The sequence below is a fragment of the Amphiprion ocellaris genome, chromosome 6 (genome assembly GCF_022539595.1).
Source record: "Amphiprion ocellaris isolate individual 3 ecotype Okinawa chromosome 6, ASM2253959v1, whole genome shotgun sequence".
Classification (NCBI taxonomy): Eukaryota; Metazoa; Chordata; class Actinopteri; family Pomacentridae; genus Amphiprion; species Amphiprion ocellaris.
Window position 1 is genome coordinate 18976080 of NC_072771.1, and position 576716 is coordinate 19552795.

General features: G+C 41.8%; 12 protein-coding genes and 3 long non-coding RNA genes across 24 annotated transcripts; 9 read left to right on the plus strand and 6 right to left on the minus strand.

The window, feature by feature from the left end:
- The first annotated feature begins 4760 nt into the window (after positions 1-4760).
- On the plus strand, positions 4761-19353 carry adra1aa (adrenoceptor alpha 1Aa). Its single transcript, XM_023288105.3, has 3 exons — positions 4761-5076; positions 10326-11811; positions 18206-19353. The coding sequence occupies exons 2-3, from the start codon at positions 10914-10916 to the stop codon at positions 18757-18759; spliced, it is 1452 nt and encodes a 483-aa protein (XP_023143873.1). The 5' UTR covers positions 4761-5076; positions 10326-10913; the 3' UTR covers positions 18760-19353.
- A 3807-nt stretch (positions 19354-23160) lies between these two features.
- dpysl2a (dihydropyrimidinase like 2a) lies at positions 23161-34619 on the minus strand. Its single transcript, XM_023288108.3, has 14 exons — positions 34266-34619; positions 30834-30922; positions 29817-30001; positions 29510-29674; positions 29154-29215; positions 28931-29011; positions 28778-28846; positions 28532-28652; positions 28295-28451; positions 27889-28030; positions 27604-27774; positions 26611-26790; positions 25149-25332; positions 23161-25053 (listed from the first exon to the last, which is right to left on the minus strand). Exons 1-14 carry the CDS (start codon positions 34305-34307, stop codon positions 24962-24964), a joined length of 1740 nt encoding a protein of 579 aa, XP_023143876.2. The 5' UTR covers positions 34308-34619; the 3' UTR covers positions 23161-24961.
- A 1679-nt stretch (positions 34620-36298) lies between these two features.
- On the minus strand, positions 36299-41091 carry bnip3la (BCL2 interacting protein 3 like a). Its single transcript, XM_023288110.3, has 6 exons — positions 40965-41091; positions 39606-39876; positions 39436-39517; positions 39246-39352; positions 38984-39133; positions 36299-38138 (listed from the first exon to the last, which is right to left on the minus strand). Exons 1-6 carry the CDS (start codon positions 41014-41016, stop codon positions 38090-38092), a joined length of 711 nt encoding a protein of 236 aa, XP_023143878.1. The 5' UTR covers positions 41017-41091; the 3' UTR covers positions 36299-38089.
- Positions 41092-41813: 722 nt separating this feature from the next.
- ppp2r2aa (protein phosphatase 2, regulatory subunit B, alpha a) lies at positions 41814-54358 on the minus strand. The gene is made up of 10 exons (XM_023288086.3): positions 54045-54358; positions 53589-53666; positions 52081-52178; positions 51689-51854; positions 51393-51505; positions 50551-50728; positions 48818-48982; positions 46798-46967; positions 46486-46577; positions 41814-46076 (listed from the first exon to the last, which is right to left on the minus strand). The coding sequence occupies exons 1-10, from the start codon at positions 54049-54051 to the stop codon at positions 45797-45799; spliced, it is 1347 nt and encodes a 448-aa protein (XP_023143854.1). The 5' UTR covers positions 54052-54358; the 3' UTR covers positions 41814-45796.
- A 3718-nt stretch (positions 54359-58076) lies between these two features.
- vps33a (VPS33A core subunit of CORVET and HOPS complexes) lies at positions 58077-65214 on the minus strand. Its single transcript, XM_023288101.3, has 13 exons — positions 65070-65214; positions 63768-63833; positions 63476-63603; positions 63183-63369; positions 62829-62945; positions 62542-62716; positions 61910-62103; positions 60536-60662; positions 60293-60360; positions 60041-60178; positions 59776-59913; positions 59509-59677; positions 58077-58886 (listed from the first exon to the last, which is right to left on the minus strand). Exons 1-13 carry the CDS (start codon positions 65169-65171, stop codon positions 58693-58695), a joined length of 1803 nt encoding a protein of 600 aa, XP_023143869.1. The 5' UTR covers positions 65172-65214; the 3' UTR covers positions 58077-58692.
- Positions 65215-66440: 1226 nt separating this feature from the next.
- Positions 66441-86558, plus strand: LOC111580367 (rabphilin-3A-like). 5 transcript variants are annotated; one of them, XM_035956266.2, is made up of 19 exons: positions 66441-66722; positions 77612-77701; positions 77819-77830; positions 78072-78197; positions 78345-78474; positions 78630-78713; positions 78802-78970; positions 79100-79144; positions 80451-80633; positions 80755-80937; positions 82633-82712; positions 82856-82930; positions 83169-83278; positions 83396-83522; positions 83615-83674; positions 83806-83960; positions 84053-84134; positions 84257-84353; positions 84454-86558. In XM_035956266.2, the coding sequence occupies exons 2-19, from the start codon at positions 77628-77630 to the stop codon at positions 84582-84584; spliced, it is 1923 nt and encodes a 640-aa protein (XP_035812159.2). In that variant the 5' UTR covers positions 66441-66722; positions 77612-77627; the 3' UTR covers positions 84585-86558. The 5 variants fall into 5 exon arrangements, with proteins under 5 accessions (XP_035812159.2, XP_054867612.1, XP_023143856.2 ...); XM_023288088.3 differs by having other exon boundaries at positions 66442-66722; positions 83615-83671; XM_055011637.1 differs by lacking the exon at positions 77819-77830.
- Positions 86559-88070: 1512 nt separating this feature from the next.
- LOC111580366 (group 3 secretory phospholipase A2-like) lies at positions 88071-94608 on the plus strand. The gene is made up of 7 exons (XM_023288087.3): positions 88071-88672; positions 89500-89632; positions 90307-90441; positions 90961-91904; positions 92619-92748; positions 93911-94030; positions 94184-94608. Exons 1-7 carry the CDS (start codon positions 88189-88191, stop codon positions 94362-94364), a joined length of 2127 nt encoding a protein of 708 aa, XP_023143855.2. The 5' UTR covers positions 88071-88188; the 3' UTR covers positions 94365-94608.
- Positions 94609-96806: 2198 nt separating this feature from the next.
- LOC111580364 (probable E3 ubiquitin-protein ligase HECTD4) lies at positions 96807-137746 on the plus strand. Of its 4 annotated transcripts, none has more exons than XM_055011376.1 (76): positions 96807-97498; positions 102600-103153; positions 105298-105387; positions 105474-105601; positions 106322-106430; positions 108270-108408; positions 108839-109009; positions 109108-109306; positions 109416-109577; positions 109937-110050; positions 110138-110278; positions 110369-110604; positions 110689-110831; positions 111662-111732; positions 111827-111932; positions 112038-112158; positions 112268-112396; positions 112765-112889; positions 113277-113430; positions 113540-113643; positions 113845-114043; positions 114158-114277; positions 114370-114474; positions 114563-114726; positions 114903-115148; positions 115758-115950; positions 116156-116260; positions 116366-116458; positions 116545-116713; positions 117038-117173; positions 117266-117410; positions 117535-117701; positions 117846-117992; positions 118088-118272; positions 118473-118626; positions 118713-118993; positions 119087-119273; positions 119368-119449; positions 119569-119771; positions 119937-120072; positions 120250-120432; positions 120549-120713; positions 120823-120992; positions 121220-121335; positions 121428-121531; positions 121891-122052; positions 123112-123260; positions 123400-123479; positions 123757-123920; positions 124131-124368; positions 124470-124606; positions 124697-124823; positions 125442-125579; positions 125813-125949; positions 126040-126200; positions 126292-126473; positions 126568-126773; positions 126870-127000; positions 127119-127324; positions 127433-127612; positions 128032-129431; positions 129535-129742; positions 129849-130072; positions 130376-130521; positions 130609-130712; positions 131600-131723; positions 132407-132597; positions 132711-132857; positions 132975-133094; positions 133184-133339; positions 133456-133559; positions 133886-134107; positions 134199-134365; positions 134500-134695; positions 134857-135079; positions 135533-137746. In XM_055011376.1, exons 1-76 carry the CDS (start codon positions 97352-97354, stop codon positions 135667-135669), a joined length of 13365 nt encoding a protein of 4454 aa, XP_054867351.1. In that variant the 5' UTR covers positions 96807-97351; the 3' UTR covers positions 135670-137746. The 4 variants fall into 4 exon arrangements, with proteins under 4 accessions (XP_054867351.1, XP_054867353.1, XP_054867352.1 ...); XM_055011378.1 differs by having other exon boundaries at positions 112268-112390; XM_055011377.1 differs by having other exon boundaries at positions 109108-109300.
- A 2306-nt stretch (positions 137747-140052) lies between these two features.
- Positions 140053-142733, minus strand: LOC111580376 (L-serine dehydratase/L-threonine deaminase). Its single transcript, XM_023288103.3, has 8 exons — positions 142591-142733; positions 142250-142406; positions 142052-142091; positions 141825-141964; positions 141521-141612; positions 140935-141162; positions 140703-140827; positions 140053-140612 (listed from the first exon to the last, which is right to left on the minus strand). Exons 2-8 carry the CDS (start codon positions 142400-142402, stop codon positions 140419-140421), a joined length of 972 nt encoding a protein of 323 aa, XP_023143871.1. The 5' UTR covers positions 142403-142406; positions 142591-142733; the 3' UTR covers positions 140053-140418.
- A 3848-nt stretch (positions 142734-146581) lies between these two features.
- Positions 146582-325708, plus strand: LOC111580372 (tetratricopeptide repeat protein 28). Of its 3 annotated transcripts, XM_023288096.3 has the most exons (25): positions 146582-146863; positions 150668-150967; positions 249959-250106; positions 256611-256883; positions 258793-258923; positions 286556-287063; positions 297749-298545; positions 298649-299193; positions 301453-301976; positions 307072-307181; positions 310297-310426; positions 310553-310771; positions 312705-312864; positions 315677-315817; positions 318401-318545; positions 318653-318832; positions 319001-319545; positions 319806-320053; positions 320152-320276; positions 320366-320597; positions 321287-321363; positions 322056-322079; positions 322887-323016; positions 323116-323223; positions 323342-325708. In XM_023288096.3, the coding sequence occupies exons 1-25, from the start codon at positions 146834-146836 to the stop codon at positions 324952-324954; spliced, it is 7443 nt and encodes a 2480-aa protein (XP_023143864.1). In that variant the 5' UTR covers positions 146582-146833; the 3' UTR covers positions 324955-325708. The 3 variants fall into 3 exon arrangements, with proteins under 3 accessions (XP_023143864.1, XP_023143865.1, XP_023143867.1); XM_023288097.3 differs by lacking the exon at positions 322056-322079; XM_023288099.3 differs by lacking the exons at positions 146582-146863; positions 150668-150967 and adding an exon at positions 202734-203660.
- Positions 325709-337519: 11811 nt separating this feature from the next.
- Positions 337520-341529, minus strand: LOC129349162 (uncharacterized). The gene is made up of 3 exons (XR_008602060.1): positions 341126-341529; positions 340125-340225; positions 337520-338278 (listed from the first exon to the last, which is right to left on the minus strand). It is a non-coding gene; the product is annotated as an uncharacterized LOC129349162 (long non-coding RNA).
- On the plus strand, positions 338663-340008 carry LOC129349163 (uncharacterized). The gene is made up of 2 exons (XR_008602061.1): positions 338663-339335; positions 339848-340008. It is a non-coding gene; the product is annotated as an uncharacterized LOC129349163 (long non-coding RNA).
- Positions 341530-342016: 487 nt separating the features above from the next.
- LOC111580369 (phosphatidylinositol transfer protein beta isoform) lies at positions 342017-360967 on the plus strand. The gene is made up of 11 exons (XM_023288093.3): positions 342017-342051; positions 345651-345681; positions 346910-347055; positions 347289-347380; positions 347530-347537; positions 347653-347727; positions 347815-347898; positions 350437-350514; positions 353400-353510; positions 353969-354091; positions 358307-360967. The coding sequence occupies exons 1-11, from the start codon at positions 342032-342034 to the stop codon at positions 358352-358354; spliced, it is 816 nt and encodes a 271-aa protein (XP_023143861.1). The 5' UTR covers positions 342017-342031; the 3' UTR covers positions 358355-360967.
- A 4743-nt stretch (positions 360968-365710) lies between these two features.
- mn1b (meningioma 1b) lies at positions 365711-382795 on the plus strand. Its single transcript, XM_023288100.3, has 2 exons — positions 365711-370316; positions 381242-382795. The coding sequence occupies exons 1-2, from the start codon at positions 366779-366781 to the stop codon at positions 381475-381477; spliced, it is 3774 nt and encodes a 1257-aa protein (XP_023143868.2). The 5' UTR covers positions 365711-366778; the 3' UTR covers positions 381478-382795.
- Positions 382796-456030: 73235 nt separating this feature from the next.
- Positions 456031-522540, plus strand: LOC129349080 (uncharacterized). The gene is made up of 8 exons (XR_008601929.1): positions 456031-456222; positions 456930-457013; positions 459899-460016; positions 486412-486500; positions 494275-494310; positions 505131-505177; positions 508369-508560; positions 510583-522540. It is a non-coding gene; the product is annotated as an uncharacterized LOC129349080 (long non-coding RNA).
- Positions 522541-576716: the final 54176 nt, after the last annotated feature.

Consider the following 576716-nt stretch of genomic DNA (forward strand, 5'->3'; position numbering starts at 1 on the left):
ACTTACAGAACTTTAAGGACATGTGGCTGGTTGATCAGTCCATATAATATACTACAGAAATTTAACCTTCACCAATTGAAACTTCAATTCCAGCACAGTCCTTTACATAGTTTTTTATTACTCAATTGTTGCATCCCTATTTGCATTTTTTTCTACCTGTTACAAGACAAACAACAGAAAACCAACAAAATACAACAACTTGAAGCAAAATTTAAATGTAAAAGTTACATTTTTTATATACTTGTAATGCTTCTCCTCATATGATTTTAAATTGAGTTTATTTGTTCCTTTTGATGGCTATTGGCTTTTTAATGTTCAAATAGGGGAACTTTTTTTTTTACTAGTATAGTGGTATGGAAAGATATGTGGATCTCCAAGGTCTGAGGATCAGTTTCTTTAAAATAATTACAGAAATAATGATCCCGCTCCGTGGATACCTCACTGCACCTTGTAGCTTACCTTAAAATAGAATCAGTGAGAGATTAAGATGTAATTCGTTCCACAGTACCTCTGTAAACCAATATTTTATATCAAATCATATCTTCCAAATTTCGCTACAGTACCAAAATGTATGTGGTAATTCCATGCTTAAAACAATTCTATAATATAATTTTATCATATTTATTGACTTTATCTCCTGTGCGGTACATCCTTCACATTATTTTTCATTACTGGATTGAATGTAGGAAGATTTGCAAGGCACCCAACATTCCTAGAGACCCTGTTGTCATGTCATCAGGACAACAAAGAAAACTTCCCATTGTACTGCAACACCCTTGTGTCCTGGAATTCGTGTGATAGTTATTTTGATGCCTACATTGTCGCAGAACATGTACACTCCATGGCAACAGTATTTCCTGATGGCAGCGGCCTCTTTCAGGAGGATAACGTGACCTGATGAAGGCTGGAGCAAGTGTGTCAATACCAACCATAAGCAGATCAGCTAAAGACTTCATGACGCACTCTTGACCAAGAATCAAATGGCGTGTGGACTGGAATATGCCAAAAGAAACTTGGAGGCCTGGAGAGTGAAATTACAAAACTGGGACTGTTTGGCTATATGTGGATCAGCTGTTCATCTGGGACAAGATCGGAAAAGTAGCATGCAGTCGCGGTGGTGAAGTGGTTTATGACTGACACCTCAAAGCAAGAAGCTTCTACATTTGAACCTGTTGGTCTGTTGGGTTCTTTCTGTGCGAAGATTACATTTTCTATTCGAGTCTATGAAGGTTTTCTTCAGATGCACCCGCTTTGTCCCACAGTTCAAAGAAGTTCATGGTAGAGTAAATGGCGATGTTAAATTGTCTGTAGGTGGGGAATGTGAACGTGAAAGGTTGTCCGTCTCTTTGTGTTAGACTTGTCAAGGTGTACCTCACCTCTTACCCAGCTGGGACAGGCTTCAATCTCCACTGATTCCCTACATGGTAAAGTGGGTTTAGCTAATGTGTGGATGGACAGACCAATGCCATTTGCCAGTCCTCTTACATCCAGGTGGGGTGGCATCTCAGTCTCAAGATTTACATCCCAAAGACAAACTTTGAGAAGATTTAATGAAAGCATTTGCAGCACAGAAGCCATCAAACTTCAATGAACAGGAAGATTGTGCACTAGAAGAATTGTCATCAGAAGAGGTGGCCACGGCGATGAAGGCAAACACCAAATACTGAGGCTGAGAGTGGACCACTGCTCATGGACATTTACGATACAACACGACAGGATATGACACGACCAGTCAATGTTTTTCATTGAAACTCAAAATCACTTGTATGCATCAATAAACACTCTTTGTCTGCATACTGTGGCTTTTTGTTCATCCAATTCTATATTCAACTATCATAACACTCTTCATGGTAAGGGGGCAGGAATATTTCAGACTTCAACCATAGCTATTTCCAACCTGAATTTGCCTGTGAAATGGAAAGCATTTTGTATGAGCTGAGGTATAATGTTAGCTATCTGTGTTTACCTGCTCAGATGATTGAAATCTTTACCTGTGACTCTTTTCTTTTCCTTTTTTCTCTCTTTATTTTTTTGAGGATTTTGTCATAGTGAGAAACATAGGAGAAAAAAGCTCTTGATATGCAATTAAGGTGAATGTCACTGTAAATGCCAACATTAGTGTGAATGTTCGGCTCGGGTTTGTTGCCTCCGTGACGGGAAATGTCTCTTCCAGTGCACAGATATTGATTTCAGTATCTTTCAAACTCAGCAGTCCGCCTCACTGCATGGGCGGCTCAGACAGGTAATTACTTTTCCAACAGATAGCACAATAGACCCTATCAACATGCAAAGACACAGGAATCAACAGGCACGTAAGAAACATGAGCATCACTTCACTGCTTTATTATTCTAATCATGTTATTTAAAGCATGGCTGTTTCCCCGGCTTGTTTTTAATGCATAACTTAATTACAAAATTATTGCTGCATTAAATACTTATTTAGAAAGAGGTTTGTCTATGTCAGCGCATGCACAATAATGAAACACAATCTTCTTAAATGTTATGACAATTTGACCCAAATTGCTGTGAAAATTGTTTTCCAATTTTAAAGAAACTCTATCTATGACCTTTGCTTTTATAACAATCAATTTATCGTAATATTTATGCCCCTCTGTGCCTTTTGCTGATGTGACTGCACTTTTAGAGAGTTCAGAGGTTTTGCTTTTTGACACAGTAATGTAGATTCGTCCCCAGGATGTAACAGCAGATTAAAAGACTGTCACTGTAAGAGGAAAATCTCATCATTGATCGGGAGCTGTACTTTAAGCAGGTCAAATGTTTACTTCGCAGACCGGCTCAGCATCTTTCCCTGTAAGCAGGGTGCATCCCCAGGTAAAGCATCCATAACGTAGAAAACAACCAACTCTCCAACGGGCTAAACTGAGGATTTATCCACAGTAGGAAGAAAAGATCCAGCTCTCAAAAATCAATGTACCATGTTTATCCACGTGTGGCTGTGGGCTTAAATGTGCCTGTTTCTGTTTCATCTCTTCATCACGGCTTAATTGAAAAAAAGAACACATGCATGAGCACAGGCATCGAATGATAAAGTCCCTACCGAAGCTACAATGTCAGATACATTACAAGTGACTCTTATGCCTCTGACATCAACAAATGAGTATTGACTGATCTGTGCAACATATAGACCAGAGATTATTATAGGGGCTCAGTGCTGCACAAGCCCATATGTGATGTTTCTGTGTGCATTTGCGCTTCACTCTATTTACACTTTCTATAAATGTGCATTAGCTTTTAGTTCTGTTGAAGAAATAATTAGATAATGGTTTGGATTACAGCTTGTGATAATTGCAGTGTAATTGTTTTGGGGGAATCAATAACATTCTTGCTGCCTACCTGTGTCAGGACGATTAAATAGGCATATGGAAAGGGGGCACAAAGTGAGTGAATAAGGGGTAATAAAAGTGTCACTAAAAGAGACTTAGAAATAAATCACACTGTAGATAAATGTCCTGTTTAGTGATTATTGACTTGTTTTATTGTTACTGAAATAATGAAAATTAAATTGAGAATCACCAAGAAAAAACTTTTTTTTAAAAATTGCGGTTAAAAGTTTTTATTGTTATATTATTTTTGCTCCCAGGAGACAAAAACTTAGCCAGAGGAGAAGTGGATGTACTTACACCCATAAAATGGATACACGATGATAAAATACTCACAAACAAAGCAGAAGTTTCTGCCTGTACATCAAATCACAAATGAATAATCGAGCCTTGATTCGCTCACAGACAAAATGTATTCATTATACAATATAATAAAGTGTGAAGCTGATCACTTCATTTTTGCCATTGTTCTATTCTTCAAGCATATGTTTTCTGTCTCTTTAGCAGGAGCTGTTGCCTTTGTGGCATTGTTTTCTGTCACAGTCTATCCACACTGTGGAATTTATTGATAGATAGATCAACTTTATTGTCTGCCTGTGTAACCCAATGGAGGAGATTTGGCAGAAGGAGATTACAGCAACACAGATAAAAACACGGGAGGAAAAAAAACCACTAGAATGAAAGATAATCACTACACAGATAGAAAGCATGAGTGTGGAAATACACTTAAGTTGGCAAGTACTAGAAACTGGCTGCTTTGATGTGTCTTGGTTGCAGATTGAGCTGATTTATTGCAAGTATTTTTGGATGCAGGCAAACCTTCTACCTCAAACCTGAAGGCAAGAGCTGAAAGTCAGTGGGATGAGCTCAGTTAGACTAAATGTTCTTTAAAATTAATTCTCAAAACCCATTTCGAGGAGGAATATTTGCCACTTGTAGTTAATCTGTGGTTTGATTTGATGCCTGAAATCATGTTTGATGATGACTCAGTATTATGGTGTTAGTTTTTATGACAGTTTTGTCATTTTATATTGCAGCCCAGAAACGACAGTGTAAATCTCTTATATATGAATTATTCAAAAGGTAAAATGGTGAACAATGCTTCTTTTTGCAGCATACAACCAGGATTTATAATAAACCAGCTTTCGCCCACATTTTAAACACTTGCCTCAATGCTAGTGTACCAACACCTGCTGCAAATGTAAAGGTCATTACCACAGCTGGAAGGACTGATGCATGCATAATGCTACTACAAAAAAAAGAATTTAAAAAAAGAGAATAAAAAATAGCAAAACTTTTATTCTGCATTTGGCTCTATTGCAGTTGTGACAGTTGGTGAGCGACGCTTGTTAATGAAACGTTTGTCAATGGAGATTTCGGGCGCACGGTGACTGGCTGCGATGACGCACAGGGAGTGATGCCGAGGGTGATGTGAGGAGGGTTTGGTGGTGGTGGGGAGCAACACGGGGGCAGGCGGACAAAGAGAGAGCAGTGAAGAGAGTGAGGGAGTGAGTGGGTTAGTACTCATCATCATGTGAAGAGACTTGGAAGCACCTGGAGCTCAGCCGAGGCGTTTCTCTCCGCAGACGGGAGTGAAGTGACTGAGGGCTCTCCACCGTGAGCGCACCACTTGGCTCCTTCCTCGCTGCCACCCAGAGCGACTCAGCAGCCACAACCTCGTCCAAATGATCCTCAGCCAACGCCGTCGGGATGTGAAAATCAAACTCAAAGTTAGGTGAGTGCCGGAAAATATCATTTCAAGCCTTCAACTCAAGCGTTTAGAGTTTTTTGGAAAGCTTCAAATGATTTCTCATGCGCGTCTACATTTGTTATCCGTGCTGGTATGCGGTCGATGTATTTCATTGATTTTGGTGTTTGGATGAAGTCTGACCTCATCAATAACTGTGCAGAAGTTGCTAAATATAACACTGGAATATTCTTTATTTAAATTCAACTTTAAACCAAAGGTGCATTTGTAAAGTAGTTGGTAATTTAGTCAAATAGGTTCCATCTAAATTCAGTTTCCAACCTGCAGGAGTTGCAACACTGATTTTGATTTATTTGAGGCTGCTTTTGTTTTTACCATCTCCCTTCATTTGTTTTAAATTTAAATCTTGAAGATAATGAGTAAACCATGTGGTGGATTTTGTACATAAACGATTTTAATGACAGATCTTATGAGGCTTTGCAGCAGAGAGATGTCCATGAGGTCTCTGGTGACTCCAAGCCCCTTGTCTCAGTCATTTTATTAAGGTGGATGTCAGTGTCTGTCAGATGTAATCCTGCACAGCCTCATCTTATAGAGCTGGGAATCACTCCGCACACCAGTGAAGGGGTCGAGATTACATCTGAGCCAGAATGGTTGTTTACTCCTGACCAATTAAAATCACTGCAGACATAGGGAAGCTGCATGTCTCAAGCTGTCCTTCACATTATTGTGGATTCCAGTCCGGCCCTCGGCAGCAGCTGCACATCAGCCACGTCAGCACAAAGAACACAAAGCCTGTTTATTCCACGGTATAGAGAAACATGCTTATACCAAGAAAGGACATCCAGCATTTATAATAATCAAAGCAATGGCAAAGAACTCTAATGTCCTTGGTTGCAACACATAACTAACCTTCAGCCACTTCTATATGGAGCTGCTCACTGATTTGGGGTCACCCTGCAGCTCGCCTGCACTTTCACTTGGCAACCCCCACCGAAGATGTGCACCGCTCTGTATGAATATTAAAAAGATCAGTGTGGGAGGAGAGCCTAACCAGTGGATCGAGAGGATATCCAATCCAAATGTAATCCCGTATTCCTCAGACTCATCCTGCAGTTTAGTGAAATCAACAGGTTTTTGAACAGAAGCCCAAAGTGAACGTGTCAGCTTTAATTTAACTCAAAATAAGTCATTTAAATCCTCATTTAAAGTGCCTGATTAAACCTCTAAAATTTCATGAAGTTATCTCCATGAAAATATCCCTTTCTGCCTTAAAATGGTGTTAATGTAACTCTACATGGCTGCTTCCTCCAAAATGCTCTTCTCTACAGCTCAAGCACTTCAGCTCTGCACAGATGCTGCTCAAACACTGTAACACTACTACTTTACACTGCACAATGACAAGCTGTAATAGAAGAGTAATTCAGTCGTACATGTTCTAATCGAAAACCAATTCTGAGGAAGAACAATGACACAAAGTCCCACCGCAGAAACTGACAGGACTGGCTCATCGGATTTCTTATGAAACTCTGAATATGTGTTTTTGTGACCCTCATCAGTACACTGCAGCTTCAAGGTGGAAATGCTCAGCCATGGCACTGACTGCATATATTTTTTTTGGTGCATAAAAGCATCATACGGACACCCTAACAAGGTTAAAAAAAAAAAAAAAAAAAGAATTTTCATTGAAAGTGTCTTTAAATCCAGTGATCATAAAGTATAAACTAGATGAATTAATCATGTTTGATTTGGCTCAACATGTAATTTGGTATGCCCTCCTACTCTTTATTGTAAATGTAATAAAGCCATACAGCAGTCACAAATGATGCATCTCTGGCTTTTCACTGGCACTGATATGAACATCTGTCATCATAATCCTTTAATATATACTGACCTGAAACTCCGTTGCTGCTGAGAGCGTACACAGACACGGAGGGCAAATCATGACTGAACTGATGCAAGTGAAGCAGTCCTACAGTAAATCTATCAAGCTTATTTTCTCAACTGCAACAGCCTTAATGCAGCAAGGACACTTAATATTTTAAGCTGAGGTAACTTAATCTTTTCAACAGTGCAAAATGATGATGGTGTAATGAGCTCCCGCACTGCTCCTGTGGATAAACATGTAACTCTTACTTTCATAATTATCTTATAGGCATTATTACCCACCTCCTTCCTCTGCTTGAGTGGGTGGGAGAAGCTCTCAGGCGGTGACTGCTGAATGCAGACTTTGTCGCACCATGCCGGCAGCACTGGGGCTAACCTGAGACATAAAAATCATTGAAACATGCTAAACATCTGACCATCTACAGTGTAGCAGGGGTTTGTGGGGCGCAGAGGAAAAGGTCAGCCAGCGGTTAATAGTGTGGTAAGGAGCAATGGAGGAGAGGAGGGGGAAAAAGGCTTGAGGGGACTGTGTAATACCTCCACAAGGATAGATAGATAGATAGATAGATAGATAGATAGACAGATAGATAGATAGATAGATAGATAGATAGATAGATAGATAGATAGATAGATAGATAGATAGATAGATAGATAGATAGATAGATAGATAGATAGATAGATAGATAGATAGAGTGCAATCGGTAGAAAAGAGGGCAACTCGGATGAACTTTTAATTTAGTCTCAAATAAATCAGCTTAACAAAATCCAAACATCGTCAACATGGCCACACGTCTCATCTAATCTACATGTATTTAATCTGCACAGACAAGATTAATTTCACATCTGTCAAAGTACAGGGGGTTCGTGTGGCATTAAGGCATTGTTTGGAAGACAGAACATTCAAGATGAAATTAATTTACTGCACCAAAACCAGAGGGAGCAATTCAGGCCAAAATCAACACTGCTGGAGGATCGACGCACAACTTAGAAATGTAACTGGGCAACTGAAGTTCTCATTTTGCTTGTTGTATATAAATACATAACCACATTTGAAAATATTTTAATTGCCCTCATTCTCTGATAAAGGTTAAGGGAATAGTTTGACATTTGGGAAAATATGCCAATTATCCTTTTCCTGTGAGACAGAGATTGATGTGAAGATGGATACTGCACTCACATCTGTATTTAACACTGTAAAACATGATATATTCATTTAGCCAAGTCACCTTATCTTTAGTAGTTTATTTCATATAATATATGTTTTGCTGATCTGTAGTCAACTGAATCTAAAATGTTTCTTAAAATTATTTTCAAACCTTTAGAAATTAAAAACAAGAGTCCCTGTGTTTTGAGTCATTTTGACTTAAAATATTAGTTACATGAATGAAGAGCTTTAAGTTCACTAAACTCATTAAACTGAGTTGATAAGAAAGCAAAACTAGCATATAAGCAGGATGTTCTGTCTGCCTACAGACTCTTGTTTCTTTGCATTTTAAGAAGACACACATTATGGAAACTTGCTGTGTATCTTAAGTTATGATTGTTTCTGTTCATAATAATCAAATCACTTCTAGCTGTGTCAAAAATTAGTACCGACTTCAGTCCCTAGATTGATCATTTATCTCACTGTAACTGGCAGCAGCCTTACTAATCAGTGAGGCTGCTCCCAGTTACAGTGAGATAAATGATTGATTAAAAAATAATCATTTTTTATTCCCTCCAGTTAAAAATGGCTTCAACAGCTGAGGCTGCAAATGAAGAAGAAATTCTTCAAACTTGGAAAATGTAAATTAAAGTAAGTCTGTAAACACCATCTTTGTAACTAATTGATTGAACTTAATATCTTGAGTTTATTGAACTTAATTTCTCAGGTTAAGGTAATTTACCTCAGCTAGTTTTACATTTTCATAACTCACAGAATGATTTTGAACTCATTCATCAATCGAAGTCCATCACATTTTTAAAACAACAGAGGAACTTCTAAGCTGAAAGAACTTTACACTCTTCTTTCCACTGTATGGAGCTAATGCTAGCAGACTGCTGGCTGTTAGTGTAACTTAGCAGATCAGGGGGGGAAACTATCTTGAATCTCTCCAAAATCTTCCTAGCAGCTTCTCTAAAGCTCACTAGTTAACTCGTAATATTTATTTATTTAGTTTAATCTGAAATAAAATTGTTCATTAAATATGAACAGAAGAACCAGCAGAGAATTAGCTTAGCTTTGCATTGAAACTGAAGCAGCGGGAACAGCTGGCCAAAAATAAGCTTTTGAAACATCCCTCTACCAAAATTCAATTCAAATTCAATTTTCATTAAATATAAGCAAAAATATAAAATAAAAATTTAAAGAGTGAACTGCTTTTTCAGTCATTATGCTAACCTTAGCTAATCTCTTGCCTGCTCCCACTTGATATTTAGCTTTAGGCTATTATTAAAGTGATCAGTCTTCTTGTCAACCTGAAAAGAACTAATGATATATACTTCCAACATGTCAAACGACCAATTATTTTAAAACAGCACAGTTCTTTTTAGCAACACAATATCATTAAAGGACATGTGAGTAACATGCCATGTCACATCACATATCAGAACTCATTTTGTGTATTTGGTATGTCACTGCACACCATTTAATCATGACAAATGACACCCTCACTCTGACCTTAACCATAACCTTTACCGTTTCAGCGTAAAATAACAAAACACCAAAAAATGTGTAGCCTACACACTGCATGCAAAATGTGCATGAAGACACATGCTATTCATACACGCTACAGTGATATGACGTTGTTTAAACCCATTCTGAAACTGTAATCTTAACTACAGACACACCAATCTGTCAACCGTATCAGCGTGTATTGTCGATATGTCCACGTGTTTAGGGGTTACAGTGTATTATTGATTTATTTAAAGGAAGGATTGAGACCGAGGTCAGGTTTATCTTGATGTGCTGTAGGTCAATTCAAGATCATGTTAACTCAATGAAACGGCAATAGAATACCCAGTAAGTCTCGTGATGGAGGCTGTTGCATTGTTGACACTGCAGCTATTCTGGGTTGGCTCAATACTATCCATACGTTTATTTGTGTGATGTTTCCCTGACCACTCAGTAAAACAGGCTACTGGTTAGTCCCAGTGCAAGTTTCTTTATTCCCTCATCCTCACATTGTGTTTAGTCAATAAGCAAGATAAGACACTGTGGTCAGATTGATTTGACAGCAACCACAGCTCAGACATGATCTCTCACCCACAATCTTGATAGTGGTATAGAAAAGAAAAAAAAAATAATGGAAAAATAACAATGGGCTAAATTACAATGAATGCTTTTGTCATTTACTGTATGCAATGGATGTCAGAGCTCTCAAATCCAATTCTTCTTTCTCTCATTTCAGAGGCACTGGATATTGTCACTGCCTGCTGTTGCTGCAGCTGAATATGCACCTCTGTTCAACAGGAATGCCTGGATGTTGACTACTGCTCATGTACCAAATCGTCCAGACAAGGAAATCACTTCTAGCCGTGTCTTGAATTTTGGACTCAAGCTGCACATTATGATTCAGAGAACATGCAAAGTCTTCCTAGATTGTGCCCACCCATCTGTCTAACCTCTCTCTAATGCATTTCAAACACTATTCTGTACAAACTGCATAATAACAATGCTAACATCAGTAGCATTTTGAAGATGGATTACCTGATTTCAGCACAGCAGGTTTCATCTGCATACATTATATTTCTCTCTCAGTGTTTCTGCATGCATCTTGTCATTTTATTTTCCTTGATGCATTGCCAGTGTAGTGGCATTTGCTCGAGGCGTCATCATTCAAATTATGTTTTGACAAGACAGACTTAATGTGATCATTACTCTAATGGCTTTTATGAGAATGCCCTGATGCCCCTTTTCTGCAGTAAACTTAAATAGGTCTGTGTTTCAGTATCAGCTGCTCAGGACAGTGTTTCGTATCATTGTGGTATTGGAACTGATGGTTAATGTGCTGGACAACATGACCCCACCTCCTCTGACACAGAACTGTTCCAACTGCAGCCAAGCGTTAGTCCCAGAGCTGAATGTGGTCAAAGCTGTGGTTCTAGGCCTGGTGCTTGGTGTCTTCATCGTGTTCGGAATTGTGGGGAACATCCTGGTAATCCTCTCAGTTGTTTGTCATCGGCACCTGCGGACAGTCACGCATTACTTTATAGTTAATCTGGCAGTGGCCGATTTGATGCTTAGCTCCACTGTACTACCCTTCTCTGCCATTTTTGAGATTCTGGATCGTTGGGTGTTTGGACGGGTCTTTTGCAATGTTTGGGCAGCTGTGGATGTGCTCTGCTGCACGGCCTCCATCATGAGCCTCTGTGTGATCTCTGTGGACCGCTACATTGGAGTCAGTTATCCTCTGCGTTACCCAGCTATAGTGACAAAACGCAGAGCTCTGTTGGCAGTGATGCTGCTGTGGGTGCTGTCTATCATCATATCTATTGGACCTTTGTTTGGTTGGAAAGAACCAGCACCAGAGGACGAGTCCATCTGCAAGATCACAGAGGAGCCAGGCTACGCCATCTTCTCTGCGGTAGGCTCTTTCTATCTCCCTCTGGCCATCATACTGGTCATGTACTGTCGGGTATATGTGGTAGCTCACAGAGAGAGCCGTGGCCTGAAAGAGGGCCACAAGACGGAGAAGTCAGACTCAGAGCAGGTGATACTCAGGATGCACCGAGGCAACACAACTGTATCAGAGGACGAGGCCCTTCGCACCCGCACACATTTCGCCCTGCGACTGCTCAAGTTCTCACGAGAGAAGAAAGCTGCCAAGACCTTGGGCATCGTTGTTGGCTGCTTTGTGTTGTGCTGGCTGCCCTTTTTCCTGGTGCTACCCATTGGTGAGTAGTGTTGGGTTTATCTTGCTCTTGATTCCTAATTTTGCAAGGCAGAAGATTATTTATTTGGCAAAACAACAATTGTGAAAGAAATCATATCGTTATCTCAATGTCATTTCTATGTATAAAGATACTCCCACGTATTAATAAAACTCATGAAAACTCATCTCTCTGTATCAAAGTTACATATTTAGAATTTTTTCTGTGAAAAAAATTCCCTCCTACCTTAAAAGTTAACTCTACACCATTGTTTCCTCTGGAATGTGCAGGTCACAGACTGTATATAAAAGATGGACGTGGCCTTTGAAAAGTGGAATCAATGCAGAAGCATCTTAAACATACTTTCTTTTAAACAATCATCAGAGGGAAACTCCTCTGGTTGCTAAAAGGGGTTTGACTGTATAGACGTCCAAGAGAAAACAACCAGACTTCTTGCAATCTTCGTCTATATTTTTCTCATGAGTTGTTGGTCTAAATTGCTACTTTCATGACCTTTTGAATACGGCATGATGTTCAATTTGTGTATTATAGTCAAAGCTAGAGTCAAAAAGACAACAAAGCTCGATATGTTTTAGGGTGGGGCTACCTAGTGATGGACAGATTGCTATCATATTACCATGTGTAGTGTCTTTGAGGTTTTCAGTTAGATCCACCTTTCACTCATAACATCCGGTGTCAAATGGTCAAGATGGTGATAACAAATGCCAAACGCAAGGCTTCAGAATGGTAGTCCATATACTAAAGGATGATGTAAGGTTGCTCCATTCATCTTTATATACAGTCTCTGATGCAAATCTATAAAGTCACCTTGCACAGCCCAGTTTGAACGTCTAGCTCATTTACAACTCGAAACAAACATTGTAAAACTACTCCGTACTACATAATGCCAGATTCTAACACTGGAGCAATTCAGCCTTACATGCCTGAACCGGAACACAATTCTAAAGCGAATAATAATATGGAACGTCATAGCCTGCAAGTTGATGTGAATGATTCCTTAGATAGCTATGTTGGAAACCCTGGGTGTCTAAAGCTCAGCAATGGAGTTGACTGCTTATTTGGTTCATGATGTCTCTTCTCGCATATAAAAACAACATATGGACCTGTTAACAAGGCGAAAAACTGTTGAATCCTTCCAAAACCAAAGAGTAAAGGCAAGTTGTTGGTTCATTAGGGTTCTGTGTTAGACTATGTCTTGTCTGACCGCTGTAACCCTCCTGGGCCCTTAGCTTCAGATTTTGCTACCTTTGGACAGGTCCAGATGACCTGTTTCCAGTTTGTTTGGTAAGTTAAGTGGAGCTAACAGTGTCCTGGCTCTGACTTTCTATTGAAAAAACATATATCAGAATGGATTTTCATTGAGCTCTATGTAACAAAGCAAATTAGAGTATTTCCCAGAAGTGCAGGCAGTCGATGACGTGCTTTTTACCATCTTTGTTCAATAAGATTATACAAAATAAAAACATTTGATCACCTACATTTACATATGACTCAGACCACTTTTAGAGAGCTTTTTAACTTCTGCATTACTTAGTTTTACAGTACCATTCATCAATTTATTTCTCTGCCAGGCTTTTAAGTGCTGGCAAATTAAAAACTTAGATCATGTTAATTGAATTGCTCCTTTGTGGGATCACACACTGAATATACTAGCATTCGAACGAGACTTGTGGCCTCTTGAGCAGCGTAGTAAATGCTTTGACTCGGCCAGCAGACGCTCTATAAATAGGCTCTATAAATCTTTCAGATGGCTGACATCCTCCAATGCTCCCTTGTCTGTAAACAAAAGCACTGAATTTTGGACCAACATATATTTCAAACCTTTGAATGAGATGTCAAGTCATTTCTCTGCTCTGGCTTCATCTCTCGCTTGTGATTCACTTCATCACAATGCCAGTCCTTTTATGACAGATAAAGCTATCACACTAGTGTCAGACCTTACATGATGCTACCTTCAAGAGCAGCCAGCTTCATGAAGACAAACCTGATGGAAAGTAATCACGCAGCTTTCCTGCCCTGTGTGCACTATATACGTGCTGTTGTCAATATGGAGGGAATGTGAGGCTGAAATCTGAACCGAGTAGATATGAGATATGGCGAAACCCTCACAAATCAGCAGGGTTTTTATTTATTCCATGTTCTCATGCTTGTAAATATAGCTGTTACCATTTGGTTGAGTACTTTCCTGACTGGGAAATGAGGAAAAGCCTCAGCTTACTAGTGCTCCCTTGCTAATACTGATGTTGCTGTGTAGACCACTGCTATAGTCTGTGCACAATAATAGCTTCAGCAGTGAATCACCTAGCAGGGGTCTAGGTTTGACATGTAGAGCTGGATAAGTCATGACTGTCTGATTTTGTTTTCTGGAGTAAACACTATTCTGTCACTGAAGAAAAATAAACTGAAGGACATTGATCATGTCAGTAATCTAAAAACAAGGTGAATTATCAGGCTTTAGGTTATTTATGGCTTGTCCTCCTCTGTCCTTGACATTTCACAAGTCCTTCACAGGGACCATAAGGAAGTGTAAAGCATGCTAATTTAAAGGATAGCTCCATAGAGAACCTCTGTGGCATAATATGTCAAGACATTGACCATGAACTGGAGTCTTTCCAGTTCAAGTCCAGCTGGTTCTCTTTGTCTCCTACCAGCACTCTTCCGTCAACTTCTAAAGTTTCAAACAGGGTGTGGTTTGGTATGTAACAGTGATGTCATGATAGAAGATGCTGAGAGTCTTAGTTGGTGTCCAGTTTCTCTTTAAAGCTGCACAGATAAACATTTTTATTGGGTTATATAACTATGTGTAATCATAAAGATGTTGTTCGTAGTGACAATAGGCTGTATGTAAAAGATGGATGTAGTCTAAAAAGTAAAGCCAATGCAGATGCATCTTCAATCTGCATTATTTCTAATTGCCTGTGGGGGGCAACTTGTCCGATTTGCAAAAAGAAGTCTGATTGACTGATGACTCTACTTCTCACTTGATTTGTTACCTCAGTAAAGATTTTTCTTATGAGTTTATGGTGCCAAATAGTTGCCTGAAGTTCCCTTAATAAAGCATGAAGTTCGTTTTGTAAATTATGGTCCCATTTGGAGTAGAATGGACAATAAAGTAGGATATGCTCGAAGGCATGGCTACCTTGTGCTGACAGGTGATATTCATCTATCTTGGCATTTCTTGGCCAGTTTCTCGGTCCAGTTAGCTTTTAAATCAGCTTTGGTTCACTTTTTTTGTTTGTTTTTGGTTTTTTTTTTAGCATCACACTCTTTGGAATAACATGTTTTATAAGGAGCATTTTCCAGCTAATGATCTAACATTATACATACGTAGGTGAAAACTAAGATCTAAAAGAAGAGTGAATGTTTTACTTACCTTCATCAAGTGGCCTCAAGCAGAACCCTAAATCAGGACTTTCACAATAGTGTGGCCAATAGAATTCACAATAATAACATAATTGTCATATTTATAGCAAACTTGAAAAGAATAAATAACCAATTAAATTAATCATTTTTTGGTTCTTTGACAAATGAATATGAAGTTCAGTGAGATGAACAGAGTCTATAACCACAACTGTACTGTATCATGTCCCTATGTTAATTTCAAACAATACTTACTGGTGATGGATTATTTATAATATTATTATAAGTGCATTATTAGCACGATGTTAAAATTTCAATTTTAGATATCATCATTAATACCGGTGTAATTGGAGATATCCTTACTTTAAATGCAAATGCTACTCTATGTCTTCAGGGTCAGTGAATTAATGGTATCAAATATTGTCACTTTAAAATTAATTAAAAACCACTAGGTTCGTATGTATTTTAATATCTGTGACACTGAAAGTTGGGTTTTATGTTGGTAGCACTTGAATTGGTTCAATGATGTAAATTGTGAAACAGAGGCCTTTCATCTCTGTTCTTTCTTTGTGTCTCTCACAGAGTTGACATTTTGTTATTGTTTGTTAAAAACCTTGTAACTCAGCAACTATGAAAAGCAGCCTTTGTCACAAACCGACCACATGTTATGCAACAGTTTTTGAAGGGGTTCACAGAATTTTCTCAGGCTAAAATATGCTGTGGTTTAATTGAAGGTAACATTGCGAAAATTGGAACTACACACCCACTGATGCTTTGCTGAGTTGAGACAACAAAACATTTATCCAACAGCAGCAATATTCTTCTATTTTTGCTCAAGAAATGAATCTATCAGGGGTACTGGCAATAACAGAATTGTTCTTTTGGCACAGCTGGGGATAAAACGTATGAGCTGTACAGCCAGGCACAAAATCATTTTCCCTCAAACTCTCTCCACTTTTTTTTTATATCCTTCTCTGTATCACAGTGTCATTTTTCCAGAGCCCACATTTAACCATCTGCAACAGTGTCCCCAATAAAGCATTTCACAAGACAGCTTCTCCCTGTCTACAGCTGAAAATGGATGGTAGCTAGATTGATATATTGCATCGCCACAAGAAGTCAGCCATTTAATTATTTTAATGTTTCACTGGCAGCCACTGAATATGTAAAGAGTCACTAACACTTGCAGTGAACAGGCCTGCATGTAATGTTCCCATTAAGGCATTACGTTTGCTTCTTCATTAAAAATCCCACCTACAGTCTCTCCCATGAATGGTTTCGCTAATCAAAGGCAGCACCATTTATGACAGCAATTTTAATAAAATCCTTAACCTTGAAGGTAAGTAGGGAACTTAATACTCTGTGGAAACTGGATAAAACACAGATAAAGTGTCATAAGCAGATATAAATAAGTGCAATGACACGATTCTCTCAGAATATAAAAACTGATGGAGCAGACACTAGAACAAGCAATCAGCTCTCTAAAATTTTTATCCTGTAACCATGCTATCAGCATGGCTCGAGGCAGTGTTGGTCAGTTTACCACTTCAGTCAATAACTGGTGGATGGGCTGTCAGAAATTGTACCCAGAGGATGAATCCGGATGATTTTGCGGATGCACAGATTTTTTCCTCCAGTGTGCCCAACAAGCCTTTCTCTCATTCTTATTAGTGAAATAGCTTCATGTCTGTTTGATGGACTGGCATAAACATTTATGCAGGCTATCATACTTCCCAAAGGATGAATCCCAGTGGTTCCCTGACTTTTATTTCACATAAGTGAAATATCTTGACAACTATTGGATGGGCTGTTATGAAATTTGCTGCATATATTCAGACGCCCTTGAGGAAATGTCATAGACATGTACATAAAGATGGACACACCCTCCCCTACAGTTGCCATGAATAGAGGAACTAGCTAGAAACCAACACATATTTGTACCAGGCTGTAAATATGTCTAGTTTTCCTGTAAAGTTGGTCATTTTACCATGGGGGGTCAGTGGGGATTGAGTCACTTTTCGAGTCAGCTTCATCGTCATCCACTCAAGTCTACAACGGTCTGCACAGACTCCTCTGTGGCCTCTGCAAGTGCACCAATTCCACATGCGCACACAGGAAAATAAATAGTGCTCTATATAAATGTCTGTGTGCGAAGGGTAGCAGTCATCAAATCCTTTTAAAATAATCAATAAAAGGGTTGTAACTGAGGTAGTTGTTTTGATTTGTACATGCTTTCAATCAGCAAACAAGTAGCAAGCCATACATTGTTCAGAAATCCCGTGCTATGTCAGCTTACTGTGCTCAGAACACCTCAGGAATTATCACACTGATGCAGTGTTACAGCGCAATCTGCAACTAGCTGCCATCCTGTCAAAAATGCAAGGTCACAGCCAGCCTTGCAGAAACACCCAAGGGAGCACAATGTCTTTTCCTGTGTTCGATATGATGGGCAGTGTGACGGGTATCTAGTGTAGCATGAATAGAGCTGCATGCACGGTCTGGTGTCTACGGTCCACTTTCAAAGTAGGCATTGATTTTCATCAGAGTTTTGTGGCAAACCTGCAGTGGATTTTCGGCAAATTTTGTGAAAAGTTCAGTCCAACCCATTTCCTTTACCCACTGCATTGTTAACAAAGTCACAGTGGGGCTGGAGCCTATATGTTTGTGACAAATTTGCTACAAACAGTAAAGATTAGAAGTCCACTGAAAAACCTACCACAGAAAAATTAAAATGTGACCTTGCTGCTAATTTGCAGGAACATTGCCAAAGGCTAACTGCAACTGTCTGCTTGAAATCATCATTGCCACCAATCTATGGCAAACATAAAGTGATATAAGCTGACATGTTTGCCTCTAATGGCAAATTCGTCACCAAGGGCTACTTGAATTGTAGTACGAACACACTGTGGTGGCACACCACCAGTGTCATTGTTGCCAGAATGTTGAACACATGGCTGTAGATGCCCTCAGAAACTGTACATTTCAGTATTGATTTTGCCGTTTCTTCTGCTGATATTTGCATTTAATGTCACTACAGGTTCCATTTTCCCTGCATACAGACCTTCAGACACCGTCTTCAAGATCACCTTCTGGCTCGGTTATTTCAACAGCTGCATCAACCCCATCATCTACCCATGCTCCAACCAGGAGTTTAAGAAAGCTTTCCAGAGTTTACTTGGAGTTCACTGTTTGAGAATGACTCCCAGACCACACCATCATCATCTGGGTGCAGGTCAGAGTCAACCCCACGGTCACAGCCACGGCCTCACTCTGAGCCTGGACAGCAGGGGGCCTCCCAGCCGACTCAGCCCCTCCTCATCCATGGCCCTATCTAGAACTCCTTCCTCCAGGGACAGCAGGGAATGGAGGGTCTTCTCTGAAGGTTGCACTAGCGGATCTGGACCAGCCGAAACAAGCAGAGCTAAAGTGGCCAAACTCTGCAACAAAAGCTTCCACCGGACCTGCTGCTGCATCCTCAGTGCTGGGACTCCCCCGCAAGAGTCCAGCTGTGACCTGCCCCCTCCTGTCGGAAACCTTCCCACCATTAAAATCCACCAACTGTCCCTGTCGGAAAAAGGAGAGCCTGTATAACCACAGTAATCCTTCATGCATTTGTTATGACTCCTCTTCCAAGGTCACATGAGAATATATTTCCTTTTGCTCCGTAAACAACACAAAGAATGAGTGGTGATGAAACTGTGTCTGCTTTGAAATTTAAATTGAAATATCTCAGCTTTGATATCTTTACTTTTCTTGGATATAAGATTGTCAAAATCATAAACATTATATTTTACCCTTTAAGATGCTTTCTAAACACTGCAGAGCGCAGCTTCGAAGAGATGGAAAAGGGGCAAGGGTCAGATTTAGTAAAAGTGCAGAGATAAGATCGGGAAGCAATTCCCTGAAGTGGACCAAGGTTTCTAAATGTTTACATATTTTATATCACAGAAGAGCAGCTTAAATGTGCTTTACGAGTATGAATATAAAGGTTTTATAGATTGCATGATATCAACAGTCATTTGAAAAATGCCGGTGCTCCTGTTGTTTCTAAAGTTTGCCTACTGCTGTTCCTGTAGTGAAACTGTTGTTTGTGTACTGCTATGTACACAGTAAAAAAAAAACCAAGGGACCTCACGTATTTCTGTGTCACGAAAAATAAATTTGTATGACATATTCCTAACAAGGGATTCATTTTGGACCTTTGTTGTTATTTCTTTGCTTTGTTCCTTTTATTGGGCTGATTTACTAAATGTAAAGCCCCCTCAAAACTTCTAGTTCATCACATTCCCACAATTGCATGTACCTCTGAGCAGTGCCAGATGGATGTCTTAATATACTTCTGTGGAATTTTAACTGACCTTGTGGCTGCTGGCCCCAATCCTGACCTGCCCCCAAGCTTCTTAAAAAATCCACCAGATTTAGAGATGTCACGATAAGTCATACACAGTCTGAGACATTCTTCTCTCAGGCCGTACTCCTTGTGTTTTTGTCTTTTTTAGTTACCATCCACAGAGGACGCGCACTGTCTCTAACTCTGCCTTTGTAAGTTCTTCAGTGTGAGTGCTGTTTAGTGTATCACGAAGGGGGAGTTTTTAGTGTGAGTTCAAGATCGCAAAGTGTCTCTGTTTACGCAGAGGCATCAAAGGGCAAGAGGACAACTTCTGCCAACGCTATCGATTTATTTTCTCCCGGCTACTCCCTCTGTACCAGCGAGATGCACTTCTTATGTCAGTGTGAAGAGGAAGCGATGCAGTTGGCGTCGTTAAAGCCAATCTCCCCCTCTCTGTGTCAAGTTCAGTCATGGAAGTGGAGTCGACAGCTTTCCCACAAGGGAGGGACCGGGCAGTGCAGTGAGGGTGCAGGTCCGTGTCCGCGTTGTCATTGACTGGTGCATCTGTGAAACTGTAAATCAAACCATATCTGTGCAGACGCCATTAGGAAAAGAGCCACCAGCTCCTGTAATAAACTACAGATGGTTCAGATGACCTAATTCACTCCTCCCTCTATTATCTTCCTTTGTACAGAGTGGTGGCCAGCAAATACCTTTGCCCACTGCTATGTAAAGATATATCATCTTCCAAATGCAATAGCTGTAATGAATACCATAATTAGATCTCCAGAGCCTCTCCAGAGTCAGATATAGAGTGTGGAGGGAGAGGAACAGTATCACTCCTGTTTTTATCCAGCAGCCAAATTTTATGTATCTATGGTGAAATTTATCGGCGTGTACAATCTATATTTTCTCAGTGCATTTATTCTAATACATCCAGACTAGAGGGGCCCACAATCACCGATTCTAAGAGGAATACATTTTTTGCTTACAGTCTCTATTAGCATGGATGATAGTTTGGTCATGAGAGATCAATGCTGGGAGGGATTGTGGTCCTATAATAGCACTTTGTGTTTCACTACATTGAACGCATAGCAAGTGCTGCTGGTGACTCATGCTGGTACCCCCCCACCCCCCACCCCAAGAGGGCTTAGCTTTGTAAACTCTTCCTGAAGCTTTTTTTTTCTTTTCTAAACCTCTCATCAGTGGGTTGAAGATGTTGACATTATAGGATTCCCCTCTCCGGTTTAATCAGTGCGCTCATCATGCTAAGTCCTAATTGGACAACTGTCAAACAGCCAGGGGGCTCCTCTCCAACTAATCACAGAACTTTTGTTGATGTGTGCACTCGGTGTGATGTAGCAGTTGTCTTGTTCAGTTCGTTTTACTGGAGGCATCCCTGTGGGCGAAGCCTTTGAGGCGTTGGGACATTGAGATGCTGCTGTGAAGCCACGACTCTGTGCCTCCACCTAGTGACTCAATCAGGCGTGAAAGAACAAAAGAAAGCAACATTATTATAATGTAAAATACCCACATAGACAAAACAAAAACTTCTGAGAGAAATGTTAAAGTACTCATGATGCAGAAAGAATAGCCTCATGAGCACAGTATTATTAAAGACCCCCTTCATGAAGTCTTCAAATCCCTTGCTGAAAAGTCTTACATTTATGGGGATATATATATATATATATATATATATATATATATATATATATATATATATATATATATATATATATATATATATATATATATATATATATATATATATACATAAAGTCTATTCTTAGCGTATACATGGAGGTTTGAAGTCAGCATCAAACTTATGTAAGTTCCATATTGGATCATGATCGGATACATGTGTTTTCAATAGATTTTTCACAGATAACATTTCAGAATAATGTGAAAATAGCTTTAAAGCATCAGTCTCAGCACACACATCATTCTACTCACATCAAACTAAAGTAACAAGAGGCAACATACATTTTATAGTGGATTTAATCTCATAACTATGCAGGTTTTTCAGCCTCTTTATTCAAATAACAATGCATTTTGCAATATGCAAGTCAATATACAAGGTGGGAATGTAGTTCTCAATTCTGTTTGAATTATTTTGATGAAAATTGTGAATTAAAGTTCCCTCAGTAGCATTTCATGCTATGCTATAAAGCCTTTATATTCAAATGGGACTGCATTTTGCAAATGGCAATTCAATGTGCAATTTGGTCAAGCAATTTGAAAATGTGTCAGTGAGGAATACAGTAAAGTGTATGTTACAGAGTTAAATGCCGCAGTATTGGATTGTTAATACTGGTACATTTGTGTGTGACATTTTTGTGACTTCCTGCTCTAAAGTACTTTATATATTCTTATTTGTTCATCTGTAAAAACTCATCACTTTTCAATCAGATCACCAAATGTTGTTTGTAAAATCCTAATGGACACTTTATCTTGCTCTGAAATATAGAAGCAGTAGAAAAGAGAAACCATGCAAGCAAATTTAACGTAAAACAGCATTTAAGTACTTGTGCAAATGTCGCCATTGTTTTCGCTCATCGCACAGCAAGTCAATTGAATATGCAAACATGTAAACATTATCTTCAGGGCAACTACAATGCAGCCAGACAATTTATACGATGACGGACAGGATGGCACCATTACTCACAGTGGCGTGGCACAGAAACTGTTATCTTTTATTTTGTTTTGTGTGTGGCAAGTCATTCTAGGCAAAATAGTCAGTTGTTTTGATCGCTTACTTTTATCATTTGCTTATGCAGACATGACTGCCATGAAGAAGTTTGCCGTGATGATTCATGTACAATACGCTTTTTAATACACCCTTAATTACAGTTTAAATGGCATTACTATTGGTTTTGTGCAGTGGCCAGAGGGATGGTCAGAACTCAGGCTGAGGCAGATGAGGCCACCCACTGGCAAGGACACAGTTTATGAAATTTCCAAAACAAATTTCCTAAAAACAAACATTTGCATTTAGCTTAACTGAATATCAATTAGTTTTCCAGTCATAGACTGTTAAGCAACAACATACAAAGTTCCTGAAAATGTACTCAACCACACCCTTCCCTCATCCATTCACCCTTCTACCTCCTCCTTAGCCATCCCTCTGCACATCCATTCATGCCCTTTTCCCTCCTTTTCTTCACTCCTATTTCAGGCACAATTTTGAATTCAGTCAGTGAAGTCAAACCATTATCTAAGATGTTCTACCCAGAGTCTTCTGTTCCCAATTGCCGAACGTCATCCAACACATGTTCATGTCAAAACATCCCATATCAGCTTCCAAACCCACCCTGCCCTTTATCTCTATTGTCAGAACACAATCCCCATAATAATTGCTATCATTTCCTATGAAATTATCAGGAAACTAAAGAATAAAGAATTCCATTACAGTTAACATGCCCACAGTGTCTTTTATGCACCAGAGGATACATCACAGCAGTTTTACGGTGTTTAGGTAGTGTTGTAGGTGAGCTGATGTGCTTCACCTGCAGCAGAGGCAGAATTTCATATATCATGTAACTTTGATACACAAAGTTACATGATAACTTTGATAGACAGACAGAGAAGTCAAATAAGACTTCTGCAAATTCTGCATTTAAATTATTCATGTGTTACGCAAGAAAAAAAATCAGCACCATAAGTTGTATGTTTTATTATTTTAATCCACTTAAGTCAACACAGATAGGGTCAAATGCTGACAGGACCAATGAATTCCCCCCAAAACTCTTTTATCCTACAAAACATACATGAGCAAGAGTATCACATTAGGTGGAAGAGGGCAAACAATAGTGCTCAACGTTACAACTCAATAACCATTACCAAGAAAGTTCCCCAAATGTAAATCACTTCACATTATAGCTCGGCATACAAAACCTACACTTGACAAGGCAATGAGGAAGAAATAATCCAGTGCGGCTGCGCAGTGCTGCGCCACTGACAACCTGTGGTGATCTGGTGAAATACAGTTACTACCCCGAGTTAATTTGGTGTCGACAATGTTGGGCAGATAGAGGGGGTACGGCAAGAAAAAAACGATATATCTGGTAATTCATTCACAACACTAACACCGAGAACAGTGGACACATCATCAGCACACTGTGTTGGGGTTTCATATACATACAGAAGCATTTTTCATCAGGTCTCAAAAATCCTCGCTTCCCTTCTTTTAAAAGAGCCTTCATAGATACAGTGTGCTATCAATATCTTACAGAACAGGCAGGCAAGTAGATCAATTCAACACATATCCTAAAACATACTGACATATCCAGTACAAAGAAAAAGTTGCAAGCTCACATACAAGTTTTACCATTTTGGATTGTTACAGGTGCAAAACAAACTGGGTCGACAACTGGGCTAACGGTGACTCTACCCTGGCTGCTGTTATTACAAAGCTGTGTGGATCACATGCACAGCAACGGTCATATAGCACCAGGTGAAGAGAGGCTGTCGGCAAACCTCCCATCGAGCTTCTTCGTAGTGCCCGCCTCTTTAATAACGCATCATGGTCTGATTATTGGAAGCTTGTTGCCCTGACAACCTTTCAACAAACATGAGGAAAAAAACACGATGAAATGTGGGGGGGGAAAGTTTCTTCCCCCAAGTTTCAGGGTGAAGTTGAATGAGTGGTTTTACCCTAAAATACCCTTTTTTTATCCTTTCAGTGCAGTCAGCGCTTTCCGAAATGACCGATGAAGCATAAAACATCGTTAAAAAAAAAAAAAAAAACAAAGGTGCAACTATACCACAAAAGGAAGACATAGGTGAATTGTTCAGCTGAATACAGGCTCTAAAGAGAAATGAAATACTGCAAACTTCAAGTAAAATTAAAAGGAGTTATGAGACAATGTTGTCCGGTCTAATATGTCACGATGAGAGATTTTTCTATCAGCAATGTAATAGCAAAACAACATTGTTACTGTGTAAAATGGGCAATCGTGGCTTTACTTTCAAACTAAAGGCGGTCGTCGAACAGGACCACAGAAACATTCTATTATCAGCAAAATGAACAGCATGGGAAGAAAAATTGTAAACTGCTGTCGCTAAAATGCTTGCACATGACTGCTTCTTTAGACTAGTTTTCTGTCAACTTTCCGCAACTAAACAACTCAAACATGTAGAGCGAAAATTATACAAAAAAAATGTAAACAAATGAATTTGATCAATAATGAAACTGGACGTAAAATAAAACAGCAAAAGAGCTGCTTCAATTCACTTGATCCTTCCTCGATACTGGAATATGGCAGGAAAGATGAAACTAAATGGAATAGTGCTTTCTTCTTTTTTTGCATGAGGTGACGTGGTGGTAGTGTGTGAGCAACAATGGATGGAGTAGAGTGCAGGAGAGGAGTCAGAGGTGATGAGATAAGAGATGTGATGTGACATTGGTAAGAGTGGCCTCTGCTCCCGTGTTGCCCTGCATCCCGGCTCAGGTGGAAGAGTAGCTTAGCCCAGGCTGGTGATGTTGGCTTTTCCACCAGGGGGAGCCACAATGCGTTGAGTAGTGCGACGAGGAACGTTGTCATCAATTTGGGCACCTAAAAAAAAAAAAAAAAAATCAAAGAACAAGATCAATTAGACGCCCAATAGTGAAAGAGACCAACTAACAGCAATGAAATGTGTTTTCACTCACCGGACAGACTGAAGCCGGACTGGTGAAGGTTGCGTACCGGCTGTGGAGTAAACTGCTGTTGCTGCTGCTGCTTGGCAGGCGAAGTCTTCACAGAGGAAACTGTGGAAATCACCTTGGGAGTCACGGTCACCTCACACACCGGCCCATCATACTGGCCTCTGGGGACTCCTCGCAGCTCTGTGAGCTAAGCGCACACGCCAACACATTAGGACACAAGCTAAGTAGTTTACCAGATAACTATACAGTAGGTTCTCAGTTTACGACGTCCTCGACCTACGACGTTTTGTGGTTACGTTGCCATCTCCCATAAATTTATTAAGAAAGCCTTGTTCCCTCATTCCGACATATGGCATTTGCGACGAAACAAATTTTGTGTGGGAACTAGTTGGTGAGCGGAGTGGACGAATACGTCGTCAGCGCTATACGAGGAAGACGGCTTTGTATACATTTGCCGGTTGTATGCCACACTGGATTGTGCTACATTCGCTTTCTTTCGTTTGTGCTGGTTTTTGGAAACTAAAAAAGTTTACAGTGTTTTTATGTCCTAGATTATTTTACCACTGTGTTAGCGTACGTGAGCGACATAGGTATTTATGTATATGTGAATTCTGATGGGGCTGCACAGTGGTGTAGTGGTTAGCACTTTCACCTTGCAGCGAGAAGATCCCTGGTTCGTCCCGGCTTTCCCGGGATCTTTCTGCATGGAGTTTGCATGTTCTCCCTGTGCATGCGTGGGTTTTCTCCGGGTACTCCGGCTTCCTCCCACAGTCCAAAAATATGCTGAGGTTAATTGATTATTCTACATTGCCCGTAGGTGTGAATGTGAGAGTGCTTGTTTGTCTTTGTATGTAGCCCTGCGACAGACTGGTGACCTGTCTAGGGTGTCCCCTGCCTTCGCCTGAGTCAGCTGGGATAGACTCCAGCACCCCCCCGCGACCCTAGTGAGGATTAAGCGGTGTATAGATAATAGATGGATGGATGGATGAATTCTGATGTAAGGCAACAATCGCGTTAAATCACGCACGATCAATCACACGAATTAAAGCTGCTGTAGGCAGAACTCTGGAAAATTACAACCAACTACAGGAAGTCAGATTAAAAGTCTACAATCATTTATGGCTTCACTCAAGATTCAAACCCCACTATCCTGACACCACTATCTCGAACCGATTTTGCCACCATATTCTGTTCTTATTGAATTTTGCTGTTACTTATATTAGCACACCTGATCTGGGTAAAAAGCTCTGTGATTGGCTATAAACGTCCATCACTGGCAACATCACTGAAAGCCTGAAAACTGACCCAAGAGAAGGTGCTGAGGTCTATTTTCATCTCAGCACTTGAACTACAATATGCTGAAAGTGTACTGTGGGATTTTTGCCCAATGACGCCTAAAGGATACTGCCTACCCCACCTTTAAGTTCTCTACAGCTAGATGAATGTGCCTGTAGTTAGGTCTCACCCTGCTGCGAGCCTTTATCCTCTTGTACACATGGTCTGGGAAGGGTTTACGGCTGATGTAGCGTCCACAGCCCTCCGTGGTGTGAAGGCTGCCTTCCTCCAACACAATCTTTCCCTGGCTGATCACCACCAGAGGACCTCCACGCACTTCTGTCCCCTCGAAGATGTTATACTCCACGGCCTGGGAGAAGAATAGCTTCAGTCAACTAAAACATTGCAAGAGCTGATGAAACAGTGTGCTTTTCAGGATGCTGACATGTCTCCTTGGTTGCTTCACTTTCATCTCTTCTGATGAGCAATGAAAAAGGAGCTGAGGCTGACAAATGAGAAATCCTTCGCTCTTTAGCATCAGTGCTAAGTGATGCCAGTTACTTATGAAGTGCTGCACAGCTGTATCACCTTGCAAATCAAAGTGACACCAATGTAAGTGCAGCATTTGGACTTGACAAGAGATTTTTGCATAGGATACTACATTTCCTTGTGGAAGCCTCCCCTCTTATTGTCTCCTCAAGGTGCATTTGTTTTATTGAAAGATCCTCCATAATGGCTGAGGGAGAGAGGACGCAAGGAAGCCTATGTTAGCATAATGAAAAACACAGTGTCCCTCAGATGATTAGCAGAAAGACACAGGTTTAAAGTGTTTATCATTTGAATATCATGTTGCAACACATCTGAGAGTAGTCATTTTGCCTGCTCCATTAAAATGCTGTTCGCTGTAGTGTATATTATCCAGGTGTTGAAACTACTTCCAGAGCAGCTTCTCAGTAACTGTTTGCGTTGTAAACCGTACATTAAAAGCTAATTTTGTACTTGGATTCTTTGTTATTCTATATCTAAGTGTGATAATGCCTTTAACAGCCACCATACCTACAGAACAAGCTTAGCATAACAGGCACTGCAGCCTATCTCACATAATCTTAGGGATTAAGTCTCAATATGCATAAGACACATAAAAGACATTGCAGATTAAGAACAATCAAAATAACCATCTGACCAGATTGTGGCTCTTAGCTGAGATGATCTTAGTGATATCTGGGTCCCACAACACGAGGTCAGCGTCAGACCCCACAGCGATACGGCCCTTGCGGGGGAACAGGTTGAAGACTTTGGCTGCGTTTGTGCTGGTCACTGACACAAACTGGTTTTCATCCATCTTTCCAGTCACCTTTAGGCAAAAGACAACAAATTATATAACAGCAGTTAAACACACACAAAGGTTTACAATGTAGTTCTCTCGGAATTTTTGGAATGTGTGAGAAGTGGGTCGTATAAAGCTCACCACACATTTGTCCCAGATTAGGGACATCCTCTCCTCAGTGCCGTTGGTGCCCTCTGGAATTAGGGTGAAGTTATCTTTGCCTACTGCACGCTGAGAAGTCTGGAAAGTGCAGTGAGCACTACCAGTCACCTGCAGGTCCCCACTAGATAAGACAGAAACAATACAAATGACCATGAATGTAATCTTTAGTCAGTTACTCCCCAAAAAATATTAAATTGCTACATTTAATATCCTAGTTTCAAGTGCATGCATGTAAATGTACCCTTCCTCCACAAACAGCATTTCATAATGAATGTGGTCACAAAAAGAGGTAGAGCTGAGCAATAATGAAATGCAGCAGACAGCAGCAGCACAGATCGTGTCACTATGTTCCAGCTATCTTTAGGTCCTGGCTCAGAGCACCCACCATGACAACAGAGAGTTGAGGTAGTCAGGGGTGGTGGGATCAGGGCTGAGCGGTGGAGAGGTGACAAAGGCTGCTGCCTTTGCCCAGTTCTTACTCCAGTAATGGGTACCATCTGTGCCCAAGCTGGCAGATATGGGCTCTCCATAAACCACAGCGCCTAGAGGAGCAGACGTAATGATGTCAGTGCAGAGTCTCCAGTGTACTGGCAGAGAAAAAGCTCAAAGTTTCTAATCTTACCCCTTTTCCTAGCAAGAGCAATGACATCAGCGGCACTCTTGCTCATCACCTTGGTGATGTAGAGGGGACAGTTGGTCTGATTGGCTATGGTGACAGAGCGGTTTACTGCCTCAGCCTCCACCTGCAGATATACACAGTGATATATGCACACAGATGTCAGACGCATCCTCATTTCTCTTCTGTACTGTTTTCTGGATTTAAGGTGTTCTCTGTTTTTAATGTAAAACAGTACATTATCAGTCTTACCTCCTCTGGACGGCTAAGCACGTGACCTTCGGGGCCAGTGATCCCCAGCTCTAGAATACGTCGCTGCTCCTACAACACCCACAGGGGAACATTATGATCCACAGTAAAAATGACTTCTTCCAGCTGAGATTTGACTATCAGTGGCTGTGTTACCTCTGCAATGATGTCTCCATTCTCAGCATGCACCTGTGCAATGGCTCCGAGATCTCTGATGACACTGAACACCTCATAGATCTACAAAAACATGACACACGCTGGTTCAGCTTGTAGAGCAGTCAGTCATCCGTGCCAAAGACATCTAGCAGGCTAGAAAACATATGCTGTGACAGACAACTCAGCAGAGATCCCACTAATACTGACCACAAGCCGAGCATACCTGACAGTCAGAAAGTTGGAAAACATCCTTATAAGCCAAATACACCAGGAAAGAGTTGACACCTGAAGATAGAAAACTTATGAGAGAAAACAGCCAAAGGTGGAATAAAGAGAGCAAAAGAGGGAAAACCCAGAGCGAAGAAAAAAGTGAAATCAAAAGGGTAAAAAATTACAAAGCAGAAATACTGAGTTACTGTTAAGTTATTGTTTTTGCCATTGAGTGAAAAGAGGTTGATTAGTCCTCATGCACAGTCAGGGAAACATTGACAACATTTCACTGTGCCAGTAAACGTGCCAGGTAAGTTGGAGATTTTAAACTGTATATGGAGACATCAGCTGACAATGTTGACTACATACCGTGATCTTTCACTAGCGTCTCCATCTCCTCCTGAGTGCCTTTGTTCCACTCAGTGATGTCCACGTGCAGAGAATAGTCACAACAGGACTTATTATCAGCCCACTCTCTCCACTGTTTGAAAGCAGCTACCAGGCTGACGCCAGGCTCCGGCACCACATGGTCAACTGCACAACACAAACAAACAGGTTGGATTTCATGTGCACAGGCAATCTGCGAAATTAAATCACGCGCTTGACGGCATCCACACTGGCGATGTGGCTCGCTGGCTGAAAACACATAGGGGAATCTATGTGATGTAGCACATACTGATCATGGTCGTCCCCCCAGCCAGGGCCGCCCGGGTGCCCTGATAGAAGTCATCTGCTGCCACCATGCCTCGGTCGGGCATCTGGAATCGGGTGTGCACATCTATGCCCCCTGGCATCACCATTCGTCCATGAGCCTCTATGATCTTAACTCCACCGGGAACAATGAGGTTGTCTCCGATTTGCCTGAAAGACACAACAACACACAAATACATAGAAATGAATAAAAGAAAGCCCTCTGTTGCTTGCCTAGCGTTCCGAGTCAGTGCGATGAATTAGCCAAATATGAGGGAAAACAAAACAATAATAGAAGAAAACACTACGTCGGTTTCTGGCCCTTGAAACTATTTTTTAAAAAAGAAGAAATGGGGTGCCCGTATAGCTCAACGCGTTGAGCGGGTGACCCATGTACAGGGGCTGGTCCCCGACACAGCTGGCCCGGGTTCGATTCCCGCTCGCGGCCCTTTGCTGCATGTCTTCCCCCCGACTCTTTTCCCTTGTTTCCTGTCTCTCTCTCACTGCGCCTATCTAATAAAGCCCACAAAAAGGCCAAAAAAATAACTTTTAAAAAAAAAAAAGAAGAAATGTCCAGCAGTGTTGTCCATATGATCAATAATTTCATATAATCAGGTCCAAAAGAAATTGAGATCGCTGATAAAACTGTTTAACCACGGGTACAGCTGCTGCTACACTCAGACCTGGATTCACTTCACCGACTCAAACGCAGCAGATTAGCCGATTTTCCTCCTGTTTTTAGTCACCTGTCTCCAAGTTGCTCTATAGATGTAAATATATGCTTATATGTGCTGTATGTGTGAACATAAAAACAAGAAATGTGAGGCAGTTACAGCAGTTATCTCCATGATTTTCCCTTTATGATTCAGTGGCCTGCCATGAAACACAAACACACCTTCTTATAGATATCATTAATTATTTTTCTGTCATCTTATAGGAGCTAGGAGTTGCTATAGCATAAAAAAAGAGAAAGCAGCACTGTTAATCTGTAAGAAGGACTTACTTGATGACTCCATCCTCCATGTAGATATCAGCCAAGAACGACTGATCATCGTTCACGATCTTTGCTCCTTTGATGAGGAGACGGTCACTCTGAAAAGAAGGAGACAGCCATTTAAATAATCCTTAATCCACAAAATAATCTAATGTTTAGCAACGTAAAAAAGCAAAAATCATTATTTTAATCGCTAGTAACCAATAGTTTGTTCCATAATTCAACACCCTACAAAACAAACTTCAGTGACTTATTTAGCTCAGGGTATTTTCCCATCTGTTCAGAAACCTTTACAAGCTTTTTGTTTCTGTAGAAAGAATGCTGCTGAGGTTGTGAAATAGCTAATGGTCACCAAATCTCTCACACAAACCATAAATTGATCAAAATCAATGCTCCTCCTGTGTAAACAACGATTAGGAACATTCTACATGATTTATTCACACGTGACACACATCATTTGAAGAGAGCGAGTTGCTCTTGATCGAAACCCTCAAGTAAGAACACAGACTCTTGAGTGGCACAGTTAACTCCACCTGAATGAGATGAGAGGAGAGCGTACTAAGTTGGCCTACTTCTCCTACAGACTTTCCAGGGTCTCCGAGGACAGCAAGGGAAGCTAATGAAGACAAAAGTGGTTTACTGAAAACCTCACAGCAGGAAACGCTCAGTTTTTAAATGTCCAGAGTGGGTGAGCATGGGCAACAGGAATGCATTATGCATAAAAGTCACGGCTTTATTGATGTGATCTCCAAAGCCATTATGCTCCTTTAAGTGGGTCATGTAACCTATGTTCTTTCTGTGCACAAGTGGTCAGTCACTGGCACACTGAGGTTGTCATGTACTTTAGCTCAAAATGGTTTAACCAGTGCAAAAATGACTGAAAAGTACTTAACCTCTAACTTCCAAAAGAATAAGTACATTGCAATGAATATATTTTATTCTGCTGATTAGCCTCACTGATCAGTGGTTTTCTTAGAGCTACACAGCTGTTTAGTCCCAATCCCTTGAGTTCCCTTTGCATTGTGCGTGCGGAAATGCTCTTACTTTCACAACTAAACATAGCTATGAGTTCTACTGTCCTACGATCATCTAAGAGTTTGTTCCGACCACATTTCTTCCTCGAAGACGATGGTTCACCACTGTCCTTCAGCTTTTAATATTGAGTTGGACGGCTCTTAACCTGATTTTAGCAGTTTCGGAAATCTCCTTAGCTGTTTTGTTTGCTTGATGCAGGCCAATATTTGGCCCTTCTGAAACAGATTAACATCCTTTCCATGACCACAGGATATGTCTTCTGACATGGTTGTTTAAGAAATGAGAAGCTCCTCATTGCATCATCTAGGGTTAAATAAATTACCAGCTGAAACATATTCATCGCTGCTGTAATTATCCAATGGAAGGCTCTTACCTATTTGCTTAGTTAAATCCAGGTGGTGATTTTTTTTTCAGACCTACCATCAAGCATGGTGGTGGCAGTATTATGCTCTGGGGCTGTTTTGCTGCCAGTGAATCTGGTGCTTTACATAAAGTGAATGGAATAATGAAGAAGGAGGATTATCTCCACATTCTTCAGGAAATCCCAAAATTATCAGCCAGAAGGTTGGACTTTTGATTCAGCGGGATGCTCCAACAAGACAACAACCTCCAACACACATCAAAAGTGGTAATGATAAGAAATGGCTAAATCAGGCTGGAGTTAGGGTTTTAGACTGGCCTGAACAGAAGTTCTGACTTAAACCTCATTGACAACCTATGGACTGAGCTGAAGAAACAAGTCTCTGTCAGAAAGTCAGCAAATTTAGTTGAACCACACAAAATTCTGTCAAGAGGACTGGTCACAAGTCAAAAGTGCCTAGTTGAGGTAAAAATGACATTTAACCAAATATTAATGAAAAATAATATCAGCCCAGCAGATTTTGTCATATTTTCAGAAGACCTATAACACATTTATGAAAAAAACAAAATGTGTGATTTTTATTTTGTGACAAAGACACGTGTTTCAAGAACTTCATCATAGAAACGCAGCCATTTTAGTATTCAAGAAGAGAAATGTCAATGAAGAACATAATCGTATTAGCAGCCAAATAAATTCAGCAACTGCCTGCATCTTTATAGCGATATGTACAAATTAATTTTCTTTTGTTTACAACAGGGATATTACAATATCAGACCAAAACAATTCATGGTTATATTATCCTGATATCTCCAGAAAATTCTTTGAAACATAATAATGCTCTCAGTCAAATTGTCTTCTTGTTAGGCAAATAAAATACACTCAAAATACTACTATAAGGGGGTGGAGAGGGTCTGTAACTGTAACTGGACTGTATGCTGTTCCTATTTGAAGTTTCACTGGCACTAGATTGCTTACACTATGAGCATATATGTTTTATTGGCATGATGTCAACATTAGATTTTTAAAATATCTGTAATTCCTCCATTTTGTTACAAACACAATTCACAGCTTAATCTTGCTATTTCATTCTAAGCTCTGCAGAGAGAAACTACCTGCTTCATTCTAAGTGGCTTGTGAAGGCCTGCAGGGATGCCTGCTGCAGAGTAACCGCTGTCTGCATGTTGCATCTGGGATGTCAGGGGCTGTCTGTTTACAACCCTGGCTTGACCTGTGACAGACCTAACAACTACCTAGACAACTGTCTGATCACAGCAGCACCTGGCCCTTGGTGCACAAGACAGTGTGGCGTGATTAAATCATCAAACTTGAAGCATTTTGCCGTCTATGTGCTTCCACTCTAACAGCTGCATAATGAAAGCACAGGGTTTGGATGGGTGCTGCCTACTGACCTACTTTACAAAAGAGGTTTTACTTCTTTGACTATCACAGCATCCCTACTGTACTCCCTTAATACTGTGCTTTCTGGCTCAAAGAATAAACCGTGGCACAAAACAGTCATTATATCACTGATTCAACACTTGCAACACTATTCCATTGAATCAGGGTTAAATTCTCATTACTCCAAAACAAACCATCAAGACAAATAGAGACTAGAGAAGGGGGCAGACAAAGTAGACGTCAGAGGATTGAAAGGCAGAGGATAAAAGACGAGATGATTACAGAGGAGAAACCTGTGCATAAACCTGTTAACTACACCCTGCAGGCTGAGGATGCTGGAAGGGACACTGAGGAAGAGGAGGGCTAATAATGGCAGCTAAAGGAGCAAAGTGCTGCTCTCAGAGTTCATTACAGAGAAATAACACGACCCAAGCTCCAAATGAGTAACTGTCAAAGAGCTGGCTGCAAATCCTCTGGCTGGTTATCATTGTTCATCCCGGGCTCTCAGTATGTGGAGCTGAAGCTGCTCTGCTGCTGTCAGTGCAAATGAATGGAGACGGCTGCTAAGCGCTGGCTAGCTAATCCTCAGGCTCGTTCAAAAACACCTCCACTGAAGGGCAGACACAATGCAATGACACAATACTCACTGTAATTCGTGGGATGTTCTTCTTGCCTTGGTAACCGGACATTTTGGAGATCCCTCTGACACAGCTGCCCCCTACCTCTCGGCTAACGCTAGCTAGCTAGACTGGAAAACCTCAGCTGCCAATGAAAGGATGGATGCTCTGCTTGGTGGCCAGTCGACGCCCAGAGGGAAACAGTGCCTGTCTCTGGAAATTACTGCCGGTAGCAAGCTGAGTTGGCACAGTGAAGCCTAACGAAATTCTTAAAATGAGAAGCTGTGTCTTTGCCTAGCAGTCCTAGCCTCGGTTTTGCTGCTGGATGAGGTCCCTGAAGACCAGACAAGCACCAAGAAGAGAAGGGCCACAAAGAGGTACCGCGCATGCGCACTGCCCCGCCCTGCTCAGCTCTTGCTCCATGTTTCTGAATTGCTGTGTTAGGGGCAGTTTGGGAGAAACGGGTAACACACAACCTGTTTAACCGACTGTATCACATCAGCAAGGGGCAGGGACGTCAACAGGTTGTTAAAGAATAAACATTTACTTGAACATTAATCTCCAGTTCATTAAGGGGTTGATCAGTTTACACAAACACACTGTCATGAGATCATCTGGCTACTCTGTAAAATATCAGGACAACAGATTAGTCCTGGGTTCAGAGTATATGAAACACCTGGCATTTGTAGCTTCTAATTTTGATAAAACATTTAATCACTAGATTTATTCTGGGAATTACAATAGGAGAAAATCTATTATTCCACTTTTTTCTCAAGAAATCACAGTTACAATTCGATTTGCATTTTTAAAAAAATCTACTTGAAACATGATGGAGCACTGAGCACTTCAGACACCATCAAAAGTGTGACTGTCACATAAAGAGGACGGCTTGAATTTGTAAAACCACTGACATGACAGTTTAAACCCTGGGTAAAACACACTGCACAATGTCTATCCTAAGTCACAGCCTTTGTAATTTGCCAATCTGTTTCAAATTTCAGTGTCGATTTGAAATGGATTAATTGTTCAACCCCAGTAGAAAGAAATATTATATACCTTTACCACTGTGAGCAATGTTATAATTTAATGCCATATTTCCAATGTAATTAGACTCCTAAGGTCCATACACTGACAGAATAAATAATTAAGATCTTGCCCTGCCTATACACAATATTTTCTCAGTCAGGTTGAGAAAAATGATATACTGTCCAAGCAATTAATCAGTTTGGCCTACTTGATGGCACACATCAGTCTAAAACGTGTCAGTCAAAAGCCTGCTAGTATGCAAATAAGCAACTAAGACTAAATGCCACATTTCTTTATTATTGTTAATAAATAATAAACCCATATGTACAAACAGCAATGCGTGGAGATGCTTTATGGAGTTATGATTTGGAAGATCTGAAGGCTGAGAAAGGTTAGACTAGCGGGCCTGCTTGATCACTTTTACTTTCATTGGAAGAATAGCCCTTGCCTTTCTGTCATCATCTCCACCAAGGAGCCTGCCAACAAGAGCCTTAATACCAAAGTGTGAAGCTGCTCACTGGCCCACTGCAGATAATATAGGACAGCTTCCAGATGTATAGGGTTTTTCTTACAGATTAATTTTGTGATGCCCCATGGAGATTTTTGCCAGCATGAAAGGAAAACCCCCAGTACAAGAAATAATTCTTTTATAACTGGTGTTTCATTGAGTCAATCATGATAGATATTTTACTTTATTTTTTGTCAGAAATATGAAACTGCATAGGTTTATGTCAAATAAGGCAAACAAACTTGTTGCCTTCCTTTTACACAGACTGATCATGCTTATTGTCATGCATAATCACCCCCCAAGGGCCAATTCTGAGCCAGAAAAAAAAAACAAAAATTCCTGGATGTGTACGTGTCTGGCAGATTTAACATGAGAAAAAAAAACAGAGCATTGCTCTCAGTGGATCTTTTATGGATTTAAAGGAGACAAATCCACAACATTTTGAATTTTCTTAAAACCATGCAGCTACGTACACAAATGAGCAATTTATTTGGATCGACTGAGTTAACATAACAGGTTACCACAGGAGTGTTGTAACCTAGTGTGATTTATTGCATTTGAAAACCTTCCTAAACATACAGCAATTGCACACATTGTATTCCACACTTATGTTGTGCTCTTTGTTAATCATGTTAATGGAATGTAACTTAACTTCCATAGATAACACTTGTATTTATATCTAGGCATCTGTATTTAGAAGAAAGTCTGTTTGACATTGCTCACTGCTGCTCATTATTCGGCCATGCAGAAGCCCATAATGATATGTGCCTTTCAATAGTTGTTTATATAAGCCACTGCATACAGTACAAACTTTATTCCAAAATGCTCTGTATTGTACAGTGATGACCTGTACATAAGCCTGTAATGATGACATTACATCAGTTTGAGTTAGTATGAGTTACATAATGCATTAAAGCCTAGATGCATGTGGAGTGCCTTAAAACCAGGACTGCCAGTACTGTACATTACACTCAATGGTTTCTCATATTATTATAATCTCATCCATATACAAACAGTCAGCCATCAATAAACGGAAATGCATGCATTTTCGTCTGGAAATCATTTCCATCATTCCTCTTGAAGTTCCACAGACACTGTACGCTATTTATTGTACCATATGATGTGAAATTATTGTACAGTGAAATCTAGATAAAAGTCAGATAACACTTTTAAAAGGAGCCCCTAGAAATGCGTTCCTCTCTGGTGGTGGTTCCTGCCACTGAAGCTTCAGCAATTAAACAACAGCGAAACACACATTACTTACACTGCCACAATGCATAAGATATAATAAGCATTAATATGAATGTATAAACAAATTATACAATATCGAAAGGTGTCTATTACATGGGGCAGATCACAGCTTAAATTATTTTTCACATCTACAGCTTTAAATATCTAAACATGTAAGAAAATCAAAAAAACCTGTCTAAGATACATCACCAATGTGCAGTGGTGAAAAATAAAAATTTGGCACTTTGCCATTGCTGCTATATTATGTGTTAAAGAAGAAGATATGTAGGCAAAAACAAATAAAAATAGCATATGGCCTGGTATATTGCCTTCCAGCCTAGGATTCACTCTAATAATATACTCCAACAACCTCACTGCAAAATTCTGGAGCTACATACTAGAAAAATGGTTAAGCTTTCCAACCTTCAAAAATCAAAGCTTTTATAGGAAACCCTCTGGGGTTTCAACATGATATGACATCTGTTCTCAAGAATGTGCAGAATTGAAATATTGATCCCACTGTGCCACATCATTTGTCCCCCACCCCCCAGTTCACCGAACCTTGAATGTTAAGCTCAATACGTTAAGGCGATAAAAGTCCCTTCTGTTCATAGAGCCAATTAAGTTAGTTTATATTGCAGATACAATGCGTATTATTGGTTCACACACTGTGCCTACTAAGACACAAGAGGAAGGATGCAGCTTTGGAGAAAAGGCCAGATTTCCTATGATGATAAAACATCAAGACAAGTAAAGAAACTTCAGCCCTGAAGCCACCTGACATCAGATCCTTGTCACATAGTTGTGAGTTGAGCAGGATGACTGGTATTTTCCAGCTCAGACTGAGTTTTCTATCTACTGGATTCAAGTTGGTGACAACTGCGTGTACAATGTTGCCTTGTGTTAAAATCTGATGGAGTGCAAGCACATTAAGTCAGGTGTATGACTACATCTACAATGTGACATGATTTAATGCTGATTGGGTAGGAAATGTGGGTGTACGATAGATGCAGAGAGAGAGCTTGACTACAGGAGGATAGTAGAGAGACTTGGAGACAGGAGAACATCCAGGCACTGCTTCATTTTCTATTCAGTAGGAGCTGGTGGAGGCTGTGGCGATTCTCTTCCCAATGTACACCCTAGAAAAAGAAATATAGAAAATGAACGAGATTGAACCAGCAACATTATGGAAACTGTGAAATAAAATACAGAAAAATAAAACCATGAGTCCGTGTTAACTGATTGTGATTAAGGTGCATATTTTTATAAACATCAAGGGAAACCTGCCATCCTGAATCAATTAGGGTGCAGGTGATATGGGTTTTCTAAGCAAATACCAATGCTAATTATTAGTAATTAAGAAGCTCAATGACCAATTTTGAAAACCATTTCACATTTCCAGTAAAAATGAAAATCTTTCTATTAAAGCTGTATTAAAACAATGTATTTTTGTGTTTTACATATGCTAAAATTAAAAGACAACTCATCAACATTTATTCGTCATTGTTGATAAGCTATTGATAATGATGTGCAGCCAATCAGATTGAGACCAGAGAATGCTAAATACAGATAGCAAGGGATGCCATTTCTAAATTAATGCATTTTATGGGGAATCAGTTAAAAAAAATCTAAAGTATGCAGGATATCAGATTTGATATTCGGCCTTGCTGATAACCATCACACTTCTGCATCATTTAGGGCTGATTTGCTGCAAACTGTGGCCTGCAGAAATTAACCAATTTCACCACTTTTCACCACTTTGTTAATGGCCCAGTTCTGAGTAGGCAGACCGAGGCCATAAACTGCAGACATGTCTGTCATCAAAGCAGCTGTGCACTGATCAATTGCTCCTGCTGACCACTTAAAATGACACATCATGAGTCAGTGAAGTACCAAACGGATGATTGATGCACCGTGAGGGAAATGTAAGTACGTCACTGCAAAGGACGTAAAGCAAGACACACCTGCACAAATTCAAACTTACCCGAGACCAAGAGCCAGGATGTGTGAGATGAGCAAGGAAGGGATGAAAACTTTGAGGAATTCAGCAGAGAAGATGCCACCTTTCTTCATCACCCCACTCTTTCTCATACTGAGAGATACCGAACGTCGGGGGTGCCTGAAGTGGAATTCCCTGGAGAGAATAAGCAATTAACTAACTAATAATTAAGTATTTGAGAACACAACTGAAGGCAGTATCCTAATGTCCGAGTAGTTCATGATTTGGGGGATAAATGTCTGCTTACTTTGGTGGAATGTTTTCTGGTCTGCTCGACCAATCAGCGACCCAGTCTACTTCTTTGTTCATCAAGATGTCTTCCTCTCTGTCCCTCTCTAGACCATCTTCCTCTGACTGCAAATGTGAAGGTAAAGCAATCAGATGAATGAAATGATTTGAAAGGAGGCTGAATTATAAAGCTCATTATGCAGCTTTACCTGACTACCTCTCAGGCTGCACATCTCCACATCAAACGTGATTTGACCCTCATCCTGCTCTGGACTTGGTGGCCTGTGAGGACTGAATCAACACATTAAGATGAGAAAAAAAGACTAACAATGAAGACACGTTTGACCTTTAAAGAGCAAATAGTGACCTTTATTCCTACCTATCACAGGAGGAGTTACTTGGGCTAGACTCATGCTGTGCATCCAGGAGGATCTTTTCCATGTCTCCGTTGTGAATAGAGGAGGATGATGGCACATGCTCTAGACCTCCAATCAGGGTTTCATCGCTTTCAGGCACCACTTCCAAGGTCTGCATTGTTTGACTCATGCCAGCATTCGCATTTATTTGGTCTGCAGCTGGGGGCATTAGCAGGCTGCTCTGCCCGCCCTGGGCCCCTGTATTCCCATTCAGCTCCAGCTCTACCCAGGAGCCTTGGCAACATAAAGACCAAGAGCAGGAAAGGAACAGAAATTAGGCTTGTTGTTTTAAACCCATCAGCTGTTTCTGTACCATGCAGACACACACCTGTTTTTTTGTCAGATGGAAACAGCTGACCTACATTTCCTGCACCACTAACACTGTGCATTCAAATGAACTGCCTGTGCACTGCATCTATGATAGCATGCATCTCTTTGTGCCACTGCCCCACAAACAGCTCCTACTTTTTTTTTTTCCAGACGGAAAGGAGTTATGCAATCTCCTAAAGCCTGCAGGCTTGGGTGAGCACAGCATGTAAACCTTGTGACTGCATGAGACGCCCTTTTGCCAATTTGGGCTGCTGGGTTAAAATGCAATCAAATTTGTGTAATATGCACGTAAGCATGATCGACTGCACATTTATAGATCGAGTTTGTCATCAATGCTGCTCCCGTGTGAGGTCTTGCATAACTGTGGTGTGAGACAATTTGCCCAGACATGTCGCTGTTCCAGCTGTGTCACATGCAAAACAAGACACGTCCCGCTATTCTGCCCCATCTAACATAAATATACAGTTCATCAGATTTAAGCCTAAACACACCTTCTGGGGTTTTAAATGTGTTTCGAGAGCTGTTTGTCTGCAGGAAAACATCCGCTTGGCTTCCTTCAGAATTGACATTTAACTAAAAAGATAATGGCCTTTTGGAAAACCAATCTTCCATACAACTCGTCCGAGTGATATGCCCCTTTATCACAAAATCAAAAATAACAAAACAACAGTAAACAAAAAGAAAAGGTATTTCGTCTTTTGTCCCAAACTTGTTTTCATTTCGGCTTGAGCCCGCCCAATACCAATGCGTGTAGGTGATTGGCCGATGAAGCATCAATCAAACATTTGTCACAATGCTATTGGTTGCCTGGCTGTGACGTCAAACAACATCACCCTTCACCCCTCCCAGAAGACGAGGAAATTCCATCCCGATGTAACTTTTACAATAAAACCTTCAATACGATAAAATTCTAACCGATAAACGCTTTCATTGAGAGTATACAAAGTAGAGTTTGTAACAATAAGCACAGAGAACCAGCCGACAGTACGTACCGTGGAGCCCGGGCTCTTCGTTATTGTTTTGTTGAGCTGCAGCGGTGGACATGTTGACTACCCAGTTTTAGCATTCAACATGACACGCAATAAACTACGATGTGCGCAGGCGCGAAACCCGTCCAGCGTCCAGACCATTGAATGTATGTTGAGGTCCATACGGGCTGTATGGCCATTGTTCTTCCTTTCACGTATAGATTTTTATTTATCAGTCAAGACAGTCATTATCGCAAATGTACGTAACTGTAAGATTTACCCCAGTCTGTTGTATTTTTTCATTAACACTAAGGAAAAACAATTCTCTTTATGCACACAGTACAAATGTTTGTGCAGTCAGATGGAGGCTATTTATTAGTTATGTACATAAATCAAAATTTGAGATGTGGTTATGTCCTGGTCAGTTGATGCTTTGTGGATCTGGATGGGCTGTTTGTATCTGAGTCATCTGAGTATGTGGAGGGTTTAAGGACTGATAATAGTAATAAGGTTGACCCCGGTCTCCTCCTGTTTACTCACTATGGACATAAATGCTGTGTTACCTGACTGGTCTTACCTCTTAATGTGAGGTCACATCCATTAGTAGCGCATGCTGTATGATTAGTAGAGGATGGGTCTACATTATTATATTCTTTCTGAATTATGAATGGCTTGATGTTTTAGAGAGGGAGATGGTACTGCTACTGGTACTATTTTGGAAAACAATTTTCTCAAGTACATGCATAAAATCTCTTTTTGCAGCTATCTTCTTAATTTGCAATTGCAGCAACTAACATGTTATACTGATGGGATAATTTTACATTATCTTGCACACATAACACATAAAGCAGTAGAGGCATTTAAGTTCAGAAATTCAGGTTTGAAATTCTTTATTACTTTTCATCTAAACTGTACTTTATTCCATTTGACAAAGACAAACAAAGCTGTACAATGAACCATTTGTAGTTTTCCCTAACAGATCACCAAAACTCTTACAATTTTTACTCAAGAGCCCCTTAAAGAAATAACCAAAAAAAACCAACATACAAATTAATGAAATTCACAAAAATAAAAGTGCATTTTATTTTAACTCCTGTGATACATTAGACATGTATATAATGTTGCTGCAAGTGGAAAAACCTCATAACTCCAATTTTGACAGTTTCCTTGATATTTTGTGAAGTTTTCTATTGTATGTAGGGCAAGTTTAGTCATTACAGAAACTTGATTTTTTTTTTTTTTTTAAATTAAAAAGGATGATCAATCTGTAAATACAGCAGTTTTTGTTAAGAGTCCTGAAAAGCTGCTTTCTTGAAGGTACAAGGTTTTGATCACAGAGCAGCGGTAAAATCCCCTGAGCAGTTTCCTGTCTGGCGAGCCAGAAACTTCAAGAAACATACTTGATTATCTTATTTCTTCTTAATGCTATAAGAAAGGCAATAGGGTTCTTCGGAACATCTTTGTGGTTTACGCTATAGCCTTGATAAATAGCTACTGTATGAAGACGATATGAGGGGAAAGTGAAAAAGACTGTTGGTTAGTTGTTTTTTGAAATGAATGTCAGTAACTGTTTTTTAGTGATGATGTAATGGTCATACAGTGTGACGTCCATCCCTGCTATCTGCAAAGGTGGTTTTTTGTTTTTTTAAAAAGCCAATGTTAGCTCAAGTTGCCAATTCTGATGTAGTCCTATTTTACATAGAAAAACAGTTATTTAACCATGAGTAAGTAGATGCCAGATTGGATTACTGATGGGACAAGGCTGACCACTGATCTGATTTTGAATGAATATCTCTTCTCTGGGGGGCTAACTGATTGAATTCTTTACCGTGGAATGGGACAAAGGTGCCACATTATACAGGTTCATACATATATGACATGAGGCAAATGACGGAAATCACCCTCAGTTTTGCATTAGACAATAAAGAAAAGTTGTCTTTCAAAAGGTTGCAAAAATTAAGAAAAAAACAAAGTATCTCATTACTAGAAGACATTACCCAGAGCCCTGAGAGAGTGTCACTCTACAGTAGTTATGTATCACCATGTGGAGACTGGTGGTTAGTTGGTGGCATCTTAATGATTAGAAGAGTGACACAAATATGATCCGGTGGACCATGAAGCTTCGTGCCCTGATTTAATGGCTTAAACATAATTTTAATGAAGTGGAAAACTGTGCTATAATCAAGCTGTTTGCTCTAGAATAGAATAAGACCCTCTTCATTACGGACATTTCACTTTTCATAAAAGAAAAAGAACAGGTGAAACAAATTTTGTTAATGACAGAGTCAGGATGCACAATAACCAGGACCCTGGAAGCAGCTCATTTAAATGGAATGCAGCCGTTACTATTGACACCTGCGCTTTTTCTGCTCTGAAAATCTAAAATGTCTGATCTGAAAAAGGTCTACTGGCAGCATTTGATTGAATCATGATGTTGCAAAGAAACAGCAAAATTAATCTTTGTGACATTTTTTCCCCTCCATGTCCAAAACAGTTTATATACTTATGATGCATTTAGCAATTATCTGCAAGTGCTTCACAAATTCTCCTTATTAAATAACCAAGTCTGTACAGGAGAGAGAAGACATTTCATATTTCAAAATCAGTAACTCTGCCGTCTAGTCAATCGCCTTGACTAGCTGTAGAGAACTTGATTTAACAGTTTTAACAATACATGATTAAATATGCCTTTCCAAATGTAGACCCGTGGGGATCTATTCTTTCACAGCGAGCAAAATGATTCATTAAACAAAACCATGGCACAGAAACAGAACGTTAAGATCTAAATTAACTCAGAATGTAACTCTGAAGCATCCAAAAAAAAAAAAAGTTCTACATAAACAATAGTTACAGTCGGGAAAAAATAAAAAAATACAGTTATAGTGCTTGTCACTACAGACGCACTGACACCTGAAAATACTTTTCTTTGGACATCCCACATCAGAAACGACACACTTCCTTGATGTCAAAAAAAATCTCTAGCTTTCAAACAAATACCTGCCAGAATGAAGAAAATGTCCCAAAGCCATGTGACAAAAAGGTAACCTGGTTATCAAGCAACCCTCCATCTACAATCAGTCAGACAGCTAAAGAAACTACAGTGATCAGACTGTAATCCTATTGCCTTAATTTATACAAAAATAAATCAGCTATAGTGATTATTCTTCTTTTATCAGGTACAGTACAAAACATCATATAAAATAAAAAAAAAGAAAGTCTACAACTAGATCCAGAGAGTAAAGCAATCGATCAATCTGCAGCAACACAACAGGCTTTGTGGGGAAGCTGGCAGCAGCACTCGGTTTTGGTGCCACAGGCCACAAGAGAATTATCACACCATCACGCCCTTCCACGTATATAAGCTTTTGTCCTGAGCTTTATATGGTTGTCTACACATGTGCAAGAGTGACCAGTCGGATCAGGGGCACCTTGTCCGCAAGACAGCTTTAAACGAATACAAGTTCAGAGTGTATAGGACTGGTTACTTTGGCATGATTAGTCACCATTTAACTCCCAAAACCACAATACCTCACAAATGTGTGTGCACGTCAGTCTTGTATCCATGTTAAAGGACTTTACTGGCGTTGTCTTTTGTTTTTTTAAACAATATTGGCCAGTAAGTACAAATTCCATTTACATTACTGCTGATCATTTCCCTAAATGTAGCCATGTCAATACACTATGAAAATCAACTCAACATCTATATTAGTGAACAGTTAGTCACGTTTTGGTGCAGCTGAGACCAGCGATTATTTTGAAAACCAAATACTCAAATGTTCAGGACACTTGAGCACTGCAGTTCTGACATTTAGCTAATTAAAAGCAAGAGTATCTACAAACATAAATCCTAATCCAGAGGATGAAGATAAGGACACATAGATGTTGAAAGGAGAAGGTGAAGAAAGCTGGTTTTAGGTTACTCATTTTTAGTGTCAGATGTTACAGTATATTCATTTACTGCTCTGTAACCAACATTTACTTTGTTGTTATCAAAGACAAGAAGTTCACTGTGATGGAACACATGCCCAGTCAATTTGTATTAAGTTGGCTTTTTTGTGCAGAGAAATAATGTAAAGCAGTGGCTGCTTTAAAGTTAAAAATTTGATCTCATAAATAACTGTACACTGGACAAATGTTAGCAGTAATGTAAATTCTATGCAATTTTCAGAGAATGAGCTAAAATGTGGTAAAACACTAGATTAGTCCTTTAACAGCATAACCATACTGTACATTAGGGGGAAAATAAAGCGGTGAGTGAACTTGGCAACTTGACAAATACTGGACAAATATGGAGTGTCAACAGCTTGTATTAGCAGTGTTTCAGGCCAGTACGAAAAGGAACGTGGTGACAGCAAGACATAAAAACAGTAGAAAGAATTTCCTATTCAAGCTAGTAAAACATGGTAGCTACAAAAACTTAACAATTGGTAGCTATGACGTAGAAGTGAATCATGTCACGATGGCACAAAAGAATAATGAAAGAAACTAACCAAATACGTGTATTTAACATATTTTCCCTTTGGTTTGGGATGTAGTGGAGTTTCAAATGGTAGCATGTTAAATGGAGTGCTCCGAATGGTGGAACCCCATGGTACCAAATCCCAAAGTCTGGACTCAGATCTTAAAGCCCTGCATGTTTAGGTTTGCAATAGAAACTGCATATGATGGCCTGGTTGGATGTATTCTGTTAATGCCACTGCTTGTTGTTGTGGTAGTAGGTGTTGTCACACATACCGAGGGCAGATCTTATCACGATTTAGGGATTTAGCTAAAAACAGACAGCTATTGTTTATATTGGTATATCAGAGCAATGGGGGGCTCAAGCAGAAATTGGGATCTGGGCGGTTCAAGAAACGCTAGTTCAGCTTTTCCTGGAATATGTACAGATTGTTGGTGGTGGCCACGGCGATGATGTTGTCCAGAGGATGCCAGGCAGTGTGGAGGATCTTCTTGTTAAAGTCCAGACTGTCTACACTGATCTCATCCTTTTTGCGCTTCCCACCTGTGCTTACTTTGCGAGGTTTCAGGACCGACCGCGGCTTGCTGTTTTCCCGTGACGCTTCTAGGGTCACGTCCTGCCGGTAACCTCTGTCGAACATCCTGAAGAAGTTGTTGTAGGAACCCGTCATCACAACACTGCGGACAGAAAAGGCATGAATGAATGAGGCAGAAATTTGTGGAACACCTGTCTCTACATTAACCTCAAACACAGTCCTAGGTAAAAACAAGGAAAACCAATTAAAACCCAGAGGTATACTGTTCTTTGTCATGAGCTACCACAAGAAGCATGCACAGAAAAACCCTGAACCACCCACATAAAATCATGTACTGCCTTATGGTCTGCACTGAGCAGATAACCACAGTAAGTGATAAGGCCAACGTCACCGACGTCATTAGTATCAAATGAGCGGACTGCCGAAAATGTCTGTTTGAGTTAGACATGCACGCGTTTTGCTTGTCTGGCGATAGTGATTTTCACGTATACAGAACAATATTAAGGTTGTTACAGTAGTGCTCACTGGATATGTACAAAACAGGAGCTCACCTGTCGTTCCCATTCCAACAGCACTCAAACTTGTCGAAGATGCAGTCATTCTCATAAAGTGAACACAGCTTACTCCTGAGATATTCATGCACCTGTTAAAAGAAATGAGGAGGCGACAGAGTTATAATCAGCAGTTGTGCAAAAGTGAAAATAACATTGCAGGAGATCTGAATATTTTGATTATGACTTCTGTAAAACACCTCAGTGTGGTGGAGAGACTGAAGAATGACATCAGGCTTTACAGTCTACAGTAAAGAAACTGATGAAGAAACCATAACTGCTACTTTTGTCTTAACATGACAAGTTACAGACCTGATATGTCTCTACTGGGCGGGTCTCCATGTTGAGATCCCAGATTTTGACAGACAGGTAGTCACGGGTCATCATGTAGCGTCCACTGTGGCTGAACTTTACATCAGAGATGGATGAGATGATTTCAGAGAAGAATGAGCGATTGTTTGGATCCTCTGGCTCTTCAAACACTGAAAAAAGAAAAAGATGGACATCATTAGTTTACCCTGCGTGTCATTGACAGAAAGGACAAGGTTCAAGTTTAATATTGCTGTATAATACTAATGCAGCAACATATACAATTTAGGTTTAACAACTAATGCAAACTGACTTTAATCAGGCATTCCACATCCTGGCGTTTATCTAATCATTTCTTACATGCTCTATTGTAAACATGCAGACAATTAATATAAAAAGTGTTTTTCAAATGTTTAAATCCGAAGACTGTATCGTGTTGTCCTGAGTATGTGATAAAGCATATGTGTAACATTTTAATTTATAGTTTGACCTCATGGCGATATTATTAGTTTAATTGTTTCAGTGCCTAAATGTAGACTCAGTGATACAGACGTGTCTCTTTTTTCTGTGGCTTATTGGAGGGTTTTGATGACAACGGCTCTCCAAACCAAGCCACTTCTGTGCCATTCATAATTCATATCATACAAAAGCAGAACCAGAGCATCCCAAGAGAGGTTAAGGATTTTTTGCATAATAACCACAGGCATGTAACTGATTAGTGATTACCAAATTTTTGTTAGTTAAATGTCAGTCGATGATAATTTATAGGGGTCTTTGCGCAAAATAGTACAGTATAAACATGAAATATATCAGTCTACACTAAGAAATGTTAATGCATTTTAGAAAGAGTACATTTTTGTGATAACTACAAATGATTGTAACAATTTAATGAATTGAATAATGAACAAAACCTTAATTTTGTCTATGTATTTGTTGAATGTAGTTGGTTATAAAACAGACATATGTTTGGGGCCATGACTCTCTTGACTGCTGTGGCTTGTCTGACTGAGCTCCAGCCAGGTTTCAAGTGCCACTCCACGTTCCTTTCAATATTTGGAGGAACCTCGCTGTGCTGCCACTAAGGCATTGTTTCATTTTTTACAGATTGTGTCTTTTAAATAATTCACTTTTACCAATTTCAGTTAAAGAATGTGTTACTAACTGCTAAAGGTGAAAACAGTTTGCAAAGAAGGTTTATTTTTTGATACTGGTCATCTGATGACCTCATGTCCTCTTCGGTCACTTCCAGGTTGTCTTCCTGGTTCTTAAGAAAGCAAGGCAGGCATCTTGAGCATGCTCTGAATTTAATCTGCTGCCATCTGCTAAAATTCTTCATAGAGGCAATGCTGTAAGTTCATACATGTGACGTTCAGGATGTTAAAAATCTAAATAATGATTGCTAAAAACAATAGTGGATAAGAGGTTTAAAAATGGAGTTTGTTGACATTTACATACAAGCTATAAAACGCCCTAGTGGCCAGTGTGACTGTTATCTAAAGTTCAAAAAGTGATGTAATTTCATGTTTGAAGTCACTGACAATGTAATATTAAGTTAAATCACAGATACTGACAGTTTGTATTATTTTGTTTGCAGTTTTTCACCGACATGTTAATGAAGAAGTGTGACAGTAAACAGTCAATCTTGCTACGATTCTGTCTTCATTGGCTTTGATTTAACTTGGTGTTTAGTCAGTTTCAACACAGTGCAGGAGGACACTACAGTGGCTCCAGTCAGAAAAGATGGCTTCATCTGTAAAGTCATTCTCCACAGATTTTAATTCAGCTTGAGAACAAACCGATGGGTGACATCATCCCTGGCTACTCCAATTTTTGGATTTAAGAAAAGATTGGCCATATAACCACAGATTGTTGATCAATTGAGTTTTAGGCTCTTGAGATGCATTTGAACAATAATTTCTACTAAAGAGAGCATACTAAAACTTCCTTGTTTATTATCTTTCCTTCAAGAAGCACATCTCAAAACTCAACAGCCCCGGATGCACTAAATTAATGAAAGACTTACTTTTGGCATGTTTGTCACAGAGTGCTGATGCCCTCATGTCACACATACGGATGGTTCCCTTGCTGCTGCTGTAGACAAAAGTGTTGCATTGGTTCGGGTGGAATTCAGCTGCTGTGATCACTTCTGTCAACTCCTCCATATTGGCTGGTTTAATGTCAACAATGTCTGAGGAGGTGAGGTTAAGGTCAGAGAGCTAAACAGACATTTCTACAACTGAAAACAAAATCAAAGAAACAGTTGAATTACTTAACTAGTGCAATCATAGCCAACAAACAAACATTTCCTGAAAGGCCTGAAATGATTTGCATGGCTACATGTTAGCAAATACAGATTTGTAGAAGTTGACATGGTTATAAAAATGGCATAATGTAATAGTTCTCTGACAAGAGAGCCTTCCCTCTCCATTCTAGCATTCAGAATGTCATTTATTCATGATTACTGTAAGTGGTGTGAACTGTTTAGGCTACAATCAAAAATGCTTTACTTTGTGACTGCACTTATAAAAGAGGACACTCAATGACTTTCTCAAATGAAAGTTATGTAGTCAGTTCAAAACATCTCGAAAACATCTCTTTACACTAAGCAGGCTTTGGGGTTAAACATGTGCATGTAACTTTTTAGAACTCATTTGTTCAAGCCACAATATGTACAAATTTAACATTCTGTACTCTGGGGACATCTGGTGGTAGCATGAATAAATACACTGTGCTACAGGTAAAACCAACACAAATACACATATTTTCAACTAATGTTTTGTTTAACTTTAAACACAGTTTCTACATTTGTAAATATACAAATATTTACATGCACTATATAATCAATGTGTCTAATTGATTTAACATGGATTTGGAAAAACATGCATTCCAGTATACTGTAGCCTGAGTTTCAGAGATGTTGCATGGACCAAGTGATACAATCTGTCTGTGTTAACTGATGTGAGGTGAGCAGGATGCTGGTTGAGTGACTTGGATCAAAATCTAAGTGAAGACTTAAAAAAAACGAAACACACCTTTCACTATTTAACATTGCAAATGTACACACAAAGGCACACTTGCAAAAAGTTGTGCTCTCTTAAAATGGACTGCAATATTTTTCCCCTTACAAATAGTTTTTCTTCCAAAGAATAACAGTTACTGCTTAGACACTAAAATGCCCTGTAAGGTGGCACAACCCAGCACAGTCAGTAGTCTTGATATGCTCTATGTGAATATGCATGTCTAATGTTAAGATCTATAGAAGGTGATGGTTGTTTTAGGGCTGCACAATTATATAACAGACTATGTAGATTAAATCATTGGGTGTCAATATAATGCATCTTTTTCACTCTTTTCAAAGTGTTTTAGTTACACGTCTGAGGTGTGTGCACTACATTAACTGAGTGCAGTGACTTTAGGATTCTGAGTAGAGATGCCAAGCCAGTGTCTGAATGTGAGGCATTTAGGCTACATTGGTAAATTGCTATGTCTGTCCATAATCAGATATTCAGCATGTGCTTGTACTCAATGTTTTGGGTAAAATGTAATTCAGATTTTACCTCTAGGAGATGCACTGAGTTGAGGGAAGGATGAATCTTATTTTGATTGAAAGACATGCACACTACTAGGAAGTAAAAGCACTGAAAAAGCCATAAAAATACTTTACCCCGGAAACCAGTGAATAAATTGTGATCTCATTATTGAAGAAAATAACAGTCATTATCACAATATTATGTGATATTGACAATCAAAGGATACTAAAGCTGCGATCAGTTATCTCCAGATGCCAGAGGTTAATACGCAGGTCATCTGCAGACAGGTAGGTCTCATAGTCACTGTTGACTGCGATGGAGTTGATATGATAAGTGTGAGCATTTGCAAACACTCGTCTGGGGCTGGCCTCCACCATCAAGTCCATGGGCCTGAATATTGGTACCTGAGGAGGGAGGGAAGGTTAGGGTCATATTATTTTCATGGAAAATGCAGTAGACTGTGTGAACCTTAACTGCATCCTCAGTTTCAAAACTCACATTATTGTGAGGAAAAAAAACAAGTCCCAACTGTTGTTGTTGTATTAGTAAGAACGCATACAGATGCAGGTATCATAACACATACAGGCTACTGTATAAATATGTATTTTTCCATTTCTGACACGCAAACACTTAGCTGCTTTTCACACAAAGAAAGAAAGGTCTAGCTTCAGAGTACAGGCTAGTCTCTTAAACTGAGTCTATATTTGGAAACTGTTCAATAAATATAGATCTGTTTCCCAAAACTGGAGGATGCGCCTGACCAGAGAGAAAACTGCAGTGAAAACTAAAGCTAAATTAGTCTCAATCGTATATACTTCACCTAAAAGGTACAATACAGACATGTGCACTCAATAATACAATATTGGGCTTTCTTAGTTGCAAACAAACATAACAAGTCTCATTTCTTTATTACCTTAATATACCCATTGAAAAAATAGATGAAAACTAAGTACAGAAAAACTGTCATAGCTGACAATTACAAACCCAGCATATTAAAACATTATTAATGATAACATGATAATACATGTTCAACATCATTGCTGCAGTGATAAGGCACTTTATACACACCCGTAGTGTTGTGACAGTATTTGGATCTCTGTATCTCCCATCTTCTTCCTTCAAATTGTAGCCCTCTGGTCTCTTGTCACGCTCGCTAATTTTCCACAGCTTTATAGTTTTGTCTGCCAGTGAGCAAGAGCAGAGATGATGAAAAACTCAATTTCAATAACAAAAGAAGTTATGTGAATTTAAATTACCGGTATCTCCAAAGGGCAGAAAGGTTTCAATTTAAAACAGATAAAATATCATGAAGTCAGACTTGCCACATTGAATGAAATGAACTAGAATACAGTGGTTTAACAAACCGTTTGTAGACAGGAGGAACTGTGCTGCATTCTTCTGAGGCAGCCAACGAATCTTGTTGATCTTCTCCTCAATCTCAAGACTTTTCAGGTAGTCAAACTCTGGCTCGTGGCTCTGGAAGGTGCTGTAAACATTGTACTCGCCTCGGCACTGCGGCTGATTCTTACTCTACACAATGAGAGAACATATATCAGACTGAATTTCAAACATTATCATGACAGGAATAAGGCTTATGCTAAGAGCAAAAGTCAGCATTTCAGTCCAAGATCAGAAACCGCACTGTTTTCTTGTCATTTCAAATGGTATTTAGTAAAATGTTCATCAAGTTATGAATTTAGCAAATGCTAAACACAAAGTTTCTACACATTTTGTCGGTTACTTCACCAAAACATACCTCTGGTTCCTGCTGAAAGATGACAACACGACCCCCCTTGTCCCCAGTGGCAAGTAGCTCCCCAGTGTGGTTGAATTCAACAGTCGATATGATGTCAGCTGTCAAAATGGTATAGTAATTAGAATCCCATCAAATGTAGAATTTTTTTTCCCAGAATCTACTTTGCTGATGTATTAGGGATCCTGCTGTGTAAATTTGAGGTAGGTTCCATTTAAAAATATTTTGCAAGGTTTTTCTAGTTGATCAAATTATTTCCTTTCAAAGAAATACAAAATTCTTTAGCAGCTGTTAAGATAGTGTGTGTTTTCTACCATTTTGTCCACCTGTGAGAGGTGAAACTAATGTCAACCGTGGCAAAAACACAACAGAGCAGTGACGCACATGTATGTATACACACTACAGTGTTCTAGTGCAATGGAACTGAGCGTTTTTTCCTTCTCCTAAGGGTGTACATTTAAACTGCAGCTATTCAGCACTTTTCAAAGACAAGCATTCTCAACAAATCCTACAATACAACAATCAATCCCCATTTACAGACTGGCACTATTCTGAGCTAGTGCAACCCTTAATATAGACAATGGTGTTGTTCCACTCTTAGCACAGCAGACAAAGTGCCTGATACGACCTGACTCCATACAAACCATCACATAAAACAAAAGTAGGCAGACTGACAGAGAATATTTTTGCAGGAGTCAATGAAACTACTATTGTAGTGTTGCATTTTCAACCCATGTATTGACATAAGGAGAGGCTCTCATTTATACTTGTACTCAGGCAAAGCTTACTATAAACATCAGTGTAGCCCTTCACACACAAAAATGTCCACCATATATTGCAAACACATTTCAGCACTCCATCCTTTTTCTTTTTTGTGGCAATAATTATTTTCATGTTCCATGTGTAGAATTATTTACAGCAGTCCAACTGTCAGTTCAGAAGAAACACAATTTTCCTTTACCCCACCGGTATCTCACCACACCATGAAGTCTCAAAAGATCATCTGTGTGGCTGGATGCCAATAGAGCTAAGTAGTAAAGTTTTTATTTTGACTTGGTCAATCAAACACTAAAATAAGACCTTTGTGTGACCCGTGAAACATATTGGCAGTTGAATCCAACCAAAATAATAAGTCAATCATAAAAGTGCCCCTCCTACTTGTTGAGGGCTTGCCCTTGCCCTGCAGAGGTAAAACCTGGGGCTATTCAAAACTGATATGCATTGCACTCCAATGATAGTAACAGTAGTAACTGCTGCCATTGTCAGAAATTATGCCACAAATAGAAGACCCAATGGACTAGCAGCAAGTATGTGCCACACCACTGCTCTTTTTACATCAGTGCAAACAGATAAATGCTGTAAAACTGCAGTCATATAATGTTTTATGGCATGTATAAATACATTCAAGAGAATCTGCAGCAGTTGCACTGCAGCAAACTTCAGAAAAAGCATGCATAGGATGCCAGTCTCACAGTGCATGCTAGCAAACAGTGATCAGCACATGGACTTACCTTCAGCGACATCATCATCTATCGCTCCTTTGACTTGGGAGAAGCACCACTGCACATCACTGCTCCCACCACCGGGCCCTGCACAAAACACAAGCCCAAGTTCTGACAACACATCCAGAGACAACTTCACACGAGTTAGCCTGCTGCTAACTTGGCTAAAATCACCAATATCAGAACAAGGCCGCATCTGACTTCACTCTAACTGCACATTTTACCTGGGGTTGCAAATCCCCAGGGACAAAACATAGTTTAAGCATGTTTGCAGTGCAAAACAGCCCACTTTCACACTGTCACTGACGCACACTGGCATCTTGATAGTATCCTAGCTTGCTAGCTAGCTTGCGCTGGTTAACCACAACACAGAGACCAGCCCATCATCTGTGCTAAACATGATAGTAGCTGTTAAATACTAGGTGAACCTCAGACACACTGAAAGTCTCATTTCTGTAGTTTTACCTGCCATGGTGATATGCTGAGACAGGGATCTGTGTAGCGGGCTGGGGCCCTGGTCTGGAGCGGTGCTGACCCGGGTCGGCTGGGAGGTTCTGACCGAGGAGCAGTGGAGGAATGAAGCTGGGAGTGCTGCTAGTAACCTCGAAGAGCCGAATGGAAAGTCCTCGGCCCAGCTGATGTCGACAACACGAAATAGTTTTCAGCCAAAGAAAGTAACCTGCAGTCCTCTGTGCTGGTTTGTAGACTTTGCTCTCTACTTTGAGATTTCCCTCGCCTCTGCCTGCTCCAGCATTACACTTTCAAAATGGCGCAACGCGGGCGGCGTTCAGCAGGCATCAGGGAGCGGAGCGGGTGCGCCGGGAAATTTCAACCCGGACCGTGAGCACCGTGGGTCGTTTTTCTGAGCACAGATACTGCACGGTGGCTTCACTTGTTGCGTTTTTAATTTTAAATGAAAAATAATAAAGACTTTTTAAAATTAAACCATGTAATACATAAGCCCCGCCCATGTGTGTTGCTTCTGTGATTAAAATCGAACTAACCTGCGCAGGAAGGGTGAATTTAGAAAGTGACGTCAAGAAACTCTGGAATAAAGTTTAATTCAGAGATTAATACTTAATTTCCGTTTTATGTTCCAGTAAATTAATGATAACTCCAATGTCTTTCACGTTCCTAATATGTCTTTAATAATTTTAAAGTGTACTTTTAATTTCTTACTGGTTCTGTTAATGCACAGTAAACATTGGACGATTACTGTGCATCAATTATTGGTAGCTCATAGCAGTTGTTACCACACATGGATTTCACTGTGATAAACAACGGATATATTAAAACAGTAATTGAGATAAGAGAGATAAGTGTGCTGCAGTGGCAGTAATGTAGTGAAAGTGGCACCTTTAGATATCTGACGGCGCCTGAATGCCACCAAAACACCAGTTTTGCATGATGCTTCTAAATAGTCAGCCTGAACGCATTGATGCAAAAAGTGAGTGACAAACAAATTGCTTCCAAGCAACTGGATTCAGGCACGAGTGCCTGATTCACCTGTGCCAAAAATGAGTGGATGTGCCTTTTCCACAATATTTTCACTTGTCATAACACAAAAAGTACAGGCGGTAGTACCAACATTATCAGTGTTGGTGTAAGTGGGGCACAATAGACCTCCTCACAGCAGATATTTTGACTTCTCACAGCAGAATGAACACAAGTGGAACACATTTTGATCTACGATGGCTCAGTTCCATCAAGTGGACCGGTTCCACCTGTTCTTTTCCTGCTATAAAAAGTCAGCGCGGCAATACATTTCATTACTTACACCTTTGCTTTTCTCAGTGTGACATTTTAGAACGTCTATTTGAAACGGGTCCACTGAAACCCCCTATTTCCCCCACTCCCGCTTAGGAAACCAGAGAGAGATGTAGCAGAGACCCCAGATCCCCTCTCAGGGACATTGCAGCTCATGGTTAGTATCACACCCCTAAAGCCAAATGGGCACCTCAGTTTTTTGTAATTTTTACTCATCATGAATTTATTCAGAAGTGTGCACATTGTAAGCAGACTGCAAAGTGTTATCATAAAGGTCTTAAAACATTATTTAAGCTTCAAAATCAGGGAGTAATTTCAGTTTTTTCACTGTGCGTTGGTAGTGCATACAGGATTGCCAATCAAGTCTGGACTCATTACCACAAATTAATTGCCATACAACAAATCTGGAGCCTTCAGGTCCTCTAGGAGCTGGGGGCCCTGGGGAAGTTGTCCGCTACGCCTGCCTGGTGATTCAGCTTTCTCAAACACACAGGATTACCATCAGAGGGGACGGCTTTGCTCCACTAATTCACTCAGGAGAAATGATTACAAGCGAAACATTCCCTGTTGACATCGCCATTGCAGAAAAGCCTCATTTTTATGAACATTTTTGTCAAATTTCATGTGCACCTCTAAAGAAAAAGCAGTTTTTAATCTATTCTGAACATACAACATTTCACTGTATGCTACACAACCATACAAACATGCATCATAGCTTCTTTGTGGTCTATTTTCCAGCACACAGATCCTAAATTGCACATTTAAACACACTTTCACCAAACACATGGGATACAAGCCGGCTTGTTTGAAATGAGTTTCACTGTAGAGTTGCTTTAAACACCCTGTTTAGTTTCAAGTAAAAACAAAAAGAACAAAAGTCATGAGCTCTACTGCAGAGTGCAAGTCAAAGAAGAAACACGATAACTCCAGCTGCTTTTGTTGTTTTATAGGAAGTGCATAGACCACAAATCCCAAGAAGGTCTGCATGTTCGCTAATGAGCTCTGAGTCCAAGAACAGGCTCCTTCCTCAGCGGTTGGCCTCATTTTACTTTCCCACCATAAAATACGTGGTCCATCTTGCAAGGAGCAAAGCACCAAACAGCACCGTGTAGCTGAAGAGAACAAATTTGAGGATTTCCCTGAATGTCCGGAGGAAGCGGATAAACAAGGGGTCCACGTCTAGAGGCTCCTGCTGTGTCTTCTGCCTGCGACCGGGTTGAGTCAGGTGTCCCATGTTGTCACCTCGGCCCATTCTGCAAACACACATTTGTCAGATTTCAAGAGAATTGAAGGTTCCTTAAACCCACACACGCTGCACATAACAACACCGACAGTATGAATTCTGTAAACGAATAAATTAAATACATTGATAATAAGATAAAAACAAGCTGAAAGTCATTGAGATACAAGTCATGCTTTACTTTAGCAGCACATATATCAATTTCAGTGCTTTATGTCTTTTCAAATGCATGTTTGTATTAGAAGTGCAAAATATTTTCTTCCTAGCCTTGTAAAAGCTGAGAGATCTGCACTGCCACGAGAATGCTTTTAATAATTTATCTGTAAATTGTCCTAATAGGGTTCAATATTGATCTGTTTTGTTTGCGTACAGTCACAAAGTCAGTGTTTTTTGCTTTCTGACATTTTTAAGGAGACATGTTTAAACTGTTAGATATAATATTCAAAACATATGTTTTCTTTCAGTAAATATTTTCCATGCAACAGTAGCAAGGATAATATAATATAATATAATATAATATAATATAATATAATATAATATAATATAATATAATATAATATAATATAATATAATATAATATAATATAATATAATATAATATAATATAATATAATATAATATTTTAAAATGTGTCTAGTTAATGTCCAGGTTAATAAACTTAACCTGTACAAAACGAGACAAAATTCAAACATACACGGATCCCAAACACATTCAAAATGACCTTTACAGTAGAAAAACTGTAACTACTTGTACCTTGTTGTTGTTGGAGCAGGACAGGAGCTGATCAGAAGGAGGGCTCCTGTGCTTCCAGCCCTGAAGTCCAAGTTAGTGTGTGTTGGTGTCTTGAGCGTTTCAAGCCCTTATTGCAGAGGAGGAGCCAAAAGCAAAAACTGATCGCCAGGATCTGAATCCCCCTGGGAGTAATCTAATGGCAATTTACGTCTTCAGCACACCTGCTCCTCAAAGGAAGAAATACAACTGTAACATTTCCAGCCAGAATTTACAGTTGTTTCCTAAATAATTAAACTGAAGCAGTTTCCAAGTCTTCTGTCCAATCAACATAGAGGAAATCAGCATAGATTACCTGAGCAGAGTTCACCAAAATATCTGAGTGCTGCCAGCAGGTCTCCTTATGTATATAGTGTCAGGCACGGAGAAGGTATTGACTGATACAGAGATCAAGCACCCTCCCGCAGCACAGTTATCCTCTACCGGAACATGGAGCAAATGGCCTCCTAATTCAATCAGTGTCCTCCGCTGTCAAATCATGGGCAGCCGTGGGCTGAGCTCTCCAGACAGCACAGGGCCATTATCGGCTGATCAGGAGGCCTGTTACTGTGCTAATTGCTCCTTCAGAGAGCTGCACCACTGCTGACGGACACACTCCCATCCCTGCCCTTCATCTGCTTACAATCAGCTTCCCTCTCCAAAAATTACCTACTAGACAATAGGCAAAATTGCGTGTCACATGATCACATAATGCAAGAGTAATTTCAGTGAGTTAAGAGTTTATTTTTATCCCCAGCAAAGGCCACACAAAACAAATACAAAAATGCCAAGAAAAGCTTTTAAAAATGCAAATCAAAATGCATCTTATGACATTATCATGAACATCTCAAAGGTTGTAGTCATACATACATATATACAGTAGCTCCATAGCAAAGCTTCAGTAATGGAAACATAAGCAGAGGACAAATAGATGTACAACAGGCTGTAGCAATAATCCAGATTTATACTGTAATGTCTGGGTGCAAATCAACAGCTGGATAAAAATGAAAGGTACCCAGGAGAGCTCACTAGAAGCAGGAAGGAGGAATGCTTTAACAAGTGAATCTTGAACGTGCATGAGACAGCAGGTGATGCAAGACACATTCCAGGCCAAAAGGAAACACAGACATAATGTGTTTTGATCAGAAACACAGACTTGAACGTGACTTTATTTGCAAGAAAACTCCACTGGGCACCTGTAAAGATGCTGCTGCTGTTTAATCAGCACAGACATCAATGAAACACCTGCGGTACACTGGTGTCGACAGAAGAACGGCAGCTGAGCTTTTCTGATGGATGTTTGGGGCGTTTGATGTGGCCAGGTGCACATGCAGGCGACTCAGGGCGTCTGGGATTCAGGCCGGTCCATGAGGGATTTGATCCAAGTTGTGCCATTTACGAGTTTTGTGGTGGCAATAATATACTCCATCCCGCTGTCTTCCATTTGAGAGAGGAAACGGAGGGCGGCTATTTCTGCGTACGTCACTCCACCGAGGAAGAACACCAGCGTTGTCCGATTCTCCCCCTGTTGGCCTGGACAAACAAAGGATATTTCAATATGGTTTCCCTTGATTTCACTCTCATGTGGAAAATCATTCCTGCCATTGATCACATTAACAAAATACAGCTGAATGTAAAAGAGTGCCAAGTCCCTTCTGTTAAAGAACTTTTTTTTTAAATATAAAAACACCAATTCAGCCATATCTTCCCCCTTGATTGGAGTCCTCTATTAACACCTCTAAAACCAATGTAGGATAGGCATGTAGCAACAAGTCAACTGTGTAATGTCCAAACTCGCAGTTCTAATTAGCACATTTCAAATTGAGTGTATAATTAAATCCATTATTCACATCAGTGTAACACCTACTACTGCCAAAATGAAAAGATGAAGGAAAGCTGAGGGAAAGCACTGGTTGTCAGTCACAAATCAAACACAGACGGTTGTTATTTAGCCTTCTCTTCAGCACAGGCTCACAGACAGACAAACAGTGACAGTGGCTGCGCGGCATTGTCAGCTTTGTGTCATCAATCTGCTGCCGCTCAGCGTTTGACTTGAAACAAAGCTGGTGTCTTATCTACATGTCGCAGGCAGGAGGCTGTTGTTCTGTGGTGAGCAGCAGGGCAAACAGCCATGCTCGTTTGTATTGGCGCTTACGTTTCTTGTGTAGCCCAGAGGGAAGCTGTTGTCTCTCCTCAAAGTGTGGGCCGGGAAGCATCTTCAGCACCTCCTCGATACTCCGCCACCCGGGCCTCGCCAAGACCTGAGTCAGTCGGATGCTTAGTGGAGCGTAGCCGCTGTACACATATGAGATGTCATTGGGGTTCTAAGGGAATCAAAAAACAGACAAAGAGAAAAGGTGAACCCTCAAAACTGCACGATTTTTATCCTGACAGTTCTTTCCTGCTTTCAGAAATGTCATACCTGCTCATTGGCATCTTCCATCCACAGTTTAAGGGTTTTTCTAATAGTGGGGTAGTTATTCCTTGAGCTTGTCTGTGGCTTCAAAAGACCTCCCTTTTCTAAGTTGTTCAGTGTTAGTATGTGTTCATAACCGTAGGTCTAAAAGACAAAAAAAGACATTGGCAATTTCAAATACTCATGTAACACAACTGAATAATGCTTGAAAAACATTCACAATAACAGCAATTTGTGACTAGTTTTCTTTTTTTGACGTCTTTAACTCTACCTGGAGAATCTCCCTCTTGTAGTAGTCGAGCACTTTCTGCTTGAGGCCGTTGTTGCAGACTGACTGCATACACACCAGACGCAGAATCTTGATCAGCGGATCCTTCTGGGCAATGCAGTCTTCTATATATGTGTTTACCTGCACAGTGAGCATATTTAAGGATCTCCGTGAACGGCAGTGACATCTTGTGAAACCATAGTATATCGATGTATGTATTTGATTAGCTTTGGAGAAACAGTACATGAAGAATACCTTGTCTGTGTCGACACCAGTCATAAACTCCTGCTCCACTGTTAGATTGTCAAAAAAGGCCTCAGATGCTGAAACAGGAGAAACAGGATACTGCCTTGAGTTGTTAGATAATGATTGTATTTCATTTTTTAATAACGTCTGTGTGCACGTTTAGACAAAATACGATGTGAGATGTGTCCCAAAATGTAGAAAGCAATCAAATGCAACGCAGTTTAACAGGGAAACATGGAGCTATTTACGTACTGGTGATATCCTTGATCAGCTCGGCTATTGAAGTGTGGTTTGCCAGTGAGCTTCGTGCTGCCTGCATGTGAGGCAGCTGAGACACAAACTGTTTTATTTCTCCCACTGTTTTAGCGTTATGGCGTTCCTGAAAGACATAAAAAAGTGTCACAGTACTTGCAGAGCAGCTTTCATTACTGAAGTTAGTAAAACAACATTTAAATGATGGAAACCACTGTCACAAAAAGTCAATCATGAGCACATCAGTCAATAAAACTAAATGTAAAACAGGCCTGGACATGGTAGACTATTGCACCAGAGGAAAGTAAGGAAGCTGTAAGCTCGTTTACTTAATTATATTTGTAAGCAATACAGTTCAACCCATCCTCAGTTTTCTCAGTAAGATACAACTCCCACACAATATAGAATAAGCTAATTTAGTTGATGAAGGACTGCTACTTCACAAATAAAGAAAAAGAAGGCAGATACTCTTTGAATCCAAGGACATACAAAGAAGAGAGAGACTTTAGAGTTTGCTTTGCTTTGCAGTCAATAAGTGAAATGTTTTTAAACTTGAGCTGATGTCTATAAAATCCAAAAAGACTACAACAGAACAGAAAGAACAGCTTTAATGCTCTTTGGCATTGATTCTCCAAGTCTCTGGAGCTCTACTGGAGGGATGAAACACCATTTCACCAAAAGATTTTCTCTCATTTGGTATTTTGATGATGGTGGTTGAAAGTGCGGTCTATAAAGCTTTTTTTTATTTTTTATAAATCTGTCTTAAAACATCGTTTCAAAATCTTCCATATGTGTTTAAGAGGGTTAAGATCTACTGACTGTTAAGGCCACAGTATATAATTCACATCATTTTCATACACATCAAACGGGATAGAACCGTTTAATCAAAGGACAAAAGTGATGAGTCACAACAATCCTGTATTGATTTAGTGAGCCTTCCCTCAAGGATAAGTGGACCCAAACCACTCCAGCAAAATGCCCCCCACAGCACAACAGAGCCACAGATGCTTTCAATGGAGGCTTTTCAGGTTTTTTCCTCTAATATGTCTGCACCTCAGAGTTCCAGTCTGATGACAGAACGGTAACATGTTTGATCTTCTGTTTGAACAATTAGCACTTTATCTCAAATCTAGGTTATTCTTATCACTTTGTTAACCTCATTGATTTCTGTTATAACCTTTGCTGTAAAATGCTACAAAGATTACAATCAGATAAGATCAGCTGAGAAGTGATCCAATGTAACTCACTGAAAATACCAACCATTTTAATGAAATTTAAAAGAAAAAACATTTATGTAATTAAGGGAATATTACATGATAGTTGTATTATAGCAGGAAAATATGGTAAGACAAGCAAAGCTGAAGCAAGACCAACCTCAAAGGCAGCAGATATAATTTTGGCCTTCTTGCTGAGTGCTGCGCCAACAGCGTTGAAATTTTTGTCCCGGATTTCTGCATACAGTTCCTCTGCTGAGTTGAGCTGTAACTTCTTGGGCTCTGTTGGTAAATCTTTACTCGCTTCACCTTGTTTCTTCTGTGCAAACTTCTCAGGAGGCAGCTTGACATAACCTATAAGGCAGTGGGAGAAAAAACAAGGACTGGAAATTTTAAAAAAAGGAATCAAACAGGCTAAATATAATCTATTTTGAATAAAACTTAATTGTTTTACTGTCACATTCAGCAAAATTAAAGTCAAATTCAAGTCTCAGGGTGAATATTTAAAACAGATCCTGGATGCTAGCAAGAAAGTGATCCTATGATAATGACTGACCTTCACCTTGAAACTATAATCTGATAAATAAGTAAAATACTGAAAGGACTGTGTGATGTAACATTGTAACACTGCATATGTCATTGAAAGACCCTTTGCTGTATCAATAAAACTAAAGTTGAAAACAAGTTACACAGGAAGATATACAGATGTCAAATACTGTAAATACAAATGAACCATAATATCACACTGCCATTCACACATAATGAGAAGAAATTCAAATGGTTTCTCCTGACCGTTATTGATTCCATAGATCTCGTCAATGAGACCCTCGTAGGTGAGTTGTGTGGCCAGAGGGGTGAGCAGGTCAACGTTACGGTCCAGGAGCAGAAGCGTATCGAACACGGGCAGAATCTGATTCTGAGTGCCAGCAAACTCCCTCTTCATCCTCAACATCATGTTGGCTACATGCTGAGAAGAAGTAAAGAATTTGTGTGTCAGACAAATTGTGATCTGGCTGAAAAGTTTCTGTCCACTTGAAAAAAGGCTGTTAAAACATAATACTGATCAAAATGATTCTCACCCGTGCACAGTCTCCTTTCCCATAGATCTGTGGAATTGTGCCATAAAGTGCCTGTAAGGTCATAAGGCCTTTGGCTGTGTGGTACAGGCTTGTTTGGTCATTTTCCAGGTAGCATTCCTAAGTGAAATGAAGAGGAGCAAAAATATGTTTCTATGACAGTTCGATATACGTCTCACCTGTGAGTCAGGATGTAGTGAGGAAAAACATTTGGGATTTTGTCACTAAGTTAAAATATTAGTTGAAAAAATGTTGAATATCCATCTATAATCTAGTCTTTACAACAAGACATGGAAACTTCATTCATAGAGCTGAAGAGTGGTTGATATATATCTGGGATGTACGACTTGGACATACCCTGAAAGCACTTTCATACTCCATGGAGAGCAGGTCACCATCATAGGGAATCAGGTCCAGGATATACTCATCAATGTTGATGAAAGATCCCAGCACGCCTTGCTCCTTCAGCCGCTGTTCACACAACATGCTCCGCCGAGGCACAAACAAAATGTGAAAGTCTCTTGATGAATGATGCTTATCCTCACTGAAAAAAGAACAATTCAGAGCAAAAGTGTTATATACTGTGAAAACTAGAAAATGCTTTTACCAGTTTACAGTGTGGGGTTTGATAACAGGACACATAAACACACCTGAATACATTCTCAGCGATGATGTCCATAAGCTCCAGTCTGGGGCGGACAAAGAAGATGATATTTTTGACATCAGCAGAGGGGAGCCTGCCGCTCTTGAGGGTGAACATCTTTTCCACTTCATGTTCCTGAAAAACACAGTAATAAATACACAACACATGCTTAATATTGACAACCTTAAAGCATCTAAGCTACTTTCAATATATGGAATTACTGTAAGAAGAAACCTGACCATGCCTTATCTGATCATTGTTACTTTATGATACATAAGCTGTGCAAAGTAAGCACTTACCTTCAGTAGAGAGTACTGAGCTATCAGTCCAAAAGGCCCTGTCAAATATTCATCCCAAACGATAGCCTACACAGCAACAGCACAAAAAGAAATAAATATTAGTAGCCATGCCTGAAAAATGACCTGTATGTGGAAATAATCTATTATTTTAATTTTATGTAGTGTCAAAGAAGTACATACATTTGAAGCAAACAGAACAACAACACAGAAACGTTAAGAGAGAAAAGGAAATAAACCAAAACTCCCATTGCATATACTGGACAAAGGGTATATTAGCATTCTTAGCCGAATTAATACATCTATTCATAAATTCATACGTTATACACTAATATCCATATCTACATGTAAATGTCTGCATACACACGCCTATATGCATATTCATATATCCACAAATATATATAAAAAGCTAAAGATTCATATATACAGCCATATACCTTATGCACACACTTCACTGAACATAGTTTAATATAGATAGATAGATGCACTGTTATACATTTTTATCAGTTAATTTACACAAGCAGGAAAAAGTAATAATAAATGTATCACATAAATTGTTAACAACCCTTAAACTGGCCTCATCAGCTTCCCAATATTCACTTTAAAGTCCACTGTGTCAACAACACTTTCAAACTTTCACTACCAAATGCTGTGTTCATGAAGCTTTATATCTTTTTGCTTTCCGTATCAAAATCATGATGTTATTCAAGTATTTTCCCAGTACATCACCAAACATTATGGTTAGAGGACAACTGTAAAAATTGACAAACTAAGATTCACTTTAAAATTTCTTCCAAAATAACATTGCTTCCTTATAACACCATCCTAAGGGAATGCTCCTGACAAAATCTGCATGAACTGCACTGCTGAATATCTGAATATTTTTAAGCATTTACTTAGTGTGCAAGTACCTATAAATTCATGTTGGCTGTAAAATAGTAATAGTGACATAAACTGTAATCAAGCAAACCTTCCCTGTTTCATATAGGATATATTTGTCCAACAAATCCTCCCACTTTCACTGAAAGGCTACTTGTGAAGCTATTAGCAAATGGTTCCAATAATTATCTGAGAAATAATACAGCTCACATGCACATAGGTCTGGAGCGAGACTACCAAAAGATGTACTTATTTAAAAAAAAAAAGTGCCAGCTAAAACAGATTTGTCTTAACATAATCTGCACCATTTTGCTCACATAGCTAACAGCTCCATGACAACGCTGGAGCTGAAGATGTTCTGTCACATTCCTGGTGCCAGCTGTCGCTAATGGGGCCACGTTTTATATGGATATGCAGGTTTATTACCTTGCTCCCGGCACATTTGTCCAAAAACTCTCGAAGCTCTTTCCGTGCTGCCTCTCTGAGTATGTTTAAGTTCACTCTGCCGTACGACAGGTGGGCAGCCATTTTTTCCTGATCAGCAACACAACAAATCAGGTGACTTAAACGGGAAGACTCAATCACGTGATCAAAGAAGATACAGTATCAAGATAGTGCACACAACAACACTGTAGAAAACACTGCAAAATATAAATTCTAATTGATTTAAAACTGTGAAACTTTATTTAATATTGTATGTAGTATATTCTAACTTTTAAAACGTTAATAAACAAAATAATACGACTGACCTAACTCATGTAAAGTCTTATGGAAGGCCATTTGGCTTCCGGTAGCTTGTTGCACGCATGCGCATAAGGTTCTTGCTAGAAACAGCTCAATTAAAACGTTTAAGAGGAACACCAAGGTCTTATCGTGTATTCAGCCATGGACAGATTGGAAATTTATTTTAAATTACAGCATACACAGGCGTCATGTAATGGAGTAAACATTTTCCCATTTGAGTCTGCTCAAGGATACGATCAAAGCGGTGCGAAGGATGTATTGTCTTGCACCACCTCTGGTCTTTGATGGCGTGTAGGTGTGGCAAACATACATTATAACCGCTGCAAACAGGGCTCTTTGTGTTGCAAATCCAGTTATGTTCAGGAAGAGTATGTTTTTTTTGCATTCGCTCTACTGATCTCATTAACGACACAAAGAAATGTCATTCGTAAACAAAAATGTTGCGTTGATTTGATCGTTTCTTTGCTGCAATGACTGCTTAATCCGTTAGATGGCGCAATGTCCCCACGGTAGGAACCTATACATGGTGCTCTGTGCTCTTATAATTGAGACGTTGATGTGAGAATTTCAGCGATCATTTCTTGCAGATTTAATTGTTGCAGCAGAACAATATAAACCCAACTATTGTAAATGAAAGACGAAAAGCAAAAAAAAACCTAGATTTTATCATCACGTTGAAATAAAGAAAAGATTTCAGAGCATTTGGGATATTTCTGAGGTTCCATTGCAACGAGGGATAAAAATAGACACAAACTGAAAAACAACTCGACTGTTAAGATAAAATAAAACAATGACTTAATTAAAATAAAAATCTTTTATAAACGAAATGTCAGTTAAGTTTGTAACAACCATATGATGTCTTGTGGTGTATGTTTAAAAAAAACATGAAGCGCATTCATAAATCAGTGCACATAATCTAATAAAAATGACAGTGATTTCTCAATAGGGCTGCCAGGATGATGAGACAAATTTAGACACTATGTTACAGAGACAATTGGATCAGGTGATGACTGCCCACTTGAGCATCAGTGTTATCACTTCAGATCCAGGGGTTTCCTTCCCAGGGTACCAAGGGCTTTCCATCCTCCGCGCAGGGTAGGAGACGAGTTCCCATACATTGTAGTGATCCGTTGTGCCTCAAGCAAAAGACTCCTCCAGGCAAAAAGAAAAAAAAGAACGAAAAAAAGAGAGAAGGGTTTGGTGACAGGCACCATGCGCAATGACTAACTCAGTGGACGGATCCAAGCGCTGCACAGAAATTTAGTCCGCATCATTCCCTGACAGCTCCGAGAGAGGGAGAGAGCGGAGAGAGGGAGCCAGGGACTGGATTCTCAGGTAGGATTCTTTGCGATCTCCTTCGAAGGATTTTTCAAACATTGCATCCTCACCCTAAAATCGCTCTGAGGTTAGTGCATTCGGCCGGTGACTCAGTGTTTTATAATTTCTCATTTACAAGTTGAATGAATGCAGCATTTCATTCAGAAGAGAGATGGGTGATCTCTTAGGAGGGAACATGTTTCATTGCCTGTTTTTATTAATCTGATGGAACACATTTCAATGTCTTTATGAGTCAGATACTTACTGAGTCATTTGAGTGAAAAGAGAAGATTGAGGATTGTGTGCAGTGCACTCAGTATGCATGAAGCTGCTGCTAATTAACCTATGTGAGGTGCCAATTAGGCTATGTAAATGAACATTTGATTGATTCTTTTGTTTTAGGGGAAACATGTCTCTCTGAAAACATTGCTCTGCAGCAGAATGCGTGCAGAGGTGTTGATACAGATTGCCTCCATGTTTTAAATTGTTGCACTGATTTACAGCAGCATGCTAATGGACTAAGTTTATTCACAAGTGGCTGATAAATATAACTCTTGGTGGAGCTCAGTGCGTTACATCTTAATCCCCTTCAAGAATAATTAATACAAGACCGGCTGGCTGCACTACTTCAAGACGAGTGCTTCCTTGTTGCAGATCTGATATAAGAAAACAGACCTGGTAAGTCATGTGGGAGATTGTGTGGTTGCAGTCCCTGGGCGTTGCTGCAGGATTTTTTGGAGCGCACACTGGGGCTTGTTGTGCCTGCAGACTGGGAGGAAAAACATCAGTGATGCCTCCGAATGCTGATGTGGGCAGGGCAGCTCTCAACTCCAGCTGTGCCGCTGGACAGGTGATTCAGTTGCCTACTTGTTGTGATGTTATCTTATCCTGCACCCTGGGGTTGATACACTTGGAGGGTCAAAGCAGCATGTGTGTGTGCTGTAAACAGACTTACTGGACCAAACGCTTCATTGCTTCTGGTGTTAATATGGAAAGAGGGCATGAAAAAAGGAGCTGGGAATCTGCCTCCCAGTTCCACCATCTCCAACTCCTCCTACAGAACCTGAAGCTGGGGGATTAAATGGGGGAGGGGAGAAAAGACTGAATGAACAGTCTGCGAGATATCTGCAGCTGCCTCCTCTCACATGAGCAACCACGGTAGTGATTGGACGACACCCTTCTGCTGGTACTCCTCTCTCTGTATTTTTCTGTGCCCCTGCTAGCCTGTGATTGTTTTCCATACAGGGGTAGAATGGGAATGGGCAGGGGAGAAGCATCAGGAAAGAGAGAAACAAGGTTTGCCAGGTCTGGTCACATTAAACATGAGGAAATGAAGGATGGAGAGGAAACATGGGTGTTTAGGGGAAAGGTGGAAAAAGATGGAGGAATGAAGTAAGTGCTTCGCACACTAACTGCATTATTTAAAGCTAAAGGATACACGCTGACTGTACCCACAATCCCATGTCTTCAGCTTGTCTTCCTCTCTCACCCTGCTGTGCTTTCAGCTATGTCAGTTGCAACAATAACCTGTTCTGCATGGGTTTTGAAATTTGGCACAGGTATTAGTCTACTACAAACACACAGACTAGTGGACACACACATGCGCGTGCACGCACGCACACACACACACACACAGCGTTTAATCACTGATTCTCATCTTCTGATCTTGCTGTTACCATGGCCACAGTTGGTAAAGGTGCATGGCATGTTCTTCTGTGCTCTTCACAATCCACACATGGAGCTTTGAACCTAAATGCTAAATACCTGCAGGCTTTTGCGTTCTGTTATTGAGCATATCTTTCAATTTGTTGGAGGAAATACATTATTGTGCCGTCTGTGGCCGAGCTTCAGAAGGGAGTGGCTTCATCTTCAAATTCTCATCAGAGCGGTGGATGAGAATCGATTCCGTGGGCTCTCTGAAACTAGTGAGTAGATCTGTCTAAACAGTGTTGACATATTGGAACAGACAGAGGTAATTAATGTGGCCTTTACGGAAAATTTCCCCAAGAGAACAAGGAGTTAAATATCCAAAACAGAACTGGGCTGTGTCTGAATCTGTACCGTGAACACCAGTCTATTTATAGTATAAGCAACACTTTTCAGCTTCCCAGTACATATTTAGGATCTCCTACACTTATATTTAGCTGAGTATAATCACCACTGCGCATATACTGTAACTGTAGTAATTGTCTTGCCCCATAGGTACAGAGTGACGCCTAAATATATTTTGTATTTCAGCTCTTTTTTCCTCTCAAAGTTTGGACTAAAGCTTATTTTTCAGTGTTGCAGTGTTTCAAGACAGGAAGGATTTGCCAACAGAGATCTGCTAAAAACACCCAGGGGCATTGTACCTGCTTTTGCTAGTAGGACAAGAGGGAGAGTCAGATATCCTGCAGCTGAACAGTGCCAGATCTTCAAAGCATCAGAGCAACAAAGAGACACAGTCATGACCATCACAGACAGAGCTTGTTAGATCTGACTTATTTCTTTAGATGTAGTGTATCTCAGCAGACCACCAGCTGCAGGTTTCCTCTGGTTTGTGGTGAATAGATGCATAGTGTCTTTACGACGGACCTTTACTGCACTGATTTAATGCCCCTGTCTGGTGGTACTTGTTTCCCCAAGATAAGATGGGAAGAAATTGAAGGAGCATGACTGGCCAATGCATCAGCAGCAAGTTCTCAAAGTCCCACCTCTTACCTCAGGGGCTTACAGGGATGAATCACCATCAGTCCAGCAAATTTGACACTTACTGCAGGTTGTTGCTGGAGTGCAATTAATTGAGTGCTCCGTGTCCTATAGCTGTTTACTGACGTAGTTCTAAAAGAAGCGCAGAATGATTACTTGGAATGAGACCTATTGGAGATGGACTTCTAATTCTGTATGAGCTGTGTTGATTTAAGAATGAAAAACACAGCACACACCCCATTTAGGTCTACTGGCCAGGGCCAAGAGTTATAGCAGGGTAACAGCGTGGTACCTTGTTGGTCACGGGATGGTCTTTCCTGTTTGTTCTCCAGCGATGCGGGACCTGGAGCCATGCCTGCCAAGAGGGTGTAGATGTGTGTATTTAAAACGGTACAACACTCTCACATTTGAGAGGTGAAGAGTCCTCGCAGATGGTTCCACAGATGGTCCCTGTCAACGCCATTGTCTGAGTGAAAACATGGGTAATTTGTCAATGCTGCAGACCGAAAAGACTAACATCCACACTGTTACCCAAAACAGATTTCCTCAGTCTGTCTGTCCCTCTGTGATCGTTTTCTCCCCCAAATCCACTGCTCTGTACATGAAGTTTGATAGAGGTCAGTATGGCACATAAAGCGGGCACTAATGCCTTAAAGAGGGGACTTACACAGAGTGAAAGGCAATGGGGGTGGGAGTTGTAAATAATTAAAAAATGCTGAGTGATGTGTTCCTCTTGCAGTGGAGGGCTTTGTGGTGCAGTGCTTTGCAATCTTTCTCCGGTCCAAGCTCTCAGTGTGTTGCTATGCTGGCATCTCACAGTCCTCTGGAGGATGGATGGAGTTGTGCCATGCAACTGGGAGTGGGTGGCTACCTCGTGTTTTTCGGTGCTTCCTACCCCGTCTCTGCACTCGGCCTGTATGACGAACATGAGGCATCGCAAGCCGAATCCTGTCAAGTTAGTTACTTAAGACCAAATGATCAGGAGATTTTGAAACAGTGTGCAGTGCCAAGGAAATGTAATTTAACTCATAATATTGTGATTACTTTCTTTTGATTAAATCAGAATAATTTCTGCAAATTTTTAATGGCGGTAATAATTGTATATAAAGCATGCATCTTAAAAGATAGATTTGGTGCATATTTTGAATTCAAACATGCTTTGATGAAAGAGCTAAAGCTTGCAATTCTATTACCAACATGTTGACATTTAAAGCTGGGGTAGGCAGTGTTTTTTGGCCAAAAATTGGACACAAACCTTTCAATTCAATTCAGTTCATTTCATTTTTGTTTATATAGCACCAATTACAGGTCAAATTGTCTCAAGACGCTTTACAGAACCCATATGCCTTTCACCATATTGCATTGTTAAGGGTTCTCGGAGAGGAAACTGGATTTTATGCAGCTCCTCTTAGCTCTCTTTCCAGCTTCTAGAAAATCTAACTTGTGATCAGAGATTTCAGCCAATCACAGGGCTTCACCCAGATTGGGTGAGATTATATAAATAGAACAAAGTCTGCAGTGAGAAGAGGATATGGTATCATGGAGGGTTACTTTTGATTGGGAGTCTTTAATGTTTTAGCATGTTACCATGTTAGCACTGAATTCAAAATGAAGCTGAAGCTAATGAAAATGTCATTAGTTTGGGAATAACCTAAAGTGTTGGACAAATTAAAATTTTGGCCTAAGGCTGGCACAAGTTAGGTGGGATTATTGCAGTTGTCTTGACAGTCCATCCAATAGTTGTTGAGACTTTCACTCAGGACCACAAATGTGAACCTCATGGGTGCTCTGAATGAGAACTCAGGGTACTGCTGAAGGATCAATTGGTAAGAATAAATGTCCTTAAAAAATCATGACGACGTTAAGAAATTTCAGTGGATGTGTGAAAATTTTGAACTGCTGGTGGTAAAAGGTCAAAGGTCAAGTGATCATCAAATCAGAGATCATGAATGTTTATAGCCTTCAATCAAATAGTTTTTATTTCATGCTTTTATTGCAATATAGTCATGATTTAGTACATGATTATATTCTCAGTTAAAAGCTTAGTAATTAGTTTTCTCCAAGCCCACAATGATGTCCTCAATGTCTTGTTTTGTCCACAGCCCAAAATATGTAGTTTGCTGTCATAAGGAGTAAATAAAAAAAAAAAACAGGAAATATTGTAATTTAAGAAGTGGAGACTTAAAAAAATCCAACTTTATCTGAACAATCAATTGTCAAATGCAGCATTCTACAACGTTTTTAGCTGCTTGAATCAAAAAGAAAACTTGTAGGGTTCTCATAGTTCATGACTAACTTACAAGAAAAGTTCATCTGATGGAACATACTCTGATTCAAGGGTTCTTGGATACACTTAGTTTCTTTTTTTAACTTTATTTAGAAGACACTGAAGCTGACCATTTAAATCAACACCACAAAACTCTGTACGAGTGCAAAGCCAGATCTGAATGCCATCCAAAACAAGAAACAAATCTGGATGCCTCTGACAGTGTTCCACCATATGAGGAAGCTACAAAACAGCTTTTTCCAAATGGCATTCATTTGGCGAAAATTGTTGTATTTTTTTTCCTACTGCAATATGTATATCGCAGAAAAACCAAATGTCGCAAAGCCAGTTTTTCCCAATGACATGCAGCCCAACATGGAATTATAATTTCTTGTTATTTTCTTTCTGTTATTATCACTGTGTGAATAAACCAAAGTGGTGGACCAGCTGACAAGCACACAAACATTGCCATCATGGGAAGCTGCTAACTTGGCTAAAATGTAGCACTGTGGCTCCCAAACTACAATCTGTAGAGTTATGATTCCATAGTGTGAGTGAACTGAGCACAATCTTTCCCCTTACTTTGGGTTGCATGTCTTCATACACACAACCTTTGAATTGTTAGTGATTATTTTATAGCTAAAGTTGATTACCACTCGTAACCCTTTCCAATCATGCTTGTGTTTATATCCTGGTCAGCTGTATGGTGGTGCTTCTTATAAGAATGTCCATTTTACTGTCTATAAAAATGTTTCCACAGACCTTGAGTTTCTGCCAACCAGCAGCCCACATGTGTCACCACAGACTGTGAAGGAGCAGCTGGTTGTACTTTTTGATGACATGTAGCCTACGCGTGAGTCAAAGTATTGTCAACTAGTTCATGTTCTGCAGAAAATTTAAGTGAAGGACTGGGGATGACTCATAAAAGGGGTTTTGCTTCTACGGTCATCGTTTTCCATGAGTGAAAGTTAGGGTTTTTTAAATTTATGGCCATCACATTTAGCATTTAATTCTGATTGTTGAAGAATCGTGCTTATATTTGTAACTAACATGTTGAATTCTAAGTTTATATAGTAGCGTGATTTGACGTTATGTCGAGGAATTACGGCTAATGTAGCTGTATATTTATGATTTTTACTGCCGTAACAGTGCCTTTCTTCTGTCCAAAACGTTCCATCCTGGTAATTTTGGGATTTTGATTGGGTCTCAAATAAATCTGTGTTTGTGAAGAGGAGAATTAAAAGAAAAAATGCATGATATTCCAGATCACCACAGGACTTGAGCTGAAACTGTAGACCAGCCAAGACTCTCCTGTCTGAGGATCTCAGGCTGTGTTCTGTTTCATAATACATAAAACAATCTGAGCTACTGCCAGGCCAGATGGCAGGGGAAGAAAAATTAAGAACTATAATAAAATATGTTTGGTTCCTTCTTCTTAAACTCTGCTTTCATATTTTTTTTAGCAGTTTTTTTTGTTGTGTTTTGCATGTCATGATTTTTTTAAACTGTTCACTGTACTGTAAAAAGAGAAGACGACACAGTATCACATAAATTTTTTTTCAAACATTCATTATTCACTATATTTATTGCAGATGAAACCTTCTTTGTGCAGCCATGTTGGTCATAGTTCCCCTACATGAGGATATATAGTCACACAAGGCAGTAAAAGCCTAGTAATGCTTTCTTTAAAGCACATGTTGGAAGCAAGCTAGTTTCCTGCAGCATTGTGAAAAAATGAGTATGGGTTGCAAGGTTACTGTGTCTTTAATGGGAAAAAAGCACACAGTGCGTTATAGCTTATGAAACATTGATGGTCATGTCAACCTGAAAAACTGTGTATGGTTTCACCAGGATTATTTAATCACTGGTAGTGTGGATATGCTGTGTTGACATGAATATCAACTCTGGCATCTAGTTAGCATCAGCACCTTGGAAAATGGTTTGGAAGAAAGTGCTGATCTGAACCTACAGGGATGCTGCTTTGGAAGGGGTTGTTGGTTGTTCCTGTTGGTGGCTATAGCACAGCTTTAAGATGACCTCCACTATACATAAGTAAGTTTTGTAGCAAGGCATCAAAGTATCAATGGAGGCCTGATGAAAGACAAATTAAGTGAAACCAAGTATGGGACTTTGCATTGATCTCCGATTCTCATTAACCCATTTTAGACATGTCCTTCTTTGAGGCTAGCGAGGGAATTGTTGGCCTGGAATTCAAGTGCAGTAGTGTTTAATGTCATTATTTTCGATATGTCTACACGTAGGACACATAGTGGGCTATTAAAAAATAGACAAATGGTGCTGTTGCCATTTAAATATGTTATCAAGTACAGAAATCAACAACGTTACATTGTATTCTTCAGGGATTGTCTTTGAATACAATAATAATTGCTTTGAAGACTACATTTAGCTGCTATTGTCACAATCAGTTAAACTTCTTGGTTTTAATGATGGCTGGAGATGGATGTTTTCAAATCTGTGTACTAATTGACTTAATGTTAGAGCACAAATTACTTAATAATAAAATGGAAACATTGGAGCAGAACCTTGCTTTTGTTTTATGTTGATGTCAATGGAGATGACTTCCCTCAGTCCACCATTTAATGTCTTAGTGCTCTTTCTGTAATGATCCATGCTGGATCAATCCATCAAATCAATCAATGCCTCGCTGCCTTGGTGCCACTCTGCCTGCTTTCTACACCATGCGCCAAAATCTTGAAAAAAAGAAAAAAAAACATAGCAAGGTGCTTTTCTTCCAGTCAGTTTCTTTTCCAGTCATATGTTCTGCAATAATGAGTCATGCACCTACTATTGAAAGTCATATAACAACATTCGTCTGTCTAAGTGCCTGATGAGACTTAAAGCTCATGCTTAGCATTCACTCCAAACATCCAAGGAGAATGGATGGCTGTGTGGCTAAAACGGATGGATGATGTGTAGGATTTGCTCTGGGAGTTGTGTATCCATACATCCCTGAAGATGTACAGATGCAGATTCATATTGACTATTCCCTTCTGGCCCCGAGGAGGAGACACCGGTTTCTAAATTGGTCCTCTCCACCCCCATATGAGATTCTGTGTGGAGAGAGATCCTGCTGCGTGGATGACTTATGATGATCAGGCAGATGACTATCTTGAGTCGTTTCGCTCCCTCTGGTCTTTTCCTGTTGTCATCTCACACATGATCTGTTACTAAGCTATGCCGGGTGTATCTGCAGACGCTGTTGTGTATTGTGGTTGCTTGCGTGGCTCCCTGGCATCATGTATGAGAGCGTCATCGCGGAGGCTCAATGACATTTTGGAAAATAAAAAAATAATGAAAACACAGTAGAATATGTCCCCAGAGAAGAATCCACCACCTGACTGAGTCATCTCTTTTATGGGAGGAAACCAAGTACATGATGACTGTCAGAGTCACAAATGACGCAGATTTGTTGCATTTATAACCTCGGCAGCACACAGGATGGAGGGCAACGGTGATGTCATGACTGCAGAATAATGAGGCCCAGTGTGACATTTTGGGCAGAGCAGCCCATGATAATTGGCCTTAGGAACAGTTTTCAATATGTGCGATTGAAATCTTCTGAGGTGTAAACCCTCTCTGACTACAGCAGATGAAACCAAGCAGTACTTTCCAACACCTTTACTGACAGCTCTTTATGAGACAAGTGTGTATGTGATCCTTCCTGAATGCTAACTGGATTGTCACCTCAGCAAAGAGTCCACTTCAGTGATGCAGTAACATCTATCCCAGCAGAGAGCTCAGGCTTGTCTGACTCAGTGATTACCTTACCCAAGTCTGAATGCCGCCTCCCATCTGTCTCCTTCCATCCACCTCTCCAGGAGAGTAACGTTAGACAAAGGTGGCATAACTCACTTTGGCAAGTGAAGGAAAGATATGCTTGAGAGCCTCAGTGTATATAATACATACTGTACAGTCGGAGTAATGTCTGATCTGTCACGCTGCTGCAGAAAAAGTGGAAAAAGACAAATGCTCCCTGAAGACTGTGTTTGCCTCTGTTGGCTGGATGCGGCGGCAGCATCAGAGGGAAAAGCCCACACCCAGTGTCTATTGATAGCACAGTGAATTTGTTCCTTTTCTGTGAGTCCCGCAGGCAGGCAGACAGCAGATTACACCTCAAAAGGTATGTAGCCTGACGTTACGCAGCATAATGCGAGCAGCTGAATGAGGGAGACAATGGCGCACCCCTCCCTTTCACGTTCTCCAGGGCTCTATAGTGCTCAATTTTACTGCTGTGAATTGCTGAAGACAAGTGAAACTTATCGATTTTTTTTGGCTTTCGTCATTACCATTATACATTCCTTGCTACCACTCTCACTAATACAGTATCTATACTTGACTCATCCTGAGTCATCACGGTTCTTGATACTTGCAGCTCCAGTGAAGCTTTTAGTTCCTCTTGTTGCTCCTGTTTGAGGCCCGCTGGTCTGCGCTGAATGCTGGCACTTCCCCCTCAGGGCATACAGTGGCCTGTGGTTGCAGGATCCCTCCATGTATTGTCTGCCAGAGACTTGAACCAGCACTAAGGTAGTCGCATAGAGCAACACACACACAGACACACACACGCTTGACAGACTTGCCCATCGGCACTTGCCTCAGTGATTCCTGTTAACGTCTTTGTGTCATCTTTAGCATGTCACTTGGAGATTGAATTACATTGCTGGTGTATCATATGGATATGGCGCTCACAGCTTCCCACGTTTCATCATTAGCACTTGGCTCTGTTCGCAGCCTGTTGTTTTTTTGCACTATGTAATCAAACAAAAACTGTCATGTACTTTAAATACAGTCCTCCTGAGTGACACTGACTCGCTTCTGGCCTATAAACAAGCCAGCTCCAGTTTCACCACATGGAGTATCAGCAACCTCCATCACACCCCGTAGTTCCCAACCCCACTCCCAGTTCCACCAACATCTTCTGAAAAAGTCTAGAATTGTAAAAAAAATATCAGTCCATGGCCAAATCAGAAATGGTGGAGACAAACTCTTAGCCATAGTCACTGTGTTATAGCATAACCAAGCTGCTCCTTCTGCATGGACACATCTGTCTCTTTCAAATGCGTGCCCTCGCAAACTGGAAGCAATTCATTCAGTTTTACTTACAGCTGCTCAATTAATTGACCTTACTACCCCCAATTTGCGCTGCCTTATCTCTACGGCCCTCAACGCTGAAGGCGCACATAAATTCAAACGACCTGGACCACCCACTTCAGCATCATTTCACTCCAGTTACTAATGCACAGGAAGACTTGCTTTGTCTTAAGCTTTGTTCGATTGGCTGTATGCACACGAAGCAAATCTGCTCCAATTTGAACCGCTATATGTCAGCATGGTTTGGGCTTTTATTTTGCAAACCTGTTCTGTCTCTGCAATGTTTTCTTGTATCCATTTATTATTTGAGTATGTCGGTGGAAGGAATTTGTTGATACAGGCTCGGGGAGAGGAGGTGGCACTGATTAGGCTGTAAAATTGGCTCTATTAATTGCACTTTCTCTCCCAGTGAAAGTTGCTCTATCTTTCAGCGTTTTTATGCATATTCACAGAAGGGATGTAAATGAAGAAGGGAAAAAAGTGATTTTCGAGAAATAATTCTTGATTTTTGTTGATTCTCGTGGTTGTTTGGCTCACGATGGTCACCAGTATTTCCTTTTATTCAACCCTGTGGCAATTAAAGGAAGAGTATCTGGTGACTTTCCAGTTTAATGTTGGCAGTGTCCCTGCTCGCACATTTGGAGAAAATGTCCTTTTTGATGAGAGAGCAATCCATGGTAGCAATTAAGTAAATGCTGATTTAGGGTAAAGGATAGCTAAGCGTGGACTTAAGACACATAACTAGAACTCTAAATACAGAGTAGGCTTATATTTTAAAGCTTGTTTGACTGCTTCATGCTGAATTCATGTCATTCTTGTGTCTTTGTGTTTATCCACCTTGCAGACTGCAGTAGTGCAGCATGACAGACACGGTGATGAGCAGCAGCTCGGGTCGCTGGGGGTCCAACGACAGGCAAAGGACCATGCATGCGGGGTAAGTGTGACTGTCATTCTTGTCTTGGTAATCTTTTCTCATGGCAACATCTACCGTTAACTGTGCCCTCCTCCTCTGTTTCCCCTGCACCTCTGTTACATGCGATCTGTGACACAGTGATAAAGAGCAGTAAGTAGATAAACTCCCCCCTTATCTGCATTTCCACTCCGTAACTGTTCTGAAAGCAGCGTAATGTGCTGATGCAGTAAATGTATGCTCATTCATTCATTCATTGTGTTTGCTCTGTGTGTTCAAACCCTGAATGTTAAGTCTGTGTGTGTGCGTGTGTGTGTCTGTGCACACGTGTGATTTAAGCAGTAAAATCAATCATATAATGTACCCTTAACTGGAGAATATGTTTGGCTGACAGGGGCACCTGGACCATGCAGCAAGGCCCTGGTCCTGGTCCAGATTTGACGGATGAAGAAAAAGAGATTATAAACAGTGTGATTGCCCGAGCTGAGAAAATGGAGGCCATGGAGCAGGAAAGAATTGGGTGAGAGTTTGTAAAACACGCAGTGATTTCTCTGAAAGGTGTAAATTAAAATAAAATCACCTGCTGAGATTGATGAAGTGCATAAATTTGGACCAGGGATAATTAACGGTGACCTTTTAAGTAAGACTTCACTCTGTGCTGCTGCAGGCGCTTGATAAACCGCCTGGACGACATGAAGAAGACTGTGTGTGGAGACGGAGTGTCCCGCTGTTTGCTGTGTGGGGAGCAGCTGGGTACACCCGAGGTCAGCTCGGTGGTGTGTGAGGACTGCAAAAAGGTAGATAATGAGCCAACAAATTATTACAAACAACCCAGGCTTTTAACGCAATTCACACCAAAGTTGAAAGAACACAGTTGTTTATGAGCTGTGCATTCGTGATAACATTGTCGATGGCGAGCAGCTGGAAATCTTTATTTTCTCCTGTTGTGTAGAACATGTGCACCAAGTGTGGTACACAGTGTGGCAGTCGGCCACGTGCAGTGTGGCTCTGCAAGATCTGCAGAGAACAGCGAGAGGTGAGTGCTGTACATCAGTTGAAAAGGGTTAAGTCAACAGTCTGGTGGAAAGTCTGTGACACAAACATTTTTTTGTGTGTGTTTTCAGGTATGGAAGAGGTCCGGTGCCTGGTTCTTTAAAGGTTTTCCTAAGCATTTCCTGCCATCGCCCATGCCATTATCTAAACCAAATGAGATAGTTACCCAGGAGGCAGCAGAACCCCAGAGACCTGCAGCCTCTCAGCCCAAGGAGGCAGTAGCCCAACCACAGCCACCAGGTATATACACCTCCAGTCTCTTTTTCAGTCATTATTTCTATTAGGCAACTTGCAGGCCCATTTTCAAAACCTTTTTTGACTTGTTAGATTGCTTTTATAAACAGTCGCTTTACGTTATGTCTCTCTTAGGTCAGAATCAGAGTCAGGCTCCTGCCTCTGAGCATCAAGTTTCAGGCAAGTTTTCAATATATAGAAACCTTTTAAAATAAGGGATCTACCTGAACAGCCTGTGAGGTTTTCACTTCTCAGTAGTCCTGAGTGTTGTTCTTTGAAGTGAAACTGATATTTGATACGTCTTCATATTTTTTGTGTGAGGAAATAAACTAGATACTAAAGCTTTTGGGCGTATTTTTCTATTTTTGAAAATAGGATATCTTCAAAAAGGGATAAAACCATTTTTGGATGTGAAGACTGTGTCTAAGCTCCAAGCCTCTGGGTGGGCGTTTTCCTCATAGCTTCCCAACAACTCAAAGTTAAGTTAATAGACATGCTGACTAAAAAGCGCCTTACTGTGTAGTCTACAAAAAAGTTTTTTCCCTTTTTGAACAAGTGCCCGTAGCACTGTCTATTATTGATGGAAGCTAACTCTTTACAACATTAAACATTTGAAGTTTGCAAAGCTAGCAAAACAGGCTTTTCATTGTTATTTCAGCAAGGGCTGAGTCACTGTCAGTTCCTACACATTCATAACGTGAGATGCAGTGATGAAGCATGTCAGTAAGGCATGGAACTGCATTGCATTTTACAATTTATGTGATACCATGAACTATTTTAGGTGGAGACAAATGCAAAAAACACCAATCAAATTGCCAATACCAACATTGCCAGTTAGTACAAGTTCCTTTAACTAAAGACCTATACAAGGCAAGTTTTCTTCTTGTTGGCAATTACAGTTCTTTTTATTTTTGCAACTAATATTAGGTTCAGTTCAACTTAAAATGTTTCTAAGCACCGCCTCTTCGGTCTCTTTAGATCAGGAAGCCCGATCATGCAGCCCCACCTCTCATTGCTCTTTTCCCAGCCATCAAACCTTTTATCTGCTTCCCAAATTTGGCAGTGCCGCCCACTGTTGCAGAGGAGGGAGATGCAGGGCTCAATTAAGCTGACGGAAGTTGCATGCTGTGGCCTGGAATGAGCCTCCAGGTGGTGCTGGCATGATGGGTCACACCGCATCATTTCACACTTTCAGCGTGATTACCTGTGCAGGGTGATTTCCCCATAAAAGAGAGGGGTAGTGCTAGCAGGCAAACTAAGTAGCTGCTGCATGTACAGTCGCCGGCTGCCACAGCTTGTTGTAGTGTATGTAGGTCAATGCCTTTGCAACGAAAAAGCTGCAACATCAAAAGTATCCGGAGAGACTAGGGAGTATTACACATTCCACTGCAGTAAAAGCCTGAAGTAGTGTGATTATGTATTTCTCCCTTATGCATAGTGTGCGTCTCTGTGTTTACCATATTATGCTACTCACGCTCATTTTTAGGACCAGAGCCACAGGGCCGTGCTGGTTACCCACCTGTGGCCCCTAAACCGGTTTTGCGCATGGCCACAGGCGGGGCCGGTTCTGAGGAGGCTGGGCAGGGCAGCCCAGTGGTGATGAAGAAGATGGTACCTGTCCAGAGCTCCAGACCACAGCCTGCTGCATCGGCCGCCGTGACCCAGCAGGGTGAGAAACAGCTCGGCCACAATGTCCCTTTACTCACGTCCTTATAGAGAGTCCCTGCCATTAACTAAATATTGCAGTAGTGTCACTTTGCGCAGTCTCACATGACTGCCTGTGGTTGTAGGTCCAGTGGCAGGAGATGCAGGTGCCTACTCTTCTGTTGCAGCCCCTCCAGAGCAGAGAGCGCCTCCTGCAGTAAGAGAGGACAGGAGGCAGCCAGCTGCCTACAGCACTCCTCCTGCCCGACAGCAACCTCCCCCAGCCGAGGAGGAGGAGGAGGCCAACGACTATGACTCTGACGAAGCCAGTGAGTGCACCATCTGCTCAACCTTCTCATCCTTCTCATAGGTGGATGATAGTGTCTAGTGTGATTCCACTTTGTGTACAGTTTTGACATTTGGGTTTCCTTTCCTCTCATTTCATGTAAAAAAAAAAAAAAAAAAAAGCACCAGATAGAGTGTCGTTTTTCATTGATTGGCAAAAACTGTAACATATTTCCATGCAGCTTACAGTATTTGGTGTTGATGTCTTTAATTTGGCAACATCTCTCTTCCCCTCAGGGATTCTGAGTCATACTGTGTCAATGCTTAATTTCTGCCTTTTAATTTCTGCCTTTTAGTTTTCTTGTAATAATTCATCTGCAATTCATCCATAAATTGCCCAATAGTTCCAGCAAACAGCAAATGTAATTCTGGCAGCGTCTATTGAGCTGGGAAGAAAATGACGAATGAGAAGCACCATATGTAATTGAAATATGAAAATCAGTAGCTAAAGCAGAGGAGGATGTGACTAACTGAATCAGTAGTGAAGCATAATCTGTGTAATTTTTTTCTTCTCACATATCCCATTTTCATGATGAGAATGGTTCCATGCCATTCATGTTTTTAGCCGGCAGCACCAAACGGCCTTTATTCTGTCTCCGGGGAACTGAGTTTTAATTTATTTTATTGAGGTCCGGGACTATGAAGCTGTGCAAATAATTTGAAATACAACTGGCCTAACAAGTTATAGATTCCCCCTGTGTTGAATCAAGCCCCTGGAGTAACATGGCAAAAATAGCAAATGGTTTTATGTGCCTATTCTCTGTAGAGTTGTAATGGTGAGAACAGCTAGATCCTGTGGTTTCAGTAACCCAGCTGGTTACAGTCTCTTCACTATTGACTGTTTAAATGACTTAGGTGTTTAGGCTTGATGTCAATAAATAGACATTATAGTTTGCTGCTGCTTTGTACATCTGACTAAGTGTGTTTTGATTTGCAAAAGTCAATGAAATACATATGTCTGACCATTCAGTGCCTATTTATAGTGATGTAATTGGAATGATTATATAGCTGTGTTGTCCTGCTTCCCAGTTGCTGAGTGAATCACTAAGGTGGTCCAGCATTTTGGCTCAGACTAAAATATCCCAACACTATTAGATGGATTGCCATGACTAATTGTCCAGGCATCCCTTCGAAATGTAAAAACACTGATGATCTGCTGCTTTTTTTTTTCATCTAGCAGCATCATCAGATCGGCATTTCACTTCATCTGGGTCTGTACAAGTTAATGGTTGTACAAGAAACATGTACAAATGACATTTAATTAGTCTGTCCCCCAACAGCCATGCGAGGCAATGAAACTCCTCCAAAGAAAATCTGTGTGGGCAGCATCTGTTTTTAGTTTTTTCTTACCCAGAACTTTATTTTCTGAATGTCCCCCTCTGATACTGGAGTGTTTATTTGGTTTCTTTTATATCACATGCCCCTGCTTTTTAATAAGATTTTCCTACTGCTTACTTAAAGTAAACAGAAGCCTGTGAATGTTTCATGAGTGAAAGTCGAGGCAATTTGTCCATCTTTTCATCCATTCTGGAATGATTGTCATTTTTACTTTAACTTGCAAAATGAGTGTTATTTAATTACAAGGGAATCTTTCCCTATATTTATACTTTTAATTATTCAAGAGCAGACTTGCTGTCTCCCTGTAGCCCAACGTAATAACTGGTCTGGGTCTCTTTCAGCCACTCTGGGCTCTCTAGAGTTCAGTCTTCACTACGAACAGGAAAGCAACAGCCTCCACTGTAGCATCCTCAAAGCAAAGGTACCACTATTCTCCTCATTCTCCCACACAAAGGGACAATTACAATCAAGTGGTTTATGTTAAAAAGCTCCTGAATGGCACTTTAGCTTAATTGCTCTCTGCTGTTTGTGATGTGATGAACGTGGCGCTTTGTGTCTCCTCAGGGACTGAAGCCCATGGACTCAAATGGACTGGCAGATCCTTATGTCAAGCTCCATCTGCTACCGGGGGCTAGCAAGGTAGAAGGCCTCTCCTACATTTAGCTTTTACTTCTTTTAAAAGATTCATTACCTTAATATCATGCTATGCAAAAAGAAAGAGGGAAGGGTGGTGATTTTAGACCCACTTGGTTTGATGAGGAGGAACCTCTCTGCTAGCTCAAGCCTGACATCTTGTGGCTTGAATTGACAAATCATAAGATCGGCTTCTATTTTGAAAGTGATGTATCATTGTCCTGGTTTACATTGCATCCAACAGTCTAACAAGTTGCGCACAAAGACACTGAGAAACACCCGCAACCCCGTGTGGAACGAGATGCTCACCTATCACGGCCTGACGGAGGAGGACATGCAGCGTAAGACCCTCAGGTGGATAGTGTGCCTCAGGCAAATCACTCACTTAGCAGCAACAGTCTTGTATTCAAAACTTAATCTGCCCTTATTTGACAGGTCTGTAGAATCAAGATTCTCTCCTGTTTTCCGCAGGCTCTCTGTCTGCGATGAAGACAAGTTTGGGCACAATGAGTTTATTGGGGAAACCCGAGTGGCGCTGAAGAAACTGAAGATGAACCAGAAGAAAAACTTCAACGTGTGTCTAGAGAGAGTTGTGCCTGTGAGTGCAATTTGCTGACAGTCAAGCAACGCTCTGTTCTGCTCGTCTGAATCTCTGTCTGACCCGCTGTAATCTCGTCTCCCTCCTCACAGACGAAGAGAACTGCAACAGCCGGAGCAGCCAGAGGCATCGCTCTCTACGAAGATGAGGCAGTGCTTTTATTTCTAAGCATGTCTAAACGTGACAGATTCCTCCAGAAGTTCATGCAGCTCTCATCATGAAGCCTCCTGAACTCTTTTTTTTCTCCTCCCCCACCCTCTCACCCTTCTCTGCTCTGTCTCAGCCGGGGAAAGAAGGCTCAGAGGTGGAAGAGCGGGGCCGGATTCTGATCTCCCTCATGTACAGCACCCAGCTGAACCGGCTCATCGTGGGTGTTGTGCGCTGTGTCCACCTGGCTGCCATGGATGCCAATGGCTACTCTGACCCATATGTCAAAATGTAGGTGAAGCAGATTGTAAAAGTGCATCAGCCTGTGAATGAATAACTCTAGAAATGGCACAAGTTCAATCCTATACATGCCCAATTCACAGATGTCTGAAGCCTGACATGGGGAAGAAGGGCAAGTGCAAAACACAAATCAAGAAGAGGACTTTAAACCCAGAGTTTAATGAGGTTTGTAAAAGAGTTTAAGGTGAAACACTGCAATTAACATCCCCTATTTATTGTCAAACCATTGCACTCAATTCAGAAATTAAGTGGTTTTGGAAATTCTGAATATCTCAATCAAATTTCAGGAATTCAGCTACGACATCAAACACAGTGAACTGGCCAAGAAGACGTTAGATATATCCGTGTGGGATTATGATATCGGCAAGTCCAATGACTACATAGGTAAGTATTTGATTATTCGCGTTGCTTTGATGCAATAAAAATAACTGAAATTCTTACCGACTCACCACCTGCCGCTCACACGCCCCTTCCTTCCTGACAGGTGGGTGTCAACTGGGAATCACTGCCAAAGGAGAGAGGCTGAAACACTGGTACGAGTGTTTGAAGAACAAGGACAAGAAGATTGAGCGCTGGCACACCTTGTATAATGAGAATCATGTGGCTAGTGATTAACCCCTTGCCCATCCACTGTATACCGCATGAGCTAAAACCTATCCGCCCTGATCTGTTTGCATTCATCTCCTGATGCACTTTCCTCCCCATTTTCTTCTTTTTATTTAGTCTTCACACATGTGTCCTTGGTGTACTCTTCTTTCTTGTTTTCCTACTAACAATTTCTCTGCCTGTGCTGATACTTAACCTGCCTCTGGCACAAATCGCAGTGCAAATGAATTAGAAATTTCATTAATGTAACCAAGATGTCTGTCAACAAACAGCTGCACAAAAGGCTGTCATGCCTGTCAGTGATGATATATAGTGTGCTCAACTTGACACATTGTACGCTAAAGAAAATGAAGTTTGAATTGCACTGGCACAGAGCAAGTAAAGCAATATGTTATTACATCTGAGGTCAAACCCATCGTTCAAGCTCATGGAAGCCCTGATTGAGCCTCATGCCTGAGATTCATTTGACCATAAGGGTATTACTTATACTTTCTCATGTGGTTACATCATGCTGTTGTGTTGAACTGTATAAGCATGCCAAGCCACACACGCAAGACAACATGCAGCTGCTCCTTCATATACTTCGACTGTCCTGAACATACTGTAAATTTCCATGAAGAAAATGTTTACATATTGATACATTGCTCAGGTTAGGATAGACATCTGATCCTGCAGATGATTCATAAGTCAGTGGACCATGAGCTAAATGAAACCTTAATCAGTTGCTGTTAATTTGTGATTTAAAATTAGAGCACACCTAGTTTAGCAGGAGTTTTTACATATGGTTATCCCAACTGTGAATTTTAAGTTTGTGGGAAGTATTAACTATGTGTTTAGAGAAACTAAAAAGTTAACCACGATGCTTAGTTTTTAGTTGATTTCTTCGTTGCGGTGAGATTTGGCAGGAAGAAAACGGAGTCTCGTCCTGCTACCTCTACTCCTCTGAAGCTCGCGGGTCACTCGGACACCTCAGAGGCTTTCTACTGCAGTGTTTACACTGAATGCACACGGTCAGGTCTCCTACAGGTTTCCCTTACAAAATTTGCTGCTCCGTTTAACAAGGAGAGAAAGTGGAAGCGGTTATGTCATAAGTATGTGCAGCTTTACCTGCATGCACTGTGCTGTGACTCTCATGTGCCTGGGGCAATCATGGCCCGCTTTTACCCCACCGCACTCCTTTGCACAAAGCAGGGCCCTTTTCCCTCTGCCACACCCCAGTCATTCAAGGCTTTAGTGTGCGTTTGTTCACTAATCACAGCAAACCAAGGAAAGCACACCTTACAAAGTGGAATGACCTCAATTTATACAGCTGTCTGCAAGTTATTCCAACGTCAAAGACGAAAACAAAAGATCCTATGCATGAAATGTCTTGTGGTTCAAGATATATATACTTTGTAAGAAATTAATGCTATTGTAATTCCATTAATGTTTACACTTCTTCCCCATAACATTCCTGTTAATACTTTATATACAAGAGGCCATATTCTGCATGACTATGATGACTATGGTGTAATCTGAATAAACTGGTTTGCTAGCGTCCACAAGATAGACTAATAATCACTGAGCACATTAACTTTGTCCAACTCTATCAGTAGCAGACTGAGATTAGTCTCAATCGTTGAATGAGATGTCCTGTACATACACATTCAGATCTTTCAGTGTCTTGTTTTCTCTGTAAAGCCTCTCTGCCCCCATGTGGCAAATATTCAAACACCAGTCCTGCATTGTGCTACTTCAGCTATATGGCGGTCATCACATGATGATCGACAATTGTTGTTTAAAAAAGCAAACGAGCTTCTCTCTGAGCTAAACCATAGCTGTCTTCTACTTGATTCTGCCAGTTCAGTGGAATGTTTCTTCTTTAATCGCTGTATTTGTAAATAGATAGTGCATGCAACGAAAATATGTATGTTTGCAAATAACTTTGCATGTAAAGATTTTGCAGAGCGTTTACACAGATCAATAAAATCTAATGAAAAATGACCAGCCTCTAGTGTGTTGAGCTCATTGAGGATTACCACAGAAGATGAAATCAGAGGAAAATGGACAGCTTATTCAGTAGTGTATGGACAGCAGATATGGTTCAGTATAATGTTGGGATATTTCTCCATTATCTGCTACTTTACACGTACACTTTACTCCAATTCAGAGGTAAATATTGACACTTTTTCCTCCATTGCAATTACTGTTATTCACCAGTTACTTTGCATATTCAAATGTCAAGTCAAAGTCAGCTTTATTGTCAGTTCGTCAATAAGTATTACATATCAAGGATCAAAATTACGTTACTCTCTCTTCATGCAACAGTAGACATTAAATAAACACTTACAGGGTTCTGAAATAAAAACAATATAAATTTTAAAATACAATGTACAAAATAAGATTTAAAAAGCCAAAAACTAAGTAAATTAAAGTAACAATTAAACTAAGAACAAAGGAAAGAAAATTATAACTAAACAAAAACTAAGAACAAAGAAAAGCAGAACTGAGTGAAATGTAAACATGACCATGACATAAAGTGGCATGGCAGATATTGTGTAGAATATTCAAAACAGTGTAAATATTCACATTAAGAATACAAAGTATAAGGATGTATTCATATTGGAAAGTCCTGCAGTGATGTCTTTTTTTTTTTTTAGATACGTAAGGATATAAAATATTGATCCCAACAGTAAATGAAGCCATTAAAATCAGTTTCACCTTTACCAGCTGCAACATTTGATTGATGAATACATGAACGCCTCAATAATTCTAATTAAATAATTTAATATCATTCAGCATAAACAGTACTTTTACCTAGATCACCTGTATATTCTGACACTCATATTTTTGTACATTGACTTAAGTAGCATACAACATTTAATGCAGGACTTGGAACAGAGCATCTCAACATTGTAGTAATTACAGGATTTGAGTATTTCTTCCACCACTGACGCACTTAGGCTAGTAAGTAAGATCATGGTAGTGAAATTAATTAGTGTTGCAACAGTAGTCAACATTAACTGCTGATTCATCGAACGTCTGTTAAATCAAATTGTAGAACTGTAGTTGTCTGAAAATTACATTAACCAGAATGTGCCCTCATATTTATGATATGATCCATTTTTCATCATATATTTGAAAAAGTTTGGCTGTATTTTATAGTAATTAATTACAGTCTATAGAGTGCAAACTCGTGAGTGCTTGGATATCTTATCTTCTACTCACTTAAGTAACATCTTTAAAAAAAAAAAAAAAAAGAGCCACTGCAGTCTACGTATGTTTTAATGCCAGACATTCCCAGTAGTCGAATTTTGCATATACATTTTCTTTTGCCACTCTTTTGGGCGCATGTTTGGAGAGGTCTGCAGATGTGGAGGGAGATTTATTTCACTTGAGTAAAACGCGCCACTCTGAACACATATGCTCCAACCAGAGTGTCAAATTTCGTCTCATCAGCAGACCAATAAGAAGATCTTTTCAACTCCAGCCGATTCCCTGAACAACATGTATGCCTCCCCCAGAGAGAACAGCTCCTATATCACAACTAATGTGGTAGAATTGGCTCATTCAGACATTAAGGTGACTCGACCGCTGGTCTCCAACAGGACTGATCACACATCCGCACACTGAGATGAAAAGCAGATGTTTGCTGCAGGTTGCTGTCATCTTGTCATCGCTAGTTTTATCAAAGGCACAAAATGTGACCGGTCCAGGACCCTCCTGTGTCTCAGCGAGTGTTGCCGACGGACAAACGCGCGTCACGTTTCTGCGCGAAGACGCAGCTGGTGTGCGCTCCTTGTACCTGAGCCTGTGGTCCGAAGACATGCGACTTGTGACATGCGAAGTGAACTCTAATCCACTCGTTATTGAGAAGTATCGGTCTCTTTGTGACAGAAGCGGCAGCAGGAGTGAAGAAATCATCCAGAGGTTTAATGTGAGTGTGTTGTTTGCGCCGGATGCTCCCTGTGCGTTCGTCTCCTCCGGTGCGCAAAAGTTTACCAAGCGCACGAGAAGCGATGGGACTGAGAGGAAAACTCGGAGGAAACGCGCATGGATACTGCCAGGCACGTTGTGGTGCGGCAGTGGAAGCAGAGCAGGCGAATACGAGCAATTAGGTGAGGACGCTGAATTGTGATTTTAATAATTTGTGTGATTTTTAACCCTGGTTTTGTCTGTTTGGGGAATATAAGAACATCAATGATCAAGTGTAATTTCCATAAGGTTTGTGTAGCCCGCAGCAGGTCCTCTGAAAGAATATAAAATGAAGATCTGAGGAGATGTTAGGGGCCCTTTTCAACATTTTTTCACTACAATAGCCATCACCTCTCCATGCAGCAGCACTCATTTGCTACTGAAGTGCATTTGTTGCATATAAACCAGACAGCAACCTTGACATTGAAGCGTAATAGATAAAATATTCTGGCCCTTTCTTAGACAAAACACCTCAAACAGGGATCCGTTTGCGCAGACATTTTGAGTGAGAGATAAAAGCAAAGAGACAAGAGTCAAAACAACCCAAACTTAAATTAAAATTAACTGAGTTAATCTTACATCATGTCTTGTTGGCAATTTAGTTGTCTGCCTGCTACAGCATCTAAGGAAAATCAACACTGATTTAAAATTGACATTTTTGGTACATTAGTTTATTTAGGTGTAGCTGTTGTTTTTGCACAAAATTCAATAGAAATGAGACTGAAATTTAACATCCATCCAAAGAAATTGAACTAGACAATCCCCTTGACATTTTCATATGGCAGTCACTTCAAAAAGATTTAAGATCTTGGTTTTACAATCCATAAATGTTTGACTTCTCATAACTGCCTTTGAAGTCAGCAGCTTTTTCAGTTCAAATCAGGTAAGTGATCTGTGCTTGAAGAAAACTTGCTTCCATATAAAACTCCCTTTGATATGTGATTAAATGTAAATTTGTTCTTGCGCACAGGGATGTTTGAGAGCGCAGATAGATGCTGCCGTGAGCACGACCACTGCCTGCATATCATCCCAGCTTTCACAGTGAATTATGGAGTCTTCAACCCTAACTTGTATACCGTCTCACACTGCGAGTGTGACCAAAGGTGAGCCTCAGAATTAACCTTCCAGGCATCTAATACTGAGCCAGGATTCCAAGTATTCACTGCCTCCAGGGAAACTATTGCTATTCTCCCCCTGACCTCTCCTCATACTGCTCTGGCTGACTCTGACAGTCAAGTCTTGCTTGAAGGTTGAATTTTATAAGTGTTTATATCTTCTTTTACTTCTAAAACTCCTCTCTGGAATGCCAGTATTGTGTCATTTTGTCCCTGTGCCAATAATTGTGAACTGATTTTAGTGGAACCTGGGGCCATTTCATATTGCTGTTGATCCAAGAGTAGTAAATACATCACTGCAGTCTGTCCTTTGGATAAACTTTTGTTGTCAAGATTGAACGAGTTGCTTGCTGTTTCTATGTTTGTTCGGCATTCCATTCCGCCAACACAATTTATTATTTAAATCCATAGAGACGTTTGTTTCAGTCTCACTTCACATCTTGTGCTGGCAGGTGCAATATGTATTCCCTTGAACTCAACCACAAGGAACACATACTGGCACACATTTTAATTCACCTCCCGGCACAAATGTTACCCACGGCGATAAACCAGAAGTTGCAGACAAAATGAGGCAGCATTCAAGGATATTTAGCCGCCATCTGTGATGTGTTTACTGACTGGACCGTTTCTTGGCCTTGGCTTCTTCTTCTCCGTCTTTCCAGGTTTCGACAGTGCCTTATGAGCGTGAATGACAGCATTTCTAACATGGTAGGCTACAGCTTCTTCAACATCCTCCGGGTTCCCTGCTTCGAGCTCAAACAGCAGAAGCGCTGCACTGAGATGTACTGGTGGGGAATGTAAGAGACACTGACACTGTCGCCTGAAGTTTTGACTGCATATTGTTGCACATAAAACTCGCTATTTTTGTCAATAGAAAATGCAGGTGTAGTTACAGTGGAAGCCAGTGGTAGCAGATGTACTTCTGTAGCTTGTATTAACATGCCTGACACTCCGCCAAACCTCACAAAACCAGGAGGCCCATACCTCCACTCATAGACCACAACTTTATCCATGTAGGTACTAACAAGCGGTTTAACAAACAAGAGATGATTAGTAGTTAACCATGTTTAGCAATAATAGTATTATACTGAGAAACTGTATTATAATAACTATAATTTAAAATCAGTGTAAGAAAGTGATTCTTGGTTTAGCTGTGTTACTGTCATTATCCTCCATGTAAAATAGGAATCACTGCTTGATTATATCCCAAATAGCATAACAAAGTGTACCTCCTATTAATCAAACAAATGTTTAAATGAGCTGCAAATGCTTCTCTTACTTCTTGGTTTAACATGCACGTTTACTCATCTCTACAGGTGCAAAGCAGCCAAAGTGGCTCCGTATGCAATCTTCCAAAACCCTCTTTCCTACAACACCTCTGATGTTACAAACAAATCTGTGGACACTGACAGCAACAAGTTAACAAGTATCGAGGAGCAACAATCGACCGAGAGCCCCATGATTACCCCTCGCAGCAAGTCATCCAAAGCTGAACAGAGATGTGGCTTCAGAGAGCCACCCAGAGGAGACACTTTCCACCGCAAAAGGGCAAAGGGGAGAGGATGCAAACGGCACCGGAAACTCTATGGCGTAGCTCCCTCCCAAGTGCCCCAACTTTCAGGGGCAAACACCACGACTCCATCAAGTGGGACTTTGTCAGTTAGGAAACGAGCTGGAAAAAAGAAGAGCATCAAGAAGGATCTATTAGATTACGTTCTACCACAGGTGACCACAAAATCTACAACACCATCATGTACCCCACCTTTAACACGAAGGCCAACAGGAGGTATCGCAGCAGTGACCAAAACCACCAGAAGTCATGACAAGGCTCCAAAGCGAAGCCACTGTTGTGAATCTGGGATGCCTGTGAGGGGTGACTCTTTTCAGCCACGTTGTAAAAATTGTCTGAAACAAGCAACAGCACCTCACCTGACAACTGTTGCCCCGACAAACTCATCTACGAATGGATTGCCGTTCAAACTCATGACACTTGAGACGTCCAAAAAGACAAGAGAAGCACCCAAACTGGACACTGTGGTAACTCTGAGGAATGCAGCTAGATTTACAACACCCATCACCACAGAACTAAAGACAATAGCTTCTTTTCATAAAGATGGCAAGCCACAAAAGCAGGTGGACTCCTCTGTGCTACAGAATAATACAATCCAGGAGCCTGTGGTTAGTGCCGTAGCCCAAAGAACCCCTACAGAAAGAATCCTAAAAAAGAAAAATCAGAAAAATGCATTGCATAACATGACAGGTGAGTTCATGCAGCTGCTGACCTTGTCCCTTCTTCTGCAGCTTTTTGAAGCATACAAGGCCTTTCCTCACAACAGAGAGTAATTATGATAATACCAGTGATGATTTACTTTTTAGTATAATTTACCAAAATACACACTCAATTAGCACTCAGGGCTAGTAGAATCAGTAAGTCACCTATCACCCTGGCTGCTAAAATATTGAGCCAATAATGTGTCAATTCATCAAAATGATGTGTGAATGAGTTTTGTTATTGTCGATAAATGTGAAACATTTTATAAATGAACTGTTTTTATGTTCATGTTGTGTTGTCGTATGTGAGCAAGCAAATTTTAAGCTAAACTACAGCAGTAGTAAAAAAAAAAAAAAAAGTACTGATGAAACTATTCATTATACTACAAATAGATACTTTCCACTATGGAAAGCAGGAAGCTTGGCAGCAGCTTTAAAGAGCCCACACAAATTCCAGGGATATTATTGCATTGAAAAAGGTGGCCCAGGGCATTATACCTTCATGGAGTCGGTGATGGGTTAGCTGTGCCTCCTACAGGTGGGACAGGATAATGCTCTTCACAGCTGATGATAAAATGCAACGAAGTGTTGAGATTTTGTGGAATGTAACAGCATCAGTGAGAAACTAATTGGTGTTATTTAAAGAAATGTGAATGCACTGAGGGGTTTCTGAAATTACCTGTGTTTATTTTTGCTTCTCCAGGTAATCAGCTCCTATGTGGAAGCCTCAAATATTTGGACGAGTGTAAATTCAAAATCCCTCCTTTGGAGAACAAATATGATCTGCAGAACCTCGAGTCAAAGATGGCCTACCACTGTGACTGCACCAGCCGGTAACATGACAGAGTGTTTTCATTTATGACATTTTTTTTCTCATGTTGTATATCCACATATGCAAGAAAAAAATCCTGACTTTAAAGTCATTCAAATATATCAAATGAGCCTGATGGAGGTCATAGCTGGATAACTGCACTGAGAAAAGCCGGGAAAATATCCTTTTCCGTGGCCCATTTTCAAGATTTAAGGGGGTACTGGGGTAGCCAGCTTTTTTCAGAGAAATGTTGTACTTTTTACCTCACTTCATTTATCTGACAGCTGCACTTATTAGTTAGTTTGCAGCAGATTAGGACTTTAAAACCTATTACAATATCAGGAATGATACAATGACTCGTTATACAGTGAATTAAGTCACTTGACAGTGTATGAAATGAGTAAAATTAGCTATACCTCAGTCAGCGACAATGTTTAAATAGTGTTTGCATGTTAATGCATCATTAATAATGATCCAGTAAATTAGAACATTGACAGAGCAAATTTCAGTGTGTAATGAATGTTTTAACATTTTGCTGATAATATTAACATACATCACAAAGTGAAATTTGGAATGTAGGACTGTTAGTTTTAATTCTGATTCTACTTACATTATTTTACATAAGTAAAAAAAAAAGTCTGGATACTCTCTCCACACTGGTATTAACTGTGCTTTTCCTGCTGTAACATGTCAAAATATCTTGCTTGGAAAGGCATGCTATGCAATTTGACTCGGTGAAATACTTCACTGATGTTACAGTCACAGGCTGGGTTTAATTTTAGTGATGTTTACATTCGACTACGGAGTGTGCCTCCCATCACTCTATGTAACACTCGCACTGAGCCTACAGCACTGTATGGTTGGACTATTATTCGTCACTCCTATTTACAGTGTGTTTAAACAAAGAGAAAGGCCTCCCCCCACAGGCAGCTTTCACTTTCTTTGTCTGTCTCTCTCTGGTCACACACAGATAGATACAGTGTAAATCACATTATCTTGTTTCAGCTCTAGGAGTTTCCTTTCCTCATGTCTGACTCTATTCCTGCATGTGAAGTTGTAACCTCACATACAGGAATTAACTCTTTTTGTGTGTGTGTGTGTGTGTGTGTGTGTGTGTGTGTGTGTGTGTGTGTGTGTGCGTGTGTGTGTGTGTGCGTGCGTGTGTGTGTTTGTCAATTTTACAGTTTGGCTCTTCAGATTGAAGGCCTCGAGCAGCCCAGTGTTCTCCTCTCTCTCCTGGCGGATTTCGTCTCTCAGCAGTGCTTTACGCTGCCAAAGGAGAAAAAGTGCCACCGTAAAAAAAGGTTTAAAGCTCTGACATGCTTATTCGTGTTAATCTCTGACAGTTTTTGGTTGCAGCAGTGCCAGTCCCTTGTCTAATGCGTTACCTCAGTTTGCCTGTGTAACAGATTATTAGGTTGACTTCTCTTACTTGTATTTTTATGTCTCTTTTCTAGCTGCTCAAGAGGCTTCACTAAAGCCTCTGACCTACATCAAGCACTTAAGAAGATGGAGGAAAAAGACACTGCCGGGGTGAGAATTTCAGGCTATGGCAGAAAAAGAGGGATTCCTGTACGCCTTTATAAGCGATGCCTGAGGCTAGAAAGGCGAGCTGATATTATGGCACAGCTCAGATGATTGTAGACTAAGCTGCTATGTGCAGCAACAATGAATTGTATAAGCTTTGCATTTCATGCAGCTTTTTCTGTTTCTCTCTGATGTTGTAAAATGGTAGTTTGTGGACTGAAACCCTTGAATAGTGTAATGCATTTGTAAGTATGCCCCTATATGAATCATAAATATAGGTTATAAAGAATTGCAATACAAAGCTACAAGCCTCCAGACTGTTCATTTAAAGTGTAATAAAGTCATTTATTTTGTTTTTGTTTTGTTTCTTTCTGTTTGAATTTAGAAACTGATTTAAAATTGTGTCAGGCATTTTTCAGAAATGATCACAGGGCAGCAACTATTATCTGCACTGCATGTTGATTCAGTGATGAAAAATAACCAGAGCTGCTGCACCATGCTTCCCAAACAACTCACAACCTGCCATTTATCATAATCTCACATGAAAACAGTTCAGCAACAAATTCTTGTTTTTTTTTACTCACAAATGCAGGAGTAATTATCCATTTTTTAAAACACATATTAGCTTGTCACACCTAAATGAAGCACGATCTAATCCTGCCTCTCGTTTTTTGATTTCAAAAAGTAAATCTTATAAACAACCCTGATCCAAATAGGCCTTTTCTGAGTACTTCAGCGGATTCAGTGTGCATCCCATCTGCCCATTTATTGTTATAAAGTTCACATTCTTACGGTGTGTTGCAGCATCTATGTTTGTAGAATATTTATTGTTATTTGAAAGATCTCAGAAATGGAAATTGGCTAAATCAGATGTTTAAAACAATTTTTAGCTCAATCTCTGTTCAGCTAGACAACAGTAGTTATTTCAATAGACAAAAAAACACCAACAGGGTCAGTTTTCAGTCTGACGAGTTGCATTATATTCTTACTTTTTCGTTTGTTTTGCTTTTATAATAATCAGAGTAAGTAAATGATATGAGGGGGGAGGGGCCAAGAGGGGATGCCATCCCCCTTACTAGCAAAATGTAAAAAAGGCCTTTACTTATCTCCAAAAAATGAATCTCTTTGTATCAAAGATAGGAAATTTAGATTTTCTTTTACATCAAATTATTCCTTTCATGCCATAAAATGACTTTGGTGTAACTCTGCAGTGTTCTTTACCCGCACCTCTGTCACTCCAGCTCCAGCACACCAGCCCGCTAATGACTCAAACATTGTAAAACTTGTAAAACAATCTTATGTGCACATAGTGTTTAAGAAATACATATTTGAAACCCTCATTTATGCTTTTATTATCTGTAGAATAGACAACTGTAATGCACTCCTCACTGGCCCCTCTAATGAGACCAGTAGACATTTGCAACTCATTTTGCAAGAACACTGACAAACATCAAGAAAAGAGAACACATTACACTAATTCTTCCCTTCACTAGCTTCCAGTTAAATATAGAACTGAGGCCCTACTTATTATCTACAAGTATGTGAATGGTCTGAACCCAAAATATATCAGAGCCATGTTTGTTAAAGCCTGGCAAGTCTCTTAGATCTACAGGGACTGGTCAGTTAGTGGAGCCCAGATTAGAGGAGGTCAGGTGGTGTTTAGTCATGATGACGCTGCTGGAACAAACTCCCCCTGGAAATTAGATTTGCCTCAACTGCAGCAACTATTTAAAAATTAAGAAGATGACACTTCTGCTTTCCCCACTGAATTAAATTAATCTTTTATTTTTTAAGTACATGTAATTTTTCTCTTCTTCGTCTGTCTTTTTCCTCTGTTTTAGACAATCAGAGCTAGAGCTGTAGTAAAAAGAAATTGGATTTTTGTAAATTACATGACTTAAAGGATCTGCTGCTAACATCTTGGTGTCAGATATCACAGCACACCTTCAGGGCTCTAGTGGAGTCCATCCCTTCACGGGTCAGGGCTGTTTTGGCAGCAAAAGGGTGACCAACACAATATTAGGCAGGTGATCGTAATGTTATGCCTGACTGATGTGTACTAAATTCGCTTTGTAACAATATGAAAAAACGCTAGACAGAATTGGTTCCTTGGGTTTGTTGCATATGAAACCCTGTCTGTCTGAATTGGTGTTTGTATCATGCTTTTTTCACTTATATTGGTACGTTAACAAAGTAAAATAAAGAACATGACTTGGGTATAAGTGAGCTGTTAAGCAATTATTTAATTTAATGTTATAAGAACTCTTCAAATGAATTATATAAGGCATGACAAATGCCTAAGGATGACTGTGAAGAACAAAATGGAATTCCATTGTGGTGTTATATGCAGTAAAGTCAGTCCAGATGTAAATGATACAGAATTTCAACTTTCATCTATTCCTAGAAATAAATACACTATATTCTCCCAATTATACTGTAAGTGTTCCATTGTGTTATCATTATAACATTAACTTGTGGTCTTCCACACCAAAACCAACTCATGAATTTTTGACAGCTTTTATTCTGGCCCGCGGTGCATGCTGGGAGCAGCTAGTTGGCCTTGGAAACATGGCGTCGCACTGACAGCTTGGTGACTCTCATTATCTTCTCCAGGCACTGACACAGCGGCTGGGCCGTTAGCGGGAGCGGTCTGCTTTCACGTTTGAGCCGTGAAATGAGATTACAACAGATGCACATTTCGTCCTGAAAAGACTGTCGCTTCAACGGTGCGACGCAATAACGGATTTAGTACGGGTGTCACGCCCACTCTGCTCGGTAACGTTATAACGACAGCGTACGGTAAGTTAGCTCCGCTCCAGCTAACCGAGCCAGACAGCTAGCAGCCGCTGCTAGCATGACAGGAGCCCCCGTGTAATGTGAAGAGGACTACGGCTTGTTCGCTGCCTGGCTGCCGTCTGTTAGCTTGCTCCCTAGCCCCGCAGTCCGCCCTGACAAACACCGTCGTCAGATAAGACCGCGACAGTAACGGCGGTTATGTTATTGTAGCTCGCTAGCAGGCTAGCTAGGGCGTTTCTGTCATTCTGCCACTGAATTTTTAATGTTCGACCCCTTTGGCATCGCAGTCGGGGGAGAGAGCGATGGGCTCCGGGGCTGTGGATTCGTCCCAGTGGCTTTCGGTGAAGGAGGAGACCATTTTTCTCCACGACGGACTCATTCGGGTCACAGATCTGGCCGAACTGCCCAGTGAAATAGGAGTATCGGAGCAGGGGGACACCGAGCAAGAGGTGGGTGAAAGCCGTCTCTCACACGCAACCATACAAAGAGCTGTGCATAAAAACACGTGTTCACTGCAGTGACAGAGTTGTCTTTTTGTTTATTTTAATGTGGGGGATATGTTTTCACTGTCAACTGCAACACATCCTCAGTGACAACGGCAGCGTTTGCAAGTTTCCAGCCCTGCTTGTTATTGATTCACTGACAAGCTGGCAGCTGTTGCCATTTCACCTTCTGTCTCTGCCTTCAAAGTAAAAGTCATGCTCATCGAAGCGCCCGGATCGAAAGACGTGCTAATATACAGCTTTGGAAATCATAACTAGACCACCTGTTTTTATTTTCCCCACAGTCAGAAGTTGCAGTCGATAAGCATAAAATTGTTCTAAAAACCAAATACATAATGTTCGCCAAAGCCATTGTTTACAACAGTCTGGTCATAATATTGAATGAGTCACAGAGGACAAATATCTGGCAATTTGGGCAGATGAGAAGCTGTCTTTTAAAAGTCATGTGTCCACTCAGGTTTCTTTTACAGGAATAAATCAATATCTCCCACTGCAATGTAGAAAAAACACTCTATAAGGCAACTTGTCCGTGAGTCTTGGATTGTGGTGACATTTTACACATGCATGCATCAACGGCGACTCTTAAGCTCTTGGTCGCTGTTTATCATTCTGCATTTAGAAGTATTCACAGTGATAGTTATTATACTCATCATTGTGAGCAGTGTCTTAAGGTTGGGTGTCCTTCTGTCTCTGTAAGGCTTGATTGACGTTGGATTTTATTAATTTATAAGGCCCTTACTGTTTTTTCCCCCTTAAATGATTTCATTGCTGTCTTTTAATGTGAGTCCTTAGCAAACATGCTCGAATGATTGGATTATGCTGAAGGTACCGGCTGTTTTTACTGAGCTTGGAAAATCCGATTTTAGTCACTGCGCACCTGTAACCTGGAATAACCTGCAGAACAATCTATAAAGCCTGACTTATTTTCCTTGAAGGTAGTTTTTTAATTTAATCTAATTTCATTTCCATCTGTTCTTTCTTTATTTGATTAAGTAAACACTTCATGTTTCATATTATATTACTAGTTTTAATGTTAATATTGATACCGCTATTCAGTTTCTGATTTGTTTACCTGCAGTTTCTTACTCAGCTACATTGTAAATGAGGCCTATGACCCATAATGTACTCCTAAGTTTAAATAGTAGTGGAATGAATGAATAGAAAAATCTACATAACAGGCCTTCAACATTGGTAATTTTGTTGTATTTTTTTCATAATGGTTAACTAAATACAGCATCTTCTAAAATACTTGAAAAACGTCTTCTAATAGTCCAATATAAGCAATGAAGTATGTTTAAAATACAATGTAGTGAAACTAAACATTTCATAATTCAAACGAGATGGCCAAAAAACATTTTTGCATCACCATTATTTTCTGCATAAGCTGTATAAACAAAGTCAACAAACAAAATTAAATTATCACTCAACAATCCTAAAGTAAGAGAACTGCGAGATGATGATAAGACAGCCATCTTGGTGCTTAACAAAGAGAGATACAGCTAGAAAGCCATTTCTAACCAAGGTGGAATCAGCAAAACAACTGTCCATTTTAACCTTCAGAAGAAAACACGGCTTTGTGGCTCAAACAAAAGCCACAAAGAGCGAGGCAGAAAACGGTGGCCACAGTGGTCTAACCATTATTTCCAAAGCTGTATGATGGTGAAAATCTATATGACCGAACAGTGTTTCCTTTGGAACATTCTAGTAATTACACTCAATTTACCAAATATTATTGTAGTCAAGTAAGTTAATATAAAATTGTACAGCATCAATTTAAGCAGTAGTACAGGCAGTTTCTCAAATTCCACAGTAAACATGTCTTTAGTTTTACTAAAAGCAGTATGTAGTCCATTGTTTTCTGTAACAACATGTTGACTTATGGAGTTGACATATAGTAACAGATTGATAACTTTAGATTACACAAGTGTTGATTGATCATTGTCAACTGTAGTATACAGTGATCACGAAAACATGTGATGAATGTCATTTCATGTGATTTTATGTATAATTCTGGATATTACATAGTTCTGTGAATAGCACGTGTTTTTGTTTTCCTTCAATATAAGCTAAACTATCAGGTAAACCCTATCTCCTATCTGTTAAACCTAGTACCAGTTATTTTCATGGTAAAAATTATTCTAATTTTTGTGTTTATAAGTATTCAGTAATTGATTTGTCTTCCAAGTATGCTTTTATTTAACCACAAACATGTTAATGTATAAGGTTGCCTATAATCTTTAAATTCATGTAGTTATCGTCGGTCTAAAGTTATGTTGACTTAAATATTAGTTCAGGCAGTTCCTCAGAATTCCACAGTAAGCATTTTTTTAAGTGTACAAATATCAGTATGGAGACCTTTATTTTCTTACACAGTATGGTGGCTTATGTTGTTAGCTTGTAATAGCAGATTTCTCATAACTTGTAGATAGCGTAAGTGTTTTATGATCATTGTCAACTACAGTATACAGTGATCATAAAAATAGGTGTCATTGCTCATGACCTGTGTTTCTTCTCTGTAAGCTAATTTATGAATGATGTTCTATGTTTCATAGTATGGATTTTTGTGTTACTTAAAATAACTGTATGACCTGCAATTTTTTTCCCATATTTTTTTCTTAGGTAGCCCCTAGCCTAAAACCTAGTAAACCCAATATTAGCTGTTTACCTGGAAGAAGTTCTTTTAATCTTGGTCTTCATGACACGTCTGGTTTCGCTTACAAATATGCTTTTATTTTGAAGGCAATATTCCCGAAACGGGACGTGTCTACGTTGTCAGACTGCAGTACTTTACAATGATGCCGATAGAAACTTCGAGCTAACATTGTACATTTACATCGTCGACATTTCGATTACCTGCTTTGTCATAAAGCTACAGCTGGCAGCATCCATCAGTCTGTAGGGGACAGTACTCATATCACATGTTCATATGCTGGTGTCTAATGTCTGGGTATTGATGGATTTCAGATGGTGATTGGTAGTAATGGTTAATCAGATTTTCTGAATATGTACAATAAATAAATTTCATCCAGCACAATGTGAATTTAGTCTCATATCTATAACTTTACCTTTACAAGTGTACCACTTCAATCAACAATTTAGATTTCAGGATGTTCACTTAGTAGCACCTTATGAACAAAAACCCCAACAATAAGTCCAGTGTTTTGCATCCACTGAATTTTAATAGAAGGCTAAGATTTACAGATGTATTTGGAAAATGTTTTGGTAAACATATATCTAACTCCTATTGATATGCTAATATCTCAGAAAAGCGTTTATTTTAGGGGACGCTTCAACAGCAGTCAAGTGAGCTTGACTACTGTTATAATAGCTGTGTAAGAGCTGCAAAGTGTGTAACTGTATAAAGGGAGAAGTGGCTTGTTTGCGCAGTTCCACACATCATGTTCTTAGCACTACTACTCATTCTAGTGTGAGAAACATAACACCTGCAGAGTTCTTCTTTGCTGCTCAGCCATCAGCTTTTCAAGTGGGAAAGTGCACAAGATGTTACTAATTGTTACACTGTTTAGTTTAGAAGCACACATGAGCTGAGGGATGATTTTGTGCTTTTACATTAGTCTAATCTTTGCATGCAATATTGCTAATATTCCTTTGCAGGTACTGTATGTAGGGAAAATCACATTAGCCAACAACACAGTGCACATTTGTTATAGTGTTGGACATATGGACATTTTAAAGTATTAAATGCATCAACTTCTACATATACAATGAAATTGGGTTACAAAATTTGTTTACAACAGAGATATGATACTTTAACCTGAGCATGATACGTATGACATATTAATTGGAGCTTTTTGGAAAAATGTCCAGTTACAGCAAATCTCATACAAAATAAGATAACATTTATTGCTATGCTGGAAAATGTGACCATTTTCATATTTATAAGACAAACTAAAATAAAGTACCCATTTTCAGTGGTGTGAAGGTCCTTTGTTTTATAAGTAGCAGCTCCTACCAAAACACAGTAGACAGCACTTCTACCTCATCCCAAAAAAAATCATCCTTGCATCATTTGCTCGGTAGGCCTCTGTTTGTCTTCCTGTTCAAGGCTATATTCTGAGTCTCTACATCAATGGTGTCCGTGTCCGTCTTTAAGACTGACTGGGTCATTCGGTGCTGTTTCTCGTAGGTGTTGCGATGCTGACTATTTTTATCCATTTGCAGTAGCGTTTTGCAGAGCAGGGTGGAGAAGGCCCAGTATCCAGTTAAGGAGTGTTACTGTAACATAAGTAGCATTTCTGAAATTGAATCAATACAAATTGTGCCTTCTAAATGGTATAATGGATTTTTTTTCTGGTTCATGATTCCTGGGCCACAGAGTGTAATCAATATCTGAAATGCTGCCTAAGTGCATATGAGGCACATTGTTTCACTTGTGATAGGCTATATACCAAATGCGCTTAGCAATCTCTGACCATTATTCCATAGTCCAAAGAACTGTAGAGGCAAGAGATTATTCTATGGAAGTGATTCATGGTTTTATGATGGAAATTTATTGACAAACCTTAGGCATATTAGAAATAACTGTCTTAGATTTACGCTAAAATGTTGGCTGCAGATGAGCCTACAATGTAATACACCTTGAAAATAGGCTGTGCTGTTTGACACACCATTCATTCCCCTGTTGTTTTCTTCAAAGATGCTAGGTCAAAAAATATTGTGATCATCTTGTTGTCTTAGCCAAATGTTCTGTGAAATTATATTCAGATAAACTTTGTATTCTGTCACAGCAGAACGCAAGGATGTGTTTTACCACACAAATCCATGTCTGTAAAATATAACTTCTCCACTGTTATACTCTTCCTCTGTATTTGACGTCATACTTTCTGATTAAATAGGCCCTCTGACAAGGAAAATTTAATTAGTATGTAGCCAGACCATGCCAGGAAATAACGGGTGTCTTCCGTCTGCTACAGCTAATATAGAGTTTTTTTCCTTTTCTTAAAGCTGCAGACAAAATTATCTCTATTTAAACTGCTGTTAACATAAGCTGTTTTTTCTCTCTTCTCTTTCTTACCTTTTTTTCTAGATTCTAACATTTGAGACGAAGAATCCGGTAGAGCTTGCAGAGCGTCTGCGTGCTGTCTGTGGGAACCAAAGCAATGCATATGCACGTCTGCTGGAGTACCGTCTCAATGCTCTGCGTGGCCTATGGGGGGCACAACGGCAGCTGGCCCTGGAGGAGCAGCAGGAGCGAGAGGGGACTGGAGGGGCTGATGAGGAGACCTTGGCCTTGCTAAAAAGACAAGGTCTGCTCCAACAACCCGAGCAGGCGCCCTTCACCTCCCGTGTCGGTCTGCTGCTGGTCTTCCCCCTTTTGCAGTCTCAAACTCGTAGTGACCCGGCGCTCTGCGGTGTCACAGCAGAGGTACTGCTAGCCTGCCTCCGGGACTGCCAGCCGCTCAGCCTCAGCAAAGAGCCCGCTGACTGCCTCAATGGCCTGGAGGGACTGCTGTGCTCCTGGCTGGAAGATGGTGCCCAGGAAGCAGGCCAAGCACAGGGGCAGGCTCACACACAGATCCTCCACACTCACAGACAAAGGGAAAACGCTGCTGCTGCACTCGTCGCACTTGCCTGTGCCAGGTGAGGCCATACGCTGTCTCTTTGCTGCCCTACCTTCAGAAGTCTTAGGGTGCTTCTGGCTCTTGAAGACAATGTATTCAGCTGGCAATATTCACTGAAGGGTTATTAGATTGGCACTTCACAGAACACTTATTGCTACCAACAAGAACTCAATGAAATGTAAAAGCAGTGATAATAACACAATGAAAGAAGTATCTAGGTGAAAACACTACTGGGTTACTTTATCAGAAACTCTACTCACAAGCAAGTCAGGTATTTTTGGCATGCGGCACCTAAAAATAAACACATAACTGACCATCTGATCAGTTTCTCTTTCCAGTCTTTCCAGTGTACATGTTCCATGAATGACCATGCTGACCATGTTTAAAACTATCCAACACACACTGTTGCAGTCTCAGTTCAGTGTTTGTATTGTGAGATAAAGGACTAACTGAACAGTTGGTGATTGATATTTTTACCCTGAAACTCATGAGCGTAAACCAACTTTTCTGGTCTCTGTCGGTGCAATGCCAGGGCAGTTCTATGATATTCTGGCCTCGCAAGCAGAGTTTCCTGTGGTCTGAGCTATGCTCTGTTAGCATGAGCTGTTAGTGCTGTTTAGAAGTGATGCTTGTACAGAATGTTTTGTTTTACCTTTGGCTATAGCTTCATTATTCTACAGTTTGTGAAATCCGCAGGCCAGCAAAAGAGGGCCTCTGGGTGAGATAGATGAAGGGGTGACATATTGGAAGTGGTGACACTCATTCCTGTTATAACCAGTATTTGTAGGGCCATGCAAAAAAAAAAGCAACAATGAGACAAGAGGTTAATCCAGTAAATCAGGCTATTTTTTTGTGTTTTCCCACATAGCCCACAGAAAAGCAGAACATTCTTGATATTTTTGCATTTGTGTCCAAACTGTAGCTTCTGTTAGTGACAACTGATCTTGACTTGTCAAAACCAGAACTCTCCACTCTTTGTTCAGTCTCTTTTGAGGCTGAGAGCTCTTTGTTGTGGGGAACCATCCAGCCCTGCTGCCTTTTCACCAACAGTGGGAGCTAATTAAAGGGCTATCAGCTATACTCCCCCTCACCTCTGATGTTGTCGCTTAGTAAATTCACTATAGGCCTTTTCAGACATAGGATCTGTAACATTACTGGTCCCGTCTCTTGGTTAACGTGACAACAATCTGTCATTCAGACATAGGTCATATTTCTGTTAATGTTCCCCAGGGCTTTAATTTCAGACATTCCCATGCGGTGATGGTTACTAGGTCTGATGAAGTAAAATTGTCATTGCAACTTTTACCGAAAAGTGGCCAGGGTGCTCATTCCAACATGAAGCCAACACATTCAAACGCCATCAGATTACTGAAAAAAAGTGCATGTTTGAAAGAGGCTTACATCAAAGGGTTAAGTAAGCAAATGGTCTTCACAGCTATGTGCTTTAATATCAGCTTTTGATAAGATGTTGACAATCTGTATAGAGTCTTGCTTACGTGAAGCTGATGAAGTATGTTGTCTGTCGCCTGTGGAACATGTAAACACTGAATCAAACATACATTCCAATACAGTATGTACCAGAATGTCCTTGGATTGCACTAGTCTCCTTGAAGCTCTGTAAAACAAGTCAAAATCCTGTAGTCTTTACCCCTAGCTGCCAGACCCATGCACCTGATATGATTGACCACAAAATGTGTCATCAGCAGAAGCATTGCAAATAATATTATCATGCTGTTATTGATCAAGATCAGCTGCTTAGCTGCTTGGCTTCAGTGAATGCCAGAGTAGTACTTCAGTTGTTGCCTCTTTACTAAAATATTCTCACTGAATACAGAATTACTTGAATGTGTTCAGCTAAGTTAGTTCAGTCTTGGATGAGGCAAATCCGTAAATGAACATTGCACAGACTGAAGTAGGTTGCTCATTACCCCCTGTAGACACTCATGGTGTAAAATTATCTCAGTGTTGCATTCTAATGGAAAAGATTCTTTTATTCTGAGTTGAAAACATTGCAGTTTAATTCCCAGCGCATTACATCAGATCTATTCCATAATTCAATCCAAGTTATTATTACTCTTACAGTTCCAGAAATGCTTAGCAATGAGCTTTCACTTGTGTTTCACACTGAGGCCCCTTGGACTAATCTGCCAAACTATTTTCCAGGGGATCTCTGAAGACCTTCATCCACACAGTTCACCTGCTGCAGAAGCAGACCGATCTGGGCCAGCTCCCTGTGTCGGATGTCCTGTACAGGTGAGAGCAATACTTTGGTTTTACTGAAATACAGATATGAAGGATTTTCCCACCATGTAAACAAGCAGTGTCTCTCCTTTTTTAAGACTTTTGCTCCTGGAGGGAGGCCCAGGCTCTCCATCCTGCCTCTTGGGAGGAAAACACAGTGTGTCCTGGGGTTTTGAGGACATGCTACCCACACCTGATAATTCTGCTGGAGGAGCAGAGAGTAAAGGTAAAAGACATTCAAGAACACATTTATGTGATGCTCTAAACAACAAATCTATACATAAACAATGGTTGCAGTAGATGCAAGTTTCTAATTTTCTAATTTGCAGGTTGTGGGAAGGACTGTGCTTATCGTACTTGCCATCATAATGCCATCAAGCCTGTTTTATTCATTGTTATAATCTCCTTTGTTTGAAATGCAACTGAAATCCCAGCTAGAATAAAGGATGGCAAGTGCATTGTCCATGTAAGTCTCATTTGGCCTCATTTTTCTATATAGCCACACATATTGTGAAGACATTTTGACTTCAGATGAAACTAAACCGAGGAGTTGCGCCTGCGAGTTTCAGAGGGTAAAACAATGCAGAGGAGGACAGAGTGATGTGTCACTTTCCAGCAATCGATCAGCTGACCTTGTAGAGTGACGGATGCTGATCAGGGCATGTATCCATTTATGATCAGCCATAAAGCAAGTTTTAGATTTACATTTTAAGCTGACCTAACATTGAATTTGTTCGGAGTCATTTTTTATCAGATCTCTAACGTCAATAATCAACAATGAAAAGTACACAAAACAGAGAGGGTCCACCTTATTTAGTGTCCTAAGAGTCTTGCCTTGTTTTCTCAACTCATCTGTTGATTCCTTCCCCTATTTTTCATTCAGTTTTCTTTGATATGTTCGTCATTTACCTCCTCCTGAATTCTTTTTGTGTCTTATGTCTTGCAGACACTGACCTAGGGCGCTGTCTAGCCACAGATGGGCTATATCTATATACCACTAACTCCTCTGGGAGAGGACTCAGCAAGCTGGGCTCTGGTTTACATGGGACACTGAGGTAATGTGACACTTCATCCAGCCTGCGTTTCTTTATCTGCAGCATTCAGAGAATAGCAAGAGAGAAAGACAGAAGGAGCGATCAAACACTAAAAATATCTCTTGTCACTTATCCATCCAAAGGCAGCAGTGGGGCCACATTATCTCCTGGACATTTTTAAAGCAATATCTGCAGTACACAGTCACATCCTCTTAATTGTCTTTGATTGACTCGCTTGATTTTAAAAGAGACAAAAGGGCAATGTGTGCTCTGCACCTTAATTCCAGGCTTTGGTAGCAAATTACTTGGTTTGCAAGCAGAGAGCAACTTCCTCCCACAAAGTATCTTTAGAACGCAAAGGGTCTAAAGTTCACTTTTTCAAAAACAAAGCTTTACTTGCAAAACAGCTTTCTGAAAAGATACTCAAGTCCGATTTTGACCAGTGAGTGTACTGATTGTACCTGAGAAGTGCTTTTGTTTAGTTGATTCCACCTGAGAAATTCTAACTTAGAAACAAACATTTCTGTGGAGAATTAAAATTCAGATTCAGAGTAGAAGCCACACATTTCCACTGTAACCTCAAAGTTGGAGATATGGTCCTGTGAGATTGCAGGGCTGACCATAACCAATCCATGCCACAGTGGTGGAAAAAGTATTCAAAACCTTTACAGCAGTAATAAAAAAAAAAAACAAACAAAAAAAACCCCAACTAAGTCTAAATACTAAATCTACTTAAGCATATGTACATAAGTGTTAACAGCAAAATGTAGTTAAAGTAATGATACCAGTTTGATCCCTCTGAGTAAATAATATTATAGATAACCTCATAAGAGTGTTAATAGTGTATCATCAGTCCAGTGTGTCAACAGCATGTTCCTGTTGTAGTTGTTGCAGGTAGTGCTAGTTCAAGCTACTTTAAATACAGTTTTATATACAGCAACAACATATTAACACTGGGGCTCATTAGACAATTAATATGAGAAGAGAAGAAAACAGTGTTCTCTAATCTCTGATTTTGGTGACATTATTAGATCATTTACACATTTATTAAAACGAAACACTATTTGAGAAGTTGAGGGCGAAAAACACCTATTTAGTGGAGCTGTAAACAACATATCTATAATGTGACCTCAGTTACACAACAGTTTTTGGAACATATCAGATCCCTAAAAGGTTGGTTGGTTTATAAAAATTGTTAGATTATTCTATTTATTGTGCAAATTCTTCATCTTAAAAGTAACCAGAACTGTCACATAAATGTAGTTAAGTAGAAAGTACAATATTTCCCTCAGAAATTCAGTAGAGTAGAAGGACAAAGCAGAATCAAAATTGTACTTGAGTGAATATTCTTAGTTGTTCTGTGCCACCACTCCCATACCAGCCTCTTTTCTTTTCTTTGCGGCTATTCACAGCATTACTAGTTGTGACAAGTAGCCTGTCAACACTTTTCTTAGAAAACTTTTTATATACTCTATTTCTGAGATTGACAGCAAGTTGTATAATTTCAATTTTCCAGTTGCAAAACTTGTCAAGTTTCTGAAACAGCGAACCCCTTCATGTTTATATGGTTATGTCACAATACAAACAACATGAATACTAAGGCTTGGGAACTTTATTTGATGGTGTTTAAAATAGGCAAGCTAAGTCAGGTCTGCTTAAAATTGATTAATGAAATTAGATTTTCAATTTTTACAGTTCATTGGCTATTGCCATGTGATGCTTTGTTGCTTCTAAGTTATTATGTGTCTGTGTTTGGCGAAATAATATTAACTGTGCTACCACATCCAAATGTCTCAACTAGATGAAATGATACCAATCCAAATAACAGACCAGTAAAATAAATTCTCTGTGTTTGCGTAGGGGTTTTGTGTACTGTCGAAATGAAGAGTTGGAGTCCGGCTGGGTGGTATTTAGCAGCGGTCGTCTCCTTCACCGCCCCTCCTCCTTTGATGCCAAGCCTCATCAGCTGTGCCAGGTCATTGACCCCTTCACCCTCCAGGTATTGTATACTTTTATTCCGCTGTCTTGAATTTGATGTTGAATCATTCTGGAAATTTTATATCTTTTTAAAATTTGTATTAAATCTTGAAACACTTCATTTTCTACAAGGTAAATGCTTAATTGTCATTTTAATGCAGTGTTGTAATGCAAAAAAAGTGAGTTTATCACACAAACAAATCACGAGGTTCTTAATGGGACAGAATTTATCTCGGCTCAGGGTGTAACAAAACCAAAATGCAAATCCAAAAGATTAAGAGTAAAGTAGTAAACATGTGCTGTGTGCATGGATTGCTACAGAGACGGAGGCAATGTATAATGTATGGTTCCAGTGTGGTCTCTTCTAATCCAACAAGCTTTTAAAATTCAATGAAAAATGACAAAAAATGTCTAGACACAGCCAAGGCTAATTTTCTCTGTGCAACGTTTAGGTGTGCCAGATTGTGCCCATGCCAGCCCATCACTTCCCTGTGGGCAGCAGCATGACCACGCTGCACCTCTGCTCAGATGGAACCTACCTGTACTGGGTCTGGTCCCCAGCCAGTCTCAATGAGAAAACACAGAAAGGCCATTCTGTCTTCATGGATGTCTTTTACCTGTCTGTGAGTACTGTACAGTAGGCCTGCATTGTAGTATTAACAGTTGGTGGTAAGTCTGCGTTTCTGTTTATTCTTTGATGCTTTCTCTCCTTTGTCTGCAGACACAGACAGGATTGTGTGTTGCAGATATCTTGCAGGAGAGGGTTATTCTTACTCGCAAAGAAGGCGAGTCTTCCAAGTGCTTGAATGAACTTCTCTTGAGTCGAATGTCACGCTTCCGGGCCTCCCATTCTGCCACATTGGCTGCTCTCACAGGCTCTGCAATCACCAACACTGTCAAAGAGGAACAGTCTGGTAATGGTAGAAAATCTTTAAATTGTCCAAAAATGATACATGCTTTAATGTGCAATTCATTTTGATGATATCAGTATTAAAATACTTTCTGGTGACACTTTGATTATTTTCATAGCTGTCAACACTAGCTGTGGACTCCCTCTGAAGACTCTCAGAAAGACCCCAATGTATGTGTGTGGAACCTATCTAGTGATGCTGGTCTCACCCCCTGGTGTATCTGGGAGTTCTGCCACACGCTCCCTATTTGGAGGTACCAGCAGCCTGTCGTCACTCAAAAGTAAGAGCACACACAGAGACAGATAAATCCTTGATGTGCTGAGCATTTGTCATAACCTTTGACAGTTATGCCGTGACCTGTATTTGGAAAAATGAAACCAGGCACTCTACGTCATGTTTAGTAGGTGATTAAACACGTTCTGTGTCAGTGTGACTAAAACTTGATGCCATAAGTAAGAATTAATTATATTTACAACTATATTACGTCATATTTACATATGCATAACATTTGAAAATTGTATCAAGCTTTTTGTGATTTGAAAGTCAATTAAATTTTGGTAAATTGTGGAAGAGCCCCCTTTGCATTGTAGTGCCAGTTCTGAGTTTGCTTACTAAACATGACTGTTCATTTTTGTTCAGTTTTAGCCTCCAGCCTGGTTTTTAACCTGGCTGACGGTCAGTTCAGCAGCCGTGCAGACCTCATTGATGCTCCTGGCAGTTCTCTAGGCAGAGGAGCCCAGGTGGCAGGGCTAGGTGAGTTCAGCAGTTGTCACACTTTACTGGTATATTTTGAACAGGTTATGTAATTGACATTTGTTTCTGTAATCTTTGATTTCAAAGGGGCATGTTATGATGCACTCAACAACTTGATCTGGACCTGCTCCAGTGATTACATAGATCAGTGGTGCAATCCTGGGAACCAAGCCTTTCATCATGTGTGCCATAGGCTCGGTGTCAGCCATGTCATCAAAGAACCCAAAGGTAGACACAAACTACCCTGAAACCACAAGTTGCTCTTTCTATTTAGTTAAGTCAGGAATTTGGTCATCTGCAAATCTTCTCCGTTCACAGAGGAAACTGTGGCCACTGGCGAGGTGATCAACCAGCTACTTCATCACGTAGGTGCTATGTGTATCCACCAGCTCAACCTGCTGGCAGCCAGCAGCAACAGCCTGCCCCTGGGAGCCCTACTGGGTAAACAACATCCCATTGAGGCCCGTCACTTCAGCAGCATCTGTGACATTATGGAAAAGGCCATGGTCAATGGAGATACCTGCATCATCCGCTGCATCTTAGTGGTGTTCCAGGTCAGTTTTGCAGAAAATGACTCAACAATTTTCTGTGTTTTTGAGGTAATTTATTTATGTATTTATTTTGTCTGTCTTCTCCAGGTAGTATTTAGGTTTTTCAATCCTCAGTCAGAGCAGAATAGGGAGAGTGTGCGTCGTTCAGGCCTACTCCTATGGCAGCTACTCATGGCTCCAGTGGATCAGATAGGAGCAGAGATTCAGAGAGAGGTGTGCCTGGCGATCAGGTAAGTCATAAATTCTACATGAAATGTAGTATACTATATGAGGGTTGATCAAAAGGTTCAGAGACTGTGCCTATAAAAATCAAAAATTACACCAGATTTAAATTTTGCACCCACCCGCGTGGAAGTAGCCACTTTGTGCAGGAATACAGCAGTCCTGGTGCTTCTTCAACACTTGTAACGATGTCTGGAAGTCCTTATGTTGAAATGTCAAGCACCAGAGTTGGGGTGGTGGGGAGTGATGGTACAGTGATTTCCAAAAAACCTGTGCGTAATCACAGCTCTATGATGTGGTGCACAGCACATTGGAGCACCTACATGGCAGTATGCCACAGTTTAGGTCATTTGTGCTAAATATTCTTCAGACACCTCAGAACATGACAGCAGAACCTTGACAGTCTGATCCTGGGAGGTTATTTCCTATTGCACACCCACATGAATGTTGAAGCAAACAACAAGCATAATCCTTAACCTGATGTGCCTTGTCTGGTTTTGGAGCAGTGGTGATCCTTGAAGTGAAAATTGTCTCACACCAGACTGCTGACTGATACAGAATTTGATATTTTCTTCTTTGCTCCAGTTTGTGGTCCATGGATAAATCACAAATGCTCACCAACTAGCAGTCACAAAAATGTATGTGTCATGGGGTCTTTTTACTTGTGACAGTTGTTGCACATGTGTGAATGTGACACGTTTCGTGCATGCACACCGCGAACAATAATAATACTTTTTGGTCACCCCTTGTATATATGAAACAGAAGTAATGGTTCAATATTTTTGTGATCAGAATGATATTTAACTGGAGCTTTTTTACTTCCTCTTTGTCTCCACAGCTCAGGCCTGAATACTTTGTATCAGGGCGAGGCTGAACTCAACAAACTGCTGAAACTGGTTCTAACTGAAGGTGAATGTTGGAAGTACAGTGTTTAATATATGAAACACCTCCATGTTTCGTGGCGATTTTGTCTAAATGATGTGTGTTTGTGTGTAATACTCAGGTGAAAGAAACAGTGGCCTATCTCAACTTCGGGATGTCATTCTTACCAACTTGGCAGACCAGCTGCAGAAGAATAGATTTGGGAGTGAAGAAGATGATCACTACAGGCAAGAAGCAGCCCTCCTTCAACAATATCTTTTAGTTTCAAACAAATCATGGAGATCCTTGGAGGTATAAACTTGCTTAATGTAATAAAAATCTGTCTTTTTCAGACTGAGTGATGAGCTACTTCACTATATCCTCAAGACTGTAGTGCGGGAATCATGCCTCCTCATTACCAAATGTCAGACTGTCGCCCGAGATGACTTCCAGAAGCTGCTCTCCACTGTGCCAGTATGAATATCAGTTCAGCTGCGCTTTAATGCCAACTCTGCCATCTAGGATCACATGCTATGATAGATTGCACTCATACCAACTTGAACTGCTTTTCTCCTCTCTCTAGGTGGTCTCCCCTAGTCTGCGCTACCTCATGGCTGTTCAGAACCACCTCCTTAGTAACACCATTCTTATACGTCCAGATGATAATGATGACAGTGACAGCTCCCTACAAGGGGAAACAATGAAGGTACAGGTAAACATCCCCTTTAAATACCCCTACCTCTGTGCATGTTGCGTCTGTTGTCTATCAATGAGAGAACAACCCACTAACCAGAGCTTAATAGTTCTTGCCCATTGCAGTTTTTATTGTGCGACTTAACATTGCTATCCTAATTAAGGATGTGTTTCTAAATGTTGCTTATCATAGTTACTGAAAAACAGGTCAGTCTCACCTGCCGTGGAAGAGCTAAACGTCACTAATATGTAGAGTTTGTTTTAATCTGTTGACATAAAGTTAAAACCAAGATGTGTACACACTTTCCATATTGCATGAATGTAATTGTTGAAAATCTTTGAAGCAGTGTTACGTAAGTGTGGGCATATTCTGTGTGTGATCCTCAGGAGCTGCAAAGCAGCATCCTGTCCCTAGCAACCAAAATCCTGGTGGGATGTGATGAAGTACTAGAGACCCTGCAGCAGGTGACCACAGCTCTGATTAACAGCGACATAGCTGACAGAGAAACCAGGTGAACTTTTCATTTCATCTTTTTTTAAATTGATTTTGCAGGGTGGGAAAATAACATTTTGTACATCCAGCCACAGTAGCTGCTGCTTGAATCCTGTAAAATCTACTCACCCCTTGTTACATAATGTTGCACGAGGAGACTTTTGAAGACAATCTGTGGTGTCAACCGTATTACCTTAAAAACATACTGTAACCGACAAAAATAAAAGCAGACATGATGTTCTCTTAGTTGGCGCTGATGTACTATTTTACCATGAAACAAGATTTTGCTAAACCTTGCTGAGCTTCAAATCACTGTGGCAGATTTCCCCTTTACTTCTCTTGCCTTTCTGTCTGTTACCCATCACCTTAGCATTTAATTTTTCACTATTTTCCCCGTTTTGTTCAGGCTAAAGGGCTTGGAACAGGTTACCAAGGCCACGATGCTCGGTCACCTGCTGCCAGTATTGCTCACTTCGCTGATGCATCCCAACCTGCAGACCCTCACCCTTGCTGATGCCCTCATGCCTCAGTTGGTGCAGCTGGTCCTCTACACCAGCCAGGTTGGAATTCTGCCAGTTAAAAGGACTGTTCTTGAATTAAATTTGACATATTTCCTTAAGTAGAAAAATCCTTCATCATTAATGCAATAATTTCCACTTTGTTTTCCAGACTGCCCTGTTACTAAAGACTCAGTCTCCACTTTTTACTGAAGAGTCTCTACCAATGAGTGGCTCTCTAGGGCAGGGGGCAAAGGCATGCACGGCTGATGACAAGTGAGTTTTCAAAATCATAGAAATGTTAAAAATGAATTTACAATGAAGCCATCTGTATATTTTGCTGCATACCTTAGCATTTTAATGATAAAGTTTTGATTTCTTACTAACTATAGAAAAGCACATGTCAACTTAAAGGCCAGTGTCTGTCATAAGCTCAGTTTCCTAAACCCGGTAATTCGTTTGTGTCCTTGGTATTAGAATTCTTGATGAACGTGAGGAGCCTGGTTTCCTCACAGGACTCAAGATCCCTGCCCCGTGGGCTGCTGGGAAAACAGTAGAAACTGTTCATCCTGTGAGGGACAATTACAAGTTCAAGGAGACGGTACACATCCCAGGAGCCCGCTGCTTGTACCTTCGCTTTGATTCTCGCTGCTCTTCACAGTATGACTATGACAAGGTGATGACTCCTACCATGTACTTTGTAGCTCTTACATTAATTTGGGATTTTTCAAGCATAGCAGCTCTCTAGTTGGGGATTCTTTTTACCCATATGCATTCTCTGATATTTCAGTTGGTTATTTATGCTGGTCCCAACACTAACAGTCGTAAAGTAACAGAGTATGGAGGAAACACTCTGGGATATGGCAGTCGCAGTGTCTTGGGAACAGGATGGCCCAAAGACCTTGTCAAGGTAATGGAGGCTGTTTTGCATAAACATATAAAGTGAACACATATTTTGCATACAGTCTTGGAGAGCTTCCTTTTTTCTGTGTCCTGTTTTAGGTTGAAGGAGACACTGTGACATTTTCTTTTGAGATGAGGAGTGGACGTGAACACAATACTCCTGATAAAGCCATGTGGGGGTTCTCCTGCACTGTCAGAGCTCAGGTAAAGAGAGGGAGGACTGACATGTCATACTGACAGTGCATGAAAATCAACAGCTGTCTCTGAAGACACTGTTTGTTTCTTGTTTCAGGAGTCCTCAGAGGATGTCTCTGGAGGCCTCCCCTTCCTGGCAGACCTTGCACTGGGTCTGTCAGTGCTGGCCTGCTCAATGCTCCGTATTCTGTATAACGGGCCAGAGGTGACGAGAGAAGAGGAAGCCTGCCACGATTTGCTCTGCTCAAAGCTGCTGCAAAGGTGACACAACAAAAAATACCACTGAATGTTTATTGATGACATCGACTGCTCCTGTGATTAAAAATAGTACAATGTTAGAATGACTATATATATTCTTCAGTGGAATGTAGTTGAACAGCAAAGCTGCTGACAGCCAAGATGACAAACTGATGACAGGCTTAATTTTTATTCTCTAGGTGTCAGTGGCAGGTGGAAGCAAATGGTGCCATCTCTCCTGCCCTCACGCCCAGCCCTTCACCTCTGCCACTCACTATTGAGGAGGACCGGGAGTTCACCTACCCCTCTGACGTGCTCATCCCACCTCCAGGCCTTATGCCAGGGACCTACTTTGACTTGCCTCGTATCCGCCTTCCGCCAGGGATCATGGGTAGACTACGAGAAGTGTCTGGAAGAGCTCGACCACAGTTCCGTCCCAGCATCAAGTAGGCAATTTATTCTGTCACGTTAATAGAGAGTATGCATGTGTTATCTCTATAAATGGCCACTGCACCGAAGTGGTAAAGACGAACCTTTGTAAACACCAGGTGTCCTGGTGTTTGCAGACTGCAAATTAAGAGGCAATGCAAATAGAAACAATACTTTGTAATAGAAAGTGTAAATTTAGATAACAAAGCGTCATTATTGTTTTGAGATTCAATAATGTACTAAAATAACCATTTATCAGGAACTATCCAAAACACTCAGATTGTCCCTCCAGGGTTTCCTCTACATTCATTCAGCAGCGGCGGCCCACAGTGGCGGCAGGCTCTCCGGGGAGCCCCCCTGCTGAAAAAAATCCTAGAGGAAACACTGCCCTCATTCTTAAAAAAGGAAAAGACATAAAATCTTTTGTATGCTTTGAACACAGAGTACATTCTCTGTTTTTCCCAATGTTTGTTTTCCTTTCTATATAGTTTTGTATTTGTTAATGAATGAGGGAGCTGATATTGCTTCAAAAATGATCGCAAAAGCTTTACTTAATATTAAAGGTCTTGGTGTTTTCTTGTCAAAAGCATTTTCTGACTTTTATATTCAAATATGTTTTATCAAAGGGAGGTGATCAGGCCAGATGTGATGGAAGAGGTTATAGTATCTTGCGTCATAAAACATCTAAGTCTGGTGGATGCCCTTCAATCGCTCGTCAACTACCAGTACCGTGAGGATCACGCAGAGGAGTATGACCTGGTCTGTAAGATCATGGCTGAGACCTTCAAGAAGATCAATGCAATGGAGCGTCAGCTGCAGGTACACTCATGTTACACTGCAAGGTTTTTCCAAAGCAAAAACAACACACTATGTGTGGTGGTCCAATTCAGATTTAATTGTGTTATTCAACAAAGTTTTTTTAATGAATAATATTTTGCTGGAAAAAGTACATGAGGTTGCCAACCTGAACAAAACCGAAGAGTAGAATATCTCTGTGTCTAATTATCTGCTGTTTTGCTCTCAGAGTGTAGCAGAATTGGAGCAAAAGTGGCAGAATGAGGTGGAGGAGGCCCAGCAAGGAAAACTGGAGAACAACACGCCATTCTTTCACGACTACCACTTCTTTGAGGTGCCTTGCCCCATTTACACAATTTACATTTTTCATTTAAGAGATTATACCAAAATCGATTCCACATGCTGTGATCTTAATTATTTCATGTTTTTTTTGCAACAGAACAAAATGAAAGAACTGGAGTTACTCTGCTCCCTGAAGGAAGTCCCACTTGATTTTAGTGACTTGGAAAATGTTGTCCTCGCATTAAGGCAAGTAATTAAAGATTGCGTCTTTTACCTAATATCAGTTGTTACAGGTCATTTCATGCTCTAACACAATGTGTTTGCTCAAACAGGGAGAAATTCTTTCAGGAGGTGAACATTACACACATCAGAAGTAGCACCCCGCTCGCCAAAACTAAAACACTGGTGAAAAGTCTGATGAACCGCACTGAGCTGCTGCTCCATGTTACAATCGCTCCACATTGCAGAAGCTTAACCACTACACCTGCTGGCACACCTGGTCCAGGTACACACTCACATTTTTATCTGTTGTCTTAGGGTAGGAATGAGACATTTTCAAACAGATGTTTAATGCCTGTGTTGCCAATCCTCCAAACTAATGAAATGTCTTTGAGCAAGGGTTGTTTTAAATCTGCGGTCACAGTTGTGTAACTCAAAGAAGAGTCTAACTTTAAAGCATTTTTGAAAGTGCATTATATGACTGCTCTTTTTCTGTCAGACAGTAATTTCATTAGTCGGCTAATAATTCCCGCACGATTAAATGTAAGTTCCCCCAAGTAATCACACCACTAAACTTTGATTTTCATCAAACCTTTCACCTGCTGTCCAGCCTCTAAGTCAGTGTCGGATGCAAAGACAGTGATCCCCATGGTGAAGCAGCCAGTCTTCTTGCGCAGCATGTCTGCACCCTCTGACCTGGAGATGATTGCTAACCAAGACCTGGAGTTTACACACGCTCCACAAAGGTAATCATGTTTTTGTGTTTGATAGATTGAATGTTAGAGAACCAAAGGGATGAAGGGATGTTGAATTTGTTCTTTGTTTTTGTCACGCTCAGGAGACGACACCACCCTACCAGTCATCGCAGCAGCTCATTTACCCTGCTGCAGTCTCTAGCCATAGAGGACTGCCGCGACAAGCCAACATACAGTGTGCTGCTAGGACAGCTCTTTGCCTTTATTGGGACGACACCAGATCAGGCTGTAAGTTTCTTACTCATCACTCAGTCCTTTTTTTAATTGAATTGCTTGTTGCCATAGCTGCATGAGAATCAGTTGGTGAATTCTGGTTTGGCATTGACATATTTTATACCTGTCATATCTGTAGGTGTCAAGCAGCAGTTTCCTGTCTGCTGCCCAGACGCGTTGGAGACGAGGCAGCACACGGAAGCAGGCACTTGTTCATATGAGAGAGTTACTCACTGCTGCTGTTAGAGTGGGTGGGGTCACTCACCTTGTGGGGCCTGTCACTATGGTACTGCAAGGTGGCCCAAGGTAAGAGAAGCACAAATAACAATCCGTGACCATCCTGAATGTGCACCTATTCCACTGAATTACTCATTAGGATGGCAAATTGTGCTTATCATAATATATTATACCAAAACTTTTGAATTGTGGCTCCTCTGGACATCTGTGCAGGATTGAGGAGCTGACCTGTGGAGGGATGGTAGAGCAGGTGCAGGAGGCCTTTGGGGAAACCATGACGTCGGTAGTGTCACTATGTGCTCGCTACCCCATTGCTTGTGCCAACAGTATTGGCTTGCTTTGCACAATCCCCTACACCAGGCGAGCAAATACATCTTAAATTATCTCTCTTTTAATAGTTCTGTACTACTACGCCCTTGATTGCTTACCCTCGTTTGTTCCGTGTGTTATCACAGGAGTGAGGAGCAGTGCCTAGTTCGGAGTGGGCTGGTGCAGCTCATGGATAGCCTGTGTAGTTTAAGTGGTCAGAGAGAATGCAGCTCAAATGAAAAGCAGACCAAAAAGCAGAAGGTAGCCACCATGGCTTGGGCTGCTTTCCAGGTTCTGGCCAACCGATGCATCGAGTGGGAGAAGGTGGAAGGTATGAAAAGTTTGTGGATACTCTGGAGTCTGCTCATGTGTGAAACACAGTCAAGTAAAAAGATTTTGGTGTTGATCTAAAAATGAGTCTCAGTAATTAAGTCACTTGTAAGGTGGTAATTCTTTTTCACAGTATGAGAAAAATTGTTTAGTGTATGTTACAATGATAGGTTAGCAATCATTGTTTTTTTCTTTTTGAAGGTGGCTCTACAGATGCAGTTCATTCTGGTCTGGCAAGGCAGGTGTCCAGTCTGCTGACCAATCACCTAGCCAGAGCAACAGAATGCTGTGGGAATCAGGCAGCTGGCAATGATGCTTTACAGGATGTGCTCAGTCTGCTCAATGATCTTTCCAGGTAAGGCTTAGATCATGTATGCATTGATGTCATGTATGTCTGTGTTCATACAGTGTACGTACACATCCCTTTGTTTTGTGTTTCAGGAGTCATATAGGGAAAGCTATTCTGAGCCAGCCAGCCTGTGTCTCGAAGCTTTTGTCTCTGCTGCTTGACCAGAGACCTTCTCCAAAGCTAGTGCTTATTATTCTGCAGCTGTGCCGAGCTGCCTTGCCTCTCATGAGTGTGGAAGACTGTGGTAATGTGGCTCTGCCTTCATGGAGCTACTCTATTAACACTCTAGATGCTGAGCAACAGGATGCCAGTGACCCAGCCTCACGTATTGCTGCTTTACTGCTAGCTAAGCTGGCAGACTATGTAGTACCAGGTTTGTCTCTACTTCCTTGGAGTAATAAATATGTGTCTGCTCTTTTATCAAAAATTTAAATCTTAATTCTTTACAAAATTCTCTCTTTGCCAGGCTGTCAGACCCTTCTCTCCCCCAGCTCCTCTGAGCCAGACACTAGTCTGTCCCGTGCCAGTTCTAAAGGAGCTCTCAAGTCTGACGATGTTGGGGAGGAGGGAGAAGCAGTTGATGGCAAGCTCTCAATTTTTATCCACAAGAGAGAGGACCAATCATCTCATGAGGTTCTACAACCACTTCTTAGGTAACATATCAACTAATATCCTAATTAATTTTGCATTAGGAAGATTGCCCTGGGTTTTTTTGATTTGAATGTTCTTCTATTCTCCAAACTGTAGCAGCTCTGAGGGACGTCCGTTCCGGCTTGGCACTGGAGCAAACATGGAAAAGGTGGTAAAGATGGACAGAGACATGACAAAGGTAAGAGTTCTGATATGAGTGAAAACACATAAGCAACCCCACATTAAACCCGGCAGCATATTTGCAGCAGGAAAACTAGTGTTTCTTTCACTGTCATCTTTAACTTTGTCGTATTATAGAGTGGAAGCTGTGAAGTGATCACAGAAGAAGCATCTGCTGCCCTGAGGAAGGCCAACAAGTGGGCGCAGTCTGGTCTGATAGTCAGTGTTGGTCCACCTGTGGAGACTTTGGCCCAAGAGACTGCTGGGGGCATTACCACTGGTGACAAGAAGAAAACTGCTCAGACTGCTGTTTGTAGGGACAGAAATGCTGACTTGGCCAGGTACTGATTTGATTTATACGTTAACATTTCAGTAGTTCAAGTACTCCACACTTTCATGGCAATCATATACAACAAATATAGTATGCTTTATTTTAGGCAACGTGTATGTAGCAAACAACTTTGACTGTGGTTTTGACATCTCTTCTTAAATTCTACCCTGAATAGATCAGACCCTGTCCGACCATTCATCAGTGGCCATGTCGCCAACAGTATGGCTGCTGAGGTTATTGCTCTGCTGCATAGTCTACTCACTGCTCCTGAGTCCAACACCGCTCAGATCTGGACAAGCACTGCTGAAAAAGTAAAGTATCATCATATTTCTGCCTTCATAATAATCATAATATGTGGTACTGGTAACTGATGCTGTAAGCTGCAGCAGATTCGTCATTACAAATTATTCAGATCATTTCCTGTTTAGGCTGACATCTATTTGATCCTTTAATGATGCAAATGCTAATGCCTTTTCCTTTTGTGGTAGGTGCTTTCCCGAGCGCTGATGTTTATCCCTCAGCTGGGGAAGTATGCAGAGAGTATTCTGGAGAATGGCAGCAGCAGTGGGAGAAAACTGGCCAAACTGCAGGCTATTGGCAGACAGGCTGTTGCTGCACTCTGTGCCCTTGGAGGCTTCAAAGAAACTATTAAGATTGGTTCTGAGGTCCAGGTAAATAAAAGGAGATAAAATACAGTTTACATCCAAAAGAAAAGTGTATCAACATGACATTTTTCCCTTTAAAAAAACTGTAACAGACATATTTACTGGGTCCCTCTGTTGTACAGGTGGTAGGTAAAGGAGTCCTGGGGAGTGTGGGCATAGTTATGTCCATAAATGAGCAGGAGGGCATTGCTACAGTCAAGTTTCCTTCCTGTGAGTACAGACGGGCTTGCAAAGCCTCGGACATCCTGACAGTACCAATATCACGCCTCTGCACTCCCAGATCCGAGGTAAGAAGTCCAGCATCAGACACAATACAGTCATTAATTTGTAACAAATTGCAGCCTGAATCTCATTCGTCTTTTTTTTTTCTTTTTACTCTTCGCTCATCCTAAACAGGCTCTGCCCCTCTATAAGCTCTCAATCACAGAAAAGGTGGTACAAGCAGTGCAGTCCATGCTTCTGCCACAGGAGGGCAGTCTCTCCATTCACACTTCTCTACCAGCTACAGGCGATGGCTCCAGTCCAGTAATGGCTGCAGTACGCTTGCTGGCTGAAATCAGAACTCGGTTAGTAAATGCTTGTGTAAATATGCCTGTCTGCCTGTTCTAAACGTCATCATTCTCAAAGTCCCAGACGGTGGTCTAAGGTGAAATAGTGATTTTCATCTGCTCTGTTTAAAAAGTGGGCACTCAAAACCCCTTGAGACTGTAGCTCTGATTATGTGATGTAATAATGTGGGAAAAAATGAAACACAACAAAACCGCAAGGCTTTTCATGGTGTTTGTTTTTACAGGGCATGCCTGGTGATGGCACAGCTCCTAGAGGATAGCTCTTTCTGTGAGGAGTTCATTCAACAGTGTCCAGCTGCTGTCGAGGTTCTTAACCTGGTTGCCCAGGAATGCAGCCCTGGTGAGCATGTCAAATCATTTCAGCAGTCGAAATTTCTCAGCAACACCACGTTGGCAGCTCTGTGTCTGACAAATGTCTGTCATCTTGTGCAGGAGAGCGTCTTGGCATGGTTGAGGCTCAATGTGAAAGAGTAAGAATGCTGTACCGGGACTGTGCTCGGCCACCACCTCCACCACTGCAGACAGACAGACGCCAGGTGGGAGTTACCAATTTTATAGTACAGTTTTGTTTTTGTTTTTTAAATTTTTGCAGTAACCACCAGAAAAAAAGAAATATTTCCTCTTGTGTAGCATACATGTGAAATGGATGCATTAGAAAATATATGTTTGTTATTGAGAAAAGTGGAAAAACAATGTTTTGTTGGTAGAGCCTAGAAAAGCTTATACAAGAGAATCTGACTTCAGTCTTGAAAAAGTGTTAATGTTTGGCTGACAGCTGATGATAATTGTAGTATGGAATTACTGTAAGACTTATTAGGACATTTTAATGTTTTAAACTGTCACATTTGTTGGTCTCTCTTATCTCTTTAACACTTTGATGTGCTTGTCTTGCCAGCCTAAGGAGATCACTTGGTGTCCATCCAGAGTGTTCCCTCCGGTCCGTGCCTGCATGTTTTCATCTCGTCTGACTTCTGTCACCTTCTTGGCTGATCCAAGTGCTGGAGGTGGACTTCCCAGAGGCACGTTCATCTATGCCACCTCTCCTGTACCAATTCAGGTAGGCCAGTGGTTTTCGAATGTTTTTCTGCCAGATCCCCCTTAGGAGGCCAAAAAACTTCCACACCCCTGCCCCCAGCACAACTGTTTTTACTGTTTTTTTTTATTTTGCTGTTTTTCACAGTAAAGATCAGTGATGTCAAACTCATTTTAGTCCAGGAGCCATATAAATCCCAATTTGATCTCAAGTGGACCGGGCCAGCAAAATCAGAGAACAACAACCTATAAATAACCACAACTTCAAATTTTCGCCTTTGTTTTAGTTTTTAAAAAAGTACATTTTGAAAATGTTCACATTTAATGAATTATCTTTTTACCAAATATTATTAACACCCTGAAATTTCTTGAGTAAAACAAGTCCAATTTCAACAGTATTATGCCTCAGTTGATCATTTATACATGTGCATTGCAACTTACAGATCACAGTTTATCTACAAAGGAACACAACTTTAGTCACAGCTATCTGGAGCTGAACAATCTAGTATTTTACTTTATGATCAAAACAGCTTCTCAAGGTCTAGAAATTATTTTAAATTTACAGATTTACAAATTTACAGTTAATGTCTTCTCTGTAATTTTTACCCTTTGCAAAGTAGTCCCGCAGGCCGAAATGGACCATCTGGCCGGCCGGTTTTGGACCGCGGGCCGCATGTTTGGCATCCCTGATAAAAAAAAATTATCGGAGCAGATGAGACGAGGTGCTGATGTGTTTAAGTACGCCGGTGTTCTAATTGCATATTGCATTGTTATTGCATATGATGCGTTCTCGCGATCTCGGCGCAGTTTGTGCGCCATGAAAAAAATGCTGACGTTAAAACAACAGTTCAGCTAATTAGTTCCATGTAGACGGACCTTTTCCTCCTGGTCACTCGCGCCCCCCTTGTCATGTGTCTGCACCCCACTATTTGAGAAGCATTGAGGTAGGCGCATTGCAGTGGAATGTATTCTGCATTAACAGTTGCTATCTGAGTTTGTTTGCACTGTTATTAGTGAGATAAGATTATGCACTTATAGTGGAGCATGTCTGCAGTCACAAACGTGGTTTTCTTTATCTCTCCAGGCACCATCCTTTTACTGGGAGATAGAAATTGTTTCCTATGGAGACTCTGAGGAGGACAGTGGCCCAATTGTGTCCTTTGGGTTTGCCACAGAGGCAGAGAAGAGAGATGGTGCATGGACCAACCCTGTTGGCACATGTCTGTTCCATAAGTATGTTCATCTGCATATTAAATCTGAGCGACTCCATCTTATTTCCCTCTGCTCTGTCTCTGACTTGACTGCTGACTGCTATTCTCTTTTGTGTCATTCGTCTCTGTGCGTCTGTCTCCTGTCTGTCTGTGTGCGTCAGTAATGGTAGGGCAGTGCATTATAATGGCTCCAGTTTGCTGCAGTGGAAGAGTGTCAGGCTGGATGTGGCTCTACTTCCTGGTGAGATAGACAAAATATGTTTCCGTCCATATACAATCGACTCTCTCCTTTGTTTGATTTAGTCAGCTTAGAAATCCATACAGCATTGTATGTTATGGATTTGAAATAAGCTCCTTAAAAGTATTGTATCTTATCTGGCTGCTCTTTCAGAAAGCTATTTTGCAAGCACATCCTGCTTCTTTAAGCTGTAACCTGTGTTAGTATGTCTTCAAATATGTCATCACCTGTTCACATTAACACATAACTGAGTTGATAACCTCTATTTGCACAAACATAGGTGATGTGGCTGGAATTGGCTGGGAGCGTTCTGAGGGCACTCCTCCACCCCCTGGTCAGGCCCCTAAAGGAAGGGTTTACTTTACCTACTGTGGCCAGCGGCTCAGTCCCATTCTTGAGGATGTAGCAGGTGGTATGTGGCCCCTGGTACACATTCAAAAGAAGGTGGGTTTCTCTTGGCTGAAATGACATTGAAGCTTCATATTTGAAATGTTGTTAAAAACTTGCAAAACTTAGTTAATCACTATTATGTATAGCCTTCTTTTTGCCTCTTCGTTATATTCTTACTTGTCTTTTTGTGTGGCACAATGACAGTTTCTTTCAGCAGTAATGTTTGTAGTACTCTGTATTATGTTTTTCTCTTTCTTTTTTTAGAACTCAAAGATCCGTGCCAACTTCGGAAACCGGCCATTTGCATATGCAGAAGGCCAAGCACACAGAAATGCAGCTGACTTGTGTGTAGACCTCGCAGAGGAAATTAGTGCAAATTTTGAAGCACTCCCCTTTGCTATGGCCTCAGACAGCGATAATGATGCAGGTGCAAGTGTTACTTCAGACTCTGGCTCTCACGGACCCCCTTGTCGGATTGCAGCTGTTGCAGTTGCTCAGCAGCGTATGTCTCGAACAAATTTACATGCTTTTCCTTAATTTTAATGAGCTTATAACCTTTGTACAATCTGAATTTTCTGTTCCCATATTTTCCCACTGGTGTAGAGTACAACAGTGACCTGTCGTGCCACTACAAGGTGGAGTTGAGCTATGAGAACCTGGTCACCTCTGGGCCTGACCCTCATCCTCCACCTATTGCAGATGATGAAAGTGACGATGAAGATGATGATGATGTCCCAAGGGTGAGTAGAGTCTCCAAATCTCCAAACTGTGTCTAAGATGTCTTGTTCTTGTGTATTTCATTATTTCCTGTGATTTGGGTTTGACCTCAGGAGGATCACTATGCCCTGCTGGTGAAGGCTTGGGAGACCAAAGTCTTTCCTACAATTCGTAGGCGGTTCCGTAACGAGGCTGAGAGAAAATCTGGCCTGGACCAAATCAAAGGAGCACTGCAGCTGGGTAAAGAATGAAAGAATATCATTAAAACTTGTATTGCCAACATCATTTGACAAAGACAAGAATTAGGTTCAATAGTGTCAAGAGCTTCAAAGTGTTGCAGAAAAGGTCTGAAATCATGAATGTGTTTTAACCTAAACGTGAATAAGCACAAGCATAATGAACGTAAGTCATAGGCTCCTTGAAAAGCTGTCAAAACTATGACATAAGACATTTTTGAATGGAAAAAGAAACAGAATAGATATAGAAAATATAGAAAGAAGAAAACATTGCTACTGCATTTTGATTCACTCTTAGAAACACACTTGAACTGTTGAAACACTTCAAAGTTTATTGCTAGTAATTTAGGTGCACTCGTGCAACAACAAATTAATTATCCTTTAACAAATCTGAACAAGGTGGAATAATTATAGTACTACAGTCTAATTTGACATGAAATTAATTGACAAAATTAAATGGCATACATAATAGATTGAATGTGGGACTTAAATGTCAGAATTTATTAAGTGAATGAGTGACTGAACTATACCCATTTCAGACCTGTGTATTTTATGTACTGTTGTCTACTACCACTAGAGCTGTGACACTGTTTATCTCTGTGGCTTGTTTCACGGTCCACAGGTATGGTGGACATTGCAAGACAGACAGTGGAGTTTCTGTATGAAGAGAATGGCGGCATTCCTCGTGATCTTTACCTCCCAACGATCGAGGATATCAAGGATGAGGCCAACAAGTTCACTATTGACAAAGTTCGCAAAGGTACGAAAGGAAATGATCCAACTTCAATAAACATTATAGGCACTGCAATAAAAGGCAAAACAAACCTTTAACCGTTTTTAATGTATGTGGGACTGAGCATATTTATGGTCACTTGCTCCTACTAGATTTAAATGCATTAACTGTAAATCGCATCAGACAAAAACGTCTGCCAAATGTAATCTAGTATAATGTGATTTCACTGACCTTGGTGATGACCTGCTTTTTTAACACAGGCTTGACTGTAGTCATCCGCTGCCCTGACAGTAACAACACCAACAGCACTACAGGGGGAACTGCACTGCCCAAATTTGCTATTCGAGGAATGTTGAAAACTTTCGGTTTGCATGGTGTGGTGCTGGATGTGGATTCTGTAAGTACAATACTTCATAATACGGTGTATTTTTTACCTTCAAAAACTGGATCAATTAACTAACCACTTTGTATATATGTTTTTGTTCAGGTAAATGAACTAGTGCAGGTGGAGACATACCTGCGCAGCGAGGGTGTGCTGGTGAGGTACTGGTACCCCATTGAGATGCTTGAGCGCCCGCCTGCTGGATCTCGACGCACTGCAGCTAATGGCTTAGTCTCATTAGACAGTAGCAACATTCAGATTCATAGGTAACATATTTGATCCAGTGGGAATGAACATGGTATATCTGCATCCTGCACCTGGGGTCAAAATCACATCTGTTGTACTGCTTTGCTACAGGGAACTACTTCGCTGTGAAAGTGCGCTGGCTCGATTATACTGTCGAATGGCCTTGCTCAACATCTTCGCCCCTAAGAATCCCCACACCTTCACCCGTCTTTTCCACATACCTGCTATCCGTGATATCACCTTGGAACACCTACAGCTTCTGTCCAACCAGCTGTTGGCTCCACCCCTCCCTGGTGGGTGTGGATATGTCTTGTGAATAAATGGATATCCCAGTGAATGTAAATATTCTTTTCTGTGTTAAATGTGCAAATTTTGTTCTTCCTGCAGATGGCACTATTAGTTCTAGTTCCATTCTGTTGGCTCAGTCGGTGCTTCACAATCTTGAGGGCCAAAGCTGCTCCCCTACAGACTTATTCTATCAGGGCAATGCTCAGCCCATCCGTGAGTGGTTGACAGTGGCCATCACTCGTGCCTTGCATCAAGGAGAGGAAAGTTTGTTGGAGCTCACAAAGCAGATCTGCTGCTTTCTACAGGTCAGTTTGGCCAGTTAGTGCTTGATTTAAAACATTTGTGTCTGGATACATACACACAGCTTCCTAAACTTCTCTTCTAATTTTGGTCGCTGACAGAATGCACCAGAGCAGTTTACATCAGAGGAGTTCCCTGTGACAGAATCGAAGGTTAGCATGGATGTCAGCTTCCCAGGTGCTGCATTTGTGATAGTATCCTGCAAAGAGAGCCAGCTAGGCTGCCGAAAGGAGTGAGTTATGTTGCTGTATTAAACTTCTGAAATTCAGGATGAACACAGATTTCTTACTATCTGTTTTTTATGGGTTTTTTGTCTATCTGTGTCTCTCCTGTCTTTTCCATTCCTTTAGCTCTAGTCTGTACAAGGCTCCCTGGGCTCGAGTCATGGTGTATGGCCTGGGGCACAAAGTACGTAGAAATGGCCAGCTAAATCTGATGGAGGCTGTGTGTTATCCTCTGGATGCCTCACCTACCAACACAGGCCTTACTCCCCCTCCCACCACCAACCAGTACCCCTCTGTTATCATCCCCACTGATAAAGTGCACATCAAACTAGGTGAGTGTCTAACTCCCAAAAAGAAGTTGAAACTCACTAATTCCAACTGCTAGAAAAAGCCTATTACCCAACACCATGGAACTAAGTATCCTGTTGTCTTGATTGTAGGGGTCTCGCCCCCTCCTGGTGCTGTACTGGTGCTGCACTCCTTGCCGCTGGAGTTTCCTTTGGCCATGGCATTTGCTGAACAGCTGTTGACATGGAAGCTGGGAGAGAGCAGTGAACGATCAGAGGATGAGCTGGACACGGTGCCCTCATCTGTGCTGCTGCAGGTGGTAGAACTACTAGGTAAGATGAATATATCTTATCACAGTGCTCAAGGAGCTTAATATATTGTATAAAAGTAGTATACTAATTGGACCACTGTATACTACATGCCCTACAGGCACAGACGGGCATATTGCCTATTAAAATGTAAACATTAGTTTGTGATTTTGTGTTATGACATTTTGGATATTAACACTTAGGTCATTTCTGCATTAAATGTTTAAAAAATATGAGTAAAAGCATGAGTTTCAAAACAACACTCCATTAAAAAAACACTTTGTACTTAAAATATCCAGATTCCATATTCATTATGCTTAACTTGACCTATACATCATCAATGAAAACTTTTAATCTTGCAAGACAAATAATGCTAAATGCAGTACCCTCTATAATGGTTTGCCAAAATCCTGGCTTGAGTATTTCTCTGTCATTGTTCCTAGGTGGTTTGCTTTGGACCACAGATCTGGCACCCTCCATCAAAGAGCTCATCTTTCACTTGCTAGCTGAACTTTTGCGGAAGATCCACCACTTGGAGCAGCGCAAGAGCCCCACTGGCCTCTCCAGCTCCATCGCTCTACTGCTTAACCCCTGCCTCGCAGTGCTCATGGCCCTGCAGACAGAACTCCGGAAGCTCTACGACCGGGAAACTCAGGGATGGACTGCTGGAGGGGCTGGAGCAGGGGGGTCTTCATCTGGAGGCATTGCATTGGCTCTGGGGGCGGAGCAGAGCCGGTTCTCCACCTACTTCCATGCCCTGATGGAGGTGTGTCTGGCTGTAGCAGAGGTGACGCTTCCCCTCAATGTTGGTGGCTCTTCAGTTGGAGCCCTGTCCTCCACCAGTGCCCCGAACCTTAGTGACTCCTCGTCATCCTCATCGTCATCCCCGGGCCAGACGCCACAGAGCCCCAGTCTGCTATCCAAACGCAAGAAGGTGAAGATGAAGCGTGAGAGAGCAGCGGCTGCAGTAGCAGCAGCGGTCTCTGGAAAACGAGGAAGTGGAGGTGCAAGGTTGTCAGAGAGTGACAGTGCCCTGCTGAACATGGCAGGAAGTAAACCTGAGGACATGCTGTGGTTCCACCGCTGCCTCACCCTCCTGATGATCCTACGACATCTTGCCAATAAGGACCCGCAGGGTTTAAGTGTAACCAGCGATGCAGTGACAGATGCCTGCCAGGCCTTAGTGGGTCCCACTGCCCATAGTCGCCTGCTGGTGCTCTCAGGTATCCCCACACACCTGGAGGAGGCTGTGGTTCGAAATGCTATCCGCAGGGCCTGCAACGCACATGGGGGGCTCTTCAAGGATGAAGTCTTCATCCCCCTGCAAGAAGAGGATCCCAAGAAGCCCAAAGCTGGAGCTGGCGTTTCCAGCCCTCAGGATGGCAAAGTGGGCCCTGAACCTGAGCGCCCATTCCCCAACAATGGAGGCCCTGAGAGTCCTGACAGCTCCAGCAGTGTGACTCCAGCTATGAGTGTGAGTGCTTCAGCTTCGACCAGCCAGACCTCCATCTGCAGCTCCTCTCAGGGGGTTTCTCGCACTGCCAGTGAACTTTCTGTTGATCAGGAGCTTGTAGTTCATCCACCTCTCACTCCCGCTGCTGCAGCATCAGCTGTTACATACCCCCAGCAAGGCCCTCAAGACCCCCAGACAGTTTCCAGTCAGGAGAGTCTAGATACCTCCCTGTGTAGCACAGGAAGCCTGGGGAGTCTCGGCAGCTTGGGGGAGCCTCTCGACAGTGCAGAAACACCGTCAGTGTCTGATGGGGGCTCCATGCACACAGTCACCTCATTGGAGAGTAATGCAGTCATGGCCAGACCCATCAAGGGCTATGCTGTCATTGAGGTGGGTTGATTCAGAATATCATTATTATTTAACCTAATTGATTTTGTTTTTGAGAGGTTGAAGGAAAATCTGAGGAAACTTGTCTTTCTTGTGTTGACTATAGGTTCGTTCTCGAGCCAAAGTGGAAAAAATTCGTGCCAGTCTTTTCAACAGCAGTGACCTGATTGGCTTGTCCAGTCTGGAAGGTGAAGAGGAGCTGATGGAGTTGACCAATGAGGAGATCCTCACAGCTTCCAGTGTAAACCAAAGCCTGTTTGACACACAGGGCAGCTCTGCTCTTGAAGACTACTTTTTGGACAAGTCAGTCAAAGGTTGGTTTGACTGACGGGCGTTTGTCTGATCAGATTTTTTAGGTCTCTACACTGTTATTAGTTCTGCTAAAATAAAATTTTAAATGATTTATTTCTTTGTTTTAAGGTGACAAACTTGTACCTGGTGCACGAGACGTCCTCACAGATATTTTCAAGAGCTGTGTGCACTCGGAGCAGATGCTCAGCCTCACACCTGCCAAGCCTGTTAAAGTGTCTGACATTTACCTCAGCAAGGAGCAGATCAACTCTCAGACACCTGGCAACCTACTGCACACATTCTTCACCAATGTTCGACCTCCCAAGAAAGTACTGGAAGACCAACTCACTCAGGTATGTAGCAAGCAGTGTACAATACATCTGTGCATTTACATCCACAATTTGAGCACATAATTTTATTGCTCCTCTACCTCACTGATTTCCCTCCAGCCATAAATATTTTTTGTATACATGAGCAGTGACATTGAAAGTATGAAACTATGAGTGTTAGCCATATATTTGTAGACTTGTTTAATAACCCTGTTTTGCAGTTAGTTTTCAAGTCAGAATTAGTGTTCAAGTATTACACCTTTAAACTTCTCCAGCACTTGATACAGTCTGTACATTAACATGTCACAATATTTTGTTTTTATTTAGATTTTAAGAAAGTATGGCACTCCCAAACCCAACAAGAACAAGTACAGCAAAGCAGGAAAAGAGCAGCATCAAGGCAAGGTAGTGAGCACCAAGAGGCCTATCACCAAGCCTCCCACCAAGGAAAAGTCTGTTCTCAACAGTGTCAGGTGAGCCATTTCCCATTTGAAGCATGTTTAGATATATTAACACACACTGACACAGAATTAAATTTGCTGGTTTATTACTTCCGCCAGGACTGCACTGAGTGAGAAGAAAACAGTCCTGAAGCCAAAATCTCCTGAGAAATCCAGACCTGAGGAGAAAGATGTGGAAAAATCTCCTGCTAAGAAAACAGATGGTAAGCAATAATTACACACACTCTGACTTCACTCATCACTAAATACATCAGATTGTCCCCAAGAATTTTACGTTTCGATGTGAAAATAAATTGCTCTGCTACCCTTGCCTTGCCTCAAGTTGGACCTAATAGTCAAAGAGTTAGTGAGCTTACTGACCACAGTGGTGGAAGATGGGTTCAGATCCTTTAATCAAATGAATGTACTGATACCAAATTATTTATCATACTGCATTCAAGTAAAAGTCATGCATTTAAAGTCCTATTTCAGTGACTAATAAGTAAAAGTATTAATTCTGCAGTAAAATGTCACTATATAAAGAAGAGGGAATCTGATTATTGCAAGGTAAAAGACGAAGAAGTTCTGATAAACAAATAATTATTAATTCCTTGGACTTTTCTCTGAGCTTTGATAGTTGTGTTGTTATTTCAATAGATTTAAAGGGGAAACAACTCTTTAGTGGAACAGCTGACAGTATAACGGAATCTTTGACAATTGGCCCCAAACTAGGCAGCTGGAGTGGTGGAAACCCCAGATTAAATCTTTGGTAGTGTATTGCGTTTTCTGAGCTCGTTATATTCGATTTGAATTCACTTTATTATCCAAATATTCTTCTTCAATTTGTCTTACATCCCAAGACGTGCACTTTTTCACAAAAATAACAAAACCGCACCATTTCATCAACAGCAAAATGAATTCTACAATAGATATTACATCAGACAGTACAAATATGGCTGCAGTGCCTCAATCTAATCAGTGCTTCAGTGCTTTGTAAGATAAAATTAGCTTTTGATGTCGTTATGCTCTGTTACCCTAAAATAGTAAATGTGAGCTCTGTTCTGACGCTAGGAGCTGTGAGCTGCCTCATATACCACTTTGTTTTCTTTAGTCCCCGAGGAGAAATACCTGACACTAGAAGGCTTCCATAAATTTGCTGTTGACCGTGCCAAGCAGGACATCCGCAGCGTCTGGAGGGCCATTTTGGCTTGTGGTTATGACCTTCACTTTGAAAGGTGAGATCGGGAAAATCCAACTGCAGTAATCAGAACTCAGTGTGCTGTAACTCAAAATCTGTCACACACACTCAGGCTTTCCATAAACCCAACACACTGTCAGTTTTGTCACATCAAGTTTTTAAAAAATTATCTTTAAACTTATTTTTTAAATAATCCCTTCTGATTTTAGATTTTCCAAGTGCAGAATCTAATTGTAAATTATCATCTGCAGTCCAATTTATTGAACTCCAATGCACCATGACATCTACGTTTTTTAAATGATTTTTTGTCCTTAATAGAGAGGGATTATGCTGGTTTAAATAGATCATATCTGTTACTGAATGAGGCACCTTTTTGAGTATTTATTTATGAGTTGATGACATTGTCCTGACATAATTGTTAGAAGTTTGTACATCATGTTTTCTCTCCAAATCCTTAAATGGTAAGTATCTGCTGACAGTAAATCTGATACTATATTTATGTATACTTTTAAGTTCATTTAAAACATATAAAAAAACATTACATATAAAAAAAAGCTATAAAGGGATCTTTCACAGCTTAGTAACGTTTTATTAACAATATATAACGACCATCACAGCATTCCAGCAACTGTCACCCATATGTACTAGTACTAGTTTGTATAAATATGTGGGTGATAGTCAGGGCTCTTTATTTAACAGCACCTGTGACTCTTATTCTAGGTGCACGTGCATAGACACTCGTCATGCCCAGAAGGCCTGTAGGAAGTGGGGCTTGGAAATGGATGTGGCATTGGTGCAGTACATCAACAGACTGTGCCGTCACCTGGCCATCACACCAGCCAGACTGCACCCCCACGAAGTCTACCTGGACCCCAGTGATGCTGCTGATCCTCGAGTAGCCTGCCTGCTCAGTACGTTAGCTGTCTGCAGTGATAATACCTCTCTAGCATTTATTCTGGCTGTGTGTTTGTTTTGTCGTTTATCCGTTATTTACAGATTTATGTTTATCTGTGGCTGTTTTCAGATGTGCCTGTGGAGAGCTTGCGCCTGCGCTTTGCTTTGCTGCAGTCCCTCAACAACACCCTGGAGAGTTTCTTCCTGCCGCTAGTGGAGCTGAGACAGACACATACCTATCAGAACAGCATTGCAGCGCTCTTATGTGAGGCCAAAGGTGAGCAGGATCTCAGCACACATCCAGCAGGGACAAAAGCTGATGTTTATTGACCTATTTGGGTGACTTGTTTTGTTGAAAACACTCACCACTTTTTTCCATCTCCACTGGTTCCAGGTCTAATCTTTTACGACACTAAGGTCACTGTAATGAACAGAGTGCTGAATGCTACGGTGCAGCGCACAGCTGACCACGCTGCCCCAGAGATTACACTTGACCCTCTAGAGATTGTGGGAGGTAGGCATTCCTCTCACTTGTTCATGTGTGGGTTTCGCATCACTTGAAGCGTGTCTTGGCCAACATTCTTTTTGTGATTTGCCCCTCAGGTGAGATCAGATCATCAGAGAACACATATTTCTGCCAGGCAGCACGTCAGTTATCTTGTGTGCCGTCGTCCCAGCTTTGTGTGAAACTGGCCAGTGGAGGAGACCCAACCTACGCCTTCAACATCCGCTTCACTGGAGAGGAAGTTCACGGCACAAGTTAGAATTTCTCCTTCACATCTCTTTCTGTACTGCCTTGCAGTCCTCTACTTGATGTCAGGAGAAGTTTTTTTTTTTCAAACCTAACTGCGACTGTGATGAATGTGTCTACCCAGGTGGCTCTTTCAGACACTTCCTGTGGCAGGTGTGTAAGGAGTTACAGAGTTCTGCGCTTTCCCTGCTGCTCCCCTGCCCCAGTGCGGCAGCCAACCGTAACAAGGTAGCATTTTTTTCAGCACCTGACATGATTTCGCTGTGGTCTGTTTTTGCTCCATCTGTTCTTCTCAAAAAGACATACATACCGTAGTCTGGTTTTGTCTTATACTGCTTGAAATCTTAGTATTTCACACAGTTTTGAAATATAACTATGAAATATTTTGAATTTAAAAACACTCACATTTAGCTGGGAGGAAATATTGGAGTTCCAAAATAAGAGTGTCATGTTATTATCACAACCAAAGGAAAACTGTTGCTTCTAAGAATCATATCTGGTGCACAGTGTTAATCACAGAGAGTATAATATGGTGGATTTTTTTCTGTCCTCAGGGAAAGTACATCCTGACCCCATGTCCTATCAGCTATGCAGAGGAACAGTTGCTGCACTTTTTTGGTCAGCTGCTAGGCATAGCCATACGTGCAGATGTCCCCCTTCCTTTGGACTTACTGGGCTCATTTTGGAAGGGTCTAGTTGGCGAGTCTCTTGACCCAGAGCAGGACCTGCAGGAAGCTGATGTGCTCACCTACAACTATGTCAAGAAATTTGAAAATGTAAGGGAATGGTGGTGTTGACATGATCTCTTTCACTTCTACTTAAAGGGCTCCAGTGACCTTCAAATCACTCTGTTCTTGAATGCTATAGGTGACTGATGAGACGGAGCTGGAGGCCCTGTGTGCTGAAATCTCTTCCCAGCATCATTCAGGAGAAAGCCCAGACTCCCCAAGTCGGCCCTGCTGCACTTTTACTTATGTCACTATGACCGGGGAAGATGTAGAGCTTTGTCAGGGAGGACGCAGCCTCACTGTCAGGTACAGCTCAGCTGATTGGTCATGGTTTTCTTTCTTTACACTTAAGCAAGTATGAAGTTTTCATTAAAGCTGTATTAACACATTATATTGTGCTTCATTCTGCTACTGTATGCTTCTTGTATGTGCGTGCTAAGCTGGGAGAACAAGGATGTGTATGCGCGGGCGGTGAGGAGCCTTCGTCTGAGGGAGCTGCAGAACGTGGAGTGCATGACAGCAGTACGCGCAGGCCTCGCTTCCATCATCCCCCTGCAGCTGCTTACCATGCTCAGCCCCCTGGAGATTGAGCTGCGCACCTGCGGCTTGCCTTACATCAACCTGGAGTTCCTCAAGGTAAAGCATGTGTTCTTGTGAGAGTGCTTTCTGACATCTGTTTTACTGCATTGCAAAACTAGTGTAAACATCTCGTACCCCACTCATAAACCTGCTCTGGGGGATTCGGTAACAGATATGGCAGGTGTAGCCTGAGCTCCTCTTCCGTCTCTCCCCTGTAGGCTCACACCATGTATCAAGTGGGTCTGATGGAGACCGACCAGCACATCGAGTTCTTCTGGACCGCCTTGGAGATGTTCACTCAGGAGGAGCTCTGCAAGTTCATCAAGTTTGCGTGCAACCAGGAGCGAATCCCGTTCACTTGCCCCTGCAAGGACGGGGGGCCTGACACCGCCCACGTTCCCCCGTACCCCATGAAGATCGCCCCTCCTGATGGAGCTGCAGGTAATGCCTGAATGTGCTATCTTTTTGTGATGCTCATACTAGTGCTGTTGGTGCAGATACCGCTGATATTGGTTATCAAAACAGCTCATCTTGTCTTGAAACCTTAAACAGACTTTGAACACGTTGTTTGCCTTATATGACTTGATTGTGTTTGTAAATGAACAGGTTGTTATGACAAGACACTGAGCGGTTCGAAGTAGATTTCTAATGTGTGAAGTTCACTTATTTCACAGTAGTTGGATTTGTCTGTACTTACACACATTTTGAAATTCCAGGCTGAAACAAATGGTTTGCTACAGATAAGATAGAAGACAACACTCACTTTTATTTCCTAGACAAGCTTGTTATCACTGGCACTTGACACATCCAGTGGGAAACGTGCATAACAATTCACACCGTGGAAGAGAAACAGAGACCCCGAGTCATTTTGTTACCTTTCTGTTTCCTCTCCAGGTCAGCCAGACTCACGCTACATCCGAGTGGAAACCTGTATGTTTATGGTGAAACTTCCCCAGTACACTTCTTTGGACGTGATGCTGGAGAAACTACGCTACGCCATCCACTACCGTGAGGACCCCCTCAGCGGCTAAGAAGACTTGACAAGCCAATGTTTCCAAGCATATGTACCTAACACCTCACCCTTACTTTTGACCCCTTCTTCCATTCATCTCCTCACTCCTGGACCTTCCTCTGAGACAAAACTTTATGCTTTGCTGCACCAACAAGCCACAACGTTCATTTCATTAAATTTGATTTCTGGTGGCAAATAATGTTTTATTTTCTCCAGCATTTTTATTGCAGTTTACACAAATACCACATTTCATAATTACGTTTTTTTTTTTTTTTTTTTTAGGGAATTCAGGGAAGATAATCTGAATCAGCACTGATGTTGATGACAAGTCTCTGTTCTGGTTGCACTGAGTTTGAGGATGCCATTTAAGTGAAACAAATGTGAGCCAGTTTTTGTTCGCCTTCTCCCCTCTCTTCCCTTCAACAGAGGGTTTAACAAGATTCAGTCAAGTTCTGTGAATTTAACAACCTAGTGGGATAACTGCAGATCAGCACTTTACAGTTGCAGGTTCAGTTCACGATTACTGAACACTAAGCATTGAAAGTGTGGTCTCTGCAAAACTAGCTCTACTCTGAGTCGCTGGAACTGACATTGCCATGAAGGCAACAAGCAAACTTTTACTCATCTAATGCTTAACCTAGCTGCCTCCCTCTGTCTCCCCCATGTGGGGGTGATGTTCTGAACCATGCCTTTGCTGTAGGAGCCTCTCTCTAAAGAGTGATGCTGGTTGTGTGTGAGAAGAAAACCCAAACGATTTTCATAGAATCATCTGACATTTGAGATGGAGGTACGATTACTACCAGACAAAATAAATGTGAGATGCTGCCTATTTTTGACCAAGTCGACTATGAGCAGGCAGAAGATGTGAACAAGTGCTGTACAGGATATTATGTAGTTTACTGCCTGTTTCAAAAAATATGAACTGCTAATGGACAAACTAACTTATGCCTATATAAACTGAATACATTTTATTCAAGTCTCTGAAGAGAGGGTATTTAAGTCATGTAAAAAGTCATATTAATCTATTAGTTTATGAAATTGCCCTTTGATTTTTTGATATCTGAGTAGCTGTGGCAGCATGGAAGGTCGGATAGATTGGACGATAGCAGCGGCCCGCAGGTTCCGATATACTTGCGTTTCAGGTTTGTGAAACCTGCGTTGCTTTGTGAAAATGGGAATGAGGTCTCATGAGCTGCTCTCCCACATTGTTTGCGTGCTACTGCTACTGAATGTGCAACAAATCCTCCCCTGCTCCCCGACATACACAATCTACACACATACACTGGGGGAGAGGCGGTGGATTATCTTGAGTTCTGCCTTTTCATAGTTTTCTTTAATGAAAGATGAACAGGATTCTGCTGGGGGTTTTTTTTGTTCATTTTACCATAACCAAATGTTTAGCTGTGTAAAAATTAAATAGAAAAAAAATGTAAATAAACCGAAGTTATGTTTGATGGCAGTTTTTATTAATTGCTAATTCACTTCACCTTATGATTTTTGTTTTTGGTTTGCACTACTCTTCCAAGAAAAGATTCTAAAATGAGCAAACTAGGTGATGTCTGTTGGATATCCAGTTTGTTGTGTTGTTATTTTTTATGAATTTTGGAAATACCAATAATCTTATCACCTTTGTCTTGTACTCAGATGGATTCAATTTCTTCTACTCATGGTGAAACATGTTTTCTTGTGTGAGTAAAATCGCCATTTTACTTGGATAGAACTGAGAAACAACAGAATTGACGTTTGACAAATTGGATTGTTGAATAGCTTGCGAGTTTTGGTTTTGGTTCAGTTCTTTGGAAGGGTGATATACCGCTGCTAACAGGGACGCTCTCTCTTCTGCTCCCTCCTCCTCAGGAGGAGCAGACAAGGTTATAAAAAGGACATATCCATACAAAGAGGTGTTGCGATAAAATGTGTGCTGTACATTTACTTGATATTTATTACAATTATTTATGGTTGCATTAAATTAACTTTTACTGTCTTACCTCTGCACATCAGAAACTTAACATATCTAAAATGGATTATACAGATGTAAAAAATCAGATGGCATTTGAGATTTCTGTGTCACAATAAAGAAATGTCTTCATGTACAAGTACTGTTTGACGGTGCTTATTTATTTAACTATTTTTCACTATATTTTTCACACAAAAAAATGCAGAAGCAACACAGAAGGTTAAAATTGATTTAGAGAGCAATTCACACCAAAACAACTAAATTGAATAAGACGAAATAAGAGATGGTTTGTTGTGATAAAACAAGGAATAAAATATAATAATAAAATTAAGGAACACCACACAAAATTATTACAAAAGAGTGACTTAATTAAATCAAATACGTTTATTGCAGATCAACATATAAAAACAGATAAACATTCAGAGTGTCTGCAAAAACAAGTTTCATAAATGAATGTTTTTATTTGAAACTCCCCCCCAAAGTGGTTAATTTGCATGCTTGGCTGACCAGTGTTGATGTGGCGCATCGGACACGCCTGTTACAAATCTGCATAGACAATGAGTGTTCATCATGATGAATGATCCCTGTGAAGCATGTTTCGCCTCTTTTAGAACATGCTCTTTATATAAGGGCCCTCAACAGAGCCTGGTTACATCACCGCTGCCTGTAAACCAGACACCTTTTCAAAGCAGCAAGTGCCGGGCCAGGCCAGTTCTAGCTGGATCTCTAGTCCTGGTCCTCCCTGACTCACTTCATCCCTTCAGCTTCATTATGTGCTAAATTCAAAGGAAACCATCCACAGCTATAGAAGCAATGTGTATAAATCCACTCATGCAGAAGATATTTCAGTTACGCTGCAAAGTCTATTGTCAGAAGTCATGTTTAATGTGTAGAACTCCTCCAGCTCAACTGTACTGTAGAGTAGATGTAGCGTCAACTATGTGGTTACTGTACAAAAAAATGATTTAACTACCAAATCTATAATGTCACCCAGGAGGAATCCTGGGAGTGACTCCAGCATGTTTGCTGGTTGCTTTCTAAAGAGCCAATCAGCTCTCCCTCACACACAGCTGTCTCCTCTATTTCTGACATAACGGCCCTGTCTCTGTTCTAATGACCCTCAGGACCAATGAGCTACGAGGAAAAGGGCCACGTCCCTCACAAACAAGCCAATGGGCGCTGGGAAGTTCAGTGTGTTCAAAAGGTGTGACAACGTCTGCTGTGGTGACATGCAACATGCAAGTGACCCATTAAGAGCTTGAGCAACTTGAATGCCTGTAAAGCTGCGAGGCCACTTGACCTGATTGTAAAACACTGCAGTGTCATAAAATTCACATTCTAGGCATCGTGCACATACTGTCTGGTTTGGGAATGTTCATTTACTGCATTGTTCAAAGCTGTTGGTCTGATTTAAAACTTAGTTGCTCAAAGATGAAATTCTAAATACGTTGTGTCTGCCAGGAGATTCAATAGAGATGAAGTCCTCCCACCACTGCTTGACTCGCAACAATGGGATGTTTTGTGAAGGGGCCCACATCTCTTCAAAACTGCTTATACACTAAGTGTATAAGCAGTTTAATGATATGCTGGAGGTTGTAGTTATGTTGTAGCCCAAATTAACATTTGTACTGTTTATATATTTCTTTAGTCAAAGTTATACCAAAAATGCTTTACTTAGCAAGGTAGCGACAGGACTACTCTTGAAAACAGTTTTCTTCCATCAGCTGGAAAACTCTTTCCTGCCTCCAATGACTGGATTTTCCAACAAGACTATACCCCTTACCCCACGACAGGTCAGTTAAAGTCTGGATGGAGAAGCAGAACATTGGAACCATGCCTTGTACTGCTCCATCACCAGATCTAAATCCAATTGGAAACCTGTGAAAAATCATCAAATGCAAAATGGAGAACCACAAGCCCCAAAACAAAGCAAATTAGTTTGAATTTGTGCAATAGGAATGGGCTGCTGTGACAGCAGAACAATGTCAGAAGCTGGTGGAGAGCATGACAAGATGCATGGCTGCAGTTATCAGAAACAATGGTTATGCAATCAAGTACTAACTCCTGTGTATCATGTGACTAAAACAGACAGAAAAGAAAACATGGAATGCCTAAAAGCACTGTTTTTGGCAGTACAATGCCATAGCTATTGATGTAAGAACTTAAGTGATTTTGGTTATTGTCATGAAAACCATGGAAACTGTCTAAATATCAGCTCTTAAATGAAAACCTTATGAGCTATTTTTGTTATCATATTTGTCCAAACAAATGTTCTTTTAGTTGTACCAGGCATTAAAAGGAAAAAGAATTGAAGGGTGGTCTAATAATTTTTTTCATGACTCTATATGTTGAATCATATCTTAGTTAAAGCTCACGTTGCAAGAAGATTTTTTTTTTATCTGTATTGACTTAAAATCTGCAGGTAGGAATGAGAAGGCAGAGGAATGATTGAGAAATATAATTTATTACATTTTAAATACATTTTAAAGTACAAAAGCAGGAGAACAACAGAGAAGCAGTTTACAAGGCAAGCACACAAAATACAAATGTAACCTCAATGTGTTGATATAGTATTTCTTTACATTTTTGTTTTTCTAATAGAGCTGTCTTTAGTTAAAAACCAGCTCCAGCATAGTTTTAAAATAGAGCAATCCCTCCAGCAGCTCACTTTCATATATTTCAGTCTCAGTGCTCATGGGAGTTTCAGTCTGGAATGATTCGGTCTACGGAGCACATTGAATAATGGGGTTTAGGGATTGAGACCAAGTGATGGAGACAGAGAGGTAAGGTCAGGGAAAACCCAAGGTAGTGCTAGAAAATACCAAGCTGCTTTTTCAGCCTCTTCAGCTGCTCCATGCTAATGTTGTTGCCTCCGCACACCACAACGACCACTGGGCTCAGCTGCGCCGCCAGCTTGCCGTCATCCTGCAGCCTTTTGATAATGTCACTGTACACAGCTGCCAGAGCGGCACCACAGGCCGGCTCCACCAGGACCTTCTCATCATCTGCAGAAAGAGCGAATACCAGGGGAGGTGGGTCAGTCTCATTGCTGCTGATTTTAAAATCTGTTCTTCATGTGTTCAGGTTGTACCCACCTACAAAGCGCTCGACAGCTTTTACAGCCTCCTGGTCTGTGACTACTTCTGAGAAAACCGTATGCTCTCCCACCAGCTTCATTGTCTGTGCAGACACTCTTGTGAGGCCCAGTGTAGTTGCAACACTGAAGAGAAGAACAAAAGGTCACCACAAGAAGAGAAAAGGTAAGCATGACTGCCAGATCACGTCACTATTTGGAAGCGTTTTTAATTAGGTCATATGCAGCAGTACCTAGTGATTGCAGGTAAAGTGACGAGCTTCCCTGCCTTCATGGCTGCATTGAGGCTGTGTGCTCCAATGGTTTCCATGGCTACAATGGGCACGTCAGCCCAGCCGGCGCGACGCAGCCCCTCCACCACCCCGTTCAGCAGGCCTCCGCCTCCCACCGACAGCACGATCGCTCCCGGCTTCTCCCTCAGGTCCTGCTCCAACTCCTTCACCAGAGATGTGTGGCCTTCCCTTCACACACAAACACAGCCTGTCAGTTTCCTAGAAAGTCAACGCAGATTTTACTATATTATAGACAATCTGTGCATGATGCGGCCTGGTTTGTTTCTTCCTAAAACGCAGGTGCATTTATGGCACTTTGACTGTGACGTCTAATGTGTAAAAGTATTATCTGTCAACCCCTCACTGAGATAACAGGCCTTCTGACTGACATAACACCTCATTCAGCCCCTGCAGCTGTGTGAATGACAGTGCATGATAAGGCAGGTGTTCACTATCAGTCATTTACACGCTCCTCTTATCCTGACAACACAGTAATTTGTACGTAGTGATGTGAATGTTGCCATGATGGACAGACACGCTGTCGTACCAGATGAGGGGATCATCGAAGGGGGAGATGAATATCCAGCCGGGGTTGTTTGCCACAAGCTGTTGTCCATATTCAATGCTTTCATTTAGAGCCTGAAAAAGAAAAGATACATCTTCATTTAATCTGATGGACCATTTTAAGTAACATCTACCTGTATTTACTATGATATATTTTCTTGGCTTCACAGATCATCACAGATTCCTTTTTTGTGCACACATGTAACCAGAATCTACCATTTATTTATGTGCATTTCTTCAGATTAAGTGTAACATGATCTAGTACACTACACATCATAGTGCCTAACCTTTCCGTGGATGACCACCGTGGCACCCTCGTCCTTCAGCCTCTCCACTGTCGGGTTTGGTGTGACGCTTGGCACGACTATAGTCGCAGGAACCCCGAGCTGCCGGGCAGAATAAGCTGCTGCCATGCCAGCATTTCCTCCTGTAGGGGCCAATATCATCCCAATTACAAATTCAAACAAACCAACTCTGTCGAGGATGTGCAGATTATTCCTGCTTTAGTGCTCACCTGAACAGCAGACAAATCGCTCACATCCTCGTTCTGCCCACTACAAGGAAACCCAAAGAAACATTGCAGTCAACACAACAACCAAATGCTCAGACTGCAGCAGTTGGTTTAACATCCGCACTCTCAGTAGCAACATGCTCTTTGGAAAATAGGACAAATCACATCATCATCACAGTGCTGCGGATAGGAATTACTCACAGTTTTGCAGAGGTGTCCGATGCCCCTGATCTTAAAGGATCCAGTCGGCTGCGATGAATCCAGCTTGAGATAAACAGAGGTCCCAGCCACTTTGGTGAGGGCAAGGCTCTGTCTCACTGGAGTGGCCACATGAAGAGGTTGCTGGCTTTTCATCTCACTGTAGATCAGACAAGCAGGGGAATACATGGGAAGAGATGAATAACGCTCATAAAAGAAAGATTTCCAAGTGGAAAGCAAAGCACATTTGGAGATTATTTAAATACTTTTCCCAGAATGAGCTGCTTTCTTAGTGATTAGTAGCAAACAGTGATGATACTAAGAGGAAAGATGCTTCAACTTACCAGCCTCAGGTGGAAGGTAGGAAGAGTTTCAATGAGTATAAGATGAAGAGTCCTTACTTCCCTGTCTGCTGCAGTTTGAATGCATATATACCTGCTGGTGCTGTGGGCTTGGCAGAGGAGGCCCACCTCCAGACCAATCAGGCCTTCTGACCACAGACCCCTCCCAGTGACAGTGAGGATGACACAAGCAGGTTATCAATGAAATACCTTTTATTTGAAATTTTATTCCACTTTCTTAGATAACACGCATTTTTCTAGGATGCGTCAGGATCAGATGTGAGCAGAGTGTGCTGGTGTGACTGGAAGAATTACGCACAGCATGAGAGAAAAACGCGCACAACCTCCTAATGCCATAGTTAGAAAAGAATATTTAAACCTGTCTACATTTGTTCCCCCCAAACCTTAATTAAAACATAGTTTCTGTATCGTGTCGCTTGGTTTACCCATGACATTTATACGCGCCGTCCTGTGCGTGTTCCTCTCGCCTCTAAAGGAATCGCGCGCACTGCTGCCATTACCAAAAGAGTCGCTACTATTTTGGCACCGAACTTCAACTACCAAAAGCGGGACCTGTGAGCAGCTTCCGAGTTCGGTTCAAACTTGAATGATCCGGAGTTCAGGATGAGGGGAACAGAAAGTATCCAAGGCTGGAAACAGCCATCAGGCTTAAATATAATGTAGGTATTTGTGGAATGGAAAAATCAATTAGGCCTACAATGATGTGGCAGTTATAAATGCAATTTTAGAGGTTTACATGGGAACACTATCATTTTATAAAATATGAATTGTTCCACTTATATTTGAAAGTACAAAATTGACTCAAACATAAACATTTAGGCTTCTACCCATTATAATCACACCATAGAATGCCACCATTCTGCTGCAAAAATGTAATTTAGAAGCTTTTAGATACATGCAAGATGTCAGATTTAACATGAAGTATACTGACATTATAGTATCCCTCCTTTTAATCAGTTATGGATCTGAGTTCTCCTTTCAACACTGAATGTAGGTCATTTTGTGAGGTGAGATTGTTTATTCTCAGTGCTGGAGCTTAAATAAAAATATTATTAGTACACTGCAAAAGTCTTGCACTGAAAATGAAGTACTGTCACAAACTGTATTCAAAATGTTAAAAGCAAAAGTATTTAGTGTAGAAAAATGTCCCCTGTGACTGTAATACTATTATGTCATTTGATTATTATCGCACATGCATTAATGTAGAATCAGGATTTTACTGTTGCAATTAGTTTTTGAACTACTTCATATCCAAATGCAACCAAGGATTATTTGCATCATAGATTAGTCTTTTGATTATTTTCTCCATTAAACAACTGTTTTGTAAAAATTCTGAAAGTAGTCAGAAATGCCATCATAAGTGCTCTTGGCAAAATGTGTCTCTCAAATGATTATTGGTTAATTGTTTCAGTTGTAACTGCAAACTACTGCTTTGTTGAATTTATATCAAACATCGTGTTTTGCAAGTTCTTTATATGTTTTGCGTAAAAAGATCAAAAGTCCTAAATTTTTATTCTTTGTTCCTGAGATTCAAAGAAGAAACTCCAGTAAAGTATAAGTACCTCAGATTCGACTTAGGTACAATATGTGAGCAAATTTAATTAAATTCCACCTGCTTCTTCTGTCACTTTGTCAAAATGGCAGGAAACTGGAGAAAATAAGCTGCTTTGAGCACTGCCATTACCACTGCTTCTACTCTCTAAGCAAAAACTCTAAATAAAAACCACATTTATGTTCACAAAGATTAAATCGTTACTGAATTTACTGAATAGCTGAGGAGAAATTTCTGAAACATCGTGGTCAAGTGACTCACTTGCTTCACAATAATTTTTTTTAGCCTGATCAGTGTGTAAAAACAGAACTTTAAATTTAAAAAAAAAAATCTAACAAAAACAATCGTTGCTGTTTGGCATTTAAGCTGCACATGCTTAACTTTATGGCAATCAGTTAAAAATGAAAAAGAAACCCTGTGTATTTTAATGGATTATGGTGAGATGCTACAGGTGAAAAGGGTAAAAAAAAAATGTAATAGATATCATCATGAAACCTTACTAGCGGATTACCTAAAATAAAACAATCTTTTTTTAATTAGAAGCTTTAAAAAAAAAATGTTTAGATTAAAATATGCAAAGGAGACCTCATTAAAGTGTGACAACACCTAAACACCTAAATGTGTATTCTGAATGTTTTTTGTTTCCCCTAGTCTGAGAGAAAACATGCTATGGAAGCAGAATTGACCAGTGCATGAAGTCTTTGTCTTTAGTATCTTGTTTTAGTGTTCTGTTTTGTATACATCCTATCTGGACTATAAAACACTACCCCCACTACCCATTTCCAAGTTTAAAGAACTGTGTGGCTGGAGGACAACTAAACCATTTAAAAATATGCAGCAGTACAGCTAAAAGCAAACATTTAGAAATAAAGAATGTAGAAACAGAAAGCTTTCACATCACAACATTGATAGTCTGAACAATAACTCTGTGGGGAATATCTCCCCTGGAGTGCGTGTGACACAGTAAACGGCTTTTTCCAGAGACGTTTTGACTTGAAAAGCACAGGTGGATTCAATAACTTTAACAATAGCTTGATTCCATTTAAATGTTCCGGTAAAAGCCTCTCCAGTGAGCCAGCATGAAGAACATTAGGCCGCTGCAAATTGCCACGACATGCTGCGCAACATTAATGCTATTAACTACATTTGTGCTTTTCCTGCTGTAGCATTCCGAAATGTCAGCTGTGAAAAAAGGGTTTATTGCAGGATGAGTTTTACTCATTTTGCAGAGAATTACGCGACTGCAGGTCTTGTGGCCAAAGGCTTCTCCTTGAAGGATTGTTACACCATCTGCTGGTAAAGTGCTGCACATACAAAGATTTTTAAAAATCTCAGAACCAATTATAGATGCATCAGTTTGTCTTATTTCCTTGAGGTGTTAGAAAAAAATCTCAGAAAATCCTTATTTCAGCGTCTGTCTTTGGGGACAGAAATAGTTATTTGCTGATACATATCTAAATCAGGTTGCAATTAATTTGGGAAAATGTTACAGAAATAGGGTTTTTCGGTGAAGCTCCTCTAAATTAATTTATTCTGCTTGCAGACACTGGATCAGTGAGTCTCCAGCCAGCGGTGAAACCGGCGTCACCAAACCTCAAGCCGATTTGATAAGATGACAATTTCCTATGACTAAAACCCCTGCAACACATCTGGACTGACCATAAGCTGTGGTAGATCTGTAATATCTAGTGGCTGCAAAAAAGCCACATCAGATCTGAGTCAGAACAAAATAATTTTTGAAGTAGCTTTCATTATGCAATTGAAAAGTTGTTTTACTCATTGCAGAGGGAATGATTGATTACTTAGCAACCTGGGAGACATCCATGTTTTATCTATAGACAAGGAACTTCTTGGTTGCAATCATACAGCTTGCCAGAGCAGGTGAAAGCACAGGTGTCATTAATATTATTAAAGAGGGCCTTGTTCCATTTGTGTCATTTCTGACCCTCCCTGAAAGTTTCATCTAAATCCATTAGTCTGTTTCTGAGTAATGTTGCGCACAGACAGACAGACAGACAGACAGACAGACGTACACTGATTGTAACATAACTCTGTCAAGGCTCCGCCTCCTTGGTGGAGTAACAAACAATAACAACAACAAAAGAAAACATCTGAAATGGACGCTTTTTACTTTGCTGCTTATATTGTTTTAACATCATGACCTGAACATGGCACCTCTGCTGGCCCCTTTATTCCTCACCCCAGCCCCTGCAGAGTCCCTGAACGCCTCTGACCTTAAAGTCAGCCAACATTTTCTGTGAGCGCCACTTTATAAATGATTTGCAACACGTCTAAGATCCAGTAAAAACATCCCCTAGCGATGCATTTCTTATTCCTACTTCTCTTCTCCTGAGCCTGCTCCCTCAGACCTTGTGCCTCTCTGTGCACAGCGCTCACAGATCCGCTATGGCAACAAGGGGGAAAAAGAGAGGAAAAAAAGGAAAAGATTTGACAACATGGCGCACTTTCCTTGAGAAAAGTTTCTCCTGAACGCCACACAGCTTGACTTTTCGCGGATTTCCTCGCAGTTTCTCGACTCTCGCGCTGCAACGTGGACTTCTTTGGCTACACTTGGAACACTTCTTGATGCACAAATAGTCGACACGAAGTCAACAAAGAGTGTGATGGGATGAGAGCGATAACCCGTCGCACAAACCCACACAGTCAGCCAGGATGGAGAAGCAAGCGACTCTGAAAGAAAAGGTAAATAGATTGTTTGGAGAAAACAGCTGCTTATACGCAACCCTGCGCGCTGTCATTGTTGGACTTGCTGGCATTTTGTTGCCCCACTTTTTCACTCTGCGATCTGGGCAGGAAATACCAAATGACCATTCCTGCGAAAAACCTCGTAAAAGACGTCTATCGATTTTCCAGTCTTGCATACAGCCCCTGTACTGCACCGTGGATGTGTGGGCTCTCCTGACGCACAAATGTGATTTGAATGTCAATGGAAGATTAGGCAGATTACAAAGCAGGCCTTGAACTGCACTTTTTTTTTTTTTTTTGCATGAACAGAGAGGGTTGGCACTACCAGGATCCTACAGTGGCAGAAAGTTTGTACGTATTGCCATCAGCAAATCCACATAATTCCCTCAACAGGACTGTAAATATGGGCAGTCCAGACTAAATTTGTCTCCTGGGAGCTGAGTTAATCTCTCTCTGTATTTCCCTCTCCTTATGATTACGCTAGTTGTGCGTCCTCTGTGTTGGTGGAGGCTCTCATTATCTCTCCACCCTTCCTGCCCACATCTCCCCCCTGTGTGTTGTAGCAGATGAGACTGTGGACTTTCCTGCATGCCCCTGGGCCCTGCAAACACTGTTCTGTAATAGATGCATCTCCTGACATTTCTGCAGGAGAAAACCTTTGAATGTCAGCGTGGCTGTCAGCTGTTCTCGGCCTGTTTGTGCTTTTCCCAGAGTCACATACGTCGACAAACCCTGTTTTCAAGCCTCTGTGCACACAGGTTTATCTTACCTGTTGAGATTTTCTCCCATCTACAGGTGTTGAGTTTACTATCAGTTGTGCAATATATAAAACACTGGACGGGGTGTTTTCATGTGATGGAAAAGATTATTGAAGAAGGTGGAAAAGATGAAGGCCGAGCCGATTGATACTGCCCTGCAACTTGATGTTGAATCTGCTTGATACCCAAAGCGCTCAGTTCTGCTGCTACTGCTCCCCAGGCCTCTGGAAGTAATTACCAAGCCTGCCCTATCCCAGAATTCAGTCCGAGGAGGTGTGGTGAGAAAGAGGTAGAATGGAAGCCCAAAAAACATGCAACCCGAGATGAATTTCATGATTCAGTAATACTCAGCAAACCGTCCCTGTTAAATGGACACGACACTTGCTGTAATCAGACGTTACTGGTTGGATGTAGTTACCGTAAGACCTGACTCAGGGTGTTTGGTCTGTTTTGGTTTTACTGCGAGTTGGTTCAGGAGTGTTTCAAGTTGAATATGAATGAGAACAATAATCCCACAACGCAAAAGGCCTCGGTCTAAACCAGGGATTATTTTGCTGTGGTAGCAGATTTAGCTGCGCAATGAACTTCACATTTTTGCTGCTTGTTTAAGCTGCTATATGTCTAGATGGATATAAGGTAGATTGACAGCACTTGGAAGACAAATCAATCAATCAAAGTTTATTTGTGTAGCCCTTTACAACAGTGACCAAAGTGCTTCACAGTGAAATACAAGAGAATAACTTTAAAACAAAACAGTAACTTAAAACAGGACAAACAATCACACTTACAGGCAAATTTAGAATACTCAATTAACCTCAGCATGTTTTTGGGTTGTGGGAGGAAGCCGGAGTACCCAAAGGAAACCCACACATGCACAGGGAGAACATGCAAACTCCATGCAGAGAGATCCCAGGAAGGCCGGGACACGAACAAGGGATCTTCTAGCTGCAAGGCGAAAGTGCTAACCACTACACCACTGTGCAGACCGTAAAATATTCAATAAAACAATAAAATAAACAGCAATAAAACAGCACTAAAATATAACATCTAAAATAAATTAAAGTAGTAAAATGTCACCGTACTGCTAGGTATTAAAAGCCATTTTCAACAGGAAGGTTGTGATTTAAAAAGACCTAGGTCAGTGATGGTGCTCATGTCGGGTGGGAACTTGCTGCAGAGCCTGGATGCAGCTACAGAGAACGCCTGGTCACCCCAGTGTTTGTATTTAGACCTCGGTGCTTTAATCAGCTGCTGACTGGAAGACCTCAGAGCTCTTTTTGGTCCTTTAAAGTTTAAAGCTCAGATAAAGACAAATAAAAGCTTATATGCTAAATGGTGAGATCATTATGTAATGTAGCCTCTCTTCAAGTTGATATATAAGCAAAACTGTTAAGTTTTTAGTCAGACAAAAGCTTCATATACACCTGAAGAAAAAAATGTGCATTATTAAAATAAGTTAAAATAATTTAGAATGCAGTAGGCCACATTTGTAGTATTGGAAAGTGCTTATATGTATTTTAAAAACCTCTTCAGTAACACTAAAATCCGTTTAATTCGCTAACATGTCTGTATGTTTTTGTTTTTTTTTTTGTTTTTTTTTTAAAAATCCCAGACGACAAATGACGATCATATCAAACACAGACAACACTGTGACTGAGCATTTCCACCTTAAAACTGCATTGTACCGATGACCATCTCAAAAACACAGATTCAGACTTCTGGGGTTTAATACAGAACAAACTTCATGAACCAGTCCTTTTGGATTTCTGTTCTTACATGTGTGAAGTGTAGAGTAGTTCTACAGTGTTCCAGCAGAGAGTTGTAGGTGAGCTGGTGTGCTCATACTGCAGTTAACAGCCGCTGGGTGGGTGCAGATGACTTTATTACTCTGCCATGGGCTGCTCATTTTCAGCAGCTTTGTTCTTCCAGTTATGCCATCTGTGTGTTGCCATTTTCAAAACCCACTGTACTACTGGAAACAACACCAACATGTTTTGCAGAGGATTTGGACTGAATGTTTCGTTTCGCTTGTCCATTTAATTGATCATTTTGACGTCGTCTCCCTGCCTACAAATGTTCTACCAAAACAGTTCCACTTGCCACTATTTAGAGGGAACACTGAAGCTGCATTTTTTGCTTAGCCTTCCCCAAGATGATTGTGATTGGTTTAAAGAAATATAAACAAGCCAGAGTGTTTATTCCCCCTATGAGAGGATGATAATGAAGTGAAGACAGAACAATACGCTCTGCAGAATGGACTAGCTACATGTGACTGTAAAATGATAGTTGGATCTTAAATCAACAACCAGAGAGAGACTTTAAAACTTTGATTTGTGCTAAAATAAGCCAACCTACGTACTGTTATGGTAAAACAAATTATAGAGATTATAGCCTCCTGTAGCTATTTTTTATTTTTGTTTTTACAGCAGTCAGTATCATTGACTTGCCAAAACAGGAAAATCACAAATGGTAAAAATAACACTAACGATGGCTCAGTTAATGTAGTGTCTCCTAGAAAACCATTCCACTGAGTTGGCATGCTCACTGCCAGGGTCCAGCTGACAAAACTAAATGACTTCATAGAATTATTAATGTTATTAATTACGTTTGTGCTTTGCCTGCGATGACGTGAAGATATCTGTCTTTAAAAAGGGTTATTTGATTTCAATGACCTTAGTGTTTACATATTTAGTTGTCGCACACCCTAAAAGTGTGTATGTTCTGATCACTACTCTTATCCCGATGGACCACAGACATTCGACTTCATAGCAACCAAAGTAGAGGTATATTTGATAACATTAACTATAACTGAATTCCACTTGAATGAGCTAGTATCAGGGTCCTGGCATTGTTCCTACAGGCTCCCTGTCTTCCCAGGACACCTGAAGGAACAGAGTCACCTTTAATGAAATTAGTTTCACCGGTGCTTTTCCGACTGTAACAGCTCAAAATGCTGTGAAAAAGGCCCAATGAGTGCTTTTCTTAATGGAATTGTTGTTCGCTAAAGTCACACCAATGATTGCTCTTCCACTCTCTCCTCCAGTTTTCAATCTTCGGTTCCCGGATGGTGGGCAGACCTATCCGGTGTGTTTCTGGAGACGACGGGGCCAGGTACGGCCTCAGCAAAGCGGAGTTCATGGAGAAGGTGCAGCAGAGCAACGAGGCGTGTCAGCGAGGTGACTTTCAGGACGCCGTCCATCTGTACAGCGATGCATTGCAGGCCGACCCACAGAACTGCATCCTGTATAGTAACCGCTCAGCAGCTTTTCTCAAACTGGGCCAACACCAAGCAGCTCTGGACGATGCTCAGAAAGCTTGCGAGCTTAATCCCAAGTGGCCAAAGGTAAGTGCGCAACAGCTCAAACTGTGGATTCAAAGACATTTTAGGTCTCACGTTGCAAGAGAGGAACAACATGAGAAAGAAGGGAAGAAGAGTCCTGAATTTGTCTTGCTTGGTTTCTCATTTCATCTTTTTGTATAGGAATTATTAACTAGTACACCAAGGATTGTAAATGTTACACATAAATGTAATTTTGGGGCTTTGTCATTACCAATTTGAATATTGTCAGCGCAACAAGCTGAAATAGAGAAATATTTTTAAAATGCGTGAGATATCAATTGAGTTAAAACTCCTACTTTTTGTAATGTCAGTTTTGGTAATATTTGGTAAATCAGCAAAGGCGTAAAGGAGAGACTCACCGTGGAAAGAATCCAGAATAGAAATCTGTGGTACAATCCCACAAAGATAAAGTTGGCAGTTGTATGGCATATGTCCCGCCCTTTTCTCTAACAAACCAATCGTCTGCTTTGTAGCAGCTGCACAGGCAAACATCCAGCCAATTATGTTGTTGCAGTAATGCAAGCTGAGTGTTTTGAACTTGTGCACATGTGTAATAGAAATCTAATCTGTGGGGAAAAAATTCTTTTTAACCCTTATTTTAGGGGAAAAATCACAGGAGCTTTTATCAAATTTGACTGGTGATTCTGTACATGCAGTTTTTATGTCTAAATGGCTGCTGAGCTGGGCTACAACTAACAATTATCGTCGTTGTTGATTCATTTGTCAATAATTTTCTTGATTGGGTTTGTCTATAAAATGTCAGAAAATGGTGAAAAATGTCAGTCGTTGTTTCTCACAGCCCAAAATGTATTAAATTTCCTTTCATAGTAAAGAAATCAGACATTCGCATTTAAGTAGCTGGAATTTTGACTCAGATGGAATAATCATTTATTAAAATATTTGGTGATTATTTAACTGTTGACAACATATTGATTAATTGATGATTGGTTGCAGCTCTTGTTCCATGTGGTGAACCTTTGGTATTTGTACAGTTGGTAACAAAGTGGTTCTGTAGTTATATTATTGTGGTTGTGCTATAAATTATTTTGCACCGTTGTTTTTTTCTTCTGACAATGAGATGATTTATCTTCAATTCAAAGCGCTCCAAATTCCAATCACAGTTTCACTCCTCAGTCGCATCCCTTGCAGCTGCTGATCAATACAAACTTTTCTAGGGTCTTGTCTTTGATCTTGTCCGGGCCACGTGGACTAACCTGTGATAGATTTCACATTACTCAGCCACAGAGATCACTGGGAGACCAATTCCTCTCAGTGATAGAAATGCATTGATTTCATGATTTAGCATGGAGAGATACTTTGCTCTTTCCAGAGAGAGATTGATGATAATGTGGTAGAGTGGTATTGACGATAATTTGTCGCTACCAATGATGCATCAGTGGCCACCTCTTCTTTGATCTGAGGTCGTGTGTCTTCCTGTGCTCAGGTAGGTTTCCTCCTCTGTAAAAATGTGTCTTTGTAGTGAGAACTGAGGCTGTCGCTTGTTATTACATAGAAGGTGTTGTGTGTTTGCTGCATTCTCTCATAGTAATTTGAGAATAATAGAGAATATAGAGCTGTGGTTATTAATAGATTAGTTGTCAATAATTGAATTATTCACCAACTATGCTTAGCCATTTTTTAAGAAAATAAAACTCAAAATCCTCTGAATTCAGCTGCTAAATTTTTAATACTCAATTTTTTATTTTTTTTAACCACCCTGTGATAGTAAGCTGAATATATTTAGGTTGTGGACAAAACAAGACAGCCGAAGATGACGTTTTGGGATTTAAGAAACACTTACTCACATTTTTCACCTTTTTCTCACTTTTTTGACTCGAACCACAAATGGAATAATTGAGAAAATAATCGACAAATGAATCAACGATGAAAATAATCATTAGTTGCAGCCTTAAACGAATGCCTATCACCAATGCAGCACACCGATTGTTTCCTCCTTGTTGTGTTGTTATGAGGGTGTTTATTCTGCCTTTTCAGATGTTTTTCAGTGCGCTACACTAATTTTTGCCATTTCATATTATAAATTCTACAACAGGAGCCTCCACTATACAGTCTCACTTCTCCCTCTGCAGCGTCTGAGCATTGCTGTAGAGTACAGAGATTTCATAAACCTCTGAAGCCAGTGAGACCAAACTATAATTGAAAATCACTGCCAAAATCATTCTCCTTCTCTTTATATGCTATCCAAGTACAATGAACTCTTTGTGGTCTGACTGGGGGATGGTTGACTTAATCTCGGCTGTGTAGCTCTGCTTATTCTTGGATTTGCTGCCTGACAGCTTTGACTCTCACGCTCCAGTTTGCGTTATCAGTCCTGGTGTCGATGTATAGCTTGACCTTTGTGTTTTACTTTGTAGCATGAGACAAAGGGATTAATATGTCTGTGGTATTGGCAATTATTCACACGGTTGTATGCTCATGTTTCATGTAAAGTCTCTCAGAGTCACCGCTAGGGGTCAGTGTTGTCAAGCAGGAAGGATTTCCAGGAGGTTTTGCCTGTGCAGGACAAAAAGGCACTCCACCAATTTCTTTTCCAAGATGCCTTTTTTCCTACATTTTGTGGGTTCAAGTAAAGCTAAATGTTGATCGTGATTGGGTTTCCTTTCTAGGAGAGGAATGTGCCCAAGCATGCATCATCATTTAGTAAAAGGAGGGTTTTCTACTTGATAAATGTACAGGTGGAGGCCAAGGTCACAACAAATCTGTCTTCATTTCTTTCCCCTGTGATATTTAGAACAAATCCCATTCAGCGACTATTAAACTCTGATTTTCTAATCAGAGTTGTGAATTTTGCATTGCCGTATGCTCTGTGAATAGTGGATGTGACTGAATGGTGGGATGTACTACAAGTCTCCATTCAGTCGGTGCTGCCTCAAAGAATCGATTAGTGATGGTGGTCTCGACACTTCTGGCGTTGGCCTTGGGGGGAAAGAAAGGCTCGGTGTTGCACAGTCCATCTGCTCCGCCTGGATGTTTGATGACGGAACAGGGATTAAATCACAGGAGTGTGCTGGCATTCAGATCCTGTGTGAGTACATAATATCATCAATCATGCCTCCGTATGACTGCACTTCTGGATTGGCCCATCAAACAGTGACAGCCATGGTTTTGCTGCCCCAAGCACCAGCGAGCAGCCCACCCTACTGAAGCCCACAGCCAGCCTGCGAAGGAACTCCCTGTCTAATCTGTCAGCTTTCCCTCCTGTAAGTGCCAGAAAACACATTCTGAAAGAAGAAAGAAAATGTGTGGTTTAATGACCCAAGACAGCTTTAGGCCCTTTTGTACCTCTCTCTCTCACTGAATATAAAAAGCTTAAATGAGAACAAAATAGGGTGCCATTTTATCGACAAGGGGTGCACACTTTTTATGTCGGTTCACATTTTGTCTCTGAGCCAGTGTGGGAGGGAAACTGGGAGAAGAAGAAGTGTGATGGGTATTATAATGAAGCTCCTTTTCTTGTGCATTAGTAATTTGTAAGTAAGTGCAGGGTTAAAGAGTCAGGGGGAGGTTTTCTGTGATGCAGACGAGGAAGAATCTGGGTTGCCAATGAAATCACAATGTGAGGGATACTTCCTTAAACGCTATTGGTCAATATTTGTGCTTCTGTGTCCCATCTGAATAGAGTAGCTGTAGTCACTGAAGGAGAAAATGCTCTTTTAAGACGCAAAATTACTTTTGTAATGTTGAGTACAATCTTTTTTTCTTTTAAATGCCAACTTTGATACCCGAATTTTTCCCCGTGGCTGTTGGAATGATTCTGTTGCAATCCCTTTTGATGGATATATGCGTGTGCACGAAACATCCATTTGCGCTGAGAGATTTTGTGATTCTCTGCTGTGCTTCAAGTGGCTTTTAGACCTATACGAGTGACTGAGAATGACAACACTCTTCCTAGATGGAGTCTCAATCTGCCGTGCTCCTCCATCTGGTTCCTCCCTCTCATCACTGCTGTTCCAGTGACATGTTAAACAAACAGCCCTCTCTGCTATCACTCCCATTCTCCTGCTTGAGCGCTGACAGGAGAGCTCCTAGGGAACTAAAAGACAACTGGCACCGCAGTGTCAGGGGAAACATCTCTGGCATTTGCATATCTTCTGATTATAGGTTATGATGGTGCTTATCAGGGGTATTCTGCCTCCTCGAATGTTTATTGCCAGAGTTGCAGATGACACCCACTTATAATGGCAGTTAAAAACCATCAAGCCTCATTTTTCAGATTAGGCTGTAGCACATTTTTTGCCATCATTTGGATACATTTTTCTTCTTCACCAACATAAAATATCCATTTGCATCCCAGTGGAGGGGCTCCGGGTTTAACTGATACAATGAGTGTTTGCGCTGGAAAAGGTCATGGTGTGTGGAGTGCTGAAAGGGGACTTTAATTACAGCAGCTCCAAGTCTAGTAATTGTGTAAGGACTGGATGCTGACACCCTGATGGGACAGAAAGCTTCTGCTTCCTGCAGCGCCGGGTGATGGCACTGGATTCGCTGTTGCTCTGAGTGGAATAGGAAGAAAGGAATTACGTGTCTGTGTGCGATTTGAAGACTTCATCCTTTGCCACTCTCAGCAGCACTCTGCTTTTAATGTGGATGAGAACCACTGGGGTGTAATGCTTTTCCCTGTCGGTATGACAGTCCGTTAAAACAGCTCTCATCTGATCTCGGTGTGCGTAAAGATTAAAGAACCTGGGTTTTGATCTCACGTGGAGAATACTTACAGCACTTCTTCTTGCTTTTATTCTCACTGTCTGAAATATTTATCACATAACACCTGGGTGACCTGTCCTTTTATTTGGATATGTGCTGAATAATGAGCTGAAAACTTCACAATGAAAAATGCTTTGAAATAATGTGTGTATTTGTAGCGCAGAGGAAGTGTATTTGTTGGCCTGTTAGTTTTATTGCAGGATACTGTAGCACTCATTTGTATTCAGTGTAGAATTAGATTCCGTTTTCAAAATTGTTGATCAAAAGGCCTCTAAAAGCTGAATCTGTCAGCCGTCCCACTCGGTGGCTTTTTTTTTTTTTTGCCACATTCGCAGCACGTCTCAATGGACGGCTGTCAGCATAGGAAGGTTTGAACAGAGAGTAGGAGGGACGCATTAAATGGGGGATTTGAGAGTAAATTTGGGGTCTATTTAGTATAAAACACTTCTTTTTCTGCATTCCGATTAATTTTGTCGCACCAATTTGTAACTTAGTTGTATGTGTCTGGGTTGTTGTGTCTTTGAAAAAAACTGTTTTTCAAATTAAAAGTCATTTGCTTCTTTTGCGTAATTTGGAACAAACAAATACGTGTGTCCAAAATAAGGTGGATGTATCCCCTGGAATCTATGCCTTTGGCAGATGGAAACATCTCAACAATTCTTTATTGGATTGCCTGCAGACTTTGAGGATTGCCTGACTATTTCATGAGGTTGATATCTGTGGGTTTGAATGAAGTTTGGCACCAACATTTGTCCCCCGTCTAGAATGAACTGTATTAACTTTGATGATGTCCAGATTTTTTCTTAAAGCATCATCATTCAGCCAGTGTGATACTGATTTATCTAATATTTTGTCTTATGACTGGATACCTGCACTGTGGTACTTTGTGACCTGTATTTTCAGTGTAGTCTATCTAACCACTTTGTTTTTAATTATTCATCGACAGTATATAAAATCAAAAACCTTTGCCTACACTTGGGCCTTAAAATAACAGCTATTGTAAGATGATACCGTTTTGAATCATTTAACATTTTCGTGGTTTTGCACAGGGCTGAACTATTGCATACTGTGTTTCCTCAAGTAGAAAACTAGACAAAATAAAAAATGAATGTAGAGTTCTGAACTGAACTATGGGGCCATGTATCAATAAATATTTATAATATCCCCCAATGCATATTTATGATGAGCCTGAGCGGGTTTGATTTGAAAGAGCTGAATGCGGATGACATCAACCTGCATTCCCGCCCATAGTTATGAATCAATAATTATAAAATATGAATGCCTCTAGTTAGACTCGGGAATACCAATAGACAGCAGAGACTCATTATAATATTGTGCATGAAAGTTTCTCACCATGATGCCTTCTCAAATCAGGTGCTCTTGTTGTTTTTTTTGTGTTGCATATTATTGGGAAAATGGGGTACAAGAACTCACCTGTAACTGCACATCTGCTACAAATTTCTGCTGCACTGATAAGGGACATTTAGAGATTATGACTGTTGGAAGTATTTACTGACGATTTTCTGAAGTTTTCAATATTTCAAATTGAGCGATGGAGCTCCACATGTAAAAGTCAGAAACTTGTATGTAGACAAAACAATTAGAGAGTGTTAAAATGAATTGTGGAAATAAAATAATAGGTTCGCTGGACAATTTCTGACTTTTATATTGTCAAAAACAAATTCAAATCCAACCTGTTCCTGTTCCCAGGGCGTCAGATGTAGCCGTTTTGTCAAAGCTGCTGTTGTTTGACAGATATGTGCACTTTGGCGTCGGTGCCAGCCGTCTTAATATTCAATACTGACAGACGTATTGGAGTTTCTTCAGTTTAATAGAGTAACATAAAGAGGTTTAAGAGGTGTGAGTCACACTACTTTGACCCAGGAGACTGAGGTTTGTTTCTCCTGTTGGGCAATTATTTTTTCACTTAGTCCTGCTTATTTTCTGACTCGAAGTTTGTTTACACTTGCAGTTGGTTTGGTTTACGTTTGGGAAAAGATCATGATTTTTCAACATGAACTGCATGTTACAGTGAATACTTCTCATTGTCTGAAACGGAGCAACAGCTGAAAAAATCTGACTGTGGAATCATGGCATCTATTTCTGAAATTCAGGGATTTTTGTTGGACTATCGGACTCTCCTGCGTGTTGAAAAATGACACGAATATGATACCCAGCGTGTTCAAATGTGATGCCAAAGGCTCATATGATCGAGTGTACAATCCCAGTTCTAGATCCTTCCCTCTTGTGCATGGTAATACTGAAATGTATGTTCAGTGGATTAAAGCTTGGATTTGTTTAAACTGTCTGAAAAGCACCACAGTGGATAAGAAGAAAAGAATGCAGTTCTGATCAAGACAGAAAAACATCTTCTTTGCCAAAAAACAGACTTCATGTCTTTAGTTTTTGTCATCTGTAATCTCAGTGTTTGTTGATCAGGGGTTTGTGGATTTTCTGGACGCCACAGCAGTGTTTTCATGTAAGTAGGTGTACAGTTTTTATTGCAGTATAAACTCCCTGCTCATGAAGAGGTGTGCTCAGGGTTCAAAAAGAAATCTTCCTGCCAGTTTCCCCTTATCCCGCTGCTGCCGGCTGCCTGTTTTCCACCATAGCTACAACGCTCGCCACGGAGAGAGTAGAGTCATGAACCACTAATAAGAGGGTTCCGTTTTGCTTCTACCCAGCCGAGGCTTGACCTAATGAACAAATCAAATGAACGGCATATAATTATAGGCCAGAGAGAGTGGGACGGACAGAGGGTTGGCGCTAGTGCGCACAAACCTGATATTATTTGTCTGGAAAATCTGTGAAATGAGCAGGAGCAGTTAAAATCTGACTTTTTTCCCCTTCGGAGGGCCGCTGTGGCTAAGCAGCGCTGCACATACTCACAGGCCATGATGGAGGGAAAAGTGACCACACACACACAAGTCTGCTGTTTTGATTTCAACAGCACTTCTTTGGCAGCTCTGTCATTCTATGCGCAGATGAGATGGAACTAATCCTGAGCTGTCTGTGTTTTTGAGCAGTGCTGCTCTTTTACTTGGTATCCACAACAGTGTTTCATCTTTCTTAGAGATGTGCAGAAAGTGGCTGCTTACATGGTTCCATTTTCTTGTTTTGTATACTTAGTAATATGCAACAAACGTTTATTTGAGCGACTGCGTTGCTATGATTCTGTGTTTTGCAGTCAAAATCACATTCTCTTCTTTCAGTCTTTAATGCACTCAAAACTGAATGCATCAACATCCAACACATACTGTTAAAAGCAGCTGGCGTTGCCATCTTTTTGACTGTGTGCTTCTGTGTCTGCTGAATTGCCGGTTGATTACACCGATCAGACACAACATTGAAAGTATGTCTATAATATATCCAAAATTACTTAGCTGTTTTCAGTACACTAACTCAATATACTGTTGATGTGTTCAGTCAGATTTTTTTCTTCGTTTCTTACAGTTTGGAAGGATGATTCCAAATCCCTGCTTCCCCGCTTAGCCGGCTCTCTGTGACGGTGGCCAAGTGGTTTTCCTCTCTGCCACCCAGGCGCCCCACCAAATTGTAGTGTTTAGTAAAGTCTAATCTGCTTTCAGGAAACACCAGGCGCACACACACATAAAAAAGGAAAATGAGCATATCTCGTCTTTTTTTTTTTTTTTTTTTTTTTTTACACTAAGCGCTGTGCAGTAGATGTTTTTGCTGCTTTGCTGGATCCTGCAAAGTTCACAAAGAACAGGCTTTCAGTTTCCAGTGTAGATTTTCAGGGTGATGTAATTTGCTGTGATGTGTGGGTGATGACCTCCCACTCACCCCACAGCTGTCTCTTTTTAGACTGTCCAGGGGGCATGGATGAGTCAGAGCTGGGAGCTGATGTCACCCTGATGATAATCTGTCTGGCCTATCGACGCACAATCAACACCTACTAACCGCCACACAGATCTGTGATTTTGGACAATCTTCTGTCCAAATAATGCTGGATAGAAATTCAGTGCACATACTCTGTGAGTGAGTTTTTTTTTTCTGGCTAATTTGGTCAGTTCTGAACTTTCAGTGTTTTGTATAAATCTTTTTTTTTCTTGTTATGCCATTTTGCTGATAAGCTATTCAGAAAATTAAATGCAATCGTCTCTTTGTCCCAAAAGAAATAAAGCGTGTCAAAGCCTAGGTAAGCACCTCAAACAAGAAACTTTCAATCATGTTTAAGAACATCTGCGCCCTCACAATGCGTTTTCTCTTCGAATACACAAATTGATTACCTGCTTAATAGCTTTTTGCTTGCCATTGCATGGGAAGAAATGTCAAAAGACTCAGAGAAAGCAGGCTCATTGCCATGCTCACGGCATAACAGTCTGCTGCTGATAGTGCATCAGCTTTACAAGCCTGAGGAAATGAGGAAAACAATTGCACCCTGCTCCCTACCACATAACCCCTTGGGTTATACCGATGCTCTTTTTCCCTTACAGGGGTTCATCTTGCTGTCAGCCTCATCTTGTGCTAGCCCCTCCCACCTGGGAGCCTGACGAGGCTTGGGGACCAAGACCTGGATGTCTCCAGAATTAGTACAACCTGGCTCTGCTGCTGTAGAACAGAGAGCAACCTGCATGGAGCCCCATTAGCATACACTGCATAAGCATGACAAGAAGAATAGCAGAGCTGAGAGTTTTTCTTGATCTGCTTCCTGATTCTGTGTCTTCACCTCTGAACTTCAGATGACTAGGACACTTATTTTTGTCTGTATCAGCAGCTGTGTCAGACTCATAATGTAATGGAAGATGCAGATTAAAATAAAGAAAACACATTATGCTGATGTGTGATATCACCGATGTATTGTTGTAACTTTCACCTATTTAAAGAGGTGCAAGGTTTGGTCAGTGCTTATGCCTTACTGGAAAGTATTCCTCTCTTAGCTTGTGGTCTGTTTCATACAGCACCTATTCATGATGTAACCTCCTTCCAGGAATGAGTCACATTCCTACTAGTTCCTCCCAGAGAAATAAATTGGTTGGGATCAAGGTGCCACTGATTTTATTCTAAGGTGGCTGACTAGTGTTTTGAAAAGAAGCATGCGCTGTAATACATAATGTTTTGGATCCCCCCTAAATTCAATAGACAAATTACTGCAACAGTTGATTCATGGCAATGCCTACTGAAATTAAGTTGAACCAACAAACTACATTATGTAGGGGAATTAGGCTTTCCTCTGCATTCAAAGGTATTTCAAATTTCTTATTTAATGATTGGTAGCATTTTCAAGTTTTTCTGTTGGTTGCTAATTAAAATAAAATTGATATTTCCATATTTGGTGTGTCTCTAAGTAAGTCCTTGTTCACCATAATTATGAACAAAAGTATTTAGGTTGGCATATTTTAAAAATTTGATTCCTAAAATGTGAAGTAGGCAGGGAAGGGAAAATTAAATTATCAAATTTCAGTAACTTCAGTTTAGTTTTAAATCAACCACAGAAAAAATATGAATTTCAATTGCACACAATAATAGGTTGATGCAATTACCAATATTATTTTCTTGACCCAACCCATCAAAATAATGTTTGCAACTTGAAAGGTTTATTTAAATCATTAATCATCCATAGAGATTAAAAAAAATGTACCAGGCTGTAATCATGTTTATTTCTGTGGTAAAATTAAACACATTTTAACATGGTGGTCAGTGGGGATTGACTCACTTTTAGCATCAGCTTCAAGTGGACATTCGAGGAACTGCAGTTTTTGATGGTTTCTGTAGTCTCTTTGTTATTCAGACCTTGATGTTGCCACAGCCCTGAAGAACAAACGTTGAAAAGTATTATTTTAATGAGACAAATGTTAAACAGAAGTACACAAATGCATTTCAATATGCTTTGTATTGGAGTTTGTGTTATTCTCAATTTGAACGCGAAGATTTTTTCAGCAAACATATCAGCTCTAAATATGAGTTATCAGTCTTCTTGATTACTAATAATCAGTATTGGATGTGAAAACAATATAATGGATGACTCCTAATAGGGATGTGGCTAAAACAAAAGCAATACTGTAAGCACTGTAAATACTGTACTGTAACTTCATATTATAATGTAGTGTTTCCTTTTGATGAAGATGCAGTTACAATAAGAATACAGACTTGCATTATTGTATACATGCTGAAACAAGGATTGTAAATTTCAAAATGGATAGTGTATATTATTTAAGGAATGCTCCTGTATCTCCCAGTCATCCCTTTTGGCTTAAAGTATGGGTTTAAATAGTTTATAAGTTTCTCACTGTTAGAGAACAGCAGCTGGTTGGGTGAATATTTTACTAGGCCAAAATACAACAAAAAATGATGTGAATAAGCATTCATCTGCAGCTCCATTTTTGGTCAACACTCCACAGGAAATCTTAAATGAAGTAAGTCAGTGACAAGGACATCTTTCCTCATTATGGCAAATAGAAACAGACCACATTAATTTTTAGATCACAGTGTACACCAGTGTAAAATGTCGATGTGCATTAATTAAACAATAATATGTCTCTTAAACACTGTCACTGTTTTGTTCAGAAACAATCACTTAATCTATCAGTAGAAAACAAAGTACTATTTGTCAGTCTTGCTCATGTGGAACCCGGACATGAAATCTAATCAGGCTTTAGTTTAAGTATGACCTAATTTTGTCCATTAACTGAGCGCTGGCCACAATTTTTCTGCAATTACTGACTTAACTGCCGTGTTGTATATGATTAATGATAGGTGATCTCTAATAAATAATAGAAGCTTGTAAAGCAGGCTGGAACAAAGAATGCGGCGTGCACAATATTATGTTAACTTGTTTCCATGATAATCTCAGATTTGGTCATGAGACGGTAAGCAGGACCATTTAATATTCAAATCAAGCCCAGTAAAAGATGAATCTTCTTTTGTCTGCTGTCTAAATATCTTGGTGTGTAATGGTCTTCAGCCTAATTCATTCATTTAAAGTGCTCTTTCTCGATCTCAGGGCTCGCTTTAAGGCAGCTGAATTACTCATTTGTGCCAGGTTATTGCAATTAGCTGTTTGAGTGCCTGTGCTGTCGTCTCTTACCTAGATACTTCCCTCTAATTCGTTCTCTCCATAATGAGTTTGACAGGGAAACAACAACAGCAGCACCAGCAAAATGGAAATGCCTGGGGAGGTGTATTAGCTAAAAAACCATGGAATGCAGGTGGTGTATTTATGTGTGCAAATCTGACAAATGACTGCCGTGGTTATGGATACAATCTCGGTATTTGACCAGAGGCTGTGCTGTTCCAGTCAGGCGTTATGTCACACACACATGTTCTCAGAACTCAAGTGTATCGCCGTTTTAATGACCTGGGCAATTAAATATACAGTGTCTGTGGCTAGTGAAACCTCAGTCATCTGCACAGAAGCACACTGAAGCATCTTTCAGCCTGATATTAATTGGCACACATTGGGATGGAGAAACTGTAGCTCCTCTTGATGAGGTAGTCATTGCCAAATTTGGCTGTGCAGTAATTTAAAAAAACCCAAAACAACTCATTATCAAGGTGTTTCAGGTGCTGAGTTTGATATCAGGGGATTGTGATGGTTTGATCATTAACATAATTTCATCCTCACATGATTCCTGCACCTTGAGAAGGACATTATTTTTGCTGTAAATGTGATTATCTTGGTAAATGGATGGCCATTAATAAATTCATTTGATCCAGTACAATGATGCCATGACACTCAATCACTGAACTGTCCATTTGAACAGGTACATATGACAAACCTGTGCAGTTTACACCCTCACTCTACCATGGCGATCATGTTCCCAGGGGGATTAGTCAGGCCAGACATTCCTACTGATGTTTCTTAGCCCCTTGTGAATCCCCTCTGCAGCTCACAGTTTCCACCCTGGTCGTCTGCCTGAATACCAAGACTGCAGTGCATTGTGCTGGGTTGTTCCACCCCTCCTTATGTTGTGATGTTTACAATATTTGTTGTCCAAACAACATTATGTCACGCACATTCATCTACCAGGAATTTTCTTCCACAAAGAAAATGTTTTGCAGCATCTCTTTTCATTGTACATCTTTAAGATTGCTGCCTTTAAGAGGCGCAGCAAACGCTACGATCTTTGCGGTGCTTGGCCTGCACTCATGAAATCCACAATCATGCCTCTTTCAAAGTCATTGGACTTTCTGTTGTATGCATCCGTTTGTGTATATGCAAATGGAAAGTACTACTTATGCTGCCGGAGAATGTATTTGTACAAGACCAAGTCTGTCTCAAAAGGAAACCAAAAGGAATGAGCACGCTGTAGATTAACAAATAGATGTGATACTATGTTGATTATTCAATTAATCTGTTAATCAAAAATAATTACAGCTGTCTTTAACCATTTTTCGTCCAAAAACAGCTAACGGCTTCTCCTGTCCTAGTAACTGTAATGTGAGTAAATGCTTCACTTCTCACTCACTGCAGTTGTGGTATTTAACAAGGCAAGTTGAAGTCCAGGTGACAGTTTGGCAGAGCAGTTGTTTTATGACATCTAGAAGGCAGCACAAATAATTAAAAAGAGCTCACAATTTATCTAATGTAGTGTGTTGGATGGTTACTGAGACACAACAGTTCCTTAACCATAATGAATCTGTCCAAGCCTCGTCGCTAATGATTTACCAGTTACCACGGGCAACCAAATTTAGACTGCTGTCAGCCGCTTTGGTCTGGTTGCTCCCGTTGGCAACTGCTTTTTTCGTCTTAAAAATCCTGAGTTTGAGTTGTTGTGTATTAAGTTAGAAAGTAGAAAAAGTCAATAACTCAGTAACCCTTAATGGCAAAATCCATATCCCCATTTAACAGGAGAGGGCAGCTCAGAAGCATTTTAAATACCAAGACCCTGCTTATCCTCGTCATTTACAACACATTCGCATTTAAGAGGACTCTATAGGAGGTGAAAACTGAATCTGTTATCATTAAATGTAATAATCCACTGACAAATATACCTTAAATGCAGCTGTTTGTGCATTATTTCACATCCTACTTATTAATTGATGTATGTGTTTGTGGAAACATGGATAAAGGGACTTATAGACTTTGTTAGTTACTAGTGATCCTTTTTAAGGCATGTGCTGGTCTGTAAGAAATGAAAGTTACCAAGGGAATCAAAGCTAAATTGTCATCATTTATCTTAACTGTTACAATGCTTTCCCATCAGACCGTTGGAGCAGGTGGTGACTGATCAGTCAACGATGCACTGACAATCTGCACACGTTAAACGTTATTTAAGTTGGAAAAAACATGTAATTACGGTGAAAATTGCGACCATTATCCAGAGTAGGGAGGAGGAGAATGATGACGCTGATGTGAACATCAGTTATGTCCACCCACATCCAGACGAGGGGTATCTTGCAGTGCGTCAGAGCCTCATTAATGCGACACTCCACCCGAAATCTGCCTAATGAGAATGTTGAGAAACACAAACCATCCATAGAAACTTGCACCATTCATTGGTTTACTCAGTCTATTCCAAACACTGTTTTTTTCTTAATCAGCCTTAAAGTAGTATTTCCATTTTAATCTTGACATATGAGGCTTTGAGCAGGTGAATGCATTGGTTTATGCAGATTAAGAGAGCCCACCTTCATTTAATGTTAAACAAATCACACTAATCACACACTATTTTATCCTTACTAAGTCATCTCTATAAAAGTAAAGGTAGCTTGATTTATGATTTATATAGTATTCAGATCATTTAAAGCTTGCAAGCAACCCTATTTGAAAGACTGCAGGAGTAAATGTGTCAAATTAGGCTTGGAGAATTGTTGCATCCGTAATTGGAGTCTGCTGAGCTCCACCATTTCTGTTTATTATTGATTAATGCTACCTAATTAGTGCTTGGCACCTAACTATGTTGGTTAAATGATGTAAGTTTGTGAAAGCTATTCTCAATGCTGTAAAAAGGATATTATTAAAGAAACATGATTTGCTTGTTCAAGACTTTGTAGCTGCAAAGACCTCCACACAGATGCAATTAGAGCAGTCCTCTGACGCTAGCGTGTGCTGTAGCTGCTTAAATGGTAGAATCAATCAGATACTTTGACTAATTATGATTAGACTGTTCTCTAGTAAATGTAGCACACAAAGTAGTTACCACCAGTGCAGTCTTTGCTATGTAGTGTTTGTTTTCTTGGGGAGCAGGGGTGAGGAAGTGTATCGCTTTAAAGGTACAATATACAGGGGGTCCTGTTCTGTTCCTACGGCGTGGCGTAAGTCGATTTTCACTGTAAGTCAGAACTCCGGCGAAAAATGTAAACAATGCCGTTACGTGCATCATGATAGTGCTGTTTCGCCCTGTTCTGAACGCTTTATTGTATCTAATTTCACTTCCATGGAGATGGCTTTCCTTTTTGTCGAAGCACTGCCATCAGAAGAGTCTGACTTACGCTTGGGAGCCACAATGAAGGGCAAAAAGAATGTAGCACAATCCAAGGTGGAGTGCAACCAGACAATGTAAACAAAGCTGTCTTATAGCACCGCGTGGTGATGTATTTGTTTGCTCCGCTCACCAACTAGTTCCTCGTAACTAGTTCTGACATAACGCGAAACGCTGTAGGTCAAGGACATCGTAAACTTAGGACCCCCTGTACTAGACTTTGAATATAAATAGCATTAATATAGCAGCAAATAATATAATGTAACAATATAAAGATGTAGTGGAGTGATGACACCCTTAGCGGAGACTGAGGTTACACCTCCTACATGTCTCTTGTAATCTGAGCCTCTCTGTTCTATGTTTTGGCAGCCTGTTTTGAGACAGTGCTCTGTATCTCCTTTCCTGCTTGTGCTTTTTCCACTCCGATCTTTGTCTGTCTGTTTCCCCACATGGGTCTGCTCCGTTCCAAACATGAGTGGCTCCAATCTGTCCAGACGTGAGCAGAGGTGAAGATAACATTACTGGAGTAGACAGGATGTCCAATCAGTGTATTTTACAAATATAGTGTGAGTTAATGGTTGTCCCTGGATTATTTTTTGTTTGCTGCTGTGTACACATCCTTTCTGGTTGTAAATGAAGATGAAAGTGCAAGAAGGTGTATGTATTGGTCTGAGATGCCGGTGGCTCTAAATGTTGGACACAGAACCTTAAACTATGAGTGACTTATAGCTCCTACTTAACCAATCAGATGTTTCCAGAAAACATTGTTCTGCAGCATTGTTCTCCAGCATTGTTCTCCATTTGCCACATGACACACGTACCTTCGGTTACGTGATGACTAGTCTGACTCACTGCATGCAGGCTGCGGATATAAGCCTGCAGCTGCCTGCACATTTCACATGACTTTCTTGTCCCCTCCTGCTATTCAAATGTTACGATTTTCAAAATTCTGTTCATCACGGGCAACAGCAACAAAAACAACCTTTGGGCAGGAGCCTATCAGACCAAAAATAGTGAGTTTTGCAGAGGGATTGGATCATGCAGTAAGATGCCCTACTATTTCTGTTGTTAATTAGCCATTTTAATGACACCGCTCACCTTCTTGTGTGCAAATGTTAAACCAAAACAATTCCCCTGTAACTATTTTGAGGGGACCTCATTACTGCATCCTTCGTTTGACTGGTATAAAGAAATACAAACAAGGCAGAGCATTTTTCCCCCCATAGCAGAATGATAATGAGGTGAATCAGACCATTCTATGCTGTAGAATAATCTGGCCACGTGAGACCATGTGCAGAAGAGAATTTTACATAATCTATTTTTGCATTTTCTGCCATGTATGCAGCATTGACACCCTCCTCATTGTGCTGAACCTCATGCAGTTAGAACTACTCTTTGATAGGACACAGTGCAGAGGTGCTTTCAGGTTGACTCAGCCATGAAATTCTCTCTTCTGTTGTGTTAAAGAGCATGTGTGAATTGACCCATTTGAAAATGAGGTCAAAACCTTCACAGTGCACACAGTCCTTGGGAAATTTATATCTAACATGGAGCTGAAAACAGGAAACTGGCCGGGAAGTTTGTCAACAAAGCTCGGAAATGACCTCTTTCGCGTGTCAGGGTCACAGTTGTAGCAGAAAAAATCAGAAGACTTTGAGGAAATTTTTACTTTTCTCTTGATAAACCAATGTAATGTAGACCTAGACTGTAATGTTTTAAATGACAGCATCTAACATCATGCTAGAATGTGTATTTCAAGTCTCACAGTTATTAGTTATGTCTGCCATTCATTGAGCCTTTAAGTCTGACACTGACTTACTGTAGCGCTTGGGTATGGGAGACATTATGAACACTCATAATCAGCAAAGTTTATGTTCAATGAGCACGCTGCAATGCACAACTATATATCTCATATTATCATAGTTTATGTCTCTGCCTTAGTAAAATTTGTTTACAGATACACAAGTACCTAATGAAATATAAATGTATTGCGGATCAGAATATTTCTAATTACTTCCACAGTTTTCATTGAGTCATAAATAGAATAAATTACGCATTTAGACTCAGCATTGGCATGTTTATTTATGATGCAGTCTCCTTTCGATTTCATCTACGTACTTCATATAATTGCATATTTGCATCTGCAGCACCACCACAGCTCTCTTCTCTCTCCCCGAGCAACACTTATGGCACAACACATTCATTCATGCCACATGGGATTTTAACATTTCAAAGTCTGTGGTTAAACACTATTACATTATTTGGGTTTGTTTGCGGAAACATTCAGTTTAAATTTCAAGCAAAATAGGTCAACAAATGTTTGGGATACGCTCTATATCATGCATTATAATGTGATATATTATGCTGTTATTTCAGGACTATGGTTTAACATTAAAGCTAATGTGCTACTATATTTTCTAATGTCTGTTTTATGTTGTTTTATTTTTCTGCATTAATCTGTGTGTGTGTTTGTGCACACCTGGTTGTCAGCCATCAGGTGGCTAAGAAAAAACTGAAGGAACAAAAGGTAATTCCTCTATAGGTCCTTGGCGCAGTTGATATAATACGAAAGCATAATTAAAGAAGATGCGTATGTGGCTGTGCAGAATCTCAGGGGAATTAAAATCTCTTTTGTCTGACATGTTTGATTAATAAATAGGCACGCTTTGCTAATTGGGGTAGGCTGATGGGTTTGCAGAGGTCAAAAACAACCTCACAGCTGGACTCTACAGACAATAGAGAGGACATACAGTAGAGTTTGCAATTTAATATTGCCTTCACACACTGGGCTCCATTGTTTTTTTTTTGTGTGTGATTCATCTCTTATAATAATGTAAGACATATTAATAGGTAATTTTAGCATCCTTTGTGAACTGTCAAAGCAAGGTCTTGGGTTGTAAATCCTGAAGACAGGACAGAGCAATGCGAGGCTTTAACACTACTGATAATTCCTTGGAGGTTATGTTCAGAGAGTGTCCCTTTTCATTTCACTGCCATTCACTCCACAAAGAACTCCGGAGCTGACAGGAGGTGTTAATATAGTGGAAAAAATTGCCTTAACACTTCTCTGTTCTGTACGATAATCACACTGTCTCCTTCACCTGTTGCCGAAACCCTATATTACCTGATATATAATTACAACTTGAAGTGTATTCAGATTTTTTTATTTATTTAATCAGAAGTTTCGGTGTCAGTAGACTCAAATTTAATTAAACTGTATTTTCCGACCTACTTTTCAGGCTAAAGAACTGTGACAGCCTTCGTGATATTTTGATGGAAAAGTGATGTGGATATAATTACGTTTTACTGCTTTGCGGCTGCTAAAGATGCCTAGTTTGCTGCCAATACTGGCAGTAACACGGATAAAGGCTCTCATTGCATTCCTCTCATTCTGATCATTGTTGATCTATTCCCTTGATTAATCGTAGCTTATTGTTTGATTGCTCTGCCGTCTCTCATCTTTATCTCCGCTGCTCTGGTATGGTCAATACCCTGGACCATTTGGTGCCATTTCACAGAGACAGTTCCATTATGACAGGCGAAATGTAATCCATCTGTGTGTGTACATGTGTGTGTCTGTGTTTGTCTGGGAACGCTGAGCAACACCCATGCAGACATGGAAGAAATGGACTGAGCTTCAAGTGGAATACAGTAAATATACAAGTGTATTTATTAGAGCCTCACTGATACTGGATTTTTGGAATTGATGCCGATTCAGATTTTACATAGGAAAAACAATCCAGTATCAGAATATTGGATGATTTCATACACATATTTATATATACAGTTTGCACATGTAAAAAAAAAGGGTTAGGGTTTAGGTGTGAGGCCTCTAACTAAGTTATATATCTGAGCTGTAACCAAACTAGCTTGCATTGAACGTTCTATTCTATTCTCTTGTAAATTCCTCAGTGTTCACTAATAATGAATTATCTTTATATTTAGGTACATTCAAAACAGCATAAGTTTAGTTCATGGCCAATGTCTTATGTCCTCAGAATCTACACTATCAGGCTAGCTATGACATTCATGCTACACGTTTGTTTCAATGGATTTAACTCCAACCAGAAACTTCCTTCCTGGCTTACCAAAATATAGTTTTAAACAACATCTTTCTGTTAATATATAATGGTCACAAACAGCAACTCATGATGAACTAGTACCAAGTCAACATATAGATAGCGCTTCTGCTGTAAACGTTCATGGGAAACTTTTTTCACATCAGGTGGAAAATCTTAAAATTTTAAATTTTGTGACTGGAGTTGTTTGTTTTGGAGGAAATATTAAACAGTGATTTCTGAACAGTTTATACATGTAATATTGGCATTAGGTAGACTCTTATTATTGCTATAATATACAGGCAGAATAGGCGAACATGCTAGCACGTTAGCTAGCACGTTAGCTTTCACTCAAATGACTAGCTGAGAAAATAGCCGCATTGTTTGCTAGATATGAGTTGCAGCAAACAAGTTTGATTAGTGCATGTGACATGACGGCTGTTACAGGAGAGTAACTTTCCAGTAATATTTCACAGTCTAGTTAAAACCTTATTTTTACGTACACTGCTTGACTCCACACCACTGTCTACGTGCTGCATGTGCTGCTGAGACTATTACAAATAATGGAGTCGGAGCACACTCTGCAGTGCAAAGTGTACAGTGACACCATTTAAAATTTATCCAAACCCTCTTTTTAGCAATATGTTGTTTTCAAATAAACTTTCATATTCAACACTATATTTGCAATTGCCGATATTTTTGTGTTGGGCCTGAACTGACTGATAAAACCAGCAGGCCAGTAAATCAGTGGGGATCTAGTATTTATATTTTTTGGGAGCAGAAGCAAAAATCCTTGACATTCTGCTGTTTAAGTGAGAGTTTTTTTCCCCTCTTTGTTCATTCATTTTATTTGTTGACTGGTTAGCCTGCCACTTTGGTCCTGACTGAAATGTCTCAATAGCTATTATATGGATTGCCATGAGACTTTGCACAGACATTCATGCCACCAGGAAAAATTATATTGATTTTATTGATCCCGTTATTGATCATCCCACACTCCCAGCTGGTCTAAATTTAAATCGGTCCAATTCCTCCAAAGCTGATGATGTTCCCGTCAGCCTCAGCTGTACCTTATTGATATTTAGACAGTGTCCTTGTAGCATACTAAGATGCTGACTAACACGTAGAACATGATAAGCTTTACACCTTCTAAGCATCATCATATTTTCATTGTGAGCATGTTGCAATACTAGCGTAGGCGCCTAGTATAATGATGCTCTAAGTACAGCTTCAGACTTTCACACGTCTTCTCTTCAACTGAAATTAAATCATGTCTTTTACAATATTTTCAATACAAAAGTTTTTTCTGACACTGGTAGCTCAAAGGATTGATATTTCTTTATCTCATAATCACTTCTTCATATTTCTGTCACTACTGCTCGGGGCCAAATTCCTGCCTAGAATCCTAATTCATTTATATTTGTGGTAATTTTGTTTAGAGTTTCGTGGTGTGCTTAGGATCAGTGATACCAAGATTGCTGGTGCAGGAATGGATTCATTTGCCATAATTTCCATGTTTTTAAACCCACTTCCTCTCTACAGAGGCAATAACACTTGTAGAGCCCAAAAAGGGAAAGAAAACATGAGAAATATTGCCTGCATTTGAGGATTTATTCCACCCGAAGCGGTTAGAGCATCTCTGGTTGCTAGCTGGTTAACTTACCCTATCAGTGCATCTTGATGGGCGATAATATGGCTGAAAATTGTGTGATACAGCTGTCTCAACCTCTGCTTTTATCCTTTCGCAGGTGGAAAGAAAGGTGGGTTTCATTGTCTTATACAAGGCAGGTTTTATTGGATGTGGCAGACTAATAAAGAGTCTCACTTTGGAGTTGAGGTGAGGGGTGAAGCCTGGTGATAAGGGTATAGATGAGGAGGGATGAGGGTTTTTTGTGTGTCTGTGTATGTGTGAGAGGGTGGATGTGTGTCTTTTGGAACCTGGCTTATATCCCACAAATCCTCAGGGGACCGAGGAGAGAACTGGACTGGGATTACAGCGTCTCAGCACCGTGTTCCTGTCACTCACGGAGAAACATGTCTGAGACGGATGTGAGTCGGCCGGGGGTGACGATGAAGGAAATGGTGTACTGTTACCGTTGAAAAACAAAATTTTCAGATGACACATTATTAGAAAGATCACATTTTATATAGAGAGACTTCATTCCTCCATGACACCGTTGGAATATGAGCAAAACAGACTGTTCCTTGTTCTGTTTTATGCATTTACAATAACAAAAACATGACAGCAACCAAAAACAATATTTTAAGAAAGACTGTGCTTGCCAGTCAGTTTGCTTGAGTGTGTATTTGTTGACTCTCGCATTCCAGGTTGGCATGAGATCCAGGTAGCATCGCAGTTGTTTAAGAGCTGAACTGACTGACTTTTGTGTTGCTGTTTACAGTGTGCTCCTGCAATGTGCACATGAGATTTGTCTGTGATACGATAACAAGCTGTCATATTGCTTTAAGTAAATTCATTGAGTGTAGTGGCACTAGACAATATTATTTTTGGTAAACAGCTGGAAGTACAGTCGACCACTGAGGTAATTTTCCTTATAATAAAAAGATAAATAAATCTCACTGTAGCAGTAATATGCAGTAAGCCACATTTTCTCTGTGCCTTTATGAGTCTTGAGTGCCTCTGTGCACATCTATATGGAACTGTAGATGTTTGAGTATTTGTTGAAGCTGGTGCACATGAGGCTTATTAGCATCACGACAATGTGACACACATTTTTAATGACATAGATTGTGCACCTCAGTCCTTAGTGGGTGCAGTGATACATGTTCCATATCTGTTTCCTGTGGTGTGAGTGCTGTTGATGGTTTGTGGGGCTACAGGCATATAGGGGGTTGCACTAATTAGGACCTCTGCAGCTTTGGTGGCATTTTCCTTCTGGCTTTTCCCTTGACGGCCTTTTTATTTTAGAAAAAAGCCATTTTACACCGTCATGCATTATTCACAACACAGGTGTCAGTCTGACCCTTGGCGACATCAGCTCACAAGACTGCAGGCTCCATCACAAACCCGGCATCCAGTCATGCCAATGCAACGGCATGCAATCGCACACATGGAGGTAGCTGCAAACAGATGCTTGGGGATTATGAGCGCTCTCATAATTTTGCTGTTGTTTGGACCTGATTTCTGTCTTTTCTGGATTAAACTATTTTCTGTTTGCTCAAATGAGAGCACATTCTGGTACATAATTACCTATATTTATCTGTTAAAGCACATTAATCAGTAGATCTAGCAGAATATCTAGAGGCAGAAGTAGGCCAAGGACCTGGCTGATAACTCTGTTATACATAGTTACCTTTTTAGAGAACTCCCACTGAGAGCTTTGGTCATCACTGCTACAGCCGGCCACCCAGTTTGCTTCTTTTTTTCTCTAATGGCCTGTTTTGTGAGAGAATAAATGAAAAATGCTATAATTTTACATGCTTCACATCTCACGTCTTCTACCTTTCTGTCTGTCTGCTTCTCTTCTTCCCAGCATTCACTTCGGTCAGATGGGGGTCTCAGGGGGCATGTTTGCCCTAATAAACAGCTCTCTGTATTTGTCTAATTTCTGCTTATTAATGTGGGCTTGTCTGGTGCAGACCACCAGGTTCAGAGCATTATGAGGCTCTAATTTGCCCCGAAGAGGGATTGCCGTTTGAGGATTGGGGGAAAAGACAAGGGCATGATCATTAATGTTTAATAATCTAATCATGCTTCCTGCTCTTGTTTGCCTATAAGGGGATATCAGTTTTGTGTGTGTTCTTGTTTGCTATTCTGTGACTCTGGGAGAGGAGGTGATACAGTAAAAGTCTATGGCGCAGGATAAAAGATAAATTTGAGCTGTTAGTGCAATTTAAGATCTTGATCGTTTATCATATTTTTCAAAGGGATGAAGTCACCTCCCTCTGCCCTGAGTGACACTGAATCAGTGCTGGTGAGCTATCCATCACCTCGACAGTGCAGCCTGGTCAATGGGGGTCACTTCCAAGCAGTTACCTGTTAACACAGCTAATGGGGGTCTGTATTTGCATAAGCCCGAGTAAAGAGGGGACTGGAGCTAGATAGCATACAAGCTGGGCGGGGCGTCTCTCCTCGTAATAATGAGACCATTCATCACAGCTTTGTTTGCCTGTATGCACCTTCTCATGAACAATTAATGTGCTGCAGACATTTTAGTGCTTTTCTGCTCTTCCTCTATCTTACCTCCTTCCTCTCTTTGTCTCACTTTCAGGGTACTGTCACTGCAGCGCTAACCCCTCCCGCTGATTGTAACTACGAGTCCATTTATTCATTTTGTCTTCCCTAGCTGAGGCTGGTATTGTTCTCCTTGACAGCCGAGGGGTTTCGAGCACATAAGTCCCTAAGATACTTCCTCTGTGTCTTACCTGTTTTAATGTACAGGGGCTTCCAGATCTTGCCTGTGATGTGCTCCAGGCATTTTCTGATACTTCAAAGAACATAGAAAGCTGGATGTCTTGCTGCAACGATTCAAATATAGAATAACGTTTCTGCATTCTGCTGAGCAAGGTTTAACATGGAGATGGTTTTAATGGTTTACCATATGGTTTTTAGGCCACGTCTGTTTTTTTTTCTCCCAGTGGAGTCTTGTGTTACTTAATTGGTGCACATTTTTTATGTGTGATCAATATATATTGTTGGATATTTACCTAAGCAATTTGGTTTAAGTGCCTGGTTGCCTGACAGGCTATAGAGAAAGAAGACCACCTGGGAATAGATGCCAATATACCCCGGACAAAAGCTGTCAGCATAAATCAACTGACACTTACCATTAACAAAACACATCCATTAGAACTATTTCAATTTTTTGTTTAAGCCAACTACTTAATGTTGTGTATTGGTTTTCACACTGGAGACCTATTTGTCTCAGCTTCTTCAAATATTAAAGCGCAGACATGAGTTATTTCTATGTACATGCTGGCCGTGTTTTGTTCACAGCCTCGACTAACGGCATCATAAAAAGAGAAGAATGAATAATAAATTACAGCAGTGATAGACCGAGGTTTCGGTTTGGACTCTTCATCTCTCACTCACTTGATTTACATACATTGTGTAACCTGACTGTTGGTCATATTTCACTGAAAGTGGGAATCAGGTTAAGCTGTTTGCACACTGTTTTGATACCTGTGATTGAGGGTCTAAGTTGCCCGTAGTAAACCAGTGTGTAGGATGTTACTGATTTGCTGAACTAGTGCTAAATGGGGAAGAGGTAGACATCTTAGTAAGGGCTGTATAGACTTACTAAACCTATTCTTAACTGTATTACCATATACTGTACATGCATTGGTCCAAAACTAGGTTATAAATGCAGTTACTTTCATTTGTAGACTTAACCAGTCTGACATGTTTCAGTGCTGCACAAATCTTTCTTAATGTCAAAGCTTAGACTTGTATAATGTTGAGTGTTTTGGTGAGATTCTGGGATGTGTCACTAATCCATGGTTAAACTTTTAGAGGCACCAAATTTCATTTGGATAGATTTTTAGCTACAATGGTGAGCAAAAACAGCTGGTTTCACTTAACTGATAAAATGCGATAAAAATATTACTTCATGAATTCTGCAAAAGAGAGAGAGCTGCAAAAAAAACCCTGACAGTTCATATTTGACATGAATCATGCAGTTATTGTGTTTTTATTGTATACTTTCTCATCACAACATGAAGAAACAGCAGCTACTGCCGTTTTCTGCTCAGGGTGGCAGGACCCCCCCCCTCCTCCACAACCTCTGAGGCAGAGTGATAAAACATGCATTCAGAGACCTTGGGAATTCACACGCATCTGTGCCTTTCCTTTTGCACATACTTTTAAACACACTATGCAGATAGAGATCTCGGGATGAAACATTAACAAACAACTGACACCCAGAGCTGGAGCACACGGTTTGAATTTCAACACAAGGAGTATCACTGCATTAAGCTTTATTAATATCGTGATGTCATTTTTTTTCCATCTGTGCTGAAATACCAGAACAGATAATGAGAGATTCATTTAGTTATTGCTGTTGCTCCCCATCATGATGCCAACCTGCTTTTTGCCTCTGGCATTGCAGTGGAGATGGTAATAAAGATGGGTTAAAAATCATAGAGTTGTTGTAAGAAAGCAATTGATTTAAATGTCAGGGTGCATCTTGCCCCTCCCCCTGTTCTGCTTTATTGGATATTGTCACTGGGACTGTGTGCAGTGAGTGTTCCTAGGAGACTCAGTCAAGCTTGGAGATCCTTGCAGAGGGCTGGTGTGTAAGGGACTGGGGGAGGGAGGGAGGGAGACATGGTGCTAACATCAATAATTCACAATGGTATTGCTAGGGAAACAGGATGTGAAGGTATAAGGGAGTCAGACCAATGCGAATAACACATCTCTGCAAGCACCGTGCAAATGAACCAGACCCAATCCCTGCCAGTTATTTTCATAGCATTTCATAGCAATATAAATGTATTGAGCCTATAAAAAAGCTTAATGATTGCATTGATTTCAAAGAAACTGTTTTTTCAGCCTGTATCCCACAAGCGGAGAGTTTAATTTACTGGCGTGTTGAGGCTTCTGGTTTTATAAACCCTGTAGTGGAGAGAGGAAAGGAAAGGTGTAGGGAGTCCAAAGAGCGCAGGGCTCTTTCCCAGGCCTGCTTATTAAATTTCCAATCATAGCCTGTGGTGCAGTGGCATTACCACCATAAAACACCTCTTTGCTATGTAGCCTTTGAGGCAGAAATTGCTACTGCTCGGTGGAAACTTGAGTGTTTCCTTAGCATTGATTTCTGTTGAGATGGCACAGAGGGAAATAGAGTTTAGACTATCATTAAAACAGAAACACAAAGGAATTCCTATGAGCTGCACACATTAGAGGCAGCTTTAGCAGCCTCTACCACAGGTGCTGAGTGGGCTTTATGAAGCATTCCCTCTTGTGTTTTTGGCTGCTCATTTTCCCTGCGAGGAGCTGGTCCCTGTTATGGATATAGGCTTAATCCATTACCGTGCTGATTGCCAATGTGATTTCTGTGACACCCTTCCCTAGGCTTGGGTCAATTACAAAGCAGGCAGTAAATGCATCTGATATTCATGGGCAGATCACGATCAGATGAAGAGTAATAAGTCAGACGATTACCTTTTTGATAACCAGTAAATCCGATTATGATTTGGATCTATGTTGTGATGATGAAAGTCAGATTTAGTTCTTATTCCATAGTGTAATGTTGGGCTACCTTTATCATATGCCCACTGTACTAGTGTCTAGCTGCTTTTTCATCTCATCCCCTCTCCCCAGTGACGCTGTCCCTCCCTCTTGCCCCTCCACAATTTTCTCATTAGTGATTAGAGCAGAGTTTCCATTTCCAGGCTATTGACTGTGCTGTTGGAAGCTGAGAGCCCATTACATACGTTGCTCCCACTAATTGTTTCCAGTCATAATGAAGTTCCTCACAGTGGAGGAATGGTAGTTAAGGCACATTAGGTCATAGGCACGTACAGAGCATTACTGTGAATACAGCACGTCTGCTTTCTCTTCACAGTCATTCACATCATGATTGTGGATTAATTCAGTGTTGTTAAGTGATTTTGGTAGCTATTAATGAGTGTAATCACTGAACATACCTCCTCTTAGCAAAGCCAGATCTGATTAGTTTTCTTTGCTCTTATGTGTTTATTTAGTGGACAGACAGAAGAAGGTGAGGTATGTAGTGTCAGCGCAAGCCTCTGGTGTCGAGGATTGGATTAGAGCTGTGTTGTGTGACAGAAGTCCCATTCTCTGCCCATTCTATTAAAGGGAGTTAAAGTATTACCAGTCAGTCTCAGCTGTTTGTTGTTCTAGATGGCTCCTCTCCAACTGCAAAAACAGTATACATTTCATGAATGGGTATGCAATCCATCTAACCATTTTCCCATCACTTGTCCTGGATTTGGTTGATGTGGTAAAGGGGCAGCAGAGCAGCCAGACGTTCCTTTCTACCAGCAGCTTCCTCTTGTTCATTTTGGTGGGCACTCAGTCTACCCTTGGATCTACTCTGCAGTCTCCTCCCAGTCAGTTGTGCTGGGAACACCTCCAAAGAGAGGAAGCCAGGAAGCAGTCTTACTTGACTTCTCTCAATGAGAAGGTTCCTCCCAAATCCACCCATTCATCCTTCGACTATACTTGCTTCATCCTGTAGAGCAGCCCTATTCAATTAGCGGCCCGCGGGCCACATGCGGCCCGAAAGCAACCCTCGAGTGGCCCTAAAGCAACTGCTGAGTGGTTGGGACTTGGGTCCGAGAAAAACAGAAAAACATCTTTCAGTAACACTGACAAGTTCTTACAAAAACTCCAACATATTGCAAACATTGAATGCAACACTTACCGTAACCTAGCAACTAACCCACAATGCCTTGCGTTGAGGAGACGCGTTTGAAAGGTTTACATTAGCAGTTCTATACAGGCGAAAATAGCAGCATGTGTTTTTCTATCCTGAAACGACAAATCGGCGAGGAAAACCGTTGGTTTAATCCTGCGTGGACTGACAAGTATTTATTTATTTACCACCAAGTCTGAACGCCAAACCAATGTGTTTACTCTGCAACGAGTGCTTTGCAGCGCTGAAAGATTATAATGTCCGAAGACACCACGTTGAAAAACATGCCGCGTTTCGGACAAACTTTCCCGAGGGATGTCATGAGAGAGCGGCTATAATTCAGAGTTTGACTGCATCTTACAACCGGAGCTGTACTACAATGAAGCGGACTTGCACAGCTCAGGAAAGGGCCACGAAAAAGAGGCCGTTCACAGACTCAGAAACTGTGAAGGACTGCATGTTGGCTGTCGTGGATGAAGTTTTAACGGACGATCAAGTTAAGACGAGTGTGACATCTGCTATCAAACAGGTCTGACACGTCAAACATTCTGGCCACAGATGTCTTCGAGACATGGTAAGTGCAACAAAGCAGCGTGCTGTAGCAGACACTAAAGGTAGTTTGATGTATTTATGTGACTATTTTCTGGTCACTTATTAGAAGTTTAATATTTAAGAAAGACATTTTGTTTTGACAGTTATTTCACTTAGTTGCACTTTATTATGCACTTTGATGTCAGCTTTACTTCGTTCCAAAGGGATAGTAACTATCACTGTGCCTACTGTTTATTTTTTTTGATTATATGCACTGAAGATGTGACTGTCTCAGATGAGACCAAATATGGACAGGGACAAACTCTGTTTTTTGTTATTTCAAAAGAAGAAAAATGTCTCAAGTTCTGAAAAGTTACTGTTAAGCAAGTTACTTTTTAATGCACTTTGAGATGTGACCAAAACAAAAGATGGTGTTTCTAATCTGCACTTAGTTTTTATGTTCGTATGCACCTTAACCTGTGTTTATATTTACCTATCAAAATGTGTTGAAGTTGTGTGTTTGAAATGTAAAATTTAAAGAAGCAGTATTTCAGCACAGGTTTAGTTTAAGTACTGCTCTTCTATTGTGTTTGTGTCCTTTTGGATGTGGCAGTACGTTAATAAACATCCAGTGTGTTTGTTATCTTATCTGTTTGTGTTTATTTTAAAAGGTTAACTTTGCTCACTGTCTGCTAAAAACATCCGGCCCAGCTCATGTTCTTAGTCTGAAAATCCGGCCCGAGTCAATTTTTAATTGAATAGCCTTGCTGTAGAGGGTCAAGGGGGCTGGAGCCTATCGCAGCTGGAATTGTGTGAGCGGCGAGATATACCCTGGACAGGTCCTTCCCAAATGACTGAGCTGTTTTGTACAGTTAGACCAGCCACCCTGTTAAATCTTGCTTTTCTTTGTAGTCTAATTCCTTCTCTACTCAAAGTCAAGATATGCTGATAAGGCTAGGAAATATTAAAATAAAAAGTTGGTGAAGCAAGAGCTCTGTTGCTCCTGCCTATCTGTCTTCATGGATGTCACAAACAAGATAGGTGAGAAGCGACGTCCTTGTTGACGTCCAATACCCACATAAAATGTGCATAAATTAAAAGTAACATCAACACACAGCTGCTATTGAGTGCACATTGGCATACATTGTCCAGAGTAACTTACAGGCCATCAGCATCGGACACGGTAGTTGTGTAAATTGACTTTGTCCTTAATTAATCATAAATTCATTATTCATATAACAATGGAGAGGCATTTACAGAAAGAAGCCTTTTTACAATTTGGCTTTTTTTTAGCTGCCTCTGGGCTGAGTAAAGTAAAATTACATCTGAATAGATGTTCTTTTTTGTCCTCATTTTAATGAAATATGGTCTTTGTTAGTGGAAGTGAAGGTAAAATTTCATGCCGTATTGTAAGCCAAAATTAGACAGCTTAAATATGTCCCTTGCTGTGTGACTTTACTCGAAAGTGCAAGCCAGTAAAAAATTGCCTTGTTCCTCACACAATTGGCATGAATCAGCCTGACTTTTGCCAGCATTGAAAAAGAGCCCAGTGACTACTCATACATTAGGCTCTCTGACTTTCGGTGTATTCGGTCATGCGCGAGAACATCATGCTCAACCACTCAGGACACAATGTTGTTCAAACATTGAGTCACAGCTTGCCAGGATGACAGACAGTGTGAAATGGAGAGTGATGACACCAGTACAAAGCAGAGGTCTGCTTGAGATGACCCTTAAACATGGTACAACACACTCGGCTCCAGTCAAGTGTTTAAAAAGAGCTTTTTGGGCTCTATCTCAGCCTGCTGGGGGATGATTCACCCCCACGCTACTCACTCTCCTACCTGCCCCATCAATAAAGTGTCATGGCTTCTATCCATGTCACATCTCTCTTTAGCCACCACGCCGTGGAGCAAGACATTTAATATGACTGCTGAGTAGCAACATCATACATCGTATTATGGTTCAAGGACCTCATAATCTTATAGTACATATATCAGAAAATAGCATGCCATTACAAAGCGGGGCTTGGCCCCAGGGCAGTAGCAGGCAAGCAGCTGGAGTCTGCTTCGAAGAATCAGTGCTTCACAGAACCTCTAGAGTGTATAAATGTAGTATTTTGTCTTAGAAATGGTCAGCGTCTTATTCTTATTCATCCTGCACTTCCCCATATGCGTTTTCCCCCCTCCTTCTTCCTTCTTTTACATACAGCTATATCCATTTCTGTAGGAACGATGAACTGGAGTTTACACCCCAGCAAAAGTAAATAACTAAGCCTATGAATTATTGATGGAGTGCAGGACCTATTTTTTTTCTGGAAACCCATCTTGATTCTTCTACTTAAAGCTCTCAGTTGCACAGCTCCCTCCTTAGGCAGTCTGTGTGTGTGTGTGTGTGTGTGTGTGTGTGTGTATGAACTTGGAGCGCTCATCTGCATGTACACTTGGTCCTTGTTATTCTGAATGATGCTGCTTTCTTGGAGTTAGCTACATCTAATATTAATCTGCTCTTGCATTTGGTTCAACTGGGGTCGTTAGGTAGTGCACACACTTCAACTTAAAGCTACCCTGTGGTGTTTTTGACCACTAATGCCACTATGGAGCAGTGTTTTATGTGCGAGTCCACATTTTGTTTGCCCTTTCGCGTGCATGTGCGTGATCACATTGGAATATCTTTTGAATATTACTCCGGTGATCCACAGGTGCCGGTTATCCACCAAAAAAGTAGCAGCGTGTTAGCAAAGACAGAAATGCTAACAAGTAAATATGTAGGTTTTTTTTTTTTTTAAAACAGTGTCTTTGCAAATGTTTTACTGTAAGTCAAAGAAAACGGATCGACCAGCTCAAGGATACACAAAATATGTTTTGATGAATCGCACTTACTGTAAACAGACACTTTGTTTATTTGCAAGAAACTGCAGGGTTCCTTTAAGTAAGGCTTAAAATGACGACTTGAGACGCAGACCTGACTCCTATGAGACTGACTTCTGATGTGAAATCCTTCAGATCCACTTAGCTTGAAAACAAAAATGTTTTCTAAGCACAAATGGTGTTGTGCAACCCTTTATCTCATAAAGGTCTGTTGAAGGGCATTAGGGAGACATTTTCTCTGCAACAGAACATATTACTGACATGGCTTTGAAAGTAAAATGTTCAGAGGCTGTCATTGTATTGGCCATCAGTCAGTAAGCATTAGAAAGCAGCACAGTAAAATTCTTTTGCACATCCTCGTAAAATAGGTGGTGCTTGAAGTTTGCAGCAATTTTCCTTTCATTGCTGTGATTCTATTACCAACAAACCAAGACTAAACACCGTTTTTACTCAAAGCTAAAATGATTTGATTGCCTGATTTAGGAACTTCCATTTGTTCAAAGATGAATCTCTGAAATGGATGATGATTTACAAGACTGACATCTGATAATTCTCATTTTTGTTAATGCTGAGGCTAGATAGTACCCAAAAAGAATCCCGAACATCCCTTTGCAAAGGGCTGAACAATTTAAGTGTTTCTGACAGAATGTTCTTGGAGTGTTTTCCTGACAATAGCTTCTTGTGATGCGTCCTCAGCCTCTGCCCGCTTTTGCTGCAAGCAGAATCATGCACAAGTAGAACATGCTGAGAAGGATGATCAAAAAGCTGATGCAAACATGGAGTGCAATAGAGTACAGTAGAGTAATTCTCTGTGGCTGATATCCGCATGGACAGTTTTACTCACTCTGTGATGCAATATGAGAATTGTTTCAGCAATAATTTTACACACTCGTGCATTTGTGAAGAGAAGATCGTGTGGACCTTTTTTGTCAGTGTTAAGATACACACTTGAGTCATTTTGTGCCTGGCTTTGTCATTTTTTGTATTGATGCAGTGACTAAGCCATAAACACTTCTACCGTACTATCCTACTCTGTGTGCTGTACATGCATTTATGCTTTTTTTTTAAACAGAATTTTCTGGACTTCCTTGATGGTTCTACAAATTGTTTATAATATTCCATTTCTGATTAATCTACTCAGATAGTTGAATTAAGGTAAAATGATGTATATAATATCAATAATATGCTAATAGTGACATTACCCATAGAACAATAGGAACACTGTCTCAGGAGACCCTGACAAGTCCTAAAGCTGTGAGTGCTGACTGAAAGGACATTAAGCATCACAGAAGTGGTTGTCATGGTGGCCGGTTGCTAGCTTCACTCCAGCAATGGTCTCTGTTTGATAACATGGAACTCAGTGATTGCCTCCTTGGGCAGGTACAGTATTAAACTTTAAGATAAAGAAAAGAAGCTTTTATTTGTCACAAGTATAATCTTTAATTTTTAATTGCCCCCTGGGGACAAAAAAAGTTTTCTGAATCTGAAATTTTTTACAGCACTGTGAAATGTTGTTTTCGCATAACCCAGTTGGGGTCAAAGCACAAGGTTTCCATGGTAGGAGCAGGAGGGGTTTAAGGGCCTTGCTCAAGGGCCCAACAGTGGCCGCATTGAGGTTTGATCCTCTGACCTGATCAGTAGCCCAGAAACTTAACCATTGCACCACCACTGTCCCCAAGATGCTCCACCTGGTGGCGAAACAGGAACTATAGCTAATCTAAAATACATTTTCTGACATGCATGTTGTTTTGGAGGGCTGCACAGTGGATTGGTGGTTAGCACTTTTGCCTTGCAGCTAGAAGATCCCTAGTTTGCGCCCCGGCCTTCCTGGGATCTTTCTGCAAGGAGTTTGCATGTTCTCCCTGTGCATGTGTGAGTTTTCTCTGGGTTCTCCGGCTTCCTCACACAGTCCAAAAACATGTAGAGGTTAACTGATAACACTACATTGTCTGTAGATGTGATTGTTTGTCTCTATATGTAGCCCTGCGACAGACTGGCGACTTGTCCAGGATGTCACCTGCCTTATGTGTATGTGTGTGCGTGTGTGTGTGTGTGTCTGCGTGTGTGTCTTTGTGTGTGTGTGTGTGTGTGTATATATATACACACTATAATGTATTCCATGGAATATTTGCTGACAATGAGATCTAAAATAATATAAAATAATATTTCTCCGCTTTTGTGCCATTTATATCCTTAATTGCATTTCATTACTCTACCAATAATGCATTTTACAGTAACACATTGTGACCCCATCTAAAATTCATTATCTGCACAGTAAACATTCTTTTATTTTTATTTTTTTGCATACATATTAAACTCTTTCACACCAAACCACGCGCCTCAGGTCCTTTCAGCGTTTTGCTTCATTTGCATGTTCCTCATATTTGTTTCAGCCTCAGAGACCGTTGACGTGGGGTAATGCAATGCACATGGAGGCAGACACACTCACCCGCCTGTCAGCCCCTCCATATCCATCCGTCTGTCATGTTAACAACTTTAAATGCTGGCGTTTTGCATCTCTTTCATGGCTGGTAAAGTGTCGTGTGCTGGTGCCCCCGTGGTGATGCTGCCCTGGAGCGATGTAGCACCAGAAAGTCTGCTTAATTATTTAAAATATCGATGAATTAAATAATAACTGTGCTTTGGATTTTTTATTATCCAACTTGTGATTTTGATTGGTCAGCGAAGTAATGTATTGGCCTCTTTGGCCCGCAGACTGTCTAGTGCTACAGCATTTTGATTCGTCATTAAACTCTATTACACTGATGAATTATTCAAACTTCATCTTCTCCTCCTCTCCTCTACCCAGTTTCAGTATATTGTGCCCCATATACACTCCAAACACTTCATTCCTGATTTTCTTTCATTTCCTCATGTAGGACAAACTTTCTCATTGTTTTTGACTTCCTGCAACTGGAAGCGTGTTTTCAAGCAGTTTCACATTCAGCTTTTTTTCACTCACTTGTTCATTCCACACCGAGTCTCACCTTCCTCCCCTTTTCCAGTTATTGTTCAGCCCGTGAATGACTTGGCTACCTTATCCAGCCTCCTGTTCCTTTACCAGCTGGTTCAAAAATAAACAGGGTGGTGGTTTGGCAGGGCCGCTCTGTTCTAGTGGGTTGTAGGCAGCATAGCCCTGCCTGCTGCTCCAGATGCTCAATGTTACGCCGTCCACACTGCAGCTCCCTCTCTTGCTCAGACTGCTTGCAGCTGCCACTGAAAGGCTGGGATTTCACAGACGCTCAGTTGGACTGCATGCACAAAATTATGCTACATTACTGCAGTTTCAGCACACCAGAATCCTGCTCAGTGCGCTCTTTTAAAGACTACACTTGACACGTTTGAATAAGATAATGAATGAAGCAAATGTTGGAGCACAGATGGGGTTTTTAATGTTTCACTGCCTCATGAGCACGGTCCAATTACTAAAACACAGATAAGATGTAAAGGATCTGTCACTTTTCTGTCTTCTGCTGACATTTGCTCACACATATAGTCCTTGCCTGTGGTCCAGTGAAAGCAGCATTGAAGGGGTCATCTGGGCTTAGCACACCAATTAATCCTGCCACTCATCAGGAACGTGCTTGAGAATAGCAGCGGTTTACAGTGGAATTATGCTCAGTGCTAATTAGTGGTTACCATTGACAGTGTCAAGGAGAAATACTGAACTGGAGCCTCATCATGTGACAATGTGGACAGAATGGAGGCTGCTAATGCTGTCTTTTAAACACTTATCACTTTGGAGAAGCAGGCTCTGTCAATATCCACTCAGCCAGCGCTATCCATTTGTTCATTCATACTTATTTCTTTACAAATCTCCCTCTTTCCTGTTTGCCTTTCTCCATCCTTTTCTCCTCCACCCTTTTCTTTTCTTGTCACCCAGCCAGCCCTCTGGCTGTGCGCCTCACAGTTGCCATGGTAATGATATAGTTTCTCATCTCTGTAATGTGATGTCTTATTAGCTTTCATTGGGGCGTGTGTCACTATTTTATTTCACGCACCATTTGGTGAGCTTCGGTCTCCTGTTGAAAAACCTCGTGCCTCAGAGGTGAGCAGTGAGCGCACTGACAGCACAGCGTAAAAGCGACAATGTACCCATGTAAGAGTCCTGATGGAGAAGAAGAGGACAAGCGAGACCCAGTGAGTGATATGTGGGCCAACGTCTGCTGCGGCTACGTTTCATTTTCCTCCTGGTTCACAGTATTACCGTGCAGAAAGAATATGAACATGAATAGTAATATGAATCGGAATGTGAAAGGCGTGCTTGTCCCAGGGTAGCTCTGTGTTTCTCTGTGTTCTGTGAGGCTGGCACATCAGGGAGGGGTTTCAGCTGCTACCCAGCAGGAGGCACTGTGTGTGTGCTTTCAACCATCCACTGAGAAAGCACTTTCTTTGTAATACAAATACAAATACTACTACAGTGCCTGCTGTATCTCCATCTGTCTTGAGAGGCTTTTGCCGATGCTTTAGCTGATGTGGACCACAGATGATGGGGATCTCATGGTGAGACTGCTGCAGTTGCTGCCACTGCTGTGGATATACTACTTTCACTTTCCTTTTTTATACCAGCCTTGTAGATTTGCACAGCACACGAGATCTGCTCTAGCTTCATAATCAATATCTGTCTTTGCAATGGGGGTCCATGTGTTTGCTGAGAACATGTCCTTTTGAGTTACCATTATGCCTTTTTTCTCCTTTGTGTGTATGCATTCATAAGCAATGCTCTGAGTGCCTGTGAAGAGAAAAAAACTGTGGGAAGGGTGCTGCAGTCAATAATCAATCAATATTAGCCCAGATGCTACCGTCAAACACATCAATAGAGATTCTCCAACGGTGGTTTTATCCCTCAGTGTGTATTAACTGCCTTATGTCAGCCCACTGAGCTTTTAAAAATTACCCTCCCTACTTCATCTGTCCTGTCTTGGCAGATGTGGACTTCCATAGGCGGCTTCTGTTAAGAAGTGACAGCCAGGGCTGGCGATTGTGACTATTGAACTGGCTATTGGGGTGGTAATTGCACATTGGCCCTTCTCTTAATTTGCACAGGATTGCTGCGGCTGAATGAAGATGTTCTGTTCCTCACTTTTTCCAATTTGAAAGTACTCTGTATTTCAGTGTGGGGGGTGTGAGTGTTAAATGATTTTCAGCAGCCAAGATGACATCTGTGTTTTGTACTTGAAAACTGCCTATTTTCTAGTGGATGTGCTGAAGCTGGCATCCCATTATGCTGTTTTTGTTGCAAGACTGGACGGTTTTGAATGGAAAAATTAGACCACCTATAAAGAGCCATTTAATTAAGTGTGCAGAATAACAATCAAGACTGTGTATATTGCTCTCAGAGGAATTTACACCATTCTCATGCATTTCTGATTGGCCTCTTGTCTCTTCACTTTGTCAAATATTAGACTAAACTTGTAAATGATGAGAAGCATAACCTCAAGTATGTTTTTACATTTTGAACTTTGTGCAGCAGCCTAACAAACACAACATAAGGTTTAATTTACACAATCTCCACCCACCAAACTGTGCTGAAATACAGCTTTGAAGTTCTCTTGTAGTAGCTCTTAATAATGCTCTTAGAAACCTCTTTTTTTTGGCTCTGTTGGAGAGGAAGCAGGTGACAGAAAATACTAAATACCGTCTTCGCGTATGTGTTTTTGATGAGACTAGAAGCGTGCCTTGTGTACTCTCAGTGTTTAGGCCGGTGTGTGTAGATCTGTGGTTAAAACATGACTAACTAGGTGAAGCATGGTTTGAGTTTGTCCTCTTGGGGTGCACCTTTTTTTGATGTATCCTCGACAGGCTCATAGAGGAGGGATAGTGCGCTTTGGATGGCATCTGTTGTCTTTCCTTCTCCTCTGGGCTCCACGCCAGGCATGTGTTTGTCAGATGGCAGTGCTGGGAAGATGGAGGCTTCTAATATATCTTGACACGTTCGTGCTGCACTCTCCTTGACTGGGCCATTTGTAGTATTTTGAGACCTTGGCACATTGTAATTTGTATCTACATTCATCACAACTCAAATTAACATGCTTCCCTCTGAGCGCACATTTAGTAGTTTTACATCAAGAACCCGGTCTGTTTAAACTATTTAATTAGCACTTTGCCCACAATAGACCTGACCTTTATTGAAACGTGGGTTAATGTGGTGTCCCTTAAAAAATATGCTTTGTATTATTTATCTTTTCATAAGCGAGTAGAGCAAAAATCTTTCCCTTTAGGAAAAAATGAAAAATATCTTGATGATGAGACACTGAATGTGATAGCTTGGTCTTTAATCTTTGTTTGAAATCACTATTTCTCATCATGTATTGTATATTTAGCCTCTTTTCTCTTGTACAGGGTGGCAAATGCTTCTGGTGACAATGCAGAGGACATTTATGAAGTAGCCCAGAATTGTGTTTAACAGTAAGGGTTTTTTTCTGGCTCAGAATGTGCATGTGATGGGCAACTACACACAAGACTAAGCATACATACAGTAAAGATAATTCATCTGCGTTACCTTACTTGACAGAAATCAATGTATTTTCCTGATATTTCTGAACATTTGATAAACAAAGCCTTATATTATTCTTGAGTAAATTAAACTCCAATCAACAAAACTGGTTAAAACTGGTTAAATAAAACGAACTGCCATGTCTTTGGCTAAAACTAAATTGGTGCCAAAAAATCCTCTGTGCAGATAAAAACCCTCGTACAAAAGTATACAGAAATCAATCCAAGATTAAAATACGACCACATGAAAACCAAGGAATCCATAGGGGAAGCGTGAAATCCTCACCCACAAGACAAGTCTTATGTCTAAGTAAATCATGCAAATGCAGATTTGCTTTATTTATTTTTCCTGTGTGTAACATCGAGGGCTTAGTTTAACCTATTCATGCTAGCTTCATAGCTTCCTGGATTAAGTGGGTGTCAATAAATATTGACTCACTGAAAGACCGTTTCCTCCTACTTTTGCTTTTGCACATTGATCAGCATCTCTTACTATTCTCACATTAGCTTGGAGGAAGGTGCTGATGTAATAATCTGAATGTAATGTAGGAACATTTTAAACTGATAAAGATAGTAAGGATATTAAAGATAATATTGTGTAAGATTTAACTCCTGGCTTGTATCTGACAGGCTAATTTTGTGGATTTTCTCAATAAAATTTACAGCAAGCAGTTGATTGTTCATCTATAACTTGTCACAATACAACATTACTGCAACACCGGGATGATTTTTGTGTGTTTCCATGCAGATTTGATTCACGCTTGGTCATAGGGAGAATTAATTACCCGGTGTAAAATGTGAAATTTGAAGGTGTCCACTCTTCGGCTTTCTCCTCAGCTTGGGAGAAGCAGATTTAGGTCAGGGAGATTTGGGGGTGGCAGAGCAGCCAGAGAGCTTGTTCTGGACTGTCAGAGCTGCCCTGTGTACCATCTGGATGGGCTGATAGTGTTGCAAAGCCAGTTATCCTCTTTAGAGAATGGTGTGGATCTGCATAGCAAGAAGCCTCCAGTGCAACTCTACCTCAGGTGCATCCAGAACCAAAACTTGAGGTGATCACATGAGTGCTCTGCTCCATTACACATGATTGTACCTACTGTATATCCACTGACACACCGCACACAGGTACACAAATGTAAAATGGCAGAATGGTGTCCAAGTGTCTAACAGTCGGGACTTTGGGAATGTATTTATCATTGAGCTCCAGAAAGTATTTTTCCCTTTACACAGCCACGGACAGTCTCCTCGCCTTCAGCCCCTCTGTGTCAGTGCAGGATGTCCAGACTATTTCCACAAAATCATACAAGCAGTCACAACTTTCACGCTCAGAAGCAGCCCTTTATGCCTCAGTAACAGCTAATCGGTACAGACAGATGAACACTGAACACTTAACACTGAAAGCTTCTACAGCCAGGACTCACTTGTCAGATCTGAGAAATGGAATGCAAGTTTGCATTCGCAGATATCAATGTGTGACTAACAGTTAGAGTGTTGGTGTGAAAGCATCAGCTTCCACAGCTTTTTGCATGTACGCAGCTCTCATTTTTCCTGCAGTTCAGAGGGTTTCTGATAAAGCCAACGTAACAGAATTCCCTGAATAGTGAATAAAGTTGATGAGAAAATCCTCCTTTTTGATTCCTAAATCCACTTCTTGTTGAGGTGCCATTTACTGTGGTAATCATGCCTCAAGCACCTCCTCTTCACAACCTGTTGTGAAACACTTTTCTTAAGTGGAAGGTGAAAATGAAGATCACACCTCTCAATTAAAGCGGCGCTGCCTGTTATCATACCTTTGATTTCATCCCTGAGTGTTAATACATTTTGTGTGGATGATAATGAGCACATAATCCACTCTTAATGCAGATAGCTTGTGTGTGTCTGTATGTGTGTGTTTTGTGTGGATTATGAAGCCCACACATTGATTTACACACTGTTGTGCAGTTGGTGGTTTTATCTAGAGAGTATAATTGATGGAAAATGCTTGAATCCTGGTGATAACGTTTTTAATCAGATCTAGATTGTTACTAAGGGAGGGTGTCTGCTGTATGTTTCTTTTTGTTTCATCCAGTTTGTATGCATTCTAGCGTTAGAAAAACACACAAAATTTTCGCACATTGTCGTTTGAGAGTCTTTTTGATCATTTTGTATGTTTTTCTCACTGTTCTTGCCCTGTTCAGCTTACATGTAGTGAACAAAGTATGGGATTGTAGTTTGCTCTTGTGGATGACGTCATTTTGCTTATCTCCACATGGACCACACACTGTGGGTAGTGAGCGTGATGAAAGACAATGGATGATTGATGCACACAGAGCATCTACACATCTGTTGTGCTCCTCAGGGGGAGTTTTGAGGGATGCCCAGCCCCTTTGAGAGGTACTCGGGTGTGGGAAGCTGCAGTTGGGACGCGGCGTGGAAACTGCAACTCTCAAACACAGCTTTCCCAAGGATTACATCATCTCTTGGCCTTTTTCTCCAACCACATCAAACAGTTCTCAGGCGAGGCTTGCTTACAGGCGAGGGCAGTAGTCTACTGGGCTTTTGGTTGCGCAGAAACATGGACTGATCGGTCGTCAAGTCACGTTCTCTGGCACCTGTGAACTCTAGAGCTGACCCAAAATGATGAAACGATTAAAATTGATGATTAAAGTTTAAAAGATAACAAGCTATGACACAATTATGTAAAGTCAGCTGTCTCTTTGATGAATAAAAATGTGTTGAGATTGACAATAGCACTGCAATGTAGAAAATAAAACTGCAGATTAACCTGGTTTGGAATTTTTCATCTTGTGCAGTTGTCCAGTCAGATGTTTACATGGCCTATATTACTTTACAGCATAAATAGTGGAATTAAACATCCAGATGGAGCATAAAACTATTGTCACTGCGATGCCTCTAAAGAGTTGTACAATCCCTCCTCATTGTATAACAAACCACTGTGCAGTGTCTTTGTTCCTGCTACTCATTTATGTAGGAGTGAAACTGCAGCTCCTGAGTTGTATTTTGGTGTTTCACCAGAACCTTTAGGCCCGCAATATTTATGCATTTAGCTTCCACGTACACTATGCTATAAGCCTGATATGTAGCTACATGTTGCAGCAACGCAGGTTGAAATAACTGTGATTGGTCCACTTAGAAGTAAACATGCATGACATATTGATTTACATAACAATGATACTTTTGCGAAACAATTTTTTTATGTGCAATAAACTACATATGCAGATTTGGCTTGCTTATAATACAAACACAAGACACTACACTGCAAATGTAGCCATATGCTGTTTCCTTATTTTCATAGCTTTCCCAGTCCGTGTATCAGCTCAGCAATAATTTTAGTATAAGTAACTTTTGTTCTATATGTATTAGCTTCAACTCCAACATTTCAGCCGCCATTGTTTAAATTACACAAAGAAACTCGATACAAGGACAAAGACACCCACTGCTTCCTAGTGTTTTGGTGGAATAATTGCAGTGCAACAGAGCCACACTAGCACAGAAGTACAATCGGTCACTACGGTTTTTCCCGCTTGTGTAGGCCTCAGCATAGGCTCTGTGTTGATTCAACACAGTAGTGAAAATCAAGCTGGACGGGTCTCAGTATGCCTCAGCATATTGTCTTTCCAACTTGCCTCTGTGACTTCAGCAGTAGGAGGTGCTTTACCTCTGAGAAGACTGAAAGTGGGTGACCTAATCGCCATCTGTTTGGGTTATTGCATCATTCCTGCACGACAGAAAAAGAAGGCATTAAAGCCAATAGGGATCAGTTTAATGAGTGTGACCATTCAGACCAGGTGTAAACAAGCTTGTTTTTAAATGGGACTGGATGACAGATTTTATGTGATAGTTTATTTCAGCCTCTTGAGTTTTTTAGAGCAGTGCTGTTTTCATTCTGAGCATCCACTAAGCTGTTTACGGCCGCCGTTCAACTCTGTCACTCTGAGTAACTCTTGATTATGACTTAGGTCTGTGTCCCGTGAAGTGATTGAATTCAGCAAATAAGCCATTGTCACATTAAGTAAACTGAATACATCTTAATATCGGGCATCCATTAGTTATGAGTCACTGCAAATTTTGCTCTGACAAAAGGGCATGTCTCCGTTTCTCTGATGTGTTTCAGTCAGATGGTGATAGAGATGTTGTGATGAGATGAATGCCAAATTGAGCCCGATGAAGTGATGAGTCACAGAGGAGTGTGTCAGCGATGAGGCCCCGGCGAAGGCTGTGTCTGGCCAGGCTGTGTACTGGAGGGGTGGTGTGCAGTGCAGGGTGCGGGTGGTGATGGATGAGGAGCGAGCAAGAGAAGGACGAGGCATGAAATAGAATGAGGATGAAGGACAGAGAAGTCCGGGCCGACCCGGGGAGGGGGAAGGAGAGTGTGAGACAGAGATGAAGAGACTGAGAGTCGAGAAAGAATGAGGGTCAGAGAAAGACTAACCTACTCTCAAAATTGCTGATGTTTGCTCCTCTGTGCTGCACTGTGTGCTTCTCACTTAAATTAGCATTTACTCAGACAATATCAGGTGAGTGTATGAGGTAAGTATTCCTCCGCAGCTGTCAGACCTGTGAAGGTCAACATATCTGTGAAGAACACACTGTAAGGACAACACCTCTTCGTAAGTCTTTACTTTTTAAACTCCTGAACACATTACCTGAAGATTTGGAATGATACCAACAAAACCATCACAACGATTCATTGAAATGAACAAAAACCAGGATTGAAAACATAAACTCCCATTTAGAAATTGTAGAAAAGATGGTTAAGAGAAACTTTGGAAAAGTGTTTTCAGTTTTACTCAATTTTAAGCTCCATTTGACTAAAATGATTAATCAGATTGTGATTTGTTTGTACATTTTTAAAGGATGGTTCAAAGCTACATTAGAGTTGCCACCTCTGAGACCTCTGCTAAGCTTTTGAATGAATATTCTGATGAAAATTTTGTGTAATATTGTGAAAAATTAGCATAAAAATCATTGTTTTTGAGGTCTTTTGTTGGTTGAGTAGAGGATACTAGAGGAAATAATGTGTTAACTTCTCAACCTGCCCTAAATTAAAAATATCTCATGGCTGAGTACAAGAACTGAGATTCTGGACAAAGAGAATGATATCATGCTGGGTTAGAAAACCTCAGCGGGTGGTGTGATTCACAATTTTTTTCCCCATCTCATTTCAAGGATTAACCACATTCATATTCTTGACAGTGACATAGTAATGTAAATGTAATTATATCGCTGTTCACGTCGAAGCCTGAGGAGAAACCTCTCCAGCGTGCTTTTTCAACTTGCATTTCTAATGACCTTCCAAATGGTCATCTACACTGGACGTCCTGCTGGGGATCTGCGAATTACTGCTGAATTGTGGGTAAATGAAGCTTTCGTTCCGGCTGTGAGCTGTCATGATCTGGTTGAGAAAAGTGGGATTGTGTTCATGCATGTGCACATTCTTACGTACGGCACTTTGTCTATACACACACACACCGTGTGGAGACAAAGACAGAAGGATTCATCAGTCATTGAGTCACGCTGAGTGTGGCGGCTTAAAGGAAACGGTGCCCTTCCTGTCTCTTCCAGTCCTTCTCTTACTTTCTCTCTTGTCCATTAGTTTATCTGTCACTGCACATCCCTCCTCTGTGGTACACCCACTGCTCTCTCTCTCACTGCCCACTCTAGTGTGGCCTGACCTTCCTCAGGTCGTCTTCCTGTCTTCAGTGGGCCGGTAGGGGAGAGTGGGCCGGCTGTTAGCGGTCTAGCCAGATGGCCTGGTTTAGTCTGGGACTGGAGCAAACCCACTGGCCAAACTGGTAACTGTGGTAGCAGACAGGAGCTCTGTGGGGAGCACTTTCTCCACCACTAGCTGCTCCTCCCATGGTCAGAAATGCTAATTAGCCATCTTTAGACAGGTGAAAGGACAGCCCTGGATTTTGTGTTATAGAGTGATTTTGTTGCAGGTGCTGTGTTTTTTTTTTTCAGCCACTCTTTTGCTGAAAACTCTTAGCTGACAGGAGGCTGAGCTGGAGTGGGATGAAGATGATTCGAGTCGAAAAGTCAAACCGATGAGAAGGAGGGTTGACAGCAGGGGAGGAAGCTGGTGGGGGTGAGAGGCAGCTTGTGTGAAGAGTTTGATGGGAAAGGACTGGAGTGTTTCTGTCCTTGGAGTGGAGTCAAACCCCTACTACGACTTCAGCTACTGAGCTGCTACACGATGCGTATCAATAGCACAGGCCTGCTGTATTTCTTTTGAAGCACTTGCTGCACCTTCCCTCAGGCCATCCTGTTAGCCACCTGTTAATAAAGGATCCCAAACCATAAAGTGTGCTTTACATAACCCTTGTTTCAAAGGAAGCAGAGTGCACAGCTGTTTGCCTCAGCCTCCCTCCAAACACCGCCTGCATGCAAATGAAGTCATCTTGCTGATACATTAGAGCTGGGCCTGTTATCAGCGTGGTCAGGGCGAGGGAGGACAACTAATCCTGCTGGGATAGCAACAGTGCTGTTTTCCTGTAACCGAGCGGTCTGTGTTTCAACCCGTAAGTCAGGTGTTGAGATGAAAGGGAGGCCTGCCTGTGCTACATGGCTAATTTAAGGGATTAACACCTGTTCTACCAAGACACATTAATCCTAATCCTGCTTTAACCCCTTTGATCTAAAGCCGGAGTGATTTAAGGAGTGGACTGGCCTAATTCCTTCACAACAGCGACCAGAAATTACAGGTGCTGTTTTTACTGCACTCAACAACAAAACTTTACGTGTTTTTTTTTCTTTCACTTTTCCTTTGTTACTTTGCATAGGGATGGAGTTATTACTGAATCCTTTTGTGCATCTCTCTCCCCACTTCCAAAGGGTTAATTCTCAGTTGATGTGCTCTCCCAGGATTAGATTAGTAAGGGCAGGAAGAGCTGTCATTGGCATAATAAGCCTTAAGTATTAAGGTATTATGGTATGAGCAATGACGAATAAAACATTTTTTTTTATTCCACAGTATCTAGTTCGGCTCAGCCATGCTGAGCTTTCGTTTTTTTCTTTTTAAATTTTAATCTGCATTTTTAACAACCAAATGAGAAGCTACAGAGGATCTCAGAAGTAGTTAAATATTTGCACAGTTATTTGCCATTAATTGTCGCCTGTTCAAGAGATCATCAGTCATAAATTTTAGCTTTAATTCTTTAATGTGCTTATTATGATTACCAGATTGTGGTGTGTGTGACTGCATGTGTGTGTGGGTGTGTAACACATGGATACATTTGATATGAGAGAGAGAGAGAGAGAGAAAGGAAAAAGAGACTGTGGGAGACTTTGGATAGGTTTGGTGTGGTGATGATGGTGGAAAGAAAGGTAATTGAAAAAGAGAGACATAAGTTTGGTTTTGGGGTTTTTTCTAAATGAGGGAGTAGAGATGGGTGGGTCTGACCGCAGCGGGGTTTTGTGTGTTTTTATGTGAGTGTGTGTGTGTGTGTGTGTTTTTATTCGTGGAAGCAGATAGACACAAACATACATTGTCCTGTTCCGTCTCTATGTTTAGTATATAGACTTGAGGAGGACCACACAGAATCTCTGTCTCATGCGTCGGAGTATGTGGCAACGCTGTTATTATTGATCCTGCCGCAGACGTCAAACCCCAGCGCCTATTTAACTGCCGTCCTGATTGAAACAATATGCTGGAGTCCGTTTCATCCAAGCCCAAGATTATTAAACACATCTCTAAAGCAAAGGTCCCTCTCTTTGAATAATTTCGCAACACAAATCTACTGCTGAGCGACTCCAAGGGGAAAAAAAAACAAGACCTTCTTCATTAGCGTGATTGGAAGAAGAAAAAGAAAGAGGAGAAAATTAGAGGATGGGACTTAAAGAGAATAAAAAGATTATAATCATTTGTCTTTATCACACATGAAGAATGTGAAGACTCGCTGATTAAAGTCTATAATGTCTCCAAAGAAAAAGAGCTTTCAGTAGCGTTTTTCATGATCACACGCTTTGCTGAATGCAGATAAGAGTTTTTTGGGGTTTGTCGGGACACAATAACAACGCTGACACCCCAGGGGCCTCAGTAAAATTGATTGGATGCGTGGATGTTCTTCAGTGTAGATGTAAGCTATTTTATGACTTTTTATGACCACAAATCACTGCAGTTCACACATGAAAAGGCTTGGCACTTTCGCCTTATGATTAGCACTCAGCCCACAGATTTCTTTATTGTTTGATTTCTTTATTCTATCCCTTCTTCTTTGTGTTTTTTCTCCTTTATCATTGGCAGCCTTGTCAAAATATATCACAGTCTGATGCAAATTTGGCTTAATGAAATCAAATTTGTAGACTCGGAGAACAAAAAAGTAGCGTTGCAAGAAATTGAAAATGCTAGCAGATCTCTTTTGGTTGGAAATAGACGTGGCCAATATGGATGGATAGATGTTTGATCGATGGATTCCAGGAAGAAGTTTAGGAACTAAATGAAATTTGCTTTACAAATGCCATTATGGTGGCATTGTTTGCACAAGGAACTAATCTGAAAGACCAAAGAGGACGATAGCACTCGTAATAATGTTCCGTTGTTAAAATTGTATCAAGCTCATGTTGTTGTTGCTACCAGCACTTTAGGCAGCAGGAGGATGCAGACAACCATATATCCGGCAAGTCCTCTGAATTAGGCAACAAAATACATTGTGCCATTTTCTGATCAGCAGTTTCCTGATCTTACACTGCTCAGGTTACGGTTTAGTTAGATTTAAGCACAAAAACAACTTGGTTACGGTTAGAGACAGATCATATGCTTCATTTCACAGGGAAATAAAGGACACTACATTTATTTAAAAGCTTTAGTTAATAGTTACCTTTGAGCTGAAGGTTTCACACAATGGATAATGGGACACACTTTTAAATACAGCACATTATTAAACCAGTGGTTTCCAACCTGAGTTGCTTCTGACATCCTACAAAAAGCACTGTGTTGTTGAGTTCGTATTTTAGATGTCTGTTAATTGGTAACAGCTCAACCATATAGTGATTTTTCCTTCGAAACGTCTCACATTGTCTCACACCACAGTAAATGTTCAAATTATCCTGTATTTCACCAAAAACAAAGATTGGAGAAAATGTCTAAAAATGAAGAACAGATTTGTGTATCAGAACTTAGTTTTTTCTTCTTCCTCTCCCATTAACCATCTCCCCAAGATTTACCTGCTATCCCATACAACAGTATATAAAATAGTCTGAATTAGCTCCACCTGCCTTAGCTACAACAGTAACACACTGCTGACACACCAATGCTTCACTAATTATAATCTAACGATGTCATATGTATCAAGAAAAGCACTCAAAGAGCGCAGTACGCCGCCAAGGCTGCTCAGTCGTATGATTTCCAATGGATGAAATCTTTAAAACGTTCGTCGTCTGCAGGGGTTGATTCGTACTAGGATCACACTCGTGATTGTCAGCGGGCATAGTGACATAGTGTTCATTTGTTGTCATAGTTACGGTGACGCAGTGATACAGAAATCTTTAACAAATCCGTGGATCCAGACTATAAGCCGCATCACTGCCAAAATCTAATCACTTGGTCCTTGTGTCATTTTTGACCTGCCCTGAAAATTTCACCAAAATCCGTTTGTCCGTTTTTCAGTAATGTTGTGAACAGACAGACAAACAGACAAACCAACGCCGATTGTCACACAACTCCTCTGCGTTCCTTGGCGGAGTAACAATATTTCAGTCAGATGACAACATTTTGCTGCTAATACTTGTGTAGTTTTCCCTGAATAGTTCATTTAATGCTGGACTTCTGCTTGTAATTGATTATTTTGACATTTCTGTCTTGATATTTTAATGTACTAAGTAAAGTATCTGAATGCTTCTCCCAACACCGTTTCCACCTTTGCTCCCAACAGACAACATTCATAACTGCTACAGCTGCTGGAAGGCTTTGTCACTTGAATGTAAACAAATGCTGTTTCTGGGCACTTAGCTGGAAAGAATGATGCTCTTGTATTACTGGGAAGACGATGCCATCTGCCTCCTTTCATACATATTTGGTCTCTTCTTTTACTCGTAAACCTCTGTCATCAAAATAAATTTCTAATGCAGCGTATGGACTGGAATAATGCAGTCATCACCACTGTGGTTGAACCCAGGTCTTTTGGAAATGATTGTTCTCACTCCACCTGTGTCTAGTCTGTCTTCATGTGACTCAGTGCTTCTGTGCAGTCTCAGTGTTGCTGAATGTGATGCGAAACAAAATGAGATGATCTGCTTGCAGCGCATATTGCTGACTGTGCACCTTGCTGACCGGCAGCGGCTGAATTGACGATACTGTGGAGAGATATTAAAAAAATACATATTTTATGCACTCGAGAGAACAGTTTTTGTTATTCATTACCAAATCATCACACTCTTTAAACGGTTTATTTAACCGTATTGAGAGTAGTGACTCCAGCTGACCTGACTGATTCAACCCTCGTAGGAGAAAGTGTTTTGCTTTCAATCCCTTTTGCTGTGAGTCTACTTTCAAGATGAACCATTCTGCTCCCTGTGGACAAGACCCAGCAAACAAATAAGATTTGGAATGGTTTTCAGGACCCGTGACATCAGCCTATGCTCGGGGCACGTTGGGTGGTCAGTGCATGTGACCTTCTCATAGCGGGGCTCCATAACCCCCATCCATCCCTATTAGAGGACACTTATCAGGGACAGGAGCCGGAGTGACACACTCCCAGCTGGGCTTCCCTGGAGAAAATAGTGTTGCGTGCAGGGAAAGATCCCCAACGGTGCATTGAGGTGTGTGTGTGTGTGTGCATGTGCGTGTGTATACACATGTGTGGTGTCTGTGTGGAGTTGTTCTCTGCAGATAGGACCCTGTGACTCTGAGATATGCACAGGCTCATTAATTAGAGGCTCTCATTATCCCCCCTCAGGCTCCAGACACTTAATCAACACCAAGCTCCAACTAAGACACATGCATGTATGCGCACACACATACACGCACACACATACACGCACACACACACATGCACGCACATCTCACATAGTCCACAGCAGGCAAAATTCTGACACAACATCATCCAAGAACGCAGCTCTGTGAAAGAGGTGAATGAATGAATGTTGATGAGGGTTATTTGTTTTCAGTGATGTACGGCACAACAGAGTGGTGGGTGTCATTGCTGTTTAACACTTTCATTGTTATAATGTTGTTGAGCATTTCAAAGCAGATTCATCCATCTGCCATGTCTCGCTGCGGAGGTAATCCATCAAATACGCTAAATTATATTCTTATGTTGTAAATTTCGATGCTGGAAATGAAATAAATGAGTTTTCATGGTCTAGTCCTTTATGCATCTTCTATTTCTGTGATTTTTTTTTGTAATGTATTCTCTATATATTAAGCTATTTTCCACACAAGCATGAAGCACTGAGACTGATACTGGACAGTCTGATGCTGCGTGTGTTGTGACAGCTGCTTACATGTTTCTGTGTAAATATATCTGTGCATGTGACATTATGGAACACGTCTCTGTGCTTGCGTTATGGAATTTATTGCCTTGAAACTCCAGCCCTTGTAATTAAAAGGCCGCTGTTTATTCAAACGGGGGGACAGATAGCGAACAGCGACACTCTGTCGTGACTCAAGAGCGAGAGTCTGTGTGGAAATAAATTACCCTCAGACATTCAGGAGAGCTTTTGGAGTGCTACTCTTGAGTGTGGTTTTTAAAACCCTTTTTGACAGTTATTTTTTACCCAAGCAGCCTGTGTTACCATCATGTGGGTGATGCACTTTTTACATCATATGGACTAATAAACAGGCAAGCAGGCAGATACGTGCAAGGAAATAAACTGCACGGCTCAAAAGTGTATTTATGCACATCAGATAAGATGGTTTTATGAAGGTATATTTCTGTTAGACATTAAAATACAGTGGGTCCACAAAGCTCTCTAATATTTGACTATCTTGTAATGGAAGTGATTTACTACGTGCAGGCAAATAAAGACTCTTTAAACTACTACCTCTGTTCATCTCAGCAGAAAATGTGCGTCTTGTGGAAAAATTTAACAGTTACAGGCCATTTTACTAGAAACATTTTACGATTAAGTGAAGCAATGGCAGTGGCATTCAGAGAGGGGCCTCTAGAAGCTATTTCCCTTCATATTACTTAGTGACAGTATTATTGTTTTTGTATTGTGTTACAGCTGTACAGACTACAAAATAAGTCATGTTTTGGCTGTTGAAAGTGGTACAGTGATGAACTTTTATGCCTAACACGAGTCAATCTAAACTTACTCCATGAGCAAAGCTAACTCTGCAGACTAGCCTAAGTCGCCTCCGAACAGAACACACAGTTTAGACATTTTTGAGGGCATGATTGGCAAGAACAAGAAAAGGAAGCACAAACTTTTAAACGGCTCCAAGTTGTGGAAAATTGAAAGAGGGGGTTTTTGTTTCCCTCTGAAGGCTGGAGTCTGATTTCCTGTGCGGCTGTGATTGGGAAAGCAGAGGCACGCACAGGGAGCCTGCTTCTGTATGGAGATGCCAGATGACAGGCTTCACTACGACAAAGACTGTTACCAAACTGCGCAGTGAAGTGGCCTTTGATTGGTCATCAAAAATGCCTTTTGTGCAACAGTCTCTTGTGTAAACCTGTTTTTGATGGTGGGACTTCAGTGTGGGAGTGTGTGGTTGAAAGAGAACATAAATGTAAACAGTGCTTTGTCTTAGTGGTGTGTAGCACAGACCCAGCAGGAACCATTTGATAATTAGCCACGGGATTAAAAGCATTAATCCGTTATGGAGTGATTCAAAATATAGAAACGGTATCGCATACGCATGAAATAGCCCCTCCCTCTTTGACAACAAATGTGTTGTTTGATCACAGGGCCAGCTGTAGATGCGGGTGTTCTGTCAAACATTTTGTGCATGTTCATCCATGTGGATTACAAAGTGTGTCATGGACTGCCTCGGCACAGCAGGAGTTTGTCCATGAGGCCATATGTCAGCTTGTCCCATCCTCCTACTTGTCTTTTGTTATCTGAGTGACCTCAAGGAGCACTGCAGAACCTGCTGACCCTGAAGAGACACTAGCTTATTGACCAACTCACAGCTCCATAGAGTCCATTACCTAAACCAATTTAAATCAAAGCCTATTGTTTAAACTGACTTCACCGCACTTCAGTATCGACCATTTCCTGAATTTGCCTTTCTTCTATTTTGAGATAATTCCCCAACAATAAAGAACCTTCCTGTTAATGTTGCGGTTAAAGCGGTCACATATCCAGTGGTTATTTTGTGATGCTTTTTTTTACTGAATCAACTGGGTTCAGCACCAGTGAATCTGTTTTAACTGGTGATAACCATTCTGCTTTGGACCTGTTTTCTTTCTATAACTGTGGCAGTGATTGTGGTGAGCGGCCTCTTACCACTATACCCATGTCTCTGTTTCCTATTTTATATATCCCACTTTTTTTTCTAAAGTAATGATTAAAAAGTAAGTTCAAGCTGCAAAGAAATAGCTGCAGATATTTTCTCGCTCTAGCCAAACGATGCCTGAAAGAAAAGCTTTGGCAATTTTATGCATTTGATGGCTATGCACAGTAAAATATTGCACAGTATAGTGTATGTGACAGCTGCTCTCAGCAGGAAGAAACGGGGAAAGTGTACATAAACAGGGCTGTAGCTGTCTCCACTGTCCAAGGTTCTCTGTCCCTTTGTGAATTGTGCCTTTTATGCATGAATGCAATCTGCTGTTTCCAAAAAAATAATCAAGGACAGGTAGCTTCTATTGATAGAGAGCCACTGCAGCAGCAGAATGTGAAGTTATTGGAATCCTCTTAGGTCATTAACACCCTTTTAAACTGTTATGAGCTTATGCATTGCTGGATGTACAGGGAGCTGCTGAGCAGATGCACTGTGTCACTGTGGGTTTCCACTGTAACTGACAGCAGTAACATTTTTGGTGTTTTTAAGGGGAGAAAAATACAAATATTGTAGCAAACAATTGCAAGAATTCCACATGGATATTGTAGTGATGCCACTGGAGAGATGGCATTAAATTATCTACTGGGTGACTATATTTAAAGTGCAGTGGGTTAATTATAGATTGTTGAGGTGCTATTGAATTACAATTAATAGTCAAGCATACTAGCATATTTTACCATAAATGTATTTTTCGCTTGGATGGGAGGGTTTTTATTCGTAAATCACCAAACACCAGGTCAGTGTTTTGAACACATACATACATACATACATCTGGGACGAGTACGGCAGATTGGCACATGGCTACAGAGAGTGTTAGACTCTTAGGACCTGGGGAAATGTCCTTGAGCAACGCACCAAACCACAGCCCGCCTCCCGTCTGGGCGGCAGCATCAGCCCTGTGCGTAAATGCAAAGCGCACTTTTTGGCACGTCGGTGGCCGGCGGCGCTATGACCCAGCTCCCCTCTGCCTGCTCAGCTCCAAGTCTGTAAACTGCGAGGCTGGAGGAGCGCAGGGAAGGAAGTCATCAGAGAGCTGTAGTCCAGTTTGTTGCTGTTGCAGGGATCAGGATATCCTTCCAGCTCCTCACAGAAATTCCAGGGATTTTTTTTTCTTGCTCCCCTCCTCCTCCTCCTCCTTCTCCTGAAAGTAATCTCTTTGCTTGTCGCTCCGTCTCCGCCGGGCTCTGTTAAACTATTCCTCCACGAGTACTTCCAAAAAGTGTGTTTCGACCTCTGGAAAACGGGATTAGACCACTGTGATGATTATTTCTGCGTTTTGGCACACATTTCGTCTTCCTGTCGTTGCCTCGGGATCGAAGAGGGCGCGTTTGACATAGTTTATCCACGTCGCGCCGGACTAACGTTGTAGCCTAATTACAGGGACGACCTCGTTTTGAAAAAGTTTAAGAATAAATTTTTTCCTCATACACCGTCCAGATTGGTCCCGGAGGCGCCGATCCTGCGTGCCGAGTGAGGAGGGAGTGGGTTCCTAACTGACTCCTACTTTGGATTTACGCACAGGAACCATTCACCCAAGCGTTGCCAGTCGACACTATGTGGCTCTGATTTATTCTCCGAGCTCAACTGTGGATTTAACCGCTGTATGATTTCTGTTGACTGGGCTGTCTCAAATTAAAAATATATATATATATATATATTGCCGCAAAGCTGAGACTCGCACACCATCATGCATCGCTTCTTGGAGAAAATCTGCTGCAAAATCGAGGGAAGTCGAGAGGCAGCATGACTTGCGCTCTGGATTTCTTTGAATCTACATTCCATTCTCATATAATATCTTAATGCTGTTCAATTTTGGTTTACAAATATGATGAAATGGCAGCCCCGGAAGAAGGTGAGTCTGTCTGATATATATTTTAGCCCCACTTATGACGATAAATAAGGTTTCTGTGGTAGATCACAAGTTGGCCACAGATTGCTGCTCTGTCTATTCCTTTACTACACATGATAAAACCTATTAATAGCAGTAATCACAGCGGCACTGCACTGTACTAAACTACACTGAAGCGTAACCAAAGCAGAAGTTTCTATTCTCTTTCCACTTTGGTCTTTTTGGGCATTTGCATATTTTCTGTCTCAGTCTGTGTAAATCATGATGAGGAGACAGTAATCCACTAATATGTGCTGCCCTGTATATAACCTATATACTTGTGGATTAATAGTGCACATCCTGGGGTATAAAATTTGTACACCCATGTGCATGACTATGTTAATCTTTTCCACTCTGACCCGTGTTTTGCATGTTCTGCACCTCATTACTACAGCAGACAGGCCTACATTCCTGATCTGGACTAATCAAGACATCAGTGATTAATGTGTGCGAGAGGGAACCTCTGCACTAGTGGGCACACACTCTCCAATCCACTGTCAAAAAGGGAAATAACCTTGAAATTGAAGCATTCTGCAAAAATATGCACATAAAAGTTTCCGAATGAACCGACACCTCTTCTTCCATGCCCTGTTTTTGATGAGTATTTGAGAGGAGACGAGAACATGTGTCCTGCTTTCTTGTTTCCATGATTAGACATACATTTTCTCTTCAAGTCTGTGTTGTTATTGCTTTCTCTTATTGCTCCATTTTCATAGCCTCGGGGTATTACAGAATGGAAAATAGCTGAAAATCATCTGGGGTCTATAAAAAAAATTGGTAGCACAAAAAAATGCCAATGCTTGAGGATTTTTACCAGCAGGGGGCACTTGTCTGACAAGGAACAGTGTTGCTTTGCAGAAGTGGGCTTTGCACTGGTGTGGAGTCAAAGAAAGGAAAAATGAAGGGATGAGTAAAGATTTCATTCATTTATCAGTTGTTTTGGATCATTCTAACTTTCCTGTAACTTTCCCTAAAGACTCTATTAAGCAGCAGCGTCTACATTTACAAGATTTTTCCTTGTGGTCCACATATTTTTTCCTCCTCAGCTGCAGCATAATGAAGATTTTCTTCCTTCAAAACTAACCAATATGGACTATAACTAGCAACCGATGCCATAAACTGTGTAACTATGTTAGTACTGGTGGTATTCCTTCAGTGATCTACGGTATGCTGTCTCCTAAATGAATGTCTCTGTGCTGTTTGTTCTGCATCACAAGTGTCATTAATGTGGATAATCTCATCTTGAAAGATGAGATGAAAGCAAATTATCAAAACCAAGCTCCTTAATGTCGAATTATCTACAGAGAAAATAAATGCTGTGAGCATGCCCTAATGATTTCTACAGCTGTGCGGTGTATCTGCCAGAATCATCCGTGAGACACCCCCCTTTGAGGACTAAAAGCCTTTCCTCGCTGCAGGAACTGATTCCTTACCACACTGCAGTCATATCTGCTCAACTTGAAATATCATAAAAGTAACGCCGTCCTTCATGTATAGATTATTCTCCATGAATTTCACCGAGGTGAGCGCACCAGATCAGTCATTTTGGTGGCTCTCATCAAGGGGGAAAATGGTTCCTCTGTTTTGTGTGATGTTGATTAATTAACCTGTTGGTGTTGTTGGATGCTGGATGCATATGTATGAGCACTTAGAGCAGGAAACACGCACCCACAGAGCAGTGTTCAATATTTTGAATTACTTGTCACACACATAGTGTGTGTACGTGTCGTTGTGTGTGTCTGACATTGTCCCTTCACCCTGAACTCTGTTTCACTGCCAAGGATGTTCTCTGGCTTGGATATTGCAAGTAGCAGGCAGGACGCTGGAATAAATAAATAAAAAACTGCTATTGTGTTCTGCATTGTAAAGAAAGCAATTTCTTCAGAATACAGTTCTCACTTTAGAAAACACACACACACACAAAATGTCACAAAAGATCCCTGAATTTTTTCTGGTCTTGCTTCTTGTTTATCAGCTTTTCAATCAGTCTCTCCACTACACATGAGGAGCGATAGAAATCAATAGAAAGTGTAGGAGAATCATATTGATTCAGGCTGAGTGTCCAGTCCACCTCCTCATAATGGATTACACTAATGACTCAAAATTTAAAATGTTGAATAGAAGAGCGCGGTGCCTTTAATGTTGCTGGCAGAAAGCTTGTCTGTTGTGAGAAGAGAATAAAACACTTTTTTTCCAGGGGATTGTGCGATTAACTTTCTCTTCTTGTGATTTGCTCTGAACATCTGAGCCGATTAAGAGAGACGGCCTGTTACACAATGTTGAAAAATGGAAGGGGAGGCGTATGACTCAAGGCTTCCATAGACTTGTATTTCTGGTAAAGACTAGACGAGGCTGTCCAGCGCTAATCAATGTTTTCTGCAGAGATAGCTATTTGATGGGCTTGAAAGCCAAGTGCAACATAGTAAAGGTGGCTCTTTTCCCTTTAATGACTGACTTATGTTGTGTGTTTGTGAGGTTAACAAGTTGCAGTGTGGGTTTGGGTAGGTGTACAGCAGAAACCACTGCAGTCCTCTTTGGTTGTGTTACAGTAGAGGAAAGTAAGTAAGTATTAAGAAATATGGACAGTACCTGTCCTGGGGGGAAGGTAACTCAGGGAGTCAGGTAAGAAATGGCAGTATGCCTGCACTGAAATTTATGAAAGCCACCAGTTTGCTTTCAGATAGTGAAAAAGCTGCAGTATTGTTGGTTTAAAGGTTAGAGAAACACTGCTTTTTATGTCTTCATATGGTTGTGCATGTGTATATACAACTCCAAAGAGGTTTTGGACATTAATTATGGGCTCCAGCGGCTTGGCAAGTTTCAGTCTGTCAGACATTAAGTCTTTTTCCTTGTGTGTGAATCTTTTGGGCTGAAAATATGTTGCATGCTTCTGTTTTTGCTGCAAGATTGCCAGAACATCCCATGTTATCTTGAGCAGAACTGCTCACAACCTGCTAAGATGTCGGGTGGTCTCACGTTCCAAGGCCAGGCTCCTGCATTCAGAGTTCACATTATGCCTTGTGGCAGTGTGACCACGTCAGAAGGAAGTTAGTATTTGTTTTTGTGGTCTTGCCAGATGTTTCTGTGGGCTTCACACAGTTGACATAAGGCCTTCTCACCTGAGAGGGACAGGATGCCCTGCTCTTGTTTCTGTGGCCAGAGTTGCTGGGAGCTCTGACTTTTGCCATCAGCAGGCGCACTGTTACATCCCTGACGGTGTTCACTGACTTTTTACCTCCGGGATATTCTCATGCTGCTTTTCCTCTTTGATTTGGTATTATTTATGAGCTCACTGGGGGGAGGGGGGGGTAAAGGGTAAAGGGCTATCTCTCTCCCCCCAGTGCTCCATCAGCCCCAGCGACGTCTCATGGCTGGAAGCAGCACAGCAGTTTCGGAATTCATTTACAGCAGGGGAAAACCCGTCAGAAAGTGAGGAGAAGTGCTGGAAGACACACATCTGAGGAGAGAAGAGAGCCGGCAAGGCTGTCACTGGTGGGGAAGACTCACTTGGGAGAATCTGAGAGTGCTGGACAAAGATTGAGATGCATCAGGGGGCAAATGAATGAGGGCTAGATTGTAGGAAATAAGTAGATAGATGGGTTGATATCGCGGAGAAGAAATGGGATTGCTGTAGACATTGGAATTTGAGTGAGAGAAAATGGGGAAGGGTTGGAGGCTGGAGAATAAGACGGTGCAGGAGATAGAGATTTGGAGATGCAGAGTCGTGAGAGGCCCTAGAGTGATGCAGCAGGGATAATTAATGATAGGGAGTGATAGCACCTGCTGTTCCTGATGCTGCGCTGTATTTACGGCGCAGCATGCCGAGTGGAACGTGATGCGGCTGCGTGGCCGCCCTCCTGGCCCATCCTCCTGGGGCGTGAAAAGATAGGGTGGGGGCGGGGGATTGGGTCAAGTAAGGAAGGGGATGGTAGCGTGGGGAACATCGACTCAGCAATACAGCTGAAATTTATGCGCTGTATTCGCTCTGTTAATCCCAGTTCACTGCCTCCCATTGGGAGAGCTGGACAGAGATGGAGGACAGAAGGAAGAGCTTCCTGGAATGCTGGTCCTCTCTTTTTCATACCATGATGCAGTGGTCTGCAGTGTGCAACAGCTACGAGCACACACCTTGCTGCCTTGTGAGACGCTCTTGGGAGTCCACTGTCATAACACAACAGGAGAGACAATGGTGACTCTGCCATCCTGCTCTCATTAATCCTCATTCCTGGGACCTGCACCTTCCACTGTGAATGTTGAGATGGATTTCTGGATGGCAAGTGGTAAATACAAAAAATTGATTTATGTGTTGAACAGTCCATTTGTAATGTTTCCCTCCAAGCCTCAGAGAGCTAATTTCTGATTTGCTACACCTTTCCTATTCCCCCAGTGCTTCCCTTTGAGCAAATGGACCCATGTTTGAGTTTATTGAGGCCATTGTTCCAGGGATGTGGTCAGCTGCTCCTGAGGCTCTGGAGGTGCCTGCCTCTGGGTGCCTCCGCAGGGAATAAAGCAGACCTGACTTGATGGACCACATCAATTGGAACACATTTCCTTGTTCTATGAGGTGGAACAGTCCTCTGCAGGACTTAAGCTCCATTCTTTTCATTCTTTTCATTGGTTAAGCTTCTGCATTATGTACTCAGTCTTGCATATAGTGAAGGGAGCCAGTGTTTCAGACATAAGCTGGATAAAACATGTTTTGAATAAGGACTGTCAATGGCACTAGAGCCACATCCCTGCAGCATATGGCCTTAAAAAACATGCATACTTTTCTCTGTTTCACAACATTTATCAGAGTACAGCTGCCAAAACCGCAGTTCCTACATTCCTTCATAACTCCACACTGGACCACTTCCAGGGGGCCAGGCATAGTATCAGCTCAGTCTTCAGGCTCTGCAGCTGTCTCCGACCAATGCAGGCTGTGTGTTGTGACAGACATTCGCCTCTAGTGTGTTCTATAGAAGGCCTGTGATCCAGTCTGGATGGAGACGTGTGAAGAACACCACTAATACCACCCTGCCTCATACTGATGCCCCTAAATCCCACTAATTCCATCTCTTCTTTTGTCAGAGATGGGATTCATAAGCCCTACTTTGAAGGCTCAGTTTTCCAGGAGAGTGTCCTTGGCTGAGCTGTTGCCTTTACGTAGCCAGGACTAGCCTTTCCATTCCTTGGATTGATGGTCTGCTTGGTCACCTGAGTGGTCAGCGTCTTGTCCTTGAGCAGATTATTGATGGTTATTGAGCGTGAAAAAAGCATGACACAACGAATCTCTGCATCTTCTTGACCACTGCCCACTTGGATGAAAAACATATAGTGCAATGGAGAAGCAAGCAAGATTAGTTTGAGCCTCTTTCTACCCCTGAGTCTTCAAGAAAAAAATAGGTGCTGTGCAGTGTTTTTGAAGTCAAACAGTGTAGCAGACAGGCACACAAACAGCCTCAACAGAGTGTTTCTCCGGGGGTCACAGAAACAACCAAGCCCAGAGCAGACTGTTTTAGTTTCCCTCACCGTCACTCTGGCCTAGCTGGCCTCGCTTCTCCTTACTTTTCTTGCCACACTGGATATGGTGGGGGTAGCAAAGGAAGGTTTTTACTGCTGGCTGTAAAATCCTGCATAATGGAAGGAGGAATGGTGCCGAGCGCGACCCCGTGAGCCTTCTGCATCCCCGTCTCCTAGGGCCTGGTTAAGCTGCTGTTCCCTCTTGTAAGTTTGGGTATATTTATATGAGGCTTATACTTGGGATATTTATGTCTGCCATATGTTTATAGTTGCTACGATATGTGGGCCAAGAGCGCTGCCATCCTCAGTGGGCTTGTCTCCTTAGGGAGATTCATGATTCCAGCTTCCTTAACAAGCCAGACAGACAGGTGGTGACTGACAGGCATACTGAGATAGATTCAGTAATGAGGACTACAGAACAAGCCTCTGTGGTCCACCCCCATGCTTCTCCTCAAATGATCTCATGCCTCATAGATTTTATATATTTAACTGTTGCAGTCTAATAGAGACAGAGCTACTTACAGTGGCCTCCTCCCCTCTTACTGCGTGCCCTCAGTCTTCACCCCAACAACGTTACCTCCTGTTGTGCGTGTTCCTGCGGTTGTCTGCAAGTGCTTTGTTTGTTGTTCCTTTCTGCTAAACTCTATGTTTGTATTTGTGGATGTGACTTTAACCTCATTGTGTCTCCAGTAATTTGAATTGCCACTTTGCTTTAAAGAAGTCGTGTAAAGAAAAGATATGAAATATCTGTGTGCTGATGAATATGTGTATCAACTTGTCCTCCTCGATGTATTTGTGCTGCGTTTCAAAGTGTCCTTTTTTAGGCGTGTGCATTGAAGGTGCTTGGAAAATGGTTGTCTTGACAGGTGAGCGATAACGTTTTGTCAGATAGGAGATGATTGATGGAATCTTTGCAATATTATCATCCGTCAGAGATAGTGAAATACTTTACCTTCTCCCTCTTTCCTCCAGCCTGTTATTCCCCTCCTCCAGTCCTCTCTGTTGATCTATATTCCTGCGACTGGGGTCAGAGGCCACATTAGAGCGCGTATTGTTCAGCAGTCTGGAGAGCACTCCAGTTACCACTGTGAAATCTCAAGAATCAGCAGCTTCTTAGCTGTTTAAATATATTCTGCCAGGCTGAGCGCTGCTACAGGGGCCGACCAGACACGACACAATGTCTGCGGTGTGCTGTTACATTATTTTAAGTAATGTCTACCTTTATAGCTATTTAAAATGTGTTTGCCGTCTTTGCCACCTGTCTGGGTGTTCTCCTTGATGAAATTGCGCTGAACAGGAACATGTTTAGTGCCGTGAATGCTACTCTGTCTTCTGCAATAAAAAGTGTTATGTGCACTCATTCTAGCTGCTGCAGTGAGGGCTTTAAAAAAAATTGTAATCACTCATTGGAACAAAACACTGTAACTTGGCACACAACAGTTGGTGTACTGCTTCAGGTGTGAAATTAGCCTCCCAATTTACATTTGGGAGTATATGTTAGCCCCTCCTCTTCGCCTTTTTATGAACAATGTTGTCTTTTTCAGCTTCAGAAAAGCCTGCAAGTGCTATATTTGTCTGCCGTAATGCTGCAATAGTGTATTTGTCAGAATGGAAAAGTTTATGTGCCCCATTAGGTCTGGATGAAGCTACAGCTCAGGTGTTCAGGTGCTGAGTCAAACTGCTGAGCCTGGTGCTATAATGAATGGGCATGTTGTATTTTGCAGACAGGATGCTTCTCGTTTGTTGCTGCTAGGCTCTGCGTGTTTTACAGTAGTGCACCATGGCCATCACTGTAACATAGCTATGCTGGCTGGCATTTGGACATGTGAAATTATCCATGCCTGAGTCTGTCAGTGAACATGACTGCGCGTGTCCATCAGGCTCGGATCAGCTGCAGCAGCCCTCCACAGGCTAAGCTGCCTGCCTTTAGCAACTCCATGTAAGGATGTGCAGCTGAACCTGCACACAAACTCCCCACCTTGAAGCATTTGGTTATATTTTTCTTCCAGACAACTGGGACATTGTATTATTTATAGTGTTACAGAGCACGCAAGCTCAATAGCTACCAGACTGAAATTCATATGAATTCACATTAACTCCTCGGATGCTATAAAGCTTAAGCATAGTTGGTTTTGAGCTAAGCTGTTGACATTTACGCCAACAGATCGTTTCCCCCCAGCCTTCTTCCACTCCATCCCCTCATTCCTCCATCTCTGCATTGTGCTGCTGCTCCCAGCTAACAGAGTTAGGCCTCAGGCAGAGCAGGTGCAGGCTGCTGTGATGGTGGCTCTTCCGATGCACGTACACGTGCACGGTGGACTCGGGGGAAACCGGTTGGCTGAATACCACGCTCGGTGAAATGGCAGACCAGGATTGTTTGTTGGAGAGGAGGAAAAGCTCTGTGCTGCTTGTATTTTGTGGTCTAAGTAGAGAGCGAGCAGGTGTTGAGAAATTAAAGCCGTTCTCCATGTGTCAACATGCTCTTGATCCTAAAGGAACAATTTAGATTTGGTAAAATCCTGTTGACAGTCCTGGGTGTTTCTCTGCCAGTTGGTGTTTTGAAGTGTGTGTTTTTGCACTATGTTAAAAATCTAATTTAATAACTTAGTTTGTCTCTGTTGTGATTCTGCAGTTGATGAAATTACATGCTTCAATGCCCTAATCAATACAAATTGACTGAATCTCGTGGCTTAGATTCATTGTCTTTGGTAAACAATAGCTTTGTTCATCAAGAAACCATGTTGTCAAACACTGCACGAACATAAGAGCCCCTGTTATACATATGGATTAATTTCCTGGGGAATGCACTGCTTATCTTAATATTAGAATTAAAGTGTGGAGAAACAGTTTGACATCTAATCTCTTGCTCTTCTTGTTTCACTAGTGTCTGTACTGTCTTTTTTGTTCATGCTGTGCTTTGTTCTGAAAAATAAAAACTGACTTGACATTTGAAATGGATTTCTAATCAAAATGAGAGACAAATGTAATGGCTGCGTGATGGAGCTGTCAGCCTGACGAGCGTCTGCGAGACAGCTTTGATAAAATACTTTGTAATTCTTTATTTCTTCTACAGCAGTGATAATTAGAAACTGATGAAAAATGTGGAACAATAGCAGAACTGCAACATTTCGGGTGCTGCTTTTCCTCATTGCATGGCACATGTGACACATGTTTCCTTTGAAAATGGAGTTTGTCAGTCTTCCGTGCAAAGCGTGGCAACCAGACAGATGGACTGGCAGGTTGACAGATAATGGAGATGTGAATGTGGCGGCCGACACTCCTTCGGAGACACCTCTTTGACTGTTATCACAGACACTTGTTCCTATAAAGAGAGACTCATTTAATTCCCTGCCCTCGTTTCCTGCAATGACGGAAGCTGTCGCCCTGGCACAGGAACTGCTAATCTCAGGAAACTTGCACAAAGCAACACACGACAGAAAGATGTTTTTGTACCTACTATTAGCGCACGTTCTGCGACTTCCGTTTCTTTCGCATTAGCTATTGATGCACGTGCATAGTTGTCACAATCAGAGCGCGTCTTTAAGTGCTTTCCTGTTTGGGAAATTAGCGTCAAATGATCTTGTTTGAGAGCTTGTCTCTTCTTGGCTTGTGCGATGGTGAATCCCGGGGGATTTGTGAGAGGATTCAAATCGGAGGTTGTTGAGAAGAGGGGGGTTATGAAACCTGATTAGAATATGGTTTGAGTTAATTAACCAAGGATTTTTTTTTCTCATTCCATCTATCTATGTGTAATCTAATTACAGATGGTGGTTTTCCAGTTCCTATCAAATGAAAACGTAACCGGTCCCAGGAGGAGGTAGGAGAGTGGGGACTCCTCCCAGTCACTCACCCTCCTCCTCCTCCTCCACCTCCTGGTCTCATCCCCTCAAAGCTGTGCTGAGGAGTTAACAGATGTAATGTCAGAGCGATCAGGAAGCTTTGTCTCTGATTTCTGCGGTGTTTGGTTCATTCCGCCAAGTGCCCTGAAACTGCCAGTCGGTCTGTCAAATGCGCTGTACCTGTGTCTTCATTTTTTGAATTCGGAATGAAAATGCCGTTGAGTGTTACCTCCACGTGACTTCAGACAACTAACGCCTCCCGTGTTGTGTTACCGTCTCAAACAATTTGCACACGTGACTAGTTGGACACAAATTGCATCATGCTTTTGTTACAAAGGAGAACCATGAGAGTGTTGTGAACAGATATTGTAGCTGAGCATTGGTGTTCCCAAAGGAAATGGTGTTGCTGCGGCGCATTTCAGCTGCAGTATGGACTTCAGACATAATTATGAACAGATGGCGTAGGACCTCTCATATTCGTTTCTGTCGTCCTTCTTTCCACTGCCTTTGTTCTGCAGGCTTCTTTCCAACTTCTTTATGTCTTTCTTTCAAACTTCTCAGAGTGTAGCAAACTTCTTCATGCTGACATGCTCTTTTGTTTCTGCTTGTTGAATATCTGAGCAGCTCTTGTCATGCTAGCTGATTGGGAAGATCAAGAGCCGCTCTTCAACTGCAGTCTCTTTGTATAAGAGAAGTTAAAGGCCAAAAATGCAATTCAAGCACTTCTGTCTACCCTCAGAGATGACACTCATATTAGTGCCAACGTCTTGCTTTCCTGTCTCACATCTTTTTCCCTCCTTTTTTCTCTCTGTCTAAATTCAAACCCCCTCATCGCTCCCCATCTAGCTCTGCATATCCTCTGTACTCCATCTTTATGTCTGTGTCTCTTAGGAAGAAACAGCCCTTAGCTGTAAATTGGCCCATTTCTCACATTTCATTTCCGAAAGTTGAGGCAGGTAGAAGAAGCGAGTGGAGGGAGAACCTGCTAGGCCAGCACATTGGTAAAACTGTGAATTCATTAGTCTCCCTAGGTCCTTGAAACAAGAGAATGAGAGCTTTTCTCAAATAACCCCCTCATTTATTTTTTCTGTATTGCGTTTCTCCGTGGACCCATCAGCATATGTACACAAGCATCTTATATACAGGCCATGAAATGAAACAGAAGCAGGCATTTAACACCGAACATTTTGCAGCACACCAGGCTCAGTGGTTTCCTAAGTGAAGAAAAATATCAGGACATTTCCATTATTCTGCAAATGTGTTAGGCCGCAAAAGCATAAAATTAGATATCTGTGGAGCATAAAATTAATTCTGAGACCTCTACCAAAGGTCAAAGGATATTTTCAAACTAAACCCACGATTAGCTTCTTGTTTGACATACAGTGTTAATGCTTGGTAAGAAGTTAGCCAGTGTGGAATTGGTATGTCCAGTCACACATTAATCCAGCTTTGAAGTCTTTTAAGTCTTTTGTGACCTACTAAGGATTACAGATGAATTTCTCGTATTGTTTTGATGTAAGTACATAACATTTGAAACGTTATTGAAGTTATTAGTTGCAGAGGACTTCGCGGTTTTCAGTTTGGGCACTTTCCACGGCCACAGATTAGGTGAAAGAGAGGGTAGCAGCCAATTCCAGTGATATCTCTGTCCTGCCGTAGACTCCCCACTGTCTGTCTGCAGTCCTCTACTTAGTGAGAAGAGCACTCGCTTCTCTCTAGCAGCCCAATTTGTCAAGATCACTCATTCAGATTGGTGTCATTTTGAGTGGGGGCTGGTGCCTTTAGAGAGGGATGATTACGGTAAAGGCAGATGAAAAGGCAAAATGCAGATGATCCTTAATCTCTTTTTGAGGAGTCGCACCTCCTCTAGTTTTAGCTCACCTCCTTATCTCATGATTCCATTTCCTTTTGTTCAAGGTCCTCCCCGTGTCCCGTTGACCTCTCATTTTCCCCCTTGATTTCTCTCTTTCTTGATCTCCTCTCTGCACTTCATTATCCCTTCTCTTTCGAAATTCTGTTTCCCACTGTACCATTCTGCCCCTTTTTCAGTTTCTATTTCTTCTCTCTCTCCTCTCCGCTTGGCAGCAGACTCCTTTAATGTGTGGACGACACAGTACCGACCCCGTGTAAATATGTAGGCTAATCTGGGCTTTCATTAGTTTGTGTACATGAATATTGCATGACTGGTTCTCCTGTGCTAGCCCAGATTAGTTCTCAGTCTTTTCCCTTGGTTAATTGAAAACCATTATAACTGACTACAGTCAGGAGTCGTGCTCCAAAAAGCTCCTTTCTCAGGCAGCGCTGAGGCTTCTCTGATCTCTCCTACCTCCTCCCGTCAAACCCAAAGCCCGCTTTTCAAATGGACACCAATCAAAAGGCTCTTCTGGGAGAGGCAGAGCAGGGTGATGGGAAATGAGGTTAAGTGTGCAGACTGACTGACCTTCAATATTGCAACGCCTTCCATATCAGAATCTGACAGCCCGTGAGAGTGTGGAAAGAAAGGGCTTGGTGGGACGAGTTGTAATTGGACTGGGATACCAGAGAGTAGATGAAGCATTTGAGACTCGGACCTGTCTATTTTCAGTGCATGAAGGGTGTGAGATGACAGTTTCACCTCTGTGGTTTTTTGACAGGCGCTTCTCCTTATTTTTGACCACAATAAACAACAGACATTCATAATACACACACTTAATCCTGTATTAGTTCGGGTGGAAGAAGCCAGAAAGACAGCTGCAGCATGTAGAAAGTGTCAGCACTGAGTTCATCATTTTATGCTCTGTATTTTATTTTTTTTTTTTTTGCTGCTGTTCAAAAATTCAGAAGAGTGTCTGTGGGGTGCTATTTTAAACAGGCCTCTCCCTTCTCTATCTGATCTTTTCGCTGTTACTCGGGGATATGGGGGGTTGAGAGAGGAGTGTGTCGAGACTCTTTGGAAACAAGGTCCTCCATCTTGCCCCCGGACACGGTCTCCCTATCAAGCAGCTAATTTTATGCAACCCTCATCATGCTTTGGGAACAGAGAAAGAGACAGAGAGAGATATTATCTTCAGGATGGTGCCAAAATAAGAAGAGGAAATTGAGTGGAAACTCTTGCTATGCATAAAAGCAAGCGGTATATCATCATGGGAGCATGTTTCCCTGCCTCCATCCTCTTCCCTCATTTATTATTTTTTTCTAAAAGAGACTATCTTACTGTTGTGGGTTTGCCTCTCTGTTTCACTTTTTATGTGCTGGGAGGGTGGGAGATGTGAGTTTGTGTGTGCAAGACATTTATACGTCTGCTGAGGTGGATGTACTGTATATACGTGTGCGTTTCTCCTAGAACATTTTGCCAGCCCCTATGGTGAGTGCTTACCCAAATCACAAGACACTCACTACAATTTCATGCGTTTCCCCACCATTATTTTCTCTGTCAAATATTTTTCTGCACTTTTTTTCTGCACTCGTGTGAGCTTTTTTTAAGAAACGTATCGAGATTCTATTTTCTACATGGACCTTGATGATGTTCTGCTGACACATTTGGATACCATTCACATTATTTTTCAAGAGGGATACTCGAGCATTTTCTTCTTCTGCACAAATAAAAAACATGTCATTCCCTTCCTCCTTCCCCCAGTTTCCCCTCTCTATTTCTGCCACATGACACTGCAATGCTGGCAGGTTTGTGGTGAGGCTTCAGGAATGGAAATGAGATGCGTGGTGGCACTGTGTCAAAGAGCAGCAGATTGAACATTAGCCTGAATCGTCCAGCAAATGTTTGCAGATTTTTTTTATTCAAATTAGCCGAGAATATTGGCTCAGGAGCCAAGGGTGCAGAGAGAGTTCTGCAGTGGACACCTGCTCTATTAACCCCACATGATGTGTTTGGGTGCGATCGCATGAATTTTCACAAGTGCGAGGTAGCATGCAGCATGTGTGCTATTTATGTTTGTCTCAGTGTTTGTGCTTGTGGCCCAGGAGAGAATGAAAATAGAGAACAGAAACTTAGACGTAGCCACCTTTAGCAACTTATTAGTTCTTATATTGGGTATGTCTGCTTCATGTTTGTTTTCCCGAAAGCAGAGTTTTTTCTCTTTTTGTCTTACATTTAGTCAAACGATGAGTGTAAACCTGAGCAGAGGGAGGCTGCTGCAGCCTGACTTCAGACAGGATTATTTATAGTGTATGTGCCTGTCGTTTGTGTTTGACTTATGGCAGGGTCACAGGATGTGGGTGGATTTAGGTGCTACTTTATCACTCTTGCCTTGCCATTCTTAATCAAGTCACGTCCCACCCTGTCAGAGCGCTGGGTCACCTCCAGTATCTGCATCTGTATCTGTGTGTGTGTGTGTGTGTGTGTGTGTTTGTGCCTGTATGTATAATGTACACTGTATACTTTGTACTTGATGCCACTTGATACTATTGACTTGGACCACACATACCACCTCACTCCACACACTGATGACACGTATAGATGATTCTGTACAAAATTAGACCTAATGACTTAAAGAAAGTTCCTGATGGTTTATTATTGCAGGACATTTGCATTCACTGTAAACAGTAGATTCAAATTCTCTACTAATCTCAATTACTAAGTTACTGTGCGTTTACTATGGTATTTTATGCAGACAGTTTAAAATAGAGACACAGTGTTATTTAGTGTTGCACTCCTGTAACATTGTGGGACTCAAGATGGTCAAACAAAAAAAGACAAACAATTAATGCTATTTTTTTGCACACTTACAAAATGCAACAAGAGTTTACATTTCAAGATTAGAAGGGTGGTTGGTGGCATAGCTCAGCAGACTTGAATTGTTTACTTGTGTTTTCTTGAGTAGTTTGGTTAAATTTAGGCACCAAAACTACAAGGTTAAGCACTTTATGTTTAAAAATGAATTGCGGTTTGAATTCAAATCCACCCCTGTTATGTTTATTACATGTTTGTTTCCAGTTTGAAGGGTGATGGCCACACCCAGAGATTTGACATACACTTAATCACACCATTGCAACAGGTCGCCTTTGTTAATGGGGTTACTTAGTGTCCCGACTAGCCCATGTGTGTGGGAATGATGTGCGATTTTAACAGCCGATGATGATTTATTCAACCAGGTGCAGTCCGACTGAAATTCCAAACTCATTTTCTAAGAGAGTATTTGCCACGACTCCATCATCAGCGACGTGCAGTTAGTGAAAATACAATCCAATCATAAATTCACATCAAGTGGTACCAACTAACGCGGCCTTGAGAGTGTAGCATTAAGTAGGAGTGGGATGCAGAGCCGAAGCTCACTTCTGTATAAGTCAGCATCCCTAGGTTTTTGTCATTTTAAAACGTGTCGTCTTCAGAACCAATTAGTGCTGATTCAAGAGACCTCTGTTCAGGAACATTATCAGGTTTCATGCATTTCATCCAGAACCACAAAAGGTGTTATCTATTCAACTTTGTTTCATATATGCAGTAATATTCCCAAATGCCAGAAAGCAGATGTGTAAAATCAGTGTAGATGTTCTTTAACTGGAGAGATGTGTGGTATCAACAACTGTAATGTAACAGTGTCATAACACATCTGCCCTTGTGCAGGTTTGTGGTGTTATATTTTTACCGTATATGGCGTATTGCCCTCAGCCCTCCCTCTCTGTCCTTGGTTGGTTTGTGTGTGCTGACAGTGGCTGCCCTGTTCTGCTTTTAACCTTAGTCTAAAGCCATGACTGATGGGATTCACAAGCCTCCTCCTTGCTTCACCTCTCACAGATGATATATGTTTGTATAGAAATTTACCTTTGCCGGTTTGTGTGTGTCTGCGTGTGTGTTTCAGTGGGCCTGTGTGTGGGTGTGACTGCTGCTTGACACTGACCTACGCTCAGCAGTGTTGTGTTCTCTATTTCCTTCTGTGGGATTTGTCTTTGTGTAATTTAACTGGGTAAGAACAAGTGTCTGCAGCTCTCCATTGCGAGCGCCTCTTGACTAGGTCTCGGCTGACTAGATATCATGTCAGCCGGGTATTAAATGTTTAATGCTAGTGGATGTAGAAGATTGCCTTCTACTTGTCCTGATTAAATATTTAGGGTTGTCTGAATGGTGTGTTTGACATTGCACGGTGGTAAGGGACCCTGTTCGCAGTGTGGGAACATAACTGACTGCCAGCTGTCTATTTGGTTGTGACTACGGTGCAACTGGGACCTCGACTGAGTATAACTGGTGGCAGACACAGAATGGGAGGTGAGAGGGGAGGTTATATTTATCCATGTCCTTCCCTCTGTATAGAGAGCCCTGTTTCCTCTTTATACAGCACACCCCTGCCTCTGACTGAGAACCCTGCTTTGTCCTTTTGAATTCAGGGGACACTAGAGCAGGATAAATCCTGGATGGCATATAGACCTAATTTAGATGTGTGCAGACTACTGTGAGCCATGCACTGTGTTTCTTAGTTTAACTTGCTGGAGACGGCAAATGCTGCCAATTTAAGAACACTGAAATGGAGTATGCATTAACAAAAAAAAAATAATGTTTCCGACTACAGTAAAAATCCTCCCAAGGAAAAAGATTGAGGCTATTTCAGTTTCCATCTGGAAAACACTGCAAAGTACAAAGACAGGCTTGGATTAATATCTTAAAATCAAAGAGCCTCTCGCACACTAAATGGCCTGATCCATTTACCTGACATCTTTGCCCACACTTATAGTGGAAAAGATTGGCAAAGCAGCCATATTTTTCAGTTGCTGATTTTGCTTTATAGTGGATGCTGACAGAAATACTTTGATACATGAATAAATTCAAGCTAAATTTACTCAAATCCATTTTGTAGCTCTTTCATTAGTTGGTAGATCAAGCGCTTTCATTTCATCTGTGACGACAGCACAACTTGGATTTCTAGCATTGGCAACAGAACACAAAACAGCATGTGAAATACTCAGATTATTAAGCTGCCTTGTTTCTGTCTGTTGAATAGACCACAAGTAAGTGAGGCAAATAAATGAAAATATGTCTGGAATGTTATCTCTAAGCTACTGTACTCTGTGCACAGATACCGTCCCTAGAAGTTTTGACTCTACAGTATCAGAAACATTGGACAGAGTACTCACTGAACATGCTTCTGTGATGTCATGTGATCAGTCTGATCCCTCCTTGCCATATCCACCAAACAGTAATAGGTGTTCAGATATCAGAATCATATCTTACCATGAGACGCCTGGGATCAATTCAGGAGACACCTGGTCGAACCACAGACCACTTTACAGTGCTGGCTCACACTGGTTGCATTGTTCTGAGAAGCTCACAAAGGAGACATGCACACAGAACACATTCTGCAGAGAGGACATGATGCATTCTTTTGAGGTTTACGATGTACTGAACACCCTGGCGCTTTTCCCCTAGCATACACATCCATATTCACATCCGTGAGGCGAAGACAATCCAGCAGGGTGTCACCCAAAACAACTGCAGTCTGTAACTGGGTAGATAAAGAGAAAGCAGGCAAACTTAGTCCAGCTGGAAAGCATTCCCTCTGGTCAATAGAGGAAGACAAAAGTAAGCAAAAAGCATGTCTGACTGAGCCGGTCTGCTTGGCTGGCCTGCTGGACGACCCACAAAGGGACACGGGGGATTGATCAGAGGAGTAGACCTACACAAGAACAGCCTGGAGGCAGGAGAAACCGTCTGCTCTACAGTCACATCCACTTCTGAAGAAACAAATGCTCAGAGGATGAAAGTAGACTGTATTGATGTGATCACTCCCTGAGCTCAGTAATGCCACAATGTAGGCTGTGAAGATGCTGGGATCAAAGTTTGTCCTATGTAGTCTCTATAGTTTCAGTGGTGGTTGAATGGTGCTGATGTTTGCCGGCCTCGTCTTGCTCAACGTTTTACGGAGTAAAAGACAGACTCAATGTTGTATGTTAACAGTCAAACCAGTCTTACATGACAGTGTGGCAGATGTGACTTTTATGTGATGACTGAAAAAAGAGCTTTAGAACTCTAAGCTAATGATTTAGAGGGGGACTTGTTGTGGTTTTGCACAAAATAAGCAAATTTCATGACTGTCTGCACTTGCTGTCTATTCTTTACAGTATTCCAGGGGTTTGTGGTTGGGCTGTAATGCTATTTTCATTGTGTGGGTCTGGTGTTTGCGCTGGCATCTGTTTGTTTGTTGTACCATTCTTCTTAGGAATGTTGTTGGATCTCTGCTTTTCATTAACTGCACTGCGGCAGAGAATCGGACCCATGATTTAAGGAGGGGTGGGCGGTATAACCATGTAGGCTATTGTAGTCTTGCTTGGGATCTCTAGTAACATTGTTCTATATCACAGTTCATTAATGTTCCTGTGATCCTGAGGCCCCGTTCCAGCATTTAGACTGAGGTCAGCAGGACACGGTGCTGCTTGGCAGGAACACACTGACTCAAATCACTGCTTGTTAATATGCTAATGTGCCCACATGACTCATTGGGTTACACATAGAATGATAATCTTTTGATTTCTCTAATTTTATGTCTGAGACTGCACGAAGATGACTTTATTTTTCTGTAGCCATGCATAACATTTCCCCACAAATACACCCCTCAAGGCAAACAGGGATGTTGTGCCCAGTGTTTAGGGAACCTTGCTGGTTGGATCAAGGCAGGATAAGTGGTTAAGGTATGAAGCAGCTCTCTTAGGCTCTGTTATGGCTGAATGGTTTAGCCATAATCCGATTGAGCAGGCTGGGGGGACTTGATGGGGCGGCATCAGGTCCTCACAGGCAGACAACCAGTGCGCCCACACCTGCCACTCCATGTCATTTCAGTGTTCTAGCTGATTACCGACAGTAATTAAAAATTCTAATTATATCTGATTCACTGTCTCGCAGGATTTGTAGAAATACAGATTATTAGCTGGTTTTGTTTTGGCTCAATTACCCACTTGCGTCTCACGAGAGCTGTCACTCGTAAGCTCGAAATGAGCTCTGCCAGCTCGATATCTGCAACAGCACATCGCAGCTCTCAGGCCTTAACACCTGCAAATGTTAACAACAGGTCTGCCTCTTGGTCAGTGTTGCTCTGTAATGTTGAAGAGTTAGAACAAGGTGCTTTCTTGTGATGAGAGGCTTACGCATTTGGTAGCTCCTGTTCAAGAATGTTAATGAATATTCATGAGAACAAGTAAACAGATGAGCAGAGTAAAGTATTCAGAGCAGCGTGTCATTGGAGTTGTTGAAGTTTAACCAGTCGCATCCACAGAAAGCATGAGCAGGATTCCCAAATGGTGAAAAGAGGGGGAAAAAACTTCTTCAGATTAAAGGCAAGAAACCAGTGGTGGAAAACATGAGTGGCAGAAGCAATCCTCTAAAGCAATCTATAGCAGCCCATCCAACCTTGAAGGAGCGTACAATAGCCCGAGCCCTTTCCTCAGCATTAGCAGTCTTGTGTGGGATGCTGTATAATCTACCTGCCAGATTAAGATGACATGGTCATTGTCTAGAAGAGAGAATTGAATTATGGTGTGTGAAGGGGGTTTAAATGAGATTATACAGAAAGAACTCATCCAGCATGCGTGAGATGTGCAAAGTCAGGCGCTCCGCATGCCGACTACACTTTCTCTCTCGTTCACGCACACAAACACACTCTCACTTGCTGCACTCATGCAGTGTGAGCTGATTTGCATACACTCGAGCACCAACACAAAAAGATGCAAATAACAGCGCTTACACATGCAAATGCACATGTTCACACATACACACTTGGCCTACATTCAAACGCCAAACTGCATTGAGGCTCATTCTCCTCTGCTGTGCTGCATTCTTATATGCAGAGGTGATATTTTTTTTCCTTTTTTGGTGACAGTGCTTCTGGTATCTGTTACTCTGTTTTCTGCCCACTAATGTGTTTACAGCGTTGGCTCGCAAGGGTTCCTTAACATAAGTATATGGGCTAATCCCCAGGATGAGTGCGATTAGCTTAACAACTCTGCAGCATATTTAGTACATGTATCTGCTCTGTTTAACTGCAGCTAATCTTCTCGCACCCCCAAACAGCTGAGTTCTCATGATCCTCCCTCTCCATGTTTACACTTAAACTCTATCTCTTTTCATGTTTTTCCTCAGGCCCTGTGTGAGTGTATGTGTGGATGTTTTCGCTCTTTCTCATAGAACCGTAATAGTTATTTTGGTGGCCGATGTATCCATGTGGTGTTTGTCTACCTGTGCTTGTGCCCATGTGTGCATGAGCCCTCATCCACGATGCAGTTTAAATCCCCCGGATGCTGTTAACTCGGAGGATATTACTGTGTATGCCGGGCAGAAATATGTTTCGAGATTCTGTAGCAGCAGCTTGCCATTTATCTTTATTGATCATCAGGAGATAAGATGCTCAAAGACTTTATAATAATAGTGATGGTATCAATTAATCACATTTACAGTATTGTGCTCCATCAGATAGGATGTGATCTCATCCTTCAGAGCTGCTACATATACCCCAATGCATGTGTGTCTGTGCCTTTACATCAACTGAGGATGGATGGATTAGAATTAGCAGATGGACTGTATTTGCATTAGCCACCGGGGTGCTAGCACAGACGGAGTCAATCTGTTGTGCCGGGCTGAGACCAGGTTGTTGCTCACTGGGGTAGAGCCAGGCCAGGACACCCTGTCTGGGACTCAGCAGCAGCAGCAAGGGGTCGGGGTGGGGCCAGTCTGTTTAAGGTTAAGGAGATAAGGAGCACAGGTGGAAATGTGGACACTTTGGGTTCAGTAGCCGCTTGATCCTAATGTGTTTGGCAAATGTGGAAGCTAGCAAAAAATTGGACACTGAACCGTGGTGCTACTCTGCTGAGGTGAGGAAAGGGGATATGACTGGAACATAAAAGGAAATGAAAAGCAGGAGGTTAGAAGTTGAAGAAGGCAAGTACAGTGAGAGGAGGGAGGGCAAGTGAGGGGAGCTCAAGAATCCAAAACCCCTTGCAAGAGTTTTGGAGTCAATTAACACGCTTCCTGATATATTCATGCTTTTTCTTTTCCCTTTGTTCTCCGTCCTCTTGCTTGGTTATCATAGTCATAAGCTCTCCGCAGGGGGCTGGTTGCAGTGTTTTGCTCAGCGATACTTGTGTTTGTGTCAACCATGACATTCCCTGCAGAAATGGCCAGATCTTTCCTTCTTTTTTCTTGGTGTTTTCTCAGATATCTATTCCTCTCTGCGTTCTTCCTTTGAAAATTGAAACCGCATGCATTCAAGACAACATTCTGAACTAGCACAGACGCACATTTCAGCCAAAAGCTGTGACAACACTCTTTTTCTATTAGATTTTTTAAAATCAAATTACTTTGCTGGTACTGTTTGTGTTATTTACAAATCGTATATGCTGTCCTGTTGAAAGCAATATGCTGGCTGTAAACCCTGCCCTTTACAATAACAAGTCCTGTTGTGATTGTGTAAATGCTAACAAATGAGTCTTGGAGAGGTCATGCAAGCCAGACTGTTGTGATTATTGCTTTTCAGGATCCATAGAAATCGATGTGAGCTGGCTTTCCTAATAGAAAAGGGCAAATTAGAGACATGAGGTTGTCACCAAGCGAGTGCCACCAGCAGCCACATGAATGGCTGGATGAAAAGAAGTGGTCATCTTTGTTTTTGTTTTTTTTGCCTCAAGCATACAGTGAGGATTCCTTTTTTTCAAGGGGTAGCTTTTGAGTTAAGAATTATGAAGTGATAGCAACTTTTCAGCATCTACCCCGAGACGTGCTTTGCAGTGCAAGACACAGAGATGCTGACAGATAGTTAGTGGATTGTTTTAGTAGTGGTTTGCAGCCATGTGCAGCTCTGGAACAAAAGGACATCGAAGCCTACCAGTCCTCCCAGTTTTTAAGCTTTAGAGCAGGCTTCTATTTTGGGAAAAATGCTTCTCTGGGAGAACAAGAGAGTTAAGGAAGGGAGAGTAGGAGCGGCAGACTTTTTTTTTTATTGCACCCATTACATGTCATCACTCCAAACTAATCATGTCCTGGAAATTGAGCCCGAGGAAGACTGCTGAGCTTGGAGTTCACTCTGCCTCCCTCCCCCTTCCCCCACTTTTTTTTTCTCCAGTCTTCCTCTCTATTTCTCCCCCGTTCTTTCTCCCACCCTCACATCGCTTTGCCTCTTTATCTCAGTCGAATCTGTAATTCCCTCTCACTCCACCCATATCTGTGCCTTCCTTTAATACTTTCCTTCTCTTTGCTTTCTTTTTACCCCTCCCGCTCCATTTCTCTTTCGCCCCCTCTCTTTTAGCTTTTCAGCCTCTCTCTTCAGTTTTTCACTGTTAACTACTGAGCCAGGGAATAGTGGCTCAGCTTCTCTACACTGGATTGTTTGCTCTCGCACAAAGAAGTGGATTTTCAATTAAATTGGCTGTCATTAGAAAGACGGCGACACGCTGCCTCTGCTGAGCCGTTTGCAGCATGGCCAGCTTTCACTCTTGCTTTGATGATTTTCCTCGTCGTCGTTCCTCTTTCTCCCTTGTCCTGTCTGAGACACTCGAGCTCCATGTCTGTGTTTTGTATGTCTCAGATGTGGAGCTCCAATACCAGCGGTTAGGGCTCCTGCAGACCCGCATGTGATATCAACTTCTACAGTCACATGGTGGAAGTCTGCAGCGTGTTAAGATGCTGACTGAACCAAAGACCCCCTGTCTGGTAATTGCATTGGCTTAATAGTACCGAGAATGCTATCTCCTCATGACAGGTGGTCACAAGATGTGGTGGGATAAATCACTGCATAAATTACCCACAGCGGTGGAATGGCAGTTTTGCTGAAACGGGGGAAGTACAGGCATGTCAAGGGGAGAGGCGATAAGCAACTGGATGGGAAATGTGATGGGAAGAGAGGACTTAACCATGACACAGGGGAAGCGGGGCTGTGAGTGGTTGAATCCTGAATGCATTGTGCGCACTTGTTATCTTCCAATACAAAAACACAAATAATTCAGGTCTGGGTGAATGAGTTTGAAGAGCAGGAACACAGGAGCCTGGGGACAGACAGCATACAGATTACATGCGTGGTCTATCCTCCAGGGTGGGGAGAAGACGCCTTTTCCTATAACACGGCATTTTCATACATATTTGATCCTCTCCTGGCTGTGATTACCAGCATCTCCCTCCACTTCCAGTCTGTCCTCCTGTGTGTGTGCGTGCTGCACTTGTTTGTGTGCGTATATATGCACACATTGTGAGAAGAAGGGGGCCAGTTATATTAGATTTGGCAGAGGCAGCACAATTTGTCTGACATGTTGAGGGAGAAGATTAGAGAGGGAAACACAAAATGTATTCAGTATTACATTCTCATCTCACAGCTGTAGCAATTGATTTTTCTAAAAGTACACATTGGAGCGCCTGGACTGCCGATAGCTGAGAGGGAGGTGTGGAGAACTGCCATTATCAGGCCACAGACTCCAATGCACACATGTAAAAAATCGGAATGAAAAGAGGATAAACAGCAATAATCTGTTTTTGCGGACGGAAGCGTGTCTAAAGTCATTTGGGGGAAGCCGCTGTGTATGAGTTTCTCCACTGCTCTGGCTCATTGTCCTTTACTACACTGCTCGGCCTAAGCCTGCCCTCGGGGTCAGATTACTCGCAAAATGCCTCATAGCCTTCCCAGGATTCCCCTAGTCTGAGCTTATCATTCTCACACACATTCAGCAACTCTACTGGAAAGCAAGGGCACTGTCTCAGTGTTGGAGAGTCCACATTATGCCTGCCAGTTGACCAAACACTCAGTAGTATGGGCAACAAAATGAGGAGAAAAATGCATTCATCAGCAGAGGGCCTGCTAATATGGATCAACCACCTGAAAAGCTTCCACAGCAGTTAAATAAGTGCAACAAATTGAGATATTTCCACATTCCTCTGCCTAATAAGCAGACACTAATAAACAGTAACACTCTTCCTCCTTCTTGGCTATTGATGAGCGTGAACTTTAAATGAAAGCACCAGTCAATGTCAGCCTGTTAATGCCGTCCGTTGGCAATAAATGGTTTCTTAATGGTTAGTCAATTTTCCCACTTTTGCGTGTAGTCTCATATGAAATGATTAGTGACGCATGGCTGTGTTAGGAGAGGGAACATCAATCAAGCCTGAGAGAAAGAATGGTTAATGACACATGTGTCTGAGAGGGAGGCCCAAGGGGGTGGTAGGTGGTGATGGTGGTGGGGTAGCTGCCTCTCACACTCACAAAGATGTATTTTTGTTCTCTTTGTCCTCGCTTCTTATCTCACAACTTGTAATTATTAGTTGTGTCACAGTGGGGATGTTACCAATGACTAATTTCCCTGTCGATGACACGCAAATTTGAATTTAGACAAGTCGACTAGTTGGAAAGTAAGAAAACACACAGAAAACACTGGAGTAATTCAGCTATATATGCTTGAACCAGATGCTGAAGAGGAAGAAGGATACGAAAAGCCTGAGCCTGCAAGTTGACATGATTGGTTCCTTAGGTTTGCTACGTATGAAACTCTGGAAGTCTGAATCTGTGTTTTTGAGGTTGTCATTTGTATGCTAGGTCTAACTCACCATACATATACTTTGGATATAAGCCTACCATTGCCAATTTCGAAATCCTCTTCTCTACTGCGAAAAACAGCCACGACATCTGAGCACAATCAACTCATTGAAAATGACAAGTTTTACTGACGATTTGGATCATGCAATAAGGCACGGCTGTTTGTGTGAAAATGACAGTGCTCGGCTAATGCAGTGCAAATGTTCCACCCTTACCAATTCAGTCACTATTTCAAAGGAGCCCCGTCACTGGATCCTGGCCTTAGCACCGTCAGAGACAGTTGTTTTTGGTTTAAAGAATTGTAAACAACCCAGAGAATGTTTTTCACCCTATAGCAGAAGGATAATGAGGTGCAGCCGGACCATCCTTCAGCACTGAATGCATGAACACGGTGTAGTCTGCTTATTTTGCTTGCCTATGAGCCTATTAAAAATCATAAACAAATAGATTTTCATGGAAGAGAGCTAAATGTATGGGATCATGCACATGAACTTTGGATATTATCCTACAGAAAATGGCAACAGCTCACTAAAGAATCATTTCCAAATTTAAAATAACTGATCTGTAGACTAACACCTGCATACCTGCACTGAAAGTGGTTATGCTTTGCTCAGGTTGAGTGGTTATATGTCGCTTTATTCTGACACACTCCCATACAGCCTTTTTTTTATTTTCTTAATCAAAATGCTGTCAAACTCCACAGGTTATATGAGATATCATCTGTCCCGTTTTCCACCTTGCTGGTTTACAGCATCCGTGCTGTCTGCTGGGGTGGGAGGCTGCGTACCATCTTAGATGCGGCAGCTACATTTAATTGTTAAGTCGAGTTCACACAGACCCATTGTAAACATCTATGCTCACTCTCCTCAGCTCCTCTTACATTTACTTGAAAGTTGACAGCAATACCTTTGCACGTCTCTACATCTAAATACTTTCCTCACCACAGAACATGCAATGGAATCCCTATGGTTTTGCAGTATCACAGCTACAGTCAGGTAAACATGTGTGTCTCAGCGTGTGTGCCTGTTGTGTAGCTGTGGATGTACTGCCTGTGTTGTTCTTTATAAGTCCCCTGCTCCATGTGTTGACGTCAGCTTGTGGCGCATCGTGAATCATGGAGCCCCACATATCATGTGAACGTAGCAACAGAAGAGACTCCATTCTCGACTCTCTTTGATCAGTCTGGAAAACTCGAACCAACTTCTATCATACTGTGCCAGTGAGTGGGAACACTTTCACACAGTATTTACCTTGATGGGGAATTGAAACTGACTTGGTAGAGGAACGTGACCCTCCTGGGGTTTAGAACAAAGTACTTGTGTTAGTAAACAGATGCATAAATTGCATACTTCTGAGCTGTGAGTAACAGCTCGCAGACTTTCACAGCCTGTAGGCGGGAGTGTATAATTTCAGCATCCCTCAAGCTTCCCAAGGCTTTGGTTAAACATTCCGGAAATACCATCCTGGCGATCCTTCCCTGGCCACCGAGCCAAGGAGTGGCTTCCTGCTCCTTCTCCTCTTGAGGTCTGGTAATGTGGGTACAGTCCCTTGTGGAGCTCTCAGATCAGCTGGCACTTGGTGCTCCATCCATCTGCTCACACTATTTCTTCTTTGGTCTTTGCTGTCACTCAGTTTATTCAACTCATGTTTTTCTTTCTATGGGGGGAGCGGTTGAGTACCAGTGGATATATGATTTCCTGTCTCTGTTACTTTTTGGACCACTGAATTTCATTAAAGAGACCATGTCATGCACATTTACAGGATTAAAATTATATTTTGGGGTCGAGTAGAATATGTTTACATGCATTAACATACAGAAAACACATTATTGTCCTCATGCTCTGCATTACTGCAGCACCTCTTCTCACTTTCTGTCTGAAAAACTGTGTGAGCTTCTGTCACTGTAAGGTCCCCCTCTTCTATTAGTCCAGCGTGCTTTTATTGGCCAGCTAGCATGACGAAAGCAAGGTAACATTGGTACCTTAACCCTCACAGACCTGGCATAAGAAGAAATTAATTGCTAACTGTGAGGATACTGTTCGTTCTTCTGTTTTGGCGGTGAATACCAGGCATCTGGCGGGTGTTATGCAAATGTGTTACATACTGACATAAATAAGAAACGATAGATCTGGACTTCAAATGAGTACAGTGGAACAGAATAAATAGCACAGACTTTGTTTTTGTACTTTCGCAAACCTTTTACATGCACATAAAAGCCTGTCAGACCTGCCTAACTCTGAAAAGCTGTTACTGTAAGCTAGTCCAGCACCAAATTTAAGGTGGGCTGCCTCGTAGAGATTGCATTAGAACACAAATACGTTTTTTTAATACCTTAAAAGAGGAGCCTATAGAGCTTGGCTTGTAATTTAATTTCAGTTTTGGTCAGATTTGCAACCTCTACATTTTGCAAAAGTCAAATGATAAAAGAGTGAATAATATGCTACAAGCATAAGGAACTAAAAGTCACTTAACCAACAACTGAAAAGTTGTTAAGGTAGTTATTTTTCAACAATCTACTACATCAAAATTGATTTTAAAGAAAAAAAAAGATCATTAGAAGAGCATGCTTTCATTACTAAGTCATTGGTAAATGAGCGCCCAACTGGGTTTAGATTAAAAAATAAATAAATCAGATCATGGATTAGCGTCTAATGCCAGAAATCCTTAAGCTACATGTCACACTGTATATACCTTAGTAGAAATCATAGCATGGTATTGCCCTAATGCTAACTCAATTACTCCACTTCTCTCTTCTGAGCCCCAAGCTTAACCTTATCGTAGATGGCCGTGAACCATAACTGATATAATCATAGCAGTCCCTGTGTGGATGTGTTACTAGCATATTATCAGACGTAGTAAATCAGTTTATGGATTAATCAAATTTAGCTCCCTCGTCTTAAATAGCAGTCCTCCCTCCTCTTTCCCTTCCTCCTCTGCAGTGTCCCTCCTGCAGTGGAATCAGCTGAGCACGCTGCCCATTTCCAGAGCACTCAGGTGTGGCTCCACCTCCGCACTCTGTTAATAAGGACGTAATGGCTCCGTATCTGCTCCCAGGCCAAATGAATTGAATCAGTTCCACAGTGTGATTAAGAATGTGGGGCTGATGGCCTGGGTGTCGTATGCGAGGCTACGCTGGAGCTCCAGCTTTGGCTGATCTGTCCAAGTTTTGGGGAGTCCAGGGGAGAGGTCTTGGCCCGGACTCACCGGATGCCTGAAGCACCTGCCTGCACTCAAACACACATGATCAAAGGTGCTCAGCAGGAGACCCACACTGCTGCAGGCTCACTATCATTTGAAGGGAAATACTTTTGCTTCTGTCTTTTTAGTATGGGAAGTGTCTTTGAACTAGAGATTCTGCCATTCAGATCTAAGGTAATTACAGCCATATAGACTTGTGAGGCATAATTTATAATATGAAACATAAATATTTTACATGAGACACATGTATTTTTAACACAGATGTAAATAGAAGTCAGAATTATGACTCTTTAGTATGAAAGCAGCCATCACCTCTCATCTTTTAGTGTTTTAATGATAAAGCATATATACATAAAAAGAACAATGGGGGCAGACAAAGCAATAGCACGCAACCAGCGAGCTAATTAAGTATTTCTGTAGCCAACAGCCATAGATAATGAAGGAAGCGGCGGTTGGAGGGAATTGGTTTGACAGCTTTTTCTCTGTGTTTCTCCCTCCCGCAGCACCATCCTCTTGGTCCTCTGTAAATACTATTGAGATAAATTAATGTCACTGATAAAAACGGGCCTGCTTCACAAAAGACACCGTAAGTGACGGTAATTGTCTTTCTCAGATTACATTTCTAACCTTTGCACCTCATTCCCCCCTCCTCTTAGCACGGCACAGTTCCCTTAAGCACAGCCGCACTGAACTGACAAGTTGTGTTATTCAGATGCACTGTTATACTTTGTGGAACTGAAGAGGTGCTTTCTCTCCTTTTGTCTTTGATTGGCTGTCATGGAGTCTGATGGAAAGAGTCGTCAGTTGCTGTCAGAGTACCCCTGCAAAGTGGACAAATGTGACAAACACCTTCGGTGCTTTGATCCTCTTTGAATTGCACATTCCTGCCACTCACTTCACTTCTAGCAGTAATCCATACTCTGCCTCCAAAGTCTTGGCTGGCATTGATGCAAGTGGAATATGGTATAATGATGCATGTGCACCATTCGCAGTGAGCTATCTGCAATATTGTTTCCTTTTTTTTTGCAGAAAACAAAGCTGTAAGAATGCTCATGAAGACAAAGCAAAGTGATGGATACAATAAGGCAGAGAGATGTAGGGGTGGGTGAAAAGATAAGCAAGTGTGAGGGAGGGAGGGACTGAGAGAAAAGAGAGAGGGAGAGATGAATAACTGTTTGACAGGTGGAATGAAAAAGCCGCAGAGGGTGTTTGGAGCAGTGTGTCAGGAGTGTGTGCGGTGTGGTGTGGCGCAGCACAGCGTTTGGGCCATACATCACGTTAATACAGCAGGAGGACATAGCCTAGCACAGCGCTATGCAGAGCAGGGGAGAATAATGTGCTGCGCTTGCACCCGCTCAATCTGATTGAAACACACAGCACAGGGGGCTACATTTACTCACCCCCCACATGCACACTTTATAAATCTACTCTTGGCCTGTATATTCTCCCGGATAATCCCCGAAAACGGAAACAGAAAACAGACACACGAGTTCTCCATCATCACAGGGTCTACCGCATTGTGTGCCAGCTTGCACGTTGCCGTGTCGAGCTCCTTTTCCAAAACCAGAAGCATTAAAATACAGTGACATGGTGAATGAACTGCAAGGCATGCAATTAAAGCAGCATAGGTTGCCATTAAGAGTGGGTTTGGCTTGCTATAAGACATTGATCAGGATTGTTTATTAATTATTAAAGCAAGAGAATGGGGGAATAATAACACTATAGTATGTGGTGTGCTAATTTATCTTAATTGTAAGTCTGCTTGGTTTTATTATTTCCTGTTTGAGGCTTGGTACTTGGATACAAGGGCTCCAAATTAAGGGTGGGGAGTCTAACAAGCTGCTGAAACTAAACTAAAAATAATTATTGTAGATGATGATGCTTCCTAGTGTTTTAGTTCTCTCAATTCATGAAATAATCTCAAATTATTTAGATTATTATAACAGGCCCTGGCTGTGCTTCTCCCTCTGCATGCCTTTGAGGAAGGAAGATTCAAAGCAGTCCTGAAGAGAGCAGAGCCCCTCCCTCATGCTACTGACATTTACATTATCCACCCTGGTCTTTCTTTAGCCGTGATAATTAGCTCCATCACTGTAGTGCTGCAAAATAGTAGGATGATACACCTATGCCAGGATGGTGTTATAGCTATGTGTTGTCAGTGAGGGTGTCAAACAAACTCCTGAGCTCAGCAGATGAAGGCCCGCGTACCTACCACATGTAGCAACATGCATGAAACAGGCAATGCAGATGTGGTATTCATGCAGTGACTATTACATAGCAATTCGATTGTGGGTGTATCTAATTGGCCAAGAGTTCAGGTCTTTGAGCCTGCCACCTGCTTGCACTGTCTTTAGCATGGCGGCTGTGCTGCTTTACATTTGTCACCCCTCACTTCCTCCAGGGAGCGAGGTGTTAGGCAGGCTGAGTATGGACCCTTTGCTGTTGTGCCACTCTGACCTCAGGAGGTGATTAATTAACGCCAGATGATCACACCTCCAAATAGACACACACGGAGGTGATGATGAGGAGCGTTTAGATACCCCCCAACCAGCCTGCTTGTGCTCTCTCACCTCCTGGCCATGGAGTTGAATGAATAGAGCCGTCACTAATGGCAACCTCTTCCTCAGATGTGGGTGGGCTACTGGGGACCTCAAGGTCTGCCTTGGAAAGAGAATTGGATTCCCTCCACTAATAAGGAGTGTATCACCAGGGAGTTAAAAATGGATGGAGGTTGTCTTTGAAAGGTGTGCCTGTAGGGGTTTTGGGGAGTTTGAGGTTGTGTTCGGGGTTGATAGGTTGAGGTATAGAGGTGGATCCCGCTGTTGACTAGGAGGCTATTTTCATTATTGTCCTGGTCTTGTCTTGGACTGTGTTCATTAGAGTTCAAGGGGCTGGTGTGCACCAACTTTCACAGGGGTTGAAATTGGGGTTTCAAGGGGTATGAAAGGGCCCCTCAGGCAGTGAACTGGTCCTTTGGAGCATTGTGGTATTTGACAGGGCAGCTGTAATTGCTCCTTAGAGACCAAGAAGAGTCGGCGTCATCAAAATGAGCACTTTTGAAAGGGATTCACTCCCATAAGGAATGAAATGCTGCTTGGGAGGAGGGAGACCTTAAGAGAGCAAGACAGGAAAAGGCATTTATTCATTTTGTGTTAATAACTTTTATGTCTGTGGAGAAATTACCTCAGATGTCTTTCTCAGATCCTCTGGGGCATTGAAATCTCTCGCCCATTTACTGCCATGGCCTTTCCTTCTCTGCAATTTTTTTTCTTTCCTCAAATTTATTCCCTTTTCGTTTGTGTCAATGGTTGTGTATTGAAAAACATGAGAGTGAGGCCAAGCCTTGGGGTCCCCTAGGGCCAGCGCTGAGGCTCTCTTTCAGCATGTGGCAAGATGTTCAAAGGCTCCTCCAGTTTTCAGCCCAGTTGAAAGTCAAGTGTTTAGGGTGATTCGCAGTAACGGTCGTTTCCTTTGCCATACTGGGTCGTAACACTGGTCCGGGCCGTGGGCATACGAAGGATTTTAGACTGTGCAGTTTGAGGATAACTACCCTGGAAAAGCTATATTCACATCTGCTGCCAGGAGATAGTCGTCATGGTGTAGGTTTCTGTGTGATGTTTGTGTTGAAGCTGTGATAAATATACCTCTGTAATTGACCAGGGTGTCAGAATTCACTCACACTTGTTTGTCTGGATTCAGTGAACGTTGCCTCTTGACTGATGGGCAGAGACAGCTGCAAAAACTGTGTGGCAGCATCTGCAGTTGTATAACGCCTGTGTGTGTGTATGTATGTATCTGTGCTGGTTGGGGAGGGAGGCGCATTATCCAGGTCAGGTGGGTCACCACTGGAGTGATGGGTGAGTTCTTGATGGCTGACCTAACTTTCTGACCCGCCACCTCTCTCTTCTATCCTTCACTCTTGTTAGCTCTCATTGAGCATGATATATCGCTGTACACCCCAAGAGAAGAAATATGATGGTTTAATTGTATCAGCTGGCAATTAGTCCACTAAATCCACCCTGTGTAATGCAGATATATTTGCATTAATAAGACCAGACCTTCATGGCTGAGTGCTTTCGAAAAAAGATCCCTTTCCATAAACAAAGCTGGCGTCCCCTCGGGTAGAACCCAGTTGTTGACCCATGATGAACTCCTGACCAGAGCTGCCATGTCCTCCTTGACTTGGCTCAGTGACACTCTGGATTGGGACCGACAGACAGCGAGCGCAACAGACAGACTGACAGTTTGACCCAGACACACTGGAATGCAAAGAGGGGGATCTATTGAGATTATGCTGCCTGCTTTATTAAAAATAGCCTCTGTGCTTCAGTGTGCAAGTCACCCCCTAGGCAGAGAGGCCTGGTCAAAGTGATAGGTGCCTTTTTTTCCATGTCATGTTGCAAACTGTAGTTTCACTGGAACTGATTTGTCGTCACAGGCCAATTATTTTCTTTCTTTTTAATAGTTTCTTTAGGCACTACTTTTGGCGGGGCTCAAACACAGTGCAGTGGTGAAAGATATAGTGCTGGCCCTAATCTTATCCTCTCTTTTGTGCAGTCCCAAACCGGCTGCCTCTTAACTACCTTTGTCCCTTATCCTTTCGCCTCTCCCTCACTCGATCTGTTCCTCCACTTTCCTCCTCTCTACTCCCCTATTGCCACATTGAGATGTTTTATGGAAATTATTCAGAAGTGGAAAGAAAGGAAAAATCCAAGGTTCTGTGGCTCTTTGTCTGTTGTAGACCGAGCAGCATAGTAGCAGCTGGACATTTATTGTTTAAAATGCTGGTATTTTTGTTATATTTATTCCCTCTATAATCTGTTGAAGGCTATAGAATATCACCAAATCACCAAAATTAATTATTCACAAATGGCCAGATCAAAATTAGTAGCCTTAAGGCTACATATTATGCATCAAAAGGTGCCTCTGTAATTAACTAATTGACTTCAGAGAACCCACTGATGTTTGATGCTTAGCTTTATATGCAGTAATCATTGTATTTACTAAATTGTGCTCATATTTAGAAAAAAAACATGGGCTGTCCTCTATGAAACACATGTCTTAAATGAATATTAGAGATCATCTGGTGTATTTGCTTTGCATATTCGCAGCGATACAGGACATTAGAATGCCCTTCCAAAAATCCTTCCCTCCTGTTCTGTATTGTCCCTGTTCAATCACAGGTAGCTCTGCGATGTGGGGCTTCTCTGTAAGCCTGGTGTCACTCTCCCAGAGCCTCAAGACAGGAAAGACAGGAGGGGGATTTGTCTTCCTTTCCCCTTCACTTATCTCTTTTGTTTGTCCTGGTTTCCATAGATGAGCAGCAGCCCTCCATTCTCTTCTCAAGCGAAGCTAAGTGCTGCCGCTGCTCTCGACCTGCCAGCTCCAAATTGGCAGCCTGACCTTCTTTTTTCTTCCTCGGGGCGTCTGCACAAAGCCATACCTCTACCATGGGGGAAAAATGCAATTAAGAGGTGACATAAACACTGAGCACCCGTTGTAGCCCTGCCCAGAAATAAGGCGAGGGTAAGGCAGCTGCCATTGTGACACGCATGCATAGATTCTGGTCTATTAATTGGAGTTTACGCATTGCACAGTGACAGCAGGGTGAGCCGCCTTGATAGAGAAGAGCCGATGTGACTCATTCTTACTGAATGAGCCTTGACAGGAAAGTGGTGTCAAACTTTGCTCCGGCTGTTGTACGCATTAAGTGCGGCTGCTCACGGACCTTGTGTTTTGATTCGTTGTAGGCAATTATCATCTGGAGTTTCTGTGCTGGTTATAAACAGAATATGCAAGGCAAATTTTAAGCAATGTTCTTACTGATATAAAAATCCTTTGAAATCTTGCAAGCTATAAAATGTTTTTCTTCAATAAAAGGCCTGAGCTCAGGGCTTGATAATATCTATGAAAATTAAAACATTAGTGATTAAATTTAGTGCTGTTTTTGTGCAACTTACAGGCTTTACTGCAAGAGATACATTGGATGAGAAATTTAATCCAAAACTACACCTGATCATGTTGTACCAAAAAGTGTTGAAGCGCCTGTTAGTAGAAAACACATATCTAGAAATCACAATAGGCAGCCTGTTTCTCCCAGGTAATGTTTTCATTAGTGATGACACAATTCATTAGACATCATTTCCATGCTCTCATTGACCTTAATAACTCGTGAATACCCGCAAATGATATATAAATTATGCCTCATATAATCACAATACCCTTTTATGTAATGTGATACCAGAATACCTTTCAGCTTTTATTTTTAGTAGAGGAGCCCCATTAAAACAGCAACTGAGGGAGAGTGCTGTTTAATTGCCAGCTAAGGTGTGTGACATTTGGAGCGGCACATTGAATCTGGCCCAAAGTCCAAAAGGTGTTGAGAGGGACTGAGTAATTACTCTGGTCTCTCCAGGCAACGGGTTTTAATAAGACGACTCAGTGATAGAAAGGGGATCACACACGAACAGGCATGTGTGCACACAAACACACATACATTTATAGACATCCGCACATAGACTGCTATGGTATCACATGTAGTTTATTTGTCTTCATGTGTTTTTGTGCTTGACGGACTGGATTTCTGCTGCACTTTTCATTTGGGTGATTTTTTTCTTAGTGGGTGGCTTGATCCTTTTTGTTTGAGGGTAATGGTCAAATATTTAGATCATATTCTATTTTATTGTTTCACTCATGCTTTAAGTTGTGGTTTTCATTTCCATTGAGTTAAAAAAAAAAAACAACAAAAAAACCATGAAGCCTTAATGTTCATTTACGCAGCTGCATGCCACGGCTTTAACCTGATGTCCCAAGCTTACATTTATTTTTATCTGAGAGCGATCAGGAGGAGTGATGTATCTGCTTTGTTAGCCTTGTAAACAGCCTGCTGCTTCACCATGTCTGTGCTTACCATGTTTGTACAGTAGATGAGTGGCTCCCTGGCCCTCTCCTCAGGGTTGTTTAGCTTTCAGACCCCTGACAGAGGAAAGAAAACTCCCTTGGGGGAACATGAAGCACTGCAGGTTGAATGAAATTCTCTCTGAACATCCAAAGCTCTCTTCATCTCTGCAGGCTCTGGGGGGAAAAAAGCAGCAGAAAAATGTTTAAAACAGGATGCTTAATCCAGCAGCACCAAAAAAAGCATTGTAGCACACAAGTTTGTATTTTTTTTTCTCTTTTTTTTACCCAAGAGAAAAAAACACTTTGAAAGAAGCTGGCATGATAGGCCAGCATAATGAGCCATCACTGGCTGATATTAGGAAGTTTATTCATAGAGTAGCACTAGAAGATGGCTTAGTGCAGGATGTTATCTTAATGCCACAACATGATAAATGATGCAGGGAGTGTAGTGGTAGGAAACAGGAAATATGTAGGAACATTTTCCAGCACAGAGGGCAAAAAATAAATTTAGCAGAAAAGAGAATATAAGCAACACATGAAGCCGTACAGTCTGATCTTGTTGTGTGCTGACATATAGAGACTAATGTGGGTTTACAAAGTGCGGGTAAACAAAGTATTAAATGAAGGTGACATGGGAGCATGAGAGTCTCTGCTCATCTTTTGTAATTACCTCACTAAGCATGATATAATATGCTCCAGTATCTGTATTGTCATGAAGTAATATACCACCACTCTCTCACTGTGCCATGTAATGATAAGTTATGAGGCCGAGTCCTCCATTTAAGGAGTAGGTCCAGAGGGTGTTTGTGCGTAAGTTATGGCAAGGTCTGAAGCAGAGGCTAGTGGCTCAGTAAATGATGTTGGCGGGGTTGGCTACACTGACTTGGGTCATCACTCCCTGGGTAGCCTGATAGGTAATTCATACACCCCTGCTATAGAAGAGGGGGTCAGTGGCTTTTTGCCATTTATCACGCCACATCTATTCCTGAAACCCCCCCCAACCCTGCTGGTTTGCGATCAGGCAACCTGTTGCTTTAACAGGGTGTGAAAATACAAAGCCTTCAGTATTTAGCCTTCGCCAGACAATCATTGCCCTTATTGGTCAAGCTGTGTCCTCCAGGTATTGCACCACAGAGCTGTGAGTGTAGACCAGCAGGTACAATGTGCTAATTTGAATGTGCAGGGTTCCCGATGTTCATTTGCAAAGTGGTGTTGCAGACCTGCACCTTGCTTGGGGTAATCATTAGCACAAGAGGAGGATTTAGTATTCTGCTCAGCCGAGGCACTGACATAGAAGGGTCCCTGGCTTCTGTTTCTATTAGAGTCCAGGCCTGCGGCTGCCCAGCCAACACTTGAATGAGCGCTTTCTCAACGCGTGGCCATTTCGCCGCTGCAGCTGCCGCCCTTCAAACTCTCTTGCTTGCGGATAAAAATATGACACTAGAGAACACCCATGCTATTCTCATGCTCTACCCCCTCTGTCTTTTCTTCTCTGCTCCGCTCACGATTTCACATCCAATTTTCCCATCGCGCAGTGACGCCCATTCCCCTAAGACCCCCAGCCACCGCGGGATCACTGGACTCCTCCGTGAGAGTGTGTGTGTACTCTGTTATTGATCAGGCTTGTGTCTTTGTGGCTCTGGGCTCCCGCTGCTTCTATCACTGCAGTGTGGAGGGTGGGGAGGAGGGAGTGTGGTTCACAACACCGAGAGCTTCGGGGCAGAGTGTGCCATCAAGTGGGATTTACAGTATGCGCAGCAGGTTTTCACTTTGGGCTTTTTTGCTCTTGGCCTTAACATTTGCAACCCGCTACAAAATGAACACAATTAAACTTATTATAATTATGTTTTATTTGGTCTGACAGCTGTCCGGTAGGAGAAGGGTAACAAGAGAATACAGCAGGCATTAATGGTGCCTCTACTGTGATTCATCTCTAGAATCACTGCAATCACAAGTAGGAGCAGGGTGTCTAATGTGATAAAAACAAGGCCGCTGCAGGATTTGTCTTTCAATTAAAACTGTGAGTATGAGCAATGAAAATATGATGGATGCAAAATTGGTTTTAGGGACATGAATAAAACACTCCAGCTTTGCTTTACGAGCAATAGGGGAAGAATGGCGATGGAGAAACTGTGCAGATGTTGTTTATTTCAGATTAAGGAGGAGTAAGTCACCGGCAGCAGAAGATGCAACTCTTTAATTCCACTTAGAAACAGTGAAGGTGAAAGGAGACTCCCTGCGTATTTTTTCTGCCTCCTTTCGCCACAGTTCCCCTTTACTGGACTCGTCTTGCTCAGTGGGTGTGGATAGGACTTTTATGATGGATTGCACTATCGTTCCTCCTGAGTACATGCATGTGAATATATGGGTGCAGTGTGCGCAAGTTTCTCGCTCCTTTTTCCTCCACCTGCCTGCTCCTTTTCCCAAAAGTTCTCCTAACCCTCCCTCAGCTGTTTCAGACATGTGTGCAGAAATGTATGCTGGGACACGCGTATATTCACATATGGCTGCACACGCAGACATGCCGACACACTCAGCAGAACTATGCAGCACTCAAGGCACCAATCCTCCATGGCCTCAGTGATTAATTACTTTTAACAAAGCAAACAAAGTCTTGCTTGTCTGGATCAATCTTTCCTCCGTCTTGGTGCAAACTGCTGCCACCAGTAATTGCCAAACTCTGTGTAGTATGAAAAGAGGGCCACTTTCACCTCACCCTGGTCCTAAGCTAACCGTAACCTCAATTTTCTACGCTTGTGGTCCTGCTCTCCTGGCTGCCAAGGCTGCACTGTCCTCTTCCTCCTTCCCCCCCCCCCCACTCTCAATCTCCCACCTTTTTACCTTGTAATGCTTCCCTTCCTTGGGAGCTATAATGCTTTTGAATAAAGATGGGTAGTCATGTCATCTCATTTTAACTCGACCATTTTTACTAGTTGCCATATGCTTTTAGAGCAGCGCCTACAAAAACTAAGCATCACGCTGCTTTCCATCCATGCATACTAATTGGCAGTGCTCTGCCAAGCTGATCAAACACCATTAATCTATTTGTAGTATATGTTTGTTTCTAAATGAGAAAATTAATACATTCCGCTACTACAGCCAGCTTGGTGCGGTGAGCCCCATTGATTGTTGGCACCCACAGTATGACTCATAGCTCTGAGCAAGTGTTTTTATTTGGCTTGCTGTGTGTGTGTGTGTGTGTGTGTGTGTGTGTGTGTGTGTGTGTGTGTGTGTGTGTGTGTGTGTGTGTGTGTGTGTGTGTGTGTGTGTGTGTGTGTGTGTGTGTGTGTGTGTGTGTGTGTGTGTGTGTGTGTGTGTGTGTGTGTGTGTGTACAATTTCTGGCAGTGAATTACTTTTATGTTGAGACTGGTTTACCAGAGGAGTTTCAATTAACATATTTCGTGTCTGTTTTTTTTTTCAACATATAAACTGTCCACAGGTGGTATGGAAACCTGTTCACTTCATCTTATTACTGGACAGTCCGTCGAGTCACACAGCATGCGTAGAGATAGATATCAAAGCCAGGGAAATACGGCAAATGTTATTAGCAGGCGGACACAAATAATGATGCATGGTGATGGCCAAAGAACGCTGAGGGAACTTGCTGTTTAATGAGCTAACACAGAGACTGTGCAGATGTGCTACAGGACCACTCAGCGTTATCAGAGGCATATATCTCATTTCAGTCTGCCAATTAGTCCTCTTATGGAACTTGACTGTCAGGAGTTCAGTTTAAAATTGTAAGTATACTTGTTGCTGAAATGTGCATTAGCTGCCACGCACAGTACAATGCGTTTTTCTTCTTCTTCTGTGAGTGTGACATATCTCCCATGAAAATGATACTGCTGTTCAGCTCAACTACACCTGGGATTGACCGATAATTCTCCACAGGAAAGCTGCCCTGAAATCTACTTTCCTCATTAATAATGAAGAAGCCACACCAGTCCACTCATAATCAGATTTTTTTTACAGCTTCTGATATATTCTCTGGCCCAGCAATGTGCTGGAGCATGTCATATATATGATAAGTAGAAGAGCCTGTCCGCGTGGGACTCATCACACACTTAAATTGCTGCAGCATGGAGTTCATATTGCACTGTGGCCGAGGGGGAATTAGCGAGTCTATATATAAAGCTTCGCCGCATGTGTTGTGAATTAAAGTGCATTTATCTGATAATCGCTGGGGAGATCTCCGTGTGCACAGGCATGGCAAAGCAGTGGCGCTACAGCCACAACAACCCAGTATTCTGATGCTGCTGCTGCACTGGGAGATGGGAAGGAGAAATAGGTCATACACAATAAAGAGCTCTGATAGCCTGGATGGCAGAAGACATGTACAGTATACGAGGAAGGAATACCAAGAGGTATCTGTGTGTCTCCTTCATGTGCTAACCTTTATCTCCCTCTCACGCCTTCTTCCTGTCTTTCCACCTCCTCATTGTTTTAAGTGTATGTATAACACTTTAGACTACATTACCATTGTCTCTCCTCACCCTGCTCTCCTCTCTGTCCAGTTCTCTCAACCTCTCAGTGCCTTGTCTGTGATTCAGCGTGCCTTTACTCAATCATGTATGACTTCTTACTTGCAGAATCAAAAGCAGTAGGGCTCATGCTATGCTTTTCATTAGAACTCTCCTTAAAGGCTGACTGTGAGTCTTTTGAAGTATTGCAGGGCCGCTCTGGAGAAGCCACACTGTCAGGCAGCCTGTGCTGCTGAGTCTTGTTTGATGAAGCAACTTCCCACTAAGGCCAGAGCACCATAACGAACCCCACACGAGTGCTGACAGTGGAGAGGAGCTGTGCCTATGCTGTGTGACAGTGTGAGGGGGTAATGACTTGGTGGACTTTGTCTCTCTTTGGGACCTTCAGTGCCAACCAGCCTCAAAAATACCTCAGGCTCAAAAATCTTCTTTGACTTGGCGGCAGATTTTTCACACCTCAGAAAATGCCAGTTTAAACTGCTTTTGTTTTGATGCTTTGTGAATAAGCTGTGGCATTTTTTTTTAACTCCAGTACTTCTGCCTTTGTCTCCCAGTATGAATTGAATAGATCAGTAAAGATGGCAGCAACATGTGGAATGTGAAGCTCTGAGTGTCATGCTTTGAAGAGTTGATGAAAAGAGGGTCAGTTGGTCTCAAGTATTCATCCTAATGGTTAATGAAGGTGCCTGGTTTCTCATGTTGAGAACATGCGTCTCTCAGCCAGTGTTTACTAAGAGGAGGGTATTTTTCAGCCATGCTTGAGTTCACTGTCGAAGCCAATTAAGGGTGTACAAATTAAGATGGAGGACGTGGTGCCTCAGGCCAGGAGAGTACAGAACCAGGGCCAAGTAGCCTCCTCTGCCATCACTGTGAGGCGAAACACATTAGGGGCACATATGGTCTGGGCGGTTTATTCACTCGACATTGTATAGAAATAAACAGAACCTCCAATTTGTATTAAAGGCATGAGCTTATTTGTTGCACTTCTGAATTAAATAGTTAGGCAAGAAGTTTAGTTTTGACAATCAACACTTAAAAGATTCAGTTGAGATTGCATGATAGCCCTTTTGGGTTGAAAAAAGCATAGTCTGTAAAATGTGAGCCTTGGAGGTATTCTCTAATAAAGACTTTTATGGGCACCTTTAGTCTAGTCGGAGTGGAAGGCACTTCTGCAGTCTGGAGTTTGCTCTCTTTTTTAGGTTCACCATCTGGCCTTGATTGATTAAAGCTCCTTTAAGTAATTAATGCCTACTTTAATTGAGAGTCAGCCCCTGTGGCTGTGGGGATCGTGCTCAATGCTCAGGCAGAGCAGAGCTAAGGATCTAGTTGAGAAGGGCACGGAAATCTGTTTAGCACCCTGACCCTCTCAGCCGCACATCTAAGGACTCTTAAGATGCTAATGGGAATGCAAGTATGCTAGCTGCATCCATGTGACAAATCGGGCTATAAATCATAGCGGTGGAGTGTGACATGGCTTTTCTAACATTGGAATTAACATGCTTGGAATGCGCTACAGGCATATTGCGATTTTATCTGCTGGTTTATCACTTTCTATTGGTCTGTTTCCTTTGTGAAAACCATCAGTTATGGTGGACATGCACGTAGCAGAAAGAAAATTGAATTTCCTCTGCCAAACAGTGCATTGTGACAGCGTGTCACTGCACGACCCCACAGCTTGCCACTATTGTGCTGTTTCATCTGTTTGTGATAAATGAGCAATATGAGTTTTTTTACCCTTCTGTTTCACTTTGACTGTCACAATAGATGTGAACCACATGACACTGCTCGTCTCAAGGCCTGACCTTTTTTATTGAAGGTTCTCTTTGTCTTTTGGTAGTTGTTTTTAGAAAACGTTAAACCATCCCCCAGTCAGATAATGCGAGACACAGTGAATGCAGAGTGCTCAGCATTGATTCCACATACCTGACGATGACCTTTTCCAATCTGAAGTCCTACACCGCCTGCCAGTTTGATGTGAGCCGGCTAATCGATTCATTGCAGCCGTGAGAGAGTACTACAATGTCTCTCACGCTGAAATCTCTACCAGGCAACCTGGAGTTTACCTGCGTTTCATTGTCGCCACTCACTGAATAATGAAACATTTACCCTTAAATTGCCAGCTCCACAAAGAATGATCTGTTTAATTTGCTCTCATTAAAGCCATCTAATCTAATGGGCTAATTAAGGGCTTTAGATGGAACAGCAATCACCAGAGTCTACATCGCCCTTAGGGAGGAATACATCAATGCATCATAAATATTTTACTGTGTCTACCTTCATGCAGATTGTAAGGTGCCTCCATTTGACTTGCATAAGTGCTTAACATGCACCTTTGATGTGGCTTATGTTGTTAACGATAAAAATCCCTACACGGTTGACCAGGTCTGTTCTACAAAAGCCTTCCAAGTCAGCATATAAGACCAAACAAAATCCTGAAAGAGCAGCATTTTTCATTGATTAGCTCAATTAACGAAGAAGCCTGTCACCTGATGTGAGGAAAATTGAGTCTGTCACTGTTTTTTTCTCACAACACGACACATATGCACAGAAAAACGCACTTGATCGATGTAGGTCAGGGCTGTTTGCTGGTTTAGGAGTTGGGCTTATTAGATTGGGGAGAAGGTAATAGACAAGCAGCTGTGTCATGATTCCATCCTTGTGACCCTGAGGGCAGAGGTTTATGTTTGGCCCAGGGCGACGGGTGGAACGTCCCCCCACTGCCCCCCTGTGATGACTGACCTCAGACCTCTTCATTCCTGAGGGACAGTGATCTGTACCTGCAGGGAGATGCTGCAGATAGATGGAAACTCACACATTCTGCTTCAAAAACAGTTTTCATTAAGTAGTCTCTGTTGTCCTTCTTCTGTGGCTTTCAGCTTGTCAACTTGAAGGGCAGTTGGCCCAAAGCAGCAATCATTCCATTTCACTTTTTTCAGCTGTTCTCCCAGCTAATTTGTCATGGTCGACAGTTATCCCTGGATATTAAATTAAGCAGCTGACATTTTGTGTACCCTGCGAATCGACTGTGTCACCTTGAAAGTGTAGAGGCAGATATGTGCAAGGGATGTCGCCGGCGCATGTCTTAAACGCTGGTCGACACATGACATTTCTGGGCCACACTGGAAACCAGGCAACAACACCTATAGTTAAAGAGCATAGAGGGAAGAACAGCAGCGATCCCTTTGTTCCTGTCACACTATTAGTGTTAATCTCATCCCAGCATCCTGGCCTGTGTGGAAAGCTGATTTCAAGTAATACATGTTTGTTGGAGACAGATGGTTGGTTTTCTTGGAGAGATATTGATGTATTTTTCTACAGTTTGTATTTGTGTGTGTGTGTTGCAGTGTATTTGCAGCCTGCTGTCCCTATTTGATGGACTGATTTGGGTTCCATTATGTCGCCTGCAGGGTTTCTGTTCAGAGTCGTTGCACTGGCACAACTTGCCCTGTGGGGGATCAGAAACCATCTGCAGCAGGCGTATCCTAAACAGCGGTGAAGGGTGTGGCACGGTCTAAACGGAGCCTACGCTGCCTTTATCGATTTCCACATTTGAGTGCATCTCTATTATTGCTGATCACCGATCAGGACTCAGCAAGCTACGCAAGGCCGAGGGCTACTGGGGCACAGCTGGAACTGTCGGTTCAGTGACAGGTCGCCTGCATTGTGTATGAGGAGTTATGCTGTTTGTGTAGAGAGACATCAATGCCGTTGAGATTTTACACCTCTGAATGTGTGGCAGGAAGCAGCTTCGGCTGTTTGTAAAGAACCTGAATACATGGGCAGGCTTCCAGCTCCAGTGCCCTTGATACGAAGCATTTACAAATTACTCTGGCAATTTGATTTCTTGCTGGAAATTACATATTCAGAGATGGGTAAACAAATAGATCCAACGGTCTTTAGTATGCATTTAGTCTTGGACGCACTACATTTAATACATCTTATAGCGAAACCTTGGTAAATGGACTTAGACGGAGCATACATTATGGAAATATGCAATGACCTTTTGACTGAACAAGGTTTTCCACACCTGTGTGTATGTTTTTGTCAGCATTCATCCTTCTATAAAATGCTACATAAGGAACTTTGTACAATCATTTGTATCAGGCAGGGTGCTTACGTACAGTACATCTTCATTGCCACGTGCCAAATCGTACTTCAGTTGCTCATTCACATCAGTTTAGTGTAGCAGTAGAACCAGCCAAATACATTTTCACTGAATTCTTCCTTTAAGCCTGTTAGGCCCAGATCTTGAATAAGAATAGACAAGTGCAAACACAGAGGTACTCCCAGGGGCTGAGAACACCCCTGGGGTTATAGTATACTGAAGAGGAGCCTAAGACGGGGGCAAGGACATCTGCCGAGACATTAATCTGCTAATAGAAAAAGAGCCTCCAACAGCTGGTCTTGCGCCAAACTTACAATCTTAATCTTGTCAACTTTCTGTTCAGCTGCTCCGACTGTGAGCCTTATTGTGAACAACAGAGCTGTCACTTGAAGAAAATTGTCCATGTTTCATTGTAAGTGCCTTGTTAGAGCGAAGGAGAGCGTATGCGATCGTATGCTTGAGCTTATTTGTGTGTAAGTGTGTGGAGAATGTTGGTTCCTCACACTGTGCAGCACAGTATATCAGAGTGATTTTTTTTGCATCATTTCCCTCTTCCTCCTAAGCATAAAAACATGAATATTTAAAACTACATCAAACAAGCATTCATGAAATATTAAAATGCTCAAGAAAGAAGAAAAGCTTTTATCCTCTCTCTTATTCGTAAGTGTTTTGTAGCCTCTCGTTCTCTCCCTCTCTTTTTTTTTGCTCACACACACACATGAACACACATGTACTGATGCACATGCGTATCAGCGCTCTCAGGATTTACCCACGGGTAAGAACAACGCACCTTCTTCTCTCCATCCACTCTTCTGTGGCATCAGCACATTGCTGCATTAAATACAGGAGGCTGAGATGCAGGAAGGTTCAATAATTTACCCCGGATTGAATTCCAGGCAAAACACATTATTAGAAGTCTTGGTTTGCAGATGTCATGTTGTACAAGATGCCTAACAGATGTGTCACATTTCAGGAGGGCATGTTGTCTGTGGGAACTTTGCTTTGAGTGATATTCTATTATGCATCCTGTTTATGGAGCTGGCATTTGGCTGAAAGCTTAAGCGCTGACTTGTACCATTCAGTTTTGTATGTGATGCTGTATGTTGACAGGGCAAAGTTAATCTGTGCAGCGTCTTCTGCTGCTGTAATGCTCTGTCTTTCTTTCTTTCCCCTTCCGCTGAACATCCCTCTATCTCCTTCTCTCAATTTCTGTCTCTGGCTAAGAGCTAGAGGCTGTGCTAATCACTGTAGCAGCAGCTCAAAGCAGATACTGCTGTGTTTTTAGAAAAGATCCTGTTAAGCGTGGATTAAAAAAATGTGTAGGGGTAAAATCTTGCTCTCCCTTCACTTAAAATGCTTTCTGCCAATAGCATAGCCAACCTGTTGGTGTTATTTCTGCAGCTTTAACCCTTAAGCGCTATTTGGTGGCGTCCTATCTTATTCAAGCTTTTACTTAAGAATGTCTCAAGCCTTCCATCAGTATCACTCCCCACCATTGTCCTTAATTAGTATTCAGCCACTGTAATGTAAATTGAATTGAACCCTCTGTTTTATAAGCAGCACTGGTTGAATTGACTTGTTGGATTATGCAAAGGCTGAGGTTATATCATGTGTACATCTTTGTGCAGCCACACGATGTGTTTTGAAGGCAGTGGGGGATTAATGGAAGGAAAAAAACGTATAAGATTGTACGGCACATTGATTCTGTCATTTTTGCCGTGGCGCTTTCACTTATGCATTTATTTTGCTGCTTGTGTTTGCAGGATTTTAATGCATTCCCTGCCCAGTCTAGTCTTTCAACCTTATGTAGGACGGGATGGGCAACAATGACATGATTAAAGAAGATGCCAATTTTTTGTTTGAAGTGAGCCTTATTTTATTCATCTTTTTTTGTCATCTTCTTTCTCCGGACGTCTCAGTCGGGGCACGGCGCTTAGGAGAATGAAAGGGAGAGCAGTCATATTCCAGGGTAAATCTAATCAAAGGGAGAAGTGCTTTTAAATGTCTTTCGTTCCCTTGGGCGAAACGTTTGTGGGCCTCTCAACCCTAACGTATCCTGCCCAAACTCAGCCGCCACAAGATGCAATTAATATTGAGCGGATACCCTGGCCAGCGCTCCTCTCATATAATAACAGTGTTAGAACAAAGGTTAATGCTTTGAATTCAATCTCTGTCTTCGTCATTTTCAATGGAGTTGTGATGCAAGCGGAGGGAGGTGGAAATGTTGAGGGAGGGCAGCAGGTCTGGAGAGAGATTGGTAGTCAGCGGGGGGGGGCTTGGACGGAAGCAAAATTAATTACTGGTCTCTATAAATTCGATGTCATGTCTCATTTTCCCTAATCCTCCCCGCCTTTCTCGCTTCCTCGTGGTGCTAACAGAGAAGCTTGGGAAGACTAATGAAAAGGCCTCTTAGATGCTAATGGCAAATTAGCCCTAGTGTCACTTTTGGAAGCAGTGAGTGGAGTGACTGGCTGCTCAGTGAGGAGGTGGCCAGCAGACAGTCTGGACTGCTGCAGCCCCACACATACACAAGCAGAAACACCACAAAAACAAGGAGTCAAAACATGACAGTTTCAATTTGAGACGGAGTCTGTTGTTTCTTTGCCTCACACAATGCTCATCCCTCATTTCCCCCATGCTTTACTGCTGTAATTGTGTGCTTCTGAGACACAAGCCTAGATATGACTATTCTGAGAGGCACTTTGCTTTCTCTTGGGGGGATTTAGTGGTTTGGATTGTGAATAATGAGCTGAATCTTGTTCCATCTTCTCTTTGCTGCTGTTGTCAGACTGGACCCGAGTCAGGTTTACCAACTCACTAGGATTATTGTCTGATCGGGCCTTAGACACAAACACACTCGCCTGGATGAAACACGTCTTTTCTCTAGTGAGTCCAAACAGACATGCTGGGAAAAAAAAACACACTTATTGATGGGGCTTTGGATCACAGAGACAGCGTCTGTTTTAGGTTTCATTCTGCAGAATGTTCCAAAGCATTTTTCATCTCTCACAGAAAGATAGAGTATGTCACAAGTTAGATGCAGTTAATGTCTCAGTGGTTCTGAATTATTATACTTCCAAAGATGTTACTGTCTCAGCGCCATGAATAAATGAGTGGATGACAAATCTTTTTAATTTTTGTCTTTTTGAAGATCCATTCGCATACCCAAAAGTGACACAAGTACATATCTGATGTAAAAAATACGGCATAAACAGAATCCGGCCAGTTGTGTTACTATTTTACAACGGCGTCCTGTCAAAGGGAATGCGCAATTTAAAGTATTTATGAGTGTTCCTTTTTGAGCTACAGACAGACTTGAGAAAGTAGCTCTGTCTCATTCTCCTTTTTCTTTCTTCTTGACTGTTTTCTTACACAGCCAAACAGAAATCCCAGCACTCTACTTGTGCAATTTACTCCCACAGCAAACAGAGAAAAAAACAAAACAAAAAAAAAAACACGCAACAGAAAAACAATAGTTGCTCCTGAGAAGGCAGCCAGCCAGAGTGTAACATGTACGTTTATGTAAAACTTATAATCCAATTAACAAGTACAAAAAACCCAGTGATCACTCTATTATGGGAATACAAAGGAGAGAGGTGCCATGTTCGGAAAACTGCTCATGTGGAAAAAATGCAAATGGCGTGAAATGAGTGTGTCTGTTAATGTGTTTGAATAAAGCCTCACGCTGTGGCGAAAGACTGGAGCCCTGATAACTCTGTGTGTTACCTCCTTCCCTCTCTCTCTCTGCAGGCATACTTCCGACAGGGTGTTGCCCTTCAGTACCTTGGTCGCCATGCCGACGCACTGGCTGCCTTCGCCTCCGGGTTGGCCCAAGACCCCAAGAGCCTGCAGCTACTGGTGGGCATGGTGGAAGCCGCCATGAAGTCACCGCTACGAGGTAAGAAATGTCGTAGCTCAACATGTATTGTAGGTGTGTGTCAGCAGGACTTCACGAGTGGCTGTCTGCTTCACCATCTTCTTCGTTTTGTCCTATAGTGGCCTTAAAGCCTGTCCCACAGATAATCCTCCCTCTGTCAGTCAATGAATGCAGCGGGGTGACTTTACCTGTCAGTTTCGCACCCGTTCTGCAGGCAGGCCACCTCTCTATCGGTCCATCTTTCTGTCTTTGTGACTGACGGTCGGTGTCAAGTACTTACCTCCGGACTGTGCGGCACACCGCCTGCAGCTTCAGCATATCTTATTGTCAGGCGGGCGGATCACACACATAGATAGCCTGTTATCTTAATGAGCATCCAACACTAATACCATTGTCTGTGTCTGCCCCTGTGTAAGGCTTTTTCCTAAAGCTGAGTGTATTTATAAGTAGCGTATTCAGGCCAAGATTGTCGCTAAAATGTGTTTCTTTTTGTTCTGCATTATTATCGGTTCTATCAGGCAACTGCAGTGGCCTGATTGTCCATGAGTAATCAGCCCGGGCCAGCCTAATGAGCCTCACAACAAACCTGGCAACAGTTTTACCTCAGATGACCACTGCAGAGGATTTAATATGCTTCAGATCTGGATGGCACAGATTGCCAGAATAGACTGAGTCATCCTGCAGTCTTGCTTTGTCATCACCTCTGTTGCCAAACTATGCTGAAACTGCACCTCTGAATACATGTGGCCTTGTTTTATAATCCAGAAATTACTGAACTGTGCAATGAGATCAGTAGCTCTGAGGGGCTTTGTTCCGTGAGGAATCAGTTTTTCTTTGATTGAATACAGTGCTCTTCAGAGTATTCGTGTGCAAATGCAAAAGGAAAAAAAAATGTTGCAAAGAGAGTAAAGAATGGAGAGCCCATCTTAGTGACAGTGAGCATATAAGCCTGTCATTGGAACCAAAACAAGAAAAGGGTTTGGGAGTGAGCCCAGACCAGCGCATTATGGACCAGAATGGGTTCTCACAGTAGGGGAAGACCAACATTTAGCCCAAGCCACTTAATCTCTTAATTGTTTACCCTATTTCCCTGAGTGCCAGGCAGCCACCGGAGGACCTAATCCAAGGTGTGTTGAGGAGAGGTAGCTAGGTCAAAGGATTAAGAGCAATGATCCTCTCGGAGGGGCTCCTGGCACTGGGAGACGGTAATCAATGTTACGCCAGCAAACAGGGAGGATAATCAGTGTTACTCAGCCAGAGTCCCCCAATAAGTGAAAGGTAGGCGAGTGTTGCTCTCTCTCTTTCAAGGCGGAAGAGCGCCATGTTCCTGCCTGCCGTGTTTATCGGCCACGTAGCACACTCCTCCCAGGATTCACTTTGTTGATTACCGCTTCTGCCAATTTAATCTGAGTTCAAGAGAATTTGTCACAACACCTTGAAGAAGTGGCTTCACTTTGAACCAAAAATATGGTTTGTTGATGCTGTGAAAGCCTATATACACATTAAAGTCCCTCTCCACTCATTGATTAAACCCCTAAAAACTCATCTATGTATCAAAGTTACGTAATTAGATTTTTTTTTTCCATGAAAATATTCCCTTCTTGCTTTAAAATGGCTTCGATGTACGGTAGCTCGACGCTGTTGCTTTTTTTAGAATATGCACATCAGTCGCTGCCTCTTGCTCCACCCATCCCGACACTGCTTGCTGCAGCTCAAGAGCAAGTTGTCAAATTGGAGGAATTCAGCGATCCGTGTTTGAACTGAAAACTGAATCTGAAGAAGAAAAATCATACAGAAAGTTCCTCCTTTCAAGTCGACAGCATTGGTTCCTTTGATTTGTTACGTATGAAACTAGAGCTACGCTGCAGTTTCAAGGCAGAAACGCTCAGCCATAACGCCGACTACTTACTGCTAATGATATATATAAAAACACTATAGTGATGTTAAAAAGATGAAAAAAGTTTCTTTAAATTATCATTCTTCATGGGCTCTCTACTAGCTTGTTTTAGGTTTGAAAAGCATTCTTATTACACTAGAAAGCTGTAATCCTTTTACAATTTCACTTAAATTCCTTGAGTATATGTTCTGTATACACTGCAGTTTTCACTTCTGTGTCGTTGCCCTGTTGCCAAGAAAGAGCTGATTGTATCTAGCTGTGACTGCGGTGCTCACTTATCTCACTCATTTATCTAACAACAGACATCTCGACACGTTGTGATTTTTTTCTTCAAAACACTTTTCAGTTTATTTTTTGCCACAGGCTGAAGAGATCCCACTGATGACATGCATGTCAAAAGAAGCAAATAAATAAATCAGGACAAAGGAAGGCAAATAATGAACCTCAGGCAACAATATGAAGGCATGCATGTATGTCTTTGAGGACTCAGTGGGGAGTGAATTCATCAAAGTGTGCCTGGTTTTCACTGTAATTTTAATATTATATGTCTTACATGTTTAATGCTCCAATTCCTTATATGATTCTACATCATGCACAATTCAGCACTCAGCAAAGGGTTGACTCACTGTTGTTCGCTGATGCAGTCTTACCTTCCTCTCCTTACTGTACTCGAGTCTCTGTCCAATCATCCTGGCAACACTTTTTCCTCCAGTATCAGCATAGTCCAGCTGTATCCTCAAACGAGCTGTGGGAAATCAGCTTTTCACATTTTCGTATATCCCATTCTTTGTTTTAGTATGTACGCAGTCACATGGGTAATGATCTTACTGTTCATCCTGCTCTGGTTCTGCTTCTCATCCAGCTGCTTGGGGAGGGAGAGGCTCCAAAGGGTCAATTAGCTTTAATCATTGGATTGTTTTCCACATATGCTAACTTCAAAGTGCTTCTCGCTTGAAGATCCCTCCAGATAAACCATAGAGGGGATTATTTCACGTTGTGGCAGCTACTGACCCAGCCGGGATCATTTTCTGTTACAAGATTGTCCTTTAACTACAGAATCTAGCCACTGTCTTCATTAGAAACTGTCCTGCTGAGGTGCCTTTGAGCAAAGTGCCTTTGATTCTTAAACACTACGAGCACCATTGGGGCTGTTATGTAACTTAACTTGACAGCAGAGGGGTGTACTCCGAAGCAAGATTAATGGATTAGCGAAGTACGTTGAGCCTAAAGCCAGATTTTTCAATGTCACAAAGGTGGTTTGCTTTTAACCTGGTTAGATCACCATGGTAACTGATGCTCTGCAGCTAACCTGTACTGGAGGAGGTTTTGCTCAGAGTTTGTGATTTACATCAGCTCTAAGAAGCGCCACCATTTCACCAGTTCTACTCCTGTTGATTCTCTAGGAGTGACGGATTCTCAGCTGAGTAAATATGTTACAACTGCAAACCTGTCGAGCCGTATGTTAGTAATACCTCTGAATAATGCCATGCCTTGACGGGAGGCAAACTGTATGTGTCGTGTTTCCTACTTGCATTCAGTTGGCCATTCAGAAAATACAAAAATATGTTTTCATGCGCGGTCCTGATTTGCCTCCAAGTCAATTTTACACTGCTGATATTACAGCTAATAGAACATGATAGAAAATGTATTTGTTTATTAGTACTTATCAGCGAGAATATTTAGTCTGTAACATTAATTACAGTTTGATTTGGCCAGAAACTGAAGTGATTTCCACATATCTGTTATTATTGGACAGTATTAGGCCTAATGCACTTCTTGAGTATCATGTTTAAATGTATGAGGTTTACAGTGTAAGAGAGCTCATGTGCAGCTCTCATGTTAGAAACAAGCAGCACAATGCTAAGAGTCCACTGAATGGTAAAATAAATATATTAACTTACATGCATGGTTAGCAGCTTACAACATTCCTCTCTTGCATCATTTACAGTAATAAACTTTCATATTTTTCATGGATCTCTGATATAACAACATGCGATCTGCCATGTTGAGTGGAAGAAGAATCTTTAATTTGAATAATTTCAGTTTTCTTTACTCCGCTTTGACAGTAACCTGAATTTCTTTGGGTTGTGGGCAAAACACAAATGTTTCTCCCCTTTCTGATGTTTTTTTTAAATACCAGATAAGTAAGTTATTAATCAAGAAAGCGAACAACAGATCAACTAGCAAAAGTTTGAAATCAAACTCAAGATTTGAAACAATGCAATTAGCATACATTTGCTGCACTTTAGGATGTATGGTATGCAGTATTTCATGTGGTAATGCCCCATCACATTTCAAATTATACAGTGAATATTGAACTGAAGCTTGCCTTGAAAATATTCTATTACAAATCAAATGGTATTTGCAGTATCTTTCCGAGAAATCGTTCGGCCCTAATCGAAAATGAAAATAGTTACAGCCCTATTCTTCAGTTGCATAACTAGAAAAATACATGAGTGAGTCACATTGTGTGGCATTTTCCTTCATTACAAAGAACATGGATACTGTAGTTTACTTTCAATCAGTCTCACACGCACCGTCTTGCTGCCATAAATGTTCTCTAGCACACCACACCGATGTTAAAAATCAGTTTGAGTAATCTTTGCTGAACAGCAGCAGTGAACAGCTATACACAGAAGCTTTTTTGATTATGGAAGTGTATATTCCTGATCTGTTTTTACATGAGGTTTATGTCTGGAGTGGAAACCAGCAGACTTGGTGCTGCTGAGTGCCATAGGCAAGATGGAAAATAAACGGCTTGGTTTTTGCATGGGATTTTTTCCATCTCCTGTGTTTTTCTTTTCATAACCACAAATGAACACAGTAAATCCAGCTGGCTATAGAATTTAATTTGTTATTTGTAACTGAATAAATGGTGGGTGATGGGTATTGTATTATACTAGCTGCTCACATATAATGAAAGATTAACATTTAAAAACATATTTAAAGTTTTACAGTATTTCATATCCTCACCAGTCGAGTGCAAGAGGAGGAGTGCATGACTTATATCTTTATTCACATGACATGGAATACAGAATACATTGGAGATATGTATTCCTGGCTGCAGCTACACTGTCACCGCAACAAGGTGTGGCTCTGGCTGCAAAACTAACATTAAAAAGGCTTTTCTAAGAAGGCATGAGAGAAAAAAGTTGGTGGTGAAATGACTCTGTTTTGACTTTCTATTGTTACCTGAGTGCATGTCAATAAGACGAAGGTTGTAATTCTTGCTTCACATCTTGATACAAGGCTCAGCAAAGACTGGCATAAGCATTTGCTTGTGCACCCGTGTATGTGTGTGACACAACGCACTCGGGTGTTGTCATAACTACCTGTTTACGAATGCAGCAGTCATGACACCTTTTTAAAAAAGCATTCTCTCAGCGTTTGATTTATGACTCAGCTCTCGGTGTCACTCTGAAGGCAATTACAAGCCATGAATGGATATTATGTGCACGCACCGTCTCCATATGCACGACATTCTGCCAAGCGCTGGAACAGAAGCGACGCTCTTGAAAGAGCGTCATCAGTTATGCTTCTGAGTGCTTGTGTGAGGATGCATCTCACATTGTGTGTGTGAGTGAATTAGCATGTGTGTGGCTTTCTAAGAAAAACTGAGTCGGTTCAGAAATTGTGACTGTGTACTTGTTGTGCCTAAATGTTTGTCTGAGCAAGTGAAACGTTTCGTGAAAGCTCGGGCCTTTTGATGAAATGCAGACTGCACACAAGGCCACACAGTAACACCATGCATGCTTCTGTAAAGTGATTTGACCTAATTAGTAGCAGCTCTCTTCAAAATATTTGCAAATACGGAGCCATGACAATTATTAATTCCCCAGATAGCGTCCTATGCATGAATTCAAATATATACACAGTGGGACATGGATGCGTCAATAGACACAAAGACACACACATACTTGGGCATGCCTTCCTTGCCCCCTCCTTCATGTGGTTTGATGCTGGTGTCTGCCAGAGGGCTTTGTAATCTGGAGGGGCTGTGGATCCCAAATCCCACGCGGCCCACCATTGATTTATGTCATTGTGTGCATTTTCAGCCTCTTCAGAGGTCACCTTGTGCGTCTCCTTTGCTCTGCATTCCTCCGCTGCTGCTACTGTTGTGCATTAGCTGCATTCATTCCCCCGTCACTCTTTAAACTCTATCTCTAAACCTCGTCATCGGTCTCTTTTCTCTCGCACAGCCCTTATCGCCTCAAAGAAAAGGCAGAAATATAATTTTGCTCTGTGGTTTGTAAAGCCAGTTGCCCACAATTGTCTAAACTTGTGCCATTTTTATGCAGCACAGTTGGAAAATGTCTGAGATTACCCCAGTGAGAGTGGAAGAACAGAAAAATGGCTCCTATATTGAGTTATTGTTAAATTGTCAGTGAAAGCCGTCCCTCAGTCAGGCTACAGGCTATGCTTATCGAGGCAGACAAAACACAACCATTACTGGAGAAAAGTAGAATCTGAATTCAGGCAGCAGTCACCTTTGTCAGCGTTGGTAAACGCTGTTACTGCAATCAGTGTCATGTGTTACTGTCAGCCACCGTGTCAGCACAAAGTTATGTTTTTGGCATATTTTGCAGTCTGGTTCTAATCTCCGTCTTACTCGTGTCCTTCCTGCACAGATTCTCTCGAGCCCACCTATCAGCAGCTGCAAAAGATGAAGCTGGACAAAAGTCCATTTGTGGTGGTGTCTGTGATTGGCCAGGAGCTGCTGACAGCAGGCCACCACACCGCCTCTGTTGTGGTGCTGGAAGCCGCTTTGAAGATCGGCACATGCAGCCTCAAACTACGCGGCTCCGTCTTCTCGGCCCTCAGCAGCGCCCACTGGTCCCTGGGCAACGCAGAGAAGAGCACCGGCTACATGCAGCAGGACTTGGAGGTGGCCAAGACCTTAGGTAAGATGCCCTGGCTGGGGAGGAGGAAATGCTGTTATAGCTTTAACTTCTATTAACTCAATCATCTGTTAATTTGTTGATTAGTTTTGTAATTAATCGCAGTCACTTAGGGTCTCAGAGTCCAGTATGACATCGTGGAGTTTTTTCAGTTCAAAATCCAACCATATTCACTTGTCAATGCCATAAAACAGAGAAAAGTATCAGATTTATACATCCATCCATTCATTTTCTATACACAGCTACATCTTTTTGTAGGGTCGTCGGGAGTACCAGATTCTAACAAGATAATGTTTGGCATTTTTGTTTGATATACTGTGGAAAGTAATGAGTAAGAAAATTCATTTCAGATGGTGACCAATTCACAACCACATATTTTTGGCTCTAACGGTAACGTATGTCAGGCAGTTCTTCCAGAGTGAAGTATGTGAAGAACCATTTGATGGATTTTCATTAGATTTTGCACGGACAATACTGTTTTAGGATATTCCCTTCCTTTGCATCTAGTCATTCATACACTCATTTTTCTGCAAATGTGAGACATTACAGTGACTGTTGTAAATATTATGTCCAGTCAATTAAAACATATTCACATTTTAAATGCAAGTATAGCATGTTACTGTTAACATTTAGCTATGTAGAAGCGTCACTGTGCCTAAAGCGTAGTCTTACATGGCATCAAGTCCAGATGTGGTCTGTGGGTGTAAGTCATCACTTCCCCTATGTATTTAAATGGTGTAATTTCATTAAGTGCATTTACTTAAGTGCTGTACTGAAGTATCATGTTAAGGTAGGCAACTTGTAGCTTACTTGAGTATTTTCATTTTATGCTACTATACTTTTACTTCACTAACTTTGACAAGTATATGTTGTACTTGTATTGTACTTTTGGCTTTAGCTGCTTTTAACATGAAGATATTACACAACGGACAATAAAACACGTTGTTCCAATATAGCACATTATTAAGAATTACATCAATGGTTTGCGTCTTCTCTGGCCTCTGATGGCTAACAAAAGGCAGTGTGTGTCTACATGGCATTTCAGATGTCTATGAGCAGTCAACATCCCCACCAAACAGTAATCCTTTTCTCTAAAACTCTCACATGGTGTCATTTTCAGAGCTTTTTCTTCCTTTTAGCAGAATGATAAGGGGTACGTACAGACCATTCTCCAGAGAGGTCTGGCTATATGAGACCACACTGCAGCTTGCACAGCTGTAGACTCTTGTGTATTTTAATGAATTCAAATATAGTTTTTAGTTTTTTATGTCTCTTTGAGTCTTGCACTATAATTGAAAATGATTTAACTATGCAAGAAGTTGACACAAGTTTCTTTCCTCAAACATAGATGCTATTTACTGTAAGTATAGATTTGCTGTATTGGTAATAATATCGGAAGAGGGGAGATGGTAACACTGGGGAAAAACATAGGAAAGGTAAGATTGGGAAAAAAAATGAAAACAGAGAGTAGCACAGACTGGCTCCACTCTTTTCACCCCCACACATTTTGACACATGACTGGGCAGAGCAGCTGGAGATAAGGAGCTGTGGTTCTCAGGTGGAGCACAGAGACTTGCGCTTTACTTTGGCCCTGTCTGTGGGGCCTCTCTGTCAGGCAGAAATAATAAGGCTTTCCCCTCTCACCCTCTGGAGCATTGAGATCAACACTACCAGCTGTCAGGGAAGCCACTCTACTGTGGAGAACTTAGAACGGCCACTTTCCCTTTTAAGGGTGCAGTGGCATGTCAGTGGCATAGATGTGGTTCATCACGTCGCCGTTCAAGAGCGGCAGCGAGATGATGTGAAATAAACGCCAGTTGGTTTGTAATCCTGCAGGCTGCGCTGTAAATATTGTTTGTTGACTCTTTTCATTTCTATTCTCATCTCTTCTGGGGTTTTTTCCTCTCTCCAGGTGACCAAACAGGGGAATGCCGCGCTCATGGAAATCTGGGCTCGGCATTCTTCTCCAAGGGGAATTACCGTGAGGCGCTGACCAACCATCGCAACCAGCTGGTTCTGGCCATGAAGTTAAAGGACAGAGAGGTAAGCAGCATACATTCAGACTGATTTACAGCCATGTTAAGAAACGGACAGAGCAGGCTGGCTGTCATTGCAGAGGACAATGAATTGAGGTTGCAAAGTTTCTTTTTTTTCTGTCTCTCTGAGTCTCTTTTCATGTTGTAGGTGTAAGATTGTGCTGTGCCCAGCATTCCTCTTTTTTTTCTGGCTGTGTAGAGGGTGTGTGAAGGAGTCTGAAGGACACTGAGATGCTGCTGCTCTTTGTCTATTTAAAAAAGTGGATGTCAAGTTGGTGCAGGGAACAGATGAAGGTGATGGGGGAGGAAAAGGAATGTGGTGGTTGAAGGAAAGGCCAATGGAATAGCCTTAGCAGCTGGTTCACCTTATTATCAATGCAAACCATTTATGCAGATATTATGCAGCTGTTTATATGAAGCAGTAAAGCCCAGGCTCTGTGACATGTGCCTGTTTTTGGAATGCAATTTACAGAGATTAAATTCTTTGAGGCAGAGAGAGAGAGAGGAAGAACGTGAAGGAGAAATGAATTAGGCAGACTGATGCGCTTTTCTTACCTGTTTGGTGTCCTCCTTCTCTCCTCACTCTGTCTCCCACTTCTCTCTGTCTCGCTGGCCGACCTCTGTGGTCATTGTTGGGGGGTGACAGGTGCTTGTTCCAACACAATTCCCGTCACACAAGGAGAAGAATGGCCTCTGTTTCCCTTTCATTCCTTATCCTCCCCACCAGGCCGGCAGGTCTGCTTGTTTGTGTTGCCTGATATCAGGAGACATTTAAACAGTCCAGTCAAATGCAGCACAATGCACCAGGATGAAACTAACTGTTGAAGAATGAGGCCAGAAGTGCCCTTGACATCTCTCACTTGTACAGTTTCGGGATATTTGCAGTACAGAAGCATAATTATGAGTCTACAGACACAAGTGCCAAAAACCGCTGTCTTTTAATGAGGTTAGTGAGAGAGGTGGGTGAGAGACATAGAGGACACATGCAGCATCCTTCGTGTCTGGTCTGAGGGTTTGACTTTTCTGTTCGTAGTTGGCTGTGGAAGCGACTGGCTGTCCAAATGTCTAATTAAAAGCTTTAACTTTCGAGTATGTGTGCAAGTGGATGTGCGCTAAGCCCAATACTGCTCTCAATATGCAGGCTTATAAGAGTTTTTCTCCACATAATGACATTTAACTCTCAAAACCCCAAACAGTTTCAGGGTGTCTTTTTGCTGACATTTTTTTACTCACTGTGGGATCCTTTTTTCACGACAATATAAAGTCCTGCACCTGTTTGGAAACAACACAAGCATGGCCAGAAGTAGAGAGAAATGCCCTCTGTGCTGTACAGACTTAGACTTAGGCTTAAACTTCATTGTCCCTGTGGGGAAATTCCTTTCCACAGCACCATTCCACTTGATTTACCTTGACAGGACAGTACAAAAACAAAAAATAAAACAAAGCAAAAACCCGTTCTACAAAAACACTGTTCAACATAAAGCTGTTGTATATCATTGTCATAATGCCAGACAACATAAGAAAAGAAAAAAGCAAAAATAGAATTTTTTGTTCATTCATTTTATTTTAAAAAAGGGAATCAGCATGTACAGTGACTCTACATGCTGCCAATATTTTAATGTCTGCATTTTTAAATACATACTAAATACTCATTCTTTGTGTGAACAAGGTGTGAAGTTCAGCCAAAAAGTCAAACGCAAGGTGGCTTGACCAAACGATTAATTTTGATGTTGTGTTTTTTAAATGTAACATGTAGAATAACAGGATTTTGATGAACTAGCATGATCTTAAGCTAAGATTTGGTTGTTTTTCCCGATTCAACCAAAATGACATATCGGTAGTTAAAGGACCATCATAAAGTCGAAAATCCCATAAATCTTCCTGTTATTACAGTTTCTTGCTATGATAAATAGTGTAAATTTGCAGATTTTTAAAAAAATTGCATGACTTTCAAACCTGCCTGTGACTTTTGGGTTGCAGATGGTTGAAGACTCTGTAGAGTTACACAAGTAAGTCAGAATATCAGCCACTGAGGCTGCTCACACGTTGCTTGTTAGATGAAAACAATGTCCAAACCTCACTTACATACTTAACTCACAAATTGCAAATTGACCACTCAGGAGTACAAGAGCGTTCCGGGGCCTGATGGAGGTCACTGAACGCCACTAATAGTTGCATCATACACAAACGTCCTGATTGGCCCTGTACAGCCCACCCCACTGCCCCATGTCTCCTCTTGTTGATCTGAAGGCCCCCTAATCAGATTCATATGTGTGTCACACCACCTGGTCTCCCTCAGAACACACTGGGGCCTGGCGGAGAGCTCATTACAGCCAGCCTGATGTTTTTGTTTCTGATGTGGACTTTTTATCTGGCCTTTCTGAAGCTGAGGTCACTTCCTAGAGGCCCAGGGACAGGATGTTGTTTCTGACTGGATTTCCAGTGAGCGGCCTACAGTCTGTGAGGGCTGAGGAGACACCGAAGCAGAAAAAGTAGCACCGATTTCCAGAACTCTGTGATCCTCAAGAATTTGTACCATTTGTGAATTCAAACAACTCAAGAGTGCATTACAATTTTAGGGAATTTCCTGGAGACTTTAATTAAACTCTATATATATAGTGAAATGTTTGATGTTTTAAAAGGACCTGGTGGACCATGTGGCTTTGATATGATGCTGGATGTGGGTTTTGATTCTATTAAGTTTAAGGTTTTGATCATGAGGGTAGAAATCTTGGAAGATGATAACAGACACATTTAAATGAATACTGTGAAGTTAGTACAGCTTTTGTGAATGTGTAAGCATTTCAAATCTGGGGAATCAACTTAAATAGTACAAAGGTAAGTAGTAAACTGTCTAAGGTGTAAAAAACAATAAGTTTAAGTCAGGAAGACCATTACTACACTCTGTGATGCAGCGGGGCAGTTCAGTACAGTAGAGAATACGTATTACTATCAGAATAGTGAGAAAAAGGCAAGTCCTAAAGGAAAAAAGAATGGTTGGTCAGGAGTTCATACTACAGCAAAATAATCACCCCAAATTTTACAAGAAAAGAACTAGACGGTCGGCTTCTCCAGCTCAGTCTCAGCCAGACTTAAAATCCATCGCGTTTTGTGGGAACTTTGGCAACTGTCTTGGAATGAACTTTCCAAACAGTCTTTAATTTTTATCATAGAAAGGAGGCCGCGAGTGTGATCCGTCCTGAATGAGTTAACATTTATAGTAAATTTCAAGATTTTAAGATTGCTTTTTGTGAAATCTTTTCTTTATTTATAAGTACAACACACATACACACACATATGTAATGCACTCCAGAGCACCAGCCACTATGACCTCAATAATAAACATAAAGTACAATCATAACCTTTTTTACAACACCAACAAAAACTGAAACTGTGGAAGCTTCATAAAGTCGAATTTATGGCAGAACTCTCCAGCATCAGCTAATAATACCACTTTTAAAAGCAAATTCAGTTTATTGGAAATCTTATTTTTGTAGTTTTTAAGCCGTTATGCATTACGGATTATGATAAGATTGCAGTCATCAAGTTAATTGCTGACATCTGGGCATGTGGTGACATCATTAAAGACTAGTCAAGTAGCTCTGTGATCATACAAGTTATGAAAGAAGTCCCAAAGAGAAAAAAAAGGTCAAATTAGGGATGGTATAGGAATGCATCTCCCTGTACAGTGAAGAATTATAGCTTTTTATTACATTAAGGTTTTATTTACTTTTAGTTTCACCTTCAAATAAGGTAATTTAGACAATTTTGCCGACTTGAGGTTTACACCCAACAGATCATTTTACAGCTTCATTCAATGTAGCATTGCCACCATGTTCCCATATCTCAGCAATTACATTAGTGAGCACAGTGTTTAACCCACTAGAAATCCCACAAAATAAGATGCAGCTCTTATAAACTGATGGTTATCTCCTAATCCCTTAAAGGTGGCAATGTAATGTTTGTATTGCTGATAGTTAAGCCCTTTTCAGACATTGGGTATGCAACATTGCTGGCTGTTAAAGCAGTGCCATTCTGTTTTCAGACATAGATCACTTTTCCATTAATGTTCCTTCTGGTTTCATTCATGCAAAAGCACCTCAGTGACTGAGAGAGCTATGGTAAGCACGCAATCTTTGTTATTCACATAAGACTGGACAGAACATCAAGCATCGTACAATACCTAATTTTACACCAATAAACAAAGGACTCAATCAAAACTAGTAGCAGACTTTATACACTGTATAAATGCTAATAGCCCAGTTTAATTAGAATTTTCCTTTACATATGTGACAATATTCTAATATATACTTTACCAACTGTAAAATAAACATATCCCAATGTCTGAGATGGAGCTCAGAACTCAACCTGTGGGTTTCTGCTGTGCAACAGATGATAAACCTGCAGCTGATACACTGTGACTGTGTGTGTGACAATGCCATTGTCTGATGTGAAGATTAAACGGTGTGACCTGGACTGATCCCGCCTCCATGTTAGGGATCATTTGTAATTTCAAGTAATTAATGATGTGTGTAATATACATGCAAATCTCTCTGGAGACGTTCATATGGATCCTGTCCGACACTGCAGCTATCTAAACAACTCAGAGGAAACACTCCTACAAACAGCTGGGAGCTCCTGTTAAACTAAACAGCAACAAACAAACAAAAACTGATTGATTATCGGTGAGTCTCCTTATTCTGACCTGTTCGTGTCTTCAGTTTTCATCACAGTGAAGTTTAATTTTTTTGGACATTTCACTTTGTAGCTAATAGATGTGAAATTGTAGAGCAAAGTGAATGAGAAACGTGCTTTGTGATTTTGTCTTTGGTGCTATGTGTGATGCTTTTAGACAAATATTGGTGTTGAAATGCTGGAAAAATCTTCCCTAAATCACCTCACACACTTTGAAGTGCCGTTTTGTGTGTGTGTGTGTGTGTGTGTGTGTGTGTGTGTGTGTGTGTGTGTGTGTGTGTGTGTGTGTGTGTGTGTGCGTGTGCGTGTGCGTGTGCGCGCGTGTGTCTATCTGTTAATGTGTAGTTCAGATTTAGTTGAAAGTGACACAGAACTGTTACTGTGTCTATCCTGGTAAGATTGCCGTTGCAACTTTTGCAGTAAAAACCGCAGGGCGTTCAGTCAGACATGAAGCCGCACATTAAGTTGTTGTCAGATTAATGGAAATCAGCGCATGTCTGAAAAGAGCTTTATACCACAACTAACAGCAATTATTAGTGTAGCATAAAGCTTTAGTTTACCCAACAGCTACTAGTCTGTGCTTCAGGGAGAACAGTGGCCCGTCTGTGAAAAGGACGAGAGAGACAAAAACCAGGGATCCCACATGAATGTTCTCTATAAATCAAGAGGCAGTTTAGGGTCCTGTTATATCAGTAAAGATGCCATGCGTATATTCTCTTTTCATCTTTAATAACTAGGGGAAATCTTTGTGGCTCTTTATGGCACAGAGCAGCAAAGAAGTCTTGCAGAACTGTTGGCATCTCTCCTGTAGCTGACCAGTGGACACTAACAGATCACTGTGAACCTGAGCGGGACACTATAAAGATGAAGAACTGGAGAAAAAAAAGAAAGAAAACAAAACAGAAAAGGAGGCCGAGCTGGGGAAAGGCTCAAAGAGTGAGTGCTCTGTCATCCACGACTGGGACTGGGAGCTGCGGTCCAAACCAGTGAGGTCATTGGCTAGCGTGAAGTTAGTGTTTTTCTTTAGCTCGCTGACTTTTGGAAATATCCTAAGCAGATTTTCAGCTGTCATATATACTGCAGATAGAACATAAACTCACTCGCTAGTCTTTCTAGCTCTGTGCGTCTTTTCCAACTTTTGTTTTTGTCCCAGTTTCCACACCTGGCTTTATCCAAGGCCTGCCAGTAACCATATTTAACAAAGGCCTTCTCTGTCATTGCGAAACAAAGCTGTTAAACTAGGTTATTCCTCTCTGTGCTCCCTCTCTAGTCCTCTCTGTTTGTCTGTGACGTTTTCTTCTTAAATAGTAGGTTTAACTAGAAGGAGGTAACCCCTAATTTGGGGTGTGAGTATTTAGGAGAAACTGAGGCGGGTTGCCAGTGGTGCACTCTGTAATTATGACTTGTGTGATGTTAAAAAGAGTCTCTGCCGCTGACTCCCCCAACCCCAAGCTGAAATGGAAATCACAATCAGGGAAAAGTAAGACGGATACAAACAATGTTTTTTTCCATAGGCTCCGCAGTTCTACTTTGTCTCTTACCACCATTCTCTTTTTCAACTCCCGGGTTTATTTATCTAAGCTCTTTCTCTCTTGCACTCCATCTGCTGCGAGGAATTTACTCAAACTTTGCCCCTCACCCTGAAAGTGACACGGACTATTTCGTCACGGGTGTTTATCTGGCTGCTTGTTTGGCTGCTGTATGGATCCTACTGGACCCCAGCCAGTATAATGAGACTGAGGGCTGTGAGATGAGCCTCTAAATAAGGGTTGAGGTTGAGGGCTAAGTGTGGGTGTTCCTCTTGTCAGGGTCAGGGTTTGTCAGTGTTTGTCACCACTCTAGCAGAGGAGGGGATCATTAAAGAGTCATTAGTGAATGGACGTGTGCCTCCACTGCCTTTCCAGGGGCCCGTACTAATAGACGATGGCAGAAGGGGGAACTTGGCACCCTTGTCTCTTTTCTTTAGCGTCCGCTGATTAAGAGGGAGGATTTGGGGATGATTAGAGGGGCTAATTTAGCTGAAATGAGGGGTGGGGGCAGGCAGAGATGGGTGTCCGGCTAAATAAAAGGCAACACTTCTCCTGCTCCCTCTGCACACTTCATAAAGCAAGGTAGTTTGTGAGTGCGCTCAGCTGTTGATATTCCTTTTCTCTTAAAACCGCTATGAGCAGTACTACCCCGTACAGAAGTACTTGCTTCCTCACCTCCTGCTAGACGGAGGCGCAGAGCCGACCAGAGTCTACCAGCATGTCCAGCCTGCTGTGCCTTAATGACACACAGGCTCTCCTCGGCCCACTGGTTCAGAACTGCTTTACAGCAGCTCGCTTAGCCATGAATCAGGAGAGATGGACGGGAGGCATCAGCCAATGGGCCGTGACCAGAAGTGCGGAACGAGGATTGTGTGAATGTGTTTGCGTGTGTGTGTATGTGTGCATTAATGGGAGCACACATCTGTGTTCCCATATTCCAGTGTCATGTGCACGTGTCATGTCCTGTTCATGAGCCTGTTTGTCTTGGAACATTTCAGTGCAAACCGATATTAAACACATTTCTCAGAAGAATGCAGGATTGTAAAATGTGAGGCAAATCTGAGACAGTTTTTCACCCCGTCTAGGTTTGACTTGCTGCTGAGATTTGTCCAGCTTGCAGTATAATGTTGTATGTACTGACTGACACGACACGCTATTGACCCAGAATATAGAGCTCTTTGTGTTCGTGCAAACCACAGTCAAGGTTCATAGACACGCATTTTCCGTGTGTGTGTATGCACATGTATGCAAACGTGTGTGTTGGTGCTGTGCTTTTGCTGCATTCGAGGTGACGCAGCTTTGTGTCTCCCCCAGTGGAGCATTTGGAAGGCTGTCAGAGAGATGAATGACTGCCGCTATATCGACTACTGCTCTCTGCCGCCTCCTCCCTCTCTCCTTCCTTTGCGCCCCATGCTCTATTTCTCCTTTCCTCCACCCTTCTGCATCACCTCTACTTCCTTTCTTTTTTCTTCTTCCATTTCACCCATTCCACACACCTCTTTTCCCATTCTTGACATCTAATTTTTCCCCTCCTCTCAATCCCCGTTTGTCTTATTCTTTCTTCATTTTGCAGAATCGCAGACCATGTCACCATATTTTGCGGGAGAGTTGCCTTTAGAAGGAACAGACAGAATCTGCTTCTAAAGGATTATTTGCCATCATGGGCTTGACGTTTTAAATTGACTCTGCAAAGCTGAATGGTATACGGGCTCCTTGATTTACTGATTAAAGCATCGATACACAAGCATCACAAGCCCTGCTGGTAATGCTACTCTAACAAGACCTTAATCTAAACACTGCAGTGCCTTGTGAGGATTGAACTGCTCAGAGTTGGGAAGTTGAGTAATTTATCTTGAATATTACACCTTGTCTATCTTTTTCTCTCTTGCACCTCCAATCAATGGCAATACAGAGGGACAGATTAGATAACAAATAGGGAGTGACATGGTCACATGAGACTCCTTTGTGTCCTGGTACGCTGTTGTGATGCGCTATATGATTATAGATGGCAGCCAACAGACACGTAGATAGTGCTCATCAGAGGGAAGAGAGGATCCATCGTGCTTCTTGGGGTTTCCGCTGTGCCACAGGACACCGCCATAGAAATTTTAATCATTAGGAAAACCAAATGTCTGATCATTAATCTTGGCTGGGGGATTTGATGTCACATGGCAAGAGGGATGAAGACGGAATGTGCCAACTCATCTTCTATAGATGATGGGTAACGATAAGGGATGGAGCCCGATTAAAGATGCCAGCCAGTGGAACGTTGGTTCACATGCTTTGATTGAAATGCATGTCAGTGTAGCCAACTAAAACACCCCCACTCCCACTTGCCAGTATTTTGAGTGGTCCCAGTGTAGTGCTCAGTTTCTGGAGAGCTTGCAAGTGGTCCAGAGAGGGTGGATAATGTATTGCCTTTCAGTCCGTGTGATTAATTCATTATCTTATCGCATCAGCGTAATCCTTACTACAGAATTGGTGAGTCATTTTCGTGTGATTTCTGATCAGTGCCGTCAGGGCAGTCTGAGCATTTTTCACTGGTGACCAAAAATGCATCAGGGTCCATACTCGAGACAGACCTCCCAGTTAAACCTGGCACTCGATCCTCCTCCTCATACCCTCCAGCCTTAGTCCAGCCCAGCCCTCAAACAGGCTGGCCAGAGAGCCATTTAAAGCTCTGGAACTGCATCCCTTTCTCAGCCCGATCGATAGTGGAGCTGTCAGCAAGACGAATGGAGGCTTTAGGAAGTCCATTTTAATGAAGGAGAAGGAGCAGAGGAAAAAGAGGTACTTGGAAAAAGGTGGGGGCACAAGGAGGGGGGGGGGCGCTGAAGGTAGTTATGAAGGAAAGGAAGAAATAAGGAGAGAGAAAAGGAAAAAACAGGCAGAGCAGGAATGTGTGTATGTGTTTATTGAGCGTGTGTGTAAAATCATGTGTGTGCTGTGTACTACTGTCTACAGTGACAAGGGTTGGGGAGGGGTGGACTGGGCTGATTTAGCTACAGTAAGACCTATTTCTAGCCCAGCAGCGTGAAATGGCTCCTTAGCTACAGTAACTTGTAAAGCACAGACCAACACAGAAACCTATATTAGTGGACTGAGGGGATTTTATCTGGCCGGCACACCGACACCACATCAAGTCCTCTGGCTCATGAATCATGTCAGCTGCTCTGTGGTGAAAAGACATTGTGACAGGGGAGAGCTACAAATCCAAGGCATCTCCCACCACAACTGCCCTCAACCAACACACGAGCTTGCATCAACGGATCTGTGTACATTTGCATTTAGAAGATGCCCTCTGGAGCAGGCATTTAACTTAGAATTTTGTTGATGTTGTAGGTTGTTTGTTTTCAGCCTGTTTTAATAGGCATTCTCAGCAGATACCATTCGCCTTATGTCAATATGCAGAAAAGGCTGCATGCTAATTGGTGATTAAGAGTTGAGGTCGGAGGTTAGTCACAGCCCTGGGTGTAGACCAACAGCCTCCTCTGGGTGGTGGCTCAGCCGAACTCATTGGAGCAATTACTGGCTCTGATTAGTCGGTGCAACTGTTGAAGTGATTGTCGATTTATGCATGGATTCAAATACCTGCTACAATCACTTGTCATACCCTGATAAAACCACTGACACATGCAAAGATGAAAGATAAAACTGGTCGAAGGAAACACTAGTGTTGTAGCAGAGGATACATTCGTTACCTCCTCTTCTGCACTCTTGACAGTCTTTTTACTGCTGTCTGTTTTAACCCTCTGAACCACAAATCCCACCAGTGGAATTAAACAGAATGTTTTCTTTGAACAGTGGCCAAAATGACACCATTTATTACAACCAGAAACTATATAAACAGGAAGACATGTAGGAGTTTCAACTTTCCAGTGGTCCTTGTGATGGGCCATTCCATCAGAAAACTATCCAAGCTATCTCAGCTGTCTACCCAAATCTAAGCCGGAAATCAAGATATTTTCATCACAACACTTTCATCTACATATCTCATTTGAAAGTTTGCCAAAAGATAATTGTTTGCACTAACCAGATCATGATTAAAAAAATGTTCATCTTGACGCCACTGTGGCCAACAGAAAATGACAAAAATTCAGAGAGTTTTCAGATGAACTACAGTCTCTGTTTACACAGAGGCAAGTATTGAAACAAATGAAAAGTTTGTTTAGTATGTATAATGTGTAGAGTCACCATTTTCTTAACACCTGTAGGCACTTGGAAACCTGTTACATTTTGATTCCAGGTTTTTTCATTTTTTTATGATTTTTTGGCATTGTAACTGTGTCTCTGCACAAAACATATTTCTGAGTTCTCTCTACTTCTTGCCACGGTTGTACTGTTTCCTGAAAGGTGTGGGACTTTATATTGCAGTAAAAAAAAAAAGAGTCCACAGCAAGTAAACAAACAAAAAATGCCCAGAACCTGCTTGGGGTTCAGAGGGCTAAGAAGTACAGCAAGGTGATACTGTGTTAGCTAAGCTGGTGACGCTGGCGTTAGCTCTCTCTGAATCTACCTTAAAGAAGTATATGGGGTTTCTGCAGTGGTTTCTGACATTTTATCAAAATACTCAAAAATATGAAATAAATTATTAAATAGATGAATGGGCAATGTGTTTATTATTCCCGAGATGATGTACTGTGTCTTAGAGTGAATGTGCAAATAGTTTGGTTTAGATCCACATTCCTTTTCCTAATAAATACCAATACAATATATATAACAAAAGCAAGAACAAAGCTGTTCTAAGTTAATCCTGGTAGAGTCATATAACTTGTTCTTCCTTCCCTTTCATTTGTCCCTGAAAAAAAGATGCATTGTGAAGAAATGCCCCCTCCTTCTGTGTGTTACTTTTCTAAGATCTTTTAAAGTATAGCTGAAGATAGGAACCAGATAACTCCCCACTATTCTGCCATCTGTAAAGGAGAGACGAGCTTGTCCTTAGAGAGAAGGTGAAATTCAGATGGTGCGGCGGAGTTTTGGACCTGTCCATGTGTGTTTTCGCGAATGGTTTTTGTATTACGAGAGAACAAGGGGTCTCACTCGGGGGAGAGAGGTCAGTGCAGCTACAAGCGTTTGATGTTTGCATTATATATAGCTGCGGCACACACTGGGACGTCGGAGACAGCATTTTTGCAGAGTGAGGAAATGGCCTTTTGCAAGAATCTCTGACATCACGCCAAAGACGGGGATTATAGCTGTTCAAGTTTGGCTCGGCTCAAGCCTCCTAACAACGCCTATACACTGAGATGTGCACTCTTTCTCACTTTGTCTCGCTCCACTCTCATCTTTAGCTTTTGTCCCTATACAGCAGTGTCAGCAGTCCTGTCCTTGTGGCACAGTATCCAGACCTTCCCCTAGTCTCTTGGACCGGAGCCCTGTGTCTGTATGAGGAGGTGGAATGCGTCTTTGTGGAAAGCCCTCAGAGAAAGCAATAAAATGGAGAGAAAATACGAGGCCCCAAGTGAGCGAAATGAAAGTACTCCATCTTAGGAGGGGATGGAGGCCTACGGGTTCTGCTTAAACTTGACCTTGCAGCACACACAGTCAAGGTCTCTAAATAACAGTCAAGACAGGTCTTAACTGGCAACACGTCAACCTCAGGAAAAAAAAAGAGTCTTGAATGTGCCGTCTTAAATATAGAGAGGGACTGAATGAAATCAAAGTTGTAAAATATTCAGTAGAGGGCCCAGAGGTAAACACTGCTCGGGTTCATTTTATCGTAGCCTTACTCAATTTTGGAAGTTAGTAACTACTGCCGGTGCTGTCATCCGATTTAATTGCAGCCATGGGCTTTTGCTGGTAGCAATGTGTGACCATCTCAGGTTGGACTGGTTGTCTTGTGGTTCCATTGACATACGCAAAGACACACACACACGCACAAATAGGGGTGTTTGTGGACACAGTTGTAAGTTTTGGTTTCACAGTAAATAAGATGCTGTGTAAATCATTGCATTATTAATGACATAACCCAACCTAAATCATGTTTACTTCCCTTGATCGAGACCTGATTACTGATGATGATTAATGATTGTTGTGTTATTCTTGATAAATCTATTCCCACTGCCTTTTCAGGAGCTTATTACCTCTAAATAAAAACATAGATCAGGTTTTTATTTATTTCTCTTTTTTACCCAAACAGCATGCACAAAGTGGCAGCGCTTTTTCACGCCCAGTTAGCGCCTACAGCGATGCTCTCACAAAATCCCAACGACCTCCAGTAATAAGACATGTTGCTCAAGAGAGAAACCTCCAGGTTAAAAAAAGACTGCATGCATTACTCTCTGCTGCTTGTTAAGGGTGCAGGTAGGAGTGCATGGTATTAATTCAAGGTGACTCAGATAGGTGATAAAGATTGGGATGCAGTGAATTCTGGCGGCCTGGCAGTACGATGACACTGTTATGACATTTTAGCGAGTTAATTAAACTGAAAATCAAAAAGATTCGGGCTGCAAAAATAGAATGTGGAAAACGGAGGAGGACTTGTTGTTCCCATACTCAGTGGAAATTACGTCCTTGACTATAGAAGTGATTCTTAGTTTTATAATTTGCCTGCAAATTGGCTATAATTGGTTCATATTGTGTTTGGTATCAGACTTGCTTTTACAGGCTGCACACAGCTGCTTGTGTGTGTTACGTTTTGTGATTGTGGAGATGAAGAAAGTGTTTGCCACATGTGTGTGTGTGTGTGTGTGTGTAAATGAGTTGGGCATCTGTGAATATGTGCATGAGCACGTTTCTCACTTCATCGCCATTCAGAGAGGCTTAGCGTGATTAGAGTAGTGTGATCCTCTGAAGAGTTAATGATGAGAGAAGCAGTAGCTCCACGGAGGCCAATCACACACCAGCCTCTGACAGCATGTGGAGGCTTATCTTGCTCCATGTATTGTGCGTGTCTCTGGCTGTGTGTGTGTGTGGCTGTGTGCGCACCACATGAGTGTTACTGCGTGGGAACATATATGATGGGATTTCAGCTATCATTTCTCACATGATAGTGTTTGTTATCATCTACCCTGAACACCATTAGAATATGCATGATTCCTTTGTCTGGCTGTTTGACATTTGGGGGTTTATGGACACACAAAGCAGAATCCATAATCGTATAGCTTCATTATGCTAGTGTCATACATAGATCCAGCACAGGAGGGGCTCCTGGTACCTCTGGGTCTAGTTCAGGGCTGCAAACCACACTGAAGAAGGCCGATGGCGGTCTCCCCCTCCCCATACCTCACAGTACTGACTGACAAGCTTAATGACACTGTCGGGGTTACAGCATGTCTCCAACTCATTTTCGAATGTGATTGAAGTTCGCAGTGGGTAGCTTTTCATCAGTGTTGAGCAGACAAAAGGGACCTTTTCACTGTTGTCTTTGTATGTGTGTGCAGTTTGTGTGTTTGCACATGTGTGCCTGCAGCTCGGAGGAGATGCACAAGAGAAAAATGCTTTATGGTTGTCATCTGGGCTGTGCAGGAATCTCACGTTCCGAAAGATGATGAGTTTTGTATGGGCTTGTCTCTAGTGTGCACTCCTCTTGTTTATTGCATACCGTATATACAGACTGTGCACTAATGCAGTGTTAGACAGACACTGAACAATGGACACCAAACAAATAAGATTTTATGTCTGGTTCAGTCAAAGCCGGTCCTTAACCTCCCTGGGGCCTTTATTCTGCTAAGGGGCTCTCCCACCTGACCCATGAGTCACATAAACCGATTGCCATCGCCACACAGTCACATAGGACACCTCAGCAGTCCCACTACAATCATCTCTCCTTAATAACAGTTTGCTCCATCTGTTGGTCTGAGACTAAGTATATAGGAATAATCTTATTAATTTTACCTACTGCATCAGGGCCCAAGGATTTTCTATTATACATTTTCAAATATAAAATACTGTTCATCCCGTGCCTTAATTAAATGTTTGATAGTTACTATCCATATTGCCCAGTATGCCCAGCTAATCAACATTTTAAATTCAATACTTAATCAACAGTAATTTTAAATCCATTGCTTTCCATCTTGCGTTAGTCCAGTGCAGCAACCTAACCGTGACTGACAGACTAAACTGATGATCAGGCTTTAAAAGAATGTGCAGTCATGAGGAGTGCCATCAAGGCAATATATTGTATATACATATATTGAACTGGTGCCCAACTTTCATTTTCTGCTCATACATAAAATGTGGTTTTATGCAACACAGTTCTCTTTTTCAAGCTGCATTTTTATAAACCTTTTATAAACCTTACCCATTGGTATTTATCAAATGTAATAAATTGTTTGTTACTCTTGCTTTGGTCAAGCAAAAAGTCAAAGAACACAATTTGGTGACTGCAAAACTGAAGTGGAGAAAGCACAGGTTTCCTGAATTGCTGCATTCTCACTTTCTCTTTTCATGACCTAAAGGATAGTTCATCCTCTCATATCATCATGAGAGATGTACCTATTGAGACGTGCTTTGACATAAGAGAAATGCAGAGCTCTTGTGTAATTAGCTGTGTCCTAAACAACTTGTATAGTGAGCGTATATGGCCGCCCAGCTCTGGGATCAGTGTGTCATGAAATCAGGCTGCTGTCATTTCGCTTATAACACTAACAAAATTAAAAGAGAAAACTGTCAGAGCCTTATTTGAAAGGCATAACAGCGGTGTAATATACGGGAAGTATCATGTAAACAGTCTAGTCCTACACATAGCTGCGTGTCCAGTGGCTGTACAGCACAGAGGACTCGTGTGAGGCTCTGGTTACAGTCCACCTTCGTTTAGGTCCAGGCCATTTGTTGCTGCAGATGTGGGATGAGTCATGTAATAGTTGTTGGTGTTGGCTCAGCTGTATTTCTAACCCCCTCCTCCGTCTCACCCCTCCTTTTTCATTTCCGCCTCTTTCCTTCTCCCTTTCTCTTGTGTCCCAGGCAGCTCGCCTTTGTTAAGCGGCAGTTAGGAACATGTTATGACTGTGAAACCTGCATCCTGTCACTAAACGGCAGCACTGAAGTGGTCTGTGATTGCTCCATCACTCCAGTGTGAAGTGGCCAATCTAACATAGATAAAAAAATCCACTTTGTTTGAAGCCACATTGGTGTTTTCCCTATCATTCTTGCTCTTGACTGGAGGGATTCGACTGCTGCTTATGTGGTTGCTTTGAGTCAGCTGACACTCAAGTGTTGCTCAGCATACAAAGTTTCCCCCACCTGGACCACCTTCTTTTAGTCACAGCTTGTCCTCAGTGGGGGGAATTAAACGGAGCCAAGTATTCCTCCTACGCTGCTAAATCCTCCTTCTTACATTGCGTGACCTGAACACCACTGGCATTCCAGAAAAATCAGGCCTTCAAATTCCAACACAGTCCCTGCAGAGTGTTTGGTAAACATATTCCTCTCTGCTCTCTGTCTCTTTCCAGCTCTGCCTTCTTATTCCCTGAACACCCCTTTTCCTTGAAATTCCCTCCATGTATTTTTCTCCATTAGGATGAGTTGCTGTTTTTTTTTTCTCAGAAGGCTTATGTTAAAGTAGTGCAGACAGATGTGTGTTTGTGTGTTGGTGATTTTTTTTTGTTTGTTTTTTTTGTGGGCACAAGGCAGGTTGTTGGAGCAGAAATCAGCTCTAAGCAAACGTGCATCTCTGGTGACTCGGCTGAGATGCCAACTTAATTTGTGGCTGAAGGGCTGTAACAAAAGCCAATCACCCTTCCACTCTGGCTCCTATTCTGCCAGAGGCGAGAGATACAATCAGGGCCCCTGCTAGCAACTATTTACCCTCTCTGTCAATCAGAGTCCCGTGGCGTGCGCTCACAGCTGGAGGCATCACTGGCAGGTGGCCCAGCATCTCCCGGAAAACATGCCTTAAAAGCAGCGATTATTTCCAGATCGTCCCTTCCTGTCTCATCCTCACCACACCCCACGCTGCAACCTGGCACGCCCTTGATCTTGCATCTGCCATCCTCTTTTTCCTATCTGTCTGCCTGACTCTGAGTAGCCCACATTAACTTCAAATGAATGGCATCAGTGGAGCTCTGCTGTACCGTCCTGGGAAACTGTGGACTTAAGGAAACTAATTAGGTGATTCTGATTTAGATCCTTGTGCCTTTACACACACATCCACACACACACATTCAGAATAGAAACGCTGTCCCCCCAGGAGGCAGATGGGTCTCGTATGGGACACGGAATGGAATGTTCCTGGGGTTTGTTTTCCATCATGTTGCACTAAGGGAGCTTAAAACCTCATTGTCTTAAATCTTTGCCACAGTGGGAGGTAGTGCATGCAGACATGTTTCAGAGCACATGTGTGCATATGTGCATAATGTGTTTATGGATGTATAATACAGGCCAGTGCTAAAATCCTCTTTTTAGTCTTTATCAGGCAAACCAGTTCTGTCCACCTGCAGCTAAAGCAAAGAAGCCAGCGGTGCTGAAAGCATGAGGTTAGTGTGGTGTAGCTCAGAGGAGCCACAGTCTATGGAGCAGTGAGGTGCGAAGGTGCTATGGAGGATAGCCCTGTCTTTTGATCCCACCAAGTGTTGGTGTTGATGGTGGGTTCTGCAGGCTGCCCAGGCCACGGTAGCCACCCTCACCAGGCTTGTAATTACATTTGGGGAATAAAAGCACAGAGGGAGGAAGGGATTTAAATGGTCTGTGTGCTGGGCTGGAGGTAGAACACGGTCCTTTCACTCTTAGCTGCACGTCTTTACGGATTTATTTGCCCAACACTTCAGAACATGATGACAAGAGTCAGTATAAGGGATGGTTGAGCCTATTTCACTTACAAATGAAAGGTTAGAGGTTGTTTTGACAGGATTGTGTGTGGGTTTTTTTTTTTTTTTTTTTTTTTTTTTAACAGCTGTAGGAATTCCTGTATTCTACTGAGGAACAAAGTAAAATTCCACTGCAGCTGGTGGGGCACAAATTATATTACTTATACTGTGTCTTGATTTCTTGAGAGCAACTTTGAAAATAATATTATTTCCCCACACATGGTATTTCTATTTCCTATTATATCACATTTAACTTTCATTAGCGATGCATTATTGACTTAAGCTCAGTATCCTGAAATTAGTTTTGGGCGTCTAGAGGGCAGAGGATGAAGCTGAAAACACTGATGTGTAAGTTATTATGTATATACAATACCAGTCAAAGGTTTGGACACACCTTCTCATTCAGTGAGTTTTGTTCGAATTTCTACACTGTAGATTAATACTGAAGACATCAAAACTATGAAAGAATACATATGAAATTATGTTGTAAACAAAAAAGTGTTAATCTTTAGTATTAATCTACAATGATGTAGAAAATAATTCAATAAAACCCACTGAATGAGAAGGTGTGTCCAAAGTTTTGACTCTTAGTGTCTATGCACAACCAGTTGACAAAGATCAATGTTAGCATTCATTTGTGTGTATGGCTACCTGACAAATGAAAGTCCAGTATTCACTCAGTGTCATGGTCACCACTAGTTCCTTAAAAGCATGCGTGGCTCATTAGCTGCCAGATTCTCCGCTTTATTCACCGGCTAGTTACCAACTTTATTTGTCCTGCTGGGCAGGTAGAGCACAGTGGGTTTATCAGAGCTTTTTCACTGACAGCACCTGCCTGCTGCTGGTGGAAACAGGACTGATGAGAACAGAATTTGTGAGACAATAAAAGCTTAAAAGCCTTGTTTTCCACTGACATCGCTGCCTTTAACACAGTCACTTGTTTCACTAATTATGTATTGTCACTGACTATCTTGGTTTAGACAGTGTCGGTTTAAGTTTCTTGATAAAAATGGGATTATTCCTTTTCTCAGGTCGAGTACAAAAGCTGTTATGGGTATCTCTAAACACTCATTTGCCCAGTTTACATTAACACACCAGAGGGAATAAACCATTCTGAAGATGTGCAGTGCTATTCATAACCCCAGACTAGAGCCCAACCAAAACTGGGTTTTTGGGCCGACTGCTGATGCCAATTTTAGATTGCAGGAAGTGCAAATTTCAGAGACAGGGTTATATTTGAGTTCTACTGAAAAGAGAAAATGAATAGGTTATTATTTATTAACTTTACAGCAGTGCATTTCACAAGTTAGTTCACAATTTACCACAAAGACACCGTTTGAGTGTGCTGCAGACAGTGCAGGCTATTGTAAACATTTGGAGCCTCTATGCTTGACAAACTATGTGATGACACGTTATCTAAATTTCTTCAAGCAACACTTTCTGTATTATGTTCTGTTAAACTGAAGTCCTCCCAATATATATACAATATATCTGTAATGGGCCAATTTCGGGCAATAAAATTAATGGGCTCGAATACAAACAGTGTTTTTAGCCTACTTAGCAGCTTTTTTGCTTTGCTTTGAGCATTGATCTACTTTAGATGCACAGTCAGTCTGGGAATCTCACTTTTTTATATCACAAAAACAAAAAAAAAGTCGAAAGAAGCCACGTGTCCTTCTATTACACAGAAATCTTATGTGGTCTAAACCCATTAGGCTTGAGTTTCTTGCTGTTGCTGATGGATTAGAGGAGAGAAGCACAAAAGCTCCGTCTCCCTTCTCAAACAGAACTGTGAGGTGCTGAGAGTCTGGACGTTTGGTTGTCACTCTTCATTTCAGTCATTGTGTCAGGCTGCTCCAGGCAACAACTGCGGCCAGCTCATATTGATCCGGGTCCTCAGACTTTAACCTGTGTTCTCTTATCTCTCCTCTCCTCTCCTCTCCTCTCCTCTCCTCTCCTCTCCTCTCCTCTCCTCTCCTCTCCTCTCCTCCCCTCCCCTCCCCTCTCCCCTCCCCTCCCCTCCCCTCTCCTCTCCTCTCCTCTCCTCTCCTGTCCTCCCCTCTCCTCTCCTCTCCTCTCCTCTCCTCTCCTCTCCTCTCCTCTCCTCTCCTCTCCTCTCCTCTCCTCTCCTCTCCTCTCCTCTCCTCTCCTCTCCTCTCCTCTGCCACCAAGTAAATGGAATTTTTTTTGGTGTACCATTAAAAAGATTGAACTATGCAGTCCTGTACGTCAAGCCTGATTTGTCCAGCTGTGTGGGCTGACAGGGACACCGCCTCCCATCCCTAGGCCTCCGAAACGCCCTTGAATAACCCTCAACTCCTGCGTCCTTGGATTGGCTGCCTGGTATCCTGCTGAATGCTCTCAGATGTAAGTGGGGGTCTACAAGCTCTTCTATATTTGGCACTGTGTCCTCAGACCCAGCAGGAAACCATAACAGCAGCTAATTAGCTTTTAATGGATAGACTTTGAAAATGACGTTGTAACATCAGATGTTGCATCCCTCGTAATCTAACTTCTGAGTCTTAGCGTGTTGCTCATCCCACCTGCATTAACTGTAGATTGCTGTAATTTTGTTGCTGTGTTGCAAAAGATTTTTGCTGCCAGCAGGTCATGTCAGTTGAATCAGTACAGTCTTTTCCAACCGTACTCTCCTCCCCTTCCCTATTAGTGTTTAAAGACGGAATTATCCACTCTATAGAGCATTATGCATCTCTCTCTCTCGGTTGTCCCTTGCTTGAGGCGTTGCAAAGTGGCAAACCTTGATGTTTACCTTAAACCCCTCCAGGAATGACTTTCAAACACCACTGTGATTTCCCCTTCTGTCACCACAAGGTCTCTCAAGAATTGATTCCCTACACCAGCAGGCATCACACAGCTATGCCTGTGGAGATTTGACTTTAGTACAGAAATAAACACCAGTGCCGTGCAACCCTTCAAGGCTTCGCTCTGATTTAGAGGACATTAAGATTCATTCACAGTGCCCCGCTTCCCTTGTGTGTCACCTCTTCAATTTCCTCCTCAACCAGACTTTAGATTCTCATGTTTGTATCAGAAGGCAGAAGGGCTGTTTTTGCATTTGAACAATGCTGACATCCTGTCACAAGGGGCAGGCACTCTGAGGAAGGGGCTGTGGGGGCTGGGAATCTCAGTTACTATGCAGCCCTATCTATCTTTTCCTCACTTAACATTTGGCCACTTCTGTAAACCTTGTTTTGTCTAGCGTGTTGTCAGAGAGAGGGAGCTTGAAATATCAAACCCCCACACCACTTAAAGGGAACAGTCAAATTTTCCACCAACACCGACGGAGACTGTCAGGTCCAATTTTATTCTGCCTCTTGTGTTGCTTCCTTCTGCGTCTGTTTGCCACCAACCTGCGCAATATAGCCTCAAACAAACACACAAGCGCATACGAGAGGATAGATGTTCTCACACGCAAATGCAAAAACACACAGAAGTGCACACACACACACAGAGAAGCAGCCCACAGAGCACAGGGATACATCTGATATATTTGTATGTTTGTGCCTCTGTGTACATCTGTGTGAGTGGATGTATACTGGGTATCTGGAATAACCACAAATGGCGTGGCACCAGTGCACAGACATCCCACACCTCAGAGCAAAAGCATCGCCTGCGCTGTGGCTCGACAGCATCATTAGCCCACTCCATGTGACGCCACATGGATATTAGTGTCTGCATGCTTGTTGTTCAAAGTACAGTGCGTGTGGTTGTGTGACCATAGCAGACAGTCGGACAGACAGCGTCGTGGCTGTAACCGCCGCCTTTACCCGTAGCTTGACCTTTAGTGACAATCAATCCTTTGTGAACGTGTTCTGCGAAGGCTAAAGGAATTATCAAGCTGCTGGCCCTCTGGCGTCGTTTATCTACAAGCTGGAGGTTACACAGGTCATAGAAAAACAAGTGGCTCCACTGGTATCTCATCATCGTTAATAGATCCGATTAACACTGATTATTGATTAAAGAAATTGGTTAACAACCAGGTAAATTATGGTGTCTATGTATGTTTTCGTCTTACCCATACAAAGAGCCTTTTTCATAAATAGCCTTTTTTTTAAAATCCGCTGTATCCAGTAGCGAAAAGGATGCTGCTTGCCTTTTATGGATTAATAATTATGGGAAAAATGGAGTTATGACTTTCATTAAAATTGTTTCAAAACTTGGAAATGTAGTCCAGCTGATGTATTAGATGGTCTATTACAGCTATATCAGTGTCTGTGTATGCTTTGCCCAACATACAGATCTGTGAAAGCAGAACATAATGCAGAAAAGATGCTTATTGTAGTTTAGAAATGGTGTCATTACATAGTTTGTCCAGCAGAGCAGCTCCAACTCCACTCTTTACAATACTTTCATCACTGTCTGTAGCACGAGTACATATGCCAGCTGAGCAGATGGGTCAATATATAACTGAGGGACTATTGAAGTCCATGGGATATATCTTGCATACATTTTTATTGAAAGTTTTTAAAAAATAGTGTTTTTATGTTCATTATGATTGTGTCTTTACAAATTCCATAATTATTTATTATGGAAACAATCACTTATTAATAAAAATGACTGAATATCACTAAAATGTCAACTAAATAATCGTCCGAATTTAATAACAACCACCTTCTAATTAGCTAAACAATAATAAAATTAGCTTATTCAAAAATTGGTTTGATTGTGTTCTTTTTATTAAGTTGAGATAATCATGACAGATATTTATTTTTTTGGCAATATATCAAATTTTAAATGGAAAATAACTAATTGTATCTGTGTCCAAGAAATGACTTTCAACTAAGTTACCCATTACAAAAACATCTCTCAAGGAAGTGTGTTAATTCCAAATCACATGACCTGCCCCACATGATGTCATTTCCTCCTGAAGAAAAGACTGGCAAGACTCCAAGACTTTCTGAGTTATTTAATATAAAGTAGTGTGTGAGTCAAGTGTGGATTTATCGCATGTCAACAGGTTTACTACAATATCTTTATAAATAACTTTGTTTCAATTTTACTCAATTGTCTATATAGTATTTGGAAGAGTCTTTCTCTAAAAATGACGTGGTGTTTGGTTAGAATAAAAGAAATGTTGATTTTCGGCCTGAAAGCAGCAAAAATGTGAACTATGATACCTGTCAACTATGTTACAAAATATATTGACCCAGATAATGGTGTGGAGTCAGTTGATGTCTTCACATAAAGTTATATTGTGAAATATATCGATATTTAATTTTTTTTACTCCCAAAAAAATCAGTGTTGGCCCCAAAAACTCAGTATTGGTCAGCCTTTACTTGGAAGTGAAGAAAAAGGAGTCTAGAATTTAGTTAAAGAAGATGCAGCCTTGAATTCAACTGGTATTGTGCTGAGTTTATCAGCCACAGTGGACTACTAAATCCTCCATGTGTGTATACATATATTACTTGTGTTGTGGGGACAAAAATCTGTTGACACATTCGCATAATATATGATTACATTTTAGTGTGAAGACTCAGGTTAAGGTTGAGATAAAGATTTGGAAAAGGCAAGCAGTGGGTGTGGTTTGGGTTCGAGCAAGTCTCCAGGAAATCATTCACTTTCATTGTAATGTCCTCCGAAGTGATGGAAACACAATTGTGTGTGCATGTGTGTGTCCATGTTTGCTTGCGAGTGCGTGTGAAAGAGAGCAATCAGGCACAGCTGTACCTGCCCTCGCTTGGCAGAGCACAGCATTTGCCTGCTTAAAAAAGCAGAAGGTTTTGATATGGCAGAGAAGCAGTCATTTGGCTGATCTAATGGTGGCTCCCATAGGATCCATATCTGTGCAAACACCGAGCGAGGGAAGAAAATGGAGTATACACCCATAAAACCAGCTGAATATTTAATCATGCCCATCCCCGCCCCCCAGCCTTCACACTGACATCACCAGCATGCCTCCTGTGTACTCCTTCTTCTCTTCCTCATTTATTCCTACACGCGTGTTTTTCTCGCACATGCATCGCACAACATGGAACAACATGCGCCCAGAGGAAGCACCGTTCAAGTTTCTTTGAGAGCATCACTGCCTGGTCTGTTGCGTTTTGAGTTTATTACAGTTGAGATGTTTCCTTTTTTTTGTTGAAATGCATTTCTGCAGGTGAATTCAGATCTAAAGACATCCTCGCCCTGGGGATGTCTCCAGCATTCTCTCCTCTCATCTTTCAAACACAATCTCTCCCGTAGCCTTTTATCTGTCCCCCCTCTCCTCCTCCTCCTCCTCCCACTCTGCTTCCCCCCCTCCCAGATCCTCACTCCCTCCAGTGTGTGGTTCTGTTTGCCACCAGCCAGCTCCTGTTGCTGGGCCCAGCTCGTTAAGGGAAACGCTGGTGCATGGTCCTCCTCACCTTCCCTCTGCACTGCCTTTTAATTAGACAGCTGTTCGTGTGTGCATGTGTGTGCAAATGAAATACACCACGGTGTGTGTGAGCGTGTGTGTGTGTGTGTGTGTGGTGTTTGAAGAGCGCCTTCACTCACGAGTCGTCTTTTTGAAGTGATTGGTATCACAGTGGCTTGTTTGTTTAAATGGTGGTCTGCGCTCAATACCCACCGTACGGAGCTTTTATCAAGCAAAAAATGACATTGACGAGCTGCTGCTAGCTTTTAGAAATTAAGTTTTATCCAACAGTACATTGAATTTATTTGATATCGTTGACAGTTGGTCAGTCACAACAAGCAATTTGAAGATGTCACCTTGTGCTTTTGAAATATGTCGTGGGCATTTTTCACAATTTTCTGACATGTTCTAATTAACTGAATAATCAAAGCAATAAAAAACTTTTTATGGTGTGTGGTTGTTGCGCTGTGTTCTGCCAATACATGTTTCTTGTTTCCCATTCATTCGATGAAATTGCCACTTGAATATTCCAATTTTAACCATATCCAATAGAAATACAATAATATAAGCCTTTATAAATCCCACAGTGTAGAAATTTGCATTGTTACAGCAGCAAAAGGGACAGAGAAATATCAGTAGAAAATAAAAATGATCAAAATACACATACATAGTGGTTCTTTTATATGTGGATATTCAGATTGTCTGAATTCTTCTGGATGTGGAAATAACAATATTGCATATATCAGTGGTATTGGGCAGATTCTTTCACGAGTACTGATAGAGAGTATCAATATTGCATAGTACTGTAACATACCAGGCTAACAGCCTAACATCTGTACTGGTACAGTGAATGATGAGGTTGTTCCCACCTCTGTGGTAATGGAATCAAACCTGCTCTTCATCCCTTTGTGCCAGGAGAGAGTGAATCCTCTCTTCCTCCATATAATCCCATTAACAGCACTTTACTGGAGTAGTGGCTGCCCTGCCCTCCTGCAGCACATGCTGTTTGGACAGAGGGCGTACTGTGGGCTCTTTAACACCTTACACCTCTCAAACTTGATTTTCACTCTCCCTTTCTCACATGCTGATTCATTTTCTGTCACTTCTGCTGTTATCAAAAATATTAGCTGTGTTCATTCTTGTGAAAGATCTCACCTCACTTTTCCTGTGAATATGTGTATACTTAGGTGTATTCGGCGTATTACTAACTGTAAGACTTTCAGAGCATTCTGATGCCTCAAATTTGTAAATTTGTCGTAGAGAAGCATCCTTCTAACCAAATAGAGCAACAAGAATCAACAGGCGGATATTTTTTTTTGTCAAAAAAAGTGGATGCTTGTTTGTGCACTTGGCAAGGCCTTTGTTTTCCTGTGCTGGTTCAGTCAAACGGAGGTCCCACACCCACCTGAGATTATAAGCATGGTAGTGGAAGTCTTTCTGACAAGACCAGCCCTAATCCAACCGTTTAGGTCTCCATGACAACCAGGCTTGTCCCATAAGCTCTGACAGTCTGTGATGATAGCCTTGGTTGTTTGGAGTATATCAGACCTCAGAGGTCCAAAGTGAAATAAGGAGGATTTTCAAAGGCATAGTCGCACAGCTGCAAGGCGAGGCATAACCACATAGCTCAACACAGCAGTGAAGTGGTGGGCAGCACTCCTCCGTTTCAGGGTAAGAAATAAAACACACACCAGGGGCTCAGAGTCACAGAACTCACATACCACCAAGCCCAGCTATCAAGAACAGCTCTGCTGCATGACATAAGGGGCTAATTATGCTAAGTATCATGCATTACCTCTAGCTTGTGCTGTGAAAGCAGCCATTTCTCTAATGTACTACAAAATCTAAACATACTTAGTAGTGAAGGCTGACATCGGAGAATCAGCAAGGAATCCTAAACCAATGTCCTTGTCAGAGGAAAGAAATGTAATAATGTTGCCGGAGCCAAGCATTTCTGATTAACATGTCATCACAGCCGTCCCCTCTTGTTTCCCTTCTCCTTTTCTCCCGTCTCTCAGGCAGAACTGGTTTACCTTTCATTAGGAGACCCTTGGTGCACAGTGTGTTTGCTGATAAGAGCCAGCGGTTTCTCAACAGTTTATAATGGATGGCGTTGGGATTAATCAAATCAGCACACATCCGGAGAAGGGCCGGACTCTGTAAACACAATCAGATCTGACTCTGCAGACCAACTGAGAGAAGTGGAGGAAAGAGAGTAAGAATGAGCAGGGAGGAAAGATAAGTGCAGAAAAGAAATGGAATGAAATTAGAATGAAGTCAATTTGGCAGAAACTGCGTATTTTAGGGCATTATTTCTGTTCCAGACAGATAGTTGTTTTGCAACACTGGTTGGGGAGTGGGAATGAGCAGTGGTGGGGAGGACTGCAGTCACAAGTGAGAGCGATACATATGGTCTCAGTGTCTCAGCCTGAGCCAAACACAGTGCATCCTCTGTAACTGGCAAGGCTGGCTCCTCATTATCTGCCTATCTTGGCTTCCATCTGAGGAGAAAATGCAGCGTTGCAGTCTCACTTTAGAAGGACACTGATCACAAGAGCAACTCATCTCAACTGGAGAAAGATTGCACTCCCCCCTCTCGCTTTCTCTCCCCCATCTCCCACTGCGCTCGGTTGAAGACAGACAGAGATGAGGAATCCTCTCTGTTTTCTGCTCAGAAAAGTGGAAGTTTGAGTCGGAGAGATGGAGCGAAGCTTCAAAAGGCACATGTAATTGAGCAGCTCTAGATAGGCTATCTGGGAACATGAAACAGCAACAGTTGTGACGGAGGGTAATTGCCTCCCCGGGCTCGTATAATGCCTTGTCGAGTCTTTAAACTTCAGCAAACTGCTGGAAGTCCTTATGTCAGCAGGTAATTGGTTCCAGGCATCAGCAGCGATGTGAAATGAAGGAAAGATAGGTTGGTGGGGTGTATGTGTATTTAGGAAAAGAATGTATGAAAGATTCAAAGAAAAGTGTTTGTCTTTATAAGCCTTTTCAAGAGCGTCCAATGGTATTGATTTTTTTTTCTCAACAATGTGCTGTGCCTTTCATTTATTCACAGAGCTCAATATTTTCATTAAGTGGCGCTAGAACAAAGTAAAAATGTCTCCTGCTCTTTGCCGGCACATTCTTTCAAATTACATCCTGATGTATTTGTCAAATAATATGGAAAGTTTGTCTTCAAGATGGAGGCAAGTATCAGCGGCACATTTTGCACCATGTGGCTATGAAAATGACTTTCCTAAACATCTTACTGATGAAACTACATTGAGTAGTTCAGCCTTTACTATTGCTGACTTTTGAATTTTTAGTTTTGAGTTTCTGACCCCAAGATGATCCAGGTTATTGATATTGCTGAGGCTCCAAGCTATGCAAGATGGGCAGCGCTGTGGCCTTCACTGTCAGGGTGTCTGTCCTCTCTGCTGGCCTGCATCCAGCCTCCTTTCCTGGCTGCAGGATGCAGAGTGGGACCTCAGGAAGGAGATGCTTTATTAGCTGCCCCTGCATGATTAATTGAACATCTGTTCGCACAAAGACAACTGACCCCAATTCCCAACTGTTTATCCTCTGTATAAACAGTTAATAAGCCTGTAGTGGATGCTTCATATGGGAGGTCAAGACTGCACTTTTGGAAACGTATCTACTTTACTGCTGTACCCCTCTGTTTGCAGCCGTAAATGTAGTGTTCTCTGCACATTTATTTTCACAGGTGGACACTGTTTGTGAAAATGGAAGCTTGAGTAGGTGACAATACACAGAATATTGTTCTCTGTGTTTTTTTAAAGCTTGAGAGGTATTGCCAGCAGTCACTCAGTCAGTTGCTCCCCTGCAGCGCTAGTGTGAAGCTAAAACCCCTTTGCTCTCCCTCCTGATTAGCAGTGTCTTTGTTCCGTTGGCGGTGGCACGCCATGAAGCGTGATTGCAGTGGGCAAACTGACGGCTTTAAAACAAGCCTGCTGCTGTGCTGATCTGCATCACACTTTACCCCCCTCCTTGCTCAACAACGACAAAATCAAATCAGGTTTTGTTTGTTGTTGGGTCTCTGAGCACTAAGCCTCCTAAGAGACTTGGGAATTTAGATCATTTTCTTCTTTTTTTTTATTTATTTATTTTTGTGCAGTACTTCTGGGTAAAGGGACATTTTAATGTGGGTAGGAAATCTGTGATGCAGAAGCAACAAAATTACTCACTGTTGATGGAATGTAGGTATAATTAATGGGGCTATTTGAGATTTCTTTTCTCTTGCCTACAGTTGGTTACCTTGCTGTTTGTCTTACTTCCTGTCCATCTTTCTCTCTGTGTTCTTCTCCACAGGCTGCATCCATGGCACTGAGCAGCTTGGGCCATGTGTATACAGCCATAGGGGACTATCCGAACGCCCTGGCCAGCCACAAGCAGTGTGTCCTTCTGGCCAAGCAGTCCAAGGATCAGCTCTCTGAGGCTCGTGAACTGGGAAACATGGGGGCTGTCTATATCGCCATGGGAGACTTTGATAATGCTGTCCAATGTCATGAGCAGCACCTAGGCATTGCCAAGGCCCTGGAAAATAAACGAGAGGAAGCCCGGGCCTATAGTAACCTGGGGAGCGCCTACCACTACCACCGTAATTTTGACAAGGCCATGTCCTACCATACTCACGTTCTGGAGCTTGCCCAGGAGCTGGAGGAAAAGTCCATCGAGATGAGAGCCTACGCAGGACTGGGTCATGCTGCTCGCTGTATGCAGGACTTGGAGAGAGCCAAGCAGTACCATGAACAGCAGCTGTCTATAGCTGAGGGTTTGAAGGACAGGGCCGCAGAGGGAAGAGCCTCCTCCAATTTGGGTATGTATGCAAAATATTAAGATTTATCAGATACGGTGGATGTTGAGTGGCGACACTAAAGTCTGTAATATATTCCTGGTATATCATTTGCACTGTGTGGTAGCATGCAGAATGCTGCGTAATAACATATCACCACAGTATAATGATCTCAAAACTAAGACCATGAGACGTACTTGTATTTTAAATACCAATGTGACAAAAAAACAGTAGACTAATATTTTTGGATTGCTGTAATGTAAGATGAGTTTCATTAGTGTTCAGATCGTAAAAAGTACGTGGTCTTTTGCCTAAAATGTCAGTTACATACTGAAATAACTGAAGGCCAGTCTAAGTAATCTGTCCATAAGACATCAAGAATCTACTCAGTGACTTTACAACTCTGAAAAGTTGTTAGAGTAGCAGTCATGTTATCCTATGTAATGACAACAGGGAGATAAGCTGCAAAGATTAGTTAATTAATTGATTAGTTGACATAGGAGAAAATTAATCAGCTTTTCTATGTCATATCTGATTGTAAACTTAACATTATTGAGTTTTATTGGAAAAAATAAGCAATTCCATTAGATTATTTTGAGGATTGCCAAATAAAAGTGACTATTTTGACTAGTCTGACTCACTGGAGGTAGACTGCAGGTATAAGACTGCCTTTTCCACTTTACATTTCACACAGCTTTCTCATTCTTCCTCTATCTGCATGTTATCAGTTTTAATATTCTGTTTGCAGGGGCAAACAAGAACAATGACCTAAAAGCAGGAACCAGCATGCTGAAAATTACAAGTTTTGAATTGGGCAGAAAAGCAGCCTTGCTTCATCCATTCATTCATCTATTTCTGGTGAATGAGACATTTTATCGACAGATAAATGTCGTTCAAATGTTCCACCAAAATGATTCTCCCACTGCTGTTTGGCATGGGCACCATTGCTGTGTCCTGGGCTTAGCACCACTTAAAAATGATTTTGATTGGTTTAAATAAATACAAACACACCAGAGCATTTTTCTCCCTACAGATGAATGATAATGGGGTGCAACCAGACCATTCTCCAGCACTGACACAGCTCTGTGGAGATGGGTCTGGCTTTGCAAGACAAAATTTTTAATGGTGTCAATCCATTTGAATCAAATTTGACAAACTACCCATTGCTTGAAAGCATATAGCATTATGATTCAAAATACTGTGCTAATACCACATCACCTGAAGTTGCTTACTTTGCAGTAAGATTGCATACACAGCAAAATGTTCCTCAGCCTTTCTGTCATTTAAAAGGGGCGCATACTCACTAAGGATAGTGTTACACTTTGGAATATGTGGACATCCCCCCTGCAATGTCCACATAGGGCAGTAGTGTACATGCGTGGAATCCATAGATACTACCTACTGTGCATGTATGGAGCAGAGTGGACTAGAAAGTAGTATAAGAATAACTATTCATCTGTACTGTGTGCAGCTGTCCATGCGTGTCTCTCAATAGTATGTAGTTGAGGATTAACAGCTCCTCACTGTTCTCTCCTTACCGTCCAAAACAAAATTCTTCCAAGTTTTAAGTCTTTATTTAATAAAAAATAAAGGAGGAAATGCTCACTAGGTAATCGAGAAAATATTAGACACATTAACCTATAACGAAAATAATTATTAGTGAAGCAGTCTGCCAGGATTTACAGTATACTTGCATACACTTAAAGGTTGAGTCTGCAATTCTAGAGAAAGATTGTTTATATTGAACCAGTTACCATATTTAGGTAGTATGTGCCAGACAATCTCTCTCACTGCAACTCCCCCATTTACCCCATCTTTCCTCCCTTTCCCTTTCCCTGTGTACAGTGTGTGGTCATGAATGCACACAGGACATGCTGGAATAGTGATGTGTGGATCAGTCTGAACCTCTTTGTCTGCTTCCCATTTACAGAGAGAGTGTTGTATGTGAACAAAGGGTGTTTTTGCTTTCAGCTCGCACACAGAACGGCCAGAAACACCTTACTGGTTGCATTGCTTTGCATTGTGGCAAAAGTTAAGCCAGGCAATCCTTTTCGTTTCAGGGCCCGTCTATTGTTGTTCTGATCACAGACTTAGTGTGTTGGTTTAGAACCGTCAATCAACGTTGTCTATGCTAATGAGCACCGGTTACCTCCCGGGGACACAAGATGGGTTTTGGCATCTGTATTCTCCTCACAAATGATTAGTGGAATCCCTCACTCAGGGTATCCTCCCATCGCTTCAGATGGAAGTCCATTCTGTGTCTTGTGGATGCATGTCTTCCTTTGAAATTCAGTTTCAACCATAGCTGTCAGACCAATGTGAAAGTGTCCAGCAGTAGAATGATAAAACTATGGGTGCTTCCTTGCATCCTCTCTCCTCCAGTGACCACTGTCATGGAGGATCTGAAGAGAGGAGGCTTCAGGAGGAGTTCAGAAAGAGGAAACACTGCAGTATGCTAGCTCTCACATCCTCGCTGGTAGAAGCAAAGAGTCAAGAGTGAGGGAAGCAAGGAGACATGTTAGCATAATTAAAAGCACCTTGTGTGTTATCACATCCTCTGAGATAAGCACCTGGTAGCTGGACAGTAGGAAATCCTGCAGCCTTGAAGTAGGTTACTGATAGAAGTGTTTACTGATTGTGTTCTGCAACATGGGGCTTTAGGTGTATGTTTAGCTACCTTGGACATATCAGAACACGGAAGGTGACTGATGACACTGAAGATCATGGTGCTCTGTGCCTTTTCTTAGGCTGATTGTGCTACACATGTAAAGTCCAGCTTGTTATTTTGTTGTCTGGGGATCTAGTATCGGAGCTTCCATTTCCTGCTAATATTTTCAGTATGCTCCTGGCTGTACTCTTTTGTCTTCATTTAAATACGCTCTTTACTTATTGTTGTTTATGGTCAGTAAAACTTGAGTGTTTTTTTTTTTTTTTTTTTACTTTAAGCAAAGGCAGGCAGTTTATTATCTACTGATGTTGCACTATATCATCACTATTTCATTAAAAGTTGTTTTTAGATACAGTTTAATGGTTAGATTAAGTTCCACAGTGGACAGTGCCCTGTGGATTGTTTAAGTGCAGGGTGTCTGCATAGAAATCAGGGAAGAAGATGGTGTATGTTAAAGTTATTTGTGATCCCAAGAAGTTGTATAGCGGTGGAATGCCAGCATATATCATATACAGTAAGCGTATAAATAAACCCTATAAAAACTGTATAATTTTTCATGGAGAAATCTCCCGACATTAATCTGCTCTGCTCTCACCTTCACACTAGTTTAGACCTAATCACATCTTGAAGTGAAATGTGGTGTGAAGATAAATAAAAATGAGATGGGAGAAATTAAGCATAGGATAAAGTATTTTGAGCTGAATCTCAAAATGTAATTAACATTCTCTATACAGTCCAGCGTTTTACAGCTAAATCCCGCTCAAATGAAATTATTAGCAAGGTAACCTTGTGCCGTCTGCTAATGTAAAGATGAAAGGAACATTAGGGATAAAGGTGTCCCTTTGGATTTTCAATGCCCTGTGAGATATATGATATGGGCTATTCTTCTGTATTTAGTTGAGCAATTACAACCAGCGCTGAATGACTTACGATAGCCATCAAGACGGCAGTAAACCTGACTCTAATGGACAACTAAGAGGCATGGTAGTTTCTTCCAGATGAATTATTCTTTAACCTAATGTGCGAAATTGTGCAAGTAAAGAGTAGGGTTAATCATCCAAACATAAATTAAAGACGTCCTTTGACCAGTCTAATGGCCGCACACCCTGGTCAGCTCTTAGCTACAACACACACACCTGATTTTAAAAGTGAGCTGATGACTGGTTGTCATAAATTAGGTCTCCAGAAAGAACATTTTATGATGTTACAGTACATGTGAGCTTTATTACGAGTGGGCACTGCGTGTCAGGCAGCAGTTTTATTCCTGTGTGTCATGTGATTGCCATTATGGCGGCAACAGCACTTTTGTTCATTATTAGCAGCAACATTACAGTTCTTCCAGTCCATGACAGAGTAATCATAGTGCAGCTGATTCGATATCAAAGACCTGCAGCTGGAGACAGAGCAAAAGCTAAATGAGTGGGTGGTAGCAGTGAAGCCTGTTGCTCCATGGAGACGGCCTGGACGAGCCTGACCATCATGTGGATACAGTAGCACTTGACACCCAGGGGAGCTTGTTGCCCATCTCAGTGCTGCCTGATCTGTTGGTACTTCTTGTCTATTTTCTCCCTCTTCACTTTTTGATGCCTCCCTCCCTCACTCTCTCCATCTCCCCTCACCCCTACTGATTGTAATCTGCAGCTGTCAAGCTCCCAGTAATTGAAACTGACTTGATGAATCGCTTAATTACCTTTAATAGCTGATTCAAGACGAGCTGAATAATGAAGATAACAGAGAATGAAGTGGAGGTTGCGAAGCATCAGTCTGTAATTGCCCCATTGTTGTTGTTTTTGTTTGCGGCAGTGGGGCGTGCGTTGTTTTTCCGTCATCGGCGCCCATGAGCCTGCTTAGCACAAGAAGATACGGGGCAAAAACTAACAGGATGTTGTTTCAGACTTCAAGAAAAAAAAAAGGCTGCCTATACGCTGTGCACAAAGAGGGAATGGATGATCGAGTGAAGATTAACGAGCAATGATAAAAGCGAAAAACAAAAGATGGAAAGGAGGAAGTTGCAGAAACGAGAACTTTTATTATGCCCTCTCAGCTTGTCGTTAATGTTGCGTGTGGTGTGGGTGGAGCAGCAGCTGACATGGCTCTGAGGTACAGTTGTATAGAGATTGCCACGCTTTAATATCTAACCATGATGCCCCGCGGTACCAACAGCCCTGGCTCAGCACACTCTGACCTATAAAGGATATGAAAATGTTGCATTCCAGCCCATTTATTATTCATTAATTGGCTAGCTTACCCCCCTAGTCAGCAATATTTAATATCTGAGAGGACTGAAGCGGTGGGATTCCGTGTAGTTCACATTTGTGGCATTCATGAAACAGAATCTAAATTGTATTATTTTCTCTTGCATTTCACTTCAAAGAGACTTTAAGTTTGTTTAGGAGTGTTTGTATGTAGCTTGGTCTTTTTGTGTGTGTGTTTGCTTCTCTTGATTCACACCTCCTCGTTTGACCATATGTCTGCAAGAAGTCACTTGAAGTGTTGACTCCATCAGTTGGAACGGCTGGAGGTGAAAGTCCTAATTAAGCATATTTTTTTTTCTCTTCCTTTTATCCAGCGTCCCTGGGGATTGCTTTCTGCTGATGTTCACGAAAACAAAAGCAAAGGAAAGAGCAAAACAATAGAGGAGAGTTCATGAAACGGCACACAATCACACAACGTGCAGTGCGATACTCTGTGTTTAGATCATACCACTAGTATCACGACTACAGGACACGACTTCTGTGTTGAAGCAGTTTCAGACCTTTGATGATGAATCCCTTGTGCACTTTTCGCACCGTTGCTTTTTCCATTCGTGAGTCCACGTTAAGCACCGGAGTCCACATTTCAGAAAATCTGTTGTGTAAAGCTGCTTTGTTCAGACATCTGATTACCAGGTTTTGTAACATGTCTGACAAAAACACTGTTAGCAGGCTGAGCTTAGAGATTTTAATAGGCAATTTGTTGTCAGTGGTGTTGAAATCTAGCAACACTGACCCTGAGACTGAGAGCTCTTCTGCCTCTTATTGTGAAAGAAAATTATATGGACGTAGCCTTTTGAGTGAGTGGCGTATAAGTAGCAAGAATAATCAAATAATTAGCAGTTCCTTTTCATCATCATTATTATCATCCTCATCCTAACACTGTGGCTGTGTGGACATAAATCCTGTACTTTTCCGACATGCTGTAAGCAGACTGCCCACAGCTGGAGTAAACTACCGACAGGGACCAGACTTGCCTGGAGCGCCGAAGCATAGAGATTATTCGGTTTTGTACCTAAGCCTTTAGAAGCAGCAGTGACTGTAGATATATTATTAGTCTGACCAGGAAAGCGAGCAGCAGAGGGGCAGAATTTACAGAGGAATTTAGAGAGCCTAATTGCCAAGACAGGATGAATGAAGGAACAACGTAAGGAGAAAGATTGTGAAAGAGCCTCACAAATACATAAAAAAGAGCATCTGTCTGACATCGGTGACATCTTCAGCTCCCCATTAATGACCATGTAAATGCATTGTGTAAATATTCCTGCAAAAGGGCAAAAGGGGGCAAATGGAACAGTGGATGGAGAAGCGGTGAAGTGGTAGTGAGATTATTAGGATGCCAGTCTTATGTTACTCTCTTGGAGAGGTCTTTGCTAGCCTGTGGATCTTTTTAGCCTGGCTCCAAATTTCTGTTTGCTGGAAAAGCAGCAGACGCTCCCTGCCTCCCCTCTCATGGCCCCTTTAATCTCATGACCGAGGACTCAGCCAGAAACTGGACTTGAGGCCCTGTGAAACAAACTCTCCCAGTCCTTATCCTTACACCAGAGTGAAGCTCACTGTCCCTATGCACTCATTGTTCCACTCACTGCAGGGCTATTAAATGAAACAAAAGGAACTGTGCCCTTTTTCTAGCACATCTGTAAATTCAGCGTGAAATGTGATCTGTTCCTAAACAGACAAGAGATTGTGCAGCGCAAACAAAAAAAGAAGTTGAGACAACTGAGGCTGAACATCGTTGTTAAGGAGGCAGGAGGAATCAGATGTCATGCGTGTGGACGGTGCAGGGAGTTGGTTTAGTGAGGGGTGAAGGTCAGCAGGAGCAGAAAAGAAGAGCAGATCGGCTGGAGGACTCTGGAAGAGGACGAGCACAGCACTCTGCGTGTTGTTGTTGGCAGGCCACCCACTGAGTGTCTATTTATCTATCCATACCCTGTCGGTTTTTTTTCTATCTTCGTCCTTCGTCTCTCTGCCAGTCAGACTGTAAATGTCTGTCTGAGAGTGAGGATTTGGTACCTTAAGCCCAAACCCCAGAACTCCGCCCCTTTCTGCAGACCCCAGGAGGATCTGATGTCTGCTTTAGCTCACTGCTTCCCCCAGCAGATCATAAAATACACCATACTATGTTGTATTATCATGCTTCTCTCTTAAGATGATTACAGTAATATAAGCATGTAGTCTTTCATCTTCCATTCACGTATGTGATTGGAAGTCTCCCCTTATTTTCTCCATTATGATACAATCATCCACATGTCATCTTCAGAGGTTGCAAGTATTCCTCATGTTTCTGTACATGACCTGAATAATGCTACTGTTGTGCAGAGTTTTTCAACCTAGTTCTATAGCCTTAACCACATTTTAAGACAGTCACATTTGCTCTTTATCATCACAATGTATATATTCTGTTATTGATTAATTAATACGCACAGCTAGAAAAATAGAACCAGTAGATCTCCTTAGGAAAAAAATCAATGTGGATGTTGTACCCTGCTTTATCTCCTTATGTGGTGCTCTTCAGTAGTTTATTATTGTAAAATATTTTTTTCCTGCTCTTTCAAACACTAGTATATAGTGTTATTAATGTAGTCTTGATTTCTTACACGTATTGCATCAATTAGTAACGACCCTGAACTCTTTCCATTTCAGAAACTATAAAAGGTATTCAGAGGTACTCAACTATTTATGCTAACTGCGGTCGGATAAAATGTTTCGTGAATACTGTCCAACCTCACTGGGATTTTCCTCAAAGTCTGACTTCCCCATTTTGATATTTTACCAGCCTCTTCCACTCGAGACTCAAATTAGCATCAAAATTTCCGCAAACACCACAATTCCGATGTCCTGCTCTGGTTTTTTACTTCTCAAACATGATCGTAAATTTTAATGTTGACCTCGTTCTAAAATATAAATGAGGAACAAAATCGAATCATTATTTTGGGCTCAGGGTGGTCATCTCTCCTCTGTTCCTAGTATCACCCCAGCACAGTGGCAGCAGCACCATTGTTGGTAAAAATCCTCTGAGCTGACTGGAGGCAGCAGCTCTCTGGACCTTCCCAGCTCCTGGAGGAATGACACAGTGATTTACTGAGAACACGACACCATCCCTCAAAGTCATCACTGCAGCATATCCCTCTATGTACAGCCAGCTGTGTAATGAAAAGTGACAACACATTGCCATGCTTTTAATGTCTTTGGTCATGGGGGGATGGATAGGGTTCAGTATAAAAGTATTTGAATGGTGTGGGCTTTATCCTGTTTCTTCACTGCTTTGTTTCAAGCTGTGTGAGGAATATTTGAGCCATTTTTTATTTTTTTATTTTAGTCAAATGCGTTTAGTATGCACCACAGACTTACAGTGAAATCAGAGGTTAAATTTAATCCCAGGACTGATACTTTGTTGAGGTCGTTTAGATTTGGACAGCATGCTACAGTGACCACATGAGCCAGACGCCCCTTAATAATTCCCAATTTCTGTGCTGCAGCAGTATTTACCATCATGTTTGGTATGGTTTTATTTACTGTTCTGCTGGATAGTATTCCCAAAGGGTTCCGTAATCCTCTTACCATATGGGGGGCGCTCAGAAAATATTTTCTTGCCTCAAGTGTGGCTCCAGGCATAGCCTAAGGCTTATGGCAATTTTGACTCTATGGCAGCTTCCAAGCCCAACCTCAAACCTGACCATACTCCCACAGCCTCTGTCCAGCCGGTGTGCTTTACCCCCACGTCCATCACTGAGCTCCAGATCCATTTTTAGCCTGCAGCATGGAACATGTTTGCTGGTAATACATCAGTAGGCATTATAGCCTTAGTAAGATCAGCCTCCATTGGGGAAAGCATAACCTTGGGAGTGACTTTGTGGCGAGAGCTGTCACTGCTTCTCCAACTAGCCTGCTGTGAATCTTAACATGCTTCCACTCACAGGAAAGAGCAAAGCTGAGGGGTTTGTCCAAGATGTAGGAAATGTCTGTGCCAGCATAATTTTAAAACCCAAAAGCCAAATTTTTACTGTATTTGTAGTGTACACAGTCAACAACAATACAGATTTAGCTCTTTGTAAAGGTCTTTATTGCTGTTTTATTTGCAAACTAGTGTTTCTCAACATTTGGCAGCACTGCATCCCCGTCTCTCTGTGCTCTACTCTGTGAGACGTCTAGCATACCAATTCCTCAGGGCTGTGACCTGATGATTACAGGGTCACTTCAGGTTGTATCACTTTATCCTGAGAACACAAGCAAGCAAACAAGCAGCCAATCAGGTTTGATTTGTCGGTAGGTCTGTACTACATGCTGAATCATGGTCTGAATTAAGTAGGCAAAGGATCAGTGTGATTATGTTTCCCCCCTCCAAAAAAAAAAATCCAACCCATTTGCAGGAAGTTGGTGGATTTTATTTGCTATGTCTAATTTTTAGACACCCAATTCAGGCAGGTTTAGTTTTTAATTAACCTCCTTCTTCATACTTGATTTAGAGTGAAATATTGTTGATGCATGATTCAAATATGTGAACTAGGTCAATGTCTTACACCAGCCCACTAAAGTATGTATGAATATATGTAAATAGCTCGTAAGCTAATATGAAGCCCAGTTGTTTATTCTGTAACGGCACCAACTCTTTTCCAGTCGTCGTTGGTGTAATGTGCTGATTTTAAGTCAGCCAGCATCAGACTGCTTATCTACATCAACATGTAACTTCTGCAGTCGTTTGAGCGGCCTGTTTAGCTTCAGTCCCAATGTTTATGTAGCCTGTGTTCAGGCCCATAATGTGGCAGGTTTCGGATGAAATAAATGGGAAAACACACATGGCGGTAACTAATCCCAGCGGCACCATCACATGCTCACCACAACCCACAGAGCCCCTCTCCATCCATGGTTCCCACCCGCTCTGGCTCCAGAACTGTTTCCATCCCCCATGTCCCATCAGTGGCTGTACCCCCGTCCTACTGCCCCATTAGCCTCCATGCTGATGCAGCAGAGCAGTGATGGTCAGTCTGCATGTCTTCATCCACCAGCCTGCAGCCATTCTGTCTTCTCTTTCAGTGAGGTTTAATATTATCAGTGCAATTATTATCTCTGAAAGCTGGGTGACAATGCAAAAGAGGAGACTGAGAGATTAGCAATGAGTCTCAGAGTGAAGAAGGGTAGATAGGGTAGATATGCTGTGATGTCTCTTTACTTTGCTGTGTATTTGTCAATGTGCATAAGTGTATAGGTGTGGGTACACATTTGTTTGGGGGTGTGTGTGTGTGTGTGTGCCAGATGGCTGCCTGGCTGTGGGGTAAAGCTATTATTTTTCAGAGGATGGTATTTTATCAGAGATAATACGCTCAATTCACTGGGTTCTGTATTATTTATTGTTTCTCCACACTTATCTCATTTTTTCTAAAGTTGTTTGCTGAGCTTTCCATCTACTATTCACACTCTCCCCTACTTTTACTTCCCCTCTCTCTTTCTTTTTTGCTCTCTCGCAGCTATTTCCAACCCTCTGCAAAAGTTTGTTGGTTTTGGTAAAATCCCTGTAAGACGCAATCATCAAAGGCAGCTTAAACAATCAAAAGATTCTATTTTGTGTTATAATAACTCTGTTTGATTGCACTACATTTTAATGACCATAATTCTGTGGGAGAGTGTGTTGTGTAAGCAGAGAACAGATGGCTCAGAGAGCATATTTTAACAACCAAATGACTTGTTTTGTACATGAAGAGCTGACGAGGCACTTGAATTTTACTCAATTATGATTTTCCCCTGAATGGGTCTTTAACTTCCTCCTCTTGCTCTCTCGCCTCTCTCCACAGGCATCATCCACCAGATGAAAGGGGACTATGAGACTGCACTGAAACTCCACAAAACACACCTGGCCATTGCTCAGGAGCTGAATGACTATGCTGCTCAGGGCCGGTCTTATGGCAACATGGGTAATGCCTACAATGCCCTGGGAGCCTTTGACCAGGCTGTTCGCTACCATCGCCAGGAGCTGCAGATCTCCATGGAGGTCAATGACCGGGCCTCGCAGGCCTCTACGCATGGCAACCTGGCTGTGGCTTACCAAGCTCTGGGTGCCCACGACCGTGCTCTGCAGCATTACCAGAACCACCTCAACATAGCTCGTGAACTCAGAGATGTCCAGAGTGAAGCGCGGGCTCTGGGCAACCTCGGCAACTTCCACTGCTCTCGAGGAGAGTTTCCTCAGGCTGTACCCTACTATGAGCAGTACCTCCGGCTGTCTCCTGACCTCCAGGACATGGAGAGTGAAGGGAAAGTCTGTCACAATCTGGGTTATGCCCACTACTGCTTGGGGAACTACCAGGATGCTGTCAAATACTATGAGCAGGACCTTGCTCTGGCTAAGGACCTTCATGATAAACTGAGTCAGGCCAAGGCATACTGCAACCTTGGTTTGGCTTTCAAGGCTCTAGGAGACTTCAGTAAGGCAGAAGAGTGTCAGAAATACCTGTTGTCCTTGGCCCAGTCCCTGAACAATGCACAGGCTCGCTTCAGAGCTCTCGGGAACCTGGGAGACATATTTGTCTGTAAAAAGGACGTGGCTGGAGCCATTCAGTTTTATGAACAGCAATTGGCTTTAGCTCACCAGGTGTGGCCACCTTTAAATACACATAGGAAATGTTATTTGGAATACAATTTGATATTCACTCACGTCCTTCATACTAATATGGTGAAATTCTTTCTTGTTTCAGGTGAAGGAGCGTAGAATGGAGGCCTGTGCATACGCTGCCCTTGGAGCCACCTACAGACTTGTACAGAAATATGACAAAGCCCTGGGCTACCACACTCAGGAGTTAGAGGTGTACCAGGAGCTCGGTGATGTGTCGGGAGAATGCAAAGCCCACGGTCACCTGGCAGCTGTCTATATGGCCCTTGGGAAGTATGCCATGGCCTTCAAGAGCTATGAAGAGCAGCTAGAGCTAGGTCGGAGGCTGAAGGATCCTGTTGTCGAGGCTCAGGTGTATGGAAACATGGGCATCACCAAAATGAATGTAGGTGTAATGGAAGAAGCTATTGGCTACCTGGAGCAGCAGCTGGCCACTTTACAGCAGCTGAGTGGCAATGAAGCAGTAATGGACCGGGGCAGGGCCTATGGAAACCTGGGAGACTGTTATGAGGCCCTGGGAGACTTTGAGGAAGCCATCAAGTACTATGACCAGTATCTGTCAGTGGCCCAGAGCCTCAACCGCATGCAAGACCAAGAGAAAGCCTATAGAGGCTTAGGAAATGGACACAGGTGAGAGTCATATTGCGGGAAAAATAATTATCAGTGTCAGTTTCCTCCAGCTCTTTGTGCAGCAGATAATTGTATTCACATTTTTTTAACAAATAATCACAGTACTTTGCATATAATTTGCCCTTTTGTACTCACTATCAAGGACCACCATAGTTTAGAGACCCCTTGCTGGTGAGCAGCGCTTGGATGTTAGTCTGGTGCTAGCTGTCTCAGCAGCAGCCTAGTGGCCCTGGCTTTATCTGTATGCAAAGTGGCTTTGGCACACAGACGGAAGCACAGTTATTTCTAGACAACCTCTTACATCTTGTGTCTCTTCTCCCTTCTATTTTTCCTGATGCTTCAAAGAGCTGATAGCAACCTGGGAGACTCCCCTGCAAAATAAAACACGAAAGGCTTGGTGAAATCCTCATTTCAGAGATGATTTTCTTCTTATTGTGCGTCATCAGCATGGCACCACAGCAATCACACACAGCTGTATTAGCCATGCATGAGTTCAGAAGGGAATAATAGACATCAAACCCTTCTCATCTTGCAGCAGCTCTTAGTCAAGCAAATATATTATCACACACAACATTAATTAAGCTGAAGGCTTTTATTCTTTTAATGCTCCATTTGAACCAGCATCCAGCAATTGTTGGTGTGCCTGAGAATGTGAATAAAGTGTTTTTGAAAGCTGTGAAGCCAACTGAAATGTTCAGATGGGATGAATGCCACCCTGTCAACACATACACAAGAGGATGAAAGCAGGCATCTTTTGACAGATGACCCATCTCATATTAGAAGATGGTAAACAGCATTACCCTTCAAAAACAGTCTACATTTCAAATTTCATATCATGCCTCAAACATTTCTCATATAGCCTTTCACACACAATTTAGTCACATCAGCAGCTATCAGCACTGGACAGATAAATCTATATTTCATGGATGCCAAAACTGGAATAGTGAGATGCTTTGCGAAATGAAAGTGTTCCTGCAGTGTACACTCTTTTAGTCTTCTAAAACTATCTGTTCATAAATAGGTGTGTATGAATAAAAAATATAGTTTATACAAGATGTGAGATAAGCAGAGATAAAACTAGATTTTTTTTTTTTTACATTATTCCTGTGCATTAAATGTTGAGTGATTCAAATTTCTAGTCCCCCTTATTATTATTGCATTATTTCTAAGTTAACAATAACAGCATTTCATCTCAATACTTTGAAAAGACTATATTAAAAATACAGCCCCAAAAGTAGAAACTCAGTGTAACAGAATCACTGATACACAATCAGAAAATCTGTGATTACTGAAGCACATATGAGTTCACCATTGATTTCCAGTGATTCTAACTGCATACACATGGTTGTAAAATCACCTGTCAACACCAGAACTTCCTCAGTTTTGGATTTGTATGTTGTGTCTGCATGTCTGCAGCGTAGCTCCACATTGGAAAAAGCAGAGGCAGAGCTGATTATGAGACTTCACAAAGATGTACAAGTAAGATGGGTGACCATCTAAAAATCAGTCAAAACACAGCTGCAGCAGTGATTACACAATATAGAAATAGCCATAGTAGCATTAAGCAGAGACGTAGTTGCTGTCCTCCTTGCGCGATCGATCTCTAGCGAGTGCTTCATACTTAACACATGGGTTATAAATGGAAATTGGACTTTCTGTGAGAGGTCAGACAATGCAAAGGACATTGCATTATGTCAGCCCCTATGTACAGTGTATGAACAGTGAATGTTGGGAGCATATTTGTTGGTCAGATAATTGTATGGTTCAGTGTGTTTGGCAGAAACCTGACCGTCACTACCACAGTTAGTGCATAGTGCTGACAATGAAGCACAGAGACAGGAGTGTGATGATACGGCCAAGTAAGTTGCCTGATCTGAATCCAACAGAACATCTTTTGGGTATTTTAAGGAAAAAAGTAGAGCAACACATCCCCCTTTCTCTTTCATATTTATTTAAAAAAAAAAAAAAAAAAAAAAAAGATTAGAATCCTTTAATGAAAGCCATACTTGCTTTTGTTACACTGAGTTCCTACTGTGGGCCCAGTATTTCAGTACAGTAAATCTAAATTGCAATTTTTAAATTTTCCATAGCTGCAAATACTTTATTGTTTAAATTAGAGGAATACAATTACTGAAAGTGGATGCAGTTTTGAGTAATTTTACATTTAAATGATTTTGCACTCGCCTCTGTTGTCTACTGTACCTTAAATATCTCACTACATAACTCTACCAACCGCTTTCTTTCTCTCTTCATCTGCAGGGCAATGGGAAACCTACAGCAGTCTCTGGTGTGCTTTGAGAAACGGCTAGTGGTGGCTCATGAGCTGGGGGAGTGCGGAGGCAAGGCTCAGGCCTACGGTGAACTGGGGGCACTCCACAGCCAACTGGGCAACTACGAGCAGGCCATCTCCTGTTTGGAGCGTCAGCTGGCCATTGCTCGTGACACCCAGGACAGACTACTGGAGGGTGATGCCAGCTGCGGTTTGGGCGTCGTGTATCAAGCTATGGGAGAGTATGAGACGGCCCTGCGATGCCACCAAAGTGACCTGGAGATTGCAGAGGAAGCCGGCAGCACCACACGCCAGGCCCGAGCTTATGGCAACTTAGGCCTTACTTACGAGTCGCTAGGAAACTATGAGCGGGCGGTCGTGTTCCAGGAACAGCACCTAAGTGTCGCGGCACAGACTAATGACTTGGCTGCCAAGACACTGGCCTATGGCAGCTTGGGGAGAACACACCACGCACTGCAAAACTACTCACAAGCTGTCATGTACCTGCAGGAAGGTGAGTGAGTCAGGGGGAATAAGGGAGAGGATTGCCTTTGTTGCCTGAGCTGATAGGCTTAGAGTTTGTGAATTCATGAATATGAAATTCAGAGCCTATTTGTTGCTAAGCCTTTGCCACATTTTTATTAGTCTGCGTGCATGTGTGTGTGTGTTTAGGCTTTTGTGCTTATGTGTTATAAGTGCACAGGGGGATTTTGTGCGCATATTATGCATCTGTGTTGTCTTCTGAGTTGTATAGGTATACCAGCATTTGTGTGTGTATGTCTGTGCAAATCTTTCAGAATGCATGCCAGGGCATTTTTCCTGTTTACTGCTAGCTGTTTTTCACACTTCTGTATCTACTTTCTCAGAGGGTTCTTTTACAGCAAGCTGCCAAAGGATCTTTTCACGCAGTGGCTGTCAGACTCCTGCCTCTCACGCTTCATTGTTCCCTACAGATTATGGTGAAATAAAAACCTGCAGCGTGGCCTCTTGAAAATTCATTATGTCAGTGACAGTGCCGGAAGTGTCTGTCACTGAAGATGTGATAAGTGGAAGCATTCATATGTGTGACCTGAACGTCCACACTGCCAGCCTTGCCCATGTCCATTGACAGACTTCATGCTCGGGCACACCCACGGTGTTACGACCCAGACCCTGTTTGAATCCCAGAAAATTGGAGTAAGAGGGCATTTGTGTATTTCACCCTGCAGGGAGTGAATGCAAAGGAACAGGAATAAATCTCCTCTGTTTCTCCTCCGTCGACTGTATTAGAGTTAGTTGGGCCTGCAGTGACCCATACACCCTCTGCAGGCCTGCTTGTTGAGCTTTAATGGAAACAGAGGCGACAGGCCATTCTGTCTCCACCCTGTCCTCCTGTTGTCCCCCACACTGTCCTTGTTTTGTTCCTTGGTCTGGCTGTGAAAAAGCACAGTGCCTTCACTATCCTTGACAGCCAATTATTTCTGGCCAACCTACCCAGACCAAAAAGTTGGCAGGGTTTTTTTCCTTTCAGTTTTTCTATTTTTTTTCCACCCTCTTTTGCTGCTATGTTTTTTTTTTTATCCTTCATGCTGCACTGCTTGTTTTTTGTTTTTGTTTCCCAAAAAAGATTAATTGGAAGGAGAGATAGAAATGCAGCGCCAAACTAGCGCAGACATTCTTGACAACATGTGACCTCCAAATCACTGCATGCGTTTCTATACGTGTATCTGATGGTTTTTCTGTGTTGTGCAGTGATACATAATGATAAGCCTACAGTGGAAGACATAAGAGATACCAATTAGGTGTTGATGGGCAGACAGAGTTTTCTGTCACTTAAAGAGTTCACACTAATCCCCAAGTTATGTTCCTGTAATGTTACATTGTAGAACACTGCACTTTCTCAAGCTTAAACAAAAGAGTCATTTCACACCAAGATGCACTTTATAACGATTAACACAATCAATGTTGTCATTAAATCAATGCAGTCATTGTAGCGACTAATGGAGGTATTACAGCTTCTCCAAGCTAGGTTTATGGAATAACTGAAGGAACTAACTAATGAAAAGACAATATTAACCTACAAAAGGATTTTTTAATGTATCAGATGCCTAATATGTAAGCCAGGATTAAATAAGTGACATAACATATACATGAATAAATATGAAATCCATATCTCTTTATGGATAAAATCCAGTAGTCATATACTGTATGCATATTTAAATTTATACATTATTTGACCTTATTTAATTTACATATTCTGATATACAGCACACATGCATTGTGGCTGCTATTTTGAACAAAATTACAGTAAATATTTATTTAAAGTACTCTATTAATAGTATTTGTGTTGTATGCAAGAAGCAAAATTATATGGGATGATAAATTCCCATATGCAAACTCAGCTGGATGAATAAGCTTATGTAAATAGAGCCTTAATTGTGTGTTGGAGACAAATATTGTAGATTGTCAAACATGGTGTATTTTAGAGGACTATTTCTTACAGTGATATAAATCCTTTACATGATACACAAGCAGAACTGATGCAGAATTCTAATAAAATATATTCATGTTGTTAGGTCTTTGAAGATTTTGTCAGGAGGCATCTATAACTAAATGCAGTTGGATGATATGTATCTGTATCTCAGAATATCTGGACCAGTCATCATCATTTGTAGGCATCCTTTCACAGTTTTCAGTGCTACTATTTTTATGCTGTAAATGTTGAATTTTGGTGGCTGTTAAAGTGGCAGGGCTGGTAGCATAGAGAGCCATAGATAGACTTATCTTTGTGCTCGGATTAGTTTTTTCTCTCCTTAGACTCAGAAGAGACTGAATCTTTCACCTTAAGTGGATATATTTCAAAGAATATTATTTAAAAAGCTGAAAAAAGGAATTATCCTAGCTTTCCACTATCTCATAAATTATTAAGCGAGGTTCCACAAATACCGATATCTAGGTCTCAACGTAATGAAAACGCCAATCCTGCTTTAGAACCATGCAGTTAGCAACGTCGTAGAATTTTGTTTATGCAGGATGAATTTCAAGTAGGATTGGATGTGTCTTCAATATTATATGATCCATATTCTTGTCATCATTAATATTTTCATTATATAACAAAGGCCTGAGGAAAATATTTATTCATTCAAATTGGGTACATTTATGTGTCAATATCAGAGAAAATGTAGTGTTTGTGTTGTAAAAATGTCTCTAGGATTGTGTTTTTCCATCAGAAATAGCTCGTGTTACACATAAGCAGGATTTATGCTCTGTCTGAACCGTATGTTGGATTTGTGGATCGCCTCAGAAACCCCTCTTCATACAACTTTGTGACATCTAGTAGGTGATTTCTGTGTCTGACATTCGCAGCCACTTCAGTGCCCAACTGGCCGGCTGCGCTGAGGTGAGAGAGGGATGAAGGATTGCACTTCTCTTTCTCGCTTTTTTTATATTTTCGTCTGGTACTCAACTATTTGTGGCACTTTCCATCTGTACAGTCCGGCGCCACATCAGCAGCGCCGTCTCCCCTGGGGAGATTGTGCGAAAATGTGCGCTGTTATCCTCATTTTTAAATAATATCTCACACACTGTTCACTGTTCCGTATGTGGTCATGATCAAAGGGCAGCGTGTTGTCAGGTGTCGTGTGTGTGTGTGTGTGTATCTGTTCGCAGCCCAGTGCGCTTTGCGGTTATGCAGTGCGTGCGAATGCGTGTGCGGTGTCTGAAGGCGGAGGTGCGTGGGCCTCCGGGGCTGCAGAAGATCTCTCACCCAGCTGTCAAGCAGCCTTTAAAGTGTTCTCTAGTTGCTCTTCAGGGTGCAGCCAGCCACGGCCACATCCTCATGTCAGCCGCCGCTACGTGACTGTGCCTGCAGGGCGCACCAAAGGCACGCACGGTGACAGTGACAGACACTGAATGATACAGAGGGAATGAGAGAGTTAGGGAGGGAAGAAGACGTAGAGGGAAAGAAGGAGGATGGCAGCCGGGTGGAGGGGAAGGACGGGGATCGGCATGAGTCATAATTCACATGTATTATTTCACTGTCAGCTGGAGAATAAAGAAAACATAGAGTTGGTTGACATTCAGGCTTGATCATAAAGAACTATCACAGAGCAGCTCAGAGAAAGAAAGGCTTTCAGTTGTGTGTGTGTGTGTGCGTGCGTGTGCATGTGTGTGTGTGTGCATCTGTGTGTACGTGCAGATGAAAGGCTCGGAGCCAGAGTTGAGATGAGTGAGGGTTGAGGCTGTCAGAGAATGAAAAGGATAATTTAGATCTGTTTCCTCTCTCTTGCTCCAGTGCCTAATGAGCCCTAAGCAGTGCCGGGTCCCCCGCAAGCACTGCCACCACGGTAAAGATGAAACAGGTAGAGAGCGAAGGGAGGGCACGGAGACACAGGCACGGAGATGAGTAAATGAATACAGGAGGTATAGGGAGAGAGGAGCACAGCGGATGCATGGGGGAAGAGGGCAGGCAGGCTGGCAGAGGGAGGGCGTGCAGAAAGATAAGGAAGAGAGGGGAGACTGTTGCAGGCTTCAAAGGCTGCCTGCTAGCGTGGCCATGGAGGAGCCATGAAGTCTATGGTTGCGTGGTGTGCTGCTCTTGCGGAATAGCCTGGCTTTTTCAGGTCACGCTCTCTGTTCTTGGCTTATCTGGTCCAGCCACAGACTGTTTTCCAGGAATGCAGAGAAAAGCAGACTCGGGCGAGGGTGGCTTGGCCCATTTTCTCCTCTCTTTGACCAAAAGCATGTTTAGACCCCTCCATCACGCAAGCGAGAATAGACTTGCAAATGCAGAGCCCGCGTTAAGGGAGACTGTGCATGAGCCATTGCAAACTGCAGAATTCCTGCTGTGCATTTAGCACCTTGTGGGCTATGTGTGGCCCGGCAGCTGTCACTTGTTTATTTTTATTTTTTTTCTTTCATCGTTGTCCTCTGTGGAGTGGCATTTTCATCTCGGTAATTGGGTAGAACCGGGTACTCGGCAGGCAGACTCAGGACACACGCAAAGATGTGACATACGCATCACCGCCTGAGGAATTGGACGTGAAAAACAAACTGTGCACTCGCCAGGTGATGTGACACAGGCACACTTACTGAACGTACACACCTACATACACATGCACAGTCAGACCTCCCCTGGCTTCCCAAACAAAGTCGGAAAGTCTCTCAAACAAAATGTCACAAAGTAGGCTGCGTGTTTGCATTCAGTCTATTATTGTCTCATCACTGTGTTTGCAAATATTTGGAGACATCTTCATGATATTGTGTGGCTTATTTTATGCAAGCATTAGGCGTGTGTTTGTGTTTGCTCAGCCAGTCGATCCTCAGCATTGATTACTATGCAGCCCGATAAGTGCTCTAACACCCACTCTGGCAGAAGCGTGTGTGTGTGTGTGTGTGTGTGTGTGTGTGTGTGTGTGTGTGTGTGTGTGTGTGTGTGTGTGTGTTTTAGAACCAGTGTGAGCAGCATCTTACAACTGAGGCCAAATACCCAAACCTGTTCGCTGTCAGAACATCAGTACCACGCTATGCTTACATCTGTTACTCTGAAATATACCTAACAGTCTGCCTGCTCTGAATAATTTTTACTCTCCTCTCCCTCTCATCTGCTCCCTTTTCCCCTTTTCTGACAGGTCTGCGGCTTGCAGAGCAGCTGGCTCGGCGTGAAGACGAGGCGAAGATCCGCCATCGTCTAGGACTCTCTCTGTGGGCCAGTGGGAATCTGGAGGAGGCCCAGCATCAGGTAGAGTCTCTCCTCTCCTCTCCTCTCCTCTCCTCTCCTCTCCTCTCCTCTCCTCTCCTCTCCTCTCCTCTCCTCTCCTCTCCTCTCCTCTCCTCTCCTCTCCTCTCCTCTCCTCTCCTCTCCTCTCCTCTCCTCTCCTCTCCTCTCCTCTCCTCTCCTCTCCTCTCCTCTCCTCTCCTCTCCTCTCCTCTCCTCTCCTCTCCTCTCCTCTCCATCTGGACTCCCTCCAACAAATATCCACCTCTTGTAGTTAAAACTGACCTCCAATAAGCCCACATCTGTTGGCTTACAGGTCTGCAAAGATTACAAATGAGAGGTGGAAGTAGATGTCCAAACACAGTGAGGGTGGAATATAAGTTTTCAGTAATGCTCCTACGGTGAAAGAAAGAGCTCAGAAAGAACAACAGGAGGGGAAGAAAGGAGAGTTGGTTGTAGAGCTTGAACGCTGCTGCTGGCAATATGCTGGGGAGAGTCTGTTGAGCTGGTAAATGCTGTCATCTCAGCAGACAGGCGACAGATGAGTGAAGATTTTTTATTTTTTTTTATCTATGTGCATGGTCTCAGGAGCCCCAAGCCTGTGCATCACACACATATTCGCTCCTCTTCAGCCCACTGCCCACCTGGCAAGCATGGAATATCCCCTTAACGTCTCTCTTTGCAGTCTGTCCACACTGCAGCTCAAGATTTGATTTTTTTTTTTCCGTGACTTGTGTATCCACACACAAGTCTGTGAACAGTGAGCCAACAGCAGTGGCTGTCACGTGTGTCTGTAGGGATGTTTTTCAGCTGCTTTCATTTTCTAAATCTAGTCCAAAACATTTTTGTTATGATACACGCACACGACTTACACCCATGTGACCCAGATAGCTTTGTTTTTCGGTCTTGCATCATACTTTTCAAAAAGTAACTTTGTCTGTTTGCAATTATCTGTAACAAGAGCCGGGAAAGAAAGACTGAACCAAGGTGGTGTCTACAACAGAGGCTGAGTGCTCATGAGTCATAGTGAGGAATTTGTGTTCAATTAAAGCAAAATATTATTCTAACAAGCCAATGCAACATATTTTCCACTGCATCTTTGCTTTCCAGTTTAATGCTTGACCTTCAGACCCTAACAGTCCATGTTAACATTGTGTTATCCTTGTTGCAACCAACTGCGATCCAGTCCTTTGTACCACAGCTATGTTTAAGTTTTTTTTTTTTTACTCCATGTCAGCTTGTAGCCCTCAGGGTGAATTGGTGGTGGGAAAGGACACTGTTGTCCTCAGTGTATAGATCAAATGGTTATTCATGAGCTGCCCTGTCGCTGCACATGACCTTGGTAAATACCCTGACCCACTTCATACCACAATTGTAAAGGCTTGTATTTACATTTATAAAGCATCCATAGGTACAGACCGAGAGAACTTGACCTCATGTTCCTCATTCTTTATATATTTAAAGTTAATTGTATTTTACCAGCCTCGCTCTGATCCCAGTGTTCACCGTGACATACAGACCGACGTGTCCTGATTCTAATCAGCCATCTGAATGCACGCTTCCTCTGAGAAGCACTCACGTTCATATCTCGGCAAACGTGAATCAATAAATTCGTTCTTACTTAAATATCGGTGGTGCGCTGTAGATTACAATCCTTTACGTCTGATATCATCTGCCACAGAGGATGAGAGTTTCCCCAGGGAGGTTATTTTCTAAAAATCATTAGAGGGCTGCTTGTATCAAACTCTGCTCACGTTACCGATTCAGCGTGACATTGACATTCACTTAACATGTCAGATAAAAGCCGCGTTAGTGACAGTAAAACAAGGGGGTGCGATCTGAATGCACAGCAGCTGAAGAATGTAGCAGATTATACCTGTAGCGCAGCCAAGCAAGTCACTGTGGACGCAGCACTTTTGGGATTGTTCCCTTTTCATCTGTGCCAGGACAGGTCAGGCCAGAAGAAAAGGCGCTGGGCGATTTTTTTTCCACTCTTAAAGGGATGTCTGCAAGCCGAACAGATTAAACTGGCACTGCAGCAATCAGCCCACAGCCCTATCTGCAAAATCAGCCTGAGACTAGCAGCTCTGACTACTAGCACTAATGCAGCAGAACTCACAGAATCTGCGTTGATCTCTGTGCTCCCCCTTCACTTCCTCTGACACACTTTTTCTGCATGACCTTGGGATATGCCAGATGAGCCACACTGTATGCATAAACTGTATGCGTGCTCCCAAGAAATGCACACACTCTTCCTGCTCCTATTTGTCCTATCAAAGCCACAGTGCTGATAGAATCCATTTAATCCATACCAACAACCTTTTCTCCACTGCAGCTCTTTGTCTCGTATGAACTATGGTCCACCCGTGTGAGTGTTTTACCCTCTCTGCTGGCCCCAGGACTCCTGGAGAGTGGCTCTATAGCAGTCCAGTCATCCCACAGGGCTGCTATAGGTGCAGAAATAGGAAATCAATAAAGGCTCCCATGAATCAGCAATCCTGGCCAGCTTTGCTTGGCCAGTGTGCAACACTGACTGCCACCCCACCTCTCCATTGTCTCTCTCCTTCCTTCAATCCAATGTCTGGCATTGAATAGAAAGGCCCAATAAGACAGACAGGCCTATTGAATTCACAAAGCATTTGTTTCCTTGGATGCTGTCTATCCAAGATGCCCAGGTAATTGTTTAGCTTCTCACTGCCCTTTCCAGTGTCCTGGCGAATAAGAGCTGCAGAGCGCTTTACTTGTGTCTGATGGTCATTCATCAAGCTACAGTACAGTACTTTCCTCTGCTGAGAGAGAAACACTAGTGAAGGAAAGGCTGGTCAGTGATGGACCTTTGAGGTGGGATGCTGCCATCTAGTGGCCAAAATGACTGTGTCTGAAAGCGTAATCATGCACACAGCGGCTGGTAGGCATTTTTATTCATAAGGTCCTTCTAATAGCATCATGACTGCCTATATTTTCAGTGTGGTCTGTTCAATTTGAATCAAACCTACAGCAGAGGCAGTCCTGGTGCCACACAGGACCACCCTTGACCCTCAGTCATGCAGTCTGTCTTGTTATATTTTTCCGTTATATCTCCTTGTAAATGGACACAAAAAGAATTATGGAAAATATTGTTGTTCGTCTTTATCCACAGCTCTACCGGGCATCTGCACTGTTTGAAACCATCCGCCATGAAGCTCAACACAGCACCGACTATAAACTTTCTCTGTTTGACCTGCAAACCTCCTGCTACCAGGCTCTCCAAAGGGTCCTTGTCAGCCTAGGTATGCCAACACACACTTCTCATACACTCACACTACTAATTTTTATTTTGCTTTTGTCTCTTTACGTGCATTTAGAGTAGTTTTTGGAATTTATCTAGTAAACTGTGTGACCTATAAACACCACAGGTCACCACGATGAGGCCCTGGCGGTGGCAGAGCGAGGTCGTACACGAGCCTTTGCTGATCTGTTGGTGGAGAGGCAGACGGGCCAGCAGGACTCAGACCCCTACACCCCAGTAACGGTGGAGCACATCTTGGACACAGTCAACAGCCAAAGAGCCTTGGTGCTTTATTTCTCCATGGCTGCTGGGTACCTGTACAGTTGGCTGCTGGCTCCAGGAGCAGGTACGTTTTGACTCTGCATGTTTTACTACTCAAACTTTATTTTGGTATATACTGTCTGCTCTCCTATTACTCTTTTCCTATTTAACACAGTCTTTTCTGCAGCATATGACTGACAGCTGTACTTATACGGGCAAATCATTCCAGAGCCTATTTATTTTTCTCAGCCCCTTGTTCGGCTTATTTAAGCGCATATCATTATTAAGCTAAAGTTGATTTTTTTGTGCCTTGCACACAGCATAGACCCTAAAGATTGAAATTGCTTTTCAAGCACAAAATGAATGGCAATTTCTTGATAAGAGCAAAATACTGAATCGGTCAATAACTCTGATGTGTTTTGTCTGTATGAAAGCAGCATTCTTGTACAAAGTGTTAAGCAGCTACACACACACACACAAACATATGCACTTGCACTTGCTTGTTCAAATCAAAGCTGATAAAAAGCCTAGAAGTGAGAGGCTTGTTTTCAGCTGAAGGGGCAAGAAGGACAGCTTTAACACCAAGCCGCAGTGCCACCTGCCACTCCACTGCTAGGATTTGCCCCCCTGCTACGCCTTTCACCCCAGAAGACATCTGCCAGTGAACCATGCTAATCGGCTGTGACACAAACAGTGACACAGCCAAACAACACTAGGAACATCTTCACACATGTCACCAGGAAAGCACTTTGCTCGTACACCAAGTCAAAACACAATTTCTCTTTCTTTTCACCCTGACTTCTTTGTTTTTTTGGTGTCTTTATTTGCGTTTACGTTTCATTTTCCTTTGGCATTGCTTGCTTCTGGCACTTCTTTGTACACTTCACCATTTTTAGTCTCTTTTGTTGACACACATATTAACACCAGCACAGGCACAGAGATTAAGGTGCTGCCCGTTTTGTGTGACTCGTGAAAAATTCCAGTTTCACAAAGAGAACAGGCAAAGCTGAACTTGAACTTGCGGCGCATGTCACATGACTCCTGAGGCTGCCATACTGTTTGTTGTGCTTTGGCTCTCTTCTGCTCTCTGTTGTAAAGAGAGGAAATGAGAGCTGCGACCCATGTCCCGTGCCACAAGGCCTGAACATTTGATCAAATCCAGCTCCCAGGCAACCAGATGAACTTGACCCCCCAGCACTAGTCATACGGAGGGGAGGAACACTACTGGGACCGGTGCAGATCTTCAAAGCGTTGAATATTGCCCAAGGCTAAGAGGGAGCCACTTGCTCACTAATCGTCTGCCTGTCACTTCCTGGCATTCCCTGGCATCCAGCTGGCACACAAACATGGCCAGCTCAAAGAGTCTGCCGTCAATAACGAGGGCAACTGAAGTCATAATTACTTAATTGATGTAAATTCTGTAGTTTTTTCAGACCTTAATGTGCACACATACGCACCTGAATCACACGTTTTCTTCATTTAAATGTATTTAATGCAAAGCGTACATGCTACGACATGCACGTACGCAGTGCCGACACACCCACAAACACACACATTTGCACACATGCACGCACGCACACACACACACACACACACACACACACACACACACACACACACACACACACACACACACACACACACACACACACACACACACACACACGCACATACACCGCCTGTACTCCATCTCCCAGTGAGCTCTTCCCCTCCTGCTTGAAGCTCAACTGCGCTCTCATGGCAAGCAGCAGATGGCACAGGCAGCCTACTCTTATCTTTTATTGAACATTATTTGTTTTATTCATTTTACTCCACAGATGCACTGCTACATGTCGCCTCACTCACAGCTTTCAGCCGAAATAATCCAATATCCCCCCCTGCCGTGAGCGAGTGATAGAAACGTATTAGAAAAATAAGGTGGAAAATGGTTGAATGTATTCTTTTTTTGTTATTAGACTTTCACTGCGTAAACACCTGAAAGCAGACAGTCATGATTGCCCTCCATTTTCTCTCCACAGGCATCCTGAAGTTTCACGAGGTGTATCTGGGCGAGGGGGTATCGGAAGGAGGGTCAGACTTCCAGGAGGGAAGCGTCAGTGGCGTGGTTAGCGGCTCCTCATTGGAGCAGCACATTGCCAGCGCCCGCGAGGCTCTCGGAGTGGAGTCTTATTACAGCAGGTGAGATGTTTGCAGCTGAAAAGTTTTGTTAGATCATTATCTTCATCATAACATACTTATTTTGCTAACAGTGAACCGCTTGCGTTTCTCTATTTACCCTTAGAGCACGACGGATGCACTTTGCATCCCAATTCACATCCCTTCTTCTCGGTTGAATTGCTCTCAAAGTATTTATTGCGCCGAGATGTACTGCATATCAAGTGGTACTGCATGACTTGACCTTTCCAACAGTGTTAGTTGTAAGTCTGTGTGACAAAGTGTCAGTGATAAATAAGCTTGAATATGTATGGAATTTATTCAAACCTGCATACAGCTGAGTGCTTGCCTTCACACCCATTGTTCTGTTCATCGCATAGGTATAACATCGTCTAGATATGTTAATATGTATGCAATGGAATCATTCACAAGAACTTTGGAATTCTGCTTGTTACACATTGGTACATCTGAAGACACATCACACTTCTGCAAGATAGATAGACAGCAGAACTTACCCTTTCTGATTTCATTAGTTGTTTATCTATGTGCTACAGAGTTTTGGAATTATTTTTGCATTGTCTCCAGAAGAGAGATGATATCAGAGCCAACTATATGAAAAAAAAAATTCCTGGCTTTCCACCTCTGCATGTAGGCTAATGTATGTAAACGCTTCAGTGAATAAAACTGTGACAGTTACTTCTGTTAAATACTAAGCACATATTTTTCCCCATGTCTATGTCATACAGTAGCTCACCACCATGTTTCTGATATTAAAAGACTCCAGACAATCTCCTCTGCACAATTATTAAAAAAAAAAAGATATCTCTCCTGCCAACATTTTATGGTGAGACACATGTAAAAACATAACAATCTCATCATACTTTTTTTTCTCTTGACATAGAGGCTAATCCAAAAAATCTGGAAGCTTTATCATATCAGATGATGAAAGATCTAGATAGCCTAGACTCTTTGGGAAAAAATAAACAAGATACAGCATGTATGGTTAGCCTCAATAATAGCCAAGATAAAAGATTTAATGGATTATGCTGTACAATTTGAGATGTGGAAGCAGTTATGCCACCTGTAAGGATTTTTGCCAATCTCTCCTTCTCCCCTCTTGTAAAATCAATCATAGAATCAACTTTATTTGAGTGAAGTGGTCAAGTAGAAATATGGTAAGATGGTGGCTTTTTCAGTGTTCATTCCTTACAAACCCCCTTTTCTTTTCTACTCGGTGTCATTTGTTTTCTTGACATGTCTGTTTTTTGTTAATAAGCAGGGATGACTGCCAAGAAAAAAAAAATTATACCTACATAAACTCTATCGACAGAAACTTGACTTAACAACACTACAGGCCACATTGATTAAGTGCCCTTTAGAAAGCTCTTGTTAGCTGCTCTTCATATGGAAGTGTAGACACAACATTACCTTAAAAATGGATCCCAAACAGAGATTTGAAAAATTAAACAAACCCCTTTCTCCTGATTTAGCTGCAGAATGCTTATTTCATCATGAGTCCGTGCATAAAACAGTGTTATTCTGCCTCATTGCTCTCAATAATGACAGGCCTCCTACCTGCCTAAAGGAGTTCACTCTGCCCAGTGGAAATAAATCAGATGGAATAATGGCTCTTTGGATAGCCGGAGATGTTGACTCCAGCTAACAAACAGCAATTGTGACAAGTAAAGGAAGAGAGAAAGGGCTTCCACTGAGGTGGTAAAATCAATGGGGCAAAAGTCAAAAAAAGCAGAGGCTGGTGAATAAAGACGTAACAGACAAAAGGGGAGCATCCAGAGGGACTGGTGGTGAGATATATTGAACGTTAAAACCACCTACTGACATCCGTGCTCCTATGCTGCGTTTGAAGTGAGCTTCGTTTCTCTAGTTGGTGTTTGATCCATCGTGCCCAGCTGGCCCGCCCAGTGCCAGTCGGCGCCACCCTAGCAGCCCGGCCCTCCTGCCCCATTACCACCTCATTTACTACTCCAATGGGAAGATGCTTACACGCCACTGCACCTGGATGGGCACAATATGGCACCACTTACCAGCCCATTCACTCTCCAGAGTGCAGAGAAAAGGGAGTCAGCGCTCTGAAATGAGTGCAGAGAGAAAATGAATGGGATGGAGAAAAATGGGGAGAGCATATGTGCATGAAGGGAAGGATAATAAAGAGAGCAGAGGATGCTGCTATTGTGACAGTAGAAATCAGCACATAAACTTGTGGAGTCTTTTCATCCCTTAAAGCTACATTGTATTCTGCATCCAGCATTTCAAGGTCCATGAGTGTATACATCCCTGGAGAATGAATCTCAAATGAGCCGCACACTGTAGAGTTTTGAAAAAACTGGTGATGGTAGTGTGAGCATGCAATGATGAGAGATCCCATGGTGGTCCCGAGAGGTCCTGAGTTCACTCTCAGCTACTGCGAGAGCAAGAAGCTGACATATTGTACGTGATATGGGTGCGTCGGAGGAGAGGTTCAGGCATGAAGGGCGAGATGGAAGAGAGTGGTGGCGAGGTAGCGATAGTGGGGTGGGGGTGGTTGACTCCCCCCTGACTGGATCAGAATTACCAGCATTATAATGAAAGGATTTAACTCTGCTTACCATCAGGGTGTTGGCTCAAGTCTGGGAAATTAGGCCAAGAGCATGTGTGTGTGTGTGGGTTGGATAGTGTGTATTTTGAGTAGATGAGGAGTATGTGTGTGCGTCGTTGGTTTATCCGCAGAGAAACAACGTAAGTCTGTGTATTGTCTACTGCGCTCAAGTGCCTTTTTCTTGCCAGCATTTCTGTGGCCATGAATGTCTCTCACTCCATCTCTTTCTCTCTCTTTCAGAGGGTGTTCGAGCAGTGAGACGGAGAGCGAGGCAGGAGATTTGTTGGACCAACAATTTGAGGAGCTCAACAACAAGCTTAACTCAGTCACTGATCCAACAGGCTTCCTGCGCATGGTGTCCAGAAACAACCTGTTCAACAGGTAGGAGACTGTTGCGCCTCACCTGGATGTTCCTGATGACAGACGGTCTTAATCACCGAGTGCTACTTAGACTCACTTTTCCACAAAAAAAAAAAAAAAAAAGAAGAAGATTAAAAATATCTGGTTGGGTAAGGAGTTTCGTGGGTATTGTGGCTCATCTGTGAAAGGACTCTTTTCTCCATTGTTTAGCCAGCGCAGAGGCAGCATGTGAATCCTCCTTATTAAATAGACTGAGTAGAGCCAAGCTGCTAAAGCCCTTATCAACTGTCTACTCTGATGGAGCCTCGTGTGTGTGGATGTGCTCGTGTGAGTGCGTGTGTGTCTGCTTGCCAGACACTGAGACCAGTGTGGTTTTAAAATGTTTGCCCTGTCTGTGTTGGTTGTGCAGATTTATGAGATTTCAGTGAGTCTGCCAATGACTTGTTCAGAGTATTATTTATTGACACTATGCAAAGTATTCATTTACATTGTGCTGATTGGTAATGTATACCAGTCGAGTGTGTGCATGTGCGTGCATATGTGTGTGTCTGGGTCATATTTCCATGTCCTCGTCCACAGTTGAGCTGCTCTTTGATGAGGGGGTAATTCCAGCTTTAATTGAGTCTCGGTCCTCATTAAGCCCCTTTAATGGGCTGCCGGTAATAATCCGCTCATTCTTTCGGGCCTCAAAAAAACGCTGCATTGTACAGCTCCTCATGCTTAGGAGCCCGTCGTCTATCACAATACTAAAGCAAGAGAAAATTGAGAAAAACTCATTGTCGTTTCAAGCCATATATCTTGAGGTGTATGTATGGGCTTTTGGAAGGCTCTCTTTACTTCAATTTATTCTACCATTTATTCCTTGCGTGTTAAGGTTTTGGCTATTAGTATTTGTATTAGCATTCATTAGAATGAATTGGTATGAAGACTGTAATGGTTCCTCAATTACTTACATTATAGAGGAAAGATTAAAACATATAATGAGCCGTAATTGAATAATATTTGAATAAAATAGGTATAGGTACAATATACTCAGCATTAAAAGATCTGTCAATTGCCCTGTTTTAGCACTTATATGTAATCTTGAGAGGATTGCTGTGGAAGTTGATAATAAAAGTCTCCTCATGTCTGACATCTTCAGTGTATAACTGAATACATTTTTCATCATTTGGAGATAATTTATTATCTTCATGAAGATGTCGATTCAAAATCGGCAAACACTAATAACAGGGCCACTGCTTTAAAAGACTAAACAAAAGGTTATTTATATCAAAGCTAGAAATTCAGTCAATATAAAACCCTGAAGCGTCTAACAGAGGTTGACTTGTTTGCCTTTGTTTGCCGCTCAGAACACACTTAAGGACTTGTCTGTCAACTGCAGACCAAACAGGCAGTCACTGAATGCAATCTTCACCTTCAGCCTCACTGCTCTCCATCTTTTCTTTTCACCGTTTCCCCCCTACACTTGACACTCACCTTCTCTTGGCTTATCTCGTGCCTCCTCACTCATTCTTCCCGTCAGGCTAACAAATGATTGTTTTGCTTTCCCATGGAAGCTCATGCCAAGGCCTGAGAGAGAGACAGAGTGTTGGGAGGCTGGAGGGGAGCCAGTGGCCTGGGGCTACCAGAGGGGCAGGATAGATGTCTGCTGGCTGGAGTCCGGAAGAAACTCTGACTGGTGGAACAGATGGAGAGTAGTGACAAGTGTGGCCATAATGCTTGGGTCTATAGGGCCAAGCAAAAGGCTTCTAACCCCATGGTCACTATTAGCACAGTTGTCATTATGCTGGGTGTCTCTACCTCAGCAGAGAGCTGTCACTTCCATCATACAGCAGACATCCCTCTAAAGACAGCAGACTGTCACCTTATTTTTGTTTGTTTCACACGCTAAAAACTATACAGTCGCTGGCAGTTCATTGAACACACTCACAGACTTATCCTCCACCAACTGGAGGGTTTTTGATCATATGTCGAGAAGTCTCTGCTCTCCTCCTCCTTTGGTGATTATGCCAAGCTGAGTGCTAGTTTGTGGGTCTGCCAGCTCCAGACAGAAGTGCAATACTGCCATCTAGTGTAGGAGTAGTTCATATTGCCATGATATTCTCAGTGGAATTGTGTTGCGTGAATTTACATACGTGTGTTCACAGAGGGATTATAGAGGGACAATAGAAATCCAGTATGGCTTTTCTTCATCTGCGTCTAACTTGTTTCAACTTAGATCTGAAAGCAAGCATTTAAGATAAAGAAAGATGAGCCTCTATGAATACGAGTGTTTGATCACTCTCCTCTCCTGCAGCTTTATACAGTCATATCTGATGCAACTCTATCTAGCAAGTTAGTCAGCTTCACTCCTTACACATCTGTAATTCTCATGAAGCTCATGGCCATAGTTTTTGCCATGTAGAATAATACAACATCTTGAATACGTATGGCTCTGGAGGAGGGAATAACATCTTTAACTGTAAGAAAACACAAAGCCGTGTCTGTGCATTTAATGCTTGCTGCAAGTGCTGTAATGTGTCAAACTGCCTAACACTGTCTTGAGTCTGCCGCTTTGAAGTATAATATACAAAACAGAAAACCGCTGTACTTGTGTTTGTGCAGGAGTTGTCAGAGTATGACCAGCCTCTTCAGCAACACAATGTCTCCTGCCAAAGATGGTAACTCTTCCCTGCCTCGTCGCTCCAGCAACCTTGGAAAACCTCCACTCCGGGCACTTTATGATTTGCTCATTGCACCTATGGAGGGGGTGAGTACTAGGCAAAATGCATGTGGGAGGAACAGAAAAGGAAAGAACTGCATATTGAATTTCAATTTATATTTGTGTATTTTCATGCTAATCCTTTCGTTTGACAGGGCCTGATGCACTCCAGTGGGCCTGTTGGCAGACACAGACAGCTGGTGATGGTGCTAGAGGGAGAGCTGTACCTCATCCCCTTTGCCCTGCTCAAGGGAAGCTCTTCTAATGAATACCTGTATGAGCGCTTCAGCCTCATCGCCGTGCCCTCCATCCATGGCCTTGGATCCAGTGCAAAGGTTTCACTTCTCATTCATTCTCACTGAAACTCCTATAATAACTAATGAGGACTTTTATGGTCACAGATGCTTTTTAAGATCCTAAGGTTTAGTAGTAATTACTGAACTACTAAACCTCTTTCTCTGGCTTGTTACGCTGCGATGTAAACGTTGCTGCTGTGCTTTCAGGCGCACTCTCGCCGTCCTGGACCGGCTCCGTGTGGAGGTGTCTCAATGGCGGCAGTGGTAGGGAACCCTCGACTGCCCTCACCTGTGATGGACCGCTGGCTGTGGGGACCTATGCCCTCTGCAGAGGAGGAGGCTCTAATGGTTGCTGAGCTGCTGGGGTGCCAACCGCTGGCCGGCCCTTCTGCCACCAAGGAGAGGGTGATGAGTGCCCTCACACAAGCTGAGTGCGCCCACTTTGCCACCCACATTTCCTGGAAATTGGCAGCTCTGGTGCTCACCCCAAACCCAGAGGGTGGGCATGGGGGGGCAAGTGGCGGCGTGGGAGTGGGAACAGTGGGAAGAGGTGCAGGCGGGAGGAGAGGCAGCAGTGGCCGAGGCAGGAAGGGCTCCATCGGAAGCGGCTACACCATCCCAGAGTCTCTTCACATGCAAGATGACAGCAGTGATGTGGAGAGCATCTGTGACAGTCCACCTCTTCAGGAGTTCCTGCTTACAGCTGCAGATATATTGGACCTGCGGTTGCCTGTCAAGCTGGTGGTACTGGGGTATGTGGACTAGATATGGGAACAAATTCAAACTGATGTCTCTCTTGATTGTAGTTCCAAAATGTCATAATATAAGTCAATGTTTTGAGGCAGTAAGTTGGTTGTTTTATCAAATGAAATACTCAAATGTTGTAATGTAACTGATAAGAACAGGATAGCATAGCACAGAGAGATATTAAACGAAAAAATACCTGGAAAGTAAAGTTACTTAGCTTTGAAATTCAGGTGTGCATGTGCCTTATGTGCTCTTTTGGCTTTAGGTCATACCAAGAGTCCAGCAGCAAGGTCACAGCAGATGGTGTCGTGGGATTGACCAGAGCCTTTCTGGCTGCTGGGGCTCAGTGTGTTCTCGTGTCCTTGTGGCCCGTCCCTGTCGCTGCCTCCAAGGTTTTCGTCCATGCCTTCTACTCTGCCCTGCTGAATGGGACCAAGGCCAGTGCAGCACTGGCAGATGCCATGAAGACTGTCCAGAGCAGCAAGCAGTACTCACACCCCTCCAACTGGGCGGGTAAGAGATGCCATTCATTTATGCGTTAATTTTACATTTCACATTAAAAAAGACGATTTTGTAATGGAGCTGTTTTTATTGCATTTTTTTCTTTCCAGGATACATGCTGATTGGCAATGATGTGAAGCTTAACAGCCCATCTTCCTTGATCGGTCAAGCTTTGGCTGAGATTCTGCAGTATCCAGATAGAGCTCGTGATGCACTGAGAGTTTTACTGCACTTGGTGAGACATCTTGCACAGACACACATACACACAATTACAACCAAAGGAAGACAAAAAATACTGATGCAGCACTGCCATGCTTCTTGCAGGTGGAGAAGTCTCTTCAGAGGATACAGAATGGCCAGCGTAACTCCATGTATACATCCCAGCAGAGTGTGGAGAACAAGGTGGGGGGTGTCCCAGGTTGGCAGGCCCTGCTAACAGCTGTGGGTTTCCGCCTTGACTCTGCAGGCACCGGTATCCCTGCTGCTGTCTTCTTTCCCACCGCTGACCCAGGAGACAGGCTCCAACAGTGCAGCACTACTTTACAGTCACTACTGGGTATGCACTTGAAATAGATTATACATCACATTTAACGAGAAAGGTTCAAAATCTGCCCAGTGTTGTGTATAGTTTTTGCACTGTTTTCCTCATAAGCAAATGTTTTAGGCACTAAAATTAAACTGAAGGTTCTTTAAAAAGTAATACCGGTGATTCCAATTAATCTGTTAGCTTAATACAGTTTGGTGACCACCTTCTGTATCTAAAACAGTACCAGCCTTCTTACATGCACGACTAGCTACATTTTTCACTGTGTTTAATGGATAGGTTTTTACCTACTCTTGGAGAGTTTGAAACTGTCCTTCTGTGGATTCAAACTGTCTCAGTTTCTTCTGTCTTTTCATGTAAAACCAGACTGATTCCATGATGTTGAGATAAAAGCTGTATGTGGGCTGTACCATTTGTTACAGGGTTCCTTGTTCTTCTTCTCAATAAAGATAATTGTTTATGACTTCAGCTGCATGTGTGAGGTCAGTGTCAAGCTGCAGGATGGATTTGGGATCAATCTGACACCTCTCTGACTATTTTGTATGATAGTATTTAAACTCTAAAGTGCCTAAAATTTCTGTCCTGTTTGTACCTTTTCGTATCACTCCATATATCACCTGTTTAGTGCTACTTTGCCTGGGGTATGAAGAACGTGCCTTGTGTATGAATAATGAAGAAATTCCTTTGATCCCATCCCTTAGGTCTGCCACCACCAGCTCTCCAGGCTTTGTGCAAACTCATCACAGCTTCAGAGGCAGGAGAGCAGCTCATCAACCGGGTAGGCCCCTGCAGCTCTGAACAAATGCTGCTAGATTTTTAAATCTAATGCACCACATAAAAATTGGTCTTTGACTCAAACGGCAACTACCATTGCTAATATTTAGTGATAAGAACTATGGAGACATTCCTCTTACATTAGCAGCAATATTTGCAAGCCTCTCTAGCATAAGGATCTTGCTGAACGAGAATATAAGGGATATATCATTACTTAGTTATATCAGAACTGGAGACATACTAATACACTGGCAACTCATGCTGCAGATTAATCTGCACTGAAATGTCACATTGAAGCCCAGCTAGCAGTGCTTCAAGTACAAAGTCTTTGCTACAATCTTAGTCCTGTTCTTTTGTACCCGAGCTTGTGACACAGAGAATTAATCTTCTCCTGCAGAGGTTTATCCCTATTTGTGTGTAACATGTGGCTGTCACATGCTTAGAGTGAAAGACCATCAGCTAGTTTGTGATTGGCAGTTGTTGTTGTCTCACGTTGCAAATATACATTTCAATGCACAAAACTTAGACTTGCTCAGCCTAATCTAAGTATGCTGACAGCATCTTTAATGTTTTGAACACTAATGTTACTTGTTACTGTTATCCTTCTTATTGACCCTTGTGTCCTCTGTGAATGGCGTGTGTGCATGCAATTAAAAGCTTATTTTCTCTCTTCTGTCCCTAACGTGTGGTCTGAAGGCTGTTAAAAATATGGTGGCAATGGTAAGTTTGCTTTCACCTACCTGCACTTCATCCCATTTTTCTCTGTTTCTCCACTTTATGTCTTACTAAACTTTCTAAAACACCATCTTAGCATAGAAGCTGCATGACAGTTTAATAACAGTTTTGCCGTTCTAATGCTTTTTGCTTGCATAAAGTGTAGCTGACATTTACTGTGTTGTGTTGTTCATAACTTTTCCACTGCTAGTTCACGCTGCCAGGTCTTAGGGATTTTGAGTATTTAAGGATTTACAGCCCTTGTTCGTAACCGCTCAGAGGAATGTTTCAGGGCGGTACCAGGGATAAAACTATGATGTAAAAACAGCCCACTCACAATCATGGAGTTAAGTTAGAAGAGGCACGTTTACTTTCTGCACTGTTACGTCAACTTTACAAAGGTGTCTCTGTTCCTAGCCAAGTAATCCTGAAACAAAACAGGCAAGTGTGCTTCAAGGCTACATGTAAACCCCCACACAGCTCAAACCCTTTCCATTTGGGTTCTCTGCAGATATTTTGTGCCAGATTACCCGTGCACAGGACTGAAATATGTTAAGAAATTAACTGATGCAAACTACAGACAATAATTTTACAGTAGTCCCTCCCTTAAGATGTGGTTGCCATTATATTAAGGACGCTAAATAAATTAATGCGAAATCATTAGGAGCAAGAAGCTGAATAACTTTGCACTTGGTTTATTTAAGTTCTTCATAGAATAGAAATTGTTTGATCACACATATTTATTTTAATCATTAATCACATCTCCCACAGAAGTGCTCATTTTGTTATGTTCTTGTCCGCTTTCTTCTCCAGCTCCACCAGGTGCTAGTCCAACTCCAGACAGGAGAGAAAGAACAGGATTTCTCCCTCCTGCCAATTCAGGTGTCCATTAGTGTGCAGCTATGGAGACTGCCAGGATGCCATGAGTTTCTGGCTGCTCTTGGTGAGTCAGTTGTTACACGAGGAAAACCGAGTCCCTGTAGACTCACAGACACATTGTCAAAGTGACACTGTTTGTCTTTTTGTGTGTGTATGTGTGCAGGATTTGACTTGTGTGAGGTAGGCCAAGAAGAAGTGGTGCTGAAGACAGGCAAGCTAGCCAACCGCCGCACCTTGCACTTTGCTCTCCAGTCTCTGCTGGCGCTATTTGGTAAGTGTAAAAATTGCATCATTTCATTGTTTATTTTCTGTTTCTCTGAATACCTCCAGTTTTTTGACTGTTGATCATGTGTCACATTTTTCCATTTCCCATCTTCTCTTTTCTTTAGACTCCACAGAACTGCCCAAGCGATTGAGCCTGGACAGCTCATCTTCACTTGAGTCTCTAGCTTCAGCCCAGTCTGTGTCCAACCCCCTGCCTATGGGATACTCAAGCCTTCCCTTCTCTCCACCTTGCCTGGACAATCAAGCATCAGACGCCATCTCTGTCTATAGCCTCAGCTCTGTAGCCTCGTCCATGAGCTTTGCTTCCAAGTCTGAATGTGATTTCCTCGGGCATCGGCAACGCATTGGGGCCACGGCACACTACTCTGTCCACAAACACCCTCATGTTCCCCGTAGTCGCTCCTCTCCTCATGGGGCGGCTGCTGCAGTGGCGCGATCCCGGGAAGACGAGGAGGAATATGAGGGCTTTTCCATTATCAGCAGCGAGCCACTGGGAAGTCACTGTGACTCTCTGCCTTTGCCACCAGGCCACGGCCAGCGCCACCACCGTGGGGGCAGGGGAGTTGTTGGTGGGTCCAGCGGAGGAGCAGGCAGAGGCTACACAGTATCGGTATCATCAAGGGGCAGTGTCAGCACCCCAACATCCCCAGTCAAAACATGCCTGGTGCCCAGTCCAAACTCACCGTTCCAGAAAGTGGGTAAGGTGAGCAGCTCGGATACAGGTGAATCCGACCAGTCCAGCACTGAGACGGACAGTACTGTCAAGTCTCAGGAAGAAAAAGCTGTCTCTCTGGATCCTCAGGAGCTGGCCCAGAAGATTCTGGAGGAGACTCACAGCCATTTATGTGCTGTGGGTAGTCTTCAGCGGGTTGGTGCCGAGGGTGGGACAGCTGGAGCAACCTCAGCTCGGAGTAGCACATTCCGCTCTTCTGAAACTAGTGCATTCAGCCGTCCTAACAGCAGTGCTAGTGGCCGAGCTCAGTCTTCCCCAAAACCTAAGCCTCCCTCACGTTCTTCTTCACTGCAGAAGATAAGCTCGGGCTACAATAGCCCTGCAGTCTCTGAGTCTTCCCAAAAGGAGGGCAGCCACCCCTCACCCACTCTCGACAGCCATGCACAGTTCAAACTAAAGTACCCTAGTTCCCCATACAGTGGCCACATCTCTCGGTCGCCGAGTAACGTGTCTCCCAGTTCTGGTCACCAGTCCCCGGCTGGAAGTGCTCCGTCCCCTGCTCTGTCCTACTCCTCCACAGGCTCTGCCTGCTCTACATCAACTGATGTGCCAGACTTGGACCGTCTAAGAAGAGGGGTCATTGATGAAAAAGTCCAGGCTATCCACAATCTGAAGACCTTCTGGGCTAATGCGGCAGCCCAGCAACAGCAACATCTAGGTCCAGTCAAAGCCGTCCACAGCACTCCTGGACCTCTTGCTTCTGCCAGTAGAGATGTACTGAGCCTTCTGAACCTCTCCCCACGCCGTTGCTCCCCTAACGAAACCCAAGACAGCCTGGAGCTGCGGGAGCTGGGGCTGCAGTCACTGGACAGGGGTAGCAAGAACTCTTCCAATGGACACCACTGTTCCAACCCCAGAAAAGTGGCCCCATCACCTACTATTTCCACAAGCAGTAGCCCTGGTGCTCGTTCTATCCGACTACCTGCTGGCAATGGATACAAGTTCCTGTCGCCTGGAAGGTTTTTCCCTTCTTCTAAATGCTGAGACATGTAAAACAGTTCTATACTTTTATCTATCATTTACTATCCTGTGTGCTGGAGGAGAAGGGCACTTTTTGAGGATCATTATCAGTCCGCTAAGCTTGACTGATGAATCGAGAAGGATTTCTTTGGTTAGTGAGTGTTATCCTGCAGAGGCACATGAATGCTTTAGGGAGTGTCTTGTCTTTGTGCCCATAACACTGTAAATGGCAATGAGAAATACTCAACGACCTGATACTGTGTTTGTGTGTAACTGTGTGTCAGGTAGATGTAAATGCCATTTGGAATTTTTTTCCCCCAAAACTTTGCTGTTTGTGTGGGCCAAGATGCAACAGCTATGACTGATTTCCTTCATTTTATTTTTGTTTTTAAATTTAATGGTTATTGTTATTATTGTTTGTTATTGTTATTAATATTATAATAATTATTATGTTTTGTAAATTAATTCCAGTGTTTCACAATCAGTATTAAGCGTTTTTATATAATTAAAAAGTGAACAAACCTGTACCATGTAAAGATGGATAGAGTGGAAAAAAGATTTAATATTTTTTATTGAAATCAAAAGGGCATTTTGCCTGATTTCTTTGTGAATTGAGTGTCTGCTCTGAAGCATGGATTCTCTTGCTATTCAATGTTAAGTACCATGTATGACTTTTTAGCCCATGATTTTTTGAGATTAAACATGAAAGTTTCATGACAACCATCTGTCATTTATCAGTAAACTGTTTCAATAAAAACATCATGTTTGCTTTCTTGTATTCTTGATTTTGTATTATTCTGATGTCACCACAAATAGATAGGAATCTGAAGATATGCCAACTATTTCAGAAATAGGTTAATCGGTTTGAATAATTAAAAAAAAACCCGAATGTCTTTGGGTTGAGGACAAGACAAGGCATTTGAGGATGCTATCTTGGGCTCTAAGGAACACTGACCAACATTAGTCACCATTTAACTAACAACTTAGCTACCTAATTAATCATGGAAATAACTGACTAAAACACCGAAAATAACTATTTTTTGCAGCCTAGATAGATAGATACATAGATACAAAGATAGATACATGGTCCGTGTACGGATGTGGTAATTGGATTTTCCGTTCTGAAACGGGTACTGAAAAACAAAAAACGAGTGGTTATTTGATTTTCTTTTTAAAATGCAAAAATTAAAATTGAAATACAAGGCGTTTTTCCTTTTCATGATCAAAAATGGATATACGATTTTTTTTAAATGCTTTGATTTTCGTTTTAAATTTAGAATAACAAGAAAGTAAAATCAGTAAGAGACAGAAACGAAAAAAGGTCCGTTTTTTCATTTTCTGAGACCGGAAGTGGTCATCAGCAAGTGTGGAGCCAAACAGAGTACGGTGCAGAGACTGTATATACATTTTTTTCCCGTGAGTTTCCATGGTCAAAATGAGAGATCAGGTGGCCGATCTTAAAATAAATCAATATTGAATTTTTTTTTAGAGCGTTAAAGTTTTGCGAAGCCAGGGGGCGGGACTACTTGATTGACAGTCCGGTTTGGAATGATTGACAGGTCCTATGGAGGAGGCAGCAGAGACTCTGCTCTCCTCGTTTGGATTAATTCTGATCTAATAACTGTTGGTTTATTTATCGGTGGAGAAGCAGAACATTTTCCACAGACAGTTTTCCTGCCCGTTGGCTTGTTTTAACCAGTTTTCTACCTTTGACTGATTCTACCAGCAGACACTGAAAGGACTCTAATAGTTCGGTAAGTAAATGTTTATTTTCGTATCGGTGCTGCTTTTAATGCACTTTATATGCAGCTTTAGTGTCAGATGTAATGTGTGCCATGCACTCCAGATGTTGGTGGAGTTTGTTTCAGTGTGTGTTGACCAGAGAAGAAAGTTAGCATAGTAAATATTAGCTTTAATGTTAGCGATGCTAACCGAGCTAGCTGTTCAGTTGTAGCCTGATTAAAGCTAACGTAGCATCAAGCTAATGTGTTGAGCTTCATGTAAACAGCTGAAGTGTGTTGTGTTCATGAAATGTGGTTCATTAAGTTCATAAAACTGTGGCTGGTTGACATTAATGTAATGTTCAGGAAACTTAAATGAGTTTAAAACACTAACGTTAATGATCTAGTTGTCGGTAATCAGCTTTAATTTGACACTAAAACAGACTCTGATACTTTTAAATGACATCAGTTTCATTAATTTGTTGAAAATTGTCTCATTTGTTGTTGTGATGTTGCTGCTGATTCATTAAAAGCAGATGATCCGTGTTGAAGATACGTTTAGTTCTAGTATCAGAAGTACAAGAAGGAAAATGGAAGTTTAGTTCTGCTACATCAAAGATTTCAGGATTAAAATAACTAAATGAGTCTTTATGCCTCAAACTTTATTTTTACAATAAAGAAATAATGAAATAATCACAGATAATAAAAATATAAATAGCAGAGAAAACCTGAGAGAATAAATTCCTGAAAAGTCTGTGAAGGAAAAGCAGTTTTTTTTATCCTGAAAGATCAGAATCAGCTCCAACATCTGCATCTGACAGCATCAAGTCAACCAGAAAGAAAAGAAAAAAGAAAATGACTTCTTTCTGATCACATCTGTTCCACTGCTCACAGTCTGCTGCTGCTCACATTCTTCCATTTATAGTCCACTTTTAAAAGTTCAACAGACAGGTGCTCTGCTTTGGAGTGTGACGATGTCGTCGGTGATGTGGAGAGTGAAGTTTCTGTTTCACCCACAGCGTGCTTTAGGGCAGCCGGGTCGGACTTGATGTTTGAAATACTGACCGACAGCTCAGATTTAACTGTCTGTAGTTCCGTTTTGATGGGTGTTAAACTTTCACTCAAAGCCGCCAGGAGCTGGGTCTTTAAAATAACCGCTGTCTCATTACAGAGTGAAAGTAGTAATTCCTCCTTAAGGTCACAGATTGCAGCATCTGAGGGCCTCTTCAAAAGAAGACGTAGCTGATGAAGGCGTTCTGGAGCAGGACCAGAAAGACCACGACCAAGCAGCCTTGGAATCTTAGGTAGCGTCTCCCTCGGGTGAGTGTCAACAGTGTTCACGGTCAGGTCTGTGGTAATCCCGTCAAAAAACAAAACAGAAAAAAATCTAGATTATAAATCAACATGTAACCAAAGCATTGTGTATAATGCCATAGTATAGGATGTAGTTCAGAAAATGTGAAAGTATAGTATACTTTTCAAGACTAACATAGTATGGCCTGTAGTTCATAGCATAGCATGTCGGCAAAAAAAACCCAACTGATTATTATGTGGTTCAAAAAGTGCAAAATGATAGGATGTTGCCTAAAATTGTCATGTATGATATGTGGTTCAAAAAATGTCATAGTGCAGTATATTGTCAAAATAGTATGTTTTTCAAGAAAACATCAGAGTATATGTCGTCTAAAAAATGCCATAGAATAATATTTCATTGCACAAGTAAAAGTATAGTATTTTTTTAAAACTGTTCAAATTCTTACATGTTGCTAAAAAAACAAAAAATAACTAAAACAAAAAAAAGTCATAGTAATATGTCAATTTAAAAAGCCTATAGTATAGAGTGTCACCCAACAAACGTCATAGTATAGCATGTCGCTCAGAAAACGTCATTGTATAGCCTTTGGTCCAAAAAACGTCACAGCATAGCATGTCGTCCAAAAAAAAATCATAGTATAGCATGTCGTCCAAAAAACGTCATCGTATAGCATGTCACCCAAAAAACGTCATAGTATAGCATGTCGCTCTAAAACGTCATAGAGTAGCCTTTGGTCCACAAAACGTTGTTTTGTCCCGGCTGTCTGAAGTAGGTGAGGAGCAACACAAAAACAGTCCAAACCCTGGTTTTCAGAGGGTTAGACGAGTATTTATTTGAAAGAGGAAGTTTACAACAACACAACGTGAGGGGGTTAAAAGCAAATGGGTGTTAGTAAAATAAAAATAAATAAACAGAGCTAAAGTGAACTTCATGTTGACATTGATGGGCATTCCAACCAGGAACAAAGTAAAAGATAATTAATACGAAAAAAAACTCTTCCTGTTCACCTCTTAAAACCCAAAAACACACCGCAGTAGCACTCTAAACTAAAACTACCAATGGGTTCCCTGTTTTCCTTTCTGAACAGTTCAAAGGTCCCTCTCTATCTCCCCACACATCCACCAACCACTGGAACACATCTCCAAAGTTCTGCCAGACCAGCTCAGCTTCCCCTCAGAAGAAGTGCCGCCACCTGCCAGATGAAGGAGCCTGTTGAGAGGCAGCTGGCATCATGATTGGAATGTACTTTGGTCTGTTCCAATCCAGCTTCAGCTCCAGAGACGGCAGGCGGGACGAGTCAACGGAGGCCGGGTGGACGAAGGCATGCAGCTGAGTACAATCCAGAAAACAACAGAGGAGGAGTGCAGCGGCCCAGGGCCAGAACAACCAGAGTAGCATCGTATGTCTCTTAGAAAACATCATAGTATAGACTTTGCTATAAAAAAAACGCCATCATATACATCGTATATTGTACAAATAACAAGTCAAAGGAAAGAGACATACATTGTAGAATTGTAGTAATTGTGGGCTGACTGATTTACTGATTATCAGTATTTTATTTTTTACTGATTTACGGTAATAAATACATTTAAAAATGGCGCTACTTTGGCTCTGAACCTTAATCTACCTGTGGTCGCTCTGTCTTCTGGAGTGATTTGATTGGTTATACGTCACGAATAAAACTCCTTTAACTTAATATCTGCAAACAAAACAAAAACGTATCAACAAAGTTTTCTGTTAGAGTTTGTGTTCTTCTAAGTTTAACTCCTAAGATTTTAAATACTTTCATTTACTGCAAATGAATGTCTACTCCAAATGTCTCACTAATAGTCATTATCAGCCTTAAAAACCCACAAAACACCCCTTTATACTCGACCACACTTAGTACAGTCCGGTTCCCCCTTCTATAAATCTGCTTGGAATCTTCCACTTCCTGTTTGTCAAAGTGGCCTTCTACCTGGACAGGTTTTGTTGGAGCTCATGCAACAAACATTTTGGGTAACCGCACTTTAATATGGATGGATGACACTGAATTAGAGTGTGTTTTAATGAGACTGAGTTAAGATGTGTAGCTCTGTCATTAAATAGGAAATTATTTCTCAGAATTCACAGAGGAAAGTCTGAAATGTTTGCTAGGTCAGCGTTCCACATGTTCTTTGGCTCAGCTAAAGCTAACTCTCTCCAACTTCTGGATCTCTTCAGTTGCTTGTTAAAATATCTTGCTGTAGGTGCTGAAGCTCAGAAAGTCTGAGATATTTGTTCAAAATAAGCTCATTCTCAAGTCTTATCTGAACTGTCCTCTTTTGTTTGAACTTTCCCTAAACTTAGGCGTTAATGAAAGAGCAACACATCCAGACTCAGTCTCATTTATGTAGACATTAAACTTCAGTGTCATTCATTGATGTTAAAGTGCAGTTTTTCAAATGTTTGTTGCACATGCTCCCAACCAAACCAGTCCAGGTGGAAGACAATGTGAAGAGAAAGCTCCAGAGGATGAATATCACACATTTACGTTGGAAATAAATGTCCTTTAATTTGACATTGTCATGCAAAAGTTGGATTTACGTTTAATGATGTTCAAATCTTTGTTGAGTGTTTTGTTGATGTTGGTTTCTAAATGTTTTCTGACACTCGGCCCCAAAGATTAAAACCTTTTACGGCTCACAAGCTGCAACAATTCACACATTATCAACTATCGTTCTGACTAAACTAAGATAAAAAGTGAAAAACTGCCTGATTCCTGCATCATGAATGTAAATCTTTTTGGTTTTTATGACAGTAAACTGAATATATTTGGATTTGACATTTTATAAACCAAAACAAGAAATGAATTACTGGAGAAAACAATCAACTCATTAATGGACAAAGAAAATGTGTTTTCCAACATGTATGGCTGAATTACTCCATTACAAGATACATACAATTTTTAATTCAGTTTTATTTATATAACACCAATTACAGGTCAAATTGTCTCAAGACGCTTTATTTTTATATTTTTTTTGTCATATTTAAAATATGACAAAGTAAGAAATTTAAACCTCTTGACTAATCCAGTTTATTATTTGGTTTTTAAGAGACTAATGGACAATTAAAATAAGTTTCTCCACTAAAACTAATAAACATGAGGTCAAATAGAAGGAACAGTTTTAAATACTGCATTCCCATGACGACAAGAATAAAGTTTGTCAACAAAAACTAAATCTGCTGGTGGATTCCATTAAAGTCCTAATAAATGATAATAAAGTGTGATACTAAAGATTTGTGGTGCTAAAAATGTCCAAGTAAAGATATGAAGTTGAACATCTGGATGGAGGTTGATAAAAGTTGACCTCCATTCATTTCTCTGGAACCGACTCCATGGATTTTATGGATGGTGGTTAAAGACCTGCTCTTCTAGTGGTCTTCCTTCTAGTCGCTGTAAAAAGTCAGTCCATCCTGGCCGACTTCAACACCTCTTCATGACAACTTGTTCTGCCTCGGACCTCGTGGAAACTCCAGAAACTCGGGAAAACCTGTCGAGACTCGATGAACTCGTGGAAATTCGAAGAACTCGTGGCGACTCGAAGAACTTGTCGGGCGGGGGAAGGTGTGGTGTGTGGTGGGGGGAGGTGGGGGAGTAGAGGGGGGAGGCCGCCACCCACCTTCCCACCTACTCTCCGCCCTGACTCCACCCAGACTCCACCTTGGCTCCACCCATGTGGTCACTTCAGGAACTACGATGCCAAAGGGACGACGAATTTATTTCTTTTCATCTGATCTGTAGCTCAGTGAGTTAAGGATTTGCCTATGGAGCTGCAGGTCGCTGGTTCAAGACCAGACCCTTCCTAAATTTTTATCAAAATCCTGACAAAGACAAAGAAAGAAAATGCCGGTGGTGGGTCTCGAACCTGCGACCTTCCACTTGGTAGTCTGTCTTCTAACCCCCTGAGCTACTCGCTCAGATACTAATTCTTCTTTTTTTTGCGCATTTATCATCTATTTTTTGTCGTTTTCGAGTTTTTTTTTTAACTCGAGTCTTGACTCGACCGTTTTTCTCAGGAGGTTGGACTTCGGCCTTTGTTCTGGAGGGTGGAACCCTCAGTTCCAAGACTTTCCAAAGCCTCCACACCTCCTGAGTCCTCAGGACCTGAGCTTTCACACAGTCTGAGGGCTGAAATTTTCTAAGTCCCACAGTAGTTCTCTGTTAGATTGAACCTTCAGACAGTCTGAGGGCTGAAATTTTCTAAGTCCCACAGTAGTTCTCTGTTAGATTGAACTTTCAGACAGTCCAAGGACTGAAATCTTCTAAGTTCCTGAGTAGTTCTCTGTTAGTTTGAACCTTTCGACAGTCTGAGGACTGAAAACCTAAAAGTTCCTGAGTAGTTCTCTGTTAGTTTGAACCTTTCGACAGTCTGAGGACTGACGTTTTAAAAGTTTCTCAGTACTTCTCTGTTAGTTTGAACTTTCTGGTTAACAGAAGCCTTAAAACTTGTGACCATGAGTCTTGATTTCACATTGAGACCATCCATCTGAGTTCTTCTCAGACCTTCACCTGTGGGTTTTTTAGAAATCCTCAACAGACTTTGATTCTCTTCACTGAACAGTAAAGTTTGTGAAGATCAGAAGGTAACATTAGTTTGATCAATGCAATCAAATACTAGTAGACTTTATCTGGAAAGCAGTTTTCTGAAATGAGTTCTTAGTAAATCTGTCCACAATCAAACCAAGAACATAGAAAGAGGAAATGTTTGAAGAAACAACTTGATGTTTTCATTTCAGACTAGAAAATGCTGTAAGAACTTTATCTGTTTTTGCTCTTTTTGATCATTTTATTGTCTCTTCTGTTTAATTTGATCTTCTAAAGTCTAACTGGTGTCTTTTCAAATGTTTTGTCTTTAGTTTGATTCTTCTTAAATGTTTAGTTTTGCTCTTTTGTCACCTTTTATTCTTTTCTAATGTCTGATTTGATTTCCAAATGTTTCGTCTTTTTAATGTTTAATTGTTTTTTCAAATGTTTTATCGGCTTGTTTGAAAAATTTCCTTTTCTTTCCCAATGTTTAATTTTTCCATTAAATCTTTAAGGTTTTTCTTCTTAAATGTTTTGCCTCCTTTTAATGTTTAATTTTCTTTTTAAATGCTTCATTGTATTTTCAGTTTAATTCCTATTTAAAGTTTTAATTTTCTAATTAAACATTTAATTTAATTAAATGTTTTGTCTTTTTAAAGGTTTAATAATCTAATTAAATGTTTTGTATTTTTTTAAATGTTTAATATTCTTGTTTAATTGAATTTTAAAATGTTTATCTAAAATCTTTCATCTTTAATGTTTAATATTTGTTTCAAAAATTTTGTTTAATTTCATAATTACATATTTTGTATCTTCTGTTTAACTATCTAAATATCTTGTCTTTAATATAATTTAATTATATTTAATGTTTAATTTTCTTTTGAAAAGTTTTATTGTATTAAATGTTCTTTTCCTTTGATGTAATTGCTTTTTTAATGTAGTTTATTTCTTTAATCTTCTTTTTCTGTCAAGATTTTAACCCCAACCTTTAAAATGAAACAAACCCTTAAATCACAATGAAAATACTTCTTTTGTCACAATCATGAGTTAGTCAATTATTCAGTTTATCAACTTTATTTGTTTAGCACCTTTCACACAGATGACAAAACTAAACAAGCAAAGAGAAAAACTGCTAAAACTAGGATTAAAACTCACAAACATTTTTTTCTTTTTTTTTTTAAAGTTTTAACATGGTAATAAAATCTGTGTGTGTCCAGGGGATGGAGGGAGTTTATTGAAGTCTTCTTGGGCTCACATGGCAAATCATTTAAAATATAAACTTGATATTCAGTCTAAGGAAACTTTAAACTGCAGAGCGACAGAAGAACCAACAATATCTCCTGTTTTCTCCTTTAATGAGTCGACTCTTCTTGTGCTTTCAGACCAAAGAAGTACAGACTCTTCACAACCTGCTCAAACTCTTGGTACAGGACCTCACCACACGGGTCAAGAAGGTTTCTGTCTCATTTCTACTCTGAAGCTCACCTTCTCCTGCTCAAACTGCTGACAAATGTTTCTGCTGCGCTAAAGTCTGGTCTCCAGAACTTCCTAAACACTCTCAAAGTCTCTTCTGCTGCAGGTTGCTTTGTACAACTGTTCCAGAAAACCTCACTAAACCACATGGAGGGGCCTCAAGATAGTCGTCCAAATGAAACCGTACAAAAACCAAACTAGTACAACCCAAAGCTAAAGTCTCCTGCAGCCTACCAGAGAACCTCTGAGAACAGAGAATCAGGACAGGAACTCTTACCTTCTGGACAACAAACATTGGTTCACAAACAAGAATACAGAACGTGTCTGACCAAAAACCTCTGAAGACTCACTACAGCCAAGATAAAGACACAACTCAGCTGCACCAAATCCACTAATCACTGCACACATTAGCACCATGTGCTAACTGTGGTTAAAGAACCACATTTACCAAGACAACTATCCAGTACAAAGCCCTAAAACACACCAAGAAACACATTAAAGACAATTTTACTGCTGGAAACTGCAAGCCAACACCTAAAGAACAAACTAAAGCAATGGAACCAAACCCGGTTGTGGTGAAGAGAGGCAGAGGAAATGTTTGTCTGCAGCTAAATAAAACAGGAAGACCCCGAGCTCCCCAGGTGTTCCTGATAACACCAAGCAGCCACCTGGACAGCCAATAGGAACACAGCTTACTGGAAGTCCAGAGGGCTGGGTTAGTGAAGGAAATTTAATTTAAAGTTGAAGCAGAAAGTTAACAAAGAAAGTTGAAAACCACCTTCTGATACCTGAAATCTCTGAGTTTTCACACAAAGAACACCTGAACATGTCAAACTGGTTCCATAGTAGAACCATCATTGTAAAAACATCATAGTATGGTGTGTTGCTCAAAAAACATTAGGACCCGGCTGTCTAGGGTCGCGGAGGAGCAACACAAAAACAGGACAAACAAGGGGTTAGGTGGCTATTTATTTGAAAGAGGAAGTTTACAACACAACATGTGAGCAGAAAAATCACAGTCTGTCTTTAGTTGAGCTGAAAATATTAGTTTTTGTCTTTTTTATTGACCAAACTTTTCAGGAAGTAGATAAAGAATAATTAAAGCTCTCATGTAGAAGTCCAACTTATTTTGGATCCTTGTGGAGAGTTTAATCTTAGAGTTTGTACAGCTGTTGAGTTTTTAGAGTCACATGGATTGTTTTGACATTTAATAACCGAGTCCTGAAATAAAGTTACAGTTGTGGATTTCTGTCATTTAGTCTGGACTAAACAAATAACAGCAGCATAAATCTCAAACATCATTATGAGGAGTCTGGATTGAGGTTCACTTGATAATGATCAAAACATGAAATTTAGGTTGGTTTAAAGGAATATTCCACCTTAAATCTTTGAATGTTGACCTAAAAGGTTGGTTTAAGGAAGTATTCCGCCTACAAGGTCCTCAAACATCCACCTTAAAGGAACATTCCACCAAAAATCCTTGGACATGCACCTAAAAGGTTGGTTTAATGGTATGATGGAGATTGGTTGTTAAGAGCTTTATATGTCAGAAGAAGGATTTTGAATTCTATTCTAGATTTAACAGGAAGCCAATGAAGAGAAACCAGTATAGGAGAAATATCTCTCTTGCTAACTCCCGTCAGTACTCAGGCTGCAGCATTTTGGACCAGCTGCAGATGTTTCAGAGAGCTATTGGGACAACCTGATAAGAAGGAATTACAGTAGTCAAGCCTAGAAGTAATTTTCCTGGCGTTACTGAGTCCAAAGCTGCTGTTTCAACACAGACACGTTCACATGCATCCACAAACCTCTCAGCACTCAAATACCCACAGACAGGAGGCCGGCTGGGCCGAGGCTCGGTGGCGTCCTCAGACCCACGAGCCGGGGAGTCCCTGAACTTGTTGGTCCAGTTTAAAGACCTCCATGTGGTCCACTAGAAGTCCACGTAGTCGGTGTTGGCTTTGAACCGCAGCGACTGGCCACCATCAGGTGGACCGGCTCATCCTCGTAGGACTCCTCCTGTAGCCTTGAGGGGACCACAGGAACATTCAGTAGCTGTTGGAGTTCTTCCTGTCAGGCTCGTAGTAGAACGGCTCTGAACAATCTTGTACTTGTCTTATCTGGAACAATCTTAACAGCCTAAACTGTTAACAGCGGTGTAAAGAAGCAAACACAGGCATAGATTAGGACTCAAACTAGATTTATTTTAGAAAACAAATCAACTTAGAGGCATTTGTTCACACATGTAGCTGAATAGGAGGCTGTCCAATCAGATTGGAGGTCTTCACTCTGTAGGTTGTTTGTTTGGTGAGACTCTTGGACCTCCATCAGCTGACGTGGATGTTTGATGGTCTTCCTCTCTAGTGCAAGATGATTCATCCATGAATTCAGCAGCTACAGACTGAAATGAAGCTCATGCTGCCGTTATTGAATTCCGGTTCCAGATCAAATGTTCAGAGCTCACCTTGAATGCAGCCGTCTGCTGTCTGATAGTTTTTCTCATTGTAGTCTTCAATAAAGTCTTTTTCCTCATGTCAGGATGTGGTGCGACTCTTTCTCAGTCGCTGCAGATGTCCCTCATTGTGCATCTCCAGAGAAGAAACAGAAAAACTGGTCACTGCTTCAGCATCAAAGCATCTCCAGCATTGAGAGTGTTTTAGGAATTCATTCATTGTGTTGTGAACTTTGAAGGAGCAGAAACTTTACAGCTGCCAAAAGATATGAGCTCCAATTCTGGATGTTTTAGGAAATGAAGTTCATCAAATGAACACTTGATTTTTGCTGATAACACTCATTAAATTACTGAAGAAATCTAACATAAAAACCTGTAAACTCTCAGGCAGCTTTTGGTAAAGTTTGTCTATAATTCTATCATCATGTTCTGGAACCAGGACTCTGCAGAAGTTCCTTCAAACAGATACTTTTGTGTTTCCATTTAAGGCCTCAGGTTTGAACGTACAGCAGAGGATTAGAAAGGAGTGATTTTAATGTTTAAATCAGTCCAATAAATGTTTGGCGTGAAAATTATTAAAATTTTGATTTAGATAGATTTGTGTCAAATAATATTGTAGAGTCTCACTTAAATATATCCAAATGAGTTCAGTGTATGTACATTTTATAGAATATTTGATTTCTTAATCTCAATACTGTAGGGTCTGACCCTAAATATTATAATGATGTAAATTTAAATAGTAATTTAGTGCAGCGTTATAAACTTTAATCATCTAAACTTGCATAATAAATATCACTGCACAATCTTAACCTGAACATTCATATTATTGAGGTAAATTTACATAAATCATGATATTCTATAGTCTTAACTGGAATATTTCTAACAATAATCTTTTTGTATTGTGCTGATAAACAACAATAACCAGACTATCAGATAATATTTGTTGTCTGTGATTGTGAGACTAAATTCCTCCACATTCTGGAACTGGACTGCATTTCCCAAAATGGAAACATGGACAGAATTTAACACTCTTGTATCCATGGCAACACTAATGTTTGTGCTTCTTACCAAAGTTCACAACACAAGTAAAGATTTTAATGTAAAACTTCAGGGATGAATGCTGACCATAAGTATTCTGATCAATACTTCATGATCAATATCAGGACAGATGTTACAACTCCAGCTGCTGCATTAGACTGCAGTTATTCACAGAGAAATTAAAACATCACATTCCTCATGAAAACTAGATGGGACTTTTATTAAATGAAGTGTTGGTGAATAAACAGTGTAAAAAGTGCAAAGCAGCTCCATTAAATCAGGAGATGTGAGACTTCCACAGCATGGATCATCATCTGCTGTGTTGATTCATAGCTGAATGTCAGAATGAACTGAGCTAGAAAAGCTGCTTTGAGCTGCAACATTACAGTCTGACAATCCAACACCATCACAGTTTTCATCTGGTTGTTTTGCTCCGACATGCTGTGAAGTTCAGTTTTTACCTGAATCAATACAGAGATTCTATTTCCAACCAAGACTGGAAGAAAAATTAGAATGTTATGAGGTTATTAATGCAACTAAATCCTTTCAGATGGAAGGATTTACTTCTAAGTTCTAATTCAAGTTTCAGTTGGAGCACATTGCATTCACAAAGAAAAACAGCGAAACCTTCATAGCAACATTTAATAAACCTAAAGCTTCCCTGTTGGCTCATTGGTGGAGTTTGTTACTGAGCATCTGAACCTTAAATCCAGTGAGACGACCATCTTCAGTCGAGGCCAGTCAGAGAACTTCAAGACCTTCCATCAGCTGGACCAGATGTGGCATCATCTCCCTCTGAACATCTGGATGACAGGAGAAAAGACAGAAATCAAACACAGATCACAGAAATACAGTTTATTCACTTTCATCATTTTATAAAAGTAGCATGAACTTTATTAAAACTTGACAACATCAGTAATGAAAGTAAATGTTTTTATCTCATGTTGAAGCTAAATTTAAAGTCAATTTTAATGACAGTTTATCCTGAGAGGAGTGAGAATGGAGCTTTTCTTTCCTTTTTAGAATATTCCCTCCAAATATTCTGTTTATTATTGGCTTTAGAAGCATTTTTCATTACTTATTTACTTTTAGATACCTCAAACTGATACACTTTGCTGGTTTGCAGATAATTTCATGTACAATGACATTAAAGATCTTCTGTTATAACATATTGCTAAAACAAGAACTGCAAACCTTCTCAACCATCTCTCAGGCTGCAAAATTCCAACTGCGACCAAGAATTATCTGATGTACTTATTATTACAATCTTTACTGAACCAGCCCTGGAATTAATAAAAATCTGTATATGGATGATTTTCTCTGATGGGACCACTATGGAAGCCGTAGTAACAATTAACTATCCTTTGAAGGGAAAGATTAGGTCTTCTTCAGGTGGATAAAAAAAATGCTCTCCCTTAAAAAAAATTTTTTTAAAAATGCATACAATAAAGTAAATCTCTTCTGCACTGCACACATACTCCACTTTTGTATAACTCTGGATGTCAGAGTAAAGGCAGACAGATCCACCAATCAGCCACAACATTCTGACCACTGACAGCTGAAGAGAACAACATCCATCATCTTGTTCTAATGCAACGTTCTGCTGGGAAACCTTGACGTTCATGTGGATGTTTGACATGTACCACCACCTAAACACTGCAGGACAAACAACCCCCTAATCTCCATGGCAACAGCAGTCCTTGATGCCAGCTGCCACCCTCAGCAGGACAAACTAAAACTGCTACTACAGGAGTGGTCCGAGGAACATGACAGAGCTAAGCTGTTCACCTGGGTTCCACACTCTCCACATCCAGATCTGATTGAGCATCTGTGGGATGGTCCAGGATCAGCCTGGTCTAGGTAGGACCCACCCTGCAACCCACAGCATCCACAGAATCCACAGGACATCCCCAGAGGTTCTGATGAACCACTGGGTCAGAGGAGTTTTAGCAGCATAAAGGGACCAACACAGTATTAGTCAGGTGGTCAGAATGTTATACTGTTATATTGTCATGCTGATTATATGATCAGTAAATGTTACCATCAATTATAACGTCCACATTGATCAGGAAAAAAAAAACTATCAGTTCATTCAGAAACTGTGGGGTTAAACCTATAAACATAGACACAGTTTGTTTCAAAGCAGAACACCAGCTGGTTTTCACTAAAGAAGCTTTGAGAGCAACAATTAAATGACAGTTTTGTTCTCATTAAGTTCAGAGTCAGCCACAATAAAGTACACACGTCAGGAAAAGAAAAACTTTTATAAATATTTCATTTGTATAAGTACTTCTATACATCTAGATACCTCTTTCTAAGTTTGATCAAATCACGATAACTCTGTGTCCTGTTGTACGATGTTTTCCCAACAGATGGCGCTACCCTCATGAATGGAGCATCAACAAGTGACGTCTACAACACAACAGAAATGTCTGGAAGCCAGTGGCCACCACTTTGAGCACCTCTTGTAATTGTAGAGGCCAAAGATAACTTTTATTAATCTTGTGATGTCTGAATAAATTTGGTATTGAAATATTTATGCAAGTTTTTCTTTTCCTGATGTGTGTAAACATTATTTTGGCTGACTCTGTATAATGGGTTTCTGACAGGTCACCGGGCAACATCTTTTTATAATAATGACAAACATACCTGCATTCTACAGGAGTGATTTTCCTCATGTGCAGGTAAAGATGTGTGAGGACCTTAGAGATGACAGGAGCAGGAGTCATCCTCACTAATTCAGCTTCAATCTAGAAACAGAAAGACCACAAACAAACACACTGATATACTCTCAAATGTTCAACCTCACAGCCTCAAAATATCTGTTTAGGAAGTGTTGTGTTTCTAAATTCTGCTGAAAGCATTGACAGACATTCTCTTACAAGTTTGTGTAAAAAGCAGCCTGTCCTCTGAGCTACTGAGAAATTTTCCTGAACAAAGTTTCTACGTGTAAATCAGCTCAACAAAAACTAAAGCCTCAGTCAGAGATAACAGGTATCACAAATTATAAAGAACTTTCTTTGTTAACTCAGACTTTCTGCTTCAACCTCACATAAAAAGGAGAGTTTAACTCGTCAGGTGACTGAAAATGAACGGCTTGTGCAGTTCTAGATCCAAAAGTAGGATGTTTCAACTCATGTTTTACTACAAATACATGCAGTAATAAATAAATACAATGGCTGGTTGTTAGTTTATTCACTATTAATGTCATTTTATATACTGGATTGAACTTGAGCAGTGGAAGAGAGAAGGAATTTAATGAAATTATGGAGATTCAGAGAGGTAATGTTGCGCAATGTTAAGTTAAGCGTGGTTTAATTCAAACCAGCTGAATGTTAACCTTCAGGGCAGCTCAACGGGTTTCAGTTAACCTTAAAGTAAAATAACTTTTTTTAAAGCTAAAATACACAGCAGAGAAATACAGGTTGAGGTCATTCTAATAATGAAGAACAGCTGCGGCAGCAACTGACACAGGTGTTCAGCGGTAAGTTAGCCACCTGTGATAATTAGCCCGCTAGCTAACTTAGCCGCTTAGCTAGCTAACGGGTCCGGACCAACTGCTCAAACACGACAAAACACAACTCTTCACAAGTCGCTGACTTAACGTACAACAAAATAACGCTACTGGTTAGAAGTATTTATCTTCTTACCATGTTTTACTCCAAAAACAAGGTCAACAGCAGCCAGAGATGCTACCAGACTTGCCGACCATAGATATACATAGACTGGATACAAGCGCACTGTCTTCTATCTTTGGTCTGACCAATCGCTGCTCTCTGGCTCCGCCCTCTGAGAATCTTGTTGTCGTTTGGCTCCACACTTGCTGATGACCACTTCCGGTCTCAGAAAATGAAAAAACGGACCTTTTTCGTTTCTGTCTCTTACTGATTTTACTTTCTTGTTATTCTAAATATAAAACGAAAATCAAAGCATTTAAAAAAAAAATCGTATATCCCTTTTTGATCATGAAAAGGAAAAACGCCTTGTATTTCAATTTTAATTTTTGTATTTTAAAACGAAAATCAAATAACCACTTGTTTTTTGTTTTTCAATACCCGTTTCAGAACGGAAAATCCAATTACCAGATCCGTACACGGACCATACATCGATAGATGGATAGATACATAGATACATAGATAATTTCAGTATTTTTAGGAAGTCCAAACCAAACAACTAATCCAGTACCCTGCACTATAATTGAACAATAGATAAAAAGAAAAATAATTGTTAATTGCAGCCCTAATAGATAGATATGAAAATTGCAATTAAAAGTCGTTGTTAGGTATAATTATATTCACGATTTTTTTCAATTACTTTGCAAATAAATGTGAAATAAACCCTGCTACCGATCAAAACCAGAAGTGTAATGGGCGGGCTAAACCTGAAGACAAAGAGATTCTATTGGCTCATGCTAAACAGTAGGTGCCGCCCCTCCTTCCTTCAGCCAATCATGACTCGTGAGGGAGGGCCCGGGTGCCACTCTTAGGAGCCTATGACGTCAGCAGCAGTCGGCGGTCGCTGGGCAGTACCAGCAGCACCAAAAGCAAGGAGTTACGATGGTTCTCATCAAGGAGTAGTAAGTGTGCACTTTCTTATTCAAACTGTCCTTTTCTGAGCATTTTGAAACCACTATATGGTTTAATAACAGGTTCCGGTGTGTCAGTGCAGTTTTGTCACCGCCGGGCCATCAGTGAAAACTTTTCATCTTGCTCGGTGTCCGTGTCAGGCACACGAGGGAAGGGTGGGATTGCTCAAGAGCCGCTCTGGCCTACCGGCTTTGACAGAAGGACGGCGTTGTGTGGCAGCTGTTGGCTTCCTACAGTTTTTCATATGTTCACGCTAAGTTGCTGGCTGCTAAACACTCCAGCCTGGGGGTTTTTGCTTGGTGTTTAAAGTGTTTTCAGTGCCTGCAAGCTTCTCGGTTTGCTAACGCTAAGTTAGCTAACCTAACGGTGTAACCTGAATGGGAAGTCACCTAGCGCTGCTCACTTACTGTTATCTTAGCCGTATTGACACATCAACTCATGGCGGCGCCGCCTAATCTTACCCTATTGGAGACACTGTGATTAACGAGCGAGTTTACTGATTGTTTTTCTTGTGTTAAACTGAGCAATTTCATCAACTAGGTTTCCGCTGGTAGCACTAGTAAGATGACGCTCGTTAGCTGCTAGCGGTCTGAGTCATGAAGTTGGCTCAAAAGATGTTTATTTAAAGCCGTTATCAATTAGACCAAACCACGGCAGTAAACTAGTCGTAATCCCAACACAGAAAAGCGGTTAGTTAATGTTAGCTTTACAGTTGGCCTTTTAAAACACTTGTCAAATGTGTTCCTGCTGTATCGGGAAATGCAAGGATGTTAATTTGACTCCATCAAAGCAACAGTCCTGTTATTACGCCATTCTCTCCATCCTCTAGTCAAATGCCAGTAAACTTTACATGGCAAACAAAACATATGGCCTCGTATTTGTGCTGATTGCATCCACTTAGTTCCATTTGCAAGTGATTGTTTATACCTATTTGGGATTCATTAAGTCCATAAATTTAGCTTTAACATTGTTTATTGAGATATTGGACGTATGGACGAGGATTATTAGTTTAATTTTGCATTTCACAGAAATTCAGAAACTTAGGCAAGATGCAGATTAGAATTATAGAAAGCCATGTTACCTCAGTGTTTTTACTCCACAAATATAACACAGCAGTGCACTTGAGCACTATGTGACCTTAATTCCAGTCCAGTTCCAATGAGCAGAAACACACACCAATATTCAGAAGTTATGATAACCTGCTCTAATGCATGAGATCACTCAGTGATTATACCTATTGAAGATAGATAGTTTATCCTCATCTGTGTTCTTCAACTGCTGCATCCTTAAAAACATGCTCACCATAGATGAGTGTCCAGGTAAGTATTATTAAATTTGGGTTTTCTTTTCAAATTTGGGGAGCATCCTGATTGTCACTCATCATAAGGCTTTGCTCTTGAGTTGCCAGTGTTCATATGGCAGCTTGAAGAGATGAAACACCTCACATGGGTGTCTTTTGAAAGTCTAGCTTTATTTTCACACAGGCTGATGCTGTAGTGTTAATTTTATTTCAGATGAAATGTAAATTTTCTTTGTCGTTGTTTGCTACAACTCAGCATAATCCAGGAGCATAGTGGAGGAAAAAGGCCACTCAGAAAACAGTGCAGTACAGCCTTTCTTTCGATTCATACTTAGACAGAGCTTCTTCTTCCTACTTTTTTTTTCTTTTACACTTGGTGGTTAGTGGTTAGTGAGGGAAACTTCTTTCTCATCAGGGTAAATGATGCAATGGCTTTGAACACAGCCTATCACACCCTGAAGTAGAACTCTCTTCCCACATCAAGAGAAAGTTTGATGTGTGCATTGAGTAAAGATGGTCTTTAGCTGTCAGATATATTATGGAGTAATTATTCTTTTTTTCTTGTTGAAACAGCAACACTTTCTGTCATTGGTCTGTGAAACCCATTTGTCATCTTTTTGGATCCAAATGACCCACTTGCATGTTCTTTGTTACTTTGTCTCACACAAGTCTTTAAATTGTCTTGCAGTCATGTTCAAACTTTGGATTTATTCATGTCGAGTCCTTCATATTTTGCTGAAGTCAGCAGTGTGTCAGACTGGGTAATAGTAGTTTTTTTTTCTTGAGGAACAGTGACCTCAGCTCTTTTTCTGTTCGTGATCCTTAGAGGGTTTTTCAGCATTGTGGAGGTTATTTCAGTTTCGTGTTCATGAGCACACATGGACTATAGCCTTACTGCCTCCTCTGCACTGGTTCATGTTTGTTGCATACTGTGTAGAATGGCATGCATTTGGCACGTTACAGTCATTCTAAACGTGGAAAATAGTATCAGGCATGGACAAGGAACTTTGTGTGCAAATGTATATCTGAATGTCTTTTCATTGCTGTCAAACAGGCCTTTATGACGAGAAGCCATTACATAACACTCTTCAAAGCCACAAGACTTTTTTGATACAAACGGTAGTTTTATCTCTCAGAATACGGGAGTTGTTGCTCCACCACCACCTTGATTGGTTACTTACTAAAGTTACAAATCAACAACCAAACAGGCAAGCTAACTAATCAATGAAGGCAACTGCAGACCAGCAACTCCCATGTTCTGAAATACATTGCTTAACTTGTCAGGCATATCAGCTGCCATCTAGTGTAGATAATATGCTGACTATGGATAAATACATCACCACTTCTGTGGCGCATTTTGTAAGTACCAGTCTCTGCAGTGGAGTCCAAGGCATACTTGACCACACTGTGAGAACACTTTGTCTTTCCCTATTTGTCTCGAAGACCATCCAGCATCATGAAATGCCTTAATTGGGATTCTGTCTTTTTCAGTGAGTTCCCCGCACTTCACCATTTTGAACCAGTGTAAGGAATTTCAAACTGAAGTCACATTTTTATACCCAAACTTGAGCCAGCACACTGGAATTCTCTGAGAAGTCAGAAATGAATCAAGAGTAACATACAGCCATGAAAACATTTTTTTTCTGTTCAGGAATGCAAGCAAATAACTGTAAAAAATTTAGCTTCTCAATTAAAAAATAATAATGTGCTTTACTGATTTTTTTTTTGTTTTTTTGTAAAACAGTAAAATTGAAAATTTGTGGAAAACAACAATGTTATTATTATTATTATTATTATTATTATTATTATTATTATTATTATTATTATTATTATTATTATTATTATTATTATTATTATTATATTTTAGCATTAAAGATAGATATGTAGTTAGGTAGATAGATTTAAAGCGATTTTAAAGCAACTTTGACAGGCAGTAAGACAACAGTTGTATTAAAGATAAGGTGCATAAAAATTTTACAGTCATATTTTTCATTTTGATTAAAGACCTTGCACATATTGGTGGATTAACCATTACAAAAGCATAAAAAAATATTTTTTGGTAACCAACTATATTGTTAATTTAGAGCAGTGGTGGCAAACACTTTGTTAAGCATATATAATTCTTGTTTTTTTTTACACACACAGTTGTCTGGTTTGTTATGATAATGTGTAGATCTTTTTGAAATTATAGCAAAAGGTGGCAGCAATATCGAATTGTTCAATATTAGACACTGTCTTTAGGAAACAAATGTACTGTAAATCTTATTGCAGCTTTGCTTTTTGTTACAGCCGTGTGGTTTTACCCTGTAGTGTTGAGGAGGTGAGTATTTTTGTTATTCTTGTTGTTGTTAGTAGTAGTATTATTAGAAATCTCACCCTAAGCTCATAAACACATCTTTCATTCTGTGTTATATTTCTATTGTGGTTTTAATTTAACATGCAGCCAAATGAGAGTCCCTTGTTTAGGCTAAAAGAAGTGACAGAGACAAATGGGTTATAGGAATTGCAACAAGTCTCTGTAATTTGCTTTTCTTTTAAACAATTGAAGAAAGAAATATTGTTTGATTTTTTTTTTCCCACAACACTGGGATCCAGAAAAAAAAACCTTCATATGTACTTGTGACTGTTTTAGTGGTCAGTTTTTCCCCTGTATTTACAAAGGTTTATGTCATGAATCTCACACTCAGCCTGCTGCCTTATATGGAGATAAAAATCTGTTGGCAATTAGTGTTGTGTTTTACAATTCTATGTAAGTGAATGCAACTTTTTTTTTATTTGGGGGAAAAACAATAAAGAAGAGCTCTGGCATAAGTCAACAGCCACATTTCTGTTACTGTGTTTGCTGCTCAATCATCACAACATGAGACAGTAGTTAATTTGGCTTTAAGATTTCAGGTTAGAATTAAAATTTGAAATGCTGAAGTGGGTGGAGTGGTGGCACAAGATGAAGTACAAGAAGGAAAAAATATGTTGCACAAAATGTAATTTACTTTTTGTGAGTTCATGGTCATTTTTTTATTTTTATTTTTTTGTGCAATGCTGGACAACCTGGAAATGAAACAATCGTGAGAAAACCTTCTTGATTGGTTACAAACAGAGCTGCAACAATTAGTTTAATTATTGATTAGCAATCGGTTATGGAGTTAAATGCCAGCTATTTTGGTGATCTTTTTTTTTTTTTTTTAAATGAAACATTGTAGTCGAAAAGAAGTCCAAATCCTCAGATTCCAGCTTTTAACATTAGTTTTATTCCTCTTCTATGACCATAAAATGAATTAATTAACAATGAAACTAATTGTTAGTTGTATCCTGAGTCAACAAAAGCTCCAGATTATGTGCCCGCTTAGCTTATAGACTAATTAGGTTAACATTGCTTCATTTTAAATTCTCACACGTCAACTTTTGGAATTATCTGGACAAAAAAAAATAAAGGAAAAACTGCAAAGTATCGTCAAACTTACAAGGACAGCAATTATGGTTGATGATCTATTAACTGGAATTCATCAAGGGTTTTGTATGTTTATGTTAAAGTTATGTTTGTGTTACAGTATCAAGTCGGACAGCTGTTTTCTGTGGCTGAAGCGAGTAAAAATGAGACGGGTGGTGGTGAGGGCATTGAGGTACTCAAAAATGAGCCCTATGAAAAAGATGGAGAGAAAGGACAGTACACGCACAAAATCTACCACCTTAAAAGGTAAGCATTTTTCTATTATTTTTGAAAAATTGGATTGACTTCCATGTTTTTCTCATAGTGTAATAGCACGGTGTTACCAGCCAGTGGCAGTGTTGTCTCATATGTGAAGCCTTTCAAGTGTACGTTTGCCTTCCTACACATCACATCTTGCGTGTCAAACGCCTGAACCGATGTGTTTCCCTTATTTCCTTTTGACCCACACCAACCTGTTCCTATCCTCCCTCACCCTACAGTAAAGTCCCAGGGTTTGTCAAGCTCCTTGCCCCTGAAGGCTCCCTGGTTTTCCATGAAAAAGCTTGGAATGCCTACCCTTACTGCCGAACCAGTGAGTCCCACTCCCCATCTTTGCTTTACTCTGAAATTCCAAACGCGCTCGTGTTAATTGTATCATGTTGTAGTGTTGTTATCTTAAATATTTATTATATATTGTTTTAATTTCTCCCCCTTTTCTCGTCATGCTTTACCTGGATGAAGTTGTGACGGTAGGTACCTTTAAATAGATTTTATTTTCTAGAATTTCCTACAGTATAAATACTCCTAAGTGTATGTTTGTATACTTTTTCATACGTTAACATTCCTTCTGTGTCTTTATTCTAGAATGAGTATATGAAAGACAGTTTCTTTATTAAAATTGAGACGTGGCACAAACCAGACCTTGGAACACAAGAAAATGTGAGTACATTAAATCATGCAAATACCAAATATGAATCATGAATTTTAGTTTCTTTGCTCTTGTTACAAATGTTTGTCTTTGTTCAGGTGCACAGATTAGACGAAGCCACATGGAAGACTGTCACTGTTGTGCCCATTGACATTGCAGATGGAAGTCAAGTGTCCAATTCTGTAAGTGCAAACTCTTGCATTTGACAGTGCAAGATAAAAAAAACACAATTTGGCGCCTTCGTGTGGACAAGGGTGGTCATTACCAAACTATCTGTCCAACCCATCTACATTAAGGGATGTAAAAGTAGATGTTATGGATATTATTTTTAACAAGCAGTAATCATATCATTTCATTGACTTTTGAGGTTCTTCTTTTTTCTTTTAATACATTAATTTCAGGAGTGAGTGAAACATGCAGAATCAGTATTTAAGAACAGAATAATCAGTAAATATTGTTACATTTAAATTGTATTCAACTGATCATTATTCAGTAAGTGTTTGTGTTGATTAGTTAATTTTGTTCGTCTGAAAAAAAAGACTGTAGCCCATCACAGACTTTCAGCCTAAGGGGACATCATGCAGTTGCTAATTTTTTTCTTCAGAACAACATTTTAAAAAAAAAAAGAAACAGATACTTTATTCATTTTGATTTCAAACATGAAAAGAAACTGCTGGAAACTAGAAACGTTTGACATTTTTATTTGACAAATAACTTCAGCAAGTTGGCGGTATTTAAAGTGTTGATTAATATACTGTTGATCAACTCGTTAGTTGTCTAAAGAAAAATTATCTTGCTTCTTCTTCAAGGCAGAATTATTTATTTATTTTTGAGACTGTCTTTTGAAGTCATGCTTTAAACAAAGCTGAAATACTTGTAGATGTGTGTTGTATTTGTGGAACTGTTTTAATGGAAATGGTAGATTCAAGGCTGGAAATCTGCCTTACCAGAAGATGAAATTGCACAAAACACATAATTGTTCAATCGATTATTTGTCTGATCTGTCAGGTTTTAAAACTGTGGAAAAAGTGTCTTGCTTTGTTTGACCAACGGTTTAACACCCAAAGATAGTCTGCTTACTTTGATGTAAAACAGAAAAAAAATGTGAATTTTGAAATGCTGCTTGAAAAATTCCAAGAATAATAATGATAAAAGTTGTTTAGTAATTTTCTGTCAGTCAACTATTTGAATAATTCACCAGTAGTTTCAGGTAGATGTTATCTAATTTGTTGTCTGTAATTAACAAGTATAAACAACTTGAAACCTTTTATTTAAAAATTACACACATCACTTTTGGGCCTCCAAAGATTGCCCTAATAATATTTTGATAATATTTTCACAAATATAAATTTGACTTTCCAATACTCCATTTAGAAACTCTGAAATCTTATTTGAAGATGTTGCACATTATTGCTGTTATTTGACATCACATTGCCTCATTTCAGCGGTGCTGTCTAAGTGCGTGCCGGCATATGTGTGGCTATTTTGCCGAGAAGCATTGGTTTCAGTGTGTGTACATGTTTGTTTGCGGTGGGTAGTTAACGAGGCAGACGTGTTTCCCTTGCTGTAGGAGTGTGTTGTGTCTGAGGGCCCTATCAGCCCTCAGCCTCAGGCATGACTGCAGGGCCTGGGGCGTACCGCCAGCACAGATGAGTTTGTTAGTGTAATTAAGGCTCACAGTGTTGCGTGTGCCGTAACTAGACAAATACACACACCACGTAAACACACTTGTGCTCTAACACACACTTTTACTTGAGGAGTAGCTCCTTTTCGTGTACCACGGCACATCGATTCACAGACCTCATTAGTGCAGCACAGCGTATTGTTATAGTGATGGAGCTCTCAGCATTAAAACAGCCAAATTATTGTGTTTGTGTGTGTGTGTGTGTGTGTAGGGGTGCGTTTCCATTTTTTTCCACACGTTTGGCACCCTCCTGTTGGCCAGTAGCCCTGAAAAAGTAGCTTTTAGCTGCAGGCGCATCATGATTTATTTAAAATTGCTGGGCCCTTGAGCTGTTGATAATTTGAAAGCCATTTCATTTATTTGTATTACTATTTCTCTTGCCCGTTTTATGAAGTCAACTTTGTCATTTTTGTCATGTGCCCGTGCGTGCATGTGTGCTCAGTGTCTCTTTATTTTTCTATTCACATTAAAGCTCTTTTTGCCATATTACCAAGGTTCTCCTGTATAATGGAGCATAAGTGGTTACTTCACTAAAACAGGGTTGGAAGGACATGAATATATGAACTGCATGTATAGGGTAAGGAGTGTTGTAGTAGTTGTCACTGAAGAGGTATACAAAGACTTGACGTGCAGCAGGGACATAGAAGCAAATTACATGAATTGACACCAATTTCAGCCAAATTATATAGATGTTGCTGGTGGCCTCAGTGCCCCAAAGACAATTTATCTCTGAGCCACTTGTGAGCTCTGGTCCTGACTTTATCTGTAGGGATTTGGAGAGTTAGTGCAGCACTCTTTGTCCTTTCTATGGCCATGACAGTTTAGTTGGTAAATAGTAGTGTTGGATCAACAGACCACATTGAAATTTACCTTTCTTTTGTTCAGAGAACTATAGAATTCATGTCATTATCTTAGCATGCTTCAGTTACTTTTTGGGGGGCAAATCTTCTAGATTTCTTAAGCTCTTATCAAATTAAGCTAATCGATTGCTAAATGCTTAGTTCATGGTGCCCTTTTTTTAAATTTCTCATTATAGGACTACAAGCCAGATGAGGATCCCGCCACATTCAAGTCTGTCAAGACTGGCAGAGGACCACTTGGACCGTACTGGAAGGTAATAATCTTTTGAGCCTTGGAAATTATTGTAGATGTATCACTTTCACACACATGGCACAGAAGGCTGAGCAAAAAATGAGCCCACATTTGACCCTGTATACTAGTTTATTTAACCCCTTGATGCCTAAATTCATTTAGAATTAAATTTTGAAAAATTGTGTGTTTTTTCTTTCCAGCTGATGCTAAAATAAGGGGAGGTTGCTAATGTATCTATTACACATAGAATAGATTTATAATAAAAATAACAGCTATATACCGTAATAATTAGGTCCCACTCCGACCGGTCCTACGAGAAACCAGTGCATGCAAAAGGTTCCAAGGCACGTATAGAATATGCACAAAACGGCATTGGGGAAATGGATACGCTATCTTGGCTGCAGTCTGAATGAAAGTGGTATGTTGCGAATTGTAAGTGTACAATTGTAGTTGTAAGTTTATAAGTGGGTGGTATGTTGCGACAATAGGCGTCAAGGGGTAAAGTAGATATATACCTGGCTGTTATTTACAAGATCTGCCGCTGTGCTTTTACACATTTTGCTGCTGTAATTCCACAATCTTGTGTAATACTGTGTAGTTCTTCATTATTTTACCATGATGGTTGCTGCGATGTTTTCATCTAGGAAGTTCAAGTTGGCTGGTGCAACTTAGCAGTGAAAATAAAAATTTCCCAAAGCACTCAATAAAACAAGGTGGGTCACATTTAAAATGGAGAGGATATGAAACATCTGTAAATCTGACTAGGACAGACTGTCCTCCCTCCAGAGAGACCTTTGCCAACTCGGAAAAAGCTACAGGGTTTAATAGCTGGCATGGCAGACAGAATGCAGCAGTTTTTGGAGAAACCATCAACAAGTACAAAGCCGCTGTTGAAAATTCTACACATATCATTTTGGCTGGTGTTTGACAGTACATGTGTGGGACACGCTCGAACATTAGGGATATAACTCCAGTCTGAGACCAAACATTGAGCTTTGTGTGGTGTTTGGTAGTGGCACCATCATGCTGTGGTGACGCTCCTGTGGCAGGTTTATAAAGACAGTAGGTTAAATAAATGTAGCAAAAGTCGTTCAGTTTTAGTAGGTTTTCAAAGAAGAGTAGAGATAAGTGCAGATGTACATAGCTTATGGAGACCTATTCACGTAGAGGGGAACTTGTAGGCTTGAAACGGATATCAGTTCTAAATTTACCATGACACTCAATTATATTCATAATCCATAGTTTGCTATATATTTTTTTTTATTTAAGACCAGTTTGTAGAGGTTGACTTTCACATAGACAGCAAGTCTTTTCCACCAGCACATTGCATCTAGTAATAATAAAGTGCAGAGCTGGAGGAAGGCTCAAGTGGTGTCCACTGCACTGTAAGGCTGCAATTTGATGAAGACAAATCACCTCTTTCTTAGCTCTAATTGAATGAAATAGAAATTTCAAGTCATCAGGTCAGATAAAGGTTCTACTCTCTGAACTCCGTCTGCCAGACTTTGCCTGAGGCAGAAGACAAAGCCAGAAACGGGAAAGAATCTGTTTATGGACATCGATTCTAAATTTGACAAACAACAGTTCTGTATAAAGAATGATGTATTTTTGATAAAAGGTAAAAAGTCAATAAGAAGTAGCTCATCCACACAGAGAAACTTTGTCAGGAGTTTTGTTGCTTTCCCCTCTAAACCCTGTCGTACCCTGCAGCCTCACAAACTGGTCCTGCTCACTGTTCGAGCACTGAGAATTTCTATTCTGTAGTGGAGCCCTCAAAGTTCACCATGGGAAACTTTCCTCTGCTTCAAGAATTTTCACAGAACAAAGGCAGCCAAACAGCTTTAAAAAGTATGAATAAAGAAGCACAACTTTTATTTTGTGTTTTTAATTAGATCACTTTCCCGTCCGCTGTGGACATGGAAAAAGACTGTTTTTGAAAAGGTGAAAAAAAAGTAGTTATGTGACAACAGAGGCACAATTTCTGCCAGCTTCTCAGAGCAATAAAACTCTTGTCTATCTCTGCATGCACACATGCTTGCATATCGGTACCCTTTGTATTTCTGAAAACTTCTGCTCCTTTGAGTGGGGCACAGAGAGGGAGAGAAGAAATGTCACCGTAAGTGTTTTGATGTAGAATCCGTTTCATGTGAAGTTCTCCTTTAGCGATGACAACTTTTCTAAACCCACTGCAAATTTAGAAATGTTTCTCATTTCCCTTCTCTCGCACTCCTCCATGATCGTAGCATCAAACGGCAGTGGTATGAGGGTGATTGAGGCGGGTCTGTGGCATTTTCTCTTGGAATGCCGAACCAGAATGAAGTGATTAATTAAACAGGTGTTCTCGGAGGGAGAGTATGTGTGTTCTGGGGGCGAGCGGGTCCTAGGTGTTAATAATGTAACCAGCTTTGCACTGCGACGCCCTTATCGCTTCGTGAGCACCGTTTTATCTGCCTTCTGTGGCCACAAAGGCATGCCTGTCGGGAACGGTGTCGCTGTCAGGGCGAAGGCAGAGAAATGGTCCCTTCATCTGGAGTTTATCCACTTTGCTGTGCCCCAACCCCCTCCTACTTTTCTTCTCTTCTTCAGAGCGAGGCAGAGTGCAAGCGGCAGATGGATTTAGAAAGTGTGTTGTAGATTAGGGCACTTTTATCTGTGCACAGCACATCTTCATATTGATAATTATTTCAGCATGCTCCATACCCAAAGCATTATGTATTAATGAATTTTAGCTTTGAATGCATCCCAGATTAGTCTAAAATAATTTTCTCTCAGCCTTCTGCTGTTTTTGCAATTATTCTCTTATTGGAAAGTTTCTGTCAAGTTTTTGCTAGGTTATTTATTCTGATACTGTGCTTTAAGAAGGCATGGGTTGTACGTGTCATTTTTTTGCTGTTCTTTTCCCAACAGAAAGAGCTGGTTAGTAAAACTGAATGCCCAAGGATGTGTGCCTACAAACTCGTCACAGTCAAGTTCAAGTGGTGGGGCCTGCAGACAAAAGTGGAGAACTTCATCCATGAGGTTAGAATGACAGGTTTATGCAGTTAAACCTCACCCAGCCAGTTCATTTTGGCTCATGTGTTATATTCAAGCTCTCAGACCTCGAGTTTGGAGAAGCAATGCTGGGCATGTTGACTGTCTGACTGACCAAAACTAGTGCTGGATGCTAGTTCAGTATTACTGTTTTTACTTCCAGCGCAAATGTGGGCTGATACTGAGATTTTGAATTACAAATGCATAATGGTTACAAGCAAATTCAAGACTAAGGTATTAATGTTTTCAGCATGTAGAATTTTGTCATAGTCACGCTGATGCATTAAACATCACTGTGAGTGTTGAAGCATTAATCATTGGTGTGACTATTGTTATGTAAATTTACATAAACTTTCTATATGCGTCAAATGCAGTTTTATTAATGACGTGAAAATGATTTAAAACACCACTCAGCCCCTAACCAAGTTTGCCACTATCTCCCATAGCAAGAGAAAAGGATCTTCACTAACTTCCATCGCCAACTCTTTTGTTGGATTGATAAGTGGGTGGAGCTGAATATGGAGGATATCCGCAGGATGGAGGCAGAAACACAGAGAGAGCTGGATGAGGTGAGTATATGAGCCATAATTAGAATTAGACCTTGTTCATATGATGTACCTATCTGTCAGTGATGAGTTTTGTGCAGCAAATCTTCACCAATTTTGTTGTGCAGTCTCTGGTGTTAAACTTGTAAAACTCGCTCGAGCTTCAGATGAACCAGTGTAATACCAAGACCTGTTTATATCCTAATAAAACTGTTGTCATCCATTCACTAGACATTAAATAAACTGAGCAGACAAGACATATGCTTTTGTAATAAAACAAGAGGACTGCTGGAGTGGCTTAAAGGTTCCCTGTGGAGTTCTTAACCCCTAGTGGTGCTATGGAGCTGCTTTTCTAAGCATTGGTCCCCTTTTTGTTTACCTCATGCACATGCATGTGGGTGGCTTTGCAAGTGAAGAGGAAAATCTCAAAGATAATAGACAGTGCATTTTGATGAGTAGAGGCCAGTTCCCACTGCACGCATCATTTGTCCTGTATAATTGTGAGTAAATTAAAAGCCACTGCAACCGGTGAGGCTGATCCTATTGGACCTGCATAGCTCATAGTGTCAGAATCTAAAATTTTTCCTTTTTGGAAAGTAGCATCAAATATCAGTGGTCCTTGAGGGCAATAGAACAGTGATTAGGGCTGTGACGGAAGATTGTAAAATGAATTATATAATCAAATGGTAAAAATACAGTAATTAGATTGTACAAATTAAAATTTGACTGTTAAGAAAAAGAAGCACTACTGCAGCTGTCTGCCTCTCAAGTTAATGTGTGGGCCTGGGCTGTTGCCCTGCATGATGGACAAGAGTCACACAGTGTCACTTTCATCAGTGAAATGTAGGTCAAGCTGAACATGTGAATAATTCAACAACTGTGGTAACAAAAGCAGAGGGTTCTCAACCCAACGCAACCACAGAGAGAGATTGATTTGTACTCTTAGAAATCTAAAAAGCAACATTTGAAAATACTTGATTTTTACTTAGTAGACTGGAACCTCAAGATGACGCTGCATGTAAGCTATGCTAGTTAGCTTTCCATATGAAGACTGGCACTTTCATGGCAGGTCCTGAAACTATGCAACCAAATGAACATTAGTTCTGTCTGTGCCCCCCTTATTAAATCTAACTGCACCACATCAACATCCTGTTCTACATACTCCAGTGCAGTAGGTAGCAAGATGCATCTAAATGTTGGTCATTGCTTAAGGTAGAGTGCTGGACATGCTTGTACCTGAACGTTCCATCTTGATCTGCTGTTAGTGCCATCTAAAGGGACCTAGACAAAGTGTATTTGTTTCAGTGTGAACGGTTCTGAAGTGTTACATTCGTGACGAGAAGCATAACATTATTCATCTCATTCTTCATGATGCGTGCAGCTGGAACAGGCCATAACCCTGAATGTCAGCATAACTTGTGATTATTTATAAGGAAACTCCACATGGTACCGTTTAACCTTGTTTTTAAGGTGTGCTAGGCATCAAGCAGTTGAGTTAGCTTTATTTCCATCTATATAGTTTATATGTCAAATTATTTTAATTTAGCTATTAGCTTGGTTATAGCTATTAGAACTTAATTTCACAGCTTAAATGTATATGTTGCATTTTTCTTTTTTACCTACTGCACTTTTAAGCACTATCATTATTTGCTGTTCACTGAAAATATGTTTGCAAGTTTAAAATGTTTGGAGTTTATGTGTTAAACCCACCAGCTTTTATTTTCCATTCTTTGTACTACCAATAATATTTATTTTTATTTCTTAATAGATGGATTTTGTTTTGTACTTTGTTGTCTTATTGAAAAAAAATGGTGAACAGCTGAATGTGAATAATTTTTTGAAAATATTTCTCTTCTGCATTTGTGAGCTTTTATTATATCTTGATCTTCAAGCGAAATTGACCAATAACAAATTTTCAGGGGAAGTATTCAGAATGTTAAAATGAACATGATGCTTGTTGTTTTTAAGACTTAAATTCATAAGTTAGAAGTGAAAGAAACAAATGTTGCTTTTTCTCAGATAGTGCCAGCTGCTTCCACAGGAATCTTAACCATGTTTCTGTGATTTCCTGTATTTCATTTTTGTCCAGATACGTAAGAAGGGTTCTGTGCGAGGTACAAAGGCTGCAGACGTGTAGCCAGGCCTGTGTAAGGTAGTTTCTTATAGGGGTTTTTCACCAGCCTGATTTGGATTAGCTCCACTGTGCTATTGGTTTTTACATTGTAGCCTCCGAGACATGTGGTCCTTCTCTGCTGCAGGGCCAAACATGGCCAACCTGTGCCAGTTTCTTAGTGTAGTATCTCAGCTCATGTCTAACGTCAAGCTGAGTCTATGTAGTTGGACTCATATGTCCATTTCTGCATTCAGATATCAGGCTTATTTTACTGTTAACTAATACTTTCTGTCTATATGAGAGCTGTGTTTATACTGTTAATATAAACTTAACTTTACTGCTTCATACTAAAAACTTTCTACTGGCAAACTGGTGATATGCTTTTATTGTGAAGGAGTCTTTGTAAATATAGTGCATCTAGCAGACAGTTAGCAGAGCTTCATTAGCGGTTCAGGTACTCGACTTTAGTTTTTCTGTGCAATGCAGTGGAAAAACCCTCACAGCAAGCCAGCGTAGCTCAACTGATCATGGCTTTCCATGGCACGGTGTGACTAACCACCCCAGTGCAAAAACCCTATTAGATGCTTTCTCTGGTCCCTGTGGGGCTTCTGTGTTGCTGCACTCCTATGCTGCTTTCACTCTGGACTCTTCGGTGTTGTGAAAGGGTTTTCAGTCCACTGTGTGTATGTGCATGGGTGTATATACTTTCACATGATTTCACATTCACTCCTCAGCTCACTCTGAATTAGTTAATCAATAGCACTAGAAAAATGATGTATGTGCGAGGTTGGTAGGTGTTTTGCTGACCCAGTGAAAATGTCCTTTCACATGTCTACGTAACTGCCTTGCTTCGTCCATTTTTCTCAGAATCACACATGCCATTTTTAAAAGGTGGCAAGTAAAAACATACACAGAAGGCATGCCCTAGTCCTGGCAATCCAGAGCATCCCCGTAGAGGAATACAAGAAGGAGAAGAAAAACAGTCCACTTGGAAATTATGGGCTTTAATTTCTGTGACTCGCATTCTCTGTAAACCCTTACCACTGCTTTGCAGTTGAAGCTACTCCAAAGATCTGTCTGGGAGCTTTTGGCCGTACAAGGAGAGCAAGGGTGGAATCTGGGCTGGACTGGCCAAAGTGGGCCAGTTTCAAACATTCCTGGCTTACTACCAGCATACAGCATTTTGTGCTTTGCCTTCCCCCTTCTCACATCTCGCCCAATTCAGCATGTGTTTCCCATTTTCCCCTGGAGTAAGTAAACAGGCGGGTGCCATCAAACAGCGCTGTGGTGAGGAGACCAACAAGACCTGAACCTCAGAGGTTAGCAGGGTCACAGTTGGACTCTGTGGGATGATGTGTGACGGTGACCACAGCCTACATACAGTCACTGCCATTCACGTTCTAGACAAGACTGCACTCTCAGACTTAGAAACACAGCATTAACTAGACAATGCACCAACAGTAATGTCTGTAGTCTTTAGATATATATATAGTGGTCGGGTGGTGTAGAAGGGGGAGGCATGAGGAAAGGGAAGGGTGCGTGTGGGGTGCTTCAAGATGGCTCCTTTTTCCTCATTAACATACAAATGGAATTCTGCAGTTGAGAAGGAGTCTGTGCTGTGATTGAGAAAAAAGGGAAGGAGGATGGGGAAAAAAGATGGAGAAGTGGGAGGGTGAATCCTCATGCCATTTCATCAGATCTGTCTATTCCTCTGTTTAGAGCCAGTGTTAGTTTGAACTGTTCCATTAAGGTGCTCGGCTATCAGATTCTAACACTAATTGACTTTCCAAAGCCATCAGCCTCAGGGTGGGAGAATTTGAAAGTGATGCTTTTATCTACCTGGAAGACAAACAGGAGGCTTGATAAGGACTGTTGGTGCCGATTTTTAAAGAACTGAAGATTTCAGTTGGCAAAAAAGAATGTTTTTTTTAATGGTTTGTGCAAAGCAAGAAGTAAAACGTTAAGTCGTATGTAATGAATGGAAATAAGTGTAAACCCTTTGTGTTGTAACTAGCAGCTTTTCATGAAGCTCTCTATTGAATGCAGGCATCCACTGAACCCACCCTCACCTGTTTTAGCCTGCATAAATCTAATGTGTGTGTTTATCTCTCTCCATTTCCCCACAGCTTCGCAAACGGGGTGAAGTGCGAGGAACCAGCGCTGCAGACGAATGAAAAGGCAAAAGATTTTAAACACCCACGATGACAGCAGTGATGGAGACTGCTAAGAGGGCTCCGTTGGTGCCACTTTATACCTTAACTGATTCAGGCTGTGGAGGAGGGAGCACTGCTACCTGCAATCAATAGAGCAGATCCCTGATTTGAACCCAATCATAGACATTCTATCCAGTGAGGAATTGATTTCTAGAAACCAACACGATCCTAGCTGATAAGACTCTGGTTAATTTTGATCTCCTGGGCAGAGAAAGGCCAGCTATCAGCATCATGTTATTGAAACCTAGCCTTCGGGAGAAATATGAAGAGGAGCGGTATATAGATGTTTTTACACAAGCAAAATTCATCAGCTTGATTCTAGAATGGTATGTGGTGGACCAAATATTTGCTCTGTATTATTTACTTTTTTCTTCTTCTTCTTCTTTTTTAGCAGCGTTTCCTCCAAAACATTCCTCACCAGGTGATGCCCTGTATGACCTCTCTTTGTCTCCTCTTTGGTCTTAACTGTGCACACTGTTGCTCAGTGGTTTGCATTCCCTGGCAGGAGACTGTTTGTCATACTCATGTTCCTTCCTGCCACAGCCTCCATTAAGTGATTACTAACACCCTTGGCGCCTTGGCCCATTGTAATCCTTCTCCCATCACCCCACCTTACCCAAAGCACTGCATCTTATTAACACTGACAATCATGCCTGTACAGGTATTCACTCTCGCTGTCATACAGAGTTAATAGAAACCCCCCCTCCCCAACACACACACACATATGCATATGACACATTCATTGCACACCTTACAAAAACGCATTTCAACTCATTCTTGCGCATATACACACAGTCTCCCAGGTGTGGATACCTTTGCGCTGACTGATCTCTTAAAAGCCCTAGATGGGCCGATCCCTGCAAGCTTGTTACTTTGGATGTGTTTACAGCTCTCGCCAACACCCCACCCCCAACCCTCCCTCCACCCTTGCTATTCTGAAGACATTCACACATAACATACAACACAGCATTCACCTCCCTAACAGATGTCCCTAGAGGAAAAACTGCACTGAAAAACAGCCACAGATGGTGCTACACCCCTCCAGCCTCTGTCACAAGCCTAACTGTACTGCAGTCACCCAGCCCACCCCAGAGGCCCGTCTCACTCATCTGGTTCTCCGAGGTAGACGGTTTCCAACAGGCCGCCTCCTCTCTGCTTCATTCCATCCATGTTTACAGATTCATAATTGCCTTATCAGTGTCCAGTCAACACCAGCACCACGCACTGCTTGCCTTAATCTCTGGACCTTTATACCTATTAGACCTGTTACACATATTGTACCTCTGCTGCCAGCTATTGCTCTAGCTACCTCCCTCTTTTCTGACTGGCAGTTTTCCCTGATGCCTAAGGGTTAGCATTAGCTGTTAGCTGCTACTTGTTAGGACTAAATCTTGGCAGACAGAGCTTTATTAGCTAAGTTGTTTGTGATGACTCTCAATTTTTCTTCAGGGTATGGAACTGCATGCTATTCGTCATGTTTCCCAACACGTGTCACAGCACCTGAGCAAGTGCAATTCCTTCAGCAAGCAAAAAATGTGTTAGTTGCAGCCATAACAGCCAGTGCACACTGGTGTCACTGAAAAGGGCTGCAGATTTTCATCGCTGCCTCAGACCAGCTGTTGGATAGATATGCCATAATAATGAGTCTTGATTCTCAACTCTAAAGCGCACTTTCTCAGTTTAGGCTTCAGAACCACATGGAATGAACCCCCAGCGTTGATTCTCAGTAGTGTAAAAAAAAAAAAAAAAAAAAAAGCTTTTTAGAGTTGTATTTGAAGACAGATATATAATTCTTGTTGCAAAGATTCTAATGTTTTTATTTTCTGTCAGTCTACTGAGGGAAAGTGATCATTTCCTCAATAATGGCTTATTGGCTTGTCCAAAGAGTGTAAATGGATTTCTGATATGTTTACGTGTTGAGCAATTGTTGATTAATATAGGAAAATTAGGAAGCAGTTGTCTGAGGTAACATTTTTCAATGACAAAATTCTCAGGTGAACAATCGCAAAGATCTTTTTTTTTTGATGTAGTTGCTCATCAGTTGCGCCAAATAATTGATGTCCTTCTCCACTGTGGGAAATATGGCATGCCAGTTTTAACATCATAAGATGGTCATGATACAGCTTATTCCATGTTGTCACTGTATATTGGAGACAGACACCTGGTCTTTGTTACTGTACTAGAATTACAGCCATGGAGAAATGTGGAACAGTTGGTCTACAGTGTAATCAGTGTTTCCAAGTCAATCTTAATGATTCCTGCTGTCTGTTGAATAACAGACCCAATGGCTTAAGACAATAACCTAAATCAATTGTTCACCATATGTCAAGACAATGATATTGGTGAGAGGAAGTATTTACAAAGCAGCTGTACAGTCTTATCCTAATTTATGAAATACACAACTGTTTAATTACCGATGGCGTGCTTTTTAAAGGTTCTGATCAGCTTTTGAAAATCAGGGGACATGGTAGTGAATGTATGATATATTGTGCCTTTTCTTCTGTATATCTTTTTGTGTGCCATTAAGTCTACACATTGTTCCTAAGTATCAATAAATTTTGTCTCTAAAATAAATGACATTTTGGTCTGATTTTGTGCAGGTGGCTGTTGGAGATTTAAGACTTTGCCTGAGGGAACGTAGTCAGACTCTTCCCTTAGTGCTCGTCTACATGTTTCAGACCAGTGGACTTGCTGAAAGATCTGCCACGGTCCCATTTATTTACTTGGAAAACTTTACACCCACTGATGACAACAGCAAACTCACAGATGTACATAAACAATCCGTGGGTGTGCAGAGTTCACTAAACATCCAGCTCTACTATCTGAGTCACCATCTTTTAAATGATGCACTAACAGATTTTGATTGAATATGTATGCTGTATGCTCTAATTCAATTCGTGTAGCTTTGACAAGGGCTGAGGCTTAATTACAACTTTTAGTTCTCTGCTTTAAATGCAGATATATTCCGCAAAGTTACTGGTGTCTCCGGTATGGACTAGACTTTGTGCGACCCTGCGGGTCAGAAGAGTCACACAATAACAGCGGAATCTGTGCTAAAGAGCAGGAAAAGCCGCCAGTCTGCTGGCTGAGATAGCCGTCTTTTTTATTGTTTGTGGAGGAACGGTCACATGGGCCTGCTGCAAGGAAACCAGTCATATCTGCCACAGAACAAGCAAATAATGCTGTTTCTAAAAGAGGAGATGGGCAGACTCGCCCACACACCTCCTGTTAAGTGGCAGCTCACAGTAGTCTACAGTAGGCATGCATCCATCCATCCATGTGTCTCCCTCGCAGAGAAGATGAAGGGACATGTCATGAGTGAGCCCCTGTCGTTTAAATAGATACAGCAACAGATGAAGAGGAGAAATGAATCTCAAAGAGAGGCTCAAGATTTGACATAGCAGGACATCCAGGCATGCGACCAAAGAAAGTCTCAACGTTCAGAGCTAAAAACACTTTGTGGTAGCCAGAGAGATCGGCTTATTGCTTTAATGCCTTAGCAGAATTCACAGCATCCTTAAATCTGTCAAAATAATTTGTGTGAGCCTGCAACACTTAAAAAAAGAAAAGCTGTACCAGTGTTCGTACACCACATGGTTGCATTTCCTGCCACGAGACAACACACTGAGGCGAGAGGTTCTGTTTCTGGAGGAAGTGGCACAGTGAAGATTAAACTCACAGTTTGGTCCACACCTACAATGTTTGTGTATCCGACCCTCCCCTGGGGCCAGATTTGCTCAGGGGCAGCAGGTTTTCTTGGAGAGGAAAGTTATTTCTGGCGTACACGGGTTGGCAGTGATGTCACGAGTGTTTCCTCATCCTCCGGGCGCGGGTCAAGTTTAGCCACAGAGATTCTCCTGAGTCTTTCCTGTTGTTCTGAGAGAGGTGTGGAGCTGAACTGTGTGTGTGTCGGTGCGTGTGTGTTGTGGGTCTGTCGCATCCCTCCCTTTAATACAATGGTGCTCCTCTGGATGACAGATGCTGCTTAACCTGCCCTGACCCAGGGAGCTGTGATGGCTCAGCTGAGTGACAGGCCCATAGAGGATGCACTGAGGCTCCGGCCCTCAAAGCCTCAACTGCACAGGACGCTGTACCCCCAACAAGGGAAGGAACTGTCTCTTTGGGCAGCCCTCATGGTTATATATGTCCAACTGAGGAAAAGCTTAACGCCATGAATTAAGGGTAGAGAAGGGCACCCACTTCTGTTATCTTGTCCTGTTGAGTAAAATATTGAGACAAATTGAGTACTAAATCACTGCAGAGAAGAGTGGTATTGTGACAGTGCTTGAAAGCCTGTAGACTGTCCATTGTGTCATGAAGTCGCCTCAGCAGCGGCAGCAGCTCTGGGCTACATTTATCATCACTGGGGACTCAGGAGGGAACAGACCGTGCCATCGGTTTGTCATACTTAACTTGTCCGTCTCCATTTGAGAAGACAGTGTAGACAGTGCTAGCAGGAACTGTATCACAGAGTCATCAGTATTACAATCAGATAGAGCAGCATCTTGATTTTTTTTTCTGCTGTTGAGCTCTAGGATACTTGCTTCTGGTGCTGCTTATGGGGCTTTTTTTGTGATGGAGCTGGCCTTTACCAGCTGAGAAATTAACATGAATCCTGGTATCCCTAAGGGTCTTCACAGAACAGCGATTGGAGCCACAGCTAAAACACAGCAGCATGCACATGATTTGATTTCAGGTTTGTTTGGTTAGATTCTTCTGATGCTACATCCAGGTGGCTTTCAGATATGGAGGCAGGCCATCAGCAAGGTGATTCTGAGAAAGAGGGTGAGTTTTTTTTTTTTTTTTTTACGCAACACAATGCGCAAGCACAACACACTTAAGTACATCTCAATATTCTCCTCCTTCCTTCTCTTGCTGTATGTCCTTCACTCCACGTCTCTTTCAAAGCACAACCTCTGTCTATCTCTACCTCCTCGCTCTGAGCGTCTTTCCTCTCGGCTGAGGGAAGTGCATTTTGCACACATGCTCCTTCCCGGCACATTTCAGTGCCTTGTCCTGACCTGTTCTCAGGCTCAACTCTGACATACAGCTCTCTCCACTGGGTGCAAGGCTGGACGCATATTGTCTCCTTTAGGCCAGAAGTTTGTGCAATTCAGAGCTAGTTACATCTTGACAGAGCATACAGCTAAAATGACCATCTTTTGTAAGGTGCAGCCTCCACATCACCGTAAAGCAAATTAGAAAACGCACTGTAGCATAGAACATGAGACATTTATTGTGAAATACATTACATTTAATCCCATTCACCTCAGTTGTGGCTGCTGAAAAAGGAAGCATTTTTATAATTGGTAAACTAATATTTTCCCTAATGCTGCTTTCCTGTAACTGAATTGTTTGGGTTTCTTTAAAATAACAAGGCTGGTTCAGCATAGTAAAAGAATAATTTACCTCAATCTCCTCATGAACACTACTACTTTCCAGTATTTTGTGATTTTATTTTGTTTATAGACCTTTTTGTAGTATTTGTTCACCTCAGATTCATATTAGGTGCAGCATTTTCACTTACAGTTTGTTCTAGTTTCGACTTTATGCCTCACATTATGTCAAACTATTTTCTGGGAGCTTCAGCCTCTACTACTGGTGTTATCCTCCACTCTGTCTGACGCCAGCCGCTAGGTGGCACTGTGTCTGTTTGGTAAAAGTCCTCCTGGTACCCCCCGCCCCCCTCCAACCCCGAAGGCACAGAGCTGTCTGACACCAAATTCTCCCACTGTCCACAATGTCGGAAAAGGATGATGATATAGTGTTCTCGTTTCACCAAAGAAAACATCCATGGTGGTGAATGAAAGAACGTTTTGTTCATTTTGCCCACATGTTTCCATTATTTCAAACAATTAGAGTCCTCTTAAATCTCTAAGAGGGACAGACACCAATATATGCACACCTGGATTCAATGCAGGATGAAGCTGATGTTTATTGATATTTTTAAAATCTTTGTTGTTAAGTGGTTGCAGAAGTTGCCAAGGGACGTGAAACTGAACTTGATCGAAATTCAGGAAAAGTAAAAGATATGTCATAAATTCAGATAAAATAAAAACAATGAAAGAGAGATACAGACATAACAGTCTGAGTTACACAATAAATCAAATATTTAAAAACAGAGCATGAAATAAAAAAATATGCCTGTAGGTTATTTGCCTATTAAAATATGATTAAAGATTAGTTTGTGACACAAATATGCTGACATTAAACACAAAAACATATTTATATTTGTTATTTAAGGATAAAATGCCACCCAACCTCCCACAGATAACCTGAGCAATTATAGGCCTGCAGCTAATTAAGCTTTAAAGTGAATTATCCTAATCTAGCCTTGCAAAAATGTTCTATTGTAAAGACCATAATACTAAGAGAACACTATTGATTATCGGAACCGAGGCCCAATATCATCCACATGATTTAGTTCTGATGGTGTTTTAAGGAGGATTTTTCCCGCTGGGACTCAGTTTTACGCACAAGATTGGGGTGAGTTTGATGGACACACTCTTTAAAGGCTAATATTAGTCTGGTTTATCCCTTCATCCTGACATCAATATCAGCTCACATATTTAGGATACATTTCTGACTATCAGTCTGTATCAGCAATAAATCATTCTAGTGAGGCATTTTCTTAGATTACGGACTGAGATTAGGATTTTTCACACATTAGAACAAATTAGACATCCAGCTTCAGCTTGTCAAGACATGCCACGTGTTTTATTCTTATTTTCAAAACCAATAAACTTCTGTTTGCTCGTTTAATAGTTGAGTTGCAGCTTGTTATTAGTAGTGTAACTACATCTCCTGTCAAGTTAGGCCTGTCAGTCAGGCTGTTGCATTATATCTTGTTGAAAACATGTTCCAACCAAAATGACTCACTTCACGGATCAGTGGGTTTAACGCATAAAAATAAGTTTTGTCTTGTTTTTTTTTTGTCAGGTGAAGGGCAACATTCAAAACAGCACTGTGCAAAATTTCACTCCGAGCTGTTATTCCAGTGGAGAATCTGAGAGTTGCAGGATTTTGAACTCACCTACAAATCTGTGATGCAGTAAAGGCGAAAAAATCATTTTAAATTATTGGGAAAAAATGTTTTTTATCTGCTTGATCAAATCGTTCAAATCCGATATTTGTTTTTTGGATTCAACATTAAGCGAAAGCCTGATTTACGCACAAGAGTTTCCAGCCTCGTTGACTCTGCGGACCACCTTAACAGCATTTGTCCCGCCCTCGAAGCTTTCTTTGGCCGCTGTGATTGGCTGAGACCTCGTGGATGGAAGTGGCTGCAGAAATGCAAAACTTGTTGCTGGCTCCTCTGGACGCGTTGATCTCACACAGCGCCAAGCGGTAGAGCGGAGTGTGAGCGTATCTGTGAATCGCTCCCAAGTGCGCTCAGACCACACCAGACAAGAGTCGGTAAACGGAGGGACGCACACGTTTAGGGAACGAGACGCGCCGAAAGGACTTAAGGCACGGCGCTTCTCCACAGAGCGCATGACCGGCAGAGGGGTGAAGGATGCTGTCAAGCCGCTCCGTAGTTGTGGAGTGCGGATAGTGCACGCCGCGCTGCTCCGGCTTTAGGTCGCGTAAACAGACGCCCCGGTTCTCCGGTGCCTGGGTTTGGAGAGCCGCGTTTGTGGACTTTCCATCACACTGGACTTTTGGCCACATGCCTGCTCAGCCGTTTGCGAGAATTTAAAGGACATCGGTTGGAGGCGTTTATTTGAAAGAAAGATTTTCTTCACCCAAAGCCCAAAGCAGAGACAGTTTTAACCAAACGGCTCCAAATTTGACTTTCCCCCCCTCCTTATTTCCAGCATGGGACCTTATACAGAAAATCATTCTGGGACATTTGACATCGGGCTGGAATAATGAAATAGCAGAGAGAAACTCTTGTATTCTCCGTTCGAGCGCTTCCAATCTTTGTTAGCGAGCGGTTTTTGTGTCATGTTCGCCACGAAGAAATGCGCACAGAGAAACTTTGGAATGTGATAGATCAGTCGTGAAGCAAGTTACATAGCAAGTGTTTCATTTTTGTTTGCTTGGACAAAGATAAGAAGAAGAGCAGTCCTCAGCACGCATTCATGCGGGAACAGACACACAGTTTACGTGCGTATTTGGACACAGTCTGTCCCCTCTCTCCTCCGCGTCCTTGGAGAAGTTGAAAAAAAAAACACCCGATTGATTAACAGCAATGAGAACTTATTTGGTGAGTTGAAACATTTAAAGTAGATTAATCAGCAGTGAGAAACAAACATTTGAATAGTTTTTTTGTGTGTGTGTATCTTTTTTTTTTCCTTTTTGCTTTTGGAAGCAGACGGAAAAATAGACAGTACGCCGATGTCTGGCAAACTGGCCGTCATGTGGGATTGATTGCAGGGGAGTATGTTTGGGCTGGAGCAGTTTGGTTCTCAAATTAATAGCAGAAACCCTGGCCAGTCAGAGAGAAACATAAACCAACAAAGACTGAACATGGGCTCCCATTATAAAAGCCCAGGTTTTCATGCTGGAGGCCCGCCCGGTGCCGTGGAGCCCGGTATGGGCCCTCTGAGCGAGCCGCAAATGCTCGGGCTCAATATGAACATGAACGGAGAGCAGTACGGGGGCTTTCATCCACGGGGACACTCAGACATGCATGCAGGCGGCGGACTTCAGCAGCAGCCTCAGCAAGGACCCATGCATGGATTTTTCAACAACCAGCAACCTCACCAAGGACATCCTCACAGTCACCAACCTCACCCCCACCAACATCACCCCCATTTCAGTGGGAATTTTGGAGGCCCAGAGCCAGGGTCATCATGCCTGCACGGTGGCAGGCTAATGGGCTACAACAATAATGGCATGGGACCACAGCAGGGCTTTGGAGAAGGATTTGATCCTCTTGCTGAGGGACAGGCAGGGGATGGCTTCCCCCAGCAGCAGCAGCAGCAGCAGCAGCAGCGGCCTGGTAACATGCCCGACTTTCAACATCACGGGCCTCCCACCGGCAACCATGCTGTCCCTGCCCCCTGTCTACCCCTGGACCAGTCACCTAATAGAGCAGCATCCTTCCACGGTCTTCCTTCCTCCTCATCCTCCTCCTCTGAGTCTCATGGTTTAGAGCCTCGACGGATGCCCAACCAGGGAGCCGTAGAAGGATTAGAGTATAACTTCCCGAGTGAACCTCCATCTGGACATTTTGATGTACCTGTGTTTTCCCCATCAGAATCAGAATCTCAGTTACCACATTTTGGGCCAGGAAGGCCAGTTCCCGGTGGGAATTTTCCAGGGAACCCTGGCATGCCACGGACACCTGGCATGCAGGGCATCTCTAAGGGGCACCAGCCGCCACCACAGCCCCAGCAGCCTCAGCATGGAGTGTTTTTTGAGCGTTTTGGAAACGGCCGGAAGGTGCCCGTGGGGATGGAGCCGGGGGTCAATGCAAGACATCCTCTGATGCAGCAGCAGCAACAGGCTGGCTTGATAGCCAGACAGAACTCATGCCCTCCTGGCCTCCCACGACCCCCTCAGGCTGAGCCCGGCTCTGCTAACCCTAATATTCTAGATGGAGGGGTCATGATGCCTGGCCAACACAACCAGTTTGAATATCCCATTCACAGACTGGAAAATAGGGGTCTGCACCCCTATGGGGACCCCATGTTTAATATGCAACAGCCAGCTCCTCCTCCCTCCCAACAGCCCCCAAATCAGAGGCTGCAACACTTTGACTCTCCTTATATGAACATGGCCAAAAGGCCTCGATTTGATTTTCCTAATGCACATGGCGGCGAAGGCTGGTGTGGCAGTATGGATAACCACCTCTCTCCCTCGGCTTACCCCGGGCTTCCTGGAGAGTTCACCCCACCTGTGAATGACGGTTTCGCACCAGGGCCCCTGCAGCATCCAGGGCCCGAGCAGCAGTCTCTGCAGCAGCGGCAGAATGCAGCCATGATGATAAAACAGATGGCCTCTCGCAACCAGCAACAGCGGATGAGGCAGCCAAGTCTGCAGCAGTTGGGTCACCATGGCGATGTTCCTCCTGGCCCCATGGCTCATGGAGGTCCCGTTGGGAACATGCCGCAGCCCAACTTTGACAGGGAGAATGGAGGCAGGATGCCCAGTATTGATGGACAAAATCCTCATGTAACTCAGGAGAACTCCTGGTTTCAGGGGTCCCACCCACCAGGAGAGATGATGTCACGGCGTATGGGTGGAGCAGGTAGTGAGTCAGGGCCCCATGACATGGGGCTGCAGCAGAATGGGGCTGGGATGATGTTTCGGCCTGGCATTGGCATGCAGGAGCCCATGAGAATACCAGGAGATGGACATGTGCAGACCCTTCATTCCCCTGGCATGCACTCACAGTTCAGTGGCAACATGGGAAACCTCTCACAAATGCAGTCTCCGGGAGCAGGAGCAGGACATCCAAATGCACCAGCAGAGAGGCGGCCAGCTGACTTTCCTGCACCTCCAATGGGAGCACAACCAGCGTTTCCCTATGGGGGGGCTAACCGTCAGGGGCCGGCCCACAATGCTCCCCAGGGGGTGAGCACCTCACCAGGGAGCTACCCTCCTCAGTCTGAGTTCCCCTCAGGCCAGCGATCGTCTGTTAGTAAGCTTGGAGCTCTGTCCCTCGGGAACTTCAGCAAAACCAGCACTAAAGACAGTGTTTTCGGCCAGAGCTGCCTAGCAGCCCTTTCCACGGCCTGCCAGAACATGATCGCTAGCCTAGGGGCCCCCAATCTTAACGTAACATTCAACAAGAAGAACCAAAATGAGGGCAAGCGAAAACTGAGTCAGACAGAGCAGGACATTAATAGCAGCACATCTAATGGGACTGGCAGTGCTGGTCCTGAATATTTTCAGAGCAGCACTTCCCAGAACAGCCAGATGCCTGGCACCGGGAATAGCAACTCTAAGCCTGCAAGTCAAAGCCAGACGGTGCAGGGGGAAGCCAGTGCCCTCTCCCCAAATTACAACATGGACGCTACCCCGTGCAGTGAGGGGAAGGCAACAACAGGGAGTGGGAGAGGGAGAGGGAGGAGAAAAAGAGACAGTGGACATGTGAGCCCTGGAATTTTTTTTTCCTCTGACAATGGTAACCCTGTTGTAAGTCCAGGCCAGCAGACCCCCTCGGCTGGCGTTGGGGAGAGGGGTGGGGGCACGCCCCATGAGAAACACCTCCAATCACCCTCTTGGGGAAAAGGAGGCGACTTGATGTTGGGGGACCAGGCTGACCTTATGTCTTCTTTAGACAGTGGCATTCAAAGTGTTGCAGCCAAGTCTGACAGTAGCTCACCAAGAGTGGACTTTCCTGACGATGTCAGCACCCACTATGGCAACGAGGATGAGGTGTCCTCCAGCTCAGATGCAGGAGGGGCCTCAAACACCAAGCCTAATCGCAGCCCTATGATCACAGGCTCGCCCAAAATGCAGAGGGGTGACCATGGGTTAATAAATGGACAAAAGCCCCTAACCATGGGCATTAACAATCATACTACCTCGACACCAGACAGCTATGGACTGAATGCTGGTGTGGGCACAGGGGCCAGTGGGGTAAGCCATCCGGGCACTCCTGGCGTGGAGCAGGTACGCACCCCATCCAGCACTTCTGGCCAGGAAGAAATCCATCCTCTGGAGATTCTGCAGGCCCAGATCCAGCTACAGCGGCAACAGTTCAGTATCTCTGAAGACCAGCCCCTGGCCATGAAGAATGGCAAAAAGAATGGCGACTGTCCCTCACAGAACGGAGACAATGAGCTGGCGAGCTGCAGCCCGGATGCTGGGAAGGGCTCAATGGGCACTATTGACCTTGACACCCTCATGGCAGAGCAGCACGCCACCTGGTACGTGCCCAGTGACAAGGCCATGATGGACGGGTCAGAGGATGACAAGGCCATGGGACCCTGGGAAAAAAATAAGAGCCAAAACAACAGTAAAGAAGGTAAATGAAACATTTCTTTCTCTTGCTCATGTTTTCCCTCTTTTTCTTCTCTCTCACCCTCTTCACTCACTCTCTTACATGCAACTCAGACTACATTAGCGGATCAATGTTGCTCATAAAATTAGTTCATTTTCCTTTTAAAATGCTATTTATTTTATCTGAAATGCAGTGTAACGCTACAGACATAATGGGCAAAATGCTCTGGTGGCGGTAATAACAGAGGACCTTTTGTCCATATTGTGCGGGCAGAAAGCAGCCGTCTCTGTTTAACTAGGGTCTTTGAATTTTAGAGGTTCAGCTTTTATGAAGATAAAAAATGTAATGGTGGTGCCATTCAGGTTTTTACAAAAAAATCGAGAGATTTCTGCAGTATTTTTCTAGTTAAATTGGCTCCGTAATAAAAAATAGTGAAAAACTGTAAGAATAAAAATGCCATCTTAATGAACAAAGTAAACGTTGTACCTTCAAAGTATTTCATAGGTTTCTTCATTGTACAGGCACTTCAAAAGAACAGCTCAAGAAAAGTAAACATTTCCTGTGGTTCTTTATCTCGGTTTTCAGGGTGAACAACTACATTGAGAAGATTAATAGCTTTCTGAGGATATGCGTTTGCACAGCGGGGTTTCCCTTGCCTTGTTACGTGTTTGTTTTTGTTATTACCATGGGATAATACAGAGCTGGTGAAAGTGCATTGATTTTAGATTGGCTGGACAGGGTTTCAAGGATTAGATATCATGGTAAAATTACTGCCATTCAATTTTATTTTCTATGGAAATTATTATTATTTATTCAAGTTTAGATTTTAAAATATATCCCATTCCATATTTTGTTTTGAAATGTAGTTATTCATGCCACCTTTAAATGATTAAATATTGTTGTTATTATTATCTTGCTCAATTAGAGTAAAAATATTTTTGGAAGTAATTTTAAAGTTCTTTAAAATGCATTGTCTCTGAAGGAAAGTGCATTTTTTTTCTGAGCTAAAAGCACACAAGCAGTTTTTCAACTACTGGAGGTTTCATTTCAGTCTGCAGAGGTGGATTCATGCTTACAATTTAGTTTTACCATAATGCTTTCATGGTGACTCTAAAACAAAATGCAGCTACATAATTTTACTGTTGTTCAACTGTAGAATAATTTCTTTCTTTTTCCTATAATATTAATAACAATATGAATAGTTATTTTTCTTATTAATACTATGACTTTATTACTATTAAACTATTATTAATATAATTTGTGTGTTGTAATTACAACAGAAAACATATTTTTTGCATTATAATTGCAGAATTAAGCAAGTTGCATGTATTCAAATATGCTGGTTTTGTTTTTTGGTGTCGTATATTTTCTCATGTGTGCTTTTTCATATTCTTTGTGTTTTCATTTTATGTTGGGTATTTCAAAACCATTTCAAACCAAATCAGTAGAAAGAAATGTTGGATTTTGCTACATAAAAAATGTAAATCTTAGTCACCCGCTGTCAGGTTTACGCTGCTGAAAGGCTTGTGGATCTTTGGCTATATAATAATATGGATATGTATTTGTGCATAGCGCCGAGCGCGTCTCGAGCGCCTCTTTGTTCTGATCAGTGCGGGTGCAGAGAGGGGCGGGGGTGCACATCGTACGGACTCTGGAGTCCAGGCACATTGTTTATATGAGACTGAGCACAGGGTGTCGGGTTGTAACACTTAATGCCATTACATCGAGCGAGCGCTGTAACTTACCATTTGGATTGTTGCTGTGGACTGTATCGCTGTCAATCAATTATAAATCAATGGAATAATAACAAGCAGCATACATGTTCATTTGCTTCAGAATGATTAAAACTAGCGCATTTCACCTCAGCATGTACATTAAAAAACGCCTCCTGTTGCCAGGGAGTGATAATAAATACCATCAATACTTTTGATAATGATTAATAAATATTCTTTTGAGTAGAAACCCAACACTGATAAGCAGCCAGCAACACTCATCCTGTTGCATTTGTTGTTTTAATTTCTCTGGGGCTGCTGGTACGTTTAACACTATAAATTTGCAAAGGAAATTTGTAAGTATTTTAAAAGCAGAATAGTCTATTGCTCTGTCTTCCTCTCCCTCCTCTCTCTTTCTCCCTCCTCTCGTCTCCTCTCCCCTCCTTTCCTCCCCTCTCCTCCCCTCTTTCAGCCCTCCCTGCATGGACACAAGGCATGCAGCTCTGGAGCGATCGATAGCTAGTTAGCACAAATCACGGCTCCTGACAGTTTCTCATTTGAGTGCTTCAGACAGCAAAGATGAAAAAAGGGTGGAGGTGTATTTGGGAGGGGAGGGGGATTTTGAGATTGAATCTGATGCTTAGGCTACACAGAAGGGAGCAAAATAACATAATAATTTAAGATAAGTCATAGCCCACAGTGTAGTTCCATAAGAGCCAACATCCCACAGGCTTTTCACACTGCAAAAAATATCCACCTCCAACCAGTCGGTCTGGTTTTAAGTCCTCAGTCTTGTAAACAAAAATCTGCCGTTGGCGAGATAATACCAGTGACAGAAATTTCAAATAAATCAGGGCAATTGTTTATTTAATTGGCCTTAACGTAATATAACCTGGTCAAAGAAAGATCATATCATACTAATTAATCCCAGTGAGAGGAAATGATTTTTACTTACTTACAATAAGTTGAATTCAACATTTCATTCATCCGCACTAGATGACATAACCTGCTATGGTATTTTTTGCAGTGGAAATATTCTGAACAGTTATATAAGCCTGTAATATTGGCTAATAAGTATTTTGTTTTGTAAAGTGGTAGATGTGGTGCGTTTCTTTCTTTTTTAGGTGAAATAATTGTGTGCCTGTTCACTCCGAAAAACATCTTTTGTCATAAGAATTTCATTGACAGTATATGCTTTATTTTTGCTCTTTTTGTGGTTTTATTGAATCATGCATAGATTACTGTTATTAGCATTCCAGTTCTTTAATTAGTCCAAACAGCAGTTAAATACATAGATTTATACCTTATTTGAACTAATGAGAAATGAAACTGTAATTTAAAATGCGTTTAAGTATAATTAATTCGAAGCAGCCCTCTAAGTGCTTTGTCAGTTTTTAATTTACATTTAATTTTTACATGTGTGTTTCGCTGTTATGCGTTCAACCTTGAAAAGAGCGTGTGGTGTTTTTCTGGTGAGAGTTCAGGTGTTGTCCTCAGAACTATGTGTTGTGTATTTGTTGTTTTTCAGTTTTGGGATTTCACTCAGTGCTTTGAAGGAATTTAACTTGAACTAAATTTGCAGTTCTGAGTTTATTTGGTAATGCTGACGAACCGGTGGCAGCGACAGTGAAAGAGCTGGAGGTCAAGGGTCAGTTGTTCATCGCGGTTTCGCTAAAAATGGCGAGGGTCAGGTGCGTTTGTTTTAGCGCCGCATTCACAAAGAGACTGAAGGAGCCACATGACTTGATATGATTCAAACAGCATATTCAAAATCCGTGCTCTTCTGTATGTTTGAATGTGTAGAGAACTAACCGGTGGAAGTCAAACTGTGCTTACAGGAGCTGTACTCTCAGTCAGTTCACTCCAGCCCACCCTCCCTGTGGTCCCTCTGCGCCTGTTTAAAGTGATCCGTGTGGCTGTAATATCCCCCTTTGGACCCCATATTTAGCCTCCTCTCTCTGTGACATTCTGTAGCTCAGATATTTCACCAAGGCACAGTAATACCAGTTGCTATAAGTTCATGGCCTGCTGAGTCTGTTGTTCTACATTGCATCTTTTACTCCTACATGCAAGGAGCTTAGCTGCACACTATCAGTTCTTCCTTATACAGCGTCAGTTAATATTATTTCTCCTTTTTAAAGAACATTTTTTTACGCTCTTCCTCTTCCCTTCTCTCCTCTATATCTTAGCCAGAAGCTGGCCGTTCATTTGGAAACTCATGCATAGTCTTGATAACACGCACCCAGCAGGCGTAGGAAGTGATTCAGTTATTTTTATTTTTACTTTTCAGTTTTTGCCACATTCACTTGTGCGACTTTTTTTTTTTTTTTTTAATCAGCACAGTTAAAACACTTCACAGTTGACCTTGTGGAATAGCTTCACTCTTCACGCTCAGTAATCAGTCCTTAAACAGCTCTAATAATGATCAAATCTCTGTCACTCTGACTCTGACAGGTTTGAAAAAGAAGGAACCTGCATCTTATCACACCTACTAGAAAGCACTTAAAGCGCAGAAAGAGGCGTATTGATATTCCACCGTGGAGAACAATCCTGTGAGACTACCTGGCTTTGACATTTCAGTACGACAACAACCCCACAAATCACACCAGTAATTTCTGTTTTCCTCTTTCTAAAAAAGAACAAAGTGATTGGCACGTGCTTGAATGTGGAAAAAAACAGCTTTGGGCAGTCTGTGTTCTTTACCTGTCATTACAAGGTGTTTCATATTGACTTTTTCAACATCATGCATCCACCCAGCCTCTCGCACGCTCCCGTACTGCAGTAATGATAATCATTATGATAATCATAGCAATTAGCATTGGTAATATTGTTTTCCAAAAGTCACAATTCATCCTTCAGCAACTACCGGTACTATAAGTTGACTTCGTTACTGACAGGTTCATCAGAGCCACTAAAAAACATGTTTCCGGTGTGGAGAAAGAAAATACTACATAATAATATTACTTTAGAAACATATATATTATTATTATTTCTGTGTGTGTGTGTTTGTGTGTGTGTTCTTATGCACGTGAATATGTGACAAAGGGCAGGATTGTATACACTGCAACCTGATAGTCTGGATTTGTCAGTTGCAGACATAAAGTTTGATTTATTTAGACGCGGTGTCAGGCTCAGGGCTTCAGCCTCCCGATCTCAGGTGTCGCTTGGTGAAACACGCACGCTTAATTCTAACGTGTTGAAAATATTTAAGAGTATTTACTCGGCTTGTAAATAGTGCAGGACCGGACCAAAAAAAAAAAAAAAAACAACAACAAAAAAACCCCCGCCTATCTTGCATTTAAGGATTTAAGATAGGGTGTGTGAGTGCACGCGTGTGTGTGTGTGTGTGTGTGTGTGTGTGTGTGTGTGTGTGTGTGTGTGTGTGTGTGCGTGCACTGGTTCTATGTTCCTGGGCTTTTGCAAGACACTGAGCACTAGTGACAGTCAAAGGAAGCCTATTAAAGAAGTGTAGTTGTGACTGATGAAGAGAGAAAAAGATGAACAAAGGTGTCAAGCCTTTTGCGTTGCTGCATTTTCAACTCTTCAAAATAGAAGCTCATCCGGTGTTTTGTTTTCCCTGGGGAAGGGTGTTAGAATAAAATGAAACTTGTCTCAGCATGTGGTAAATATTCTCCTCGGATGCAGCAGGGAATGGAAAGCTGAATTTATCTGGGAGACGCACAGAGAGAGAGAGGAGTTCCAAACCTTCGATTGCAGATGTATGTGGCATGCCTCCAAATGTCCATTGTCTTGTTGAATCGCTGCCACGGTGGGTTTTAACAGGACAAAACAGCGCATGAGTTTGATACAAGGCTCCTTAAAGGTGTCCTGGGTTCATGTGTTGCCTGTGAGAAGGTGTGTGTGTGCTTTCAGGTTCTCAGAGGTGTAGGTGTTGTCACGCTGCCAGCATTGGTTATGTTATTTTCCATACAGGTAGTCGTCAGACGCCTTTTAATTTGTATTGAGGACTTGACAAATGAGTTATGACACTGGAGCTGGTTCTCCTGGGAGACAGAAGTAGAGACTGATGGAGTGCAGGAGAAAGCAAGAGAGATAGAAGTTGTTTTTTCAGGGAACATCTGTAGTTTCGCTCATGAGGCGAGTGACTGGGTAATAGCTACCATTTGCATTTATGGAAGAGAAAATAATTCAATTCAAAACATTTTTTTCCATCAGTTTCGTGCTCCACGACTATTGTTCATTCACGCTGCATGGAGGAGTTTTAGGAACATATTTCCCTATATATCTTTGTCTCTTTACTAGCAACCACAGAACAGAAAAACACCAAAGAGACCATGTCAGTTAAAAATTTTATACGTTAAATTACATGGATGGAAAATGATTGATTTCTACTTTTATCATTTGATGCAGTTTCTAGAGAATTCATAATTACCCTTATTATTGGTTTTATTCTAAATTAAAGCTCATCTGCTCCTAATCTCAAAATTGCCATTGTTTTCATGTGTGGTTAAGCTTCAGCAAAAAGGTGCAAACACAGAAAATAAAGTGTGCAGCCCTGTGCTGAGACAAAATAGAGACAGTGAAGTAGATCAATATGTCACTGACTTGGATGACATGCTGGACAGATCCTGGACATGGTTGTGAGTTATGTAGGAGGCACTAAATCACTTCCCATGTTCTGATTTGTGTCTGGTTTCCTAAACACTTCTTGTGGCCAGAAGGGGAGGTGTGTGTGTCTGTGTGTGTGTGTGTGTGTGTGTGTGTGTGTGTGTGTGTGTGTGTGTGTGTGTGTGTGTGTGTGAGTGTGTTTGAGGGGATGGGAATGGGTGTGTTGCTGGAGAGAAGGTAACAAATGCTGGGGGCAGCGCCTGCCTAGGCAAGTTTTTCTCCTTTTTTTCCCCTTTATGCAGGGCAGAGAACAGAGAGGAAACTCAAACCAAAATAACCCCTGTGCCCTTGCCTGAGAAATGTGCCCCCTGCTCCCCTCCAGATATCCTCTCTGCTCTGAGGGGAAGGTCACACTGCGGCATTTGGGTGGAGTTAAGTTGGGGGAGTTTGCAGGGAGCCTCATGTGCCTCCCACTCACCCTGGGGCATGGATACCTGGGACAATACCTCTGTTAGCCCCTGTTTACTTCATTAAGACTTCCCTGAGCGTACCTGCAGTTGAAGGATGAGATTTGATTTTTAATTACCTCCAGTTGACCTGTATCTCTCAGATTGTGGAGTGACAACACATGGAGGACTGTGTATTTTCTTTGGTTACATCTCATTCCTGGTTAAAGTCAGGCCGTTCTTTGTCCCCCTTTAAAAAAAAAGGAAATATCAGACTTTCTCTCTGTGGATTCTAACGGGTGTTTTGTGCTGACAAAGACAGACTCCTCACACAAGACCAGAGTGGTAGTTGTTATGCTAAAGGAATCTGACCTGATGTCACACACTGTCATAGGAGCGGAGGCCTTTGGGTGTTTTTGTCAGGGAACGGAGCATTCTGATTGGTCTGGTTTGTGTTCAGAGAGGATGGGGTCGTGGCCTCGGGATCACGAGGTCAAAGGTGAAGTGTCGTCATGGAGGTATAGAGCTTGGGATAGAAAGGGCAGCAGCCTGCCGCTTGGGATGCTGGGGCCTGGGAAATCAGTGTGACGGAGGCACTTGCACCAAAAAGGAGCTTTGTACATGCAAACCCTCTAACACACACTTCATTCTCTTTTTCTTCATCTCATTCAGCTCCTTTCTTTGCTCTAGTTATTTTACAAATACTCCCAATAATCTGTGTCAGCATCAAAGGTTGCTGTCGTAATTTTTTAAACTCTGCTGTTGCTTGTAAGATTAATTGAAAAAATAATTGCATGCTTATTAGTACTTTGGTAGAAAATAGAGTCTCAAAGCAGCCATTGTTTACCTTCCTGCGTTGCTTCGGGTGTGTTGAGCGTGTGCGGTATGACATGTAAACCCGTGTCAGGCCGTCAGCTCCCAGACACATTGGTGTCATCCAGACAACCATAGCTGTGCGCTGTGCTCCCTGCCTTCATGGCATTCAAGCTCTACTCATCTCTGTAAATCGTTTCTGGCTGTGTCTGAGAGACGGCTTCACAACCCTGCTGCTGCTGCTGCTGCGAGTGTGTGTGTGTGTGTGTGTGTGTGTGTGTGTGTGAGCATCATAAGCAGGCACAAATAAAAATGTACCTCACTTGGGGTGAAAGATACGCTGATAAAAGTGCATCACATTAAATTCAGTATTTACTTAACTCATTACTTTGGTAATCTTTTGTGGCTGTAATGTGGTTAAGGATATTTAGGTGTGTTTGTGGCTCAGTGCAGCTGCTTGTGCCTTTTTATTAGGTTTTTTTCCCCTCTTGCTCGTTGAAGCTAAGCACTTGTTCCCGTCACATGAATAGGCTATTATTGAGATATTACCATGGATATGAATTCTGCATTAGTCAATGAACAACCATAACAAGATAGATCTTATGGAAAGCAAAAAAAAAAAAAAAGATTTCCCTGCTTGTAAAATGTCATGGTGATTTGGGATTTAGACTTGTGTGATATAAAATTTCACACTGCCGTTTCCACCTTTGAACGAATCCAGCGCCATGGATAATGTGCACAATTTAAGTGCAGTGTCTTGATTTTACCATAAAAATCGCACCACTTGAATCCCCCTGGCTACCTTATAATACTGACTGATATTTTAATCTCGTGGCGGTCAAGTGTTTGGCTTATTTTACAAGTGGTGGATTCTGCTGTTAATTAAAGAGGTCTATTGTAACAAATGGCAATCAGCTGCTTCAGAGGGACTGAAGGTTTTTAGCTTGATGACATATATATATATATATATATATATATATATATATATATATATATATATATATATATATATATATATATATATATATATATATTCTTTTGAATTAATTTCTTGTGTGTGTAAAAGTGTTTAAAAAACAAAACCTGCTTATATATGATCTCATACCTCAACAGGAATCCTGGGATTATACAAGCGATAAATTTGAGTGCGTGTGTGCAAGAAATGAACATTTTTTGACATTTGAGCTATGTGTATTTTTTTTTTTGTCAGTGTATTTTCCACCCTCGTCCTTGCGTTGAAGCTGAGTAATGTGTCTAGCTGGGATCGTGTATATGTGTGTGTGTTTCTCCATGCACATCCATATGTATGCGGGTGTGTGTGAGCCTGTGGAGCAGCAGCTGAGGGCTGGTGTGAGTATGGCAGCGGCAGCAGTGGTTGGCTTGTTGTGTGTTTTTGGCTGTGTGTGTTGTCAGTTTGCTGTGTGTCAGCAGTGAGCCAGGGGAACGCTTGGCTGCCTATTCAGGCCGGTGCGGACCCTGCTGTGCCCAGCTAGCATGAGCTGCTGGCGGGCGCTGGAGGGCACAGCGCTGGGAAGAGGGAGTGTGAGTGGGTGGGGTGGAGAGGGGGCGATACTGGCAGGGGGTGGGGATCATCCATGCTGAGGTGTATGACTGGACCCTCTGGCAAACGCGAGATCTTGTCACAGCCACCACCAACACGGCTCTAAATCCTCATTTCTCTCTTGCCCCCCGTGCCCTCAGCCCCCACTTACACCGTGTCCCTGGTCCTTGGGAGGGAGATGGAGACAGAGAAAGAAATTTACAGAGACCGGCAGTCAGAGAGGCACATGAAACGGAGAACAACGGGAGGCTTGGCTGCCTGACCTTTCACCAAATCCCCCCACTTTTCCATTCCAGTGGTCGCAGCCCAGACAGGCTGGGGGGCAAACCTGCCTCAGTGCCTGCATGTCTGCCTGCCTGCCTGCCTCTCTTGGTTGTCCTAGCTGCTTGGTGTATTGCCTTGCCTGGGCTGGCTTTCTCTTCTCTGGCTGCATTTTGTTCAAACCGTATCAGTGCTGCCTCAGGTTTTGTACAAGCAGAGAGGAAAGGAGATGAAAACGGTGAGCAAATCAGAAATTTCAAAAAAAAAAAAAATTGCTTTAAGTAGCAGAGATGGATGAGCTAAAAAGGGAAAGTAGGGGTTGCGGATGATGTTGGAGGTTGGCGCGGTGCTTCTCTTTTCTCTTAGGTGAGCAGCACCCTGACTGGAGTGTTGTGATCTGCAGCCTCTGTGCCCAGGCTGTCGTCTATCACAGCCTCTCCCCTCTCTGACACATGTAACTCAGCTTGTCAGAGCTGTTTTCCACCTGTCTCTACACTCAGACACCAACTTGTCCCTGCACCTCAAAGCCCCGTGTCTTCATGCAGCACACTGATCTGCTTCAACCATCCGCATGGAGCAAGGCAGTGGTATGTTTTGTGTGGTGAGGAGATGGGAGATTAATCGGCCTGATTTAAGCGAAGGAGCGCTAACATCTTCACACACACATCCTCTGTGCTCTGGGCTTGCTTGGAGGCAAAACCCAAAGCACAGGATGCAACACTAGTGTCATAACACGTAGCCCTACCACCAACTCTTTCCTAGTTTCTGCGCGTCTCCCTCTCCTATTTTATATGTTGCACGTCTTGTTTCAAACTTTTCCTAATTCCTGCCTTCTTCTCCCTCTATATGCCGCAGTCTGTATCTCAGCAGATAAGTGTGACGAAATGTGACGCTGCACTTCTATGTATAGTTTAGCCAAGCAGTTCCTGTCCTCGTCAATCTTCTCTTCGGCTAATTCTTTCGTTCCACGGCACAAAGTGATTTTTCTCCATATGTGAAGCATATCAGGTGTCAGCATTTACTCTGTTCACTTTTTTAAAAAAAAATATGACGTATAATCAACCTGCGTATGGATTTTCTGGAGGCTTGGTGCAACCATTTAATATGGGGCTTCACACCGTGGTGACACAGGGTTGATAGCGTGGCATGGTCATTATACCAGTAAATTGGGTCAAGCAGGGTTAAAGGACAGTTTTCTTAGTGCCCTTTGACCCACTGACTGGAGGTCATGCAGGAGTGTTTCAGATCCACATGGCAGGGACCAAGTGAATGCATATATATTTGCGTGTGTGTGTGCTTTCACGTGTTTATATCAGGCATGAGGAGGTGGAGTGTGAGGAGAGGAAGCTTTGCTTACAGCCTCCTTTTCGGGTCTTACTGATGGGGAGGGGGGTGGAATAGTGATGAATTAATTTCACAGTGCAGATTTAGAGTGGGATGTGAAAATGACACTGGTTTAATTAAAAGTGTGTATTTTAAATGGTTCATCTGTATCAGAGAATGCCGTTTGCTCAAAGTTGTTTTCCTTTTTTTTTTTTTTTCTTGTACAGTCTTAATTAACCTTTTCCTCCCTGTGCTTGTCTGCAGAATCGGAGCTCTCCCAGAGTAAGGCTGGAGCTGGGGCCCCAGGGGCCGGAGGAGGAGGAGGAGGAGGAGGAGGAGGAGGTGGGAGCAGTGGAGGGAACCACCTGCAGTGCCTGTCCGTCCACTGCACAGACGAGCTGGGGGACAGCAAGGGCCGAGGGGGGCCCGTCTCGTCTTGGCGCTCGCTCCACTCTGATATCTCAAACCGATTTGGGACGTTTGTGGCGGCACTGACTTGAACAAAAAGCAGGCCCGGCAGCAAGGAAGGAAAGAAGACCAGAAAATAAGACGAAGGAAGGCTTCAGAGACAAATAATGATGAGGATGGCGATGTTGAGAATTTGTTGATGAGACAACTGCGTGCGGCTCTTGCCTGTTCAGGGAGAGAAAGACATTTACACTCACAAATGCAGCACATAAACACAGCTAAACACACACAAGCATACACACACACTTGCACACACTCGCACACATACATGCAAATACCATGTTTTTTTTTTCTGACACATGCAGTCACACTTAAGAACACGCTCACACACTGCTGGACTATACAGCGCGGGCTCCACTCAACGACGCCCACATCTGGAAAACCTCAAATCATTATTTTTTTTCTTTCATTTTCTTTGTTGAAGAAAAATAAAGAAATGTTTAAGGAGGAGTACACAAAACCAGAAGAAGAAGAAGCAGAAGAAGAAGAAGAGATATCAGTTGTCATTGGCTTTGATTGTATACTGGTGTTTAGTCTTGTGACCATGATCTCATGACCTTTACTCTGTTGTTTATCCCAGCCTGCCTGCTCCCACCTCACCTATGATTACACCTCAGACGTGTACATTAACTTTCCAGGGGAGGCAGCTTTACCATTTGCAAAATTCTGCCGCCTCAAATTTCCAGTCTCCTAATAACACAGAAATAAGAATTTTTTCCCCCACCATTAAATAACAACCTTCTGGTTCTGTAGAAGTGGCCTGAGAAGCAGAACTAGAGGCAGAAAGATAGGAGGAGGAGTGGTTATGCATGAATGTAACTCAGCAATTTTTTAACACAACTTTTCCTCTCATTGTCCAACCATTTTTTTTAATCATTTGCTACTCTTAATCATAAGATTTGTTGTATTTCTCTATTTTTTGTATTGCTGAGAATATCTTTTCCTCATTCTCTTCTTCTTCTCTTCTCTTCTTCTCTGCCATAGATCTTATGAGCTCAACCACTTGTATACAATTCAGCCAATGGGAACTAAAAAAAAAAACACGGAGGTCAAGGGATTGTTTAATAAGGGAATTGAAAAAAAGATTATTGGTATTGCACATGTATAATAAGAGAAAATTTGCTGTGTGTTAGGCAATCTTGTAATCTTTAAATAAAGCTTCTGTTGAATTTGAATTTCTGAAACAATAGATGGAGGACTGTGACGGCAATTTACAAACTGATTTTTGTTTTTTTTGTTTTCTTTTTTTAATAATATGTAAAGTGCAGTCGTCTGTTTTCCTGCATATTGTATATATCTGTATATGTTTTATTGAGTAACTAAATAACAATAAATATGACGTTAAAGGTGGCCGTTGCGTTTCCTTTGTTGGTTTTGGTTTTGAAGCGGTCCAAAAAGTATTACAAACACAAGATCCAAAGTAGTCATATAGTTCGGTATTCCGTGCACGGTCTATCACACAGATTGCCTATTCAAGGAATATTCAATACTGTAGAACAGGGGTAACCAACAGGGTGCCCGCAGGCGCCTGGTTGCCCGCAGAGACCATGTCAGTTGCCCCCAACACGTTCTAAAAATAACACTAGTCACCATGAATTTCCTTATAAAAATTATAGTTGCTGTTCTTTTTAAATTGGAAATACTTACATTAATGCAGATTTTAAATTACAATATTTATTATAATTTTTTTTAAAAACAACAACGTCTTCGGTGTAAATGAACTTTCACCTTGTCCGAGTCAGAGTTCACTGCGCATGTCAAACCACCAGGTCACGCTGCTGAAGCGTCCGGACGCAGACAGTTTGGGAAGCTAGATGTGGTTTTTACATCCAAAACATGACAGAGAAGTGAAAGAGAAAACACAATTTTCACGATGATTGGGAGTAAGAGTTCTTTTTCACGACAGTGAAAGATAAATGTATGTGTCCTATTTGCGGGGCGACTATTGCGTCAGCAAAGCGGCACAATGTGGAGGGACGCTACTTTAGCCGCTACAAAGCTTCCATGCTAACTAGCCACCTGGTAGCACATATAGACTGTATGCGCACTACGGACAGGAAAAGCCCAGGACTTAAAGGCAGCTTTGGCATCTACTACTCGGCGTAAAGTTTCTTCGTGGAGAAAAATGTACCATTAAGAAAAGCTTGTTTCAGTGACGACGGACGGGGCTCCTCCATGACGGGTCGGCATGCAGGCTTCATTGTATGATGCAGAGGTGATCCAGACTTCCCAACATTCCTACATTACCACTGCAGCATTCACCAGCAGGACATATGTATGTACAAAAGTGGCCGGATTTGATCATGTAATGACTCGTGTCGTGAAGATCATAAATGGCTCCAAAGCCAAACAACCAGGACATTGAAGGTGCTGCTGGAGGAGCTGTCAGCTGAACATGGTGACCTGTTACTGCACACAGAAACCCCATGGATCAACAGGGGACCAGTTTTGCAGCATTTTTTTTGTCACTGTTGGCCGAAATCAAAGAGTTGATGCAATCCAAAGGGGAAGACACCTTGCTGCTTGAGGACACAGTGGATTCTTGCCCTTGCATTTTTAACGGACATCACTGGGAAACTGAACCATCTGAACTGTGAGCTGCAAGGTAAAGGTAAGACATGATAAGCTCTGCAATGCCAGGCTTCCCACTAACACACATTTACAGACAAAGAAAGAGGTAACATATGTTGTCATTCAAAACACCGTGCCATTACACAAAAATGTGAGAAATAATTTGTTGAAAACATGTAATGATTTGTTGTTATGATCTGTTAAAAATGTTGCAATGCTGGTGAAAAATGCTGATGATTAGTACTAATGTGATAGGATTCATTTCAAAATGTGAAAGAGTTCATTTTTTTCTTCCATAACTGATAATTTGTACAAACATGGGACAGAGTTCATGAATTGTTCAAAAATGTTACAAAGGTAGTAGTCTGTACAAATGAAGCATGATTTGATGACAGTTAATGATTTCCTAAAAATGTTAGAAGTGACAATTTGCACAGAAATGTAACTGGTGTGATTTTGAACAAAATGCTGCAAATATGCTGATTCATACAAAACTGCCAAGAAAGATATTTACAAAAGTTTCAGAGATGGGATACCTCTGACTTTAAAATATTGGAACAGATTTCCATATATGTGTGTGTCTGTGTGTGTGTGTTTCCTACCATCATTGTTGTGGAAATCATTGTTAATAATTATTGTAAGGAATAATTAACATAAATGTGACCAGAAAGTCTTTTTACATGTTATTTTCATTATTTTTATTATTATTTAAAGATGATGCGCAAGTTTGCTATTGAGGAAGTTTGTATCAAACAAGATGCCCTTCGTACTACTCAGTACCCTTGAAGTTGCTCTGAGGTTCAAAAAGGTTGGTGACCCCTGCTGTAGAATATTGTGTGTACCCTGAGGATCATTGGTGTCTACAGTATATTCCAAGTGACAGATATGACAGGAAAGTTGTGGACTGATGCCCAATACCTGACAAGCATGCAAGAACCTGCGTCATATTAAAGCCTGAAGCAGCAACATCAGAGATACTGGAAAATGGAGCTTCCTGGTGGATTTAGAACCCAAGACAATTAATTCCATGTAACCTGTGTCACATTTTATCCCCCTATCTTTTTTAAGTCTTTACCCCAATCCTTTATTTCTCTAATGTGTCAGCCGAGCAATTATAAATTACTCATATATAGCAACTCAATGCATGTAACCAAAACAAAAGTGCTAATTAATAGCTTTCTTTCCAGTATTTTGTAATAATTTATTTTTCCTTCTTTTAAGTTGGTGTTATTTTCCTGTTTTCCTCATCATCTCTGTTACTGCTGGCGGGCTAACACCATCCTACCTCCTCCTCCTCACACAACCTTAACACACACACACACACACACACACACACACACACACACACACACACACACACACACACACAGACACACACACACACACACACACACACAGACACACACGGCCCCCCTTCCTCTCCCCACTCCCCAGACCCTCTTTGGCTCACCTGCTCTTTATTGGCCATCTGCATGGATGCTTAATGCTAATCAATAACTCCCCCGTGTGCCAGCTCTGAGGTGGAGACGTCAATGCTACCTAACAGGGCTAGTGATCAACCTGCATCACTGCTGTCTACTCTACGCAAACACACACACACACACACACACAGTGGAGCTCCCTGCAGGACCCTGTCTGTGTTATTCAGGTGTGTTTGTGCTTGCTGCTGTACTTGGCGCCTGCTGTGTAGGATTGCACAGCCTGTTGTGAATGTGATGCACAGAGAGCTGCAGCGTTAGCAAACAGCAGAGACTGGTTATGTGAGAGACTGTCATGTCACTGGGGAGTGCCCGTTTAGGGAGGTAGAATGGGGGAGAAAGTGGGAGACGGCTGGGGAATAACTGCTGATTACACTGCTCGCTGTGAAACTGAAGCTGGAGATCCTCTGTAAGGTTTAGTCACTGAATCAGTAAAATGCTGTGTGAATACACAGACATTTTTATGCTTTTGTCTGCACACATTATTTTTTTTGCATACAATACATGTATATACTACAGTTCTAAAGTTTGGGGTTGCTTACAAATGTCCTTATTTTTGAATGAAAAGCAATTTTTTTTTCATTGAAGAGCTGGAAATGGCCGATTTTTAATGGAATATCTACACAGGAGTACAGAGGCCCATTTCCAGCAACCATCACTCCTGTGCTCTAATGCTACATTGTGTTAGCTAATGGTGTTGAAAGGCTAATTGATGATTAGAAAACTGTTGTGCAGTTATGTTAACACATGAAGAAAAGTGTGAGTTTTCTTTGAAAACATGAAATTGCCTGAGTGACCCCAAACTTTTGAACGGTAGCATATACAATATATATATATATATATATATATATGTACAAAACATTTTAAAGCACTTAATCTCTGTCAGCATGTAGTGCATTTTGGCACAGTTGTGCACAGTGATGAGATCTGACATCTTTCTATTGTTAACAGGACGTAGTGCACAAAAGGACAGCAAGTTCACCATCATTCATGACACTGATTTGACTAGCATACTGCAATAGCGCCAACAAGACTGAGTTGTGATGATCAAAAAGGTTTTTGTTTTTTTTTCAGTGTTGGGTCGGGTGACTGGTTACGGATCAAAAAACATTCAAGTGCTTCCTTATCGTTGACCAAATCTAGAGCTGAGCTTTGTACTTTGTGTTTGCTCATGCCAAGGTGCTAAATTTCCTTAAAGATTCACCACAGTCTGATATGCCAGGAGACTCCTGTGGTGACACACTACCTGCCTGTCTGGTTTGGCTGACCCCTTTTACGGCAGGACAGGGGCTTGTGCTCACAGGCTCCTGATGCCACACACAGTTTGTGAATACCAGCCTACTATTATGTACCCGGTGACTGTTTTTTTTTCTTTCTTGGAGGCAGAACTCTGAGAGGAATTACAGTCTAAAATGACATTATCCTCCTCAGGCTATATCCACTCGAATATGTTTTCATTTTAAAATGCTGTTATGTTCTCCGTTTACCACCGTTTCAGAAATAATCTGTGTGCATACTAATACACCTGAAAAGGCATATCACGTGATCATTCACATACACTGGGCATGTGGGTGCTGGTGTAAACATAAAGCAGGGAGTTGTAGAAGATACTATGGAGGAAGGATAGCAATGGAAACAAGTAAGACAAGAGATTTCCTTAACTGATTCCTTAATCCTTAATGATTGTTTCCAAAAGTCTATATTTTTGCCATTCTGTCTAAAATGCAACCCTACAGTTTTTTAAATTAAAAAGGAGTCATTGGCCTTTCCAAACATCTTTATTTTAGGGGTTCTAAAATGCCAAAATAGTGTGAACGCTAGGTTTAGATGTAGCAGAAGTTGTGCGTTCTAAAATGAAAATGTATAAACATGGACATAGCGACTTAATTTGAGGCTGTAATCAATCTGAATGCAGCAATTATTTTTGATAGACTAATTGTTCTGGTGAATGCAGTATATAAACTCGCTGTGGAAGTACGCTGTTTTTCCGAACATGCCTTCTGCCCAGCCACATGGCATGTGGGACATAAGGACAAAGAGGCCTTGGGATATTGGCTCCAGTCAAGATGTATGACGCTGGACCTTTTCCTTCAATGGGCTCCTCTGCGTGGCAGCCATATTGGGAGGGAGAATACTGTGTGGTCGCCTGAGAACTTGTGTGTTTCCCAGCCAACGTGCATCTAAAGAATAACAATTTCACTAGCCATGAAGACCATCCATGGAGCCATGGGGGCCGTGGCCAGAAAGCTCGGCCAAACACTCTCCACTCATGCAGCTTTCTATGTACTCCTATAAATACATCTCCTATTTGTATAGAGGCGATATGCATCTTTGGGAAAATACCACAATGTTGACATAAGAGCACCCTCTACACCCTCACCTCCCCCTTCGCTGCCCCCTCCCCTCTCTCTCCAAACTCTTTCTACCCCTTGCTGAACCTTTCACTGCCCGAGAGAGAGACAGAGAAAGAAAGAAAGAAAGAAAGAGAGAGAGAGAGAAAGAGGGAGAGAGAAGGACAGAGAAATGGAGGGAGACTGGGAGTAAAAGAAGTGTCTCTTAGAGGCCTCCACGGTCTTTAAGCCACTATGGTATCCACCAGAGCCCTCACATACACTCAGCCTCTAAAGGGCTTTTGTCCTGTAAAGAGGGGGTTTGGCTAAATTGGGGGTGCTTGTGGATTGGCGGGTGGGATTGGGCTGGGTGTAGTATATTTGGCTCCCACGTCTCCATCACTGGAATGGTGAACTTTTTTTTTTTAAGCCAAGGAATTGAGAGGTGGGGTGTGGAGGGGCAAAGGGGGATCTGTTTTTTTGGTGGGGAGGAGAGGTTTGGAAATCTTCCAAACAGTGCCTTTTTGCTTTCAAAGAAAGCTCCACTTGTGTAAATGTGCTCTTTGTCCCTTGGCCTATTGTTTGAATAGCATTGTGGACTTTTTGTGGGAAGCTCACAGGGGCCTGGGGGCCTAGGGGGCCAAAGAGGGACCAAGGGGGGCTCTGCCTGAATGACTCGGACCCAGGACAACAGAGCAGTGGAGAGACTAAGGTACAATTAAGAAATATTCATGCACTTACATAGACATGTAAACATATGTTTGGTAATACTGTAGACATGTACATTGTGAAAATGACTTTAAAGTTTAGCTGTTAGTGGCACAAACATGAAAGTGTTTCAATCTCCAATCTAAAGTTGACAAAATAAAAGAGGGACCACAACGGCGCTTGTCTTTCTGAGGACTATCCCATTGTAGTACCTTCCTAACTGATTGAAACAATATGAAAACAGCCTGGCTCCCTCCCCCTATAAAGGGATTTCTTAATAGAGCTGAATGTCTAGAGTCTTTCACTTCAGCCAATTCATGACTTCCATCTGTCCTCACTCTCAAAAGATGGCGGCAGGTGGAAGAAAAGCACAAGGCATTTGCATTTTGGAGTCGTTTATGCTGCTTTTACAGAGACCATGGGTCAGTCGAGTGAAAGGTTTACCCACGTTGTAAAATTATAGAGTTAAAGTATGTTAAAAGCACTCCTGAGAGGTGAATGGACCTGGACTCTGAATATGGTACAGTAGAGAGAAATAGCAGACTTTATTTGTGTTGTGATAAAGTACTTATATGTGATAATTCCAAACACATCCGCATGCAATTAAACAATATGGCGGTAATGATACAATAACGTTGCAACAGGTGCATTTAGTTACACAGACCGCAAGCAGACTTATTTCAAATCCAATGAGGATAATCTAGTGAGGATAAAGTAAGGCCTAATAAATCTCCCTCTACCATGTCAGGACGGTCTGCCTATCAAGTTTCTGTTACTCCGTCTTTGTTTGTCTCGAGTAAATCCCTACCCCAGCTGTATACCAAGCCCAGAACATTCCCGTACAGTTGGTTAGATCCCCGAGTCTCTTCCGAGCTCTCCTCTACTGTCATCGCCAGATATTCCATGACCTCTCGTTGCTCTGAACCCCCCAGAACAGCACACTGGCTTTCCACTGGAAGGTGATTGAGCATGGCACCCTGCTCCAGCCCTGTCCTGCTTTGTCTGGGGACGTGTGCCTGTGTCAGGAACCACAATTAGTGGGGCGCGTCCCCTACCATTAATCACAGAACAGTCCTGGATCTCAGTACCCCACAGCCACACTCGCTGACAACTTGCTCAGCATCAGCACCCCGTGTCGGCAGCATCCTCACATACAGTGTGGCCACATAGGGGTTCGCTTGTTGTGTTTTTCTGCCTCTAATGGAGTCTTGGCTGTCAAAGGTTAGAACTCATTGTCTTGATACTTTAGAAGGGGTTTTATTCTGCATATGAAACTAAAAGCTGCCAGTAATTATAATTCTATTAGTGAATGTTTGGAACCCTTCACCAGGATGTGATCAAACTATGACAATGAAAACAGATATAAACTTCCAAATCAACCTGTAACTTTACAGTCAAGTCATGGAAACAATGCATGCATTTTGCAGAACTTCCTGCAGACAGAGGGCAAATACAGACCTGACCTCTTGAGGGAAAAACGTACCCTCGACTCCCTTTTCACTCGGATCAATACTGTGACAGGATGTTAAATATTTGTCATCGGACGATCACACATTGATGAAACAGATCAATGGATGATAGGAGCAAATGACACAAGGCTGTGCTTGCTTACCTAGCTCCTGAGGGAATGGGAGGGACAAGAGAAGGAAAGATGGAGGCAGATGGAGATTTGTGGCTCTCAGGGGTTGAGATTTTTTTTCTCTTGGGTCCTATCTGTTTTTCCTCCTTTTTTTGTAGATGAGGGACAAGCATTGGGAAAAGGGCTGAGGGAACTTATGGGTGTGTAGGTGTGTGGGAAGAGTTTCCCCTTGAGAAAATGCGGTTGAAGTCTTTGCAATTCATTGGCGAGCCGAGCTGTTTGTTTGCCACCATTCTTTGCCCACATGTATGTATAACTCACACATAATACTCTCGCAACAAAAACATATATGCTGAAGAACAAACGCACTCTGTCCCTGTGTCGCACGCATACACACACTGCTCGGTATGCTATCCTTTCTCTTACTGTCTTTATTTAACGCATAATGAATCTCTCTCTCTCCCTCCCTCTCTCTTTCTCTGTGTTCTCCTTGCTTTATAAAAACAGAGGAATGAAAAACAGCCAGATGGTAGCTCAGTCCTAATATAAAATCAATACGCTGCCTCCAAGAGAACTGAAGGGGGAAAAAAAGAAGAGTTGGTGAAAAAAAGAACATTCAAACACCACAAATGCCAAAATAGAGTTCTTTGGTCTCTCCTTTTTTCTCCACCCTCTCTCTTTCTTCCCCTCTTTCTCTCCCTGTCTTTTTCTCTGACACAAATATGTGCACCGACACACACACACACGCACACACACACACGCACACACTCAGACAGACACACACACATGCACAAATTGAGTCAGTATGCTTCAACCACTCTCTCCAGCGTTGAGTAGTACCCTGGCTGCCGAACTTCCCCACCTATACTGCCTCATAATGTACCTCCAGGGCAGGCGAGGGGACCTGCTCGTGTGTGTCTGTGTGTGTGTGTGTGTGTGTGTGTGTGTGTGTGTGTGTGTGTGTGTGTGTGTGTGTGTGTGTGTGTGTGTGTGTGTGTGTGTGTGTGTGTGTGTCTGTGTGTGTGTGTCACTGCAAGCACACAAGAATGTCAGGACATCTCATTGGGCTGCAAATTGAGAGAGAGGAGGAGGGCAAGGTAGAGATAGCCTTTGAAGAGGGAGAGGACTGAGGGCCATTGAGAAGTCATTAGGGTAATGATAATTGGCGCGGTGAATAAGCAAAGAGACAAAAGGGGGAGGAGAGTATAATGCATGTGTGTATGTGTGACTGTGTGTGTGAGGGGGTGGCTGTTAAACAGATGCAAAGAGGTGATATGTTACAAGTTAATTTGATTGACAGCCACATGTTGGATGGTGATATAGGAGAACCCAGATGCACCAGCCCGGTTTTGGGTGACTCCTTGCTTTGTTTTATGTGTATGTGAGAAAGATTGTATGTGATAGAAAGCGAGGTAAAGAGATAGTGTGTGTGTGTCAGCAGCTCCACTCTGTGTGTGAGGAGCAGTAAAGCCTGTCCCCTAGTGACTGGGCCTGCTTGCTGGGTGACAGATAGCCCAGGGAGAGAAGGGACACCAGGCTGTTTAGCTGATAATTAAGGGGGTTTTATCTTAATTTGAGCTGTTACTCTCTATCCTCTCCTGTGATTTATGAGTTGCTGGCCAGCCCTGCTCCCCTGCTCTGCCCCTTAGCATTGGGAACAAGACAAAGGAACCTCTTCCCTCTGTACACATACAACACACATGCATACATCAGTGCACGTACATGGCATACGTTATCACAAACTTTGAAGCACTGACACATAAACGGATAATTATGCTATTCCCAAGGAGTACATTTGCACACGAGATCTTAAAAGAGTACAAAAGCTCAAAGCGCACAATATCAGCACACTGGCTGATTGATATCTGCCTGCAGTGGTGCAGCAGGTCTCTCTTATGGCCTTTATTCTCCTCAGTGAGGCTCTGCTGGTAATGAATCATAGGAGAAAAGGGGCTGAAGCTTTAACCTCTCGCCAGCTGGCCCAGGAGAGACATAGAGAGCGGCACAGGATTGAGTTCCTGTGAGGTGGAGTGACCGCAGGCAAGAGTTAACTCGATCTTCAGCTGGGTGGGGTACGAGGTGAAGAGGAGGCAGGGTGGAGGAGTGGAGGGAGGGGGGTAGCACAGGCAAACAATGCGAGCCACTGTTCTCAACCTATCACCCCCCAGGGTCAGAGAGGAGAAGACATGCTAGTGCAACCTCATCTCCTCCAGTCGCCTCTCACATAAAGGCCGGGGATTTCTCCAGCGCACCGGCTCGGATGTTGTTTTTACCCAGATTGTGGGTAGGTCTTTTGGCCAAGCGTGTTTCAGGCTGCGCTGTAATAATCCCACAGGTATTTAGCTGGAGGGAGGGGACCTTCACACCTCCGCAAAAACAGTGTAGGGCGAAGAGAGTGTGGGCATGCAGGTGTGGAGGCCGAGACGTCATAGTCTCTGTCTTTCTTGTTGAGCTGTTTTTCTCTGAACTCTTCCAGTTAGTCGACATTCAGGAGATATTTCTATCAGGTAGTACAACTGTTCACCCAGTTGCAGTCTCACAATGACTTTACCTTCCAACTTTGCTATCTCTATAGTTACAAAGAACAAGTTTGAAACTGGTTTGACTAAATAATAGAAAAGTAGAATTTTCAAACAGAAGGAATTCCTCTGTGAAGGAATTGAATGCCGTTTTCTGCAGACCAGAACTTTAGCAAAGACAAAAATCCCACTTAATCACAGACATGTTTATGATACTATTTGTGATGGGATGTCCAGTAGAGATAGAACTTCACCACTGGAAGTTCTTCCGTTGACCCTGAACCTTTTGGAGTCAGAAACCTGTTTGTGTTTCTAAAAGTGCCCTCCTCCTTTTCTCTTATCTCCTTTCTGGTGGGGGGAATGAAGGGGTGCAAAGGAAGTAGTGGTTTCAGCCAAAGGCACAGAGTCTTCTCAGGGCATGAAACCTCATCTGTCCCCTCCTCCATCCATCTAGGCTCTTAACTTTCACCCCTGACCCTGTCACACCCTCCTCTGGGCTCCAGCAACAACAAAAGCAGGAGATTAGGGAAATCGACAGGCTAGAGGGGATTACTGTAGGCCTTTTCATCTTGGACTGTGCTCACAGTTGACACAATCTGTTAGCAGTACTTCAACTTAATCTGAGTGCAGTTTACTTTTTAGTTTGTGTATTTATGTAAGCCATGGTTTGTACATAGACTTAATTGTAGCAAAGTCCACAGAAATAACAGACGGCATCAGTTTCATGTTTGTCTAGCATGTACTTTTCATTTACGACACTTAAGTTGATACACAACCACATGCAGCACACGTGTGATTAACTGGCTTTGCTGAGGGAAATGTGTTTGCTACTTTTTGTCAACTTCAGACAAGAAGCGAGAAGTCCAAAGGGAAGCCAGGGGATTGAGTGACACCTGAGGCAGAGAGGTGCAAAGGCCCAGCAGTATGTGTGAGCTCCAACAAAGACTTTACAACTTCATAGCCATTTTTACGGAATGTAGTACAAAAATAAATCTGTTACTAGACAACAATTCCTGAAAGATAGTGAATCAGTTAGTAAAATGAATGTTTATAATCAATAAAATGCTAAATGTTAATTTTGCTGAAGCACAACATTCATTTTATGCACACCTGTGCCTCATAATTACAGTTCAATCTTTTTTCCCATTTTCCTCTCCGTCTCCCTCTCCTTTTCCTTTCCCCCTCTTAGCCCGTGAAGCGCCCCTGAATTGCCTCAGTTCTCAGGGTCTGGCAGCAAGTCAAAACTGCGTGCTCGACCCTCTAGAAGCACGTCTGCTAACCGTTAAGCCGTTTAGCTCCTAATACCAACAACAAACACTCTTTCTATGCAGGCCCTGGGCATAGAGCACTGTTAGCTGCCTGTGAGGGAGGTCAGACGGCTCTATAATCGGACTCTACCCATCTGCCCTCTGCCCGCCCACACTGAGCAGCAGGTTGGGCTCCTCGGCAGGGGACTAAGTGGGACACGGGGACACAGATGCCCACTGACACTCAACCATTTAGGGAGCTTAAGGCCCGGCATAGCCACGCACTGATCTCACAATGAGCAAATCATTTAATGATGTGTACTTTGCTCGTGTATGTGTTGCACTTGTGACTATAGCAATAAAGGTGTGAATGTTAAAGAGCCAGTGTTATGAAAGTGCACGGTTGTGTGCGGAGAGGTGTGTGCATGTCTGTATATTTATGAAGTGCTAGATCAGACATTTAATTTGCCACAGCCTAGTGAATGTGCAGAGAGGCGTCTCAGTGGATGTGTGCTGTCACCACCCTCTCCGCCCCATTTCTGCCTACCAGCATTCCTTCTCCTCTACAAGTCTCCCACCCTCTTTCTCTCTACTCTTCTTCCACATTCCCTCCCTCAACCCTGCCCCCTCTCCCCTGTTCCTGCACCCCATGCTGAGGCTAATTTTAGAGCTTCTTCCCTGGATCCCAGCATCCAGCTGGAGGTGTCTCTCCACCCCTGCCTTGCTGAAGAGCATCTCTCATAGATGTGCTCCACGGAGTGCTTCAGCGTTCCTCTAGGGCGTGTCGAAGGTGTGCTGGAGGGGAGGGAAGAGGGAGCAACGGAGAAAGTGGGGGTGGAGGCAGGTTAGCTCAGAGCTCTCTGCTCTTTAACCATGCCAAGGTGCCATGGTAACAGGAATCTACCTCTCTAATGGGTGATTTTCTCTTCCTTATCCTTTGTTTTTTGTTTTTGCTCTCCCTACTGTTCACCCTACTCACTGGAAGAGTGCTGTTCTCCACTCAGGAGTGTAAGCTCACAGGTGATTGGCTATGGAGAATCCCTGGTGATCTATTAGCAGTTAGACAGTGCACCACATAGTGTGCTGAACATGGTAAGAGGCAGCTTTCTGTCAGATGAACTGAAATGGGACATACACAGCTGCACAAACACACCCTAAAAGTACAATTTACATACACATCTGCATTTAATGTGCCGTAAAAAGGATAGTTTTATCTGCAGTCTGTAGTGGTTAAAATTACATTCTAGCACCTTAGCTGTAATTTTTAACCACTGTGATTAATGTATATGACACATGATCACCCTGAAATTACTGCCTGAATGTAAAGCATCAATGAGTACAGTTGTCAATAAATAAAATTAAAATAACTTCTACATAACCGATCTTGAACAAAAGGGATGATTCATGATAACTGTAAACAGTCCTGATGATTTAGATGATAGAAATGACAAAAGATTATGTTTAAAAAAAGACAATGATTAGCCCAGATATTTCACTTTAGATTTATTTTAAGAATAAAGTGGACATGGGTAAACATATTCCAGTAATATGGACGACACAAAGAAATCAATTTTTATACTTGACTGAGTTTTATTGTTTTCTGTTTGGTGTTAGCAAACACAGAAAGGCTATGCCCCTGAAAAAGCACAGTTAAAAAATGGGCCGAGTAAATTTTATGCTTTCCTGGAATTGTGTTTCTTTTACACTATCACTGTGTTTTTTGGTATCACAATCTGTAATTGAAATTGGAAGTGTTTTACCAGCAGACAACAATGATCTCAATGACCGCTGAGCTGCCTATAAAAAGCAGCAGCAGAAAGTTACAAAACAAACTGGGCAATGTCTCACTTTGTCGTCTGTCTGCCTAGATTTGCTTTCTTGTTGTTGTTTTTGTCCTAGCTTTTGGGCCAAATCCTTACATGTAGGCATTCATTCAACTGCTCTAACAAGCCTACTGGGGCATGAGCTGAGCTATCTGTGGGACATGAATCGGACCTGGCCAAGGGCACAAATCACACAGAGAGAAGAAGAGAAACCCTGACAGCAGAGGGCTGCAGCTCAGCTTTCTCCCTCCTCCCCTTTGCTCCTTGGTGGATTTTCTGCTTTTCCTGCTCCTCTGTACTGCTGTTGAGAGCTCTGACTTGGCTTGTTAAAATTAATCTCCATGCACGATGAGGGAAGAGGACAGTTGTTTCTCTTGCCTGAGCTGCTATAAGCTGTGCTGGTGAGAGACCTGGAGTATCGGCCTGTGTGTGTGAGCGTGTGAGTGTGTATGTGTGTGTGTGTGTCGTTTTGGACGGAGCTAGGATGTGATTCATCATGTGGTGGTCAGACGGACTCAACAGGCATAACCACAGCCAGCCACACCAAGCCATCTGAGACCATGCAGTGCTGGTGGTTGGCTGCTCTCTACACACAGCATCACTCTAAACACCCTGGGGAGGCAGCAGAGGTGGCGTGTGAAACGCACACAAGGGAGAGGCCAGAGGGTGCATGAGCTCAGATATGTGTTTGTTAATGTGCGCACGCATTAACTCTATGTGTGTTTGTGTATTTGATATACACAATGAGCGCTTGTGGAAATCAGTGTTTGGGGCTAGAACACAATGTATCTGTAGATTCCCAGAAAAAGAGGGGAAAAGCATGTTGTCGTGCCTTTTTATGTCTTTCTTTCTTTCCATGGTTTGCCTGCGGAGTAAGTTTCTGGCCAAGGCCTCAGGTTTCTGAGACAGAGTGGTGGTGGTGGTGGTGGTGGTGGTGGTGGGATTGGAGGCGATTTGTGTGTGTTTCTGTCCTCTCTTCCTCTCCATTGCTCCATCCTTCTCTCCCTCTCTGTTTCTCTTTCTCCCTATGGACTGAGCTGAAGGACATGTCACCACAACAGAGCACTGGATGAGACAAGCCCACATTTCTCTCTCCCTTCTTCCTCCCCCATCAGCCACCCAACTTCCCTCCCTTGCCTCATCCCTCCACTCACTCACTCTCTCCTTTTTTTTTTCCCTTTTTTATTCTGTCCCTGCAAACACAAACACATAAACAAACTCAATTAGCTAATGACACTGGCCTGGCCATTGGGTGGTCCTAATTAACGTTTACTGGCTGCCTGATGTCAGCTCTCAGGCAGTGATTAATAACTAGCCCCCTACTAGCACACACACACACACACACACACACACACACACACACACACACACACACACACACACACACACACACACACACACACACACACACACACGTGGAGGCAGTAGGCACGGAGGTGAGAGGGTGCTGCTTTTTTCATATTATGATATTACCAACTGTCTAAGGCTCTGACAACTCATGTGCCGGTTGGCCACTAACCAAACCTGTTTTTTTTAAATAGTAGACAAGGACTCCTGAGCGGTAGAAGCTGTAATGTGATCATTAAATCCTCTGTGCTGTAAAATAGATTAGAGCCTGAGGGGAGTATGGTGGAGTAGTAAGAGGCTCAGTCCAAACATACCGGACCCAGCAGACAGTGTGTGAACAGGCCCTGTGGAACGCTCCCCAGGAAAGACTGCTGTTTAGCTTGCAAAGGGTTAACATCTGTTGGGCTTGCAGACTCCCTGCGTGTGACGCACTGTCTCGATGAGGGAAAGTCTAACAGGAAAGGCAGTCTAAAAAAGGTCCCTGTGCAGCAAGGGCCCAAGGTACGTTTTCTTTGGCCCTCTTCTCACATTTTTTTGCACTTGTTTTTCCAATTTGCTTAACTACAGTTCAATGGTTTTTGGATTTGCAGATTGCTGCATGGTTCCCCCATTGATTCCAATGGAGGAAGATTTGTCTTTGATTGCTGTCATGGGGCTCATTTTGTCTTTTTAATTTTTTAAAATTTTTATCCAGTTTAATTTGGCATGAGTCCCACTTGCTTGCCCCCGGCCTCTCTGACACTCTGCCACTCTTGTGTCCTTGTTGACCATAAGTTCACCCTGCCGTCGGTGCACAATCCCTTTAAGCAGCTCAGAGATTTCTGGTGATAAAACAGCTCACACCTGACCCAAAGGCTCCACGTGTGTGTGTATGCTTGTGTGTGTGTGTGTGTATGTGTGTTTGTGTGAATGAATGTGAATGAGGTCAGTTGGGAGGGTGGACACAGCAGTGACAGGGCTTCATATGTTAATATGCTGCACATGTGGCTCTGGTATTGGAGGGCTGGGGTGGTCAGAATGACCCCCTACCCATTTCCACCCCATCCCATTCATCCCTACTGAATGTGGCTCTCCATTCACGCTGCTTTCACAGAGGAGGGAGGGAAGGAGGTGGAGAGGGGGGAAGGAGGGGGAGGAGGAGGGACCGTGGTCACAGAGGGAGAGAGGTGGTCTTTCTCTTCTCCCTGGCTCCGAGAGAAGGAAAAACAATTGGTGTGCAAATGGATGCCTCTCCTTATTCCTGGATGATTCCCCTCCCTGCCTTCTTCTCCTCCCTCCTTTTTCTCCCTCTCTCCATCCCTCCTTTCTTCAGTCTCTGGAGGTTTAGAAAAGAGGAGCACAGTGGAGGAGAGGCCGATTGGCTGATCATCTGTGCAAAATCTGAATAAATAAAATGGCAGAGTGTGGATCTTGTGGGTGTGTGTTTACACTGTTTGTGTTTTTTATGTGTGTGTGTGTGTGCACGCTTGTCTGTGTGCTAGCTATCCTGTCAAAGGAGAAAGGCCCCCAGTGTCCTCTGTAATTTTCATAGGTCAGAACTGACAATGGCCACTTTGATAGAGAAGCTGTGGAGATGTAAATCAGCCAATGGAGGGAGACAAAACAACTGTCCTCCCACTGGCCCCCACACCCTACCAAAAAAAGGGGAATTTAGATTTAAAAGAGTGAGCGAGGGAGCAACACGAGAGAGAGAGAGAAAGAGCAAGAAAGACATCCCTTCTGCCTCTGTTTTGATAATAGTCTCCTTTTCAGACTCTCAGTGAGTTGGTGGTAGAAGTGAAGGAGGGTGGGGGGTGGCAAAGGTTGCTAAAGATACTAAATGAACTATTTTAGTCGGTCCACCTCATTCCTGGGAAAGTTTGGAGCATCTTCTCTATTGCCTGGCACCTGGAGTGGGTCGCTGGGAAGCAGAACAATGACACTGAGGTTGGTGGGTCGTCGGAGCATGGTCCAGCTCAGCTCCAGACGTGGACACGCTCCAGGCCTCCCCTAATCCCATCACTACGGCAGCCCCGAGGCTGAAAAGACCCGCTGGAGAGGGTGGAAAGGCCTCCAGAAGCAGCAGTCACATTTAGAATATGCTTCTGTAGTTAATGTACATAAGCTTATATGAGAACATCTATATATATATAGGAAAAAAATGACTGAGTGTGAGACAGAGAGATCAGGGGCTCAAGTTGTGCGAGTATTGGACTTAAGTGGATCACAGAAGGAACAGCAGCAAAATGAAGTTGTGAGCAGCCGCAATTTAACCATGAAACAAACATGCTTATAACTTGATAAGTGCAGATTAAAGTCATAAAGATGCCACAAATAATGGATTTGTCCCCTATTTGCCCCAAAGGCAGAGGAGCATGGAATCCACTCAATTTCTGCAGAAGGATGACAAATTGCTTTTACACGTAGCTCAGGACATAAATGGGCTTGAGGGAGGCCCAGCAACAGCAGCGAGAAGTAGGTTACCAAATCATGCTTACGTGCAGATCTTCATACCACATAGGTTGCACACACCGAGAGTGTGAAGACGGGGAGGGTGAGACGTTTCACTTGCAAACCCGCCTCCGCTAATGGTTGTGGCCATTGAGTATGGTATGTGTGGAGTTTTTTTGGGGGTGGGGGGTGGGGGGGAGACAGAGCTGCAGGGCTGTGTGGAAGCCTCGAGTGTGAATGAGCAGTGAGGCGGTCAGGCAGACAGACAGTGGTCAGAGATAAGCAGATGAAAGCCCTGGGGATGGCTGGTGGGAGAGAGATTGATCCATCAAAGTCTACAGACAGCCTATGTGACATTTGATGCCAAACTCATGAAAACACAAACACGTGTGAAAAGAAACACTGGAAATAAATATTTGCAGTCAATCGGACAGCAAATGCTTCATGAAAATTCCTTATGTTTAATTAGGCGATAATATTTCACTCCTTTTAGGTGAAAAAAGAGGCTTAATTATAAATTACATGATTTTCAGTTAACTTTGCTGTCAGGAAAATCACTTGTAACTTTTGGATTATATCGGTGCCAACTTTTACTCGGTTCATTACACAGGGAGCATGTTTCATGACTCTGGGGATCATGAAATCCACTTTAAATGCCAGCATTAAATAAAAACTAACAAAAACAACACATTTACAACTAAACACATGGAATAGCAATATATAGCAATGATCAGTAGTTGGAGTTATGGCGGAGACTGAAAATATCAGTGCAGGTAATTAGTTTTTTCTGTCTGTATTAATTTGGAACTTGTCTGTTTACAGTTTGCATTCAGAGCTGAAAACCACAAGTGGAAATTGCTATTAGATAATGAACTCAGTTCACTTGTGGTAGGTCCCAAACAGCCTGAGGGTTCAGAGCTGTCAAGTAACAACAACTCCTGGGTGTACAGTGCAGCTGACAACAAGTGTAGATCATATTAATAAAGGCCAATATACCTCATTAAAATGCATATCATGATTGTACAAAGCGATTATTCAGTCATGGAACCTTTCTGTAAATGGTACAAATTCATTTAAGGCGGTCACAGGGATATAATTTTCTACTATTGATTTCATTTTTATGAGCAAAAACTTTATAGGCTGCAGTAAAATGTTGATTTCAGCAATTGGGTATTATGACTGACCATCTTGGTCATTTACTGGCCCACATATTCATTCTATGGGACCCTATGAGGGCGCTGGTAGTTACTCACTCCTGGCTTGTGTCTGTTGTGCAGGGTAGTTTTACTAGGATGTGAGCCTGGCTATGGGGAGCACTGTGAGAGAGTTTGCTCAGAACTCCTGTGCTGTGGGAGCTACACATCAAGACACAGAGAGCGCTCTGTTCCAGATATCTGAAGAAGAAGACCAGGAAAACGATGGCACTGAGGAGTCATGAAAAAGTGTCTTTGTGTCAGAGGGTTGAAAAACAGCCCATTTAGAGTGGTCTGCCTATTAGCTGAACAAAGACAAGGGTCTGTCTCTGAAATCTGCTGCAAAGACTATTTAGTGTGTATACTGTATCAAGGGACAGCAAACAGGATCTTCTTTTTGCGCCCGGCTCTGGCCGTCCCCCATCTTCTTAGAAAGGACTCGTCCTTTCTCTGTTTTCCTCCTTTGGGCCCACGATCCTCTCTGGCCCCTTTCTCTGCTCCCCATTCATCTTCTCATCTAAGTTTCCCTGAAAACACCAGTTTTCTTCTTCAAGCAAAAACTGCAGGATAGTCGTGTCTGTAAGCTGCACAAGCGGCGAGCCAAGAGCAGGAAACCTAAATGTACGATGGGATCTCTGTTGTCTGGCTAAACTCTTATGACAGGGCCAGTGCTTATGTCCCTCGCTGACCTTCTCTCTAAATTTTGTTCTCCAGCTCTCTTCTCCTCTCTCTTCCAACCAGCTTTAAGTGACTTTAACACCACTCATGATTCTCATATCTCCTCAGCCCAGCTTGCAGCCATATATGACACTGCTTTGTCATTTTTTGACATAGACATGTTGTCTTTGAGGCCTCTAGTCAATGTGATCGTGTTGGACACAGCTGTGGCTCCATGCCAGCTTTTCCACCACGGGGCAGTTTGGTCGTGTTGCACGTTGTTTATTTGTGCCGATGTGTGAAGCACATAACTATGCTATCAGGCATGATAGTTGTTTTGTAGGCATGTTGGATGTGTCAAAACTCATTAAGTCACACATTCATGTGCACAAGGGTGTAAAAATGGATCACCCTTACTTTTGAGGTGGTAACAAGTATTTAAGAAGAGCTAAAGCTATTCTGAGCCATGTTTACAAAAATCCTGGGACTCGTAGGAGTGCCCTGTTTATTTAGCAGAAACCTCACGTCTGGTTTCAACATGGAACAAGTTAGACTACTGGTGATGTACTGTGCATAGAAGGCATACTGATACATAACCACACACAACCACACACTGACACTTATTATTTATGTCCTGACAGTTATACACACAACAAATTAATAAATGATGATATAAGCGTACAGTTGTGTTAGGTTGCAGCCCGCAGATACACCCCAGGCTGATAATACAGGAAGCTTACCTGCGGTAAACGGGAATGTGACCTCAACTGTACCGCTGATTCCAACTCCACTGACTCATTGACACCTGTGTTGCTGAGTAACTCTGACCTGTCTGCACCTTAGCTGTGACGTCTGCCACTCATAGATCTTAATCTCATTCAGTTCAGGACATGACCTCTGACCTATTACTACTTCTTTTCCTTCTGATTGGTAGTTGAGGGTAAAGTAATTGGCAGCAAGGGAATTAAAAAAGTCAGATGAGCCAGTGAGGTTGGTGTGTATACTGTATGTCCATTGTTTGCATTAAATCCTCGACTTGTGAGTGTAAAATTAGATCTACATTTTACTTTTGTATTTGTATTATGATATGAAATCAAAGGAAGAAAATGGTGTGCTGATTTTAAACGCTGCACTGCATTAAAATCTAGTTAATGTGCAATAAACAGAGGTAATCACACTTGAACCAAACCTTATCTTCACCCTTCAAGACATCCTTACCTTATTTAGTGATTAATGTTATGACGACTTTTTTGTTTTTCTGTCCTCATAAGAAAGACACGTCCCCAAAATGTGACCTTGTGTGTAGATTTAGGTCCTCATAAAATACATACACATACTCACACACATAAATAAAATGAGGCCAGACATTGTTTTGTGGCCTGTGAATGAAAAGACAGCGTACTTCATTGAGTTAACAGTCCCATGGGAAAATTCAGTGAGGCAGCTTATGAGAGGAAGAAGGCTAGATATGAAGACTTCAAGACAGAAGCTGAGCAGAGGGGATGAAAAACCAGAGTTCACCCAGTTGAAGTAGGGTGTAGGGGTTTTGTTGCAGGGTCAGCTGTTTCACTTTTGAGGGAGCTGGGAGTGTAGGGGTAGAGTCTGAGGAAGATGGTGAGGGACATGGTAGATGAGGCTGCTAGATCTAGTCAGTGGATATGGATTAGGAGAAATAATAATGGTTGGGGGTGAAACAGAGGCGGTGAGGGAGTACAGGGAGGTTAGAGGACAAGCCCTGTCCTTCACTCTGCTTTCCCCGCCTTCTTTTCCCTGCCCCAATGGGCAGAGATCCAGGAAGAGGAAGTGTAGATAAGGTGAGGGAGTGGCCTGTTAGAGTCTCTCTGGGACCATGTGGCCATCTCAGGTAAGTCTGTGGCTGTGTCTTTTTTGTTTGATAGCATTAGCAATTAGCAGTTAGCAATTGGTACTTGCATCTTAGATGAAGTCTGCTTGTATAGTCTCTGTCTGTTGTGAGCTTGGCTGAAATAGTAAAGTATTTTAGCAATTAGCGGTTAGCATTAGCATGTAGCACTAGCAAGGCTGGTGAGCTGGCTTGTATAGTTTCTTTGTCAGTGGTAAGTTTGCTTTGGGCAGGGTAGTAGTCCTGCAGCTAGCATTAACATTTAGAGGGGTTTAGAGAGTTTTTAAGTAGAGTTTCTTTGTCACTTTTTAGCAGTTGGCACTAGGTATTCAGCATCTTGCACTAGCTAACTGGTAGCATCGGCACTGGTCACTACCTGGAGCATCTCCTAAACAGGCCTGGGTCAGTTGAATGTGGCAGTGCTGTTTGGATTGTGTAGGGGCAGTGTGAACTGGCACTAGGAGGGTAGATCTGGGATGCCAGAGTTCACCACCTAGCCTCCTAGAAGTGTTGTGGAACTAAATAGGCAAAACATCGTTGAAAGGAGGTTTCCAACTGATGACCCCCAGAGATGTGTTAGGATTCACTGCTCACTGGTGTGTATAGTGATGGGTCAGGGATCCTAGGTCCTTCATTGAGTGTGCATCCTATTTGTTTGGAGCACAAGTGTCTGGTGTTTAAACTAACCATACTAGCATGCTTTATCACTTATCCCTTGCAGGATCCATGCAAGTGATTTCCTCGCTGTTATTTTAGTTTAATGGAAGTGAATGAAACATATCTGGGGCCCTCAAAACAATGAAAAAGATTTAAATGTGTTTTTCCATTTGCAATAGGGGATGTGGGGAAAATCCACAGACCCAAAGGAAAACTGCTTAGTGTTAGCAACTGTTAGCAACACAAACAATTGTGATTTGGGTGAGCTGACCAGGAACTGATCAAATGAAGACCTTTGTATGATGAGCTGAGCAGCTGACCATATTTCAGGCTTTCCACCATCACAAGTGTAAGTCATTGATATTTTAGCTCTCTTTATATTTTTCCTTTACTGCCTTAGAGGGAGCCTGCAGTCAGGAAATAATCATCATTAGATGGCACGAGGTATAGGCAATCAATAGCTGCACCTCTGATTGACACGCCAATGTTTTTAAAGTCCCTCGAACCACTTTCTCTGGGCTGACAGTTTTCCAGGAATTTTGAACGCCCCCTCCACTCTCGCCCCCTCTTCTATCTTAATATTGAATATTTGCCTCAAGACTGCGTTATCGAAAGGTTGTGTTATGCTCAGCTGTAGCTGTAAACCATACAGTACAATGTGTATCTTTCCACAGTCTAATTTTAAATCCTTGGCAAGCATTTGGAGTAGGAGGAACTGGGTAGTCTACTCCCAGTCTAAGCACTAAGCTGTTTGGCACAGTCTCCATCTGCTTGAATTTGTGTAGGACAGTATGGATCAGTCCAAGGAATGTTGTACTGGTGCCATGATCATATTCTAAGGGCTTAGGTCTACACATAGTATCTCAAAAAAAAAGCACACATATATCTGCTTTAAGAGACACAAATTGTGTTTGGTGTATTGTATCAGGAAGCGTTAAGACACAAAGAAGACAATGAAATACAGAAGAATTATTTAAGTAAAATACAGAGCAGTCAGCACATCTCAAAGCCAAAAATTTGATATAGTTCTCTACTGGGTTTTCAGAAGTGAGTTACTCCACAGGAACAGGATATGGACATCCATTGCTCAGTTCCCTTATGTATAATGTACCGTCAGGAGATGTCACAACCTGTGCAGAATAATCCATATGGTCTTTCCCCTCTCCCCTGCTCCATTTGCTCTTATTCACCTCCTTTTCCCCTCTTCTTTGTGGATCTATCCTTTCTACCCCATGCTGTTTGAGGACAGGGGCAAGAATGATGGGAAGAAGTGGCAGGGAGAACATAGAGCGAGAGAAAGACAGAAGGTGAAAGTGAGCGTTTCCTCCTACAGCGACTGTATAGAACATGATGTGCATTTATGTGCTTTGTACTTTGCGGAGCTGCCCTTTATGCTCATAGATTTTCAGATGATGTTGGTAAGGAATCAATGGGACACAGCCAGTACCAGGAATGCAAGTCCTTTGGAGGAAAGCTGCAGTTAGATAGTATTGGGAAATAGATTTTCCTCAGCACCCCTCCACCCTCCCCCGCCACGGGCTCCACAAGCTTTCTCTTCAATACTTACTGCAATTACTTCACGGTCAACAGAGAAAGATGGAGACTTGGCAGAGTAAATTTGTGTGTGTGTGTGTGGGGTGTGTGTGGTACCATGGATGCGGGGTGATGTAATTTAGGTGGTTGTGTGGGTGAATACGGCCAGGTGTTCACCGCATTCAACATTTACATGTATAACAACACGAAAAAGCTCCCAGAAACCTCTGTTGTCACATTCCATACTTGTGCAGGCATGTAGAAATGGACACACACATGCACACACATTGCTTGTGTTTTATCCCCTTAGGAATCTGGAGGGAGGTGTCAGGTCCGTCTCTGGTCTATCTCTGGCTCTGCACACAAGCTTCCCTCTCCTCACTATCTGTCTCTCTTTCTCATTCCCTCCATCTCTCCCCCTCCTCTTCATCCTTCCAGGCTTCACTATTATCCTTCTCCTTCCTCATCCTCCCTGTCTTCCTGCCCCCCCCACCCACTCCTCTCCACTCGCCTTGGCCTCCCTATCTCCCCTCTCCTACTCATTTCTCTCACTCTCTCACTCCTTGCCTCTCTTCCCTCCTCCCCCAGACCTCTCCATCTTCCCTTTCCTCCTTCATCTTTTTGTGTCTGCCTCTCTCCTTCCACCCTTCTCTCCTTTTTTTCCCCTCCTGTCCTCCTCCAGGTCTCTCTGTCTTCCCTCTTTGCCTCTAATTCTCCCAGCCTCTCTTTCTCCCCGCTCGCTTCACTCTGCAACAATAAATTACGCACAAACTCAATGTACATCTCTTTGTTCTCCCCGCCAGATAATTCAATTCATTTTAGCCAGGCTCTGCATTCTGAATGATGAATGCATTGACTATGCAATTAAACAGGGCTATGCATTAAAGCGCTCCCAGTAAGCTCCCATACATGCACTGCACATATACTCTCTAAGACCAGTATTCAAATGCAGCCATGTATCTGCAGAGAGGCACATGCGGAAAAATAATTCACCCATTTTCACATGTTCTATCCTCATTATAGTGCAACATAGCCTCCCGTTTTTCACCTATTTTCACACATTCATTGATATTCAGATTGTCAAAGTCATTGCAGGGATGAATGCCAGGAGTGCAGTATCTCTTACTCCCATACCTTAAAGGACAGGGAAGAAATTGTGGATGCTGTATACCATGGGCAACAGCGCTGTGGCTTCCATCTTACAGTGCAGCAGATGAGAAGTGGCTGCATACCATTTGGGGTTTATGGCACTTTACAGAGAGGTGTCTATCCAGAGGTGACCCTGCAGTCCTTGGAGCCTTTGGTGGGTGGTTTCTCCTCTGTCCTCCATCTTCCTTTCTGCCTGTGGCTTCCTGTGGTGTGATTAATGTTTGCTCAACAACATCCAGTCTGCATACGTTCACATTTGGCTGTCAAGACATGAGGGCAGTGTCAGTCAGCTGCTGGGACTGGATTAAACAGCGAGGGGTGGCATTGGTGGGCCAGATAGACTCGTGCCCAGGTGTGCGGCGCTTGACTGTTTGATAATCACAACTCTCTGGGGCCAAGCTGGAGTGATATGTCGAGATAGTGATCAAGGCCAAGGGCAGAGCAAAGAAGAGAGAACAGAGAAACCTGAGAGGAGAAGGTGATCAGAGTTCTGGGAATCTTCATTCACTTCCTTAAGAGGAGAAGGAAGAGATTTACACTGGCACCTGTGCAGCACATTGTCCCCAAGACGAGCACCCACTTTAAATGCTGTGGGATTGTGGGAAGGCAGAAGGTGATTAATGGGGCGTGTGTAAACAAAGCCCTTGAAACAAAAGCGAGAGTGTAAAGAATAGAGATAAGGCTCGACTCCAGTCAAGTTTGGCATCATCCCTCTTCCACTAACGACCTCTACTGTCGCCCAGTGATGGCGGGGGCAGTGAGGATGGGAGAACCTTAGAATAGAAAGAAAGAGAGTAAAAGAAGCCCTGACATGCACATTCATTCTTTAAATGAAAAGAGATAATTGTGAGAGGAACCGACCTGTCTTCATTCTTTGAATAAATAAAAATGCATGACCTGCCTGAAATATGGACAATGCCATTACTGATTTAATTTGAATAGACCACTTGTTATTGTGCCTTGCCGTGGCTTGCCGTGAATGCTAAAACGCTCAAAGTGACTTAAAAACAGTGGAGGGGAAGATAAACCCAGCCTGCTTTGTTGAAAAAAAGATCATATGCAAAACAGCTGGAGTAGATATATGTGTCAAACACGGGTCCCTTTTTGCAGCATTGCACAATAGACTTTTTAAAATCTTTTTAAGCCTTTCTATGAGGTTCATCCGATGTTGCCAGACTCAGTCGATCTTGTATCATTATGACTGCAATCATAAAATAAACCACTTTGAAGATGAGTTGTGCCGGCCCTTACACCTTTTTTTTCCCCCTTATCTTTCCTTCTCTCATCAGCCTCAGTGTTCAAGTGAGGGAAAACATGTTTAGTAAGCACAATAAATCATAACAACAAGCCCTGACTCTTAACAGCTGAAAGCTTATTCATTTACACTCTTCAATATAATGGTCTATACAGGTCTTAATCTAATATATTTGACAAAAGCTGACCAATTAAACAGATTGATTTCTCCGAATGATGTAAGCACACCATAATCAACAGAGCCTTGTTCTCTGCCGATTTATAAAATACAGCCTGTCAACCTGTGGCACAGCCCTGTGTTTACATAATGATATAATGGAAGAGAAGGCGTCTATGTCCTCCCTTTCGAATACTTTAGATAAGGCAAGTTAGCCTCCCCGTTGCTCCTTCCAAGACCCCTATCTGTGGGCAGGCTGGCTCATTCCACAGAGCATCTCTCACCACATAGTGCGGGACCTAAATCACTGGAAACACATCATGCAGTGCATAATGCCCTGGACGCTCTCCACATAGGACCGAGGAAAGACTTCTGTTGAGAGGCAGAGACTGAAATTAGGAGGTTGAATGAGTCAGGAGCTGTAGTTTTCTTGTTGACTGAACACAGTCAGGTGTAGTTGCCTGGCTCTTGTCATCTCCCATCTCTCTAGTGTAGTCGTGTCAACTGTGGCAGGTTCAGCAATGGGTCAAGGAGAGAGGCAAGCAGCCATCTTATTACCCACAACCATAAAACGCTGTAGCACTGGAAAGGTGACTGACTGTACGTGTGCATCCATGCACCTCTGGGGACAGTGCTGATCAACACTTTGGGTTCACCTTCAGTACGTTTAGGATAATGTGTGTTACCAGTTTGTACACGTTAGCATGGAAAAGTGTCTTTAGGCTGTGCAAATTCAGGAACATAAACCAGTTTGCAACTCCATTTCCCTGTCCGTTTTTCACATCACATGCAGGCCTGTCATATTTTATATTTCTGTTTTATGCCTTGTTTCTTCCTATTCAGTTTGTTTATGTTTAGCTGTATGTTGTCAGTGTGTCTGTGTGTGTCAGTGAGCTCCCTCTGAGCTAACACACCAGCCATCCACTCACTCCATCGACCATACAGTGCTTCCCTGTCTCCTAGCAACTCACCAAGTGCCTGCGGCCGGCTGTTACCTTTCCGTCAGGACCCGTGATTTCTCCCGGTTGGAGTGAGGTGACTTTCATGTGATGTGTGTTTGAGAGCCCTCCTCCTCTTTCTCTTTTGCTTCCCCTCCCATCCTTCTCCGCTGGTGCTATTGGGGTGTAACATGCAGGAGCGGCCCTGCTGTCGAGAAGCATTGGTTCAGATTCCTGTTCGCTCTACTCCCAACGGCAATGACTCTTTGAAACAGGGAAGACTTGAAAGAGCGGAATCACAGTGACTGATCACTGGATGTGCTGCAACAAGAGAAAATCGCACGATCCTATTGGATGAGCAAGAAAAGGAAAAATAAGAACAGTGAGAGAGAGAGGTGCAATGTTTTGACAGGAAGAGAAGGACTGCAGATTAGTAAAATTGGGAAACAGGATCCACCTACTTTTCTGCATATTGTCAGTGTTTCCAAAGAAACAGGCGTGGAACCGTGGTCGTCTGAACCAGCACATGCATTTTAACACACGCTATTGAAAGATTTGTCAGAGTGTTCCGTGGCAATGGACATTTTCAACACTTCATTCACACCAAAGAGCCACTTCAATAATTCATCACTCATTCTCTGCACAGTGCCTCTCCGCAGCAGGCTAATAGTTTTCAACACCCTTTAAACTCCACTTTCACACACACACACACACACACAGACACACACACACACACACACACACTCACTCGCTCTCACGCACATCCTGAATTGCAGTGAATTGAGAGCCCACAAAACTCCTTTGTACAGCCAAATATACAAAAAAGTGTAAATGGTAAGGTAGGTTTATTTCAAAAGGGAAGCTATTTTTAAACTTTCCACACTACAGTGAACACGTCAAAAGTTGTTTGATGTAATGCTATTACCACAAATGTGATGCGCATTTTATATGCTTGAATTGCAGGGATTGCTGGAATCTAATAGCGGCCCATTCTGACCCTATAATGACCCTTGATATGGCTACTCAGCAGCACAGTGCTTACAGCCTGAAAGGGAGGCCTTAGAGGGATTTCTGGCCTGGCAGTGTTCACCACAGTTCGGGAGAGTGAGGTCATTGGTGGTTTCTGTGTGCGTGTGTGTGTGTGTGAGCGTGTGGGCTTATATGTATGTGTGGGATTTTTCATTGTGCCAGAGGGATATGGGTTTGGAAAGGCTAATTTGGGTTTAAGGGCACTGGGCCCTTGCCAGGCGCACCAACCAATCTCATATGCCATTTGTTATAGGACAGCCACAGCCTACATGCACACATGCACAAACATGCAACCAGCCCCTTCCAACCCAGCACCCCCCCTCCCTGGATCCTGCCATTCCCTGAGAACAGTCATTCGTTTAACAGTGACTTCAGCTATGAAACGCACTGACTGAGCTGCAGCCAGTCCCAGCTTGTATCTCATATCATTCCCATAACTGCTTATTTACTATGTATGTCCTGCGCTCAAAAAGTTTTACTCAGTAAAATGCCACTTCACCACGTTAAAAATAACAGGAAACTTTATCTCTGGTACACTTGAAGGTTGTTAATTAAAGATATTTTAAATGTTAAATAGGATAAGAAAACATGGAAATCCTCTTTTCTTTTTTTCCAACATGGTAGATGTGTTATGGATTTCAACTGACCCAAGCTGGTCTTTTCAAGGGATGTTTGTGCTTTTTTTCTCTGTTTTAACAGATTGGAAGGCCATTTTTAACTCTCACCGCCCCTCTGTCTTTGTTGTTGAAACAGTTGCTCCTGATTAGGGTTCAGTCATAAGCCTTGAAAAGGATGGAGGGTTGGTGGAGGGGCTACAGACGCATCAATGACACAAATAGCTTTTCACTCTTCTTCCCCCCTTTTCTCTTTCTTTCCCTCTTACTTAGACCCTGCAGTTTCCACCCCTCTCCATCTGCAGTCTGACCTCTGCTATTCTTCACTATGATTCCTGTGTGTTCAAAGGCGGCAGGATGTCAGTAATTGGAAGGGATGTGATGGAGCGGGGGGCCCCTCCTTGGGGCTGGAAGGCCCCCAGCACTAGAGAGGTCAGAGAGAGCCTGTCTCACACTGACATGTAGGCTTGGACGGCAGCATCCAGCCACAACAGGCCTGAGGCAGCACGATCAGCAGCAGCTCTGTCAGGAGAGGAACAGCAGAGCAGGGAGGATCTGCTGCTGCATTCAACCTTTCTCACTCTCCTCTCCTGTTCGCTACACTCCAGGACCCGAACTGTAGCTCCTTGCATGGCTCAGATTGCCACTTCAAGGTACCTTCTAGGCTACTTTGTTGCCTTTGAGCCAATAACTAACGCTCCATTCTTATATACTTTTCAGCAGTAATCTGCCCTTTACCTGTTTGCCTTGTGGGCAGAAGGTGTGTCTCTAATCAGCTGTGATCAAATTGCCGGGCTACAGGGAACTCTCCCGCTCCACTTGCACACAGACATGGCAGAGCGATTAGCACACCTCTTCACACTGGCTTAGACCACAGAAGCGTGGAAAGGGCGGCTTAAGAGGCTACTTTAACCACATCAGCTTTAAATAAAGATGTCTGGACTGCATCAACATCAATAAGACCCCCACCACTGCTGGTTTGAGTCCGCACCATACACAGGCTCAGTCATACACGTGTGCTGTATACACTCAAACATGTTCCGACAGGCAGGCAGATGCTAACACACACACACCTTCATAAATACATGTGTATGTTTATGAGAAAAAAAATATGTGTGTGAAGTGACATAAATTACACATTACACAAGCGCACAGAGTCAGTCTCTGCCTTCAGCATATGTCATCTTCAGCAGTCCATTTCGTTTGAGGGCTGTCCTGGTGGAGTACGAGGCTGATTTGGGGAAACACCCAGCTGACACATTAGCCCTGGCTTGTCATGACACAGAACCGCCACTGCTCTCCTAAAACACTACCTGGGGCTTTTCCTGTGCCATTTGGAATTACCACTGGAACACGTTCGCGCCACACTGCCCACCCAGTGTCTTCCACAAAACAGTCCCACCCCATCCAAAGGTCTGGCATCTCTGCAAGGATGTGGCGATGAGAGGAGGCAAGGCTGATGCCGGCCAAGGTTACCATCATGTTAACGCTATGGGGCCCCGTCTGCCTGTCTTGCCCTGGGGTGTGCCAAGCTTGGAAACCCTTTCCCAGGGGGACACGACCTCCTGCTGGGTTCACAGCTCAGCCCCCACCCAATGTGCTAACCCCTCCCACTTTCTTTATATGCCTCCAAAATTCACCCAAATCTGAGTGACTCCTCCTTTCTGTCTGTCTCCTCCAATCTTTTGAGGTCGAGGTCATGAATAATGCTGGGAAATGACATTTTCATGTACACAAAGAAGGCGTTTGTGGTATCTTTTGCTTTGATTTGAGAAAATATATACAGTATGCTATTGTACAGTGTGTACATTTTATTTCCTTTGCATCATTTGCTTTGAATGCCATACTGTTTAGATAAACATTATGGCTTGTGATTTGGCCTTTTCTGTATGAACATGTAGTATGTATCAGGTCAATCAAAGATGACTTTTCGCCTCCTCTATGCAAAATACCAATTTTTCATGAGGAAACATACAATTATATAAAACCTTCAAAAACCCCTTAGCCAGAACTCTGTAAATTGTTTGCACGATGCTTCAGGTCAGCTTAATATTTACTCTGAAGAGATGGTGCTCTCAGTCTCCTAATCTCACTCACAGCCTCTTTGCAATGAGCTAGCCTAGAAAGAGGAGTGCAGTTTTAAAATATTACGGGAGACTTGGAAGAAGAAACAGATCTAGTCTGCCTGTTCTTTCCTGGCAGGTCATCCCTGCCTGAGAATCTTATATGTTCACACAATGAGCGACAAAGTCAGAAAATGGCCAAGCGTGGCCCTCCTTATTGTTGCTGAGTCACCATTGAAGTGTTACTCAAGCACTCGTTGACATTGTTAATGTTGCGATGGAAACAAAAAAAGAAAAAATGGTTGGCTTAAATAGCACTGGGAACAGCAAGAAGAAGTTTTTCTTCCATTTTTCAGACAGAAAAGAGCAGCAGACCATGGTTAGAGTGACAGAAAGTGGACGAGGTGAGACAAAAACATATGACTGACTGGTGCTTTCCTGCGTCATTGGAGCACTGAACAAAGCTGAAGCCAGCTCAGCTTTGATTGGTAACGCCCAACACTTGTCAAGGAGCGACAAACTGGGCATCAGTTTGTAAGCTTCATATTTGCTGGCTTTCATTGAATATGGCTTAAAGGCAGTTTGCTTTTCACTGGTAGTCTGAACACACGGTTCGCCTGTATTTTGGGCTCATAAGAGGTTAGCATCTATGAGGCAAAACTAGGAGCCAACCCGCTTATATCCTTTAAACGTAATCATGAAAATTTTAAGATCTATTCCTAAAAGCACAGTTTACTAGTAAAGTAGCTAAAATTGATGTTATATGGATGTTTTTATTGGATTTGGTATGTAGCCTGGGTGCAGAATTCTTGATGAGTATAAGTTTAGATATAGGCTGTGGTTACTGAGACAGGAGTACAGCATGTGAAAGCAGAATAACTAGGACGTAATAAAAGCATGAATGACAGAGATAGTAGGACATTGCTATATTACCTAAAATCAACATCACAATTACCTATTACTTATACACATAAATTTGCACATATATTTGCATCTGTACCTTCAAAGTAGACATTTTATATCCTTCATACTAAATAATCAACAGAAAGGTAAGAAAGAAAAAAAATTGCATTCAATAGTCATGACACACTTTTAAAAAAAGATTTTTGGAGACCATTTCACTGCCTTTATTTACCAAAGGTAGCAAAAATAGACATGAAATATGGGAGAGCGAGCAAAAATCTCTACTCCAGTAACATTTTTATGTTATATCCTCTGGTCCACAGACATTTGCTACATTTGTTGAAATGAAAAAATAAAATTACAAGATTGTTTCACATGTCATGTAACTTAACAGTTAAATACTTGAACCCTCTACTTCCCAAAACCCCAGTTTGAAAAGCATATGTTAAAGAGTCAGCAAAATCACACCATTTATTAGAGCTAGAAACTGTAAAAACAGAAACAATTGCTGGACTTTCAACTTTTTAGTGGTGCTTGGCCCTAAAGTAATCATGTGTGATGTGTGGTTATGTTGGGAAAGTCTACCAAATCTAATCAGAAAATTGTGATATTAAATCAAAATCACTTTATTCTACAATTCTTAATTAAAAAAACAAAATAGCTTGCTCCCAATTTGGTTAAAAAAAAAAAAAGAAGGCATTCTGCAATCCTCAGCACAACTGAGAAACCCAATAGTAACTCACCTGTGAAATATACTCATGGAACAACAGTTCACTGACTATTTGGCTGAACTGCAGGCTGTGTTTACACAGAGCAGAGAAGAAATGGCAAGAGAGACTGAGAGGAATAAAAAATATGCTTCTTCCGTGAAGTAAATGGAACATGGTTCAAAAATAGAGGAGGAGCAGGTAGCCAACAAGTTGCTGGAATATATATATATATATATATATATATATATATATATATATATATATATATATATATATATATATATATATATATATATATATATATATGTACATATATACATATATACACAAATTTGTAAAAAGTTGCAAAAATGTTATTAGGTAAATATCTATGGTATGTAGGTTGTACCTGTAGATTCTCTTTCTAAAGATTTTTGTATATACAACCATCAAAGAAATTCTACTTCAGTTTTTTTTTCTTTTTTGTGTGATTTATGGCATTATAACTATGCCATACTGCATAGAAGACATTTTTGAATTCTCTCTGCTTCTAACAATGGTTGTAGTGTTTCCATAGATGTGCAGGTCTCTTATTGTAATGAAAAATGAACCCATCATGAGTAAAAATGTGACATGAGCAATAAATACCCAGAAACAGCTTGGAGTTCAGAGGGTCAAATACTGCAAACCTTTGCATTTCCGACCAAAAGTGCTTACCACATTAAACAGTTGTAGCATGTTGAGTAGCATTAGCAAACACCTGTGTAATGAACTTCTGCCCTTTTTTCTTGGACCTGCACTCAGCATATCCTGTCACATTGTATGTTTTCAATGGTGAAACAAACTGTGTTTCAGAAAAGGGTGTCCCTTTATAGCTGCAACTTGTTCTTGCAGTATATGCACCTTTAGTGGCATTCTTTTCTGTATCATGCTTTCTGGTAGGTACTTTTTATTTCTTTTTTCAAGAACAGCTCCTCCTCATCTGCATCTGTTTCTGTCTCTGTTTCTTCCAACATTTGGATCGTTGGTAATGCTGCCTCTCATCAGAGTGTGTGCACATGAAGAGCACAAGCACCTGCTGACAGCAATTGGTCATTTGTTTGTATGGAAAGCTTTGATTCACTGTTGAAGTAACGGCTGGGTTAAGGTAGATGATGCTGCATGATATTACAGTATGGACTAAAATAAATGTATTCCTAATTTATTCATATCATGGAAAGGCATATTTTATGAAACTGTTTAATGACTGAAGTATATGGTGTTGTACAATAGAGGCCCTTTATAATTTTGTTTCATTGGTGACCACGAAGACTACTCACGTCTTGGGGAGGTAAGAGTGTGAAGAGAAAATTAGAGACAGTTTGAGCTTGGTAGTGATGGTTGAATCACAGTATATTTCCACCTGCTAGTCTGTCTGGGAAAGGCACTTCAAGCTTATGTGCTCCTGTTTTCTGGCGAACATACAGCTGAGGGTTTGAGAGACTTCAGCCGGAACATCACTTGACTGTGAAGCTCTACCCTTACACTGTAATGAACTGGGCCTGGAAATCAATCTGCTGTCTCCTGTTCAAGCAATATCATCTATTTGATCTTGATTGTGCATCAGTGGACCAAAACATTCAAGTGAATGAGTTGCACTGCATCTGTTAGCCATCCCTCTTTGTCATCCTGATGAAGACTCAGGGGGGTGAATAGTATAGATGACCTGAGCATGGCAAAAGGAAAGGAGGCAAGTTACAGGAGGTGAAACGAGAAGCGCGAGACCCAGGGAATTCAGGATACCTGAGCCAGCAACCTGAGCCCGAGAGAAAGAGAAAACCTCATCCCAGGGGAGAGTGGTGGGGCTGGAGTCGGCCAGGGTATGAGACGGGGCCCAGCGACGAAGACGAGCCAATGCTCAGACAGTAGGATGAGGTTTCACTTCAACGGGATTAACAGGTGAGCCGGGCTGGTGGCTCATTCACATGTACAGTGCACCTCATCTCATTAGCAGAACAGGCAGACATCTCTGTGTGGGATGGGCGAGATAAGGTGTGGTGTCCAGTGGTTTCAATAAGACAAAAAAAAAGGGGATTTCTGAATCCACACTGCAGACTGGTATTCAATGCCTGCCCATTCCTTTGTTATCTCTCCTTGGCTCTAAAGCAGTCAGAGGTGGAAGGAATGTGAAGTATTTCCAGGGTCTGACTGTGTGTGTGTGTGTGTGTGTGTGTGTGTGTGTGTGTGTGGCGGGGGGGGCTTCAGGAGGGTGGTCAGTCAGTGCCCACTCAAAACACTATAGCAGCATGATGCCTCCCAACACACATAATGGGGGCCTTGTCTTAACACCCTACCTTCATTCACTTTCCTCTTAAGGACATTGGGTTTCTACATCCTTTTCTCCAATTTCTTCTCATAGCACGCACACACACACACACACACACACACACACACACACACACACACACACACACACACACACAAAATCCAAACGCGCACACACATTCACACATACAATCCAGGCGCACACACTGACTAAACTGGCGAAAATGATAATTATATAAATCTTAATTAGTTTCCAGGGATTAAAAGTGTGCAGATTTGGTGAGTGAAGAAAACACTAACAGCTTGAAACCATGATTATCTCACTGCGTAGGTATAAAATTGGGGTTAATACCTGAGATGAAACAAACAGCTTAAAAGTCCCAAACCTCCCAGTGCCTGCCAGGGGATTCTGGCAGCATCACAATGACAGGGATTGAAATACAGTTCTAACACACAGAGAAAACACAGAATATTCTCAATTTATTCAAGAGACATATTTCATCTTACTAGGCTTTATGGGCCTCCGTACATCCTCTAAATAAAAGATGATGAATTGCATGTGCAGCCGTGTCTCGTACAACAGGAAAAAAAAAAATCACAGTGTTCAATGATAGATAAGGTTTTCTCATTTTCTTTCATCCTCAGTTTTGCCGCCTCTCTCTCCCTCACTCTCTCTCCCTTTTTCCCCCCTGCTGCCCTCCCTCCTCCTCTCTCTGTTAATGCTGTTAATGTACACAGCATTATTGAGAGTGTCTGTGCTTGGAGCAGGATTCAGATATTAGGTGGCTCATTTGGTTAGCTCATTGACTGCTATCAGATTTCAGGTCAATGACCTTAATGACCAGACAGCAGCACAGAGCAGGTATGGAAAGTGGAGAAATGAACACCAGTATGGTTGGTATGGCGGTTGGCTTGATTGATGCCTGGACAGATGGAGTGGTGGAGAATAGGTGAGTTTCACTGCAACTGTATGTCGAGTTGCATGAATGATGGGCAGAAGTGCAAGAGCAAGCACAGACAGACAGCTTATAGTGAAAGCAATGTTACATAAGTACTTGTTACAAAATGTTTGGTTGGTGCTATAAAATTAAATAAATGAACAAAGTAAACACACAAGAAAAGACTTGGTCAGGAATAATAACCCTCTACCTGGAAATAAGTTGTTCAAGCCCATTCTCTTTCACAACTGCCACTTTGTTGGGATCTCTTCGTGTCACATATGAATGCACAGGCTACCTTTTAATACATTTTTTAAACACGCAGTAGTCTGATATACAAATCCATGAATGTAAGTAATAGATGCTAAGAGTCCATCACCAAATGTTTCTGTCTCTCCATTTCAGGTAACAAGAAGTTTGCCTTGTAATGTGGTTAATTTTGAGAATGTGATCTTTTTCCTTAACCCAACCAAGTAGTTTTGGTGCCAAAGCAACAAGTGAAAACAAGACTTAAAACAGAATATAAAATAAAATTGGGTGAAAAAAATCTTCAGTTATTTATGGCCCCTCTACCCCTCAAGGCTCCTGACTGGAAAAAAACTTGTATATGTCTGTTGTGTCAAATATTGACACAAGTGGCACCAACGCCGAAGGACACTTTGTGTGTGTCTTTCAGATGTCATAGCTTTGACAAAATGGCAGCATTTAATGCCTTGGGTATGGGAATGGGTTGCATATACACAGAATTTGTCCCCTGCTCCTTTAGGCCCATTTACATGCGGGATTATTGGCCCATAAGGTAATGGAGACTGATATTTGATGTTGTTCTATCAGTATTGTTGTTTTTTTTTAACGTATTACCAATGAAAATATACAAAATTCACAACTTTGCTTCTTTGTCTGCACTCACTCCCAATCTCAACAATACCTCACCCACAGAGTGTGACACATCAAAAGTAACAATCAGTCAATGCTGAAAGCTACTGTGTACAGACAGGGACAGATGAGCATACTTGCTAACTCACTTGGTCAAAGGTTTCTAAGGTGTGGTAGTAGATATTGCTGAAGTTGCAATAAACACCACGATGTTCCACGAGCAAGCTCAGTTATCTTGTTACACTAAAAATGGCTAAATAATTCACTTGTTAGTGTCAGTGCCACTGGAACTTATTTTGCTGACAACACTAGGCTAAGGCTATCGCTAAGGTAGTGCTATCTGGATAACCTTTGACATAAAGTAAAGTAAGATTCGCAGTTTAGCAATCATGTTTAACAAACATACATGTCTCTCTAGCAGAGACACAACCTGTAAAATTGAAAAAGAAGCACATCTATCTCCACAAATCGGAAATGTGTTATTTTCACAGTGATTAATGCTACACTAATGGCTAATGGATAAGTTAGGAGGCAGCTACAGATTAACAGTGTCTGGAAAACAATAACAAAAAATGCTTTAAGATATGTACCTCTCATTTAACATTTAATGTATATCGGTTTGAAATATCGATTATCGATTTGTCTTGATCCCCAATGGTTGTTATTGGTATCTGCACTTAAAAAACCATATCAGTCAATTCCCAGTTTATACAGCTAGAGGAACTGCTTGAAACTATTTTTGTCCTAAAACACCTCGTATGCAAAATGCAATTTGAATAGGAAATGCACACAGTATGAAATTTTTATTTCTGTACACTATCTGCATTGTAATTTTCCTGTGTCATAAATTCTTAAACATTTCGTAACACTAATCTCTAACCACTGTCTTCTCAAATACATTTTTTTTTGTGGAGATACAGTAGCTAATTCCAAGTTGTGGATTTGTCTGTGTTCTTTATATATATATGTGCTTTAATGGTGTGACAAGCCAACTTTTATCATGCAAGATTTGTACGTAATAATAGTAATCATCATAGCTGGTGAAAAGCTCTGAACCTGTAGCAACACATTTAGTGTAATTACACAGCTCACAATGAATGAGCTTATGAGTTTACAAAACTCAGAAACACCTCAGTGGCAGAGTATAGTGGATTGAGCTGATACAAAGGCTTTCACAGATAAACTGCAGCAACATATGGAGTGATTGTTCAATACCCCACCTCACTGGAGTTAAAACTGAGTTTAGGAATGCGCTAAATTGTGAACATTATTAGATGACCTAGTCATGTCAGAAGAGATGCAACATGTAATCAGCAACCAAGTGAAATTGGAGGAAGAATTCTTAAATGTTTGGTATAAGCTTGGCTAGCTAGGCCTCTGCTAGATTAATCACATTAAGGAATGCATTTATTCAGGGTTCAGTAAATATTGTGGCAGTTTTGTGATTAACAGTATAGAAAGCTTAGATGATTGCATTTGAAAAAACAGACTCTCAGGCAGAAGTCCAGTCTGAGAGAGGCTGCACTGAATCATATCCTCATATTTAGTTAATTGTGTCAGAGACAAAATTCAAATATACTGCATAGATTGATAAATTTTAATTGAAAATGTAATCATTTTGAAAAGCTTGGGCTGCGGTAATATTACGCTTAAGACCTTGATGTTAACACATAGTGTCACAGTGAGTACTCACGGCTCTGCTATAATTACATTTACAATAGGACTGTGACAAGGTTCACCTACACGATGTTTTGTCTCGGTGCTATTAGTAGATACGCTGATTAGAATGGGTTAAAATGAAAACAAGATGGCTTGATAAAATGGCTCCACTTTCTAATGCTGGTGGATGACAGTGACATCCAGGCAGCATCAAGAGAGACATTAATTAAAAAATATAAATACCTGTAAGCACATTCGGCAGTCAACATGGCAGTGAATGTAAGCAAAGCAGCTTCATTCTAATTATGCGCTTTGATGAAGATTGGTGGTAAATTGACCTTGGTGCCTTCACGGTAAAATGTTATGAAAGGAACAACTATCTGTCACTTACCTTGGATCAAAGCGCCTGACCTCTCTGAAATTACATGTGGAACAAAAAGTGAAACACAAGAACAAATTATTTGATTTTTGCTACTTTCTTTGCCAAAATCTGGATTGAAAATGTGTTTGAAGCGTGTCCTCTAGTTCACCATTTTATAAATGTGAGGCTTGGCTCAAAGTAAAAATGCAACAGGCCATGTTCCTGCTAAAATATTGACTTGATATGTATAATAATTCCTTGAATACACTTGCCTTGATTATACTCTCCTGTGGATGTGCACACGGACAGCTACGGACACCATGAAACTGGCAACAACCTCACATAGGGTAGTAGAGCACCTGCAGAGAATACACAGACACCAATCTATGATACATACATATATATATATATATATATATATATATATATATATATATATATATATATATATATATATATATATATATATATATATATATATATATATAAAAAACAAAGTTCTCCAAGTGATCTCTTGAACACTAGAAGGTAGTATATTAACAGTGCCTACACACCAATGGTGTTTGCAGCTGACTGTTTGTACATCTGCAAGGAGAAAAATGAAGGATTTAGACTAAATTTGGATAAACACACATGTGGCTGTGTCCTTCATAGTACATCCTGTAAATTACTATATTTTTGCTTTGTTGCATCTGTGTTTAGCTATTGAAACAGTGACAAAATAATACTACTGTAAATGGAATAAATGTAATTTCACTATCCAAATCTTTACTGATAATTACATAGCTGAGGTTGCTAATAAGCTGACACATTACATACATTTTTTTTACATTGCATTTTGACACTAGTTCAGTGTTAAAGAAAAATGCAGTTTACTTGCTTCTTTAATAGGCGCACATTGGATGCATTTCAGTACAACAGCTCTGCCTGAAAACCTACTTTTTTATGAAGCCTCTGCATTTTCAGTGTTCATTGACATTGTCAAAAAGGTGATGATTCGAGTTTATGTTTACGTCTGAGGGAGCAGAGGGTTCAGTGGTTTACTGAACAGAATTACATTTAAACATCCATCCATCCATCCATTATCTATACACCGCTTAATCCTCACTAGGGTCATGGGGGGGCTGGAGTCTATCCCAGCTGACTCGGGCGAAGGCAGGGGACACCCTAGACAGGTCACCAGTCTGTCGCAGGGCTACATACAAAGACAAACAAGCACTCACACATTCACACCTACGGGCAATTTAGAATAATCAATCAACCTCAGCATATTTTTGGACTGTGGGAGGAAGCCGGAGTACCCGGAGAGAACCCACGCATGCACAGGGAGAACATGCAAACTCCATGCAGAAAGATCCTGGGAAAGCCGGGACGCGAACCAGGGACCTTCTAGCTGCAAGGCGAAAGTGCTAACCACTACACCACTGTGCAGCCCTACATTTAAACATGTTTCTAATATTTAGTTATATGCAAGGGGGAAACTTTTAGGCGTAATGCAGTCCACCACAGAGCCACTGCCCACTATGACCTCAATAACGAAAACAAGACAAGTACTCAGAGAGCGCAGTACTCCGCCAAGGCTGCTCAGTCTTTGAAATCTAGAAAAAATTCACGGCAGAAATCACGGCACTACAGAATATGGCCATTTAATATAGATGTAGCCACAAACAAAATGCCCTTGCGCTGAGCACAGGCGTGTGTTATGCATGTGTACGTTATGTACGGATACCGAATCGTGTGACCTAAAACTGTAGCGGGCGACAGGAATTGATGGGACTCGGAAACACCCCCACAATTTAATCAATTGTTCCTTGTATCATTTCCGACGTATAAGTCCCAATAAGTCCGCAACGATCGATTTTTAGATTGCAATCATGTGATCGTCAGCAGGCAGCTGACATAGTGTTCACTTGTTGTCATAGTTACAGTGACGCCCTGCCGCTTTCTCGCAATGATAGAGAAATCTGTAACAAATCCATGGATCCAGAATATAAGCCACATCACTGCCAAAATCTAATCACCTGGCCCTTGTGTCATTTCTGACTTCCTCTGAAAATGTAATCCAAATCTGTTAGTCTGTTTCTGAATAATGCTGTGAACAGACAGACAAACAAACAAACCAACGCCAATCGTCACATAACTCTGCTGAGGTTCCGCCTCCTTGGCGGAGTAAATATGTAAAAGTGTTTTTCAAGAAACTGAAAATCTAAAAACACAAAAGCAGAATTTATGGCACAGCGGTTGTACTGAATTGTATTTGATTACACAAGTGTACTTATTGATGTGAATGAGACTTGACTGAAGAAAAAAAAGGTTTACACATGGTGTAATACAGTCTCATGTGGCTAACAACCTGATGTATACATTTCAGTGTTAATAATGAGGAGCTTTACTTATGTGGTAGGATGTTGCATGAATGGTGTCTTACTATATTATTATTTTTTGTATTATTCTAAAATTGCTAGCAGTCATGACACCTTACAGGTCATGTAAAAGCAAATTTTCTGGCTGCTCGCTGCGTCTTAATAGCCTCAATTTTAATAGCCTCTATTCTGTTGAGACCCCACCATTTTATGGTTTTTTTCTGTTCACCCTTTTTTTCTTTCTCTGTGCTTCCTCACCTCTTCCTTTCCTTCATCCTTCCCTTTTCCCAGCTTTCCCTCTCTTTGGGTCATTAGCATGTTGCTGATGGGGGCCGGTCATCCATTGAGCGGTGCAGGGGGGTTTGGCTGGGGCTGCAGCAGGCCTGTCAGGGCAGGTCATTAAGAAAACGACGGGTCGTGGAATACACAGACAAGGTTGATTGGTTTCCTGCAGCCGTCAGCAGAGCCCTGCAGCATCTCTTGACCCTGTGAGCCCCATCTAACCTGCACACATCCATACACACATACACACACAGGTACACAAACACGTACACTACATGCACCTGCACAATAAAAACACACACAGAGACACACATTAGTATACACGTTAACTCTGAGAGCATGTGTAGCCACACAACACACAGATGTATGGTATGTATTCATGCCCATGACTAAAGCCTAAAGACTGGGAAAGGAGAGGGAGCCACAGCGAGACGATTACCTTGATCCTGATCTAAAAAACCAAGCCTGTTGCCAGTTTTCAGATCTGCTAGTGGTAGTGTGCAGCTTGGCACTAATCCAGACAGCCTGCCTGCTGCTCCTACTCTTAAGACACACCCAGGCTAGAGCCAAAGGAGCACAGGGAAAAAAAAAGATTAAAAAATCCCTGAAGTTGACCCCAGTTTTCTTGAAAGGTCATATGTGGGATTGAATGCGGCTGTGTGTAGGGAGGGACTCTGTCATGCGTGCATAGATGGAATGCTACCCAGCATCCATCTCTGCTGTCTGTTGTGCTGTGAATGTCAAACCCAGAGGCTCTGACACCCGCCGCCCATCCAGCCCCCTCCCCGCTTTACGCCCCCTACCCTACCTGACCCTCCAGTCTCGAGCTGCCCCGGCCTACCTGATGAACAGAGCTTCCCGCCTGGGGCTTGTGTGCTCCAAATGAGCCCTATAATAATGTTACTTCAAATGTCAAAGGCAGGGCTATTAGCGTGGCGTGTGGTCAGGGGTGTGGTGCATGTTGTCAAGGGGGGATAGAGAGTATTGTATAGGTGCCACAGCTTTCCGTCCACCCCTCAGTATAATCAAATGCATTAATGTGTAAAAATGCCATTTAGCACAAGACTTCTGACTGCAGGCTGGTTAGTAGACACTGATAGACAGATAGGGTTTGACTGACAGTTCCCGGCTGTGGCCTGTCTGTAGGTGTCAATGACACACGAGGCATTCTCTATGCTTAGACTCAATCATAGAGCCAGCTCTATACATCTGAAATAGTTATGCATTAATCACGTACTCTCTCTCTCTCACACACACACACACACACACGCTTTTGTAAGACAATGCACAAACTGTAGCATTAACCCAATATAATTGCTAATGGGACCTGTCTTAGGGGTGAAGCGGTGTTAACCTCTGATCAACCCTAGGCTCAACCACTTACAGGCTAGATAGAATTCATTACATTTCATCCACTTCATCATCAGCATCTGACCGACCAATTTCACACCCATGACAATGACAAACACTCGAGCAGAGGGATGAAAGAAACGGGAGACATTTTAGCAACACTGTTTTCCCCACAAATAGATATTGTTATTCTCTGTCTCAAATATTGCACTCCTTTCAGTAATTGATGGTCATCACACCGTGCAGACCTGCTGATTGGATATTTTGTTGTTTGTGTTAAAGACCCAGTAAAAAGCGTTCCCTGAACCAGCTAGCCAGGCAGCCATCCAGCTAACTAGTCAGCCAGCTTTCAGAACGGGGTGTCAGGGAGGGTATGTTTAACTCACTGTAGCTGCCATAGCACAACACAGCCGACCAGGCGGCAATTAAGATGTTAATAGATAGCTTCATAAGGACGACAAACTGGAAGGAGGGAGGGAGGAGGGGGGAGACCCAAACCGCAACAGATTTCCAAGACTTCTAATTAATAGCGATGGCAATTAAAGTGTAATTCAGCCCATTTCCCTTGTAGAAATCTCTCTCCCTTGCCTCCTGCCTTTTTTTTCTCCCCCTCTCACCAAAAGCACTTGCAACACATTCCTCATTTAATGTTAAATTTCTTCATGTACCGTGCTGTTGACAGTTTTGATAAAACCTCCATGTTGAACAAGTAGGCAAATAGCTGACATTACTGAGTCATCTCCTCAGGGCTAATCCTCTGCTTACAATAACGTAGTACAGTAGATTTTTTATTTTTATTTTTTGTATTTTGTGAACTAGCACTGGTGTTTTGCATTTATATATTGTGTGTGTGTGTGTGTGTGTGTGTGTGTGTGTGTGTGTGTGTGCGCGCATGCGCATGGATGTGTGTGTGTGACAGTGGGGCCAAGCAGCAAGACAGGGGCAGGTGAATGATAGCAACTCTAATTAACAAGGTGGTGGCTCCTGCGCTGAGCTGCTCAAGAGATGAGTCGTCAGGGACTCCGTGGTGCCGTGCTCAGTGGGGAGAACTCAGAAAAACAGCTTTAATTGGTTAAAGTTATTTATAGACAAAGCACCTCTTCCAAGGTTAGTGGGTTAAGTCTTTTCAGTCCTCAGCAGGGATCTTCATGTTTGGTGGTAACGAAAAGGCCACTACCAAAAAACCTGCCTCACCTCACCATCTCTTTTGAGTCACGTAACCATGCACACACACGCATTGAAAATTCAGTGCAGCGCACACACATATAGCTACATACTGCAGAACTGTATTGCACCTTTCCCACGCACTTAGACATGCTGTTGACATCCCTGGATTTTGCAGAGCACGAGGAAAGTGAGAGACAGAAAGAGAGTAACTGAGAGAATGAGCAAGAAAGCAAGAGAGGGGTAGAGAGACATGGATGGGAAAGAAAGGTGGGGAGGTTGCTCCTGGGTTGAATCCCTCATTGGAGGTGTCTTCATCTGCTGGCCAATCCTCCCGGGGGCCCCTACTTCTCCATTTCATTAGTTTGTCAGCCTGCACGAAGGATTGTGCATTAGGCCTTTAATTTAGTGGATAGCCAGAGGCTGGTTACGCTGCCTGGTGCAACTCTCAGCTCCAACAGGCTGGAATCTAACTAGGATCAGCTTAGCTCAACCTAATGCAGGTACACACACAGAAGCACACACACACACATCGCAGTGCACCCACTCAGTGTGAGATAGAGAGAAGGTGGGAGGTCCATTTATGTACTGACTATGGATGTTTGTATTTCTCTACATATCTATGGCAGTGGCTGAGACAGACTTACTGCAAATGCGAAAAGGAAACATGGCAGCAGAAAGGGAGCATCTTCGCCACTTTCACAACACAAACGAAACATTTAGAGAAAGATGCTGTAAATGATTAAAACTGAGAAACTTATTTGACAGCTCAAATGTGGCATAAAGAGGCAAAAACAGAAAACAGAAGTGCTGCAAGTTGTACATAACATGACAGAAATGGCTGACAAGACAACAGATATATATCACAAAAAACTGAGAAATAAACAAACACTGTTTGTTTTAATTAAACATTCTTATTACCTGAAGAAATAGTACAAGAGCTATTGGCATTGCTCTTCTACATTAGTTGTTAGTGACCCACAGAAACTTGTGTTGTGTAAAACTTCTAGAATAGCTATATATCCACCTACACGTATCCATCAATCTGCAATAATATATTCTATTTTAAGCATCTGCAGTGGTCTGTAATTAACTCTTATATAATTAGTTATACCATTTAGAGTCTCTGCGCCATTCAAGTTATCTTTTCATCAAACTGAAAGGCAGAAACTGTACGTCACAATACAGCAATCACACATGTATACACTCCGAGCTGCTGTCCAATTATTAACATCCTTGTGTGCATTAGCATGAAAGCTATGCACTCACACAACGGCTGGGCCACAATTACATGGAAACAAAGAGCAAAAGACAAAGCCCTGTGCAAGAGAGCAGAGTCATCCATGTGACACCCTAGCTGAAAATGTTCCCTCTCATCTTCCCTTGTTTTCTTCTTAAAGTGCTGCTACCGCTTCTCCATGACCGACCACCCCCTCCGACTTTTAACCCGCCAGCACCCCCTCCCCTCTCTCTCTTTTTCACCCTCCCTGGCTAGCTCCACAGCTTTCCCCCCTGTTTTGGGGATAGGAGAGAAGGCTGAAGGGGGTGCTGTGGCTGTTGGTGGGGACAGGGGGCCCTCCTTTTGTTTCCTGTTACAACATACATTTCATGGGGAGGCCTGCCTTCTGACCCTGCCGAGCACACACTGCGCCGAGGCTGGGAGCTCCAAGGGAAAGGCCCATCTGTGGCATCCATCAGGGCTGCGCTCTCCCGCTGAGGTACTGTCAGAAGCTGGGGTGGGGTGGAGGGGAGACTTCTCGGGGCACGGTAGGGAGGGGGTAGTGATGTTGGGGGTGAGAGGTTGTTAAATTATGGGTGAGGATGGGGATGGGGGGGGGGGGCAAAACAAGACTTGAGGGACACAGGGCCCTCCTAAATGCAAAGTGGAGCTGAGGAGAGGAAAGGAGCAAGTGTGTTTTTCTGCATTCGTGTGTATTTGGAGCAAAGAGCGTAGAGACGCAGAAACATATGAATAAACACCAACAAACACTGAAACATATGGAGCTGAAGAATCTCAATTAAAGTGGGAGTAAGGTGAACAATCCCAACTAATTGCTGCAGACAACAGAAACAGTTATGATTAATTAAACTGTCACTGTTTATGCTGCTAGTTGCATTATATAATACATATATATATTTATATTTATGATAAGATGTTGCGTAATATAATACAAACAACAAACCACCCAAGCAATATTCTTGTAGGTTCACACAGTGTCTATCACTTGAGGTATAATTAATGCTTGATATTCCAGAGCAATCCATCAGCAAAGTATATTACAAAGAGCATCTGAGCATTTGTTGAATGAACCTTGGTGAGCACACAAGAGCCGACACACATACAAATGGATTCAGATGAAACAATCGTTTTATTTTCTGAGGGCATACCAGAGACAGAGGTTTTCAAATACCAGGAGCTCAGGTGAAAGCTGCTGAGGGTGGAACTGAAAGACACCAGATGTTGCTCTCTGCCATTCCTTTCTCTCTGAAGACTCTCTTATGTTGTTGCACATACCTGAGGCGTTACAGAGGGAGAAAAGTGGATTGGTTTGAAGGTCAGTTTAAATAAAAATACTTCAGCAAGTATGACAGGCAGGGTGTGCTCTGTATAAATGCGGTGCTCTCATGCCAGCTCGCTGAAACTGATTGATTGACTTGTAAGATGTCATGGACAGGCAGGGAAAGCGAGAGAGGCAGAAAGATGGCGAGAAGGATATGGCTACTGCTGGATGGAAGATGAGACATATATGTGTATGTGTGTGTGTGTCTGTGTTTCGGGGGGGTGGGGGTGGGGGTTTCAGAGTTGAAAGACACACACACATACAAATGCGTGCACACAAACAGCTGGCTAGCTCTGGCCTGGTTCTGGTCAGTTGCCCGTGGCCATGGCGAGCACAGGAGTCAGCTGTCAGCCTGTGACGGATTGATACAGGCACCCCTCACCCCTCCGCCTCCGCCCCGACACTCCCAAACCTCTACCTCCATCCCTCAATCCCTGCAGCCCTCTACCTCCCTCCTCCTCCGCCTTCTCTCCAGCAGCCAGCCCATGCCTGGTGGGCATGTTTGAGAGGAGATGTATTGAGAACGGGGTGGTAGAAGTGGGAGCGAGCCTCCGTCTTGACTGTGGCCCATATTAGAACATGCCCTCCTGTCACCCTCACTCAGCCACTCTGTTGATTTCATATCTTTTAGCCATGTTAGCTGCTACACTGTGGTCCCTCTATCACATCATCTGGCTGTGCTGACAGCAACCCGCTGGAGGGCCCTTTGTGCCTGTTGTCCTGTCCGATATGGACTGGATGTCTCACTCACCTCCAGCCTTTTGTCTCATATGGAAAATGATGTAGAGGTGCAGTTGATCACATGTAGCCAAACATTCTTCAGTGTAACTTGGAGATAAATTTGTGTAGAACATCCCAAATACTGTCCTAAACATTGTCTCCATTGATTTTACACATGAAGATCTGCTAATTTACTATTTTGCTACTAAGACAGCTGCATAATGTCTTTTGAAACTAGCCCAGATGATGCTATTATGGCTGACCTTTGAAATGGCACATTTTCAGTGGAAAGTCTGGTAGGGAGTGTAATGAAAGACCACTATCAGAGCATTGCAGGAACTGTAACTCTTTTTCTGTTTTAAGAGCTCAATCGATAAATGGATATTTTAGACTCTAATCTGTCTCCTGGAAGTCCCCAAACAAGATGGAAGTGCAATACCAGAGATCCTGCCAAAGTCCTCCAAACTAAGCATTAGCTAAGCAGAATGATTGGAGATTGATGTTTTTTTTTTCTTTTAAAATTTTTTTGTCCTACTTTTAAGGTTAGGAAATGTCACCGCCATCACTAAAAGAAATTGTTTCTTGTTGGTAGGGATAGAAAACATAGAAAACAGCAATCTCCTATGTAAACTTCAAATTCCTGCCTTAGAAGGTTTTGCAGGTGTCTAAAACCTAGATTTTACCAACTAAACAGCAAACTTATTAACTTACCGATGACTGTTTGAGCCCTTCTGCCTTTTCGTAATGCATCCCTAACATATACGTTGAGATCTGTGAGCCTCCATTTGTCTCTGTCTCCCTCTTCATCTCTTACCTTCTCTGTCTACGTGTCTCTCTTGCTCCCTGACCAGTGTGAAGTGTAATTGAAGGAGCAGTCTTCACATGGCCCACAGGCATGGAGGGGACATTGTGTGCGCTGTGGCGGCAAATTGCTCTCCTTGCTCCTTCAAGCCTATACCTCACCTTCACTCCTCCTCCTCCTCCCCTCCTCCTCTCTTCATACTCTGCTCATCTTCTCACTACTTTATTAGTCAATCCTCTATATCACCAGCCGCTCTCCTCTCCCTTCCCATCCCATCCTTACTGTCTTACCGAACTATTCAATGTAAAACGTTTGAATGAATTTGTGTTTTATTAGTTAGAATACAGTCAACAGTGGAATAGAAATGTGTGGGAGAGCACAAATCTCAAAAATTCTACTAACACTGTCTTTCCACTTCCTGCAAAATACTAGATTAACAGCAATCTTTCATTCTAACGATATCTTACCTGAGTCATTGTGGTTTTTGGAAGAACAACAGAGTTAGTTCAGTAACTTTTTTCAAACTGTGTGTTGGTCTGCCAATCAAATAGACAACCAGATAAGCAGAAGGTCTGGTTCAAAGGTGGTCATTGAGGACTAATTGAAAAAAACAGCCAGACTGTTAGCTGCAGCTGAGCTGGAACTGAGGGTGCACGAGCAAGAAAGGAGAGTAAGTAGAAGGGGGAATGAATACACACCCACCAGGGCTAGTGGAAGTGACAGAGCATCTATGATACAGGATGTGAGAAGTCTCCAATATGAAGAGCGATTTGAGCAGCCTGCCTGGAGAGAAGCACAGAGAACAGGGAAGAGCTGCAGAGAATGAGTGAGGGAGATAGAGGAGAAAACCTGAGGGAAGAAAATAGGGAGAGGGGAGAGTGGTATTCGGGCCGAGACGAAGAAGCGCATGCTTCATTAAGTGAGGAAGTAATCCTGGCTAATTAAGGCTCTCCATGACAGCACTGTCAAGGATGACTGATCCTTCAAATGGCACCTCCCTCTCCTGACTGACAGCCAGCCTGCTCTCACTGCTTTGAAGGTGAGAACTTTCTTACTTATTCCCACAGCTTTTTTTCCCTTCGTCGCCTCTTATCCCCAATTCAAAGTGTTTTTCTTTGTTTTTGTATCTCATTATCATTTTGTAGGCAAGTGTGTGATGGCTCGTGTGTGTATTTGTGAATCTCTATGAATTCTCTCCTACATACAGTATGCATGTATGTGTGTGTGCCTGTGGGTGCATGCGTGCATGTTTTGTACATGTGTAGTAATTGCCGCAGTACCTGGGCAAAATACTAGAGGAAATCAGTGGATGGAAGGCCCAGCTCATTGATTGCTTGACTAATTAATCAGCTGCATTGGCTCCATGTGGATCCAGGCTTATTGAGTAGAGGCTTGGCGCAGGGCCCTTTATGAGCCCATAATGATTCCTTGGCCCACGGGGTCAGGGCCTCATCTGGCCTTTAGCACAGTTGTGGTAATACTACACAACACAGAAGCTTAGAAAGCAACCATTCCTTGGCTAAAAAGTTCATCCTGTCCTTAAATGTAAAACCTTGATGTGACAACATTAAGGTCAACTCTGTTTGACTGGGATCACATTTTTGAGGAGCAGCATGTTTAACTCTTATTTATAGGGTTCATTTTCACAGTGGGATGCTTTCTCTACATGATCCATTGTGAGCACCAACGAGACACCCTACAACTACATGTGTGCACTGACCTATGCCATTCACAGAGGAGCTATGTTGACAGTTAGTGTCCCCCTGTAGGAGAGCCCACATGAAACAGCAACCTGAGCTGAAACCAGAGAGAGCAGAGGCCAAGGTATATGACCCAGACGCCCAGACAGGGTTGTGCTGTCCTGCCTGCCATCAATCCTTGCCTGCCTCCCCTGCCCAGCTCAACTCAGACTAGCTCAGCCCAGCCTGTCCTAAAACGGGGGACTACGACAACCTGCTCGTAAACATGCCTATAAAAGTCCTGTTTGTATTGCACCAGAAGGCAGCTCTGTCCCAACCCCACAGAAGCTCACGTGAGCAAGCACCCAAGATGATCGACTATCTTGGGGCTTTGGCAATCTGAGTGTCACAACAGGTGTCTCTCAGGGTCTGTGTTGCACAACTACTGTAGATGTGCACTCTAGCATTGTTCTGGGCTTTGTTTATGTCCATGCATTTGCGAATGATGTCACTTGACATGATGTCATATGTTTATAAAGCAAATAATGTGTGTACAGGTCTGTGTCTGCATGTTTTTAATGTGTGAATTAATATTTTTTCCGTGAGCCTTTTGGTATGTGTTCAGATGCTTAAAGTGTATGAGTCCACTTTGTCAGCTCCATGGGGATTTTTAATGGGTGACTGCATTAACACAGCCAGGCTTTAATAGCCTCCTTGAGATTTTTTTCCCTCAAAGTGCCAGCAACTCATGAAATAGATGATTTAACAGCAAGACGCCTCTACATCACATGCAGATTTGGAGATAAAAGCCAAGTGAAGCTGGAGAGGAAGTACGCTGTCAGTTTAGGGGATTGGACATCAGTTTATCCATAAGTTTCATTAACTGAATTAAATAGAAACCAAATTAAGAAATTATCTTTGATTCATGCCGGATGCATAGATTAGGTCAGGTGACATCACCATAACTGTTTAAATACAATAATAAGTGTTTGTTTTAACCATATTACTCTCTGTGGCATACTATCATAAGTACGTTATATTTCAAATTAATGTACCTATGACTTGCTGTCAACATGTATGAGTATCAGTTTTTTTCGTCATGGTGCTCTGCCATTAAAATTACTTGATCTTAATGGCTACATGGCAGTGTCAGGACAGCTGGCTATGTGCCGTCCTGCTGCTGCTGCCGAGATGTACGATGGTGACTTTCTCCCATTCAATCCCATAAGCTCCCTTGTTCCCTTGGGTGGCTGGACGAGAGTTAAAGCACAAAGACCCAGGCAGTTAAAGTTTACAGTGTCGTAAAGAGGACTCACGCATGCCAGCTCTCTAAAGATAAAGCTAAATACACTGTGATTACAGCGTATGGTCAGCGGGCTGGAACTTGGAACTGCAGATGGACACAAAGATGATTTGCACTTTGTAATGGCACCTCATGTTTGAGCATATTTTTTTCAGCTGTGACACTGTATGTTTGTAGTGTAGATGTGTCTACATGGATCTAATGTATAGCTATCTTAACACCACTTAACATACGCTGATTGAGCTTAATTACAAGTATGTATGTTATCATACTTTGCTCCAAATGATCATTCTGCTTGATGCAGTGAACATTTGAATATATGGATAAAGCTGCAGAAATGTTAAATAAGCTTAACATGCAGAGCAAAAGAGCACACAAAGCTTCTGTGGCTTCATACCCAATAGTTTCCACTATGCAGTTCCCAAGCGAGGTCTTGTGTGTGTGTGTGTGTGTGTGTGTGTGTGTGTGTGTGTGTGTGTGTGTGTGTGTGTGTGTGTGTGTGTGTGTGTGTGTGTGTGTGTGTGTGTGTGTGTGTGTGTGTGTGTGTGTGTGTGTGTGTGTGTGTGTGCGCGCACTTGCGTATACATGAGAGGGAGAGAGAGTGATTGTGTTTTAGAATCAGTGAGCACATAGGGCCATTTTTAACCACAGTCACAAGACGCCAGTATAGAGTTAGAACAGAGATGAGCTCCTGCTCTCAGAATAGTCCCTTGGAGGCCATGAGGCCTCAGCTACTGACCCTGTCCTGCATTCCACTTGGCAGACGCACAGTTGTTGGGTCAGACATGGTTCCTGTGCTGGGGAGGGACAAGCCGACTGGGGGTTGGTGGAGGGTGGAGGTGGGGTTGGGGGATGCAATGTCGCCCATTTCACTGACAACTGCACTCCATTTGGCACAACCCTTTTAAGGGGAAACCCAATAGATGTATGATTTTACCTTCCTGCTTTTCCTCCTTTTAGCATGTTCCTTATCATTATCTGTGTTTCCTACACTCCTCCACTGTATCTGTATTACTCCACAGTCTGAAAACTTCTCTATCTGAGTCCTGCAGCGTCATGGGTCCCTAAATCATATGTCCCTGTCCTTTCCATGCTGCAACTCCCTACATCCTTACACCCCACCCCCTAAAGCCTGAGCACAAAAATAATCCTCTATTGCTTGCATGATACATGCCTGGAATAGCTTCCATTGGGAATAAAAAGACCTAAATACAGCTGGACAATTTTGAGCGTAGGACATAGGGGTCAGGGGAAGGTGAAGGGGTACAGTAACAGGAAGAATCTCAGCCAGCCTTATCACCACTAACTGTATTGCACTGTGCCTGGGAATAGCACTGATTTGCAAAAGAGTGCCCTAGTTTTGGTGCCTTCAGTGGTTATATGTATGATCTCAACTGTTAAAAAAGAGTGACAAAATGAGAGAAAAAAGGAGAAGTTGAGACAGATGAGGTTGGGGTCAAAGTGTGCAGACAGATTACATTGGGGTGGTGCATGTTGCTGATTAAGTTTACTCACAACCAGCAAAAAGCAAAAATCCACTACTGCATTTGTGTCACGCAGCATCTGATCTATTTCACCAGCACTGCACTTCATACTGACAGAGTTACAAGCAGTCAGACCTGCAAACCTCCCAGTACAACCACAGTACACTTCTGTTGGCCAGATGGAAGTTGGAACCTTGCTCAGGGGTGTTGTGGCAGTGGCTGTTGCTTTCTCCACCCACAGTTTTCCAGCCTGTCTGGCAATTCCAACCATCGACACTTCAGTCTCAAGCCAGCTCCTCTGACCTCTGGGCTACCACTGCCCTGAGCACAAGTGTTACAGACAGTCAGTTTGGAGACTGTGTATATGGAGATTGAGCACTGATCTGTGTCTCCCCTCTGGGAATGAGTATATGGAGTGGTATGGAAGTGTTGTATGGACTCTGTCTTTTATTTTCAACACCCTACTCCCAGGTGGTGACAGCCCAGTGCTAAGTGCGGTAATAGGCAATTGATTTTGTTCTCTTTTTTTTGTTGGTGGCTAGACATAAATCAAAGTGTCTGTCAGGGCCTCAGTGTAGTTGGGAGGGTGTGTGTGAGTATGTGTGTGTGTAATGGGGGTAGTGAGGGTTCTGTTTGGACGGGGAGAGTGTCAACAATTAATCCAGCCTCTGATCTGCAGGCCACTGCTCTTATGACCCTCAGTCACAATCCAATTGGAATAGCAGCGACATGAGTGAGCTAAAATCAACAGAGAACCCTCCTGCTAGGTCCACCAGATTTTTTACAGCATCCTCTATATGCTATTTTGTTTTTAATCTGAGTGTAAATAACACATTTTACTCAGATATAAATAGGACGATTTTAATGTTTTTTACACATTGTAAATCCGGCTTTAATTATGTAAAATCTTGCATTTATTTCACACAAGATATTTTCTAAGTAGCTACAAATCTCTAGTCCCCCTCCCTCAAGAACTTAAGACACAGAGAAAGAGGTGGAATCATAGAGAACACAGATGTGAGCAACAGTGGAACCATGTTAATCCTTTTAATTCAATTATGGTAAATAGGGACAGAGCTTCCTTCTAAACAAAACACAGTATGCAGGAGTTCAGCAGGCAGTGTCAGGGGGAGCCTCTGATGTAGGCGGGCGACCCAGTGGGAGGCCTGGTGGTCTCCTGGGATGCCTCTCTGCTCCCAAGCACCCTACTGGGGTTCCCTCAACCCCCCTACCAAAGGCTCTCCCTGGCCTAGCACTAGCCTGTGGAATAGGGGTGGCAGAGTTGGACAATATGCCTGAAACAATGGGCTTTGAGCCACACACACAGTATGCCTATGTGGCCAGCTGTAGTCATTCCTACACAGGCTTAAGGCGGGAGGTGGAGGGAGAGGAGAGGTCGGATGGCGTGTAATGTGTCAGGATTGAGTATTAAATGGGGATCTGTCAAAGTGCTTTGGGGCCTGCCCTGCTCATTCCTCCTGAAATGGTTCTGTGGAGCAGTAACCTGCTAACCTAGGCCAGGCTGACACCAGCACCTCCTCCGCTATGAAAGAGTGTCTGTTCCCGGGGATGAACACAGGACAGAGAGGGGGAGCAGAGGGGGCTGAGAAAGGGAGTATGTTTTTGAAACAGTTAGACAATCTGTTTGGATTAGGCCCACTGCCGAAGAGACATGGAAATGATGGGCAGCCGGGAGGAGAGGAAGAGGAGGGGGGTGGAGAGGAGAGGAGAAGGAGGGAGACAGATGGAGAGGAAAGGTGGTGGTGGAGGGGATGAGAGGAGGAGGCAGGAGGGGTGGGGGTGAGAAGAGGAGAGGGGTCGGAGACTGGAATCTCAGGATCTAAGGCTCTTTTGGCTTGATGGTTCCCAGATGTTGTAGGCCCCCTCACCCCTCCTTCCCCTCACTGTTTCTGTGCTGTGGTGAATACACAGGAGCCCAGTTAGCCATGCGGGACAGATGGGTCATTGGTTGTGTGGAGATGGGCCTCCTGTGGACCAAGGGAAATGGGAGGCGAGAGGCATCCTCTGCTCCAATGGCTACAGACCAGAGGGGGCAGACCTGGCTGTAATTTTTAATCCTCTCTTCACCCATCTCTAAAGTAAAGGGATGTGTGTCCTTGCATGTGTGAATTTACCTGCACACACAGATTTATGTGCCGTTACCAGAAATTGCAGTAGCAGTTTGAAGTGAGTGGAGAAGTGGCAATAATTAATACCTAATATAATTCTGCATAAAGGTATTTGTAGTGTTTATTTTGACAGAATACTGCAGTGTTGCAGTGACAGACTGCAGAATATGCGCAGGTGCATGGTCACACTGTGGCCGGTGTTGAAACTCTGGCGCTCCTTGATTTACAGCCTCTGGTTGTGGCCAGCCATGTTTCAGAATGACGGCGTGTTCTTGTCCATATCTGCTAAAACGCTTACACTCCTCAGCTCTGCTCCACACCTCCACTGCCTCAATCTTCCTCTGCAGCAGAGTGTGTTATGGCCGTATATTAACAAGTTGTTGACTGGGCACTAAAGCACACATTTGTGAGTATATTAGAAGGTGTCAACACTTGAACAACACACCATTAAGGCCACCCACCTCCGTTCACTGCCAGCTGCATCGTTCCACCTTTATTAACCCAAGAATTACAGGAAGGGGCCCCCGTTAACAGAGGTGGTAACGGCAGAGTCACTTTTTGTGGTTTGGTGCGAACTTTGAATGAATTAGTTGTCAATTTGCTCAATTTAATCAGGTTTTTAAAAAAACAAAACATGGACATGATACAGTAAAAGCCATCGGCTGCATAACTGCAGCTACAGTAACAGAGTTTTACTTGTATCTGCTCAGCTTAGAGGTGTACTGTGTAGTGAACTGGATTCATCCCAATGTTCTTATCCCGACTTTGTGAGTCAAAGCTGGGTGGCTCAGAGACGGTAAGCCCTCTAGTTAGAGAGAGCTCGAGAAGGCTGTTGTATCTTACCTAATTGTGAATTGAAAAGTGTTCACACATATGCTTATTTCAAGTCTGAGAAGTTTCTGTTATCCTTCTGGGTGCTCTTAAACCCAGAGCCACACGAAGGGAATATTTCACAGAAGCCCTGACTTAATTTGTGGTCATGGTTGCCAGATATGGAGAGAGACATTCTATCTCCCCAGAGAAGGGCGGATATCCTCATCTGGATGCAGTGGGGGAGGGTATTTTTGGACCATCTCATGGTTATTACTGGAGATCTGGGGATGGGAGTATGGTTGTATGTGTGTGAAGTAAAGGAGGGAAAGAATTGGGGGAGCCGGTGTGATCAGGATTCCACAGCTGGCTCATGTCACTCTTTGACCCTTACCCCACATATCCCCCACAAAATAAAAAAGTCTAGACTGTGCTCTAAGTCTCACCACTTCACAGAGACACACAAAAAAGCATATGGAGAGATAGACAAGATGAACGAAGCCATAACTTTCTCTTTCCCTTAAGGACTCAGTTCAAGAGACTCACCATAGGCTTTTTAGACTTTGCTCTTCATGGCAAGACATGGTGTCTATTAAGCCCATTAATAAATAAAGCAAGGCAATAGCGCCACCAAAGAAATAGATATCACACTATTACTTATTTAACCACTCTGCTGAATTATTTATTGTTTATTCCAAATGATCTTTTTTTTCTTTTCCAGTGTACACTTTCAGCTTGGGTATCCCATGTGAGCACTACCAGCAGCAGATGATTTGGATAGCCAAGTTCAACTTGGATGAGTTTGTGAGGGGGGAATGTGCCGCTGCCGGTGCAAAACTACTGCAGGGGGTTGGGGAAAAGATCCTTGATGATCGTGTTACTGACATCAAAGAATAAGTACACCAAAGTCAACAGCCAAGCAGTATTAAACACCCACTTAAAGACATACTCTCTCTCTTCCCCTCTCTCACACTCATTTACTCACTATGTCTTCCTCACTCTGTTCCTGAAACACTCAGGGTCCACGGAGGGAGATAAATTATGGGCCTAGTGGCTTTTTGAAGTCTGCTCGGCATCAACACCAATAAACGCCAAGCATGGCCCGCCTCCCTGCTCCTAAATTAAGTAATTATTACTGCTGGTGTGACTTGGCCATGTGGACTAGACTACGCCTGGGCAAGACTGAAGGCCTGGGGTAGGCAATGAAGACAGGCTGTGGGAACAAGCACAGCATATGTCCTCTAATGAAATAAAGACCTTGGCTATATCCAAGCTGAGTGATTTACATTGATGCATAGTGACCTCTCAAATTCATGAGTCAAGGCTCATGCATAACTTCTTCACTATACCTGGCACATGTGTCCTGATGGATACTAATAATTCAGCCATTCATGCAGCGCTGTTTGTCGATAGCTTATAATTTTCATGCTTATTAGCTGTGGCAGACACTCAAATTAATCATCATCATTTAAAAAAATCCCTTCACACAGAAGGCCTTCATTTAGTTGGATAACACCAACACTGCTTTGATTTGAGATCTGGTTATGCAAGAAGACGGAACTATAAACTACGAACACTACCTGGCACTGCTCTCTAAGTTAATGCCATAGTAGCAAGTACAAAAAAAGAAAAAATCAGCAGCTTAAAACAAAAGGATGGAGAAGTGCCAAAGCACACTGGAGAGAGGAGAATGAAGTTGAGGCAGAGCAGGCAGCTCATTCTCTCGGAGTATCCTTTAAAGTAGTGCCAAGGCCCTTTCTGGTGTCACTGCACTGCATCTGCCTCAAGGGAAAGATGAGGTGTTGAGCCTCTCCTCTCCTCTCCTCTCCTCTCCTCTCCTCTCCTCTCCTCTCCTCTCCTCTCCTCTCCTCTCCTCTCCTCTCTTCTCCTCTCGCCTGACACACGCCTGTCTGGCTCCTGCAGCAGGGAGATTGTATAACCCAAGTGTGTAAAACAGTCTTTTACGGCATTGTAAAGATTTACTATTGGAGTAAATAACGGTGGGAGAACAGGGCTTTTAAATGGAACCCAATCAATATGTCAGTGGAAGCTGCAGTAGAGGACAGGGCTGTGTCTGACGCCACAGGCAGGTAGATGGGGTAGATCAGTGAGCAGCACACCTAGGAATACGAGGAAAAGCTCTCAACATCCTGCCTCAGCAGAAAACTGCCAAACAAAATCTCAACATGATTCATGATTCTGTATATTGGGTGGTAAACTGCTACCCCAGCCTGCTATACAAAATCTGGCAGAATGTTAGAAAGTTAAGCAGATACAAAACTTTACATAAAAAAACAAGATTTATCACGTTGAAGATTTATTAAAGTCAGAAAACAACTATTAGCATAAGATGTAACATTGTCAACCATGAATAATATCCATACACATGCATTCATACTGGTATAAATTCAGCACTTTGCTCCCTCACAGAGACGCGCACATGCACTCATGCGCAGAGAAATGCAGACATGCAATAAATTCCAAACCCTGTGAAAGCAGCGTTGGCTCACACACTCACAAATTCAGCCCCTATAGACTCTCACACATTCACACAGAGACACCCCGGCCTCATGAGCAATAAATCGCACAGCCCATCTAACAAGTTCATTTCCGGAGGCCAGAGAGGATGGGTCCTCTGACTTTGGAGTCAGCAGCCTTGTGAGGATCAATGGCGAGAGACGGAGAGCGAGGGGCAAAGAATCGAGCTGAGATACAAAAATCAATCAGCAATTTAATCGCTTTGGGAGGGGAAGACAGAAAAAAAAAACGAGGACGGGAGAGAATTCCACAGCTTTTTTACTTAAAAAAGCAACACTTTGATTTAACCCTTTGACATATAGTATACATCTCTCAGTTTTATTGAAGCTTTTCTCTATGACAGGAGAGGCTCCAGAGGGAGCAGGTCTATTTTGAGACAGAAGATCACACAACTACTGATTCTTTCTAAATTCTAAGACTTGGTTAATGTTTCAGGAAGAGAGTAAGGCATAAATGAGAAACTCCATTGTAGATCTTTAGCTTTTAACTATGCTCATGCTTTTGTCAAAACTTGCACACTGTTCGTACGCACAATCTAAGCATATTTTCAACATCACTGGAGGATGCAGGTAAACAGATGCCTTATTCCTTAGGCTGGGGCTGCGGGGTCAGAGGAAAGCTGTTTGGCATGAGTTGTAGGGCATCCGCTGATTACTGTCAGTGAAATGAGGATGCTGAAGATGATGATGGAGAAACATTTCTTGCGGAGGAAGCAGCTGATTTGGGGCTGGATGTTGAGCAGGAACTCCTTCAGGTCAATGTCTGAGGCCTGGAATTGACACTATTGAGCGAGCAAGCTTTAGACTAATAAAATGAGTGACAGCTTCTGCTGCAGAATCGAAGATATGGATCCTCTGAAGAGAAAAAAAGCAAGCTGGAAAAGGGAGGACATAGAACCTCTCCTCAAATCAGCTTGGCCAAAAGGAAGAGACTTAATAGAAAGAGAGGGAGTTAATTGAAAAATGTTGCCACCTCTGCAAATGGTTGATCCGGGGAGTTTCAGTGTATGTTTTTGCAAGCATCTGTAGCCCTATATGTGCGCATGTATTTTTTTCACTGAAATAAGTATTACACGTTATACAAAGCACATTTGTCGTCACAAGTTCAAGTTCTGTCTATATATTGTTAAAAGGCGTTGTGTATTTACATAAGCAGTGTTTATGTGCACAAATAACTATCGGTGTATGTACATGACAGCAGTTGTGTGTACATGTGTGTGCCCACATGCCCATATTTATAAGGTTGTGTGTTTATGTATGTGCTAGATTGGTGGGGCGTAACAGGCCGATTCCTCCAGAACTTAGGCATTGCTGAAACTTAGCAACAGGAGCCAGGGGCCTCCCTCCCCAGAGAGGCTGGCTGCCGAGACACATTCATTACCAGCCCAGAATCTTGGGCTGGATTAAAAATTCATGCTGTTTACAACAACAAAAGGCCCCCCGTTAAAGAATATGAGCCTTTCTGAACAATGGCTCCACCAAACCGTGAGCAGATCGCTGACATCTCAAAGGAGACCAGCGGTTGTGTACGAGTGTGTGTTTGAATTTGTGTGCTGCTAACAGCTATTATTGTGCTTTCTCAGTGTATGCACACACCCTCATAGGCAATGGTGATATAAATAATGATACTGTTTACTGCAGCAGGGAGTGAAAACAGCCGAAGGGCACTTGAATAAGGACATGATTCCCTCAAAGTCTTGTGCCTTGTCATGCTGTTTGCACCCATAATAAGGGAGCATGTATTTTCAATGTGCTGCGCATGTGTCTGTAGGTATCCGTCCGCTTTCCTTGGAAAGAGCTGGATTTTGTGCCGAGTGTGTGACCCTGTCACTGCTCAGCTCATTGACAAATGCCTGTATGCTGTGCTGTCGGCTGATTTGTTGGCAAAGGGACCGCGCTTATGAGCTCTATTCAGTGTTAATTAGCACACTCCACAGTGATCATTATATCAGGTTCCTGTGGTGACGTTTGATTGCATTGTCCCTGTAGGGGGGGTGAAGCTTTACCGATAGGGGAGCAACCACACACATACAGTACACACACAAATTTCACTCACAAGACCACACATATGAGTGAGTAAGGAGGCGCCAAAAACCTTGCACATGCATTTAAAGACACACACTGTAACACGAGTGCACTTAGCAAAATATCAATATATAAGAGAAAGGCACAAGGGGTGCAGGGACAGGCGCTCATATGAACAACTACCCCCCATTCCATTAATGCCACACCGAACAGGTGCAAGGTCAAACCACTACGCCAATAATAGATGGTCCTCATCATTCTCAGAAATAGTTCTCTCATAGCCACTAAATGTTTCAGTAAGGTTGTGTGCTGTTTGTATTACTGTGACGTGGAGGAGGTGAGAGGCCATGTAGCACAGGTCAGGGAGATCCCCTCTGTGTGTTCCCAGCCTTGACATTTGGCCTTTCTTCTCCATCAGATGCTAGAAAACAACCAAGCAGCTGACAGCACATTGTTGTGCCACCTTGGCCTGTTGGACTGCTGTTTGCTGCTATTTCTGATTGAATATAAGTTGTGCTAAGCTAATATGCTAAAATGGGCTTCAGTGGCAGCACATCCTTTTTTGACAAAATATAAAACTGGCCTTGAAATGCTTTAAAATTTTAAAAAAGTTAGTCAGTGCCACTGTGTTGGTACTGGAGCTCACAAAGTCGCTAAGATGGTGTTATTTCATCAGAACACTGTGTCCTGACAGCTCATGGCTATTCCTGAGGGGCCACTGGCTCATGAGCTTGGTGACATTGCATAATGAGGAGGACTGGGGGTGATAGTCCCCCCCTAAACCATGGTCAGTGGCGCCTCATTCAGGGCACCTGTTTTTTTTCTGCGGGCTGCTCTCCTGGGGCCTGGTTCAGGTTTCAGCATGTCTTTTCCAGAGTTCACCAACTGTCATTTCCCAGCTCTGGCATCTCACTGCAACACTGACTGACTGACAGGTTGCTACCTTTGACTGTCTTCTGCTCTACAGCACTGAGCCTTTCACATAATGGGGCTGTCATCTGGGTAGCACATCTACTGCAATAGTGGTCGACTTGTGTGTTTGTAGGAGATAGAACTAAGATATAAATGTAGAATTTCTGAATAACTGAATCACTGGTCATCCGTTATTGTAACTAAAAAGGATAATTTCAGCAATTGATCTAAGAGAAGACGCAGATTGTCTTTTCTGAAGATTAGAGGTCCTTTGTATGTCTCAGTGTCTAAAACATGCCTGTTGGAAACTGATTGCAATTAGTTATGCAATGAAACAACAAAACAGCTAAGAAGTGCCATATACACTCTTTTTGGGTTTTGTTTGTTTTTTTCTTAGTTTAAGTATAATTTGATGATGGGAAAGAAAGTGACCAAGGTGTTCTGAATTGTTTCTGATGCATTGAGTCTGTTTTCTGGTATCACAAATTCATTGTTAAAAGCACCTAATTTTATTTAATAACACACAAATTGTTGTATTGTTCTTGTTCATACTGAATTTATCATTCACACTTTCACAATGTAACTCTGAAAATGTATATAAATTCTGAGGATAATGCCATTAATAAAAGCTAATGCAGAAACCAGAGTTACCAAAGCTACAGTCCAATCAATGAAGAAAAGATTGAAGGTTTGAGCTGGAGTCACTTAATTAAAAAATAATAATAAAAAAAAAACACTCAAACATTTGCTATTCAGAAGAAACATCAGTTAATGTGAAACATGCCTCATTAAAAAAAAAACTGATCTGAGAAGACATATAATTAAGAATTGATGATTTGAATTAAAATCGAAAGGATTACAAAATAACTTGAAAGAGTTTATATATTCATAAGTCCACAGTTAGACTGGCTATAAACGGAGGGGATTTACTACCGTGTCTACTCTGCCTTGAAGTGGTCGCTCAGCTAATATGACTGCAAAGGCGCAATGCAGACTGTTCAATGAGGTAAAAAAGAAGCCCAGAGTAAAGCAACCATTGGAGCTGGTTAACGTCTTACTTCATGAGTCTTCCATATGCCAGTGCTGCTGCATGGCTGCATGGAGCATCATGTCCAGGGCATCACATTGGAAAAAGGACCTGGTCGGCAAAGTTTGAGTATTGCAGGCCTGAAATTTGCCAAAGAGCACACTGACACTCAACAGTGCTGCTGGGAAAATATTTTGTGGACTGATGAAAGACTGAATTTCCCAAAGAACATACAATATATCTCATGGAGTAAAAGTATGTTGCATATCAATATAAAAATGTCATCCCAAAGATGAAGTGCAGCAGAGGAAGCATCATGAGTTTTAGTTGCTTTGCTGCCACTGGAACTGGACAGTCATTCCTGAATTCATCGGGGTATCTTATGTTCACACTCGAAACCTATTATTTGGATAAACTTAATTAAATCATAGAAAATATTTTCATATGATTAAATGGCTGTCTTTCAGCATTTAACTATTCTTTTGGAAAAGCTTTATTTACTTGGCTTGGATCAACTTCATTTATTAGGATAAATGTATGTAATTTTCAATACCATAAAATAATTGGCCCAAACTAATTAAACTAAGTCGAGCTTAATCCCAGGAAATAAGTTGTTTTAACCCCAATAAATTATGTTCACTGTTGGGCCATTAAAATGACTTAGTGCTGAAAGAAAGCTATTTCATTATGTGTTTAAAGTTCATACAGAAAGGTTTTTTTTTTTTTGAGAGTACTTGATAATCTCAGGCTCAGGGGTTAGTTGATGTAGCAGGACAATGACACAAAAAGTAAATCTACTACAAAATCACTTCAAACTAAGAAAACTGCCTTCCTGTAAGGAGTAAAATTCCTACTGAACTTTGTGGCTCATCCATTTTTACAGAAAGTTCTCATTTGAAGTCATTGCAGACGAAAGGGGTTACTAAATCCAAGAGTTCATTTATTTTTTCACCAACGCTGCCAATGCTCAATGTGTGTGTTCAACCAGAACAAAAACGCTTGAACCCTTTGTGTGCTATTAGCCTGAACACATAGTGTTGCTTTATATTGTGACATAGATGAATCTCAGTTCACCGAAAACCAAATAATGCAGGAATCCAGGCAATTACAAAGTTTTTACAGGCTTTTCTTTCCCCTGTGTATGTGCAGGTAGTATAAACAGGATGAATTTATTTCTTGCATTTCAGCTGACAGAACACTGCACCTTGTCACTTTGCGTGTTTAACATTGTCTATGTGGAAATACACTAGACAGTGACGTTGTAGTGATTCCACCTTAGGTTCATTCATACATTGTGATAAAAACTTACATACAAGTTACTTGAATTGAAGTCCATCAAGTACATTTAAACCAGTGATTTTTGAACAGAGCTGTCAAGATTAAGTATAAAACTGTGTAGTGACCTCAGGCAAGCTTTGAGATAAAACATTCAGAGAAAATAAGTACACAGCAAAACAGGAACTCAATCAAAGCATTCTTAATTTAAAAAAAAAAAAATAAATACAATGAAGTGAATCTCCTCACTGACCATTCAGAATAGCTCATGCTTGCTGGCGTGTATGCCCTTTTGCACTGTAATCATTTGTATGTTATAACAAATCAGATGTCTGTGATCAATAATTGGGTTTATCCTGGAACAAAGTGCCTCATGCTAGTGCACTGCAACTGTGAAAAGGCCATTGTTTTAAATTACCTCATCTGAACATGTGAATTCATGTTACTTACAAGGAATGAGTCTCTGTTAGACACGGGCCTCAGGCAAAAGCAAAGAATTCATTTAAGTCCTTGAAATTCTCCACATTCGGGAAGACTTAATTGAAGCCCTGGGTTGGTGTTACAGTAAATGAGAGAAAATAGTGTCATGTAGCACAAATTCACGTGTGTAATGTGTGTTTGCACTAATCCAATTTATGGTTGAAGAGTGGCCGCAAGAAAGCCTTTAGTTAAGCTTGTTCGTTGTCTCTCTTGGCCACCCTACCCAGTGTTCTGGTCTGGGACCTGTGATGTGGATTGGGTTCTCTTCTCACCAGATGCAAAAACTAAAGGTTCCCCTGGCAGCAGCTATAACACCCTGACTGCTCATCCTCATTTAAAGCTTCAGTCTTGAAGAGGCACAGGAGAGGCCACTTGATAGTGGTGACTGAATAAAACCAGAGGAGCACGATCCTGATGCTAAGCAGGTAAATGCAAAAGAGTGAGCTAGCCTCTTTGTCACCTTGGAAAGAGCAAGTGGCTTTTGTATTTGTGAATGAAGGCAAGATCATTCTATGAATACCCTCCTCACTTGCCTCTCTGTGGGATTGAAATGCCAGCTATCTCTGCATTCCACCCCTCGTTGCTCTCGGCCCTTCACTGTCGCTCCCTAAATGCGAGGCCCTAACTTACACAACTTGAAAGAGAGACAGAGAGAGAGAGAGAGAGAGACAACACACAATTTTACACTTGTGTGCACACAAACAAATAAGGCAATATTGATTGGAGCCACGACTGCATTCACACTGATGCTCTTCTCAATAGATCAGTCATGCTCTTGCAGCTTGCCCTGCTGCAGTTCTGCAGTTTAACACTGTTAGCCTGCTCTAAAGGACACATTCAATCCACCTGACACCTAAATAGGACCACTAACTACACATACATGCACACTGTGCTACTGAGAGCATGAACACACTGCTAAAGTCTAAATGTGATTGCTTACATAAATGATGGCAATTCTAGCACTAATATTACAATAACAAAGCCCTATTGATCTCTGTAGGGACATTGTTTATTCACTTGCTGAATTAAAGCATGACTTCAGCTCCAGAGCAGAAACCCCCGAAGTTGCTACAGTTACAGCTTGTTTGGAAAATCAAGTCAAACAGTAAATTCAGAGGGGATATTCCTGAAAAAAAAGATAAAGTACACAGGCACAAGTATTCCTTTGTGTCTATCCATATCACTACAGGCATGTTGTTTTAAATGGAGTATTGTGCTCTTTCTCTTAAATGTCCTTGCATTTTCACTCAAGCCTTGATAGTCACACTTACCTGAAATCCAAAAGACACATTATCAGTCTCAAAGTGTGGGAGTGGGGGTTGCAACACTCCTGATTCACACTGCCACCAACCCACAGATTGGTTGGCACCTCTGCGGGAGTGAAAGCTGAATCATAATGTGACTCTTCCTGCTGCAAAAGGGCCCGGAGCATCCTTCTTCTGCCTGTCCTGAGGGTGGAGTTAGTTGACTCGGAGAATGTCAACCAGAAATGGCGTTTAACACGCACGTACTGCCTGTTTTATGCCTTAGCAGTGAAGCAAATTTGCTTGCTCGCCTCTGAGAAAGACAGATGCATGCGTGTAAACAAGCAGGGAAAAAAGTGACATGCAATTTTTGTTTGACCTTTTGCAGATCATATTCCCCACAGTGCCGCTATTACATCTTATGGGCTTATGTTGTTACTTCTCCATTGAGAACATGTAGGACATATCTAACCTATAATCCTTGTAATATTTCCTTCATTTGTCTTTACATTTTCCAAACTTCCCCCCCACCTCTCAGGCCCAGCTTCTCCCTCCCACCTGTGCAGTTCTCAGAGAAGCTGCCTGCATCTGTTGCCTGCGTGGCTCGTCTGCGGATTAATGACCTCATTAAGGAGGCTACCTCCCCTCATTGTCTTACTCATGCAGACACACACACTTATGCACAAGAGCATAAAGTCCAGTGTAGTAGTTAAATAAACATTTCGACTACAAATGTACATAAATCCTGTACTTGCATAGATATAAGTCTGCATGCAAATGTCTCTCTTGTGTTGAGGCACTCGCACAACTCTATAGAATATGAAATCTATAATAAATAATCTACTATAAAAACTGCCTCAAGCTGCAGTTCCTCAGATATCCAATTATGCTGACTTCAAAACATCCCTTTCAAACACAGATTTATTGAATTTCTTCGCACAGAATGTGTCTTGGTAGTGATTTTCAGAATAATTGTTCCATTAAGGACATTTAAAGTTTAAAGAGAATCCTGTTTGGGGCTATATTTGCTTGGGCTGCAGCAGCTATGACCCCATCACACTCTGCTGCCACTTGTTTGGATTTTGTGGTTCTTGGCTGGCTTCACAAAGATGGTAGGGAAAAGCAGTGAACCCGAATCAAAGCTTGAAAATACCAGGTCAGTAATGGAACAGATGATACAAGCATGTTTTTTTCTGCTGCCTAAGATCCATACCCACAGTTATGCCAAAGCAGCCACTAGTCAATGTGTAAAGCAGCAGTGTTGCTATCTGGTTGACTGAATTCAAACTGCTGTACAGAAGTGAGTCTGATGCTTTCATATTCTGAGGTTATGCTGTAAATCACATCAGTCGCCACTTGGGTCTCTCATCTTCATCAACTGACAAAATGATGTAGCTCCGAGAGAAATGATGTGATTGGTTGACCACAAACTACTTAATGTAAGACCAGAAGACACTGAATGTTGCTGTGTATGTAATAAAAACCTTACAGTACAGTAGAGCCAGGAAAACAGTTGATTAAGAGTAAACATTCTACTTGAAATGGAATTACTTTGACAAAGATTTTGTCTGACTGATTCAAACGGCTATAAAGTACAACAAAGTGGTATTTTACTGACAACACGCCACTACTTTTTCACGGAACGCAAACAGAAGAATGCATACACTGTCTGACTAACACCTGTATGTACACAAAAGCTTCTGTCGGTCTCCCTCCTGCAAGACACCTGCACGGTAACAGTAAGGTGTTTACAGGAAACACCCTCCGTGTTGCTCTTGTGTTTGCCTGTTCGGGCCCCGCGGGGATAGAGGCCACCTCACTATGGAGCAGCCGTGTATATGTCTGCTCATGTAGGACATGCCCCGTACATGCACGCACAGCCAGCATCTCACGCTTGAGTGAGTCTGCTGGTGGGCCCTGGGCTGGGAGGGCTGCCGAGTGCAGCCTGTATGGGCAGGAAAGAGTTAAAGTGCCACATTCCTGAGTTTAGAGGCTGTAACTAATATTGGACTTTATTAGTGGAGGCTGAGCGGCAGAGGTGTTTGCATCTGGAGGAGTCAGTGTCTGCCTGCATGCAAGCGTTCTGACACATACACATAGACTTATATATGAAAACACGCTTTTGCACCCTTAAAAAAATGCGGGTTCGCTCACCGATTTTTCTTCTTAATCTATTTTTATCCCTGAGGTTAGTGGTTACATATGAATACTTGAGATGATCGATTAAAAAAAAGAAAAATCTGTTATTTTTAACAGAAGCCTGTCAGTATTGTGTTTATTTCTGAGTCATTTTTACCTTCTTTTTTTCACTTGATTGATTTGATGCTTTGGTGAATTCTGTGTCTGTTGGGGTAATACTAATAAGACTTTTTTAACTAGAATTGGAAGTAAAAACAATGAGCCTCGTGTGAACGCCAAAAAAGCACAAGCACAAAATCTTGAGTGGAATAAGTAAAGTGATTTATTGAGCCGAGAGGGAATGCTAAAAATAATAGATTTACTTGATCTACTTGCAGTCTTTGTGCTAAAGGCAAAGTAAGTCACAGAGCTGAATGGAAAATGATCTTGTGGTACGACAGCAAGAAGGCAAATTGCTGCCAAAATGTAGAAATATTCCTTTAATTGGTGAATATCTGATTCTGAAATTGTGCTTTTATGTTGTCAGAATGGGTCTGTACCGCCATAGTTCCCCACACTTGCACTGCCCACTCAGGTTGGTTTCATGGTGTCAGCCAGTTAACTGCACATGTTTTTCTGCACGACTCTAAAGCTTCTCCATAAATATCCTTCTCTTGCTTGTGGTGTCTGAAATTGCTATTTGCATAACTCTTAACATAGTATTGGTGTAGTGTGAGCTGTGCCTTGAATGGCAGAAGGGATGAGGAGCAGGGTTAACAAGTGCATGGCAACAGCCCACAGTGCAAAGCTTGTCACTCACAAATAGGGAACTCCACATCGTTCAGTGGGCCTATGAGGTGTCAGGATGATGTGGAATGTGACTTTCAGGTTTTAGGAGCTTCGGAGGCCACAAGTTTAGCATCTTTCCTGTCTTTACCCTGCCTGGTACATTCCTCTCTGGCGTGGTGGAGGTAGGGAGTTGTTGCACATACACTGGGTTGTATCTGGATTTCATCACCACTGAACAATCCTGCTCCCAATTAACTCACATAGAGCGAGGTAAGCAAGGCAAGAGCTCTTTAAACTGAGAGCTGTCGCAATCGGTGTTTAAATGCTGATCTTTAAAAAGGAGTGACAAGGGTTGTGGTACATCAAAACCACCAGGACTTATTAAAAGGGGGGTGGAATTCACAGGTTTATCTTGCAGGCTTTACTCAGCTGCTGTATGGTTGATGGTGATTTGTATGTACACACAGTGTTTAAGGAGGCTAAATTTGGCTACGGATCATGTGGCTACCGGGATTATCCAGCATCTGCTTTCTCATTAGCAGGTCTTGACCAGGTGTTTTGTGCAAAGCCAAGCTTCTAAAACAAACTACACATTTACTCTTTTTTGTCTATTGTAGCATTTGGTAATTAAATACACATACAGTGGATGCTAATTGGAATGGGAATACACTGCCAAAAGCTATTGTTGTTGTCCAGCAGTGCAGCAGCCAGATTTGAAGTGACTACAATTTGCACCCAACAAACAGGTTTTTCCATTGCGTGGTCCTCGGGCTATTTCAACAAGAAACAATGGGATAATGACTGAAAGACCAGAAAATATTGACAAATATCCCCTGCAATGTATGATTGTGCATCTCCATTCATTTATTGCCTCAGACCCCTCCCCTCACCCCCACCTCAATCCCCCACATTACAGCCATTTACCTAATTGGATAAAACGACTCCTGGATGTATGCCAAAGGGGTTTTATAGTCCGTGTTTGCGATTCAGATGTTTGATTATAAGTTCTCTTTGATAATTACTCCCAGTTTGCTACCAGCCAGTCGGGCCCACTCTCTTTATCGCTTCCTCGCCGTGCTGTGAGCAGCAGTTGTGTGTGCCCAAAATCAACCACCAGGCTGTAAAAGGTACCACAGCATGCCTTCTGGGCCCAACATCATAGGCGTGTTTCGTGCCCAGTTTACCGAGGCTAATTATCTCTAATTCGAGGTAATGGTGTGATCAAGTATGTGCTATTATCACAGATCCCCACTCACCCTCCTCTTTCAAACTGCTAGTCCTTCAAAGGTTAGCATTCCCTAGCTTTGTTGTGCTTCTGCTGATTGGTCTCCCGTTTCCACTTCCTCCACACGAACACATTCCATCCTTTATCCCCATCTGTTCCTTTTAGTGCCGACCACTCTACATTCACATGCATCTGAAACACAGTTAATGCATCAAGGATTCATGATTGTAAGTGAGAGAGATAGCTAGCCTCACCTGCACTGGCCCTGAGGGGTCCTTGAAGCTGATGTGGTTATCAGTGCGCTGAGAGGGAAGGAGACATAATCCATTCTGTGGCTCATGGGGGTCTTTCATCGACCTTCCCTGTTCTGAAAGAGTCTTTCCTGCAGGTCTTACCCTGGGCTGCAATATGGCCAGTCCTTACCATCCCTCCAGCTCTGCTGATACGGTCCAGTGCTATTAGGTCTTGTCTGCATGCTTGAGCTCATGTCAGTTATGGAACCTCTCTACCCAGAGGGCATTATCTGGCAACTCTGGAAGGTAAAGACCCGAAGGACATGCTGAAAAGTTGGAAATTATTATAACTTATTCCACTTTCTTAGTATAGTGCTGGGAAGCTCAGATGCGATTCTTCCCTAATTATGCTCGGTTCAAACTGTAAACTTTTTCCGCACTTTTACTTCACCCATAGATTGAAAGGTTGTGTACACACGTTAATCATTCACATGTGTTTCCACTTTGTTTTAGTTTTCAGACTGAAACTGTAGAACCGGAGTAAAAAGCTGCATAAAAAATGTAAGTTACAGCTACTTTGGCACAAAAAAAGATGACCCCAGATTTTAATTACACCTGCATGTTTTTTGTTTTTTTTTTCTTCCGCTCTTTAAAATGAAGATGTATTCATATTGGATGCTTTTTCCGTACCTCACTTACTGTCACACTTGCATATATGCATGCATATACACACACTTAAACACGCACATCGCACTAGTGATTACCATTGTTCTAATCCTTTTATTTTATTTCCCTCCCCATAGTTGCCTGCTCTTTGGCAGCCTGCATGCAAATGTGGTGGGTAATGAGCAGAAATAGGCACTGAGAGAGGGGGTAGGAGAGAGAGAGGGAGAGACAGAAAGAGAGAGAGAGACAATTTCTATGCCTCTGAACAATCAAAAGAGCAGCACACCCCCATTCTTTGTACTTTCCTTTGGGTTGAGAGTGTGTGTGTGTGTGTGTGTGTGTGTGTGTGTGTGTGTGTGTGTGTGTGTGTGTGTGTGTGTGTGTGTTTGTGCGTGTGGTGTGTTGGTGGGTGGGAAGGGGGGGCTGTTGCTGTCATGTGTCTGACAGATATTGAAGATAATTGTCCGCTTTCTTCGTCTTGCCTGTGTAATTCCACTGCTGCTGCAGCTTGAACAACACTCACCTGGGCAGAAGAGGAGGGTAAGGCGGACGCAAGAGGGAGTTGCAGAGAGTGGGGGTTGGTATACGTTTGGTAAGAGAGGAAGAGGAGTACACTCTAGTTACTGCTGTTAGTGCAATCTACTTTATAGTCAGAGTGGATCTATTTGGGGAGGTTTTTTGTCCTGTTGAAGGTGTTCTGCTGTACAGAATGCTGATTGCTGCGAGGATGTGCAAGAGGAGTCACTCTGTAGTAACATATGGGCATGTTAGCTGTTCTTGGGAAGTTTGTTATAGTCTGTGGGTTTTTTAGTGTGCAAAAAGAGTCCCCATGGTGCAGCAGAAGGAAAGGTACATGGCGAAGTCATGGAGACCCAAGATGCAGAACAGGTGTCTCACTGGGTAGAATACATTTGAATGATAAAAACCCAGGAGAGGATTATTCAGTCATCTCCAATCCTGGATGGAGGGCATCTACTATTAATGAGATGGAGGGATTCAGATTTCAGATGGCTACACATGGGAGCTCTGCACTGTTAAAATGTTGACTCTGGGGGACAAAAGGATTCAGATGGGTTCGTGTCCTGGAAGTTCCTCGGTGTTAGTTACGATGAACTGCTCACACTGAACACTCTCCAGGCACTGGAACATTTTACCTCTATAGGTAACATGTGTCTGCAGTTAGGAAAAAGCTATAAATTACATATTTTGTGTGCTTTTGTTGACAGTTTAAGCAGTGGAGGTAACAGACTAGAATAGGGACATTAAACTACAAAAAAAATAAAAAAATACAGTCCATGATAAATAATTGTTACCAGTGCTTTAATTTACTGGGTTAAACCACACGTTCGTGGTCACTTTTTAAATACAAAGACAGACAGGACAATCTAAAGTCCAACATGTGGAGACCTTGGAAAATGGTATCACCCAGTGATTGCCTGCATCACAGGAATAGTTTTCCTTGATTAAAGATACCTATCGCCATCTGAGTCGCCTTGATGAAGTAAACCTATCTGATGCAACAACCGATTGAAACAAGCTGCAAATTTTTGCTGGTTTTGATCGAAGCAAAAAAAAAAAAAAAAAAACATGAAAGAAACAGATCTTGAACTCTGCATCTGTTGTTTCTTCCCCAACTTTTAGGAAAGCTGGGCAATGGGAAGGAGCCTGACTGTAGCCTCGCATCTCCTCCTCCTCCTTTCAGCCTAGACTTCTTCACTGCTTCCACTGACCCCTCCTCTTTTAGGCAATGCTGAAAACACTGGAATATGTAGCCAAATCAAACAATGGTGGGTCCCATTGCTAAGCAGTGTCTAGAAGGACTGGGCCAGCCTCCAAGCCTGTGGTCACTGGAAACACTGGTGAATGCTGGGATAATACTAGGCTTTAACAGAAGCAGCACTCTTACCCCCTCCACCCACATGCACACTCTGACACACTGTGAGCGCCCAGACACACACCCATGGACGCTGAAGCATGCACGGAGGCGGATCGGGCCTGGCTGCTCATCGTTGAATCCCGGCGCGTACGTCTGTGTTCTGATGCAACAGCAGCTGCAGCAGCTCATTTGTTGGCCAAACTCAACACGGAGACGCATCAAACATTTCCTGAGCTGTGATGATGCACATCTTCTGAGCCCAGAGGTGAGGTCACCTGTCCACGGTGAGGTGGGACTGTGAATGTAGTACTGTATGAGGTGACTCTGGTGCCTGTCCAGGACTCCGTTCAATCAATGGGCAGCAAGTTCATCCTCTAATTACTGCAGTGGGCGCCCCTCACCTTCTCTCGGCAACTTATCAATAACACACTTCCACTTCTTCCTCAGGAGCCATAAATCTTTCGTGCTGAGCCTCCTTCATTCTCCAAGTAAACGGCCTAGAGGAAGCCTGGACACATGTGTTAACAATCGCTGACAGGTTGCCCCCCCTCCTCTCTTGTAGAGGCCGTTGGAGAAGAGAAGGTGTTTACATTTTCTTGTTGCTCCACTTAACAGCATTGCTCTCCATATTTGCTTCACGCTGTATCTTTACCTCCTCTCCCCGTGTTTCCTCCCTGTGCTACTTCTCTCTTTTTCTTTCCCGTCTGTGTCTCTCTGTGTTGTTGTCTCTCTGTTTCTGTCTCTACATTGTACTCTCTCGTCTTTTTCTCTCTCTCTCTCTCTCTCTCTGCCACAGGGGCCAGGATTATGTCTAGAGTAGGGGGGAAATAACCTGTAGGCCATGGATGAAGGGATTTGGAAGATGGAAAAGTTTTTTTTGTTGCTTAAGGTGGTGGAGAGGGCAAAACGATGCTGGATGTTGCACGCAACTGTTCGATTTATCGTTAAATGGAAAGTGGGGTATCAGCGAGAAAGTGACGCATAGCTGAAAAAAAGAGGAAAACCCAGAGCACATGCTCATCATTCAGATTTGATACTCACAAAATAAGCATCTTATGATATTCATTACAGCCTCAACAACAAAAGGAATTACAGGCCTCTTATCTTAGAGTATGGGAGTTTTTAAGGGTCTTCGGGGCTGTGAGGGAAACTGAAAATTCAACAGTGACAACCTGTGTTCTGTAGATAGAGAAAAGCAAGCAGAGAAAGGGCAGTACTAGTTAATGTGAAGGATTAGAGAACTGGCTAAAAAAAGCGACAAGACTTCCTCTCGTCTATTTTATCTCAAAGGTGCAGATCCAGAAAGTTGACATAGAAAAAAAGGGCTGTGTCATAACACTGCATATGCATATAGGCACATGCGCATATCTGCACAGCAAGCACACACACTTTCAGTTTTTGGGGGATTTCTTTTGTTTTTTTCACTGTCCTTTCCTTTTTCTTTCCTACATAGATTGAGACAGTGCTGAATAATGAGCTTGTGCAGGTCGAACAATTCAAACATCCAGGTGATGTTCCCCAGACGCATCGCTGTGTGCTGTCCTACAGCTGAGAGCTCCTCTGGCTTTGAACCCAAACAGGGTGTGGCAATCCCATTACCTGCTTGTCCTCTGCTGTCTCCTCACTGTTACATGGTAGAAGAACAGCGCTTTAAATGGATGGGTGGTGCTGTTGGCAAGGTGACATGCAGAGGTACACTATACATTGCAGTGTAACCACTTACCATTGGAATTACAGCGGCGTGCTTCACAGTACAGGTACAGGTTGTAGATAATAGAGGTCATACACTTGATACAGCGTGTACTATTGATGCACTTCACACTACAAGCAGCTTGGCAAATTCAAACTTTTTTTTCTTGCGGTGCTCTGTAATTTATTCAAGAGAAAAAAAAAACTAATATGAGTGAACACATCCATTTGAATCCTGTCGAAATGAGTGAAAACACTGGAAATTAATAGACATTTTAATTGTTATTCAAAACTAATTCAGTAAATACACAACACATGCATGGTGCATGATGTCTACAGTATGGAAATGGCAGAATAGTTAGCACTATGGTGACATGTAATGGTAAATGATGAGTGTATAATATGGATACTGAAGATTATTTCTTCTTATCATGTACAATAGTAAAAAAGGAGATTCTTCCATTCAATTCAGAATGAATCTGATCTCCAAAGCACTCTCTAATATTTTCCAGGTTCTTACCCAATAAAAATATAGAATTTTTTCCTGTGTAAAATGATACTGTTCTACTGAGCAGAGTTGTTTTGTAGATTGTGTTCCACTGTTGTAGCAACCCTAGTGTGTCTATTTTGGAGAAAAAGAAAAAAATGCTTAAACAAACATGCATAGATGTTTGTATGAGTGCGTGTAGTGTCTCCATGCATTTGTGCATTTGTGTGTGTGTGTGTGTGTGTGTGTGTGTGTATGTGAGCTGGGATACAGTGCATATGTGTTTGCATGCTACAGAAATGTGCAACGCATTAAGTCCTGGCAGTCCTTCCACATACATAAGTTTGATTCATATGTACAGTAGTGCTCCAGAAGACTGGCTTTCTTTTCTGGGAGTTGCCAAAGATGACTCACTTTTGCACTCAGGATACTCTGTTGCAGAGACTCTGAATGCTCTTTTCAGACTAAGAGGACGAGCAGGAGAGTCAGTGGTCAGTGACAGCAGATGCATCTTTGACAGTGAGCCTCTGCTGTGCTTCCAATACAGTTTCCTGCCTTGTTTTTTGCAGGATCACTAAACAGAGCGTCTTGAGAATTTGCCCAGAATTTGCTTTTCTCTCTTTTATGCCTCATGTTGTTGTGGTTGATGGCAGTGCCTGGATGTGTGTGGGAGAGAGGAGGTGAGTACAGACTTGGCATGCGGCCTGACTCCCCACTGCTCAGAATGTATCATGCCAGGGTTCTTTTAATTAGGCTGATCAAGTGTTTTGTGGGAACTGGACCCACTCTCCATGTCACTAACACATCCTGAAGCACGACTCCCACTCCCCCTCTGCATCCCTTTATCTCTCACATGTTTCCTTTGGGCTTTTTATCTCCTTTTATTCTCACATTAGACACTTGTTACATTTAGCCTTGCATTTTGCCAACTGATGTTTTTACCTGTATGGTGTTGAGATATCTCATCCCTACTGCTTTTGTTTGCTTTGAACAATCAACAAACTAATAAGTGCTTGTTTACTGCACTCCTACAAAAATCAGACTAAGCAACAGATAAATGAGGCTAATTTTCACTCAGTTTTTTTTTTTTTTTACCAGTTTTAAATCATATATGTCTATGATGTGTATGAACCGTGGACAATATGCACACTGTGTGACATTTAGAATCTTTATTGCTGTGGAAAGTATAAACAGTCTGAAGGCACCTATAAGAAAAAATGGTGATTCCTTTTCCTGACGAAGTGCAAATGTTCATTGAACACAAAACATCAGAGCTGCGAAAGTCATAAAGTCCCTTGAAAAAAAGAGTATTTGGTAAGATTATTTTCCTTATATTCAAAAACATTAGCACTTTCTAATTTTTTTTTCTTTCTTTATGTTTTGAAAGAAAATAGCACCTGTGCACTGGCCTCCTGGAGTGTGCTGTCCATCAGCGGGATGTTGTGTGCTGCTGTTGTTTAAGGTTGCCACGGTAACTGTCGTCTTTATTTCTTAGGGGGCCCAGAGGCTTTTGGGTTGCATATTTTATGTGTGGAATGTAACTCCCAGAAAACGGTTAGGTGGGTGGGTAGGTGGGGGGGTGATGGGGGTTACAAAGTACAAGTGGAGCAGCTGATCATTGAGTTTATGTATGCAAACCGACGCCTCTCTGCTGTCTTTCCTTGCTGGCTTTGTTGCCTCTGTGCGTCTACTGTATCTACTTCACACATACACAAACATGTGGGGTTTGGACGAAGACTTTTACATCCTGGGCAGAAACAAATGAGTATTACAGGAAGAGTATAGTGTCGTGTACTGCCGTGGCACCCTTCTTCCACTGATACATTTGCTTGCTCTCTACTGACTCCTACTGCATTTTTTCTCTCTGTGTCTTTCCTTTTGTTATGACGCTGGTATTTTTATATGACCAGCTAGATATGTAAGGGTTTCTACACCGACTGAAACCCTAGTAACAAAACATGTAAAGTAAATGCATTTTGGGTATAATCTCAAAAGGTACAAGCCAAAATGTCTAAATTTGCATTCTTCTTATGATCCTAAATTTAAATGTTCCTACAAGTTTGTCAAATATCACCAAAAAGAAACAGCCGCATATGATTTTGTTTCAAGTGGCATATTGGCCCACACAAGTCCTGCACCTCCGACCCACTCACCTCCCATTCATAAGAAGTATAATACTGTAAGTTAAACCACCTCATTACAAGCCCGGACCCAGCATCCCCTGGGAGTTGTGGAGATGAAATCCTGAGCGGTAACATCCTAAACCTCCCTCCTCCACCACCTCACAGTCCACTGCCCAAGTCCGTGCCATGAAATACAAGCCTAAAGAGGTCACAGTGATTGACCTCTGTCGTAAAATGCCAAGTGTGATGCATGCTCAGTGCTGTCTGTTCACAGATCCACGGCTAGCTGTGCAATGTAGCCATGTGTGGCTTTGTAGGGTATGTTTGTGATTGTTTCTGAATTTGTTTGATATTCTTTGGTTGAGTGGATCCATCCAAATGGCAATATTTACTCTCCAGCACATGTGTGTCAAATATTTCTGGAGATTAGTAAGTAGGATATTGTATTTGTTCCCCTTCTCTTTTTTCTTTTATTTTTCAAAGCTTCTTTGTGTGTGTTATTTAGATGAATCATTTTTTTGTGCGGACAAATTTTAATGTGATGCCACGGAGTCGGTTTCACTCTTGCTGAGCTCACTGATCTGTGCTGAATATCCATCTACGTATTCATCCTGCATTTCATGGATAAGATGTGAGGAAATGAGCCATTGTAGAGAAATGCAGTTTCTTTAAAAAGCAAAAACTATTTGAGTGGGTCAAAAAGAGACTATCCTCATGTCCTCATCTGTCACCAGTTCTGTCCTTGGACTGTCTGGCCAGAGCGTATGAAGTCCCATAAAACCAGGCTGTGTCTGAATGCTTTCTAGAGCGGCACTGGCTCTGTATATAAACAGTAAGTTGGAAATAATTTCCAGACCCTCCATTTTTTCCCCCATCCACCATACCTGTTTCATCTGTCCCTTGTTTAACACTTTATGCTCATCTGGAAGGAAAAGATTTAAACATCTAAGGCTTAATCCTGAGTAGTGCAATATGTGCTCATGTATACAACCATGTGAAACAGTAAGTACATCCCATGGAAACGGCTGACTTTTTCAACATATTTGAAAAAGCAAACACTTGACCTGCTTTGAAGCAATGCCTAATAATTAAAGACGTGTACTCAAACAAACGACAAAAAAAAGACATTTTGTAGCAATTTTAATAATGTAAATAATTAAACAAAACAAATTAGGCACAAAAATTAAGGCTGTGGATGACTATGAGTCAGGCAAATTATTTAAAATAATGTCATAAAAAAAATCAATAATTATTTAATTAATTAATAATTCCACTCTAAGGACAACTGTCTACAAGTAGTGTAAATTTTAAATAACTGACAATTTGTCCAGGACTCACCACCCTAACAAATTCAAATCAAGAGCAGACAAATGCAAAAGGAATTCTTTGCAGGATCTGCAGGTAACTCTTGCAAATGTTGGTGTCAAAGTGCATGTGTCTACAATCAAAAAACAATTGCACACATTTGATCTGCAGCAGAGGTGTGCCAGGAAAAAGCTTTTGCTGTCCAAAAAGAACATAAGAGCGAAACTACAGTTTGGCAATGAACACACAGGCAAAGAGCAGGTCTTTTGGAATAATGTGTTCTGGACAGACAAATCAAAACTGCAGGTGTCTGGACATAGTAACAGGAAACACGTTTGGTGCAGAACAATGTCAACTTCTTATGAGAAGAACCTCATGTGAAGCATGGTGGTGGAAATGTTATGGTTTGGTTATGGTTTGGGGTTTCTTCGCTGCCTCGGGAACTGGGCAGCTTGTAGTCATGGCTCAACTGTGAATTCTGAGAGTGCTTGAAGATAATGTGAGGTCATCTGTCCAAAAGAAGAAGCGCAACTTTCCGCAGGCTAAAGGTGCTCAGTACACTAAACAAATCCACTGAGGAACAGCTCAGAAAGAAGAAAGATTTCAAAAGCCCAGATTAAAATGATGTGGGGACATTTGAAGTGGACCGCATAAAGGCATTTTGCAATAGGGCTTAAAAATTTCAGCAATGTGATGCCCCGGTCTCGTGGATTATTCTCCAAAATGTCTGCAAGAAGTTGTCTGCACAGAAGAATGTGGCACCTATTGACATTTTTATTAAATAAACATTTGAAAAAGCTAATTTTCCTGTTTTTTTGGCCCTTTATCAATAGACACTATTTTCAAGAGGATCACATTTTTGCTTGTTCAAATATGTCAAATAAAAGAGCCAAGATTATCCAATAATTTCCATGAATCCTTCTTTCAGGTTCCACTTCCCCTGTCAAGGTGGATGTTCGGCACTGTGGTGGATGCTGGATGTGAATCCTGGAGCAGCGAAGTCATCACTGTGGGCATACAGAAGAGTGGGAGGAAGGACAATAGAGGTGAGCTATCCTCATGGGGAATCTCACTGAGGTAAATGAAGAAGGGCTGCGTTACTTTGGTTGAGAGGTCAGTACTTAGCATGCAGGTGAACACTTTGTGGAAGTACCTGGAAAGCCTAACCATATCAATGCAACTTATAGTGAAGTGTGAGAGTCAGCATTAGACGGGGCACCTTGTTTAGAGGCACTGATATAGGATTATAACAGGCACATAGTCGTCCTGTTATGTTTATCAATGGAAATACAGAGGAGGGCTTGTAACAGTGAAAACCCTGCAATGCCCTCGGTAAGAATGGTGTGTGTGCATGGGGTGTGTCCTAATGAAATTCAGTATTGATCTTGGCAAAATAGACTTTATACATCATTCATGCTCTCTATCAATCACACCCTTCTAAGTTTTCCAAAGCAGTTTGTTTTAGAAGAGTAGAAAGGAGAAAAAAACCCAAGCTGAGCAATAATTACTTTGAAGAGATTGTTTTTAAAGTCTTTCCTTTAGCCGTTTTCTCAAGGTGTAACAAGCTTATCTGTCAAAGACAATGTCCATTGAATGAACTGCTTAATTTGAAATTGATTGAGGTTCTTTTGGTTTAGGAGGGGAAAAAGTCTTTTCCGCAGAGCTGAGAGACTTGGGTATTTATGCCAAAATACAGGTCATACTAAGACAAGGCAAAATCCCTTTACGAGGGAGAAGGTTATCTCTAAAGAGATAAAGATGCAGTCGTCACTGTGCAACACCTCTTCCCAATAGTCGAGATAGTGCCATCCTCAAACTTGCTGGGTTTGGTAGATGTTAGAAAAATCCTATAGGGTGGATACAGACAAAAAGCAAAGAAAATAAACACAGGACGTGGTAACCTGACACAGGAAACCCAGTGAATGCTGGGAGCGAGCAGTGAACCGTACTTCCTGTAGGACAGCACAATGGTAAGTGGTGGCCCCAGATTCCTAAAAGAGGCTGTAGTGGCAGGGACAAGGAAGGGCAGCCTGTGTCCTCCGGTCCAGTGCTGATAAGAGCATAGATAGAAATGGCATTTATGTTTCTCTTACTGCTTTGGAAAAACAAAACATCCTGAGGTTGCCTTGGTTACTGTTTCATTAAACATTAAAGAGCAAATAGCTAGTGAAAGCATTCGTTCCAAAGTTATGCCTGATGGATCCAAATACAGTTTTGGCATTCAGTGTCCCCTTTGTCTCTGAGACACTGATGACAAACACTTCCACTGGGCGGGAAAATAATATAAATTACCAATTTAAAAAAAGGAAAGAGAGAAAACCAACCCAGTATTGGTCTTTTTCTCAGAGTTCTTTTCAGCTTCTGGCATCTCTCTAGTTTTTGTGCTGGTTCTGTCATTCCCTTCACTCGTTTTGCCTCCTCAATAAAAGACGTCCTCTAGGACTTTAGGTTTGCAGCTTTTGACTGGTGATCCTTCTGTTGTTCCACCACCTGCCTTTTTGAGTAGCGTGAGACAATTTTCTTCCTTTAAGTTGACTCTGTATTCACTGCACTTTGAAAGAAATGAAAGACCAGAATGACATTTTGTTACTTGGAATGGTATGTGTTTAAATGTACATTTAGTGGTCCAGCAAACTTTTGAAATTAAAACAATGCAGACTGCCTTCCGCATTACCTGATGACTTGGTGTTGCCTCGTCTAGATAATGTACCATACCTTTTGAATCAGACATGAATAAACTGCAGCAGACTTTTAAAAACCTTTTGTAAAAAAAAAAAAAAACTTCTCCTGCTGTGGGTATGCTTGATAGCATTAGAGTAATTAAAGTCATAATTTTAACTTTTATTATGTTGAACTGCCAAGATCTGTGGATTCACTGCTTTATTTGCCGCTGCGTTGATGTACTTTGTGATAAATAGGTGCCACAGAATGTCTACTTGTACAAATGTTTTTCCCAGTTGGCAGGTCATACTCATTATAAATCCAGCATGATGGCATTTCTTTTGCGATGTGTTCTGTACAGTTGCGGGGTTTTTTCACGGACTGTCTCCATGCTGCCATTGTGCTGCACTATGATTGTACACTGCAGATGAGCAGAAATCTTCACAATTACAATGTTAGCTTTAAACCAGTTGTAGTATTGTATAGTCGTATTGTAAATCAAAACAGGCGAAAGAGAATCAAAATGTGAATTCCAGTTGTTAACAGAATGTCAAGGATTACTTTTACATTTCTATCTCTGTGTGGTGGTTTTAACCAGGTACATTTATCATACTGAACTTTTTAAACTTGCAGGCTTGACAGGGGATAATGGGAACAGAGAAAATCTGAAAGATTTATACGTCTACCTAGAAGGATGTGTAACCTCGCCTCAGTCTTATGCAGTTTCTGTTGAAGATTAAAGTGAGGTTACAGTCAGATACTTTGTTTTTGTTATGTCTGTGATATGGTATTAGGATTTTGATATATGTGGTGAACATACTGTTCAGATTTTAGTCTTATAAGGCCATTGGGCAGCACTGTGTAATTATGTAACTTGGCTGTTAGTATAAAAAGTAACACAATGAGGTCAGTATGTCTATCTGTAAATCTGACTGAGTGTCACTGAGTGGTCCACCCTTCCTCCTCCTCCCTTCATCCTTCCCCATTGACCCCACACAGTCTCCTGTCGCAAAGCATGAAAATACTGTAAAACATTCTTATTTTTCTGTCACCATTGTGTTAATGGCAGTTGATTATCTAAACAGCTACAATTCACATAATTCACAATTGAAGCCTTATTTAGATAAAAACACTATTAAATATGCATAGAGATGCTGATGAAATGCAGCAAATACATGTTATAACAGTGTGACTTGACATGTTGAAGGTACAGCGTATTCTAAGTAAAAAAAAACAACTTTTTTTAAATAAAAGAGAAATAGTAGCTTGGTACTGAAACTTATTCATATGAATATTACATTCATAGAAAGTGAGCAAGATTAGTCTTCATCCAGTGCCTAGTTTACACACGCACACACGCACACACGCACACACACACACACACACGCACACACACACACACACGCACACACACACACACACATCTCCAGGCAGAGAAATGGTGCTCTTTTTTGTCTAAATACCTTTGTGCATTTTCCATGATACCCACACAAACCAACTACGAAAATGGAAGTGAGATGTCTGTGCTTCTTATCTGGCTGTTTTGTTTTGTTGTTGACCTCATAGCATGAGTGTGTATTCACGGCCAGTTCCTGCAGGCCCTCCCCGTCAAACCAGGCATGCGTGTTTGCTCGCCCAAAACCTATCTGTGGCATTGTCCATTCAGTAAGATTATCACTGACCCACACCGCCTCCTGTCTCCGGGGCTCACATGAACCAGTACTTCCTCCAAGGAAGGAAACGTTCGTTACCCATGGCCCAGTGTCACATGATTGCACTGTACAAACCCAAGAAGGCAAGTTTGACTGAAAAATTCAAATGTAAACGGATCTTTGGTACTCCCACTAAGGAATCAGAATTAAAGTTTTTCACCAAGGCAGAAATGTAATTACCTCAGAAACATATTTTACTCTCTATGTAAAACTTCCCCTTTCTTGATAGCTCTTCCCCCAGCATACACACACACTGACACACACACTTCATGAGCACACATATACGCACTGACACATGCGCAAACAGTTGGGCAGTGGGACTACGAGGGAGACCGAGATCATTTGTCTCAATCTGCAGTGATGATAGTTTATCAGAGGCTGGAGGAGTGGAGTGGGAGCAGGTGGTGGAAGCAGGCTTTGTAAAGAGACCACAGTAATCAGATCTGCAGTTCAACTCAGAGCTGGGGGAGTCCAGCGCTGACCTACCAACCAACCTTACAATTGCACAGGGTTAACTTCCCCCCACCTGGATCCCTGGCCGGCCAATTAGACACTGCGAACGCTAAGGTGAAGGAAGCAAGACCTACAGTCACTGTCTTCCGCTTGGACCTTCCAGGAGCTCCCAGCATTCGGCCTCTTAAATGTGACTGACCAATTAAAAAAACTTTGAGCACATTACAGCAGTCTATGCTTAAAAAAAGTTATAGTGTCCCTACATTTCTCTATTAATTTTTTGCCCTTTAAACCGTATGGAATTATTTTAATGGCATTTAATGTATCACCTATTTAACACTGAGTTGCTTCTCTTGCTTCATACTCTCATAGTCTTTCTTTCTCTCTCTGACCCATCCACTTGTGGCCACAATAGATGGTCTTTCTCTCATTCATACAGTGTAGTGTATAGTAATACTGTGGTGGTTGCCATAGCAACCCGCTAGTCAGACGATCTCATTACTGGCCCTTAGACATTTCTTTCTCACTCCCTCTCTAAGGAATTACCACTTTTCATTATGATTTCCCTCCCTTCTCTCCCAACTACCCCTCCCTCTTTATCTCTGTCTCCCCCTTTCTCCCGTATTCTCCCCCTCAAAGGTCAGATGTCCTCCATGGTGGGGAGAGAGGAAATCTGTAAAAGCGTTGAGGTCTATTCAGTAACCCCCGTCTCCCTCTCCCTCCCCAATTGCACCCCACAATCATTCTGTTCCTTTCTATAGCTGCAAAGAAAGCAGCCAGAAAAGAAGGGAGGGAAGAGAGGAGCCTCGAGTCTGCTGTTCTTTAGAACACATTTTAAAATCTGTTTCTTTTTTCTGCCCTTCTCTTTTCTCTCCTCAAAGCTTTCTTTTGTGTGGAAAATAGCTCCTTGAACTGATGGTGGAATGGTGGGCTGTGTGTTGACATTTTTTTTTTAAATGTTCCGGTCCACAATCAATAACCCCTAAAGTCACACGTACACATGCACACATACATATACCGAGTGTGCATATAGCCACCCATGAATGTGCATGAATACATGAACCAGCTTGTACGATGTATGGATCCACGCAGGTACGTACACAAACGCTTAGTTTTGCAGTCATCACCGTCAAACAAATACATTCCTGTACAAGTAAACTGCCCCCTCAGTTAATATTTGAGGGAAACATATTTTCTCCCAGTAAGCCAACAGTGTGATGTAGTAGGAAATGTTTTCACTTTGAAAGAGTCACAAAGTCCATGTTAGGCGTATGAGGGGGCTTGTGTCCAGTGTGGAACCATTATTTTTAGTCTTAAGTTTCACTGTTTTGTTGGATTAGGCACCAAAACAGCATGATTAGGTCTAGGAAAAATATCATGGTTTGGCTTAAAAATCACCCTTTTATAACATGTTTGAAGCTTTTCCTCCATTTACTGGGTTGCCAATGTGACAAAACCTGTCCCATCTGATATGTGATTGGTTGGCTGAGTTGGACTGCAGCATAATAAATGGCGATGATATGTTAATTAGAGGGCATTTGATGGATTAATGGCCTGTCCAGGTTGTATCCTACTTTTCACCCTATGTCTGCTGGGATAAAACTGATGGATGGATGAATGGATGGATGCTGATCAGAAATGTTTTCGTGATGCATCACAGATATTATCTGGGAGTAAATACAGTCTTCTCAAAACATAACTGAAAATGCATTTTAGTTGTGTCGAAATGTAATTTTTAGGAAACAGGGTGATGCTCAAGGGTCAACTGTTTGCATACTTCTTCATATAACATGCTTTGAAGGTTTCACTTTTAATTTTTCTCTCTGGCACGGGTTCCAGTGAGTAAAAAATTGTGTTGAATCCAATCTTTTTCCATTGACGAAACTCTGTTTCTGTTTTTGTAACTAAGCTGGCAGAGAGCGTCTTACCTCTGCTTTGATCTCCACTGTATCTCACATTTTCACTCCTTCATTCTTCATCTGTTACAAAGGGACAGTGGACAGTGGGCAGATCCATATGCCCTATTGCTCCATCACACATTGATCCATATGGGGCTCTATTCAACTGCTTTGGCCGCACAATTGATCCCGGCATCTCTGCTGCGGTAAACATTTTACTCGGCTTGCCTCCATCCTGATCGATACCCTTCTTTTAATAATGTATCTCATTGATCAGTTTGGTCCCAGAGTAAATTGATCAATTATTTTAATCTTTTTTTTTTTGGGGTGTGGTGTCAAATGAGGGGCAAACTGCTCTGAGCTAAATGTTTGGTCCTCTTGCTCTCTGTGCCTCTATAAGGAATCATTAAATAATCTGCGGTCCTCAGCATGGATATAATTGCAAATATGTCCAATCATGTGACAATGCTAATTATGCAAACCAGGCAGGAATGATCAGTGTCTCAGAACAAAAGTGAGTACTATATTTTGTTACTTCTGGAAATGTTAGTTCTTTTCATTTTGTCTCGTAAAAACAGATAAAACAAACTACTTTTGAATGCTCTGTGCAAGACAGTAGTGTTGCTGTACGTGTGACTTCCTCCATGCTGATCAAGCTGTGCAGTATATCTACACCTTTGTCCCTCTGATGGACTTCAAGGGCATTGGTCATCAGCATTGGTGAGGTAAATGTACTCCACCCACCACATCTCATTACTAGTCCTAATTATCCTGACAAGTCACCTTTGGCTTGTGTGTATATATGTGTGTGTGCGTGCGTGTGTGTGTGTGTGTGTGTGTGCGCTTCTCTTGATTTCACAGACACAAACAAAGCTGTAAGAGCACACACACATTTATTCTTGGCACAGACGCAAACATACATTGAATGCACAGACAATAAACGTTGGAGCGGCGGATCAATAGCTTGCTTGTGTCCCTGACTTCACGGAAGGGAGCAGAAAAGGTATCTGAAATCCAAAGAGTTATCAGAGGCAAGAGAAAACAGGGAGGAGGTAAAGTCTTTGTTAGTTTGACCTTGCCGAGATTTATCTTCTGCCGAGATATTTTCACAGACTGGCTGTGATAAAAACTGAGCAATTTCGAAAAAGGGAACAAAAGAAAAGCAGCCACTCCAATACTAGAACATTACATGTATGAAATCTCTTCCCTTCTCTTATGCTAATGCACACAAGCATAAACATATTCACTTCTGACAGATTCTCTTTGATCTGCCCATGTTTCCGTCAGGATTTGCTGTCTGTGCTTTGCCTCTCAGTAGGTGAGGGAATGGACGATTCCCATGGTGATCACGAACCAAGCAGGTGTGTCGCCACGTCGATTCTTAGCTCATTAAAGACTCATCTTCATCGCCGTCCACCAATCTGACTCATCCTGACAGAGTCCACAGCCCTTTAGACACCCACTAGCCAGCCCTCCCTTCCCCACGGCAGCCACACCAAAATGCTCTGATGATCATCCATCACTTGTGTACGATACTCCGTACTGCTTGCTTGCTCTTCCAGAACACAGGTGTGAAGTACAAGCGGAGCAGAGCTGAAGCTTTCCAACGATATAGCACTTGCCGTTTCACGCTATTGTCATGCATCATCCCAGTGGATGCACTCCACTTCCCAGACCATGCTAAATGTTTGACAGCTGCTACAGACTTCAACAAAGATATGAAAACCATGGAAAGGACATAAAAAGAGGGTTTTCACATGATTTGGTGTATGATTGATTTGCAAATATGCTACATTTTTAGAATCTCATATTAATCTGGTTCTCAATGCAGATGGGCTAAATTTAAAGCAGACAAGAAATTAATAGAAGGCTGTTGCGGCTATTTCCTCTGCATTCATCAAGCCAGTGAGATTTGTGAGTGTGCAAACATGAGAACATGCGTTTGTATGTGTGTGTGCTTTTTGTGTGTGTCTATAGAGAGAGCGCTAATTGTAAAGGATGTGGCAGGTTAAGATAAGGTTATCTTGACGCAGTGAAACGTCTGAGAGAGAAGGCCAGAGCTTGCAGACGGAATTAGATTGATTAGAAGAGCCATATTTGGGCTATTTCCAGATAGCCGTTGGTGAGCCTCATCCCTTTTGCCTGGCACGGCTCTGCTTTCGTCCTCACCCTCAACCCCCTGTTCTCTCTCCCTGACACTCCTGCTGTGCAGCAGGACAGTTGATAGTGCCACAGGCTGTCAATCAGGAGCTAACTGACTGGCCACTGCAGGGCCGAGATAGTCCCCGAGAGTCCCCCTTTGACATCCATAGCGAGAGAAAAAAAAAACGCAACAATGTATGCACCGTTGCAAGAGAGAGTTGCTTTCCGAGTGCAAAATTGTGTCTCCTGATTAGACTTTAAGAGCTCTCAACACTCAATTCAATTTAGCGGAATGTAACTTTGCCACACTTGATAGTTTTTCACTTCCATTTTCTCATCTTTCTTATTCGTAAGAGGTAAACTGACTCTCTGTGGTTTAAAGGAGAAAAAAATTCATCTTATAGACTTCATTTTATACGAATATGTGGTGAGGAAGTCAATCCCAAAAGAACCCAGCACTCAATTCCTGCCATCAGAATCCTCCATTAGCCAAGCATTAGAAACAAATTAACTCTTCTCAGTTGAATGGCTTGTCAGAGGAAGTGTGGGAAAATCCTCTATTAGGCAGGAGTTAAGTGCCTATTGGAAAGCTGGAGATGGAATCCTGCCTAATAAAGGAATAGTCAACCATTGGAACACCAGCTGAATGGAGGAGAAGAAGTGCTAATTAAGAGAACAAAGTGTTGTCTTACAGGCTCGTCCATTAATGTGAGTTTTAGGGCTCATCTCACTGGCATCCCCTGATTTCATGAATATGACAGGTCGTGTATGATTGCATGTGTGTGTACTCTGTGTATAAAAATGAAAAAAATTGTTTATTTCGGGTAGTGGTGACAGTGTGTAAACAGATAAATAATGAATCTTCACTGCTCCCAGAGGCCACACTTTTTCAGACTAGTCTCATCTCTGAATTTGACATGTCGTAAGCCATGCAATGAACACGCTGCTCTGAAACTATTTGGGGCGTTATGTCTCGGATGAGTCGAGCCAGCTCAAACCACAGCTCCAGTCTCCTCTGCCTCACAAACGTTGAGCGTTTTCCAATTTTCAAGCTGTGAAAAGTGAGAGGGATGGCGAAACAGCGTCATGGACCGAACCGGGCGGAGACTCAAAATAAACTCAAGCAGGCTTGGCTGAGTATGGGCTCCATCTCTGTTTATCTTAGTGAGAGTGAGCATGGGAGCCCAGTGATGAAATCAAAAAAGGGAGGAAAAAATTAAACAGAGTTGAACAGGCCAGTGTATTTGGTTGAGGTTGCCATGGTGACAGAGTGCATGGATGCAGATAAACAGCACGTTGAGTACTCAGGGAGGAATGCAGCCCTTCTGCCTGCGGTTTGGAGAGGAGGTTAACACTTCTCTTTCTCAACAGCTTCACTGCTCAACAACATATGGGACTGAGGGGGGAGCATGAAAGAAGATTGCACTATAATTGCATGCATACATGGATAAAATGGAATGTGTAGGAATATGGGGGGAAACGTTGAGAAAAAGGGGAGCAACGTGTGGTAGTCATTTGCATGTTACCACTTGTTTCAAGTTTTAACTTAAAAATTGGTGTCAGTGCTGCTGAAAAACTGGGAAACTTAAAAAAACGAATAAGACAAAAAGAACTAGAAATTTACAGAATACAGGTACTGCCATTTTTTGTAGTTGTCAGAATGAAGTTCTGATTCCTCTGGATGTCCTTCTGCAGTGCAGCAGATGACACTTTGAGCAACCTGTGAAGTAACCTGTCATCATTCCTCATACGGAGCAATGATCTAAGGGGAAAAACGGCTACCTTTGAGTTGTTCGGCTGTATTAAAAGTTACAAGTGTGGGAAGGAGCTACAAGCAGGTGGGAACGGTGGCAAGTCGAAAGAGAGAATGGGAGAAAGGGGGAGGTGTTAAGGAGAAGCCAATTTGGTGAAAAATTGGTGGCTGTGGTTTGCTGATAAGAGGCTCTCGTTCTCAGCTCCCCCTGACAAAACGGGGAAGGCTTGTCTGTCGCCCCATTAGCAGCCATCCCTACAAGGCCCTGCCTTTTCTACATGGCCAGTCTTCAATAGAGGGCAGAAATGGAAAATGGCTACTTAACCAATGATTACCCGATTGAAAGGTACCTGTCATGGGAGGGAAGCGGCCAGAAGAATAGAATGGACATGTGTGGGAGGATAGGAGTGAAAGATTTTGGTCCTGTCTCTGCAGTGAGACGAACGTGTTACTGTGAGATTAAACCAGGAGTGCATGTTTAGTAAAGCCACATAGAGGGGGAGGGAATGAGTGGAATTTGAGAGATGAAGGAAGAGAATTGCAGAAACCTTGACTGGGGGTTGGCGGTGGGATAACCTAAAAGCTTGAGTATAGCACAGAACAGAAAAAAAAGAGCCTGCCCATGCTGCTTCCTGCTCTTTCCTGGCTTTTCTAATATTTTATTTATGTACTGTACTCAGGTAGTTTGTTAGCGTTTCATGCAGAGCTGGTTGAGAAGTCCACAAATCATCCCAGAGACTAGAAATACCATGCTTAGCTGCGTTCCCTGCAAATCAGAAAAACAATTCCCCTGGTATTACTATTAATCAGAGCACTGCTCCATCTCTGCACGGCGTTCACCTGGAGTTGCTTTTTCCAGCTTTGTGGCTGCTCATATTCTCCTCTCTAATTGCTTGTCCCTTTGGCTCTTTGTTTCCAGGAGTCACTCTTATCACCTCACCGCCATCCACCAGTGTCGCACGAACCGTAACACTTCTGCCCAGATCTTGCGTGGAGTGCCTTGAGCCATGACATTTTTAATGGTCCCCATAGGCCTGGCCCACAGTGCCATATGAGTGGCTTTATGGAAGCTATTATTAGTGTTTACTCACTGGCACTTACAGGGTCGACAAGCGTCCTGTGTCTCTCCATGTGCAGCGAGGCAGCCCTGACTTCTGATTTTAATGTTATGGGTAACGTTATGGCTCTGTCTCTATGCTCAATCGTTAACTCTGTGACCATTTTATGAGGTATTAATTGAGTTGTAATTTTGACTCAATGAAACCATGTAAGAATTTAATGCTGTTTTAACTTGGGATCTAATTGAAAACAGGCACTTAGCTCTCGTGCTTAGCGCCCAATATGATGGGGATTAGCTGTTTCTAAAATTCTGTGAATTATTTATTCCTCTCACGCTACATTTTGCATGTAAAATAAACAGAGACCATTTACAAAACAAATGTCTGCTTCGACACACATATGCTGGTGGTAACCTTTAGCTTTAAAAAAATACAGACGAATAGTTAAGACACACGTGCACACATGCATAAAGGGAGACAGGGGTTTGAATGGTGCTCTGGACCGATCACATTACCTCATCTCACATGTATTTCAGAGGCCTGAAACCTGATATGCATGCAATTGTTATTTTAAATCACCGTCTGTGAAAGCTGGACTTGAGGTCTACAGAGTCACTAACCCAGGGGGAGTTTAGAGGGGAGAGGTACGGAGACGGAAAGGGCCACAGGGGCCGGAGGTGCATTATGTTCTGACAAGTTTGGGGTGCAGTTTCAGTGAAGCCAAAAAAAAAGGTCTTAATCACTAAAGAAATGTGTTATCTTACCAATCATATAAGTATCTGTTACCAGTTTTTAGTTTAAATTAGGGAAGGGGGCTACATTAAATGCAGCAGAAAAGTGAAATTCATCACCATAAGTCAGTTAGACTCTTGAGTGCGTTGTTGACTGTGTGTAGTGACATCGTTCGGCTATTTCTCTCTCCTCCATCTTCTGCTCTTTTTTTTCTCCCTCATCTGCCACCTTAGTTCTTGTAAGCCTTCCCTCCATCATCTGTCCCAATTTTTGTCCGCATTCACACCTGCAAGGTTAATGTGTATGTGAGGGGAGAGAATATTGCGTGGCGCTGACTTCAGATCCATAAGAATATATTTCACCTCTCAGGGCTGGACAGGCAGCATGCCAGAGGCCACTGGATAACTGCTCCTTCCCTCCTATCTGCAACCCAGGTTAATTAAAGTTCCTCTTCCCCCCTCAAAGTAGGCTTTTAAACAGAGTGCTATGTGTCATTGGATTGTATTTTAGTCCTTTTAATGATGGACTCATCGTGTGTGTGTGTGTGTCTGCGTGTGTGTTTGAATGGGCATGCTGTGCATTTAATTTCATCAACTGGTTGCACATGCAGGACATGGCATGCACACCTATTTTCACGCTTAAAATACCTCTGGAATTCAGCCATCTTTCAAAAACCGACATGCCTCGCACAACAACATTTAACCTTACTCTGTCTGATGAATGAAATCTGTGTTAGCCCTATAGCAGCTGTGTTTGTTGCAGTAGTATTCTGCACATCCATAAGGGAGCGATTACTATCAGTTATTCCACCCACACAAAGACGAAGATGATGTTGCATCACCTGCATAATGAATTCACCAGACACTTGCCACCGATTCGGTTTCAAGTAACTCTACACCTGAAACCAAATGGGAAATACTGTAAAAGAAGAGACTGGGGGTAAATGTGGGGGCTCGACTTGTGGTGCTGTCTCTTAAACAAGCCACCAAGCCACAGGCCCTCACATTCCTCTATAATGATGTGTAATACTTTGAATCCACAAGGTTAAGTATGAGTGAAGTGGGCTGCCTGCTGGCTGACTTAGATATGGGAATCTGACTCACACTGAGGCAACTTTAGCTTACAACTATCAGTGTAATGAGTGGGGATGAACGATTACCTGGGGGAGAGTCAGAGTGACAAATGCACAGGCATGAGAACGTGCACGATTCCAAGTGCATATGCAAATATGTAGACATATTAACTCAAAATATACAAAACACACAAACATATGCTTGTGTATACAAACACTGCTGTGAATTATAACCAAATGCATGGCCAGGCATACACATGCACTTCCACATACAGCACATAATTATTCAATCATGTCCACTCAGATACTATGCACACAACATACACTCTGTCCACACATTAACAAATAGCACAAAGTGGAAGCACAGTGATTACAGACTCTGTAACAGTGTGCTGTATGAAAGGATTCCATTATTCAAACAAAAACAAACATTTGTTCCACCGTGTTAATAATTTGTTCGAATTTTCAGTACTGTTGCAAAAAAAAAAAACTGTCCCTGACCTTCCTGCTTTGGAAACTCATTGATTTGACTTTAATTTTCCTTCCTTCTCTTCCTCTTCCATCACATTGACTTTTTCCAGATCATTGAGCTGTGGCCACTAGCAGGACTGTATTTGCTGTAGAATAAATATATGGAATCCATAAGCATTATCTTTATTATATTATTTACTTTATTGGAATCATGAAGGCTTTTGCGTAAGCTGCTGTAGGGCAAACAGCTTCTGTGAGGATACTGAAATCTGGCTCTGTATTGCTTTTTTTCCCCTAGTTTCTCTCACTTTTCTCCTCCGTTTTCTCCCCCTTCTCTCCTTTCCTTTGGTGATTTATTGGATGATGATCCCTTCTTTTCCTCTAAGGTGAGCGTGTGCTTTGGGCATCCAGCCAGCAGGACCTGCTTTAATTGATGTCAGTAATCTGGTCACCTTGAGAGATAGTTAAAAGGGCAAATCTCTATTAGCTTTAGTTTATGGGGGGCAAATTAATACAGACGCACACACACGCAGACATGCACGCACACAGTTTCCAAAGACAGTGTGTCGAAAAGCACAGGACACAGAATGTACTGTATGCGAATGTAACGCGTGCTGCAGATATTAGCGACAATTCCAGGAGCACTAATCTTGTCCACTGCTGTTTGCTGTGAATAAACATGAAGGTGTAGTCTGTCTGCCGAAACCCCTGTTTCCTTAAACGCTGTAAGAAATACATTACGACTAGTGCAGAGCCAAGATAAGTTATTTCTGGTTGGATAAGCACAAGGGGGTGTATCTGAGGGAGCCAAAAGAATCTACATTAAGGAGAGATATCTGTTAATTAAATCTGTCCCGGCCTGATCTCTATCTGTAACACGTAACTTACACTGCCTCCGCCGCTGCTGCTGTTGCTGCTGGATGAACACACACACACTCACACCAACACACGCACAGATACATAAAACTTCAAATGAGACTTCCGTTTCTATCATCCCATCATCCATAAATACAACAGCTTACTTTCATTTTACAGTACGCTTCGCCTTACAACACGTATTTTGCAAAGCTTTGTGTGCCTACGATTTTATTGCTCTTTTGTGTTGCGCTTAATTTATTCTGTTTCGATTCTTTTTGTTTTCGTCTTGTTCTTCAAATGTCTTGGAGCTCTGTCTGGTTGTTCCTGAGAAGGACAGGGGCTCAGGAGGTGACTGGGGGGATGAAGACTTGGGGTGTATGTGGACCAGATGTCTGGGCTTTCATGAGTCTGGGGAGGGGCATCGGGAGAGGACAGCAGAGAAGTGGGGGGACATGGCTGTTCTCAATTACCTTGATCAATGGAAAAGGGGGGAGTAATGTGTGTGTGTGTGTGTTCAAGTGGGTGTGTTTTGTTGTGGGGGGCACACCACTGTAAAGAAAAGATTGTTAAAAATGCAACAAAAGAGACTGTAAGGTTATAATCCTCATACTAGGAAGAGGTTACTTGTGTCATAATTTTCGCAGCAACTTTTTTTTTGCCTCACTGATGCTCTACACTAGTGAAGATAACAAGAGATTTTTGACAGGGTTACATTCATTATATTAAATAAATGGACAACAAACCGCATTTTCTGCCGTGTTCAGATTAAATACAGTGAGGACTTTCTAAGAGAATGTAGCCGTTTTCATGTTTCAAGCTTTGAAGCTCGCACATGCAACGAGGAAGTGAAGGTATTCATTAGAGCAGTGTAGGATAGCAACACTGATCGCTTGATTTGCTTCTTTAGATTACAACCATTATTTCATTAGTGTGGCTTCAACAACAATAAAAGATCCTGAACCAGAAGATGGTTGCACTACAGCCGAGGCCCCTTTAGATCAAGTGGTAGCTCTGTTCTGTGTTTTAATTAGGATTATATGTCCTCTTTAAAGGATCCTTTCTCTGAAGCCCTTCACATTTAGAGCCCTATAGGGTTACACAAGATTAAAAGCACTTTTCCATTTTTACCCTCTGATACATCTTTGAAATTGTGCTTGATTCCCTGTCTCTGGAACACTTTATCTCCCCCCCTAAGAAGGACTGAGGGGTAAGAGGAGGGGTGAGGAGAGGTTTGGGTGGTGTGCAGGATTTCTTTTTTTGTGCGTGTCATTTGCTTTGTATTTGCTTATATATTCTGTGACTACAATGTCTATGTTTGACTTGGGTATTTTCATTTATAATATCACTTTGATCAGACGTGAGGGAGTGTCACGTTACACACTACAGCTTTACTGTGTCCTCCACTTTTGATACAGCAGGCCTGTGTCCAATCACTTGGGATCTTCCCCTGTGACCTCTGACCTTTTACTCCTGCGAGCAGAGAAAGAGAAAGGCATTGGTTTCAGCAGAGGGAGGGGTTCAGGCTGGCTGTCTCTAGCTGCAGACTGCAGAGCACCCCCCGTTCGCCTCTTCTCGAAACCAACTTCATTCTAAACACTTGAAAATCTTCCACATGTGCAAGCAATTATGTTTCACGACTTGCTCTGGATGAGAAAGACCCACAGACACACACAAGCACAGCTAAGCTACGAACGTACATTTAAACACACCCTTGCACACACAGACATTCACACACAATATGAGCACTTGTGTTGGCTTACACATGCATATTTAGGTTCACTGTGAATATACAGTATTTCAAAATGCAAAATATGACATTATTCGTATGACCAATGTTCTGCACAAACATTTTAAACCAAGATGCACATTTTTTTTGTGCATGAGAAAAGTTTCCTCATGTTTGTCCTTTCCAACCCTTATGCAAATTTCTAAATAAAATACATACCATCTGATGATTCTATGCATCTCAAGCTGTAAACCTCGGCTTTCTTACCCTCTGCCCTCTCGCAATGTTGTGTCAACATCAGCAAAGCTTAGTGATTGCATCTGAAGCTATCCAGTATAATTACACAACAACGCAGAGGAAAATAGATGCAACGCGGAGGAAATAGACTAAACAGGGCTGTTCTCTGTTAGTTCCACTGGAAAAATGTCCAGTGAGGTTCTGTTTGCAGGAAAAAGGGCATAAAATTTTGCTGTCTTCTCTCATCGTTGAAGGAAAATAAGAGGGCTACTGTTTTTTGTCTCTTGACCCTTCTAGCTTTCGAAAGAAAAAAAAGCATCATTGCTACAGGAATACAGAATAATCATGCTCTTCATTACAGAATCAGTCCTTAGGCACACTTGTCCTTTTTGATTTCAAGTAATGCATTACTTTTTAATGGAATGTAATGGAAATACTTATACATATCAGTTTTGTAGCAGATTGAATGTTCTTTTCAGTTTCTACTCAGCTACCTGTCAGAGTTCTGGGTTCAAGTTAGGTTTACATCAAACCCAACCACTGAAACAGTCAGTGGACCATTATACAAGTACAGTAATTGGACCCTGAGCCAAATTTTTTGTGCCTACCTGAGCCAAAACACATGCTGACACATTCATTAAGAGTAGCATGAGCATGAAGCACTTCTTATCCCAGGAACTAACTGGATGAACAAAACACAACCTGGTGGAAAATATCCTGCTGCAATAGAAAATACTGCAAAATATCTACCAGCTGTCCGGTGCACATCTGGCCAATAGCATAGCTCTCATCATTTTTGTTTCTATATCCCTGGTTGTTTGCTAATAGTTTAACAGAAAAACCTTGACTATTTTCTACAAAACAATATTGCAGTTACATCTCCATACTGAAGTGTGATCTGAATCTGTTGGTGTTGAAGTCACTGATCTGCAACTAATGAGCGAGACAAATGACAAAAATGAAAACATGCAATGGAGAATAGCCTGTAAATGAAAAGTAGTTCAATTGTGAAAATGACTCTGGAGGAGAAAAGCGTCATTGGCATAAAACACGGAAAGTGAAAAGGAAAATAAGCATCTAGCAATGTAATATGAAGAGCAAAGTTTTTCATGCCACTTACTGACAATAAACACCGTAATCACAGGGATAAGGTTACACGAGCTGCTCATCTTAGGACATACAACTTGTATTTTAACAAACAGGCGACTTTCTAGCAAGCACATAAGACCCATTTGTAGCTCGTTGGCCATTCGACAGTGGTAACCTTTGTACATGCTCCACATTAACAATTTAGTTAATTAGCTAACAGCGATCTGTATTCCAAGGGCTAATTCCTTAAGTGCCTGTCAGCCGGACATGTGGTGGCTTTGGTCTAATTGATTATACAGTATGTACTTTTACCTCACTGTTGCAGAAGGTTGTAGCTGTGCTACTGTACCAAAATGACCGGCAAGTGACTAACAGGTGGGGGAAAAGATGCTGTTTGACAGGTTTGAAGTTGCTCCTTTTACTTGTGAGGGTATTTGATCTGGTGCTTTTTTTCAAAGGGATTTCTAAATGTTTTTGTCTGAACATATTAGGTCTGTGCTTGATGATGAGTGTGACATGTCACCTTATCAAGACTAAATGGCTAAGGATTCACTGGGGTAAGATTGGTGTGATGTGGATAATCATTACATTAATGACACGCTCACATGGGGTGTAATTTAAAAGCAATTATGAGATCAGTAACCTTTTTAATCCAATCATCACCCAGAGTAGGCGCGGCGTGTCATGCTGCATCACCTGAACCGGTGGCCAAAGGAAACATTAATAAAATGTTAATCAATCACAGAGAAGGGGACTGTTCTGACAGGTAGGTCAGATAGAGTTAACATATTGATAGAGGCACTGACTTTCTAGGCAAAGCAGGAGGTATGGAATAGGAATATTACATTACACACACCTACCCAGATTTTCCTACCAGTTAAATTCATTATACCTTACACTGTATTTTCCTGATTACTCTAAATTGCCCGTAGGTGTGAGTGCGAGTGTGATTGTTCGTCTGTATACGTAGCCCTGCGACAGACTGGTGACCTGTCCAGGGTGTCTCCTGTCTTTGCCCCAAGCCAGCTGGGATAGACTCCAGCACCCCCCCGCAACCCTAATGAGGATTAAGCGATGTATAGATAATGGATGGATGGATGCATGGATGGATGGATGCATGGATGGATGGATGTATTTTCCAAACAGTGCCATACACCGTACAGAAATAGGAACACAGATGCACACACATGCATGCACACTGAAACGCAGGCCTCCAGTTTTGCCACAGGATGCTGTTTTCCAGCTGTTTAAACCACGGCTCAAATTAGCTGCTCAGCCATTGGAAGGAAAGGCAGGCAGGATACCAGTAATTGCTGTCTGATTGGTAGAGTGGCTGCAATTAGCAAGTTTAAGTCTTGAGGATTTGCATACATATAAAAAGCTGAGGGAGGCAAGGTGCAGTCGCAGTAAAGACCCTTATGCTGATCAACCACAATGTTAAAACAGGTGAAATGTATATTATATCTTTACAGTGCAGTGTTCTGCTGAAAAACCTCTGGTTCAGAGAGTCATCTGGATGTTACCTTCACACGTAACACGCACCTAAACATTGTTGCAGACCAAAACACATCTCTCCATATCAGCAGCATTCCCTGACAGTAGCAATGATACACCTTGTGACACTGCTAAAACTGAGCCCAAGGTGTTTTGATCGGACCTCCAAGCTCTCCAGTTCCAATCTCATAGTCCAATCGACCATATGTGGAATGTGTCAGATCAAGCCCAATCCAGGGAGGCCCCACCTGCAACCTACAGATTTTGTTTGTACACTTTTATATTTCACATCGACATATAGAAAAAAGGTACAATCAGACACACAACTGTGACAATAACTAAAACAGCAACAAGTATAAAACATTCATGTAAAATAATCTTTAACATAAAAGGTAAAGTGTACAGTACTGTTCTCCATGATTATTTATTAAAGTATATGACATCTGTATGGAAAAGCACAACATCAGAAACTCTTTCAATATGGCTGCTCAGTGCCAGTCTAACTCAGTTTCATTTTCAGGCTGTGTTGTTCCATACAAAGTAAATTCAAGTAACCATGTTTTTAATGCGAACCATCCCAGCTTACCAATTTTCCAGTGTAGCAAAGATCTCTCTTTTAGCAGCCAAGAAGGCTGGGCTTGCTATTTTCCTGTCGTCTTTTGACTTTATCATTTATCATTGCACCGTGCCATAGTACACAAACAGTTCAGGAGCAGTTAGAGGAACAAGATAAAGAGCCAAAGACGTTGATCCAACCTTCAAAATCTCCAGACTGTGGCATCCATGAGGTGTGTGGGATCAAGTTCAATTTATGGAGGCCCCACCTGCAGCCCACAGATTCACTGCCAATATCCCTGTGGCGGGTTTAATGTTATATTGTTAATGTTAATGCTGTGTTGCTCCACAACACAGAGCAGCCAAATGATCGAGATATAAATTATAGAGATATGAGAAATCTTCATAAGGAGAGAAATGCTCACAGTGCCGTATACAAAATTCGATTTCCTCTCTGTGTACACCATGATTGTGTCATCGCAGCCAAAAACATGAAACAGACATCATCCATTAAAGCGGTGTGGAGGAATCTATTTGCTCCCTGTACAGTATCTGTTTGCTTCCACCCCAGCAGCACTGAGGAGAGTCTCAGCAGTGGTCCAGCCTTATCATAGCACATTTAACAGGGGGCTAATCCAATCAGGTGGGATAACAGGGTTGCTCTCTGTGAGTGGAGGAGGATCAGGCGAGTGCTCCTCTGCTTCCCATTAGTGTGTGTCTCTCCAGCCGGGCCTATCCTAATCCCATTTCCCCATCTAAAGCCTTAACCCAAACAAGCACACAGGACAATAATCTCCGGTCACACTTCTGTCGGCCGCCCCGGGCCTTCTGATGCTGCTAATGGAGGGCTACTAAAGCGATGCCAAGAGACTGCTGGGGGACTAGAAGTGGCTTGTTGTCAGCCAAAGAACCACAACATCCACAGCTTTCTCTTCATCCCTCCTCTATTGTTTGTCTCTTTTTTGTTTTTGGTAGTATTGTGTATCTGTTGCTGGTTTGCGCTTCGTCTGTGCCACCAAACACATTTACCCACAGAGTTCTGGTCTACGCAGAGATCATTTTTCAGCTGAGCATCGTCAGCGTTGTTTCATAAACACGCTTGATTGTAAGTAATCTTATTGTCCTCACCGTACTCATTGCCACGAGAGCTGTTTAAAAGCTTTATTTTAAGGTCACGGAAGGGAAAAGGCACAGATTTGTGGCATGATCAGGAAAGTCGTTATATTCCTTTTCAGAATTCAGACAAAGAAAAAAAAGACTCGGAGAAAGAGAGGTTTTGGCTCTGTACTCCCGTCTTTCTGTCCCTGCTGAAAGCACATGTGCCCCAGATGCAGGGTCCTGATCCAAACCCAGGCTCATCCAGACGCCACCCCGAGTGTCTCAGATCACTTACACACTCTCCAAGGACCTCGGAAAAAACAGCCTCATCCACATTTCTCATTTCTTTTGGTTTCCGTAAGAAAAATGTAACCCCAACTTTCTAATGAATTCCAACTGAAATATGGTTGGTGCAACAGCGTGTACCTCAGACAAGGCCTTTCAGCTCCACGTTTTCATGTTGCATATGGAGCATATTATGCCATTGTAAAAATGTGATCATTGGATTTTAATTTTTTTTGGATGAGGTGGAAAAACCAGTGGTAGAAAAGAAAATAGAGAGCTTTATTTTTCCTTTTGGATATTCGAGAATAAGACTGTTCTCCTCATTTTCATCTCAGCAGTGTCTCCAAAAAAACTGCGTTCTCAATTACACTTTGTAAGATGCTTATTTTCTTTCGTGAAGGTAACAGTATGATGTTTTCGCTTACTGTTTGGTTACGTGTATGAAAATATCATGGTTTGGGTTAAAGTACAAACCTTTAACTACATGTTTGAAGCTTTTCATTAGTTTTTTTACTCGTGAGATGACTCCCGTCCCATCTAATATATGGTTTGTTGGCTGAAAATGAGCAAAAGCTGGATAGCTGTACAATAAGTTGCAGGTATATGCTGATTAGAAAGGTAAATGTAATACACCAAAAAACATAATTGAAGAGAAAATACAGTTGTCTCAAAATGTAACTGAGAGTGGAGGTTAGTTGTATGGGACCATATTTTTAGTTTTGACTGAATTCCTTCAAATTTGCTCTTTCCTTCACTAACCCCCACTGCCAATTCAACCTTTGCTCTTGAATGATGGTTAAGGTGAACTCTGGTTGTGCTCTGTGTCTGTGTGTACACAGCTGGCAGCAGAGCTGAATCACAATCAATTATCGGGCTGCTTTCTCCCCTTATTGACAAAGCTCATACCGGAGTCTGATCGCTGCTCAGAATATCCTGTTGAAGCAAGAACTGTGCAAGGAAGTTGAACTTTTTTTTGAGACAGTTCAGGAGACCGTTCAGCAGCGGCTGTTTGCTCAGTTTAAACAACCTAGTGTGTGTTGTTTTTTTTGAGTGCCAAGGAAGCAGCGTGGCATTTTTATCCTGCAGTTAAAAGCAAAGGTGTTGAAGTCGGGATAGATGGATGGGTGATTTTAACTTTGAAACTGGAGATGCGGCTTTGCATATGAGGTATAATCATGTTTATTATATAGTTCGCAAGTGTGAGCAACTGCTCAAATGTCAAATCTTGCCGCTTGTTTATTTGAGCTCTCTTCTTTTAGCTTACAATTTCTATGTATGAGCTCATGTGCTGAAATAAGAGGCCACAGTTTTATTGTATGTTTAGTTCTCATAAGATCTGCTGGTAAACCATTTGCATATGGAGATTCTCAGTGGAATTATCACCAGGAAGTCTTTAGTCAAAGGTAATATATAATAAGCTGCTCAGTGGGGCTTTAATCAACAATAAGAATGTGGGAGAATTTTCTTTTTAATTTTGATAATTGTCTGCAAGCTTATGGTTGCACTTATGCACAGCTCTGTGAATCATCTCTCAAATCTCCATGATAATTTTGTCAACTGGAGATGTCTGCTGTTCTTAATTTACTTAGCGTCAACTAATGGCTGCATGGTAATAAGCTCACAGTGTTATTGGCAAGCTAACTAGCACAAGCCTACTTGAGAAAAAAAACAAGAGAAAAGAATAATCAAAATTATTCTAAATTATTCCAAAATTGTTGACAGCTGTGGAATGTGGCAGTAGGAGAAAAAGTTCAGCCATCTGTATTATCAGCGGTAATCAGATTTTCGAGTCGGTGAAAGCGTCACCTTCTCCAGCTCACCACTTTCAGCTCAGTGTTTCAGGCAGATTTTCAAACATCTTAGAGCCACCATTTTATTCAGCAACAACTGTCTCAGTTATCTATTATGTGTGGCATTTGTGTAAGAGATGAGTCACTTTTTCAGTTATCACTCTGTCCACCCACCTGTAAACCAGTCTAAAGGCAGCACACAGCCCACATCAAGCTCCATCAATCAAGTGGTTCAGGTTACACATGGGTTTGGGTCTTTAAGTTTGCCAGGTGGATTTGAACAAAGCTGTAAAGCAGTGCTGCCTAAGAACCTGAACTCTGGGTACAAAAGTCCTCGGACCTCTCTCTCTCTAGAAGTGTTTGGAGAGAAACTCCGCTGTGTTTTTTAGGTTGTTTGCTTTGGTTTTACCTTTTATATCAGCATATCTACTCCTTTATTTTGCATTAAAAAAAAGATGACTAAGAGGATGATGACAGTGTAAGCAGTGTTCACCAGGTGTAATGTTTCATGTGAATTGTAGTTTATTGTGATTTTTTGGGGGATATAAGTAACAATTACTAATTAAAAAGCAACAACAAATAATATCCTGCTAAAACTGAAGAGAGAAAGTAGTGGACAAACTGAGTGTTTCTATGGGAAGTCATAGGATCTCCAGTATTATAACAGTTCATCTTAATCCATCCAAAAGCTGTCAAGACATTTCACTAAAAAAATTCAATAATGTTAACCTCAAGGTGGAAAAGTGGGAAGATCAGGAAAGTTAAGTCATCCTCTGGGTAGCTGCTGAGTCTGTGCCAATGTGGTGGACCAACTAACAGCCTGACAAGAGGAACAGAAAAGTCCGAAATAACATTTACAGCTGCTAGAAATAAATCTTATCCCATCACTTGGCAAGTCACCATAATGCTAGAATTAACATGCCATTCTTGATTCTCTCTCCGGTGTTAAGCTGTTTATAGCAGGTTCACAGGATCACCTACTGGTAGACTGGCTAGAAGTTACTAAAGTGATCTTTAAGTATGTACGTATGTAAGAAAAGCTCAAAACCTTTTGCGTTTGTCGAATAATGTCAGAGACTTAAACTGACTCGCAATCTTAAAAATGGAGAACATGTACAGGATTCCCTACGTGTGATACTTGTATTTACATTTTGGATTTTCATTCCCTGTGTGATTATCTTATGAAGAACTTTGTTGTTATCAGTGCCTGTTAAACACTCGTGATTATACTTAACTCCACTTAATTGCCATGAACTCCAAAATAAGCGTTCTTGATTCCACATGTGATGAAGAGAAGAAATATTGTCCAACAGAACTCTTCAGTGACCTGCCCTCCTGAATAGAGCAACACAAATGCAGAGTCCAGCTTATTTTTGAAACTAGAAGGTTGTCTTTGTAATGGACACTGTAATTAGATTAGATGTTAAGTAAATTATGAACACTAATCAGTTTCTGGCCTAAAACGCTGTTGCTACATATTTGCTTACGGTCCCAGTAAATAGCCTACGGTAACTATCTTTATTATCCAGCCAGCTTGGCACAGCTGGAAGTTTGACTTGGCTCATGACATCAGGGGAAACATCTCTCATAGCTGTGGGTAAGTTATCATTGACTTTCGAATGATGCTGATATACAAATATTGTATCCAGCTATTTTGAGGTCAGCAACACTGAAACATCTGTTCTTATACTGACAATCTGCCTTGGCTAAGCATCAGACAGAGAAGCCGCCATTTTACTGTGGTCAAATTTCACTCTAATAGAAATACCCAGCAACCATAGTGACAATTCTAGTGTATTAATATCTCTGCTTGGCACGTGTGCCGACACATGAGTAATAATGACCAGCTGCTCTTTGTCTAATGTACAATAATACATCAAATAAAATCTGATCTAACAAATATACACAGTGTAAATTACATTTAAAATTTGGACTTAATATAATCTAAAATGAACAGTTTATTGTTGATATTCTAATCTATTTATTATATAATAGTGGTTTGACATTTTTTCATTCATTTTATAGCTTGGTTTACTCTTTTACCATTGAATATTTGTGAAATGTACAAGATTTTTATGTAAAGTCACATGTAAACTCATATGATACTTTATTTGAAGTATACTGAAGTACCACAACACTATTATATGTATTTTTTTTTTACATTAAATCATATAACAAAACACAAATAAAGAAGGTGCTTTTCTGCAATATTAAGCCAGATTTTTTTGTATTATATCATTATTTGACCGTATTTCATTGTTTTTGCACATGCACACTGCCAGTCAAAAATGTGGACACACCTTCTCATTCAATGCTTTTTATTTATTTGTATTCTTCTCTACATTGTAGATTAATACTTTTTTGTCTACAACATAATTCCATATATATTCTTTTATAGTTTTGATGTCTTCAGCATTAATCTACAATGTACAAAATAATTAAATAAAAACCACTGAATGAGAAAGTGTGTCCAAACTTTTGACTGGTATTGTAAATATCCTTCATTACATGTAAAAAGTTAATAAATATATGTAAAAATTTACATTAGAAACAATATTTTAATCATAGAAAGTTACTGGATCTTTATAGGATGGATATTTTCTGCTATTTTACAGTATTTTTTTCTCTAGCTGCTGAAGTTTACCAGTTTTTCAGTCTTTTTTCCCCAGAGTTTTCAATATGCAACACGTTTCCATGAAGCTCAAAAGAAAATGCAACATAGTTACATGATATATCTATATGTCAGGCTGCTGCACATAGCTTCTTATGGGAAACTGCATATAATATTGCAAATAACTGCGCTACCCAAAAGTGGAAATGTAGTTCAACTATTAGTGTCACTTCCTTGCCGTGTTGCCACTACTTGCTGACACTGTTTATCCTTTTCTGAGACATTTCCTCATCTTCAGGGTTTAACTTTTCATATATCAAGGTTTCATTCAAAACACTGTGTATATGACATAATGTAGGCATTTTGTGGTCGGGAAGTCTCATCATCTCCAACTGTTAAGGAATCGCTTTTACCCACAGACCAGTGTGGGGCCTTGGGATCAATTTCCTGATGCTCCCCTGTCAAAATATACACAGCGGTCTCAATGGCGGTGACACGGTACACATGAGGGCGGGGGGAGAAAGTGATGGAGGGAGGGGATGATGGAGGAGGAGGAGGAGGAGGAGAGTTTGGCCCTGGAAGTCTCCACCTGGTGGGGTGGTTGAGGGCCAGCAAGAAGGCCCCACAGTACACAAAGCTCGCCTTGTGTCAGATAAGCGGCGGGCACCAGGAGGGCCTTACGGCACTATTTTCACAATCAGAGTCGGTTTGTTTTCTTTAGGCCTCAGAGCCCGAGCCTGTCAGGAGAGCAGCATGCTGGCAGCGCTGGAGGTTGTGTTTGGTAGCGCCGTTTGGGGAGGAAGGGGGTCTCTTGCAGGGTAGGTCAGGGGTTTCAGGGGCTCCTCAAAATTTACCTCTTATTTGACTTCATTTATTTTCTTAACTGATCCCTCATTCCCTCAGACAGATCCCCCCTGTAGGTTAAGCATATAACTGATGCTTCATTGTAAAAATCCTGAATCTATAGCTAGAAGAAGAGTCTTGTTATTATATACAAATATTTTTAGTAGAACTTTGAAGAATTATGTCAAGCTTAAGAAATTTATATGATGCTACAAGCATAAGGTCTTTAGGAATATATTTCTTGAGTTCTCTACTATTATTCTACTCTATTATTCCGTGCACTGCTTAAGACTGATTTCTTTCAGTGTTATTCTTTTGCAACATTGACGTACCAACATCGAGAGTTTTCTTTGCCCAAAACAGCATGTATTTTAGAACATGTTGGCCAATGCTCAAAAAGATGTTGTACATATTTTCATGTAACCTCCCCCCATGCAAACTCCACTGCTAATGTTTCTGTTTCTTTTTTGTCTTTTGGCAATAGAGTTGCGGTGTAATATTATGAGTGTTTATAGTGAAAAACCACAGTGTAAAAGACTCAGAATTATAAGAATGTTTTCTTGGTAAAGACTATTCGGAAAATGGTACTAAAATTTAATTAGAAACAGTTGCTTTACTGTTGTGAAGATGAGATGCCTAGAGCAAGTATTTAGAGTTGACAACAAAGGAAATTCAGAGAGGTACTATTCAAGGAAAGGATATTTTTCATAGAAAATGTGGCTGCAGTTAAGAAACTTCATCGTGAAGCCATTCCTGTGATTATTTCGTATGCTTATCTGATTTTAAGTTAATTTCTCATTAGGTACTGGTGGTGTATATCGAGCGCTCCGAGCCTTGTGTTGGAATTATTTAAAAGTGGTTTCTTTGCAGGCAGGTTTCTTGATTTTTCTCCCCTTTCCACAGTATGTCTTGGCCCATCAGAGGCGTCTGGCCGCCAGGACTCCTCTCAGCTCGCTCCCTGAAGACCTCTGGCTCCACAGAAACAGGAAATGGTAATAGTATTGCACTGCTTTTCCTCCCCCTATCTGTATCCCCCTTCCTCTCTCTCTTTCCCTCTCTCAATGAACAAAAAGGAGAAAAAACAGATGTGTAATAACATATATGTGCGGAAAAATGGACCCAGACCATAAAATAAACCAAAGGTACACATTGTGTTTCTGCGCTTTAGTCAAATCCATGTAGAGAAAAAAAATGCACAATGTACAATCAATCCATTACAATTGTGAGATTATAGAGTTTAGCGTATGTCCATGAGATAGTTTCCACCATCAGGAAGCTATTGGAAAAATCTTTTTGTATTTTGCTGCTGGTTTGAGATCCACATGTTTTTATCAGCTTAGCATATTCATATTTTATTCAGAATATAGTAGCAGTTGTCAGTTCAGCATATCACAGTTAATTTCTGTCATCAGGCTAAAAAAAAAATGGTTGTATGTTGTCAAAACCTCCGGTTGGCCTGCTGCCAAGCAGAGGGTCAGCTGTGTCTGTTTGCACTGGAGCCGTGTCTCTCCACAGGTGGATGGACCCCCCCCCACCCACCACACCACCCCCCCGAGCTTCCAAGTGTTTATGAGTCACTTCACCCCTGGCCAAGCATGTGGTGAAGCCACCCAACTCCAGTCATATCAGCGGGATCTGCTAACTAGCCCCCATGGACACTGCCAGATTTTTATAGTAAATCGTGGAGGAAAACCACAACTGACTAAAAAGAGATAGGCCTGCTCTGACTTCATAGCATTTTGTGGTCTACATTTCCCTTTGAGCTCTTTTTTCTTTAGAGCTCTTTCTCTGCTCTTACTCTCTTTTCATCTTAATTTAAAATGCAGCTGGATCCACCATTCCGCTTCATAGTTTTCTTTGTTTTGCCCTCTTAGAACAATGTTTTATCGTTTCAGATTTCCATTGGAAGATTTATTTTCATGAAAGCCTAAATGTCTTCAAGAAGTCCCAAATCTAGCTGCAATAGTGGTGCAGCCACAAAAATCTTCTTCAAGCACAGCAGTTTCTACATAGACATTTTGTCCTACCATGCCGTTCTGTAGGTTATTGTGCACACCTTAGAGGATCCGGCTAAATATGGTCAGTCTACCTGTGGTTTTTATAGAGAGGCCTCATTGAAGGTGCAAGATAAGCCCTGTGGAGCACAGATGTAGACAGCTGAAGCCAAAAGCAGCATTTCTCTTTGCCAAAATACAACCATAAAAATCTTCCTGCGATAAGTAACCACGAAACCAAAATGTCTCTTTTTCTATAGCAGAACTGTGGGATCTGCCCCATCGACTGTGAACCTGAGTTACACAGGGGAGCTCAAAGGGAGTGCTGAGACCTGATTGGGTGGAAAATCATCTGGGAGGCTGAGTTTATACTGGACAAAGAAATCTGCACACAGAAGTCATAAAACATAGTGTGTAGTTGCATACCGAGTCTTTTACTTTTGTGAGGCATGCATCCCATGCAGGCCCCATCTGTACATGCAGATACTCTACATAACATTCTTGTAACCTTTCCTCAGGCCACACCTTGCACTGATATCCATTTTGGCATAACAAAACACATACATGAAGCGCAGAGTCCTGACATTGCTGCCAATGGTTTCAGTGCCCGACTCCACAGCTTTGAGCCTCGACAGAGGCGGGAAAAAATTCAGGGCGTCTGTTCTCGTTCCCAGGATTGGATTCACTCTAGTGCACGACTCATGTGGTTTCACTGAGTATGCAAGTTAGGTGCTTTTTAGAACTGTAAGATTTTTGTTTTTCATTATAGTACTTCTTAGGGAAACAGAATTGGTTCAAATTCCTGCATGTGCAATTGCTTAGACTTATTTGTATCACTAGCTGAGTTTCTATATAATTGTCAAGTGTTTGAAAACAAACTCTTGATATATCAGAGAAAATTTAAAAAAGAAAATGGAAATTAATTTTGTTTCCATTAACTGCTTTGGAACATATATGCACTAGGTTGCACTGTGTGCTCAGAAGGTGGCAGTATGAGCTACATTACACATGGCTGGAATAAACAGAGTAGAAGAAGCCAGAAACAAAACTAGTAGCTTGCCAACTGCTGAAATTGTTTGAGGAAGAAGAAACAAACAGACCTTTGGCCATCTCTGAGAGAGAAATGGACAAAAACCTTAAAAACTTGTTTTCAATCAGGCAAGTTTTACTTAGCCTTTCACGTCAGCTGGTATTAAGTCAAGTTATTATGTTCTTGCTGTCCGGAGACAGAAACTCTCCCATTATGCACATTAACTCTAATGTTAAAAACCATCTCAAATCCAAAATCCAAATTTTGCCAACTCTAATAACTTTTTCTTATGCAAAACTTCCAAAATGTTAACAAAAATACACTGGAATACACAGCTACTGTGTCCACATTCCTGCAGTAGTTTGTTTATGCTACTGATGTTCTTCTGATGTTTATGATGTTGCAGCAATTTCAGACAAACATTGTACTTTTTATTCTACTATTTTTATTTGGCAGTAGGTAGTTACTGTAACCAGGCAAGACTTTGCATGCAAAATGCACAAAAAGCTTAAAAAGATGCGTTACATAGATGAATCAATTAATCTATCAATATTAGATGTATTAACATTGAATCTCATTTCAATGGCCGATACAGTTAAGAAGAACTATTTTATGGTTCTTGTTAATGGTTCTATAGCTTCTCAAAAATGAAGATGCCTTGTTACAGCAAACTGACCTATTCTGAGCATTTTGAATGTGCAGTTTTCATTTTGGTGATGATCTTTTTTTCACTATGTTAACCACAGAATCATTTGACTGAGAATATAATCAGTAGATTATTCCATATAGGAAAAAAACTATCATTAGTTACAATCCCATATAGGATAATTAAAAACTATCTGCATCTATCTGCAAGTACAAAAATAAAATGCCGCTCACACTTGAATAAATGAATACTAATTATTTAATGACATAGTAGTCTGAGGGGCAATTATCTGCATTGATTAGTTTTGATATGTTAAGTACATTATCCTGATTACATATGTTGACGGACTTTATAAAGTTTTATAATATTTCTTGCTTGGGTTATGGATTCTGCACCAGTGTCAGAGTATTTTCTATTTAACAGAAAAAAGTTGCAGTTTTTAGAACTATTATAGAAGATGATATTGATGCATCCCAGAACAGAACATAAGGCAAATTTAACATTAGTTAAAGGCAACACTACGTTACTTAAACCCCTTGAGCTAATTACACTCTTGTATTGAGGAAAGTAGTGTTTAAACTTTTTGAACACTCCAGTTGTGTAATTATATGTAGACGCAACCAAACTCATTTTTGTGCCATAGGTTAATGTTTAACGGTGACAAATGAATGAGGATTTTTCACCACAGACCAAGGTCTTAGCGCATCTTCAGTGTGAATGGAACATGTTGTCTTTATGTAATAATATGCTAATTCTCTCAGTTTGTGGAGGTTGGCACAGTGAGGCCTTCATTGAGTTTGCTGCTATAGCAACACACACTCCACCCTCTCAGGTCTCTCCTCTGTTTTCCTTCGTCTCTGTCACACACACACACACACACAAATAGAGACATACACACACGCATGCAGCATTTCTGTGTGGCAGTTTACTCCTGTAATGTGACCTGGAGGGGCGCCAACGAGCCCATGGAAGGTCCGTGGCCTGAGGCCGGCCGACACCTCTCCCCAGCCCTGTTGAAATGTTTATTTATAACTCCCTTCCAGCTCCACCTCCCTCTGTCGTCTGCCAGCCGCCATGCCAATCCAAACACACTAGGCCTCTCCAGACTGATCCAGAGCATGATTTCAGAAAGAAGAGAAGCCTTTCCCCTCTTTTTCCCCCTTCTCATGCCCAAACTCTCCCACCCTTTCCTCTCTCCCTCTCCCTCTGTCTCACTGTGTCTTCCAGAGAGTAACGCTTTGGGAGAGAACTGAGTAGACACAGAAGGGAGAGGGAAGGAAAGGGAGGGAGCGAGGGATGGATGGATAGAAGGAAAGAGGGACGGGGCAGAGGTTTACTCCATCCAGCGTGGGCTGCTAAATTGGTTTCAGAGCAGCAGTTGGACTCCGGGGATGCACGGCACACACTGCCGACTAGCTGTGTTTGCTTTTGTGGGGTGTAGGAAATTTGATCTCCATCCATGTAGCCAACCCACATCCCACATCCCACCCATCACTACCACCAAGAATGAGGGGAGCTGCGAGGACAGTCGCACTAAAACAGGTATCACTGATACTTCAGTAATAAGAATAACAAACATTAAGTCTGAGAGCGAAGGAGTACGTATTTCACCAAAATATTGAACGGTTACATCATACCACATAAGGCTGGAAGTCACATGTGTGTGGAAGGTGGGATGACATGTTAAGTCCCCAGTGAGCCCAAGGCTGAAGGCTCTCTAAATAGGTTTAATTGGGCCAGGCCTAACAGTGCCATGCAGACATGGCCAGACAGAAACCGGGCTACGGGGAGAAGCAGAGCACCCAGGAGACCCGAGGCACTGTGTCCCTGTATGCGACTCGGTGCTGCTGTGCGGCTCATTTGGTATACTCACAGTTTAAGGACACACTGCTTACACATCGCCGTGTCCAAGGGAGCTGTGCCAAATTACCAATACCAGTTGTTTATCTAAAAAACATGCTCATACAGCAGAGCTATGATTGGTTTGTTGCCCAAGGCATAACTCCAGCTCTCAAAAGTGGGAATTGTTTACCTCCTCATTCCTGTGTGTGTTTGTGTGCTTGTTTATGCGTAAGTGCATTTGTCTGCATGCCTTAGCACAGGCGTCTTTGTAAAAGCCCTCTCCAACTCAGCCACCAAGGTCTGTGACATCCCCTGCAGCAAATGGTAAGATGTAGATCAGCCGTTAAAAAAAAACAAACAAAAAAAAACAATGAAATTTATACCACATTATTTCCACTCAATCAATGAAGCTAGTGTCTGATAAATAATATATAATGCATCAAATATTTATTCCAACAGCAAAAATGAAAAAAGGGAGGAACATAAAGATGGGCACATGTATGTAGAAAATATAGCCTGTATGGTAGACAGCAGTCAAATTAATGCAATCTTCAATACAGGGAGAGGACTTGGTGTTAAGGCCCCTTTTGTTTTAATTTCTCAATGTGTCTTATCTTTGTCTTGCTCTTTCATACATATTGTGCAGACACACATACCCCTACATGCAAAAATAGAGCCGTGTTCAGGGCAGATCCTCATTTCTCTCTCCGACAGTTTGCTTGCCTTGCATCTGAATGGACTTGTCTTACACTGCATGTGTATATGATGACAAATCCTACATCTAATTCACTCTGCCTTTTTGCAGCACGCACCAACTTCTGTTATTTAATAAATGATCACGCTTTTAAAGCCACCTAGTGTTGTGTGAACCACCGCACACTACTACTAAACTCCTTCCGTTACAACAAATTGTTGTGTTTGTGTGTTGTGTCCAAGTATGAGTTTATGTGCATTCAGACCGGAGGGGAGTATATTGTGTTTGTGGGTTCCTGTGTGTCCATTTTATGTGTTTATATTCTAGTTTGTGTGTTTGTCATGAGTAAGTCCTCAGGGAATGCGGTCTCCACAGTAACCGTCTCTCTTGGTGGTCCATCATTAATAGTCTGTCTGCTGTTGATGATTTAGATTCGTTTTTAAAAAAAGGCTGCAGTCAGATATATGAAGTGAAATCTCATAAAATCATTTAACAACCTGCAATAATAAACATCTCAACAAGTAAATAAATAATCTGTAAATCAAGGGGTCAATTTGAGCAACCTTTTGTCAAGCTTCCCTGTGTGTGTGTGTGTGTGTGTGTGTGTGTGTGTGTGTGTGTGTGTGTGTGTGTGTGTGTGTGTGTGTGTGTGTGTGTGTGTGTGTGTGTGTGTGTGTGTGTGTGTGTGTGTGTGTGTGTGTGTGTGTGTGTGTGTGTGTGCGTTCAAGCATTTGGTGTTTGTTTTTCCTCTTTGTCTCATTTCTCCCCCCACCTCTCCTGAGTGAAGAGAAATTGAGAAACCAATCTAAAATCCATCAGGACTTCCCTGCCCACAAGCCCCTCTCCCCCTAACCCCACTCCAGCTCCCCCCCCACCCTACCCAGCACCCAACAACCCACCCACCCACCCCCCGCTTCTGTTTTTTGTGTTGCCGGCGTCTGAAAATTGGATGAGATGTTCGTTTAGCGGGCAGCTGGTCTGGGGCCGATATGAATTGCGTTTCCCCACGCCAGGAAAGGTCAAGCCCCCTCGCCTTGACGGAGTGCATCAGCCTATTGAGTGGCGCTTTAGTCCATTTACCAACAGCCAATAGCAGGGCAGCACACAGGAGAGAGGGAAGCACAGAAATCTGTGTAGAAGAGAGAAAAGAATGACAGCACGACGGATATAAATTCATTGTTTCTCATCACCCAGCTGAGGCAGGAATGGCTGGGAGTGATTGCTGGGATGGGGGAAGTGAGCTAGGAATATTACCATCTGAGTAGGTTGTGCCTGTGTGGGAGAAGGGATGAGCAGCCCTCTTTTACACCCATTGGCTCCACATTCAGTGTTGGTGCCCAGATTTTGAAAAGGCAATGTGTAGAACTTACACTGCCTTTGAAACGCCCAAATGAAAATCAGATGATGTGGCCTCCATACGATTTTAATAGAGTAAGTGTTCAAAAGAAAAGAAAATAGGTTGGGTCCTCTCATGTCATACCTCTAGAAGTAAACCTTTATATTTAAAAAAGAACAGGGAATGATGCCACAGCACGGCTGACGCCTTTGTGAAAAGAAAGTATTCCAAAAAGCTAAAAATAGGGACAATTAATAGGTTGGTTTCATGCTGAAAACAGACGTCTCAACAGTACACATACAACTACGCCCCAGGGCTGCCTATCTCTCCCGCTCTGATTCTCATACATGCATACAGAAAAAGGGTTGCTGTCCCTTTAATTTTCATCCCTGCGTATCTGGAGGAGTTAAGGCAAAGCAATTAAAACAAAGGCATATTTAACATGGGGTTAATGATTGGCTGACCCTGCAGTCAGCACAGTGACAATATCTTAATTATTGAGAAACCTAAAGTCATTACGCCTACGAATGGCCTGAGGAGCATCTCTATTGATTGGGATCCAGTCCCATTACAGGCCCAGCCTGGACCAATGAAGCCCCAATTATAGACAGTCTCTCTCTCTCTCTCTCTCTCTCTCTCTCTCTCTCTCTCTCTCTCTCTCTCTCTCTCTCTCTCTCTCTCTCTCTCTCTCTCTCTCTCTCTCTCTCTCTCTCTCTCTGTCTCTCCCTCCCTCCCTCCCTCCCTCCCTCTCTTCTGGTCTATGCCTTCCTTTCTCTCTCCTCCTCTATGTCATACTGCGAGCTATTGGATGTGTTGAAAGGTGAGACAAGAGCCAGACGAGGCTTGTGGGCTTTATTGCTTTCTAAAAAATTCATAACCAAGCCTGACATTTTTGCTGAGGAATGATTATTTTCGGCCCTCCCTCGATCTGCTTTCCCTCATGGTCCCTCCACACTTTTTTTGGTTTAAGTGGCAGGAGTGTTCAAGCGCTAACAGAACTGATCAATTCCCGTATCTTATCCTGTACGAGGTTAGACTCTTTTACTGTAATCCAGTGGCTTGCATATTTTGATACTTGTACAAGTGGACAGTTTTATTATCATTTCTGCATTTTAAAACAAGTGCTTTACACTTTATGTCAGCATACAATCTTGTCTCCTTTATAATGCAAAGATTTGTTGTTAATTTTTTTGTCTTGATTTAAAAATCTTTGTTTTGTTGCAGGTGATATGAATGCAAGTGACGCTGGAAATCAGAAAGGTTTGATATTACATATTAAACACAATTTAAATGCATACAAATTACGTCAAGCATTACAATAATTTGCACTTTGGTCCTCTTCACACTTGTGATGCATTGCACGTCTTCATATAAACCACTGTTAGACTCAGTTGGAGGCATCACATCTGATGCATTGTAACCCATAGAATCAATTAACCAAACATTCCCTCACTGTTCTTTACAATGAATACAGCCAATATGTCACCATGTTAATATTTCAATCTGCATATTTAAGAGCCTTATAATAATTATAGAATCGGGAAATTTAACTAAGCATGGAAATTGCATGTAATTGTTTTGTCACTAAATTAGCTCAAAAAATTTTAAAAAGAAGGGTTTGGATTGCAATTAGACTTTTAATTTTATATACTGTATGTATATTGTTTCAGCAGAAGGAAAAAAAAGGTTTAAAGATGGCCAGTTCATTAAACACCTGCCACAGCAAATTACAATGCTGCATGGATCATTTTAGAACTGTATGTGCATCACATGCCTAAAAGAAGTCACAATGAAATTAAATGTATTATAGTGCATTATAATTCCAATTATATTACTCTGAATGAAAAAAAACTGACTGGTGCGTTGTGCTTTATGACTGCAGTTATAATGCATCAATGAGTATTATGAGGTTTTACAAGCAAAGCCAGTGCACAATATGAGTGTCTTTATTGTACATATTTGCATCATAGTCACAGAACCATAGAAATGTCCAACCTGACATTACCTGTTAATGCTACTGTTCAGATCTACATTGGTGATGGTTGAATTTAATCTAATAAGAGTGATTATTTTATAATGCTAAAACTAAAAATATCTTTTATACCACCATTGTACTATTATCATAGTTCGGTAGATAGTAGAACTGAACACTTTAGTTCTACCTTAAACACATAATAGACACAGAGAAAAATACATACACTTACTGTAAGCTAAAACAAAAACAGAGATTTTGATCTTTTTTTGTCTTCTGATTTGTTTTTTAAGTTTAGTTGTCTGAGAAAATAATAATACAAGGAAAAAAAGACAACAAATCTTTACTTGTTTACTTGTAACCGCTAAAAGGCCACTCACACCCTGTTTACCTTAAAAACTTCATAGAAAGAATAAAGGTAAGTGCATAAAATGTACACATGCATCCAGCTTTACGTACACAAACACTTGCTTGTTGATTGATTGTGCACTGCACTCCCATTTATCCAATATCCAATAACTGCTGTAAGGCACAACCCAATCCAATCTCTAATGGGAGGCCAGTGAGCAGGACTCCATGTCATGATGTGTGTTTTATGATAAATATAGAAGGCAGACAACTTCTCCACTGTCACACTGCTTCCTCCTCTTGTGGGAGTGAAGCAGCATGGGGAGAGCTGAAATGTAATTACCCAATCAGTGTGTGCCATCCTTATTAAAACACTACTAACAGTGCTCCATTATTGAAATACCCCCCACTGGACTCTTCTTAATTCATTAAATAAATTAGCACCAGAGCCTTTAATAATTCATAGAATGATGTCTACGTTTTTTTTCTCCCCCCACAGAGGGTAACTATGACAAAAAACCATGGAAATTAAGACAAGGACTAAAAGATAATACTGAACTGAGTGGCTGGTCATGATGAGAGCGGGTGATCAGTGTGAATGACTCATGAATTATCTAGAAAAAAAATATGGATAGAGTTCTTGCGATAACTGGAAACCACCTTTTCTCAGCAGATCATGATTCTGCTAGCTATGTTTTAAACTTTACTAGACATGCCTTATTTCTATTATAGATGCTGCCAACTGTATTTTAGCTTATGGATTACTATTAAATATACAGAAATACTGCTGAATTGGCCACGCAAAGTTAGTGTAAAGCTACTATGGAAGCCCACATGAATTGATGCATGTCCGCCAACAACACATCTTTATTTTTTCCCACTTGGCTTGCTGACTGTCTCCTGTGTCCCCCTCATTTGTGTTGCATTAATGTGCTAATGAGAATATCCTTGAGCTAGGCAGAGAAGCTAAAAGACAAATAAAGCGAGGAGTCAGACGAGGGATCTCGCTGTGTCTCTACATATCTTTAATTGACACATCTGCATCCCTGATGAAATATTTACTGCCTCTGACGATGGTTCGGCGACGCGTGGCGATCAACGCTGTGTTGCTGATGGTGATGTCGACATGCTATTGTGTTATTGATGTTATTAGCATACTGTAGGTCCGCTCCTGGTGAAGACCTAGATTTATCCTGCCTTTAAGATTAATCGTCAGTGTTTCACAATGTGATTGTCCATTATTATTATTATTATTTTTTGCATTTTTTCCCCCTTTCTTTTTCTTCTTGACGGTAAAATAAAGTGTCACATGATTCTTATGGCTGCATCTGATGACATCACAGTTACAGTACATAGTAGGTACATTAGACCACAATGCCACACTCTTGAGATTTTTCTTCTATGAGCACATTTTGTTAATTTATGTCTATTTAAGCATAGAAAAGCAATTCACTGGTGTGATCTGGTGCTGTATGGTGACACTGTTGCCTGTCAACAAGTGTTGTGGAGGACGAAAGTGTGCATGTAAAGTGTGTATGGCTAGCCATGCAGGTAGCACAAAAGAGATGCCAAATCCACAAAATCCCACGGGTTTATTTCTACCCACACATCCCACATCAGTGATTGATGCAAAAGTGTATGGCATGAGGATTTTACATCTGTATTAGTGCTTATTTTTGTCCTTTTCTATTTGTGTTTAGAGGAATGTGTGTTTGCAGCCATAAGACTTTTACTGAACATGTGTATATGCAAGTGCGTGCTGCATGCTTGTGTGTTCACTGTGCTTTTACTGTGTGTGTGTGTGTGTGTGTGTGTGTGTGTGTGTGTGTGTGTGTGTGTGTGTGTGTGTGTGTGTGTGTGTGTGTGTGTGTGTGTGTGTGTGTGTGTGTGTGTGTGTGTGTGTGTGTGTGTGTGTGTGTGTGTGTGTGTGTGTGTACACGCGCCATGCCTTTCGGGATGTGGCAGCCCTCTCAGCCATGTCAGGGACAGCTTCGTCGAGGGTGGCAGCCGGGGAAAATGATGATGATGAAATTAAAATTCTGCGCCTGGCAGAAGGGGCTGCCGCGATTTCACTGGCGGCTGTGCGCATCGATCTGTTCCAGCATTTGACTTTCAACCATGACAAAACTGTGGGCAAATTAATTGTTCTCCAGGATATTAGGCATCAGAGTCCATTAATCCTCTCTGGAGCGCCACGCCGCATGAATACTAATCGTCTTTCCAGGCAGCCCGTCTCATCCCTTGCTCCCTTCTCTCTTTCTCCTCTCTTTTTCTTCCTTATCCCTCTTCTTTTCTGACTCTTCTTTTGCTCTTTATAAATATTCTCTGCTCTGTTGTTTCTTTACTTACTCTCTCTCTCTCTCATTGCTGTCTCAAACGTTTTTTTCCAGTCTGTCTAGGTTTTATCTTCCAGTCTCTGCCCCTAAAAAACTGACAACAAAGCTGGTGTTGTTTTATCTGGGAGTTTTTTCAAAGAGAAGTGAAAAAAGAAAAAAAAAGAACCTGATGAAAATTTATTTCCCAAAAACAATCAAGTGATCTGCAGCAGGAACATTGTGTTCATATTATTGATAAATTTTTTTTGCTTGAGAATAGAAAAGAAAGAAGGGCCTAAAAAAGGTGATGATTGGGAAACAGGCAGAAAATAGTCTGTCAAGGTACTGGAATGGGTTTTTGAATTATACAGTATCTTTCTGTATATTTCATCTATATTACTATGCCCAGACAAGATTGTGCTAATGGTGTAATATTAGTCTCTATAAGGATCAGCTTGGCATTTGAGAGAGGGAGGAAAAAATAGCCCCCAACACCAATTATGTAAGATATTAACACATTAGTCGGCGCAAGATCTAATTGGATGGCAGCCCTGTGCACCATGACAACAATCACCTAGACCCTGTTTATCTCGTAATTGATAGTCTGGAGCTTAAGCAGCAGAGGCATCAAAAATTCATACAGCACAGTGAGGAGTGGCCCTTCCTTTCAGACCACACATTGATTAGTTTTTATTTTCCTCCCTCTAAGCAGGGTAATTTTTAGAGTTTTGGGACGAGCTTCTGATATTGACATTTTGCTGTGTTTTGATAGATGGCCAGTGGGCTGTGGCAGTAATACTGTAAGTTATCTGACATTCGGGCAGGCGGGGTCATGGGTCCAAACACGATATATTCACAGCCCTTGCTTATTGACAAACCATCGCCTGTATTGGCTATGTCCCATAATAAATATGTATGTTGCAGATTGGTATTTTTTAGGGACAAATAATTGGTTTCCAGTGTATTGTTGAGCTATCAGCCCAAGGGAAAGGTCTGACATCATCATAAACTAATCTAAAAGGCATTATAATAACAAATCTATGGCCTGGGTTGATGAAACCTGCATTAACTCTGACAGCATAGACATGAATGATTATGGAAGAACGCTAATTGTGTTGCACCACTACATTGTACAGCAAAGCTACTAAATAGCTGTTATTTATGTGAACGAAGGAGTGATGCGTACTAAGTTTAAATATAAAAATGAAGAATAAAACATTTCCAGAAAATGTCCTTGGCGTTACTGATTCACTTGCTATTTGAGCCTGTTCTCACTCCCGATTTGTCACATATGGGCATTTTGTCAGGACCCTTTGGCACCACATCTTAACATATTGGGTACCCTTTAGTGCCATGTTTCAGCACACAAACCTAAAAAAAACCCTTGCCAATCAGAAATAGTTGCATTTAGAGTACAGCTAAATTTTCTCTGATGGTCTCATCACTATCACTCCTTTGCAGGCAACAACAAGTTAGTAGTTAATGTTGTGAATTTTAACCCACACCCAGATCATCTCCTAAACCTAATCAAGTCAGTTGTGTTCCTAAACTTAACCAAACAGTGAATGAAAACAAAAGTAAACAGCCAGTGAATATGAAGCTTAAGTCCGACACCGGAGAAACCTCAGTGTCCTGGGTGACAGTCCTCTGACTTGCAGCACCACTACAGCTCCAATCTCAATGTGATGCTCTACCAAAATAGTATAATTCCAATACCTCTATTGCAGCTGAATGCTGACATGGGTGGCACTGATGTCAAAAGACACCCTGTGCACATCTCTGAAACACCAGTGGCTTTGACAAAATGGCAAGATATGACACCCTGGGAATGAGAACGAGTTGACTATTTTGGCCGAGTTTAAATATGAACCTCTATGTTTCTCCTTAATGTTGTTATAACCACTGATTTTACATTACCAGCAGATCACATATCGATGTGTTTAGGGAACTTGATAACAGTGATGACAATTGTTTTGTTTTTGGCCTGCAACTGCTGTGGTTATTTTTAATTAATTTCATCGCAGTCATTTTCAGATGTAGCAGACGACTGTTTTCAGTGAAAAAGGTCCAATATTCAACAAAAAAGCAAATCAGCTTAGTTATTTGATCAACATTGAAGCGCATTTAGCAACTACAAAGAGTTGATTATGTCCTTCTGGAGTTGAAATGGAGCAGAACACCCTTTGTCAGCATTGCTGAAATGTTAAATGATTAAAAGTCCTAAATGTATTTCTTTTATTTTGGTTAAAGTCAAGAGAGAATGAAGCCAAGCAATTTCAAGGGAATGTGAACTAATTACTATACTGTTGTACTATACTCTGGAAAGATCCACTGAAAAAGCAAACTGCAATAAAAGTCAGAGCATCCTCAATTATACACACACACATACACTGCCATTCAAAAGATTGGGGTCACTTATAAATGTCCCTATTTTTTGAAAGAAAAGTGTTTTTTTTTTCAATGAAGATAACATTAAATTAATAGAAACTGTCTAGACATTGTTAATGTGGTAAATGTCTATTCTAGCTGGAAACAGCTGATTTTTAATGGAATATCTCCATAGAGGTACAGAGGAATATTTCCAGTAACCATCACTCCTGTGTTCTAATGCTACATTGTGTTAGCTAATGGTGTTGAAAGGCTCATTGATGATTAGAAAATCCTTGTGCAGTTATGTTAGCACATGAATAAAAGTGAGTTTTCATGGAAAACATGAAATTGTCTGGGTCCAATACCTCTATTGCTGCTATATATATATATGTTTGTGTGTGTGTGTGTGTGTGTGTGTGTGTGTGTGTGTGTGTGGTGTACTTTGTGCAACTGCCTTTATATTTGATGACAGATTTGATCCTCCTGAGCTTGAATGAAACTAGTCAAGCACTAGTCTGTGGAGAGATGTTCCGTCATTCTTCACAGATGATTTTTTCAGGTGCTCTTTGCTGGAGGGATCATGTTACTCTACCTTGCACTTCAATATTCTCCAAATATATTCTCTTGGATTCAATTCAGGGAAATACTTGACCAGGTTGTGGTTTTAACCTTGAGTTCTTTAAAATGTCCTGTGCAGTCTGTTTGGCATTATTAGCATGTTGGAAAAATGTCTTTCCTTTTGAGCTTTGTGAGACTGATTCAGTATTTGTGCATTCCTGGTGCCATCTATAAATGTCATCTCTCCTACACCTTTTTCACTCATGTGTCCTTATATCGGCTCACTCCCACCTTCATGTTTGGTGGTCAGTGCTGTGCAGTCACTGTGGTAGTCCCAGAGTCCAGGCCCACACCCAGCATGCTGGATCCATCTGATCCAAACAAATTTATTTTGGTTTCATCTGAGCTGCCAGTATTCATCAGGCTTCCTTTCATGTTCTTTGGCAGTTTTGCTCTGTTTTGTGAGGGATGGTTTTCTGCTTGGACACCGTCTGCAGAGGTCGCCTTCGTGCAGTGTCCCATACACAGTGTGACAGCAGTCACTGAAACACCAGTTTCAACAGATAATCCTTCTGCCAACCACCGTCTGTTTTGCAATGCAAGGTGGCGTGAATAGTGGATTGTGCTTGGCGTCATTTTTCGAGGACTGCCACTACACCTTCTGTACACCTCCTAACCACTGCTTGAACTGTGTGTCAGCTTGTGCCCAGTTGTCTACTGATGCTCTTGTACTCGCTCCCATTATCATGAAGTCTTACAATCTGGTTTCTCTCTTGCATTTTGTATCAAACCAAAGCTGATAAAATTGTGATGTTCACAGGTTATTTTACATTGTTGTTTATACAATGAACCTTAAGTGGAAGCCACATGTCTAATCATGTTTGTTGCAGTGGGTCACAGATAAACTGATTTTTGTTCCAGAAAAAAATCTATACATGTCCTCTGCATAAATTTATACACATTTCCCTGGAATTTTGCCGCACGATGTCTTTGAGAATCATGCAGCAAACTGAGCTCGCAATCATGCACCCACTCAGTGGCTGGCGTCATTGGAAGAGATTTTAAAGAGAGCTTCTATTGTTGTAGATTCACCCAAACCTTTTCTATTTCAAGACGGCGTTGTTTTTCTCAGAATTACCTAATGAGAGCATTTCACCATAAATTTGTAATACCGCAAATTGGACAAGGTGCAACGGTTTTGTTATCAAAAGCAGACTATTATACTGGTGTCTGGAACCTCACCAAGACTGTTAATGACAGAGGGAGAGCAGAAGGTGAACTAGGGGTCAAAGGAGCAGAGCATAAGAATAAAAGAATGAGCAGGAGAAGGAGGGAAATAGAGCATGGAATAGAGTCAGGGTGAGAAGGTAGGAGCAGGAGAGCGATTCCCTGGTGGGCACTTCCTGGCTAAATCTCTCCTCTGCTCTCTGGCTGCCTCTCTTCTCTTCTAGTGCTAATTAATTGGGCTGGGGAATCAACACTCTCATCTTAAATCTGCTCCTTAATTGAGCAGTCCTTTCTGCCAGCGTCAGGCAGCTCAGCATGCATCTTCCGCATGATTTGGAGCTAAACGCACTGTCACTTTATTACCCACCACATAACTCGTAAAGCACTATTAAACCAATCAGATAGTTACCACAATTAGCATATTGCCATGTTCGAGGCCCTTTATTATTGGCCTAACTCATCTAAACTACATATGAGGATAAAAGTGTGTACAGCACACAGTGGAGACTTTGTTTATGATGAAGTTATTTGCACTGTTTAACATGCCACTGCCAGGTAACCTTTGTGGTAGAAGTTGTAGAAATAGTTTTCACTCTGCGAAACCAGCGTACTTTGTTTCGTGCCACACATTAAATGAGAGAATTAATACTGCTTACAGTACAGTGAAAATGCAGCCAGCAGCCAGTTAGCTTATCATAGTGTAATGGCTGGAAACAAAGGAAAATAGCTGTACTGGCTCTGTCTGAAAGTAACAAAGTCGGCCAATCGGCACCTCTGTGGCTCACTAATTAACGTGTCATTTTTCATTTGTTTTAAGCACAACGGCCAAATGTAAAAATGACAAGTTGCAATTTTTGTGCATTTCTTGGACAGATTAAGTGACTTCCTCTTGAGGATGTGACTGCTCCAAACCAAATATCAATCTGGCAAGTAACCCATCTGTACAACCGTAGCATGTAGTTTTTCCACTTTGATTTCCATGTAGAAAATTAAGATGTAAATTTTACCTGCAAGTTTCACAAATGCTTTTTTTTTAAAGTCAGTGGCAGGTAAGCTAAATGGCACTGTTCATGTGAGTGATATCAGTCATCTTGCAAGAGAGAATGAACGTATTTCTCAAAAAGATGAGGCAACATTTCCTGCTATTTTATTTTTGTTCCACTCATATTGTTTACCACAACTTGCTATATTGAAATCGGCACACTTTCTTCATGCAGTGTGTCCTCTGGTCAGGTGTGATGGAGACTAACAGGGCTTCTTTTGTTACTAAGTCTATTGATTGAACTATTTACTTGTGTCACTGTGGAAGAGAAAAACACAGACAGAGTAATTGTGAAACACTGTTTCTTCTATATATTCTCTATATATTTGAACACATGGTATTCCATACAATCTATTCAAGATGAGAAAATATCACCTTTATATTACCCCTTCATGTCCTTTGATGATGCTGATGCTACATGTCACATTAGCTGTTAGCCTCTGTGGGTTTTATTCAGGTAATCTGGCTTCCTGTGACAGTCCAAACACAATCATGGTGGGTTAATTGGTGATTGTAAATTGGCCAAAGGTGTGAGCATGAGTGTGCATAGTTGTTTGTCTCTTTGTGTTAACTTTGTGAAACTAACGTCAGTGATAGACTTCGGCCCCCAGGAAACCACTACAGATTAAAGCAGATACAGCTTGCATCGATGGATGGACAGTGTACTGCTGTTAGCATGCGTCTTCTTTTAGTAGATTAATTTTTCACATTAACACTGAGCTACTCAGTTGCAGAAGAATATTAGCAAAAGAATTGCATGAAGTACTGGAATCCTCCATAAAAATCAATAGTTCTATAGTCACTCCATCGACCAACAATGAATTATTTCTTTGGTTTTTGGTGGTCTGTGGTGTTGAGATATTTAAGTCTTCTCACTTTCTGCGATCGTAAATCATGACATAGAGTATTCCTGTTTTTATAGGATTAACTGTGGAAACATAGGTAAGGGGGAAAAAGTTATAAGGTGTTTGAAGCTATAGGTCATGCTCATGTCGGTTCATATGTCTACCCTTCACTGAGAAATGCTTTTCACTTGAGTAGCTTTCAGGAGGAGATCAGGCATAAAAGAAATGGCGAGCATATATGCCTGAAAATCAAATCTGGTTCTACTTACGAGACGTTCCCACCCACTTCTTCTCTTGTTTCCATGGTGGTGAACGGTCACATGCACATACACACATTAGAAACAGGGTCTAATAGTGTGGTGTGCGTGTGCACAGAGTGCTGGTCCAGCACTGCTGCGCTTTGATTCTCTGTCTTGAAATGAGGGAGTGATGTCATTGTTCCTCTGGGGTTTCAGAGTTACTGGGATGAGGTCACGAGGGGTCAGCACAACCTTGGATTCATCGCTTGTCTCCGCCTCCACCACCCCCACCTCCACCCCCCATCAGCATGTCTTAAAGACTACCTTTCTTCTCCATGCGTTTCTCATACAGAAGTCTACCCTCACTCATCTCCCTCTCACCTGGATTGGATTGAAAACTTGTAGTGTTTAAACCCAGGCTTTAACCTGATCCCTCCTCGTTGTTTGGGCTTGAAGAGTAAAAGAAAGCCTGTTTCGAGGTTGAATTAAAATCCAGTTTTGTTAACACGGCCTTTTAGAATGCACTCATATGCTGAAGCAATTAAAATTTCAGAATTTCCATAAAACCACGCTTGAGGGTAAAATTTTGCTTTGCTGGGACTTAAGCTGCATGTCTTTAGTGCTGATCTAACAGGTGTATGTCAATCCATCTCCTGTGCTGAACTGTTGACCAGAGAGGAGAGCCAGCGCTAAGCAATATTATATTTCATTTTGATGGTTTCCCAATATGCAGAAAAACATTCTGCGAAGGAGTTGAAATTCTCTATAAATGGCATTAATGCAAACATCTGGTATATTTATGAATCTTTGCATAAAAGCGTAGCTCATCTGGTTTTCTCATTTAGATAGAATGAGCAGAGTAGAGCGCAGACTTTATCAATGACTGTATCCCATGATCCAGCGGAGGAATCTACTCTAATCCCAGCATAAGCACACGCACACAGCTTATCAAACAGAAACAATCCTCGTATTAGACACAGGAGCCCACAAACATAATTACCAAGAAAAATAGTGCAATCTTATAATTGCCAGTTATGAAGCAGTGTGTATAAACATGAACTTTTGCATGTGTCTGTGTATGCATGCAGTCTTATCCACACATGTTTATATTCCTTTTTTCTTGTATGTGTTCACGGTCATGTGTGTATTTTGTTCTTTCATCAGAATGGGGCCAGAGGTAAACATGACCTTTGGGACAAGGGGAACAGCGGGTGAGTAACAGTGAGCTCATAGTGGTCATTATCCTTTGCTCCATCCTTGGAACTCCTGCATTCCACAGAAGCACCTGGTCCCCCCTTCACCCTCGCACCCTCTCCCACTGCCCCAGCGCAGGTCCTTGCAGTAGGGCAGGGCGGCCTCAGGGTTCGAGGGTCCCAGCTGTGTAAATGTTTTCAGTTGCTGTGTGACTGGAGCTGGGTCCTTCTTTTTGATCCAACGCCAAGACAAGCCCGGCCTCGGTTGTTCTTGGCAGCTGCTGGGGACGAAAGAATGTCAGCATGACTTTAAAAATATGACGGTTTGTAATTTGGACCACAGAGTGAAAACTGAGCCGCTGGTACAGTTTGTGATCATCTAATTATGCCACCCCCTCCCTCCCCTTCCTTGATTCCCCTCACAAAATCCTAACCCCCTCCTTTTATTCTTATCCAAGAATGAAGCCGTAAAGCTGCTTTGTCCCCTGTGAATTATTTTCGGGGTAGGCGTAATGGCTTTGTGCCCTGCTGCATTACTTCTCCCATGTTTCCTCTCATCCCTCCTTCATGCTTGTGTAGTTCTGTGTCTAGCTCACATGCTAACCTGAGGTACAAGCAGCTAATGTGTTTTAAATGTTCAAGGGGCTCAACTCTTGTTGCACCATATAGAGGGGGTTAATATTGCAGCTCAAGTGGTATTGTAGGTCAACATCTTTAGGTTCAGCAGATCACACAACGTGGCCTGGGTAGCTTGCAGGTTCAGCAACTAGACAGAGATAATAAATTGGCTTTGTTCGAACAATGAGATTAACATCTTGTTTGAGTCTACATTTTTGAAGTAAGCCAATAAGCTCCTATAGAATAAAGTCGCTACAGTAAACAAAGAATTGTCTACACAGAAGCAGCTCAGAGCACATTACGGAGAAATCTGTGTTCATATGCACATAGATGCATTTGTCTGTCCTTCTGTAAACGTGCCAGGTTGTCTGTGCCAGTATCAGAGGGGGGCATTTCTCCCACACAAGTTGATATGAAGTACTACGCAAATCCCTAAGCTCAAAGCTCAAGCATAGATGTGTCAAATATTTAACAAATGAATGAGTTTTTAATCTGGGGCTCAGGGGAATGGAGCGTCATGATAAGGTTCTTTTTTTGTTTTCCCTTCATTAGCATAATTTCTCTGGAGTACATGTGCAGATTTCGTTGGCTTTGTTTGGGATCCCTACTGAGATCTGAAATGGAGGCACGGAATCATAAGAAAAAAAAACCTCTGAGATGTTAGAGAAGCGTAAGTGCACCAGTAAAGGAAAGCATTGCCAGCAACACAGCTCCCATTGTGTCTCTGACTGTTCATCCATTTGCACTTAATTGGGTTAATTGAAAACTTAAATGCAAGATTTGTTTTTTTCCCCCCTATTTTTTTTCCCCCTAATTAAACTGTTGTTTTGCCCCTTATCCAGTAACACTGTGCATGGACACGGTGCCAATCAGCAAAGAACTGCAACTTAAGCCATTAAGGGCTGGATGGAGGATTACAAATGTTGGACCACCTCTAATCAGAGGACCATTGAAAATCCACCTAAGCGGGGAAGAAATGATTTATTAGGCTTACACACACTTACAGATTTGCTGCAGACGTTTATAATTATTTTGCCACTGAAAAGGGGGGGGAAAAAAGGCTAGCTGGCATTGTAGATTAACCATAGATCTTGTTGTTTGCAGCAGTAACGCAAGATAAAATGTGGCTTTCTAAGATGTTAATGTGAGCATGAATGATTGTTTGTCAGAGTTTTAAAAAGCCAAAAGCCAAACTACATCTGACAGAGAATAAAGCGGAGTAGCCAGATCTGGATGAACCATTGTACTGAACCCGCAGGGCCCAGATGACTTATAGTACGCTCTCTGTCTCAGGATGATCCTTATTTCTTCTTTTTTTTTCAGCTCCAACAGCAACCATTACAGCTTCAGCCCATGACACAGACTTTGCGCTCACAACAATTCTATTTAAAACTCTCATGTCAAATGCTTCTAATGGTTGTGAGGTTAAAAGGAGAAAGACAGTGGGTGAGTAGAAGAGGGGGAGGAGAGAAAGGGAGAGATGCTAAGAGGGTGGCAGAGCGAGTGCCCACAGATACAGTAAACAAATTAAGTCAGACTTTATTTTGAGGGGCTGGGTGCACTGAGCATGAGCTGGCGTCTGGTCTCAGTGTCAGCTAGAGGACCTTTATGCAAGTACGCAGTCCATCTCACGCCTTAATGAGGCAATGGAAAAGCATAGAGGCCAACACCAGCAACAGAAAAACAGCACCCAGAAAACACCAACTTAATAAGGCAATACAAGCAAATGAATGATTTTTTAGCATCGTATTTTAAACAAGTAGTCCTCCCTGAGCATGCAGAGATGGAAGGGGTGAGAGAAAATCTGCATGTGTAAGTGTGTAAGCGTAGGTGTGTGTGTGTGTGTGTGTGTGTGTGTGTCAGTGTGTGTGTGTGTGTGTCAGTGTGTGCGTGCGTGCGTGCGTGTGTGTGTGTGTGTGTGTGGAAACGAATTCTTCTATAAACCTGGCAGAGCGGAGGCTGCCACAGACATCAGCTCTGCATTTGCATATTCATGGCTCAATTTGCACTTGGCTATGCAAATGTATGCAAACATCGTTTCAGAACATTTCAAAAATAGAAACCAGCATTCCAAACGACGTTGTGCCTCTTAATATGCAGCCACACACATATACAAAAAAAAAAGAGAAAAAAATTAGTAGGGAAAATCGAACGGGCCAAGTAACGGTTGACTATCTGATTTAAAACTGAGAGCCGTTCTGCAGTCTTCTCTGAGAAGGGTAAAGTAGGATAAGCTCTAGTGTTGCTGTGGTGTAATGTAGATATGTAGTGATTATATGTCACTTTTTTATTTTTCCAATGCCCCTCTTGCCATTTCTTTGTGCATTGTGTTTTAAAGACCCATAATATTTAAATATGTGAAAATGTTCTTTTTCTACAAGCCATGTTCCCCTCATTGTGTGTGGATAATTACACTTGGATGGGTTTTTTAAAAAATGATGGTGGAATTATTGTTTCCAGACCCCACCACTAAGACTACATTAAGTACACCAAAAAATAAAAAGGAATAATTAGATTCAGATTACTCTGTGTATGAAATGAACAGTGAATGTTTCATAATGAATCTGTTATGTGTTTCCTCATCTTGGCAGCCGTGCCAGCTGAACTCTTCCAACACCAAAGCAACTGGCCATGTCTTCCTCTCTACAACATGGCATTGTCTTCACTGGGGCTTCCCTTCAGAATGAGGAAAGTTTTTCGAGACAGAAGATGAATGGAAGTGGAAGAGTTCAGCGAAATCTACTTTTGCTTAAATCCTATTCATCTGCTGGGCACAAGGCAGGGTAAGCTGTTCCCCTGGCACAGGGTCTGTCTGAGGGGCCATGTGAGGCCCTCCAGAGCTTTATCTCTCCTCCCTGTACTCCTCAGGATAAACGGCTCCACATGGAGTCCTAATCCCCTTTCCTTTCCTTTCCTTTCCTTTCCTTTCCTTTCCTTTCCTTTCCTTTCCTTTCCTTTGCTTTCCTTTGCTTTGCTTTCCTTTCCTTTCCTTTCCTTTCCTTTCTCATCTTTTTCTTCTTTCTGCCCACTCTCCTCCTTTTCCTTTGCCCCTGGCCCAGAAATGGCAATTGCTGGCCTGCAGGGACTATGCTCGCTCTTCTATGCGAGACAAACTGTTCACCCAAGAGAGCCTTGTTAAACCCTCACCACAGTTTGAGCCTGTTTCTGCTGTTTTGCAAAATGTGTTAATTTTATGACACTAAAGCCAGCAGTAAAAGCAAAGCCCCGGCTAATTAGCCAGTGGTGTGAGGTGAGTGGGAAAGAGTGGGCATGCAAGTGCTTGAGGTGCCTTAATCATTGTTTACGAGTGAGCTCAGCAGGGTTTTTGGCTCTTGCTTTCTTCTCTCCACCTTCCTCTGTAGCCCCAATTTAGCCGTATATACCTGCAGTTCCACAGTTACTCACTTAGCAGTGTGCTATTCTTTCCAGAGAGCAACGCAATGCAGCAGTTTGACACAGTTCAGCAAGTTAGTGATTCATTTTCGAGGGAGAGTTGGACAGTTGTGCAAAAGAGTAATCCCTTTTGCACCAGCAATTGTTCCTTTTTGTTTGTATTTCACTATAAGGGCAGCAAATGCAGCAGAAAATGGCCTTTAACTAACCAGTGCATAATCACAAAGCATTGTGTTTTTTTTCTTCATGAGGTTTATTTAAAGAGTGCCCCTTAATGGTGCTGCTCCTCATAAGTGGCTACAAGCCTCATTTGGCTTTGTTGGGCTGGTACAATGAGGGAGTGGGGGTTACTATTGAGAGGTAAGTGCATTACCATTCATGGAAAGAGAGAAAAGGAGGTTGTAGAGCAGAAAGTGGCCACTGCCTCTTTAAGATGGGTTTAAGTGATCAAAATTTCATGCAAGGCTGCAATTGGTGGTATAATGTTGCTCTTTAAGAGAGTTGCTTAATGATTGCCATGTGTGGACAGTGGGTTTTGGAAGGGGATTTTGTGGAGGCAGGGGCTGGGGGCCTGAGACTAGTCCAGACTGTGAAGTAGACTGGTGAGGTCTGGGGGCTGGGGGAGCTTGGAAAGCTGAGTGGAGAGGAGAGAGAAGTCTCACGGAGGGGCTCAGAAAAGGCCAGCCATATGAGATTACAGCATACCTAAGAAATGTGCTCGTCGGGAAAGTTTGTGTATTTTGGGAAGTTCTCCAAATTTTCCACAGACAGCTTTTTATTTTTTGGGTTATCTCACTCTCCCCCTCCTCTCGCTCTCGTCGTAGTTTGGACTAATTGCGCAGCGTAGTGCCCGCTGAGTCAATATGAGAAAGTCTGCTCACTTTCCCTTTTTTTCCCCTTCCCTCACCTCTTTTTCCAAACATTCACTGATAGCATGTGTATTTTTGAATGCAAAGGATAACATGTCTGTATATTTTTCAAACGTATGGGTCCAGGGTTTCTTTTGTAGGTTTAATTTAAAAAAAGGAAGATATTTCGCAGACTGGAGAACCAATGTTTCCAGCTTGTGGCTGAGGGAAAAGCAGAGCAGTAGCAAGATTGGGGCCACACTCCGCTGGTGTCTGGAGCAAATAAACACCACACATTAAGATGTTTAATTAAACTTGAAGAAAGGTTCATCTGATATTACACAGCAATCCAAGTATTTATTTATATGTAATGCTCATTATGTTGCTGACATTCGGCTGCACATATGCACCTCAATCATTTAAGAAGCAGAAAAATTGCTCATACATTATTCTCATTTCACAACCCAACTGTAATAAATGACTGCAATTAAATTCAGTTTTCCTCTATATGGTTATTTTACAAACTGAAGTCCATCTGATCTGACACATATCTGGCTTCTTCAGGTTGGACAGCAGCTCTGCTAGACCTGACTACAGGCCATGCCTCCACCTGCTGTTCAGCTCTCGCTCTATGCAGTCGCAGACCAGCAGCCTCTGTGGTTGTTGTGTTGGACTCCAAAAGGCTTCCAACACTGACCAGCTTCCACAAACGTGGTCAGAGGGCTTGTTGCACCGCTTTAACTCCTGCGCTAACTGCCTGGCTCGACAGAACCTCGACACTCTCTCTGACAGGGTATTCAGTTACACCCATGTAGTAGGAGTAGTGATATTAAAATCTTTACAGAGCTAAAGTGCTTTTGTATAGGAAGAAATCAAGCATGCTTAGCATCAGAGCACAAAGCAAACTGACAATTTTGCCATTTCACTGCATTTCCAAAGGTGCAGTGTTGTTTTCCTGGTAAGTACATCATTCTATCCTGGTTGTTTTCATTTGCATGTGTGAATTCTGGAAGGCTGCATTAAGCAATTCTTACTGTAAAAGAATCTTTTCAGTTGAAACATTTTTTTAGAAAATCATAATTGTTTAAATTAGTCCTGCGTTGTTTCTTGCTTTGGCGTTATTTTTTCGTTTCATTATGATCTATTTTCTCATGATTACAACAATTACCCTGTTCTCACATGAAATATATCACTTCATCTTGGATATCATCAAACTTTTTTTGTTGTTGTTGTTATTTCACAAAACCAGCACATTTCCTCTCACATTAGCTTAATAAGAAACTTATATATGTCGTTAAAATCAGAAAAAGATCCCTCGTTGCCTGAAGAGGCAGTGTAGCCTTTGATAAGCTTATTACACTACAGGTCTGCTGAGACATGTGGCGGATGTCTGAGGAAGTTTCCTGATACAACAAGAGAAAGTTTTGGTTTTTTTTGTTTTTTTTAGCAAAAACTGAATAATTTGGCATCTAGTAATGAGAAGAAATTATGACGTAATAACATATAAAATGTGGTATGTCATGAAAAGATCTTGTTTACATGAGAACTAACAAGTCTATGAATGCATTTTTTTTGTCATGGTGGCAGCTGTATAGAATATTAACAGGATTTGCATTTAATCATATGCAGTTATTGGTTGACAACAATGTATTTTTAAGGCTTAGTAGTAGGAAGGTGTATTGCAGATGTTTATATTTGTAGATTTAGAGTTCACAGATAAGAAGAAATTTAATATCATGTAATTTAATTGTTGCTGGGAGGCAAAACCCTAATACATTGATAACAAGTGATATAGACACACCGTGCAGTTGGAGGAAAAGGTATTTATCTGAGTGTGGCTCTTTTGCTGGCTGCCCTGCTCTCTGTCCCCTCTCTCACATAGATACTTATCAGCTTTTAAAGGCGGCGATTCACCCCTATCACCCATCAACAGCACCTTGCGACACACGCTGCCTCACCACTACAAATCCCATTACTTTTATCCTTAGCTAATACTGGGGTGCTGTTGCCTCCTGTCAGGGCCCACGGCACAAACAATTTGCTTTCTTCCGCCTTCCATTTCACAGAACTGCTCACGGTCAGAGCAACGGGGTAAGGCCGGTTAGGGAGAGCTGCAGGCCCTGCAAGAATTGTCACACAAACTTTGAAATGGCTGCCAGAGTTAAAGTAGCTTGAGGGCCAAAGAATTTTATTTCAGAGGATGTGTCAATGTCATATGACCGGCTTAGAGAGAGTCAAACAAACAATAAACTGAGAATATACTGATGACAGAAGATGTTTGTTTTTGTTGCAAATATAATATGTCTGCAGAGAGACATTATTTGCTCTACTGTTTGCTCCTACTATCTACAGCAGTAATATGTGCACACACACGCAAACACACGCAAACACACACACACACACACGCACCCACACACACACACACACACACACACACACACACACACACACACGCACACACACACACACGCACACACACACACACACACGCACACACACACACACACACACACACACACACACTACCCCATCATCCCTGATGCGTCAGGGCTTGTTGTGTTCACTCTCGGCTCAGCTCCGCCTGCCTGACCCTTCTGACCCGAGTGCATTCCTTTCTGAGGTGATTGGCAGCCCATGCAAATACTGCACAACCATGACTGGCAGTAAGAGCCACTCTGTGCCCTTCCCACAATGCCCCTGGCCCCTCCCCGTCAATAGACGCTGAGCTGGCGTCATTGTCCAGATACAGTGACCTTTTACCTCTCCAAAGTTAGCGCTTCCTGGGAACCACCCCAGAACTTTTCTCTGGTCCGTATTGGAATGTGTGACACGTAGGCATGATCTCTCTGTTTACCTCCTCTCTCTCCTTGCTATCTCTGCGTTTTTCTTTTTCACTATCTCTGTCTGTATCCCTCTCCCCCTGGCAGTCCCAGCTGTGAACACAACATAGTGGGGGAATGTTTTTTAAAGCCCACTAAACAATATTATATTAGCATAAATTTGGTTCTGTTTCTCTGCCTTTCTGCGATGTCACAGTCAGATCTCTTTGCTTTAAGGATTGAAAGGTAAACAGCTTTAGGTGTTGTTTGTGGGTTGGCTTTCCTTCTTGGCATGACAAGGCCTTAGGGCACCAAATGCATTACAGCTCTAACTGTGTCAAATCTCAGAGGGCTGGGAGGACCCCAGCCAACCTGTGTTCTCTAATGTCACACACCAGCAGTAAGCCAAGTCAATAAAATGAACACCCAGTGATCAAAGAGGTGACAAGGATGCTCCTGACAGTGGGATGAAATTCCAAGTTTCTCTACGACACAACACAGCACAGTGATGCAAACCCTTTGCATACATATCTCCCCCTGCAGCAGTCTATGTGAGTAGTAGTTGAAGGGCTTGGAGGTATTTGGATCATTAATAGATCCCACTACTGAGCTGTTGTGCTCTACTGTACACTGCCTGGGAATATTCCCTAATGATTTCCACGGACCTCAAGCCCGCTCCTTTTCTCCTCCCAGCCAAATCTGTTATTCCTTTTGTTCATTTGCCTTTTGTTCTTTCTCTTTATATATTTCTTTTCCTTCTATTTTGCTCCTATTCTTTAATTACTGTTCCCACCCAGTGAGAACCCTGTCTCTGTGGCCCCCCATGTCCCAGGAGAAGCAGGGAGACGCGACCATGTGGCTTCAGTGACAATGACATGAATGGCCACGGTGGCAGGGCCACCTCTCTGAGGACCGGGACACTGAGGGAGGGAGGGGGCAGGGGAGGTGGAGGAGGAGAAAAGATGGCGAGAATGAAAAGGGGTGGGAAAGATGAGCGCAGGGAGCCCCGGTTCAACCTCTTATTTCTCTGTCTCTATTCTCCGCGGTAGGGAAGGAATTCTCAGTTCCCTGGGTGGTTTGAGACAGAAAGGTGGAATGAGCAGAGGGGAGGGGTGGTGGTTTAAATCATGGAGGACAACAGGCAAACAAGAAGCAAAAACTTCCTGAATTTCTATCAGCACTTTAGCCTTGGTGATGTAATGGCTGTGCCCAGGAGGCCAATAAAAGTTAATGACAGAGAATTATTTAACCACCAGTCAAGCTGCAAAAAAAGACTTTGAATCAGTACTTATGGTGGTCAAGAATTTATTCCCAGCAAGCACTCCTAATCCATAAAAAGCAGTATGGCACCCACTGAATGGTGCTCCAAAGACAGCAATGATGATGATGACATTCATGATTAAGAGCATTTTAATGATGTTGATAACGTGTAATTCATCTAGAACAACCTGTTCTGCAAAAAATATGCAGACCATCATAAAAATATGCATCTTGCTGTGAGACTCTACCGACACGTACTGTATAAGTGATGATGGTATAGACACACACACAACTACGCCAAAGTCTATATTCCCTCCAAGATGACAACTTAATGCTGTCTCAGCCAAGGCAACAAGATGAAATCAGATTGGCAGGATATCATAAAAATCCAGACTGAAAGTGAGCTCCTGAAAATCTGTAGAATAGAATAATTCACATCTAAGCTTGAGAGGGAAAAGACACAGTCGTCATCCCCCCACCACGCACACACACACACACACACACGCACACACACACACACACACACACACGCTATCATCCTCCCACCCCCACTCTCCAAACCACTGATGCTATTTACTGCCAACTAGTCCATGTTCATTCCGCACACCTCCACCAGATAATTTCTGTTTTAATAAAATCGCTTAAACAATTAATTACAGTCGCCTTTCCTCCCTCCATACACCTCTCCTTTTGCCCCCCCCGCTCACACCCTCTGCCTCTCTCCCTCATTCCCCTGTGTCGTAGGAGATACAGGCGGTAATAAAAAGACGTTTATTGGACGATTTTCTGGAGGCCCGTTGGTTATTAACATGTAAATTAAATCATCACAGCTGTTCCATTTTCAATCAGATGGAGTTTGAGGGAGGCGGGGCGCAGACGAGGACCCCGGTGCACTGATTTTATTACGCACACCTTCATTAGGAGCCCTGCAGCCGCGATCACCACCACCACAACAATCCACCTCCTGACATACACACACACACACACACACACACACACACACACACACACAAACATGCAGGGAGGCAGGCGCCGACACACACATCCTGATAATGCAAAATGGTTTTACTAACATGGAAGCTACTCCCACATAAGCTCTGATTCGCAATCGTATAACGGTCACTCACTGTTTTAAATCCATTTTTATCAATCGCAAGACTTGAAATGATACGGCTCTTCGCTTCTAATCTACCAGGCTGCATTTTTTGGATTTTATGTGGGATGTTTTAGTTTCACCTTGTACAGCCAGCAGTAATGACTGATTGGTGACAGCCAAGTGCATGCGCAGTAGATCAATACTTTTTCCATGATTGTTCCACTGAGTGGCTATCTTGTCCTCTGAGCTCTTGCCCCAAACATGAAAGGCGACATGCTCTTAAAGACAATGATGCCTCACTGATGGCTGTGGAAAAAAAGGCCTCGCGTCTTTGAGCAGAAAGCACTCAGACCCCTGCAGGCCTCTGGAGACGAGGCAGATGAACGGCTGTAACTCAAAGAAATTGTCAGAAAATGCAGCAGAAGATGGACTTTACCAATGATCATTTTTCTAATGCGTATATATGTTTTAAAGGCCTCTGAGACGGACAATCCCATAAACGAGCAGTATTTAAAAGCACGGGGCAGCAAGACTTGGGCTGTGATGAGATATTGGTAAGCCCGTGTAGAAAGGTTAATGTTACCCACAGAACGTGCTAATGGTTTTGGTTTGACAATGGCCTGTGGGGAGTGTAGTGGAAACCTCACAGAAGCTAACTCATTGACACATAAATTGTACATTTTCAACAATTTCATTATCATCTACACCATTTTACTGTGACATATATCAATAGGAGTGAAGTGGATGGTCTTATTTTTCTTGCTTCCCCCCTTAACTCACGGGCCTGAGAGGATATTGATCTTTCATCTTTTCAGAGGAAGAATCACATTATTGCCAATGGAGGATAAAGTGCCATAGCCATATGGAAATTAAAGCCTAGGAAGCGGTGGCATGCAGCAATAAAGTAATGCATGTCAAAACATTAATAGCATTTATCTTCCTGAAATAAGTATAGATGGAGCAGCTGATTTGCAACAATATAGCACATAAATAATGTGTGTAGTGGGTTAATGAAGCTAAATGAACAGATTACACTTGAATTGAATGCTGCACACTTAAAATCTTCCCCAAATTAGTATCATATCTTATGTTTTCTGCAGATAATGCAAAATATATGCAAGGTACTACAAGAGACTGTAGTAATAAACTGTCTCTGTGGATGACACGTAAAATAATTAGATTTTCCAATTCAAAAATAGGAATAGAAATGTCTAAACACTGAATCTGAGATTGCATGGCAGAATGAGGGAGGTGAGGTTTGTCTCTCGGTTCTGGGGAGTCAGACAGCAGCATGTATGGCTAGTGGTGAGATAATGGATTGACCTCTAGTCTGCCCGTGCAGAGTGGCTGCATTATAGCAAAGCCAGTGTGAATAAAAGAAAAGACGGTTATTTTTAGCGCTCGATTGAAATGCTGAAGGAATCTGCCACCGGGCTCAGAGTGCAGAGTTGTGAGGGAGATAAGATCACAGTGAAAGAAAGAAAAGAAAGAGAAAGGTAAAGAGAAAAATTAGGCGAGCTGAAGGAGAAAGGAAAACAAGAAGTACGGGAACTTGTGGATATAAAATTTTTACCATTTCTGCACTGTCAGTAGTGCTGCTGTCTACATTTAGAAAAAAAACAATAGACAAAATGCTAAAAGAAGACGCATAATTTACATAAATTATATATTAATCCAGATTAATTAGCATATATATTTGAATTAGGATTTGAAGGCTTTAAGGCCTATTTTTGTTATTCCACCATGATTTTAACCCCTGATCACTCTGAAAAGCGGATGTTAGCTTGTATATTCAACATTAATACATTATGCTAATAGTGGCTAATACTGATATGCAGATTTACTTAATTACTAAATGGATTTTGCCATGCTTTGCCACAGAGAGTCAAGTATGTTTGTTTTAGTTTCTGTTCAAAGAGGCTTACAGGAACTCACATCCTCCAATTAATGCGAGAGGATAAACTTTGCTGAATTCTGGCCGGCTTCCCACTTCTTTGAAACAATAAAAGCCCATCCTACATTTCCTCCTCATCTTTATGATTATTACCATCCTGAGAACCATCTACATCACCGCTCTAATTTGCCTCATTAGTTACAGTAGTTAGGGTAACGATGATCCTCCTATAATATGTCACCAATCTTTATGTATAATCCAGAAGAACTATACATGTCCGTGTCAAGCCCTATTAGAAACAGAGAAATAATATCTCTATCGGTTGAATATATCAACCTAGTAAACAGTGCAGTTTATTGGCGCAGGCTGCTGTTTTATGACTTAATCTCCCAGAGTAACACAACTCGGCTACAGGTCATATTGGTTTATTGTTGTGGCATAAAATAATCAATAGCATGGATGTTGGGATGCTATTGCAGGCCGGTTCTGGATTGATCTACGGAAGATTTTGCAGCCTCCAAAATGACAGGCTGAATATCACACGGAAAACCATCACAAGCAGCAGTCTTATGATCAAGTGCTTCCCAGCAACCAGCAGCCAGGTTTGAGTGTTTGAAGATTCTGTAGCCACACGGATAGAAAAGAAAACTTGAAAACTGTAGTTCACCATTTTATATACCGTTATCCCCTCCTCGTGCTTGCATCGCTGCCTCCCCATTTTTTGTTATTACTTTAGTCAAAGGTAGTTAGCCTACAGCCTTTGTGCATATGTAAATGTGATAATGTCAGATAGCTATTTATGGTGTTCCACCTTCATCGTTTCTCACACAAGAATCGCTGGCTGTGCCTCACAGGAGGAAATGCAGCAAACTTATTTACCCCAGAGGCACCTGAATGTCTCCCCGCCTACCAACCACTGCCTCCACCAACTCAAGAATCAGAGTATACCCCCCCCCACCTCACCCAATGAAGGCCCCCATCTCTTGTCACATGCAACATTGCTTGTCTGTTATATTACATTGATCAAGGGGTGATAAATTGTAATAATTGGATGTTAAATTAAAGAGCTCTCTCCTAGTTCTTGCCATCTCAATTTTAATTGTCATTGGGTGGCAGTTATGATGATGTATGAGGGATTGTGTTTTGCGCAGTGGAGCATGACCCTGATGAGTAATGCTCCTTTTGGCTGCTTGGCATCTCTCCATTTCTCGGCCTTTGCTTTAATACACACCGATTGGAATATTAAGAAGACTTAGGGGTGGCGAAGGAGAGAGGAGAGAAGAGCGAGGGTAAGTCTGGCTTTGGGGTCTTGAGGGAGAGGATTAAGGAAAAGCAACTTGCAAAAATGTATGCTTTGCTCTCTCCTTCAGTGTGTATGTTTCTGTGCAGTGTGGTATATTGTACGTCCTACAACGCTTTGTATCTGACTCCAAACAACTGTTCAGAGTCAGGCCAGTCTACTTGTCCCATGCTGAACCGGCTGTGCTATCACCTTTGCTGGGAGTGACAAAGAAGAGTACTTACCCCTTATTATGAGAACATGAGGTCAAAGGCGCAGTCGCATATGACAGACACCTCCTCACTTCCTGACCCCTGTCACTTCTCATCCATATGAACCGCTACCATAGACTCCTTGTAGCAGACAAGGACACAATGCTACTCAAGTATATCATCCACAGAATTCATCCTCTGCAGCCTCTACACAAGGTCCTTTGTGAAGAAAAAACTGCTGTTTAGTCACAAAGGTGAAAAACTAATATTTATTGTAAGAATTAACAGCGTTGTAGAGATGTGCAATGGATTGTTAACAATTCCTGTAAAGGCTAATGCAGCTTTTCAATAGCTCACCAGTGTTTAACCTGTACTCTTTAGCTGACGAGCAAGCATACAAAAAATTATTGTGGCTCTGCTATAGCTGACAACAGAGAGTTACAATTCATAAAACTGTCACCTGCTCCAGCTCAAGCTCAATAAAAGCTTACAGGAAAGAAATGGCCGACACTAGAGTGGGAAAAAAAAGACTTGTTGGAACACGGCCAGACTCTCACATTAAAGCATGCAGACGAGGCTGATACAAAAATAAACCAGTTAAAAACTACACAAACAGTCTACAAGACAAATCTAGCGCACATAGATAAATATACTCTGCTGCAGACACGTAAACATGGCAACGCAAACATCCCGGGACATCCTTGGACGCATTCACAAGCACTGTGTCTCATCCTAAATAAGCAAACACAGGCAGAGGTAGATAGTGGAGAGTACGCCAGCAGTTCCTGCACCAGAGGAAGACGATGGGTGCAGCCCAGGCATCGAGACTCAAAGAGCAACAAGGCCGAGAGTAAATAAATACGCACGTACCTAGAGTACACACACACACACACACACACACACACACACACACACACACACACACACACACACACACACACACGTTTTCCCACATGCTCACACTTTCTAAGCTATCCTCCAAAGGCTAATACGGCAGCAAATTACCATATTCAACAGGCTCATCTCCCTCTACTCATTAGCAGATAAACGATATGCCTATATTTAAAGAACTATCACACATTAGTGCCATCATGAAATGTGTGCACGTGTGTGGGTGTGCATGCATCTGTATGTCTCCCGTGCCACACACACACACACACACACACACACAATTTTGTCTGTGTGTGTGTTTGTGTGTGGGTGAATGTGCGTCTCTTAATTCCACAAGATCATCCTCCATCCATCCTCTTCGTCTTTGTGTGTCCCCGTGCTGTGCTTGCTTTAGGAGAGTATATGCTCGTGTGTGTGTCTGTGTGTGGAGCTCCCTGGTGATGTGGAGTCAGCTCAGTGAGCTGACAGTGGGGGGGGCAACACCAGCGCCGGCGATTAGCATGAGCTTCCATGGGGCGCCGCGGTGGCTGCTGGGAAATTCCGTCTTTGACGTGGACGTGTCTCTTCGTCGGAAAGTGACAACCCCCCGAGGCATGATGCACTTAGTCCATTCTGAGAACCAGCTGCATCTAAATCTCCAGAGTAGATACGTACTGTCCTACCTTCATCACCATCATTGACTTAATCACAATCATGCTTCTCTTCTCCTTCATCTTCTCCTACATCCTGACCATTAATTGGCATTCCTTCATCAATCTCTTGATTACTTCAGAGGCAGATATTATTACAGTATCATTATCATCAGTGTTGATGCTGCTGCTCACCAAACAGTTGTTATCAGCTCGACAGTAAACACTTAAATGGTGTTCATCTTCATTAGCATAGATCATAGAAGTTAAGTATATAAAGAGAATCTAAGTTTCTGTTCATATGGACTTCAGCTGCAGATAGTTACCTTATGATTCAGCAAAGTCAGTGCTAGTGCTCATAAGCAGTTTATTTGATCAGTGATGACACCTTCCCTGAGGTACTTTAGCTGCCTTACTTGTCTGAATGCACACAAGACTGACAGGTGCAGCTTGACGTAAAGCTTGTTCAGATTTGACTCTTCGTATGTGGTTGGCTGATACAGAAACATTCACAACTGAATGCTCTGACCACTAAAGTACACAGCCAGTTGGCCCCGAAAGGTTCAGACGCTGTGCAACACCTGTCTCCTCTTCATCTTACCCCCTCCTCCTTCCTCTTCCTCCTTCCAGCCTGTCAAGTCAAAGTGAACAGGATGGTCTGACATAATGCATTTCATCAGAACGCTTTCTTTAACATCAGATAGCTGGTGGCTGTAAAGTGAGTGTGTTGTAGTCTTTAGGTATAACAGCCATAGCGGTTGTCAAAATGTAATCAAGATTGGATCCCCAGCTTCCTCTTACATACAGTGTAATGACCATCAATATGTAATTTTTCATGCCACAGTTTAATTCACTTCAAACACAAATATATATATATTTTTTTTAAATGCTTTGCACTGGATTCTACCTGAAAAAAATGCAAAACAAAAACTACTTTCTAAAGTTTGTTCATGTGGCCTGACCTGAAACTTTTACACAAAAGAAAAAGAAAACTTGAGGCTTTGACAATATTTCTTTGTTGTTGCTGTTGTTTGTTTGTTTTGGGGTTTATTGAAATAAATGCATAATACAGAACATAACTGTATTTTTTCTTTAAATACCCCCTACAGCAAAATCATAGTTGCTGTTTTTTTTTTTTGTTTTTTTTTTACCATGTTAACATGTCTACATGGTGTTTAGATTACTGAAATAAACATAATGAAAAAAGAAAAAGTAATTAACACTACGGCTGAGCATTTTTATCTTTAAACAGCTGATGACAGTCTTAAAAACACACATCTAGAGTGTCATATGTAACAAACTTGCCTAGCGGATTTTTCCATTATTATAGGTAAACTTGTGTGCTCAAGTTATACATTTTCCATAGAAAATTTTCTACACATGTAATGTTGATACACAGAGATGAGTGTTTAGGGGTTAATCCAATAACTGGAGATAGAATTTAGGGTTTATTTGCTGTGGCTGGCTTTGTTTTCTTAAAGCTCTTCAACTGGGTTACTCTGTTAAGCCTGCTGACCCACTGTGTGTAAAAACTGTCTATAAAAATAAACTTGACTTGTTTTGCAAACTGACTGAGGTGTCAGAACACTTAAAATCGCAGCTGTAAATGAAGCGGAGTGCTCAGTGGTGGAAGAGCAGGATGCACGCAAGAGTTGCATGGATGACATAACCATGCTAATCTCTCTTTACGTTATATTCTGTTTGATTTTCAGATTTTTCGCTGGTTTTCTGGGCTCTCCTCGGGGCCTTCTGCTCATGGGGGGGCTTGGGCCTTTGATTGTTTCTTTGTTTTTCATTATGTTACTGCTCACACTCTTTTGCTGTCCTCCAGGTACGCTGCCACGCTATGATCACACGTGGAATGAACAATATGCACGGGGGCTCCAACGTCTGGAAGAATATCCTGCAACGTCTCTTTGGAGGGAGAGACACAAAAAAAGTCTTTATGATTTGGATGCTTTGGTAGTTTGCTATCATTTCATATTTCATGAGGATGGCCAGCCTTCCCTAGTGCCGACTGACATGTGAGACCTCCCGGATAGCTTTGACAATCATTGGTATTATCAAGCACTGTAGATAGTGTTTTGTTCTGCAGCATGAAGACAGAAAAAAACATACGCCTGTTTAATATGTAAAATATCGTCCACAAACATTATTTGTGGCAGTATTTTATGGTCCGCTGTTGCTGGTCTGCCACGCTGAAATATGTATATTCCATTGTTAAATGTCATTGGGGCTATTATTAAATTATTCAATTCAATTGTACATGACACATTTAAGCATATATTTTAATTAAATAATTGCGTAATTAATATTGCATTAGTGTGCTAATGGAGTCACTGCATTCAGTGACAAGAGTGCTCTGCCTATAGGAACAATTGTTTTAGTGCAGTTTTAGAATGCAATGCAAATTATAGTCATTTCACTTATTTTATTTGTGAAATAAAATCCGCCTCCTATAAACTTGTCGTGTCTGACTGAAGGGTTGTTTCATGCTATGTTTCTGCCTCATTGATACTGATTCCCAGTGGGGGAGATGTGTGTTTCTGTGTCTGTGGTGCACATTTCAAACTCTGAACCTCTCTCCACCCACCCACACACACACACACACACACACACACACACACACACACATACAACATTCTGACAGGCCCTCAGTTTTTTTTTTCTTTTTTTTTCACATCATGAGTAAAAATTTGGGTGTTTAAAACATTTATGACTCATTAGCAGAGAACTTATCCCTTTTAAAGCCTTTCATGTATAAATCATGTGTATTTTGATTTGAAGGGGCCGCTTCTGTGTTATTGATGAGGCGCTCGACTCTAATCAATTAGTAATTGGAGCACAGCTTTTAAATAATACATTTATTAGGCCTTGTGATGTGTTTAATGGCAGCCCCTTGCAGTGCAAATACCTCTGAAGTGCCCTAATGAGTCTTTTATGGGCCAGCCCAGGGAAAATGGCACATCTTACTCTGTGACATTACTGCACAATAGGTCTTGTTTACACTAAATTGGCAAGTCAGAAAACCAATGCACAGAAGTTCTTACAAATTGTTATGATGGTTATTATGCTCATCTCCTCGTGCCCTATGGAAAGAGCTCACATTCATGTTTTTGTTTTGTCTCATCAACTTGTTTTCTCTGCACTGACAGTCTCTGTAACTGATAACTTGCGTGGTCTTCCAACTTGCCAATTAGTAATCTCATGTAATAATCAGCACTATTTATCGGTGCAAAGAAAACAGAGGCCAGCACAAAACAGTTCAGCGAAATTTTGACAGTTTAATGGCGCCGCAAGACATTATTGTGCGGCGTTCCGTGTCTGTAAAAGTTCCTAATATGGTGGAAATTTTCTTGTGATATAATGATCCTCCACATCCCCGGTAAACCACCTGTGTGGAAGTTCACCACCTGCCTGAGGAGAAACCCCTGGTGAGGGCCTGAGCTGTTTAGCCAAAGTCTATATCACCAGCCAGGTTATGCACACCATCCATCATCGTCAGCCTGACTGTGTTTGTGGTCTGTCAGCGGCTTGTGTATGTGTGCACATGCATGGTGCACATGTACGTGTGGCAGAGCGGCGTATTGTTGGAGAGCTGTTGCTCTCCTGGCAGGGGTGGGTTTTAATTGGAACACCCAGTGAGTGGTATGAGTGCCGGTGTCACACTGAAAACTCCACAGACAGGCCCACACTGATTCTCTCATATGGTGAGCTACTGTCTCCTAAGGGGCTGCAGATTATAAAGGCATCCACAACTCTAAATACCCATGCATCACATCGCCTGACTGAGCCTACATGTGTGTTTGTCTGTAAGTGCGTATCACATATGTCTGTATTTATGTACCTACTGCTGAATGCCTGGCTTCTGCCTTGAGTATCTGTCAAATATTTTCTCACTGGCTATATTGATATGACAAGTAGACTGTTTAAACATTAGGGTATTGTTATTTTGACTGGAGATTACAATCAGCATGCAGAAGGGTGACAGTAGACAGACACACTGGCTGCTATATGTGAGTCTTGTGTCAATAATGCATGCATATGAATATGTTTACCACAACAAATCACTTGGCTGTTGCACCAGGTTTATCCTGACGTAGCACGTGTGTGTGTGTGTATGTGTGTGTTGCCATAAATATCATTTATCAAATGTAATTCATCTTTATCTTTCTCAATCCTTGTCCCTGTCCAAACACCTTGAGTGATAGTTTTCTTCTTTGCGTCTCTCCTCCTCTAATATTTTGAGCTGTGTACTTCAGAGTCATATTTATCCACCATTATTACAATTCCCTTGCAGTGAGTCCGTTACTTTATTCTGTCTCTCTTCTGGTTTTTCTGTCTCATTTGAATTCAACTTGCACCGCGCCTTCCCCACTCACTTCCACACAATTTATATACACATGCAACCCTGCATGCATTCACAAACATACACGCGCACGCACACAGTTACACACAAACTCAGTCCTCCCCCACAAGAACAACCTAAAGCGCGCACACACACACACACACACACACACACACACACACACACACACACACACACACACACACACACACACGACGTTTCAGCAGGAGTGGTGCCTGACAGGAACAAGTGACAGCTCCCTAATTACCTCCTCACTGTAGACGCTGACGCTGCCTGAGACGCACTGCTTATTTTCCTCTTTCTCCTTCCTCCTTCTTTCCTTCCCTCCCTCCCTCCACTCTCTCTCTCTCTCTCTCTCTCTCTCTCTCTCACCCACCCTTCTATTCCCTTTCTTCCTACCCACCTCCTCTCCTATCTCCCCTGTGGTGAATTATGCATGTCCAGGAACTCCCAATCTGCATTCACGCCAGCCCTGCAGAGACCAACCACCTATATGTTCTGTTCGTCTCTCCTTCTCCTTCCTCTTCCTACACATTTCTACTCACTTACCTCCTGTGTCAAGTGAATGACACGACTACCTTTATATTCTCCATATAAACAGAGAATATTAAAAAATATAACGGTGCTCAGTCAATAAACACTTCTCAGTGCTCCATGCGGCTACTGTATGATGAAGAGGAAAAGCCTGGAGGGCATTGTGCTCAGAATTAGCCCTTCTCATTGCAGGCCACTGGGACTGGTTTTCCCTGAGGTGTCCGGGTTTGAAGGAGGGAGAGGGCCCACGGTGGCAGCCTGGGATCTCCAGAGAATGATAACATTCACTCTGGAGTCACACCACACAACAGCGGTCCCTGTTCCCCACACCACACCACACCTCTACCCCACCCTGGGTGTCAACTCAAAGGCCCAGATTGCATTTCCAGTTGACGCCTGCTGGCCCCACAGGCATGTTTTGTTCTAATAGAAAATGGAACCCTCACACCCGCCCCCTCCTCCCTTGTCCACCCTCACAGTAGTGATTGTCCAGAGGGAGCCAGTCCACAAACACCAATGCTATCTAATCATAAGACGGGGAATAGGAAGGAAAAGCTAGGATAAGGAGCGAGGTGGGGAGAGGAGGATATGGTAGGAGGAAGAGTTTTAAAGAGAGCCAGTTGGAATAGAGAGAGAGACGAGGAGGAGGAGGGAGAAGGAGGGTTTGACACAGAAAGAAAAAAAAGCAGGGGCCAGGAGAGTCAGAGAAAGACAGAGCAGAAAGGGACAGAGACAATCCTTAGAGAGAAGAGGCAGCAAGATAGTACATAGGAGTAGGAACAGAGAGAAAGCACACAAAGAGGGGTGAAGCAAAGGGGGTGTTGGTGGCATGTAGGCAGCTGATAGAGTGTCACTGACAGGTGTCACTCAGGGGAGAGAGTCACAGGGTGCTGGTTAGATGAGCCACTGCAAACAATGCAGCTTCTTCTCTCCACACTGCTGTATACAAGCCTCAGTCCCCATGCTGTTATAAAACAATGACGTACTGAATGCACCGTCTTTAATGTGGACTGGACGCCTGGATGCTCAAACTCAGCAGATTGTAATCCATGTACCCAGTTATAAACAATGCCTTTTTGCTGCTTTTGGTATAGTCATGTCATGGTATCTGCTTTAGAGGAAAAAAAAACAACCCAGAATACCCACAACAGCAAAACAAAAACGTGCAACTTGTATTTAAGAGATATCATATAAGCAGTTTGTTCTGCCTTTTAGAAAGTTTGGATGGTCATCAGTGTTCCTGCCTCAGGACTTTATGCTGATTAAAGTCAATGTGCTTGTAACCTGTTTCACAAGCTGCATTTTTTTCCTCCAGCCTTTGTCAACAGTTAGAGGATTATATTACTGCAACTGTAAGGATTATCATATAATAACACAAAAGGCTTCTAAAGCAAACAGCTCTTACACACGTCTTATTATAGGTTATATATCAGGTGCAGGACATGAAGACAGCAGATACACTCACAGTGGAAAATGTGTTATTTTCTCATGAAAGTAAATGGCAGCATTGACTTACTGGTGAAGTGAAGTTTAGCAGCAATTTAATAGTTTTGAACAACTTTTGTCGTGATCAAGAGGGATGACTGTTTTTCCTCTTTGAAAGAGTAGTTATTAACGCTGCCAAGTAGCACAACAGCACACTTAGTCCAACACCAGTGTTTGTGCTGGCTCCAGTGAATGCTGTGACTCATAAAGGTCGCTTTATAATTCCTACGCTGCCAGTGGAGACTTATTTTAACCTCTTTTTAGTCATAGTTAAACTAATTATTTTACAGCAAGAAGTCTGCTTCAAGCTGAAGTAGCCAGCATTTTCAAAAAGCAGCACATTCTGTCCTCACAAAACAGCACAAACTAATTTTCCTAATTTTCATTTAGAAATTTAACATTGCTGAATTACATTTTTCAAAACAAGAAAACAAAAATGATCTAATGTCGTAGTGATTAAATTTATCCCGTGAAGTATACAATTAATGGTTAACAAGAGAGTTAGATGACTCTGCAGTGGTAGAGTATTGAAAATCAGTTGCAGACAGCTCAATGAGATCACTGACCATGATAGCCATGTAGACCAAAAGCATTTTTATTAGGTGAAAGTAGGCAAATATATACTTCAGTACCTCACAGTGCCAAGGATGACTACACATAGTATTCTGCTTCTTATAATATTGAACCATAAATGTAAGAAAAATATTGATTATTATGTCAATTAACCAATGTTGAAAGAATATGTCTCTACTTCTCTGAGTGAAAGAAGCAACACAACAGTGCAATAGACCTGTGTAAGTAGTATTACGAGCAAAATTTACCTTCGGTACTCATATTGCATAAAAATGGTCTCTGTGGCCACCCTGCACTTATATATGTTGGTTTTGGATCACAGTAATGGATCAAACAGTAGTTACCATTTTCCTTTTGTATGTGGTTAAGGTAGAGCCAGTTTCAAGCTGTAACCATAGTAGACAAAGAACGTTAATAATTTTTTTTTTTTTTTACAATATTTTCCTCTGAAATCTAATTGAGTAGCTGTATAAAATACCATGAAATAGAGACACTGTGGGCCTGAGGGCTCAACACTCTGTAGCTTTAGAGAACACATGCAAGTAGACAAAACTTATTGTGAAAGAAAACTAAGAGAACATCTTCACCCATCTGAAAAAAACATGAGTAGAATTTAGGGGGGAAAATGCTGCAAATTAAAAAATAAACACTTTCAAATACCGAAACACTTCAGGGTCTAAATTATGTGATCAGAATGCTTAAACAAACAAATGAAAAAAAATAGATTTAAGCTTTTTGAAGCTGCAGTGCACTTTAATGCTACTTTAAATACTCAATTAAAGTACATTCATTTACTTACAATTTGTAATTGAACAAATGCTACATTCCACCACTGGAAATACATGCAAATGGAAAATCGTACTGAATATTTTTCCCAATCAGCAACACAGCTTTCTGTATTTCACCTGAGTGATTGGGAAGTACAACACTTCCTCTTTTCTTGTCAATGCAAGCAGCTTCTGAAATGACCAAAAAGACTACATGTGAACATTAGAAATTAGTCTAGAAGTATCTCGATGACCAGCAGAGGGGCCACCACTCAGTGAGACAGCAGCTCCTCCGTCTCAGCCTGCATCCTTATAGGAGAGCTCATTTCAGAGTATGTGCTTAAGGGCCATCAAGGTCCTGGAGAAAGCCTGTTCCTCTGCAAGCGAGAGGAGAGGGAGAGAGAGGAGAGGAGGGGAGGGTCAAGAAGAAGCAAGCCGAGTGGCTGTAATGGCTTTTCAGGGTAAATTAAGACGCAGGGAGCTGTTTGGGTCTGCCTCTGTGGAGTGGTGACCCTTATTCACACAGGTCGTCAATGCCTCCTCACCATCGCACACTCGTCACTATAGTTTCTCCTCCCAATCAGCTTCACAGCACCGTTTATCTGACTGCCACTGCCCATGATTTATTACCCCAGTCCCTGCCACTGGGGCTGAGTGTCATCAGGCCTCTGCCATTCTGCAAAGTCACTACAAGGCCCTTGTTTCTCACCCAGACCCCTTGTTGAGCTCCAGCTGTCAGCAGCAGGCGTACCTGTTACAGCAAGGTAATGCCCGTCACACACAAACATATAAAGGTAATAATTTGTCGGGATCCCTCATTGTCACTTTGCTCTGATTGTAATAGACTTGTACAGTAACATGCTGGTAGGGCACTCACTGAACAAACACACCGCTGTCAGCCTCTCCTCTGTGCTTACAGCCCGTTTATGGACCACCAGGATATAGAACAAAACAAAGGTATGTTTAGTCTTTTTCTATTTGGAGACTCTCACACTCCTTTCCTCCTTTTCTTTCTCGCTCTTTCTTGTGGTGGGTCTTTCAATCAGGCCACATTCCATCTGCCATGAATATTTTCCTTGTAAAATATCATGGGTGACTACAAAATATTGTGTAGATTTTATGAATGTATAATCTCACTTTAATTTGCTGTGTATTAATTTACATATATTACATTGAGGACGCAACGGCTCTCGGGTTTCAGTTGGCGTGGGGCGATGTGTAGTGGAAATAGATCATAAGGTCAAATATAGAGGACACATGCAGCTGATTATCAGAGTTTAATATCAACTGGGCATTTTTTTGGATCTGGAATTGCCAAGGTTAGATTCAAACCACACATTTCTATTTCTCTTAAGCTGCAGTCACTTGGGCTAACTTGCTGCCCTTTTCATCTTTACAGTTCAAACTTCTATTGTGCTGGAACAAATTCTGCTGTGATGCCTGAAATTGCAGCATGAGAAAATTACAGTGCAGGGGGAGAAAAATGAGCGAGGACTTAAGCACGGGTGAAGAAGCGTTACACTGTTGCTAATTACTGCCTCATTAGCAACAGTGCTTAGCCATGTGGACAATAGCAGCAGAACAGCTGATAAAAACACATGCAGAGGCTACAGTTGAAAGAACAGTGCTGCGTTTTATGTCTTTATTGGCTCACTATACATTTTAGCACGGGGACGTCCAAAGCGCTGGGGATGAAGTTGGTAATTAAAGCAGCGAGTATGTTGTGATGATGGATTTTCAGTATTTTGTTGTTTTTTTTTTTATTTGGGTGCACTAGATTCTGCAATATAGTTGCAGCGGTGAATCCGTGCGCAAATGCCAAAACTGAACAGCAGCCTATTACACACTTTCATCCCCACACCTACACCTTCTGCCTCCACCCTTTCCTCCCTCCCAACCCCCAGGCCTCCAGATGTTGCTGTCACCCCTGTTCTGCGGAGGCGCTGCAGTGTGGAACTGCCTGAAGTGATGACAATAAACACCTCCGCCATAACCTGGGCCTCTGCATTTGCATACTTGCCTGGTTTAATTTGAGGGGGAAGTATGCAAATATATGCAAAATGAAATCCATCTCCTAATGACATGAGACGATTAAACAATTTTTATGCTTAAATATTCTGTTTAATGAAATCAAACGGGCCCACGCTCAGCGACAAATTTGCCTAGGCATGGGCAAAATTAGAGGATATCACAAAAAAGGAGAACTAGGAAGAGAGGGGAGGGAGGGGATAGGGGGAAAGGAAATGCCTGGTTGGTGTGCATGACAGCTTTTTAAAGTGTCCCTCACAAGAAAAAAAAAAAAGAGCAGTAAGCTCCTGAATTCAAATAAGATTTCTATAACAATTATAAAATCTGTCAGTTCCCCCTTTTCATACACCCACTTTCTCAGTTGAAAGAACAGTGGGTGATGAAGTGCAAAATGTACTCCCAAAATGTTCTAAAATAATATCTATATCTGTAATGATGTATTTTCAACTTTTTTTTTTCCAGCAGATAGTGTTGAACTTGGAAGCAGTGCATTAAGTCACTCTTGAAATGCTAATATTCCACTTGAAGCCTCTCTCTCTCCACTGCAGCTCGGGAAAAAAAACACCACCTCTGTTAATACACAGCTTAACAAATAGGAAAATAAAATGATTTCCTTGTCCAAGTCAGGGCCTAAAGACACGATCACCCAGGAACAGAATACATAACGAAGGAGACAGCGCTGTGATTAAAGTTGGAAACAGAGGGAGAGGGAGAGAGAGAGAGAGAGAGAGAGAGAGTAATATGTGACTGCTTAATTGTGGCTTTGCAGGGAGCTGGTGACTAATGGCCTTTCCACAGAGCTGTTCAAGCCATGAGCTGCACATTAATATAAAGGGGGTTATTATTATGTTTTAGCTTCAGACCTGATTAATCACATGGATTTACTTCCAGCTCAACACTTTATATAGGGAGCCATGCTGCTGTTAGGCAGCCATCAAGCTCATGATGTAGGTGCTTACACCTCCTTTGAAATGCAAATGCCGGACAAGATACACTGTACGTGGTTAAAGCAGGTTCGACTGTCAGATGGAAGCGATTCTCGCAAATAGAAAACTAAAAGCTATAATCATGACTGTCAAACAGAAAATAAAGGTGCCTATGCTGGATTTGACCTCTCAGTTGTGTGATGTGCAGTATTCAGTGTGTATTATTAGAGCAGGAGGGGTGAAAGTAATGATGATGAAAGATGATGGTGGTTGTAGCGAACAAGAGAGCTGGACTGGATGACAACACAGCACAGGGTGTAGGTGGGGTTGGATCCGTTCGCTTCCACGCAGCCAAAGAGAAGCAAAGGCCTCTGTTGGACCCCAAGGCTGGGAGGGATTTCTTCAGCCTGATGCTTTGTTGCCCCCTAATCCCTTTGGCTTATATATTATCCCTGCCTTCCCTCCGACAGCAGGCTAATAGAGGAAAGGAGCTGGAGCTCTCCTCGTGGCACGCTTCTCTCTCCAAACAGATAGAGCAGAGCGCTGTGTGTGTGTGTAAACTGTTGATTACTGCTAGTACAGATGTTAAAGTGGACACAGACCCAGAGATAGAGAGAGAGTCCACACACACACACACACACACACACACACACCTACACAGGTGCATGTACACACCTGCGGTTAACTGAAGTGTTGGTGTGGTGGGGGTGGCGGCAGCGGAGAGATGCTGAACTTGTTGTAGCACACCGATCGATTTCAGGCTCCTCCGACAAGATCCTCTGCTCTTAGACCTCAGAGCTCCAGATGATGCAGTGCTGGGATTGTTAGAAGGGTGGGGTAAAAGGTGGCTGGGGGTCGGGGGTGTAGGGAGCAGGTTCTCTGGTTTCCTGACACCCTGCCAACAGTTATAACACCCCAGTGATGTCAGATGCACAGGGACATGACAGACCTGTGAACACAGTCCTTCTCTGTACGAGGTCTGAGTGTGTGGTAAGCATGTGTGCCAGGGTTGCAGTGTGCTCACATAGGAACACCAACGTAGGAGTGTTTTTCGTGTATGGCATGTGTGTGTGCTCATGTCTTTACATTCTGTACATCTGGATACACATGTTAATGTTAGGGATTTGAGGTTGGGTGCAAGGAAAGCAAGAAGAGGTGGGGAACTGGATTATTAACCCTTAACATGGCGCTTGATGTGGTTTGCTAAAATTATGGTGCGGGGGGATTTATGTGATCCCCATAATCCTGTGGGCCTTGATGCTCCAAATCCATTGTCATGCTTCACTTTTATAGAGGGAAATTTCCATGACTTCAGCTCCCCACTTAGATTGCACTTTGCATAACCACAATCACACACACATAGCTGCCGCCCATTCAACATTCCTGTCTGAATACCCTGGCATCACATTTCACAGGACAGGTCTTTGATGTTATTGCACTCCTTTATTTGCCGTTTCCATGCTTATATCAGTGGGCTGATTATATGTAATTCTCTGTGCACTATGGAGTGGAGAGTGAATGAAAGGAAAAATGAAAACTCCTGGTAATGAGACTTTTGTTTCTTTTGTATTAAATGTGAAACGAGGCAGGTGATAGCATGTTGTTTAAGTGGAGAGACAATTTTGACATTTGTACCCATTTCTTGCACAGCACATAACAATCAGTTAATATCTGCGAGTATGACTTTGTGTTGACTTTACCAGGGAAGGGCAGCAGGTGACTTGTTTGTGTGAAATGTAAAAAAAAAAAAAAAAAGGAAAACTATTTGAAAAGAAAAATAAAGTCAAGTCAAAATCCAACTGACAAAGGGGTGAGTGAGTGAGAAATGTTTCTATTTGCTCCAGATATTTCAGCATTTAACGGTTTCTCATTACATTTGCATGAACATATGTGCTCTGTCTTTGAAATGAATTTCTGTGAATGTGTCAGGATGTTAATTAGCTCTGTGTTTTTGTATGTCATTGAGTGTGCATGTGCTTTTGTAATTGCATGTGTGCGAGCACCAGTGTGTTTTCGCATGTCTCACTCCCCCGACCAGAGAGAGAAGACAAAGCCACAATCATATTTGTCACAGCTGGGGGTAAATGTGACTTGCTAAGTCATTCTTATTGTTTTATTTTCTTCTAGACGAAGACTGAAGCATCATTCTACTCCTTACTCACTCTCTGCTCTCCTTCCCTGTGGCACATTTCCGCTACAAAACTTTCTCCATCCCCTCACCTCTCACTCTTAAACTCTCTTTCTCCTCCTCGCCCTCTCCCTTCTCTGCGGGATGGTCATTTAATCCATCTAACCAGCTGGAAAGATAAATATTCCTTAGTGGAGAGTGAGGCCCCTGCCTCTCCACTCACGCAGACCGGAGATGAGGAGAAAGTCTCCCTCTCTGCAGAGCTGAGACGCCCGAATGGCTTAATAAAGTCTTCCACTCACCCAGACGCTGACATGAAGATGACTGCAAAGACTCCAACACTTCATATGAGCTTTGTCCATTTATTTTGAAGAAGTTCAATCTTTTTTGTTCAATTGACTCAATTTATGCAATAGCTGTCATGCATGAAGTCACATAGGGCACTTTATGAGTCTAAAAGTAGTAGCTTGGCAGTATAGAGGACAACAACAAAGAGAGTATACTTTCTGTAATGAAATCAGGTCTAAAATCAGCACTCATTCTTCAAAGTCTTCAACAAAAAGTCTGTACCAATGAGAGTTGTATACGTTCTTAGATTATATAGTGTAGTACCTCCATCACTCTCATAGCATGTACATTTTCCAGGCTGCATTTGGCTGATTATCCCTGAAGGAGGAACGTGGATGGGTTCCTGAGGCTGACTCATGGTTTCTGTTTGGAGAGGTCCAATTCAGCGCAGGCTGGCCCGACTGGAACCTCTGTTTACACAGCCTCTCAGGCCAGACTGGGAGGCCCTATTTTCACACCCAGGTGCTTTCCAAAGAAAACCTCCTGCAGAGGCCCCTTGCCTAAGGTACAACACACTGAAAACCATACATAGTGCTTCAAGTTCCTGCTGTCGTGTTGTATGCTCCAGCTGCACACTTAATATAATAAAGCAAAATGCATTTATAGGACATAATGGAAAAAGCACTGCGTGGTATTTGTCCGCAACCGAAAAGTAATATTTTTTACTGCTCACACGGATCGCGAGGATATGATAGCAAATATTCTCTATATCTTATCTTGGCATTACTCACTGCAGGGGAATTTGGTTGCTCTGTGTGTGTTATTTGGTTGAGGGAGTTTGAAAAATTGGTATTCTAGAGGCTGATAACTCTTCAGACAGCTTCACTGCTGGAATGAGTCAGCATGACCCCCTTTTGCCTGTTTAGGAGTGTCAGACCTTAGCCTTCAGAGATTCACAGAGATGTTCAGCACAGGGTCAGCCTCAAAGGAGGGTTGTTGTGAAGGCGTAGAGGCAAGAGGCTGCTCACAGGAACACTAGGCCAGAAAAAAACACTTTGTCACGCCTTACCAAACAATACAAATGAAAATTAAATTAAAAAAGACGATGTTCAGTTTAAATCTAAACACCGTCACTCAATGCACAAAGAAATAAACACATGAAAACAGGTGCACATTTACAGTTACACACATATAAGCCAATAGCACCTGAAAATATCACACCAAAGCTCCTTTTCGGAGTAAAAAAGGCTATGCATATATGTATATCATAATTACATTCCATATATCTTCCAAAATCCCATTTCCATCAGTGGTAATTCTGCTGCACAGGAGTAATGGGTGTATTATGCAGTTATGACAGGCCCAGCTCCCTCCCTATCCCCTCCCCATCATCCAGCATACACCCTCCCACCCCCTTCCCCTTCAGTCAGACTGCTGAACAATCAAAGCAAAGAGTAAAAACATGCAAAATGAGGGATTTTTCACGTTGAGCCTGTGGAATGACTGAGACAAAGACGTGATGGGAGGCTGGGTAAGAGAAGCGCCCACCTCTCTGGAACGAGACAGTCAGACTCAGTGTGGAGACTTGTCCTTAGGTTGAGAAGAAAGCACGAGCATCAACTTTGTATTCTTTTCATTTTTATTTCTAGAAACAAAACACCACACACATGCTGTGTGACTCTGAGGTGACATGACTTGTTATAAGGCGTCGATCATGATCCCTTGAACTTTGCTTTAAAGAGCGATAGCCCTCGGTGAGTGCACAGGGAGGAATGAATAAATGCGTGCATAAATGACTAGGCCAGTGATTGAGTGAAGAAATTATCGAGCTGGTAAATGAACAAATGTTTGAGTGAGTGAGCGAACGAGTGAACGGCTGGGACATTGAGTATGTGTCTGACTGAGTAACCGAGTTGGTCAGAAAGCCACACACACTAGAGGCAATCCAAACAAACAGCTCTAAGTGCTGCAGTGTTCGCTGAGGGACCCGGGAAAAGCCCCATCAGCCCAGTGAATGAGTGCATTCTGCCCCCTCGCAGCCTGTTATTAAAATCAATTAATGACAGGGAGGGAGGCCCCTGTAAAAGCTGACTTGTTGGGCTCTAGGGGTCTTTTGTGACACGTTGCCTTTCTGGATCACTTGTGCCATATGGAACCTCCCCTCTTGTGGCACATAACTCACTTTTATGAGAGCCTCATTGGCTAATGATGGAATAGTGCACGAGCACTGAGCATGGGAGTGTTCCTGTCCCCATAACTGTCACTCCCTGTGCTGCCGTTGTCTCTGTCACTCTGATCATTGCTGAGACACTACTGTTGCCTTCAGAGAGAATGTCGCTGACAAGAGGTGAGAGAGAAATGCGTAGAAAGGAGCAAAAGTGTTGTTGTTTTTTTTTCCACGGCATTTTTACTGTTCGTCGAGACAGACAGACTGACAGAGAACATCCAGGCTTAGCATGACAAAATAAACTGTGCCTCAGACAGGATCCTGTTCTGTGGCACCAAAGCTTAAGAATCTGATGCATCTCTTACCCGCCTGTCTTTATTGTTTAATGCTTCTGTTTTCTACACTGAGTATCAAATACAAAAATGTGTCATAGATGCAGATTGATAGATGCAAACCAATTCAAATATTTTCTGAGTCTTGGTCCAGCTTCAAGCAAGACACGCTCAATTGGAGAGGAGATTGACCGTTATAGCGAGGCTTGGTGGCTCTGCTGGAGGATGGAGGCGGTCCATTTACCAGCGCTGAAAGAACCCTGCACTCATTTCACCACAGTCCCACATAGTGGAGGGAATGAAGTCAGACCAGGTTGGATTTCTTTTCTCCTGTCTGCGGAAAATTGCTCTGTTTTGCTATCTTGTCTGTGGCACCAGCTAGGTTTTGCAGTTTCGCTCTGCAATCAAAGGTCCCCCACCACTACCACCACCACCTGGCGGTCTCAGCGTCGTGTTGACAATCACACCTCGGTCACACACAAGCCTCAAACATGCTCACTGGGCAATTTCACAGGGATCACTAACGAGAGGAAGCCATCTCCTTAGAGAGGAGTTTAGCTGACCCATCAATTACTTTCTCCCTGGAAGAACATAACATGATAATAATTATGATAATGACGTGACATTGTGATAATGACATGATAAGGAAGTGTAAGATGAATCTGCCCACTGTGCAGTAAGCGCTTATCATGTCAGCAGAGGGGGAACTAGACCTGACAAGAGGTGCATTTAGTGCCTGGATGTAAAGAAGTGCTGCAGTAGGTGTCAGGTGTATGCAGCAGTTACAAAACTGTCACATTTATGCACCATGTACCCGACATGCCTAAACACCTGATGTTATAAATACTTTAATATAAGTCAGTGCCAAGGTTCTGACATTCATTAATATCATGAAAAGGTTTACACACTCTTAGATTATTTGAGCTGCAAGTGAATGTTTTTTCTAACGTCCACATAGCACAGAAGGACTTCAATATTCTTTATGCAACACCTCTTTGTGCTTAGTTTACCTCAGCTCTGATACTTCAGATGTGCTGCTGGTGTCGGTGTATCAAAGCACAGCTAGAACACAATATTTCCTCCCCTTATGCACAACCTCCATCATAGAGAAACCCCTCTATCCGCCACAACACACGCTGTTTCTACCCATGTACCTCTTTGACTCCCGTATGTGAGACTAAACCAGTGTTAGGAGGCAACGATGTGTAAGGTCCAGTTTAATATTGCTAGTGATGGATAGAGGGTCTGAGCCGTGACAGCAGTCGATAGGTCTATCCATCTTCTCAAGCAGAGATCGCAGAGAGCTCTAACTTCCCTGAATATGCCGAGATTATCAATATGAGCTCAACTTCAAGATTAAGTCTGGGTTTATTAATCCTTTAGCAAAAACCTTTTGTCACCTCTGCCACCTTCATGTCTGTCTGTTGTGATTTAGAGCACAAGGCAAAGAGGACTGTATCCAAGTGCTTATCCTGCTCCACAAGTTTGAGAGTGAGGGGTTGCTGAGTGTGCTGCACCTCCTCGTCTCAGTACGGTATGTGCAGCAGCTCAGCCAGCTCATATTGATAGATGTTGTCCAAATGTAAAGAGGACAGGAATCATTCTGCAGGGAGTACAGGGAGACCGAAAAGAATCAGAAAACCTTTTAGTGGGACAAATGAACTTAAAATGTGCAGTGGATTTAGAACTACCCAGTGATTTTTATACTGTATATGCCGGTTCTTTTTGTGCTGAGGTTTATTAAAGTGAGAAAAAAGACCAATATTTGACACTAGGAATTCCTGAAAGATCTAAACATTAATTTAAAGACATGGTGCAGCCTGATCAAACCACACAGAGGCATTCTGTCACTCTCGTTCTGATTTGTAGTCGATGGCACTTAGGTTGAAAATGCTGCTGAATACTTCATCATCCATATGCTAAATACACCATTTTTCATTTCTTGTTAATTCCCTTTCCAAAGCCTCCTTCTATTCCCTCCACCACTCCTAATCTGGCTATAAAGGTCAGTTTAGCATAATGACATCATACAGACGAGCATGGGCAAACCCAGATTACTAAATCTGACTCTAATGTGGCTTTTCAGATGAAACAGCATTAAATGACATTAACACTACTGCATTCACTGGCAGCTTTAATGGAGATTGCTCAGGACTGGCCCTTCTTTACCCTCTTTGTATTTTTAATGAGGTGACAGAGAGAGGCAAGATTGGAATAGGATGGTCTTACAACATGCTGAGCTGGGATCAGATACAGTCCGTCTATTTGTGTAATATTCCATCAGCTCTCGTATAGAGCTGGGGTTAACCTCTTCAGCGTGACTGACATTTTTAGAGCACAGGCACCACCACTGGCAGAACTCAAAGGGACTTTTAGAAAAACATTACAGCCATCACTGGCATGATGAGATCTTCTTTTTCTAATGTTTCTTTGAGTTCAGGCCCAGATTAGCGTTTACTGTAGGCCTCGACGAGGAACAAACTGCTTTGTGATTATCACTGCAGTTTCGTAAGCCTGTGTATTAGCAGGGCATTTGCTCAAAATCTTTACTAATTCAACATCTGTTGGGGTATTTATACCCTGCAGCACATGTTGCCGCTTGTACCTCGAAGACAAAGTGGAAAATAAGCAGAACTCTAAGAACATATTTATTATTTCCCCACTGCTGCAATTTTCATTTTTAACAAAAAGGAAAAAAATAGGAAAAAAACAAGAAGAATGAGCAATGTGTGGAAAAAAAAAAAACCCCAGAAAGATGGAGAGCCTTTAACACAAGAAGTCAGCTGGCTCGGGTGAACAGTCTTTAACATTCATCTGTTTCTCTGCTGCTTCCAAAGAAAGATGTTTTTCTGCTCCATCTCTGTGGCAACAGCAACTTTCCCAGCACAGGAAACATGAACACTGGAGGGAATGTCGCCTGGAAAAGAAGAATGACAACACAGGGGTCATGAATTATACAAAGGGTGTTAGAAGCTTTGCTACACTTAACATCATTAAGGGCTGTATTAATTACTGTTATGAAGCATTGTAAATCACATCCTTTCTCTGTTATGGTTTAACGCAGCCCTGTTTTGTTGTTTTTTTTACAACCGACTCATGGCATGCTGCTTAGAAAACAATACACTCTTCAAATCTAAAGATTTAAATTGTCATCTTGGGTTGATAGATAAATAAAAATATCCTATATACACATTAAAACCCTAAAAACTCATCACTGTCAGAATTACAATCACAACTGAGTACTTCCTGCAATAAATACTTTAAAATTAAAAATGTCTAAATAGATTATTTTTTTTTGAAGTAATTTTTCTTTGGGAGTTGTGATGTATAGTTGAATCATAGGGTGGGTCCTCTATTCACATTATCTTCATGGAAAATACAGTCTGGTAGCCACTATTATGGCTTAACTCTGCTAATGCCAGCTAACAAATAGACTAACGCCAACATGGTCTCACTCCCAACTCATCACATACAGATGCTTTGTTAGAACCCCGGTGGCGTCACTTTTTAACACATTCTGTACCAAACATTATTGTTAATGTACAGGGTAGCATGATAGACCTCAGTACAAGTGTCTAAATGTCACAAATAGATGCAATGAGACTGCAGCTGAATGTTCTGTGCTGTCGTCACTGTTGCTTGTTTTCCAGCAATGACTCATTTGTTAAAGGTGTCGTTAACGTTATTGCAAAATTTGTGGTTAAAGGTTGTGAAAGGGTCTATTTCAAAGATTGTGACTGTTTTCAGCAAAAAAAAAAATGTAAAGATGGTTCATTTCACTATGATTGTATAATCCCTGGCTTTAGGGCTGTTGTAAATTAACTATTTTGCTGCGATAAACAATGAGCTGCTGCTGTTCCCTCCTTTAAAATCTTTCTGCGTCTGTGCGCCTGTCGGCCGTTCAGTCTTTGGGAGTCCCCGTTTGGCACGCCGTGGTGGTGGGCTAGCGGTTGTATATCGTGACAGATTTTTGTGCAGAGAAATGAACTCTGTAAATTCCTCTTCTTTTGAGTCACAGATGGTAAAGATCGGCGTGTCCGATGTGTTTTATTGTGTATTAATCTACCGCCCTCCCGGTCCAGCAGGTGGTTTCCTTGCTGAATTTACAGACTTTTTATCATCTATCATTAAGCTGGAGAAGGTTTTAATAATTGGGGATTTTAACCTTCACATCGATGATGTCTCATGTAACATGGCTGCTGAACTCCTGTCCATCACTGACTCTTTTAACTTTATTCAGCATGTCTCTGAACCCACTCATATAAAGGGACACATCCTGGACCTTGTTTTTTCCCTTGGATTAAGCATTGGTAATGTTGATGTTGAGGATGTGCTTGTTAGTGATCACAGCTGTGTTTTCTTTGACCTTTCCTTTCCTCTGGATGCTCTACCCAAGAATTTGAGGGCTAGAAGGCGGTTTATAAATGAGGATGCTGTTGAGAGGTTCTCTGCATTGTTTGACCCATGCTCGCTGGGGGGTCATAGTGATGCAGATGTCTTAATTGGTGCTTTCAATAGTCACTGTTTGGACGTTCTAGACAAAGTGGCACCTGTGAAGTCAAGTCATATCTTTCTAAAAAACCATTGTGCCTGGATTGATGAACCCATCAAGAGTTTTCAGAGAATCTGTCGGAAGACAGAACGTCTATGGAAGTCAACTAAATTTGAGGTTCACAGGTTGCATCTTAAGGAATTAAGGGCATCCTTAAACAAAATGCTGAGAAATGCCAGAACGCAATTCTTTTCTCAGCTAATATCTCAGAATAAGAAAAACCCCAAAATTTTGTTTGACACCATTAGCTCCATAGTGTCCCCAACTGCCCCCTGGATCCCTGTTTTCTCTCAGACTGACTGCAATGACTTTCTGAATTTCTTTGTTGATAAGATCAGAGATATCCGGGAGAACATATCTCCATCAACTTTTTACTTGTCTGCCTGTAATTTGCCTCCTCCTTACTCGTGGTCCTCCTTTAAACTTGTGACATTACATGATGTCTCTGTCCTGCTTGGAAAAATTAGGCCCTCCTCCTGTCCTTGACATTATCCCAACTGTTCTGCTTAAAAAAAGCTTTTAAGCATATTGGCCCCTCTGTTGTTGAATTATTTAACATTTCTCTTTCAACTGGTTTCCGGCTTTTTTAAACGTACTATTGTTGAACCTATACTTAAGAAGCCCAGTTTGGACCCATCGCATCCTAAGAATTATAGGCCAATCTCTAAGCCTCCGTTCTTGGCAAAAAATTTAGAAAAAGCTGTAGCAGAGCAACTGACAGATTTTCTACAAGATCATGACATCTTTGACAAATTTCAGTCTGGTTTCCGCAAAGAACATTCTACTGAAACGGCATTGCTGAAAGTCTCAAGTGACATTATGATGTCAGCTGACTCGGGAGATTGTACAGTCCTGGCCTTATTGGATCTGTCATCTGCTTTTGACACTGTAGATCATTCTATTCTGATCAACAGATTCCATGATCTGGTTGGGTTGTCTGGTTTGGTTTTAAAGTGGTTCTCCACGTATCTGTCAAACAGAACTTTTAGTGTTTGCATGAACCAGATTATGTCTGACACCACGGCATTATCATGTGGGGTACCGCAGGGCTCAGTCCTAGGACCTATTCTGTTCCTCTTGTATATTCTCCCTCTAGGTGGCATAATCAGGCAGTTCAGTGATGTCGCCTACCATTTTTATGCGGATGACATCCAGCTTTACTGTTCTTTTAAACCTACTGAGCTTTATAAACTGTCCTGCATCAAGCAGTGGTTGACGGACAATTACTTGCAGCTAAATTCTGCTAAAACAGAAATTTTAATAGTTGCACCTGAAGGAACAGCTCCTGAAATAAAGAGGCGTATTGGAGACTTAGGCTCATTTGTTCAACCTAGTCTCAGGAATTTAGGAGTCATGTTTGACTCGGCAATGTCTCTGAATCAACATTCAAAGCAACTAACTAAGAACTGTTTCTTTCACCTCAGGAACACTGCCAAATTGAGAGCTCTAGTGTCAAAAGTTGAACTAGAAATGATTATACGTGCTTTTATTTCTTCTAGGTTGGATTTTTGCAACAGCCTTTTTACCTGTTTAAATAAAAATGGAGCTTGGGCGTCTTCAATCCGTACAGAATGCTGCTGCTTGGCTTTTAACTCACACTCACAAAAGAGCGCACGTCACCCCTGTCTTGGCATCCCTCCACTGGTTACCCATTCATTTTAGAATTCATTTTGAAATTTTGGTCCTTACTTTTAGAGCTGTCCATAATCAAGCTCCCTCATACATCTGTGACCTTATTGCTCTTCATGCACCGGCTCGTGCACTGAGGTCTTCAGGTCAGAGATTGTTGTCCGTTCCACGCACACATTTTAGGACCAGAGGTGACCGATCCTTTCAGGCAGTAGCACCCAGACTGAGGAATGCACTGCCTGTCTCCTTAAGATGTCTAGACTCAGCTGATTCTTTTAAAAGGCAGCTGAAAACTTTTTTCATACAAGCAGGCTTTTAGTTAAGCGAGGGCTTTCATGTTTGTGATTTTATGCGTGTGATTTTATGAGCAATGTGGCTCTATATCGTGGTGGCTAATTTTACTGTATTATGTCTTATTTACTTTTTCTTTTACTGTAAAGCACTTTGTGATTTTTATCTGTGAAAGGTGCTATATAAATAAACTTTACTTACTTACTTACTGACTTGATTGACAGCTGGAGCTGAACAGCTATTGGTTTGTAGGTGTAAGGTAGCATCTGATTGAATTCCAACTGGTTGGTCGGGGGGTTAAAGAATGGCAGCAGTAAACGTCTTCATATCTTTACAACTGTTCACACATCTAACTTTAAAACAAACACAAAACCCCCCCAAAATCTTTTTTTTAAAAAAAATCATATGGGACCTTTAAAGCATACTCTGTCATTTTCCTAAACCTAACAAAGTAGTTTTGGTGCCTACATGTAACTGAAAAATGCCTGAAAACAGAAAAAATGATACTACAAAAACCTGAATATTCAGCTAACAATGTGAAGAAATAATGGTCCCCCCTGGGACACCAACCCCAGTATCCTTGGTGAAAAGCCTGGGTCTAATTAACGCCACCAGCACTCCTCCAATGTCCTTGTAAAGATTTTGTCTGTCTTCATGCTACCTGACCCAGCAGTGTTGAAAAATAATGCTACCCAGTACATCTAAAACTGACACTGAGGGGTCATGACCAAGCGTCTGCATGTGACGACTTGATAGTGAGAATGTGTTGCTGGTCTGAACTTTGATGTGCTGATAATGAGGCAGGTTACATATTGATGAGATAATAAGCCAGCAAGGGTACCAATGAATTACATAATTCATCAAAGAGGTTTATTAATGAAAGAAAGCAATTAGCAAGCATCGGGCAATAAATGTGGTTACAATAGGTGAGAACATTTTTACAGAAGTAGATCTGGTCATGACTGACAGCGAAGTATTTTGTGTTTGTAAATGCATCCACTGATTTTGAAGCACTCACCCTCGAAACATTAGGATAATAAGAACGCACTTTGAATCACACTACATTGCATACAAAATATTTCATTTGTGAAATACACTTTTAGCAGGCAGTCTTGAATCTAGAATCATTATAATACATATAACAATTTTATTATAATTTGTAATTTTCACGTTACAGTGTTGGTCTGAATGGTTGTTTTTACTTTATCACTATCTAGAAATGTATTCTAAAAATGGTTGTTATTGAAGGACAGGTTTAAGGAAAGACACAATCCTTTTGCTTCATAAGTATTTTAGATTTTCAGAAGTTCACCAATAAATATTATTAAGAACAACCAAATGAAATGTGTACAAAAGGAGAGCTGCAAAAGGAAAATTATGACTCTCATTTCATTAGCTACAAGATAGTTTTTTCATTTATGCCAGACATACACCACCAGTCTAAAGTTTGGACACACCTTCTCATTCAATGCTTTTTATTTATTTGTATTATTTTCTACATTATCGATTAATACTGAAGACAAACACTTTTTTGTTTACAACATAATTCCATATGTGTTATTTTATAGCTTTGATGTCATCAGTATTAATCTACAATGTAGAAAATAATTAAATAAAAACCATTGAATGAGAAGGTGTGTCCAAACTTTTGACTGGTAGTGTAAGTAAACTGTTTCTGTAAAGTGTTTAAGTGCTTTAAATTTAAATGAAGTAATTGTAAGCTTTTAGTTTAGTGAAAACATAATCACTGCTTACGTTTGTATTTTCTCCCTGAAGGCAATGAAACCGTTCTGTTTTGGTGATAAAGCATTCCCACAAACACATGGAGCTGATCAGGGACACAACTAGATAATTATATCATCAGCACATAGTGGGAGCCCATAATGATACCACCCTGCCTTGTTCTGTGCATCACATCATCTAGATATCTGTTAGCTTTCTACGGAAAAAAGGGTTTATGAGGACAGGCAGCAATGTGGGATTAATCTTTTCACAGCTATAGCGTGTTTCATAGAGGTGGCCACTTTCAAATTTAAACTATTTTGTAAACAGAATTTTTTTTTTAATGTTGTACAAACTATTTAGGGTTTCACTTCATACAATTTATGCTGTGTTTCTTCCACTGCAACCTTCTGTTATTCTCATAATCATCTCTTCTAAACAGTAAAATATGTTTTGCTGTGCAGTACAATGGAAAAAAACATGAAAACTTTGACCATGGAGAATTTTCCATGGCCACGGTGATTAGGGTCCTGACCAGCGGTGGTCAATGTGGTCTTTAACTGTGGTGGACAAAGGATGCGGTCATGAACAGTGTATGCTCAGGCTTCATTTAGCTCCAAAGACAAGCATTAGCATGTGAGCCTTCAGCTGAAACCTTCAAACTGTGCAAATGAGTCCCATGGCATGTGTCAAATAGTGCACAACTGACGACTGAAATGTTAGCAGTCAGGCCCAGGAGGCTTAAACACTTTAGATCAGGTACTGTTGCCAACGCTGGACATGCAGTGTTTGGAAGTTATGCTCCTCTTTTCATTTTTTATCACAGTTCAGTCACTGCAGTCATCAAAAGTCACATTCATGTCAGTCAGTTAAATTCTAATCGTGTGTAAATACAGTCTGCTCTTAGTGAGACATACAGAAATTTCAAAGAAAATAACATTACTTACTGAAGGAAAACATGCTGTCACGTGGGTGGTACTCACTTGTTTAAAGTGACAAATGAAGTCCATATTTTTTTTTTTTTTTTTTTACAAGATTCTTGTTTTTGTGGTTTTTGGCAGCAGCTTCAGTGACAAACATTCATTTCTTTGGTGTTTGGCACTGTCTTTGCCAGAAGTCATCTTGCAACTATACTTTCATGCTTTGATGGCATTTTCAAGCCAAATGGATTCCAAACCACAAACTAACTGACTTCACTGTTCAAATGCAAAACTCAAAATAAAAAATAAAATCTAATTTTACTTAAGACTGCTTGTGTGTATAGATACAGGAATGTGTCCCCTATGTGCTTGCTGCATATGTAAACAAGTTCGTGTGTAATTTGAATTTGGGCCACAAATTCAAAAATACAGAAATGCTTCAAGCATCAGAGGCCACAATGGAAATGTTTCAGAGGAACATAATGAACAAAACAGCTGTTGCCCTTGTGATCCCTGAAATTCTGTTTTACATAAGTTGATGATGATCACCATCAGTGATGTTGCAAAATGAGCTAAAATGTCAGGATGTTTTTGTTTCAGATATTATTCCAGAGGTCTACTGTTAACCATGAAATATCTCAGTGTTCGGCTGTTCTTCTCTCTTCTTAATGCTGCAGATGTTGTCAATTGCTGAAGGTGTTTTTTAGTTTCCTTGTTGTGTTGCTCCATCTCCCAAAAGATTATGTTCTTATAAAACTACTCAGGTACGTTTGAGGGGGGGACTAAATCTCTAGTATGATGTAGCAGGAAACAGCGCCTCTTTGAAAGAACCACAAAGTCTCATTTAGTTGGTTGGATAAGTGGCAGCGGCATTAGCCCAAAACAGGAGAAAATATGGGATCATTATTTTTAAGTTGAGTTTTAACAGACTGTTTACTTTTGTTCTCACTCTCTGTTTGGTTAGGTTTAGGAAAATATCATGGTTTGAGTTAAAACATGGCACTCGTATGAGGCTTCTCCTCCATTTTCAGAGTTACCAGGGTGACAAGTCCCGCCTTATTTAATGTATGATTAAAAGGAGAAGCACTTGGAAAGCAGTACACTAGTCTGCATAGGTATGCAATTAACTTCAGAGGATTCATCTGCTCTAATGTTTTTCCTAATACATTTATTTGTTGTATTCAGTGAATATCTCTTCATGATCCACTAACTTTCCGTTCTGTGTGCACTGAAAAAAATACATCCGGTGTTTGTAGGCAATTGTGGCTCTGTAAATGGGAAACAAACAAAGAGGCTACAACCAATCCACACAATATTACTCCAGGACGTCCAGTGCACATTCAAGTCCATGCACATTTGTGGCTATGAATGGGAGAGAGGGAGAGAAAGGAGGAGCAAAGATGGGAGGAAAGCGCTATCAAGACAAGCTAAATATCAACCACCGTCTCTTGGAATCACAGATTCCACCTTTGCATTGCAGATTGTTGAACTTTTAGGGCCACCTTCAGTTTCCACATATATAGTCCACATATGCTGCATGAGTATGTAAACATCTGTCAGTCACACTGTAAACAATGTTTGCTAACTGAAACACTATAAAGATGAGTTGAACTGAGACGTAGCAAAATTTGTATTCATATTAATACAAATTCACATAAAGCTGTAGTTACAGGAAATATTTATCTTGCACATTATTAGTGGTTTCAATGCGGTTTAAAATCGCTACCTTTAAATGTTTCCCAGTCAAGTCTTGGTTTACAATTCAGAGGAAATGAGCAAGATTAAATCACAGTTAAAACCCAGGATAAAGAGGATTTATTCAGGTAATTTAGCTTCTTTGATTAAGATAGGATTGAATCAAATGTTTATTTTCAGATACTCAAGAGTATAATTAATCTAAATATGAGCCTAAATTATCATCCCAAAGCACTAATTGGTCTTTGTTGTTCAATCTTGATTTGCTGTTTGTATTTACACTATGGCATAAGGACGTCTTATCTTGCTGAAGCCACTGAGGCATCAACAGGACCGCACTACAGCTGCAAAGCTAATTAATGTGATTTATGCTTGTTTGGTTGCTTGCTAGCTTGCACATTTTTGAGGAGAGCAACATCATCTGCAAGTCATTGTCTGGTAAATAAGAAAAATTTGACTTTTCGGTGAGCCTAACACTGGCTTACTCTTTTGCCTGGTGGTCTACAAGCACACAAAGCTTGCTTATTCTGCATCACTCACATGTAAGCTCTGCCTAAGCCTCTGCAGTAAGCCTGATGGTTTTGAAGAGTAACCACTTTTAATGCAAAACAATAAGCTTCTTTGTGAAATTCCAGTTTGGCAAAGATCAAATTTATTTTTCCCTTGGGTGACAGTGTTGTTGATGCTTGAGCAGCTTTACAAGGAGCGACAGTTGGGAAATAACTTCATATTCTGCATTTCTTTGTAATAAAGATCTATGTGTAACACCACACACATTGTAAAAACAGCTGACCCTAGTGGTAGTGGCAGTACAGTAAAAGCACAACAAGAGCTAACACCACCTTGATACACACTGAAATGCTATATTCCCTGTGCATTTTAATGGTTCATTAATTGTAACTCAAACTGTTATTTTCTGGGGAATGACACTGAATCATTCTAGACAGAGACCCTCAAACATGCAAAGGATTGTTAGATATTTATTGTGCCACAGCTGCTGTTAAACTCTTGTCAGAGGACCCACAACTTCTTGCTGCACCTCTGGTTATTTGTATTAGCCAGCAGCAAAACCCATGAAAATCAGGAAAATTCTTAATGCTCAGTGCTTGTGTGCTTTCATTCAGTTTGTACTTCCACTCTCTCTCTCTCTCTCTTTTCCTGTCTCCTGGGCCACTCTGTGTAGTGGGAGAGGCGGGACTATTTGAGGGGTATGGCGCTGCCATTTGGCTCGGGGGTCCACATGTGCACCGGAGGTCCTCATTTTGATTCTAAATCGCCTTGACACCAAAACAAACAAACTCTCCTCACTGCACCAAACAGGCCTGAAAAATTATGGGCACAGAGAGGGATATGCAATTACAGCAGCTAATTTGCGGTCACCAAACAAGCCCTATTCCCAGTGCCCCCAGCCACCCTTGATTTTAAATACTGGGGAGCACAGTATCTGTGCATGTGTGTGTGTGTGTGTGTGTGTGTGTTTGGATGGCATCTGAGAAAGGGGCTCTGGGAGAAGTTCCTCCTCACAGCTGTAGGAAGGCCGGGCAGCACCAGGCCGATTAGCATTGCTCATCACGTACAATTAGGGTTAGTGCTCTGCAAGGAGGCATCTGTTGCTAATTGAAGCAGAATAGATATCAAGGAGGTCTGTGCTTTTTCCAAACAGAAAAAAAAACAATATCAACTGGAAGTAAATACATTTTGGCTTGTGTGAAATTGGAACTGCGAACCACCTGCATTTTGCACTGAATAATTCTCCCAATCAGAGCTATTGTGTGTAACTGGTTCAGAATTAGTTGGATATTACACCAACAATAATTGGTCAGGTAATTTTAAAATGAGTGATGAATTGGTTCCAAAGTGTTACCGGTACACAAATCCACATCTAGGCATGGTAGAGGCAGACAAAGAGACCGGAGTTATTAAGAAAAGAAGGGGGATGGGAAACGGAGACAAGAGACTGAGCGTGAGCGCTTCAGAGTGGAGCCAAAAACCGGATCGTGATGGCAATCTGATGCGACTGAATGTGTGCCCACTGGCCAGCTGACATCAGCTAGCGCCTCTCTGACCAAACCTCCCGGCCCCTTCACGCCAAGGCCAGATGCAAACAAAGAAAACCAAGGCAAGCATACACAGACACACATCCAAACAGATTTTGTTTTCATGACATCCTAAGAATACAGTAACTGCAAGACAAACTGTGCTGTCGACAAAAATATGACACAAACAACGTCACCTGGTGCTGCTTAAACCTAATGACACATTTCTGTTAATCAACAACATCTAAATGGGTAACTACGGTGCAGTGAGATACTGGTAAGAGCACTATACACAGCAGTTGTGGCTGTATCTGTAACTGAATTGATATCTTTCTGAAATAATGCATCATGACACATAAACTCATTTACAAACAATAACCAATATTAAGAGAATAGGTAACATTTAATTGGCAAACATTGCTCCTTTCTAGCATTGACATCCTGAATTCAGATCATAATTCAATCCCTTTATTCCTCTGCACTGTACAAATATAATGTGAACCTTCCTGTATGTGGAGACTACTACTGCTATGCATGTTAAAAGCAATCTTTTTCAAAATATTGTCTCTCTACAAACTCTTTTTGTCACTTCAGCTGCCCCTGAGGTCACAGTAGAGGACAGGGGAAAAGACAGAGGAGTGGCATTAAGCTCGACTGAATGGCACAGAGGAGGACCTTTGAGAGGGGCATTATTTTTCATGGCAATCAGCTTGTGAGTGTTGGAGGTAGTGACAGTGGAAACTGTGAGCGAGAGCGGCTCTGTATAATATCTGAATGCTGCACTATGTGATGATTTTATGTGCTCCTTCTCATGCCTGACACACACCTTTCACACATACATGCACACACACATGCTGAGATATCCCTGTGGAGCGGCGGAGCATAACGGGATTTATCCTCTTTGACCTTCGCTGTTTGAGTCCGATGTAGGGCTTGGCTGGTTGGGGTGGTCTCAGTGTCGCAAGGGGCAGCCGAAGGCCTACTTATCAACGTTGTGGCTCAATGGCTTTTTCTCTGGGTGTAATAAGTGCACCGCACCGCTGACTCTCAATGTAGACTTTAAAGCCTGCACACCTTTGTATGCCAGTCATGAACCCAGAGCCCGTGTAGTTTAAAATTGTAGCTCCATTGATCATATGCGATCTGAGTCACTGAGCAGATGCATTTATGGTGGAATTATAGCAGGTAAACGGGATGTATGGCACAATCTGAGCAGGCACACACATAATGAAATCATTGCAAAATGATTTGTACAGATGGATTGTCTTGTAACAATTACTCTATAGCACTGAATTTACTTACAAGTATGTTAACAGCATGAAATAATGGGGATTTTATGCTATTTTAAAGAGCCGCTCCACTAATTGTAGACATGAAGTTTGGTTTAATAATCATGAGGAATACTTGTGAAAATACCTGCATATTCCTCTGCGGTTCTATTGTGAGCTCTATTGGGTGAGAGCTTTTAAATTTTTCACATAAAGCCTGCATTACAAAGTGGAGTTGTCAAGTGCAGCAGCAGGGGGATCTGATGAAAGATAGCATGGAATTGCATGATGAGAATTGTACGATCCAAGGCTTTTAAGTCTTAACCCATACAAGGGCCTAAAAATCTGGATAATTAGGATTCTGCTGCATCAACTTTGACCTTCTTTTTATTGAAGTTTCCAAATTTGTAGAACTAGGTTTCTGCATTACCTTCACCCAACTAATAAAGTACCTGTTAGTAGATAGTATTTGGGCATACATAGAGAATAGTGCCCTTTTAGATGTCCATTATTGCTGCTTCTGCTCCCCAAAGCCAAACTGTCAACGAATAAACATTTCACAAGTCAGTAAATCACCGTAATAAATTTGCTCGTGACCTCTGTTTCCTTATATTGTTAAAGAATGTTTCGAAAACCGAGTTGGAGAAGACATTGATTTGATTTGTAGCAGACAGAACTTTTGGGCATGCAAAATAATTCCCCATAATAGCTGTGAGCCTGTACGGCATAAATGGATTTTATTTAGAGCTTGGTAATCAGTGGGACCAATTTGAGTCTGCCTGGTCTACCTACAGTAGCTCTTACATCCAGCCTTGTAATAACCCACTGTAATTAGGACTGAGACACACTAACAAGGGAGACCACCATCATCATCACTCAGCCACCTCATCATCATCACCATTCTCATTATCAAGCCTAAGATCAAATTCCAGCCTGGCTCCGGGATAGTGGGACTTCAGTACACCTGATGTATTGTGCATCATTAGATTGTTGTTATTACTGTGCCATGGGGAGTCAAACAGGATGGAGATTCACTCCTGTAATATTCTATACAGCCTACTAGGGAGGACCCACTTGACATTCTCCACCTAATGACAACAATATATTGAGGCAAAGGGCTGGGGCATTAATTTGTTTACTCTCCCTCTTTCCTCGTCCTACTTCTCTCTCAGTCACACGTATGAACACCATACATAACCACCTACGCTGCTGCAGTACTGAAGTCCATCTCAACTCAGCACTAACATTTGCATCCTTGTCTGTTGTAATCCACCAGGCCCATAGTATTGATCCCTTCCAGATAAAATCAACTTCAGTTTATTGTTTAATTTGTCTCCATTAATACTGGAGGGTGCAGGTATCCATTTGAACTGTGAGAGAAATGAAACCCGTGAGTGAGCCAGGCCTGTCCATGCTGCCTCTGCCTGCCCAGCACCTTGCTCCTACTCAGCGTTGCAGGGCAGCTAGTGCTAAAAAGGCAGCTGTCTGATGATCGATGACTTCATCTAGTCTGCCTGATTCCTCCACTTGTGCTGAGAGAACACTTAATGTAACGGGTCCACAGAGAAACGCCTTGATTAGGTTGTGAGAGCAAAGAGCCACGGGGAGCCACTTACAGAGAGAAGCTTTCCATGCAGGAGTCTTTAGCCAACCATACATAGACTCACTGACATACATGTGATGCCGCAGACACACAGCATCATTCTCAGTTCATTGTGCAACTCAGTGAGTATACACACGCACTCACACATACACCTACACACACACACACACACACACACACACACACACACACACACACACACACACACACACACACACACACACACACACACACACACACACACACACACACACACACACACACCAGTCTCCTCTGCTGCCAGCAGGACCAGACCATCCAGCACAGCTGGTGTATCCCAATGTTGACTCTCCAGTTGGGGAGGACTGCTGCAGGGATTTACCATATCACTGTAGGCAGTGCAGAGATTGGTTCCGTATGAGTCGATCAAGCTTTATCTCTCCCCAAGGTACCCACACAAATCTCTCCAATAAATAACCTGTTCTTAATTCTGATTTCTTAATGCAGCTCCCACAGAGAAGCCTAATCAGTTTGAGTGAGGCGGCCAGATAGCTTGTTCATGTGTCGTTGGTACAAAGTAGCTGTAACTGCTTTAAAGAACTGATTGCATTATTTCATTTCTTTTCAGAAGAGGACTCAACACCTTCCAGCTCCGGTATATACAAACTCTCACATTTTCACACAGAGAGTGACACGTACACAAAAGTACACACACCAACACTCATGGCACTTCTTTCCAAGCCCTCCCAACATCTGCTTGTTCTTCCTCTGATTAAAAAAATCCTCTGCGTTTCATTATCGCTGATTTGCATAGTAATAGCGTGCATATTAAGCAGCTACTTCAGAGGGTGGGCGGTCTAATGAATGCCGCAGTCTCCTCTGTTTTAACTCAATTTTTCCTCATCCATATTCAGACATGTGCCCCCTCCCAGCTCCCTCACGACCCCCCTGCCCTCAGGGACGGCAATTCTGTTTCCGCTGAAATGCTTCCTCCAGCCTCTCCCCAAATCCCAGAACCCTCTCCATTAATCCAATTAATTAGAGCCATTGATATGCAGCCCGCTTAGACCAAGCAGCTGTTTGCCTGCCAATTGCCTTGCTATGAGGAAAGGGGTGGGGGTGGAGGGAGGGGTCAGGTTATGGGGAGTCCTATCACCCAATGCACATACAGCAACACTTAACACTCAGCAATGAGAAAGTCACCACCCACAACGATCCCACCAAGACACTGCAGCCCTTAAAATCACGGAGAAGCATCTTATGGTTGAGCTGACTCCTGATAAGTGAAACACGTAGAGCTTGTTCTATCATATCTCTACAGGGTAAAGACCAAATAACCTTTTAACTTTCACACAGTCATTAGACCACTGAAATATTTGGCAGTTTGCCACTATTTTCACCTACTAAGTCTAGATGGAAAACTGGCTATTATGAACACGAGCAAGGCAAGATACAAATTGTGCTGTAATACGGACTTTGGACTAGAACAGCGGTAACTAACGTTCAAATCCATTTTAGTTCATTCGCACTTATAGTGTTTTATTACCCCTGAGCATGAGTTTCTACCTGGGGAAACAGAAATGAAGGCAAAATAGATGAGCAATGGAAACTTATGCCCTTTTATTCAATCAGCCACTGCATATTCCACCGAGGTTCAACAAAAAGGCGCTAAATATACATCAGTGGATGATAATTCTCCCAATAAAGAATTCAAAATAGAAAAGCTGGAGCAAGATGTCCCCTGATGCCCAGAGTAAGAGGTGTGCCTCAGAATTACCATACAGAAATGAATAGCAGCGACAGTATCTAATGTTTTGTGACACAGCACGAATGTGCACACCCTAGTCCAATCCAGAGCTGAAGCCACTCATCGGAGATATTAGATTAAGAAGTGCTGGACTAGAAGGGTAATTCACTTTTCTGCTTCACTGGCTATCATTGCCAAGCAAAAGAACGCTGGTGGTAAACTATCCCTTTTGTCGCCTTCGGCCTTTCTCCCTCTCTCTCTCTCTTTTCCCTTCTCTTCAAAGAGTCGCCTGGTCCTCACTGTCACCCACATGTCCTTTTGTGATCAGACATGTTTTCAGTATTTAATCATATTAATTTATAGCAACACTTTATAACAGATGTAAGTTGTATCATACAAACATCTCATTCATTGCAGCTTCCAAAGAGCCAAGACTACACATATGTGTGCTCTTGCATTGATATATTTCAGAAACGTGTCCCTGAATGGATTCTTGAAATCCTCTCCTTTTCCAAGTCTAAATAAATCTACTATTATGATCAAACAGAACCTGAAACAGTGGAGTATGATATCTACATCTGAAGGGTCAGTGAAAAAGGTTGTTAGTCTCCTCTAATCAATCATTATAGGTTTATTAAATGGTCAGTCTCGAAAAAAGCTCCTTCAAACCTGACCTGTAAAGTCAACAGCAAACAACTGACTTAATTATTCATGCTCTCTTTTTACTGACTTTGCATTTAGCTTTTCTGAAACAGGGCATAGGCAGAAATGTACTTCAAAATTCCAGGCCAAAGGTATGTAAAACAAATTGTTGCAACTATAGTGACCAACAACACTGCTGCATTCAGGGCTCGACCAGTTTAATCCGGGTGGAATGTGGAAAAGAGGCTGAATGCATAATTAGTGTGATTAAGCATTATGAGCAGCCACTGGAAACCTGATTGTTGCCCTGACTGAAGAAAAAAGGCTCTTTCGGCAAAAGTTTACAGCAGAGGAAACTGATTTACTTGTGAGGTACGGAATCAAAACAACCACATCTGTGGGACAGCAAGCAGACCTCCAGGAGCCAATGATGGCAGAGAGTCTTCAGAAAAGGTGAAGAGGTTGACAGTATAGTTAATTCAAAGCCTCCCAGCTCATCAAGTTTTCTGAGAACTGCTGCCCAGAGAGGGAAATGGTTCATTGATGTTAGGTGAAGGGCTAAACAAAATATAGCTTTAAATAGAGAACAACTACTGGTCACAGGAGGCAGACCATAGGGCGTGGAACTCTCACCATCATGGAGGATGAGGCTGCATTCACAGGCCCTGAAGAGAGCATGAAGGGATTTGGGGTAGGGGGCGTATGGGATGGGATTTCAAGAGATGCGTGAACATCAATATGTGGACTATGTGTAAAAAATTTGAAGCTTTCATAAATTAAAAAGCCCACACCCCATCTACTAAAAACAGCTGTTTGCCTTTTTAAATGTGATTTGTGTAACAAAACTAAAGAGCTGGAAACAGCAGGAGCAATTTCAGTTTTATTTAATCAAGGTAATGAAAAATGAAAAGTTACACTCCCACTAGGCCCTTAACTGCCACAATGGAGGTACATTTTATTTTAGGAATTTGTCTAACAAATTGTTATCCTGTTTTACCTTGTTGTATAGTATTTTATATTTGTGTTGTTCACTTGATTTGTTAATTTGAATTTACCTTTTGGAGTCTTTATCCTGTCTTGCTGTTTGCAGATATTTTGTAGCTGCCTTTCTGAAAACATGTAGCTCTTTGGTTAATCCAGGTTGTTTTGAAACATGCTATGATCTTGATTGGATAAAGCAGGGACAGGAAATGGATGGACAGACACTACTACTACTACTAATAAGAATAATAAACTAATGCTATGTCCTTGTCCAGATCTACAACCTGCTGCTATTGGGCCTGTGGCTGCAGAGACATAAGTACGGCAACCCAGTGATGTCTCAATCCAGATTTGGACAATGTTGAGACAGGCAGCAGTATGATGATCTTATTGTCTTGGAGCTAGGTTTAAAATGTCACAGCATTAGCTTATAGATCCCTCAGAAAATGAATGATTTGTTTAAAGACACTCACAGTTCCTCTCACCATTTCCATGGTCCACCATCTCCTGGTTTGGTTCATGAAGGTCTGGTTAACTGAGCAATTAGTGCCGTCCACTACCGTAGAGAAACAACCTACTTTTCTTCAATGCTTTTAGGTCAAAGCTGGTGTTAAAGGAACAATTATGTGCTCTTTAGTATCTCAAATTTGACTTGACAAAACTGTGTGTAAAGCTAGTCTCACCCAAGCTTTAGAGTCCAAGGTTTGGTTTAAAGACATGAACTAAGGGACTTGTGTAAAAAAGAGCCTCAAAACTGCACTGAGCTTCATAATTACCACATTCACAGTCTCACCTACACCTCTCCTCCCACCTCAGTGTAAGTACATTCATTCGGGGCAGGAAATTACCAAACAGAGACACAACAAATTAGGCCCACAAAGAAATTTGCATAGAGACTGCATTTGTGCCTACACCAGCTTACACAGGAAAATAGAGACCGTTGTCTTAACACATAGGCAGCCAAAGTAGTTTTCTTGTTTGCTATTAAAGAGACAGAGGGAAGACAACTAAAGAGAAGGACTCAGGATGACAATATCATTGCTGTCCATTCTGCTTTCTGTGATCACCGTGTTTTAATTGCAGGCAGACTTCACAGTCCATGAAAGGGCCATTATGTCAAGCAGCAGTCATTGCCAAGGTGGTGTGGTGCAGATGAAATCATTATATTATTAATGCTAATTCCTCTGACAAAAGGGACAAAAAAGTACAGGTTACCAACACAAAGAGTTGTCACAAAGCTTCTAAACAAGGTGCAAATTAGTATTCAGTCTGCAGTAAAACACACAAATGCTGGCCAAACACTTTGGAACTGTATTAAACACGTGGCTGCTGAACATCCACTCCACACCTGAAACGTTTCCAAAGGACAGCGGCAGAGCTGCAAGTTAACCACAGCGCATCTGCAGTGCATCCAAACCCTGTGGAAATATGGGGCAATATTTAACACTGATCATTTGGATTTAGGACAGACTTTCGGCTTTTCGGTTATTTTGTAGCTACACATCTTTTCAGCATTTCAGATAAATACACCAGTGTGTTAAAGTGAGATATTTCATAAGGAGGGAAGACTACATGTAACTTTATCCACCTTTTAAACTAAGACATGGTCCCTTAAAAATTAAGTTGCGTCTTTTTTTTCTCACAAATTTGATAGTGTCATGGTGATTAATAAGAGGTAAGTCAGGTGACATGTTAAACAGACATGAATTTAACGCCCAATTGCTCTCCTTTATCTGAACACTCGCTACATAGTCCTGCGTGTAAAACTCCACCCATATGCATGCTCAACCGAGTATTTGCTGGATTGTATAGCAGTCAGCCAGATGTGTGAACAGCCTGTTCTCCCACAAGATTTAAACTTTTCCTTTTGAGTTCATGTATCACTCTGTTAGTGTGGTGGTGAAGCAGGAGTGAAACCAAAGACAAATCAGGACCAGCTTTGAAACAGGATGCATAATGCAGTGGAGGTGAAATCAGATGAGAGAAAGGTCGATTTGTTTACCCTTGATGAAGTGTTGATGTTGGAGGTCTTTGTTTGAAGAATATACAAATCAGTCTGTTTAAGATATTTTGGTACCTCACTGTGGGGACTGACAAGAAAACGTTGGCTTGAACATGAACACGTCTGGGAATGTGCAACAGAGTCTTGCTTTGTTTCAGTCACAGATTCAGTCTCTTCTATTTTCCACCCGTTCTGCTGCTTTTCTTGGTGTGCAAACAGGGACAAAGAGAATGTCAGTTTAGCATTGATTACAGTACAATTAAGGTAATGGTTATATTGAATAATATGACCTGTGCTGAATATTCATGGGAAATGGTGATTAACATATTCTCAATTTATCGGTATAATGGTATGACCTCCAGCAGGATGGAGACATTTCCTGAAAAGTAAATAATGAACGTGGAGCAAGAGGGAAATGGTAGAAATTCGTTTATGCCTCGTTCCTTCAGCTCCATGTTTCTTTTTGATAGTGTTTTAGTGCTAAAAGCATCAGAAACTTAAGGAACAGGCCTGGAGGGCTGACCTGACCCAGTGTGGACTGATTCAGAACCTCTCAGAGACTTACTGCAAAGAGAAGAAGTGAAGGAGCACAGAGAGATAGGAGGTGTCTATTTATCTAGGTGAGGAAGTGCCTCTCAGCTGCCCCTCACCCCTCCCCATGTCTTCTGAGGCAGAGAGCTGTGACTGAAACACATCGCTGCACCTCGCTCGGGATGAGCTCCAAATAAATGGGGGGGAATGGGGGCACAGAAGGAGTGTTGGGGAGAGAGAGAGAAAGAGAGAGAGGCGAATGGAGGCTGAAGAGGAGAGCTCCTTAAAAAGGGTTGTCAAAATAATGAAAACAAATGGCGACGGAGTCTCCCGAGATGGAGAGGAGAACTTCATTTGTGAGGCGTCTTCGCGGGGATTCTGCTGTGCCACAGCAAGTCCTCAGTTTGGATACCGGGGGGAGCCTCCGCCATGCACGGCCGCGGGAAACTGAGAAGAAAAATGAGAGCACTCAGTGTAATAATTGTTCGGGGTCAATTATTCCCACGTTGGAACAAATCATGCTGATATGTGTTAGCACACGGCTGCGAAGAGAGCTGCTGAATGTAGCATTGCCATGGATATGATCCCCTGTGATGCCTGGGCAGAAAGCTTGAGTGTGAATTGATTTCATTCAGCCAGACTAATTATGAGCAGGGGATTTAAATACAGTGTTTTGTCAAAAAATAAATAAAGAATGTAAAATTATATCTCGAGCGGTATTTTTATGGCGCCGTGTTCCAGATTCCTGTCCACTTGGCCTATTCCACATTTATTTTTTTGGAATAAAGCCATTGCAGTTGTTATTTTGCGTTTCAGTGAGACAAAACCACTTTCTTTCTCGTCCCCTCAATTCATCTCTTTATCCATTTTCCCCCCTCTTTCATCCTCCTTGTCTCTCTGGCAGCTAACATCTTCTTTTGCTTATCACGGCCTTCCCTCTTCATCCTCCCTCCTTCCCTGACTTTGACTTCATCTCTCAAGTGCGGGAGCAGCAGCAGCATCTCTTCCCCCCACATCCTCATCCTCTTCACAACGCCGTCTGCCGTCTGCATTCATGTCACGTGCCCACCAAAGGTTATATGGCCCACTTTCTTATCAGCTGCATTGTGGGATATCTCGGCTCTCAGGCCTGTCTTCTGGAGAGCTATCTGTACCCCCTCCTCTCTCTGTTGACTGCTGGGAGGACAACCTTTGTCGACCTTGTTTTTTTTTTCTTTTTTTTTTTTTGCCTTAACAGAATAAAAATGAAAGAGAGAACGAAAGCAATGCAGAGAGTGGGAGGAAAAGAAAAGGGGGGGTATAGGTATACAAAAAAAAAAAAATCGCCTAAGTCCCCTGAGAGAATGTGTGATGAGATTGGTCCAGAGTTAGCCTTGTAAGAAAAGCGCCGTTGGCCCCCTTCTCTCTTCTCTCTGCGAGTACAGTAGACACTGAATCAATATCGCCCACCCACCCCCTCCAGAACCATTCTGCCCCCTGCACGTGCCGTCCACCTGTCTGCCCGTCTGGGGGGTTTGGGTGAGCTGCTGGTGGGGGAAGTGGCGGGTGGGGGTGTGTGGTGTTTGACAGAGCCGTCATGTACAAAGTCATTTTGGATCTAGCCAGACTTTTGCTCTAATAGGCGCACACACTCAAGGTCTTTGCGGTCATTCTATAACAGAGCAGCCAATAGTTGCCTCTCCGCAGCACTGAGATCTTCCAAGCAAGAGTGCAACCTCTCATTCTTTAAGACACATTTTTGGAAGTTTATTGTCTGTGCATATAATTCAATACCAATTTAACTCTGAAATGAAACTTTCGAACTTGAAATCAACATATCACTGCTTGTAACCTTTACTCCTAAAAATATTACAACCCCACTCCAACGTTTATTGATTTTTTCCAATCATTTATACATGCCAAAAATGTTCTAATTTCTTTTTCAGTATGCATAATTTGCACACAGAAAGCTTTATTTTCAAACACAAGTTAGACTCACAGTTCTTACAATTACATGTTGTCATTTCTACATGGCCATCCTCACAGGTATAACAGTCTAGGCTAATGTTCTCTAAGTACATGTGCAAATCTGCATCTAAATTATGATTTATCACAATCATCTTTTCCTCCATGCACATCTTCATTTTCAAAGTCTGTCACCAAAACCCCACAATGCAATGCGACAATATCAAAGACAGTATATCTTGACATGAACTTCATAATCACCATGTTATTGTAAGAGCAATGGGAGCTTCTTCATTCATTTGTTTGTGTTAATTTGGAGTTTCAGTGACGCACAATGAGGCCAAACAGGAAAACACAACATTGCATGATTATATCTGCCATCTGCATGTAATAAAACAAAACAAAACAAAACAAATGAAAAAAAACACTTTTATATTTGATCCCAGGTTTTGCTCCATAACTAAGATGACCTCAAAAAACCTTGAACATTTTTCAAGTAGGCTGTGTTGCTTTCTCCTTCGGTTTCTGTAAGGACAATAAATGAAAAATCTGTTTAATAGCATCATTCACTGATTGATTTGACGTCTGGTTTTAGCCAAGCCACTGTCAGCATTTCCCATGAGCGAGGGCCCGCAGGGGGTTAAACATCATGACTGAACAGAAGAAGCGAGTACATGGATGAGCTGAGCGGCTGCGGTTTACTCAGACGTGTCTGTAAAAACAGTGGACTGAATGCTGTTTTAGACGGTCCAAGTTACAGCCAAGAAACTGAGAAAATAACTTTACAAGGGAGTGTCGGTAAAGTTTTAGAAATACAGACACAAAGTGAGCTATGATGAAATGAGTGCAGTGTTTGTAAATTTTCATGGGGACTATATTTTCATGCATGTTGATGAAGAGACTATTATTTAACTCTTCCTAACTCACAAATGTTTTAACTTCAAATAGTGAGTGCTGTAGTGGATGCTGATTTGCAGAAAATGAAAAGCAGACTCTGGGACCCATCCATCCATCCATTATCTATACACCGCTTAATCCTCACCAGGGTCGCGGGGGGTGCTGGAGCCTATCCCAGCTGACTCGGGCGAAGGCAGGGGACACCCTAGACAGGTCGCCAGTCTGTCGCAGGGCCACATACAAAGACAAACAAGCACTCTCACATTCACACCTACGGGCAATTTTAGAATGATCAATTAACCTCAGCATGTTTTTGGACTGTGGGAGGAAGCCGGAGTACCCGGAGAGAACCCACGCATGCACAGGGAGAACATGCAAACTCCATGCAGAAAGATCCCGGGAAAGCCGGGACGCGAACCAGGGATCTTCTCGCTGCAAGGCGAAAGTGCTAACCACTACGCCACTGTGCAGCCCCAGACTCTGGGACCATGTTCCGTTATTTTTATTTATTTTTTTTTTTTACAGAAAAACGGATGAAAGAAATGCTGAATGAGAGATTGAGTTACAGAAGCTAGTTGAACAGAGGCCAGCATAGACAGGCATCGTAAAACTTTCTAATAAAAAGTGCGAGAAAAACAATGATTTTGCACATATTTGACACTTTGACATTACAGATTTGTTTAAAACAACTAGCCTGAGGGAAAAAGGCTTAACTGAAGAAAAATAAAAGTATCAGATAAAGTATAATAGGGTGTTGAAGCTATAAAGACATGAGAAATTAGAGTAAAATATTCTGAAAATAAACTCTGTTAAAAGATTAACTTTGGGGATATATTAACTTTGATAGCAACTGCTTTAAAAAAACATCTTGGAGCCCAGTTTTTGTGAAAAAAAAAAAATGCTTCCCAGTCAGTCTACTTGTTGTGTTTTCTGTTTGTTGGGAAAACTGAGCTCTCACAGAGATAACAGACTATTCCCACCTACTCCATCATCTATTTCTAGTGCTGAGAAGCATTTCACATGGTGACCTGAATAATCTCCTGCTTTACTGCCATACAATATTTCCTGGGGCTTTAACACAACGATCACATCAGCACACATTGTGTAACAGAGGAATAATGACAGCTTAGGTATGACTAACAGCAGCAGGTAACAAACAGAATAATCCCGCTACGGTAGGCCTGCACGGATGTAGAACCAACATGCAGCCCGCAGCTGTAGGGGTGAAGTGATGCATATTAAATCCATGCAACATGTCACTTGACTCATGTGTTTTGTCGTCTGTATGTGTTAACGTTAATTTTACATGAAAATAAAGAGACCGTACTTTTTATGTCTGTTAAAACAAGCTGAATAATTGCTAACAGAATTAATGTTAGGATGAGAAATGATCAAAACAAACCCTAATATGTGCATTTAACATATAAACATCAATGTGCTAATTAATTTCATTGTTTCACAACCTTCAGGATTCCGTATCGGTTTTCGAGATATCTCATTAAATAAATAAACATTGTTATTTAAACTTCTTTAAACAAGTCATGATGGATGGTGCTCTGCGGCAACCTCGTGATAAGAACAGCATTAGGAATTTGAAAGGAACCCTCTTATCCCCAATCACCTTGGTGCTGGTCAGAGCGCTTTTTCAAATAAGTTAATTGCAACTTCAGCAGCTTTGTAAATAAAACATGAGGGTGCTTTTTGCATGCTGCCTTGAATAAACATCTCTGTGAGTTAAAAAAAAAAAAAAAAGAATGTCACAGCAGATAAACATGTGATGCCTCGACGCGCCAAAATGTTTAAAAGTGTTTATGTGGCCCAAAAGTGAGCCTCACTGTTTCTCCACTCTATTCGTGGCATTACCATAATCTGTTAAGCCACACATGCTCCCTCGTAGGCCATTCTGACGTACTCACCTGGGACTAACTAGCGTGGAGCTGCAACTTCAATCTCTGGATTGGATCTGCCCCCCCACCCCCTTTTTTTCCCTTCTCCTTTACTCGGTTATCCATTCAGTTACATGCAGGAGAGCAGGGTTAAGAGGGGCGATGGGGGAGCACTTAGCAAGTGAAGGCCATGGTGGCAGTGCTGGAGTGTTATTTAATGAAGTAGAGGATCAGGATGCACAACGCTGAACACGCGGGCTGGTGTAGGTGGTGCTACAGGAGTTAAGAGCATGTGTGTTTGTGGGTGGGGGTGTTTGGTGGTGTGAGGTGACAGCAGGTTGTGTTGTATGTTCCACAGGGTGAGGGAAGGAGGGGAGGAGGGTGATGGGGCAGGGAGTGTAGGGAGGGTGGTGGTGGTGGTGGTGGGGGGGGCTAATAAGATCACTTTTTATTGGCCCACAACCCCAGAGGAGTGTTTGTTTGTCTGCATGCATGATGGAGGGGATAAAAAGTTAATGCATAGGCACTGAGGAGCAGGAGACTGGGCTGGTCACTGCTGCCCCCTGCAGGGTATGATCTAACTGTTGTGTGTGTGCATATGTGTGTGTGTGTGTGTGTGTGTGTGTGCGTGTGTGTCTGTGTGTGTGTCGCTACTCTTGTTTCCATGTGCCCTCACAGACAAATTTCACAATATAAGCTGTGGGCATCTATCTGTTGAATGCTAATTTGTCATTCGCTCAAACACGCAGAATAAAAACATTTGACCATATAATTGTCATGCTGTGCGTTTATCTATTTGGAACAGCTTTCCTGTCTTGTGTTCTTGATTGAGAACAGCCATGAGGGAGTAAACTGCTCTCATGTCTCCACCCCGTACGATGAATTAATGCTGTTACAGTTTTATTTACATTATTGATCACCAGCGGCTAACTTTTTAACTGTTCAGACTGCACAGCCAAAGGCCCTCATTTGTGAATGAGTTTGTTAAGTGCTTTTGTGCTGAGTGTGTGCGAAAGAGAAAGAGCGGAAAACAATTGAAAGGGAGATTCAAAGTTGTGCCTCTGTGTGCGCGAGAAGAGATGAAGTGAGGCGTCAGGGTGGGTAGTGAAAAAAAAAAGGAGTGGATCGGGAAAGGATGGGGAGGGTGGGGGGTGTAAATTCAACACGGGGGGAGCTGGATGAGGAGAATATCAATCGGGCATGCGGTGTAGAGGCAGCCTGCCACAGTCCGCTTCAGGAGAAAGATTAGAGAGGGGATCAGTGTCATCAGCAGCAGGAGAGTAATGGTGCGGGCCAGGTTCAAGGCTGGAGCCAAGAACGTATCGGCATCGCAGCCAGCCACCCCCCACACCCTCCCATCATGCCCGTTCCGACACCCCCTACATGAAATAGAGGTTAACCGCCAATCCAGACTTTTTTCCCCCTCTTTTACTGAGGGTGAAAACTACCGCTGGGAGTCTCAGGACAATTTTTATATAGGATTAGAAAACAAAAATCAATATTTAATTATCTTTGAGCTTTTTGTGTCACTGCATCTTTAGGTCAGTAAGTGTTCAGGAGCCAGGTCGCCCCAGCACTGTAAGTGAAGGAGTCGTTAAAGAGCCAGTATCTTTTTTTTCCTTTATTTTCATTGCGTGTGGTTAGAGCTGCATGGAGGTGCTGTAGCCTTGTTGTATGAGCACGATTTGAGTCTGTGTTTTCGTGTTGGACTCACAGAATTTAATAGGTTTTAAAACAGTGGGATTATTGACTGTTGGATAGTTTTGCATAATCTTATTTAAACCAAAACTTGGTGTTGCCATCTGGTGATGCACCTCTGTGATAAGCTAAAGCCCCTAAACTTTCAGATAGGTCAAGTTATACACTGTAACCTCTCTTGGGGGTTGGTTGACGGCCTGGCTATCATCACAGAAGCATACATCCCTACACAGCACTGCTCACAGAATGCGTCCGCCCCAGTACATAAAACACTGGCTGTTTACGTGGCTCTCAGATGCTGTATTAGATTAAGGTGGCTCTTTAGCTTTTTTTTCCCTGTGGCAGTGGCCGATGAGACTGTGGAGTGGATGTGACGGCCGCTTAAGCGGTGACAAGCAGAAGGTCAGTGTCGTTGATGAAGGAGCGAGGCCAGCTGGCCCTCTTATGTAGCCATCCTTTAAAGCACGGAGAGAATCTATCCTATTTAAGGCAGACACCCAGACAGACGTGGCCGGGAAAGACGGTGAGGAAGAGAGAGGGAGAGCAGCGAGAAGAAGAGACAAAAGGAAGTAGGCAAGGTAAAAGGAGTGGCAGAGACAGAGAGCTTGAAATTCCCCATTCTGATCAGTACCTCTCTAGCAGGCAAAAATGTTCCCCGGTGCCCTGGGCCATTTATTAAAGTGATGAAGAGCAGAGTGGCCCACTATGAATCAGACTCCCCTGTCCGCTGTGTGCCGCATCGGGATACACATGGGCAGATACTCGGTGCACTTGATTGCGGTGATGCTTTTGTGTCTTGCAAGGGGAGCCGGGATTGCAGAAAAAGAGAGAGAGAGTCTGAACGTGTCAGGTGAAAGGAAAGGAGAGAGGAAAAGACGCCTCACTCTGTGCATACACATTAGCCTGACTGTGCATAATGGATTAGATTAGATTATCTCAGATTAGATGACATTTTAATGATCCCAGTGGGAAAACTAGCCTATTACACTGGTGGAAAATAAGATAAGAAAAGCGAATACTGTAAAAAAAAAAACAAAAAAAAAACAAAACAATTCCAAAATATGTTGGGAACAATAGGACAAATAAATAAAAAGCTGGGCTAAAATACAGTTTAATACAGTGTGTTATGTTAAATTTAGATGAATGAGCAACTATTCATTGTTAGCTATTCACCTGCTAGTGTGACTAAATGCTGAATAACTCCAACTGCCACGGCTGCAGTATAACATGTTATATCCCTACATCCAAAACGTTAACCCTCTTGCTTTATTTCTGCTCTCTTTGCCCACATCTGCACTCTCTATGCCATCTTTGTGTGCATTCATGCAAGGCTGTGCCGCACTGTGCTGAGCCAAGCTACGTTACACCATCCGTATGCCTCATTTCCCTTTATGAGAATGAGGGAAGTCCCATACGCTGATTATCCTATATATAGCCCGTTGTAATCATAGACCAGTGGAAAGTAGAAAGGCTGTGTGGGGATACTGCCTGATACAGTATCACTGAATTATAAATGGGAAACTCATCTCTGCGTTCGGACTACAGAGAAGGACGGAGAGAGTGAGGAAACGGGAGAAGTTAAGAATTCTGATTTTGATTCCCGGTCATGGTTCAGCGGATGCACCTCTTTAGAAGGTTTCCCCCTTAAAGAATTATGGCTGAGAACGGATTAACAGTCATGAAGGGTGAAGACACAGCTGCAGACACGTTGCGACGCCCGGCACCGCTCAGCACGGTTCTAAAGCCTTTCTAGGGAAGTTCTAAAGGTGTTATCGCCGTACATATGAGTGAGCTGTCAGGATATTTCCTCCACCTAACCCCCTCTCTGTCTTTCACCTCTCTCCCTCTCCCTGACACCTTCCCTCAGCGTAATACACACCAGCAAGCAATCGATACGTACTCAGCCGAGAGCCAGGAGGAATTGTGGCAGTGCAGGCACCACACATTACAGGGTGGCCAAGGCCAATAAGCTGTGCAAGGGAGAAGGAGAAGGACAAAACTGGAGATAAAGCTAAATAACAGCTTCTACACACAGGCTTCTCTTGATGATTGGAATGTCTTTTTACCTCACGTTCGGCGCTTATTCTTCTCCAGCAGTGGCATTTATTCAAATGTGGATGTATGCTGTCATCTAGAGCGAGCTGACATTAATTTAAGGGCGATCTGTTCCTTTTTAAAATACTCTCTAGCCACCCACATTATTATGCTTATTATTGTAACGAACGTGATGAAATGCACAGAGCAGCACAGCAAGAGATATGCAACTATGTTTCCATAGCAACATATCACACTGCCGCCGCTGCATCATGCACTTAAATGACAGAGACAACCTATTAAGCCCGCTGAGATATATGAACACTGTCTGTTTGCATGCGAGTGAGAGTCTCAGTGTGTCACTGTACATCCTCGTGAGTGCACACTTGTCTTAACTTTCCATTTTAAAAACCTTACTTGGAATTTAACAAGGGCGCACCACTGAAGTTGTTATGTGTAGAACATGGAATTAATTTTAATGGGGTTTGTGCAGAAATTTGCCTTGTTTATTTGATAATTTAGTTCATTTTTAAAGAAATTTCTATGTGTGTATTTTATTTGTCCCACTGTACAATTCCCAGCAAACTGTTCACAAATATACTAACACAAATGCGATGCTGGAGCGTCCCAGGATGCCTGCTAGATGTGCAGCATCATCTGTTCCTGCAGAGGAATCGACTTTCGTCCTGGAATAAACCTGATGCATTTGTTCATGCAGTGTGTTGTCAAACACAACACATTTAGTGTACAGCTACACTGGACTCCAGTCAATATCAAACAAGTCTATACTAGACAGATTTGTTTGGCTTCATCTATTGCAACACTGGAAAACATTCTTTGGCGTCTCAGTGTAGTTGCAGACGTTTTGTCATAGACTGGTCCCCTAAATTACCAAATATTGTCATGCACACTGTGTGAGCAATAATGACTCAATACAAATGAAAAATTTGCACTTAGCATTGGGGTAAACATGATAAATTCTAAACCTCTTATGCAACAAACTTGTCTTCAGTGTCAATTTTTTTCCCAATACATATTTTAAGCCGTCCCAAAAAAAGTGAGTTTGTATGAAAAGATACGAAAATATTAGTGGTTGTAGGGCATTTTCGTTTTACTTTTAATTAATGCACCCTAAATGCAAACTTCCAGACTCATTTGCAAGATATTATCATTAAAGACATCCTCCAGTATAAAATTTTGTTTTTTAACTTGTTAACATTTGTGGTTTGTGTTTTTTAAAATACTGGAAGATGCACCATGAGTAAAATTAACAGTGATGTTATGGCTGAGCCTTAAAAATGCAGTACAATGGGTGCTCAGATAATTCAGCTGGCTGAACGGACGACCCATAAACAGGTGTGGTCCCCGACGCAGTGGTCATGGGTTCCAATCCAGCTCAAGGCCATTTACTGCATGTCATTTGCCCATTCTTCAGTCACATTTCCTGTCTCTCTCCACTATATAATAAAGGCAAAAGAGCCCAAAAAAAAGCACTACCTTGACAGTCCCAAAAAAAAGAAGACGAGGGCTTTATTAGTCTAGAAATTCAGTAGGAAGCAACTATGTCGAATAACATGTAAGACTTTTTAAGGCATAAAAAAGCATTTTCATGAAAAACGCTCAATATAAAATCTTGATGCACAGAGGTAAGCTTTAGGGGGTAAATCAATGACCAGAGCATAATGGTAAAGTACAGCAGAAAAGCACAAACATTTTGCAGTAAGCATCATTATATGTTGGTAATATGATCACCTATTTGAGCTGTAAAAAACCTCAAAAGCTGAATTTCTCTTATGATTCACAACAAACTTCTCTCTTCCCTTTTCTGTCAATGCAAGTCATTACTAAATGTTACTTACCTTTACGATCTATACAGAGCTGCATTTGAGCCCACAAGAAACAAATTAATGAAGAAGTTCAGTGCAAGCAAAAGTAATATCAAGTTATTCTATAGCTCCAGTGAAAAGGCATTCACACAGCAAAAACATATTTCTGCAGGAGATTCAAATTAATTGCTGTTGTGAAGTAAACAAACCTGTTTTCGTGTACTGAGAGCAAGTGTGGCACTGTTTTATTCAGACTATTCAACAGCTGTTTTCTGATCATAAATTTAAAACGAGCGCTCTGTATACTGTGTTAGTTTGTGTATGTTCGGCGTCTGATTGTTGGTTAAGGCACTTCACTGTTTAAGCTTCCTGCTGGTTGAAAGATCCCCTGAAGTTACTGAAAGGAAAAGGCCTCCAGCATCGTCAGTCCTTCTGATTACAATCAGTGGCATCCAGACAACAGCATTTGGAAAGAATTAGATGCAAAACACCTGTCATTTTACCTCAGGAATTCAGGGGGGGAAAAAAACAACAAAAATAAGACTTTGAAAGAGTTTGAGACAGTCATGGCAATCATTTGTATTTTCCATATCTTGACTTTCAAACTGCAGTTCACCGTTCTGCAGTCAGAGTCAAGGACAGAGGAACTTCTACATTCTAACACCGTATTTTAGACACTGGCATGAGATGGCAGCAATTTATGTGAAGCCAGTTCATTTTATAACGTTCTAATCACCACCACACACGGCCTAGTGACCCAAATTTCTTGGAAAAGGTTGAGTGTGATTCATCAGAAGAGTCCAGTCACTTGTCTAGTCTGCACCACAGCATTTGGAGCATCACGGCCTACACCCACTATGAGCCTTAGGCGGACCACCATGATCTCAGCTTTGCTGTGAAGATTTCAAGTCTGAGAAACTGTTAGCTATCAAAGTCCTCTGAGTGACCACATCCATGCAGCCTGAGGACCTGTGTCATGCACCCACACTCGACTTACTCACACACACACACACACACACACACACACACACACACACACACACACACACACACACACACACACACACACACACACACACACACTGAGTAATGTTTGCATAACAGGGCAGGGAGGAGGTATCAAATCGTCTCCCTTAGATACTGTCTGCAGTTACAAATTAAATTGAGTTTCCATTTATCCATACTTTCCTTTTATTCACTTTCACTATGTCTATTGCTTTTCTATTTATCTCTTCTCTCTCTCTTCTGTCCTCTTATAACTCAGTCTGCTGCTGCTGCTGCTGCTGTGTCTCTGTCTGGGCTAAACATGCTCTTTGCCTCCAATTTATCTGCCCCACCTTCCCCATGTCTCCTCCCCCCCTCCACCTTCATCTCCCTCTCCCCTCATCTGTCCTCGCTCCTTCTTCACTCATAGATTGACTCTTTCCAATTACATGAGCAGTTTCTTCAATCACACTGTAACAAATTACCTGACAAATTAAAAAAACACCAGCGATATTTCTGGGCTTTAGCATGGGCCATTCTTACACTTAATGAAATTTGCTAAGCCATACATCAGGGGTCTGTTGTCAGCCATGCATAGCCCTTCAGATCTTCTCATTCTCCCCTGCTGTTTTAATATGCTTTATACAGATAATTATTTCCACAAGAAATTCCCATCTCTGTAGCCAGTGCTCTTGCTGTTTTCTCTGTTTTTAATATTACCCTTTAAATTAGTTCAACTTTTGCATTTAATTTTTAAATAGATGGATTAAAGGGAAATATTTGTGTGTGAATATTTGATAAATTCCTTGGATAGTGTAGATTACACCATGAACATGTGCAGGAAATTTCACTGATTAAATACTTTAAAAAGCAGAGGTAGATTTGTTAATGTTAGTCTACTTGAATATTCTTCAGTTCTGCGACCAAGCGCACCTCTGAGGTTCCTTCTTGTGCTGAACTGAAAGCGTGGAACACTTGAAAAAAAAATCATGAATAATATTTTTTCTACTGTTCTAGGATTAATCACAGAATAAATTTACTTGTGAAAGGATTTTCCAGTCTCTGAGAGGTGAGATTAAACGATTCAGGGTGCAGACAAATATATGTACCTGTGAACATCCATATTTCAACTGGAACTGCATGCTCATTTTTCACATTGTGTATTCACTTTAAATTGAGCTATAGTGGTAATGTTTCCCATTGCACGCACCTGTGTGTGTCTGCGCTGTAGGTGGGTGGATAGACTTGTGCTTTATTGCTGATTTAAGTTTCCGTCTGCTCGACATTCAAAGGCTCACTGTGAGAAGTAGAATGACAGTACGCCAAAGAACGCACTGTAGCTCCCTATACGGTATCAATACTTGGCACGAAATGTAAATGAATATTGAGTGTACTTAATGTTGGACATGACATGTTATACAGTCATTTACAGCAGGAAGCACAGTCTATCAGTACACACACTGAAGGCATCAGCTGCTTGTACTGTTTCATGATAACAGGGAGCAATATTGAGTTGTTATGACTTTTTATGTCATGTTTTTGCGCCGCTTTTTTGCAGTGTTGCACTAATGGCTTATTGAACCTGCCAATTCACGTTCAGCTGAGTGTGCGAAAGCCCTCCTTGTTGTGAAAGGTCTTATCATTGTGAACAGCTTACAGTGTCTCGGGGTGTAAACTGTCTGAACAGCAGCGCACAGTTCGCAAGGATCTATTTTCCCGTGAACAGAAACATTCCATCCAGAGGAGGGATTCCTGGTGCTGGAGGGGACTCAGGATGCAGAAAGCAGATGCTGGTGTTGGATCATCGCCAACATGTGCAGTAGACCAAGGACCCGGATGGTGCACACGGACAGGGAAAGAAATGTTTGCTTTTTAGATGTAAGTTTCAAATGGGGGGAGAGCTATAAAAAGCACACATGCAGAACTGCGTCTAAAAGTCAAGGCCAAAGCCCTGTCAGACAAGCACATATGCAGCACTACTCATTTTTGGTAACGCATTTATTAGTGCACTATACTACTTTATTTTGGTAATATTTCAGTCTACTGTGTGTAAGATGTTTCTAAAAAGAACAACGCCAATTTTAAATATATAAAAAATGGGTGTGCAATAGAGAAGGTCTGCAAAACTGTAACATTGTAGCTGTGCTCTATTTCCCCAAAATAAATTTTAAGCAAAACATAAAACATAAAGGAAATAGTTTGGATTTTATTATCTTTGAATAGAGCCAGTCTTTCAGTCTTTGTGCTAAGCTAAGCTAACTGGCTGCTGGCTATACGTTCATATTTGCAGCGCAACTTAGCAAACAAGTGCATTTTTCAAAGTGTCAAATTAATCCTCTAATTCTAAGTGACAGCAGGGTTTGCTAGCATTGCATTGTTTGTGTCTTTTAGATCATTTGTATAATTTGCGAAACATAATTGTGCTGTGAACAGAACACCAAACTGCATACAGCTTGAAAAGCTTTAAACCTGAACTATATAAATATAAATTCTTTCTCCTGAAAAATATGATCGGGCCCACATGGAAGTAAGAATTAACACAGAGCTGAAATTGAATCAGTTCCCTGACCTCTGCAAGCTTTCCATGAGTCCTCCCAGTAGGTTTTCAGGGACATAAATCTCTGGGAAATAGTTGTCCTGCCGAGCACCTGCTCGATGGCGAGACGGCTCACCTCGGCTAGAGCACTTAACGACAGCTGAGAAGACTTCTCAAGGCGGTTCTCTGCTTCCAGGTCAAACTAAAACACACCTAATGCTATCGTCGCACTGGTACGCTGTAGCGTTGGTCAAGGCCACAGTCACGTTGTTTTATGATGAGCAGTAACACCAAATACTGTAAATGTATCTAATCTAGATGTTTATGTTGCTCATATTTGGTCTTTTAACCCGTCTACTCTGGCTGAGGTCTCAGATGTTGTTTTGAAAGCTTCAAGGCCTCTTTGTTGTATTGACTTAACCTTTAATTAGCCAAGATGCACGGCTAGTTTAATGACTTTGGCGCCTCAGGTCATGGTCACTGTAGGAAGCATTACAGCCTTTAACAACCAAGGTATCCTTCTACTGATAATAAAGATGACATTTCGGGCAACGGTATAAGAAATAGTCTATATAGTCCTTTACTACTATAAATATCGGCTTGTGTGTGTGTGTGTGTGTGTGTGTGTGTGTGTGTGTGTGTGTGTGTGTGTGTGTGTGTGTACACCTGCATGTGTGTTTACAACAGTTAGTGAGTTCGCTTCAGTCTTCAGTAGGATACTATAAAAGTCAAAAACCAAATCAGGCCCACAGGAGTATTTTTTACCAAAACATTCCCAGCCAGGAGAAAGCAGTAAAACATTATGCGTTCTCTGGGAGCACTTTGAACGGAAGAACCTCGACATGACATGATGCCTGAGCTGCACTCCAGCCGTCAACATCTGATGCGTCCACCGGGAAGCGAAAGGCGGTAACATTCGTCACTTCCTGTTAGAGATGTAAAAAAAAACTACAAGTTGACTGTGGAATTTGGCCTGTTTCACGTGTTAAATTAGGTTATGTTATGTTTTATCTAAACGTGTCTGTTTTGGCAAAAACCACGTACTGTGTATACATATGTGGCGGCGTCAGTTCTTCGGAGCTGAAATCACACATTCAGATAATTCAAACTGATTAAAAAAGCGTAGTGATTCAGTTCAAGAAAATGTTTCACAAATCAGAGGATATTACTGTAATTATGCACCCTTACAGGCATACACCCATGCAGTAGAAGAGAAAACAAAGAGGAACAAATGAAAGAAAACACAAAACAATTAAAATGCTAATTGTTTTGTATGGTACCAACATGTGCAGAGGGGAGTCTGGAGGCCTTCCTTGAGAGCCTCCTCCAACAAGGACTCCTATTGCACGTGCTGTGAGAGCTACAGGAATGCTATTGTGCAATTGAGTGAAAAGAAGTGGAAAAGACGGGGGGGGTTTTGGGACGGATTTTTGAAAGATTTTCCCGTTTGCCTCGTACAGGTTTACAGTTAATGTGTAGTATTCCTTCGAGGGCGGATCACCACGAGGAATTTTGACTGACAGCTCATCAGAATAACAGGCTGTGATGTGAGGGACGCGTAACCTCCTGCACTAAAACATTCCAAACACACAGACCCCGCTAGTGCTGAGTAAACAGAAAATGTAAACGCCGGTTATTTAACGAGCCTCCACCTCTCCATCCTCGCACCCCCCAACGCCTTGGCCTCCTCCCACCTCCTGCCCTCGTCCTGCACCCCTGCCCCAGCATCCCCGCCTCTTTACACATTAAGTATGCATTGATTCAGCCTTCCCCCGTGTTATAAATACAGCATCGATCCGCCCCGCGATCAATAGACTCATTCACATGCATAGAGCCACTTTGATAACTCTCCTACTCCGAACCACTTGCAATGGCATCCTTCTCCCTCCCTTGTTCTCTCTCCTTCTTAATAGCTTCACATATTCCTCCACATCATCCATCCATCCATTATCTATACACCGCTTAATCCTCACTAGGGTCGCGGGGGGGGCTGGAGCCTATCCCAGCTAACTCGGGCGAAGGCAGGGGACACCCTAGACAGGTCGCCAGTCTGTCGCAGGGCTACATATATAGACAAACAAGCACACTCACATTCACACCTACGGGCAATTTAGAGTAATCAATTAACCTCAGCATATTTTTGGACTGTGGGAGGAAGCCGGAGTACCCGGAGAAAACCCACACATGCACAGGGAGAACATGCAAACTCCATGCAGAAAGATCCCGGGAAAGCCGGGACGCGAACCAGGGATCTTCTCGCTGCAAGGCGAAAGTGCTAACCACTACGCCACTGTGCAGCCCTTCCTCCACATCATTCATTATTCTATTCCTATAAATATATATGTACATGTAAAGGCACTTACAATCAGCCTTACAAATTCCTTAAATGACAGACAACATTCCAATCCATAATTCATTTAAATCACTATAAGCATGAATGTATGTCCGATACCTTCCAGTCTTAGTTACTGTAAATATTGATGCAGCGAGTAACTGAATGCATAATTGTTAAAATAACTCTTGTAGATGCAAAGGTGTGTACACTTTGAGTCATACATGGGCCGCTGTCTTTTAGCATTCATTCACGCACGGAGCCAGTGAATAATCTGCAAGTTATCAAAGTCTTTCTGAACTAAAAGTAAAGAACTAAGATGTTTATTAGGTGGCTGGTGGGTTGAAAGCACAACTGATCTCCCAATTCCAACCGCAGCAGATCAATGATTATTTGCTTTCTCTGCAGACATCTGGATGGAAAAGCCATTCTGGAAATGGCACGTAAAAAAGACGGCCCAGCTATAAAGGGAAGAAATTCAAAAAGTTACAACTGCGTTTGTAATCAAGAGAGATGGAAACAAACATCAGTTTTAATCAGGCTGCATGTATTCTCCTTCAGATAACATCCAGGTGGTTTATTGCTTCTGTATGTGAATAAACACATGCAGCAACTCCATCTTTCCATCTGCTTTACATGAGGCTCTGAAAAGCAGGATTTAGAAAACTGCTTTTCACAGTTACTTTCATTTTTATTTACTATCGTTCTTTGACATTCCTATATCCTCCTCCCACAGTCTCTCCCGTAAAGGAAGTGAAGGCTGAGGAAGGTTGTTGATGATCTTTACAGGGGTCTGTCCCTGTTGTGCACTTAAGTAGCTCCTCATTGCTTTTATGGCGACTCACTAAAACCTGTCTTGTAAAAAGCAGTCCAGGGAAGGTAGGAAAAGGTGGAACACATTCATAAAAGCAGAGAAAGGCGGCAAAAAAAATCAATGCCCATTTCTTCACCACCGATGAATTTTATTGAGGCTGGTCCTTGCGTCACTTGGTCACAAATTTGCCAGTTTTAGATTGAAGTTAGCGCGCACACTTTGTCTACACAAGCACAAGAAAGTGACAAGAGGGTTTATTATATTTCAGTACATGTGGCAATGCTTTGGGGGAAGGATCATGAAAATATAATGAACTGTATTTTGATGCTTTTTCCCTCAAAATCATCCTTAGAGCCATTTTCTGAATACTTTCTAAACTCTCTTCAAAACAAGTAAATTACAGTAAGTAGTCCTTTTCCACTCCGGGACTGACTGAAAACTGAAGAGAAAATGTATCATATCCAATTTGTATACTTGTAGCTTTTCCTCTTAGTGCTAACATTTAGAATAAATGGGAAGAGTCAATATAAAAAAAGGCCTCTCTGGAACATTCAGCTGCACATTCAAAATGACTCCTCTTAATGTCAGAACCTCACTTTACATTAGCCAAGGTGTAGAACAAGCAGACAGATAATGTCATTTTGTCGCTGTGCTTTGCAGCTACTCCATTCTGACAGGGAGAGGTTTGGCTGGCAACGTCTCTCATCTTAAAGATCAGCCTTAATTGTGCCAGTGTGCAGGAAGATCCTGTCGTCCTCAGCGGGACTCTAATTGGCTTAAACTTAACTTAACCTTTCTGCAGCTTTATTGTACAAATGACAGTCAAAATGACATTATAAATGGATCTTTTGTAAAGCAACACAATATTCGAAATCACTGCCAACCTCTGTCAGTTACTGCAACACGGCAGATAGACAGGAGCATGTTGCATGAGTGTGTAACATGGAATTGCATTGAGGGAAATGAAATCGAGGGATCGGGTCGCACAGACTGTGTTACTCAGAAATGCATTCAAATTTCATTCATCCACCTCTGTCAAGACGTTTCATATGTTCACCGAAAGAAAGAAAATCTACTTCAGTCATTACTCTCCATCAATATGCTCAAATATCTGAGATTTTCACTGCTCAGGTTAAAGGGTGTTCTTCTTTTATTCTTCAAAGACATGCAAATGTTCTCTCTCTCCGTGTCTTTTACCCTCATTCCAATAAACTAGGCTTATTAAATGCATTAGGGAGAATCAAAGTTGAGATGTGCTTTGAGTGCATTCAAAGAGGGCGGTGATAGGAGCTAGAAAAGAGAAAAAAATGGGAAGCCCTCTTAGTGTCCCTGCGCCCATTACTGTACACTACTTCATTTAGCGCCAATTAGATTTTCAGTTGCCTTTCTGCTGCTAATGCCCAGACTTGCAGGGACCATGCTAAATTAAGCACTAGATCTTCATTGCAGGCTGCAAACCAATTGATTTCGCCCCTTAATCAATTTATTTCATTAGTTATACATTCCTCTTTTTCCCTCTCGCCTCCCTCTCTCCGCCGCCTTGTCTCAGGAGCCGGCATGAGGAGAGTGACCTATCCCGGAGTGTGACACAGAGGAGAGTGATTTGAATGATAACCAAATAGCTAGCGCGGCCTCGGTGGTGTTTAAAGATCATATGTAAATCAAATGTCGGGGGGGAGAAATTGCTTGGTGGGGTTCTGTCAGAAAACAATTTAGTGATCGTTAAAAGGGATGCCTCGCCGTCGTGCAAACCTCCGCAAATTAAATCAATGCAGCCACTGGTCTCTGCCCCCTTTCACTTCTATCAAGCTCCCCCCCTCCACCCCGCCGTCTCCTTCTCCCACTCTCATTTTTCTTTTCGCACGCACACACACCTACACACACACACGCACACATATAAAGATACCTACACAGTAAGACAGAAAGTGAGAGCCTAAACCTTAAAGATTTTCTGGATAAGGAAGATAAGGATGTTTCTATTACTCTGCTCTCACACAGTTTTGGAATTATGATGGGGAAAAAAAAACTGGAAGTGCTAAGGCGCAGTGTAAATAACACAAAGGGACACAGCATGGCACATGCATGATGACAGGCGTGATAATGCAACATGAGATGTAGGGAGATTGAAACAGACCCCACCCAGGATGATCTCACCGTTGCTGCTAATGAGATGAGTTACTGTAGCAGCATAAGACAGCTTTTCTACAGAAGACATCACTACAGCAGTAGTTATGGAAAAAAATACTCTAAAATGCTAACCCCCCCAAGAGAGCCAGTCATGCTTGACTCCTATCCCTAAAGCCTGTATGTGTCAATCACGGTCCCTGGGGAGAGGCTGCATGTTTCAGAAGACTAAGGAAATAAAAACATGTTGTGGAAAATCTACATTTGGTAGATGGAGGCGACATCACTCACTGCAACATGTTTGCAGAGTTGTGTGCTGGTGCAAAGCTACAGATGTGGTTTGCAGTT

Excerpts from the sequence above, each read along its gene's own strand:
- LOC111580367 (XM_035956266.2), top strand. The coding sequence starts at position 77,628 with ATGACAGACACGGTGATGAGCAGCAGCTCGGGTCGCTGGGGGTCCAAC. Across the intron at positions 80,634-80,754 it reads GGCCGCCGTGACCCAGCAGG|GTCCAGTGGCAGGAGATGCA; the intron begins GTGAGAAACAGC and ends CTGTGGTTGTAG. Across the intron at positions 80,938-82,632 it reads CTATGACTCTGACGAAGCCA|CCACTCTGGGCTCTCTAGAG; the intron begins GTGAGTGCACCA and ends GGTCTCTTTCAG.
- ppp2r2aa (XM_023288086.3), bottom strand. Across the intron at positions 50,729-51,392 it reads ATACTGTCACAACACTACGG|GTACCAATATTCAGGCCCAT; the intron begins GTGTGTATAAAG and ends CTCCCTCCTCAG. Across the intron at positions 46,578-46,797 it reads GCCCAGTAGAGACATATCAG|GTGCATGAATATCTCAGGAG; the intron begins GTCTGTAACTTG and ends TTCTTTTAACAG.
- bnip3la (XM_023288110.3), bottom strand. The coding sequence starts at position 41,016 with ATGTCCACCGCTGCAGCTCAACAAAACAATAACGAAGAGCCCGGGCTC. Across the intron at positions 39,353-39,435 it reads GCAGCCTGAGAGGTAGTCAG|TCAGAGGAAGATGGTCTAGA; the intron begins GTAAAGCTGCAT and ends TCACATTTGCAG. Across the intron at positions 38,139-38,983 it reads ATCCTGGCTCTTGGTCTCGG|GGTGTACATTGGGAAGAGAA; the intron begins GTAAGTTTGAAT and ends TTCTTTTTCTAG.
- mn1b (XM_023288100.3), top strand. The coding sequence starts at position 366,779 with ATGTTTGGGCTGGAGCAGTTTGGTTCTCAAATTAATAGCAGAAACCCT. Across the intron at positions 370,317-381,241 it reads CCAAAACAACAGTAAAGAAG|AATCGGAGCTCTCCCAGAGT; the intron begins GTAAATGAAACA and ends GCTTGTCTGCAG.
- vps33a (XM_023288101.3), bottom strand. The coding sequence starts at position 65,171 with ATGGCTGCCCACCTGTCGTACGGCAGAGTGAACTTAAACATACTCAGA. Across the intron at positions 60,663-61,909 it reads TTATATCTGCTGCCTTTGAG|GAACGCCATAACGCTAAAAC; the intron begins GTTGGTCTTGCT and ends TATGTCTTTCAG. Across the intron at positions 59,914-60,040 it reads ACAAGAGGGAGATTCTCCAG|ACCTACGGTTATGAACACAT; the intron begins GTAGAGTTAAAG and ends TTTGTCTTTTAG.
- LOC111580369 (XM_023288093.3), top strand. The coding sequence starts at position 342,032 with ATGGTTCTCATCAAGGAGTA. Across the intron at positions 347,899-350,436 it reads GAAGTCAAGTGTCCAATTCT|GACTACAAGCCAGATGAGGA; the intron begins GTAAGTGCAAAC and ends TTCTCATTATAG. Across the intron at positions 353,511-353,968 it reads TGGAGAACTTCATCCATGAG|CAAGAGAAAAGGATCTTCAC; the intron begins GTTAGAATGACA and ends TATCTCCCATAG.
- LOC111580366 (XM_023288087.3), top strand. The coding sequence starts at position 88,189 with ATGAAAAGCAGATGTTTGCTGCAGGTTGCTGTCATCTTGTCATCGCTA. Across the intron at positions 90,442-90,960 it reads GAGATGTACTGGTGGGGAAT|GTGCAAAGCAGCCAAAGTGG; the intron begins GTAAGAGACACT and ends TCATCTCTACAG. Across the intron at positions 94,031-94,183 it reads AAGTGCCACCGTAAAAAAAG|CTGCTCAAGAGGCTTCACTA; the intron begins GTTTAAAGCTCT and ends TCTCTTTTCTAG.
- dpysl2a (XM_023288108.3), bottom strand. The coding sequence starts at position 34,307 with ATGTCCGGTTACCAAGGCAAGAAGAACATCCCACGAATTACA. Across the intron at positions 28,653-28,777 it reads TGCTTAGCCGTCCAGAGGAG|GTGGAGGCTGAGGCAGTAAA; the intron begins GTAAGACTGATA and ends GTATATCTGCAG. Across the intron at positions 28,452-28,531 it reads TGCTCTTGCTAGGAAAAGGG|GCGCTGTGGTTTATGGAGAG; the intron begins GTAAGATTAGAA and ends CTGCTCCTCTAG.
- adra1aa (XM_023288105.3), top strand. The coding sequence starts at position 10,914 with ATGGTTAATGTGCTGGACAACATGACCCCACCTCCTCTGACACAGAAC. Across the intron at positions 11,812-18,205 it reads TTTCCTGGTGCTACCCATTG|GTTCCATTTTCCCTGCATAC; the intron begins GTGAGTAGTGTT and ends ATGTCACTACAG.
- LOC111580364 (XM_055011376.1), top strand. The coding sequence starts at position 97,352 with ATGGGCTCCGGGGCTGTGGATTCGTCCCAGTGGCTTTCGGTGAAGGAG. Across the intron at positions 109,578-109,936 it reads CAGCCTGTCGTCACTCAAAA|TTTTAGCCTCCAGCCTGGTT; the intron begins GTAAGAGCACAC and ends ATTTTTGTTCAG. Across the intron at positions 119,450-119,568 it reads TGGACAGAGACATGACAAAG|AGTGGAAGCTGTGAAGTGAT; the intron begins GTAAGAGTTCTG and ends GTCGTATTATAG.
- LOC111580376 (XM_023288103.3), bottom strand. The coding sequence starts at position 142,402 with ATGAAAAGCCAGCAACCTCTTCATGTGGCCACTCCAGTGAGACAGAGC. Across the intron at positions 141,613-141,824 it reads CGGTGGTCATCCACGGAAAG|GCTCTAAATGAAAGCATTGA; the intron begins GTTAGGCACTAT and ends TTTCTTTTTCAG. Across the intron at positions 141,163-141,520 it reads TTCGATGATCCCCTCATCTG|GGAAGGCCACACATCTCTGG; the intron begins GTACGACAGCGT and ends TTGTGTGTGAAG.
- LOC111580372 (XM_023288096.3), top strand. The coding sequence starts at position 146,834 with ATGGAGAAGCAAGCGACTCTGAAAGAAAAG. Across the intron at positions 287,064-297,748 it reads AAGAGCCTCCTCCAATTTGG|GCATCATCCACCAGATGAAA; the intron begins GTATGTATGCAA and ends CTCTCTCCACAG. Across the intron at positions 318,546-318,652 it reads TCATTGCACCTATGGAGGGG|GGCCTGATGCACTCCAGTGG; the intron begins GTGAGTACTAGG and ends TTCGTTTGACAG.